Source organism: Nilaparvata lugens, chromosome 6, assembly GCF_014356525.2.
Source record: "Nilaparvata lugens isolate BPH chromosome 6, ASM1435652v1, whole genome shotgun sequence".
Taxonomy (NCBI): domain Eukaryota; kingdom Metazoa; phylum Arthropoda; class Insecta; order Hemiptera; family Delphacidae; genus Nilaparvata; species Nilaparvata lugens.
Genome location: NC_052509.1, coordinates 44,423,865 through 45,000,258, shown reverse-complemented (window position 1 = coordinate 45,000,258; position 576,394 = coordinate 44,423,865). Strand labels below are relative to the sequence as shown.

Here is a 576,394-nt window from a genome sequence, read left to right as displayed (position 1 = left end):
AGATAATCTATTTCCACACTTGTTTGCGAAGAGATTGGTACCATTACCAGGTTTGTACCTACAAGGGGTCATGAGTTACATGTTTTTCTAATAGTTCAGATTTGATATTATGGTGAAAAAAGAGTGTTTTCCGCTGCAAACAGTAGTTTTTCTCTTTTTCCAATGACGCTCCAGCCGTAGAAGGTGGACTTACAGCCTTCAACTAGATGTCATTTTGAAGCTTTTATAATATTCTACAACACTGTGCCAATAATATTGGTGTTTGTGCACTCTGAATACATTTACAGGGTGAAAAAAATGCTGTCCCCAAAAAACTAATTTCAAGAGTTTGAAGCTGTATTCACCATAGTAAAAGTTGATGGAATTGGATAAATCTTTCGGATATTGTAGTATGATTATTTTGGAGCTTTCAGATGGCTAAATTGATCCAATATCCTCGAACTGTTTAGAATTACAGACGATTTCTTGAAAATCGACATATTTTTGCTGCCATATTTTTTTTCATGATGACAAACATTTTTGAGATTGCCATCATAGATAATCTCTTTCTAGACATGATTATAAAAAGATTGATACCATTCCTAAGTCTGTACCTTCAAGGAGTCATAAGTTACACGGTTTTCTAATTGTTTGGATTGGCATTTGGTGGAAAAAGCGTGTTTTACGCTGCAAACAGTATAGTTTTTATTCTTTTTCCAATGACGCTCCAGCCGTAAAATATTGACTTACAGCCATAGTTAGAAAGACTTAGATAGATAGGCATAGATAGGACTTAAAGTAATTAGTTAGAAAAAGACTTACAAAGTTACTCGAGAAAAATAAATATAAATATTGTAGGTATATGACCGTAACACACAACTATCACCTGGTTAAAGTATGTGGATATGTGTATATCATCTTTTCCTGAATTAAGAGTGCAACTCCTAAAGGATTAAAGATGTTGGACCAGCAATATGTTCTACTGATTCTATGCAATATACAGTAGGCTACACATACAAGATATCAAGGATTATAGAATAAATAATATATTGAAATAATAATTTTAAGAAAAAATTAATGGCGAAAACCACACATCAATATCTCCAACCGTTCCAAAGATATTCACATTATAAATCAAGCAATACTATTCAAAGCAAAAAGGAGAGAAAAAAGTCCGAGAACGGCTTAGTATCTCATAAAAAATGTGATTCCTAGGTGGTTGTGATTGGGAATCCTACTCAAATTGAAAAAACTACTTAACTATGACTTTAGAAATCTGGTCCACCATCTTGGATCCGCCATTTTGAATGCAACTTTATTTTTTCAAATTGGAAGGTGGTCATGCGATACATGATTCCAATACAGAATTTTAAGACAAAATGAATGGCGAAAACTGCACATCGATACCTCAAACAGTTTAGAATATATTCACATTATTCAATACCATGCAAATCAGAAATGAAATACATAAGTGATATTGATTAATAATATGAATATCTTCTAAACGGTTTGGGATATCGATGTGCGGTTTTCACCATTCATTTTTTCTTAAAGTTCCGTATCGAAATCATGTATTGCATGACCACTCTTCCTATTTGAAAAAAATAAAGTTGCATCCACAATGGTGGACAAGATTTCTAAAGTTATAGTTAATAAGTAGTATTTTTAATTTGAGTAGAATTCCCAATCACAACCACCTTGGAATCACATTTTATTATGAGATACTAAGCCGTTCTCGGACTTTTTTCTCTGCTCTCTGCTTTGAATAGTATTGATTTATAATGTGAATATCTTCGAAACGGTTTGAGATATCAATGTGCGGTTTTCGCCATTCATTTTTTCTTGAAATTCTTTATCGAAATCATGTATCGCATGACAACCTTCCTATTTAAAAAGATGAAGTTGCATTTAATATGGCAGATCCAAGATGGCGGACCAGATTTTGGAAGTCATAGCAAAGTAGTTTTTCTAATTTGAATAGGATCCCCAACTACACTCACCATCAAATTACCTTTGTGTAGAGATATTAAGCCGTTCTCGGACTTTTCACCCACTCTTTGTAGTCTAGGCAATGAGTGCTCAAAAAAGGGTATGGAGGGAATAGCTTGAAAGTCAATTTTGACCCAGTAGTTCTGTTTAGGGTAGTAAGGATGTAAACATATCAAAAGTCCCCACCCTACCACATGTGCCGATTCAAATTTAATATGTTCTGTCTTTTTTTTTAATTTATAATTCACTTTCTAATTTATTGCTTTGTCTCATCGTTTGTAAAAGATTGTGATGAGACCTAGTTTTCCATGATTTTATTTATTTTAGTTGTTTATAATAGCCTTTATTTTTCTTTTGACTCATCATAAGTTACCACGTTATAATGACACTTACTTACTTCTTACTTCCGATGTCTTCCTCACGGTCCTGGGATCGGGGAATCGTCAATGGATTTGGTCTCCTCTGTCAGAGTCGTCAAAAAGGTGTATAGAGTATCTTGCACTTTACTCTAAAGGGCCCTGCACACATGCAGATTTGGCTCGCGAATTTGGCCTGTCTTGGCCTGTGTACTTGAACGACTCGGAGCAAAATCACCACACACTAGTAGCAAGCAACGCGAGCCCGGCCTGCCGTACTTTTCAAGGCTATACTCTCCACCAAAATCTAAATCGTCCAATGATGGAGATAGAGGAATTTCAGATTTTCAGATGATTTCAGATTTGAATTCAGTGACTCCAAATTCTTTAAAGCATAAGTCAGGTCTAAACATGAACATTTTTAAAACTTTTTTTTAATTTTCAACTTTGAAAAGATGAATCCAAAAATGAAATCAGAGAATCAACTATGAATATGAAAAGAGTTGAATGTGAATTCAACTCTGACAATTTTCACTTTCATTTCCTCCTTATTGTTATGTTATCTGTCTCTACACACACCACACACACTCTCTCTCTATCTCTTAATTCATTTTGTTTAATCAATCAAACTCTCTCTCTCACGCTCTCTCTCTCTCTCTCTCTCTCTCTCTCTGATGGATGTGAATTCAGTAGGCTTTTTGAGGTACGCTGAAGTGCAGTTTTATTATCATCAGATCTTTCAACGCCACTCTTTTATATTTATATATAAAAGAAATATATTTCTTATATATATATATATATATATATATATATATATATATATATATATAATATATATATATATATATATTGAAACAGGAGACACGATATAAATAAATTGAAAACACTTGAAAACTTACATTAGAAATGGGGGGAAATTATCGGAGACTGAGTCTCCTCTCTCCGAAAATTTCCCCCATTTCTAATGTGAGTTTTAAAGTGTTTTCAATCTATTTATATCGTGTCTCTTGCTTTTGAATTTATATTACAAACTTGAATGTGTCTTCTGTTATGTGATATATATATAAGTTTTGTAATAAAAATATAAACAGGATACACACGACACGGATAGATTAAAAACACTTTAAAATTCAATTTCAATTTCAATTTTTCAATTTCAATTTCAATTTATTTTCCTTTACACACATACATAAAATACAAGTAATATTAAATTACAACAAGAATAAACAACTAGCAAAATTAGTACAAAAAAAAACAAAAATGTCCGTACAAGATGCTAATTCAGAATTTGGTGTAAAGGGGTGGGATTGAAGCTCTTCCAACTATGGTTACCCATGTACTAGGAAGGCTTTCAATCCTTGAGAGGGAAAATAAAGGATTAGGGAAAAAGGTGTGGTGGGATGATAGGATAGTTAATTTAATAAAGAAAAATAAATAAAATAATTTACATTTAATACTGGTTAATTGACAAAGGGGGCCCAGCCCCCGAAAATTCTCGTTTAAATGTAAGTTTTTAAGTGTTTTTAATCTATCCGTGTCCTGTGTATCCTGTTTATATTTATATTATAAAACTTTTAAGTTTTTTCTGTTAAGTGCTATATATAAATTAAAACAGGAGACACCATATAAATTCTGAGTAGATTTTTGCCCACACCTTCTTCTACTAGAATTCCCAGTGTTGCTCTGGGCCGGCTAGACTCAGTTGGCGTCTGGGGTGGGCCGCAGCAGGGGACAGGAGTCTTGGTGGGGTGTCCGCCAACCACCCTCGTTCGAGTCGGGGGTTGAAACAGGGCCTTGAGTACTTTAGAGAAATGTTTCCCTCCTTTAGGTGAGAGGGGCCATGCTTTCGCACTGCCAAACAGGGTTGGGCGTGGAGTGAGAGGAGTAGGAGCGCTGCGGTGTCCGCAGTGAAGGTGGTCTCTGTGACGGGAATAACATTCCCGATTGCCACAATGCATCCTCTTGTGTGTCTTGGAACTATTTACTAAAGTCGGTTACCGGGTCACTATTCTCGGGAACCGGGTGTTTTCCGGGGGTCTGGATTGAACACGGGGTTGTCGGAAAGGTCTACCCTAGCCTTTCTTGAGGTCCTCTTGCGATTCCGCAGTGAATCAGCAAGCTGCAGGAGCCCACGCACCGGGCTTCGCCTCTGTTCACCAAGTCCCTATTCACGGGCACCGGGTGTCTTCCTGGGGTCCAGATCGAGTTCGGAGTTCTTGCAAAGGCTTTTCCTAGCCTCTCTTGAGGTTCTCTTGCGATTCCAGAGTGTATCGGCAAGCTGCGGGAGCCTGCGCACCGGACTTCTCTAAGTCCTAATCTTTGGGCACCGGGTGTCTTCCTGGGGTCCGGATTGAGTTTGGAGTTCTCACAAAGGCTTTCCCTAGCCTTTCTTGAGGTTCTCTTGCGATTCCGGAGTGTATCGGCAAGCTGCGGGAGCCTGCGCACCGGACTTCTCTAAGTCCTAATCCTCGGGCACCTGGTGTCTTCCTGGGGTCCGGATCGAGCTCAGAGTTCTTGCAAAGGCTTCCCCTAGCCTTTATCGAGGTCCTCTTGGGATTCTGTAGTGAATTGGCAAGCTGCAGGAGCCCACGCACCGGACTCCTCTAAGTCCTAATCCTCGGGCACCGAGTGTCTTCCTGGGGTCCAGATCGAGCTCGGAGTTCTCACAAAGGCTTCCCCTAGCCTTTCTCGAGGTCCTCTTGCGATTCCGGAATTAATCGGCAAGCTGCGGGAGCCCGCGCACTGGACTTCTCTTCTGATCACTAAGTCCAAGTCCTTTGGGCACCGGGTGTCTTCCTGGGGCCCAGATCGATCTTGGAGTTCTCACAAAGGCTTTCCCTAGCCTTTCTCGAGGTCCTCTTGCGATTCCGGAGTGAATTGGCAAGCTGCGGGAGCCTGCACACCAGACTTCTCTTCTGATCACTAAGTCCAAGTCCTCGGGCACCGGGTGTCTTCCTGGGACCCGGATCGATCTCGGAGTTCTCGCAAAGGCTTTCCCCAGCCTTTCTCGAGGTCCTCTTGTGATTCCGGATTGAATCGGCAAGCTGCGGGAGCCCGCGCACTGGACTTCTCTTCTGAGCGCTAAGTCAAAGTCCTTGGTCACCGGGTGTCTTCCTGAGGTCCGGATCGAAGTCGGGGTTGCCGGAAAGGCTTTTCCTAGCCTTTCTCGAGGTCCTCTTGCGTTTCGAGGCTCCGGCGATGATGTACCAAGATGTAGTCAGGTTTTAACCAAAACCTGACGTGTCGCTGCTGGTTGTAACAGGCAGGTTGATGCCCAAACTTGTTGAAAAAGTCGAACAACACTCATCCAAGTGTGAGAAAAAGGGTACAGATTCAGGAGACATTATGGGGTATTTAGGTGGTGGTTACAAATGGGATATTTAAGATTTGAGTGAGTTATGAATAAGGAAAGGTCTAGCTTATGAATTGATAGAAAAGAGAATATTTAAAATTAGAAATCTAAAAATAATTAGACTAGAATTGGAGAAAGGAATTGTAGAATTCAAGAGTCTCAGATTCGAATCCTAGAATGAGAACAAATCATTGTATCACAAGGGATATATTTTCCTAGTTATATTTAACATAATAGCATTCAATAGTATTCAGTCATTGTTCAGTCAGTGTTCAGTCACTGTTCAGTCACTGTTCAGTCACTGTTCACTGTTCAGTCACTGTTCAGTCACTGTTCAGTCAGTGTTCACTCACAGCTCACTAGAAGCTGCAATGAGCTTGGATATAGTTGTTAAAGTATACAGTTTATGTTTCAACTGGTCTGTATGACATCATAATGTACTTATAGCCAAGTGATAAGGAAGTTGTTGAATAATAACAAAAATATGCAAGTATATAGTATTTATTAACAAATCTCAATTATTGAAAAGAATATACAAATGGAATGCACATTGCACAAATCTATGTATGTAGCATTGACTCTCATGAGTTCAATAGCATTGATGTCATGTTATAACAATTATTAATTTTATAAGTATCCTAAAGTACATTCTGTATAAGCTCATTTTATCTATACAATTTTCAGTTCTCTAATGATGGCTGTTACTCATTATCACTCTGACATAGCCTTTTTGCAGATGATTCATCAACTTATCCATTATCATCATCATCATCATTGCTCCTTTTACAAGAAAGAGAATGATATCCAAATGCCAAAGTATGAACTCCATCATTCAATATTATGTCTCTTTTCATCAGCATTGCTTAGCGCCTTCTTTTTCTGCACCAGAGTCATGATTTGATGCTTCCTGGTACCAAACATCACCTGCTTCCTAGAGATGTCTTTGTTCTCATAGAGACAGTCAAGGTAGTCCTGAAAGGTGATTTATCATTCATCATCTGGGTGGGATTCCAACAGTTCTTGTCCAAGTATTGGTCTTCTCACTCCTTTAGCTTTATTCATCATTTAGGCATACAGCTTTGATTGTAGATCCACATATTCATGAGGAGCTCTGCTGGCATATTCATCCTTGAACTTTCCAAGTACCATCTTGTTTGTGTCTGAATAGCATGGGTGGTCGGTCAGATACTCAGATGTAACGATGGTGTCTTTTAGTTGCTGGTTGTTGACGATGTCACTGTTGAGGTTCTCAGCTCTCACAATGTAGAATAGGCTGTCCGTATCCTGGTAGAGCAGTTGCAGGTTCTCTTTGTATGTTGGTTTTATTACATTGTAATGGAATTGATACATAAGGGTGTTGCTAATGTCCAACACTGTCAAACCAATGTAGATAGGTTTGTTCAGCTCAACTTTCTCCTTGTGCAGTTTCACAGCACAAAAATGTTCTCTCCAAAGATGATGCGGTCCTTGTAGGTTGGTCAGGCAAACAGTTTCCTTAGATGTTTCTCATTGTTGACAAGCTCCATGTTCACGCACTTCCGAACATTCTCCATTGTCTTGCCAAGAACTGCATTGTTCATTAGTTTGAAGAATTTTTTTTCAAATTTGTTCCTTGACTGTTGTCGGTGTTTAGCATGATGTAGGGTGCTAGGAAGTCATCCTGCTCAAACCTTACACCTCGATGAACTTTAGTGATTTTCAGTCCATGTTGTACTGCTTACTTGAGGGTGCAGTAATGACATACATATTGTTCATGGTTGTTTAGAGTTGTCATCAATCTCAATAAACCTGATTTTGGTGTTTTTTTGTTCTCGGCTGGGAATGGAAAATCATTTTGGTAGTTGTGTAGCTCAGCAGGGTACTCAACATCCACCTCCAAGATGTAGCCTATTTTTTGAACATCTCCAACACCATCAATACCTCCGCTCACCCCTCCAACTCATCTTTCTCCATCCATTGGAATTTCTGGCATGGGAGTGGTTGACACATCACCCAGCCATACAGGTTGTTTGCATCTGTGTACAGGAGATATGATGTGGGCTTCTCAGGATCGACAGGTGCTCCTGTGTAGGCATTGTTGACAATAGCATGTCAATGAACACATGTTGTTATTCTGCCTCTGATGCCTCGTTCAATGAACATATACATGTTGTAGTCAGTTAGGAGTTCTAGTTCAACTTTTGTATACTTTAGCATAACATCAAAGGAGAAGCCTGGTGATGTGAAGTAGTGTGCACAATCCAAGTTATAGTTTTTCAAGCACATATCTCCAAAGCTTTCAAAGATATCGGCCAGAAGGAGAACATCTGTTTTGAGGTATAGATCACTGTACTCTCCCAGGGTCTTGCAGTCAAATTTTTTCCCGCACTTGTTGGGCATGTTCATATGCCTTGTCACTGATGTGGCTATCGGTTGGCTTGCTGAAAAACGTTTCCTTTGGTGGTAGTGAGGTCTCCTCCAGTTTTTCCCATCAGTCACAATATTCATAGGGGAACACACCCTTTCTGGAAACCAATTCCAGTTTGTCTCCAAATTCTCTAGCAGTATGTGGTAGCACTATTGCCACTTCTTCAGTAGACTTGACAAGGTTGGTGACTAGGTTGTCCAGGCTGTCTGGTGTGAATCTGAAGGTATCTATGAATTGTAGGTGCAGTTGTTTTGAAATTCGTTTGGTGAATGATATGTACTTTTCTGATGTGTTTGGGATGACAAACAGCTGCTCTTTATCAGTACCAAGGTGCGGTATAATCAAGTGAGTGTCATAATTGGAAGAGTTATGAAGAAAAACAGGGATGAATGTTGTACGACATTTTTGAAGGTTGCACTTGTTGCACAGAGCGTTCTAGTAGACTCCTGTTATATGACAATGGTCATACACCTTGTCACCATTGAATGGTTTCTCACAGGCTTCACAGTTGGTGGCAGCATTGAGTCTGGCTTTCTCCCTCTCAAAAAGTGGAAGCAACTTTATTTGATGATGATTGATTGCCTCATCCAGGTCTCTTGCATGCATGGTCAGAGTTTTGATGAAGTGTTCAGCTGCATTGGGTCCTCTGTAGACAATTGGCTCCTTAGGGATGAGGTTGGTGATTGTCAGTCATGATGACAGGATTGGTTGCCTTCCCATTCAATTGCTGCTCTTTCTCAGGCTCCTCCAGTAGTTATTAAAAATCTGCATAGGCCACCAATGGTAGTCTGAATTTATTCAAATGTTTCACAAATTCCATTGTTGGTGGGCTTCCATCTTCCTTGAGTTGAGGCATGATGATCCTAGCAGTCTTGTTGTTGGTGCAGTACTCCTCGTGATCTTTCATTCTCTGCTCCCCATTATTGTGGATGGTGTAGTGTGTGAAGCATCTACGACAAATGATGATGCGGTGGTTGTGTTTAGTGAGCTGAGATGCTACAAGTTTCTCAAAGTTTTTTATGAAACAGTAGTGACTATTGTTATCTTCCTCTTCTTCTTCTTATGAGTAGTGGTGATGGCTCCACTGCTGTCCCGAGTTGTGGAGGTGGTGGCTTCACTGCTGTCCTGAGTGGTGGTGGCTCCACTACCATCATTATCATGGAGGAGTAGTAAATCGAAATGATCCTCCATCATTTCTTTTGCAACACATCTCGGATAGATAATACATTTGGAATCCATCACATATATATTGACAGTTACACTCCGATTATTGCTCTCAAAACAGTCAATTTGATTGATGGTGGTGGGGAAAGAAATTGCATTGAAATTGTATTTTTCAGTCAGCTGATGATATCTCTAATTGATCTGTTAAGGATCATGCCCCTCAACATGTTTGGCAAGGATCACCCACTTGAAACATTGTTGATCACTATTCTTCGGATTGATGATGTCTTTTCTTGCTGCAATTTTGGCTGGCAGTTTAATGTAGGAAGATCCTCAAAGTGGTTTGTGCTTGCTGATGCATATGAGGAGACCATCGAGCATGAGAAGGCTCCATCCACTAGAGTTGCCCTCGAACTTGGCCTCTTCCTCCAACAGCTTCTTGCATGCCTCCCTGATAATTCCAGCAAGATCGTTGATGTTGAATATGGAATAGTTCGGTGTCTTGAAGGCTACATTTTGAAATTCCTCCTGCTCAAAGTTCTTCTCATCAAGGTGGCTGCATTGGTATGTAGCCTCCAACACTACGTTGACCTTGATTGGCCCGTGTGTCTGGAACTCCTGACCATCAACGATCTTTATCTGCAGGCTGTTCAGCAGAGAGTGGAAGTCCTTTGCTGAGTTGGGTGAAGTGATGTTGTTGTAGAAGAGTGTCTGAAGGTTGTTGTTGAAGGCCTCCTCCAATGTGCAAAACTCTCCTGGCGAGCTGCTGGTCTGCTGGCATCTGGTAGCTTTGTTCATCTGTAACATATGTACAAGCAGATTAATAATAGGATGCAATGTAGACAGCAGCATGTATCTAGAGTGACACAGTCATCTTGAATGACATGTCTTACACTCAATCTAGATGTTTAGCATGCAATTACTATGCTACTGAGAACCAATCATACAATGGTGGTATGTTCAGCAAAACAATGTTTGAAATAAATATTTTGAGTTTAGGTTAGGTTGGAAGAAGTTTCTAGTAACTTCTGCAGACCTAACCTAATCACAGTTCATTGTCTATAATTGTTGACTGATTGTTCATAGAGCTCCACAGGCAGAAACATACTTATTCACAAAATATATTATGCATAACATTATGAGGTGACATACTTGAAATCATTGGAAGGTTAGGTCAGAAGAAGTTACCATTAACTTCTGCAGACCTAGCCTAACCACAGTTCATTGTCTACAATCATATCAATCTGTTGACTTATTGTTCATAGAGCTCAACAGGCAGAAACATACTCATATGCGAACATAAATTATGCATTACATTATGAGGTGACTAGAAATCATTAACATCATATGAATCTGCTGACATTTTGCTTATAGAGCTCAACAGGTATGAAGACTATGATATGGCGGAAGGTGTGGCTCGTTCATCAATTGGGCTAGTCAGTCGGGTCAAGCGAGGGGTTTGTTACCACTGTCTGAAACAATGGCTTTTGGTGGCCCTGAAAAGGGCCAAGTTTGTTGCTGGTGGCCCTAAAAGGGACCAAGGCAGGCTAGATGTTTAGTAGTCGTCGACTGGCACAATACCACGCCGCGCGAGGGTCCCGGGCAGGTCCGTCTGGTGCGAGAGCAGGCCGGCAGGGGCTCAAGTCAATGGTTCACAGTCTCCACTCTGGTTTACCCGGGCTACGGAGAGGGTTGACCAGGTGATCTACTAGCCAGAGGTTGTGCCGAATCTCCGCCAGGAGGACCTCCTCGACCACTTCCTCGTTTAGAAGGGGCCTTCGGTCAAACCCCGGGCAGGCAGGGTTGTAGGCTTCCGCTGCACACACTCCGATGTCGGTTCGGCACCCAACCCGCGCATCCAGAACCGCGCGTCAGTTGTTAGGCTGAGGCGCTAAGTCTTGGGGCGCAGCTGGCGCCGCGGTGTACAGCCTCAGCCTCTCCTCCACCTGGCGAAGCCGACGTAGGGCCCTCCTCTTCTGGATTCGGTGGCCGGCTTGGTTCCTCCTAGGCATCGGCTGGGTAGTAGACAAGAAAGACACCTCAGGGTTGCGGTTAGTCTCGCTGTGGTTCCCTCATTGGCCTGCTCGCTGCTCTGCTCCTGGTCTCGGTAGTGCTCTCGGCTGGTAGTGGTCTCGGCTGGTGGTCTCTTCTAGCTCTTCAGTGGAGGGCTGCTAGTGAGCAAATGCTATCGAGGGTAGCTGAGTAGCCCCCTTTTATTCACAGTCCCCGAGTTCACCTGCGCTGCTATTGGCCGGCGGTGCTCGGCCAATAGAAACGCAGGAACGGGTGGCGGCGACTGAGGCGCACCCTGGTGGCGGGTGGGTCAACCACTCATTTGGTTGATGCGTGGCGTGGGGAGCAGAGCAGAGCGGCAGGCTGAAAGGTAGCGAATGCGAGGGAGGTATCAACTATTATTTACAGAATCTACTATGCAATAAATTAAAGTGACACTGAACATAAAAAATTATCATATAAATATCGATTTTCATGAGTAGAATAAGAAAAATTTCTCTTTTCAAAATATATAATAGAAAACACTTGTCTACTAACCTTTTTTATACAATTCAAGATCAAAACAGCGGCCCTGTGTCCTAGGATACTTTTTCACAAAGTCTTGCTGAACTGCTGGGTCCTAGAACTGGACAGATGTGTCTTGTATGGCTCTTGACAGAACACTGATGGTCCCTCCACTATTGTGAACACTATATTATATACACTCCAGAGTGGGTGGGAGGCCTTCCGATTTATTTTTGATTTTTCATTATTAAATTTTATTGGTTTTTCTTATTTATTTTTGATTTTCATTATTTTACATAATTAAGATTTATTAATATTTTTTCCCTCAAAGTTTTCGATAATTTGACCTTAACCCTGACCTTCACCTTAACCTTGACCATGACCTTGACCTTGACTTTGACTTTGACCTTGACTTTGACCTTGAGTTTGGGTTAGGTTAGGCTAGGTTGGGTCAGGTTTGTTAGGTTAGATTTTTTTTTGTGTGCCAGACTTCCCCACAGGTGTGCCAGGACCGGCAATATATAACTACTATCAATAAATTCATGTATTGGAAACTAACTGTATTGGAATCAGAACTAAGATTTTTATAGACTCAGATCAGTGAAGGTGGTCAATTTGGGTTATCCATTTTATAGGTTAGTGATTCTAATATTATTAATGATCATCATCAAACGTTGCCTACGTTTGGTCAATAGAATTTTTCACGTGGATTTCCACGAGTAAACCAAGCTTGTCGTGTGCGTGAAGCGACCTAGTTTGTCGTCATCCCAGTTTGACGAATAGCCCAATTCGTCCCAATTTTTAGATGTGATGGTTTTAAGGGCTGGTGATACTCTGCGAACCTCCCACATGATACCATATATTAGGCACAGAATGGAAACTTGTAATCAAACGCCTATCTAACCAATGCTTTTTACATTACTCAAATAGACACGTCACGTGACCTTGGGAAGTTCCAATCCTGGTCTTCTGATTGGCTCGTGTCAGTGAATGAGATTAATTGATACTTTGTACCAAGGGTGGCTGGTAAGAGAGAAAGTGAATGTGTGTGTGAGAGAGGGTGTGATAGTGAAGTATTGTTATTGTGGGGAGTATTGTTTGTCTTCTCTGGATTGTTAATTATGACGAGGACAATATAGTTCACAGTTTTACAAATGTATTGTAATGTATTGTATGGATGAAGATATAATGTTTTGTATGAATGTATAAGCCTGGATGAAGTGTGATGGGAATCAAATGAGAATTCATGCAAATTGAAAAATGCAGAGTGAAGTGGGCACTACAAGAATATTGACTAAAATAAATAAAATTACATCACTCCACTTCCAATTGATTATTATAAGTCTTCAAGTAACCTTTATGAAGTAATAGCTCAGTTTATAAATAGTTGCATTTATAAAGCAAAATCTAATCATCATTATAAAATTGGATTTCTTGATGTCATGACTCAAGAAAGAGTTATACATTATACATAACAATATTCTTTCCTTCATTTCATGATGTTGAAGAATATAGGGGATGATGGGAGGAGGTAACAGGGGATGTTATTGTTCTAACATCAAAGAATGACACAATAGAACTTTTGAACCTGACGTGCTCAAAAGAATTTGTGACAGGTATAGTGACGGAAAAGAGGAAGAGGGAAGGTATGAGAAGGAAAGAGTGATGTTCAGGGTGTAGAAATATAGTCAATGTATATAGACTGGTCGAGTGACGGGTGGACAACAGTGGCAACATTGCAGTGGCCTTGAGAGACCCATTTTCGCTTGGCTAACTATAGCCAAGTTTCCATACTGTATGTATACTGTGATGATACCATGCTCTCTTATCCCCAGTGAAACCTGATATTAATTCGGTGTATTGCTGTTTATTGTTTAAACCAACCAGCAGGGGCTTTGCATTTGAAGTTTTATTTTCTTTGCTCCTTAGTTCTTTATTGTTTGAATAGGATAGTACAATAGTGCTATCTGCTTTGTAGAATGATAGACAAGTATAGCATTACCAATGTTAATCAAATACTGTCATTATATATAGAACTGTTGTTATATAGAACTCACTCCTGGCGCACAAGTTGTTCGCTGCCGGTAGAGTACCGTAATATTTTAATTTATTGAGAATATTCATTTTATCAATTTGTAATCGTTATGGCAAACAAAAGAATTTAACCTATGAATTTAAATACTCAAAAATACTGAGTGTAGGTACTTCATTGTATAGGTTGACAGATAGTTGAGGATCATCTCGAACTATTCATAAACTAGTTGGCTTTGGTTGCCATGGTAGTCCTCAGAGCTATTTTCTCCTCTTTTTCTGCTCTATCTCTATGTTTGGATGACAGCAGCTTCTCTTTGTCTCAGCAACGGTCACAGCTATCACATAGTTATTCTCATAGGTAGTCCTCAGAGCTATTTTCTCCTCTTTTTCTGCTCTATCTCTATGTTTGGATGACAGCAGCTTCTCTTTGTCTCAGCAACGGTCACAGCTATCACATAGTTATTCAAAAGTATTCTTTGAGTATCTATAGTGAGGACCACGTTATAATAGCAGTGTGTGATTTGCAATGGTGTTGCTATCCTTGTGTATCATTCAACAAAGCAGATGGCGCTATCTCTTTCACTCATTGCAAGGTTGCCACATCGTTTATCAACAATGTAGAAATTCAACTAATTGACCATTGCAAGGTTGCCAAATCGTTTATCAACAATGTAGAAATTAAACTACCTAATTGACAAAATAGGGTTGAGGGTTAGGTTAGGTTATATTTAATAATGTTTCATAAGGATAGATTAGGTTTCTGCTTTGAAATTTCAATATGCTAGAAGGGGCTAGGGTCCAGGTAGAGTTATGTTTTTGTTGTTTCAAAGGTGAAAGGATAGGTTAGGGGGTTAGGATTTGGCTTTGAAATCCAAAGTATTGAATGTGAAAGGGTTAGGGGTTAGGTTATTCCAAGTTATATTTAATAATGTTCCATAAGGCTAGGTTAGGTTTTTGCTTTAAAATTGCAATATGCTAGAAAGGGCTAGGGTACAGGTAGAATTAGGGTTTTTGATATTTCAAAGGTGAAAAGATATGTTAGGGGGTTGGTATTTTGCTTTGAAATTGCAATGTACTGGGAGGGATTACAGGTTTTTACAAAGATTCATGTTTTAAATATAAAAGGGGAGGTTAGGGGGTTAGGTTTTTGCTTTGAAATAACAATATGCTGACTTAGTTTTAGTGTTTTTCAACATTAGTTGAATAACAACCGTCATATTTTATTAATTATATTATTGAAAAATACTCTTTCTTTTATTGAATGAAATGATGATTATATATTGATTATTATATTGAATTTAATGATAAATCATCATTGGATATTAATATCATCACCAAAATGGAATGACGGCTCTAGTTACGGTGCCCGGTAACCATCATCACAAAGAACGTTACATTCAAAGATCTGACTGAATGGAACGGGTAAAAACCGTTACTAACGCATGCGCGGTACGGTGCTGTCTGAGACCGAGAGTGGTTTGTTGGATGACACGATTGAGGATTGACGGATTGACTCGGATTGACAGATGCAATTTGTATTTGAGGTTAGTTAGTTTTTGTAGTTAAAATTTGTATTTAGCTTAGTAATTATTATTTATTGCTTCTCATTTATTTTAAACATTATCTGCTAAAATGAGCATTTAAATTTATCAATTATCTAAATGTGATAAAAGTTGATGTTATCGCAATACAGTACGGTATTCTCATTATTTCTAGCTTTGTTGTTAAGTTACGGTACCGGATGTTATCAATTCAATTTATTATTTAAGCTGCGTTTACACCAAAGTTATTAACAAAATGTTTAGTTCTCCGTCATTCTTATAGATTCTATAAGATTGAACGGAACTTGACAAACACATAATAATATGTTCATCATGTGGAAAATAAATTATGTTCAATCTAATAGAATCTGTACGGTAAGGACGGAGAAATATTTAATACCTTCTGCTTCATCCATTACCCACATTTGTGGGATCGATGGCGTCATAGAGTTCGATTTCAACATACACAATAACACAAAAACTATTCAGATGGCAGGTAAAACAGTGATCACTTTTTTAAAAAAGTTCAGATCATCACTCATAAATTTATTTACACTATAATATGATTTATCACAAAGCAGCTTCCTGACGGCTCTCTTAAAGGCGGCCTCATCCAACTGCTTTACACCGGGAGGCAGCTTGTTGAAGAATTTCAGTGCAGAAACTCTATAGCTGGCCTGTGAACGGTGGAGACGTCTCCTACTCTCCTAGGGACATCCAGCAGCTCGCAGCGCCTGGTGTTGTGGTTGTGAACGGGCAGCCAGAGTATGCTGTATCCTCTTGACATACATCAAGCACAGGAGGATGTAATGGCTGGATACCGTCAGCACATCAAGGCGAGCAAAGATGGGCTTGCAGTGGGCAAGATGATCGCTGCCTGTTATAATTCTTATAGCCCTCTTTTGCAGTCTCAGCACATCAGCAGCCCCCGCTGAATGACCCCACAGAAGCAAGCCATAGGTAATGTGGCAATGGAAGAGCGCGTGATACATCATTATCAGGTACTTCTCAGTCACCAGGCTCTTCATCTTGAGCAACATAAAGCAAATGCGGGAGAGTCGACTGGTTACTTGCTGTATATGACTGTTCCAGCTGAGTTTGCTGTCCAAAACAAAACCCAGCAGCTTCACTGGATTCTGAGGGTCACGCGGCTCACGTGACAAGCTGCAGATGATCCTTTGGGTCTTGTCTTCATTCAGCTGGAATCGATTAGCCAGGAACCATGAAGTGGCAGATCGAAGATGCTCCGCAGATGCCTCCAAAACCCGCTGAAGCTCAGCACCCAATGACAGTAGAGATGCATCATCCGCGAACATCAGAGAGGAACCGTGGTCGTCGAGGTCATTTACCATGACAAGGAACTGTGTAGGCCCCAGCACCGATCCCTTTAATTAATAACTTTGGTGTAAACGCAGCTTTAGTAACAGCCATATATATTTTATTGATTTATTGAGTATTTTGCAGCTGTATTGATATTTGACTAACGTCTAGCCGGTGAGCGACCACTGTTTTTCAGTTATTATTGAAGATATTGAATCTATTTTTTTTTTTAATGAAAGATTAAAAGAAATATAGCGCGCTAGTCTATTTTGATACAATTTTATTCAAGTTCAATATTGAAAATAGCTGCTTGAAAACTTACCTTATTTTGAAGTAACTACGATTCTAAATTATATCGATCACAGTAAATCTTACTAATATTGCAATTTATGTTTAAATTAATTAGTATTTTAATGAAAAAATGTAAAATATTTACATTCAATTACAGTTTAAATGATCAAATGATAAATATTTTAGATTGGAAATATAGCATTATTACATAGTTAGTAATCAAAACAATAATTAGAAAGTAATTATTTATACAGAGTATGCTGAATGCAGCAAGATTCAAAGATTCAACTCACATTGTATAAAGTGAAAGTGAATTTCCACAAGTGAAAGAAAAGGTTAGTAGGTTAGGTTTTTGCTTTTTTGACAATATTTTGGTATTATTCAATGCCAATTTTCACAAGGTGAAAGAAAAGATTAGGAGAGGTTAAGATGGTTATCAGATTATTGCAATGATTGTAACTTCAATTTTCTAAATGATAATCATAACTGAGAAAATTAATTTCTTCAAGAAATCGTATGATTTAATTAAAAAAATGTTAATATATTAATATAGCATTTAATTTTTGTTTAAATTTTTAATTTAATTTAAAATTGTTAATAATTAAAATAGCATTTTAATTTTTTTCAAGTTATACAATTGGAATTGATATTATTGAAAGTAGCCGCTACTTGAGATTAGTTTTCAAATGGGATGAGCTATTTTTAATATTGAAATTGAATTAAATTGTATCAAAATAGGCTAGCGCGCTTTATTTTTTCATCTTCTTTCATTAGAAGAATTGAGCCAATATTTTAATTAATAACTGAGATAACAGCGGTCGCTGATCGACCTTATTTTTATTTATTTTTTTTACACCTAATACTGCAGTCGTGTTGTAACCTGTACACATTAAATGACTTGAACGTACTGTAGAATCGAATGATCAGAATGTCACCATTTGAAAACTCATTTCAAACTCAAAAACACACGTCATAGAGTTATGTGGAAATCAATTTGATAAATTGTAATTGGCGCAACCTGAAGTTTTTTTGGAATTTGAGATTGCTTATGAGATGTGGGTTTCAGAATGGCGATGGAACGAGAAAGACGAACAAATGCTGGTAACAGACTTGCAAAAGTATTGGATGAGTATGAAGAAGACGATTTCTACAAAACTACTTATGGAGGCTTTGAAGAAATAGAAAACGATGTTGACTATCAGTGAGTTTGCTCAGAAATGATTTTAATCTCACTTTCAATATTTGCTTTTAATTCTCCAAGTGTATGACGATTGTTATCAATAAGCTTACTTTTTAAATTCCTCCAAAAAAAAGGTCTGCTGGAGTAAAATTAGGTAACTTGGTGGTTTCACACCAAGTTTATCACACTAGTTTAGGACATTTTCCAACAATTTCCTATATCACAGATCGATAAGGATATCATACAATGTAGTGTTCACTTCCTGCAAAATAACGCTTGTCGCTCTACCAAATTATCTGACTGTGTCAAAGATTATTTCAATGGTCGTTATACAATTTATTAAACGTGATGCGTCAATTTTATGACCCCCAGACCATGACTTCTCAATCCCGAGTTGGCCAGATCCTTTCCTAATGGGGATTTATCAATAATATTAGCTACATCCCTTCTTTGCTGTTGACTCTATCTTAATTCACTGCAAGAATTTTCTAAGCTAATTAAATTGTACCTGAAATGCTGGAGCGAATTTGGTAAAAATCTACTGCGGATAAGATGCCAGTATGATAATCAAGAAGCCACATAGGAGATAGAACATCTCATGTTCATTCAAGTAAACGTATGAGGTTTTCTTCGGAACAACTCTAAAACTAGTCCTGTATCCCCAACAAGAAATTATATCAATTCACAAAAGTGTAAAAGTTTTTTTGATTGAAAATTGCATATTTCTTTTATTTTCACAATTAGCATGTAATTGTCATGAGAGTGGGTTTTCTACACATAAACTGTATATTTAAATTGTTGTAATCAATTAATAATTTTCCTCCAATATGTAACTGAGATTTCTTCTCCTCTGTTAATATAAAATCTCTTTACACAGGTCTGAAGAGGAAGGTGAGGATGAGGTTGATTCTGATTTTAGTATAGAGGAAAATGATGAACCGAAATCTGATGTTGAAGAAGATGAAGGTAAATCAAAGCGAGGAAAATTGGTCACTAAAGCTTATAAGGTTGGTTGCTTATTGCCGTAATTGATCAATTGTAATCAATCATTCTTTATCAAAATTGATATTTTCTACTAGCTACTTCTCCTATGAATGTTCTAGAATATCTTATGCAAGTCAGTTGTTCCACAACCAGGGAAATTAATACGAAATGCATTGTACGGTTCACAGAAAAAAATGTTGAAAATATTTTTTGTATTTAGCTCAGGTTCATATCGAACAGTGAATACGGATATGAGTGCAATAACTATAAAGAGAATACTACCAGAAAATACAGTAATGCTTGGAATGTGCATCAACTATAGTACAATAACTATGAAGAGAATACTATCAGAAAATACAGTAATGCTTGGAAATGTATCAAGTTTGGACAAATTTAAAATAAATTCATATGAAATCTTTCGTTACTTTCTCAAAATGTCTTTCACTGAAACGTTTTATATAATATAATTAATTAGTACTCTGGTACCGGTATGAATAATTGTGTGTTCGAATTTCCTTTTTTCCAAGGAACCAAAACCTGCTAAAAAAGTTGAAAGAAAGCCAAAAATAGTTGAAGAGAAGAATGAAAAAAAGAAAGAACGTGGCCAATCAGAAATCATCGCACCGGGTGACCACTCAGGTAACTCTAATTGATTTTTAAACATTGCAACCTTCAAGTATATTTACATTATTTTGTATTTTTCTTGTGTTGGAAAATCATTGTTGAAAACGATAGTAGTCTCATATGTAATACAGTCACATAATAACGTAGTTTACAAGCGGTTTATTCTTAAATTCTGATTTAAGCAATTTGTTTCTAGAGAGGAAATCTACTCGACAATCCACATTGGTGAAATCAGCAGAGACAGCCAGACGAGTCAAAGAGAGAACTGAGCGTGGCAGAAAAAAGACGAGAAAACTGAAAGAAGAAGAACATCTAACTCAAGAACAATTACTGGAAGAGGCTAAAATCACTGAAATAGAGAACTTGAAATCCTTGGGTAAATAATATTAAAGTTCACTTAATTTTCTAAAACTGCATTTTTGCATTATCATAAGCTTCAGTCTCTCGTCAATAAATAAAGCATCCAGTTAGATCTGGAATATGAGTATCCAAAACTCCTCATTCATTGCTTCGAAAAGTTATTGTTTCTTTTCAGTTAGCTTCTTTATTGATTGATGGTTTTACGGTTTGTCTAACGGTTGATGCTGTTATTGAATATGCAAACCAATCTCATAATTTTTTACTTTAAATTCTTGTCCTTATCAGTGATATTTCAGATATTTTAATATTTTATTCATATTTTTAAGAAAACTGTTTTCAGAGGATCTAATATTTTATTTTAAAAAATGTATTGTAACTGAATCACAATTGGTTATTATTGTTTTTCAGAAAAATATCAGAAAATGGAGTTAGAGAGGAAGAAAAATAAATGTATGAAGAAAAATACTGTAGGAGAATCATACATCCGTTATCATTCAGTTGCTATGCCTTTGGTGGAGGAGATATCTAGCAGCAATAACGAAAAGTGAGTTATGATTCCTTATTTGATATTTTCCCCAATATTGTAGATGGAAACCAGTATCCTCTTGAAAAATTAAAAATTTCGCACTATTTCATGTGTAACTATCTCAGTATGGAATTAACGAATTGTTCAAGCAACTTAGATAAGTCGAATGTATCATTATTGATTATCTTCAGCAATTGAACTCTATGATGTGTTGATGATAAATGTGCTGTTGAATTGAAAATTTGAAAATATATTTGTAAAAACTAATTAAGTTAAACAATCCTGTTCCTGATCAACACAGCTCCTGTATTTCTTGATAAACATGAATTATCATTCGACCTTATAAAATGTGCCCAGCCTCATTATTTATCTCCTCATATTTCAATGCTTTCATCGTTCATCATAAGTAATGCATGATATTGAGTAAATGGTATTGAACACTATTTCGTATTATTTACTATTTTTCATAACATAACGTTCCTTGAATCTTCCACTAAGAACATTTCAATCTCTTCGATTTTTCAAAGTGTTGAGTGTTTCATTATTAGCTTTAGAAATCATTATAAACGTTTTAGATGTCTTGGGAAGTTGATGATGGATAATTAAAATCACGTTGAATATAATTTTTCAGCGATGTAATAAAATCTGAAAATGATGATGGAGATGAAAAATCTTCCAAAGACACCGGTGCCAAGTGCGAGAGAACTTTCATCACTTTCAGTAAACCGGAAATATTTGAAAAATACTTTCCAAAGAGAGATCCACCAAAGCCCCATGTTCCAAACTATTGCACTATCACACGGTAAGTAATACTAGACAGTCATCAAATGGCATTAGATAATAAAATATGATGGATTGTCTGGTTCATTGGTTGAAATTTCCGTAGAATATTTCGATACCAAGCAATCAAAAAGTGCTCCAATAAAAAAGAAACATTCTCCTAAAATGTGTATGCTACATTAATGTTATTGCCGCCATTGAGGAATTCTTGTAGCCTGGTCATATGAATTTCATTAAGGCCGTTCGGTACACTTTTTTCATCATTTAAATTGGGTAATCTTTCTCAATATAATTGTTAAGATCATTATAAGAGTGAGAAAAAGTGGCAACTGAAATTTTCAAGTGGTCTAATAAGCAAGTTATGGGTTGTTGAAGTGCTAAATTTCCATATTCCGTTTTCTTCCCAGATCATAAACGGTTCCAACTATATTATTAGAACCTCTCTTAAAAATACAAAAGATGTAACTTTCCAAACCAAAACATTTTATTCCCCATATCGTTCATAAATGAAAAAGTAACAATTTTTGTAAATTCGATAACTTGTTTATTTTGGCATTAATCGCATATTAGAACAAAGCCAATGATATTCTGAATGTATTAAAAAAAACTCCAATGGAAAATTCGAAACCGTTTATGATCTGGAAAGAAAACGGAATTTAGTACTTCAACAACCCATAACTTGCTTATTATACCACTTAAAAAATTCAGTTGCCACTCTTTCTCAGTCTTATAACGATCTCAACAATTATATTGAAAAAGATTATCCAATTTGAATAACAATAAAAAGGTGTACCAAACAGCCTCAATTATAAATAGGTACAATAAAAACATAATTATCAGGCTATAGAAGAACAGTTTTGAACATGAGACTATTGTACCTTTCCTCAAGTATAGTTATTGTAAATTATGAAATAATTTAATAATATGAATAATTTCATTCACCTTCAAGTGAATTATACGTAAGTCTGTCATACTTTTTTTGTATGCATTTCTAGTATAGGCTATTTATTGTTTAGGTGATACTTAATCGTACTTTTGCAGGCAACCAGCCAAGTATTTGGACCCAGTGACACAATTGCCGTACGCAAACATGCATGCGTTTCGTGTTCTGAGAGAGGCCTACTACCAGCAGCTGGAGCTCAAAGGAGACAAAAGCAAACCTGAGATAGCCGCCTGGCTCGAATGGAGGCAGAGCAACAAACAGCCAGCACTCAATCGAATCAAAATCGATCCGTCCACTTTACATTTAAAAACGGCACCATCCACTTCAGCTTCTTGAAACATGTCCAACTGTATACCAAGGACTCAACAGTGCAATTTAATGGCTATACCGTCAGGTTGATTTATGTCTCTTGTAATGATAAACCTAGCATCTTGAAGACATGCTATTTAAAAGTGGAGAAAGATTCATATGAAACTAATAAATACAATTTTCATGAAATGAAATTATTTTGAAATACTAAATATTAACGAAAATAAAAACTGAAAATCAAAACTTTCTTCTCAAGTTCATAAATTTATTTTACCTTGATAGAAAACCAGAATAATTGTTTCCTTTGCTTGAATTTGCAAACACTCCAATATTATGTAGGGCACAATGCGAATTAATAAAATGTGTTTTCTGAAATGCCAAAGTCGATTCCAGGGTCAAACTTAGAACATACGAAACTCAGCAACTTCATTCAAAGGCTAACACTCGACAATATTTCAATTTTCCAATTGAGCCCAAAAAAATGTTGGCTATACACTCTTTGGCAGTGAATATCTTTGTAATGCACGAGTAGTTGTTACAGTTTGCAGGTGGACTACTCATGCTGACTTGTTGACAAGACATCAAAGTGCAGTACCAAAGTGAGGCTCAATTCACATAGGACGTGATGTGGGTGTTCACTTTATCGCCCTCGCCTCTTTGCCGTATCTCATAGTAGCCTATACAAGAGCAGGTAAGCCACTTCTTCAAAATTAGAAGAAACCAAAAAGCTGTAAAGTTGCATAGAATTTAATTAAAATGTCATTATCTCACTTCTATGGTGCGTATTGCATGCTACAGATGAAAATTAATAGGAAATCGTATTTAGTTATCAAAATGATAATGAATAGGTAGGTAAAGATTATTCAACGAAAATCCTAATGAAATGTTGTAATTAGGATCTTTGTTTAATAATAATTATTCATTAATTAGAATTTGAATAAATAATCATTTCTCAGGTCAAGCTTCATCTATGGTGAGATTTTCAGCCAAATCTGAGATCCTTTTTGTTTTAGTGTGGAAAAAACGTAGGATGGTTTTTATGTCATTTTTTGTGAGAAATAAAAATCGCTCAAACTTCGTGACCTTATGATCTTTGATACCAGGAACACGAATCTGGAATCAGATTTGCGAAATTCTGTATCGTTCGTGTAATATATTTGCTGTGAACGTTTCATGGAAAAATATGTTTGTAAAGATTCGATTGTTGAAAAAAATACGGAAATTGTAGATGTTTTTAACGGTCTTGGTAATTCTATGATAGGGAAATGTGATTCAAGATGGATTTTAGGCAACTGAGCTCATAGGAGGATGAATTTATCTACGATTTGGAATCAATCGTGAGTTTCTATTATGTATATCAGACTCGTTCTATAAACTCTTGGTTAACAGTAAAATAACGAAAAAACTGAAATCGCCATTTTTAAAATCTTCTGTAACTTTCGAATGGTATTGGAATCGAAAGTATTATTCATTGGATTGGGAAGAGGAGGAAAATTTTCACATCCTAATTAGATTTAGAAATTTTATGAGACGTATTTCACAAGATATGCAGCTTTGAATATAGAAATTGGCCATTTTTTGTGTATTGGAATAAGGGCTTAAGTTTCTACACTCAACAATGAGTTTCTCAGTTTTAGACCGAATTTGACTTATGATGCATGATTTTGTACCGCCTTGACGAGCCGAGAAGAATGAAGTGTAGTACCACATCTGAGGATTTGTGTCAAAAGTTATAAGTGTTTGAAATTTTTATCATTGAGGTGTCCTTATGCGCGCCTCTCCACTAGGAAATACTGAAATGAAGTGCATCTAACGGATGATTGTCATAGAACATAATCTCATGAACTTACATCATTGTGCAAAATATCAATGTGAGGATAATGTATTTGGTGATGATGGTTGAAGCTGAAAATTAAGTGTTTTCACAATACAAGGAGCATTGTTGTCAGGTCTACCTGGATATCTATATGAGATAGAGCGCTCTACCTGAACTCAGATTGTAGAGCACAAAAATACGCTAAGAGGGATATTGAATTATACATCTAAATGATAACAATCGGAAGATATTGTTGATCAAAAACTAAAATTTATCAGAATTGAATCTTACTTATTTTTGAAAAATTAGTACTCATTGAAGATGTTCCGAATGATCTCATTTTATTCAGAATTTTATATCTAAAAAAGGTGAGAGCAAAGCGGATAGCACTATCTATTTAGCCCCACTCAGAGCCAAAAGTTTTTGAACAGATCAATCCCGTGTTATAGGATGGGCACGTTAAACTGTCGGTCCCGGCTAAAGTATGTCAGTCGTAAGGTCCATTGATAGCTCAAATGATTTATCCAGGTGAGGTGGTACTTCCATCAGGAACTCCCCACCAATAAAAGCCATACGAATATTATTATTATTTTACTATCTATTCTCGCTTTGCTCTGTTGCTAGATCATTTTTTTTTAATGTAGAATTAATAATAAATTAATCAACAAAATATATAATCTTAATTATGTGAAAAATTAATTTATCACTCAGTAAAATACAATTGATTATTGAAAACTAGAATGACCATTTAATATCACATCAATAAACCTGTATCAGCTACCGTCAATAGGAGGCATTGACAAGACAGAGACGTTTGGCAACGTTGTTTGCTATCTTTCTCCCCTGTCATTATAACGTAACCTCACTATAACTCTACGTATTCGTGAACATTGTATTCTGGTCAACTTCAAGGACCTAGAATTGATTAATCATTGTGAAATTGGTACAGTATGTGTATTGTTCAATTATAAATGTGAATCGATTATGAGAATTATCACTGAGAATTTGAATTATAAATAACAATTTTTTATTTAAGCTTTGTGTCATAAAAATGCGATCATTTGTATCCTCATATTAAAACAATGATGTCATTTTTTAAATTAATACCAAATCTTGTTGACGGTTGTTGTTGGTTGATAAGAAAACGCATCTCAAAAATGTAATTTTCTGTGTTTGAGATTTGTTATTTAATTGAAACTGCTTTTGTATAAAAATTTAATTTTAAACATTTTAACAAGAAAGTAGCCTAATAGTTATTCTAACGTAAAAACTATCGTCTATAAATTTGATCTTCATAATATTCACTTTTATTGTTTTGTTTCAGAGTTTTTTTGGATTTGGTCAGAGTGCTGACATAGATATAGTTTTAGATGGCACCGAAACCCGCAAGCTAGCAGAAATAAAAACAGAAGATGGGAAGAAAGAACGGCATCTTTTGTACTACGATGGAGAGAGTGTTACAGGAAAGGTATTATGACTCTCATGTAAAATATACAATAGCTTAGTTGAGCTCTCTGCTACATGTTCTTGGATATCCAAAAGCAGTATTAGACACTGCAATGTTCCATTTCCTTTTTGCGTATGGGAATTACATTTTGGAGTAACTCAATACAAGAGATTGACATATTCCATATAGGAATGCAATGTGTGCAATAACTATTATGGTTGGAGAGCAGGCTCAATTCAATTCATCTTCATTTTTCAAAAAACATGATAGCCTAGACAATTATCAAATAATTCAATGTTTAATATTATATTTTAGAATCCCTTGATTAGACTATGCATGTGTGTGTATAGGGGTAGGTGCCACGTTAGTGCATAAGCTCAATGTGATATTAGAAGTAAATTAAATAGAGAATATAATTATAATTTAGAAGATCTATTAATGAAATTATGATTATAAAAATGTTAATATATACTAACTTAATAATTTATAGGCTTATAGCTTAATGATTGGATAAGTATACTTAATGCATTTATCAATTAATAATACAATTCAAAACAATACTCAATTGAAGACAGCAGTAGCTGCAGAGCATATTTCAAACTCTTCCTCCTTCAAGCTAGTATATTCTAAAGAAATAGTTCTTTTCATCGATAAATAAGAATACATTTTTAACAGTTATGAAACTAGACATCAAGGAGTTGCCCTGAAGAGTTTTGCACCGAACCACATAGCATGAGGGTGGCCACTAACAACAAGACGAGTGTGTTAAACATGTGTGTACACATGCTCGTCATGCATGATGTGTCATCAGCGAGAAGCTTCAACTAACAAAAAACAGCTGTTTAATAACAATATCGGGTGTCAATCGTATGTGCAATATATCAAATGTGCGATTATTTCAACTCTTCGTTATTATTTGTGTTTATTATATAAAATTATCTCAAAACGTCTCAAATAATATTTACAAATTGCCATTTAAAAGTCAAAACCTACTATCATTTAAAACGTAATTGAACAAAACCTTTTAGGTTATGTTCATACACCATACAAATTGAAAATCGCAGTTCTGAGATACTCGCCTAATCTGCTGATTTTAGGGAATAATACGTTTTTTTTCTTTCCCAGTTTGAAATGTTCTCAATTATCAGCCCTAGTTGAGATGTTCACCAAGTCTTTGCTTTACTAATGTTTACTTTCAGGTGAAAATCGCACTGAAAAAGCCGGGCAGCAAATTGGAACACCAAGGCATCAAAATAGAGTTCATAGGTCAGATAGAGCTGTACTACGACCGCGGCAACCACCACGAGTTCACGTCACTGGTGAAGGAGCTGGCGCGACCTGGCGACCTCTCGCAGAACACAGAGTACAGCTTCGAGTTCCAGAACGTGGAGAAGCCGTTCGAGTCCTACACCGGCTCCAATGTGCGACTGCGCTACCTGCTGCGCGTCACTGTCGTACGACGACTGTCCGACATCGTCAAGGAGGTCGACATGGTCGTGCACACCCTCTCCTCCTACCCCGACATGAACAACAGCATCAAGATGGAGGTCGGCATCGAAGACTGTCTGCACATTGAGTTCGAGTACAACAAGTGCAAGTAAGTACTATATGTTAACAGTATCTTTTCTCTATGGTACTACCTACTTACTAACTACTCAAAATGTGTCCCATAGTTTAGTCACTTAATTAAATACTCCAATAGTGTCAGTTTAAATGGAGACAGATTATCTGGTGATTCAAACTCGTAATGTAACACATTGAGGCAAGGTACCTAGAATAATGTATTCTCAGGTACATTGCATTAAGGTGCGTACGCACTATGTGACACGAACACGTGCATTTCACTTTTTATCAGTTAATACTATGTTCATTATATCTATATCTCAAATCAGTTATACACACATTGATTTTTGGACGTTCGAATTTTTGCCGTCCTTATGAAATCTAACAGACTAAACGGAACTTGGCAAACACATGAACACATCACTTGTTTGTCAAGTTATGTTAAATTCAATAGAATTTATAACGACGGCAAAAATCGTACCTACGTCCAAAAATCGATGTGTGTTTTAAAAATGTTTGTATACAAATTTAGATATACAGTAATACGATAGCATCAGCTAAATAAAAATGAAATGCGAGTGTTCGTGGTGCATAAGTCTCTCTCTATTCACCTTCACTATGAATAATTTTTGTTCATATAATCTCAGTTTAGCGTTAAATTTAGCATTATAATTTTCATTCATATATGTTTAATCTTCACACTATAAGTTGTCTCCTAAAGTTTCCAGAATGCTAAATGATTATATTTCACAGTATCTGTTATAACAAAATGATACTGTATCAAACGGTTTAAAAATTCTATTTATTATCAAACTATAGATTCAATTCAAACAATTCAACCCTCCTATTCATAATACTGAAGGACGTGTAGGAGTAGAACATAAGAGTTTTTTCATCAATCAAATACGCACCAATTTTTTAAAATAATCCTATTGCAAGCTATTTGTCAAGCCCTCCGACTCGTAGGCCTAAATTGGAAATGCAATGGTAGATTTTACTTGTTTGATAGTTTAGAAAATGACAATCACATTGATTTTGAAGTTACACTTTAACATTATCAACTTCATTGTTCAACACGTGTTGAGTTGATGTAGAAACATTTAATAGAATCAATAGCTCAACTCGTATTGAAATATACTTATAACTAATTTGATCAATAATGCAAAAGTTCTATAATTATTATTCAAGGTGAAAGCAGTGTAAGGATTGTGTGAAACAATTATTGTCAACTTTTACATGAACTCAACACTCGAGAGTACAGTACTTTGTTTTAAATTAAGGTCAATACAATGCATTTTATAAATGTTAACTCTCACCCTGATGGTCGCTATCCAAGGGCTTAATGCTGGCGTTCATAACTGTTTTTTTTTTTTTTTTTTGCTATAATTGGATATGTTGTAAAAATAAAATCAACTCATTCATTCATAAATGTTAACTCAGGATGAGTTATGTATTAGAATTATAATTTACATTTATTTACACCTCATTGCATTTTGTTATTCTTACTTAGTGGTTTCATTGTTATTTTTTCTATTTCCAGATACCATTTGAAAGATGTAATTGTAGGAAAAATATATTTTCTCCTAGTCCGAATAAAAATAAAACATATGGAAATAGCAATTATTAAACGTGAGACAACAGGATCTGGTGAGTTCTCATTCAAATTTATTCATTTGTTAGAATAATAAACCACTCTATTTCAACCCAAGATGATTCTAGTCTTTATGATCTTACTGTTCTTATTATTCATTATCTATTACATTGTAAATATATATTTATACGATCAATTAGTAATAATTTTAAATCATATTCAATGACAACCAAAAATTTGTTCCAAGAGAAGTGTCCTTCTCATCGCTTATTTGATGTGTTGGCTAGTTGATTGGTCAAACTGAAGAAAGTAGATTCAATTTACGTTTAGAAATGAAAGAATTGTCTTATTCAAAAACTAGCAGGTAACCCGTGCTCCGCAAGGGTATAATTAAAACCTTGACGTACTGAAATCTTGAAGAATTTAATATAGGTCTATTACCATCCTCGTTAAATTAAGAGTATATGCATAATTTTTATTCAATCAGTTCAGTAGTTCAGACGTGATGATGCATCATTTGTGTATTCCCTATCCCGTACATGTATAAGCCGATTCTTTTCTGTATTATAGGCGAATCTATTTCCAAACTGCTGTAGACGTAAAACATGTAAAAAGTTAACCTATATAAGTATTATATGAGTCTTAAAAGTTGAGACTCATATACAATGGCTCAACTGTATTTAATATATCAATGAACCAAAATATATATATAATTCATAAATACCATTTTTTCACAATTTTATTAACTCTTTATTTAAAAGGAGGGAGATATGGTAAGTGCTCAATGTAAGATATAAAAAAATGATCATTATTTAATTTCACAAACTATATAAATACGATAAATCAATTTTATACAGAATTAAAGCCTTAAACTAACTTAAAATTGAAAATACTTATTATTAATTATAAGTACTATTTATATTATTGTTCCTTTTATTTAAAATTTTCAAATACAAATTTACTCCAATCGTTCATAATATTTTAGAGAGCTTGGTAAAATGTCATTTTTTGCTTGTTTGGCGCCCGAGGCAGGACCCCCCTCCCCCTAGTACTTACCGCATAAAATTGTGTCTCATGTAATTTACTGCTGGTTTAAGTCAGAATTATTGGTGAAATCGTCGCTGGTTTATAATTATTTAATATGAATGTTTTTTTTCAGGGCCGAATACATTTACAGAGAACGAGACAATTGCAAAGTATGAAATAATGGATGGTGCGCCCGTCCGAGGAGAGAGCATTCCCATCCGAGTGTTTCTGGCCGGCTATGATCTAACCCCAACCATGCGTGATATTAATAAAAAGTTTTCTGTCAAGTATTTCTTGAATCTTGTTCTAATGGACGAGGAAGATCGACGGTATTTCAAGCAACAGGTATGACAATCATTGAATTCTCAATAATGTTTGGATTGTTTAGTGATAAGTTGATTTCAACTGAAACATGTTTAATTTTTTGCTGGATAATGCTCATATAAGCTCAACCTGTGGGAGGTAATGAGATCAAATTATACACTTGGCGGGACGGGATACAACCTCATGACCATTACATAGCAGTAATAGTCATGGGGTTGAATCTAGTGCCGGCCGGTCAATTGGTACGGTGGTAAAGCCTGGGTTACATTGGTCGAGTAAGCTGGGCCGCTTTGACTAAGCCCAGTATTTCGGCCCAGCTCACTTGACATGTTTTAGAAAAGTGGGTTTACATTGATCAAGTTAACTCGGCCGAGTTGTCCACGCAAGCTTTGATGATTACACGTTGTGTACATAGGCGCCCACTTATATGAATTATTGGGGGATGCGGGCTCGTTCATGTTGTGGCCGATTTGGGAGTTGAGAAATACTCCACGAGAAAGGGAGTCCAGGGTAATCCCTCGGAAAATGTCAAATACCTTCATTACTGCGAACATGACATTATTGTTATATATTTATACTACATTTCAACAAATTGTTCAAGCAAATAGGAAAGTTAGACGAAAGCATTAGTGTGAAAAAGTGGCATCTCTGATATGATGCCAGTTATACTGCTTTATGGTGATGGATAAGTTGAAAATTACCTCCTTTTTTTCATTATATTTTAACATGATTGTGTTGAGGCTAAAAAATAAAAACCAATGCATTTTTGACAAAAGCCCAGTCAATGAAGACCAAGACACAGGGTTTTGCGCATCAAATTTGACGAAAGCTGAATTTTTGCAGGGTATTAATATAGGCTTACATAGTATATAGGCTAGAACTGAAGAGTATCGATCGCTTGCTCATTTGGCCATCATCCTCAATGAAAAAAGTAATCAAAGTAGATGACGCATATTAAAGTACACGATTTATTATTATTGATCCAACGAACGGATCCTCTTGAATAATTATTATCAAACGAAAATCCGAATTGGATGCTGTAAATCACCCTGATGACTTCTTCTACTGCAAATATTGACAACAGGGTAAACAGCTAGATGGAATTCAATGAGCCCTACTATACAATAATTTTTGTATAGTAAGTTAGACAACAAAAACATATACAGGGTGCTCTGAAAAAAGGTGCCCCCATAAGTCAGGGCATGATTCCTCACATCAAGAAAAAAAAAAGTTCCAATTAACATAGATCCGAAAATACTTGGTTACCAAGTGATACAGGGTGGAAGATTTCGTCTGAACTTCAGTTCCCCTGCTGAAACGAAGCCCCACGGGTATTTGTTGGCTATTAATTAAGATATAGCGTACTTTATATAAAATGAACTGAAAAATTAAATAAAACAGTTTCCAGACCTGTAGCTACAGTAATTTTTAAAATATTTGACGAAATACGTGAAACTTGGTCCCGAAAAACAAGTTTGAAAAGAGAGCTTAACAGTAACAGATTTTGTCTATTTTTCATGCGTTTTGTAATTGAGAATTATTTTTTTAAAGGTTGCGTTTGTCTATTATAGACTCATTTTACATCTTTCTCTTTGAAATTTCATTTTCTACAATTTCTGTAAAAAAATATGTTGTGTTTATTGTACATTTAACATAGTAAATCTGCTTCAAACCTTAAAGGAACTTGTTTTTCGGGACCAGGTTTCGCGTTTTTCGTCAAATATCTTGAAAATTACTGTATTCGTCAAATATCTTGAAAATTACTGTATTCGTCAAATATCTTGAAAATTACTGTAGCTACAGGTCTGGAAACTGTTTTATTTAATTTTTCAGTTCATTTTACATAAAGTACGCTATATTGTACATCTTAATTAACAGCCTACAAATACCCGCGGGGCTTCGTTTCAGCAGTGGAACTGAAATTCAGACGAAATCTTATAGACAACAGGGAAACAGCTAGATGGAAATTTGATGAGCCCTACTATACAAAAATGTATCTGAATCCTCTTGAATTTTATTTAAAAAAAACGTTGAAAATCCAAAGCAAGCTTCAAAAACCACAAGGCCCTACTGACTTTTCTATAAGTGGTATCTTTTAGAGGATGAAACCATAAAAATATAGACATGATTGTATCATGTATATTAAAAATGTACAAAATGTATCTGAATCCACTTGAATTTTATTTTTAAAAAACGTTGAAAATCCAAAGCAAGCTTCAAAAACCACAAGGCCCTACTGACTTTTCTATAAGTGGTATCTTTTAGAGGATGAAACCATAAAAATATAGACATGATTGTATCATGTATATTAAAAATGTACAAAATGTATCTGAATCCACTTGAATTTTATTTTTAAAAAACGTTGAAAATCCAAAGCAAGCTTCAAAAACCACAAGGCCCTACTGACTTTTCTATAAGTGGTATCTTTTAGACGATGAAACCATAAAAATATAGACATGATTACAAAAAGCATATAAGCTACAATTATTTACAAATTATTAATACAATTGGTTGATTATTTGCTGATCTAAGAAAATGTGCCCCCACTATATATGAATTTGTGTCGGGATGCCACTAATTTTCTATTGTTTAAGATTTTATGCCAAAGTAAAAAATTCCAATAAAGATACATCTTGCGAGTCATTAGAAGTTCATGAAAACCACATTTATATACACCAATTTGAGTGATCCGTAGTCTAGTGGATAGAGTGCTTGCGTAGCAGCACAGAGATCCCGGGTTCAATCCCTATCATAACCAAAAGTTTTTTAACCAGATCACTCCCGTGTTATCGGATGGGCACGTTAAACTGTCGGTCCCGGCTGAAGTATGCCAGTCGTAAGGCCCATTGACGGCTTAAATTATATATTCAGGCGGTGGGACCTTCCCGCAAGGGACTCCCCACCAACAAAAGCCATACGAATTTACTTTTTACACCAATTTAAAAAAGAAAATTGAAAACCTATGATGTAGAAATTTAGGATAAATTTAACATAGAAAACATTTATAATACTCATGGGGAAAAATCATTAAACTGAAGAATATAAGAATGAAACAGTATTGAACAACGCGGGGTAACTTTGAGGGGTTAACAAAATATGGAGGACCGAGGGAAATACATAGAATGCAGATTGACTTACTTGATGCGGTTGGAACGGTTGTGGTTTTTACGATGACTGGGTCTCAGCCAGCTCTGCCGGGAGATAGCACCCTTCTCCTCCTCCTCCTCGGAGATAGACAGAGCTAGGTAGAGAGTGAGAGGAGGGAACTAGAAGCGATAAGACGCACTGTACTGATTGCGTTCTAACCATTCCGCCCACCAAATTACGTTTCAACGGAATTTAAATAACGTAGAATTTGAAATACATAAGTGGAGACAACAAATTATAACACTGAATGAAGTAACACAAAATTAAGAGATCAGAGAAAGTCTGTTACAACACTGGAACATTTTCCAAGTGTTGTAGATCTGTATACATTTCAATTATTAATGGGAAGCACGATCACGCGATTCAATGCGCGCTTCATGATCCCACTTGCGGTGCGAAGTGTCACCACTCTGGTGATATTGTCGGTGCCAGGATGGATCGCTTCGACCTTTGCCAATGGCCACAGGGTTGGTGGAGTGTTCAGATTTTTTTAGGCAGTAGTGAAGGATGCTTCACATTATATGCAAGCGCTGAGTTGCGTAGCCCACTGCCCACCTGTTGCGTTACATGAGTGTGGTATAATTTGCACATAGCACTGTACGGTTCCAATCTTTTCTCATGAGAGAAGTACTTTTTCATAGAGGAGATTCGATTATGACCTAATTTTACACTTTCTTCTTTGAACGGTGACGCTACAATGTATCGGCCAGAAGGAAGGCGCCTTGTAGTTTCGGTAAAGAGTCTCCCGCAATATTTATGTGAAGGATCTTCTGGAGCGATGGTTGGAGCTTCTTCGGATTCCCAAAACTTGTGAATCACTTCATTGATTGGTTCTATACAAGAGAGTAAGGCTGTAACGGCTTCAGGCTGGCTGGCAGAATTAACCTTTCCGATAACGACACAACCGAATTTTGTATTCAACACATGAGGCCCAGATCAATCTTAGAAGATTCATAAAATCTCTCATCTGCTAATTTTAAATTTGCAAACTGTCTAAAGTCTGCAGAATTGAAACTTATGCTAGGTTGATTACACGTTAGATTCGATGACACTGTAGCGGTGGTACTCAATTTGAAGTGTGGTTGAAATCTAGATGAAATCCTCAGGTCAACGTTTCCGTAGGTAATTGACGTTCGTGACCCAATTCCGACTAGCCTTCTGCTAGAAGGTCTTGGCTTTAAATGTAACTTGTTCATGAGTTCTCTAGTGATGACGGTGACTTGCGATCCAGAGTCAATCACTGCACGAGCGGTATGAGCGCGATTAAATACATCAAACACAATAACTTGAGCAGTACCTAACAAACAATTTGAGGAGTTGGATGCAGAAAGGCTGGTATCACATACATTAGAAGCGGAGTTTTCTACATTAGACTGAGAAGACAACATTTGAGGTTCAGATCTGAACGGCATTTTTTTCAAAATGGAGTAAGGTGTGATGACCAGTTGAACTACAAGTTTCGCAAGATTTATTGGAGCGGCATAATTTTCTATTATGGTTGCCAAGACAAGCAAAGCAAAGTTTCAATCTCTTAACAGCATCATATCTTTCTTTGACTGCCATTTTGAATAATTTTGGACAAGAATAGATGTTGTGATCATTTGATGAACAAACGTTACATGAGGTGTTACATTTTCTATTCACGTTTGAATTTTCAGAGTTTGCGTTTGAAGTGCTAGCAACTATCAGGCTAGAATTGAATATATTTTTTGGCTTATCGATATTAGAATTAGATTTAACTGACGTGGATGTTCCGGCTGCATTGATAAGTTCATTAGTTCTTGACTTTTTGATCAAAAAATCCAGTAAAGATTTACACTTCGGTATTTCATTAGGCAAGAATGACGATTCAAAATCGTAGCGAGTTTTCATGTCGATTTTCCTCAACATAATTGATAGTAATACAAAATCGAAATGATAATCAATTTGCTGACCCTTCAATGACTCAATTGCCACTTGATTTACATCAATGAATTGCTGAATTGAATTATATTCAGCCTTTGTAACACTTTTACAATCCAGAATCTGAACAATGAAATAGTTTGATAAGATATATGGGTTCTGATAACGTCTTTTTAGCTGTTTATATGCTAATGAGTAGCCTTGTTCGGATAAAGGAATGCTTGAAATGCTCTCATAAGCAGAATCTCTTAAAACTTGATCGTAAGTATTGGAATTTCTCATTCTCAATAGCAGACAAACTGTCATTATCATGAATGAGACATTTAAAATTATTGTAGAACTCGTTCCATTTGCTTACATTACCGTTGAATATTGTGAGTGGAATTCGCGGTAACTGAATATTAGATTTACTAACAGTTGGGGGGGGGGTTACAGGAGTTTGCGGTTTTGACATTTGAATGAAACGTGGATACCATTCGTCGTACTTTGATTGAATTTCATGCAGGGAAGTATCTTGGATGTCATAAATAACTGATAATTCAAAAATTTTTTCACCAATTTTCTCGAAAAGACAAATCATTTTCAATTTTAGTGATCATGGTTTGAGAAATTTCACCTTGAGTATTTTTCAAAGTGATTTCTATTTTTTGAATAAGTCGTAAGCACTTATTGGACAGCAATTTTTATTGAATGACACTCTTAGAACTGTCCATTGTTGTTTGATTTAGGACAGATACGTTAATGTTCGACTCCGTTAAGCTAGTTTCCGGAGGATCTGTCATTGCGAAAAGGTAAACAACCAACGCTTGGAGGTTATAACAATAATGTTCGCTGTGGCTACAGTTACGGTAACCGTAGTAGCTCCAGTTCGCGTTCCGGTTAACATTTGCGCATGCGCGACTACCGCTATTTACATGTGCATTGTGGTGTTGGTGGTTTTTGGTCACATGGTTATGATTTCTAAGTAACCTATCGTTTCAATGTTTCAATCATTAAGTTTACATCCTTCCAGGATTTGAAAATAGTGAAAAAGAAAAGAAAATTTAAAGGATGAGCTTGTATATTATGAATTGAAGTACAAATGTACTCATGGTGGTGTAATGAAAAGTAAGTCCAAGTGACCTGTAACCAGGACTACAGGTGAAGACTGCATACCTCTGCACAGGTTGACGTTGCTCCTATTCGTTCTCTCTCCAGGCGAGCGTAGCGCTAGCACCTCTTGCCAGCTCACAGTTGCTCCTATTCGTGCTCTCTCTAGGCGCGTGCGCGTACCGAACCGAACCGATTGGAAGCTAAGAAGAACAACCTGGGAAGCGATAAGGATAAACGATAAGTGTTTTACAAAAAACAAATTTGCTCGTTTTGGATTGAAAAATTAAACACGTTTTGGAATTACAGACTTTGAGAGAAATACGACAAAATAATAGAAATGCAATAGCTATTTCACAATCACACTCGTGAATTTGAACACTTGACACTGGAATAAATAAGATCAAATTAGTAAGAACAAAATCAGAACTTGGATGAATAAATTCGTGGTAAGGATACGATTCACAATTACAATAAACGAGATCGATATTAAAGTTCATCAGTAAACTGTACATTAATAGGAACACTGATTACATCTGGCACGGTATGGACCATAATGAACAACAACGCGGGGTAACTTCGAGGGGTTAACAAAATACGGAGGACCGAGGGAAATACATAAAATGAGGATTGACTTACTTGATGCGGTTGTAACGTTGCGGTTTTAACGATGACTGGGTCTCAGCCAGCTCTGTCGGGAGATAGCACCCTTCTCCTCCTCCTCAGAGATAGACAGAGCTAGGTAGAGAGAGAGTGAGAGTGAGGGGGGAACTAGAAGCTATAAGACGCACTGTACTGATTGCGTTCTAACCAAGTATGGAAATATTCTCATAGAAATAATTGTTCTCCATGATTGATTCTATTATCCAGGAGCCACTTTTTTGTTTTTGATTTGAATGAATTGATTGGAACTGTTTCTTTAATAGCTATTGGCTGTTTATTGAAAATTTTTGGTCCTAAATATTTGGCTGACCTCTGAGCAGCTGATGTTGTCATCCTGGAAATTGCCAAGTCCATGTTCCTTCTGTGTGTTCCTTGCGGGTGATTCAAATTGATGAAGAATTGTAGCTTCTTTTTGGTGAATGTTAGAAGTCTGTAAATGTAAATCTGTTTGATGCTGAGGATGCTAAGCTCCGAGTATAGTAGTACTGAAGGGAAGAGTGGATGTTTCAAATTCAAATTCATTTATTTGCCATAAAATAATACAGATTGATAAAATAAATATTCTAACTTACAAAATGGCACTACCGGTAAAGAAAACTTGTGCGCCGCAGTGAGTTCAAACAACTAGGTACAGCAAACATGTCAATAGAAAGAAAAAGAGCTTATTCAAACCACTAGAATAAATAAAATTATGGAAACCATGTCACATCTCAATACTTACAAACGATAAGACAAAAGTAACAAAATCACAAGCAAGTGACAAACTCAAAAATACCAATTCAAGGAAGCCATGACAATAATTTTTTTAAATTTATAACATAAGAATGAAACACTACATAATGGATATAGATAATTTAAAATAAACATTTATCCTAATCCAATCCAGTATAAGATTCATTATGGATTTTGTAATTCTATTAATAATGAAATTAGTTGGGACTTTATTTATAAACAAGTAACACTGATATTCAAACTGACGTCTACATACACTTAAGCTGGTAAAGTCAATATCAAATTGTAATTGATTGGAGGGACGCAAATTATATGGATTATTCCTTAAGTTGAATGTAGGTATCACTATTCTTATTAATGAATAATATGATTCTTTTAACATATGTTTGCCTCACTGTAAGCACCTGGAATTCTTGAAAAAGAAGTCTACTAGGGTACAATCTTGGCCTGTATAATGCAGCTCTGATAAGGTGTTTCTGTAATGTGAATAATTTGTTCATATATGGATATCATAAGCAGCCCCCCATATCTCAATTCCATATTGGAAAAGTGATTGCGCATAAGCATAATAAATCTTTTTCATTATTACCATATCAGCTATTTGATTTAGTGAATAAAACTTATAAATTAGATATTTAAGCCGTCTGCACATATATTCAATATGAGTATCCCATTTTATATGATCATCCATCATTATACCCAAATATATTAAGGATTTCACCCAATCAATACAAGGGCAATCACAATCCACATGATTTAACAAAGCGTGAGAATGCATTTGTAAAGACAAGGTTTGTACTGGTTGACCTATTTCAGTAGTAGAAAAAGTCATAAATTTAGTCTTCTTCAGGTTCATGGTGAGTACATGTCTATCAAACCATGATTTTACAATTCTCAAGCCCTCATTTGCATTGTTATATACATCCCCCCCATGACACACCAGAAAAAACAAGAGCCGTGTCATCAGCAAATGAAATTACTCGGCAGTTAGGTATTCTCAGATTCAAAAGGTCATTAGCATAAATCAAAAAGAGCAATGGTGAAAGGACTGTGCCTTGAGGAAGACCAAATACAGAAAGATTTTTCAAACTTGTTTTACCATTAATTGTCAAATATTGAGAGCGATCCGTTAGATAACTCGCAAACAGATCGTTTGCTATGCCCTTAACTCCACAATTATGTAATTTTTGCAATAGTATTGTGTGTGGTATGGAATCAAACGCCTTTGCAAGGTCTAAAAAACTGATAGTGTTTTATGCTTGGATTTGAAATTGTTATTTATGATGTTAGTTAAGTGAAGTACAGCATCAGTGGTAGACTTACCAGATTGAAACCCATATTGATTACTATGAACGAATTTTATTTTATCTAGGAAACAAACTAGTCTAATTTTGATCAATTTTTCAAATATTTTTGAAAAACTACTTAAAAGACTTATAGGTCTATAATTTCCGGGTTGTGTATGATCACCAGCTTTGTGAAGAGCTATCACTTTTGCAATTTTAAACCTTTTTGGGAAGTAGCCTGATAGAAAACATTTATTAATTATATATTCCAACGGTTTAACTATGAACTGAGAAATTTTTTTCAAGAACACCCCTGACATACCATCAACACCTGTTGCTGCATTGTTTTTCAAAGATTTTATCACATCAAGTATTTCAGTGCTGTTAGTTGGGTTGAAAAAAATGCTGTTATTAGGACTGGGGGATAATGAGTCAGGTATTTCAATATTATGGATATCATCCAGGATTTGACTCGCATATTTTTCACCAATTCTTGTGAAATGATCATTCAAAATATCTGGATCTATATTTGGCTAAACGTGTTTTTTATCTATATCAAGCATTTCATTAATACAATCCCATGTCTTTCTAGAGTTGTTTTTACTATTTTCCAGTTTCAGCTTGAAATAATCTGATTTAGCCTTTTTTATTGTATTATTTAATACATTTCGATACGCTATATAATCCTCTTTTAATTTTATATTAAAAGGTTGTTTACTGAGTTTCCCATACATATTGTCTCTCTTTCTTATAGATTCAACTAAACTCTTAGTAATCCATTTTTTCAACGGTTTCATTTTGTGGGGAATTTTGACAATAAAAGAATGCTTCTCGATATAGTAAGTCAGCCTGTTAATGAATGTGTCAACCAGGGAATCAATATCATCAGCACCGCTGTAAATATCTTCCCATGTTTCATTCTCTAGATCGGAAATGATACTGGACAAATTCATTTTAGTGACATTACTTAAAGGACTGGGTTTTTTCTTTGCTTGGCTTTATTTATATGTAGAGAAATAGAATAATGGTCGGTTATGGATGTTTTTAGTATTGCACCAACAACCTCACCATCATTGACAGTATCTTGTTTTAAAAATACATGATCTATACAATTATGTAATCTTGTGGGTTTATTTATGTAGGATTTATACCCATTCAAATGCATAACACTTAGATATTCATTTGTGAGATTGGTATTATTTAAAATATTCAAGTTCATATCACCAATGAGTACAACATTACGTTGATTTTTTAGAGATTTCAAATGATTATCCAGACTAATTATGAAATTATTTATATATAATGAAGGAGAACGGTACAAAGCGATCACTGTGAGGTCATAACCATCAATATTGCAACTGATACTCAGAGGATTCACATTATCAATCATAAGTTCCTTTAAATTAAAAACTATCGATTCATGTATAAAAATACACAGACCATCACTTTTTGAGAATTTAGATGCAGCATTAACATTAGTATAGCCTGGTAAATTAAAATCAAATTCAGAATCGTCACAAATCCGAGTTTCAGTTAAAACGATTAAGTCAAATTTTATTTGGCTATTACTTAGATAATAAACGAATTGATCAAAATTTTTCTTAATACTTCTAATGTTCATATGAATTATATTTATACAGTTATTTTTTTGCAGAGAAAAACTAAAAAAATCATTAACTTCAAGTGTTTCATAAATGCCCTCAGACAAATCATGATCCTGATTCGGCATAGTAAATCAATAACCAACATTAACCAGATGAAAAATCAATGTTTGCTATCTATCTAGATGGTTTCAAGGTCCATTGCACTTCTTACCGGTATCGGCTTCCTACCTTCTTCCTTCCTCACGAAAATTTTTCCGTCTCTAACCCAAACGAACTGATAGCCTTTCTGAATAGCTAGTTTTCGCGTTTCCCTGAACAATTCCATTGTAGAGGGGGCCAGATGCTGATAAGCACACACTCGACCATCAACCAAAGATCCATTCACCATCTTAGTTGAAATACCTGGACCTCCAACATCGCGGCTCGCAGCCTGTTTGAAGTGGTTCAACCAGTCTTCTTTATCTTGTCTGCGGACGAATTTGAAAACAATGGGCTTGATCTGATCCTTTCCCCTTGATGGTAATCTGTGCGCGGCACTGAGACCCTTCGAATCAATTGGATTCTTGATAGCGGATGATGATATTTTATTGAAAACTTCAAACATTGATTCATTTGTTTCTGGAACGCCGGTAACAATTACATTCTCTCTACGAGTATAGCCTTGCATATCAAACAGTTCACTTTTCAACTTCAAATTTTCATTTTTCAACGAGTTAACGTCTTTCTTCAAAGATTTAATTTCCTTCTTGCAACTGTCAAGTTCGTTTTTAAACGAATCGAACTCATCAGAAATGAATTCTATAGAGACTTTCATAGAATAAAAATCCTCTTTGAAAGTAGGAGACAGTTCAGCACATATAATTTATTTCACGACATTAGAAATAGCCTGTAAATCCAATTGAGAAAGCGATTGTCTGTTATCAGCAGCCGTTGCCCTTGAGCCATCCTCGCCGGCAGTAGACAATGACTGCACTGTTGACGCAGCAGTAGACGATGACTGTACTGCCGCTGACGCAGCGATAGCCGACGATGCGCCCGACCCTGTTTTACAAGTTATGCACTTCCACTTCGCCTTATTTTCAATGGGCATTTTTCGAAAATTAGACTCTTTCATTAACTGACACAAAAAATGGCATTTTGTGTTACACGAGTTACATGGTAAAAAGTCCTGTTTAGGAGCATCCGTATCACACTTCAAACACAACATAGTTAACCGGTGAACTAAAATATATCGTAACAACAAAGGGAGCACACAAAAAATCGATGCTTACTCCATGACGTCTCGAGGCGAACTGTTTGCTTCCTATTATCCTCAAAATTAGCTTCTGAACCGTGAAGATAGGATCGATGTGGCAGAAATTTGTAGCTCCCCAGACCAAAATGCCATATCTTGCTATAGGCTCGACTATTGCATAATATACATTTTTCATGATGTCTGTTGATAGTAGCTGCCTGAGTTGGATGAATTTGTAAATTAATTTTCTGATTTCAGCCGTTTGATGTAAAGTGTGTTCATCCCAGCAAAGTTATCCATCTATTATGACTCCCAAATATATTATATTGTTTGTGCGCTCTACTGAAGGACAATTACAATTCATACTATCTAATTTGCCATGATGTAGTTTGATTGTCTGCTTAGAAGGCTTCTTGGAATCTGTCAGTGAGAAAGTAATAAATTTTGTTTTTGAGTCATTAATCGTCAGAATGTTATTGAAGAGCCAGGAGGTAACTTTTCCCATTCCAAGTTCAGCTGACCTGAAGACGTCATCCCAGCTGGTTCCCCGGAATAATACTGCTGTGTCATCGGCGAAGGCGATAATCTTGCCACCGACATCCATAGAGCACAGCTCGTTGGCAAAGAAGAGGTAGAGTATTGGTCCAAGAACGGTTCCTTGCGGTACTCCGAAGCTAACTGGAAGGCCATCTCCTGCACTTAGGTTTCTCCCAATCCTGACTCTTTGCCTACGATTTCCAGATATGACTTGAACCATTCTGAGACAACACCTCTTAAACCCATAGCCTGAAGATTTTTCAGTAACTTGCCATGAGGTACTGTATCAAACGCCTTTGCTAGATCAAGAAATACTGCAAGGCATTTCCTGCCATTATCCAAATCGTTGATTACGGACCTTGTCAACACAAATATAGCATCATCTCTACATCTGTTTTGTCGGAAGCCATACTGATTGGGCCACAACAGATTTTCTGATTCAAGATAATTAACCAATCGCTTTATTACAAGTTTCTCAAGGATCTTTGAGATATTACTGACTAATGCTATTAGGCCTATAGTTGTTGAGTTCAGATCTATCGCCACCTTTATGTAAGGGTCTTGTACAAATCTCTTTCATTGAATTTGGAAAGACCCCACTTGAAAGACTCTTATTGAAAACATCCGCTAGTGGTATCCACATTGAGAAATGATTTGTGCCAATGCTATCTTTTCTTTATGATAAATATTCGGACCTTGAGACTCGAATTTAGCAGACTGCTGTGGCCCAGTCAGATAAGACTTATTTACTGATGCGGGGACAGTCTTTGATTCGAATTCTGCCAAGGGAATGCGTTTTAGATCATGTAACTATCTCATTATCCTCATAATCATTGTCAATTATTGTTATATGGGCATCATCCAGCAAAGAAAGAAACATTTAATTGAAGTTAATGTGCGACAAATTTTTGTCTGACAGTTATAGGGGGTCCAAAGTATTGTGGAATGACAATTCATATTTTTTTTAGCTCTCATAAGTTTGCAAATATGTAGAATCTATGCATTGCAGATATGTAGAGGATAAAAATGAGATGGAATGGAAATTAAACCTATGCTAGAAACAGATTGAAGTGCAAAGTTACAAACTAGGAATTTCTTGAAACGGTGGTTTTGAAACAAAATAATGATTTGTGATGCAAGTTAATTAATACAATTGATAAACTTTCCATCTTGTACATTTGACCAATCCTTTCTAGAATTTATTTGACACGACACTGATAAATGAATGAATCAATAATGTTGAAGAAATAAGTGGAACTGAAAGCGGGAAGAAAAGGACAATCTCAGGATTTTTCCCATCCTGGATTATATCAGAAACTGATAATATATAATCTTTTAAAATTTGAATAACGATTAACAAGATGTTTCCATGAGAGTTCCAATTAGTTTCTCACTTGCACAACCAGATTTCTCGGCTGCTATGGTGGACAACCAAATGTCTTCTTTCAATAAGTGAAAAATATTATGGTCGATTATAATTTGTCCGGGATGCTGTTACGAAACATTTTCGGACCCGTATTTGTTGTTTATTGTGACGTGAAAAACAATCACGTAGTTGGATAGACTGTTGCTGTTGTTGGTTTTAGTTTATTATTTCAATTAACAACTTTGGAAAGAGCAGAAAGTGTTTATTACAAACTACCTTGGGTTCTTTTTTACTTATTTCACCTGACCAATGATTCTGTTGAATTACTGTGAAGAGAGAAAAAATGTGCTGTTTGTTGCATCTGAATATATATTTGCTAATTTTATTGGCCTCTACTATTAATAATTTTAAACCTACTACTAATAGCTAACTAATAGGACTGATTTCGAAGTGTCCCGAATTTTGTAATGTAACTAAACGTTTCCAAGCCCATGTATTTGTTAGTTTATTGGGAAGAAAGTAACTAACCAGATCCGTTAGACAGTTAGTTCCTTTGGTGTTTTGTATGTTATTTATCAATCCATTTAGGCCCGATTCCATTAAAACGAAAACTATAGTGAGGTCCACGTTATAATGGCAGTGGATAAAGATAGAAGAATAGCGATGCCGATTCTCTGCATTAATTAATTATATTTCTACACTAACAAAAACATAATTGGCATCATTGTGGACCTAGAAAAGGATAGTACCACCGGCTTTGTCGTATGATGGACTAGGATAGCAAAACCAAAGTTGATCAAATACTGTCATTATAAGGTGGACCTCACTATAGGTATGAGCGACAGTAAGTTCTAAACAGAATAAAATCGTGTTTAAATTCAATTTACAATTATCTGACTAGATCCAATTGCCGCCGCTCAAACCTAGTCTTAGTTTTTGGTAAAACTGGGCTTTATCAGTAAGTTTGTTTTGAAAATGTGCTGGAAATGTGTTACTGATGTGTCATGTTTTTGTGGTGACTTTGTTTGACAGGAGATAACATTATGGCGCAAAGGAGAGAAAGCGCACAAGGGTGGCGGGGGGTCGGGGGGCAGTCACGTGCCGTCGCACCTGGTGGCCGGAGAGGGGGGACCTCAGGGCTCGGAGAGCATGATCCGCGACCCCGACGCCCTGCCCAAGGCGCCCGTCGAGGACATGACCCGCGAGGACGGCACTTCGCCGCCTAAGGAAGAATGATAGTGTGGCTGCGCTGCGGCTAGTGACTCAAGTGCATTTCAAAACAACTCTTCTCCTATCCAACTTGTAAAATACTTTGTTGTTAGATTATTAATAACAATTGTACCTTCATATTGCCATAAATGTAACAATATTCGTGTAAAAATGGTGTTTATCTAGAAAAAATAAGTTCTGAAATTTTTAGAAACACTTTACTATTGTGAGTACTTGATGTGACGATCAAAGCGCTACATTTTCCAATGGTTATCCAAGAAATTTCCTGTTGGATAATTTTCACCCAAAATTCAAATTGCGTAATTTCTTTTCTATGTACTCTATTTTTGTATACTAGCAGTCCTCTTTCCAAAACAGATATTCTAATAATTGTTTATTTGAAACTTCATCCAATACTTAACTGTACAGTTGAATATTGTATTTGGATATGTCATGTAAAATACGTGTACTTGAGAGACTTGTTTACTGTGCAGTGAAAATGAGTGCATGGTTGCCACTATGTACAATTGAAACAATGAACATTCCAGTGTTTTTATCAATAATCGATAACATTGTAAAATAACAGGTCATTTAATATTTCTAGTGAAAATTACTGATGGTATGGTATCTTATCAACGTTGCTGAAAATGTATAAATCTGGTATTTGTATCCACTTTGTGATGACATCACTACTGAAAAATGATATTCAGTTTCTGTTTATAATTATATTTATCTTATTATTTTCAAGTATGTTATTTAAAGAAATTATTTATAAATAATAAGTCGTAATAAAGTTATATTTAAAAAAGTTCTAATAATAGTTTTTATTGGGGCGATGTCAGTATACACCACCGTCAAAGTCAGACACATCCATCCTAGCACTGAAATTCAGTCTTGTTTTGGCGGGTGGCACTTTTGTCGTTCTTGTGCTGAAAAAGAAGTGTCCTGTTTTGGCGGGGCGAGTCAGTTTGTAAATTTTTTTGTGTCAATAATATTCATTACTATCAACTCTTGCTTGTAATATTGTGAATTTCTCCATTCCACTGAGTAGGATTGTATATTTAATATAGTTGATGTAGCATCGTACTGGAGGGTTGATGGTTGAATGTGAGAGAGGGCCGGCCGGCCGTGCAAAAAAACTAAAACAGCAATTCAATTAAATCCTCACCTCTTCACTTTCTCACTATAGGCATATATCCCTCAGAAACACACTCTCTTGTAAAATACACAATCCCCTACACTGAAATAATTTGACTCCTTCAAGTTATGTGCTCCCAACTTGATAATACCGCCCGTTGTTCTCTCAAAATATTTGTTGAACGAGCCTTAGCAAGTTCTTACTTTTTACTCAAGTTCAAAGTTGTTGCCAGTCTGTGGGTTTGCTTGTTTGTTTGAATGCACTACAATAACTTTAGAAAGAGTTGATCGATCAGCTTCAAATTTTGACACGCACTCTTCGAACCTTTTTACAGGTCAAGTTCGTTGAACAAAAAAATATTTTACTCACTTCTTCGTCGTTTTTCAGGATATAAAAGTAACATTGAAAGTTAATGAGATAAAATAACTTGCTCCTGTGTGTCTGCCTGACTATTATCCTTCAGTAGCATACACATAATATTAATGATACAAATTGTGATGGCAGTTGCTATGTCGTTGGTATTATTAATTTAACAAAATTTGAATTTTGATTCTGAATCATTTACCCATACGGTGGAACCTATGAAGTTCTATGGATTCACGTAGGCCTACAGCGTAATATTAATAGGAAAACAGCTTAATGTTCCTTTTCCAAAGATAATTTGACAGTGGGCTTCACTGGGATTATTCAAATTGAAAAAAATTCTGTAAGTAGCTTCAAAATTTTGGTCTGCCATCTTCGTTCCGCCACATTGAATCAAACATTTTCTATGGGAAGGTTTTAATACAAGATTCAAATAAAGAATCTCAAAAGACAATGAATGTTGGAAATCGCTCATCAATATCAAACCGTTTCAAAGATATTCACATTTTAGTGTTGAAGTTTTTGGATATCTGTGATACAGAAATATTGCTCGCCTAGACAGGATAGATTTTTATTATATTTTATATTCATCACATATTCTTATTATTATCGTTCCCTAGCAACCTATGTTAAGCGTTTATATAGTCGCTGCTGAGAGAGATTTATGTGATAGATACTATTATACCTGAATAATACTATCAAATACTATATTCGACTAAACAACGAGTGACCCAAATGAAGCGATTCTAAATATAAAAAAAAGAAAAATGGGAATGTGAAAAATATTATAATATTTGGAACTCCATAACTCATCATTTAATTAAGATACATTTATGGGATTAATAATCTTCTGAAAAACACTAATAAATGGCAATAATTATTTAGCAATATTGCACTAATAGTTTTAATTTTAGACGACTCTCTCCTGGATTATTGAAATCTATGTTGGAGATTCCTCAGTGATTGCTGCATCATCTGAGAAAACCCCGTAAAAGTGAGCTCTGTTCCAAATTAACAGAATGCTCAAGTATAGACATTTAGAAGAAAACAACCATTTCATTTAATGTTTATTGAAATCGACCACATCAGTGTACATAGTCTACTCGTGAATTACCGGTAGTGTATTGTTAATGTGTTAAGATTTGAGAAGATAATATGAGCATCTTATTGTTTTTTCTCTCAATGATTGTAATGGATGGCTTAATTGCTTTTTTATAATTATAAAAATATCACAGTTTATTACATTCCAGTACAATTATCTTGTTTCACAATCCATTTCTAAGTAGAGCTCATAAGCATCGTAATGTTGCCATACAATAATTGAAGTTGATTTCATTCAACTACTTCAGTGGCGCCATTTCACCAAACTGCTACGGGGGGGCAAAAACCAAGAGGTATTGGGGAGGGGGAGGAATACCCCCAAAGGATAGAGGGACCTGAGTTTTTCCTCAAATGTTACATTCAAAGATGTTATTATATGCTTCATTCTTTCCACTTTTATACAAATGTGATTGAAGTATCAATACAAACATATACATTATTAGTTAATAAATTTAATCATAAAATATTTATTAGAAATATAGGTGTACAGAGAGGCCCTAAAGTAGGAATACACTGAAACAGATTTCTTAAAAATCATGGTAAAAGATAAATTTTTCTTTTACAATGACAATTTCATTTGGGATCATAGTCTAATTGGAAAATAACTCTCAGAAAGCTAAAGATACATCAAGCTGTTCCCATAATTCTCAACAACTCTTTACATACATTTCTGATTGTCTGATTGTGCCCTTTCTTTTGATTTCACTGTGACATCTTACAACTTGTTAATTCTCACATTGAAATTTATTCAATGACTCACTTATTGTGCTCTGATCAATAAGTGTACCCATTCTGTATTCAAACTGTACTACAGAGAAAAATATATTCTTTATTACTCTGTACCCCTATCCATACTTTCAAGGCAATTTTGCTACATTGTTGATACTGTAGAAGGAATTATACTACTGCTGTTAAAAAAAAGTATTAAATCACTATGAGACTCTAAGGATTCGTGTAGATAGACCCGCATTTTCATTATTTTTATCTGAGTCTTGAGGGGGGCCTAGGACCCCCCTGCCCCCCCCCCCCTAAATAATGGCGCCCCTGTTCAACTTTATTAAACTTTTCAAAGTTTTTGTATTCTACTCATTTCCATTGACAACATGCTCACATATCCAATCTTCCAGGAATTCTATCCTATATAAATATGCCTCTACATCCCCATATTCCAAGAAAAGGGTATTTCTATGTTAGAGAAGCACATACTAAAATTAGCTTATAACATTCAGGTTCTTTTGAGGGAATATGAAAAGATAGATTCAATTGTCTCAACGGTCTATTGCTGGTTTTCAAATAAGAAGAGGTGGAGGTGAGTAGATGTGACAAGTGACATGTCCGTTACTGAAAAGATCGATTTTGGTGGTTCAAAGGTACCATTTTTTGGTTTCTCCCATATAAATCGAAAATTACGCATTTTACAGACATGACTACTCAATAAGAAATTAAAGCTTACATAATTGCCTACAATATTGATCTGACAACTTTTCCTATATCTCTTTCACTTTTCGAGATATCCGCTCTAAAAGATGTGACATTTTTGAAAAAAAAACACATTTTCCTTCATTCTTTTGCTATTTTTGCTCTTATAACTTTTTGAATATCGACGGGAAAAATCCATGCTGATCATGAGCTTATAGACCATCAAATTCTCTTCAATTTAATGTATAATTTCACAAGTTTACGCACATCCTCACGCTGTTGCAGCAGCTTCAGTGATGAGTGTGAGATCTTCAGTTATGCAAAAATTGACAATTGAACCGATTGACAAAGGAATTTGGAGAGCATGTTTTGAACACAATTTTTGACTTCGCAGCTTTGTTGGGACCAGTTAGGGGGTGAACATATCAAAAGTCCCCATCCCTACCCCTTGTGCTAAAGGGATGAGGGTGGTTTAAAAGTTGCACTTTTCAATGTTTTGCTTACATGCTCATATCTTGAGAAAAATGCGTTTAACCGACATGACTAACTATTCAGAAATGAAGCTTGATGAATTCTCTACAATATTTGTTCTGTGATGATTTGTGATATTTCCAACAGTTTTTGAGATATACGCTCTTAAAAGTGTAAAATTGTTAAATTAAACAACAGCTTTCAATCCAATTTTTTGATGTTTCAGGGCCTACAACTCTCCAACAATGTATCGTAAAAATGAATGCTCACCGTAGATTTGTAGAGCTTTGTTTCCTCTTCGATTCGATGTATTATTTCACTACTCAATGTTTTCCTTCTATTGTTATAGCAGATTCAATGTGGGGTGTGAAATTTTAATTTTGTAACAATTGATCACTTCACAATGAAATTTGAGTCTGGAACATCTGGTACACAATTTTTGACTTTGTAGCTTTACAAAGCTGAAACTAGTTGGGAGGTGAACATAGCAAAAATATGCATCTCTAGCCTGTCTATTAAAAGTGTGGAATTGCTAAGTTGACACTTGTTGCAGAGTTGAAAATTTCACCCCCCCCCTCCACATTGAATTTGCTATAACAATAGAAGGAAAACATTCAGTAGTGAAATAATACATCAAATTGAAGAGGAAACAAAGCTCTTCAAATCTACGGTGATCATTCATTTTTGCGATGCATTGTTGGAGAGTTGTAGGCCCTAAAACATAAAAAAATTGGTTATAGCAAATTCAATGTGGGGGGGGTGAAATTTTCAACACTGCAACAAGTGTCAACCACAGAGAAGGATTCCTGTTTCCTGTTCTCTGTGTGTCAACTTAGCAATTCCACACTTTTAATAGATAGGCTTTGATATGTTTACCTCCTCACTACCCTTAACAGAACTGCGCGGTCAAAAATTGTCTTCCAAACTTTTCCCTCTATATAGGTACTCTTTTTTGACCATTCATTGCCTGGACTAAATAACACGGTTTTTAGTTGGATAATCTATTGTGAGTTTCAATGTACTTTGTGAGTCATCACCTTCAGTGGTCTAATTGGTTAGACTTACGTTTTGTTTCTAGAGAAAATTTCAGTAATAAATGAGTGTTTAATTTATAGTGGAGAGGATTATCTTTAATAGTGTTATTACTGGAGCTCTAAAGAGTAGAAGGTATTTTGTAGTATAAGCAAATGCTTAACTAACATGAATATTACAGTTTAATTGAAGAGTAAATTTGACATTATTTAATAAGTGTAATAGCCTAAATCAAAATATTCTTAAACTATGAATACCGTACGAATAATGTGAATAAATTATTAATGCACTTTCAAGTACACTCTTCAAAGAACTGATTCTTGTCTGCTCTCAATTCATGCAATCTCAATTTTATCGTTTTTCATGTTTTTAAGATACAACTTCTCTAGATGATGTCTCAGTAAAGTTTCAGCAGCGCTCAAGTGAGAAAAATTAAACTAAATATTTCTTATCTAACCTCAAAAATGCAATTTGAAATCAAAATAACCGTTGTGAACTGAACTTGTGATTGTGCTTTGACATGAATACGATGTACATATATGTATGAGATTATTGTTTGTTGATTCATGATTCAAAGCATTATTTTCAACAAAAACATTGTAAAATCATTTGTGTGCAGTTGTAAATATTGTTTTGAGATTGCTCCTACATAACTAGCTGAATCTTCTGATGTGAGATTTTACTATTTGTACGGTATGGTTCGTTTCAGTTCAGATCTTCAGAATTGATTGAAAATAGTGTTATTTCTAAGCTGCTTTATTGCTGATAAAATTACAATTTATATAAAGTAGCCTTATTAGTAGTGAGAAGTAAAGTAGAAAGCAATGTTGCCTTAAAAATCATCTTCGTAGGAATAAAATTTTGTTCAATTTTGAAAAGACCAATAATTGAATTATATTGGGGCCTCGTAAAAAAGCTCATACATTTCAGAGAAACTATTGTATTTTTGTAAGCTGGACAATTAAAAAGTGTTAGTGTAAATTAGGTTATCTCAGTATAATAATTTTTAAATTTTCAAAATGATAGAAACTATTTGGAACCTACTATGTGCGACCACTTGGATTGTCACAAACTGCTTAAAAACAGTCTATTGTGCTTTAGCTGTTGGTGTTTGGACAGGTGAAAAAATAGTTTTTATTGTATCATATTTTCTTACAAACTTTACAAATGCATTCACAGCGATTCTAAGTGCATTGTCAGTCTTGTACAACGACTTCCACTACTTTGCCGATGATGTAGCAGATTTGTTCTCATTCATTAATAATATATCTTTTGGTACCCTGCAATCAATCTGTAATATTTTTCTTTCTGTACTGAACGGGGTTCTATCAATCTTCAACAGTGTTACTGGGGCTATTTCAACTTGCAGACAAGAATTGTTCAACTTTATTCATCTATTGAGAGGTGCTTTGTTTTTTATTGGTAACACAGCATTGATATGTATCCAATTCATTCCTGTCTTAATATTGTACTTAATAAGTCTTGGTATTACTGGTTTTAGTAAAAGTACTCAAGAAATTTGGTCAATTATCATAAAATTCATGTCTACTCCAATTGAAGCAGTATTTGGACTTTTAATTTGTTGTATCATTTCATGGATAATTCATAAAAATTCATCTGTGATAGTCGAAAACATTTTCAAAGCTTATCATGCTTCACTTGAAAACAGTAGAAGATTCACGAATAACATTTTTATCACTTTAAAGTTCATACTTATTAGAATCATGATAGCAATAAAATCATTTTTGGTAGAACTTAAGAAAAAAGCTTTTCAAGAGAAAACATCAAAACAACTTCATGGAAAACATTGTGTTGTGTGCCTTGATGATGAAGCAAATGTAATTATCATACCTTGTCGCCATTTATGTTTATGCTATTCATGTTCTCAAAAAACATCTACCTTATCCAATTTCAATTGCCCAATTTGTAGAAATGTTGCTAGTACTTACATGCGAGTTTTCACTTAATTCATCACTATGGTAGTTTAAGATAATAACTTAGGTATAGTACTTGAATACTGTACTGTAGATGTTTGTCTCAACCAATTCATAGGCATTTTCGTATGAAAAGAAAAAATAAATACTCATTCGAGCTGAGACACTTGGTTTAGAATTTGGTAGGCCTACGATACAATTAAGCTTTTTACAGCAATGCAGTGATTAGATAGGCTACTCGGGCTAAGGTATAAATCCATTACGCCTTCCTGGCGAAAAATCTCCGGCTATAATCGATTTAGTAACTTATGTTGACAAAATCACGAAAAGTTGCCGTTGATTATTTATAAAATTTAAGGTACCCCAATTTCGTTTTTCCCAGAGTCTCCTTTACGTTCAATGTTACCAAAGTCAAAAAAGTGTAGATGTAGACCATACCACGTCAGTTGCGCTATCACTGTTTGAAGGGATGAGGCTCATGCTATAACTCATAGCCTCTACAGTTGATAAGTAGGCTATTCTGTGATTACAGTGGCCGTTGCCGGTTAGTACTCGTCTTGTTAGGTTGCAATGATCTACACTTTTAAATGGTGATACACTGGCCAGCCCAAACAAATCCAGGCTGATTGTCAATTCCACTATGAATAAAATAATTTTTTAGCTGTTGAAAACTTGATATGCAATTTAGGCTCAACTCTCAGGTCGAGAAGAGACTCGACTCTAGTCGAGAGCATGTGTTTTCAAATGGTGACAGTCGCGGAGACTAGAATCGATTGGTCTGAGTGTCACCATTTGGACACATGCTCTCGACTAGAGTCGAGCATCAATTTTATAGAAATATTCAAATGATATCAACTTTAAGGCTCAACTCACACTTACGCAACTCAGGTCGAGAAAAGACTCGACTCTAGTCGAAAGCATGTGTTTTCAAATGGTGACAGTCGCGGAGACTAGAATCGATTGGTCTGAGTGTCACCATTTGAAAACACATGCTTTCGACTAGAGTCGAGTCTTTTCTCGACCTGAGTTGCGTAAGTGTGAGTTGAGCCTTAAAGTTGGTATCAATTGAATAGTTCTATAAAATTGATGCTGAATAACCGCAGGACAATTTGTATGATTTTGTCAGGAGAATAACAACCTAAATCAATTTGTACCCGAAAATTTGACGCCAGAGAGTGTGCCATTATTCTTCCCTTACGTCGATACTTGTCTGTGCCAAGAAATGCCATAAAATTATTACAAGTAGGTGGGAGTTTAAAGTCAAATAATAGTCTAAATGATATTCGACACCGTACCTTATGTAAGCAGATAATTGATTGTTTATTTTCTATAGTTTATAGTTTCTACATACATGTATTATAGTTTTCCTATAGTGAGATCCACGTTATAATCGATTAGTATTTGATTAGCAATGGTATTGCTATCCTTGTCAACCATTCAACAACGCGGATAGCGCTATCTCTTTCTCGCTTTGCTCTTTTGCCAGATCTTTTAACAATGTAGATTAATTAATTAACAAAATATTTAATCTCAATTATAAAAATTCATCATGAAATTATTGAAAAATATAATTTCTTACTTAATAAAATATAATTGATTATTTTAAACGAGAATGAACCGTTAATATTACATCAATAAACCGGAATCAGCTACCATCTATAGAAGGCATTGACAAGACAGAGGATCGGCTACGTTTTTCTCCTAACGTTCTCTTCTGCCATTATAACGTGGACCTCACTATATACAATTTAACATGTAAAACCAAAGTACTAGATTTAGTTGAAATGACGCCATGATTTGATTCATCATGAATGCATATGATAGCCTTTTCTTTTTGAGAGCAATTTCTTTATTATGAAAAGTTTTGAGTCATGGTATATCCGTGCCTTCAAGAATGGCAGAAATGTAACTCCTCTGCTCCAATAATATGTAATATTCAATTTTATAATCTATAAAATTAGTTGCTCTAAAATTGAAAAGTAGAAATCTTTACTGAAATAAGTAGTTTGATTAAGTCTGATACATGAGTGCAATAGGGTTGATAATGCATTAATCATTGGTAAAAAATAATTAAAATGAACTACGATCTAAATTGATCTGATTTAACAGAACATGAGTAATAATGATCTAATATGAATGAATTTCTGAAAGATTTTTTTTCACTTTTTTAATGTTATGTTTAAAAATGTACAATTTCTTACTAATTTTCACTACAGAATATTGTTTTTAGTTTTGTCTGAGGAAGGATTATGTTTATTCTGCTCAAAAACAAAATATTTTAAAAGTTGATAGATGATGCACATGTTCAATTATTTTTAAAACAATTGTGAGGTCGATTGAAATGTAGGTTGTATTGTTACTATAAGTTTAGTTAGTTTATAATTGAAATTTCAAGATGGTACAATAAAGCTGTGTTTACGCAGTTTACAACTATGACTAGGAAGGGACTATTCTATTATATTATGTTAAGATGCGTTTACACCAAAGTTGTAAACAAAATGTTTTTCTCACGTCCTTATAAATTCTATGAAATTGAACATATTCAATTGGTAAACACATACATGATGATGTGTTCGCCAAGTTATGTTTGATTTAATAGAATTTATAAGGACCTGGGAAAAACATTTTGTTTACAACTTTGGTAAAATAGAAATAGCATAACATAAATAATAACATAATGTTGTAGATGTGCTTTTTAATTATTGTCACTTCATTTATTAAAAGTTTACATATTAAGCAAGATCAAAATAAAATAAAACATATTTGAACATCTCTCATCAAAATCCAACTTAAAACTCTACTCATAAACAGTTGGTTACCAAAAACAATCACCTTGGCAACCGGGTCCACATGATTAGTGTCGATGCAGGCCTTGCATACATCAATAATATATAATAGAATATAACTTATATCATTATAATAGAATAGTTCCTTTCTAGTGATAGTTGATATTTAGTGACCCTAAGTTTGATTTATAGCTAAAATTTAACCAAACATTATGAAAATATAGATGTGTCTATCATAGTGTGAATTTTTAAGGTGATAGAATAATCTCTCACGGATTGTAATTGTCTGAATGAGTATTTTGAGAAGATATTAGTTACTTATGAAAATATTATATAAGAAGATATTATTTGTAGTACTTGGTGAATAAACAATTTATAAGTTTTATTATACATTTTTATTATTTTATGACTTGATCTCAAGCGTTGGATTTTTACTGAGTTGATTGGATAATATTGATTATTATTATTGGCGATATTGAATGTAAATTAATTAAAGTTCAATGTCAAAAATAATTTATGTGATAACTTTTATTCAGTTTTGTTGATGATATTTTAGAATTTGAATACAGTAGTTCATGTATAATTATTTACATTTATTTTCTCATATTAATTTCTTGCTTAACTTGTACAATTTTAAGATTCAATATATATTAATATTCATGCTAAACTTGAACATTTTTAATTTTTGAATTTGTACTCACAGAGGTGCATTTTCGTTTGTTATTAGTTCCTCTTGAAGACAGGTGTTTTCGGGAAAACTATTATTAGATTTGTTTTTCTGTTCTCAATGCAATTCACCTTGGAAGCCCTTTATAGAGAATTGAATTTAATCTCAAATTGTGGACCAGGATTTCTCCTTTCACGTGCATTAAATTGAATTAAGAATAAATGGGTTTCTAAATTAGTAAGGTAAGTTTGAAGAAGCCGAAGATTTCAAGAAAATGTATCCTCTCCCCAGAGTTCAAGACATTTTTCAATCAAACTAAGTGGATAAAGACAAATTTAAAACTACAGGGCGTATAGAGGATAAAATTCTATACCAATATAGGCCTACTTACATAAGTACCAATTACTTGTTTTTTAATAAATCTCTAGTTAGTGAGTGAGGAGGAGAGAAGATAATTTTTTTGAAATATTCGGTTTCTTTATACTTACCTAACTAGTTTCAAAACTATTTATTCTTGATTTAATTTAATACACTTGAAAGGAAAAATCCTGGTCCATAATATTTGAGACCAAATTCAATTCTCGATCATCAAGGGCTTACGAGGTGGATAGCATAATTATTGCATTGACAACGTAAAAAACACATTTAATAATAGTTTTTCCAAAAACATTCTGTTGGTGGTAGTATAACTCAAATGGGCATATAGTGCGAAAAAATGTACTTTGTGCGGATTAATTGGACAATAAAGATTATAGGAGATCAAAAAGTTTGACTTATGATACATCATTATAAATATCTTAAAAAAAGCTATAACTTTTATATGAAACATTTTTCTCGAAAAACTGAAGCTTAAACATTTATTACACAAAATATAAATTTATAAGGTGAAAATTTTCTTTATTTGTATGGGAAATTCCTGAACAATAGATTTACGATGGAATGTTATATGACATTAATTTTAGATTTATTCATCGTTGAAAGGATTACATTAAAGCCATATCGATATCTTGATTTGGAGCAGTTATATACTTGTTTTAAGAAACGATTGCAGTTTCGGGGGAGTCCTGGAGGGGAAGCAAGTGTTGTAACGATAGGGACTCTTCGGCTCTAGGCTTTGTATTATGCATACACTGCAAAGATTTAGTTTTTTTAAGTAGTAGAATGTTACTCCAAGAAAAAAAGATTAAAAGAAAAAACTTTGCGGAATTAGATGTGGACGACTGTTTAGAATGTGGTAAAAAGCATTCACGGAGAACATTAAATACAGCAAGCTTTGTTTTGACATATTGCCCTGTTACTTAAAGAATTACGTAATACTACAACATTTTTAGATAATACTAACACTAGAAGATAACGCTTACTTTGCACTGGGGAAAATTAATATATATATAATGCAATCTCCCTATGTCCAGGAAAAATAAGAGAATGAGAAATTATTTATTATTTTGTCAGAGTTATGTGGATAATCTTCATCAGAGTTGAAAATTATTAGCGAAAGAAAGTTTGATCAGTTTCAAACACGCAACTTTTGATTGACGAGCCGCGCATGCTACCAATTACGCTAAGGAGTCACTTGGAGAAAGCTCTGTTTGGTTGGGCTCTTATTCTTGCATAAACTTTGAATCACATTTTGGATAAATTCGTTTTAATTATAAGTTTATTCATTAATTTAGTTTAGTTGATTAATAGCGATGAAACCTATATTCAACCTTGCTAAATGCAGAATCTTTATGTAAAATTATTGCAAGTTAATCATCTCATTAGTTCATAAGTGATAATACGTCAATCGTGCATTTCCTATCCCGTACATAGGCCTACCATATGTGATACCTTCTTTTATAATATCTAGATGAACACTCAAGCAAAGTATCACAAAAACTGAAAACTTGACGTCCTGAATAGGCCTACCTGACGAATTTTAAACTTGAAGAACTGAAAGTGAAAATAGGCCTATAACCATTTGGTGAATTAAGAATCTTTAAGCACAATTTAAAGTTGATCATTTCAGTAGTTCTGACGTGATGATGCGTCGTCATATTGTGTATTTCCTATCCCGTACATGTATAAGCCAATACCTTCCTTTATAATTTTATAGATATAGGTAAATAGGTACATAGATAAATATTCAAGCAATCACAATTAAAAACCTGATGATTTGTAAACTTGACAATAAACTGAAAACTTGACGTACTGAAATCTTGCAGATCTAAAAATAGGCCCATATTATATCCATTCTCGATAAATTAAGCATTCTTATCTAATACAGTATTTAAACTTTAATCAGTTCAGTGTAGCACAGACCTCAGACGTGATGGTGCGTCATTCGTATATTTCCTATCCCGTACATGTAAAAGCCAATTCTTTTCTTTAAAAAAGTATACAGAGTGGGTGAAAAGACCGAGAAGGGCTTAATATCTCATACCGTACACATAGGTAATTTGACGGTGGGTGTGATTGGGGATCCTACTCAAACTGAAAATATCACTTTACTAAGACCAGAAAAATCTGGTCTGCCATATTGAATGCAACTTTATTTTTTTTAATAGGAAGGTGGTCATGTGATCCATGATTTCGATGCGGAATTTCAAGAAAAAATGAATGGCGAAAATCGCTCATCGATACCGGTATCTCAAACCGTTTCGAAGATATTCACATTATTAATCAATATTATTCAAAGCTGAAAGGAGAGAAAAAAGTCCGAGAACGGCTTATAATATCTCATACACGAAGGTAATTTGATGGTGGGTGTGATTGGGGAACTTACTCGAATTAAAAATACTACTTTACTATGACTTTACAAATCTGGTCCGCCATATTGAATGCAGCTTTATTTTTTAAATAGGAAGGTTGTCATACGATACATTATTTGAAGACAAAATGAATGGCGAGAATCGCACATCAATATCTCAAACCGTTAAGAAGATTATTAATCAATACCATGCAAATCAGAAATGAAATATATAAGTGGTATTGATTTATAATATGAATATATTCTAAATGGTTTGAGATATTGATGTGCGGTTTTCACCATTCATTTTTTCTTGAAATTCCGTATTGAAATCGTGTTTCTCATAACCACCTTCATATTTAAAGAAAGTTGCATTCAAAATGGCGGATTCAAGATGGTGGACTAAATTTCTAAATTCATAGTAAAGTAGTATTTTCAATTTGAGTAGGATTCCCAATCACACCCACCTTGGAATCACATTTTTTTATGAGATACTAAGCTGTTCTCGGACTCTTTTCTCTCCTTTCTGCTTTGAATAATATTGATTAATAATGTGAATATCTTCGAAACGGTTTGAGATATCGATATGCGGTCTTCCCCATTCTTTTTTTCTTGAAATCATGTATCGCATGGCCACCATCTTATTTGAAAAGATAAAGTTGCATTCAATATGACGGATCCAAAATGGCGGACCAGATTTGTAAAGTCATAGTAAAGTAGTTTTTTCAATTAGAGTAGGATCCCCAATCACACCCACCATCAAATTACCTTTTCCTCCACCTACTGTCTAAAGTGCTTACTTTACTCCCTGGAACATAATACTAAAGTGTCACTTTTTCGCTCTCGGTAGTAAAAAACAGAAAAACTCCCTAGGGAGGAAAAGTGACTCCATTTAAATAACATGGGAAGCATCTCTATTTTAAAAACTTACATTGTAATTTTTGTAATAGATTAGAAGGTCTAAGCTCAGATGAGGAAGCATATAGAGTAGTCAGTCATTGAGCCAACATTATGCAATACCTCAACCAGATTTGATCAATAGAAATATATGTTTGTATGCTAAAATTATTACAAACTTCATATCACTATACTAAAAAAATGTATAAATATTTTTTTATATTCCATGCTATTCAAAATACCAGCCAATGAATATTCCTTATTAACTAATCAAATTTGAAATGGGAACTTCATCATAGCTATAGTTGTGGCGGCCATTGTTGTTACAACTTTTGTCGACAGATAGCGCTGTCGGCGGAGAACTGTGATTACAAGCCAGCTGTTTCTGTTTACTTTTTAGATTATGTTGTAACACATTCTTTGGTCAAGTACGTTTTTAAAAATTATTTTATTCGCCGTTTTTATAAAATTGTAGGTGGAGGAAAAATTTTGTGTATATCACGAGTGAAAAATGTTTTTTCTCCCTCAGGAAAATTGTTGCCCTCGGCTTTACCTCGGGCTTCAAACTTTCCCTCAGGGAGAAAAAACAGTACTTTTCACTCTAGATATACAAATAACTATTGTGTATGAGATATTAAGCCGTTCTCGGACTTTTCACCCACTCTGTATGGTAGAAAAGCTACCATAACTGGTTGTGCCAAAACATTAAGGCTGTTTAAGAACGTTTTTCGATTTATATGGTGTACTAACAACCTATCAAAATGAAAACGTTTTCACAGTAAAACATTTTTCTCCCGATCATTATTTGTTGAGATATGACCGCATAAAATTTAATTTTTTGGGACAGGTCATTTCAAATTCGGAAAGAAATAAATCCATGACATTTTGAGGATAGATTCTCCATTGTATTATTTCTCACATCTTCAAAGTTGCGTATCTTTTGAAACTTCAGATAAAAAATTCAAAAAGTAGAGGTTGTAGAGAATTTTCTCCTCTTTTAACTCTCATGAATCATACCTCTGATTCCAATACCATTCAAAAGTTACAGCCAATTGAAAAAAATATGATATTCATTTTCTCATTTTTATTGCGATTTTACTGTTATTCAAGAGTCTCTAAAACGAGTAAATACCTGATAGAAACTTGCGATTGATCTTAAATGGAAGAGAATTTCATGCTTTATAAGCTGAGTTGCCTTATAATCTTGCATCATTGTTATTACCGAAAACTGTCGAGACTGTAAAAATGAGGAGAATATCGCAGATTTCTTGATTTGTTAAAAACAAACGTATCTTACTTCACGATCACATTATTACGAAAATCGTTCATCCCATATGAAAGAGGAGATTCTGTTCTTCAAATCAAGACCAAGTACCATTTTCAATTTGAGTAGGATTCCCAATCACACCCACCATCAAATTACCTTTTCCTCCACCTACTGTCTAAAGTGCTTACTTTACTCCCTGGAACATAATACTAAAGTGTCACTTTTTCGCTCTCGGTAGTAAAAAACAGAAAAACTCCCTAGGGAGGAAAAGTGACTCCATTTAAATAACATGGGAAGCATCTCTATTTTAAAAACTTACATTGTAATTTTTGTAATAGATTAGAAGGTCTAAGCTCAGATGAGGAAGCATATAGAGTAGTCAGTCATTGAGCCAACATTATGCAATACCTCAACCAGATTTGATCAATAGAAATATATGTTTGTATGCTAAAATTATTACAAACTTCATATCACTATACTAAAAAAATGTATAAATATTTTTTTATATTCCATGCTATTCAAAATACCAGCCAATGAATATTCCTTATTAACTAATCAAATTTGAAATGGGAACTTCATCATAGCTATAGTTGTGGCGGCCATTGTTGTTACAACTTTTGTCGACAGATAGCGCTGTCGGCGGAGAACTGTGATTACAAGCCAGCTGTTTCTGTTTACTTTTTAGATTATGTTGTAACACATTCTTTGGTCAAGTACGTTTTTAAAAATTATTTTATTCGCCGTTTTTATAAAAATGTAGGTGGAGGAAAAATTTTGTGTATATCACGAGTAAAAAATGTTTTATCTCCCTCAGGAAAATTGTTGCCCTCGGCTTTACCTCGGGCTTCAAACTTTCCCTCAGGAGAAAAACAGTACTTTTCACTCTAGATATACAAATAACTATTGTGTATGAGATATTAAGCCGTTCTCGGACTTTTCACCCACTCTGTATGGTAGAAAAGCTACCATAACTGGCTGTGCCAAAACATAAAGGCTGTTTAAGAAAGTTTTTCGATTTATATGGTGTACTAACAACCTATCAAAATGAAAACGTTTTCACAGTAAAACATTTTTCTCCCGATCATTATTTGTTGAGATATGACCGCATAAAATTTATTTTTTTGGGACAGGTCATTTCAAATTCGGAAAGAAATAAATCCATGACATTTTGAGGATAGATTGTTCTCCATTGTATTATTGATCGAATAAAACAAGAATGTTCTGAGAATATCAATTTTTGAGAAAGCTATTCAATTTAGCAAAATAACTCAACTAAAAGTTATTTCTGGTAAATCGAATAACTTGAAAATATCGCAAATTTCTCGCATCTTCAAAGTTGCGTATCTTTTGAAACACTTCAGATAAAAAATTCAAAAAGTAGAGGTTGTAGAGAATTTTCTCCTCTTTTAACTCTCATGAATCATATCTCTGATTCCAATACCATTCAAAAGTTACAGCCAATTGAAAAAAATATGATATTCATTTTCTCATTTTTATTGCGATTTTACTGTTATTCAAGAGTCTCTAAAACGAGTAAATACCTGATAGAAACTTGCGATTGATCTTAAATGGAAGAGAATTTCATGCTTTATAAGCTGAGTTGCCTTATAATCTTGCATCATTGTTATTACCGAAAACTGTCGAGACTGTAAAAATGAGGAGAATATCGCAGATTTCTTGATTTGTTAAAAACAAACGTATCTTACTTCACGATCACATTATTACGAAAATCGTTCATCCCATATGAAAGAGGAGATTCTGTTCTTCAAATCAAGACCAAGTACCATTTTGTATCATTTCGGGCTACCGAGATACACAGTTTTGAATATAGAAATTGACCAATTTTTACTTTCCTTGCCCCATTACCATAGGTAAGGAGAGTATTGCTTTCCAAAAAAAATAATTAAGGTTACCCTAATTTCAAGTTTTCTATACGTTTCAAGGTCCCCTGAGTCCAAAAACATGATTTTTGGGTGTTGGTCTGTTTGTGTGTATGTCTGTGAACACCATAACTCCATTCCTAATTAACCGATTGACTTGAAATTTTTAAGTCAATGTCCTTATACCATGAGGATCCGACAATAAGAAATTCAATAAAATACAATTCAAGATGGCGGAAAAATTGCGGATAGTTACAAAAAAAACATATTTTTCACGGTTTTCTCGAAAACGGCTCTAACGATTTTCTTCAAATTCATACCATGGATAGCTATTAATAATCCCTATAAACTGACATGAGTCTCATTTCTAGGAAAATTGCAGGAGTTCCGTAATATTATTAAAAAAATGGCAGATGATTTACTAAAAAACCATGTTTTTCACGATTTTCTCAAAAATGACTTGACCGTTTCTTTCAAATTCATACCCTGTATAGTTATTTATCAGCTCTATCAACTGGCATGAGTCTCCTTCCTGGGAAACTAATGGGGGGTCCACCCCATCCTTGGAAATGGAATTTGTAACCTCCTTCTCGTGCATGAGGTAGGTAGGTAGAGCAGTTTATAAAAAGAACACATAGTCGAGATATTTCATCTGTAGAACAACTGTTTTGACGACTTTAGAAAAAAATCATCGAATTTCACAATTTACACAAAAGAAAAAGAACTCCGAACAATTATACAGGGTGATTCTTAATTATGGTAAAATAATTTAATACGTGATAGTAGAAGTAAAAATAAGAAAAAAGTTCTTATAAACATATAATTTCAATAAACGCTTCATTAGCGAGCTATACAGGGTGAAAGATTTTGCCCGGAATTCAGTTCCTCTGATGAAATACACCGATGCTGAATTTTTTGGGGACTAGTTTTTCAAAACCTCATGCTGGATTCATATGGAAAAATATCTGAAAAATTGAATAAAAGTAGTCTGGAAGCTGTAGTGTGAGTAGTTATTGAGAAAAAAGTTGAAATATGCAAAAAATCCATGTAGAAAAACACAGACTTCTACGTTTGATGCTCAATAACTTTCATTAATGACCAGTAAACAAATAATTTTTAAAATAAAAATTGTAGAGAATTTAATTCTGGAAAGAATGATGTTAGCTGTGTAAACTAAATTCAAATAATAGTTGAATGAAATGTATTCTTATGTAGTACATAAGTATGTATTTCCGTACAGTGCATTGCATCTGTTGAGAAATGTATAATATAATAAAAGAAAGAATTGGATTCTATTTCTTTTGAATAAAGGACGGCAGAAAATCGATGTGTGTGTAACTAGACTATGCTGGTTTTCTATGAAAAGTTTTATTTTCATATGAAAGTAAGATATCTAATAAATTACATTAAACTTATACCAAAAGACTAAAGATGATGTTCAAAATGACCTCCGTTGTTCTTAATGCAGACGTCTTCTCATCGATTGTCGGACCCGTTCAAATTAATATTCCAGGAGTCTGCTTTATTATTTCTATTATGTTCAATATCCTTAATCGGAGTTCTTCAATGGTATCATTTGGAGTATTGTATACTACGGTTTTCAAGTGTCCCCAAAAATAAAAATCCAAAGGATTTAAGTCTGGTGACCTCCCTGGCCATGGTACTGGCCCACCTCGGCCTATCCATTAATTTGGAAAGCTGTGATTCAGGTATTCACGAACAGCAACACTGCTGGAGTGTGCTGGAGCTCCATCATGCATAAACCAAATGTTTTGGCGCAACTGTAGAGGTACATCTTCAAGTAAGATAAATAGCTCCTCTCTCAAAAAGTTTAGGTAGATTATGCCATTAAGCCTGGGAGGAAGCTCGAACAGAAGTAGATGATCTCCTATGATCGGTTAGGATTGATGGCATGAGGATTCTCATCAGCCCAAATATGTTGGTTGTGGACGTTAACGATAGCTGCTCTTGTAAAGTGTGCCTCGTCGGTAAATAAACCGGTTGTTAAAACGTTTGAGTTAACAAGTTTCTCTTAAAACCATCGGCAAATACCAGCACTGGGAATACAGTCTCGTGGCAATAGAGTATGAACTTTCTGGAGGTGGTATAGATGTAATTGTTGCTCTTTTAGTATCCTCCAAATAATAGATTGGTTGACATTAAACTGCACTGACAATTCTCTTGTGCTCTTCTCTGGATGTTCATAAATTTCATTAAGAACTTGTTCTTCTAACTCAACAGTCTTAGTAGACGATCGGGGTCTGCCTGCATAAATGTGCTCTTTGGACATCAAAGAACCTATTTCAGACAGACGTTGATGAATAAAGGCAAAAAACCTTGAACTTGGGCATACTCGGTTAGGAAAGTTCTCTTGATATAAAAGTCTTGCTTCTGTACTATTACAGTGTCCCATCCCATACATTAAATGCATGTCAGCTAATTCGGAGTATGGATAATGTCTAAAATTACCTGCCATTATTTAAAAAGTTAACACTTAACACAAAACAAAGAGAAATGGTTACAAATAACTGGTTAATAGATTAAACAAAAAACACAGCGCTGTTACAGTAGACCTAACTTACAGTTTGTTGTTTTGTTCAACAAAGAGCTAAAATATTTCTGAAAATAATTTTCAGCTGATAATTCCTTTTAAATGATTTCTTATTTAAAACAAAATTAATCAGCTGTTATTTAAATCCATGTTTTATTTGCAATCAGCTACAACCTATGAGTTATTAGTTCTCTCCCCATAAAACAGCAAATTTTTGTGGTGTAATGTACTACATAAGAATATATTTCATACAACTATTATTTGAATTTAGTTTACACAGCTCACATCATTCTTTTCAGAATGAAATTCTCTACAATTTTTATTTTAAAAATTATTTGTTTACTGGTCATTAATGAAATTTATTGAGCATTAAAAGTAGAAGTCTGTGTTTTTCTACTTGGATTTTTTGCATACGTATTTCAACTTTTTTCTCAAAAATTACTCACACTACAGCTTCCAGACTAGTTTTATTCAATTTTTAAGATATTTTTCCATATGAATCCAGCATAAGTTTTCCAAAAACTAGTCCCCAAACAATTCAGCATCGGTGTATTTCATCAGAGGAACTGAATTCTGGGCGAAATCTTTCACTCTGTATAGCTCGCTAATGAAGCGTTTATAAGAACTTTTTTCTTATTTTTACCTCTACTATCACGTATTCAATTATTTTACCATAATTAAGAATCACCCTGTATATACACATATACGGTAGTCTGATCGTAGTTTCAAATATGTTACCGCCAATCGTCATTATGTTATTCCCCTAAATCATTCTCGTTTGAGAATGAGGCTTACAGTTCAATGAGCAAGGAAAGTTGTGTGAGTGTACCACACCAGATTTCTTGTGTATGGAAATATGGGCTAAAATACACTCAAGGAGGTATTTTCTATTTTCTGATCAAATTTCACTTATAAAAGTTATAAAAGATGATTTTGAATTGCCTTGACAAGCTGAGAAGAATGAGCTGTATTACGAGGAGATCTGATCATTCTTTCAAAAGTTATAAGTGTTTAAAGTTTTGATCCTTGACGTATCCTTATGACATACCCCCCACTAGGAAATACTGAAATTAAGTGTGTCTAACGGGTGGTTCTCATTAAACATAACCCTCGTAAGATGATTTCAGCCAAAATATGGTTTGTTTTTGTTAGAAAGGCCCTGAAAAGGTATTACAGTATAATGAAAAAAATGTATTTTGGCTGTAGGACATGATTTTATATTTTTGGGTTTATTATTCTCTCTCCCCCTCTACTAAATTTGAAAACTCCTAAGGAATCATGTTCAGAATTAATTGCTCTTTCACGTGTTGTGTGGTTTTTTATCATTACTAGAAAAATATCAAAGTTGTATAAGGTAGAAGTGAAAAACCCTTAAAAATACCCCTTTTTGAAAATTCGTAGCTCCGGAACCAAAATTGGTAGAGTCCTGCGCAGCCTCCCAATCTATTGGAAATTCTATTATCTTTATTTTTTTATTGAATGTTTTTTCTCGAAAAACTCAAAGTTTGCGAGATTAAATGGAAAAATTTAAAAAAGTCCGAAATTTTGGGGGGTAAAGCCGCCCTCCGGCATGTCAGCGAATTTCAGATTCGAATTCACCGCCCCAAAATATTTATAGAATTGTCGAGAAAAATTCTTTCGGCTCTGTTTCCTGAAAAACGACCATTTGACTGGACTGAATTGTTATACTATTGCTCTGAGACAGCGATTCATCCAATCACCCTCTCCATAGATAATCCATACAGATCTTTCACTACGATTTAGTATTTTAAAGAGGTTATAAGGTGATTTTACTGAAATAAAAGTCAGAGGTCAAGAGGAAAATACTTTTTTCAATACTCACATACTATTTTCATTTTAAATTAATAAAAAACATATAAAACCTGCACCCTTTCATTAAAACATTTTAACGACTAGTTTTGACCTATTTTGGCCATTTTCAAGTTAAATGTGAAAATAAAAAAGTTGATACTAGATAAAAATAGGTCGAAACTAGTCGTTTAAAATGTTTTAATAAAAAGGTAGCCTACTAAAGTTTTATTTTTTTTATTAATTTGAATATAGTAGCCAATATAAGTGAAGTGATTTTATTCTCATTTTATATTAACATATTTGAAGTCTAGATAAAAACATTAATAAATCTTTCTTCATATTATTCATACTTATCAGGTGAATCGGTTAGATGCTAGGCTTTTCCAATCCAGTTGAGTTATATTTCTTCATGTACCAGAATAAACGTAGAGTGAAGAAGTAGACTATTTCAACAAAGCTCAGTACACTGCAACCAAGGAACAGTCCTGCTGATCCGCCGATTGAAACTATAAACATACGTTAATAATAATTATTATATTTTATCAAATTAGGACTGTACGGTACCTATTCAGTCAAAACCTGTAGTACACCGCAGGAATCTACTGATCTCAATTAGAAAAAAAATGAATTTTACTCACCCAGTACTTCGGTGAACCCAAAAAGTACCGACCTTTTGAATCTAATTCGGGGATACTTGATAATGCCCCATCTTAATTCACATCCAAAAGCCCTGCAAAATGATGCAAAGTGTTACAGCTAATTGTACTGGACGATTAAAAATGTTTCAGTATCTTTGGGCAGACTATTTTGTGTTCAAGCTGCAAATAATTCTTTTTTGAATGCAGAATAACTTGAACTGGGATCTGTATTATTGAACTTCAAGTTTCTGAAATAAAATATATAATTAATAGAATGAAATGAAAATTATTGATGAAGTCAGCAATTGCATATACGACAGGTACATTATCAAATATTCACAGATCGTCACTACAGTAGGCTAGTTCCTAATTGCTTAATATTATTAACTATTGCAGATTCACTTTCATAAGATTTTCGGAAAAAAATTAATCAGAAATCTGTTTGGAATAAATTTTATCAGTGTTAATATAATATTATTTAGGGTATGGAGAGTTTTCCCCTCTATTGAATAACTTCAATTTTTCATGAGAAAAATGTTTTTATTATTGTTGATAATTATTGATACTATGGATAGAAATAATGTGGAAACTAATATAGGATTGGCACTATAATCAGATTTATTATTATTATTTGGCTTTTAATGGTGGGGAGACCCAAGGGTAGTTCCACCTCGCCGTATATAGTCCAAAGTTCCCTAATGGGAAACCGGACACTAAGGCTATAGTGAGCACAATACTTAATTAATTATTAGATTAGTTATTACTTTCTAGCTTCTACAAAAACGTTTGTCATCAGTATAAGGCCCATATACTATTTGGATCGAATAAACGAGATTCATTCTGTCTGCTCCATAAACAAAGAGGTCGTTCGTTGGTGCGTTCTATTGTAACCAGTGAAAACGTAACATTCGGTCATTTTTATACTACATGGACCAGATCCACTGAGGTAATCGACTCATTGTTATTCCCAACTTATTACTCATGAACTATGAACATGTCTACCGATTCAAGAGCGCTCGTACAAGTAGGTAAGCCTGATGAATATAAAATATGACAATAATGAAATTTTAGTTCCTATGAATGAATGTGTAGGCATTCACATGATGGCTATTGCTCTCTTTTGTTAGGTATTCAAGTACGGTAGACTATTTTACAGGTATCATAAATGAACCTGAAATGAAATGAATGAGTGAAAAATGTTAGCGAGATAAGAGTTCACAAAATAATGATAAGTATGAATAACTTGGTACAAATGTCAAATGAAACTAGACGCCAGTATGTAACAGACCATTTGATGTTTCTTTCTTGATCGATAACGTAGTTTACATCGTTACATGGTGGCAAGCATCTACATTCTACTCTTTTTCCATTGGTGTCCCGTAATTTCATCAGTAAGTCTGTAACATGAAAATATGGAGAGTTTCATTTATTTTCCCAATTACGGTATTTATTTTCTTGACATTATAATAATTGTTTTGGAGACTAAATTCTAGGTTTCTATATGACGTCTAATATAGCAAGCATTGAAATGAAAGGGATCATCATTGACGAATAAAAAAATGACCATGAAGTCAACTTAATCCTTGAAATTGGAAAGAAATTCACTGTAGGATTCCAGCATTTGAGATACCGGTACTCTTCTATTACAATAAGAAGTAGAAGTTGGAAGAATTTATTCTTCAATAGCATACACAAACCCGAAAATTCAGTTCAATTATTATATAGATATAATTTATTTGAGCACATTAACACCAAAAATCGATACAAACAAAATGAATTAATGAGTGAAAATTTAAATGAATAACAATTATGCAAGATTGAAAATATGTAATAATATCAATGGTATAATAGAACACAATAATTTCATTCAATCTTATCAGGTGAACAATCCTATACTGGATGAGCGATAATTCAAGTTCATATACTGTTCATAATGAAATTCATGATAAATTCACATCTCATACCATACAAGTCACAACGTGTTTTAATAGTACTTTCCAGATGTTTTTGTTTTCTTGCTTGAGATGACACAATGATCTTGTGACATGTACTTGCACATATACGCATTTAATGTGATTACACCCTTAGCCAATCTCTAGAAAATTATGGAAAAAGATGTTCTTTCGAAGAGCAGAAATTCCCTCAATCGAATCACATTTTTTTTTTTCAATTTCAATTTATTTTCCTTTACACACATACATAAAATACAAGTAATATTAAATTACAACAAGAATAAACAACTAGCAAAATTAGTACAAAAAAAAACAAAAATGTCCGTACAAGATGCTAATTCAGAATTTGGTGTAAATGGGTTGGATTGAAGCTCTTCCAACTATGGTTACCCATGTACGAGGAAGGCTTTCAATCCTTGAGAGGGAAAATAAAGGATTAGGAAAAAAGGTGAGGTGGGATGATAGGATAGTTAATTTAATAAAGAAAAATAAATAAAAAGGTCCACACTAGATTGGTAAGTGAGCACACAAAAACACTAAGTTCCTCTTTTACTTTGTTTAATTTACAGGTAGAAAAAATAGTTCGTTTTAATCCAAATACTAATATCATGTTTTATTTTTTTAGTCAACTTTGCGCAGCAGATATATTCTTCAGGAATTTTATTTATCAATTTAGTGCTTATTAAATATATAAGTTGTCTTCTGATGGTTTCAATGTTTGTATTGTACATAAGATACTTATTTGAGGAGGGTCTCAGATTGTACAGGTTATTGATTGTGTTATTTGTGTAAGGAAAATTAGCTTTATGTTTGATTATATATTTCGCTACATTTATTACGTACAACTGCCTAACTGTTAACACATTAAACTCTTTGAAAGTCAAGTCGGTTGGGTAAAGTCTGGGTTTATTTAAAATTGTTTTGATTATTGATTTTTGAATTATGAAAAGCTCTTCTAAGTGAGAATTATAACAGCCCCCCCATACGGATATACCATACTGAATTATGGACTGGACCAGTGCAAAGTAAACCATTTTTAGATGTTTTGAGTTCAGAATTTTTTTGCTTCGTAGAATTTATAGGATAGATATCTCATTCTTCTGCAAATAAATTTTATGTGTATGTCCCACTTCAAATTTTCATCTATTTGGACACCTAGATATTTGGTACTTTTGACTCTTTTTATAGTAGGGCAGGTGCAGTTATTGTTGCAGTTTGAGTGGAGTTTCAGATTTAAATTCTCATCAGGTTTACCAGTTGTATTGAATGCGAAGGTGATGTAATTTTGCATTAGTTCTTATTTATCAAGAACTATATCTTTTTATTTTAAATATTTATTTATCGAAAAAATGAAAGATGTAAATTCAAGTGAATAAATTTATAAGTAGAAATGGAAGTTGATTCTGATGTAGAATTATTCATATGTGACTCACGTTTTTATCTTCTTACCTTCATTTTTTGAAAGACAAGACAAGCCATCAGGGTTGCAGATTTCTTCTTTTCCTGTTCAACAATTTCATTCTGTATAGTGCAGAACACCAAAATTTTTTTGACTAAAAATAGACTACCTAACTTATTTTATTATGATTAGAATTTATAATATAGCCTAAATGTATTTAGTCATTTTCAAAAGGATCAAGTTGGGCGGGATTCCTTTTTTATGTTTAGGCCTACGAATTTAATAACATACAAAATTCCAGTCAGAAAAAAGAATTTGATCCAGTTAGTTGAGGTAGTCTAATTGAAACTATTTTTTATCGTGCCCTAGAGAGCATTCTAACTTTCTATAGTCTTTGTTTCAATAATATGATATTTATTACAGTTATTGTCAGAGAGAGCACTGTATCACAATTGGAAATCATTTTTGATTCTTGAAGAAAAATTTTACGGTACTTGCTTTCAATGAATCAAAAATACAATGCCCCGTAATGTATTTTTACTCTTATATTGATAAAACTCGTATTATTATTACTCATAAAACGCATATTTCAAACCGAGTAAGTGCCGCTCGCTTATTGTTAATCTCTCTTGAACAATGCATCTTTTCCATAAAATCCTCATCATTTTTCAGTGATTCTAAAATATAATTTAAATTATCAAGGTGAATAAGTTTGCGAATAATGAATAGTATTGATCATACCGTAATAATAATGGATTAAAGCTCATTTTTTAAAATTGTTTCCATAACGATCATAAAATGATACACAGATAATACACCCTGATGTATAGCATGAATATAAAGATAATAATTCCTTGAAAATTAGTTTACAGAATCCTAAATATTGTCTATCACGTATTTTTCATTGCAAAATATGAATAATTTTCCACTTTGAATTGAATTAAAAAGATTGAAATTCAATTTGAATCTATTTTAAAACAAAAGTTTCTTGAAAAGAAAAGAAACATTAGAGTAGCCTTCTGTATGTGTTATCATCAATCCTTACCAAATGACTTGTAGACATGAGGAACGCATCCACAAAGCTTCAAGCCAAGGTTGTAACGACACTGCATTCTGCACGCGTTGTACGTGTAAACTGGACTTATTTGAAGATTGGACTCCCATAAGAACTGACACTGTCTCTGGTGTATGTTCAAATCGTAGACTTCTGATGAGCTGTAGATGCTCAGAGCTGCCACGCCAATTGTCTTGAGTGCATGCTGTTGCAAGTGTTCACCTTTGCTTGTTATATCTGGCAGCTCTTCTGGGCTATGTACAAAAACCTACGAGTAACAGAGAGATGAAAAGTTAGTAAGACTACCGTGCCATTGAAAAATAATACACAGCTGTTAATAGTTTTGATCAACTATAATATTTTTTTGAGGAATGATGACATTGTCTCATGAAGTCACAGAGACTCAGGTGCTGGCTGAGGAATGTCGAAAGAATGGAGAGCACACGGCTGCCAAAAGCTGTTTACAAGGAGAGGTTGTTTTCAAGAAGATGACAGGGCAGGCCAAGGAAAAAATGGCTGGATGACGTGACGGAGGACCTGCGCATCATGGGTGGGGGAGGATGGAAAGCTGGGGTGGAGGATAGAGATTGGTGGAGAGGCTTGATGATGGAGGACAAAGTCCAAGATGAACTGTAGCGCCGGATAGAAATATAATAATTTATTATTTTATCTCACTAGGAGAGCTGAAACACTAAATGAGAAATGAGCCAAATAAGCAAATGAGCAAATAAATAATGTTGTTGGAAGGGAATAAGCAAACAAAAACTTTCTCTTGAAATGTTTCAAGAATCATGAACGAATATTAACAAGAAGGTAAAGTGATATTAACTTCGGGATAATTTGATTGATTAATTTCTGTAAATTGTTTCCATTAATATTATGCTAAAAATATGTAAATCATTCTCGATTACAATTAAATCTTTGTTCCAATGATGCTATTCAAACCAATGATGATAGGAGAATATACAGCCTAATTTATAATTTGAAGAATTTAAGTACAAAATAAATGTTTAATGAGAAACAATGGTGTATCGTAGCAATTACCTTTGTCCCAGCTTCATCAATGAATGTCAACTGAAAGTAATTGTCACCATCGAATGGATTTGAACTGAACGGATCCCCTTTGTCTTTGTAGCGAATATATTTCCATTCCCTGCATAGAAATAAGGACAGAGTTGATATTATCATTCTTTATAAATAACATCAATAGCCTATTTTCCATTCAAAATTCAACCAATGCGCTACTAACAGTTGAAAGTGAATCTCACTATTCCTACATAGAAATGCAATCAATTCTTGAAACTTGGTAATAATCGCCTTAATAATTCCATTTCAGGGTATTTTCCATTCAAGAACGACATGCTTTGTTCAATATATAGGTCTACATCATAATATACCTTTTCATTGGCCAACAATTTAACTTGTTTGAGATATTAATAATATATTGAGTTAACCTCTAATATAAAGGTGTTTAAATTGTAAAATAAGGTTTCTTGACCCATTCCGAGCTGCGATGTATTAACACATTCTTTTCTATGTATTTCACACGACATGCAGTAAATATTCAAGTAAATAATCAAAATATTTTACTTACTGACTGTATTACTTTCGACCGTCATCTCGCTTCATTCATATTTAAAAGTCTACAGTACTTCAGTCAGTAAGTAAAAGATTTTGATTATTTACTTGAATATTTGCTGACTGCATGTCGTGTGAAATACATAGAAAAGAGTGTGCCTCTAATATAGTTGGGTTGAACGTGATTGGTTATAATATAAGGGAACATTCTTGAAATAAAATTGAATGCTCTAGACTCTAGAAATTAATTGAATCTTATGATTAAACATTATTAGTTCATTCTGCCATGGCGGAAATTCAGTTCATAACTGTTAATCAAAATGCAAGAGATTACACAGCGTTAAAAAATATATCAATCAGAAAAAAATTATTTGAAAAACTTTACTTACATGGGATTAAAATAGTTTGAGACTTTTGACAAATATCCGAAGCAGACTCCGTGTTCTGTCATGTGAACTTGCAGGTCTTCATCTTCCAACTCTTCAATTTCGTTGTAATTCAATGTATAAGTGAATGAATTTTTCGTAGTTATAAATAAACGTGCATACTCGCTTGGTGTCATTGGCGTCTTACCATCAATGATAAAATTATTCTCAGACAAACTGGGATTTGAGTAAGTCCAATTCGATATCTTAGTGATGAGGGTCTGCAATTCACCGATGTCACTACTTGCACTACAAATTATTTGATATTCATTATTAACATATATATTTTTTATTTACTGTATTAATATTCAATCAAATTCAAATTTCAGTAGAATGTATAGTGTAGGTACGTTAACAAAACTTTCAATTAAATTTTGCTACGTTCTCTCATCATATCACTCCATTTGACAAAGATTAAAATTTGTTTGACTTGCATCCAACCTCCCGCTATAAAAATTACATTAAATTTGTTTAATGCATAAATATCATTTAATTGGAAATTACTAATTTTTTGTTCATCAAAATTGCTTGTTGACTACTAACACAGTAAGAAAAAATGTAGGCATTATACTCACAGCTTGTAGCTTTTAGGATCTTTTACTAAGACCTCATTGAATACATTCAGGTCTGGTTCAATTTGTATATCTGGACAAACAGTTATCGATGGAAATATTGTGTTCCATTCTTGATAATTATTTTCTATTGAAACAACAGTGGGGTTGTTTTGGTAGTGATACCATGTCGACTGACTCAGCCAAAATATTCCAAATACTCCCAATAGAATTCCAATGAACCATAAAATACTGTAAACAATTTCTCAACTTGTTAACTGATAAAATCAACTTTAATAATGTTTCATTTTCATACAAATTAACAGTTTCAATATGCTGAAAAATCTAAAAGAAATGCTAATATAATAGAATCATGAATACTACTTGGATTAAACATTGATATCGTAGTATTTATTAATTAATAATATTAAGTATTATAGTAAAATATATTATAGTACCGTAATAGAAAAATTAATGTGTACTATCAGATATATAAAATTCGTACTCCATGACATGCGTCATTTTAATTGGTAGCCTACCTTTTTCATAAATGTATAATTTTTCTCGTCTGATGCAAAGTTAATAATCAATACAAAAACAGCAAAGTATCGCCAATTATCCTATTGTATAATTTATTATTATTTAACGAAAATCCCAATTGAATGCTGTAAATCACCCCGAAGACTTCTGCTACTGCAAATATTGGCAACAGGGTTAACAGCTAGATGGAAATTCGATGAGAGCTACTATCCTAAAATTATTATACATTAATTAGCATTTGAACAAATGCAATCTCTAATTTTATTCTATCCTATTGTATCAATGTACCTATTTAGTCCAATAAAGTAAAAAAATGTCTAATACTGTACGATACTCGGACACTCACTATTCAATGATATGTCGCCTCTTATCAGCAAGATGATTGAATCCATGAATTGACGAATTTTCAATCACAAACATTAGAAAATTCTTGGCAATTTCTCTTGAGTTACTAGTCTCTTTTTCCAGTTCTGACATACTTCAACAGTTTACTTGAACCAAATACAAAGAGTAGGATACAACGATTTTTTCAAATTACAGTAGTTGTTCTATTTAAATATTGTGCTCCATCTTGTACTATACGGTACCGTCCTAGAAGGTGTCAAAACTACCTATTGTAAATCATTGTAATGACATATTTGTTGATGAATAGCCTATAATTCATCATGGAATAACCCTTTAAGAAATCAATATTCTAATAGAATGTAGAATATTTAAACTTGTTCCATGTATGAAGGTTGGAAACCAATTATTGTCTGGATCATATAGTCCCAATAGAAATAGCGAAAACAATTTCAAAAGCCTCAATCATACACATTATCTTAAATCTAGAGTTGATGATTGTGATAAATCCTGACAAAGGCTAGGTAATTGTACAGCAATTAGATTTGTTTTCGAGCTTCATTTCTTTCTTTCAATGCTTTCATTTTTCAATCTAATTATCAACCGAATGACATCACCAACACGCACATCATTCAGGGGCGTGGTTGATACTCAAGGATTCTACTTATCAAAAAATTCGCTTTTTAATTTGCAAAGTTTTGCAATGCGATGTCGTGATATAGGCCTAACAGCAATTACGGAATTTCATCCATATTATCACGTGCACGATAAAGATAATGTACTTTATAGAGATTTTGGAATTGTCTATTATTATTAGTGAATCATTAACCCTAAAGAGACACACTGGGGTGTTTCACACCCCAGGGATTTTTTTTCTGTTCTGCAGCTGACAATATGAAACAGATGGGAATTTTTGCCCAGTCTAATTTAGGTTTGAAGCATTGTCAACTGCTCTCCACCACTTCCAGTCAGTAATAGCATTCTACAAGGTCACCAGCTCATCTTGTTCTTCGTTTGGGGTGTCTAACACCCCAGAGTGTCTTTATGTAGAACTTTTATCAAATAATACTTTTTTACAAAGATTTACTTGTATTGACCACTGCGAATGTGGTATGGGATGATGGATCAGATTGGAATAAATGCTATGATTCTCTAAAACTTGAGGTTCAAAACAATAAAAAAAGAGACGTGAGTTTTTGATGAAGTTGTCATTGGCAATGATCAAGCCATTCCTTCAAACCAGATTAGGAGCTCCAATACTTACTTCTAAAATTAGTATAAATATTGATAAGCAGTGCTTTACTTTCGATTTCTCTATGCACTTGGAACAAACATGATTAAGAAATGATGAAGTATGGGCTAAGTACTTTTTTCCTCTATATTTTTCAAAGAAACATGCAAAATTAAATTGGGGTGTTCAACACCCCAGTGTGTCTACTGTGTTAGCATAAAGTAAGTGTGTCTCTGTAGGGCTAATAATGCCTATTATTACTAATTAATCACTATTATCAATCAATCATGATTATTTATGATTATAAGTATTAGTATTATTACTAATAAATTACTATTTATCAATCAATCATGATTATTTATAATTATAAGTGAGGAGAAAAAATAATAAAAGAAGTTGGTAGTGACAAAAAGTTACAAAATCAAAAACAACTGGCCCAATAAAAAATACAAAATATAGATGAAGATGAATAAATAAAACTACAGAATAAAATCAACAACTACAATTTATTAACAATATTTTCATGAGACACAACACTATTTACAAAATATTGCATACAACACGTTTCACAACACATACATTCTTTATAAAATAGTAATTTACAAAAATATTTTGGCTCGCTTCATCAAGTCATCAATATGTACAGTGATGCTATACATTTCAAAGTTCATTTGTCAATGGTAGTAGAGAAGTTGACATGAGAAGAAGTATATTTCACTTGAAAGAGACTCGCAATTCGGTTTTTATGAAAACCTACCAATGAATTCAATTTCTGAATTCATGGAAAGATCAGTTCGGTACTTATATCACTCCTATATAAATAACCTCAAGAGAAATTAATCAAAGCTACTGTTCAATAGGTTGTAGTCGGCGAATTCAGCACTCTGAAACAGATTCTCTTGTTTGGTAGATACTCATATTAATTCATCTTTCCCAATACTTCACCAATTTGGCACTTATAACAGTCTCCTATGAAACAGAGAATCTCTACTATAATATCTTATCTAATCTCTATTATTTGTCTATACGCTTCAATAGTAAAATTATTTAGAGTGAAAAGTGAAAAATCCACAGTGAATAGCCAAGTTGAAAAAAATTTCAAGCAAAGAAGCAGACACGTTCTGCATGTGACCTTATACGGGCAAATGTTAAATCTTCATTGTAATAAAATCCTTAAATAGTCGAGGGTTCATTAGTCGAAATGATTTTATTCTTCTTTAAATTGCAACAACACTGTAGTATGTAGAATACGTTTTTCATTCCATTTTCTAAACTTCATTCAAATAAATTATATACCGGTTCTTATTTTCTCACCTTCACTAAATACAATAGAATATACAGCGAAGGAAGTTTCAATAATTTGCAACCCGTTTTAGCCTGGGCTGTAACTTCAGTCTGCTATCGCTGCACCGGCCATGGGTTCGATTCCCATTTCTTCGGGCTATTATTGTGTAGCATCTAACACTTTTTAATATTTTAGGGTTTAGTGAGAAAAGAAGACCAACGGTCCTTACTCGGACCATAATATTAAAGTCAATAAGTTAATAACCCATACACGAGTGGTTATCATCAGGTAGGAGTATTTCATAAATAAATCATTCTCGCGTTTTCGATGTTTACAGTAGAATGGTATAATGGGTTATACAAAAATGTCGATTTTGTATAATGAATAGCCTAGTGTTCATCGCACGGCGACTCCGTTGATGGTGACTGTTGCATTGCCGTTGATTCGCCTGGAGACGGGTGACGGCTCGTAGTGACTGGTCTCCTCATAAGGGGCATCGTACATGTCTTCAGTCTCGTGGATGTTCTCGTAGATGTTGTTGTGGTTGCCGTTGGTGCCGTCGTTCAGGGTCGCATACGACATCACCGCCGCGTTCTGATCCTCCTTCCTTGTCGCTCCCTCTATGTTCTCAGTGTTCTTAACTGGTGTCTCCTTTCGTCTGTTAACAAAGAAGGGGTTTCGAAAGCTAATAAAATGACTTTAACATTTTATAAACAATTTCATTTCAATATTACATCAATAATTAATACATTTTTCTCTATTCCTGTAGGTTCGTCTCATATTTGCACAAATAAACAAAGGAATATAGAGCTGAATGAATCTTCAAATATGTCACCATGTAACCATGTCACTCGATACGGTACATACACATACACTTGTACTCCTCCGGTGACCTCCTCTCAATCAGTGTCACAAACCCTCTTATCACTAAATACAGTTGCCATTTATTAAAATCTTCGTTGAATCGAATATTGTAGTCCTATATTATAGTGATTGACTGCAATATCTCCCGTTTCTCATACAAGGATATGAGTATACGAAGATTGTGTCGAAACAAATAGACCATTATTCACATATTCCACTATTTCAATTATAAGTTTATACCCTTATTATTTGATCTCATGATTATTTAAAGTCGATTTTAATATAATTTATCTAAATTTTAGGGATTTTCCAGTATGAATAAGTACCACAATATAAGGCTACGGGCAAAATTATAATGAAAGTTACATCAAGTTGAATGATTTACCTGTTAGCCTAGTACCTAAGTTTAAAATGAGAAAAATCTATAGAATTCTATTCTATCGATCCTGTCCAGTTTGTGAAAATATGCTTTATCAATTCAGGAGAAATACCAAACATGGAAATTGAATAAGGACTAGTCACTCTACTCTTCTTATATTATGTGAATAGTATATAGTACATGTCATCAAAACATTACTCATTCCTGCGCTCAGGTTTTTAAACCTTTGCAGGGATTTTTTTCTCATTGTTACTAAATTATACCTATATTTGACTATGGATACGTTAAGGTATCTAACGTATCCATAATCAAAGATTAACGGTATATGTCATTGATTCAATCGAATGATTTTGATTTCGATTATTGAATAGGATAGGCCTACAATTGAGTGGCCGAATAAAGTATTATTCTGATATAATAAAGCTTTCATTGCTGAATCTATAAGTGTTCAGTTATTGAAAGCTGATGATAAATAACCATGCAATATTTCTGACTTCGTATAATTGCATAATCAGCAACTATATCACCATTTTTCTCGTCCAAATTAAATGATCTTAATGTGAATTGAAATATTCAAGTACTGTACTGTACCTGAGATCTACGTAGAATAGGTATGGAACATTACTGTTCAAATTCATTAATTCCAAGACAATTTATTTCTTGGGAAACTTATATAAGAAGAAATGAAAATTGATACTGTTCATCTATCAACTCACAGTCTGAGGTAGATAATTCCGAGTATAAGAAGAAGGAAAAGTACCACTCCAGCGCCAATGCCAATTGCCAGTCCTAGAGTTTGAGATTCACTTGTTGGTCCAGAAACCACTGCAACAAGAATAAAAAATGTTGAAAATTTTGGAAAATATTTGCAAATTGATCAATGGATGAGAAATCAATTTGAAAAGAAAGTGGTAATCAACGACCTGCAATAAATTTTAATATTAATTGAAGTTCATGTTTTCGTAGTTAAATGAATGTTTTTCAGAAACGTAGCTCCAATAAGTTATTCTGTTACAATTTATAAAATTTAAAAGTTTTGTAATGTTATGAGGTGAAGGACGTCAAGATCACGAAATAATTCAACGATAAACTACAAAATAAGTAATTTGCTACATTAAAACAATCCTTTTCTGTGGAATGAATTCAACATTAATCGATTCAAAATGTGCTGTATTTTAAAACTCAGACACTCGATTCAAATTATGATGATTTATTAAATTTTTCGAACTATTTTTATAACTGATTTTTGGCTGCTAGGTGTACTGTTTCTAAAGCATTTATATTAAATTCATTATTTGCATGAATTAATACAGTTACCTTCAGTAGGAGCCATTCATAGCAAATTCAGCAAAATTTTATTCTACAAACAAATATTAATAGTTTTATTGGAAGAAAGTGATCGAAATAAAAAGAAATTTGGAAATCCCATACAAAAATATCTGAAAAATTCAGCACTGCAAGTACTAAGAATCTTTAAAACTAGATCAAAAGACATGAAACAATAAATAGAAGAAAAGACCTTTTATTTTTACATTAGTATAATTTACGATTAGCACTCTCAATAATTGACTTGACGACAAATTGATTTGTGGATAATGTAGGCCTAGTAGGTAGGTACTGACATTCACAGCGGGGCTCATCACCCGACCAGAGGCCATCTTCCATGCACTTTCTGAGGTAGGGACCTATCCTGTGGTGGTGTGGCACGCAGTGATATTCAACAGCATTGCTGTACTCTGTCGAGCCATTCATCACGATCACTCTGCCGTTCTCAATTGGTCCTGGGTGGCCACAATCAACATCTGAAAGTCATCAAAAATAACAGTTTCAGTTTCATGAAATCTTCATAAAGTAGTCCCCATTAGCATAATAGATAATAGCTGGAGAATACAATTCAACTGATAAAAACACTTCACTTATTTGGGCTACTTATGTTAAAATTAATAAAAACAATATAAAAACTTGTAGTACCCTTTATTGAAAAAACTTTTCAATAAAACTAAGTTTTTTCAATAGAGGGTAGGTACTACAAGTTTTTATATTGTTTTTATCAATTGAACTGATCAATTCAAGCATAAGTATTCGCCGGTTGTTGCTATTTCAATCTTATTTCATAAGAGGTATGTCTTGTAATATATAAAATATATATTAAATACATGTGAATGGATAGAACTTGAATTGATTTCAGGCTTCCATGCTGATTGCGATGCTACTGATTAAACAATAAAATACTTATGTAGCCTAAGTGTGATGTCACTCTTGACGTAAGGAATAATTCAATCGGGTTTTAATTGTTATAAAACCCATGTCTGGCAGTGTTGATTCATGTACTTTCATTCAGTTGAAGTAATTAGAAAAATGAAATTATTATAAGGGTTGCTCTTCATCGTGTTACATAAGCTGGGTACAAAAAAAAAATGATTTTCTTCCATAAATGTCTTGTAAAATTTAACTCCAGAAAAATGGTTAGTAGAATCCTCCTAATTCTCTCATGCATAATAAATTGGTGATATACTAAACATCATATTAGAATACCTTGATGAATAAAATAGATACAGTTAATCAGAAGATGAATAACATGCAATTGGTCAGGGCGCAATTTTTGTATAAGTTTAATTCTTCAAATTTCCTTCTGCTATTTAGTTCTTCATTGGATATTTGAAATAATTATTATACAGTATTAACAAACAATTGTTTATGGAGTATTTATGCAAATATTTCAATACTACACCATATCGTACGACACATTGGTACCGTTTTGTATTACAAACTGATACTATTACAGTATTAATAGCTTTGAATAAGAATTATTCTTATGATATTTTTGAAATAAAATTACTTACATCTGCAACTGGGCAGCTTTCCGCTCCATAGGCCTTTGTTGAGGCAGATGCGAGTTGAGTTTCCCTCCAAGATGGATCCCCTCGGGCATGCGTAGTGCGCTACTCCCCCTACGCTGTGTGTCGACACTTGTACTATCATCGAGCCCAACTTCTCAGGCTCCTTACACACGATTTCTGCGATCATTATAGGTTCCATTCATTAGTTCATTCTTTGTAATGAAATAGTATAAATAAGGGAGGGCCACAAATCATTGAATTAATAATGTATTGCATTCTTATACAGAAGAGTCTACCACTCGAAACGGACGTTTCACAAATGAACACCATTCCACTATTTCAAGCTGAAAAATTATTTATTCACATAAATAGGTTTCTAATACAACACAATTCGACTTACTCATGTCCGAAAATAATATTGTTTAGATGGTAGGCTATTCATAAACACTGACAAATTTAGAGGCGCTCTCTGAAGTTAGCCTCAACTCTCTCAATCAGTTCTTAGTTGGCGATCGATGTGAATTATTTCTGTGTTCTATCGCTTGTCACAGTTCGGCTAATGTGCCGTACAAGACATGGCTATTATCAAGAAATAAAAAAATCCAAGTACTCTTTTTAAAAATTGTTACTCACAATAACATGTTCCAAAATTAATGTCATTTTCAAGTAAGTGGATAATATTGATGACGGATCAACCAAATATAATAATTCATAAATTAGATATGACTATTTATGGGTGTAATTTGGAGTCTTTTATGAAAAAACCTCCTAAATTGGTCTAACTGTGACAATAGTCACATCTAATAATAAATAGCTCAGATCGATTGTTGAGCCCGTTCAAGATCATCGACTCCAAATTTATTTTTTACTTTAAAATAGGTAAAGTGTTAATTTTTTAAAAACAGTTCTCCAGTGGCTGAATCTATAGAATAAGTTATTAATTTTGTCCAGCAGTCTTCTGGCCCAGCAAACTCTTTGCTGCCAGAACACTCCAGTTAATAATAATTAATTATGGTCGTGTCTGATGAAAGAGGTTTGATTGATTTATTAATTAACTAATCAGAAGGAGTTTAATAATAATTGAAGGGAAATAGTTAATTCAGTATCTTTCCCATCCACTCTTAGTCTATATTACAGTTACTGCATAACGAGTAAGAGTAAGTCTATGATACAATAGGTCTATGTTATGTTACTCTTATGCTAAGAGTATATTAGAGTATGTTAGAGTATGTATAAACTATGTTACAGTTACTGTTTGTAAAGTAACTGTATTGTATATTAGGTACTTCCAAAAACACTCCATTCACATGGGCTACTTTTTAAATTAATAAAACAATATAAAAAATTTGTTGTTGGTTATCCTTCTTGTTTTCACTATTATTATTACTGTACTATTAAATTTTGTAAAACTTTAAAGTGAAAAACACTCACATTCTTGTGAGTACAAGAATGAAACAATATAAAAAATCTTAAAGCACCCTTTATTTTTAAAAAACTTCAAAATAGTTTAACAACAAGTTTCGGTGATCACACCATCGTCAGGTTATAAAATAAAATAAAATTCAATAAATTTTTACTGATTGATACAAAATGAAAATGTGCTTAATTCCATACGATTTATTTATTTCTGGTTAAAGTTATTGAATTTAAATTTAAAATTTATAGTTTTAAATTCATGTTTTTAGAAAATTTTATTTATTTACTTTTAATTTTATCAAAAATAGGATTATTCAAGTTGAATTGAATTATTATTAAATTATTCCTATTCAATTCTGCAGTTTTATAGATGTAAAATTCTTCTTTTACATTCAATTTATTAGTAGTCATGTGAACAGTAGACCTCAGGCAGTATGTATTCTCATCTACAAGTACCTGATTGAAACTATAGACCTTATGGAAATACAGCAATAGACTAGCTTCTCCACACATCTGTGTAATCACTTGTCAGCTGATTTATGACTAGTAGTTCTGTGAACAGTAGACCTCACGCAGTATTCTTATCCACAAGTACCTGATTGAAACTATAGACTTATGGAAATACAGCAATAGACTGGCTTCTCCACACATCTGTGTAATCACTTGTCAGCTGATTTATGATGAATAATTCTATAGTCTGATTTTTACTCTAATATTGGCGTATGAAGGAGGCTCCTTTTTCCTTTTATATTATCCTTGAAATGCAAAATTTCCAAAAACCTTGTATATACGTCGACGCGCAATTAAAAAAGGAACATAAATGTCAAATTTCATGAAAATCTATTACCGCGTTTCGCCGTAAATGCGCAACATATAAACATTTAAACATTAAGAGAAATTCCAAACCGTCGACTTGAATTTTAGACATCACTTTGCTCGGTCAATTACTTTCATTACCAATGCTTAATATTTTCATATTAGAATTTATATTGATATAATTATGATTATTTTCAATTAAATGCTCAGCTAACGCTGATTTTCGAGTAGTATTTTTTTATTTTAAAGCCTGAATATGTTCATTGAACCTTTTTTAAAAACATAGGTACTTCTACTATACCTATAAGTGAAAAAAGTTTTTTGGAATAAAACTAAATTTAATTCGACAAAAATAATTCGATAATTAGTTATAACGGTAGAAAATAGGATAGAGTACCTTTACAGGAAGGCGTGTCTGAACTCCAGGTGCCATTTTCGAGACAGAGCCTGCGAGCGAATCCATCCAGCTCGTAGTTGTTGTCGCACTCGTAGAGGACAGCCGCGCCGTAGTAAGTGGCATTCGACGCCAGTGTAAAGCGGCCGTGGGCCGGAGGTGTCGGCATGCCGCAATCGACAACTGTAAGAAAAATGTACGTATAATAATAAAAACTAATAATAATAAAATTTAATATAATAATAAAATGTACGTATAATAATAAAAACTACTCATAATAAAATATACGTATAATAATAAAAACTAATCATCGACGCAGGACTAGTATACTTACTTTGTGAATACATATACTTATACACGTACTTACTTTATAAATACCTTGTGATTAATTGGTGTATTTTCAGGAAAATGTATGAATAATAAAAACCACTCATCATCAACGCAGGCCTAGCCTAATAAGGAGTGCACTTGATTATTTTTATTTTGTTGTTTTGTAAGAATTTTACTATGGAGTGAATGAAGTAATAAAGTGAATCATCATTTTCCATCGATACGCTATTACAAACTGTGATGTGGAGCCTTATATATGTATTTGCAGTCATTACATGAGAGCGATAGTTATTAAAGGTTCAAGGTAATATTGATTTCAAGGTTCGACAGAGGTTCGGAAACTGATCACTGATAAAGCTTTACATGATTCAATGGACATTATTTACAATTTTTGACATGTAAACTTATAGTTTTATTGAATCTTACTTGAAAGAATGAATGCTACTCACAAACACACTGTGGCACATCGCCACTCCAGTGACCAGAGTCCTCACAGGTGCTTAGAGGATCTCCCATGACCTTGTAGCCTCGCTCGCACCTGTACTTGACGAGCGCGCCTATCTTGTAGGTGGCGACCGAGGTGGCCGAGTCGGCTGTCTTGATGAGTGTGCGTCCGTAGACCCGGTCGTTGCCGGTCACCGACAGAATCGCATGTGCGGCTAGCACCGGCTCAGGGCATCTGATTTCTTCGCAGCGCGGCGACTGGTCACTCCATTGGCCGTTCTCCTGGCACGACCGCCGCGTCGCTCCCACCAGTTTGTAGTTTTTCACGCACGAGTAGACGATCTCGCTGCCCAGGTAGGTGGTCGTGTTTATGTAAGTCGCTGATCCGTATGGCATCGGTTGCACCTTTCCGCAGTCTATGTCTGCAAATCGAATAGAAAAACGGGTATACAACTTTTAAATAATAATAAATTCATGTAAGTTTGTATACTGTTATAATGACTTGCTGATTTGTAAGGCATAGGAAGCACTTTTTCGCAGTTTATGTCTGCAAATCAAATAAAAATACAGTTATAACGTTTTTGAAAAGTTATGATGGATCAAGTTTCTATAAGTAATAATAATGACTTTTAGATGACATTATCGTGCAAGTCGTCAGTAATGTCATTATTGGAAACGTCAAGTTATCATTGCAATAATGAAGTATAAAAGTATTGATGTAAACTTAATGAAACATCTCAGTAATTTATCTAAAAAGTAATTATTATTATTATAATGGGGATTTCTAGATGATACGTAGGCTAACAAATAACATTTTTTAACTTTATATGTAAGTTCTCTGATGGGAACATCAATACTTCAAAACTTCAACAATTAAGTTATTAATTTCCCAACCTCATTGTTCATTTAACAGATGGACAACCATTTTAACTAATTCTGTACTTTCTCATTTGTAAATTCATGCTGGAGTGGGGATGATTAAATGCTTCTGAAATGCTTCGAATAATATTCTCAATCAAAAATCTCATGATTAGGAAATGAGTAGATTAGTAGTTGATTGATTTGTTACATATAATTCTGACCCAAATGATATGACAAAATAGAATTGAAACACATTTTTTGAAATGAGGAAATACGGTAGCATTAATGTTATCAAGTTAATTCTAATTAAAGTTTTAGAACTTACATTGGCACCTGGGAGGATCGCCACTCCACTCTCCTTGCGTGTTGCAGGTGAGAGTGCGAGTTCCAACCAGCATATTGCCCGCTTCGCAGTGATACTCAATCGACGAGTGTACGTTGAAATCATAGCCAACAACGTATCCATCGTCAGGAACGTCTGGTTCTGGGCAGACAATTACTAAAAAAAAATACAAAGTTCAATATAATATACAGTAACACACATAATACCTACTATATTATAGAACGCAATACAATGAAAAAATTCCGAAAATCTATCACTCTTCAACAGGGTTAGAATTCAGCTTGAATTATCATGCTTGTACGCAGATTTTTATTGTATTTGCTATAAGGACTAAAATCCTTTCTATTCTCCAGGAAAAGAGTTCTCGATCCAATAGAACAGATCTGTCCATTTTCGACGAGTATTATAAAAATAAATAATATACGTTTACTATTATTATTACATTAATTACCTATTTATTACGTCTTTTTTTCATTCCTTATCATGAAATTCATTGTTGATTAAATCAATCATCAGTATTGGTCTGTTAAAACTAAATTCACTCATCCATATACTGTATATTGATAACATTTAAAATCTATGTTCTACATTCTAAATTGTTTCAAGCCATAAGGACAATACTCTTATAGAACGAATTTATTTTTAGAAAAATGCAAACATGATTATACAAGTAATAGATTTGTGTTATACTTTTACACTGTGTTATAAAACATTCATATATCTTCGTGTTTTCATTTCGAATCCTGAAATCAATCTACTTGAAAAGACTCACATTCACAAGCAGGAGGGTCGTCGGACCACTTGCCGTCCCGCATGCAGGTGATCTTGCCCCTGGCAGGTGGCTCGAGCCAGTGGTCTTCGTCGCAGGAGTATTGCGCCACACTGCCGTGTGTGGTCGTGCCGTTAAGCAGCACGTAATTGCCGTTGTCGATGTTCGGCGGCGCTCGGCAGTCCACGAACTTGCAAGTCGGTGCCTTTCCCGACCATTCACCTCCCAAGCCGCACGTCAAAACCTATTGTCAAAAGAGGTTGTGTTTGTCAACTCAAAATACGCAAACAAATTTGTAGCTGTCAAAAAGTTTGTGTTAACTTGTTGAGTCAAAAGCTTTATACCAAATTAATTCAATGTACCAAACTTTATATAAATATTTCAATATTTCAGGCAACACTTTGTCATGGAGAAAAAGCTGACGACTAAAACCGGAATATATTTTTTCTGTCTTGTTATTGCAACCTATAGTCTAAAGATGCTAATGAGCAATTTTTCTCTAGAAAAGTTTGTGTCAGGACAAGTCGAAATGTTGGAAAGTGACTTCTTAATTCTATTTGAAAAAAGGAGTGGGTGATGGCTGAAGTGATGTTGAGATAATAAGTGGATTCATAGTTCAAGGAGAATAGTGAACAAGGTTCACAATAGTGATCAACTTTTATTCTCACCTGTATACAATCCTACCGATACACTTTAACTAACGGTATTTACCTATCGAAAACTGAAAAATAAATTCTCTATTTTACTGAGTAATATTTCTTAATCCAATGAAACAATAATTTTATTATTATACAAATAATTCTATATTTCAGACAACACTTTGTCATGATCGAGAAACAAAGCTGATGTCGACAATAATACCGTATTAAATTATTTTTTGATCTGTCAAGTATTTATTGGGAATGGAGAATAAAGATGAGATGGAATCCATCCTTTATTCATACTGAAAAATCAAATAAATAGAGCTACTTGATTTGTTAGTTTAAAAATAACCCCGTAGTACCCTTTTTAAACCTTTTTATATAAAATAGAAAAACCAGTTTTTGTTTTCTTATAAACTAGTTTGAAGAAAATGTTCATGGGATTATTTTTCAACAAGATAAATAGAATTCATGACAAAAGAAATAGCATTTTCCTTCTCATGGAAATGAAAGGCCGTACAATAAGAATAGAGAAATTTGTCTCCATTATTCTTTCTCTATGGAGGTAAGGCTCACCTGTTGTCCAAATAGAATAAATCCAGGTTCACAGGAATACGTTGCGGTCGAGCCGGCTTTCTTGCCAGATACAGAGACGGTCACTCCTTCCCCTTTGGGTGGCTCGGGGCACCAATCGACTGTGGAAGAAATTTTATTTACTTCATCTTCACCTTGTCTCAGTTTGAAAATATCCATAATTGACAAATTTATCCACAAAATCGCTCACTTTGCTAGCAAGTATTAGTTTATTTTGCTTCATTGTTGAAACCAATCAAGGTTTGTAGCCCTACAATGTATCATTGAATCTGTTGTAAATATCCAAAATCGATTCTCGAATGTAATTTATCTAAGAGTACGGTACCTAATTTTTTCAATGAGAAGTATAATTGCAATATCATATATGCCTCCAAAACCATCACTGTATCACTGCAAAACCATGGTGTATAGTTTTTGTTTGGAAGTTACATTTCATTCATTCATTTATTCATTTATTATAGAGATACATAATCAAATCAATGATTGGGGGAGAGAATCGAGCGGATTATCTCAAAGCTGTTTCTCTCCCAAATTTTGACACCAGAATATTAATTGAATGAATTTGGTAGAAGTCAGAAGTTTTCAGAATTGTGCATTACAATACTATTATTCTTTATTCCTTTTGTATTTCTTTATATTCTCTGAACATGTGTTATAAAAATATCTTATCTCATTCTATTCAAAATCGGACGGCCCAATATAAATTTTGCAACAGACAAGTGTAAATTGAATGTTAACAATATTTCTCATTCTCATTAAAGTTAACACTAGCACACTTTTATTGGTATATTACATTTTAAGCGCGGTGATTCTGAAACAGAATTCTCGTCATATTCGAGAGTATAAATGAATTTATTAACATGTTTTTTTATATAGTGGTTAGCTACATTGATATTATTATTATTATTATTATTATTATTATTATAGCCTACTGTATTAGACATTAATGATTATAATGAAAGCACAAAGATATTGTTAAAAATTCCTACATCTCACCATACACTGTGTCAGAAGACATTCATAATAGTTTATTGTTCAATTCAGATTGTAAACATGTAGAAGGTAGAACTTACACAAGCACTGAGGCTGCTCTCCAGTCCAGCTGCCTTGGTCGCCGCATGTTCTCTCCTTGGCTCCGTTCAGAGTGTAGTTCATGCCACACGAGAATCTGGCCACAGCGCTGTAAGTGGTGCGCTTATCGACATAATCCACGGATCCGTGCTCTATGGTCGGCACCTCTCCACAGTCTATATCTATTCAGTGAAAAACAAGAAAATAGAATTGAATCTCCTTTTAAAACAATTTCCTGTTTGAAACTAGCTACTTTAATATTGTTTATAAGTCATAATTAATATTATACCAGAATCAACCGATATACTTTTCCAAACATTTATGCTATTATCTATATTGCAACAGGTATTGGGAAGAGTTTAGGCTTGATTTCATTCATCACCAAGAGAGGTAGTTTCATCATGATTTGATATAGTTGTTCAGTACAGTAAATGGAGAATATGGAGATAGATATATGAATTATTATTACGGTACTTCATTAAATTAATGAAAAGTTCATTTACATGGGATAAAGCATACGAGTTTGATAAAAGTTTGCCACCATAAGAACAAATACCACAGACACGTGAAATTAGAAAATAAAACTAAATACTGAAACGTATTTAGAAGTGCAAAACTATAATAATAAGTTACTTTTATAATTTCTTAGAGGCTATCTTATTATAATTTACAAGTGTTTTAGACATATTTTCTCTATCAATTCGTTGTTGGTAACACTTCACAGTGTAGGTAGGTACGCTATCGTAAATGAACAACATTCAAGTAGAGTCGGATCAACGCATTTAAAAATGCAGATACAAGTTTGTGTTAGACCTGCTGTCCTTCTCACTGCGATATCACGGGGGAGCAAGTCACTTATCATTACAACATAATAATATTGCTCAAGGTGGTTGTATAATGATTGATGTATAATTATCTTTGTTATTTATTAATCAATAATATAGCGTCCTATTGTTCACAGTTAGAGTTTATTAACTTGAATTAATAACAAATAATCCTTGTTATTTGTTATTTAATATAACGTTATACTCCTTTAGTTTAAAGTTAGAGAAACTTTAATGAATAATAATTGTTATTTGTTATTCAATATTACGTTATATTCCTATAGTTTAAAGCTAGAGTAACTTGAATGAATAATGAATGATTCTTGTTATTTGTTAATCAATAGAACGTTGTATTCCTGTATTTCGAAGTTGGAGTTATTAATATGATGAATCATTGTTAGTGACTTACATTTACAAGTGGGAGCCATGCCCGTCCAGAATCCGTCTTTGGAGCAAGTTCTACTGGAGGAGCCAATCAGCAGGTGACCCTCCGGGCAGCGATAGGTGATGGCCGAGTCGACGCTGTAGTCAGTACCTTCGATTGTCGTGTTCACCTGCTTGTCTGGGCTGCCACAGAGGGCAGGAGCTGCAAAACACCGCGTTTTAGATAAATTTAGTGTTTCCTTCTATATCTTAATTACTGGATTATTGTTTACGTCTTGATGTTCCATTCTGAATGAACGTCATAAATCACCAAGAACGATCATAGTTATTGGATAGCACAACTACAGCTACTTATAAAGATAATTGTAAACTACTGTTACTGAAATGAGTGTTGATTATTATCTTAGTCCAGTCAACGAAAGATTATAGAGGGAAAAGTTAGGAACACAAATTTCAACTTCACAGCTCTTTTAAGGAAAGTAAGAGGATTAACATATCAAAAGTCCTCACCCCTACCCCCTGTGCTAAAGGGGTGGGGGTGGTTTGAAAGAACCATTTTTTTTTTCATTTTTCGCATATATCTCGGAAACTATGCATCTTATGAACATTTGTAATCTGTGCAAAATTGAAGCTTACTAAATTACAAACAAGTTTTGTCCTTTACATTTTTTCCATATCTCTCATAGTTTCTGAGATATCCGCTCTTGAAAGTGAAACATTTTTTGATAAAACACTTCTGCCTCCATTTTTTCCATCTTTTCGGCCTTATAATTTTCGAACGATTGATGAAAAAAATCTGTGCTGATTATGAGATGATATAACATCAAATTATCTTCAATTTGATGTATATTTTCACTATTTCACGCATTTCCCTATGACTGTTGTAGCAGTTTTAGTGTTGAGAGTGAAATTTTCTGTTCAGCAACACTAGATCAGTTGACAATGAAATTTGGAGGGCATGTTTGGAACACAATTTTCGACTTCGCAGCTTTGTTGAGACTAGTTTGGAGGTGAGCATATCAAAAATCCCAACCCCTACATCATGTGCTGAAGGGATGAGGGTGGTTTGAAAGTTGTATTTTCCACTTATTACTTACATGCTTATATCTTGGAAACAATGTGTTCTATTGACATAATAAACTACATAAAAATGAAGCTTATTAATCAATTTCCTACAAGTTTTGTTTGGTAGAGGTTCCCGATTAATCCTATACTCTTCAAGATATTTATGTTGTAAAGTGATGCATTTTCGAAAACCCAGTTTTTCCTCCACTTATTAACATATCCGGCCCAGAGGACCACATGGTCCAACCAGGCCTGGGATATGTTCTATTTCCAAGAGATTTATTTTTCAAATTAAATTTCAATTCGTTAATAGTAGAGTTACTTGTTGATACATGCACTGATATCCATGTTGAATCCAGTTACAAATTTCCTTTCCAAATCTCCTTGTTTATCTAATCAGTTACTTAGTTACAATGGCAAGCCCACAAGCCTTGCTAACTATTTGAGTGAAAAAGAAAGAAACTTTGTTTAGCCGTGTTCAACAAGCTTATGACTTGTTGAAGGACATCAATGATCCTAAAATTCAATCTCAATTTTTGATAAGAAGCATATCTATTGAAAATACTGTGAAAGAATATTCTGCACTCTTAGATGAAATCAATGAATTATCTATTCAAGTTGAACCTACTAAAGAACCTGAATATCAATCACTTACCATTATTGATAATTTATCCTGTGCAATAATAAATGCTCGTGATAAATTGAATCAAATGAAAAATGAGAAACCAAAGGAGAAAAGTGAACCCTCAACTTCAACCTCTCATTCTCCCCGTTTGAACATGATATTACCTCCAACTGAAATAAAACCGTTTGATGGCTCTGATATTTCAGACTGGCTTAGATTCAAAAATATCTTTTCATCATTGATTGTGGATGATAAATATTATTCTCCTGTTCATAAATCTCATATTTTGCATAATTTGTTTAAATGGCGAAGCAGCCAGAGTAGTGAAATCTTTTCAGATAAGTAGTGATTTTGATTTGGCATGGAAAACTCTATGCAAGCGTTATGAAAGTGATAGGGTGCTAGCTAACTACTACGTAAATGAGATTTTGAAAACTAGTTCAATCCCATTTAAACCTTCGTTACAATCGCTTCAAGATTTTCTTGTTAAAGTAGGTGATAGTATTACCACTCTGAAATCGTTGAAAGTTCCTGATTTGGCTGATTATATCTTGTACTCATTAGATATTCATCAATTAGACAAAATATCACGTGAATCGTTTGAGCTCGAGGTAGCTGATAAGAGCTTTCCTTCTTGTCAACAGTTGATTGATTTCGTGAATAAGAGAGTTAGATCTTATCAATTATCTGCATCTGATGTGCCGTCTGTTAATGAACAAAAATCTATCGAAAAGCCGCAAAATAAGTATTTTCAGAAAAAGGTTGTCTTATCTACTCAGGCTGACAACAGCGTTCGAAATAAAAGCAGCTTAGTTACTTGTGAATTGAATGATAGTGCTGAAACAAAATGCTCATTTTGCAACTCAACGAATCATTCGTTATTCAAATGTCCTGCTTTCTTGAAAAGAGATCCAAAAGCTAGGAATGAATTTATTAAATCATTGAGAGTCTGTTTCAATTGTTTCTCCAAATTTCACGCTGTAAACCAATGCAAGTCTAAATCGTTGTGTTATTGTGGTCGTATGCATAATAAATTACTTCATTATCCTTGTAGTAGTGATAATAGCCGTTCGAATTCTCCTGTTCGTTATCAGAAGTCTACTGATAACATCTCTAAAGTTGCTTTGAAATCGAAATCTGTTGATTCGATTACTCAAACTGATAGCACTATGAATGTTGTTGAGAATTCAAATTCTTCTAAGCATTGTGGTATCACTGATAATGTTATTGATAAGTCATCAATTGTTAGTTTAATTCCTAAAACGAGTGTTGTTCTAGGTACTGCTCAAGCAGTTATTAAAGATTCATCTGGTTCGTTTATTGGTGTTTGTTTAATGATTGATTCTGGTAGTACTGCCAATTTCATCACAAAAGATCTTGTTATGAAACTTGGTTTATCTGTTCATGATTGTCATCAAAATTTCTCTGGTTTAAATTCCTCGAGTGTACCCCAATCCATAGGTTTGGGGACAGGACGGGATTACCACGCTCTTTCAAGTATTATAACTTTCCAACAATTGATATAACAAGAATGTGCTAATTACGAGATTGTGAAGCATTGAATTATCTTTCATTTTATGTATAATTTGACTATCTCACGCATTCCCATACGACTGTTGCAGCAGCTTTAGTTTCGAGTGTCAAATCTCAAGATTTGCAACAAGTGACTTTCTTCGAATATCACACTATTCTGTCATTGTAAATTGGCAGTGTGCTTCAGTATAAACATTCATATTGAGTACCTATTGGAACGTCTGCGGAACTAAACACAGGGGTTGTTTCTAAACTTCCTACCAAACAAAGACACTCAAAACTAAAACTGCTGCAACAGTCGTAGGGAAATTCGTGAAATAGTGAAAATATACATCAAATTGAAGATAATTTGATGTTCTATCATCTCATAATCAGCACGGATTTTTTTCATTAATCGTTCGAAAATTATAAGGCCGAAAAGATGGAAAAAATGGAGGCAGAAGTGTTTTATCAAAAAAAGTTTCACTTTCAAGAGCGGATATCTCAGAAACTATGAGAGATATGGAAAAAATGTGAAGGACAAAACTTGTTTGTAATTTAGTAAGCTTCAATTTTGCACAGATTACAAATGTTCATAAGATGCATAGTTTCCGAGATATATGCGAAAAATGAAAAAAAAAATGGTTCTTTCAAACCACCCCCACCCCTTTAGCACAGGGGGTAGGGGTGAGGACTTTTGATATGTTAATCCTCTTACTTTCCTTAAAAGAGCTGTGAAGTTGAAATTTGTGTTCCTAACTTTTCCTTCTCTACCTTTATTTGAGCATTCGTTGCCTGGACTATCTGTTGAATTATAGTAGAATTCCGGTTTTTATTTGAATGAATAACAATAATCGCTGAATGTGTGATGTAACCCGTAGTAGTATAGAACAGTTATGGAGAAGAATGATATGGAAGAATCTCCTATTCTCCATACATCAAAACTATCATGAATTTTCCATTATATAAAAATATAAGCTGAAGTTGCAATGAATTATAAAATACAGTTTGAGAAAATGGTTTCATAGTACAGTTAATTGAAGATTTATGTGGGGTAATTTATAGTATTCCCATAGTCAACATTTCTACAATTTTCTATTGATGTAAAGAGCCACACAATATTTACAAAAATAATAATTCTATTCACGTTTTTGATTGAATTGGGCAAATCAGCAAAAGAAAAATTGAGACTGAATCTTCTTCCTACTTTTCACTGAAATAATCCGTATAGATAATACGTATAATAATGTACAGGATCCAAATTTTTGAAAAATTCCAATTTTTATAACCAGAAGCTACAAATGTGGTAAATTTTGAAAAGAATTACAATTATTTTTTCTCAATAATAAATTTGCACTGGAGAGCTGTTAGCCTCCTCAGGTAAGCTGGAACAATATAATCCATACCAAAATTAGTTATAACATATTTTCTGGTGGTATTTATTTTATCTGCTGAATTAACTTCGCAATAATTAATTAACTGCTGAACTTTTTATCTGCTGAATAAGGTGGAAAAAATTAGAAGATGAATGAAATTGCTAATTTACTCACTGTGTTGACAAATCCAGTGTAGATAATCGAGATTACATCCAACATCATTCCAAAGCCAATTTCTGCCTCCATCTAGAACCACACAGTTCTGCTCTCCGTTGTAGTTATTCGGCTGGTCTTTACCCCATGATGGCTTCCCGATTACCTCCCCTAAAACATAAGGTGGTTCATAGTTCTGTTAACAAGTCATTCACTGTTCACTGTAATGTACGTGGGTGGAGAAAAAAATAATTTTTTAGCATTGTAATCTTACACATATTATAATGTATCATTGATGCAAATTTCTTCATTTTATCAACCCTTCCATTTGTTTGACATTGTTTTCCGATGTAGCCATTAATCATACATTTTCAATAATGAAGTGGCGATATATCCTAATCGATTATAGGAAACTTCTATTAGCAATAAATTGACAATAATATAAATGAATAAATTCAAATAACGTCGGAAAAACATCTACTGTGTAGACTCGTATTACATTGGAGCACCAGGATGGGGGACAAGGACACCTGGATTGAGGAGAACGCTAGGTACCTCACTCCCTCACTCTTGGTGAACGAGCAAGTCGCAGGGTGATAAAGAGTTATTCTTATTACGTCCTTCACACTAGGGATACCAGATTTTGGTGGCCGACACCAGGTGTTAGTCCCAGCAAGTCGCCAGCCTAGGACACCAAGTTGAAACCCTTTCAACTCCCTTTAATACCCTTTCAAGAAGTTATTGTGTTTTTAAGGACTAAAAGGTGATAAACGGGTACTACAGTGTATATATCTTTCCATTTCACATTTGTCTTATTATAATAATAATATAATAATAATAATAACTTTTATTCACTTCATTGTACAATTTTACAAAGCATAAAACATAAAAAAATATCAAGTGCACTCCTCATTAGGCTAGGCCTGCGTCGAGGAGTGGTTCGTCTTATGAATTACAGAAAATATATAAGAAAAACGATTCAGCTGCTTCAAGTACTATATAGAGCTACTTACATAAATAAAAAAAGTTTTATCTTATGCCATTAAGCAATCTAAACAAAAATACACATCTTCCACAAAAATAAACAAATTGATTACAATGCTTAGTTTATATAGCCTAGTTTACAGAATAAAGTTAAACATATTTCAATGAAAAAAAATGAAACGAAACAATTTATGAAGCCGATAAATACAGTCTTAACCTTCTACAGAAAATCGATAATGAGGACTCTCTAGAAATATCGAAAGGTAAAAAGGTGATAAACGGGTACTACAGTGTATATATCTTTCCATTTCACATTTGTCTTATTAACATATTGTATTAATAAATAGCAGGTAACCCGTGCTCCGCAAGGGTCTAATTAAAACTTGACCTACTAGAATCTTGAAGGATATAAAATAGGCCTATAACCATCACGGTAAAATAAGAATCTATATGCAAAATTCCAAGTTGATCAGTTGAGTAGTTCAGACGTGATGATGCCGTCAATGGGCCTTACGAATTCTATACTTCAGCCGGGACTGACGATTAAACGGACTAAATTTCAGAAAAGTGGAATCATAACCTCATTTCGGACTTTTAAAATAATATTATCTAAATTTGGTAGAGAAATAGTACAAGGAGTATCCTTAGTTTTTCTCTCCCATTCAGTGCTTTATTATAAAAATAATAATAATAATAATAATAATAATAATAATAATAATAATCGTAATAATAAAAATGTGCCCATCACGAGAACACGAGAGTGACCTGGTCAAAAACTTTTGGTGAGTGAGTTTGAACCGGGGATCTCTATATAATATTGTATTGAATTATGGTAAATGTAATTATTCACAGACTGGTTATAATAATTAACTGACCATTGACCCATTTCCAAGTGCGCGACGTGAAGCCAGGCTCCTTTTGGGCGCCGATCCAGACCAGCTGTGTCTTGAGACTGGCCTTGCGACGCTCGAGCTCGGCCAATAGGAAGGCGTTGTGCACTCCCATGAGGCCATGCACCAGGTCGCCGCCGCCATGTTTGCGGCACTGTGCGCGCGCCTCCTCAAAGCTGCCGCCCTTGGCGACGCTGAACTCGTAGCAGGTGCGGTCGAACGCTACGATCTGTGCCTCCTCACCCACACCTGTCGGCGCACACCTGTCGTTCGAGAACTCTGCAACACAATTATTATAATATTAGGAGGCACACGAATATGAAAGAGAATTACAAATTTCATGTTTAGGTACCAATACTGATAGCGAATCGTTCATTTGCTCAATTTGTTAAACTATCAATTTTGAATCCCATCACTTACTGCTATTATAATTCACTTGAATTTTATTAAATTTTCTGATGGGTAATTCAGATAATTTAGTCCTTGTCTCAATAAATCAAGACAGCCTCAAAGCAATGTTCAACAAAATAAATGGAAAGGCAAGACAGGTGTATGAGTCTTGAAGACGAAATAAATGAGAATGTCTGCAAATCAAACAAGAAAGCAAGTATGTAATCTGATAATAGCTAATGACTGTGTTCTAGAAGGCATCATATTTTGAATACATTGGAGTAACCCTGACAGCAGACAAAATAAGACCAGTAAAGAAATACATTATCGAATACTGATGTTGCACAACAGAGCATAATCAAAAGAGCTAATCAGAACATATTAAAAAGCAGACTAATATCCAGGAAAACAAAGGTGAAAATGTTCATTACGTTAATAAGACCAGTTGTAACCTATGAATCCGAAACATGGACTATCTTAAACCGTGATGAGCAATTATTAAGGTCATTCGAGAGAAAAACGTAAAGGTGAATCTGGGGACCAACATGTGACGAAGGAGTGTGGAGAGCCAGATTCAATAGTGAGATGGACGAGGCTATTTTGGAGCAGGAAATATGGTGCGATTCATAAAAGCCAGAAGGATTAAATGATCTAGACACTTATCCAGAATGAGTGATGAGAGGGTGCCATCAAGACTGCTGCAAGAAAGATTGGTTGGAACGAGAAAGAGAGGTAGACCACGAACAAGATAGCTGAACGTCGTGATTGGCGACCTCCGTGTGCTGGGTGTGGCAAACTTGCGACGAGTGCACAGAAGAGAGACGAATGGAGAGGCGCTATTTTGAGGAGGCCAAAGTCCACCCAAGACTGTAGAGCCAGATATAAAGAAAAAAGAAAAAATTCTTATGCATTATAGACCATACGAAGATTGCAACCCAGCCGAAAGATAAAGATCACGTTGTTAAAGTGAGTAACTTTCAAAAAAAAAATCGAAAAATAGACTGCCATTCTTTAATTTATAAAAAAAAATTAAGTGAACTGATAACTACTTGAGCTATGCAATAATCTGAGCATTATTGTGTTGCAATCAAGTACCGTGTAATATAAAACATAAGAACTTGATTTTTCAGTTTATAAAATGTTTCCGTTCAGACTATAGAAAGTGACGCCACAGTGATTCAGCAACGTCTCATTTTATAAAAAGACAAAACCTACATTACTGATTGTACACCCATGGGAAAAAGGACAATGTCCTACACTCATGCTCTGAATAACTCACTATATGCATTGATGCTTATTGAGGAATCGTTATTGATATTTCTCACCATATAGAATAGTTATCGAGGTACCGTACATAATGTTCACAGTATGCATTACAATCATTACCGCATTACTGCTGTATTATGTAATCTAGTACGTACACTTGCAATCTCGGTTTTATTGATATGTGATATATTTACTTGTATTATCCAGAGCAGAAGTTACATCACAGAATATGCCATTCACTCAGATCAATAAAAAGGTTATTGAATTACTTTATTTAATAATATTTCACAAACTCAATTACTTATGTTGCATTAGCCTAGTATTTTTTCTATAGAAGATAGAAAGTAGCCTACAACAGTATTTTATAACTTATGATTCTTTAGCCTATCGCTGCTCTTGTTTGAAAACTTTGAAAGTTCTATGAGATTTTCTGCAAAGCTTGTTGCTTTAATCGAATAAGATCTCAAATAGTTTTAAACCCTTGGACATCACTCCTATTTGAATAACTTCTATTTCAAGTGTGAATATATCCCTCTCTATATAGTTATTCTTGTAAATGGAGTATTATGTTTTCTATTGAGAATTTCAAATGATTAAGGAATGATAGAAACGTTTCGAAACTTTTAGTTACTGACCATCAGTGGTGAATATTTCAACTTCACAAAGTGACAAAGAAGCCTCGACACCAATCAGTTGCAGCGTCACAAACTGACCAATGAGAGGACGAGCGCAGGTGAGAGTTTTGGTGACTCCTTCCTCTGAAAAAAAAATAACACTTCAATCAATATCGCCATACAAATTCCAGTACCTATTTAAAATAATTACAGTAAAACTAGATATTGATATTCAGTGAGTATCAAGTCGGTACTTGAATTGAAATGAATTGGCCTTACCTATGGTACCTGGATACCAGGCACATAGTGGATTCCTTTGTAGTTCCGAAGTGCTGTTTCCTACCCTAATTTCTATGTCTTGAAGAGGCTGATGACCTGAAAATGAAAAATACTTCATTAGTTATCAATATTGCAGCATAGAGTAGCATATATGTGGTCTTCTAATACTGTAATACATTATTATTATGAATACAATCTGCAATGTCTTTAAAAAAAAATTATCATGTACGATGAATTATTATAAGCTTACATTCTTAGCGATCTTGTAGACATAGAAACTGTTATTGACTCAAGATTAGATGACCCATCCCTTGATTAATATACCTACGTAAGTTATCTCGGTTAAATAAATTAATGTTGTATTCTGATCTCTATAGGAGAAATTATCAGACTGTCTTTGTCTTATTAATATTTATATGGAAAAAATTGACTACATAAAAATACTAGAAGTTGTACAACCACCTTTTATTTTATTCAGTATGGATAACTACCACAATATTAACTTCACAACTACTGAGAAAATAAAAAAATTAGGGTCGAATTGTGATGAATTCATAAAAGTTATTGGAATTCATTCCGATCCCTGAAAATACAACATTAGAGAGGAGAATAATTTAATCATCTACTAACAAGTAATGAATCGACTGGCATAAGATAACTTGTTCGCTAGTGGGTGTAGTGGTGAGAAATATAAACAATTTGAAATGCATTAATCACAGTAGAAAATGTCTTGCCCTTCATTGGAATCTTGAAACCCACTTTATGCTGTCATCTTAGCAGAAATCATCTCTTTTCAATAATGTATTATTGATAAATTTACAAATAAAAATTTAAGTGTAATCATTGATTTATTGATTGAGTGTAAAATTTAAGTTTCAAGTTTAATTTCAGCTATTCATCATCTCTCCATTGACCCATACATGAAAAATCAACTCTGATAGAAACATTTGAACCGTATTAAAATAAATCATCTCATAGGTTTAAGATATTTGCAGGAAATTTCCTTTGTAAAGAAATAAAACGAATAGATAAATTTAAGTGTAAAAATGTATTGACTCGTTTGTTTGACTGACCACAGCAACCCCTGGTGGTGACGCGGACGACCCGGATGGGATAGGGGCGGAGCAGATCGACTTGCCACCAAGGCGCTGCCTCCTTGTGCGTCTCGGTGCAGCGGCGTCCGTCGTGAACGGTCGTCGTCTCTCCGTCATTGGCGTTGCCCGCCGATCCCCCTCGCACCGTCGTCGACTGGTTCGCCGGTCGCCTCAGTGCCACGTTTGTGCCTACAACACAATACAGCAAACTTGCATTTCTACTTTCTGAGCAGGCTACATCAATAATTAATTTGGAGGTTTCTCAAACTACGATTAAGGGCCAAGCCACACGAAGCGATTGGCTGGACAGAAAGCTCTCACTCGATACACCAATCCAATCAACCAATCGGAGAGCTTCCTGTGCTGTCGTGCCGATTGAAAAAACGCCTCGTGTTGCTTGCCCCTTACAATTTCTGAGCTTAGAGAAACAGCTTGAGATAGAGCATGTAAAACTGGAATTGTAATTTCTCAAACATCGGTTTATAATAATATTTTACATTTTACTTTGGGGCAGAGATTCGGAGGCTCTCCTAAATTCGCCTTATAGGAATATTTCCTTTGAAAATGCCAGCATATTATTTTACATATTTATCCTTATTATGATTTTTATTTTTCCCCACACAATATTAAAATAAAGTTATGACAGCCGAGTGAAACCCTTAAGCGCCGTTGATCTGAAATTTATTATTATCATTACTATTTTGAAATAATGTGATTAAAAAATTAATATAATTGAATATTTCACAGTTTTGTTTCAAAATATATCTAAAAAATTGTTTGAAATTTAAATTACGGTAACTAATATAAAAAATAGCTAATAAAAGTCGAAATTCATTGACAAAAAAAAATGTCACTGACCGAGGTTCGAACCTAGATCATGTTTGTAATTCACTGAACTTTGAGTTCTGATGTATAGCGCCTTTACGCTCTCGGCCATTGCATGTCTTTAATTGAAGAGGCCTGTAAGTCAGGTAACGTATGTAGGCTACTATAATATAGTGTAGCCTATAGCAGCAAACTTGAAGCCGTATTAAATATTGATACAATTATTGTACTTTGATTTCAAATTCGATTCTTCACTTTTAAAGACTTGCGATACTTACCTTTCTGACAATGGACAATGCAGCCAACATTATATTGTTGAGGCTATGGAGATATCATCGTATTCTATTGTTTGATATCAAAAACACAATAATAAATATTAAATTATGAAACAGTAATTCATAAAATATATTATAGACATGATACCGCGATTCACGATACATAATTATATAGATTATTACAGTCGTTATGAGATTATCTCTATGATTTTTGTGAGATCGGACACGATCAGCTGTTATTCAAGGTCATTTTACAGCCCTAGGGCGGTAAAGTTTTACCGGCCTGGTCGGAAAACAATCTGGTTTACGTGCGTCATATGGAGGCCGAAAGTGATTGTTTACCGACCAGGCCGGTAAAACTTTACGGCCCTAGGGCTGTAAAATGATCTTGAATAACAGCTGATCGTGTCCGATCTCACAAAAATCATAGAGATAATCTCATAACGACTGTAATAATCTATATAATTATGTATCGTGAATCGCGGTATCATGTCTATAATATATTTTATGAATTACTGTTTCATAATTAATATTTATTATTGTGTTTTTGATATCAAACAATAGAATACGATGATATCTCCATAGCCTCAACAATATAATGTTGGCTGCATTGTCCATTGTCAGAAAGGTAAGTATCGCAAGTCTTTAAAAGTGAAGAATCGAATTTGAAATCAAAGTACAATAATTGTATCAATATTTAAAAGTGAGGTAGAGTAATAATTGTTTCTTTTTATTATCGAATTCCACTTCTTAATGCAATACAATCAACAATAATAATAGGAAAATACAGCAGAGATCTTAAAGTTTAAGGTAAGCCTACTGGTGAAACTCAGCCTTGACTGAAAAATTCCTAGTAATTTTTCCGTAATTCATTATTAAAACTTTTAGATAATTTTTCTTCAATATCAAACCATATAGAGAAAACATTAGGCCCACTCAAGATTGAATCTTCGAATGTTTTCTCTATGATTTAACTATTTTCAGAGCAATATTTTGTTGTGAAAATGCCGGCAAACCGGCTTCAAGTTTACCGCTATAGGCCTACATTATATTATAGTAGCCTACATACGTTACCTGACTTACAGGCCTCTTCCATCAAAAATATGAAATGGCCGAGAGCGTCAGAACTCAAATCTCAGTGAATTACAAACATGATCTAGGTTCGAACCTCGGTCAGTGACATTTTTTTTTGTCGATGAATTTCGACTTTTATTAGCTATTTTTTATATTAGTTACCGTAATTTAAATTTCAATCAATTTTTTAGATATATTTTGAGACAAAACTGTGAAATATGCAATTATATTAATTTTTTAATCACATTATTTCAAAATAGTAATGAAAATCCTATTCATCCATCTATCCATGAGATATTGCACCAGGTGCAAAGCGCGAGCTATAAAAATTCAAACAATTATTCGAAATATTAATAGTATAAAAATATTGTCACTATTGTAAATTATTAATTAGTAATATTGAAATTAATTGACAGTGAAAGTTGTCATAACCAAGATTCAAACTATCAAAATAGGCTGTTTGAATTTTATTTATTTTTTAATTTCTTATATATTGGGAAGTTTTTTTTTGGTGTGGCGAAAAATAGCGTTCGCACCATGGGCAAAAATGTATTTCCGGCTCTCAATCTTTTCTAGTCCTCGGCCTACGGCCTCGGACTTAAAAACCGATTTCGAGCCGGAAATATCTCATTTTCGGCCCTAGGTGCGAAATATACTATTCCCGCACTAGAGCGGAAAAGTGATTCTTTGCGTTCTGTAATCAGTGCAGCAATGGCCACTTTTCAACGTAACTGTAGGAAAAATAAATTTAAGTGTAAAAATGTATTGACTCGTTTGTTTGACTGACCACAGCAACCCCTGGTGGTGACGCGGACGACCCGGATGGGATAGGGGCGGAGCAGATCGACTTGCCACCAAGGCGCCGCCTCCTTGTGCGTCTCGGTGCAGCGGCGTCCGTCGTGAACGGTCGTCGTCTCTCCGTCATTGGCGTTGCCCGCCGATCCCCCTCGCACCGTCGTCGACTGGTTCGCCGGTCGCCTCAGTGCCACGTTTGTGCCTACAACACAATACAGCAGACTTGTATTTCTATTTTCTGAGCATGGAATAGCATATAACATAGCAGGCTACATCAATAATTAATTTGGAGGTTTCTCAAACTACGATTAAGGGCCAAGCCACACGAAGCGATTGGCTGGACAGAAAGCTCTCACTCGATACACCAATCCAATCAACCAATCGGAGAACTTCCTGTGCTGTCGTACCGATTGAAAAAACGCCTCGTGTTGCTTGCCCCTTACAATTTCTGAGCATAGAGAAACAGCTTGAGATAGAGCATGTAAAACTGGAATTGTAATTTCTCAAACATCAACTATATAATATAATATAATAATATTTTACATTTTACTTTGGGGCAGAGGCTTCGGAGGCTCTCCTAAATTCGCCTTATAGATGAATATTTCCTTTGAAAATGCCAGCATATTATTTCACATATTTATCCTTATTATTATGATTTTTATTTATCCCCCACACAATATTAAAATAAAGTTATGACTGCCGAGTGAAACCCTTAAGCGCCGTTGAGCTAAAATTAATTATTATCATGTTTGTATGTTTATACTGCAATCATATAAATATATTTTTTCATATTTTACTTTCAATTCAAGCTATGTTTAAGTATCATAATTTCCTAAATTCAATCCAGTGTATTTTTTAAATGTCTGATTTAGTTCGACTCCTCCCTGCATATGGACAAATCATCCACGAAGGGAGTATATTCTTTATATTATTGTTACTCTATTATTTTGTAAATAAGTTTTTTTAATGAATGAATTTGAATATAGCCTAATAAATGAATCTAATCTAATCTACAAATCAGATCTAATCTAATCTCCCTCCACAAGTTGGCCAATCGTCTAGAATTACTTCAGTGAACATGAAATGATTTTAAATAATATAGTATATAGATAACAAAAAATTATGAATTGAAATGAAATAGCAACAGTTGTAGTAGTTGAATAATTGAAGTTCCGGGATTTTAATTTTCCTTATCTCTTCTTCTCCAAGGTATCTCATACATGGAAGGCTATAGAAAAAAATCATAGGAAGTGAAAGTTTTTTCTACAGAAAAAATTCAGGGAGTACCCAACTCCCTTTTAGCTATAGGTAGGTATAGGACTAACCAATTTGAAACTATAAGAGCTCGTAAAAGAATCTAGTTATTTACATTGTCTGAGGTCAATATTTGTGAATGTTTATGACCATCCGGTAGCCAGTCTGGCCTACATTAGGGCTAGGACAACCCTCCCACCATACATCTAACGGAACTTTACTACTTTGTGGGTGTATCGCTGTATCGTCTCAAGCTAGACGATACCACTTTTGGGGCTTTGCACACGGATTTTAATGCTTCAATGCTCATAGCATGTACTATAGTTGTGTGTGACCTCAAAGGTCACCGTTCTACTTTTGAAAGATTTAGTACAAATGATTTTATGAGTAGATATAGTAGTGGACCCAACTCAAATTCTTTGGATGGACTTTTGTCTAAGAGAAAGAACTATTATCACACATTAAATGGGTAATATCAGAGACAGATCATACAAATTAAACGATATCTTTATTCTATGGTTATAATAATATCTATTAATTATTATTATTATTCTATGGTGATATTCTCTGTTACTAGAAGCATAGAGGATGAATACTATTATATTGTCTCTGCTAGAAGCTAGTAATAATTTTATTAGCCTGTTGTAAAACTCGACAATTTTTAAAGAGCGGGATTACATTATCTGATGTGGTAATCAGATAGAACAAATTAAACCTGGTGACATGATGTATGAAGATCACTTTAAATAAATAGCAGCATTCATTGAATGAATAGCCTGCATTTACAATTCCAAGGATAATGGTTTCAGAACAATGTTCACAAGAAAAAGATATTTCTCAAGGATTGGAATATTTAGAATTTTGTATTAGACTATAAACAGAGCTGTGAAGAAAACAAGTTCAACCTTGGCCTCTATTTTGTTTTGTTCTTATGGATATTAGTACTAGAAATAATTTATGAATGGCGTGAGAAATTGTGCGGCTACCGAATATAATAAAGAAATGATGAATGATCGCATTGGAAAATGGGGATCTGATCTTAGTTCGTATCTTTAACATAGATTTGGGATGGTTTTCCGCTCAACTAGGCATTCAACAGTTTTGTTATATTCAAGGATTTGGAATAAAGAAACAGTAGTTGATAATACTATATGGTAATGAAAAATTAATGTGGTCATAACTCATCCAAATGAATCAATTCTATTGAATAACAGCCCGAAAGATCGCCATACAAATTGATGTTATATTTCTAATCCTCTGATAGCCTGTCCATAACTTGGCCTGTATTGAGTTAAAGTATCAGTTAATTACAGTTGAAATCTTTGACTCGCATGTTATTATTTTTATATTTTAGTTGTGGATGGTAAAAACAATGTTTTCGGTCAATTTTGAATTTGTAAATTTTGATCCGCAATCTCATCATCGAGGAAGCAAGTTTGAATTATCACATCACTATTTTTGAGATTTGTAGTTTGATCTTTGAATATTTTAATTGGATAGTCGCTGACTTCCCGTTAGCACATTCACACTAGCCGCCTAGACTATTTAAAAAGGTCGAGAAATGTGTTAGTTCAGGATACGCTTACAAAACCGAGTGTTAATGTTGCGCAAGGAAGGAATGAAGACCTATGCATTGCACTGGACCACCGGATATAGGAAGAAGCCTTACTTAGCCAAATGTCAGTAAAAGGACGAACCAAATAGAATCCTTCAAAGCTTAACCATTGCATGTTCAACTAAATTATTTAATCCGTATGTTTCAAAATGTAGGGGTTCAGTCAAAAATGTATTTATTTCTATCATTTATTTAACCTTACCTACACTTGTTAGGATTGTTAACTCAGAATAGAATTGAGAAATATTTGTTTCAGGTTGGATCAAAGCTTGCTCATTTATCATTCTCTTCTATAGCTAGTCATTCAAACTGGGTGTTGAAAAATAATATTACGGTATGCTTCATTGGTTAACACATATATGCTACAAGTTGCTCTATCCTCTATGCATATTTTGTTTGGTAAAACTCGACTGTTTTGGACTCATATATTCCTCATGACATCTCGTATCATTGAGGTTTGATTACTGCCTGGAATATCCTCCACTCATTGGGTGAATCCTAAATATACTAGGATAGCCTGTAAGACTATAATCGGAAAATAGAATACCATTGGACATTGGCTACTAACAGAACAAATCATGAATTTGTAATTTTGCTACACATGTAGGCTAATGCTCACGGTGCACTTGTTATTACGTCTGTATCCAGCAGATTCATGTACAATACCAGAATATTAGTATTATCAATACCGATACGGTACAATGCAGAATACAAATACTACAGCAGTACCGGTAACACATTAAAGAAGCATGAAGTTAAAATAGAATTGAACTGGATACTTACATACGGAATACCATTATCACATCATATACAAATACATAGGATATCAGAGCATGAGACAGCTAAGATCACTGTAATCGATTACTATATATGAATGTGAGTTGCAGAAATTCAAATTGACACCGTTCTGTCTGCGAAAGGATAACAGAAAACAGAAAAGGTAATTCACGAATGTGACAGAGCGAGTTCTTTGATGATTGAATCGTGCTGGGGTAACAAAAGGCAACAAAGGCAGACACAAAATTGAATTAGAGTTGTCCGTGGAATAAGATGCAAACTCATCGGACGGGATTGATTGCTTAGAACTGACTGCACTGACTGAACATTTCGTATTATCATCGAGCGTACCTAGATGACTAGGTCAACTGGCCAGAGGAAATGAGTTTTTCTACTGAATCAATTCACACCATCATTGAAAATCGATTCAATATGGTTCATAGATTTCATGACTGACAGAAAATTAGTAATAATAGATTGAGATTCATTTTTCCCATGCAGAATTATAGGCTATACTGTATCGGTTTTTTTAAATGAATAGTTTTTCGACAAGTTATATACACTTACCGCAAAATGGTAGCTCTCCGACCCAGTTACCATTCGCCGAACAGGTAATACTAGATGACCTGAAAAGCGAAGACAGATTTTATAGAAATCAAATTTTGGGAGAAAAAAATAATTGAAATTTATTAGTAAACTCAGGTTATGGTAAAAAGAGTTGAAGAAATGAATAAAAGAAAAGAACGTGATAATTTGAGTTGATTAACAATAATGTATGAAGTGTGATAAACAAATGCATTTATTTGAGATTTTCTCAGTCTTGGAGTCAAACAGAGTTTGAGTGATTCATTCTCATTCATCAGTAACACAGTTGCTTTGAGAATCGTCACATATTATATTGACAGCATAACTTTCATTCTTTTAAATTTTCTGTGATGTGTAATCAGAGATTATAGAATGTAATTCACTATCTTACATTTCATAAACCACTTCACATGGGCTACTTTATTCAAATTAATAAAAACAATATAAAAATATGTAGTACCCTTTATTAAATACTTTAGGCCTAAAATATTTTAACGACTAGTTTCAACCATTGGTCATTTTCAAGTTGAAATCAGTTAAATTTTACTTGAAAGTGACCAATGGTCAAAACTAGTCGTTAAAATAATTATTTTAAAGTATTTAATAAAGGGTACTACACGTTTTTATATTGTTCTTATAAAACAGGACTTCTAAAAATAAAAAAAACTTGTGAAATATTGTGAGTAGAATTTATTTTTATTATTTTTCCATTAGTTATAGAGCATTAGAAATGATTTTCAGTAATAAAAAAATCGATCCATTTTGGCCATTTCACCACAAAAAAATCGTAGGTCAATGGGTTAATCTAATCTATCTTACATTATATACTTTCTGTGTATAATAGAATATATATTTAATTATAATAAACTCGAGTTTTAAGAAAGGAGTTTACGATATTTGTGATTGAATTCAAAATAGGGAGGATAGTAGACCTATACGAATATGTATTTTCTAAGAAATCAACAGCAATTGACGTTTTTGAATAAATAGTTACATTAAACTAATGAACTATTTCATTTGAAAAATTTATCTAATGCAGCCTAGTATGAAATTCTCACATTTATGACAGTTCTAGCCTATAATGTAAGATTCACTTTTGACTATAAAGGTTCACTTTTGACTATAAAGATTCACTTTTGACTATACGATTCAAGGAAATATGATTCGACTACAGGTTCATATTGTGTGTTATTACACAAATCATTCAGTTAAACGTATAGAAAGAAGGTTTTGTATGTAAGAAAAAATACATTATTGAGAAAATTATTACTCCAGAGTTATTTTGGTTCTAATAATATGAAAAATGATAAACGTTGTCTCTTACCCGAATAATTCGTATCCTATATCACAGGTGTAGGTGGCTGAAGTGCCAGGCGTTAGTGAGTCGCTGCTCAGGCTCACCCTAGAATTTACAGGAACGGCTGGGTGGCCACATCGTTTTTCTGCAACAACAAAAAGACAACACTATTGAAATCAATTCTCTAACTCAGGTAGCCTACCGTATACGAGTTGAAAATACAGTATATTCAAATATTATATTTTTGTATGAAGATTATTATACAAATACAAACTCAATGATAGATCTACTATTCTTCTTGCAAGTACAATGAAATGCTCACAATATTTTTGTTGTGATATTGTGATAACTCTATTAATCCATTTGAATGATCAAGATAGCAAAATTGGACTAGAATATAAGTTTAAAGAACAAGATATGTATTATTTTTGTCATAAATAATCATAGAGAAAAGATAGGATAATGATATAGCTTATATGCTATCTTTTCTTTATGATATACCGTAACTTGACTGTGAAAAATATTGGAAAGTTCAGAGAATGTTTTTAATTCGACTATAGTACAGTATTGCTGCAATGCAAATTTCATGTTTAAAATGATTCAATTTGTCATTCAATGAAACAGAATCTATGATTATCAAAAAAATAGAGGAACATGGAGATTTCAGGGCTTGGAAGACTACAAGAATTTCCTTCTCATTTGAAATTGTAAAACGTCAATGGTACTGGTTGCATTATCAATTTATAACTAACATTTTCACATTGAATAAGAGAGGCTTTCTAAAGGACAATATGCCTACAATATAATCCCATAATTATTACGGTACATATTATATATGTAAAATAAAAACTTGTCAAAAGGACTATCTATTTTCTGAGATTTCCTATTACATCGAGAATTCGAACATAAATATAAGATCTATCAACATGAACATTCAAAGGCAGTTGAATAGTTCAATACGAGCTTTAAATTTCAATGGTTTTCGAAAGTTTGTTAAGAACTTCGTATTAAATAATCCATTCAATCGAACTATCGACCTATATTATCAATACTGTTTCTTATACCAAATATGTAGCTACATAATTAAAATATGCTGAATATTAGTACTGTAATAGGTACAGTACCGTGCAAAACGTTTTTGTTCTGGATAGAATGCGAGTGTAAAATACCGTCAGACTCTGATCTCTTCTATAGAAAGGAGATTGAAATTTTCTATTTGAAATACCATGTGTACAACTAACAATGGGACTTTGCTACCATAAATAGGCTGATATTATAAAGTTACAAGCAAAAGTAAAACAAGAACTGAATGGTCTGCACTCCATTTGCCTAATCTTGATTTGAATCAAAGTACCTACTCCCCAATCTCTCTCTACCCAGAGTAATTGTATTGTAAGGCCTGCATCTTAGAACATTTAAACTTTCATTATCCAGATTGTTAAATAGTTGGGCCGGCGCTTGTGTAATATCTAAATTTGGCAGTGAAAGGTTGTGCTAAGTCCATTGACCCACTTAAATGTTGTGAACGTCTGCTCAATGGTGAGAGTCACGTGACCAGGTGTGCATTCGAGCACGCTCTTCTGTCCATTCTCAAGTATAGTATGATATGATAGAACTCATTTACAATACATGCCGGTGCTCAATATTAGTATGTATATTAATACAAAGTACTGTATTAGGATTATCATCTATATACAACTTTTATGCATAATGCGGTGATGAAGCATGAAAGAAGCAATCATTAAAATCACATAGGATGTGGGGCCTGCTCTTCTGAACACATTATGAATCATTCTTAAAAATAAATAATTTTTTAATTAGAAAAATGAAAATCATAAGCTAGTTGGATTTATCGGGATAGGGAAGCTTTTAGGGCTGTGTTTCTTCTGAAAGATTTAAATTTGAATTAGTGGAAAAATAACCGTAAGAATAATGGAGGAAATAGAAAATTTCCTGTGGAACATGAAAAGAGACACAATGAATTCACTCAAGTTAGCCATTTTTTTACTATTGTGGGTGATGCCCACATAAACTCTTGGATTTTACGTGAATAATGAGAAGTATTATGATGGGAAGTGAGTGGATCTTTAGATGTGCTCCAAACCACTTTTAGTGGAAGATCTATATTCTTATAATAACAATATTTATAATGTGACAACACAAAGAAAAATAATAAATTAATGTTAAGATGAGCAAGGAATTGAAAATATCAGGAATGTGAATCTCAAAAAAGTAATTAACAACTAAAATCAAGTAATACTATGACCGTGCTTCGTGATACACGCCTTCAAGAACTTTTTCTCATCTCTAAAAGGTTAAGCCTCTCTCCTTCCATTTTGAACTCGACTACCAGTATAGTATTACAAGAAAAAATCATCAAGAATCATTATGGATCATCAACTAATAATTTTGAGTTAATCCCCATATGCTTTTTTATGCGATTGAAAACTAATTATCTTGCAGTAGGATTTACTGCCCGATTGGATATAGGAAAGTTGAACTAGCGACATTTGCCGCTAAGCTTAATATTGTAGATGTGGAACGCCGGCCGGTGTTGGCGTGATAGCCACAAGCAATTCAAAATCCTTTCTAAAGTAATTTTATTAGTCGCTTGATTACTAAATCAGATGGACCTAATCGCAAGAGCCCTGCTCAGCTTGAGACCTGCGTCTATTATTCCACAATCATACAAAACATTTTAACCAAAATTCCATTCCAATTGGAATAATTAAAGTTTTAGTCTAATATAAAGAAATGAATTTTGAAAATGAATTGGACGTTTTACAGATTTATTAGTTATAAGTTATATTTTTGAACTTTTATGTGACATGTTTATAGCTCTTGATTTTCCTACCTATGAAATATTTTAAATTCCTATTGAAGATTTCCTAGTCCTATCGAAAAATGGATTCATTGGGTTCAAATGATAGTTTTATTTCGCCTGTGTAATATTTATTTAACGCCTGAGCGATGTTGAATGATTTAACATTATCAACATTCCTTTTGTTAGCATTTTGAATATAACCATAAAACAGAACCCTTGGCAATGCCAAGATTCCGTTTTTAAAGAAGCCCACGTGATAAATACTTAGTATCTAGTGGAGATTGTTCAATTTACACTCCTTATAATATTTCAGTACTTGTAAACACATTTAAAATAATACAACCTAGAAATGGGAGTATATTGAATTAACTGTATAGGACTGTATCTGGGTAATCAATACCATATTTCACTATTCACAGCCACACTCGCTTTCAATCTCGCCTACAACCTACGATTGTCTCTTGTCCCAATGATTGAATTATTGTGCATTTCCCTGAAGAAACTGGTTCCAAATGCAGTCAGCACACCCACCTCAATCAGGGTATAACAAACTGGTTCAGTTCATATGAAAGAAAATATAACTTGTCCCTTATGTGGACACCACTCCGAAACCACACACACTCACTTCTCACATTCTCTATTTAAAAACATGACTTGTGTTACCAAATCGAATCAGTAAAACGATATTATCAAGATTGTGAAATATATAAAAACTGTGATAAGTATTTTGCTTTGGAAACTAATTACAACATACATGATTTTATTGTATGTCATATTTAATAAGATTCGGTAATGCAAGCAAGATATTTTCAAAAGTAGAAAGTGGAGAACTGATATTTAAAAATATTATAATAAATAAAAAATAATTGTCAGCACCTGATATGAAATAGAAATTTCAGCTAGAATTTATAGATGAGTGATTTTTGTTACACTGATAATGTTGATTTCTGTCGATAAAATTACTAGAAAGTGACAATGTGAGCATATTAAGGTAGAATGTGTTATTAAAATTTCAACATCTCTTTCAAGTTCAGTTCCTAATGAGCTTTTGATCGGTAATAGAGGTCTACAATCTTTTACTAGTTTTATTATGAAAAATTACAAGTCAAAGATTTGTTGTATTTGTATAAGTGGTGTTTCCATCAACGTTCTTAAATATGTCATAATTTTTTATTTCCGTTGCTGACTATCACTATAAAAGAATAAAATATTTCATACTTTTCCAAAAATTTCCAAGTTGGTATGAAATTTCCATTAGTGAAGTTGAAACAAGAATACCCATTCCCATTCAATTATATCTGATCCCAGCTGTACTAGACATTTTTCTAGAAACTCAAATGCGGTCCTAGAGGAAGTAATGATGAGGTCAAATCACATAAATCTCAATATAGACATGATTTTAGACTTGGGTTCCCTCTGATCCAATACGAATGTAGGTTGAGCGGTCTTCAGAGTTCAAGGCCACCTATGATTCGGTGCTCTATGAGCATTCCTCTCCACAAGTCCAAGTTCTTCACGGATAAGTTGGTTGAGAGAACCAATAACCGACTGCCCATAATATTTTGCTCAACTAGAACCGGTTTACCAGCATTTTATGACCGTCATAAAAATATCATTAATTTTCAAAATATATTCGCTGCATACACTATTGAAGAGGTCAAATAACAGGTAAGCTACTGGGTATTTGAATAAATTACACAGCAGTAAAATTTGAAAAAACGTGACGATGAGGAAAACTGCAGTAGGGAAAATGTTCCAAGATACTTGGACACATATATAAACATATATTGTTTGGACATAGAAGAACTGAAGTTTGGGTTCCCAGGTTTGGGGTTTAAAAATGCATATGGCTTATGGCCCAATGTCTATAGGCCTATGGCCTGTAAGTTAAAAATCATTGCTCACCGTTTTTTTATGTGCTTGTGAGCCAATATGCGAATTGCTTTTGTTCAAAACTCTCCAATGGAACTGATTTATCATGTAGGCTACAGAAAAATGGAAAAAGGCTTGCAATCATTATCCCTTCATTTATAGAACTCAAAGTTTTTAGATCTCAATTACAACTTAAAAAGCAAAAAATTAAGATTCATAGGGGATATAGATTTGAATTAGGTACCAATAAATGTTATAACCATAACGACTGATGATGATTATCTTTATGTTTGCCAACTATATGCAATAGACTAATCAATGTCCAACTTCCAACTGTTATTCCTGCAAAACTTACTACTCTCTTACCTCTCTCGCTCTCTCCTAGTGTACCTAAACTCTTTTAACCCGATGACTATTCCATGAGATTGGCATTGATCTTCTTGTACTGTTAAAGTTAAACGATTTTCTATTTGTAATATTGTATTGTTTAAATTGAAGTGAATGTGAACGAATTCAATTCAATTTCGGGAGAAAAGCAGTTATGGGCTCTGTCATATAGTGAGTGAAATGTGCAAATCATGGTTTTTAACTCTGTTGATAAATGGAATGAAAATGAATTTTCAAAAGAATGAAAAGTTGTAGGCGTAGTAGATTTATCCAATCAATGCACCTAACGTTTCAATAATTATTGAGTTTCAAGGTGTGAGAGATTGGCTACGGCACTTTCGCATTTCACCTGCAAATTTTCAAAATTTAAATTGAAACTTGTATTGATCAGAGGAGCAATGAAACTCTTTCAAAAAAAAAATTCCATTTGTAGCGTGAATTGTATCCTTAGATTCTTGTTTAGAATTATATCATCCAATCTTAATATTCAGAAATGAATGTGAGTTTTTGATTACTAACTTGGAGGAGGAAAAATTAACTAACAATTGCTCAACTCGAATGTAACAAGGTAAATGCATTTCAGTACCAATCACTGTGAATAAGCATCAGAGACATGACTAGTTTCACATTTGAAAAAGGATACTAGTCATTACATAGATGATTTTCTTTTTCTGTGCGCAAAGAGGTCATCCTAAAGAGGAATATCGTGTCTTCTGACATGTTGCTCAAGCTGAAACTTATCAGCTTTTCACGTATTGTGCACTCAATATCAGTAATCAGTACCTGCAGATAATGTGTTTTGAGCCACTCGAACAGAAAAGTCAGTCTATGAAATGATTCGCAATTCTATCAACTTTACCAATCGATATTTATTCAATTAGTAGATATTTATTTGAGGTCCTCAAATATACAAGTCCTTCCCAAAGGACTTCCCAACTGAGACTTCTAGCTTCATAGCAAATTCTGAAGTATTAAATTGAATTGTATTTAAATTAGAAATAGGAAGAGCTTATAATTATTAGTAACATCAATAGTGATTCTGACGTTAAAATCAATTTCTCCAACGATTGAATATGAAGAAATGATATCCAGCTTATTAATAGTAAATTGATATATTATGGTTTTGGTGACCGAAAACATGAAATTTGTTTTTTGCTTGGAATCACAGAAATTAGTAATTAGTAAATTAATAATTTTTAATGCCATATCTCGTCCATTAAACTGCATTCATTTTCTGTCTCAATGAGCAATGAGAATGACATCAATCCAAGCTTGTATTCTTATTGTGTTAAGGATAATGATAATTGTGTTGAGGCAGATCAAAGTCGAGGATAAACAAATAAGTATGCAAATAGCATTCATGCTATTGTTGACCCTGAATACATCTTTGAGACGTTGATCTGTATGAAGTATCAACAATGAATCTCGAGTTATTAAAAAGCACTGTCTTCATTATTTACAAAAATGAAAAAGAAATTATGTGAGCTGCGCCCTCATAGCTGCCATTATCGTTTTCTGCGCGAGCAAATTATTGTTGAGCTTGGTTGGTTCTACAAAAATCTAGAGATCAGTGGGTGTTTCGAGTTGTAGCCAAACTTCGCCCACATTGAAAAAAGAGCAGGCATCGACCTTTAATAAATCGGTTGAACGAAGCGTAGGAGACTTGTTATTCTTAAAATGAGGATTGGAACTTGCTGGAAATCTTAGTAGGTGCTCAAAAGTAGTGCTGACATTATTATGCTTTCCTTGTAACCAGTCACTTCCTTCTCACATTCTTCCATGTTTAGTCTTCATAGTGAATCATACAACAGTTTATTTTATTAGGAAATCTTATGGATTCTACAATTCCATTGTCCAAACTGTTACAGTGACAGAGGGTTGCAATCTAGAATCATTGAACTGAAGTATATTAAGGATGACCTGTTGAGCCGTACATTGAGAATACCTTCTTCATGAAGTACCTATGTGAGTAACGACGGTTCATCTTACTGCAAGGCTACACAATTTCATCACCAGCATGGGAGAATTTGATGACAATCTTATTACTGTTATTGTAGAGACTTCGATTAAGAACGGAAGACGTGACTTCCATAACCTGTTTTGGCATCGATTAACGAAGCTAATTTTTGATAAATCTGGTAGTGAATGATAGTGATATTTCAACAAAGAAAAAGTTGTTTTACAATGAAATTTCAAGACTGAAATAAAGTTAATAGGCAAAGATAAGACGATAATACGTGATTGATTGATGATATTCATAACTCGATTTATAAATTCCAAAGCTTGAGAGTTTTTATCAGTGATTCTCATATCGTAAATAAGTATGAACATTCCATTCTAGCGCATTAGAATCGCATCAAAGGATAGTACACAGTTAGTTCAAGCCTCAGACGTTAGTAGGGTTTCTTCTACGAAAGGGAAAAAGTTAGTCTATATGGAGGGATTTACAACAGCTCAATAATTTTTCAGCAAATTATTTATCAGGTTAAGACTATATGAAGGTTGAACAGGAAAATCTATTTCGAATTGAGAAGAATGTCATGTCTACTCTATTTTTGCTTTTTCTTGATGCATTTTCCAACATTCTCTCGATGCAAGTGGTTGAAAAATACACGCCTATCATTCATGATAATCGACTGTCATAACATAAAATATAGGTGTTTGTTTTGGGAAACTGATTATAATGACAGACACTATTGTATTTCGCAGACTATTATCACTGAGCAACACTTTCATTATAATAACATATCATGTGTAACGCCTATGTAGATAGTCTAGCCCAGTTGCGAGCCTGTACAAACTAGCTGACAAGTGTAACAAACGTCCGTAACGAATAAAAATTTCTTCACCGATGAAAAAATTATTCCAACGAATCGCACCGCATTTGAATCGATTATATTCGATAAAAACAACGCTTCCATTGGCTTGACCGTGAGGTCAGTAGTGATCTCGCTTTCGTGGAAATACGAAAGTCGATTCTGGATAATTTCCACGGATTATTCGGTTGATCTTGGAAACTCCAGAGCACCTTCCAGTGTTTCCGGTTCATCTGGGTGAATCAATGCAAAAATTAAGTAGAACGGTGAAATTTTCGTCGTGTTTTCGTCGCAATTGTGGGATCTGGAGTGATTTTCGAGCATTCTACAAGAATGATAGCTATGATAAATTGATGCACCGTGTATAACCTTGAAAAGAAGAAGTTTCTCCACAGCTGTTTGCCTTTCATTGGCTAGTCTTTACAGCAGCCTACGGCATCATAGCTTCTAATGCCCAACTCCATAATACATCACTGTAGTAGGATTCAATTCAATTTGTCAACATTGGTTGAACAGAATGCATTGATGTTATTTACAAGAAATGCTGACAGTTCAAAACTAATCTCACTAAAGAACTGTACCAACACCAACTGGCACATTCACATTCAAACTGTAATCATCTTAATTCTTAATCCAAGATCTGTTCTAGTTTTCTTATAATACAGTCCAGAATCTCCCTCTAACTCCACAATCATTAGCCTACACCTCTGGCGCTGGTTCTCCCTTTATAAGCGACGCAGACCTAATCCGAATTGGAATAAAGCGATTGTCTCGGACAATATTTTTTCCACTTCACTCCCTCTATTTATTATTTGTGGCCAGCTGAAGCCAAAATTAATGAATTGGAAAGAACGCACTTTCTAAATGCGCGCGCGCTCGTAAACATTTCTCTAATAGTAACGCGGCGTAATTTTAGAACGGCCAGTCATGTTTGCTACACGATCTCAATTGTCGTTTGTCTTTCAATGGCGAGAGAAATGCTCTTATTACCTTAGTAGTATGTACACTTTAGACATTATTGAACTTTACTGCCATAAAGACGAGATTTCTCCATTGTACTTATCATAATCTTCTAACCCCTTGATACACTATCAATCGCCCCGATTATGAAAGAGGTAATTGAGTTTGTAACTTTCGCACATACAGTAAAAATAATCGTATATGGCTTGCTTCATAGAATAATAATGATATCTAATAAAGATGATGTTAAAAAGTAATCATGAAGAGCAGCAGAGGTTGCCCAAAAGCGCTCATTCAACTAGACTTTCTCAACTGTTTGTAACTCTTACGTTACGATATTACAGTCTTGATATGCAGTGGTATTGTAGTAATAAATTATATTCAACAATAAATTATTGATTCTACCAAAAGATTTCTTAATCGATTATTATACTGCAATTCTGTAAGATGTTGACATTAAAATTTGAAATATCAGTTGAACATATAAATATTGATGAAAAATATCAATACTTTATATTTACATTCTACGGTATAAAATTGATAGTTATTTTATTATGATAGATTATAATTATATTGAGAGGTTTATGAATATTATTAACTTTCTGTGTTGTGATTTTGGTTGTGTTATGGTTAGTTACTCAGTTTCTCTCATTTGCTTCTTGGTTGTTATTAATATTACCATATTTGGAATAATCGTGCGTGTCTTGTCTCGGCCAATGGAAGTAGAGCTCAGTCCTTATTGGTCGACAGCAAATGGCCAATCGCAAGGTTTCACCCATACTATATATTGTGCTGCTCAATTTTTTCTCATTTTTCCTTTTGATTGCTGATTATATACCCGCATGAACCAGTTGGATCAAGTAGAAGAATAACATTTGAAAGTTCACTAAAATCGACATAAGAACCCCAATGGAATAAAACAACTTTTTCAATACTAATTTTTTCATCGTGTAACAGCCAGTGGACTATCATGTCTCATGCAATATTTCACCTCCATTAGATATTAACAAGCTGGAAAGATCAAGGCCACTGATAATAATCTAGATAGAAAAAGAAGGTGAACATGGATTACTTTCTTCTCTACACATACATGTGAGCAATTAAAAAGTTTTCATTACAACTTAACATGATGAAATGGCGATGAAATATCAACTCGTTAGTGGTACTTTCGTTGGTTTTGTAACATTTTTAGATTTGAGCACGCTCGAGTGGCAGCGTACAATGCAATGCATCGCGTAACTCAGCCCAACAATGAGGATTTTGGCTTCCTTGTGCTCTCTACCGTGAATACATGTTCCGACCTCCTCATTAGCTTCAATGGAATACTTCCAACTTCTTCAATATGATTTTGAAACTATTGTTTTCCAATTAGAAGTAAATTGATGATAAAATAGTATTTTACTTGATCAATTGATTACTGAAATATTGCAGAAGAGTCAGCTCTGTTATTGAATGGAAGGACTTCGAAATCGTCCCAACCACTACTTTATTGAAATACTAACTATCTCATGGAAATTAGAAACTTTTTTAATATGGATTGGTGTAATTGAGATAGAAAATGATTAATGAAAAAACACAATTTTAAAGTTACCTTTGTTACATCCACCATTATCAATCTCGTGTGAACTTTGGATACATATCTTATTATTATTTTTTTTTACGTACATGCTCCTGACAATTTCAAATCTTCTCACACGATATAGATCGCTATTGGTATAAAATCTTGAATGATACACAGACAATTTACAATAGTTTTATATTAGAGGAAAAAATGTACTGCAGTTCTGTGGAAAATGAACCTCATTCCCGATACCTCAGATACCAGCATTTTCATTCCATCTTATTAGAGCGTGTAATTCGATAAATTGTTGAATATCAAGCAGAGAGTGCAAAGAGCAAGAGGGAGTAATTCTCCCTGGGTAACAGGCCAATCATATATCATAAAAAACTTGAAGTACTTGGAATTTGAAGCTACGTAAAGTAATTTACTTGACAATATACTGAAGACCGTTCCATCATACTGAGGATATAGTTACAGATATGACATTCAGAATAATAAAAATAATAATTAGTTCACCTGCAGTCGAAACAATGCCAAATATAATATTGATAGTGAGTTGCTAAGGGAAGCAGAATTCCTTTCAACTTACAGGACAGATATTGTGTTCAGAGGGCATAAAGATTAGATAAGTTCTCAATTCTCATGAACTTGCTCCAATTGGAGCGGAAATTGTCACCGTGCTTTATCTAAAAGCAAATGAACTTTCAGTTCAACGCAACTTTTCTGCAACATTCTCGAAATGCTCTCTCATGAATGGACATTTCTACTTGGAGTAAGCATATATGAGTGATGTGAATTTATTCATATGAAAGTGGAATTTTTTAGTTATTAAACTTCAACCCAATATAACCTATAAGTATTTGTTCTCTTATAGGAAATGACATTGGGTTTTACGGTAAGGAGGAACATCCTTACAGTATTTCTCTGCCAAATATTCATATACATAATTATGAAAGCACATCTAATTGTTCTCAATCCAAAGAATTATAGCTTTAATGTATGCAAAATACATATTTTCAAAGCATAATTTCATGAGCAGTCCAACACGTGCTTGGTGAGATTTGGAACAGTTCATCGAAGCTTGATAGGTCTTCAAACTGCAAACAACTAAGCTATCGGAGTATGTAAGAGGATTCATATAGTAATCAAGAAAAACCTTATAAAAAACTGTATGTGGCTTAATATCCTAGCAGGAATACAAAAATTAAAATAAAGCCATGACAGTTCGAATACAATACAATAGTTACGAGAAGCCTAGACCAGAATCGAAGAAAATGCCAAATATGACTATAACTTATGTTGGTGTAGATAATTAAACTTGCATGTAATGACAGATAATATCTATAAATAGATGAAAATCGATAAGATATATCAGCGCCGAGAGTTTTAATCCGTTTAACAGTATGTGGGATAAAGACTTCTTCAAACTATATTCAAAGATATGTGTTATATCCAAGTATTACTATATTTTCATTTGATTTTTACTTATTTCATTTCATTTTTTTCTATTGTGAATAAAAGTATGAAGAAGGGCCCTACACAGGATTACCTTGGGGGTTTCATTTAGACTTTGATATACAATGTATTGTGCATGCGAAGGTGTTTGCTACACCAGTTAAGAGTGTTCTATTTTTCTGAAATATTTTGTACAATGAATGTTGATTGGTCGAATAAATATTATTATTATTATCAAATACCCTGAAGCATAAATTGATGAACAATTGATGAGTACATTTTCATTTTTTGCCTGAAGGAAACAGACGGATACCAATTTGAAGTGTCAAAGCTAAGGTAGCGCAGGAAACTAAGATTGGAGCACAGAAAATTCTGATAATAGTTATTGGAGTGAAATCCTTCTGAGCTGTACATTTTCCCCTATAGAAATTAAGATGAAAAATGGACTAATATAACATCATGCACGCGAGTAAGGTTATAACTATTATCATTACCATACTTCTAGATTGAAATCAAACCAATATCTCACAATGTAGTCGGAAAGCTAGATAGGAAAGCTAGTTGGTGGACTAGACTTGAATGGCGTTGATCCATTGATCAAACCATATTCAAATGGCCTGAAGGCAGCAGACAGGAACATTTATTTCATCACTTTGCAATGTCAAAGCAAAGATTGTGTAGGAGTCTTGAACTCGGAGTGGAGCGGTATGACTACAAAGAAAACTCTGCATTCTACTTTACCTGAAAACCTTTTGTGGCTAAGCTAAATCGCGATTTTTGATTACGCTTCGAACGTAATAAAAAATAAACAGCAAATTAACTCAATGCTGTTATCTACGTTTGAAACGGATTAAAAACTTTGCAACTGAGTGCAGCTACAAATGTTGCAGCCCAATGAGCTGGAACACTCCAAGAGCCTGAAATTTTGTAATACTTATTGATTCATTGAGTGTCAATAATCAATAACGTTTATTTCTAGATGTTTTTTTGTTGACCAAACAATTAGCTGTTCACGAATCCTCTCTAATGATGTCTTAATGGAGTCACGATATTTTTGTCTCAAGATCTATTAATGATGCAACCTGGACTACTGCAAGACTCCTTTAGAGCTAGCCGGTTAATACCGTGTTGGAAAAAAAGAAAAAGAAGAAGAATATGAGGGAAGCTTCAATGACTCAACAACTACCAGTCGATGGAAGGATTTCTGCTATGAAGTATCTTTACAAACAAATATTAGTGTATCTGTCCCTGAGTAATTTATATGATTCACAATTCAATTCTTCTAGAAAGTACTACTAGAATGTATGAGCCAACAATTAATTAATATCATGATAATTTTAACTGTTAAATAAATTCTGTGAGTAAATTTGATAGTGTAATAAACTGATAAGTGAATTTAACTGTTAAGTAAAAATAAAAGTTCACTGATATATGTATAATTATATTTGAATTTACATGTTTTGTATAATAGTACCTTGTCAAGCAGCCTCTTTGAGGTTCGCTTAAGGTAGCTTATTTATTCAATAAATGTTTTTTCTATTCTATTCTATGTATTAGAATGATAGGAAGCAGAAAAAGTAGAATGTACTGTATAATTATGTATATTAATACTATTAAGGATATTATATTGATAGGTAATTTGGAATGTATCATTTATTGTACCCATCTATTTGATTTCAATCCTACCTTATTTATAATCCCATATCTCCCACTAATTCACCTATCGGGCTATTATAGTAATAAGGGAACTTCGAAATAATCATTACCAGCAGTAGAATCTAGAATGTTCCTAATTTCAGAGTAAAGTCACTTACTACAAACTACTTTTGATTGGTTGATTTCTTTGAAACAATATGAACGCTCTAAAGTCCATTTAAATATCATTTAACCAATAAAATCACTCAAAAAATTGATAACATCAAATAGAAGTGAAGTTCTGTTATTCGTTATAATAGTTGAAACGAAATGGAGGTGTTATGTGCTACCCTAGATTGAACTCGGTTTGACCGAACCACTTATAGCTTGAAAACATTGTGTCATCTTGATTTTCAATGCTTGCGATTGCTTTGAATCTTGATTTTTGGATTTATTGTGATGTTTGAATCTCTTTGCAAGCATGAACAATTACATTCTTCAAACATATATTTCTGAAAACACACACGGTAGTTTGATGCTAGGCGTTTGATAAGTTTTCACAAATTTCGCTAACAAGTTCAGTTTGTATAATGCGTGCCAATGTTGAGTCGTGCAACTACCTCTACTGTCTACTCCCATGATAGCAGCTCAGAGCTCACTAAAACCTAGTTTATATTCATACTAAGTAACTAAATACTGAATATTTATCAGCAGGGTATCTTGTCTGACAATGTGAAAGCACTCTTTTCACCTCCTCAACTACATTTAAATTCAAACAATATCACGTTCCCTAATGTTGTTCCTCACAATCACTTTGTAACACAAGGTACAATGAAGAAGAAAATAAAAGGTACAATGTATCACAAATAAGCCTCTATGAATCTTTCAGCAGACCTTCCAATGTCATTTGAACCAATTTATTTATTTATATATCAATTCCGTTTGGGTCTTTAAATTTTCCACTAAAACTTTGAAACATTCTATCACCTTCTCTTGGGCAAAAATGTTTTTCTACGCTCATATACTCCTCTAATTTTCAATTCTTTAACCAATTTTTTTAATCATGAACTCAAAGTTTCCAATCTGTACAATCTCTTTTGGAAATCATTTGGTCCACCACCTTTCCTCTATTCAAGCTCTCCAACAATCATTATGCCCACCATCTTCGCTCAATTCCTTATCAACTGGAATCAGCACTTACATCCAAGCTGATGATTCTTTGTGTATCAGCACAAGTCATCTCATCTTGTTGAGCAGCTGAGTAATTTCGTGCAATTGCAAGATGGCACTTGAAAATATCTGCATGCAACAGGTAACTTTTCCCTTCCCCTGGTGGCCTGGTTAACATTCTCTGTCCCACTTCCACATTTATGGAGTTCTTTCATTGCAATAGAAACATGGAGGTGTTTGGCAAGATGTATGCGGCCATCAATTACCATAAATATCACCAGCACTTCTTTTTTTCTCCTTCCACTACCTATTTCTTGTTCTTCTTTATTTATCATCTTTCTCTTTCTATTTCTTCTTGTTCTCCACCTCCTTCATTTAGGGTTGTGTGGCAGAGAGGACCAGGAGCCCTGACTCCGCCCTAATAAAGGCAAATAATCAATCAATCAATCATTCATTCCAAGTAATTGTTTTACGTACTCACGTTTTTTTCTGCTTCATCTGTTCTTCTTCAGTAAAAGTGAGTGTGTTCTAGATGGCCTTCTATCCTCTTCATAGTCTTCTCTTCTACTCTTCTTCTCCAGATACATTATATTCTTTAAAATCACTTCACTTATATGGGCTACTTTTGTACAAATTAATAAAAACAATATAAAAGCCTTGTAGTACCCTTTATTATTAAAAACTTCCACTTCCCCTTCCTTCACCTTCTTCTCCAACTATGTATCCTTCTCTTCTGCTCTTCTCCACATATTATATTATATTCTTTTCTTCTTTTCCACTTCCCCTTTCTTCACCTCCTCCTCCTCCTACTCTGCATCCTTCTCTTCTAATAATCTCCTCAAAACTTGATCTACTATTCCCCCTCCACCAGCAATTCGTTCCCCCCCACCTATCTTTTACATTTTCCTAGCCAAATTCCACCTCTTCTCTCTTTCTCCTCTCAACCCTGTCTCACCCGACTCCATCCTACTGCCCTTATTCTTCTTATCAAATCTTCTGTTTCATTTTTTCCTGATTTTCTTCATATTGTCTTTCAGTGGATTTCAATTCCACTCGCATCTTTTTATGTGCTTATTACAATATTGTTGTAGGCCCTCCTGCTTTCTCGGTTTAAATTCTTCTTCACCTTCATCTGGCCACTTCTCTTTCTCCTTATCCTGCTTTCTCAAATTCTCATGTTTTCTCTCTGTTGTTGTCTTGTGGAATCACTTGTTTTCTCTATCAGCCATCACGTTCATTCCTCTCCATCATTCTCTTCATTCGGTCTTCTTCCTATCCTTCATTCGTCATCTTTATTTCTCATGTCCTTCTGTCATTCCTTTTCTTTGTAATCCTTTTTCTCTCCTCTGCCTTTTTTACTTCCTGCCATTTTTCAATCTTCTTCTCATCATTAATTTTTATATTCAATCATAGTATTCGTCTTATCTCATCATCTTCATATTTGATAATTATAATATTCGACATACAATCGTTATCATCAGCCTCATATTTACATGCAGAGTGATTGCGTGTCGCTTCTGCACTCCTGACTTCCGCAGCGCGCAATTCAAGAAGTAAAAAGGACGCGTTTTTCTTTTTCCCTTTTATATTATTTTTAGTGCGGCGAGTTCACACACCGACAGCGTCACAAGCGAAAGTGCACGCGCTCGTGATTCCGATAAAGAAAAGAAGAGGAGACATGCGTGAGAAAAACCACAATTATCCTCGAATCATTCCAGAACTTCACTGAATGCAGTTGGTGCCGTGCTTCTAAAGAGTCTGTACTTTTCATAGAACTTCACATACTATGATATTTTACAATTCGAGTTAAAGATAACTAAATATTCTCTACATTTATGTTTCTATATAATATTATTTAATTTACATTAGCTGCATATACTGATTAATTCTACCGTGAAGAATATAATAGATCTTACTCTCATATTATTAAGGTTCATGAGATAAGACTTTCAACATGGGTAAAGTAGTAAATTTTTTATAGTAATATGAGAGAATATATGAAACATATTTGCTAATATTTTGATAATGAATCCATCGTGATTATTACCTGAATCCATCGATATTTCATACCTCATATAGGGATAAAATATTGGGAAACACTGTAGAATAATCTTTCTGATTCATGTACTTTAATGAAGTCTTTCACTACCTAAATTGAAGTAGCTCTTTTTTCTAGGGAACTATCATCTCCATAAAGAAAGACATTCAAAGAGTTAGATGAAATTCATAAAGGTGCTAGAAATCTAGACGGAACTATTAGACTAGACGGTTGAGGCAAAGTGAAGCAAAGTGATAGTAAGGATAGTAAGGAATGAAGAGAAATATTAAATCTTCCAGTGAAGCACTGGTATTGGTATACTTGTGATTCTTGTAACTGAGAACATAGATACGCGTATAATACGTCGTATTGTTTAATCACTCCCTGTAGTATAGACTCTAGTGGCTAATCAATATGAATTGAAAAAACAAATATTCATTCATTCTCAATTTTGATCTCTGTGTCTTTGAACTCCAAGCACAGGTCCTTTGATTATAAGAATTTCAAAGCATAACATGTGTGTATGTTTTGCGCGTTTTCTTTCAATATACAATAAAGTTTGAAAAATACAGAAATGGCTTACTAAAATTGTGATTAAAGATAGAATAATGACTCAAGATTGTGATTTTCGTGATATACAGATGTTATACACCCAAATAAAGAAGTTTAATTTTTTATTATTTATTGGTCCACCTTCAACTCCCAGCATCTGGCGAAGGTTGTATCATGTTTCTCCAGTTCACTGGACACTGTTTACTGAGCCGATTATTCTAATATTGACTGGAGCTGGAGGTCGGCTAAGAATTCCAGGTCTGGACACCGCCCTACACCTCAATCAAGGTCATGCTCTCCTCCTCCTCCAACTCCTCCCCCCCTCATCCTACCACCCACGTCATACTTCAAACATATTTCGAATGCACACTTCGGTTATGAACTAGGACTTGACTCTGAAAGGCTACATTTTTTGTCAATACAGCAATAGCCTTTTCTGGTCAGTCTGTTAACCTTTTCCACATGAATTTAATAGTATTAACAAGGAAATAGTTGTTATAAAATGACTACATCTATTGAAACTGAGATATCTTTGTAGATTGAATTTTGGTATAAGGCTTGAATGTGAAAATCATTTTATGAATGTACGGAGTAATCAGAAGACCAACATAGGGTTTTACATTTAAACCAGTAATCTCGAATTTAAATCATCGTATTCAAGCTCCTAATCCTCAACTTAGTTTCTAATCATTTTAATGATATCAGGTCATTGTTATCTTAAATGACTTGTGAGCGATATTATGTTTTAACGGTGGTTGAGAAATAGACATTTCACTCACTCACCAAAAAGTTCCATTTTCACTCACCCAAAAAATGAGAGAAGCTATTGAATACATTTGGTACCCATTTAGTATATTTCTACCGTTTCGTGGAGTTTTCCACCGAACACTCACCTGGAAAAAGAAAAAATACATTAGAATCTGGGATATTTTTCAAGTTTGTTTGAATAATCTGAAATTTCTTCAATTGAGTAAATTCTGTCACAGTCATGCTCTCATTTATGAAATCTATAAGTAAGCTCTTGCAGTTGAAGTCGGGATGAATAACATCATCTATGAGGAGAGAGATTGCGTCGGAACAAATAAAGAAGTTCAGATGACCTAAACTCACTGATTCTTGAGAACTAGAAACGCTTTATAGAAGTGGGAGGACGAGCAGAGAATAATATGTTCAATTTTTCTAATGGTGAACTACAACTGTTAAAGTAATAATCTTCAATTTTCTCAACTTGAGTAAATCCCTCCAATTTGAACAAAACTAAATACCTCGCTCCACTAATAGCAAATTGAGGAAACTATCAACAACACTAATAATAATCGGTTAAAACAGCTAAGCTTGCCTAAACATGTTTTCAGTTTGCGTGTGGGAATTCGAATCGGCTCATCCACAAATTTGTTTGACCGATTACTTACTATTCGTGTCAGGTTATGGAGGCTGAAAACCGAAAACACTTATCTCTACTGACCCACTGACGATTGCGTTCATGAGAATCAGCTCCACGTGAGTAAAGCAGGAGTAGGTAGAAAGAGAGGAAATGAAGGAGGAGGATGAAGAAGAAGAAGAAGAAGAAGATAAAGAAGAAGAAGAAGAAGAGACGAAAAGACAGATATTGTCATGTTCGCCACGTATCGGCGATCACGTATAAAAAACAGTCATCATAGTTGGTTGACGAACACACATTATTTTTTATTTAGGCAGTGAATGAGTGCTCTAGGACGCAGGTTTGCGTAATACCTGTGTCTTCTAATAATATTCGACCACTCACCACTGCATTGTTTGTGGCTCGCTGGAGGAGGAAATAATAGTTGCAGGCGGAACGAGTGAACAGGAATCACTGGCACGAATCTCCTCTTCTCTTCTTCTCTTCTTTGTTTTTCTTCGTCTTCTTCAGAGGCTAGACTAGGTCTCAAGGTGTGGCCCTAACTGTAAGTAATATTCTGCGGTATTTGGTGTGTACTATTTGTGACCTCTTCACACAAGTTGTTATTACTCGGCGAGAATAAGAGTTGTGGTTTGAAGTTGGTCTAGTTCAGAGAGCTGAACTTGAAAAGCTCCACTTTGGTGAATTGGACAGTTGAGCAGACTATTTTGATTCAAAAATAACAAATTGAACTGTGATAAGGTATCGGTTTCTAGTAGTTTAGGATGATGTTCAATCATTAATATTGGATTGATGTTCAAGTAGTATACAAATGTTTCAAACATGATATTATTAGATTTCGGTCGAAATGGTCTAGGTCCAGTGGTCTAGTGTGTGGTGCCAGATCGCACAAAAATCAGCTGTTCATAATTATGTTCTCATCATTGCGATCAACCTGCACCCTGGAGATTGATCGTGTATCATTGGTGCGACTTAGCCTATGATATCTCTTTGGCTGAGCATGATGCCCACAAAATCCTACGCTTGTGCTACCGGAGTGCATTATGGTTGCGAAAGGGATAAAGACAGATGAATATTCTTCTCAAAAATATTAATTCAATCATTATTAACTCATTGACAAGCACAAATCATAATTAAATACATTATGATCGGGAGAGGGCAATTGGATAATAGGACAATAAGACACTAGGATATGTCCAAATTGTCTTTCTCCCAAATTTTGATCAATAAAATGAGAAATTTAATAAAGTAAAAATAAAATTTCAAATATAGAGTACTAGTAGTTCTGTAAACATTAGACCTTGCGCAGTTATGAACTACACGCACGTTTTATACTGTCCATCAGAGTAAACCCTGTCTGTATGACTTGTCGGCAAGATATCGGTGTGAAAACGGCTAATGATTTAGTGTATCAAAAATGCTAACATTAAAAGCTAATCTCCTTCAAGACATACTGGCAACAGGTCAGCCCGAATTGAAAGCAGAGAAAGGTTGATGAGAGAAATATGTTATTTGCTCTATGTTAGACTCTGTTGAGAGGTCTATGTTATTTTAGTTATTAATTGCATGCGTCATTGCAGGTAAAATTACTTGCATCATTGCATGCAATTAGTAGTGCATAAAAATTGCATGCAATGACGCATGCAATTAATAGTCCACAAGACAGCTAATTTTCTACAAAGTTACATTGAGATATTAATTGCATGCAATTGATAATCCACTCGAAAGCTGATTTATAATGAACAATTCTATGGTCTGATTAATCATATTTTCAGAATATATGATATATCACTATATATCATATGGAAGTATGGAGGAAATTACTTTTCCTTTCATATTATCCTTAAAACGCAAATTTTCAAAAAACCTTGTGTATACATCGACTCGCAGTTGAAAAAGTCATATTTCTGCCAAATCTCATAGAATTCTATCAACGCTTTTGGCCGTAAATGCGTTACATACATACATACAGACAGACGAAAGAAAATCCGAGTTAAAACATAGACCTCACTGCGTTTGGACAAAAATTGAATTAAATTGTCCAGATCTAGAGGTATTATTACCAACCAATTATTGAATATCAGTACTGTATTTCAGTATTTTTGCTAACAATGGTTTCAGAGTATATGTTGAATGTTTAGCGTTAGAAAATTCCAAAATAATAGTTACTGATCATGTGATGAATATTGAAAATTAGGCAATAAATTAGAGCCAAATAAGTACGAATTCTCCACAGCAAATTAGTCAAATTTACAAAATTACCATTAGTTCCAGAATTACCCCTCAATTCCCAGTCTATAGACTAGCCACTTGAAACTTGTGGTGAACTTGCTGAACAGTTTATAATACTGTTAGTTTTCAGGAAACGCCCAGTAATCTTATAAGCGGTGTGATTTTTTGTTGCTTTTCCTCCATATGAACGGACAGAGAACAACAATTTATTACTAAAAACAAAATTGCTCCAAGACACGTTTCAGCTTCTATTATTTATGAAGTCATTGCAATTTGTTCCGAGCATAATTATGGGGAGCCAATAATTATCTGGAGTGGCGAGTATATTTTTGGAAATTATCCTTAATAACTAGTTGATTTGATAGCTCTATAGGGGATTGGATTGCGGCAATCTTTTAATGATAGAACAAATACATGACTATCATCGATCATCGATTCGTATCTAATGTGCTATTAATAGGAGATAGGAGCCACAAGGAAAGCCTTGTCATGATTACGGTACACTTTGCAAGGAAGGTCAGCTGGTGTCTCGTAGGTACTGAGATCAGCCCAAGGTCACACACAGCTCAACTGGTGGCTGGAAGTGACATTTGAACATGGACTACTTGGTCCAGTTGAGTGCAACTTGCAAACAAGTGCTGCGTTTGGCAAACAAATTTATTGCGGGGGAAACACGGATACAGCCAGAGGCGCCTTACAATAATAGTACCAATAAAAAAGTTGTTAAGTTATTTCAATCAAATACATTCCAAATTCTTGATTAATCTAACATTTGTATTAGTATCAATAAGTGCTGTATTTGAAAAGAGCATTTATAGAGGGGAGACATAGAAAAAAGTCTTATCAAAATCGTTTGTACAGAAACAAATTATTTTTCTCACTTGAACATGGGGTTTTCCTTAATATTATTTCATATATAATTTTCGGATATGTCTGGATCAGAGAAGTGAAAGATATTCTAATTTGAAGGCCATGTTTCTGGGAATTTTGGCGACCGTGATAATACTATTAGATTCACGACCCAAATTGAATTACAATTTTCAGAAAAAATGCCTTCAATTATCATTACTTTCTTTGCTTTCAATGCACTTGACAAATAACTGAGATCATAATGAGATCTTCTAGAAGCTGATAGACAGAAAATAACATTTTTCTAGTTCATCAAGTAGCAAATTGCATTCATCTATTTCTTCTAGTAACATCCTGATTGTCCTCAACTCAACCTACTTTTCTGGAAGGAACTAGAGTTTTTCTTTCAAATGTCAAGTTCACTTTGTTTCAAAAACGCCAGCAATTCAACTGGAAAATTAATTAGAAACTATTTAATCATTAAACATTCCAATCATTAGCGAAGCAATCATTAGAAACCGACATCTCAATTGGGATTCCACTTTAAATGTCTCTTGTTGAGAGACTAACTTTCTCTCGCTAATAAGTTTGATACCTGAAAGTCAGAAATGACCAGACCATTATGGATATAATACATTGTTGTATTTGGTGTGTGATCATTTGAACGGAAATTCGCTTTTGGAATAACAACCTATTAGGAACGACTCATTAAATCTGATTGCCAAATATCGTTAATTTGTTTAAATCTAGAAGGAAGTTGACCTGTGTGATTCCATAGCTAACCTTCAGAGAGGTAAAAAAAAAATTTCTACCAGCTAGACATTCATGGATGAATGGTAGCAGAGCATTCCGCTTCCATTCAATGAGTGACCAGCATAGGATGTAACCATTAGTGAGCATTGATCTATGAAACCTAACTTTCACAGATCCATTGTTATCACTTCAATAATTATTTATTCTCTATTTTCAGATATCAAAATAAAATTGTTTATATATTGTGAATGATGTACATGTGGGAACGCGGATGGAGATCCCATGTGTTTGCTGTCTAGAGAAAATATAGAAAAAATGTATGAGAGTAAAATTAAATGTTTAGAATAATGAATAATCCAGGTTGCCCTGAAATATCGAATAGGTGAATAAATGGCCACTTATTCCCCAAGTTGACTTGGAAGTTTATGTTCAGTTACATCCTCAATCTTATAGCCTTGCATGTTTTAGAGAAGACCTACTTCCAGTGTTCAAAACATTTCCTTTTTAGTTTTCTTCCTTTTTTCGTTGATTGACAGTGAGCTAATGATCAGATTCTCAGGATTTCCTTGAACAGTAATGATTCCAAATTAACAGTAGTTACCTAATTCCGTGAACGGGAGAAACTCTTGAAATGTGTACATCTGTTCATGCTAAGGCTTGATTAGTTAAATCCTACAAATTAATGTAACTTCCTTCCTATATTACCATGTAAATCGAAAATGTTGGGCAGATGTCTGAAATAATCATATTTGGTACTACAATACAATTATTGGAAGTTTAAAGGGCCCGTATCAGAGAATAAACATTTGATAAAATTGGAAAATCATGGTAAAACTGAATTATAAACTCTGAATTTTCTAAATTTAGAAACTGTTTTCTAAATTTTCTTAGCAACTCGCAGCATCAAAAGTTAACAAACTTCAAAAAAAAAAATAAATATATTCAAAGAATTGTAATGAGAGATGCAGATTCACTTGATAATGAGTACTCAAAGTTGATATTTTGATTTCATTCGAATTTGATAATTGTTTGTTTGAACCAAATAACAATAGGGATTTAATGAATTTGAATTCAGCTATTTAAATATTGTTGAAAAATATCCAATAAGGTTGTAAATTGTTTACATTGATTGATGGCATTGAGTGTTTTTATATGATATGGGAATAATAGGAATTGGGACTTCAAGGTAGTTTTGACAATAAAATAACATTCCAATATTCCAAAGGTATTTACAGGAACAGATTTGTACGGAATAAGGTTCAATCTATTGATATACAATAAGAGACTCCTACTTTGATATTCTAATATGATTTTTACGTTTTGTCAGAAGGATAAGGCTGAAATTGGCTATTTCTGCACCAAGCATAACTAGAACTCCAAGCAAGTGACAACTTCACTAGAGGAACAAGGTTCTTATCAAGACTCCAACATATGAAGGAAACAAGCACATAAATTCAAAGACTTATAAATTCCCTATGAAAGTTCGTTTTTCAATTTATTTTTTCAAACTTGCAAATTTCATCCGTTTTATGGTATGATATCTGTTTCAGCCCCGAAGCTTTTACGGATTAATTATTTTTAACAATCCATCGTCCATTCTGAGTTCTATGGCATCGAAGTAAGCTTTCTAACAGACCTCTTGCAGTATCAATGTAATAGCATATCTTATCCCCAAAGCTTTTACCAAGTTACATGACTGAGATAACAGAATGCACAGATTTATCATCATGAAACTTTAGTTGAAATTTGTGTAGTTCTCTCACTCGGCACGTCCAGGAAAAAGAGTCTGAGAGCAAATGTTCAGATTAACGCTGAATTAAGTCACGAAGTGGGATTCCAAGGCTAGTAGAGTCGAACTAGTGCGGCTCAGCTGTGAAAGGCAATGTTAAAAAGCTATTGCTTAAGGCCTGAATCGTGACGAAGGCTCGCAGACCGCTCTCCCACCTCCAATAGGAAACATCGCCGCGTCAGACGAACTCTGCTTACCTGTTAAATCATGTTGCAAAAAACAAGTCATTTTTGTATTTAATTTCAACTACCTACTGTACATGTAGATGATAACGAGACTATTGCTTATCATTCAAGTCTACTTTTGTTGGTTCATTAGTCACTAAATTATGAGACCATCCAAACTAAGGGCTTGAGACTGGGGTGGATTTCAAGATGCTTTAAAACACCCAAGTGTTAATAATTATAAGTTCCATACAGGAAGACACAGAGTAAGCTATGTAATATATAATAAGAGAGCTATGTACTGTAAGAGTTATAGAGATTATAATGAAATATTATAATTATAATGAGAGAAGTTGAATAATTACTAAGTTCATTGATTAGCATAACTGGAATCTGTGCAATAAATAAGTGAACAATAATTATTTTCTACTTTTAAAAATTGTTCAATTATCAAGTTAGAAAAAAGATAATCAGTGAAAAGTGGAAGCTAGGGCGAAGTTGGAACAATTCCTGTCTTGAACCTGAGTGAACATCTCTTGAACATTAGCTGATCTTGAAGGATCTACATATCTTGATGGAATAAAAGGTCTCCGTTTTTCAAGCATACTCAGATTTACTATAACTAACACAGTTTTCATCAATCAGAGTTTCCATAAAATAATTTAATTCAATAGGCCTCGTCGTGATCGGGGATATTCCTCCTCCAGATGTATTAACATCATTTTGTGGTTATTCAAATTATCCAAGTAGCCTTCCTGAAAACCAAATGGAGATTGCCAACAATTTAGTTGAATTCGAGTGAATTCCTGACCACTGTTCAAGGCATTAACAATCCATTATCAGCCCTGGAATTATATTTTTATTCGTTGGAAGAACAGCCTCGAATGTGGTCATCCTCTAATAACAGCCATCAACTTGTTGCATTACTTAGCTGAACTAACATGAGAACCTTGTGAGAAATAAACAATCAAGAGGTAAAGCAGAAGCAGAAAGCATCATCTTTGGAGACGACTTCTACTGGTCAATGAGTTATAATCCATTTAGCCTTGGAAAACTATTTGGCCTTGCACAGCTGAGATGAGAAAAACATAATTTTTATTTCTTTGGTCACGTTTTGAAGTGAGTTTCTTTGTCTTCCATCCTGTTTCCTGAATCTAAGCATGAGAATCAGTTATCAGATGTAAATATTGCGGCAAACAATTATTATATTTTTAGTGATGTCATGATCAGGAAACTCTGAATATAGTTGTTTGAAATTACATTACCTTCTGAGAGAATAAAATTTTGAATCTGTTTGTACAAATGTATCATTCTTCATGTGCAAATATCTAATTATTATCTCGAAATGAAGTGATAGGTGAAAGTATAATAGTGACAATTCTAAAAGAAAGATGAAATGAGAGAGGAAGGGTAGGACTAGTGGATAATTTATAAACCTGGTGACCCCTCAAGACTGACCACATAACTCAGACATTATAAGATATAAAATGATATGAGAAGACTAAACTGTACCAATTCACATAATACCGACTAAAGAGTTGAAATATGATCAGGTGTGATAGGGGTTTCATTGAATACCTTTTTGCTCGAGAATTTTATGTAAAAGCTTCAATGTTATGACGATTAAGCTCGGAATCAATTTGTTCCAATATACTATACATTACCTTCTGAGAGAATTGAATTTGAATGAATCTGTTTGCACTGATGTATAATGTTCGTAGGTTTGTAAGAAAGTACAAACATATTATTGGAGAGTAAGTTGGGAAATACCTGAGTAACTCTTTACTGTACCAAGTTTATCTTTCAGTGCTGCTATTAAGTTTAAATGATAGTATTAACTATGAAAGCTACTAGACCGGTATTGTAAAGTATGACAGTTTTACTACAGTGATAGAAGTTCTAGTTGTACCAGGAAAACCAAAGTGACATTAACTTCCATACAAAGCCAATGTTATGATTAAGGAGCCAACAGACTATGGTATGAAGAGAGTATGTTAACAGTGATATCAACAATAACAACAGCGAGAGAGATTTTAATGGACATAATAGTGAGTATGTTGTTGAGTTTTTTTTTTCTTGCAGAAGGACATTCTTATAATAAAGCCTTCGCTGTTGAGATCAAAGTGGGCTATACATCAAAACAAAATGTTTGTACCAAATATGACATCATAAACTTCCTTAGATTAGACCCAAAAAAGTTGTCATCCACTCTGTGCCAGGAAATGCCAGAAAGGCTGTTGAGTTGAAAAATGTAGTGAAAATTTCCAGAATTAGACCACTGGACTCAGATGGAACCCATGATTACCGAATATGGAAACTAGACGTACAAAGCATCAACTTGAGCCTTGTACTCTGCTTTGTAAGCCGTTCGTTAGAATTGAAGTATTAGTGACCTCATGTAACTTTAATATTCTTTGTTCAAAATTAAGGACCTTTCTAACTCCGAGTCAATATTTCTGGAACTGATGAGCTTATAATGTGAGCGATAGAAGATTATATAGTAATGGACAAGATTTCAAGAAAGTATTCTTATGAAGAGCTCTAACCGGTTTGATAAGTGAATCTTGAAATATTTATGTCTACACATACATGTGTGATGTATGAGTTTATTGGAGCCCCATAATATGTATGCTTCTTTTATGAAGACCAGAAGTTAAATGAATACAGTACACAAAAGTACAAAACTTTATTGCAATTTATTACAAATCATACAATGAATAACAAGTTGCAATGAGGACGAGATGGAAACTGGAGTATATCATAAAAGATTGGGCTGTGTGTTCAAGTTGTCATTGAAGAAATTAAGTTTTGTTCAGTAATCAACATGTCTCCTTCAACGTTCTGTACAGTGAGTAAAAGAAAGATCATATTCCCCATGAATAATAAGTACTCTCAAAATAAGATTCAATTGGTAAACATTTCATACTTTTCTTCTCATTTGGATCATAGAATTGGATTCACCATCTAACCAGAAGTTCAACGTCCTCAATTCCGCTCATTGTTGAGATTTATGGAACGATTAATCGATATTTCCGTTTCGAATCAATTCGCCATACATTAGTTAGTTCTTGGACGATCAATCTTCAGTACCATACGAGTACCGTCCCATATCAAGGCACAACAAAAGCACACCAGTTAATTTTCCGGCTTGAAAAGGCGGAGTGCAAGTTCATCGTAAACATATAACAAGGAGGCTTTCCTTGTCAGACCATCTTCTTAGCCTTGGAGTTTTCCATCTTCAGTTAACTACTCACACTGCAAATGAATCTTAGCAGCAAAACCTCACTTTCATTGATGTGTAACATTTCTCCAAGCTGATAACGAGTATTATTTAAAACTCTCATCAAAAGCTGGAGGAAACATTGATTTTTATAGCAAGTGATTCAATCAAGCAATCTTTGAGCTACGGTTGAGGTGATAAAATTGTAAGACGGTCAATCTGCTCCCTAACCAGAGATTAGTGTAAATGCAATGTTTATACATTGTATACATCAAGCTGTAACATTGAACATTAATCAATTTATTGTATATATTGTGTGCCAGTATTATAAATGAAATGAGTTGTAACTTGTAACCTGTAAATTGTCCAGGAGAGTGCTCTACTGAAATAAGTGTCTAATAGAAGTCTCTCACATACAGTGAGCCCACTACGATATTAATATTATTATATAATTTATTAGCATTGATGTCTTGAAATGCATCAAGAACTATTTGATAGTGAGTAGGGATTGATTCATAAGATACGGTGAGCCCACTTGCATTATTTATTACTGAATTGATGCTAATCAAGTTGCATGTTTCCATTGCACACTCCAATTATTAGCAGGATGCTAAATGCAATTCCTGTTACGTGAGCGACCGTCCTTCCAGTGCTGGTTACCTAGTTAACTCATAAGCAGGCTTCCATATTATGTGCTTCGCTCGATTTTATAGTTCACAACATAACATTTTTGTAACGCAATAGGTTTTGAGAGAAAATAGAGCAGTTTCAGTAGGTTTATTAGGTTCACGATCTATCGTGATGAATTCAGAACATCAACATATCTAGAAGGGTTTGATTCAGATTTTTCTGTTAATTTGTTTTCTCTCGATTATAATTTCAAATAAGCTATATTTGAAAAATGTCCTTCATTTATTACAAAAAATAATTCAAGTTGAGATTCATACATTCATTGAAAAAACACCAGCATCAAAATCTTGAAATTCAAGACTGCATTATCAATATGTAAGAATTTGCTTTGGAGATTCAGTGATACAGTTGAGAACCTACAACTTGACCTCAACGACATCTGGACTTTGAAAGTATCAAACAATACCTCCAAAACAGCATAGCTTCATAAATTGTATGTATATTCTTCAACTTGATGATATGTAAAACTCAATTACATATTTTTTCAACTTGATAGTTTCATATCTATTATTTGAGAATGCCCATTAAGAAAGTGTAATTGGAACTATAAATTGTTCTGTGTAATTGTTGGAGGATAATGGACCATGAAATAAACTCATTTGGTAGATTTTCTACCAAAGATAGGAGCTATTATCCGCTGACGAAAAACCACAGGAGCCTACTATCATTGCTAGATTTATAAGAGACGCCCGCACATGCGCATATGTGAGTATTTCCGATACGATTGTGCAATGGTCATTAATCCATTGAATGCCGCCAAGGATAAAGTGCCAAGGTTATTCTTACAGTTACCATAACGGAAGAAAAGATATAATGTCCATCAATTTCGAATTCTCCCATGCCAGTCACAGTCACATGTTGGCCACTGTTGGACGTACAATGCATTTGCGCAATACGCTATTAATTGAATCGTCTCTGCTTCCAATGAATGAGTTTGGTTTTTATGTTGGTAGAGATTTATATTTCAGAATTCAATGTCTATAAATTCAATGAGATGCACGGATGAGTTCGAAGAGGGTGGAAATCTGAAAGAAGTAGGCTACACATTAAAATGTGTTGCAATATGCTTCACGAAGAACATTTACTTTGGGAGATAGATTTAAGCTACCATAGAGTTGCTATTTTCATTTTTTCGCAAAATTAAAAAATCTTAATCGGCACACCCACATTACTCTCTCGCCATTCTGATGCCACATTATTTTATTCACTAATTAACACATTGGGGAATGAGAAGCAGATCAAGTTCAAACTAGAGGAAAAAAACAGAAAACTGAAAGATTACTGACAGAAAAATTGCCATTTCCCTTTTTTATTCGGACAGCAATTTTGCAATATATTCTCCTTTTGTAAGGCTGGTTACCAGTCGAAAGCGTGGTCTAAATCAATTGCTCCATTCTATCATATTTTAGAGGTGGATATTGACAAGTAAATAATTGGTCAAAGGAAGTGACTTGGATCAGGCTGCTTGTCTTTCGAATGACATAGTGTGAACCAGGCTATTTAGTGAGAACCCAGAAATGATTTTATCTTCTATAAGGTGATTTCATACTTCAACAACATTAAAAATGACAGCCTTCGTTGAAATAAGATTGGAAAGCTGCCTCTGTTTTACAAGCGGGGTAGGCAATAATATTATTATCATCACCGTTCTCGTGACTCAGAACGACCGTTCTTGGAAAAGCGATTTGAAGTTTTACATAACTAATAAAATTATTACAACCGACGCCGTTCCTAATTATTTGTTAGTAATTAGTTCGGGAAAGGGAAGTTATTGTCTTCACAGAACGGGATAAGACAACTTTCACCTCAGCTAATACAGTAAAATAAAATTAGCCGACATTGCAAATGAACTAAGAGCGGACTTGTATCACGGGAATCATTTGCAGTACTTAGTTAATGCATGCACTCAGTTTCATCGATGCTATAAAATAATCGGCAAGTCTTTGAATAAAATGCAAGTGATCGAAATGACAGAGCAATAAAGTAAATCGGCGCAGCGTATCGCTACAATCAATTGACTGGATAAGGAAGTTGTTCCCAGGGGTTATAAAGTTATTACCTGTTATAAATAATATTAGTAACTTAGACTACTAAGCGACATGCAGAACATGTACATTTCATGAAGGTTGTAATGAATGGCTGCATATACCAGTAAAAAATGAATTTGGCTCATTGATTAACTGGAATGAGAACAGTGTATTCAAATAAAAAAAATAAGATACTTGAGATAATTTTTTGTTTCAAATTCAATGAGAATTGATGAAGATAGTTCATCATTGTGGAATTTCATCATAATAAGATAAGCCGAAAAATGATGTATAGTAGAAGGTAAAATTGAGTAAGGTATTCATTGGTTGGTCATGTAAGGAGCGTTACAAACTTCGGTCTGCTAGCACCGCCTGGTTTGAGGGTTCGTATCCAGCCAGTGGCATGGACGTTTAATCATTTCATAAATTCACCAATGCACTTTCCATTACCCACGCAAAAGCAAAAAGCTCAATTGGGCATCATCCGCTTCTGAAATAGACGGTGTAACGTCGTATTTGACCTGCATGTGCCCAGCTGGCAGTCTTTCGGTAGAGCATGTGAAATTTGAATATTTTTTGATATTTTGACACCTGCTGAAATAAAGATACCATAAGGTTCTTACCAGCTCTTCCAGGAGCTTATACCAAATTCTGCTATCAATTGCTGCAAACTGCTGCTGCTTTATCAATCGGCAATCTTTACCGCTGCATTGACTGGCTCCACAATAATTATAGATGTTTAATACTGCTTCGACTTAATACTATGACCCTGTATTTCAGTCAATTTGATCCGGACGGTCCTATACTTCCCATGTTAACGTTTGACCCTTTTTCTCAAAAACTACTGTAGATATCGACTTGAAATTTTCTACAGGTGTAGATGGAAATCTTTTGTAACATTTGAATGAAGGATTTTTCAATATTAGAGGAAATAAATTTTTTATGATTTTTTTCCATAAACATCTTTTGTAGTTTTATATTTTCAGCTGGAAATATTTTTTCTGTGAATATTTTGTTGATTTTTTCCATTCAAAATTTGCGAAACATATCAAATAATATATCCTGAAAATTTGGTAATGATATCTTTGTTAGTTTTTGAGAAAATGGGTCATTTATGTAAAAAATTAACAGTTTTGAGAAAAACGCGATTGAAAAAAGTATTATTGAATTCACTCACATTTTAGTGCATTCCTGCTCCATAAGATGGGTCATCTGGATCCTCATCAGCAGCTAACTGCTCCTCTAGCCTCTGAACTGCTTTGTTCCAGTCTTGTCTTGCTTTTTTCATAATCTCATCCACTTTTTGCTGTCCTTTACGTATACGCTCACTGTCCAAACCCATCATTGTGTCAGCACATTTCTTCCCAACATTCACTCCAAGTCTTTTCAAAACTAGGCACCTCGTTACATTCCCTTGATTAAAACATGACAATGCATCAAACACTCCCAATTTCATTGTCTCTAAAGTTCTAGTGAAGGATGTTTTTGGCAACCTCGACCAAATAATATTGTTTACTGACTCATTCACATTTGGACTTTTCCCATGTAAGCACTTCTTCAATAGTTCTGGCTCTGAAAGGGCTCAAAATATCGGCTTTACAGCTTACATTACTACATTTGGTAGATGAAAATGACCCTCATGATTATACACTTCATTTTGAATCACTGCCTTTTTATATTTGCACCAGCTGACATCACAGAGTCCATGACAAGGTGAATCATTCGATGAGGATAAATGAAAATAGAGGGCCCATACTGCTTGCTTCATTTTTTCGAGATTATTGCAATTTGTCTAATAGCAAGTCCATAGTATGTTTGAATTTTCAAAATACTGTCATCAGTGAGCCTGCCTCTACCACCTATTGTCTTTTGGTCACTGAGTTGAGTTTTCCCAAAAGTTCTTTTCAATTTTCTCAACCTTGTCCCCATTCTCTTCTGAACACACTCACCATAACCTAAACATCATGCCAATGCCATCCAGATCTGTTCAACGCATCAACTTCAGAATAAAAGAGATAAAGTCACATAAAAATATTTTTCTCTCATGAGAACAGCGGAAATAGTTATTTGTGCAACTAGTGCGCAAAGTGACAGTTTGCTGCACCGAAAGAAACGTTTACGCCCGAGCCGTAGGCGAGGGCGGAATGGTTTCTTGAGTGCAGCAGAGGAACTTTGCGCACGTATTTCACATTAAGTTTTTCCTACAGTTACCATTGAATATGAAAAGTGGGTAATTATGGGTAAAATTGCCTGAAATGCATCAAATATTTTTCTGTGTAATTTTATTATTGATAAAAACCTTAATCCTAAAATCCTAAAGTCCTCGTTGTCCTTGGTTATAATATATAATGAATAATAATTAGCGCGTTGTGCTTCGTTGCACCTCTGCTCACTATAGCAGCCACAGCAGTCACTGTTACCAACTTCATTTTGATTTTGCTGCACTGTTGCTCCATATAACCTACTAAGTATTTTGCGTTGCCATGTTGCAAATCTGGAGTGCAGAAAAATTTTTTCGCCCCACTTGGATGTAATGAGCTGGTTTACGTGCGTCATATGGAGGCCGAAAGTGATTGTTTTCTGACCAGGCCGGTAAAATTTTTACAGCCCTAGGGCTGTAAAATAACCTTGAAGTCAGCTGATTCTGATTTGATGTGAACGTGTTTACAAAATAGTTTATGAAACGGAATCAGTTTATGCTTCTAGAATCGAATAAAGTATTTTGAAATAAGATACTATCATTTTATTTGGATGAATGAAATACAAATAAGATATTATAAACTATTCAAATTCAATTTTCAGAGTATAATAGAATCTAACCTCAAACCTCATAGTACTCTGTTTATCAAGACACCTGGTGGAACTACTTGGGCAATATTCATGGTGCTGAACATTTTTACAAATAGTTTATGGAACTGAATCAGTTTATGCTTCTAGAATTGAATAAAGTATTCTGCAATAATATACTATCATTCTATTTGGATGAATGAAATACAGATAAGATATATATATTATAAACTATTCAAATTCGACATTCAGAGATGGGTAGAACCTCTAACCTAAACTTCCTAAGTCGATGACAACAAGCATTGTTGACGTTGACATTCAGATTGGCCAAATTTCAAGTGTGCTAAAACAGCTGATCAAAAAACTTTTCATTATTTGTGTTTATTATTCAATAATTAAAACATTTATGATAATATCATCTTATTGTCATTTGAAAAAATAAAAAAGTATAAACTCAACCTCCCACAAAATTGAACATAATCTTGTAGGTTATTTAGACAAATCAGAATAAAAAATAAAAATACTTGGACAATTTCCTGATATTCAGATTACCTCATATTTGCTAGAGCTATGACCTTCCACTTTTGCTTTCGGAAGTGCTTAATGAACAATTATTCTCATTTATATATTTGTTTATTTTTCTGTGTGGCGAAAAATAGCGTTCGCACCACAGGCAAAAATGTTTTTCCGGCTCTCAATCTATTCTAGTCCTCGGCCTACGGCCTCGGACTTGAAAACTGATTTCGAGCCGGAAAAGTCTCATTTTCGGCCCTAGGTGCGAAATATACTATTCCCGCACTAGAGCGGAAAAGTGATTCTTTGCGTTCTGTAATCAGTGCAGCAATGGCCACTTTTCAACGTAACTGTAGGAAAAAAATTATACATCGCTCCACAGAACTATTTTTATCTTTTTTCCCATCACTCAGAATTCAATAAACCACATATCATTTTGAAGCTAAAGTATGAGGCTATGCAATGGCGGCAAAATTCGAATTTTGAATTTTTTTCAATTTTCACCTGGCCGGACCCCCTTCAGTGATTAGGTTGAACCATTTAAATAAATCTTGAGAACGTATTATTTCTGAAGATTTAGTGATCAATACTGTATATCGCTGATTTATCCAACTTATTCGATGAAGAATATAGTTGATTGATAGTTCCATTAATTTTGTCAATAATAATAAATAAAAATACTAGTACAAGATTGGTCATGCATGAAAACAGGATTAAAAATGTAAGATACACCATTCAATCAATAAATATATAATTACAATGAAATCAACAAGCAAAAAATAAAATATGAAACAATAAATGCAAACACAATATGAGAAAATACACAGGAAAAATATCACAGATGGCTCAATTAAAACTCTTATTCTGCTTAATAGCATCAACTAATAACTTTCATGATTTTTATATCAGCATATATTAAAAATTTCTATAGCTCAATCATTCTACTCGCTTCTGCTCATCGAATTAGAATTTTATAATTCAATATTCCAATAATATTAGATACTTTAAATATTAAATCTCAAGGTATAAGTTCGGCAGTCAGTGGAATTTGGATAAATAATTTATCTTATGATCTTTGATCTTTTATAATTCTTATTATACTAATAATACTGATATTTAAATACATTAACTGAGCATATTTAATATTTTAGATGGTGATATATAATTTAACATTCAATTCTAATCTGTATCTTAATAGGACTTTTCCCTTATTTATACTACTTGCGCAATTATGTTTAAATCAAACTTGATTTTTAAATAAAACCTTCGACAAGCTAGCTTTGTGAAATTCTATTAATTCGTTGCACTGAGGGCCCTCTCAAAAATCATATTCTGTAACTCACGTGCGTACATTTTTCACAAATTTTAAAAATGTGGCATGGATTCGCCCCATGTGTACTATGTCTTTCTGGTGGGCTGCTTCACTGAGTTAGGTTCATTACTTTTTAGGATTATTTTCAATATTTAAACTTCAGAAATAAATAAAATTAATTCTTATAAGGGAATCAGTCTATTGCTCTCATGATGGTTAGCATCTTGGTCAGTCTCTAGCAAGCAAGTGGGCAGTTGGTCTTCCCTTATTCTCTTTTGACGATACTTCCGATTCTAAATTTGCAAAAAATTTAAATATCTTCTCCTATTGGTGGATTTCAAATAATCTGTGATGAAGCAATTCAATACTGTCAAGTAGTCCACAGTACAAGAGCATATTACTATATTAAACACGAATATTTCTATCCTTAACTTTTATTTAATTCTAATTACAGTCTCATGCATTCTACAACAATTACAAATTTGTTATACCTTTTATGACATAACTTTTATGAAGACCACGTGGAGATTTTAATTAAATATTTTTTATCGCCGAGAAAATACTGTATTCTGATTGGTAAACAATCAGATTCTGCTCGAGTATACAGAACGTATTGATGCGCCTAGAAAAATTAGATCCTACTTCCCTTTATTTATTATTATGTTTTTGTGATTTTTGTTTGCTCACATATATCAATAAATATTAATGTTTGCTTTTTAAACATTCATATCCTTTATTTTGCAAGCTATAAGTTACAAAACCCTTTTGTCCTCATCTCAACGAATGCTACCTACATGCAACTATTTTGCTAGAGAGTATCTGATTGAAATTGTAGATGTTCAGCTTGACCATTATTGATATTGCCGACAAGCGTTGTTTACAAAGAACCCAACCTCAAATTCACACAATATTATGATTTTATTAAATAATTGAGAAAACGATTTTCATTTCAAATTGTTATCCATAATCTTAGCCTTTCTAGTCGTTATCGTCTTATATCTTCAACTGATAGTACTATTGGTGACAGATATTTTTGTTTTCCTGTCTGAGACCTAATAATTCATTTCAATTAATGAAGTTTTTTATTGATACCAAAATGTACCGTCAGAACGGTTAGCAGAAAACTGAAAAACAGAATTCGAGTCTATTGCAAGTGCAAAAATTGAATCTGCTAGAACAATTGGAAAAAATAATTAGATTTTAATCAAGCCTGGATATCTCGTTATAGGTGATTCACACAAAATTGGTAGAATTGTGTGAGCATAACAAGAAAAATAGGATTTCATAGATGGACTAGAATATCAGAGATGGATGGATTTACAACTTCAGGTGAGTTCTGAATAACAAATGGGATGAAGTACGGTACTGTAGTGATATAATAGAGCTGAGTGACCAACAGGAAGCAATGACAAGCGAAGTTCCCTGTCCGTGGATCTGAAAGGAGATTCAGCTTCCATGTCCAAATCAAACAGGCACACAAAAAATTAATAGATTACACCAACATCGTCGTGACAAAAGACGAAAACATAGCAAAGACAAGGAAAAGTGAGTGCACTGGCTGAAGCGTGAATATCTTATCTCATTGCTGGACAAACTGAGTTTTTTTAACCCGACATCTCAGGTAGAAGATGCACTGGAGGAAAGTATTTTCCCAGTGGCAAACCCAGCGCAAAAGAAATGGAAGGTGGCCTACCTTCATGGATTAATCAGCGGAAAATTCGCATCAACACTTGGAGAGTTTATCGTGAGCCTCTCTTCCCTAACATCTTCATACTTGGTTGATTGCATCTCAATTCGAGTGTGAAGATGCCCCAAGTTTATTGAACTCTATCGCCGCTTTTTCATTCAAGATTATTTGCATAGTTTAAATCAATATAAAGTAGCTATGGTTTTTTCATGGCTGAATTTACATTCAAAAACATGCTATTGATATAATACTGGTAAGCCTAAAGTAGAGTTGAATGAATAAATTGAACATTGTTTGAAGCTTTTCACTATTGATTTTTGAAAAATCGGTTTCGTGGCTCCATATCACATTTGAGAAAAATTCAACCAGTGATTCCAAAGTTGAATTTCCACGTTGGATATTATAAATTATCTATATCTCAGTAAATAAGATATGAATGTATAAATGAATATTATCAATCTCATTCAAGATTTGTAGCATCATGAAACCTAAGTAGGCTAACCTCTCATAAATCAACGCTTTCACCTAGAATCAGGGATAAAATGACTTATTATTAATGAGGAAGTCCTTAAAATGAACACAAGAATCTATAAACGATGGAAAATGATATTGGTAATTGAAAGACCAAAATTAGTTTTACATTACTCAAAAATGAAACTATTGAATTTTATCTCTTTCCGGTCTATATTTGTGTTTTTGTAATCTTGTGAGGAAAGTTCTATTGTGTAGGTTGAGATTAACGCAAAATGCAATGCATTCAAGTCTGCAGAAAGCAATAAATTGTTCACCATGGAGAGTGGATAACCTTGGAGTGCATTGATTATGACTTTCAATCAATATAGACAACTTGAATAATAATATACTCCCATTTGATTTCTTACATGATAAACAAGTTCATTTCAACTGTATTCTTTTGGAATCTTGATTTATGAGCTTTCTCAATATTATCCGATATTGTGATTTTGGATTAATGTATTGTAAGGTATGTTCTGGATAAGGGCTGTAACACCGTATTAGATGTGCATATGCCCAGCTGGCAGCAGTCAGTAGAGCAAATGAGATTAAAGAATTTCTTACGTTCACGCCTGCTGAAATGAAAATAACACAATGTTGTCACCAGCTCTTCAAGGAGCTTATATGAACGAAATTCTGCTATCAATCGCTGCAAATTGCTGCCGCTTTATCAATCTGCAATTCTTACAGCTGCTCTGGATGACTCCACAATTATGCTGAAGATATAGATAAATATAAGGGTTCTAAATATTGTACAAGACAATATCGACACCAACCCAACTCGCTACCATTTGACAAAGGGGTCAGCAACGTGAGATAATACCGAGTGGGATCGAAGACTGCACTTGATCAGAATTCCTCATAATTTCTATTGATTTATAGTACTGCTTCAACTTAATTCTATGACCCTGTGTTTCAGTCAATTCGATTTCAGTAATCATGTTGAACCATTTAAATAAATCTTGAGAACGTAATATTTCTGAAGATTTAACGATCAATGCTGTATATCGCTGATGTATCCAACACATTCGATGAAGAATATTGTTGATTGGAAATTTTATTAATTTGTCAATAACAATAAAATATGCTAGTACAAGATTGGTCATGCATGAAGACAGGAATATAAATGAAAGGTACACCATTCAACAAATAAAATATATAATTTACACAAATATATATCCAATGAGCAATAATTAAATATGAAACAATAAATATAAAAACAATATGAGAAAGTATGAAAAAAAGAAAATATCACAGATAGCTCACTAAAAATCTTACTATGCTTACTAGCATCGATTAATAAATCTCGTATTTTTACTATCAGCATATCTTCTATTTATATAAAAGCGAAATGGCACTCACTCACTGACTGACTGACTGACTAACTGACTGACTCACTCACTCGCAGAACTAAAAATCTACCGGACCAAAAACGTTCAAATTTGGTAGGTATGTTCAGTTGGCCCTTTAGAGGCGCACTAAGAAATCTTTTGGCAATATTTTAACTCTAAGGGTGGTTTTTAAGGGTTTGAAGTTCTTTTAACATGTATATTCTTCTTATTCCAATATCTTAAAATTATGATAGAAATGTCCATACCAGATGTTAATATAGAACTATAAACTAGAGAGAGTACCTCTTCGAAACAGTTGTTCTGGTAACTAAATTAAAAATTTTGTCAGGTTGGCATTAAGTTGAGTTGACTTTGTTAGGTTTGCACCAAGTTGAAGATTGTAATAATGCATTTATCCAGGACCTCCTAAATACCAATTTATCCAGTTAGCCAAAATTAACGTTTTCTCAGCTTTCCTGCGTTTCCTCATCTTTTTCAATAATTGATGGAAATATATTTTTAAAAAATCAGAACACAGGTTTAGCTGAGGTGGAAGAATTTTGTTCGCCAAAAATACGCCGATATAGTAACAGGTGTTTTTCGAGATCAAATTGACATAATACGTTCAAATTCCGCTGAGGCCTACATGCAGGCGAGCGAAGCGAGCCCGCTGATCTCATTTTTGGACAATCCAGTCGGGGGTCCAGAATTCGGTACAGAGGTTCCGCTGAGGTCTACATGCAGGCGAGCGAAGCGAGCCCGCTTATCTCATTTTTTGACGATCCAGTCGGGGGTCCAGGGGGTGGAGCCCCCTGGCTAGACGGATATGGCGAGCGAAGCGAGCCTGACGGCTAGTAATATATAGCTCAATCTGTCGACTTGCTTTCGCTTGTCAAATAAAATTTATAATTCTGTATTCCAACAATATCATATATTGAATATTATTAGTTCGGCCTTCAGTGGAATTTAGATAAATAAATTATTATCTTAGGAACTTTGAGCTTTCTGGTAATATTACTGATATTAAAAAATATTGAAATGAGCATATAGGATAAATTGAATATCGATAGATACTAATTTTGTGAATACTTAAATCTTTAATTCTCATTAATGTTCTTAATAAGACTTTCCCTTATCTTTAATCAAATGCGCAGGTAATTTTAAATCAAGCTTGATTTTCAATTATAACCCTCGACGAGCTAGCTTTATTATATTCACAAATTCGTAGCACTGAGGATCCTCTAAAATATTTTATAACTCATGTGCGAAGATTTTTCTCAAACTTAAAGATGTGGCATGGATTCCGCCTCGTGTGTCCTGTGCCTTATTAGTCTGGTGGGCTGATGTCGTCTTCTCCAGTAGGGAAATACTTAATTTTAATAACTCTTGTCATACAGCGACTTCACTGAGTTATAAGAATTTAAATCAATTAAAAATCAAATTTAAACTCGTGCATAATTCACATTAAATAAGGGTTCAGTCTGTGGATCTCAATTTTTGGCTTGTTACTCTGGTGACCCCTGGTAAGCAAGTGAGAGATCTAGCTTTCGTTTTTTCCTACGATACTTCCTTTTTCCAAACTGAAATATAATTTAAATCCTTGCTACGATTGGTGGTTTTCACCAAATCCCCATGACGTAATTTGACTCTAGCAAATAGTTCGCAATACAAAGACATAATATTCAATAATAAACAAATATTTTTCACATTTGAATCCGGCTCCATGCAAATCATGCTTATACATAAATTTTACAATGATAGTATATTTTTTATAATTTTAAAAAAGACCACGAGGTAGCTTTTTGAAATATATATTTTCAGCGCCTACCAAATACTTGATTCTGATTGGTACATCACATTCTTATACAAAATGTGTTACTGTGTTACTGCGCTCATTAAAACTAAATCCCATTTCCTTTTATTTTATTTTTTATTTTTTATATGTTTTGTTTGCTGGTGTTTATATGATGAATATTTTTGTATTTTCTAAAAAACGTTTTATGTCCCTTATTTGGCATGCTAGAATTTACAAAACCCCTTTGTCCTCGTTTTATTGAGTACTGTATGCTTGCAATTATTTTGCTGGAAGGTATCTGACTGAATTTCAGATATACGGCTTGACCGCTGTTGATGTTGCCAACAGGCGCTATTACCAAAGAACCTAACCTCAATTCATTATTATTATTTTTATTAAATAATTAAAGAATGACTTCCATTTTCGTATTGTTGCTAATAGTCATAATATTTAGAGTCGTTATTTTCTTATCTCTATTATTCGACTGATAATATAATTGATGATTATATTTCTGTTTTTTTTTCTCAATGAGACCTAGCAATTCTTTTTACAAAAAAATTGAGGTGTATCAAAATGCACCGTTATAGGGCTTAATGATTTTCCAGTTTGATGGAGAGACTGTACCTATAAAATCACTCTTTTCACAACCTGGGAGAGTAAGTTAGATTGAGAATATAATATTAAGGGTTCATATTATTAGAATCATACACGAGACCGAATTAGCCTGAATCATCTAAAAACTGAAGAGTACTTCCGTCTAAAAATAAATAAATGAAACTTATGATAATGTTATGAGTAAAACAAAAGATTGTGATTACAATCAATCAATCAATCAATAGTTTATTTTTTCCTCCAAAACAATATGCATCTAACTTTAATACCATCTCACTTCTGATCTTCATAACAGATTCAACCTCAAGTTCTCAATTCATAATAAATTGGAGAGATAAAAGCCACAATTTTTGCAAAAAACAATTGTTTAGAAGAATTTAAAGCTATTTTTCAATTCATCATAATATCGAACTACTGTATCAAGATGCTTTGATAACCTCTGAATTATATTTTCATACGTCCTCGATATAATCCACAGTCTCTTCCTAGTAGTTACATTACAGGATGGTTACATGTACTCCATGTTTTAGAATTTCCTTTTGATAGAATTCAGAACGATTAATTGTTGGTAATGCATGTATAAAATGGAATCGAAGAGAGTTGATTATAAGTAATCAATTTGAGGTAATTGTACAGTCTGTAACATTTAGTTGTGCTCGAAATATCAACTTGAACACAAGTCACACACAAATTAATAGTTGAATAATTTCCTGTAAACCGAAGTTGTGACCCATTTTGATGGATCACTGACCATCTATCTATCTAATGCCATCACGCATCACGCATGCCAACTTATTGCGAGTACAGGTCAACATTATTTCACAGGGAAGTGGCAGAGAAAGGCAGTTATCAAACAGCAGCAAAGCTGAATGCGTTCCACATTGGCAATACAACATTAGCAATGATTGAACATCAATGAGAAAGCGGAAGAGCAGTTGGCATGTCAAGATGCTCAACAACCGCAATTCAGCATTGAAGACTGACTTCAATTCAATCCGGCAGATGTCGAGGCTAGTTGCATAATTATTATGGAATTACGCTGTCTTGGCAAGGAAATGCTTCTCATGTATATGTTTAACTCACGTTATTTTAAAGAAAACCCTAATTTGTTCTATGGCTTGCTATAAAATTACTTATTCATTAGTTTTGATGAACAGTATTTTGTTACGTTGCAGCTGAGAAAATAAATACAGTAAATCACTGTGCAATTTCTCTAGTGTTGCATTATGTTTGAGAGGAAAATTCAGTTTACTTCGATAACGTTGAATAATCGACATTAAATAAGTGGAATAAGTTCATATGCATGAACTCCCTGATATTGCAATATAATGCATGTTTCCCTGTTATTTCTATACTATTATTATAGTATAGTAGTTCAGTTTACTTGAGAGCTTGAGAGGGTGAGTGAAAATCGATAATGATTTGAGAACCGAAAGGACCTCTTCGTTGTTCTGATATAAAATTCGATTTGACAACATAAGGGTTTTTCATGCTAAGCTTGAATAATATTATTATTCGTCATCGTTAGAAGACAAATTTCTAATAATATAGGAGATGACAGAAGTTCTATCACGTACATGGAACAAAAACAATCCCACAGCGGAGTAATAGGAATCATAATCTTGATTACCAAGCGAACATTGACATTCGAGTCTGAAAACAAAATAAGTGACGATTTGATGATGCTACACCAAGGTTAGCAGGCAGCTTAATGAACCTTGCCAGCTATTTGCATTTGGGACGTCAAGCTATTACTATACTACACAGTCTCCCTAGCCGATAAAAGGTAAATTGTCGGCTATGGTCAAACTTAGTAATTCACAATGACAGATTAGATGGAGGAGTTGAAAACTCGATGAAGGACGAAGGAACTACTTTATCTAATTCTCACAAGCTACCTATGAGAAGACTCAATGTTTGTTTACTTTGTGTGGTTGGGTGTGAGATAATAGTTGAGTATTTTGAAGACAATCAAACAACATGTCCACGTACAATATGATGATTCCTAACACCTTAATCTCAAAGTTGGCCTTTAGCTTTCTCTCAGTAACGATACTTGTCTATTAAGACACAGTCTTGTTAACTACACTCGTTCATCCTTGAGAAATATCAACGCTCACTTTCAAATCAACGTACGTCAAATATCAGCCTAATCAAACAAAGCGCTGGTTATTTCTCCTCAGAAAACAATTTCAGCATTAGGCAATGCTCTCTGATATTCTCCAAGTGATAAAAATTTCTTCACTTCACAAAAATAATATCTTTTGTGCATGATATTGGAGTGTATTTTCATACGAATTCCCTGCACAATTTACTAGAACTATTACAAGAACAGTCTTGAACTTTAACATTTGCTTTGCAAAATTCAAGGCCGAAAAAGGCTGCAAGTTTTTATATAATACTTGACGGACAGTGCATGGTTATATTTAGATCAGAAGTAACAAGTGATCTCATAAAGCTGTTGTAACCGGTTATAATATTAGTGTTGAAGGAATAATACATAAAAGAGATTGGCTGGCCTCTCAGTCATCTCACCTTATGAGGAATAAGAAAGTTAATTTTTGTTGAAAATCATTCAATTAAATTAATTTCTGAGAGGAGACAGCTCCCGGAGATAGTTTGTATTCTTTGCCAATTTTTTTCCTACTATTGGATCATCATCACTAAAATTGTTCTCTCCAATCATAGTACGATTATAATTCTACTCCAACAAAAGGCTCTGCTACAATAATTATGAGTTGCAATAACGTTAAAGGAATAAGTTGAACATCGATTGGAAACCGATCAAATTAATTTATTAGATTGAGAAAATCCATATAAAAATGAGACTTTATCAATCCAGAACCTCTCAATCAAACTTTTTAGACATGATTGTAAAAATGACTTCAGACTTGCACAAGTCAAACGATGTCTGTCACGAACACCTTTGCAATTTGCACAATGAAAATGGCCGATTCCGTGAAACGAGCAATCGAGTTAGTTGCGTTTGTGAAACCGCGTTTGTGAAGTCTCCTGTTGCGGCTCAAAAAGGGATTATCGAGCGCGTGCTGTTAAACAATCGTTTCGGTACAGATCAAGAGCGGCTCATTCTTTCTTGATTCTTGATAGAGTGTCCATTATTGTGAAACAGTTCAGGCTTGACGAAAAGAGTCATCTTCCATTTTTTTCGCGGATAGATGAGATCCGGTGGATTACATGAGTGCACAGCAGGATAGCTAGTACACCCGAAATCGATAACAGTATGTTATCGAAGACTTATTGGTTTAATTCCACCAAAATACTTTACATTACTTTCAACTCAATTCATTTGAAATTATAAAATTTTTAATGGTATTTTTATCAATTATTGTAATGAATTTATCACAGCTTAAATTTAAAGGCAATTCTGAATTTCAAGAACTTTTTATAAATAGAATTATCACCATTTCATCTATTCTCAATTCTGTAATCTGTTTTTTTTTTTTTTTAATTAATAAATGGGAGTGAGAATGATCATAACATTGAAAGCCTCAGACTTGACCAGATTATATAATGTTTTATAACCAGAAAGCAAACTTGACAGAACTAAAAACAATGAAATAGAAAGATGATAATCAAAAGTAAGAAAACGTATCAAATCTACCAATAATTATACATTTCATGGATCTTATCTACCACAGTTCTCGACTTTTTCTTGAGTAAAAGGTCATCTTCTGAATATAAATTTGGTCACCACCTCCTTTCTTTGACATTTAGAACTTGCAGGTTTGTCAACAAAACCAAGTTTGAGAAATTCAGTTTGTGTCACAGACTGACTGCTATCATATAAGTGTCACAAGCACAAGGACATCTTCTACTCAGCATCCAAGAAAAAAAATGTTGTTTCGAATAAAGTTATGGGGGAGAACATCTTGATACTGTAGTAAAAGAGCTCCAAGAAGAGTTGAAGGGGAATGGAGCTTTAAAAAATGTACTGTGAGATAATTGACCGAAGCGAAGCTGAGTTCTTAGTTTCGACTCGATTGGCTTTTGTCTGTTTGTTTGTTTGTACCGCAGTTACAGTCGAAGTTATTGTCCGATTTGGATGAAATTTGGTATGCAAGTTCTTTGAAACAAGGCGCAGAAACTTATGTGTAACGATTTTTGGTAAGAACTCCGGTTTCTTTGTAATATTCAAAAAACTGTAGAATAACCTCAAAAGTATCTTTGATATTAACTAGAAGGGAAGAAAAGAAGCCATATACTTGGTACATGAGAGTCACTAATGATGTGCTATATCCATTCTCAAATTTGATCAATGCTCAAATCAGTGATTTCAATTATCAGGTCAAATCAATTTATGTCAAGAGCCCCCGAACACTCTAGTCACCTTCGGAATAGAGAGGGTTTCAAAAAATGACAAGGAAAGAGAAAGGATAGTTGTTGAGACTAGATCACATAAGATATACTTTCTCCTTAATCACGATTTATAAAATGATAGTTGAGGTGGAGGATGTATTAGAAATTATTCTCCTAGTTACTTTCACACTGAAAACCATTTCCTCAGATCCGTCTGAGCATCAGAACTTGAATATTTTAATTGAATTATTAGGTTGACCTAGATTATTATTCATTTTAACCTGTAGATGCATCTCATGTCTCATCTATTCAATTTTCAAATATTTATTCTCAAATTGTTGCCATTAGAAATATTATAGCTAGACTTCATTGAAGCTGTACGTTACGAACGTTTGATCTCAGAAAAATTAATATATTAATTAGTATATTAAACAAATTTAATATAAAACATAACTTATAGTAGAATATGATGCTTTATTTCAACATCAGACAATTTTTGGGAGTGGTTGTCCTAGAAGAATAGAGTCCTGAGTCTAATCGCTTAGATAAGATAAGCGCAGTGCTCCGGCTCTCTCGTTGGAAGGGTGTCTGCTTGACAACAGCTCTGGTAACAATTATAATTTGATTTCAACTTTTTTATAGGATTGAGACTCGCTTGGTTATTCTATGATTAAAATGTAGTGTATAATCCCTCCCATTATCGATACTCAAACCCTGGTTCCACGTGAGCATCTTTCTCAGCAAAAAAAATTACCAACGTCCCAAACTAACTTTTGAGGTGGACCGGAAAATGAGAGAATTTATTCCATACAATCATTGCTATGAATAAATAATTAATAGCATTAAAGTGGTATAATAAATACGTAATTTTGATTATAGAATAGTTACTTAAGTTATGTACTGGAGCTGAGATAAGACATATTGGATTACCACCAGCCTAGTAACTGTAGATATGATTTCAAGTCAGACCGGGGACAGGATACAGTTATGGACTGAAATGGTAAACCGCCGCAAACCTATGATGGAGATGGAACAAGCTTCAAGCATTCACTCACTCCTCACTCAGGCTCAGTAACAGCTTTTTGCCAATTCTGTCACTGTAAGGGCGAACCGGTTATTTGACCGATCGCTGTTTCCAGCTAGCAGCCACTTCACGAACTTCATTCGTATGGTTAGACAAAGGCCAAATGCATCATGTGAGTACAACAGCTAAGATATCAGTTTTGGCTTGATCCAATTCCATTGAAAGCTTTTAGCAACCAAAACGTGATTTGAAAATTGTTGGTGCATAAATGTCAGATTAATTATATCACATGTAGGGACTGTAGTCATGGCATGATCTAATTTTGTAGCTTTTATCGACCTGAATTTTATTGAAGAGAAATGTGGTCCATATAGTCTTTATTTACATTATTTAAAGAACAAAGAGCATAAGCCTTTTACGAGGTGAAAGTGGTCATAGTAGTAGTTATTATATTGGTTGTTCAATAATAATCAGGCCTATTCATTAACAAGAATTTGAACAAGTGCAATTCCTCATTAATTTACATCTGTATATTGGTTTTACTAGTAATTATTAATATAATACAGTAATATAAATAATTCTAATATAATATAATAATATATTAATATATATATATATATATATATATATATATATATATATATATATATATATATATATATATATCATTATTATTAATACGAATGTACTGTTTTCCTTCAGAAAAACAGTAGTTTTGTAGTTCAACAACTTTGACTGATTTTTATAAGCTTTTTCAAAGCATTGATTCAAATGTTTTTCTTGGTAATAATTTTCAGTGTGCTTGTTTCTTGTAGCGTCATACGATGACTCAATATAAATTAATCTGGTAGGCAAGACAAGAAAAGGAGAACGTAACTCAATCCAATCAATTGGATTCAATGAAAGTGGCTAGTCGTTGTCTCTCGCAAGTCACAATCTTGCAATTTGCCAAGTCATAAAAGTAGTCAATAATATGATACAATCAAGTCATCATTGTGCACCACGTTTTTGAAAAAGTTTTACTGGTGACATTTTCCAAAGTATTTTGTTTTGATGCTATCAAGTTACCAAAATAAACTAAATATCAAAGGAAATTTTTTTAAAATTTTTTGAGTCATTTCAGAATTTAGAATTGGTAACAAATTCAAGAAATCTTGAGGATAGGTTCATAAAGAAATTGTATATCGAATGATTTTATTAATTTTTCAGAATATAAATTTAAGAGAAATTGATTCCAGTTTACGGTAAAAACTCAAATTTGGCTCAATTTGCTCACTTAAAGGCCATTGCAGCCTCAGGCTCCACTCATCTCTCATCGTCCGTATCATTAACCAGCCTGGAGCTCAAGTGGGCATCACCTTCAGTATAATAAATCTACTAAACTATGTATTATAAACTTACTATCATAGTAAGGTGGAGTGTGATTTCAATTTTCCCCTATTATTGAATTATTACTATCAAGACTGCAATTCACTTCATCCTTCAAGACTAAAAATTGAATATTCCAAAAATGATAATTAATCAATACGAAGAAATTCATCACCTTCAACATGTTGGAGCAACTGTAATCCCTGGCAGTTCCATGTTTTCTGTTGGCTATTTTCTGATTCTGTCTACTGACTTGTACATTCCATTTTTCAAGTTCAACATCTAGAGTTGGAATCTCTACCACTGTAAGAGTATTGCATTACCAACGAGAAAACCGTGAATAATTAATAATGTGACAATATTTGCACGATTTCCATTCATCATTAATTGTCACCTACATTAACACTATTTTCTCATTGATTAGCACAACGACAAGTGGGTTACTCGAAATCGACTAGCAAACGGGTACAGGTTGATCGTATCGCAGCCTTTCCGATTGCACCGCCTACTAAATAGCTTCGCAATAGCCAATAAACAGACAGCATTGATTCAATAGAGATGCAATACAAACCCACTACAGGCAATTTGCATCACGTCTTGACCCAAATGAACGATACTTTGCTGTCCCATCATCCTGATCTCGTGATCATTCGCTACACAAGATGAGATCGATGATGATCGATGATGATCTCACGATGACAGGTTACGAAACATCGTGAACGATAGATCCAAGTTGCAAATACTTCAATTTGTTCGTATTTCTACGTGAGTTATTGGGAAAGTTGAAAGTTCAGTGTCTCCCATAATATAAAATACTGTGATACTGTACTATCAACCTTGTTCCAAAAGTAATAAAAGTCCTTCAGTTGTAAATGTTGACTCAAAATAAGAAATACAGTATTATCCATGGAGATGTTTGTTAGTAACTGAAGAGACTCTCAGTGTAATCAGCATTCAATCTGAGATCAATTCGAAATTAATTACAGATTATTATTATTATCTATAATTAATTTGTTATGACAACATGATATTTTCGACTACCAAAATTATTATGACCGTAACCTGTTCCCGACCAACTGGCACAAGCAGAAAGAAATAATGAAAAAAGATATAAACTGAAGTTGCTGAATGTCACATTAATAGTCTGAAACAAATAAAAACCTCTGAAATTAAATTAAGTCTAGGAGGACAAGATATATTTCTTACAATTAAAAAAAATATATTATTAAAGAAGGACAATAATTAATTATACCCCTTATCAAAAATAAACTCCGTGAACTAAAACGATCAAATAAACAACCAACAAAATAGAATAAACCAGATGAAATAATTGAGAGTATTATACATTGGTATTGTTTTATATTTTGGAGATGATTGGAGTCACTGATTCCCAATGACTGACAACGTAGCATGATGATCAAAATTACTATTATTATAACCAATTATTTGATCTAATGAGATTTAATTCATGTATGTACTGTACAATGCCTTCTGCTATCCACTGCGATATGCATGCAGAAGCCGGGATATGGAGAATTTTAAGCCGTAGCTAAATGGTTTAATTTATCTCACCATGAAATTTGCCTCTTTGATAAATGATAGATATTATAGAACCATCAGTATTAGACTATATGGTTCATACCCATGACATTTTTTTTAATTCTTATTAGGTGAATCAACATTTTCATCAGGTAGAATCAAATACAATAACTTATTCCTCGTATCCAGAATCTGAAGAAACATTAAAAGAGCGAACGTGTAATCAATCCAACATCCAACAAATATCAGAGTGAAATCGTAATCAAAGTAATTGAGAAAATCACTCAGGAAAGATATAAATATGACCGGTTTGATACTGGATAATGGAGTTCAAATACAACAAGTAGTCACAAAACAACTAAAGTTTTCATCATGCATCTAAATAACTTTCCGGTTTCAAAGTGTACTTCATTTATACCGTTATAGCATTTCAATACGAATCATGCTGTCTGTATAAGAACTGCGGTTAAGAATAAGAGTAGGAATGAACTGGAGAAGAGAAAGATAAGCATTGAGGTTGAAGCCAATGACAATAAAAGGGAGTGAGAGAGAAGAGAGAAAGGGTGAGAGAGCAGCAACCGATAATGTTCTCAAAATGCAGTTTTCTAATCGGCATCAAACCGCTGGAACAGAGACGAAGTTCTCTGCTGACAACCGTTACTTGTAAACCATTAGGACTCAGTACCCCAAAAAGAGAATGGGTGAAAAGTAGGAGAAAGGCGAGGATGAGAAGAATGAACGCATGAGCAATGAACAAAGAGATAACATTGACGCATCTTGAACGTTGCGGTCAAATGCTAGCGGTCATCATGGACCAACGTCGCAATTTTGTGGTCAGGAGCATAATCAAGTTCAATTTGCGATTACTGTAGATGGACAGATCAAGAACTGGAAGAAAACATTCGAAAATTACACGCAACTGACCGGGAAGAGACTGAAATCTTGAATGAGGAATTGTTCAACTTGGCAGATTGCATATTTATGTTGGATCGATTCTATAAACACCGTACAAATCACTTCAGATTAGAGATTATTGCTGTAATTTAGCGGTGCTTTCTGCCTACTTGCTCTCGGTTTAGGTGTCGGAAATTATACAGAGTAGTGGAACGTCTCCGAACGTAAACCAATGCTAGAGTGACTAAACTAAACAACAATTTTCTAAGATTAACGGCACATTGGAAATAATTTGCAGTCTCTAAGCTTGAACTATCTACTCACCTGGTAGTTTGGAATTCGCCTGGTAGGCTACTGTAGGTTTCTCAGCAACCTATTCCAATAAAGAATTTTTTGAACGTTATAACAAGGTTTACGTTAACGTTATTGAATCGACGAGGTCCATGTGAAGGTCTGTCTAACAAAAAAGCCAAGTTTGCTTGGTTATCTAGTCGACACCTCCACAAAGAGCTGCAGTGTTGCAGTATACCTGATACTCATTTGTTTTTACAGTAGATTGTGAACATTGCTTGTTTTAAACGTTTAAAAAATTACTCTTGATTTGATAGAATTCCTAGTTTTAAAAAAATCTATTCACAGCAGAAAATATAACATAGACAAGGTCAAAAGTAAATGTGACTGTAGGTTGAGTGAAAGGCGAATTGAAGCTGGAAGACAATTACAATTGTGTAATAGATTATTCTCTTGTAAGTATCGGACATAAAAAATTGTTACTTTTAAATTGATATGAAGTTCAAAAACTGGCCATTTTATAGCTATTTTTATATGTTTAATATATTGTTAATTCTATTATAATTTTGATAATGAAATCTTTATTCCCCTTAATTGGGCTTATGCTATTATGAATGATGCCTACATGCCATTTTTTTATCCTTTTAATACATTCTAAGCTTGGTTGCTTCAGGACAAACAACTAAATTAAGGATTATTCCATTTTAAACAGAGAAGTTCTCATACTAGCGAAACTATCCAGAAAATGCATGATATAAAACTGAAAATTAGTCAGAGATAATTGTGACTGCAGCTTTCTAAAGTTTTTACACATAATGAAAAAAATTCAGAACCAATTTGGCAGATTATGCATTCAATGATTAGCCGTTGCGTCCGACGGACAACTGTTGCCAAAGAAAGTTTGGATATTAGCAGTCATTTGAATGCCGATCTCGAAACTCCATTTATAAAAAAGTTCTCCACTGTTGACTGCATGCTTCCTTTCGTTTACAAAATGAAATGTTGGGAAAGTTAGCGATGTTTCGTAAAAAGTCGATCTCGAAGACAAGAAGAGTTATGTATGAAAAAGAAGAGACAGGGAAGGAATGATATCTGGACGTTTTCAAGATGACTTGGTAGATATGAAAGTGCGGCTTCAGTGTTGTGAGAGAAAGCTATTACAGTGCACTGATGAAGGGGAACGAGCGTCCATCACAGTAGTTACAGCTAAGAAATGCCTCCTCACTGATCGACTCATTGATTGTCAATCAATTTGATTGGCTACTTTTCAACTATGAAACGATTGAGCTTGTCAGGGAGTAACCAGAGAGTATACAATATATTCTATAGACAATATTGAATACAATAGTATATATTCTATAATCTCTGGGAGTGACTTGAGAAACTTACGAGTTTTATTAAAAACCATCAAAGACCGGGCTGTGCAACGCAGGTCCCAAAATACAGTTTAGTTCTTGAGTGACATGATGCAGCTGTCTTCAATTGTAACATTCTGCAATCCGAGTAATGAGTGCCTGAAGCCCTGAGAATCTAAAGAACTAAGATTATAAAAAAAAATTACCTTCCAAAAAACTCGGTATTTCATTTTCACTAAAATTCAGCAAGTAGTGAAATATTTATTGAAATTTCGGATTTCACAGTAGCCTTAAATTCTCAGAATTCTCAGTAACTTACAAAATTATTCAACAACAAAATATAACAATTTCTCCATCATTCAGTCAATTTATTTCGTATAATTATCATAAACTTAATTATGAGATAGATTCAACCTTTTCTAGATTATTGTGCGGATTGGATGGAATTTTTATGCAAGTGATAAATGATCAATAAATTGCCTTCTATACAAATTTATACTCGGGAAATGGAGTAGCTAGAAAGAACAACCGCCACAGTTAATCATACAAATAATGTTGTTTCATTCATTCTTTAGGTCACATTTAGGTCATTACAATCTTTCGCTGTGGATATAATCGTTATTTGAAAACCGTAATCTTATTGTTATAAGCTAGGAAGCCAACATTTTATTCGCCTGGCATTTCAATCACAAAGCTTGGCAATAGTTCAATGGAAACTTGGGTGAAAGTCAAAAATCACTGGAAGTATTTATTTAATAATGCAGTGAAAGCTTCCGTCTTGCATTTGATGAGGTGGCATCTTGGATGATGTAAATCTATGATTAGGTGTTAACACACTTTTTCAGTCAACGGATATTATGGATGTAATCATTTTTTGGCATGCATGATAGTAAAAGAGAATTGTGAATAACTTCTAACGAGCATTCAGAAAGGAGGATGCATTTCTCCGCTCAAATATCTTAAGTATCCCACATTTTGTAAAGACTCGTTCAGATTTTATCTCCTATAATAGTTTTTCCTCTATAACAAGATTTTCATATTAATACATTCACAGATTGCGGTAAATGTGTTCAATCTCACTGTGCCCCTAATGACCAGGGAATCATAGTATGATTTGTACAACATTCATTCATTGTGTCAACATCAACAGTATAACATAGTTTTCTATTAATGAGCGCATCTATAAGAAAATGAGATCTTCATGATATAAGAAGGAAAATATCTAGTGCATAAAATTCACATGGATACAAGTTTTTCTTCTTCTCAAACTCTAATTTTATTACGATAAAATTACACTGTGAAAATTCATGTAATGAGAAGCCTAAACTATCGTAAGGAACTGTTAGGGCCAGACCATACTAAGCGGTTTTTCGGGCGCTTTTAGTGTCGACAGGGCAGGAAACTCTCCGATTGGCTGATTGGGTTAGCATCTGAGAGAACGCTTGAAAAAACGCATAATATGGTCTGGCCCTTAGATTATAAAACAATAATCACTGGTTCATTGCCCCAAGACCCTTATTGCATCTTTTAGATAATATGAAATATTTAGATTTCCTTGTAAGTTTTATTTCCTTGGGCTGACCATTAATGACAGGGCATGCATGATGAAGATGTGTGTACACACACATATTTTGCCATCAGCGAGAGGCCTCGAACAAAAAACAGCTGTTTGACAACAGCTTCTAACATAAAATGAACAACAAATAAACCACTGGGAAATTACAAATTTTAATGATACAAAATCTCATACAAATAATTCAAACCCCCGTATTGAGCCTCGAATAGATCAAAAACAGCATTCAGCCGCGAAGAAAAAATTAACAACAAAAATCGAAAATACATAAACCTCACCTCAAAAACTTTTGTTCAAAGCCCTTCGCTGTGATGACACAATGTATGACAAATTGTGTGTACACATGCTCATCATGAATGTTCTTTAGTTATTGGCCAACCTTATTCATGAGTTTTTAGTGAATAGATTTTTATTAAAAGATTTGTCAATTATAGAGAAAAGGCGGTCAATAAAACAGGAATCAATAATTGAAATAGTGTACTACAATTGTTTCAATATCAAATATAGGTGAGCTTCGATAAATTTTCTTGAAAATAAAAGCTATTATAGTTTATAAGTTTAACTCGATTTTAATGCCGGTACATCCGCTTTTCGGATATTAGAGATAACTGTGGCCGAAGCCCAAGGCACTTTCACATGCTAGGAGCCAGGACATTGGTGACTATGACTGGTCATCAGCAGTAGCTGCTATTGGGAAGTGGGAGTCATTGAATTATTATCAAGGAAGCACGGTCGTCCGACTGGACGGACAGACTTTCAAGCAGCCGAAAGCGAAAGGCAAAAGAAAGTTTCTCCTTTTTTCCAATTTAAGATTCTCCACAAACAGCTAGTTTGGTCAAACCACTCGTTTTAGACATTATTAAATAAAATTATCGAATTGTTTTCTCAATTATATCATTGTGCTGTAACAACATTATCAAGAATTACTGTATTTTGGTTCCACAAACGGAAAATAAATTGTTGTGTTCTAACAACTTAAATTATTTCAATATTGGTTAATTTGAAATATTTAAAAATTTAATTAATTTCAAATAATCAGGTATGAAAGATTTACAACAATCTTGCAAACTTCAACGATAAACTAATCAAAATCGATGAATTTATCTTTTATAAATAAATAAATCATTGAAATTGGTTTATACATTATAAGTGGATAAGTGGTATTATTGGTAGATAATCAGTTAATTATTTGTCATATAATTAAACTGGAATGAGGAATTAATTTCATTTATTTATATTCATAAAGAGCTCACTTTCAAATTAAATTGTCATTGCAGATTGAACTGCTATGTATCACGTCGATAACTAGGCTATTGGAATATCCTCTATATCAATTCACCTAATCATCATGTTAAGTGAAAATATCAATTTTGGAAATAGATTGAAGTTATCATTTGTATACTCACTTTCATCCACCCTCATGTAATGTGCAATTTGTTTCTACAATTCCAAACTTATTACAATCGTCACCAACCTGAAACAAATCGGATATTAATTTGATTTTAGAATTTTATTCAAATGAAGAAAATATTGTAAAATTTGAAGTCATTTAGACTGAAAAGAAGTTTTCCATTATTTATTTGAAGTTTGGAAGTTTTAGATTTTCCCTCATCCTTATAAGCAATAAGAGAACACTTGATGTGATGTTGCCTAAAAAACTAAAAGGTGAATTATCAATATAGTATCAATGCCAATTACCGACAAATTCAACTTTCATCAAGTTGAAGGAGAGTATGAACGAAGAAGATCGCCTTATAGAAGAGCACGCCGAGCACCCCTGAATGTGTTCGATAATCTTGCGCTTAGGATTCATTATCGCTACAGATGCGACGTAACGTGACATGAAGAGTCTGCTAGATGAATTAATATCATATGATCATATTACTAGTAGTTCTGTGAACAGTAGACCTCGCGCAGCCTCCTCTTATAGGTACTGTCAGGACCTCCTAAGTACCATTAGGAGGTATTTAGGAGGTCCTGGTACTGTCCATCAGAAAAATCCTGTCTGAATGTCGTTTCGGCGAGATATCGGTGTGAAAACGGCTAATGGCTGTTGGGGTCGGTGTATCAAAAATGCTAACATCAAAAGCTAATCTCCTTCAAGACATACTGGCATCAGGACAACCCAAGTTAAAAGCAGAAAAAGTTCGAGAGACAACACAATGTTATTTTAGTTATTAATTGCATGCGTTATTGCACGCAATCAATAGTTCATTTATTTATTTATTCACAATGGAGACAACGGGTTTCCCCAAATATGTCTCCTTAACAATAACAATTGTACAGATGGAAATGAAAAAAGAAAAATAATGATAAAAATAATACGAACTTATGCAATAATAAATAATACAAACAACAAAAAATACCACCTAATTCAAAAATGAGAAATACAAAGATTTCAAATACTTATGAAAAAAGTAAAAATAAAACAAATTGGGAAATCAAAATTTATAAAAATTAAAGAAAAAATAACATTTATAACTGAACGACGTCCGAAACCATAAGCACATCCACACTGATACACCAACGATTCATTTGATCAGATCATGCTTACACAAGATATTTAATTATCATATACCCTAACGCTTTCCGGAATTTAGCGCGAGAAAACCAGAAGACATCTAGGCGCCCAGACAAGCTGTTATAAGTTCTTTGCATCCTATAATAGTGCATAAAAATTGCATTCAATGAGGCATGCAATTTATAGTCAACACAGCTGTTGATTTTTTACCAAGTTACATTGAGATATTGAATTGCATGCGTCATAGCATGCAATTTATAATCAACTCGACAGCTGATTTATGATGAATAATTCTGTAGTCTGATTTTTACTCCAATATTGACGTATGAAGGAGGCTCCTTTTTCCTTTTTTATTATCCTTGAAATGCAAAATTTCCAAAAACCTTGTATATATGTCGACGCGCAATTTAAGAAGGAACATACCTGTCAAATTTCATGAAAATCGATTACCGTGTTTCGCCGTAAATGCGCAACATATAAACAAATAAACATTTAAACATATGAACATTTAAACATTAAGAGAAATGCCTAACCGTCGACTTGAATCTTAGACCTCACTTCGCTCGGTCAATAATGTACGTGCTAACTTCGTCTCAATATGAACATTATAATAAGATCATAAAGGATATTAACTCATCTAGCGTCTCAATTTTATCAAGGCCCGGTTGCACAAAAGCCGGTTAAATTTTAATCGTGATTAATTTCACGAGAACCAAGCAAAGAAAGCGTTCTTGAAAAGGCGGCATCTCTGATTGGCTCTCATGGAATAAATTAATCACGGTTAAACATCAACCGGCACATTGTAACCTTCTAACCTCAGTGTTACCTATGTGTGTTCACCTAGTGCTAAACTAGGGTTAATCTGCTGTTGAACTTCTTTTCTTGAGGGACGGAAAAATGAATTTACACACTAACATGAGCTTAGCAAGCTGAGCCAACCTTCTGTTACTAGGAGTTATCGTAATGTACTGTGGACACTGACCACAAACTTCTGGTTGCGGACACAGGTTTTAGAGAAAGAAAGGTTTGCAGACAGAAAGCATACAGGAGAATAAAGCATGAAGAGTTGAGACTTGCTGAAAATAGAGAAAAATATAAAGTAGAGCTCTCAAATCGGATTGAAAATTTGCAAAATGCTGAAGATATGCAAAATAATGTTGATTTTATTTGGAGTGAATTGAAAGAAGTTATTATGGGTGCTGCTGAGGAGGTATGTGGCCAGAAAGTAGTAGGAAGGTTTAAGAGAAGAACTAGATGGTGGTCAGAAGAAGTCAAGATGAAAGTTAGAGAGAAGAAGAAAGCATACAAGAAATTTATAGGCTCTAAGAGACAGGAGGATTACAGAATCTACGTTGAAAAACGGAATGTTGCCAAGAGAACTGTCAAATTAGCAAAAATCGAATCCTGGGAAAATTTTGGCAGAGATCTACAAAATTTGCATGGACGTGAAAATGGGCGAGCTTTCTGGAGAACGGTGAAACAGCTGAGAGGAAAATTTGGAAAGCAGACTAGATCAATAGTGGATGAAAATGGAAGGTTGGTGTCACAGTTGGAGGAAGTGATGGAGAGATGGAGAAGGTACTACGAAAATAAGTTCCAAAGAAATGAGAATGAAACAGGGTTTGACCAAGATGAGCATCAGCAAATGATGGATGAATTGATAGATGGCATAACCAATGAGATCACTACAAATGAAGTGGAAGAATCAATAAAAAGGCTGAGGACAGGAAGGGCTGCGGGAGAGGATGGGATTGTGCCAGAGCTAATAAAATGGGGAGGAGATCTCTTGATAGAGAAGATGACAAGTTTGATCAACTTGATATGGCATCAAGAAAGAGTTCCCAGTCAATGGACCAAGAATATTATCATCCCTATCCACAAGAAGGGCCCCACCACAGACTGTGAAAATTATAGAGCGGTTTGCCTCTCTCAAGTGAGCATGAAAGTATACACGGGTATTCTGGAGAAACGTTTGCGCAAAGTTGTAGAGCAAGAGATGGAGGAGGAACAGGCAGCGTTTAGGCCGGGTAGACAGGCCCAGGAGCATGTGTCATCGCTGAGGAATATATGCTCAAAATTTTTAGAGAGGGGAAAGCCTGTCTATTTAGCTTTCTTAGACCTGAAGGCTGCTTTTGACTCAGTTCCACGACAGGTGATATGGGAAGCCTTAAAAAGAAAGAGAGTACCTGAAAAGCTGATCAAGGCCATCATTAGTGTCAATGTAGGAATGAGAGCGAAAGTGCGAATATGTGGAGGAATGTCCCATGAATTTGGTATGGAGATGGGGGTAAAACAGGGTGACAGTCTGAGTCCCCTACTCTTCATATTAGTGATGGATGAGATCCATAAGGTGTGCAAGAGAAGGACCCAGAATATGATGGTAGGGTATTGGAACATGCGACCGATTGGGGCAAGAGCTCTCCTATATGCGGACGATATAGTGCTGATTGCTGATACTCAGCAGAAACTCCAACAATCAGTGACAGAATGGGCTGAGGAGCTGAAACGAAGAGGAATGATTATGAATGTGAGTAAAAGTAAGGTGATGGTGGTTTCAAGAGGAGGGAGAGAGAATATTCAAATTATGGTGAGTGAAGAACTGCTCGAACAGGTAGGGAAGTACGAATACCTTGGTACAATGTTTTCTGAGGACGGAAAAATAGATCTGGAAGTGATGAATAGGGTGAGAAAGGGATCTACGGCCTACTATGCAATCAAGGATTGCATTTTTGGGAAAAGAGAGATAGAAAAAAGAATTAAAAATCACGTCTATCGATCAGTAATTGAACCCATCATGTTGTACGGGAGTGAAAGCTGGCCCATTAAATCATGCCATGAGAATAAAATCAGGACGGTGGAAATGAAGTGTCACAGGAAATCAGTAGGAAAGACCAGGAGAGATAGGATTCGAAACACCAGGATAAGAGAGGAAGTTGGCATGAGAGATGTGAGCGAGAGGATAGAAATGAGGCAGCTTGGATGGTTTGGGCATATACAGCGGATGGGGGATGATAGAAAGGCCAAACAGTATGTAAATGTCAGAGTACAGGGCAAAAGAACAGTGGGCCGTCCAAGGTATTCGTACGAGGACAGAATAGAGGAAATAGGGAGGAGAAGGGGAAAGAGTGTTCCAGAGATGAGGAGACTGGCGGCGGATCGACGGGAGTGGAGAAGATGGGTCGGGGCTACCCCAACGCTTTGACGGCATGCGGGGAAGAGACAGAGAAGAAGAAGATTTATTGTCAACACAGCTGTTGATTTTTTACCAAGTTACATTGAGATATTGAATTGCATGCGTCATAGCATGCAATTTATAATCAACTCGACAGCTGATTTATGATGAATAATTCTGTAGTCTGATTTTTACTCCAATATTGACGTATGAAGGAGGCTCCTTTTTCCTTTTTTATTATCCTTGAAATGAAAAATTTCCAAAAACCTTGTATATATGTCGACGCGCAATTTAAAAAGGAACATACCTGTCAAATTTCATGAAAATCTATTACCGTAAATGCGCAACATATAAACAAATAAACATTTAAACATTAAGAGAAATGCCTAACCGTCGACTTGAATCTTGCTAGTTTCGTCTCAATTAGAACATTATAATAAGATCATAAAGGATATTAACTCATCTAGCGTCTCAATTTTATCAAGGCCCGGTTGCACAAAAGCCGGTTAAATTTTAATCGTGATTAATTTCACGAGAACCAAGCAAAGAAAGCGTTCTTGAAAAGGCGGCATCTCTGATTGGCTCTCATGGAATGAATTAATCACGGTTAAACATCAACCGGCACATTGTAACCTTCTAACCTCAGTGTTACCTATGTGTGTTTACCTAGTGCTAAACTAGGGTTAATCTACTGTTGAACTTCTTTTCTTGAGGGACGGAAAAATGAATTTACACACTAACATGAGCTTAGCAAGCTGAGCCAACCTTCTGTAACTAGGAGTTATCCTAATGTACTGTGAACACTAAAATAACTCACTTATTGAACAAAACGTTAAAATAAGTGAGTCATGAGGCTGCGCCCCACATTGGTGTCAGCTTTTCTCAAATGCTAACTGTTCAAAGAGCAATTAACACCTTATTCAAAGTTCGCTTTCCTTTTGGCAGAAGCGTCTTTTGTCTACGCCGTGTACCACTGTACCCGGCTCCCGGCATCTTGCACATAACAGTCACCGTTATCACCGCTCTCTGTGTATTGAGGTCTGTCAGTAGTGCAAAACAAAGCCGCAAGACACAAAGACACACGCACGCATGTCCACCTTCACTCACGTGCAAGAGTTCATCTTACGCACAAGCCGGTTTGACAGCTCAACTCGCGAAGAGGCTGCTGGAGATGCGTAGGCATTTTTTTGATAACATGCAATCAGAGGTCAAAGTTTCTTTTCTCCTTTCAAGTTCAAAAGTCTAAAAATTATTCTGCCATTGATTCTTTTGCAAAGAATTGTGGTCAGTAGTGACAGAATCTTGTAAGTTTGAATTATTGTTTTCATTCATCTACAATCCACGTCCATTCAACCTTACAATAAATTGAGAAATTAATACCTATAGAGTTCTTGTGTTTTTCTAGTAGGAGTTCTATTTGAAACAGAAAATCTATAATCTTAAAAATCCTGATATTTTTAAATCCTATAATGAGCCTGTAATAAACTTATTTATAACCACAGAACTGTTTATTTAGTCTATGCTATAATTCTGAAAAAAATGATGTGCATGATATTATTTGAAGACATTTTCAACAGTTTACTCAACATTATGAAAAAGAAATTTAAGTTTATCCGCATAATGTATATCACCACATCGTATATCATGAAAGCAGAAATTTTGTAAAATTATTCAACAGTAATACAGTGGCTTCTTATCAGCTATGGCCGAAACATTGCAGACATTATGAACAATGGAAATCATTGTTGCATGACATACGGCAGCAGCCACAGTAGTCTCTAGTCTACAGCTGCTGCTGCTGTGGTGCTGAAAACTGCAAAGTGCAAAGGGGACACAGGAGTGGAGTGGAGAGGGGAAAGGAGGAAAAGGAGGAGCCAGCCGCAAGGAACCGACAAGCCACATGGCTGTAGAGGAGAAAGAGGGAAAAGAAGGGGTTACGCTCTGAAAGAACATGCTCAATGTCATCAACTGCTTGTAATGTTCTATTTCAACTACAATTTGGAATTGCTGGACAGTTCAGCAATGAGCCTGAAGCTTTTATCAAACTCATACCAATCCAATATTCAGGGCATTTGATGACTAGTCAATGGGAAAACAATATTATATGGTTAGACTAGGCACTGGTGTGTTTTTTTTGAGATTTACTTTTCTACTACATGAATACATTCTTGGCATTCATGGTTCTCGAATCAGCCAAGCCAATTCAGTAATCAGACAATCTACAAAAATAATACAAGTATTGTTAGGTACCAAAATGATAACTATTTTTGTTGTATATCACTATTCTGTGTTTTTTTATTTGGAGGCTGGAATTTTCTAATTTTGAGACTAGGCAGGCACTCACGTGGTCCTGATTCTATAAATTGGCGTGGTTGCCATTTTATTTTACAAAAAAGTTTTATTGGCAATAGCTGTTACAAAAGTCAACAACAAACTAGTAAAGATCCAAAGTATAAGTAGTAGGTAGGTACTCAGTATACAATCTATATATATAAAAACTCACTCACTCACTCACTCACTCGCATAACTAAAAATCTACCGGACCAAAAACGTTCAAATTTGGTAGGTATGTTCAGTTGGCCCTTTAGAGGCGCACTAAGAAATCTTTTGGCAATATTTTAACTCTAAGGGTTGTTTTTAAGGGTTTAAAGTTCGTCTTTTAGCATGTATATTCTTCTTCTCCCAATCTCTTAATTATAATTGAAATTTCCATATCATATGTTACTATAGAATCTAGATAGAGTACCTCTTCGAAACAGTTGTTAACTGGCAACTAAATTAATAATTTTGTCAGGTTGGCATTAAGTTGTGTTGACTTAGTTAGGTTGGCACCGAGTTAAAGATTTAAATGCATTTATCGCGGATAAATTGATTGGGCACTGCTACTTCAATCCTGGGAATATTATATTACTAGCCGTCAGGCTCGCTTCGCTCACCATATCCGTTTAGCCAGACGTTTAGTCTGGACCCCCAACTGGATCGTCCTAACATATGATAAAAATGCTCAAATGAAAACTGCAGGCGAGCGGAGCGAGCCTGCTGATCTCATTCTTGGACGATCCAGTCGGGGGTCCAGGGGGCGGAGCCCCCTGGCTAGACGGATATGGCGAGCGAAGCGAGCCTGACGGCTAGTGGTATTATAATAGTAATAGCAGTAGTTGAATTGGTCTTGTCTATTCCGTTTTATAGACACTTCTAATGCGAATCGCAATTTCACTTTCCCTAGTTAAGTACAATGACTGCGGTGCTTTTAAGGCGAGTCAGCTGCAGACAGAAGTGGGGGCCTTGCATAGAACTTGAAAGAGCTTCGTACTATATAATATTATGTATAGAAATACTGTGGTGCGAAGTGACAGGCCGATTTGAACGTTGGTCCACCTGTTATGTACCGGATCTCCTTGGTCAACCCCTCCAACAAGTCAACTCATTCTGGAACTGTCGTCGCTAAATATTGTCTCCCCACCAATAGTCAAGTCGCTGTGAGAAGTGACACGCATCCGACGATTCTAGCTTGCCGCTGATGGAAACTCGTGTCGCTTCTTATGCTAAAAGTGCACACCACTGTCTCCCTCTACGCCCTTGCGAAAATAGCATGCTGCCTTCCCACGCCTGGTTGGCTCAAGTAGCCAGGCTTGAGTCAAGTGTGAAATCGTTGAGAACGAGTATTAAACACTTCACTTGTATTGTTTCATGTTAGATAGTGGGAATGTTGAAGCTTATCAGAGATATACTGCATGAAAAAACGTTACTGCTTATTATATTTCCATAAAGTCCTAGATATCTCAAGGGGCGTTTATATTAGTCAAGTTTACTTAATTACTTGAAGTTTAAGATCGCTACTTGAATTATTCAAGTTTTTTGTAAAATGAATATATTTTGCAAACTTGAAATCAAGTTTACAAGGACAGAAACTTGAATTCACTGTACCAATCTCCTTCTTCAAGTTTTATTGATTCAAGTAGATGTTGTACATGTTTGACTTTTGGATTCAATTTGGATCTTGACAAGTACAATTCAACCTACAAATTGGTAAATGAGATAAAAACTGATGTCAGCCAATGTAGAATTTTAAAATAACTAAAAACCAATGCAAAAGCAACTAACTATAAAAGTATGAAAATCAGGAAGAAAACGTTGAAATTGATTAGATTTTTACTTCATTATTTATGTTCTTTTGAGGTTATGAAAACTTGTTTTTGAGGAAACTTGACTAAATTAACCCCATTTTAGGGTATGAACACAACGGTCAGGTCGATATGTAAATTTCAGCTCGCTGTCAACCTTCTACAATCTATATCAATGATTCCAAATGTTTTTATCATTGCTCAGCTGTCTAGTGACATCGATCTTCACCGCGACTTACTCGTTACGTTAGCACCTTTAAACATCGGAATTGACCGAAAACGAACAGAAAGCAAACCGAACCGAACCGAGTGTGTGTGAAAGTAGCCCCTCGCTAGAAACTAATTTAAACCTGATGGAATTTGTTAGTGTCAAGTGGGCGTTCGGTTCTAGGCGGTTTCTATTCGGTACCGAATTCAAACCGAATTACCGTTTCACACTTATCGGAATCTGCCAAAAACGAAACGAACCGAACCAAATGTGTGTGAAACTATCCTTAACATCTTCATCACGTTTATACAAAACTGCAGTACATTGGTCCATAGTTCTTGCATTTATTAATCTGTAAATTGAGTCATGTCCCAGAATGATTAAAATAAAGTTGGGTCGAATATTATTATCATTTATTCTTCCTAATGTACTATGGTTAATATTCTGAGTATGACCGTGTACTCTTTCAGACTCTTGTAACTTACTTTTGTAACTCTTTAGATCTCAGTTGAAGAAATGCCTCACATTGAATAAAGATTAAATCTTAACTAGGTTTTCCACAAGAGATCAAACGCTTTAATATTGGAGGATATTGAGCGTGACACTTCAAAACAATTTTCAGCCAGCATTGCGTAAAGCGAATAGAATTATTGGGAGCAGTGATTTGAGCAAGTGAAGCTGTACAGCATAAAATCGTCAGTTACTGGTCAGTGCAACTGGACTTAGCTGGCCAATCGATTTTGAATTGAAGTAGGTTTGGTAGACTGGTCAGAACTCAGAAATCGCTCACACTTACAACCATTTCAAATCGCTAAGCGCCACTGAGTTTTCTATCACGTTCGATGCTGGCGACGACGGAAATAGCGCTCGCTGTCTGACGAACTATCGCAGCGTGAAGTCCCAAGAAATACTAGAAAATCGGGAATAAATATTCACGTCAATGTTGAAACAGAATGCGAGGCGACATTTGAAGCAGTTTGGGTGTCTCATAAATAAAATTCTTGCTTCACTGATCCACGTACCACTCGTTACATGCTTGGATTCAGCCACAGATGAAAACTGGTTGGTTTTGTCATAAAATGGTCTGCTAGCTCACCTAGATATTCTCTTGTGGGGAATCCTACCCACTAGATTCGAAACAATAGTGGAAATCAATCCTACCAGCAAAGATTCTTGAAGTTTGTTTGAAAAGTTACATTTTATTATTATTATTATTATTATACGATGAATGAAATTAATACATCTTTGACTGACCTACTTTTTATTTAATTCTTCAAATTTCTCAAGCATTACCAGACTATTTACAGTGGAGTGAATTAGCAGTAATTTGCAATCCGCTGTAATATTATGAATTACACTAATTTTAATACTGATTACAGATAAAGACTGCTGCATAAATACGCAATACAGAGCTGGGAATCCTCTGTTCACTCATTCAATTTTTCAATATTTTACTTTACTTTTTGATCGAAAATCTGTTGGATATACTTTAAATTCTTGGGTTTTCAAATGAATATAGTATTTCTTCAAGGATCCTATAGAAATTTGGCTCTTTTTCATGTCTGTGTGTGGTGCTGTATTGTTGTGATTCGGTCTTACAGTAACATTCAGTCAACATATAACTCCACATATTTATTTTTACTTTCCTTGCCCTACTACCATAGGTAAGGAAAGTATTGCTTTCCAAAAAAAATTAAGGTACCTCAATTTCAGGTTTTCTATACGTTTCAAGGTCCTCTGAGTCCAAAAACATGATTTTTGGGTGTTGGTCTGTGTGTGTGTGTGTGTGTGTGTGTGTGTGTGTGTGTGTGTGGTGTGTGTGTGTGTGTGTGTGTGTGTGTGTGTGTGTGTGTGTGTGTGTGTGTGTGTGTGGTGTGTGTGTGTGTGTGTGTGTGTGTGTGTGTGTGTGTGGTGTGGTGTGTGTGTGTGTGTTGTGTGTGTGTGTGTGTGTGTGTGTGTGTGTGTGGTGTGTGTGTGTGTGTGGTGTGTGTGTGTGGTGTGTGTGTGTGGTGTGTGTGTGTGTGTGTGTGTGTGTGTGGTGTGTGTGTGTGTGTGTGTTGTGTGTGTGTGTGTGTGTGGTGTGTGTGTGTGTGTGTTGTGTGTGTGTGTGTGTGTGTGTGTGTGTGTGTGTGTGTGGTGTGTGTGTGTGTGTGTGTATGTCTGAGAACACGATAACTCCATTTCTAATTAACCGATTGACTTGAAATTTGAAACTTAAGGTCCTTATACCATGAGGACCCGACAATAAGAAATTCAATAAAATTCAATTCAAGATGGCGGAAAAAATGGCGGATAATTACTAAAAAACCATGTTTGTCACGATTTTCTCAAAAACGGCTCTAACGATTTTCTTCAAGTTTTATACCATGGATAGCTATTTATAAGCCCTATCAACTGACATGAGTCTCATTTTTGGGAAAATTGCAGGAGCTATGTAATATTCTTGAGAAAAATGGCGCATAATTACTAAAAAACCATGTTTTTCACGATTTTCTCAAAAACGGCTCTAACGATTTTCTTCAAATTTATACCATGGATAGCTATTTATAAGCCCTATCAACTGACATGAGTCTCATTTCTGGGAAAATTGCAGGAGCTCCGTAATATTCTTGAGAAAAATGGCGGATAGTTACTAAAAAACCATGTTTTTCACGATTTTCTCAAAAATGACTTGACCGATTTATTTCAAATTCATACCCTATATACTTATTCATCAGCTTTATCAACTGGCATGAGTCTTTCCTGGGAAACTAATGGGGTCCACCCCATCCTTGAGAAATGGACTTTGTAAACTCCCTCTCGTGCATGAGGTAGGTAGTTAGAGCAGTTTTTAAAAAGAACACATAGTCGAGATATTTCATCTGTAGAACAGCAGTTTTGACGACTTTTAAAAAATCATCGAATTTCACAATTTACACAAAGAAAAAAGTACTCTGAAAACAATTATATATACACATTTATACAGTAGTCTGATCGTAGTTTCAAGTATTATGTTGCCGCCAATCGTCATTATGTTATTCACCTAAATTATTATTCTCGTTTAAGAATGAGGCTTACAGTTCAATGAGCAAGGAAAGTTGTGTGAGTGTACCACACCAGATTTTTTAGTTGATGGATAATTGAAAATAAAAAACGACTATCAGCCTCAATGTCATTGGACAAAGTTAATGAAATAACAATTAAAGAGTAGCTGTTCTTTGTTTCGTCTTATTTTACTGCTGGAGCTTCTTTATGTGAGAGAGTTGGTCCTCAAGATTGCTAGTGGTAAGTATAAAAGAAGCGCACTCTCCAAGTGAATTTCAACCTGTAGCAGGTTCACTATTTATAATCTCTGCTTAGTAATTGACCGTTGTTTCTCCTAGTTAATTGCAGGCTGTATGCTGGATGGTTTGAAAATTAATGTGCACAGGAAGCTGAGTTGTGAAGTTGAAGATGCCATACCAACACGTTTCTTGGACCCGTGTCACTTTCAAATCTAATCTTCAGGAGAAACTTGTCGGCCGATCACATTAATCACAATAATTGAACTTGAGTGATCTCGCGAATCTGACAGCAGAGCAGTGTGATTACAAGTGTTTCTTTATAATTCTGGATGTTTTTGGAGTAGCTCATTTGGCTGTTGGTATTACAGCTTTAGCAGCTTTCTAGTCACTTTAGATTGATTGTAGGTTACTGAAAACAGCCGAACCTTTCAGGTCCTTATTGTATGAGTAGTATAACCCACATAACTGATAACAATTTACAATAATCTTGTTTTAGAATTATCCCAGATAAATAAGTGGACATCCGTTACCTATTTGGTTTTGGAAAATTGAAATGAATAAATAAGGTTAAGTGGTACAAAGTTTCAACCTCACCTAAAAGGATATTTTATCCAATTCCCTTTCAAAAGTTGAATGTTTCGAGGAGGATCAAACAAGGAAACAAAATATGAAAAACTTGAAAATATTATCTCGAACAAAAATGTAAATAACAGTGATGAATAAAGAAATGTGAATGACAATGATGGAGATAGTTACGTTTGTTTTGTTAGTGAAGTTAGTACCTGTAATTTCGCCTACTCAATTGACAATATTAATTTCAAGAAACCTCTTACGTGTATAAAAATTTCCTTGTATAACGTTTATCAACGGACCCTCTATGTAGCAAACCAATCGTAGGAGATGGGAATTGCTGGTTCCGTTCATAATCTGTAAGGTTATCACAGGGAGTGAAGAGCACCATAATCAGAACAAAATTCATGCGCTCCCTCGTGATCACATTAAATAAATCTGTCGATAGGAATTCTGGGCAACCGAAATTGAAATATTTTCAACTACAGAGATGCTGTACACTGATATATTTGTCTGCTCAAAATTTGCAAACGTTTTCCAAGAGATTCATTTTGAAAGAATGAATTACTGAAGCAGATGATGTCAATAAATCTGTGTATACAACAAATGAAAGTTGAGTTGATTTTCAAGTTGTGCTATCTGTGAAGAAATAATGGTTGTTATAGGTTCAGCTCAGGTTAGCAGGGGTGCCAAATCATATCCTGGGGGTCCCAAAAAATGTCGGCAATGTTCAAAATGAACGTATTTTTCTTGTGAGGGGAGGAAAGCTCATTTTTTTCTAAATTAGGCGTGTGTGCGTTCTTTTTGATACCTAGATAATTTTTTGTGTAGGCTACATCAATACATTGATTGATATATTGAATACCTTATTTCCTCGGCAAGGACCAGAGAAATATAGCCTACTTTTGTATAGTCAAAGTATTTAATCGATTTTCTAACAACTGCTTTTCTATGTTGCCAATATGTGCTGTGCAGAAGTATTAAGAGTATCTGATATCACCAATTTGAATAACTAATTTGAATACTCACTCAACTAATTGTTGTGTATCTAATATTTTATTAATTTTTCCTCTCATCTACACCTACGTTGTAATTGTTATAACATGTAGATCCATTCCACAGGTATGATGACTGTCTACCTGTACCTCTTCATGAACAAAGTTACCGTATTGAACATTCTGTAGAAGGACCTCATTTCAAAACAATGTCTGTTCTTATGCAAATTCAATTTTATGGGTCAGTTTTTTCTCAGAAGACTATTGTATTTTCTACAGTTAAACCAGCGAAAGTGGATTTGATAAAAGTTGGGAAGAAATAATTACCCAGCCTGGTTCATTTCAAGAGATCAAAAATTCAATAAAAAACAACTACTGGAATTAAATTTACCTACAAGGAAAAAATTGTATCATTCAAAGATATTTTTCACCTTCTTTATAAACCTAGTGTCACACTCTGGTTCACAATCAATACGGGGTCTATCTGTTACAGTTCCCACAGTTACTTTTTGTTACATAACTGAACACAGTGCCGTACTGTTCTAATTGTCTGCCGTGGGATATTAAACGGTTGAAAACGAGACTATTAATCATACATGCTGTAATAACTCGGATGAATGGAAGAAAAATATCCAATCACTTTTTGTCTTCTCATATGTGATATTGTGGTTTCGAGGTATCGGCTATTGGTTATCAAAAACACAATAATATCATGGGATAGTGGTGTTGTATGACAGCCGAGAGAAATTTACCTATTGTTTTTCTATATATACTTGATTGACAGTGCATGTAACTTCAAAGGATCGCTTTCCACTTGTAGTTACATCCAATACAACTACATTATATGATAATAAAGACCTAGGATAAACAGAAAAAGTGAAATTCCGTATTCGTTCAGAAATCACCTCTATTCAAGAAGCTACCACACAAATGGAACTTGCATTATAATACAACTGCGGCGAAAATACTATCTGAGAAAAATAGGAATATTTCTGCCCAGACAACATTAAATATAAATTACAAGATTTCTCTAACATTTTTACATGAACTGGAAATTTCGTGTATTACCTACCGCTTTATTCTTACTTTCTGTCATAGTGACGATAAACTCATAATATTGCACTGTTACCCAACATTTTATTCTTTTCCTAGCTAAGAATAACTGTGTTTTCTATAGAAAAGAAACTGAGAGTAATCACATTTTTATTTATGTAACTGTTTGTCAGCTTGAGGTTTCTCGCGTCTGCTGGATCTCTCAATTACTTATTGTACTTCTTACAATATTCTGTCAAAATAGTATTATCCAATATTTTTAGAACTACTAAACACGATAATTGTTCACTTCTCACCATACTTTTATTTCAGAAAATACATTTTTTATTGCTTGGAAACTAAGAAGTATCACTATTCATATTTCATGAATCTAGTGAATAATGAAGGAAACAAAATTCAATATTTATGATCCTTACAGAACCCATCAATTGCCTTGTAAAACATGCACCGGTTAAAAACTTAAAATGTTTAATACTATAATGAGGTCCACGTTAAAATGACAGTATTTGGTCAACTTTGATGTTGCTATCATTCGACAAAGCAGGTAGTACTATCCTTTTCTAGCTCCGCAACGATGCCAAATCTGTTTTTGACAATTTAGAAATATAATTAGTTGAGGCAGAGAACAGGCAACGCTGTTCTTCTATCTTTATCCACTGCCATTATAACGTGGACCTCACTATAGGTTGAATTTAATGAAGCGGAATAATAATTATTTAATAATAAATATTGATAATTATTATCAACTTGTACCGGTATACAAATACATATTCTTCACATCCCAATAATTATTATTTATTACTTTATTACTACCTACACAATAATAATTAGATGCGATTACTGTAAAAACCGTCATGAATGTTTCTTCTTATGAGAAACTTCAAGTGATTACTTCATATCATCTATCTTGTCAAACATCTCATATCTTCAGAAATAGTATATGTATTTAAGGTATTTATTTAATTCTGTATTACAGTATCAATACAGAAGCTTGAAACTACACCTACAATGAATGCAGCGATTGTCCAAGAACTTCTTAGCACGTAAATTATTGTAATCTGGAATTTGTCAAACACATTTATAATATTATACAATTACGTCTACACCGTCTACAATGTGCTCTGAATCAGGAATAAGTCTCAAGTTTTACAAGGATACATTCATTCTATGAAATGCTAATTGAAAGTAAATAATCAAATTTCTTGTCATTCTTGTGACCCGAGAATTACCCTTATATCGGTTATATGAAGACCTATAATCAGGTCAGCTAACTTAATACCAATCCTATTAGATTGCTAACAATATTAGTATAACCATAGAGTAAAGATACAGTAGTAATCATTCGTCTCTGGTATAATCAAGATAGAGTATAAGACTGGAGGCAAATAAAATACATTTCATTAGAAATTATTGTCACCGTCGTGATTGGTTCCGTGGTACCGCTTTCATCTAATCCCCCACATAACATTAGAGACGTGTGTCTACTGTCTTTAGATAGTAAACGTCTGATCTTAGCCTGAACGGTGACCCGTTCCACAGTGGATGGGTGACCACTTGAATGTCATTATTTAAGAGCTCCGAACGGTTGGTCGGAGTCCACCTAAAGCTTTATTTTCGTTCCATCCTTCTATCATACTCTTCTATTCATGGAGAGGGAATTTCCTCCCTATGCGGACATGATGCGTACGTAACATGATTCCTTCATCTGTTATTCTATGTCATGGTTGTCATCCATGAATAATTTATGGTTGATATGCTTGAATGGGCAACCAAGAAGAAAAAGACCACAGGTCTCAATGAAGTGATAATTTGCTACAAAAGTATGAACTCAAGAAGCTCTCATCTTCCAAATAATATAATAGTTTATCTCAAGAGGCTGATATGCAACGCGAAACATTCTAAGATTATTTGAAAACCACCAAAGCAAAAAGCCATTAGAAAATGCGCTCAAGTCTATCAGATTCATTTTCGGAAGTACTGTACGGCAGTGACTATACTGGGTCGAGGCGTCGAGGGTCCAAGGATTTGTAACATGACAAATAAGTTGTTGGTTGTTCTCTAATTCTTTCTAGAGAAATCATTATTGTAAGATTATCTCCTACATTAGAGAATAGATATTGATATTACAGCAAGCGAGACGATAATTTTAAAAGTATGTGGGAGCCTTCTTTCAAACATTACAAATTACAAGACTTTTGATAATCAGGCATTACGTTTTTCTATTCTACGTGAAGAAATTAAGTTGATATCATTCCTTTAAAACGTTTATTTAAATCTAGCTATTTATTTAGTACGTTTAATTCAATAAAATCTGTTTTAGTTAAACTTGATGGACAGAGTTGAAGTTAGAGACTTGAACGCACTTTAGGAACGCAACAGTTGTTGCTGATAACAATCGCTCACCTTGACAGTTTGCAATCCGGATAGTGGCAAATAGATACAAGAGAAGCATCAGCTGAACAAATAAAGAACTAGTCTCCCTTTTTGATAACATTTCACAGCACTACACACACGGTTGACCGTTCACAAAATTCGACGACTCTCACACATGCTTGAACACCATGCAACAGTCGCACACACCCGCGCCACGAAAATGCGGACAACACCAACGAATTTCCTTTCAGTTGCAAGTCAGCTGGATGACAGAGACCACTAAACTGCAGTCTGCAAACTATAGAGCGCAGACTCGCTGGAGAACGGCCTACAGGACTGGTTTCTCAGGTTGGCCACAACACGTCAGCACTGGACAAAAATTTCCTATTCTATATAAAATTTCCTCTTGAAATCCCTCTACTATTGTGGAACCTAATTCGTGTGATATTTTTGAAGATTGGAGGATGATAGCATCACTTTCTCGTTACCACCCACTCTGAATGCAAGAACTTAATTAAACCTGATAAATAACACTTTCAATATGACCTAACGTGTGTAATTTCCAAGGCTAACTGCCTTTAATTCCCACCCTAAATGAGGAACAATGATTGCCGTTTCATGAGAATGTTATTATCAATTATTGTCATGGAATATGAATTATTGGGCAAGGACATAACAGTAAAAAAGATAAAAAAGAGAATTGGCAGGGTTTATTACAGAGGGTTGGTCTCCAAGTGGTAATCTCTCACAAAGGCTGTTGTATAATTCTGAATGATTAAATAAATAAATAAATGGCTTTGGTGTAATATAATGTGTTGAACGTTAACAAGGTTTTGGCATACGGTATTTTGTCGAATATTTATCCTAATCTCAATGAGTAATTGCAAACTTTCTACTGGATACTTTAAAGGCTTTTTTGAATTCATCCACGAATTAAAAATCAAAACCGAATTTAAAATTGATCCAGTTTAGTACAAAATATCTAGATAGAAATATAATTGAACAATTACAAACAATAGGATGTATTACTATTTCTCATCATTTTTATTCTAATAAATATGAAAATATGGAATATTTGTATTATAGCTATATTGTTTGTCCTCTTGAATTCATAGTTAATAGATGCTTTCTACTAGGATATTTTCCCAGAAAATTTAAAGTAGCCTTAATAAAACCGATTCCTAAATCCAATAAACTTGATGATCCACAAAATTATAGACCTATTAGTCTACTCAGCAACTTGTCTAAAATCATGGAAAAAATTATAAAAGCAAGACTGTTGAATTTTCTTGAAAAAAATAAATTTATTGAGGGCAACCAGTATGGATTCCAAAAAGGTAAATCTACCAAGGATGCTGTGTTACATTTGACAAGTATAATCGACAAAAATTTCAATAGTAATAAAAAAACACTTGCTGTATTCTGTGACTTAGCGAAGGCGTTCGATACAATACCACATTCTATCTTATTAAACAAGTTGGAAAATAGTGGAATAAGGGGGATAGCAAAAAAACTATTCGCAAGCTATTTGAAGGATCGAACCCAAATTTTGGAAACTGATATCTTAAAATTACTGAAACTGGTCTGCCACAAGGCACTGTACTATCGCCTCTTATGTTTTTGATTTATGTGAATGATTTATTGAAACTACACATTCCGAATGGTATTGCTCTATCTTTTGCCGATGACACTGCTTTAATCTTTTCTGGCTCAACTTGGGATGAAACATTCAACTGTGCAAATCGCGGTCTCTCAGTGGTCAAGTCGTGGTTGAAAAGTCATATTCTAACATTAAATACAATAAAAACTAAATATATAACTTTTTCGCCTAATAGAAGCGGTCAACCTGCAGAACATTTAAAACTAATAATACATAATCATAACTGCGACACTCCCAACTGTACTTGTTCAACTATAGAAAGAGTTAAGTCAATGAAATATTTAGGAATTACGATTGATCAGCATATTAAATGGGACATTCACATCCAAAATCTTTGTTATAAATTAAAATACTTGATTACAATATTTTACAAAATTAATCAATTGAAAGACTTGAACATTCTCAGAACAATTTACAATGCATATGCTCACTCAATCTTCCACTACAATATAGAAGTATGGGGAGCAGCCTTTGACACCCATTTCAATAAACTTTTTACTATTCAAAAGCATATCATCAGGGCTGCGCTAGGAAGACCAAGACGCTATCCCAGCAGACTAATATTTGATGAGATAAACTTACCAACGCTTCGCCAAACGTACATAACAAACTTAATTATATTCATAAATAAAAATACACATCTATTTACTCAACGCAATGTCACTTACAATTTAAGACCAGCAAGTGTAAGTGCTTACAGTATAAATTTCACTGCATTGACAACCAGCAATCATCAATTCAAGTTCCAGAGCGATAAGCTAATAAATAGAATACCAGACGATTTCATTAGGGATAAAATTACAAGTAATAAATTAAATAAAATAGATCCTGGGTAAAAGAGAATTACTTTTTTAAAATCGAAAACTAAATTACTATAATTATAACTTGTTTTTAACACGCTCAATTTAAACTTGGTTTTTTTTTGATTACCTGAAAGAAGAATTTTTTTTTTTTTTATTATTATTATTATAATTTCTATATTAGCCTACCTATTTCTATTATTGGGCTTGTTGATTTTTGATTCAAGAATTGATTTTTGTTTTTATTTGTACATATTTTTGGTTTACTATCTTTTAGTTTGTATTTTAGAATGTTATCACGGCAAATGTACAAATAATTTAAAGAATATTTTCGAACTCGTGGCTGGAGCTCAAAGCTTCTTTTTCCAGCCACACCAATGTATATTAGTTGATAAGTGTTATTTTGTGAATTTTTAGTGAATTGGTAAATAAATAATAAATAAAAATATAATAATGAAGACTAACATACAACAAATTAAAAATACTATTACTGTTTGAAATAACACAAATAACATAAAATATGAAATAACCTTTTATAAGGTTATTGTGTTTTTTAAAACATGAATATTGCCAGTCCAAACTAGTAATAATAATTCTCAAGAATTCTAATAGAAATTAGAATTATATGCTTATCCTTTGAATTTTGAATATCTCATTTTATTTGAACCTGTAACATCATACATTTTCTTAGCATATTATCGGTCAAATATAATATGAGATATTGAGTCAAAATGCTTTTTTCAATAACTTAAGTTGAAAAATGACTTTGAAAAGAGCGCGGGGCTCTATTAATTAAGGTCTTAACTAATACCTTGTATTATATAGCTGATCACAACGCTACCTGTTGGTTAAGAATAGAACTTATTCCATTTTCATAAGCGCTAACAAGCCAACAGGTGGCGCTGTGCTGTATTTTTCAATTTTTTAAAGGCTTGTATTCACGGTCATACAGATTCGTGCAACCATTCATGTGGTCGTACGACTCGGCATCCATTGTGCGTCCGTCTTTACGCGTTCCATACCTTAGACCAGTTAGGCTCGATGCATTTGCGACGCAAGCCAGTCGTGTTTTTACGAGTGGAGCGACTCTCTGCTGGCAGCCAATTTCAGTTCTGTGCACACTTGTGCCACAGTATACATACAGTATGGAAACTTGGCTAGTCCCTGACGCCAAAATCCGCCATCTTGTTAGGAAGCGCCGCATTGTAATAGTATTGATGGCAGGTTCGGATCACTCCAATGATCCGGATCGATTGATCTCATTCACTGCCACGAGCCAATCAGAAGACCAGGATTGGAACTTCCCAAGGTCACGTGATGTGTTTAGTATTGGAGTCATGTAAAAAGCATTGGTTAGATAGGCGATTTATTACAATTTATACTCAGCAATTTTCGTGGCTTGGGCAACTTGGCCATTAATCGTGATAGGAAAGTTCTGATTTCAAATTTTCAAAGTTTTCTGTAATACCAGATGTCAGCAATTATTATAAAAATCACAATTATTGAAGGGCTCAATTATTCATCGGCAGTAATAAATAAATTAATTGTTTAAATATCATTTGAAAAAACTGTTTTCACAACATCAAATATAGAAGTTACTAAATTACAAACAAAATATGGAACAATTAAGAAGGTACCATACTTTAAATATCTTGGGGAAATTATATCAGAAAAACATGCACAAAATGAAAGGATACAGAAAGCTCGTAAAGGCCTAGGGCTAGTGCAATATATTTATAATAAGAGATGTATGTCTATCAATACCAAAATCAAACATTATAACGCAGTAATCAAGCCAACAATGTTGTATGCCAGCGAGACCCTAACACTTAGCAGAAAAACAGATACTGAAAATTTGAAAAAAGAAGAAAGGAAGATAATTAGAAAAATACTTGGACCAAGAAAGACCGAAGATGGTTATAGACTACAGAAAACAGCCAAAGTTGAAGAATACTCTAACATAGAAGCAGACATCAGGAAAAGGCGCCTTAAATTTTATGGTCACATAATGAGGCTTCCAGATCACAGACTTACAAAAAGAATAGTAACATATGTAGCAACCCTTAGAAATGGAGGTGCATGGATGAAAAACGTCAAGAAGGACTTAATACTTGCTAACATTAACAATGATGAAATATACAACAGGAACAGTTTCAGAGAAAAGGTTGAAAAATGGGAAGTTAAACCAGAGATGACTGTGCCAAGAGTGGGAACAAAATGGAGTGAAGCAAGGAAAGCGGAGTTCTCACTGAAAATGAAAAACTGGTGGATTGATAAAAAGAACAAGAAAAACAAAAAATGAACCAAATTTTGCTCAGCGTCTTCCATCTGGGAGCTTGACGGCTAATAATAATAATAATATTAATTGTTTAATAACCAATATAGATATAATACAAATATAAAGAGGAGTTAGTACAGCTTTTTCAAAAAGACCTTTTACTTCTTATTAAGATGCAATAAAACTCTAATATCATAAAACCAATAAAATTAAACCAATTATTATAAAATCAATTGAAAGCACTATAAATTTCAGGACTTAATCCCATCTCCAGGTACATTGTTTTAATAATCTTGAATTAGTCAATACTGATGTTTATTTATTTTGAATTTGAACCTGAAGAGGGGATAGAAAAAAGTCCTGAAATGTATAGAGCTTTAAATTCTTAATTGTTCTATGATCATTAGAAGAGCATTATTGTTTGTTTGTTTGATAAATAGTACTATTTCAATTATTTTTATTAATTTACAGTATATACAGTACATTGATTCAAATCAAATTGGTTTTTATTATCCATGATAACAGGGTTCAAAAATTCAAATCATACAACAACGTTACCTCTTTTACCTCTTTTGAAACAAATAATCATAAATAAAATTTACTTTGAATACTATGTTGCATATCCATTCATTTTTGTTATATTTGGATGTCAAATATTGCTACTTCAAAGTGCTAGCTCATTGTGCTCATTGTAAATTTGGGCTCTAGTAAGTCAAAAGTGAGAACTTTGCTAACGCTCCTTCAACTATTCTGTGAGAACTATACTATTCTTCTTGAAGAAGAATATTCAAAGGAAGAAGAATGTTGGAGAAAAAAAGATATACAAATACTACGTAAAGAAAGAAATGAGATTATTATAGAGAAATATGACTACTAGAATAAGAATTATTATTATTAATTAATTATTATCATTGATAATTTTTTCTCATAACAATCAATCATGGTCATAATACATATCAATGTTATCATGAAAATCATTTTCATTCTTCAATACAGAATTGAGAATACGTCTGCTGTGCTCTCCCGCACAGAAAAAAGCGTCCTGATGTGCGAGACACCCGAGGCACCTTTCAGCATGACAAAATACCGACAGGGTTATAAATACCTTTAAAGTTACTTTATAGTACCTTTATAGTACCTTATCACCACTGCCTCCATAAGCAAAGCTGTAGTGCACTCGTGTGATGTCAGCATAGGTAGGGCTCCTACACCAATAAAAACACCAGCTAATATAGATCAGCTGAAATAAACGAATTTTCATTGGTGTAGGAGCCCATTGAAAACATCACTTGTGCTGATGTCACACGAATGCATTAAGGCTTTGTTTACGGAGGTAGTGCCCACACTCTTTCACGAACAGCGTTTTGACGGATGAAAGCACGCCCATAGCCACATGCCTCGCCCGAGGCAAATGCTCGTGAGTACGCTCTTTTAGGCCTGCCTACTGCACTGAACCACTGAACTCTATACTAACTGGAATGGTCTAGTAACACAAAGAAAGTGAGGCAGCGCTGGTAAAGACCTGCATTGCTGTGGGATTCGTCATTTTGTAACACATTGGCTCTTATGGAAAAATGCATTGCACAGTTTCAATTTCTATTTTATTTCTATATTGTATGTCTTATTCCATGGAAGCGTTATTTTTCCCTTATTAGGCAGTTCATTGTTAACTTTTTGAGAGCAAAAATAATGGAATAGGTTGAATATGAATAAAGAAAAGATTTTTTTCATTTGTGACTGCAGTAGTTTTAGTATTGTCAACTTTTCACAAGCAAGGGAATAACTTTGGGCCAGATTTCAGAGAAGCATATCATTTATTTATTTAACAAGGACAAATATAAACTGTCATGGAACGATTGGGAATGGAAAAACAGGCTCATAGTCCTTATTATTCCAATCCCGAATTTTGTTCGTACACAGTCCAAAGGAGGGCTGTGTTTAACTGAAACTATTAAACACAGTCTTATGTTTATTTTGATAGTATATACTATTGTTTTTTGTATTATATGATTTATTGTTATTGTTAAAGGAAAGATTTATGATTTATTGTTTAAGGAAATATCACAATTTAATAATATAGGCCTACTTACAGCAGGCTATAAATGTAGAATTATGTAGGTCTGCATTGGTGTAATTTCAAATCATGTAAGAGTGGAAGTTTCAGAAATGAAGCAAATAACAATGAAACATTTTATTATATTATATGACTATGATAAGCAAACAGTAAAATATGCTACATAATTACCAGAGTAAAAGTACCAGAGGTGAATGAAAGTACTACATAATTTCGCTCCTGGGTTTTGGAAGATTTTGTGTTATAAATAGTCACGGATAAGTACAAATTTTGTGTTTATTTCATTATTAATTGTTTCTTGATCACTTTTTATCATTTTGTTTTAGATTTTAATTCTTAATTCTATTTTAAAAAGCCAAACACCGTTTAGAGGTTAGTTTGAGGTTAGGTTTTCGAGATTTAAAAAATAAACATAGATAGTTTACTTGACTAAAATTATAACCAAATTAAAATCCTATCATTTATAAATCAATTATTATTATTATTATTGCAAGTAATATAATTTCTTAGATAGGAAGATGAGCTCAAGTAAAACACCGAAGGTTAATAATAGAAATGTAAACATAGCGAGAGTACTTACGCGTTCCCAAAACCAAAATTCAAAAACGCCAAAACCAAAAACCCCAGTTCTTCAAACTTCTTTAGCTGAAAAAGTTGCTCAACTACAAAGTAGCCACACTAATTTAAAAAACCAATTAGAAGTAACTTTAAAAACGTCTGAGGAAGAAAGGTTAGGGATGGTAGAAGAAATAAATCTTTGGAACTGATTATAAAATTACAAGATGAAGACCATAAAAAAGAAATACTAAATCTAAAAAATCAATGTAGTCTAATGTCGGAGGAAATAAAAAAACTAAAATCTAAATTTGATAATACTAAATGTATGATAGAACCTCCGTCCAAATGCAAAAAAATAGAATCTAACCTAAATGATGGGAAATGCTCTAAAAATGGTCGAAATAAAACGTACAGTGAGGTTTTGAAGACAGCAACCAAAAATATAGCTGAGGGAAATAAAGATAGGAAAGGGAGAGTTCTGCTACTGACGTCCAGTCATGGACGTGATTGCAGTGATCTCCTTGATAAAAGATTAAAAAATAAATTTGATGTCCAATGTTTTTTCAAGCCAAGTGCATCAATTAATGCAGTTGTAGAGTCAGCTAGGGAACAAACTAAAGACTTTGATGAAAATGACTATCTAATTGTACTGGGTGGCTCAAATAATATAAATGAACCTAACTTGAATCATCTTCCTCAAGTAACAGAAAAAATCAAGGAAATTGTGCCACTCAGCAAAAAAACAAACTTAAAAATAAGTACTATTCCTAATAGGTTTGATAGGCCAGAATTAAATGAAGCAATCAATTCGACAAACAAATCAATCCATAATACAATCAACAGCCTAAAAAATAAGAATTCTAAACAACTGGGGATTTGTTTTCTAAATGAAAGGCTGAAAAGACATAACTTCACTAATCATGGGTTGCATCTAAATCGATCTGGCAAAGTAATCTTTTGTAATAGATTGGCAGAGCTGATTGAAAGCCATTTGCAATCCTCTGGTTTAAAAACAGTCAAAAAAACAAATAACGATTTTTTAGTAAATTGGCTCAAAACAGGGAAAGGGAAATAGCTACAAATGCTAGAGATAGAGTAGCACAAGATTTTAGTATTTATCATCAAAATATTCAGTATCTTCGCAACAAAATTGACAGATTAGAAGTATTTCTTAAACAGGAGGATCCTGACATTGTTATTTTCACAGAGCATGGCTTAAAAATAAAGGAAATAAATCAAGTTAGGATTCCAGGCTATTCACTGAGATCAGAATTTTGTAGAATAGCTCATAGAAGTGCTGGTGTATGTATATTCACTAGCAATGCTAAACATATCCAAACTTATGAACTGGATTTTGTTAAGAGATTTTCTGTTGAGATGGATTTAGAGGTGACGGGACTAAGGTTAAAATTGATGATCGATTTGAGGTAGTAGTGTTAGGTATCTATAGGTCACCAAATGGAGACTGGCAAAAATTTTGTGAGCTGCTCCATACACTTTTGGAAATTACAACCGCTCGTTTCACAAATGTTATAGTAGTAGGAGATTTCAATACCGATTTTGCCAGGCATGATAAAATGACAGAGGATATTAGAGATATTATTAATATGAATAATTTAGAAATTAAGGTCCACGAATATACAAGAGTAACTCGAACTTCACAGACAATTATTGATAATATCCTCACAAATATAGAAGGTTGTAATGTCAGGTTAGGTAGCTCAGATCTATCAGATCATAACTATCAAATTTTAGATGTTAAGTTGCAGGGCCAGAATCCAAGCAGAAAAAAAACTTTTGTGAAAGAAATTCAGCAATATGAGCTAGGAAATATAAATTGTTTGAAGCAGGAACTGCTTCAAGAAAATTGGAGTAGTGTTTATAACAGTTGTAACCTAAATTACAAATATAAGCAATTCATTGATACTCTAAGATTTCACATTAGTGTATGCTGTCCAATAAAAAAAGTCAAAGTAAAAAGTAAATTAAACAAAGTAGATGAATGGATAACTGAAGATATCCTTACTCAAAGAAATATTGTTAGGGAAGCTTATGAGGAATTTAAATTAGTGAGGGATGTTCCGAGTGAGGTCAAATACAAATGTCTAAAGAAAAACTATGCAAAAGAAGTGAGGAAAGCTAAGTGTAAGAAAACAGCTGAAATATTAACAACTAGTACCAATTTTAACTCTGCTGTTTGGGAGGTAATTAATAGAAATAGGAGAGCAGCTCAAAAGGATACAGTTACTAATGTCCCTAGGATAATGATGAACATGGAAATTATATGGATGATAGTATAGACATTTGTAACTTTTTCAATAAATATTATCAACAGGTTGCATATAATCTCCAAAAGTCACTGAACACTAATACTTATAATACAACTACATTAAATGCTGAGCCAATTGAAAAGGTATTTAAATTTCATCCATTATCAAGAGATGAGTTGTCAAGAATAATAAAAAATTTGAATAACAAAAAAACAGTAGGATTGGATGGGGTCTCAAGCAAAATTTTAAAAGAATGTGAAAATGAATTACTGGACCCTTTATTGCATCTCCTTAATACTTCACTAGAGCAGGGTATTTTCCCTGATGATCTGAAACAAGGAAAAATTTTGCCAATTTTCAAGAGCGGTGATTCTGAAAGAGTTGAAAATTATAGACCCATTAGTATTCTAAATGTAATAAGTAAAATTTTTGAAAGAGTAGTTTTAAATAGGTTATTGATGCACCTGGAAGAAATTAATTTCATATGTGATGAACAGCATGGGTTCCAGAAAGGGAAATCTACTAAGACTGCAATAGTATCCCTTGTTGAAAGACTAATAGATATAATAGATTCAGGTGAGAAGGCAGCCGCAATATTTCTTGATTTATCCAAAGCTTTTGATTGTGTGAACCATAGAATATTATTGGAAATACTAAAAACTGTAGGTGTGAATGGTATAGAACTAAAATGGTTTGAATCATATCTCATAGGTAGAAACCAGTGTGTTGAGCTTACCAAGGTGGATGGGAATGAAATAGTAAAAATTAAATCTCAAAAACTGGAGGTCCAGGCTGGAGTACCTCAAGGCTCAATTCTGGGTCCCTTACTGTTTCTGTTGTATGTGAACCAATTACCAAAAGAGTTAAAAGATCACAGAGCTCTGTTGTTTGCTGATGACACATCGCTTATCTTTAACAATTATTTATTAGATAGTCTAGAAATAAATGCTTTTACTGGAGTACAGTCAATTGTCCAATTCTTGAAGCAAAGGCAATTAACAATAAATAGTAAGAAATGTCAATTCCTACAATTCAAAAGTAAATATAATTCAGTAGAGGATAGAGAAATAAATGTGTTTGTAGAGGAAAATGAATTAGACCAAGAAGAGAAAGTAGCATTCTTGGGAATTTTATTGGACAGGAAATTAACATGGCATCCTTACATTGAGAGGATATGTAATAAGATATCATCTGGGGTATTTGTCCTGCGGCAGCTTGCTAGGCTGAATGATAAAAAACTACTGTTAACTGCTTACCATGGACTTATACTATCTCATATTAGGTATGCTATTTTAGTATGGGGTAATTCATCTCAACAAAATATGGACAGAGTGTTTAAGATTCAAAAGAAGGCACTCAGATGTATAGAGAAAGTGAATAGGTTAGACTCTTGTAGGCCTTTATTTAAAAAGCTTGGTCTATTAACTGTGCCATCTTTGTATGTATATGAAGTTGTAATGCATGTGAAAACGAGTGGTGTGATCCAGAATTCAGATGTTCATGAGTATAATACGCGAAACAGAGCAGATTATCATATAATGGGTCACAATAGTAGGTTATTTGAACAAAAACCAGATTATATTGGTAGGAAATTTTATAACAAGCTACCTCAAATCTTGAAAAGTAATGATGATTTGAAGATTTTCAAAAAACAAATGAAAAAATATTTAGTTGATAAAGCTTTTTATAGTGTACAAGAATTCCTTTCAAACCTAAACTAGGTTGAACTACTTAGTGTTAGAATTATTATGTAGCCTAATAACATGACTTGTCTTATACTCCATGACTGGAGTCTTTAGGACGTAATCTAAAAAAAAAAAAAAAAAAAAAAATGAACAATTTGAAATTGAAAGGTTTCAAAAATTAATTACAATTCAGCTGATAACAATCTCATATTTTTCACAATAAAAGTAGGTAAAGAAAATCAAAGGTTTGATTTTTAATTCATAAAATGAATTATGTTGACTCATGATGATTATTAAATATGCTGATTATTAACACAGGATTATTAAATATATAATGATAGCAATGCACTGGGTATTCTGATAACATTTCAAATCATGTAAGTGTGGGAGTTTCAGAAATTATGCAAAGAAATCTATGAAGAAACATTTATATTAATTGTATTATAATTATGACCATATGATAAGCAAACAGTAAAATATGCCAAAATAATTATTATAATATTGTAAATTGAAAGATTATTTATTTGAAACGGAAATGTTTCAAAAATTAATCTCAATTCAGCTGATAGCAGTATCATATTTTTCAAAATAAAAGTTGGCTACTAAAATATAGTAGGTACCTAAAATAAATTATGTCATCTCATGATGATAACACAGAAATTATTAATCATTTGTATTTATTCTTTTTTGAATAAGGATTCATTTGTTCTTCAACTATGTTTTTTTTATTTTAGATGCTAATAAAGTAGGCCCAAATTTTCAATTACTAAGAAACCATTAATTTCATCAAAAACTACAAGAATAACTTTTTTCAGTAAATTCAATAGCAAATCCATCAGTTTCAGAAAAGGTTGAGTTAGGTTAGACTGATCCCTTGACAAATGGATTAATTTTGCTATTGAATTTACTGAAAAAAGTTATTCTTGTAGTTTTTGATAAAATTAATGGTTTCTTAGTTTATTCAATAAATAAAAAAGCTGGATCTACTTTCTTCCATAAGAGTGGGACTGGTCCTTATTTTCTGTTCAATCTTAACTGCCGTGCTACCAATTTTTCCTTAATCGGTTGGAATAGCATTTAACACCTATTAACCTAAGGATAGTTGTCGGCTCCAATGAAATAGATTCTTGATAAAATGTGAATGAATCTATCGCCTATGAATGAGAAATCCAGTTTTCAGAGCAATTGAACTTATAATCTTCAGATGAATTTATACAAATACACAAAGAACTATATCTTAAGCCTAATTAATTAGAGTTACTACGAACTAAAATACTTATCTAGTTTACAGTTGAAAAACAGTGGCTATTGGCTTGAATACACAAATAACTATATTTCAACAAAATAGAACACAATAAACTGTTTAAAACGCAATTTAAAACATTAATAAACGAAAATGATTCAGAGCAAAATTTTACAACAACACACGTAGCCAGCCATTTTTCTAGAGAAGGCAGAACAGGAAAAAACTAAGTTACAAGTCACAAAGCCAACGCCTTGTTCGGTGTCGATTTTTACAGACACGTCACCAAAAAATTATAACTTACAAGTTTAGAATTCACATTCTACATCTGTTCTCAATAAAACTTTATTTTGAAACTGTTATTTTAATTTTTTATATACCTTCTCTATTTAAATAAACTATTTATTCTGTTTCTCAGCCTCGGTGACACCATGGAACAATGCAACAATCATTTACGATAAAAAATTCTCCGTCGAAAAGTTTGTCCGTCTATTGATGACTCTGATATTTACTATAAAGTTTCATAGATCTCGAATTGAAGATTCGATTCCAATGTGAGAAGAAAAATGTAATATTACAAATACCCCCCTCTTGACATAAAAAAATTTTACTGTTTGAAAATTTAAAGAAAAAAATTACATTGACCCTAATGAAAATTGTTGAAAATTAAATTCGAGAACAGTAACAATTTTTTCTAGAAAAACATTACATGTCATCCTATAATATTGAAAATTATTATAAAAATTCATCAATAGCGTTTGTTATATGTTTCCAAACAATATTTCAAAATATAGAATATCAATATTACTTTTGATTTAGCTTTATAATTTAAAGGAAAATATCTCAACAGAAAGTTTAATATGTAAAGAATAGTTTTTTGAAATTGCACATAAATTTAATAGATAGAAAAATTCAATTTTTATTTTTTTTTTTATTGCAAAAAAAAATTAGTATGTTGAATGAAAAAAATTTATTATTATTATTTATATATATTTTTTTTAAATGAATTGATGAACTGTTACATTTAATTTTCACATAAAATTTCAATAAATCAAAAAATGTTCATTTCTTTCACTATTGACACGGTTGATTTTATTGATGCACATTTTGGAAAACAGTCCATTAAGGCACTCAGTATGATTTTCAGTTAAGTGTGACTCCAATGTGATGACGTTAGTGTTGGGCTGATCTGGATGCACGTAGTGTTGGGCTGATACTTGTAGTCGACTGATGCATATCAAACTCGATACAGGTGACATCTCAGTTAGCATTGCCTCATGCTTGTAGTAGACGGCTGCATACCAAACTCGATACAGGTGACATCTCAGTTAGCATTGCCTCATGCTTGTAGTAGACGGCTGCATACCAAACTCGATACAGGTGACATCTCAGTTAGCATTGCCTCATGCTTGTAGTAGACGGCTGCATACCAAACTCGATACAGAGTCACATAAATTTTGTATCATATTTGTAATTATACAATGTACATTTCAGGCTTGAAATGACAATGTAATTCGTTTTTTGGAAAAGAGATAGACGCTGCATACAGGATTAATTTAGGTGAGGATTAATTTAGGTAAGGTTTGGTTTTTTGATATTTTCAGCTTTCAAGGTTTAGAGTTCTGCATACAGGAATAATTTAGGAGAGGATTTTTGAATCAATTCTTTCATGATACTGTGACTGTTATTCTGAATTCAAAGTTGTGAATGTGAACATGGATGGCAATTACCTCCAGGTAATGTAGTAGTGTTGAAGTTTGAGATACAAAGTCAGCAATAAGCGTTGGCATTGTTATTGGCGTATGCTTTGGTGTCGGCATTGATTTTGGCATTGGCATCAGCATTGGTGCAGGCATAGGCATTGGTATCAGCATTGGCACAGATATTGGCATTGGCGCAGGCATCGGCGTTGATTTTGGTGTTGGCATCAGCATTGGCGCAGGCATTGGCGTAGCTATTGGCATTGGCGCAGGCATTGACATCAGCACAGGCATCGGCGTAGATTTTGGCATTTTGGCGTAGTTATTAGTGTTGATATTGGCGTAGTTATTGGTGTTGATATTGGTGTTGACATTGGCGTAGTTATTGGTGTAGGCCGCAGCGTTGACATTGGCATAGTTATTGGCGTTGGCATCAGCATTGGCGCAGATTTTGGCATTGGCGCAGGCATTGGCGTAGCCATTGGCATTGGCGCAGGCATTGGCATCAGCACAGGCATCGGCGTTGATTTTGGCATTTTGGCATAGTTATTGGCGTTGACATTGGCGTAGTTATGTCACACTAGTTCGAAAATCACCCAAATGTTCTTAACACTCTTCATGGCGTTCACTTGTTGCTGATTTCGAGATTCACATGATAACTATTTCAATGTTAATGTCTGTGCTGTACCTGTTATCTTAAAATGCTTATAAACTAAAAGAAAAACTTGATTAGGCTATCAATACAATCTAATACACATGAAAATTATTTTTAAATATATATGAAATTGAAATTTGTTAACATCTTATTATACAGTCAGCAATACATAAATTGTGAAATATGGACATATCAATGATAAATTTAAAAAAATTCATTTTCATCTATTCACTGTTCAATTATCAAAATTTAATCCATTCTTCAAAATAGAAATAGAATTTCATAACACTCTGTATCATTATCAAAATTGTAAAAAACATCAGATCATCACAACAAAAATTAATTTCAATATATATTTCAATAATTTCAGACAATTGATCTTCTATTCACAATCATTTCATAATATATCTGCATTTCATTATCATTTAATATAACATTTCATTTATAGCATTTATAGCAAGTTCATTTCACATTTATGATTTATCATTCAGGGTTTCAAAATTATTTAGTTTTAATTTTGTTCAAAAATTGTATAAAAAGCAAATTATTTAATATTGTTAATCATCGTTTGTTGGATACTATAGTTTATTTCGACTCTTCAATGTTCTAAACACAAACTACATTTCATGACAAAACTTTACTATCAAACATTAAACAAGAAACCATTCAAAACATCAATAATATTTTGCTTCAAAGGCAAACAATATTCATAAGTAATCTGCATCTATGGCAATCAACATTATTAATCATTATTTTGCATCTATGGCAATCAACATTATTAATCAACACAAAAATATTATCTCATTACTGCCTCTCTAAGTCATAACCTCTGTTATTCCTTCTTTAGGCAATAATGGGTTTCCATCTCAAAAAACAATCACATACCAGCAAAATTCTAATCAACAAACCCCACTAAAAATTCTACATACACTCCAGCATCCATTTCAAACGATAATCAATCATATCAAAATTTATAGAACAAACAGTTTTAAAATTTAAAAAAAATATATTACAAAACACTTTAGAAAAATTTTAGCCTTTAACTCATTTCAATTGATAATATAACACAACGTTTTATTCAATGAAAACATTATTATTCAAGCTAACTTTCATTAATACATCACATTATATGGCTACAGAATTCATTAATACTTTCAATTTTGAAGTTTATTTATTATAATAACATAATTTATAATTTAAAGACTGTATAATAAGTACAAACATTTCAAGATTATAATACAAAGATGATCAAGATGAATAATGGGTAAATAAGTTCCCTAAGAAAAATACAAACAAGAGGAAAAGAAAACTGGGTAAATAAATTCCCTAAAACAATACACACAAAATTGATACACTTCACATAAGTGATACATGATGAAAAAATATATCACAAGCACACAATTCTTTACACTACAATGGATAGATTTTAGAAAAGTTAGGTTTTATCAACAATTTAAAGATTAGGAAAGTAAGCTACTATTTCAACTTCTAAAATTATTTCAGAAAAATACAAATTTAAATGACTATGGACAAGATTGGTTAAGATATGCATCATAGAAGAAATTTACTGAACATTACACAAAGACAGGAAAGAATTGAAATTTGAAAAGATTAAGGGCCAAGAAAATAGGCTACAGGAAAGAAAAAAGATACAATTATGGACTCTTACCATACATAGTATTTACGGTCATTGCTATTCTGAATCCCGGCATGACACAGGATTCCTAATCATTGTGTACTGGGGAATACCCTTTCATCATGTGATTCACTGTCATCATCTTGTAAATAAGCAACTTGAAACAACCTTTGAATACTAACACATCAATGGTGACTTTGTGCTTTGTTTTCTTCAAGAACATGATTTTATTCATGAGTTCATTTGTTTCAACAAAGCCATTTTGCTTGCAAAAGTTAGTCATGTTCACTTGAGAATGCATTGCATACACCTTTTCAATTCTCAGTTGAAAGTTGAACTCATCAACTTGACTCAAAGCAACATTCATTTTGTTTACATTATTCCTAACCTCCACAGAAACCTTTCTCATGTAATCATTCACTTTGTTTATAGTTTTCCTAACCTTCAATGTAGCAATATTACTTTCATGATAGTTGACTTTCAGTGAAGACAACTCCCTACCTACTTCTTTACTCAATTCTACTATCTCATTAGGGTTGACTTTTTCAACAACAGTAACTAGGCCTACATTGTCAGAAACTTGAATGAGTTGATCTTGTAACTTAACACTACTATCATCCTGCTTCAATTTGTTTTCATCTTCATGATTATCACTCAATGTTTCATGTGCATTTTTCAATAGAAGGTTTATACTAGCCTGCTCTAGTCTAATGCTAGCAAATTCTTGCTTCATCTCATCAAACCTAGCATTTAACATAGCATTTTGATTTTTAAACATTTGGTCTAACTTAGCCTCTTGCTTATCAAACAGTTGTGTTAAGGCAGCTATTAAGTCATCATCTTTATCTTTTTTAATATTTTTCATATTATATGCCATTTTGCTAGTCTGCACAGATAATATATTCATTAGGACTTGATCTCTCTTGAACCGATTTCCCACTCAGCAACACACCATTCATAACCTATCAAGATATCTATCCACTAATAATTTCTATAACCAGGGATTTCATGGTGTACCATTTGGGACATATTTATTTTGTAATTCTGTCCCACCACAGGGCGTACCATTTGCCGTGCTACCAATTTTTCCTTAATCGGTTGGAATAGCATTTAACACCAATTAACCTAAGGATAGTTGTCGGCTCCAATGAAATAGATTCTTGATAAAATGTGAATGAATCTATCGCCTATGAATGAGAAATCCAGTTTTCAGAGCAATTGAACTTATAATCTTCAGATGAATTTATACAAATACACAAAGAACTATATCTTAAGCCTAATTAATTAGAGTTACTACGAACTAAAATACTTATCTAGTTTACAGTTGAAAAACAGTGGCTATTGGCTTGAATACACAAATAACTATATTTCAACAAAATAGAACACAATAAACTGTTTAAAACGCAATTTAAAACATTAATAAACGAAAATGATTCAGAGCAAAATTTTACAACAACACACGTAGCCAGCCATTTTTCTAGAGAAGGCAGAACAGGAAAAAACTAAGTTACAAGTCACAAAGCCAACGCCTTGTTTGGTGTCGATTTTTACAGACACGTCACCAAAAAATTATAACTTACAAGTTTAGAATTCACATTCTACATCTGTTCTCAATAAAACTTTATTTTGAAACTGTTATTTTAATTTTTTTATATATATTCTCTATTTAAATAAACTATTTATTCTGTTTCTCAGCCTCGGTGACACCATGGAACAATGCAACAATCATTTACGATAAAAAATTCTCCGTCGAAAAGTTTGTCCGTCTATTGATGACTCTGATATTTACTATAAAGTTTCATAGATCTCGAATTGAAGATTCGATTCCAATGTGAGAAGAAAAATGTAATATTACATAACAAATGAGGTGTCAATGGATTTGTTATTAGATTTACTGAAAAAATTTATTATAGTATTTTTTTTTGTAAAATTAACAGTTTCTTAGTTATTCAAGAAATTGAAAAAAACTGGATCTAGTTTTCTCCAAAAAAGTGGGAATAATAAAGTAAATAATGGGGATCTTCATATGAGGTTAGATTAGGTTAGAATCTGGACCTCGGTTAGGTTAGGTTAGGTTTGGTTTTGATTTTTTGGCTTATGGTTCTAGATCCGCCTTTTTGGGGGCAGCTTTGAGGCAGCCTTGGGGCAGCTTTTCTCCAGTACTCTCACTTTCCCCCCACTAACAGAGAGGTTAAAAGGTTGATGATACAACATAAAAACAGCCAGTGGGAGAGAACATGCTCGCGAATCGATCAGTATCTTGGGGGAGCAAGAAGCTCTGAATCTTGGAGTGTGTTGAAAAGTATGTGAACAAATAGAAAGGAATCCATAACTGTGCCGCAAATCAAACCCTCTGAATGGAAGAAGCACTATAAAAACCTGCTGACAGAGTCAAGAGGAGAATTTATGGGTAATAATGCAATAGCCTAGAGGGAGAACAGCCGGAAATCCCTTTGGTACAAGATGAAGTAAGTAAAGCAGTAAGAGGTTTGAAAAATAATAAGTCAGCAGGGCCAGGAGGTATCAATCCAGAACTTATCAAGTATGGTTCAGAAAAGCTATTTCGGATCTTGAGAATGTTATTCCAATGAGTAATTAATGGAGAGAAGGCACCAGATGAATGGAAAATATTTAAGAAGGGCAATAGAAGATTATGTGAAAATTACAGGGGTATAGCAGTTTCGCCAACAATAGCTAGAATATATGGAAAAGTTTTGAAGAATAAGCTTTAAAAGGAGATAGAAGGGAAGATTGGAGATGAACAAGCAGGGTTTTCAGCAGGAAAATCATGCATAGACCACATTTATACCCTTCAACAGATAATACAAAAAAGAGTGCCAAAAACCGATCAGTACATCTATGTAGCATTTGTAGACCTGAGAAAAGCATATGATACTGTACCCAGGAATAGACTATGGAAAGCTATGGAAAACCTACATATACCAAGAAACCTCATAAATGCCACAATGGAACTTTATAATGGAAATCAAATCAGAATTAAGATAGGTAAGACTGTAACTGCTTCTTTCCAAACATCAAAAGGCTTATTGCAGGGATGCAGCTCGTCCCCAACTCTCTTCAAAAATACCTGGAAGATACCTTAAGGACTTGGAAAAGAAAGTGCCAAGGTATGGGTGTACCTATCAGGGGAGAACACCTTTTCACCCTCTGTTTCGCGGACGATCATGTGGTTATTGCACAGGATGAGGTAGATTTAAGTTACATGATGAGAAAGTTGAAAGAAGAGTATGATAAAACCGGGATGGAAATCAATGTGGACAAGACGGAGTATTTACAGACAAATAGCGATGGCACACTGGATTTGTCCATTGACTGTAACACCGTGATAAAAGGGAGAGATAAATTCAAATACCTAGGATCTACCATAATGAAAAATGGCGATACAGACGAGGAGATAAAGATTAGGTTGGGCCAAACCAGGAGTTGTATTAGACAGTTGCACCCAATCATATGGAGTAAGGATATTCATAGGGAAAATAAACATAGAATATTCAATGCAATCGTCAGAAGTAATGACGTATGGGGCAGAGGTTTGGGTGACAAACAAGAGAGCAAGAGATAAGGTAAGAGCTGTTGAGATGGATTTCTGGAGGAGATGCTGCGGGCTTACCAGAATGGACAGAGTGAGAAACGAGGAGATAAGAAGGAGAATGAAAGTGGAATGGGATATTATAAAATTGATTGAGGATAAAAGGTTGATGTGGTATGGCCATGACAGAAGGGCGAGAGTGCTAGTGAATAGATGGGGATGGTGACTGATTGGAGTCCAATTGGGAGAAGGAAGAGAGGAAGACCTAAAAGATCATGGAGAAATGAGGTGGATGAGGCTATGGAGGCCAGGAATTTAAGGGATGGTGAATGGGAGGATAGGCAAAGATGGAGGTCTCGACTAAAAGAAGAAAGACGGTGAATCACTGTAAAATCCAATATATAGGAAATTATGTAAGCTTCAATTTGTTATATGACAGCCAAGTCCTTAGGATACATAGTTTTTGAGTTTTATGCGAGAAACCAAAAAATAGTACCTTTAAACCACCCCCACCCCCTTAGCACAGTGGGTAGGAGTGGGGAATTTCGATATGTTTACCTCCTTACTACCCTTAACAGAACTGTGAGGTCAAAAATTGTCTTCCAAACATTTCTCTCTATACCCTTTTTTGAGCACTCATTGCCTGGACTATTATTGTAATTGTAATACTATGAGTATTATTATAACAAATTGTTAAGATTTATTTGATTTCATTCGACCATTTTTAAGTTAAGGAAAAGGTACTTCAGTCCTGATTAAGGACTCCCTAACTTTCGAACTTTCAAATACAAATTTAATAGGAAAACTATGAAATTATTTAGCGAAGTTAACCTCAAATTTCACACCTCTGTCTCTGCTCCAAGATAGGCTAACTGTCGACTACATCTCGATCTCGATACTGGTACATTCGGTGAGCACTTTTTCACAAGGAGGAGAGGAGAGTCTCGCCGTCAGGATAAGTATAACGTCATGGATACATATATCGATATCCATAGCTTAGATTAGAATCGATAGTTTAGTAAAAGAGACAGAATACAATGTATACAGAGTGGGTGAAAAGTCCGAGAACGGCTTAATATCTCATACACAAAGGTAATTGATTGGGGATCCTACTCAAATTGAAGGAACTACTTTACAATGACTTTAAAAATCCGGTCCGCCATCTTGGATCCGCCATATTGAATGCAACTTCATTTTTTTGAATAGGAAGGTGGTCATGCGATACATGATTACGATAGGGAATTTAAAGAAAAGATAAATGGCGGAAACCGCATATCAATATCTCAAACCGTTTTGAAGATATTCACATTTTTAATCAATACTATTCAAAGCAGAGATGAGAGAAAAAAGTCCAAGAACGGCTTGGTATCTCATAAAAAGAAGTGATTCCAAGGTGGGTGTGATTGAGGATGTTACTCGAATTGAAAATACTTTTTTACTATGACTTTAAAAAATAGATAAAGGATAAGCATAAGCTATAAGCTAAGTTAAGTTATAAGTTATAAGCTATAAGTTATAAGCATAAGCAATATATTGCTTGTCTCTGGTTATAGTCACCTGTTAGCTATCCTTCTATCTATAATCACTACCGTAACTCTTCCTCTCTGTGCTATGATTCAGTTATTCTTCAACCCCTGCTATGATCGCTAACCCATGTTTGATAAAAGCCGCATGTAAATTGGTACAATAAAACCCTTAAGCCCTTGGTACCCAATAAACCCAATAAGCCCTTCCTGGGAACAACTGATAGACTCATGTATTCCGTAAATAAACTTTTCTAATAAGTTGTTTGAAAATCCTGTGAGAAGATTTCCAACATACCGTACGGTAATCGAGATTCAATAGTCGTTGTCATACTTTTCCAGCATACCATGCGAAGACTGAAAATAGGGAAAATGATAGAAGAAACAGCATAATATAATCTAAAAGGTTACGGTACTATGGTATATGTTCATAGCTTATTTACTAAATAAAAGGCAACGGTACTTTTTTCATAGCTGATTTACTTCATCCAGGCACAGTCCAGTCGTCTCCTTAGCCTTTGATTCTCATTTTTGACCAATTAACAAAAATGTCTCAAATAAGAAATGCAATAGGTAACAAAAGCAATGAATGGGTCATAATTACTATATTATTTTACCAGGAAGTGATTTTATAATATTATAATAGGCCTCTCATTCAATTTTCATTGTCTACCATGAGTTGAACAAATGATAGAGGCATAGAGCTGCTCTTCTCTGAAAAATACCTACCAATGTCTCATAAGAATATGACATTCATTTTGTCTGGTAATAGGCTGATAAATGTTTTAGTGATTGGATCCACTTTATATGGTACTTGAACAAATTAATATTTATGTATTGATAAACGAGACAAAAATATTTTAAAGAATAGAATAAATCTAATTTATTATGATTTCAAGGCCTTTGAAGAATGTCTTCTCTGAATTCTGTCTTGTTCTGAAAAATGTAATTCGCTAATACATTCTGTCTGAGTATTTTGGGTTTATGATAGTTTTGAATAAAAAACATTACCTTATCTGGAGTGAGAAATACGAATTGAAATGATTCATCATCTTACATATTATGGTAAGTATTTTAATGTGATTCTTTCACCCTAAATGTTATTCCAATAAGATAATATGAATTCTTATTTCTCTTATTATTGCCCTGTTACAAGCCTTTTTCAGAAAGAAGAGATTCAGAATCAGAATTGTGGGTAACGTCTCAAGATGTGATAAACTCTACACATCATGTGAAATATTTTAGTATTTTTTTCACAAATTTTGGCAATTATGAACAATCAATCTAGATTGTAATAGTATATTTTCTACTGTCAAATTACTGAGGTTCAAAGTATTCAAACTAGTAAAGGAAGGTTCTATATCATAATATACTGGAAGACCAAAGTTAAGGAACCATGTAAATATATAATAGTTCCTGTGTGTAAACTGGTTGATGTTTATTATAATAATTATTGAGAATACCACTTGCTGCACTCGAGATAATAAGTCTGACTGCTCGTTTCAATTAAGTTATTTATTAACGATTCACAAGCCCCTACATTTCTTTGTTCCTGATTTCATTTGATTATCTAGTTTGTTTATCCATAATATATGTAATAAAGGAAGGAAAGGAACTGGCTTATACACGTACGGGATAGGAAATTCATGAATGCATCAACAAGTCTGAACTACTGGACTGATAACCTTGAAATTTTGCATATAGATTCTTTATTTACCGAAGATGAATATAGCCCTATTTTAAATTCTTTAAGATTTAAGAAGGTCAAGTATCTATTTTGTCAAGTTTTTAATTAGATCCTTGCAGAGCATGGCTTGCCTGCTAGTATAAAATAAATAATATTCATGTTGAATTTGCTGATGTGTTGAAGATATACCTTCATCCAACAGTACTGTAAACCGGGGTGACATTGTCCCAATTTTGGGGATTTGAAATTTTAAGTAGCTTGCAATAAATATTGAAGTTTAAGGAAACCACTAGCTTTTTATTCTATTCTGCAATGTTCAAATAGTATTTTTCTTTTATATAAAAAGTAGATATTTCTCTTCACTTTAATAAAGATATATATATTTTTTTTCCAAATAATAGACATTGTCAACCAGTGGCTGGGATGATTTTGTGTCAATTTGGAAAATATATGGATTCAAGTTCATTTTCAAGAGTTAGATCAGTCTAGATTAGATTAGATTTCTTTATTTATGTATGTTACAATATTTACTGGCTTATACACTAATTTACATTAAATGACGGTTATGCTAATTATTCAACGAATTTTACCAAGTATAGATAATTAATCAATGAGAATAAAGATTAAATGCAATTAGAATAACGATAATATAAAATTGTAATGTAACTTCATAAATCGGCGGTGTTTCAACAAATAATTGTCGATTCTTTAAGACAAATTTATGCAAGTTGTCCTATAACAAAAGTTAATGAAACCGTGAAAAAAATGAATCATGACATAAGTTCGATAGTGGAATGGACAAAGCTAAAGTTTATTCCATCATATAATTATATTATTAACAAGTGATTAGTGTATAAAATAATATCCTTCCCATCAATACACGACCGGGTTGTGATGGAATAGAGCTGTTGGGAATATTATAACATGTGAATATGTGATTTTAATCTTAGAAATGATAAGAATGGATAAGATGGATGATATTAGAATGAGTAATAGTGAATACAATATTGCATTAATGATTCAAAATAGATAAATGGAACAAACGTTATAGGGTGTGATTCAATTAAGATTTTAGAAATTGATTGAGTAATAATTACGATATACAATACTAAAAACAGAAAATGTTGAGATGTGATGATGAATATGTATTATGTGGGATGGATGAATGAATGGAAAGGAAGGGAGATTAGAATATTTGTTATGCAGTGCTCTAGGGTTGGACAGACTCAGTCATTTTCTCTATAAGATATTTTTTCAAAGACAAGATAAAGCCCGCTCGGCGCTCAATGCATCTAATAGTGTTGGGAAGTTTATTCCATTCACGACAAGCACTGACAAGAAACGATTTAGAATAGATAGTAGTTCGGTGATTAGGTATCCTAAGAGTATTAGCACCAGTTCTAGTATGGGAAGCATCTATCCTCCTACCATTGGAAACAAATTTAAAATAATTTTTGAAATAATTGGGATTGCCATATTTTAAAGTATCTCTAACAAGTTTGATTATTCTGAAACGTCTCTGATCGGGAAGCTTCAGGGTTGTTCTGAACAAAGCTCAGGCTAGAGCTACCAGAGGACTGTAATTTACTATTTAAATAATCAAATACAAACAAGGGGCAAAATTTAATCTTCAATCTGAGCCAGGTTATTTGTACAGTTAAACTCTGCTGTTAAAACTATTCTCCATCTTCAAACAATCTATTTTATTGATTTTTTGATTTTGTATTGTCATGTTTCTCTGCGCGGTAGTTATTAGTTTGTATCTTTGCAGCTGGAGCGCTAGTGGTCCACTGCCGACTTGATACCGTGCATTCTCGTTGCATATTTTATTTATCTTTGTTCTAGTTTTTGGATATGTTCTGAAGCCTTTGTCATTTATTATTGTATTTGTCAATTTGTTGTTCGGCTTCCAGATATTTTTTGCATCTTTTTAAAGATCAATTTTATTGGTGATTTCTTGATCAAGGTAGCACCTGCTTGCTATCCATTTCCTGTCTTCACTATCTCATCGTTTGGCTTCTACCAGCAACTTCGTGTGTGTCTCCATTTATTTCTACTTTATTCATGAAAATAGTTTCACCTCGCCCTGTTTTACTTGTTTTATTTGTTGGAGACATTTTTTCGGTTCTTTGGAGCCATCAACTTTGGAATTCGGACAATTAGTTCATTTGTTATCTCATTCCTAATTTGTCAACGTGCTCGGGAACTCTTGTGTGTGTAAGTTACAACTTGAACTCTCATCTCTCGTGAAAATAGTTTCACCTCGCCCTGTTCTACTTGTTTTATTTGTTGGTGACATTTTTTCGGTTCTTTGGAGCCACCAACTTTGGAATTCGGACAATTAGTTCATTTGTCATTTCATTTCTAATTTGTCAACGTGTTCGGGAACTCTTGTGTGTGTAAGTTACAACCTGAACTCTCATCTCTCGTGAAAATAGTTTCACCTCGCCCTGTTTTATTTGTTTTATTTGTTGGAGACATTTTTTCAGTTCTTTGGAGCCATCAACTTTGGAATTTGGGCAATTAGTTCATTTGTTATTTCATTTCTAATTTGTCAACATGTTCGGAAACTCTGTGTGTGTGTGTGCATCTAACTCAGTATATGAAAGTTACAACTTGAACTCTCATCTCTCGTGAAAATAGTTTCACCTCGCCCTGTTTTACTTGTTTTATTTGTTGGAGACATTTTTTCGGTTCTTTGGAGCCATCAACTTTGGAATTCGGACAATTAGTTCATTTGTTATCTCATTCCTAATTTGTCAACGTGCTCGGGAACTCTTGTGTGTGTAAGTTACAACTTGAACTCTCATCTATCATGAAAATAGTTTCACCTCGCCCTGTTTTACTTGTTTTATTTGTTGGTGACATTTTTTCGGTTCTTTGGAGCCACCAACTTTGGAATTCGGACAATTAGTTCATTTGTCATTTCATTTCTAATTTGTCAACGTGTTCGGGAACTCTTGTGTGTGTAAGTTACAACCTGAACTCTCATCTCTCGTGAAAATAGTTTCACCTCGCCCTGTTTTATTGTTTTATTTGTTGGAGACATTTTTTCAGTTCTTTGGAGCCATCAACTTTGGAATTTGGGCAATTAGTTCATTTGTTATTTCATTTCTAATTTGTCAACATGTTCGGAAACTCTGTGTGTGTGTGTGCATCTAACTCAGTATATGAAAGTTACAACTTGAACTCATCTTTCGTGAAAATAGTTTTCACCTCGCCCTGTTTGTTTATCTCAATTGTTGGATATTCTCAACTGGTTCTGTGGAGCTATTTTTTAGTTTTTCAAGACTTGAACACTTGTTCCAATTTTGCATATTTTATTTCCATTACGGCATTCTCAAAATGGCTGCTTGTGTGTGTCACTGCGTCTATCTACAAGTTTAAATTTGTTTTACATATTACAGACTCTTGTTTTACATCGAGTGCTAACCTTGTTTAGTATTTCTTTATTTGCATTGTGGGACTGAAAGTTTACCCATCATTCATTCTATTGATATTTATTGTGATATATTGCCCATATCACTGTTTAAAGTGACTCTCAATTGTAAATCGCATTTTACAAACATTGCAACTGAATATTTCCAAGACTCAGGAAATATATTCTTCGAAACATTAATTGAAAACTCTTCCTCTACAACTGGCTGCTGTTTCATCCACATTTCAAACAAGTTGGAATCTTGTTTCTCTTCTGATGTGTCCATTCGAGCTATTGGAAGCTCACGCTGTCTTTGAAGGCCCTAGACCAAACCGGGACCTTGGTTCTTGCATTTATGTTCCGCAGCTAAGTATTTTTGTATCATCTACTTTGTATTTTTATACTGCCCTAATCTATTGTTTTTATCTTTCAGGTTAGGAATTCATGGTTGTTCATATTCAACCTCACTTTATCTTTGAATTTTATTGATCAGCCAAATTGCTCTTGAGAATTGTTCATCAGTTTTTTTGTATTCAATTCATGAATGTTCTGTGAACATTGCAATTATCAATCCTTTTGATTCCTTTTTATTATTCTTTGATTTTTGCTAAAGCTTAGTTTCTGCATTTTGCAATTATGCTATTTCAATATAGGCTACTGTTATTCATATAACCTTATGGCTAATTTCAACCTACCTGTTTTCTTTGTTAGTATCAAACCAGTTCAAATGTTGAAGCTTTGCAATTCAACATATTTACATCTCAAATTTCCTAGGTGTTGTTTGTTGTTAGAAATGACAATTGTAGGTTTAAACTAAAGACTACTTATTATAGACTCTGGTATTCTATAAACTTTTGTTTAGTAGCCATTACATTATTCCATTATTGATACCAGACAGATTATTTTCTATGTGCATTGCTGTTATATTCATAACTTTTTACTGTCACTCATTAATAATTAAAATCCAAATTATTACTATTTCAAATTGTTATCAGTTCTTTCATTCAGATTACTGTTTTTATTTGTTCTGTTCTTACTAGAATCATTTAATAAAGTTTTCAAATTTGTTCATGTATTTCAATCCTGTTCTAAACTTAATCCTAATCTTGTTCATAACAAAGTCAAATTCTATTCCAACTTTTATGTCGACCAATCACCCTGAGGGGTTATTTCATGTATTCAATTTTATTTCTTGTTCATGTGATTTGACATTCTTTAATGCTGATTAAAGTTTTGTATTTTACTAACCTACCTTTCCATTTGGCATTTCACCTTAGCCTACATGTTAATGATTAGTTTTAATACTGAGTTGCCTAAAACTGTTTTGCATTCATTCCAGTGCACAGGTTTTTGAATGCACAACGGTTCTTGCACTCATGTGGAGTTTCAGTCACATGTCAAATCAATCAAGACACATTTGTTTCTCTTATTTCAGAATTTGATTTATTCTCTCCTATTTATACAGTCCACTCTTTTCTAAGACTAAATTCCACATCTGCATTAATGAACAATAAAAAAGAGCAAAAACTCACCAAATTTATTCCAATCTTGACTACTTGCCCTTCGAAGCCTTTATTAGGTGTTTTGGTCAGATTCAGGGTGGGACGAAATCTGGGAAAAGACAGGTTCTGGCTTCCAGGCTGCCTTTTCGCGTTCAACTTGCAGGCTATGCACTGTGTTTTGAACAAAGCTCAAACTGGATTCTTTATAAATTCAAATCCGATTCAAATTAATTCAATTCAATACTATTTACGCTGTTATATTCATAATTCACACACACACAACACTCAAACAATTATTTACAAGAAATTTCCGATCGAAATTACATGACAAACACAATTTTGGTTTTGCAACAAGAAGGGCTGACGAAACAAGACAGACAAAAAACTAGGATGACAAGGCCGAAGCAGCAGGACGGTCTGCGCTGGCGCAAACACAAGCCTACTATTGGCAGAACTGCAGTCTGGCATTCTGGCGCTACAATTCGAATTCTCTGGCCAGACCAAGGGTAGAACTAGCAATGTGTGCTGAAGTTATATGTTCATGGCGTTCAAGAGAGTAAACAAAACGTAGACAATAATTTCGGCAGCGCTGCATTTTATCATTGAGTGTAACTTGCATGTCATTGAGGACAGAGTTGCAGTACATGAAATGTGGAAAAATCAGAGATTGGACCAGTAATCATTGTAGTATACTTCTAGGAAGGACATCTTGTAATTTTTTCAGTGAATGCATTGCTGAGAAAACCTTTCTACAGGTTTTATTGACTTGTTCTGACCAGTTGAGGTTTTTATCCATAATGATGCCTAGGTTTTTCACTGAGTTGCAGTAGGGGATCACATTACCATCAACAGTTATTTTATGTATCGACTGTATGTCGATATTTTATGTATCGGCTATGTGTCGATATTGTTTACTAAACGTGAGTAACCAATAATTTATTATGGGTTGTGTTTTGGTTGGGTTGAGTCTGAGGCCGTTTCGCTTTGTCCATTCCACTATCGAACTTATGTCATGATTCATCTTTTTCACGGTTTCATTAACTTTTGTTATAGGACAACTTGCATAAATTTGAAGGTCATCTCATATGTATGGAAACTAGAAAATTTTATAGAAGAGGGAAGATCATTTGCATACAGAGTAAAAAGAAGAGAGCCTAGAATTGAACCTTGAGGAACACCATGTGGAACATTAACCAATTCGATCTGTTCTCGCCAAGAGACACATTGTTTCCTATCTGTAAGATATGGGAGAGAGGTTATATACCGTTCTGGAGAGAGAGAGGTTAGACAGAGTGAAGGAAACTGTTAACCTTTTTAATGGATCATGACATTAATAACAAATGGAATCTACTTTGAATCTATAAAAATTATTTATTGAAAAATATTCCTGTTTCTGCTGCTTAAAGATCTTCTGTAGCGTCGAGGCATATTGGCTCCAACTGCAAAATCTGCAAAAAATGAATATTCAAAACTTATTTTTTTCAATCAAGGTAAATATTTTGTTCTATTAGATGAAATACATAATAAATGTTTAAATATTTTGCATTTTATTTGCATCATAATATCATAATTTTTATACTGTGACACAGTCACACCAAGTTTAACCTAAAAGTGACCTTCTTTTGTATTTAACTAGTAAATGAAAAAGACTAAGTAATTGTCAAAAACCACAGATTTATTGATACTTAGAAAGGCTGGATTCGGCTATTACACCATTGTCAATCTCTGATAAACTAAAACTAAATACAAGAGCAGCAGAATTTATACTAGTAGGCGAGTAAGCTACTGCTATTGGTCAAGGGCATGAACGCCTGGTACACAAAAAGTAACAGAATCCTAACCAGTACAACTATGGATATTATGGATATACTAATTGAAATATAATAAAAAGGCAGAAATAAAGATAAAGCAAGCAGATTGGTTTTGTGTCGATAGTTCAACTATATCTAGACGAGATTCGACAAAATATTGACTGTAGAACCTCGATAATGACTAGGGCTACGATTATCAATGTTGAACATCGATTTCGGATAACAGTGATCGGAGATGAAGGAATTTGAATATTTTTCCGCGAGATGGGACAAAGTCACCTGTGGTAGACGTAGCAAACAAGGTAAAGGAACCGATAATCCTATTATATTGAGCAAGCAATTTCCATCTGTATTTATATATATTTATGATATAAAAATTCGATTGCTGAACGACAACTAGGAAAACTCGCTGAACGACATTGAAAGGATAATTCATCCTTGGAAAAACAGCTGAGACTTTCGTTGTCTGTGAATAATGGAAGTGAGTGAGCGAGTGCGTCCGTGGAAAATCAAAATATCTCATCCCCGAAATTCATAAGCTGACGTATAGCCAGCTGTAAAACATAAACATGACCTAAAAGATGAAGAAACCTTAAGGGTTTAAAAGGTGAGATTATTCATAATTAATCAAAAATAATAATCATATTTAAAATAAAAACATGTTTTTGCGATGTTTCCAAATTCATCAAAAAAGTCAATTTCCTTCCTTTCTTTCTTTCCTAAAACGTTTTTTACCAGATGCACTCAGCTGCTGGGGGGCTCTTAGCCTTTCCATCAGCTTATCTCACGAGAAATATTATCTAGAAATTTTAATCGACTTCATCAGAATAATCTGATTTGTTGACATGACATGGTATATCAAAATATCAAATATCATGGTACATCTGTCCTGGAGGCAACAAACGGACTATTTATGTAAAAAAAAACTCTCCTCTGAAACATATACGTCATCCGCAGAATTAGAAACATTGCTGATCGCATATATCACTCATTACTTATGTCACACCTAAGATATGGCATCATCGCCTGGGGATTGTCAGCTCAGGGAAATCTCGAGAGAATATTAAAGATACAAAAGAGGGCAGTGCAAATCTTACTAATAGCAAACTACATAGAACACAGAACAGTTAATTAGAACACAGAAACCACTCTTTAAACAGACAAGTATCCTCACAGCAATCTCGATATACATCCTGGAATCCATCATCCTAGTAGTAAACCGAAGTCCGGGTTTAAGACAAGATAAGCACAGTTATGGAGCACGCAACATGGATGCAGTGCTTAATTTGTAAATTTTCAGGCGCCGGAACTCTGGCTGGCCCGACTACCGGGGAGTATGGAATACCCCTCATGGGAAGGGTGACCGGGGGTGAACCCCCGGAAAATTGTTCTAAATTTGGCCTTAAAAACCCAGTTTTAAGTCTGTTTTTGATTATTCTAATTTTCAATTAAGTTTAACGTGAAACAAATACAGATTTGATCAAATTCAATGGTAAATGGTAATACTTTAAATTGCCAGAAGCTCAAGAAGGAAGATAAATGAGAATAAAAACAAACTTCAAATAGAACTATACTTTTTATTTTTATTTGTGTCAACAATATTATTACAAAACATTTTGTGTATTGATACTACTACGTTACGTTCCGGCAGAAATTAAGCACTGCATGGATGACATAAGCCTCCCTGAGCATCGACTTAAAAAGTACCGGTATAGTAAATCTCCAGCCTATTCGGGGGCATACCTGTTTAACCTGCTTCCTAGCAACATAAAATCATTAGCGAATAGCAACACCTTCATAAGAAGCCTCAAACAATACCTGATGGTCAGACCATACTATAGCATAACAGAAATCATTGATGATCACACTTTCTCACACCTTAAATAAAGGTGAACACCGACACCCCCACGATGGGACGAAAAGGACGATTCCCTGGTCAAGCAGACTGCGGAGAAGACAAAAGAAGTACCTAACAAGTATCATTCTAGATTAGAGTATATCATTATTTTCAAAGTTGATCATTATTTTACAGTTTTAAGTAATTAGTGAGTGTTATTTTGTTACGGTATTCAATTTGGTTTGTAAACAATCTAAATTAGATATTTTTTGTTTTCAAATGTTTGGACTGAAAATTGGACCTGAATTCAAGTGTATGGAACATAAACTATTTTTTTACTATTCGGGGAAGAAACAGTTTTGTGCTGTGCCTCTTAGTCCTTCCCCAACCATTTTAAAGAATTGCGTTCTGTTGACAATAAACAAAAAAATCTGGTGTGGTACACTCACACAACTTTCCTTGCTCATTGAACTGTGAGCCTCATTCTTAAACGAGAATAATTTAGAGGAATAACATGATGACGATTGGCGGCGACATATTTGAAACTATGATCAGACTACTGTATATGTGTATATATAATTATTGTTCTCAGACTTCTTTTTCCTTTGTGTAAATTGTGAAATTCGATGATTTTTTAAAAGTCGTCAAAACAGCTGTTCTACAGATGTAATATCTCCACTGTGTTCTTTTTGCTCTCCTACCTATCTCATGCACTAGAAGTAGTTTACAAAGTCCATTTATCCAATTATCCGCCATTTCTCTCAAGAATATTACGGAGCTCCTGCAATTTTCCCAGAAATAAGACTTATGTCAGTTGATAGGGCTTATAAATATAGCTATCCATGGTATAAATTTGAAGAAAATCGTTAGAGCCGTTATCAAGAAAACTGTGAAAAACAAGGTTTTTTAGTAATTATCTGCCATTTTTCTCAAGAATATTACGGAGCTCCTGCAATTTTATACGCTCTTGATGAGTATATACCTAAACAGAAGAAATCAGAAGTGAAGAGTAAATATCCTTACTGGTTTACACCTGAGATCATTAATGACATAAAACAAAAGAATAAATGCTCCCAAAAAAGGAAATTTTCAAGGTATCATGATGAGTTGTTCAAAAAATTGAGAGCTGAAATAAAGTTGAAAATTCAAAATGTCCATCGTGCACACTTAGATGAAGTGGAGTCTCAGATGAAAGGCAATGTTAAATCATTTTGGAAATTCGTCAATAGCAAGCGCTGCAATAGTTTTTCAGAAAAGGCAATGAAGCTGAATGATGTGTCATATTTTGGTAGGGATATTCCCAGTGCATTTGCTGAGTACTTTGCTTTTGTATATGTCAATGACCCTCCTTGTCCGAATATTGATACAGTGTATTGCAGTAATAATGGTGGCTGCTTTTTCAACTTGTCCTCGGTCTGAAGAGATTTCTGCAGCAAATGTGGAGTTGAAGCCAAGAGCATCAATGGGGCCGGATGGCTTACCACCATTTATAATTAAGGGCTGTGCCACATTGCTGTTGGAACCATCGAAGTTCATCTTTGACATGTCATTGAGGCTTGGCGTTTTTCCATCTAGGTGGAAGATGGCCCATGTCACCCCAATTTTTAAGAGTGGGAATAGGTATCTGATTACTAATTACAGATCAATATCATTATTGAATGTACTAGCTAAGGTTTTTGAAAAGGTTATATACAGGAATATATTCAATCATGTCCATCCTCTGATTTGTAGATAGCAACATGGTTTCATGCCCAAAAAGTCAACTGTAACCAATCTGATGGGGTTCACTAGCACTGTATCATCTGCTTTGGAGCAGGGTGGCTCAGTGGATGTGGTGTATAGTGATATGTCCAAGGCTTTTGACAGGGTCAATCATGGTATACTATTGAAAAAGTTGGCAAATTTTGGTTTCGGTAGGAATATGTTGTCCTTTGTTAGAAGCTACCTTGTTAAGAGGATACAATATGTATTGGTGCATGGTACTGATTCTTTTCATTTCAAGAATGGATCAGGGGTGCCCCAGGGCTCAAATCTTGGGCCCTTGTTCTTCTTGCTATTTGTTAATGATTTGCCTCATGCGATCAAGAATTCTCACTGCTTAATGTTTGCAGATGATGTGAAGGTATTTAAGGTAATACACACCACTCAAGACTGTGAATCTTTGCAGTAGGATGTAGATAGGTTGCATGCATGGTGCACAGAAAATGGCTTACTGCTGAATGTTAATAAGTGTAGTGTTGTCACCTTTACTCGTAGGCGAAATGAGCTGATTAACTTTGCTTACAATGTAGGTAACTGTCAGCTGCCTTGTAACCTGGAAGTTAAGGATCTGGGAGTTTATTTTCATTCTCCCTTGAAATACAATTTCCATGTCGAAAAAATTGTCAACAAGGCTAGTCAAAGTCTGGGCTTTGTAATAAGAACCTGCAGGGACTTTAGAGGTGAAGAGACTCTTTTGTGCCTGTATAAGTCACTTGTCAGAAGTGTGCTGGAGTATGGAGCTCCTATTTGGAATCCATACTCTGGGGGTCTAATTCAGGACTTGGAGAGGGTACAGAAGAGATTTTTGAGACACTTGTTCTATAAGAGATTTAGTGTCCTGTGTCCTATTGGTTTTCCTAGCAGAGAGCTAGGAAGACGTCTCTGTGTAAGACGTTCTGTGATTGATCTGGTGTTCTTTTACAAGCTGTTGAATGGTTCAGTTGATACACCCGAGCTGTTGGCCCAGATCAATATCTATGTATCTCCAATAGCACGGAGATCTACATTCTCATTCAGAGTAAATTATAGCGGATCATTGAGTGGTTTTTTCGCTCCAATGAATCGGCTGCCCAGGCTGTTCAATACGGTTGTGGACAGAATTGACTTATTTCACCTTTCTGGGAGTCGGTTTCGTCGTGAAGTTAGAGAGGCCCTACTGGATGGAAGGGAGTGTTGGAGAGTTGAACTGTCGTTCATCCATAGAGTCTGGGAGAATTAATCTTATTTCCAAGTATTATTTCATTTCACTCATTTTTCATTTTAGTATTTGGTGCAGAACTTAAGATTGTATAATCACTTGATGTAATTGCATTTTATATTAATGTATTTATAATCATCATCATAATGTTTCTACTTTTAATTTCTTATTTCCAATATTAATTTGTTTAGTTGTACTTCAAATTCTCTTTAATTATTTAAGTATTATTTCATTCCACTCATTTTTCATTTTAGTATTTGATGCAGAACTTAAGATTGTATAAATCACTTGATGTAATTGCATTTTATATTAATGTATTTATAATCATCATCATAAATGTTTCTACATTTTATTTATTATTTCCAATATTAATTTGTTTAGTTGTACTTCAAATTTTCTTTGTTTTTCAAACAATTAATGTAATGGAAGCAAAATGGATCATTGATCTGTTGCTTCCACATATTCTTGTTTTCAATAAATAAATAAAAAATGAATAAATAAATAAATAAATAAATAAATAAATAAATAGATAAATGAATAAATAAATAAATAAAAAATGAATAAATAAATAAATAAATAAATAAATTTTCCCAGAAATAACACTCATTTCAGTGGATAGGGCTTATAAATAGCTATCCATGTTATAAATTTGAAGAAAATTGTTAGAGCCATTATCAAGAAAACCGTGAAAAACAAGGTTTTTTAGTAATTATCCACCATTTTTCTCAAGAATATTACGGAGCTCCTGCAATTTTCCCAGAAATAACACTCATGTCAGTTGATAGGGCTTATAAATAGCTATCCATGTTATAAATTTGAAGGAAATCGTTAGAGCCGTTATTGAGAAAACTGTGAAAAACAAGGTTTTTTAGTAATTATCCGCCATTTTTCTCAAGAATATTATGGAGCTCCCGCAATTTAACCAGAAATGAGACTCATGTCAGTTGATAGAACTTATAAATAGCTATCCATGGGTATAAATTTGAAGAGAATCGTTAGAGCCGTTTTCGAGAAAACCGTGAAAAACATGGTTTTTTAGTAATTATCCACCATTTTTTCTGCCATCTTGGATTGAATTTCACTGAATTTCTTATTGTCGGTTCCTCATGGTATAAGGACCTTAAGTTTGAAATTTCAAGTCAATCGGTTAATTACTTACTTACTTGATACTTGTTGTCATTGTCAAAGACTGGGGATTCCAGATAGACAGTGTCATAAACAAGGTTGGTTGGTAGCCATTTTTGCTAGTCATTGGAGTAGAACTGATTCAAAAAAGGGGCTCGTCCTCAAGCTCAGAAAATGAGTAGAGTGGCCTGTCGTTCAGCTTCAGCTTCACTGTGCTAAGCAGTTTATCTCTTGGTAGATTTCTCACTTTGCTGGGCAGCCTGTTGAACATTCGAATGGCTGCAGCTGGGTAGCTGTTGTAGGTGCTGCTCAATCGTGTCTGGGATGCCTCAAGGTCAGCAGCTCGGCGTGTATTGTGGCTGTGGATTTCGCCTCTTCTCGTCCAGTCTTCCTGGTTGACCATCAGGTGTGATAGTGAGCAGAACACATACTGACTGTAGATGGTGAGGATCCCCATACCCTTGAAGAGAGGTTTACAGTGGTCCCCACTTCCCGAGAATGTGATTGTTTGGACTGCTCTTTTTTGGAGGAGCAGCACATCCTTTGCTGCTGGTACATGTCCCCACAGGATCAGTCCATACATGATGTGGCTGTGAAAGAGTGAGTGGTATGCCATCACCAAACTATCCCTGCCTACCACATGTCTGAGCTTTTTTAGCAGGTATATTACCCTGGAAAGCTTTCGACACACTTCTGACACATGGTGACTCCATCTCAGCCTTCCATCCAGCCAGAAGCTAAGCAACTTGACCGGTTCTGCCTCCTGCCGTCGCAGTGAGCAAATGAGGGTATTTGTTTTGTCCTCATTCAGCTTTAGTTTGTTTGCTGAGAACCACTTTTTTGCGCTGCATAACAGTTCTGCAGATCTTGAAATGGCCTCATCACTTGTTGGACATCTCGCTGCTATTGTAGTGTCATCTGCAAAAATCACTGCTTCCTCGTTTGCTGTGAAATCATTCATGAGGAGAATAAACAGCAAGGGTCCCAACACTGAACCCTGTGGTACACCATGCTCTACTCTCCTGATTCTTGAAGTCACTTCCTTTATTGAAGTAGCTTGCATTCTATTTTGCAAGTAGTTTACAATTGTTTTCAGCACGGTCCCTTTCATGCCATACATTTCAAGCTTTTTGATGAGTAAGTCATGTGGCACACAATCAAAAGCCTTACTCAGGTCGCACATTGTGAGGGCCAGGGCTTCACCACCCTCAAAGGCACTTTGTATCTTGCTGGTCAGGGTGAGCAATGCACTTGTAGTTGAGCGCCCATTTCTGAAGCCATGTTGGGATTTTGCCAGGATTTCGTTCCCCTCCAGAAATTCTGTGAGTTGCACCTTCATTTCTGTCTCAATGACCTTGCACAAAATTGGGACTATTGATATTGGTCGAAAATTAGATGGGATGCTGGTGTCACCTTTCTTGTGAATCGGTATTGTTCTTGAAATCTTCAGTAGATCCGGGAACTTACCCACACTGAGACAATAATTTATTGCCCTTGCCATTGGTCTTGCTATTAAATGTGCTGTGGATTTCAAGAAAAATGTTGACAGGCCATAAATGTCCTGTGTTTTGGAGTTCTTCAATCCTCTGATAATGTTCTGTATCCTCCTTGGGTTAACCTCCTTCCACACATACATACTTATACCACCTCTGGTGTTGATGCCAACAACTGGATCATGGTAGCCTGTTTCGTTCAGGTACTTCAACACATTTCCAGCAGCCTCAACAAAATAATTGTTGAAATCGTCTGGGCTGAGTGGAGAGTCTACCTGGGGCTTCTTTGGACGATGTTCATTGATCACATCCCAGGCCGCTTTGCACTTGTTGTCTGCATTCATGATGATGTTGGCTGTGTGCTCTCTCTTTGCCTGGCTGACATTCCTTTGGTACTCATTGTTTACTCTCAGGTAGAGCCTGTAGCTGTTTTGTCTCTTTTCTTGTGTTTCAGCTGTCTTATATTGATGGTTTAGCAGCATCACTAGGTTCTTCTGCCTACAGAGATTCCCTGTGAACCATGTTCTCTCGTTTGAAGTGTGGAACAGTGGACCTCTATTGAGTCTTGTGGATTTCCTCCTCACTTTCGGGTATACAGAGTTGAAGGCGCTTATGTACCCAGTTATCAATATATCGAATGTCAGTTCTGGATGTGTGGTGCTGAATATTTGACTCCAGTTTATGTTGCTCAATTTCTGACAGAGCTCTGGAATTTGCTCTTCTCTGACTACTCTGGTGTAGAAGCTGTAATTTGATTTCCATGCAGCCTCTGATGCAATTTCACCTTTTCCAGCCTCCTGTTGGATCTGGAAGACAACCACGCAGTGGTCTGAAATCATGGGGTCAACTACATCAACTGTATAATCCCAGGAATCCATATTTGTTAGAAATGTGTCCAGGCAAGCAGTTCCTCTTGTTGGAAGGTGACTGGCTACAAACAATCCATGATGTCACAAAAGGTTTGTGAAACTATCTCTCATCCTGGATGGTGTCTCGAGATGTATGTTAAAGTCACCTCCTATCATCACACTTCTTTTGTGGGTTTTTATCAAAAACGATAGGAACTCATCAAACAATGTCAGGAATTGATCAAAGTCCCCATCTGGAGATCGATATACTGTGATTGCAATTATGTCATAATCCACTAAATGAATTGCAGCAATCTCCAAAGTGAATTCAGCACTGAACTGTTCAACATCTATCTTAATACACTTCAGGTTTCTTTGCAGATAAACAGCTGCTCCTCCATTCCTATGTAGATTTCTAGTGAATATACTTCCCAGCTTCAGTGATTTGATGCTACTGTAGATTTCAATCTCCTCCTCCCTCAGCCAATGTTCAGTTATGCATACTATACTGGGGTCCAATTCGTCCACGAAAATTTCAAGGACATCATTTTTCGTTCTGAGACACTGTACGTTTAAAAGTATGATTTTGAGTGTATCATAGTGTCTCTGTTTCATCCAAGGTGTAGGTGAGCCTACCTCAGTGTCCTCCCCTGCGTCTTTCTGAATAAAAAACGTCTCAGAGTGACATATTTTGGCCATTTGGTGCTGTCCATTATTGAGTCTTTCATGTCATATTCAACACCCGGTTTAAAGCTGCAGTACGACTCGCTTTCACTCACAAGTTTTTCGACTGTGAAAATACAATTTGGAAATGTCCTGGTCAAAAATCTTTCAACATCCTCTCATTGGTGGTACCCCTCTTTATTTTCCCCAGGTGGAACCATGCTCTCTTTTCTCCAACGAGAGTAGACAGTAATTCTACATCTTTAGGGTTGTATTTGACCCTATTATTGTCTTGTTTGCCACATTCACAGTTTTCCTGTTTGCCCTTGTAGCTCTGGCATAGTTCATTTTTGTCTCGGTCATATTTTTTAATGAGTCATCAACTTTAGATAATACAGCCACTTGATAATCTAGTGGGATAGTCTTTTTGGTTCTATATTTTCTGTTTGATGCTATCTTCCAATCGGATTTGTCATTTTCTTTACACTTAATTGAAGAAAAACTATGGTTATTTACATTTTCTTCAAGTCCATTGCTTCCCTGTTGCAGAGAATAGTCAAATAATGGAGAATCTATTTCATTTATTTTATTATTTGAAGCAGTGGTTGGAGGGAAATTGGAGTTAGCAACCTCTGGGTCTGGATCAACTTCATAATTAGGAATGGAGTTATCGTGTTCACAGACATACACACATACACACACACAGACCAACACCCAAAAATCATTTTTCCTACAGATACCTTAAAAAGTGACCATTTCTGCACTGATTGCAGGCCACAAAGAATCACTTTTCCGCACTAGTGCGCAAAGTGAGTACTCAGCATACTCCAGATTTGCAGCATGACAACGCAAAATAGTTAGTAGGTTATATGGAGCACCAGTGCAGGAAAATCAAAATTAAGTTGGTAATACTCATAGTGAGGCCCACGTTATAATGGCAGTGGAGAACAGCGTTGCCTTGCCAATATGTGTCTCGATTATAGTCATTTCAATGCTTACATAAGATAAACCCCCTTCAAGCAGTCAGATAAATTTTCAATTGAATTACTAATCATTATAATTCAATTTTAAATGAATTAAGGTTTTTATTAATAATAAAATTACACAGAAAAACATTTGATGGATTTCAGAGAATTTTACCCATAATTACTCACTTTTCATATTCAATGGTAACTGTAGGAAAAATTTAATGTGAAATACATGCGCAAAGTTCGTTTGCTGCACTCAAGAAACCATCATTCCGCACTCGCCTACGGCTTTGTGTAAACGTTTCTTTCGGTGCAGCAAACTGTCACTTTGCGCACTAGTTGCACAAATAACTATTTTGGACTAAGGGGACCTTGAAACGTATAGAAAACTTGAAATTGGGGTACCTTAATTTTTTTTGAAAAGCAATACTTTCCTTACCTATGGTAGTGGGGCAAAGAAAGTAATAACGAGCGAAGCTCGGTGCCCTGATATTGAATTTGAATTTCAAAAACACTTATGGAGTGAAAATGCACACAATTTTAATAATGAAAAAATATGGATATGCAACAGAGTAATAATAATATTGCTTATTTTATGACATTGTTATGATAATTATTTGTTCAGTTTGAAATAATCAAAATTGATTTGACAAAATTTCAATAATTGAGTTCAAAATTTTTTTTTTAATAGATCACACTCTGTAATAGAGAATATAGTGTTACAAGGCTACTGCTGTACCCTATAAGCTTAATAACAGTAAAATTTGCCTATCAATCTTCATCCAGAACCAATGCATTTAATTAATAAATCATTTAATTTTTTATTTGATAATTATGTTCTATTTTGATGTTGCAGAGAACATTGTTCTCATATCTCATTTGAGTTGATGGCTTCGCATGTCACTCATATTTTTGCTCTTTATCATACGTCACAAACTTTCTTATCTACCAATGACGCTTCCATTTCTTGCCAGCAGATGGCTCTGCTTAGCCAATCGAATAGAACGTAGCATCAAGTCTTGGGCAGCCGTAACATTCAATATGGCATCCGTTGTAGTTGTATTTGTGTGACTCTTAACTAAAATGCCCTTAGTTTTGAAGGAATCGTAATAAACTATTGGAGGATTGACATTTTAGGTTTGTAATTTAGCTCAGTGATGGTTTCTAAACAAGTATCGTAAGCTGTCAATTGAAATCACAGTAAGTCGGTCGACACAACCCTGTTGTAACCATTGGTATGATGTTAATTTACCATATCTTTTTTGTCTATTTTTCATGTTTAGAAATGCTGATAAAGCCTTTATAATCTTTAATACTCTTTTTAACAACAATTTTTAATAAAATTCACCATCAGAATCGTTGAATAGCATCTGTAAACGTATTGAAATGCAGATTTAGATTGCCTTTCTAGAAAGTTAACCTGTCTTTTCAGAAAACTTAGCTGAAATTTCTTTAAATAGTTTAACCTATCTTATAATAATGGGTCTATTTATACTCCATTACTTTAAAACTTTGTTTTTGACCATTTTTTAAGCTTTTCAAAATGCCAGTTTTTGAATAAAAGAGAATTTAACAAGAAACATCAATTCCTATTTTACTTGTTGATTACTTTGGCTCAATATTATAAAATCAAATGATATTAGAATATCTTCAAACATGACTCAGAATTACAATAATTATTATTCCTTTTTTTATCAAAATCAAGTAATGTCAAATACATAAAATCCTAACCTAAATGAAAGACTGCTTGGTCCTAACCTATATCAGCACTGCATTTCCAAGGTAAACAATAGTCATTTTATAAACTTTACAGCTATTCCTTTCAAATGTGATAATGTTTATTTTTTACCTTTATTTGAGATGTCTTTGCAAAAGTATATAAACCTATTTCAAACATAAGTGTGATTGAAATAAGATTAAAAATATTTAGGTTGTTGAAAAATTAGAGTTTTATTTTGTTATGAGAATAACCGTGTTGTACATAGGCAACATTTATTGTTCTAAACTAATAGAATTAGAATATATTTTAGTGTAAAAGATATACATTTAAAATGTTTCTAGGTTAAGTTTAGTTAGTTAGTTTTATAATATCAAAACAACATTCACCATCATCCATCGCCTCAAATACTCTTCGATCTACGCCTCCACCTACCAATCCTGATCTACCAACACCTATTATCTTCACCATGTCAACGAAAGTGCGCGAATTTAGTGAAGTGCTCACCTTATCAGAATCTTACTGTCGTCCAATACAATATTTGAATGATTTCCACTTCTTTTTGGATACTTGAATTGAGGTAAGATTTTTATAGATATTTTTTGCTTTTTAGATTTGAATGTATTCTAACATGCTTTGAATATTTCATAATGACAGTTTCCCTTCATCATTTTATGAGTAGGTTAGGTTTTCAAGAAGTTTTTTTTTGTTTATGTACGGTACACATCTATCATGTTTTTCGTTACTCCTAAAGCTGCGTTCACACCAAATTTATTAACAAAATGTTAATAACTTAATCCTTATAGCTGCGTTTACACCAAAGTTATTAAGTTAATCCTTATAGACTTTATAAGATTGAACGGAACTTGACAAACACATAAACGTTCATCATGTGTATGATAAGTTTTGTTGGATCTATAAAATCTATAAGGATTAATGTATTAACATTTTGTTAATAACTTTGTTGTAAACGCAGCTTTACAATCAATCAAGATATAATGCAGTAAGCTAATTTATTGCAAGAACATCATCTATACTCAGATTTCTTTGGGTTTTTATTATCGTCCTTTTGATATTTATAAAAACGATCCTGTATTTTATCTTTTGAATAAAATAATACTGCAAATAACACTAAAATAAGAATAATCAAAGACTGCATATTTTTTTATTAGGAGTAATAATCGACTGATATCAACTCAAGATTTGATTATAAAATGATAAAAATAATCAAGTAGGTTTAAGATCATTAATATAATTTTAAAATAACACTATTAAAATAATTTGGGATATAAACATATTTTTTTAAATCTTTATTTAGATTTTAATCTGAAAAATCAATCAATTTAATTGTAAATACAAATAAAAATAACGGTTAGCATAAAATTATGTAGGCTAAGTCAAGTCGAAGATTCTTTTTAAAATTGAAATAATTTTGAAGGATAAATTCCAAATTAATTACAATGAAATTATGAAGTAGAAAAATAGTCTATCATCTTCATAGAAAGCTACCACAAAATTTTTGTTCATAAAATCATTTAACTTGAATTGATTTTAATTTTTGTATTGTTTGATTGCACTGCATGTCTTCCTGACGTAGTTCTTTTCATTGCTGGATTGATAACTTGTTTCCTGTTTGTAACATCAATCACAGTTCATTATATCTGATCAGTGATTCCATTCATCTCATTTTGTCTTCTACCATATCATATGTAGATGTAGTAGCACCATAACTGCAGTGATTTTCAACTTAAATCTAATGTTTTTTCGATAGACCATATTTTATATCAGCTAATGTGAAACAGATTTCCAATTACTATTATATTTTATAATTATCTTTCCCTTTGAGCTTTAATCTCATAATTCTACTGATGATGTAGATTTTTTAGTGTCTCTTTATCCTGTAAAGAGGGCAGGATGCATTTTCGCACGCTTAGATATGAGCTTAGGATGCAAAGCTAGGCCTACCATGTGGGGGCTGTCTATCTTGAGTTGAGAGCCGAGCCATGTAGGGGCGTTTATCCCCGGCATAGCCACACTCTTGGCTCTTGGGATGCATGCTTACTGAACTTCCTAGTGTTCGCTAGAAGACTGGCATCCTTACAGATAGAAACGTATAGGCTGTTTGTAATCAAGAATAGTATATAGAATAGATATTTAGAATAGCTATATACTATCCTATGGTGGTTTGTAATAGCCACCATATGCAATGCAACCATATAACTTGACATGCTAAACTCAGAAATATTAGTTTCTATCTCCAAACACCACTTAAAACATGGTAATTCATTTAATCGATGGTTCCTTCAATGATTTTGAATAAAATATTACTAAACTAAATATTTCAACATGGCAAATTTAGGTTTAAAGTTAATTTCTTGTATCTGCTACAAGACTGGTCTCAACATAGAAGCCATCTTTTTTTCCATTTCCCATCTCTATTTTTCCCCTAAAGTCTTCAAGATCGAATATCTATAAGTTTAATTCTTTAAAACCAACTTATTAAGTATTAAAAATAGTTTTGTAACAAATTAAATACATACAACTCTATTGAAATAGATAAAATAATAGTTAATATTATATTACCTATACATACTAAAATATTCAAATACCTCCAGTGAAAAAAAAATTAGTTGAATAAAAAAATTTAGTTTTGTGAACTAAAATATTGCAACTATGTTACAGAAAGCATAAATTTTATTTATTTAAAATGTATATTTTCAAATATATAACTGTGAATACCTGTTTTTCAATAGTTTTCTGTTCTACTGAGCAATAACATAAACCGTGAAAAAGCCATTGGTTCTTATGAGACTTCACGCAATTGCTAGACTGCTTGTCAACACTCTCATAAGAAGCAATAGTTTTCACAGTCTTTCATTCTGCTCACAGAACAATATCTCAATTATTAAGAACTATAAATTGTTGAGTGGAAAGCAGGGCTTAGCAAAAATGTCAACCAAAATAAATATTAGCAATTTTATGAAACTATTATTGGACAGAAATGTTTTATCGTTACAGACGTCCACATTTGTACCTGGCAATGCTATCAATTCCCTCCATCAATAAATGCCAACAATAGCAAAAGGCTCCCCCCCCTTTTTGATGTGCTGTCAGCCACAGATCTGACCTGACCAAACCTTTTCACAACTCATTTTATTTGATAGCCAATGACAACAGTCCAATAAAAAAACCATGGACACAAACATTCCATCTAAAATACTACTGCCAATATTAACAAAGTCGCAGGCACTGGAATTTGTTTGAATTATTATTTTGTGAAGTGTTATTGGTCCTGTTAGTCATATATTTTATCTTTTTTGTGTTTATGATTGGCTCTTATTTTAGTACTGAGGTTGTTTTACGGCTTTGCGAGATCATTGTACGGTCTATAAATAACGAGTCTTCTTTAACAGCTTTGAATTTGCGTGAGGGTGAGCTCTGCTGTAAACTTATTGGTAATGCTACACTTTGGACCGTTATAGTGTAGGCTATATAACGAGGCACATAAATAATTATATACACCATGCTATAAATCAGATTTTGTAGCGGTTTGCATTAGAAATTGCAGTCCTGTTTTGTTGTTTCCAAATGACGTATAATTTTCACCAGCACATCAAATAATATCGTGTGATGAATTTCGATATTGGTTGAACACTGGTCAACCCATAAGATACCATAGTCCCCAACATACACTTCTTATGTTACTGGTATGTAAGACCAGTGCTAATGTATCGTGTTAGCAACACTGATCATAAATATAATTGTGTGATAATTTTTGTTTTGATTTATGACTGGTTAACCAATATGTTAGGCAAAGATAAGGATTGAAAATAGAAACGTTATGCATGATATTTTAGTAAACATTCTAACAAATTTGGAGGAGATATAATTTTGAGTTGAAACTGTAGGACAATCTCTCATGTCATCATCCTGCCTCCCATAAATAGACAAGATATGTATGTATGGCTCGTAGTAGATTGGGCTTGACATTTGAGTTGCTCATTTGTGCTTATTTTATTAAATATTGCAACATATTTTGATAATAAATTTGAAACTGTTGGGATACTTCCCATAAGCCAAGATCAAATCTGGATGGAAACTATGGGAACATCCTTAACAAAAATCCTTTTATTGGATAAATATTTATTTAAAAAATTGATTTATTTTATTTTATTAAGATCAAGCTGATGTGGAAAAGTCCTTGGAAGTACATTCTTATTTAACCTAATATCTTAATTTATTATGTCAATGTCAGTTTTCACTAGATTGAAGAAGTTACCTCAGCCAACTCCATTCTTTAAAAATGTGACTGCCCAATTTGGATCTACTGTAAATAAATGCATACTCTGGTCACTGGTGGCTCCCCGCACTCATTTGGGCCTTGACATACTATTACTCAGGCAAGAATGACTACATTTATGATGATCAGAATAAGTTTATCACTGATAAAATTTATATTGATGATTGAGGATATTACATCCATGATTTGATCACTCTGATTCACGAATGCTTCGAAAATGAATGTTTTCTGCTACCCTATGGGATGGCAAAAACATTGTAATTGTTGATTTATTGTAGCCTGTTAATTTATATGTTTTCACAACCCTTTAATTCTAAATCCCTTTTATTATGTGATGTACAAGGAAGGATACATATTTTTGCTCTAATTGATGTTAATAGAGATTAATGAAAATCTGTTTTTATTCCCAGATGTTCTCTCAATCAACAATGGAATCCATCCAGTATCTTGGTGAGTTTTAAATTCTTTGCCAAGTTTGTAATGTATTTAGGAACATATTTTTTTAAATTTGATTACTAATAATAGTTAGACTACACTGAAAATAATGATATAACGATTAATTTCTCCATCTAGAATCAGAACTCAAGCCACTCTTTTTTTATAGTGTTTATTAAATTTCAAGATTTCTTACATGTTTGAAATAATTCAAAGTTGAGTGATATCAATCAACGTCAATTAACTATTATTAATTATATCCTATACTATTAAACGAGCAACTTCTGTTTATATGTTCAGATGTTTGGATGTTTAGAAGATGTTTAGATGTTTATATGTTTGTATTTCACCGGATCTCGAAAACGGCTCTAACGATTCTCACAAAATTCAGAACATAGTAGGTTTATAATATAAAGATTCGATTGCTCTAGGTCTCATCCCTGAGAAAACTCGCTGAAGGACATTAAAAGGATAATTATTATTCACCCTTGGAAAAACATCTGATAATAATTATATATATTCGTCGTCTGTTGGTGATGGAAGTGAGTGAGCGAGTTCATGTGTGTGGGACTGTGTCAAAATTATGGCTCAGCTGTTGAACTTTTGTAATCATTCAATCAGGTACTTAGTGCCGGTTACAAAAAAGCCGTGCTATTTTCAATCCTGATTAATTCCAGTAGATCCATCTTTTTGAAATGGTCTTCTCTGTTTTGGTTCACGTGAAGTTGATCAGGATTAAAATTTAACCGGCTTTTGTGCAACTGGGCCTTTATGAGGGAAATTTTTGCATTCCTCTGGGAATTAATCTCAATTACTGTTATTAGATGGAACATTTCTGTATGAATGTTATTATAATTTCTTCTTTCGTAATACATTTTTTATGCTTTTGTACTCCAAAATAATAACAACCAAAGTGCGCTACTCTTCACCTGAGTTCTGAGTGAAGCACTATTGTCATGCATATTTGGAGCATGTGTCTGACTACATTCTAAACTAGACAGTAGACTTTTGACGTCACAATATACTATGACGTACGCACTTAACAATGACCGTTTGTTGAATTGCTTTGTGTCAGGAATGAGGAACAGATTTTTGAAAGATCTGTTTCAAAGCAGCTTATAACGAAGCAGTTTGTTTAACCTATGAATAGTGACGTTGTTTATGAAGCTCTTAAGAAGCATTCATTTGTAAGTTCAAGTATCGGGTGTGAATAATATTTTCCAAAGGCGTCTTTATCTTTTAAAGCTCTTAGATAAGATTCTCAAACTGTATTTCTTTCAATTGATAATTTAGGTTGTAGAGGTTTCGCAATAACTTCTGTTTATTTAGTATATGAATCTGGCTTTGCGCAGATGTTCTTCACTATAATGCTCATAACTCCATAGGCACTTAACATTCAACATAAACTCTGCTCATCTCACGACAAAAAAATTTTTATATAACATAATAATTCACTAAAAATTTAAATCTGAGTTTCCTTTTTAAAATTATTGAGTCACGTCATGACGTGAATAATTTTAAAAAGGAAACTCAGATTTAAATTTTACTTTCCTTGCCCTATTACCATAGGTAAGGAAAGTAGCCTATAGCTTTCCGAAAAAAAATTAAGGTACCCCAATTTCTAAATTTCTATATGTTTCAAGGTCCCCTGAGTCCAAAAAATTGTTTTTGGGTATTGGTCTGTATGTGTGTGTGTGTGTGTGTGTGTGTGTGTGTGTGTGGTGTGTGTGTGTGTGTGTGTGTGTGTGTGTGTGTGTGTGTGTGTGTGTGTGTGTGTGTGAGTGAGTGTGTGTATGAGTGTATGTGCGTCTGTGTACACTATATCTCATCTCCCAATATATTAACGGAATGACTTGAAATTTGGAACTTAAGGTCCTTACACTATAAAGATTCGACACGAACAATTTCGATCAAAATGCGATTCAAGATGGCGACTAAAATGGCGAAAATGCTGTGTGTGTGTGTGTGTGTGTGTGTGTGTGTGTGTGTATAGCTGCGTACACATACTCGTGCTTCCAACCCGCACCGAGCACGCCCACGAGGAACCAAAGTTCCTCGTACCGCCCACGTACCACCATCGCACAGCAATCGCTCCGCCTCCGCTCTCTACTCGCACCGATCATGAACGTTACGGAAGATGGTAGATCTTCTCGCGTTCCCCGGTCGAACCATTGTTGCTCGCCGGTCGATCATCAATCGCTCTGCTGGAGTGACGTTCGGTCTTGGAGCGGAACGAAAGTCTGTACGCACCTTATGAGTGTATGTGCGTCTGTGTACACGATATCTCATCTCCCAATATATTAACGGAATGACTTGAAATTTGGAACTTAAGGTCGTTACACTATAAAGATCCGACTTGAACAATTTCAATCAAAATGCGATTCAAGATGGCGGCTAAAATGGCGAAAATGTTGACAAAAAATGTTGTTATTTTCGCTATTTTTTCATCTCTACAATTAATGTCCAGTAACATTTTCACCTAAAATTGAAAATAAGCTCGAAATTGTGAGCAAATGTGATTATTCAATTGCAAGCTGTTGACAATTCTATTTCTATTTCACAATTCTATTCTATTAAATCATTCACTATGAAGAGATAGCAGACCTGCTGAGTCTCGAGCGTCATTGTCCTGTCACTAGCTGACTTAGATCTTTGAAGAGTAGAATTGAGATGCGCGTGAACACTAGCGTCAGGTGATCAATTTTCATAACGGCAAGGAAAGTTGTGTGAGTGCGCTACACCAGATTTTTTATTTACGAGTCAAAAGTAGTTTGAACTAACCACACTGATAGTAATCTTATTCAGCTCATTATTGCTTGGGATAGCATACAGTAGTTAGTTTGGATCTCAATACCAGTAAAACATATGAAATATAAAATAAATCCAAGATTATGTTCTAATGTTTTATAGAGTTGGAATGAGCTCACTTATTTGAAATTATTAATAAACAAGATCTAGGTTTGATTCTTTCAATCCTTACGTGATAAAAAAATCATTAATCCATCATTTATTCATACGTTTGATAGGATTTTTTTTAATAATGTTCTCGAAGTTTCAAAGAACTTATTTCTTTATTGGTTGATACATCAGCCTTGTATTTTTCCAAAACTGTATCTCTACCGCTTCCATACACTGTGATATCGATCAGAGTAGTTCAACTTCGAAATTGAACAGCCGATATGAGATTACTAAAACTTTCTCATAAATTGTATATTCTGATCCTTCTCCAATTAGGAACCCAAATAGAAATAACGGTTAACGAGTTCCTTAATTATCAACTGCTATCAGGTTTGAAATCGGTAGTAGGCTACGTGTACAATGTCAGGTATCTACGAAATAATATGTAGGAGATTTATCTATGGCGGAATTCCTCTATTTCACCCCATGAATAACACATCCATTTCATTTTCTTTATTCTAAACTAGCAGGTAACCCGTGCTTCGCAAGGGTATTTTTAAAACTTGACGTAATGAAATGTAGAAGAATTGAAAATAGGCCTATAAGAATCCTCGGTTAATTAAACATTTATATGCAACATTTCAAGTAAATCAGTCCAGTAGTTCAGATGTGATGATGCGTCAAACATAATTTCACTATCCTTTACACGTGTATACGTGTTTAAGCTAGTTCTTTCCTTTCTTATAGTACTACCATACCTATTAATAATTAACTTGATTGCAAAATTTTACATTGAATAATTATTCGATAAAAACCAAGTTCAATCGTAATGAAAACAATTTCCTTCAAAAATAATTTATAATAATATGTTTCGAGGAAAAAAATTGAGAACAAAAAAATTAAAACTTCTTCGGTACTCGAACCAAGTATTTTTCGCTTTGAAGCCGAGCTCTTTACCAATACTCCACGAAAGCTGTTGAGATGAATTGTCTAGTAACTAACGTTATATCACATTATCCTTACTACCTAGAATGAAAATAAATGTGGCATATTTCATTTAAAAAAGATTCAATTCGTTTCTGTCTGATATTTCATAACGATATCCATTAATTTTTGCATCTATTTATTAGGTGATACAAATAAATTGCAGAACATGCCGGCAATATTCAAATAAAATGCTGTTAAATTTTGGACTGCTATTGAATTTGCCCCAAAATAGCTTGTAAATGATTATTTATAGCACTTTGTTCAAAATAATCCGACACGTATTATTTTAAATGTTTGTTCAAAGAGCTGAATAATATAACTCTTCAATTGGGTTCAACAAATTTTCGTTTCTGATACACGGATTTCAGTAGGCTACATACGGTACCGTACCTAACCTTCATCATACTTGAAATACCTCTCTTATGTTAAGAAAAAGTTTTAAATATTTCACCGATTTAGGAATTTGTCAGCGGAACAATATTATTATTGTATGTTGGCTATATTATTGTATTGATTTCATTTAGAATCAAAACTCTTACATAATTTTATAACATAATATTTAACTCACTGCTCGTACCGGCGGCGGTAGTGTGCTGTATGGTACCGTAGATGATTTTCAGTGTTTAATATCGTATTTAAAGATGACAAAAACAGCTTTTCGAAAATTTAAAACATTGAGAACCAATTAAATGTTGTTATTCAAAACTTAACAACTCACAATAATATAATATTATCACAATCGCTATAAGCTGCCAGCATTTGTATCAAAACTCCGGTACTGAAACATGAGCTTTCTGTATCGAAACACATATTGCAACACATTGTTACCAGCGTATCAATTTCTCTATGAGCTTCCTTTATACAAACACATCTAAAACAATGAGATATGCCGTATGATGTTCCATGAATCAAATTTCAACATTAATTCTGAAAAATCTAGAAGGAAAATTGAAATTTGGGCTTCGAGGTGCACGAAATTGATATTTTTAGAATCTATGTGCAAAATTTGGAGATCTGAATCATTCCCGTTTTTTTCGGTATGCAATCCACAAGTTGACATGTTTTGATGCGAACAAACGAACAAACACAACCCTACTCTCTCTTATTATATAGATGATTGAGTAAATAAAAATGAAGAGACGATTCATTTTCTGAGTATTCTTGTTAAGTTCACAGACTTCAAAATATTGTTTTGCTTTAACTTTGTGAACACTAATTGTTTGTTATTCTCTTGAAGTGTATACATATTTTAATGTTTCTTATCCGATAATACTAGTGAATGAATTTGAAGCAAAACACCTCAATCGTTTTCATGATGATGTACAATTATTTCCATGTAAGTAATGTTGTTGCTTTCCAGTAATGTTCACTGATTGCAATTTAGTAGGTGATAGATAATCTGTCCTTCTTCAATACAGAATACAAACCACTTTCTTTAAAATCTCGGTGACTCATCTAATTTAACCTTCTCAAAAACTGTTAATTCGTGAGCTTTTCATCTTTTTACTCTGAGTTTCATACTTGAAGGTTGAAGCTCTATTGAAACGGGAACTGTATTGCAATAGAGTATCCAATCAATCGCAGCCAATTCTCATCAATAAATCAAATCAAGATGGTTGCACAGATTAGATTTATTCTGTATGTGATTGTTGGATTTGAAATTATTGCACCTACCACTTAGCTGAACTTTGAACGTTGGTTTTTTGATCTTCCAGTGACTGCAATTTAAAAAGTAATCTGGCCTACCATCTGTTGGCGTAATACGTGAGCGTATTTCGTAAATAATGTCAGCGGTTGTGCGTTCTCTTCACAGTAACTAGTTCCTAACACAACATGGGCTGCTCTGCTCTTATCCTTAAGGATTTTCAATGTTTGTTAGAGCCAATTTCGTATCTCTGTCGACTCTCTTTTTTCTACTATTAGTTATTTTATCTGTGAGCTAGTAATACCAAAAATTTCTTCAAGGAATTCTCCTTTTTACTCCGTAATGTTCTCTTTTTGCTAGACGAGAGGCGAGAGTATAGCGCCTAATCAGAATTTGAGTTTGATGTTTCTCCAGGAAGTAAACTTTTCTTTTGGCATCGACAATTTTTGTGAAAATATCAAATAAGTTCAATTACAAAGACAAAAACCTTCAATTTATTGTTGAAATCACGATTTATCATCTATCCTTTTGCTTCACAATATTGTCACTTTTCCCATAACTTATTATTGTATTCCTAGATAAGTAATTCATTTGTTTGCTTTGCATTGCAAGGGTGTTATTACTCTACTGTTATCGAAAAATTAGAAAAGTAATTTATTTGTCTTTCTATGAATGTGACATTACCTTGAAGTTGACGACAAATTTACCCTCCCAGATAAAATTGGATGGTTTATTGAATTGGTCTATGAAGTCTACAGTTCAAAAGAAATTCATGCAGTCTTATAATAATCCATATTATGCTTCCTCATTATAATTTATGATACAAGTGATCACCTATAGTCTGCAATAGAAAGAGATGTAGGCCTTTAGTTTTTACAGTCTTATTCAATTCGACTGTCAATAATTGTCATTCCTCGATACCTATATTTTAAGACTTTTGCAAAACGAATGATTAGTCACTATAAACATTATACTGAACCAAATTACATGCTTTTGTACTGAAACAGAGGTTATCAGCCCTAAATTTGCGACTTTATTTACTTTTCGGAAATATTATTCCAAGTAGGTCGATATGGAAAACAGAATAACTTTCTTTGTGACGCCAGCACTCGGCCTTCTAACAGAACTACATGAAGAGCTAGAAACTGTAATCTATAGATTCGGTGGACAATTCGAAGAAAAAACGGTACCTACATTAGACTTTAAAGGGGTTGTCTAGTATTATCATGAAATACTCGTCATATTATCAAGTAGAGTAGTGAACATAGTATGGAATATTATGTTGTATTGTGGAACTCATAATGAATTGAAACAGCGTGACTATTGTCAATCCAAATTTATTAACTTTGTTGTAGTTCAGACACTGTGTTACTTGTAAATATTTGAAAAAATACTCCAAGAAAAGTAAGTGTTTTTTTCAAATATTTACAAGTAACACAGTGTCTGAACTACAACAAAGTTATTATATAGTGTTTCGTCATGGAAAGCAACATCAATTCCAAATTTATTTTTGAAAATGGACTGGTAAAGCCACGAAACTGGAGTCCAGTGCTCAAATAAAAAATGGAATTGACAATACTTACTGTGTTTTCTTTGTTAACCAATAATTTGGCGATGGAACGAGTAGTTTGGCGACATTGGTTCAATAGTTGGATGAACGTGAGTTTTGTTCGGAATCGGAACTATCTCTTTGATTTGGCTCGAAACCCCGTTGACGCGTCAAGCTTGTTAAATGGAGGACACGTGTTAAGCCTGCATAACTAAGCACCTGCATTGCGGATAGGACAATGTACAATGCTGGTCTATTTGCCAGCGTCATTGGTTATTGCACTTTCAATCAAATGATACAACGTTATTCCAGTGATAGATGTTAATAAAATTTCTCAGTTTTATTGGGATTATTTTTGATTTTAAATATTTGTCATCCAGACCTAAAGTAATCTTCTCCTTCTTCCTCTTTAGTAAGACGTGGTAAACAAACCAACCGCTGGATTTCTCAATAAGAAATTCTTTGTATAAACTATTTGGGGAAATGAAATATGATGAGTTTGAGTTTTATAATTATTTGCATTCCTATTCCATTTCATATACTTCAGATTTATATTTTCCACTTAAATTAATTCATCAATAAAATCCTACAATGGTACAATAGTCAGTAATGCGGGTTTTCCAAATGGAAGAGAAAAAAAATAATGGGAACACCTCAAGGTGTAAATCCTTATAATGATCCCTCCTTTTACGCACTAGCCTTGAACTTATAATTCCATAGTCTCAGCTTCTACTTCTTCTTTTTCTTTTTCTCCTGCTTTACAGCTTGATGTGAGCTTTAGCCTCTTGCACAAGAACCCTCCACACATCACGGTCACATGCCGTTCGTTTCCATGCTTTTATCCTCATCTTCCGGAAATCGTTTATGTACGCACCTTTAGGTATTAGAGAAACATAAATTCATTCTATTCATAGGTAACATAGATTTTCTGTACATTATAGCTATTGTGATGTCTGTTTCATAACATTTCTACTTCGGTATTTAAAGATCAAGTTGGTAGGCTCATATGATTGGTGGAAATTCTGGGACCCGTTAGAGTGGATAATGTAGTAAGGCTGGAACTTAGTTTGGGAAATGGATGGAATCCTTGGGGAGCAGAGGTGCTGTAATGTGAGCACAGGAAGTAAAGTTGAGAACTATGCACAGTTGAGTTCCAAATTTGATGCTACTTCTCAATTTATCATTAGAACGCATTGTTCAGCTTGGATGGGGTTAGTGACACTGAAGATCAGTACTATACATATAGAACTAGGTATTATAGAACTGAAGAAGATCTATTACCATATGCTCCCCTAATTCTAATACATGTACAAGGTTTTACATGTGTCATGTGTACATGTAATCATGTCCTTCTTCCTCTTTAGTAAGACGTGGTAAACAAACCAACCGCTGGATTTCTCAAGAAGAAATTCTTTGTATACACTATTTGGGAAATGAAATAGCATGAGTTTGAGTTTTACAATTATTTGCATTCCTATTCCATTTATATGCTTCAGATTTATATTTTCCACTTCAATTCATCAATAAAATCCTACAGTGGTACAATAGGTCAGTAGTGCGGGTTTTCCAAATGGAAGAGAAGAAAAATCAATGAGAACACCCTCAAGGTGTAAATCCTTATAATGATCCTTCCCTTTACGCACTAGCCTTAAGCTTATAATTCCATAGTCTCCAGCTTCTTCTACTTCTTCTTCTTTTTCTTTTTCTTCTGGCTTTGCAGCTTGATGTGAGCTTTAGCCTCTTGCACAAGAACCTCCACACATCACGGTCACATGCCGTTCGTTTCCATGCTATTATCTCATCTTCCGGAGATCATCCTCCACTTCATCATTCCATCGTTTGCATGGTCTCCCTGTCGTCTTCTGCCCTCCATCCTGGCCTTATAAATATTGCTTTTGGCATTCGATGTACTGCCATTCTCCAACATGACCAGTCCAGCGCAATCTTTGTGATTTAATGAAACGGACCACATCCTCACCTCAAGAATTCCATTATTCCATTTTTCGATCTCCTTCTCCACACTCCATTGTCGTGGACACCCCCATATATTCTTTACACCCGCCTGATAATTTTCTTTCAAAAATTCTAGTTAAGAGGATTCAACAGCGGTGAATTTATGATTCAGAGGCCCGGGTTCAAATCCGGCCCGGGCAAGATATTTATCTCGGGCCACTCCCGTGTTTCGGATGGACACGTTAAGCCGTCGGTCCCGGCTGCCTAAAAAGCAGTCGTTAGGTCATGTCAGAGGCCCTGAAATTGATCAGTTGCGACCTGGAAACTCTGACACCAGACCTGAGCCAGCCAGGTCACTCGATATTATTATTATAACAGCGGTGACATTCTATGTCTCTGAGCCATAAGTGATTATGGGTCGGATGAGCGTTTTGTAAATTTTCAGTTTGGTTGCCCTAGATAGAGACCGAGAGGTGATCAATTTAATATTGACATAATAGGCTCGATTGTCTGCTAATACTATCTGCTTTAGTCCATCACTCAATCTGTTAGCATTATTTACATCGGCACCAGGTATGAAAATTGCTGTACACTTTTAAAAGGTAATCCTCCGACCACAAAGTCATTCACCACTCTTCGTGTAGCATTTCTTATGCTTTGTCTTTCACTTCCAGACCCATCGTCTTTCCTGCTGCCAGAAGCTCCTCAAACATTCCATTCAGTTCTCTCTCGTTCATTAATCATCAGCATATGCGCAGATTTGTCGTGATTCGTAGACGATACAGCCTGTGTTGGTAACGCTTTCTGACAGAACTACATGAAGAGCTAGAAACTGTAATCTATAGATTCGGTGGACAATCGAAGAAAAAACGGTACATTGGAATTTAAAGGGGTTGTCTAGTATTATCATGAAATACTCGTCATATTATCAAGTAGAGTAGTGAACATAGTATGGAATATTATGTTGTATTGTGGAATTCATAATGAATTGAAACAGCGTGACTATTGTCAATCCAAATTTATTAACTTTGTTGTATTTCAGACACTGTGTTACTTGTAAATATTTGAAAAAACACTTACTTTTCTTGGAGTATATTTCAAATATTTACAAGTAACACAGTGGTCTGAACAAAGTTATTATATAGTGTTTCGTCATGGAAAGCAACATCAATTATTCCAAATTTATTGTTGAAAATGGACTGGTAAAGCCACGAAACTGGAGTCCAGTGCTCAAATAAAAAATAGAATTGACAATACTTACTGTGTTAACCAATAATTTGGCGATGGAACGAGTAGTTTGGCGACATTGGTTCAATAGTTGGATGAACGTGAGTTTTGTTCGGAACTATCTCTTTGATTTGGCTCGAAACCCCGTTGACGCGTCAAGCTTGTTAAATGGAGGACACGTGTTAAGCCTGCATAACTAAGCACCTGCATTGCGGATAGGACAATGTACAATGCTGGTCTATTTGCCAGCGTCATTGGTTATTGCACTTTCAATCAAATGATACAATGTTATTCCAGTGATAGATGTTACTAAAATTTCTCAGTTTTATTGAGATTATTTTTAATTTTAAATATTTGTCATCCAGACCTAAAGTAATCTTCTCCTTCTTCCTCTTTAGTAAGACGTGGTAAACAAACCAACCGCTGGATTTCTCAAGAAGAAATTCTTTGTATACACTATTTGGGGAAATGAAATATGATGAGTTTGAGTTTTACAATTATTTGCATTCCTATTCCATTTTATATGCTTCAGATTTATATTTTCCACTTAAATTAATTCATCAATAAAATCCTACAATGGTACAATAGTCAGTAATGCGGGTTTTCCAAATGGAAGAGAAAAAAAAATAATGGGAACACCTCAAGGTGTAAATCCTTATAATGATCCCTCCCTTTACGCACTAGCCTTGAACTTATAATTCCATAGTCTCAGCTTCTTCTACTTCTTCTTTTTCTTTTTCTCCTGCTTTACAGCTTGATGTGAGCTTTAGCCTCTTGCACAAGAACCCTCCACACATCACGGTCACATGCCGTTCGTTTCCATGCTTTTATCCTCATCTTCCGGAAATCGTTTATGTACGCACCTTTAGGTATTAGAGAAACATAAATTCATTCTATTCATAGGTAACATAGATTTTCTGTACATTATAGCTATTGTGATGTCTGTTTCATAACATTTCTACTTCGGTATTTAAAGATCAAGTTGGTAGGCTCATATGATTGGTGGAAATTCTGGGACCCGTTAGAGTGGATAATGTAGTAAGGCTGGAACTTAGTTTGGGAAATGGATGGAATCCTTGGGGAGCAGAGGTGCTGTAATGTGAGCACAGGAAGTAAAGTTGAGAACTATGCACAGTTGAGTTCCAAATTTGATGCTACTTCTCAATTTATCATTAGAACGCATTGTTCAGCTTGGATGGGGTTAGTGACACTGAAGATCAGTACTATACATATGGTATTATAGAACTGAAGAAGATCTATTACCATATGCTCCCCTAATTCTAATACATGTACAAGGTTTTACATGTGTCATGTGTACATGTAATCATGTCCCAAAGTTGGCGAATACCTTTCTTAATTCTTGTCATTTCAATGTACATGATTTCTATATCTACCAGCAACCGACTGCATATTTTATGCAACTTTAATGGTTTGCACAGATCTTCTATTGACTTCAATTCAAAGACATTTTCAAAAAATAAGTCCTGTAAATATTCAACATTATAATATAGAATATCGGCCCTCCAATCTCTTACTTTGTTCAAACTTTGTAGGGCATGAGTGAATTGTGGAGACCTCGATGGGGCTTTTGAGGGCGATTTGGGCTGGCTTCCAAGCCGACCGGGGAAAATCCGTCCCGTCTCGTCCGTCCCGGTCCCGGCTTGCGTCCTTCCACCAGCCGTTCAGTTTCATGTTAATCAATACTGGATGCACCGAATACCAGCCTTCCACTATGTCAACTCAACACTTCAGCTCATTTCAGCTGTGACACCCACTTGTGTCGTTAACTTTACATCTTGTTACAGTTGGTAAGTCTTTGAATTTTAAATAAATCCAACTTCAGAGAATGATAGCAATAGATAAGTCTCTTAATAAGTCGTTGTATTAAAATATTAAAGGCACATCGCAGAAGAACATGAATACTTCACGTGATGCTTAAAATTGGAATCCTTCGTATTCTAACTTAAGGAAACTTCAGGTAAACTTTGAAGTTTATTCTAAACTTCAGGAAAGCAATAAAATTAGAATGGTAAAGAGAGATTGATTCTTGTGGTTGATTAAACATATTGAAAACCTCAAGTTTGACTTATTGAAGAAGAAATATATGCAATTGCATGTTTTCAGTATTAAGACATTGAAGCAGTTAAATGGCTATGAGTCGGCGTAGATTAGTTTTCACTACTATATTTCTTGTTTTATTCAATATTTCGTGGTCCAGAATATGATAATAACGATAACGTTACATAGCCTACTGGAAGAGGAGAAGAAATACAAAAGTGACGAAGATCAGAAAATGAAGACAAGAAGGATGAGGATACGAGAAAGGAGAATAGGTAGATGTAGGAAGAGGAGCACAACGCCGACGAAAATTTCAAGGCGGAGAAGTAGTTAGTAGCAAAAACGAAAATTAAGTAGATAAACATGATAAAAGAGTGACAAGTGATACCCTTGTTGAAAATTATTGAATCTTATCCTCCTAAAGATTCTTAAACATGACAATTTGATTCGTTGGAGCCAACCAACGTTTCGCTTAGAATTGGACCAAACTATCTCTGAGGATCTGAATTGAATATTGATGAAATTCAAGTAGGCAGGCTTGCTTAACGAATACCGTTGTTAGTGAGTTGTTTGTTAATTGAATTTCAGTCTTTGTGGGGTTTCGAGAGTTGTAAGGCCATTTTTTAAATCCTAATTCCTCTACAATCAGCACAAATTATAAGCTTGAAACACGTGTGACCCAATTAATTACGTTCAAGGACAGAGAATGAAAAGAGAGTAGAACATTTTGCTGTCTTATAAACTATTGAAATTAAAGAAATTCAGTATTGTTGAGATGACGCGAATTATATTAAGAATCTCTGTTTATCTTTCTTTAGTGGTTGAATATAATTATTAAATTACATTTTAATCTAATTAAGTTTTTCACCAATGTGAGTGCCAAAAAACAAATCTTTTTTCTATCTAATATACTGTTGTAATGCTTTTAGTTTAAACTCTCATGTGACATAGAGTTTTGTAGTGGTGATTTAGCGTAGTGCTCTATGTGAGCAGATGAAGTAAATTTTGCTCGCTCTAGATCTGTTTCCACTAAGCTTTTCCACGAGTTGCCAGAGGTCGTCTGTATGAAAAGTTAGCTAGTTAAGTGAATGTTTTGCCACCAGCGACCAAGCACTGTCATAATCAAAGCACTCCAATCCACAGCGGTGGTCTCCCTTGCCCCCTCCACCACCTGCCTGTCCTTTCCCATTGCTATCGATTGGGCATATGTAGTTCACCTGTTGATTCTCAACCTCTCATATTCAATGAGTTTAGCACGGTTTGCAACTGCTGTAGTTTCTGCTCTAACTTCCTGTGTTTCGATTTACTGTTGTAAATTTTCTAACCAATGTCGTTGTCGTGTCTAATGATTTTCTAGTGATGGTTGCATTCAGGTCAGAGCAAATTATAAAACGATGCGAATATTAATAAAGTTAGATTCACTTGAAAACTGTCGCTTTGGTAAAATGCAAGGCATCGATGTTATTCTTGAAGAATACTGACAGTTTTAATTAAATCTCACTACAATATTTTATTATCATTTTATGATTATATATGAATAATTTTATAATCAAATCTATGATCACCGATAATAACAATTTTGTGTTGTTCCAGGAGATAATATGATTATGCCTATTATAAAGTATACACTTTGTGGGGGTTGGGAGACTCCCCAATCATATCATTCTTGAAATGGCAATAGATTAAAATTGTTGATCATGTTCATGATCAACCGAAACTACTGATTAGACTTTTAATGTCGTTTGGAGTAGCCCATGTTCGATTATTATTTTTAAAGTTCAGATTCTTTAATTCAGTAATTTCAGTCGATATCTCATATTGAAGGTATAAATAGGTATGAAAAATCATCCTTTTTTGTTCTTATTTCCTGTTGCATGATTCTACTAACATGAGAAGAATTGTGTACTCCAAATAAACTAAATATGTACTTCAATAAACAGACTGGAGTTATTTATTGACCTCTAATGCCTTCAATGGTTGAATTTCATTTTAGAATATAAACGTTAACAACGTTAATACATGGCGAGAGAGGGAAGAGATGATGAAGGAAATGGAAGTTATAATTTATCAATATATGCAAGGGACTATATAATGCAACCGCGGCAATGTGGTTGGGACTTGTACCGTCGGGTATAGTCGTCCCAAGGCAACAAATCGCATCATAATAATATGTATTAATTCAAATATCACCGTATACATTCGCTTGCATGACATCTACTCCTGCAATTTAATATATTTCTGATGCACTTGAATGAGTACCATGCTTGTGTTTGTCCCTTTGCTAAATTTTTGTATAGTTTTGATATTATACTCTACAAACATACAATGCACTACAACAATGTAGTATCATGCTTTGGAATTCCCCCTCTTTTGTAGAAATTCAAGTACTACCGTAGTGGAGCAGTGAATTCTCTTGTCATTTGAAAGATAATATATACTTTTGATGACCTACATTTCATAAGCAGTTCCATAGTTCAGTATCTCCCTCTCTTCTGAATTTTACTAATATAGTTTTGCTACACTAATGTACTCCTGCAATCCAGTGACATGCTTTAGAAACCCCTTCTTTTGTAGAGATTCAATAACTAGTGAAGCGGCGAATTCTGTTGTCATTTGAAGGATATCTCTCGACAATTGGGGTCTCTTGCAACTTGGAGATAAGACCGGAATAATGTAAAACACGCGTTCTGCCTGGGAAAGGCACATAGCGTGGCATGTCGTTCCACGTAGTACATTAAAGTCTGTGACCGGCTGCAAGCCATAAAACTCGGTGAAGGAAAACATCAACTTCGATAATAATTGCTGCATCCCTTCTCGGGCCAATATTTGCCCCCAAAAGCCTCTACTCCCTTCACTTGCTGTAGCCTGGCCTTATAGTCGCTATGAACGCTTGCACATTTCACTCGTAAACCTCTGCAAGATTTCAACGTCGCAAAAACGAACCTTATTAAGCCTCTCCTAATCGCTTAAGCTTGATCATTGCAGTCGTTTTGCAGTAGCAGGATGAACCTCATTACTGCATGAGCATACTACATGAGCATGCACTTACAGTTTCGCCTTCAACTTTTCCGATTCTCCCTTGTAATGCGATTGTTTCGTATCTGGTTTATTCCTTACTACTCAATTTCTATTGTGTTTAACTGTTATTTTGCTCTAGAAACCGGTAAGCTATTTCAAGTAGTTGGTATTTGACGATAATCTCTTGAGAAGTCTGATAAGAACACTGTACCCCATCCTTTTATGCTGGGTTGCACTAAACGTTATACATTTTAATTTGGGGTTAGAACTATGCCAAGTTTGTATGATTCTGTAAAAAATAAAAATAGTTGATGAGAATCAGTCAATGAATCTATTGTCATTAGCTTATTACTAAGCTAAGTTGGTATGATTAGAATCAAAATAGTTTATCAGCATCAGTTCTAAATGATTTCGAAGTTTTGCAGGTCATTTGATTATAGTGAAGTTTGTTTCAATTTTTCGGGATAAATTCAGATTTTTCTGAATAAAAAAATATGGGATTGCAATTAAATTCGCATATTATAAATGATCAAATCAATAATTTTATTCAAATCAACACAATGCAATATACATAAAAGAAATCAAAACACAAAAAATCACAATCAAAAATAAATTTCTAATAAAATTCAAAAACAGGTTTCATGGTGGGGTGTGCTGAAAAGGAAGAAAGGAGGAAAAATGCCTAGCCAACTATGGTTTCCCATGTAATAGGCAGGTAGAGGATATAAAAGTAAGGAGTGAAGAGTGAAGAGGAGAAGAAAATTGAAGTATTGGAGAAGAAAGTTGGGAAAATAGAAAAAAATGGCAAAACATTTAAACGAGTCCACTTTTATAAAATGTATTTAAAAGAAAACATTCAATGCTAAGAAACTATTGAATAAACCCCTTCAATAGGCTTGTTGTATTGCTTGAATTCATGATGTAACTCTATTGTGTTCTTCCTCGCAGTATAAATCTATTTTTTGGCCGAAAATGATGCCCACAGAGCTTGGGCTTGTGCGTGGTGATGAGTGGATCTACAGTTTTAGGTAGGTTCCGAACCACCGGGAAGTGATTTTTAAACTCATAAATGGTATTCAGAGGAGTTAGGCTCTTGAAGTGGTCTCCCGTACAAAAGAAGTAGCGCATGGAGTTTAACTTATCGATAGCTTATCAGCGAGACCACAAAACCAAATTGCTCTCCAAATTGATATTTATCCCATGTAAGATATTTAATAAAATAAATCACTTATGTTTATGGAATATGTAAACTCATTTTGAATTCACTCTACTTAGAAGCTCCTTCTGATCATATAACATCTGGAACACACTCATGAATAAATCGACTTATTTTAAAAATTCGGAGATGGGATTCATGTTAGAGTCGAAAGTTGGCCAAAGTTCGAAGGATGAAGCAAGCATTGATGAGTAGGCCTTTGCAAGAGGTAGATGTTGGAGGAAAAGGTATGCGGAAAAGACATCCAATGTAAAGAATGGAAGTTGAAAACATCGTTGAGTGAATAGTTGGAGTTGGAGGTGTGAGTTGTTAGGAAAGCGCTACAAGGAAAAGGAACAGAATGAATAAGAGACGAAGCTTCCTCCACACTGAACTGCCACTTTTATTCCAGCCCGGAATTCAACTATGTACTTACTCTGTAAGCCATTGTATACACGTGTGACGTCACCTAAAACAGTTACAATAATATTTTCCTCTTTTTAAATCCTTTCTCTTCACCGCTTTTTCTGTTTCGCTTGTTTTCCTTGTGAAATGTTTCTTGTTTCCTGATCATGATCAAATTAAGCACATTTTATCCTCCTGATATTTGAAATAAATTATTGATTTATATGCATCCCATTCTTAAAAAATAGGATTATTCATGGAATTCTTATTCCTGCAACAAATTTAATATTATTTGTTCCATAACAGAGGACGCATAATTTATTCCTGTATGCTTATTTAGTCCAGTCAAATGATCGTTTTTCAGGAACCAGCCCCGAAAGAAATTTTCTCGTCGGTTTTATATGTATTTTGGGGCGCTGAATTCGAATCTGACTCGCCAGGGGGCGGATTCACCCTTAAAAACCCCCAAATTTTGGAACTTTTTCAAATTTTCCATTTTATCTCGAAAACCACAGGTGATCAAATAAAAGCATTCTTTACAAATCCAAAGTGTATGGCTTCACATTTCGTTTACGAGGACAGTGCAATCACTAGTTAGAGTCATTGAAGAGGTAGTGATTAGCCATTTGTGACAGCCATTCGTAGTCATAGACCTTCAGTCTGATCCATCACCTGGACTTATGGCTGATCTTTGACTGGACCAAACCATGTAAACAAATTTCATATATCAGCCTTTTAGCCTTCAGTCTGGGTGACTGACATTACAGAGTAAAGAAGCAAACCTTTTGTCTGCATTTTCTGTGCTGACATGCTAACACTTGGTGGTCGAGTGCAGCCATTCTGCTGAATACTTGAGGAATGTATTCAATTTTTTGTTTGCATAAAGTTAACATGAATTAGAGAGAATTGCCTCATTAACTGTGTCAGCAGAAAAAGCTAAAAATAGCTATCTATCTGTATTAAGAGCATAATGCGCAACTTTATCGCTCGCGCAAAACAGTTATCACGCAACGCGAAGCGGAGCGTGATAATTTTGCAAGAGCGATAAAGAAGCATTACGCGCGAATTACATACAACATTTTTTCTACAACTGCACAAACCTGTTAAATTACTTATAACTGGCGGGGTTGATAATAATTCGTCTTCACTAATATCCATCATGGCTGCTTAAGCAGAACCGGTACAATTACCGACTTTTTAGGTTAAGATCTGACCTACTTTTGGCAAGCTGCTTATCATCAGCTGATTAGCAAGCGTAAAGAAACTCTTCTGCGCATGCGCGAATGATTAGCTAGCGTAAAGAAAATCTACTGCGCATGCGCAGATGGTTAGCGAGCGAAAAAATAGATTCTCCTCAGAAATAAGCTGTTTTACGAGGAGAATTGAGTATGTAAATTCTTTTTTTTACGCGCAGTTGTAGAAAAAATATTTTTTACATCACATTAAAAGTAAGAACACCATATAAATTATAGTCTAGATAATGAATGCTCAAAAATGTATAGATAGGAGATACAGATATTAGAAGCAAATATTTGGAACACAATTTTTGGCATTGCAGCTCTGTTGGGACTAGAAGCAAGGTAAAAATATCAAAATTTCCTACCTCTCTCCAGATGTTGAGGATGGTACATTGATCGCATTTTTTGTTTTTCGCTTATATCTTGGAAAGTAATATTGGTAAACGTCTCTTTGTCTCAACGACCAGACCATATCTTACAAAATTGAAACTCATGAGTTTTATTCATAAAATCTTTTGATATTCCTCTTAATTTTTGAAATACCCTATAGAATTTTTCTAGATCTTGTAGGCACATTTTTTGCGCTGTTATTCGTGGATGTCGGATTTAATAAGGGATGATGGAGCGTAAAAAAGCGGCTGCTGTCCGTTATTAGCCGCGTGGCATACTCTGCTCTGCTCTGCCCTGCCTTGGCAGCATGTTGATGTAGCTCTTTCTAATTGAGAAGGCGGTGGCGTGGGCTCTGCTGCATTCGTCAACCAGGATCTTGCCGGCCTTTTTGCAGCTTTGCTTTTCTATGCCGGCGAAAAATGACAAGAGAATGTCGAGTTGGAAAATGAGTCGTGATGGCTACGGCAAGCTTATTGTTTGAGTGAAAAAAGCGCGGGAAAAACAGCCGAGAAGGCGCCAAAAAAGGCAGACGAATAATGAAGAAAGTACGGGGCTTGGATGAAGTAAAGGAGAGCAAGAAGCCGGATTGAAATGAAAAGCAGGAGGCTAAACATTCTGCAGAGGGTTGTGGCGTATCAAAAAGTTTTTGAATGCACTTAATGGAGATGCCCCGCCACGTTACATTGTCGAAAAGAGAAGTGTTGTTTTATGCACAACCCTGCCACGAAATGTGTTTGTCGGTGGGGGGGGGGAGGCATTCTGATAGTGAGTTGTGGTAGGGGAGGGGTGGGAGATTCGCCCATCAGATGCGGGACAACCAACACTTTGTTAATCAACAAGCGTGACTTTCGTTTCTCTCTGCTATCTCGGTTTAAAACTCTCTCTTTTATTACACAAAAAACTCTGCTCTTCTCAGTGTGCTTCTTTCTAGAGCTCTTCACTTTTCTCTTTGTCTGTTATCTTCGATGGAGAGGGTGGTTTATTGTTATTTTATGACTCTTTTTACAGGGTTTTTACATTTAAGAGAGTTTAATAACATCGTACTCTAATTTCGTTATTATTTTCTGTTTGTTAGTGATGCTTCATAGATATGTCGAACTTCATTTCACGGGATTCTAAAATTTGTTCCCAAGATTCACCTTCAAATATTACACTATGGTCCAATAACGGAACCGAAAGACAATGTAAATCATTATAAACTGTAAAGTACCAAAACTGCAACTAATGTTGATTGAAAAATCTATTGAAACGTTTCTTCTCAAATTCCTGAGCCTTTGTACTATTGCGGAGTTTCGCCCCCTGATATTCAGCATTAGTGTTAAGGTATGTGATAAAATTATAAATAAATATTTCAAGCTTCTATCAAGTAATCACCGTTATTACTTGATCTCATGGAATCTTGTATATTCATTAAATAAATGGAATTTCAGATTATTAGAATATGAAATTCATGATTTTCATCTGATATTTTTCTATAATCTGTTACGCGCTTTACATGATCTGATGGGGTAAAATATCTGTTGTATCTCACAATTTCAATCCAAGATATTAGGGTGCAGGAAAAACCTTTCCATTTTCATAGCTGGTGATCACCCTAATTTATTCTCTTTAATTATTCACTACTAATAATAATTACTAAACTACTAGTACAACAACATTCATCTCATCTTACTGGCTATTGTTCAGAACAAGACTTTAATCCGATTCAAATATTTTATCAATATTTTCTTCTTCAGGTGTAACAATTTGTTTCTTTACTGAGTAGATATCAAGGTTCGTTATTAAAAAAGTAAATAAATAATAGTTCAAAATCATAAGCAGTACTGAATAAATAATACTGAAATGAATAAAATAAATACCAGAAACGTTGTGAAGGTATTTGTCTCCACTACCAAGATATTTCATATCACTTCGGCGCGCGTGTAACTGTATAAGAAATGTGAAGTGTTTTCGGCTATGAATCGCCGTATAACCTACACAGGATAATCTCACAATGCTTAGAACGGATATAAATTTTGAGCGACGCAAAAAGAACTGCGTTTTGACACAGGCTTTTGCCGGTATTTCGTCGAGCTGGAAGAATGGCTCTAGATTGAGAAAGAGAGATATAGTGAAGAGCAGTGCGATATTTCCTGGGCTTGTATCCCGCAGAGATGAGAGGGCGACTAGATAAATTTCTGTCTCTTTTTTCATCTCATCCTCCTTGTTCGAGTGCTGCTATCTCACGGATCTCACCCGTACATGTACGGCAATCTCTTGAGATTTGTAGGTGTCGGAACGCGATCGAATGTTGTTGTCTCCGAAAATACTGATGAAAGATTATTACAAAAAACTATCTTGCCAACAACAATCCTAAAAACATAAGATTCCACTAGAAATGCTGAAAAAATCACATTTACGCTTGAATTATTTTGAAACCTGATATCTTTGAACATATTTTCAGTGAAATATTTGATATTAATTTCATGAAAACTTAATCCATTATATTTAACAGTTATTATTCAATAATAGAACCATAACTAATTGTTAAAATTCGTTTTTTATTATTACTTGTAAAAAGCATGCTTTTGACCCCGCAATCGGGTCAAGACTTGAATTCACTCTTCAAATATACTTAGAAGAGTCGAATCTAACTTGGCGTGAAATGTGCTACCCAGTGAAAACTGAAAACCCATCCGAAAAGACCCATTCCGTTCACAATTTTTGTTGAGCATGTTTCACCTCTAGAGTTTTCTTAAATTTATTGGAAAATACACTAACTTAATCGCTTCCATACCTCTCCCGTAGCATGTTTACAAGAGATTAGAATTGTGAAAATAATGTCCTGCGGGTTATTTCATAACTGAAACTTGTAATCGATTTAATAAACATGAGCATGAAACGCCTCATTAGCGAGTTGGAAGTTGTAAAATATCATGCTGAGCTCTCAACCCTCCTGGTGAAATAAAATGTGCTGAAAATTTTGTACCGCCATTTCAGGCGTCAATAGAATGGATTTTCACTCTGGTACTGGAAAGTCTGATAAAATTCTACGCAGTCAAATTTTTTCTCAGGTCATTACAGTATCGGGGTTTCCTTAATAATAATAATTAACGTAATCAGCATAAATGTCAATTCATTTTCAAAAACACAATATTTCAGTTGGAGACCTAATGTTGTCCATCGTCAAGTTATGGATCAATTGAAAAAAATATGATCGAATTGATTATTATTTCTAATATGTATTACCTAATGCACTTAATTTTTGCTCACATTCTGTTCTGTAAGCTTCTGTGAATATTTCTTCATAATGAAGAAGAAGAATTTTGTTAGATCAAGAAGAATTGATTTCACATTGATTATTGATTACAGTACAGTAGCCTACGAAATTTTATCATGATACTTGATACAGTAGCTAAACAATTATACTCCTAAACTTCAAGCAATTATATATAGTACAGTATAACAAATATTAAGTTATATTCACTAAATTATTCTCTTCAAAAATATTTCAAGAAAAACATTGTGCGTGAAAGTACGTATGTGCGCTTGACATTCTTACTCTCTGTACTCTGTAGTCTCAGTCAGTGATTCAATCTGTAGGCTAATTTCTATTACAGGTTTGTAGGAAATCTTATTATGTCAAGTTCTCTCTGTCTTATTCTGTTTTTTAGAAGAGAGTTAGTCAAATTGAGACGTTCAAGTACACATTTACATACTCTTATCCTGCTCATCCTCTAACTTGTAACTGAGACGCATGCAAATCAAGTGCCTACAAATCTTGGAAGTGATTAAGAGAGATTGTAACAGGATATATACAATAAGAAACTCGGCATGTGATTATCAGTTCAGGAATACTTTACAAATCAAGTCTTCAAAAGCTTGTCGATAATAATCTTAAACTTTCCTCCTGTTCTTAGAATCTTTACCTTGTGTTTCGGTTTTCCCTTGGTACTCATTCAATCTAATTATCTATTATTTTTCTAATTACAAACATGACAAACGACAAAGTCTTTCAGCTATCTTTTGATCGATTATACTCCATAATCAAACTGAAATTGAAACAAATAATTATTATCATCCCTTAAGGCTGTGCAAAGACTAAGAATAAACTTTCTACTGTTGATATTTTTCATAGTTTTTCGATTTGTATATAATCTAGCTATTATAATGAAAAAGTTTTCTCCGGAAAACATTTTTCTTCTGATCATTACTTTTTGAGATATGAGCGCCTAAAGTTCAAATTTTTGGGACAGAACATATCAAATTCGGTAAGAAATAAATGCATGAGATCTAGTGAATAAATTCTTCATGGTATTGATGAATGAATGAAACAAAAATTTCCAGAAAATATCAATTTTTGATAAAGTTATTCAATTTACCAAAAATAAACTTTTTTGAGTTATTTTTGGTCATTTTTAGTAAATTGAATAAATTTCTCAAAAATTAATATTTTCAAAGCATTTTTGTTTTATTAAATCAACAATACCATGAAGAATTTATCCTCTGAATCTCATGGATTTATCTCTTACCGAATTTGAAATGTTCTGTCCCAAAAATTTGAGCTTTAGGCGCTCATATCTCAAAAAGCAATTATCGGGAAAAGAATGTTTTTCTGAGAAAACTTTTTTATTTTGATAGCTTGATGATATAGAAATCGAAAAACTTTGAAAAATATCACCAGTAGAAAGTTTATTTTTAGCCTTTGCACAGCAATCCGAGTATTGCCTGCTTCAGGCAGGATCATCAACAGACATGAGTTACATGAATGTCATTCACATTAGCTGTTCGTTTACTGTAGCCTACACATTGAACCCATTCAATTTGGAGAGATGAGTGTATAATGTGTATAATGTATAAGTGTTATAAATAATGTACCTTTCATAATAATGTGCTGTGTGAAATCCTGTTTTCAAATGAATTTATAATAATCTTAGCCTACATTAACCTATATTAAAAGTGAACAGAAACTTCTTTAGCAAAACTGCTCCCAACATTTTTACTCATCTAACTAATGTTTACTCATTACAAAACGAGTCCAAAAATATCGATTATTTTCACTTTACAGTTTTCGCGTGATATTCCATTCAGATTAAACGTTTTCTATAAAAAATATGTAGTAATTTATTGTTGTATTGTATTTGTTTATTTTAGTTATTCATTTTTTCAGGTCTCAACCCACTCCAGCTACTCCTTGGAGTCTGACTGCTTGTGGTCCATCATGAATCTCCATCAATTGAACGGTGAGTTTGAAAAGGTCCCATCAATATATTTTCTATTGTATCAGGTTCTCAATATAAATTTGGTAATCCATGAACCACGCTTGTTAAATATTTCAAGAAATTGGAATCTATAACTATTCCGTCAATAATTTCCTTTCAGGTTTGATTTTATTTTATTGGGATCAACAATAAAATTAAGAGATTCGTGACCTTCATTGAATATCCTTATTTTTGAAATAAGAAAATTTTCTCTCAAATTTCGGGGAAATATTTTTTGATTCCCACCCATTATTTGTTGCTCACAGTCTATGAGAACCTACAACTGTTTGCGACAATTGATTAGGATAATATCTTGAATGCTTGAGTTGGTGTTTAAAAGCGTTACCCGATTTCTTATTCACAATCCAATCTCTAATTTTATTTTGTGAATTTAATTTTTCGAAATAAAGACTCTCTTTTTACGTGTTAAATATTTCTCTTGATAGACGTATACTCTAATCATATTAGAAAAATTGACCTCCAAAAAGGACAGCCTTTTCTATCATGTGCTAAACACTTGCCCCAATTTTCTATCTTTTGATTCTCAGTACTCACACAATTGATATTTTTGCTGCTGCTAATACAATCCGTAATCATTCTTGTCTGCCAAGTGCAACAACTGTTCACAAATGTTGACTTTTCTCTGGCTTCTGATCTCAGCACGGATAGTAATGCAGAGTGGAGAGATTAGACTAGAGATTATCATAGATTTAAAATAAGTAGACGCGATTCTTTCCAAGGACATACCGTTCTATTTCCGTAGCGAGCAGCCCTAGATGGTATCGGTGCGCGCATGCGCGTGTGCCAGTCCGTGTTTTACTAGAAATGTTTGACAAAAATTCGATCGCAATGTACTCAGATGTTTCCGATAAGCGGAGTTGTTGTTTATAGATCTCCACCTGAATAGGAAGGAGTTTTGGGCCTGGGGGTCTGGTCGTATTTTCTCTCGCAACTCGATTCGAACCCTTTCTTGTGTCCTGAGTGAATATTTTTCTCCTCTCAGAGAGAATTGTTTTTCAGAAGGGCCACTTCCGGATATTTCATCTTGCCATTTCTGTCATGGCTGAAAAAGAATTGAGTTCAGGGGCCTGCTTCATGGAAGATTAGTGCCTTAAAAGGCAACCAAATAAAATTTTGTCTCGTAGCTTGTTATTCACTATCCACTTCTAGTGAGCCCTGTATTATGGAACTTTCTTATGAAATTGAAATTTTTATGTAACAGGACAACATTTCACAAAAAATCCCCCTCCTGATCCCACTTACTTATCGATAGAAATTTCATTTTCGGAATCTGAGTATTTCAGTGAGCAGTCGAGAAACCGGGTTGATGACATGGTAAAGAAGAACAAGAAGGTCAATAAAGTTGTGATAATTGTCATAAAATGCTGTCGCAAAATGAGTTAAAGTGGGCTATGACGTTATTTTGGAGCTCTGCCCTCAAAGTCATGTCTTTTTGAGGAAAAGGTGTAACTTACTAGTGGCCAATTCTGATGGCTTGTATGGTAGGTGATCGAAATTATCTAATTTGATTTACTGGAGAAGCCGTTTGGTTGCACCAGCACTCAGAGATTGAGTTGTCATGGATCACAAGTTGGATTCCGGAAGTCATTTCAACTGACGTCTTAAATTTTCCCATACCATTCACGCACAATATCATCACTCATCACGTTTCGTGCGTGAAATAGAATAAGTCTACGTTAGATTTATGCTGAGCTATTGCCTTCTGCTTACAAAAACGAATAACGCTACGCAACTAAAGCGACAGGCTCAAGTGAGGCAGCCATGTTTCTACAACTCGACAACAATATTGATGATCTGGCCGTACTGATCACAGGGCATTTGGTGGGGATGTCAAGCTGTTCAGCTTTGTGAAAATCACCCCCTTACCGCTTTGCTGTGTCTTATCATAAGTGATAAGAGGCTGACAAAATGACCCTCATAGATATAAAAGGTTAACATTCGTAAGGCTCATTGACGGCTCATATGAGATTACATATACAAAGACGGCAATGATGGGATTGAGTTCCCGGTGGCCTCAAATATGTATATTTTTGAAATAAATAAATATTTCAGTTTAGGTGGGACCTATTCACCTTCTAACTTCCACTATTAAAGTCTGTATCCATTATACTCAATCTCTATCATGAATGGATCGTCGAACCAGAGATGACAGAAATAATATAGTTTTCTTTACTCTATGGTCGAACGTACACGTCAAGCATTAGCCTGAAAAAAGGGATTCCCAAAAAATCATATTCTTTTTTCAATAATCTGCTACAGTACTGTCTTCAGAAAAATGTGTTACGATGTTTGGAAATAAATTAGATTTGATCTCGGATGGGATCAACACTCGTTCAAACGAATGAACCTGAAAAATCAGGCGGGTAATTTGATTGGACGCTGCTCGGGAGTCGGGAGTCGTGAGTCGGCAGTAGTTGGCTGCTATCCAGTTCACGAAGGCTTCGGGTCGTTCACGCTACACACCAAACTGTCAGCGTCCCTTAAGAATAACAGCAATGCTTTCCATTCAACCAATGCTGACAGTGTGAAGTGATCATCCCTCTATAGCACACTGCCACTGCGCTACTTGAGCTTTTGAAGCCGAAAATCGGGTATGATAAAATTTGCCGCCGATAACATGCCATCTAATTTGCATTGAGAATAACCTGCCCTATTATTGATCATGGCTCGACGCGCTCCCCCTCCCACCAGGGCCCCCCTCCTTCCATCACCCTCTATCGCTTTCAGTACCCTTTCTTTACTTCGTTTATAAATTCGCAATCTCTGAAAAATAAATTCCTAGATATCTTACTCGCTTGCAACAAATCAGAATGAAAATTGAAGTGCGTGAGATGAATTGTCGCGCTTTGACTCTCTGTCTACTCCTCAATTCCTTCTTCACTGAGCTCTTTTCCGCGGTTAGAGGGCATATTCATTCGTGATCTTTGAAGAAGAACTTTTTTGACACTGGATATAGATTGATAACTGTCAATGATTATGTTAATACATGACTTGTGTTGAAGTGGTAATAAATATATTATTATAGAATTTTTGTTTGCTTGACTGCTAATTTTGTTCCTGGCCTGATACAGAATCATTTTTTTGTTGAATACCTATTTTCCGTTCCCACTGTGCCTGTGTACTGTGCCTTTACTGTATTCGTTCCACAGATTGTTATTCGTGATACCTACAGTTAATTCGCTTTAGAAGATCTACTGATGAATGCAAGGAAGTATAGAACTGAGAATTCTGGAGTTTGCAGAGAAATATCACTATTTCCAGTCATAGAGATTAATCATCTCAAATTTCAATTCTCCTGTTCAATCTTATGAAAGATATTAATAGCAGCAAGGAGTGCCGTGAACCATGTGAGATTGACAGTCATAGCAGAGACAAAACAACAGTTAAAACAAATCAGTTACTGATTTAATTTCATTCAGTTACATTTTTTAATTCTATTTTGCTATGTTAATACCAATAAAAGACTATATGCCAGATAACTATAGTTCAGGTAGCATATTCAGTAGATCAGTTTCAACATTATTTATAGAGAAGGTTAGGTAGGCAAAGTTACAGGTGAGAAACAATATGTTGATTTGCATATAAGAAGTAATTTCTGTTAAAACAAATGGTGGAGTCTCTTGAAGTGAATCTTTTTCATACAAGTAAAAACACACGTGGACAACTCATAAAGCAACTCACAAAAGTAAACAACTTTGAAGTTACTCCATATCACAGGCTAACAAATACTGTTTTAGAGCCAAGCTGTCCTGGATACTATCTACTCCAAAAAATCCACCCGGCTTTCCTCCTTCGAAGGTATATCCACTTTGAATCCTCTTTTGAATCTCTCTTTTCTATTTAAAAGTTACTATTGTTACACGTGAGATACATGTCATTTCAAGATTTATCTCCGCTGCTAGTCACCAACTTGGGTTGCGAAATTTATTCGCCGACCAGAAACTGTAGGCTGTAAATTCAGCAAATTCGACAAACTGCTAGGCACTTTATATTAGAGCGTCTCTGGTCGGTCCACTTGATTTATCGTCTATCGTTGTCGCGCTAGCATCTGCAGGTCTGCCAACTGAATTGAACTGCACTGGAGTGTTGTAGCGTGTTATGTACTGCTCTGCACTTCAATCGAAAAACTCTCCAATGAAACGCCCATCCAGTTTCTATTCTGCTCTTTCTTCAATGCTTCCGTTTTATGGCGTGTTCCACCGTCTGAGGGTGGCGAGGAGGAGATCGAGGTCGAGAGGGAGATAGAAAATTGTGGAAAGAGGTGGGGGAGGTAGAAGTAGTTGATGAAGAAGCTGGAAGAAGAAAAAGACGGGGGGAATGAGGACACATGTTAGAAAAGTAAAGAGAAGAAAATCTGCAAGTAGAATGAGCGATTAAAAACTATTGAAAAGTTGAAGAATAACAAAAAAGTAGAAAATCAAGAATAACGAGAAGAATAAACACAAAAATAATACAAGAGAAGTCGAAGAAAGGCAGTGAAAATGAAAGAATAAGAAGAAGAACAGGAGCGCAGTATAAGAGTAAAAGAAGAAGATTCAAAATAAGAATAGTAGTATAAAGAATAATGTAAAAATTACTAGTATGGGGTTAGATGATGTTTATTTCTCCTTAATAGAAAGAAAAATAAAGTATTATTGCCAAAAATATTTATATTTGAATGTCAACTTCTTCTTTTTATGTACTGTACCTAACATTGTATTATTTCCTCCTCTAAATACGGACCTGTTCCATATTAGAGGAATATATTGTAAAATGTACACTTTCTGAAAATAAAATTACTGTAATTATTATTTAACGAAAATCCTAAATAAATAATTTGAATAAATGCATTCTCTATTTAATTCCATCTGAAATTACTGTAATTTGAATTGAAGCATTGCATCAGGACCTAGGTTTCATTGCGTAACCTGTCACTACCTCAGCTGAACAAGATTACCAGTAACCATCAGTACAGCTGATGAGGGCAGGCTGTGCCATGTAACCTAGGTCCTGATCATATATACGAGTATGTATTTTGTTTTTGAAACAAACAATAATTGAGAATGAAAGAGTTGAAGTAGAAGAGAGAGAGAGAGAGAGATAAGTGGCTTTTTCCTTCTCTTCTTGATACTTGAGAAGGTAGAAAGGAATAATAACAGTGACGAAAGATGGCAGAGCAGTTGAATGCGAATAAGGAAATTTTGAGTTTTATATTTAGAAAAAGAATGCAAGGAGTGAGAGAATAGGATAGGAGGAGAGGGGAAAAAAGGTCGGTGTGATGGATAATAATAAAAAGTAGGTATAAAGTTGAAATAAGTGGGAAGAATGATTTGAAAAGAACTTTCGAAAAAAGTTGAAGGGGTGAAGAGTGCAGGAGAGAAAAAGAAATAATGGTGCGGATTGAGGAGGAGGAGGAGGAATGAACGGGGTAGAGGGTGGTAGCTGTGATCGACTCCCGTAAGATTAAGGGGTCAGGTGTCTTGGTCGTTTGAAGGAAATAGCATTGTTGCAGGCTGATGCAAATCGACTGGCTTCGATAGATCGAGTTTGTTCCGCTTGTCTGCACAATCCCAGCCAGCTCATTCATTCTTTTCAAAGTCTGGCGACCGAAACAGATAACACTGATGATTTCTTGATTCAGCTGCTCAGCGTTCACCAAGCTGACGGCTGTCAATCTTCTAGGTCTCTAGGACACTATACTTTGGGGAATTGAAATGAACAGAATTTTTAAACATGATAACCATATCAGATCACTTATTGCTAATGTTGAACTATCCAGTTGATACTATACTGCAGTCAATATATTCTATATAGCTACATCCTATTCTTAATTCCTATTAGTTCTCTGTTTAATTTTAATTTACATTGTTTCTATTTATTTACAAAAACCCACTGGTTACAAGTCAATGGTTGGGGGAGAACCAACAGGATTACACCAAAAATAAATAAATAATACATTAATAAAACTGTTCCTCTCCCAAAATTTGGCTAAGAAAATTTCAAAACAAAATATCTGTCTTAGACACTCATGTGATAGAATACATCATTCTTATTTTTCAGTATATTTACTTCAAAGTTAAGTATATTTTAGTGTCCAAACAAATTTATCCGTAATCCTCAATTTATTCTGAACTTATCCATCAACTTCATATTTTCAAATATAATCAGTATCATTACATAAAAATATTTAAAAAAGTCATCCTTTTCAGTCCTGTGAAATGGCCTACGGAGCTGTAGGCCTGTAGCTGAATAGATAACCAATAGATTCAGTAGTGTATTCTGTTGTGGTCAGCACCCTATTCCTTTGTCATTTTTTATACCAATATTTTTTATAAGTAGTATCATTTCACCCAAATGGAAACATCAACAACAGAGAGTATTTTCATTCTCCTCTGTGATTACACTAGTCAGTTCAGATTCAGATGAACGCCAATCCATTGTTGATAAACTGGATCAATTCTGAATCTAATCAAACAGAAACTGAATTTTGAATAGAGTTGATATTGTTTGGCGTTCAGCCTGAACCCTGTGCGATTGTAATAATTCCATTTCATTAGCATAAATCATCAATTAAAACTTCCATTCTCATCTATACCTCTCTCCTTACTAGAAGCGACACACATCCAATGATTTTAGCCTGCTGTTTATACGAATACGTGTCGCTTCTTATGTCGATTAGCCCATACTAAGTTACTAATAAACTAATCTAAACTGATTCAAGTCACTAATAACCCTTTAGTTTGAAGATTAGAAGTAGACTCAAAGAATGAATCATGGGACTACAGAATACTGAAATATTATCTTACGTCACATGGACGGGAAGGGGCCTTTTGCTGGCGAGAATGATGTTTCTTGTCGAGGCGTTAGCCGAGACTAGAATTTCATTTGAGCACTGATAAAGACATTCACGTCCTAGTAACGTACACTATTTTTACTTTCCTTGCCCTACTACCATAGGTAAGGAAAGTATTGCTTTCCAAAAAAAATTAAGGTACCCAAATTTCAAGTTTTCTATACGTTTCAAGGTCCCCTGAGTCCAAAAACATGATTTTTGGGTGTTGGTCTGTGTGTGTGTGTATGTGTGTATGTCTGTGAACACGATAACTCCATTCCTAATCAACCGATTGACTTGAAATTTTAAACTTAACGTCCTTATACCATGAGGACCCGACAATAAGAAATTCAATAAAATTCAATTCAAGATGGCGGAAAAAATGGCGGATAATTACTAAAAAAACCATGTTTTTCACGGTTTTCTCGAAAACGGATCTAACGATTTTCTTCAAATTTATATCCTAGATAGCTATTTATAAGCCCTATCAACTGACTTGAGTCTCATTTCTGGGAAAATTGCAGGAGCTCCGTAATATTCTTGAGAAAAATGGCGGATAATCGCAAAATAAAAACATGTTTTTCACGAATTTCTCAAAAACGGATCTAACGATTTTCTTCAAATTTATATCCTAGATAGCTATTATAAGCCCTATCAACTGACTTGAGTCTCATTTCTGGGAAAATTGCAGGAGCTCCGTAATATTCTTGAGAAAAATGGCGGATAATCGCAAAATAAAAACATGTTTTTCACGATTTTCTCAAAAATGACTTGACCGATTTTTTTCAAATTCATATCCTGTATAGTTATACAGGGTGTTTCAGAAGTAGTGTCGAGAATTTTAGGGTATTGTACCTGGATGCTAGGAGACTACAAATGTCATATTTGAAGTGTCCAAAACTCAGCGGTTATCCTTATAGCTGCCATTTTGTTTTTTTCACTTAAAAATTTTTATCTCAAGAACGAAATGTTATATTGATCTGAAATTTGGCATGAATATTTATGCTATAGAGACTCAACTATAAAAAATAAAAAAAAAATTTTTCGTTGAAATTTTTCAAAATGGCGGCCATTTTAAATTTTTGATGGCGAATATCTCGAAAACCGTCCATTTTACAGAAAATTTACAAGAGACAAAAAAGTTAGCAAATTTTTTCACGATTCCAATGATACCAAATTTATTAAGATTGGTCGAAGAATAACAGAGAAATTAATTTTTTTCGTACTGCATGCATGACCACTTTTCACCATTTAAAGATAAATATTAATTTTTTAATTGCAGATGTATTTAAGATGAGGCTTTGAAACTCGGTATGGCTCCATATGGGCAAACAGATGATTTTACAATGGTTTTCAGATGATAATGTTTGTTTTGTAAAAGTATTGTTGTTTCATTAAAAGTAAAGAACCAGATGTAGTGCTTCCTATTTCTTAGTCTCACGTTTCCTAGGTCTTATTTCTATCTTAAATTTCCAGTTTCAATATTTTCTTACGTTGCTTCTACACAAATATTTAATTATTGTAATGGAATTTAGTTCGCTGGAGTACACCGATATTCACTTCATGTATGGAGCAGCTCTTGGCAATGCGACCGAAGCAAGAAGAATGTATGCAGCTGCATTTCCAAACGCCGTCTCCCTTCCGACAAGGTGTTCACAAGAACTCACAATCGGCTGAGAGAAGTTGGTTCATTTGAACGGAACAGGGTAATTGCTGGTAGGCCTCGAGCAGTTCGAAATGTTGCTTTTGAAGAGGAAGTATTGCAGAAATTCGATTTCAATCCTAGAACGAGTACGAGAGCAGTTGCAAAGCAAATCAATTCAAGTGCTTCTTCTGTGTGGCGTGTACTAAACAAGGAAAGACTTCACCCCTTCCGCTTTCAAAAAGTTCACTCATTGGTTGAACGCGACTATGAGCCAAGAGTAAACTGTGCCCGTTGGTTTCTTCAGCAAGACATTATCCAACCAAATTTTCTAGAAAATGTGTTATTTACCGATGAGTCCAGCTTTACAAGAGAAGGAATCTTCAACTCTCGCAACAGTCACGTCTGGGCCTTAGACAATCCTCATGAGGTCAAAGTGCGTGGTTATCAGCATAGATTTTCGCTGAATGTTTGGGCGGGTATCTTAGGTAATCGCGTGATTGGACCATACATTCTTCCTAATCGTCTGAATTCTCCCACGTACATTACTTTTTTAAGAGACATACTACCAGAACTTTTGGAAGATGTGCCTCTTGCAAACAGATATAATATTTGGTTTCAACATGATGGTGCCCCTGCTCATTTCGGAAATGTTGTTACGGACTTTCTGAACATGACCTATCGTCAGCGGTGGATTGGGCGGGGTGGACCAGTACCGTGGCCCGCACGTTCACCTGACCTCAACCCTTTAGATTTTTTTTTCTGGGGCCATATGAAAGACCTTGTTTACAGCACGCCAGTAGAAAACGAAGAAGACCTTGTGGCAAGAGTGGTTGCTGCAGCAGGTGCCATTCAAGATGATGAAAATGCTTTTATAGCAGTTCGACGGTCCATGATTGAAAGGTGCAGACTGTGTAATCAAGTTGAAGGACGGCATTTTGAGCAATTGCTGCATTAGTATCAGTGAACCGATTTGAGTGAAATTAATATTTTTCAATGTAAAATAAAATTTTCAGGAAAGTTATTCTTGTATATTTCTGTAATAAGAACGGTTTTCATGAAATTATAAAAAAAAATAATATTGATCTTTAAATGGTGAAAAGTGGTCATGCATGCAGTACGAAAAAAATTAATTTCTCTGTTATTCTTCGACCAATCTTAATAAATTAGGTATCATTGGAATTGTGAAAAAATTTGCTAACTTTTTTGTCTCATGTAAATTTTCTGTAAAATGGACGGTTTTCGAGATATTCGCCATCAAAAAATTTAAAATGGCCGCCATTTTGAAAAATTGCAAACGAAAAATTATTTTTTTTATTTTTCATAGTTGAGTCTTTATAGCATAAATATTCATGCCAAATTTCAGATCAATACAACATTTCGTTCTTGAGATAAAAATTTTTAAGTGAAAAAAACAAAATGGCAGCTATAAGGATAACCGCTGAGTTTTGGACACTTCAAATATGACATTTGTAGTCTCCTAGCATCCAGGTACAATACCCTAAAATTCTCGACACTACTTCTGAAACACCCTGTATATCAGCTCTATAAACTAGCATGAGTTTACTTCCTGAGAAACTAACAGGGGGTCCACCCCATTCTTGAGAAATTTACTTTGTAACCTCCTTCTCGTGCTTGAGGTAGGTGGGTAGAGCAGTTTAATCAAAAGAACACACGTCGATATTTTATTAGTAGAACAGCTGTTTTGACAACTTTTAAAAAATCCTTAAATTTCATAATTCAAACAAAGGAAAATGTACTCTGAAAACAATAACAATAGTATAATCGTAGTTTTAAGAAAATTATTAAGCCGCCAATCGGCATAATGTTATTCCCCTAGATTATCCTCGTTTAAGAATGAGGCTTATAGATCAATGAGCAAGGAAAGTAGTGTGAGTGTACCACACCAGATTTTTTTGTCATAATAATCTAAAGAAGAATAATTGAGAAATAGAAAACATTACCAGCTTGTGCTGAAGTTATTACATGCATTCTATAAACATAAACCCAGTTTACAAATTCCGAATCCCGAATTTGTGGAAGTTGAGAAAATCTCCACCTGGAGCGCTGAAGGTGGTTTTTTTGTAGCAGTTTTGCTGTTCCTATTTCGGAACTAGAAAACATACTCGACTGTAAGTAAAACATATGTTTTCGCCACACTTGGATGTAATGAGCTGGTTTACGTGCGTCATATGGTGGCCGAAAGTGATTGTTTTCCGACCAGGCCGGTAAAACTTTACGGCCCTAGGGCTGTAAAATGACCTTGAATAACAGCTGATTCTGATTTGATATGAACGGGTTTACAAAATAGTTTATGAAACAGAATCAGTTTATGCTTCTAGAATTGAATAAAGTATTTTGCAATAAGATACTATCATTTCATTTGGATGAATGAAATACAAATAAGATATTATAAACTACTCAAATTCAATTTTCAGAGTATAATAGAATCTAACCTCAAACCTCATAGTACTGCGTTTATCACAAAACCTGGTGGATAGTTTTGGAACTACTTGGGCAATATCCATGGTGCTGAACGTTTTAACAAATAGTTTATGAAACAGAATCAGTTTATGCTTCTAGAATTGAATAAAGTATTCTGCAGTAATATACTATCATTTTATTTGGATGAATGAAATAGAGGTAAGATATCTTCTTCTTCTATATAATAAGAGAGAGTGGGGTTGTGTTTGTTCGCATCAAAACATGTCAACTTGTGGATTGCATACCGGAAAAACGGAATGATTTAGATCTCCAAATTTTGAACATAGATTCTAAAATATCAATCTCGTGCACCTGGAAGCCCAAATTTCTATTTTCCTTCTAGATTTTTCAGAATATTAATGTTCAAATTCATCTATGCTACCGTAGGCTAATTGAAGTTCCATAGCCCAAAGTGTGTATTTTTATCAGCAGGTTATAAGACTACCATTTACGAACGTCTATGTAGCGCAGCGGTAAGAAGCTTGCTTACGGAGCGATGGTACCTCGGTTCAAATCCCCGATGCTTCCCATTTTTTTGTTCTTAATTTTTTCCCTCGAAACGTATTATTATCAATTATTTTTGAAGGAATTTGTTTTCATTACTATTGAACTTGGATTTTATCAAATAATTATTTTCAATGTAAAATTTTGCCACCAGTACAAATGAATTGGACATAGTCTTCATGCTGTAGGCCTATAATTTATTGAATTTCATAAGAAAAACATGAATAGATCACAATAAAATGAGTAATAATTTATATTCTTCAGTTATAATGTAGGCTACTATCAGACACGAATTCCCAGTGAAACGAGTATTTTAGGTATTTTTTTTTGGAATTGGGAAAACAAAAGGCTGCCTGATTCAAATTGAGGAGGATCCTAATAGAACTAAAATTTATTGATGTATTGGAAAAATCAATATGATTCTGTGAGGTTTCCAAGTATTATGTATTCTTCAGTTTTCTATACTTTAATAACTAGATACTAATAACTATACTAATAGCTAGAGCTATGACCTTCCACTTTTGTTTTCGGAACTGCTTAATAAACAATTATTCTCATATATATTGTTTATTTCTCTGTGTGGCGAAAAATAGCGTTCGCACCACGGGCAAAAATGTTTTTCCGGCTCTCAATCTTTTCTAGTCCTCGGCCTATGGCCTCGGACTTGAAAACCGATTTCGAGCCGGAAAAGTCTCATTTTCGGCCCTAGGTGCGAAATATACTATTTCATTACAGTAGAGTATGCTGTAATGAGTATCATATGTTTATCTGTTAAGCAAACAACTGTTTACTGGCTTCATTTCATGCATGGAAAACAGCTGTGATTGAATGACTATGACAAAAACTCCATTTCATGAACCAGACAAAACGTGTGTGTCTGTTAAGATACTTGAACTGGGTTGAACCAAGCGAAATCAATCTTTATCCCAGTAGCTTCTAAATAGGCACTATGTCACAACAGTTACAGTATGACACTATGCAAAAAGTAGGCATGATCAGCTGATTCGTTATTGTTGGTGCCGATCTGTGCAACTCGTCTCGTCATTAGATAATTTGGCATTAATCACTGAAGTTGGTGTTGGTGTTGGATCGACTCAATCGATCATCAATTCTAACTCAATCTAGTTTATGAAGGAAACTTGTCCATTATTTCGTGGCCCTCAAAAGTTATCCCAACTCGATTGTCTCTCACCAGTTATTCCTTCGACATATCGTTGCCTCAAATTTGGGGAGTCTTGAGTCCGAACAGTGTGTGGACCGATATGCTTTTCGTCTGGTCATTAGTTGATGAAGCTTGACGTTGGTTGACGTTGGACGGTGATCGATTGATTAGTTTGTGTGTGGTTTTGTGGGGGGGGGGGGGTGTGTTTAGGTGCCTTACTTGAATAGGCTCTGTTGTTCTAGCCGGGCCGGCTAAGGGCTGAAAGCTTTCTGCGGTATTCTCTTGAGAGCGCTGTTCTAGTGCCTATGGACTGAGAAATGGCGACTAGACTAGTTAGTGTGGTGGTGTCACACCAGAAGGGAGGCATATTGGCGCCAGATCTCTCCGGGGTACCAGGGTCTGTGTGTGCCCCCCTACCTTGGTCATTTGCACTTGTTCAAGCCAGTCCATTTATTGTTCACATGCTCAAAGCTGCCGTTTACCTCGTTGCATACGTGTAATTGACAGCAGATTAATAGGCAGGTGCACAAAGTACATGTTAATAACTCGTAATATTGCATATATATATATATAATATATATATATATATATATATATATATATATATATATAATTGATTTTCCCCAAGTTTTGGTGAAATTCAAAAATGTTGTTTGATTTGAAAATAAAGTTATTATGTATAATATTGTATGCATCTATACAGTGTTTGCGAAATGTAAATACTACATTTACAGTTGGATGCTGACTTATTGTACGAATTATTTATGAGAAAATATGTAATTTAAATTTATACAAATTACTATTTCCTTTTACTGTTACAAATCTTAAAAATGTATTTATTATAGAGAAATATTGGTATGATTCATTTTTTTTATAGAGATTTATACTATATCACAGCCATAAATTTATTTTTCAACTCACTCATGTTTTAACTATGTTACTGCAATTTTCTATATATACGGTATACCTTTATATTACATATATTATAAAGGAAGGAATACATATATTGTACGGGATACGAAATACATGTTTGACGCATCTGAACTGCTGAACTAGTGAACTATATGTCAAGTCTGAACTATTGAACTAAAATTTTCTTATAACTATTATTGAACGAAAATCCTAAATAAATGCTGCAAATCACCCCGAAGACCTCTGCTACTGCAGACATTGACAACAGGGCTAACTGAGATTGTCAGTTTGGTGTAAGGGCAAGCATTCCTGACTGGCAATTGGGAGGTACCGGGTTCGATTCCTGGGCTGGCAACTAATTTTTGGATAGTAGTTCTCATCGAATTTCCATCTAGCTGTTAGCCCTGTTGTCAATGTCTGCAGTAGCAGAGGTCTTCGGGGTGATTTGCAGCATTTATTTAGGATTTTCGTTCAATAATAGTTATAATTATATTAATTAGCATTTGAATAAATGCATTCTCTATTTAATTCCATCTGTAAAATTTTCTTAATCATCAGAGGATGTTATAGGCCTTTTTTCATTTCTATCAATCAGTCACAAATATTTGGGCTTTGTACCCAGAACTTAGCTCTGGAGTACAAAAGCATAGAATATTTATAACGAAAGAGGAAAATATAAAATATATACTGTATTTATAGTTCATATTTAGAATGATATACCATGTTTGCTACAATATTAGTCAATATACTATGTACTATTCTATATACACTAATATCATCATAATTCATTATGAGTTTTGTTTAAATTCATTCAACTCATATTCAATCCCATTTCTATTTTTATATAATGTCAATTAATTTCTTGCCGGATAGTGAGTTCAGCGGATTGAATGCCATAGTTCAACGGCTGAGGCATAATATTATTTCTCACTCCCACACACGCATTACTCACTTACTCACTTCGATTATCGACAGGCGACGAAATTCTCAGTTGTTTTTCCAAGGGTGAACTATCCTTTCAATTCCTTTAGCGAGTTTTCCCAGGGATGAGACCTAGTGGAATCGAATTTTTATATAATAAACCTTCTTTGTTCCAAATTTCTTGAGAATCGTTAGAGCCGTTTTCGTGATCCGGTGACATACAAACATATAAACAGGAATTGCTCGCTTAATAGTATAGAATTTTGGTAATTAAAACAAATTTATTCAATTTGTGATACAAAGTTTACGTAGGATAAAAGCCCAATCAAATAATTTTTCCATTGCAAATTATTACAGTTGTTGATACTTTTAATATCAGCATGGAACTATAAAATTAAATTCAATCTATTTGTGCTCTTAAAAGACTCTTGCGGAGCATGGGTAACACCTGATCGTCTGATATATTATTGAAATTCCAACTTCAACAATGCAAAAATGATAACAAATACAAGTAGACAATAATTGGCAGATTCTACTCGGCCTTTACATCATTACCACTCATAGCTAAGTTAGTGGCTCTACATAAAAAGAATAAGTCTGAAGCTTTATTATGTGTTACTCATGTGAAATACGGGGCTAAGTTTAAAATAATTTTCATATTAGCAGTTTCACTTCGCAGTTCAATTATACTAATTATTCATAAGTATTAACAACTGGGTCGGTCATCTTTTTTCAAGGGTTTGCTTGTAGCATCCTTGAGCCTAATTTTCTAAATTTGTAGCTGTTGATGTTCGGAATTTATGCCTTCTTTTATAGAGTAGGGACGGCCATTTGCTAGATTGGACTCTGGCATTCCTATTGGCTAGTCATTCCTTGCTCTTCAAGTCTAGTTATCCCTCCAACCTGAAGTGCTCAGTATATTTAGATTCTGTTAAAAAATATTGGTCTGGAATTTCCAGTGATAAATTAAATTTGCTCATGAAAAGATGTAAAACTGCTAAGCACACAATTGGAACATAATTTCTCAAAAGTTGTTCCATCCTGAATATGGAACCAATCTTTTGGTTGGTTTGACCAAAAAATAGTCCACTGAGTGATCCATTGTTCAGAATAACAATAAGGATAGGCAGACGCTAAGAATGGAAGGATTTGGGTGTCATTAATCATCAGGAACTGTGACAGAGGAAGGCTAAATGGGTAGTGTCGTGTGTATACTCCCAATGCGATATATTGATGATAATGATTGAATCAGAAATTCAGAACCCACCACATTCCATAAAAAAACTCCTCAAGGCTGTGCAAAGGGTAAAAATAAGCTTTCTACTGGTGATATTTTTCAAAATTTTTCGATTTGTTAGGAAAACATTTTTTCCGATCATTACTTTTTGAGATATGAGCGCCTAAAGTTTAAATTTTTGGGACAGAACATATCAAATTCGGTAAGAGATAAATCCTCTTCATGGTATTGTTGATCTAGTAAAACAGAAATTTTCTGAATGTATAGATTTTTGAGAAAGTTATTCAATCTACTAAAAATGACCAACTTGATAATTTCCAACTTTGAAAAATATCACCAGTAGAAAGTTTACTTTTTGGCCTTTGCACAGCTTCAAAGTGTGCAAAGGCTAAAGGCTTTTTGAAGAAGCTATTCATTCCATTTTCAAAAAATGAATGAATAACTAAATTCCAGTTATTTATTGACAATTGAATAACTTTATCAAAAATTGATGAAGGTGGAAGTATACCACCTTGTGATTTGTGAAGTATACCACCATCTGATTCAATATACTGATTCAATCATCATCATCAATATAATATCGTATTGCAAATATACACATACGATTGTGGCTTGCCTCTGTCACTGTCCCTGATGATTAATGACACCCAAGACCTCCCATTCATAGTGTCTGCCTATTCTCATTGTTATTCTGAACAATGGATCGCTCAGCGGACTGCTAACCCCCAAAATCGCTCATCGGAAATCGCTCATCGGACGTAACCAATCATCCAGCGCTCATGGTTCTTTGGACAAAGTATAGTAGTATGTATCGAATTTAATTTGATTTGTTTACACTTATCTTTCCTCCATATTCTAGTTAAAATATACACAAACACAACATGGTGTACAGTAACTTGATAGGGTAGGCCTACATAAATTCAATAGGGTAAAGTATCTTGAATCTTTCATTTATAAAAATATTGTACTGAATCTTGATTGCGGTGGACCAATTATTATTAGCCGCATCAAATAAAAAATAGATTAGGTTATAAGAGAATTCCAATTTTTTATATCACCCACCGGGTGATATCCGGACCACCGATGACCCGTATAACTGAAGTCCGAATAATCAGTGCTCTAAACTGATATTGTTTTACAAACAATATCCAATATGTTTTGTAACTGAACAGCATTTGGTCTTCTCAAAAATTCGTAGCTGGTTTGTTTTTTGCATTATTGAGCCAGCTATTGCTATTTAGTTGGCATAGAGGAGAACCAACAAGGATGCAAAGCGATATGGATGTCGCTTGAGTGGAATAGCTTGTTGCTGCAGCCTCAAACTTGAAAGATACTCTGCAAAATGAAAACTAATTATGTAAATTCCCAAGACATTGTAAGTTTGTTAGCTGGCAAGTCCGTTCATGTACACGACGTACTTGAACTTGTTGCTTGAGTTACCACGAAAACTTATATGCCTCGGAGAGCTCTAGGTTTAAAATTTTATCACAGAAACACTGGACTTTTTAATGGCATTCGTCGTTGGATCGTTGAAACTCTCTGTAATAAGTGGTCATTCCCATGAATCATCCAATATCAATTGAATTATATCAACTTAGCTTTTCTCATTTACAAAGTTTTTTTAATGTATAATCGCATATATATATATATATATGATGTAGGTATATTGATGTAGGGTATTCCAAAGTGACCAATATCATCTGATTATTGATGATAAACGAAAATTCCAATTAAATGCTGTAAACACCCCGAAGACTACTGCTACTGCAAATATTGACAACAGGGTAAACAGCTAGAAGGAAGAAATTCGATGAGCGCTACTATACAAAGATTATTGTTGGTCAATATTTGCAGTAGCAGAAGTATTTTAGATGATTTACAGCATTCAATTGGGATTTTCGTTTAATAATAATTATTCATTAATTAGCATTTGAATGAATGCAATTTCCAATTCATTTCCATCTCTGTTGCTTGTGCTGTTACATAGCAATGTAGTGAAAAACTGTCAATTTCCTTTTCAAAAGGGATTCAACATAAACTTACTTTTTTGCTTCATTATTCCCAGTATTCGATTTCTCCCATTCTAGCCCAAATTAGATACTTTTAATTTGTTTTATTGCACCCACTTTGGTAATATTTATTACACTGTTCTGTACCTCTTTTTAGCCTGATTTTCCTACTATTCATGATTTTAATGTTATTAATCTTGATTTTCAACCTGTTTTAGCAAATTCAATGAAGAAATATATTAATATATTTCATACTTAATGTATTAAAATATTAATTAGTTGGTTTTATTATGAATTATATACTTTCTTCCACATAGACCTTCATTATTACTAGGAGACAGATTCATAAAATCTATCTGTACCAGGAATATCTCGAATTCAGGCATAGCACTCCTTGATACACATGTTTAGTTGTGAAGTCAGTAAGGGATCCAGATTACTGCATCCAGATTTTTAATAAACATGTCGTTAACATCTTTTATCTCTACCCATGCACTTGAGTGAACAATCATAGATATTTCTACTACCAAAAAATGTTCTCAATTCATTTGTTCTATAGGAGATTTCCTCCAAAATATTCTTCACCTTGAAATCATCCCCTAGTAGGTTGCTTCCCTTGAAATACCAACAAGGAGGTTCCTCTATGAGCCAAGAGCCGGCGCAGCGTTGTAATAAACTCGTAAATCGGAAGCGATCAATCATTCTGGAGTAAAATTAGTTGTGCTGCTACTGACGCCTGCCTTCTGCCTTCTGCCCTGCCTGGCTGTTGGCTGTCATGAAAATCATATTGCAAACTTGCTCATTTGTGAAAAATTGCCAGGCTCGATCGAATCGAATCGAAACGGCTGACCTTCTGTTGCATTAAATCACACCCGGATATTCACAACCAACACGAATCCCAGCAGTATTTTGGTTCCTTTCACAAAATATCCTAGGCAATAAATTGATCTCATTGATGGAACGAGCGTAGCGAGCTCTTACTGATGTCTAGAGTAGAAATTACTCGAGTCATTGTCCGTTTGTGGGTTTATTCGATGATCAATTTCGATTGCTTTCAAATCACATAATATTTACTGCACCATTGTACAGATGGAGTTTGCTGCCTTTCTGCGCATATAACACGATAACATTGAAACTGCTTAAATATTTTGATTTATCATTAGGTAGCTGGATTATTGCATGCAATTACTATAATTTTCTTCATTAAATGATAACAGCTCACGTTATTTGGGAGTTATCACATAGACTGTCCTTCATGCGTGGACATATGGAGAGAGACGAACGTCTGTGTGCACAGCAACATTCGAACACGTGGGTATGAATACAATTATTGTATTCTTTTCCCTCTGCATTTAGTTTGTTGTTTTCAATTTTGATACTGGTTTATTTACCCATATGGAGTAAGCTATGAAGCTCTATGGATTTTCATTGTGGCTGTTATACATTTTTTTTTCTGTCATGTAACCCATGTCAGAGGTATTTATTAAACATGAAAAAACATTTACAATATGAAAAATGTCCTTTACATACTTGATTATTTTCCTTAAACTACTGTGTAACATCCCACTATAGAGTCTATGTGTCATTTTGTTTCCGTGCCGGAGAAGAGTCAGTATTATTGAAAAAAAAAATGCTTACTGTAAGACCGTTCTTACTCTTAAGAATAATTGACGGCCGATACTCAAATCACCTCTGATTCTCAGCCAATCTGAGGACATTCATCAGCCGGCAATTGGTAAATGTAACAGCCTTACTTTCAGTAAACATTACTATTTTTCTAATACTGGTTTTTCTTCGGCACGTGACAATGGATATAGACTATCATCGATATAGACGATTTTGATAAAGATTATTGGATTATATAACAATATGAATTTTGGTAGTAGCTCACGATTGCGATAAAGGCTGTTGGAGAAACTAGTCTGCAGAGAAGTTAGTTGGTGAAATTGGCACAATGAGCAACTGGAACTGTGTTTCTTAGTTCGGATCAACCCCAACCGGATTATGGTGTACTTTGTTTTTAGGGCCTTGCGTCACTTGCTTAGTGGCGCCAATTTAGTCGTGGGAAAAACCGTCATTTGTTGACTGTCATCTTATCTACAAAACACCCTCTTCTTATAATCGCAGTGCTGCTAGCCTATCTAAACTATTATTATTAATAGTTAGTAGCGGCTTAACAAAAAGTCTGTGACAAGTCTGTTGAAATATGCGACATATCTAGGCTACGGTTCACGACAACATTGTTTCATCACACTTGTATTTGACTCAATTATATGTCAAAAGAACTACTGAGAAATAAATAATGTTTGCTGTATCCAAACTTGGATTTTTTCTAATTCAGCAAAGAATAGCTAACCTTTCTTTAATTCAAAATGAAGCTGGTGGAGAACACCAGCTGAGGACTAACTAGGAGTTTTAAGACTCCTTTACAAGCACTTGAAAACATTTTCCTGTGCAAAAGTTTGATTCTAGGGATCAAGTACAATGTAAACAAGCAATTAAGTATAAGGGCAAAAAGAGGAAAACAATTGGAGGCAAACTGTTTTCTAAAATGTCACACCTTAAAGTTAAGATATCTTGAAAACTGCAAGATATGTGGAAAAGATATCAAATGAATGCTGTAGAAAAGTTTGTGATCTTTAATTTTGTACTTGATTGTCATGTCCGTAAGATGCATAGTTTTCGAGATATATGCGAGAAACCAAAAAAATGGTACCTTTGAACCACGGGTGGGGACTTTTGATATGTTTACCTCCTTACTATCCTAAACATCGCTAAGTGGTCAAAAATACTCTTCCAAACTTTTCCCTCTATAACCCTTCATTGACTGGAATTATAAGTTTATCAATAATTTGTCTGTTAGGAAGAGTTACAATATGTAGTAGAATCGTGTTGAATTTGAAGATAATCAAAAATCTCATAAAATGTTCAATGACATAGTCATCAGTTGCAGGACTAGAAGAAACATATCATAATTCATTGACATTGTAAGGTAGTGATTATTTTGTAGATCGGGGTTCAATTAGAGTATGGTCAGAATTGTTACAAGTAATTTATGTCAGTTCATCAATCTCATACCTTGAAACCAATTATTGGAATTTCCAACTTGAGCAAAGCATCATCAGATTGCTCAAATTGTATTTACAACTAAGTAAATCAATTCCAATTTCAGTTTCAATCGTATTGATATTGGTTGTTACTCAGAGATATCAGTATTGCAACGGATAGTATAGTAGCGTGTGCCGTGATGGTGAAGAGAAGGGTTATATTGAAGTTTTGGAAGTCAAACATAATCCCCGACCGCGTCTCACGAAAGCCAGTCAGGTTTTGGTTAGTTGCCTCACGAAACGTTGCAGAACGTCACAGTTGAAAGTACGATCATGTTTTGTTTTTGTTTTGAAAAAGAAAAGGGGGATGAGAATGGAGTAAAAATTGAATTGGATCAAGAATTAGCGGGCAGATTGTTTTAGTCTCAATTTGGGGCATTTTCGAGTTTATTTTCGTCTTTGTTTTTGATTATTGCTCTCTCACTCTCAACTCTCTTTCGCAGTGATGATTCAAATGCTGCCACTGTGTGCTTTGTCTTGCAGACATGCAAACGCCATTCGTAGACAATTTAAACTCGTCGGCACATCTTATCTTGAAATTCAGCAAGCCGCGTCCATTTTGTAATCTTGTAGCGAATGCACGGTGCGCCCCCCTAAGAGCCGTTCCGTGTTTATTCCATTTTGAGAGCGCTGTTTCGTGTTTCATTACAATGAATTATTTCATTATATTATCAGTCGTAAGTTACTTGCAATTACTTTCGGGCCTGATAAGCCAAGTTATTGGCCTTGCTCGCTTGTAACCTTCATTCAGGATTACGTTTTAGGATTCTCATCTATTTTAATAGATTATGTTACTTGCATGGAATAAGGGCTTCGTCAATTTTAATAGATCCAGTCATATTATTCTTCATTTCATATCATGAGACCGTCTGTTTTGTCTGCTTATTGTACGATTTTTTATCAAATAAGTAGAATGATATTCTACCTATTATAGTTACTAGCTAACTATTAAATTTGACTTCGGCTCCATATTATTTTAGTAATAGATGGACAACAAATGGAGACCCTTTTTTACTCCATAAAACGGGAAAACCCATCATTTTGTTTTTTTTTTTGTTTGCCTAAAGCTTTTTTTAGCCTTTATTCTTAAGTTAATTATAGTTAGTGAATAATTGGGTTGAAATGTAATTCAAATTATTGATTATTATTACTTGAATGTTATTTGAAGTAGAGAAGGTCATATAAAAGTGTGTAATGTAGTTTAAAGGGAACTATATACAGTACTGTAGCCTACTTGCTTCACAATACTGCCCCTTCCAGGATTCTTTTACATTTTTTTTCAAATTCAGATGAGAACAACAAACCCAGGATAAATGTTAATTTAATTCAAAACACACTTAATTCCTCACGCATTCATAACAAATACGTACATGTTATGTATGAAATAAATAAATATGGATTGACCTGGCTGGCTCAGGTCTGTTTCACTGTTGTCAGATCGCATCTGACATATCATTAATTTCAGTGCCTCTTAGGAATTGACTTAACGACTGTTTAATGCTTTCACATTACAGTTACGAGTATTACCATATCTTATTATTTCTGTCCAAAAAATTGAATTTATTAAATACTATTTTGATAACTAGGAGTCATCTTCTCTGCTGTTTCAAAATGTTGGTAGGAGAATCTTCTTCCACCATTATTATTAAAGCATGGCTTTTATCATCACAGAATGAATTATGCTCAGAAACTGAACTTTATAACACTATCAAAGAAGTGTTTGAATGGAAAGAGGGAGAATAGAATAAAGAAATTCTTTTTCAAAGGGTGAAAAGTAATGACGCTGAAAAGTTGAGAATGGAGCGATATCTCCATAATTGATTTATTGTTTCCAAAGGTTACTTCAAAAAGGTTATCCCAAAAAGTAATTGCATGGGCAGCAGGGAGTGTCTAAAAGCTTTGTTGATGATTAATCGAACTTTCTTTGAGATTAACATTATTGAGCTTAAGAGGAATACCAAAGATAATTCTCTCTTGATTTGAAATTTTGTTGAATTTAATCTGCTCTATAACACATGTGAAAAGAACTTACAATCTACGAAACTCGGTAATTATGAAACACAACAAATATTCGAGTCATATTATGTCATATTCTTTGTTAAATTTGGACTTTCAAAATACCGAATAGTAAAGAATTCTATAAACATTTTTACTGCCATTAGAAGGAAATTCTTCACATGATTTATGTTTTTGAAACAATCATGGCTGTAGATTGTAAACTACTTGTTATTAATTTTAACTTTATGCTTAAAATCTCCAATAATATTCCTTGTGTCATTGCCTTCAATGTTATTGGATTGAATATCTGTTGGGGGGTCTGAAAATTTCCAGTTTTGCTTATTTCAATATTCAAAATATTTTGTTTTCTTTGTTGTATCCTACTCAGAACTCTTAACAGGATATATTGAGTGCTCCTTATTTTTAATATCGTAAATGTATCATGTAGTAAATTAATTTTAATTCACTGTAACCCACAGTCAAAAAATTATCCTATACCCTTTTACATACCTTCAACGTATTTTCAGAGCCCTACTAATAATAACATTGATCTAGTGTTCTTGTTCATAGTTACATCTTCCCAGTTTTCCTCCTATTCAAATTGAAAAAGGAAATCACCTGCGAATCTTATTTCTTAATCATGTCTGAATTTCCATGAATTTCAGTCAGAAACTTTCTGTGTACTTTTCTGGTATTTGATGGATGTATTCCTTTTTCCAATGAAATTTTCTGAAAATTTTCATTTTTCTCATTCTCACAGTCTTCATCATCAGTTTGACTTGTCATTCCCACTCCTCTTCAATTTTCGATCTCTTATCACTCATTAATTCACTTTTTCCATAGCATCCTGCATCCTCTATTAGTTGTTAATAAGCATTGGCAGATAATAGCTATAATATATTGTTTGTTCTATGGCATTGGCTATTCTTGTTCCTATTTTCATCTCAAATATCTAATGAATGATTTCATTCATTGTCATAGTCATTATCTTAGTTCTCATTTTTATTCTGAATTCAAGTTACTGAAAAATACAATTCTCCATCTTTTATTCACCATCTACAAAAATATTATTACGTTTCCAAAATGTGACCTTATTATTTATTTATTAGGTTAGCACAAACAATACAATGATCGGAAAAGAAAAAACAGGCTTTTGCCCAAAAATTCTTCAATTTCCTAATTTAGTTTCAAATTTTCCAAATATTACACATAGGTTATTTATATGCGCCTATCCGATATGAGTAATTATCGCTTGCACTTGCATTGCATTGCATTGTAATTCATAGTGAAGCAGCTACAGCTACGGTAGCCAGCCAGCCCAGCCCAGCCATGGCAGCCTGCAATCAAATAATTGTAATTACCTGGACATTAATCATGCCAGTTGTTGAACTTGCACTTTATCATCATGCAATAAGCGTCACGCACAGTCCATCGCTACAGACAGACTCACTTTCAACTGTCAGCATGCTTCCTATTCAACCAACGCTGACTAAACGCAACTCCTATATTCCCTTCAACTCAACTCTCATCGCAACTCTATAATATTTCAAATTTATTTCGGTGACAATAGTTCCAAAACACTTTAAGGTGGGTTTTCTTTTGTGCATATCCGCGTTCGGCTGCGTAAAGCCATTAGAAAAAATAGCAACTTTCCCAAACAATAAATCGTATCTATTTGTATCGTATTCACTCTGTTGATAACTGATGAAGTCATTCCATTTAATATAACAGTGATTTTAATACTAAATAATACGATATTTACTGAATGGATTCAATCCATTGTTTTGGATAGTTGCTATTTTAACTAATCGCTTACACAGCCGAAAACTCATCAATTGATCATTTAACAATGCCATTTTAAGGGGGTGTCTGGAACACTATTTTTGGCTTTGCAGCTCAATTGAGACTAGTTAGTAGGTGAACTTATCAGCAGTGTGCATCTTTATCCCCTCTGTTGAAGGTGTGGAACTGCTTAGTTGACACTTGTTACAAAATTGAAAATTCCACCCACTTCATTAAAGCTGCTATAATAACAATGAAAGGAAAACTTGAAATGATAAAATAATATATCAAATTAAAGAGAATTTGATGCTCTACAAACCTATAATAAGTATTAATTTATGCAATGCATTATTGGAGAGTTATAAGCTCTGAAAGAGCAAGAAAAGTATAAAAAGCTGTTATTTCAACAATTTCTCACTTTCAAGATCGAATATCTCAAAAACTGTTGGAAATATCAGAAAACTCTACTGAATTCATATTGTAGAAAATTTATCAAGCTTCTTTTTTGAAGTCTTGTCGGTTGAACGCATTAATCGGTAGAAGAAAAAAGCTAGAAAATTCAACTTTTAAACCATCCTCACCCCTTCAGCACATTGGGTAGGGATGGGGACTTTTGATATGTTATCCTCCTAACTAGTCTCAACAAAGCTACAAATTCAAAAATTGTGTACAAAGCATTCCCTCCAAATTCCTTTGTCAATTGGTCTATTGTTGTAAGACTGAAGATTTCACACTCAACACTAAAGCTGCTGCAACAGTCGTAGGGAAATGCGTGAAAGTGTGAAATTATACATAAAATTGGAGAGAATTTAGTTCTCTCTAAGCTCATAACCAGCATAGATTTCCCACATCGATTTTTATGAGCAAAAATAGTAAAAAATTGGAAGCAAACGTGATTTTTGAAAAAAAATCACATCTTCAAGAGCGAATATCTCGAAAACTATGAAATATATAGAAAAAGTTGATTGATGAATATTCTAAGGAATTATGTAAGCTTCAAATTCGTGTTGAACAGTCATGTTCGTAAAATACATAGTTTCCGAGTTATATGGTACCTTTGAACCAATCCCACCCCCTTAGCACAGTGGGTAGGGTTAGGGACTTTTGATAATTATATTTACCTTCTTACTACCCTAAACAGAACTGCGAGGTCAAAAGTTGTCTTCCAAACTTTTCCCTCTATACCCTTTTTTGAGCCTCCATTGCCTGGTCTATAAACAATTCAATAAAGTTGTCATACATCTTTCAGAAGTGTAGGGTGGAGGATATACAGGGGAGAGTGTCAATAAAAAAGAACGATTATAAAACTTTCATCTTGTTACTATATATAGTGAGATTCACGCTCTAAAGTCAGCATCTGATTAACATAGGTTTGCTATCCTTGTCTGTGATTAGACAAAGCAGATAACTCCATCCTTTCTCAGCTCCACACCATTGCCAAATTGGGAGGTTATGTTTGTAGGCTATGGTCTATTATTGCGATCTACCCCAATATTTATTCAATCCCAATTATGAAAATTCATCACCAAATCACGAGAAGAACAAAGAAAGTCTTGATCATCAATAACAAGAATCAAATATTATTATATTAGATCAGATTATACTTGGATAATAACATCTATCATCTGAGGCGGTGCCAAAAAACGTGATGGAAATGTTCTCCTATGAAATTCACTAACTTTAAAATGTTCATCTCACTATTTATTTTAAAGAGCAAACAAATTCATTCAAGAAAAAACCGGTTATTGCCCAAAACTTGTTATCTTTACTTTGTATCAGCAAATAGTCCAAATATTATGTAGGTTGTGTCCATATTATTTTGTATCACTTACTGTTAAACTTTTGCTTCTCATTTCTCATTTGACATTTTTGTTCCATTATAATAATGTGATGCTAGAGTTTACGTGTAAGACAATGGAAACTCCTGTGAAATGAAATTGTATTTATAACCTGCAAAGGAAATGTCAGGGAAAACAGAGACACACACACGTAAGGTCAGTACAAATTTACACGGTCATTAGACGAGTTGCCTCAACCTGCTATTTTTCAAGTTTTCCTTTATGTTTGACACCATAACCATAACTAAAGCGTGCTGCTCCTATGGCTGAGCGACCGTTCGTGCATAGGTGTAATATTGCTTTTAATTAGGCAGCAGACACGGAACTTATGCGCCATCACGCCAAATGTCGTCAATGGGTGGAGGAGTGGGGTTTGGAAAAGGTGTAGTACACTCTTGGCATTTATTAAAGGGACCTGAACTGAGATACAAGTGACGCTTCTGCTTAGAAATCCACCTCTGGTAGTACTCTAGGACGCCTTGTCTAAAACGAAATCACATATGGTGGTTTTCAAACTACGTTTATCATAGAAAAAAGATAGCTCATGCTATCTTTCCTCTATGAATTTATCTTGCTAAAACACTATGGAGATTATGTAGAATTGTTTCGTAACATTTAATAAGTAGAAATACACAACATATCAAGTAATATTTAATATTGTTGATTGTTTTTTTTTTTCAAAAGAATGATTTATTTTGACTTTTGTTTTCAAATTCCTTTATTATCATAGTATTTTTTGCTTGAAAAGACTTATTGCTTTGTTATCGATGATAATGTATACGATTATTAGGTGGTAACATTGAACTATGGAAACATTGAAAAATATTTGAACTTATGACGGTTCGGTTAATGTTCCTTGGGCAAGTGAAACACCTGTTTCATATTCTTGATAATGATAAAGGTCCTTTGATTTTGAAAAAATAGTGGGTTTCTTAAGTTAGGTATCGGTACTGGTCCTCAGAGTTGCGGTATGATTGAATTCCAAAATGCGCCATGAAAATTCACAGAATAGTCTCAGCTCATGTCGTTTTCATGTTTTAAAATCGAATTGAACGTTTAGTAACATCCTGTGATGAATAAAAGTGCATGGACTTCTCACCATCCAGTCATATCAAACAACAAATAACATTGAGTAAATATGTGTAAAAAATCTAATAAAACCTTACCGATACTTGTATCGTCGTTTTTGAGCGATGTGTAATAAATTTCATATATTTATAGAGTTATAAGATTATTCTTGAATGATAAACCTATAATTTTCTACTCTTCTATTGGGTGTTTGAAATCACATGAGTACACCAAAAATAATTATTTAATCCAGTATTGATTTAATATGAATAATTACCACAATATCAACTTCTCAACTACACAAAAAGTGAATCCAAATAACTTGCTCATTAGACACAAAAATCTTGTATTTTTTACAATTATTTTCATTGAATTTTTTTGATTTTTATTCAGTGTTGTTTGCATTCGAAAGAAAACAAAATTTCTCTTCCTCACTAATTGAAACCTCCATCAACCTTTAGCCACTTTTCGTAAAATGATTATTTGGCTCTTTCTTGTTTTCGTAGGAGAACACTGCGAACAAAACTAAGCTGTAGTTAATGTAGAAGACGCGTGATGGAGATCCCCTTTTTCAAACTTAATCCGTGAGCTTTCGTCGCTATTTGGGAATTTTCCGACCGGTTGAAACAAGTGCATCCATCGACACGTTTCGTGATCACGTCCATGGAAAACCCCCTTGTACCCTCGCCCCTTCTAGCCTAACCCCTCACCACACCAATTCTTAACAACGAAATTAATTGCCAGGTCCGGACTGGCGCGCCAACACGTGATTGCTTGCTCGCGCACGCATGCACACACACGCGCCGACACTTCATCATCATGCCATGTACGCTACGCACTCCTTCCGATCTCATTACGCTTTTCAATATCAGTCTATTTCCTACTTTCCTCGCATTTATTGTTCTCTCATCATAAGAGTAATATAGGAGATATTGGTGTGTGCAGAGAGTTTAGGTTGAGTCTGCTTCCTGACAGCTTTGATGATGATTGCTTTTAATAAATTGTGGAATAGTACTAATAAATGAATTCTTGCTGTTAATTATTTATCAATTGTTCCTAAAATGAAATTTGAAGAGTTTACTCCCCCCAACCACCAAACGAAATTGAAACTGTACAGTATAAAATTGAAACTTTTACAGTAAGTCAAAATATCTTGAGAAATCTCTAAAAATGATTGTTCCGTCTAATTAAAAAAAAAAATGAAATGTTGCAAGACATTGTAAATTCAATCTTGATCGAATCAGCTAGTGGTTTAAACAGAAATGGAAAAGAGAGCATCTTAATAAATGTGACTATAACATGATTCAGTCCTCCAATGACCAACTGTTATAAAGTTACTGTACAAGGGGCTCAGAAACTTTCTTAATTTATTGTTCTTAGTATTGTATTATAATGCAAATGATTCGTCTGGAATTGTTAATAGAAAGCCCAAATTCAAGTTGTAGGTAATTGAATAGTTCAGTTTACTTAAGCAACTGCGTCGTCTTCGCAAATGTATCATCGAGTTCAAATATTTGAACGCGATATTGTTTACTGCTAAGTGCTTTCTCCCGGCTTCAACTTAGCTGGCAGAATTAATGATAATTTGAGAGAGGCAATATGTTGCCGTCCGCTTCATTAAATTGAAAGCATTCTCGTTCCATCTGGCTTTCACTGATCTTAGCACCCCTTCCAATCATATTCATTTCTTCTGCATTTCATTACTCATTCGTCACAAATCGGTGACATTCGTGCCTTTTGCACGTTCATTCGTCGCTTTTCGTCTCTCATTGCCTGACCCTGATGGCTGTCATTCCGGCACCATTCTCCTTTGACTAATGGTTCGACCTTTAGTGGCAGAAAGAGAAATGGAGTGGAAGAGAAAGATAGGGCGGAAGATCGAAGAGTCAGCAGATTTTGGAAAATTTGTGCGCTTGCTACTTGTTTGATTCTAATCGATCTGTAGCTATACATACTAGTTTTCCACTAGTTCTATTGTGTTCTATATCTAAAGATGTGAGTCTTATTAGGCTTCTGTTATGAGACTGGCTGAGGTTAAGATGTGGCGACCACAATAGATGTCTATTTATTTGCCCAGCATGACTGTATGATTAATGGCTCTGACCGATTTAACAATTTGGGCGCCTCTCAAGTTTTATATTTTTATCGAAAGATATCGAACGATAATAATCCTTGTTAGGAAAAGAACATGTTATGATAAATTAAAATAAAACTTGTAATTGTCTCTTGCTGAAGTGTGTGAGATGGATTTTGTATCCAGTTGAAATAGAGGTTAGAAAAAGGATGGTCCAGGATCAATCATTGATGATTTTATGCATTATTGTTTTATATCATTTTCACTGCGCTGCGGTGCAGTTATTGCTCGCTGCTCGGCCAACGCGGCGGCGATAAATATAGTGGGGCTCCATAAAAGCACCTCAATAAAAAAGGCCAGAATTCAGGGTACATGCTACACTCTGAGTGCTCATCTCAACTGGAAGACACTTATTTAAATAGGCTTTCGATGGCTTGCAATTTTTGTTGTAGATTTTGGATGGAATTAATTTCAAAATGGGAAAAAGTTTTTGAATGGATAGATGAATCTATCAAGTCTCTTTTTCTTTCAGAGAAAATTTTATTTCATCGTAGACATGGGACCTTCTGCAAACTACAATAGACCATTGCATACATGTTCCACCATGTTCTACGATATTATCCTATTCTTTACATGTAAACCTTCCAGTATGCTAAAGGTTTTCTCTTATATTTCTGTTCCATTTTATTATATAGAGCAGGCCCCTTATCAATGTAATTATGGATAATGGAAGTTATGCACATATATCTAAAATAGCGTCTAGAAGCTCTTATGCTGAATTATAGTTGAACAGGTACTAGAATTATATCTTGGAACATGTGGATTTCTGTGCAACAACATACAGGTGACTGACTTTTCAATTCGCATTGTCATGCCTCGAGCTTAAGACTAGTACTCATGGTATGTATCATTCTCAGATTAGAAATTGAGAAATTAAGCTACATTTATAATGAATACCTTACCGGTATTTCATATTAGCAATATCACTATTCAAAAGAGGTGATCCCCTGCTCTGTGTTGCATTTCTATTCCCACAATAATAGTAATAGTGCGATGAAAAGTTATGAATTGGCCTTATTGTGATGAATCCGATATTTAGCTCAAATGCTGCAAGTTATTCAGTTAGTTACCCAGGGACCCTGGCGAGATTTACAGTCAGTGTTTTCAGACACCTGTCAAGTTTAAGCCTGAATAACGACCATCCAACCAAGATTCACTTTATACTGTCAGTGTTCTTTATAAATTACACCCAATGCTTTCCATTCAAATAATGCTGTGGGTTTGAAGTGAATCTCTACTATAGCTGGTTAGGCTGCATTTGTTGCTCCCTCTGAATGAAAACTGGGCGATCATATTTATCTGTAAGCCGACCTCAGACAAAATCATCTGTGCTCCTATCATAATGGATTAATATTGTTGCGTGAGATAGACATACTACTATCACTCTCCAAGCGGTTTTTTCGATTTTGTGATGGGCAGTTGGAAACCCATTTTCCTCAATATGGGGTGCAGAATTTTACCGAGATTATTTTTTCGTTTTTTGAGAGTTGTTATAAATCATACAAATATGACCAATACAGTCAAATGATTTTCTTCAACATCCAACCTTTTCTCTTATCGGTTCTATACCACTCTCTCTTTCATCTGCAATCTGCTCACTCTCTCCTCTCTCTGATGCTCTGCCTTCTTTATTATCTTCTCATACTACTTTTCTATTCTATCTAAATCATATTCTCCATCCGATTTGCCCTTTCCCCCATCCCTTATTATCCCACCTCTTCCCTTATCTCGTCAACGGTCAATCAATATGAAGCTCTTTAAAAGCTTTCGCTGTTTCACTTGTTTTTCCTTCAGATGTTTTTTACACAATGCACTTACATCAGTCGTATTCTTGTTCTTGTTTGGGTTGAGTTTGTTTTCTTCTCTTTGTGGATTTGTAGTCTCCATTGAAAAGGGCCTTATCTTGAGATTTGTGAAATTCGAATAGCTACCAGTGTTTTTTTTTCTGTAAATGGTTTGTTTGATTCAGTCGGTTTATTTTTTTCGTAAATGTTCATGTTTGAGATTCTCTTGTAAGTTCTCAATCTCCAAAAAATCCTCACGTCAAATTCAATCGAGCTGTTCTATCGTATATGAGGGGAAATCAAACCAATATGTTTGAAAATCATTTGAAGTAGAATAAGAGCTGTATTCGTTCTAGATCAACTTGGATTGATTAGACTGTTTAGACTCTTCGAAACATTAAAATTTCTCATATGCACTAAAATGAACGTCTATTATAGAAAACGTTATAATTTATCATTTTCATAGTTTCCAAAAAATCCATTTCATTTCTTCACTTCAACCACATTACCTCTATTTCCTGTCCTTTTTCTCTATGACTCTCAGTGGCGAGCATCGTATAGCTGGTAATTTCTTGACTATTCAATACTTCGAGTTTATCGGTAGCTCCTTTCTGATACCCAATTTGCATCCTCCAGATTAAGAATAAATCTTTGGTCAGTAATTTATCTTGTGATTAGTGAAATCATTTCTGGTATGAAAACCCCGCGTAAAATGTTATTGATGAATTACATAAGTGAACCAAAAATGCATTACACTTATTGGTAATTATATTCCTGTTAAGTTATTTATTGCATGTAAATGTTTTGTATTGTCTCTTGTTAATTTCCATGTAATTTTTTTCAATATTTGGTTTAACACCTGTTCCAACTCTTATGAGAGAACAATGACAATTATATGACAGTTATACTGTTGCTTGGTACTGTCAAAGTTTCAAAGGTGCTGAATATTCATTTTGTATTTTATTTTCCCATTCCACGACATTCGAAACATAGAATGTTTACAAAGTGTCCACCTCTAAAAAACTGTTCACTTACGTAGTTATTCACTGTTGTATTAGGGACATTGATAAGATCAAACAGAGCACATAATAAAGAATGCATTAGGCTAAATGCGCAGTCGCCAGAGTCCATAGGTAGGCACAGGTGAAACATGGCGAATGCGTGTTTTGCGCGTGTGTGCGCTCTCTTTCGTGACGTGTGAAAACACGAGTATAGTGAGATCCACTCCACACTGTCAGCATTGTTCGAATGGGAAGCTTTGACACTACCTATGAGGAATGCTGACATTTGCAAGTGACTAGACTTGCCATTGCCACCGACGCCCATGGCGTTGTTTCCGTCCGTTTAATTATTTATTTATTCGCCAGGTTCCTGTGAGCATACATGCAGGCTTGCTTACGTCTCTAATGTCTCATACTCTCTTTATATACATGGATTACGGTTAATGGCCTACCATGACGTCAATATTTTGATTGGCACATTTGATTAACTCACACATTGAAGAAGTTGAGTTCTATTTACTGATTCTTATCTTATCACGGATCAACAAGGCATCATGCCAGAGTATTTATATTATCAGGTAATTTAATTTTCTGGTAAAATTAATCCCACTTTAAGTACAGATACTTTTTAAAATAATGAATTCAATTCAAAGTTGTTTATTTATATATATATATATATATATATATATATATATCAAAGAATTGACCTACCGATACTGTACATATATTGAAAACGACTTTGAAACATCACCTTTGAACCTTCATAGTGATTAGAAACTCTTTCATCTATCTATTAGGGAATATTTGTAGTAAAATAAATTATTTCCAGATGGATTATAATATTCTCATATAATTGGGTGGAATTCACGTGCATAATATGATTTTTACTAAGCTTTTAAAACCAGAGACCCAGGTTCAAATCCCGGCCAGGGCAAGATATTTATCTCGGGCCACTCCCGTGTTCCGGATGGACACGTTAAGCTGTCGGTCTCGGCTGCCTAAATAGCAGTTGTTAGGTCATGTCAGAGGCCCTGAAATTGATCAGTTGCGATCTGAAAACTCTGACACCAGACCTGAGCAAGCCAGGTCACTGGATATCATTATCATCACTAAGCTTTTGCTGTATAATTATTATTTTAAAGCTTTATAAATAAAACTAAGAACTTCTGCTACTGCAAATATTGACCGAAGAACTAAATAGCAGAAGTAAATTTAAAGAATGAAACTGTCCAAAAATCCAATAAAATCTACCATCTCTGTTACTAAGCTGTTCAAATTCTTCCTTCCATTTCTCAAATTCGATATTTTCAGAATCAAATAATTGTTGTATCAAGATTCAATATCTCCAAAAGTGCAAGAGAACCCAAAAGACAGTTGAAAAGAGGTACTTTATTTTATTTATAGTTTGAATCCAGCTCAAAGTTCCTCAGGCTGTGTTCACAATGTTTTATCTCACTACATGTTTGTTTCTATTAAGATAATATTAGTCCAGTCACTATATACATTGGTGCATGCAATTTATATTGTAGTTCTGATTTTTTATTATATTATTTGGGTACATAAGAGGAGTCCAGAACCAATTTCTTCATGCAAAATTTCCTTGTGCTAGATACAGGATGGCCCAAAAACCTCGTATTTCCGGCTCATTTTCCAGTTTTCAGCTATTTCTGCGAAATCTCGTAATCGGACAGAAATATTTGCTTCTGCCTTTTTTCTAGATTATGAAATTCTGAATAAAATGAGATCATTCGTAATTCTCTATCTTCATTGAGTACTGAGTTATGATTTTTCAAAAATGAGTGAAATTTGAAGAAAAAATCAATTTTGATGAATTTTAGTTTTTAAACGCCTCACACACGTATAATCATGTAAAGCTTTTCCTGGGGGAGTCACTCTCGCCTCCAAGGATAGGTCGATACACATATAATGAATCTTGTACTGAGTCACCAGTATGGAGGTTATAAATTTTGAAAATGCGTGCGTGGACGCTAACTGAATACCAGACTGATTGATTCGATACAATCGTCTGAATCGCGGGAGGCATAAACACTCGCTCACCCTTGATTCTTCTTACGACAGATTGTATAATGATGAAACTTTTATAAGCAGTGTAGCGCTTGCTAAACACTGAATACGGATGTCTTAAAACTATTACCTGTGATGGAATGGCATACAAAATCATACAGGTCAAGCAAAAATCCCGATGTAGATAATTTACGGGACTGCGTCTCTAATAAGTTCCGAAGGATTAACATAGGGTACTGGGACCAGATATCGTTTGGAATATATTTCGAGAACAGAGTCTTGTCGGGTTTTATGCTCTATTGTAGGAAATTATATGATCTCCAGCTGCATCTGCTGCACAGTTGACGAATTCGCTCCTAAGTCGAGGTTGGTAACAGATAAAAGCTGATATATGAGCAGGTAAGGACAGAGAATAGGTAATCTCGATCTGACCTCACACACTACATCCACCTAGATCTGTTCCAATATCCAGCTTAATTCAATTATTTCAATGATCATATTCGATCGGTTCTTGATAATGTAGAACGTATCAGACACAATAATTGACAGGCTTAAGAAATAATCGAACTCAGAAGGCGAATTGACAAAATTGGAATATAATATAATAAAACATATGGTTTGACAGTGCAGATATAAAGCTTGAATTACAGATTGAAAATAGTTTAACATTAACAAAAATGATTAGAAATTTTCTTGTACTCGCATGACACCATGCATGATTCAACAGAATTTTATGATTGATAAATTTAACAGTTTGTGAAAAATGGTGAAAATAAATTATAAAATATTTTTTAAAATTTTGCTCGGGGTCGTGGTTCTGGCAGCGGAGGATAGTTAATCAACTACAAGTTCTTATAAATTCTATATTGAATAAAATCTAAGATCTTAATGGTTATAAGCGCTTGTCGGCATGGCCATTAATTTAACGAAGAAAAATTTTATGTTTTCTGCACTGTAATTTCTTTCGAAGCATAGATTGGGGCCCCAAATTTTAAAACTCACGTGAAATTCATTGGCGGTCGTGGTTTTTCCTCTACATCAAATTCGTTTGATCGGCGGCGGGTCCAGGCTTCGGTTTCAGCACGTGTGGAATTTTTAATTAAATATCTCCTTCACCAATTAAATCAGGGAGTAATTAAACTTTAAATTCTTGAATTATCGATCGATGAAACAAATTTACAAATAACAAATAAAATAGCCTAAAATATTGGCTCACAGATAAAACATATAAAATCGAACAAAATTTCACAAATAGGTCTTTGGTAACTTTTAACAAGATCTTACTGGTGAGGATTTCAAAAGGGAAGTGCCGTGTCTTCTTCTAAGCTTGGGGCTAGAACCTTTTCTCTGAGAATCTCTGTGTAATTAATTTGCATGAAAATTTGCCATTGGTAGGATGATTATGACGTAGGCATGACGTCAGTGGCAAGCAGTAGAATATAATTCCTTTAATTACAATAATAACTTAATTTGTATAATTCTTTAAACTGCTTAATTCTCTTGATAGAGTTCCTCTATACAGTGTACATGCACTAGCATATATGATAAGGCAGGTTTGTTGTCTGATAACAGATTAACATATGATGTTTTCAAACGATCACCCTTTTGGTGCTATTTCTATGACATATGATTGGCTTAGACTTGCCAAAGAGATTCATTCACCATGTGGCTCAGTTGAAACAATAATTAATAATTTAATATTTCTATACAATTCTTATTATGTTTGAAACTGTTATAATTAATTTCTGCTGCTCTTATCAATAATACAATATTCATGCTATGACCTAGTTAGTTACAATAATACTTAACATTATAATATAATTTCGTAAATAATAAATAATTTTAACAATAATACATACATTTTATTTTTTATTTGAAATTCTTGGTCCTTTATCAATAGTTCTTTTTTAGAAATAATATTACAGCTTGCATGAAAACCTGGCATGACATTTTATAGTATATTGAGTCAGTCAGCTGTGTTTGAGCTGCTACAAAACATCTTATCAATAGTAAACAAAAGTGTAACCTCCAAAAATTCAAAGAGCAATTCATAAACGATTCGTACTCAATTTGCAAAATAATTATAATTTTATTAAATAATTCTCTGAAAAAATGTGTAGTACAGAACGGTACTCTTATCTGATACTCAGCTGTTGATAAGGAAGCCTTATCGCTCGGATGTTAACTATTCGTTTAGCAGATCTTTCATTCTATAAGGGTAATTACAATTTTTCTGGTTGATTCTCTCCTTTCATGAGATTTATTTAAAAGTTTCATCACAGTACCCAAATAATTAATATATTGAAAAATCAGAACTACAATATAATTGCAAGCACACCCTCTTTTTTATGTCTATATTGACTGGACTATATGGTTTATACAATGAAATATAAAGATAAAGAAGGAAACTTTAATGTTTCCAACAACAGCCTTGAAGCTGGCGGTGTTGAGACTGATGAGCGAGCTAAGCACATCAGGGGGGGGAGGGTTGAGAGGTTAATTTGGGGTCATGTGGAAGGGGATGGTAGGGTGTTTTAGGAGTGTGGGGTGGGGGTTGATAACGTACATATAATATATATAGGACAAGCCAGAACGATGTGCAAACCTCTGATAATGTTCTTATCTGCAGCCGTTTTCGTATCCGGTAAAAGCAGCCTGTGAACCACATTAGTCTCTTCTAGATAAACAAGATGCCTACTTACAAGACCAGTAACTGATAATGTTATTGGTCGAGAGCTGTACTCAAGCGGAAGAAACCATGAACATCAATTGTTATTGCGTTTTTCATCTATCATCAGGCTGATTGGGGTTGGTTTCATTGTGAATGACATTATAAACTGCTTCATCATGAGTTGAAGTAATTGTAATGGATGAATGTGAACAATTAAGAAAATCGAAGAAAATCAAATAATTCAGTGGAATCCTTCATTCTAGTTGAAGCAGAATGGGTTGCAGAATGAAGCAGTTAGGCTGAAATGATTTTCTTTCCAAAAATGATCTGTCTAGGAAACGATAGTAGAAAGATGTTCTGAATGATACCTTCCAGGTAACTAATGGGTAATTGAAAATTGAAAAGATTATCTATCATTCATATTGTAATAAATAAAAACATGAAACTGGCCAAATCCAATATTTGTTTATATTTGTAATGATGTAACCGTTTCAAATTCTCGAAGATTTCACTTGAAAACCCAGAAGCAAGAGAGTTGAAAAATTGAAAGTTTTGAATTTAAGGCCAATATCATAATAGCATTATTCTTTCCATCCTTATCCACTCAATAAAATATACAATAAGAAAATCAATTTTGGTAAATTAAAATTTGATTTCACATTACTATGTTAATGATCTACTTGAATTATTGTTAAGAATATATTATTATGTACGTGTCCCTGTTCGTTTCCCTACTACCTTGTACCTGTGAACAATTAATTAAGAAAATTAAGAACAGTTATCAAAAAATTAAGAAACAATCAAGAACACTCGGTACTGCTATGCTAAATACCGTAAGTCTCTGAACCCACTCAAATTGTATATGCTTTTATCGTTCATTCTCATCCACCAATGCACAAACCCAGAGCTTTCATGGACATCACCCTCAATAAAACAAAAAATCTGCTTTATAAACTGAGTTCAAACTCCAAATCTCTCAAAATCTCATTCATTCTGTTTTCTTCTAGCCAGCTCTTAGTATCAATGCTCCTTTACTATGATTTAATACAATATGGAACACAAAATACTACCTATAAACTTCATAATAAGCAAACTATACATTTCATCTGCATCTCTTTTCAAATACATCTAAAACTTCTTCCATGTGCATCTCTTCCAGCAGATTTGCTATTCAAATTAGAATCAGTCATTGATTGAACGAAATTGCGATATACACTTACTGTTATGCATGTTCATAAATCTTTGGTAAGTATTCTGGATAGTGTTTGTAAAGTGAATTGTGATATGGACTTATTTTTCTCACATTTCAACACGGTTGGAATTAGCCTTTACCTCAGAGAGCATCGTTGAGTGAAGTAAACTCCGGAATCCAGCATTCAAGTTGTAAGTACTCCGCGGAGACCGAATAGGCAAATTACCCTCCAGGGCGCTGTCTTCTTCCTTTATTTGAGGCGGGCGAGTAGCCCCAAACTTGGTAGAGGAACCACCTGATGCATACAGTATAATAAAAAGTTATTTTCTCTTACAGGTCTGACCCATGAAGTATATCCGTTTTATGATGCCTAAATTATTCAAAAACATTCCGTTATCATCATATAGCTCTTATCATCATTCCAGTTCCTCAAAATTTCTATCTTCATTAAGTTTGGAATTTTGCCTTTAATATTATGCTTTTGATAGCTTTTTGCAAATGTGAAGATCATAACCTATCCCTGGAAGATTTTTTATTATGGATGATGTCCACTTAAGTTTTTTGCTTGTGTTCGGTTAATGGAATAAGTACGTGGGTGATTGATGAGATGATCAAACGTCCATGCGTAACGACGGGATTTGAACCCACGACCAGGCAGTGCTAGACGACTGAGAGGTGTAACGTCCTTGTACACTCGATCATAGAGTTATGTATGCACTTCGTACAATAATTTGCTATTAATTCCATGTATATTGTATTGAATATAGCGTTTCATCCCCTTCCCTTCCGCACACTGTTGAAATATGATTTTCCTTTTACTTATTAATTTTATGTACTTTTTTATATTCCAATAGTTCTTTCAAAAGTTTTCAAGAATTACGCTAAATCAGTGCTATCAAAGAAAATATAATGTATCCTATTCTTTCTGATCCTCTTTGGTAGGCCTACTATTCAGTGCATCTTCTGGCTAACCTAATGTTCCAATTATGTTCCTTACAGAGATCACTTTTCGACTAGATAAAAATTGCATTGCATTTTGCATTGCAATGTTCCAATTATGTTCTTTACAGAGCTCACTTTTTCGACTAGGTAAAAATTGTATTATTTGAAACTCGTTTCACTAATATAACATAGGTATTGCAAGCACGTTATCTCTCAACATAATAATATGTGTCACTATTCGAATAAAACCGAATTTAGCCGATGTGCACATCAAAAGATTGGCTGGCCGCCAGGAGAGGGAGCTAGCAGACTAGCTGCACAACTGAACACAACGCAATATGCTCACTGATTCGAATCGGAAACCTTTAATAATTTGTCAAAATAAGCCGCATTCCACGTTCCACCGTCCTTAGTTGTCTGGATTCGCTATTATTTCACGACTCATCCCACTTGAAGATCAGTTTCAATTTTAGAATAGACAGAACGTATTTCGCAGAGAATTATTCCTGAATAATGCCTGGTTGAAATCTAATTGGAAGCAGAATTTACAGTTCATGTAGTTGCTCATTTGTTTAATATTTCCGAGATGGACAGGAATATTATCAGTGAAAAAATCAAGCTTATGGATACAATATTTGCAAATTTTTTGGCGTTCTGGTGATCCGTTTATAAGTAGATTTGCTATGAAAAGATCATGTTTTTCTTCAACAAAAAGAATTATTTTATTATGTCGTATACGAAGAGGAAAAATAATTAAGATCATTTTATGAGAAACTGTATTTGATATTATTTGCAATTTTTTTAAAGCTGTATTTCTAAAGTTTATTTTCAAAGTAAATATCCTACCAGTTCAAACAGTGTACTTTATTAAAGTGATCATACTTCAATATTATAATTAGAGGAAAATGGGTTCAAATGTATATTTATCTTGTCTCTTTCTGTTTTTAAAGTGTTTTCTAAATAGTTCAATTAATATGTTCTTGTATGGTTATGTTTGTGTATGTTAACATCGCTAGCAAAGAAGACTATTTTTATGAAATTGTATATTGGTAGGCTATTAGTCTCAAAACAATACCTTATTCCAATAACACTCTATGCGTGCATCAATCAAATACAAACTGAGTTTATCTGCTTTCCTCTATTCTGTAAATCTAAAACAAACCCCCGAGTGACTAGAGCAGTGAGCAGTGCGGATCTGGCAATGATAATCTCACGTCAGGACCAGCACTGTACAAAATGCAGCCTCAATGTTTACCCATCTGCACGCTTGCCCTACTGTTTATTTATGTACAGCACTTCAAAGCCAGTTCGACTGCAAGTAATTGAGCCAGACAAGCCGACAAAATAAGATTCGGTTTATTTTCTCAAGAGCTCCACGCAAGTCGTGGTCTGTTTGATCGTTTTCATTGGAGATAATGTTGTAGGCAAACATTGAAGGTTATTACAAACAAATGAATCCGCCCATTATATGTTTGAAGTGAGGCCTGTGAGGTTGATGTGTACTAATAACCAAGTCATTGTAAAATCAATGCTTGCATTCAATTGCCCCCTGTAATGGTGAGTTTTTCTTGAAAGGAAGATATTCTTCCCTGTTATTCTAGTCAATGTGATGTCTTGTGGAATGATATTTGTCAAGAATGATATAACAAAGTGTTGAATCTTACAAATTAGCCAATATAGATAAGGAAGAAATAGATGTAAACTATTGAGTGAACAGGTCAATAGAGCATATTACACATTATGATAAGATTGTGATAGTGATGGATAAGATGTCCTTATGATATCCTTAAAATATGATTTCCAACTTCGGAACTATTGAATATAGACTAAAATACTGGACATTCTAATCAATATTGAAAAGAATATAAATAACTGATTCAGTATTTAAACATCATACTTATTGTAAACAGGATATGATTAAGGTTGATTAATCACGAAATACCTTATGGTATTATGCCTTAGTAATGCCTAGTATTAACTTACTCCAGGGAACGAATGCTCAAAAAAGGTATAGAGGAAAAAGTTTGGAACACAATTTTTGACCCTGCAGCTTTTTCTTGGATAGTAAGGGGGTAAACATATAACAAATCCTCACTCCTACCCCCTGTGCTAATGGGGTGGGGGTTGTTTGAAGTATCATTTTTTTGCATTTTATATCTCGAACAATATGCGTCTCTCTATCTGCTCTACAATGCAACATTAAGTACTTATTTTTTCGATGAATAATGACATTAAACAACTAGTGTTGAATAATAAGCCCTGAGACTGCTACAATTTTGAAGAAAAACTATTGTTTCAAAGATTCTACACTTTTAAAAGTGAATATCTCGAAAACTAAAGTAGACATCACCAAACTCCACTGAACAAAACTGGTCAGAAATCCATCTAGCTTCATTTTAGTTCAGTTAGTCAGGTCGGTGAAATGCATCGTTCCCAAGATACATGCGTGTAAGCCAGAAATGAAAAAACGCAACTTTCAAACCACCCTCATCCCTTGAGCACGAGGGGTAGGGATGAGGACTTTTGATATGTTTACCTTCTAACTAGTTGAAACAAAGCTGCGAGGTCAAATATTGTGTTTCAAACATTCCTTCCAAATTTCCTTGTCAATTGATCTATTGTTATAAACTGAAGATTTTACACTCAACACTATAAAACGGCTACAACAATCGTAGGTAGATGCGTAAAATAATGAAATAGTACATGAAATTGAAGAGAATATGATACTCTATGAGCTTATGATAAACACGGATTTTTTCAATCAATCGTTAAAAAGCTATAAGGACAAAAAGATGGAAAAATCAGAGCCGAAAGGGCTCCTCATATCTAAAAAAAACTATGAGAGATATGGGAAAATGTTGAAGTACTACAAAAAATTTCCGAGATATGCATATTGTTCGAGATATATGCGAAAAACCAAAATATGGTACTTTCAAACTACCCCCACCCCCTTAGCACAGGAGGTAGAAGTGAGGACTTTTGATATGTTTACCCTCACTATCCTTAAAAGAGCTGCGGGGTCAAAAATTGTGTTCCAAACTTTTTCCTCTATAATGCTTTCGTTGACTGGACTAACTTGTGAATGGAAGAAAATCATCAAACCTTATCTTGCAAAAACTCATATTACTCTACAGTACATTACTGTTGGCTGATTGGAAGAGAAATCTTATCGTATGTGGAGGATCTCGTCAACTACCTCCTGAGTCTGAGTTCAGTTTAAATTGTAGCAACACTATTTCACTCACTCCTTCAACATGGCATTTCGGCAAAATCAAAAACTGCCAATGTATTCCCATCATCGAGAACAGCCATAAAAATTATAAAAATTTCCGAACTTTCACCACGACCACCAATGTTATTTATTAACTTTTTACAGATCGAAAATAGTTATTGACAACAAAGTATTGGAGCAAGTGTCACAATATTGCTACCCATTTTCTTCAGTTTCAATATGTAGACAAAATATTGTAGGCTATGAATATTGCAGACAAATTTTTTATTGTACCAATAAATGAGTTCTTAATCATCTAGTTATCACTGTTATCTAGCAAATAATGAGTTTTGGAGAGATAATATATCTCTGGAATATATTATCTCTCCAAAACTCATTATTTGCTAGATAACAGTCATCCTTGTTTCAAAGTGCTTTCCCTTCTCAATGTAGCATTCCTCCCTGTGTTTGCCCTGGGACTTGACACATTCTTGAGCCTTGAATCAGTGTGGCTTTTCCGCATTGTTGTCGTATCTGAACTCGTGCTCTTGCTGTTTGTGACTTATTGTCGACTTCCACGCAATGCAACATGTCGTGATTCATCTTGCCGCTGTTTCTCCTCAGGTCTCTGATAACGGTGACAAGTGCAAATCAGTGTTGATCACATTATTTTTGGAAGAAATAAATTTGTTGACCTTGGGTAAGGCAGCCTTTGTTGAGTACTGTTTGGTTGCGATACGAATATCTACCTAGTCATCCTGAAGTATTTAATCTTTGATCATCTACTCTGAATAGTTGAGGCTTCCCTATAAAAAATACTTATCAATCCCCCGACTACCAACCCTTTCACTATAGTTTCATTGTTTCCATAGTATTGATTTTCTCCTCTAGTAAGAATTTTATTTATTGGCGAAAAATACAAAGCATTCACAAAAAAATGTGAAATAAGAATGTATAACAAATTTTTAAAACGTTAATCAGTTCCACATAATATTATATTATTTAAAATGTAAGAAAATCTTGAAAATTTTTCAAATAAGAAGCACAGGTTAGAAAAATTACAAATTTATATTGAAACTTCACTTTTAATCATTTGTAGAGCAGCTATAACTGCTGTATTAGTTACTAGAGAATAATCATGAATCACTGTGAGTCTTTGAAGGGTGACATTCACCTCATCAACATTTCAGTGGATCAACAATCATCCTAGGTAGACAACTCCTGCTGCATTTAGAAAATCCACTGGATACAGTACAATATATTCAATTATAAAATTATAAAAACACTGGATAAAACCTAACGAAGAATACTTAACCTAACTTTTCCGTAAACCAACCTTTAACCAACTAATTCTCCTTAACCCACTCTCACTAATCCCTTCCTTTAGTCAATCGCACGGAAATAGTCCGATGTAAATTGGAACAGATGAGTGCATTGTTGCCAAATAAGGGTTGATAAAATGTCCACAGATGAAAATCAATTATATTCTGATGATATATCGGAAGAATTGACAACGTCCAAGAAGGTGCGGTGGTGGGGGGAGGGGTGAGGGTGCTCATCTATTCTAATTTCCATCGGACTATTTTCGTGCGGTTGACGATAATGCGCAACAGTGTAGCTGAATGTGTATCAACCTGCAACGAAAACTTGATGCCGAGTAACATGACGAACTCAATGGCTCATCTTCTCATTTGTTTCAGTATATCAATAAATGGTCAAAATCAGTACTTGATGAACTGATAACTCTATGAACTGATACCCTCCCTCTTTCGAATGTTGAGTTCTCGAAGGCCTAGTGACAGCTCATTTTTGATTCGTCCTTCACTACGCAGACTTTCGCTGTAATCATTGTGTAATAAATTGAAAGGCGAACACCCAATTTCTATGTGATTATTCAAATAACCCATTCACCAAATCTGATTGCTGGCTAATCTCATTTCCTGTTCAAACTACTGGAATACAACAACAATGTATTGTCAAAGTTTACTAGCTATGATTGTAGGCTAATATCACGAGGTACAACGCTTGGAAAAAATGTTGATTGTAATCTTAAATGCAGAATTTCGTGACAAGCTTTACTTGGGCAGTTGAGAAATGAGCATTGTCATCGTGTCCTGCGATTTTTTTTCGATATAACTCACATCTACATCTATCCATTCTAATGTATCACCTTCTTTTTCTCTCTTCATTGATACATTTTGGTTCAGGAAATCGCGAGCATGTTTTGAGGCAAAATATGGCGTTTCATTCATCTGAACTAGTGGGCTCAAAGAATAATATTCATTCTACATATATATTCTTTCATTTTCAATTTCAATTTCTACAGTATCCCAATGATTTTTGTTGGATGTACTCAAATTATTTTACAAATTAGATACTGGTGAACTGTAACTCCTATAAATTCATGAAAACATAAATATGTAATATCGGGGACCGAGCTTCGCTCTGGAGTAAGAGAGCTTGAAAAATTTATTACGAAAGAAGAAATTATAATAACATTCATTCAGAAATGTTCTATCTAATCACAGTGAATTGAGATTAATTTCCAGAGGAATGAAAAAAATTCCCTCACAAAGACCCAGTTGCACAAAAGCCGGTTAAATTTTAATCCTGATTAACTTCACGTAAACCAAATCAGAGAAGACCATTTCAAAAAGATGGATCTACTGGAATTAATCAGAATTCAAAATAACTCGGCTTTTTTGCAACCGGCACTAAGTACCTGATTGGATGATTACAAAATTTCAACAGCTGAGTCATAATTTTGACACAGTCCCACAGACATGAACTCGCTCACTCACTTCCATCACCAACAGACGACGAAATAATTATTATCATCTGTTTTTCAAAGGATAAATAATAATATTATCATTTTAATGTTCTAAAGCGAGTTTTCCCAGGGATGAGACCTAGTGCAATCGAATCTTTATATTATAAACCTACTATGTTCTGAATTTCGTTAGAATATGTGAGAATCGTTAGAGCCATTTTCGAGATCCGGTGAAATACAAACATATAAACATCCAAACATCTAAACGTATAAACAGAAGTTGCTCGTTTAATAGTATAGGATTTCGGGTCTGATCTAACCAATAACGAAAACTAGGCTTGAGAAGCAGTTGGAACTAGTCAGATGTTTTCAATTGGTTTTGTAATATGATTTTTGTTGGTTTAGCATCAAATGTTGCTCAAACCTCGATTTTCAATGAAATTGATTTCGATTTGGCCTCAGGCAGAAGGTACCATCAATTTACCCAGAAGTAATGTATTTATTATCTTATGAGCAGTTTTCAATATTCCCTATTCATGAAACATATTATAATCATTCTGAATTGACAATTCTTATTTAAAGAGAAACTTTTGAAAATAAATTGCTTTTTTTAAATGTTTAATATTGAGATTCAGTCTCTCAGCTAGAGGACGGTTCTTGCGTAAATTAGATGAGACAAGATTTTCTCATCAAGATAAGCAGCTTCCAAACCAAAAGCTTCTCCTCAGGGGATAAGATTAAACTGCATGGTGCGGAGATGTTAGACTTGAACTTGGAATTTCTCTCGGGAATCCCTCCCAGGACAGTTTCATATGTAGATAGATTTTGCAAACGTAAATACATTCCACTCAATTGAGAGGCGAATATAGTATTAGTAATCATTGTTGTTGAATTTTAAAAAATCACTTGAAACATCTTAATTCAATCTGTCGGCAATGGGATTGATTGAATTCAGTAGATTTGAAATATTTCATATTGGTATAGTATAGAAGTAATACATTGTACTACATTGTAGAAGTAGAAAACCCATTTAAACTTTCCTTGGCTGTTTCTGTATTGTTGTGAGGTCTGATTATATTGCAATGTCTTAAGCCGGGTCCAGACGCTCAAGCAAAACACGGATTGTTTGGTTCAAGCAAAAGACTGATGTAAAATTGCGTCCACACGCAACCGTCTTATGTCGTCCGTTTTCCTATTTTTGTGCTCACAAGCTCAGTTATTGATATGTTTATTTATCTATTTATTCAATCATTCAGAGTTATACAGCTTACAGAAAAGTACCACAGGCTAACTTACGCCCAAAACGGTTCCAATTCTAATTTTTACAACAGTCCAAAGTAGCTAGAGGTTATGTGTCACTTCAATATGAATTGTGATATGGTTCATTGAGTCTGAATTGTATACGGTTGACATATCCGGTAGATGAGTAATAATTATATCGTACTTTTTCGCTGATTCAACTGGATAATGCTATATTTAACAACATAATGACAAAAATATTACTGTTAATCGCTAAATGGCTTTGTTTACATGACATTGAGCGTCTGGACCGGGCTTTACACCAATGTCTTTGCATAAAAAACCGATTCATGACTACTGTAACAATATTGGACAATATTTTTCACGCTCTAAATTTTGTTTTCAATTTAGAATAACTTTCATTCACTGTTCACAAAACTTTGAAGCTGTGTTTAAACCAAAGTTGTGTACCAATTGCTGCCACAAATAGTTTTCTTTAATAAAGTTGTCAATTTTTTATAGAAATAAAATGTAGGGCAACAAAGTTGACATTTTTTGCTCAGAGTGCATAGTCGGCATGGATTTGTAGAGGGGCGTGAGGGTGAAGATTTTGTTAAAAACTTTCTGAGTGTTTCCTATACTAGGTTGGGAACAAACATGTTCTTTGAAAAGAAGGATTTCCACAAGATGCCGCAAAATGTTTCTGTTTTTTTTTTCTAATAAGTTGGCAGCAAAATACCACAATAATTTGTTAAAAGCACAGTTGGCTACTGTGGTATCAATGCAACTTCAGTCATACACAGTTTACTTCAATTTTCAAAAACTCATCTGCCTCTTTGATCCCTATCTGTGATTACAGCTTCCACTGTTTATAATTATTATTGTTGATTATATGATGTGCATTTCCCTATGAAATTTCTAAAACTAAACTCTTTGTCATCGGATTTCAATCTTGTGGAATCTTTCAGGTAAAAGCTATTAGAAGGGTTGATTTTATCTCCTTTATCATTCATTACCTCATTTCGCCTTTCATTTAATTTTCATATCTATATCATAGATTTTCTTTCCCAGGTTGATTCGTATCTAGTAATGTAGCCTATTGCAAAAAATAATAATTTCAATCATTTTGATAAATATTGTATTGGGTTATGTAGATTAATTTCAGTTTGTATCTCAGTTCAGAGAGGATTCATTTCAGAAAAATTTGAAACACGTTTTGTCTCTGCAAAATCACGTGTGACAGAGCTGCTGTCACCGCTCAAGTACTGTTTCTACCAGTTACATTACGACGTAGTTCGGTTGGTGGCCGCTAGATGCTGTGGGCTGTGCCAGTATTTGAAATTGCACAGAGCGGTGGCTGGAAAATCGATAAATTGCGGAGCTGGAGTGAGGAGCAGCAGTCCGGGCTTTCCCTGTACTTTTTGAACTGGGTGGTCGGGGTTGGTTGTTGCACGAAGAGTGAGAGAGAGCGTGAGTGGGATTGAGTGAGAGAGGACGCTCTACACTACCTAGGTGTGTAATCATAGCAGGTGACATTTTCCCATAATATTGTTGCGTCTGCTATCCACCAGCCAGCTACCTCTGCTGCATTCACATCAACATACAATATACACAAATCCAAATGGATGTAATGGAACCGGCACTCGGTCCTTCCTATAATGCGCTTAATGCCTCCAAATGGCTCCATATTTGACACATTTCGGTTATAAAATATGCAGATTATTGCATTTTTGGTTTTGGTTTCGAATCGAAGATCTGAATTAGTGATGATGAACTCCCAATAATCTTTCATTTTATCATTTTCAGAGATATGAATGAGTTTTGCATTAATATACATATTTATTTGCTTGTTTGAACAATTTAATTTTGTTCCTATAACATTAAATTATTGTTTAACAATTTTTTTACATTCGTTCTTCAGTTTAAGAATGTGTATGCATCGGACGTTTGAAACTAATTGTCCATGTCGTTAAATTATCATGATTCAATTAATCTAATTATTGAATTACTCATGGAGTCAATTATTTTTCAAAATCAACCATCACAATCAATTGGTATGTGCTTCTGAAATTCAATATAATTATGATCATCTAGGTAATACCTTCAAAAAAGCATCCTTTTCGTGTTGAACATTTTTATGAATCTTCTTTCCCAATGCTTTTGATGTTAAACGGTGATCTATGTTATGTTCTATCAGAGATGAAAGAAATAATAAAAATATCAAAAAATGAATAAAGAAATAACCTAAAAAAATTATTAACTTTTCTCTTGTTCTATCTAGTAGCTTCACTATTATAGCTGTAATAGTGAGATGCAACCTTTAGTGATCTAATTCTGCTGAGGATGATGCGCATGAGCCCTAGGCTTGTACTGGGAATGAAGTTGATGAGACTGAGATGAAACGTTTCTCATCATTTTCACAAAAGAATACCTGAATATTATTTTCTATGGTGAAGGCAGCTATCTCCCTGTTTTGCGATGGAATGAACTTTTATTCTTTTAGCTAAATTTCTTCTTTAAATCCACTCGTTAATCCTAGTGCATCATATAGATTATCTAGAAATATAAATTTTTATTTTCTTAATTGAAAATATCTCGAGACAATAATGTTCACTACTTTATGTAAATTATATCAACAAAATAATATCTCAATTATAGCTGTAATAGTTTTGGGACTTATACCAACCAAACTCTGAAAAAGTACGCAGTAAATCATGGAAATTAGATTGACATAATATAATAACATTTACAATGTAGACTACTATAGCAATAGGTTGCACAAATCTCAATGAGTTTTCAAGTCGTGGACTATATTAACTGAAGTTAATACACTTAATCCTAGAATGCAATCTGGCGGATGTGACTGGAGGAATATTGCTTGTTCTAAACTGAGATTAGAATAGTTGGTGCCAAGTTATAAGCTCCTTGCAGTAGCGCCGGAATGTTGACGATCTCTGTTCCCCGGAGTTGTTCAGGAGGCACCATTATTATAATTTCCACGCACTGAGCGTGCACAAGTACACCTGGCGACTCCATCTCATTTTATGACGTTTCAACTCCATCACAAGAAAACATACTGTAACATGCGTCAGTTCACCTGTGTTATACAAGCATAGGTGTTATACACCTATGTTATATAAGCTTTCTATTATTACATAGAAATGATTTGGGAGAAGAATAGTTTTGGGCCAAGCCTCTTATTCAATCCGATTCATATTTATGTGATTGTAAAAATAAACTCTAATCACTAATAAATAATTTTCAATAAATATCTTGGGGATTTATTTCAAAGATTAAATTAAGATAATCATCTATTCAAATATTAATTATGTGTGTCTGTAAAAAATAAAGGTTACTAGTAATTCTATAAAACAAATTATGTAGTAGCCCTGCAGAAATGAGAAAAGAAAGATAATAATGTAGCAGTATTCACTTAATAGTCACAAATCTTCAGTCACTGTGAGAATATTGTCATTCACTGTATTTATTTATTCTTACAATCGCACATCAAAACAGTGATTGGGGAAGATCAATTTCTCACCCCAAAAATGTTTCTTCCCGAATCTTATGAATACCGAAGTTGAAAAACAGGATTCTATGGTATGTATGAAATTTGTGTGGCCAAAAATATAAGTATGGGTTTTCACATTGTTCATATATCCAGTTCTCTCTAAAAATTGACGTGTTGAAAATTTCGAAATTAGGTATAAGGAAAAAGATACATAATGAATGATATTCTGCAAGTTGTGCAAGTCTATCAATCCCATGAAAAAGATTGTACTATCTCTCCCTATTACTCCACGTAGCTTTTGGTTCATATTTTTTGAGGTATATCGCTTTTAACTATGCTACACCATGGTATTGCTTGCTTACCTTGTTCTTATTTGACAATGAAATTTATTTTAGTTGAGAATCAATGCGCTACTCATACATCTTGGAAATAATTAACTCAACACCACAACCTTACCCATGGTTGTAGAAGCCTACCAATTATTAGCATTAAATTCGGATATAACTAATCCAAGTTAGCTCGAACTCATTATGGTAGTGGCACTGAGCATGAGCAAGTTGCCTCGCTTGTTACTTGGCCGCTTGATTAAAATCATAATGGCAGGCTGTATTAGGTAGGCTAACTTGGAGTCTTGCTGAACTGAGGTGATTTCGAATGAAGAACGACTTTGATCGCTGGACTGGGTGGAAGGGGGTTGATTAGCAGGAAGCAAACACTGGCTAGTTGGAGTTTAATCACATGGTGACACATGTGCGGGCTCTGGCGCCCCTATTGGCCACTTGCTAGGGGGTGAAGTCGCTTTTTTCAGCAGTCTACACTCGGCAACTTGACTTTCGCTCTAGTCGCTACCAGTAGGCCTAGTCAACCTTTTGGCGTTGACAGCTCTTTTGATTGTTGGTTCCTCAGTGTCCAACTACATTATGAACTGAAATGGTCTCGTTAACTTACAAAATAATATTGGAAATCTGCGTCTAATTCAGTTGAGAATTACGATTAAGGATTTATTTATAAATGATCAATTACAATAACTGATTTACTACAGTGAGATTCACTTCAAACTGAAAGCACTCTGTTAATGAATTGAAACAATACTTCAAATTCAATCAATACTGGCTGTAATATTCAAGTTGAAATCAATTTGTTTTCAGAAGAAAATACTTTTCAGGCTCGACTCTTCTAGAAAATTATGATTAGTTTTAATTCTGATAACAATTAATTGATTTTGTATTTAGCTGGATATTTTGAAGATTCCTTGATTGATCTCTTACCAACGTTTTCAAGTAATTTGTATTTGTTTTTTTTAAGATTTAATTGAAGTAAAATATTCTAGTCACATGTATGTACAAGAACTGTGGTGTGATTTGAGGTCTAGTGGATATAGAACTTGCAGACTAGAGGTTGCGGGTTCAAACAAGAAAAAAGATTTTAGTCAGGTCACTCCCGTTTTATAATGGGCACGTTAAACTATCGGTCCCGGCTGAAGTGTGAGGGTCGTAAGGCTCATTGACGCTCAAATGATTTATATTCAGGCGAGGTGGGACATCCCCGCCAGGGAATCCTCACCAAAAAAACGTCATACGAATTCAAATTACATGCACTGTACAACATCAGTTATTTCAGTTTTGAAATATTTGTACATTTATGGAGCATTTCCACAAACGCTTTTTTGTCCAAATTCTCTACTGATGCAGTCACTATAAAATTTCAGCACTATTGCACACTCAAATGATGAAAACATGACGATACTCGAAAGGGATGTTTATAGGAAAAGAGATAGTAGTGGAAGTTGGGTACAAGTGACAGAATGAGATAAAAATAAATAGGAGTAAAGTCTCTTACAAGGAGGAACTTGAGAATGCGTGATAAAGCGTGAGGAAGAAGGAGGGGGTGACGATATTATTACACACATACTGTTTCAAAGCACATACAGTATTATGTATGCAGTATTTAGTATATATTTATTCCAAAGTATATAATAATATGCTTCTCCTGACCCAATATGTAAGGATAGTGAGGAGGAGAATGTGTGTGTGAGAGTTTGAGTGAGTGATAGATAGAGAGAGAGAGTGAGGAAGAGTGGAAGAGGGTGTATGAGAGAGAAGCAGTTCCCTTATCAGCACGCATACTACGTATAGGAGTCACACGATCGAGGTGAAATGAATACATGCCTGCCTTTCCGAACAACCCTAATCGATCACATATGATTCACACAAGGTGTGGTAGTTGAGATTAATGCATTATTAATGGCTTGAAAGCGGCGGGCGCCACTAGCCTCACACGTTCACTTATGGCGACGTGTTCCCAGTTTGAAGTTGCTCAGATATTGATAAGCGTAGGAAAATTGCCTCAAGCGAATCGAGTTTGAGGAGAAGTGTTTGAACGAGCTGAGTATACAGTTTTCCATCAATATCGTAATTTTAGTTCAGTTTATTAAAGATTTTCATGCTTGTATTATAGAGTATAGAAGGTTGCATAATGAAAGCTTTTCTCACCTATGAAACTCATCATTCGTTCGATCAGTATTGGAAGCAACACTAGAATATTAAATTGAAATATATTGAATGGCAATAAATAAAAATGATTACTCAATGATAATTCCAAGATGTTGAGATTGATTCAGCCACATTAACGCCTCTAACATTCATCAACATTATTGAAATGTGTCTAATACTAATGTAACAGTGGTTATAGTGTTGTGTAATAAATTTAAGTAATTAGTCCAGTCACTATATACATTGGTGCATGCAATTCATATTGTAGTTCTGATTTTTTTATATATGTTTTGGGTACATAAGAGAAGTCCAGAACCAATAGGTATTTCTTCATGCAAAATTTCCTTATGCTAGATACAGAGTGGCCCAAAAACCTCGTTTTTCCGGCTCATTTTCCAGTTTTCAGCTATTTCTGTCAAATCTCGTAATCGGACAGAAAAATATGCTCTCGCCCTTTTTTTATATAAAATTCTGAATAAGATGAGATCATTCAGAACTCTCTATCTCCAATGAGTACTGAGTTATGATTTTTCAAAAATGAGTGAAATTTGAAGAAAAAATCAATTTTGATGAATTTTAGTTTTTGATCAACAATATCTCCCGATTGTTACCATTTAGATATATAATCCAAAATCCCTCTGGGCGTATTTCTGTGCTCTACAATCTGAGATCTGGTAGAGTGCTCTATCTCATATAGATTTCCAGGTACACCTGACAACAATGCTCCTTGTATTGTGAAAAACATCTAATATTCAGCTTCAACCATTATCACAAACTATATTGTCCTTACATTGATTTCGCACAAAGACATAAGTAAATGAGATTATGTTCTATGAGAATCACCCGTTAGATGAACTTCATTTCAGTATTTCCTAGTGGAGAGGCGCGCCTAAGGACACCTCAAGGATCAAAATTTCAAACACTTATAACTTTTGACACAATGCTCAGATCTCATCGTATTCTATTGTTTGATATCAAAAACACAATAATAATAAATATTAAATTATGAAACAGTAATTTATAAAATATATTATAGACATAATACCGCGATTCACGATACATAATTATATAGATTATTACAGTCGTTATGAGATTATCTCTCTATGATTTTTGTGAGATCGGACATGATCAGCTGTTATTCAAGGTCATTTTACAGCCCTAGGGCCGTAAAGTTTTACCGGCCTGGTCGGAAAACAATCACTTTCGGCCTCCATATGACGCACGTAAACCAGCTCATTACATCCAAGTGTGGCGAAAAATTTATTTATGTTCTTTCATGTTCCAGTTCAATACAAATCTTAAGCGCTAGAATGTAAAGAGTTTCCAAGTCATTTATAATTCTTGGATCTTGTTCATATGATTGATTCATTTTCCATCAATTTAAGGACGGCCATGTATGTTTTGGGGTGAATTGCACTGTATGAATGATTCACCACACTAATATTATTTAAAAATATAATTCCAAAGTCAATTAAAAACAATATGATGGAGCTAGAGCAATGCCATTTGACTCGAGATAATGACAAATATTAAAATTCCTAATCCGATGCATGCAATATCCAGTCTAAATCTGGAATTAAGATCTTTCCAAAGAATTTGTTATTATTGAGAGAAGTTTTCCAATGAAACTTTTATCTCCGATGTTATTGTTGGCGTTTTATTTCAGAAAGTGGCATCGTGTCGCAACGGTCATGTTCAAGTGAGAACCAATCGAAATTGAGAGTTGAGGGATGTCAGACTTGAAGCGAATGAGCGACAACAGACTTAACTGCAATCGTGTTCTGCTTGTCAACTGAGCAGAGTTGCCGCCGAACCGTATCCAGTGTACTACTCATTTAATTATAAGCCGGCTACGTTCTAATCAAAATCTGCTTGCAAGTTTGCCTATCAAGTCAGCCGTGCTACTCGTGTTCAACTTTGTCTTCAACTGCATCACGGAGCCTAATTTCTGGTGTAGGAGCGAGAAAGTAATATATGAAAAGTCCGTAGGAAATTTAGTAGTGCGAGTGAGAATATGAAGGATAAGAGGAATAAAAATAGTATGAAAGAAAAATATTACTCAGTGTGTGGTGATAGTACTATACTTTCAATAAAACTTATTTTTGTTATTTCTCAAGATAAACTGCAAATTCATCGTCAAATCCAAATTCATTAAGTTATAAAACGATGAAAACCAAAATTACCACGACCAAAGAATTTGAGAATATTCTACAATCTAGTCTATTTGAGAATTCCTTGTAATGAAACATGTCTTAGAAATTCCGTACAAAGGTTTTTAAATACCGTGTTACATAAATATACGCAATTCAAGCTACGGGATTTGAAAACCTCTGGTGGGTTTCCATAGAAGATAGTCTGGCAAGGATTCCAGATTCCTGGTCAACGAGATTAGATGCGTGATGTTTACCAGAATACTTTATGAGAAAATTTTATGCCTCACATATCCTGAACTTTCCCTGCGCCTATAAGAAGAATTACGTTCTTTGTAGCCTATTCATCACTAGCATTTCTTGATAATATTTCAAGCTGCTAGGTTGATTTCCACTGATGAATAATGTTCTTTTTGACAGTTCTCACCTGGAAAAAGTTGAAACTTGAAATCGTTTTGAATACGGGTCCAAATTTTTGATTAAATTACCTTTAGTAATGTCAACTAGATTTACTAGATTTACCCGTTGATTTCACTTCATTAGTGATTTATGTCCCAATGAAATTATGAAAACAAAACATTGCACATATTTTAACGATAACCGTTGGTTTGGTGCAAGAATACGTCACATTATTTGTTATTAGTTTTCAAAAGTATTTGGAATTTCTGATCCTAATTTCTTATTTTCCCAGAACACAGATCTAAATGATCAAATACTTTTGAAAACTAATAACAAATAATTTGACGTATTCTTGCACCAAACCCTGCATAATAATAATAATAATAATAATATATTTATTACCATTTGGTTTACAATAAACATTGGTCATCGTCACAAGTATACAAAATAATTAACAATACAAAAGTCTACACAGCTAAAACACAATTACATCTAAAATTTACTTATTAAACAAGATTACAAACTAAGTTTACACAGCCTAAATCATAAACAATAGTAACAGATTTACATAGACTGTGAAATTTTATAAAATTCAGGTACCTTGTAAAGTCCACCTCTTATTAGGCCTTTCCTAACTCTATCTTTATATTGGGTGGCATCTAGGTCTCTTACCAATGACGGAAGGGCATTATAAAATCTGAGAGATTGGGCCCTGAAACTTCTCAATGATGCGCTGGAAGAGCACCATTCGACACCTATATTACTTGCCCCTCTTGTATTGTATGTATGCCTATCAGAGTTGAGGCTAAATTTATCCAGGTTCTTTTTGACATAACACAGACATAGAAGGAAGAGTCAGAATTTTATTCTCAATAAACAATGGTCTACAATGACTACGTGGCTCTTCATTGTTTAATATTCTAATGGCTCTCTTCTGTAGCAGGAAAAGTTTACCAGCCAAAGGACTATTTCCCCACAAAATTATACCATAGGCTGGGTGACTGTGGATAATCGCAAAGTAAACTGTTTTCAAGACCTCTATTGTCACACTTCCAGCCAACCTTCTCAACATAAAAAGCCCTCTTAGTACTCTATTATATATATTTCCTATATGGGTATTCAATTTAAGATTAGATTGCAAAAAAAAAAAACACCGAGGAACTGAGTAGATTCAATGTTTGGGCTGTTGGCTAGACTGAAACTTATAGTAGTGGTTTTTTTATCATTAATAGCTAACTTATTTTCCTTACTCCAACTATCAATCAAAAGATTACATTGTTCCAAATTGGACTTTGCATCTGTCTGATTTCCATCGCTAATAATAACTGCCAGGTCATCTGCATATAAAAATATTCTTCTTCCATTGCCTTCCAAGTAAGTAGGTAAGTCATTAATATAAATTAAGAACAGTATTGGTCCCAGTATAGATCCCTGAGGTACCCCTCGTTCTACTGATAAGAAATCAGAACTCAGACCACAATGGTAAACTGACTGGAACCTCCCCTCTAGATATGTTTTGAAAAACTTCAATACTTTATTATCAATATTGTAGGCAGAAAGTTTTGTTAATAGTATTTCATGCGAGACCGTATCAAAAGCACATGAATAATCGTACATTATGGCAACATTGCTCTTCTTGTCCTCAATTCCGTTCATTACAAACTCCACAAACTCAGATATGGCAGATGTTGTGCTCAGATTACCTCTAAACCCAAATTGACTTGAACTAAAAAGTTTATTCTCTTCAAAATACTGTTCAAGAGGTTCACTAACTAAATATTCAAAAGCCTTACCAAAAATTGGAATGATGGTTATGGGTCGAAAGTTTCTGACGTCACTTTTAGAGCCTCTCTTATGTATTGGTAATACTTTACTATATTTGAGGAAATCTGGGTAGATGCAGTTATTTATACATTCATTGAACAGGTAGGTGACAATTTCCGCTATGTAAGGGGCTGCAATCTTTATTATTAATGATTTTAAACCATATACATCATACGATTCGCTATTTTTCAACTTCATCAAGGTATTGTACAATTTGGTAACTGTGAATTCTGGGAACTTGAATTTTTCATTAATACATCTATTATGATAAAAAAGTGGCACATCATTTCTACTATTACACTCAGAGACATTATAATTTATATTGTGTCTATTTACAAAAAAATTATTGAACATATCAGGAGATATATCTCTTCCTGCCGGCTCTTTCTTATCTTTCCTATTCAAAGAGTTATTTATTATATCCCACATCGCCTTAGCCTTATTATTAGAACTACCTATGAAATTTTTGTTGTATTCAAGCTTAGTATTATATGTATTGCAGCTCTATATTTATTCTTATAATATTTGTATTCTGCATTATACCTCTCTATTCCAGTATCTCTATACGTTCTATACAATGTCAGACACTGAGTTCTAAGCTTCTTTATCTCTGCATTATACCATCTGTTTATTTGACCATTTAAGCGTCCCTTGCACTTTATTTTTCTACTTGGGAAGGCTACCTCAACCTGTTGCATGAAATGATGGAAAAAATACTCTACCTTTTCAGTGATAGTTTTGAAAGTATAAATTGGCAACCAATTGAAGTTATTCAATAAATGACAGAAATGTTGACAGTGGGAACTATTTATTACTCTAAGAAATCTATATGATGCAACAGGGCTTAAACTTCCGGCTATATTGCAATTCTTATATTGCTACAAACAAAGCAAAATTTACCTCGATTGATCATCAATTATAACATGAAGATAAACCAAAGGCAACATAGGTTAAAGAGAGGGGAGATTCTAAATAATAAACGATCATAATTAATCATTTTTGAAGCGTGCTTGATTTTACGAGAGCTCTTAGTATACTGTATTTCTCTCTTGTTAAAAATCTAAATCTAGTTAAAACTAATTTGGAACAAGAATTGAGACTAGTAAGAACGGTCAATTCTGTCTCTACACAATGTGTTGGGGGACTTTTTGCAGGGCTTAACTGAGTTTTGCATGTAGATGGAGCGCGTGAGAAGCCGGTGTTAGCTGAGAATCGGCTTTCATTACGGTCTTCTCACTCCGCCACTGCCGGCTCTTCTCTCTAATCACACTTTGCCTCAACCTCCATATTCACCATTGCATTCATTTATCAGCCTCTGTTTCTTCTTCAATAACTAGGGCTCTCACACAAAGGGCGTTCGCGATGCGGTAATCATGCAGAAAATTTGATGGATTGTTCGCATGCAATCAACAACAGACGCTACCCCGCCACCCACCACTTCACAATACCTCATCAATGATTTTCGCTATCAATTTTTAATTTCAGCCTGCTGTCTTCCGATGGAAATCAATCTCAATCCTAAAGGAATCATGACAAGATTGAAGTTGAGTCATATGTAATTTCAAGTAATTAATTCATTATCAATTTATTTCTTTGTAGATGCAAATCAAAGGCATCTCTTTTAGATTAAATATAAATCATGCCAAATCATATAAAAAAAATTATTATCATAATAAAGATCATTAGACGGAATTCCTATAAATAAAACTTTTAGAAAAAATGCATTGCATTTTCAGCTATCACCGAAGAGATTTGTATTACATAATTATCAGTCTATTATAAAAATCAGTTCTCAATTTATGAATATTAATCACTATAATAGACAATCAAAGGAACAGAATTATGGATGGAAATTACTGAGATATTGCAATTATTCAAATGCTAATGAATATAAGTAATTATTATTAAACGAAAATCCAAATTAAATGCTGTAATTCACCCCGAAGACTTCTGGTACTGCAAATATTGACAACAGGAATTTATCGAATTTCCATCTAGCTGTTTACCCTGTTGTCAATATTTGCAGTAGCAGAAGTCTTCAGGGTGAATTACAGCATTTAATTTGGTTTTTCTTTTAATAATAATAAGAACAGAATTATGTTTAGAACAATAACTTTTAGAGAACTGTTAGATAACAGTAAAGTTTTATGTAAAAGTGAATGTCTCACTGATCATAGAAGCAGAGAAAGTATTTCCCGTAAAACATAAACATCAGACTAATCGATGAACTTTTAACGGGTTCTGTCATTAGTATTTATCATGAATACACATTATTCTGAATTGAGTCTGAACTGAATTTTAGACTATATCAAGTGTTTCCTCTCATGTATGTTTTTCAGTTCCCCCCATTTCATGAGACTGTAGTGAAATTTCGAGCTGATGCAGTGTTGTAGCTGAGTTAGGAACAAATTCATTTGGATTAGAGCTTGTCTCGTGGATGAGTCCATCCCGAGTTTAGTCGGGCAAACTGGCAGTAGAAATCTGTAGAGAAAACCTTCTATGCTGCTAAATGAAGATAACTGGTCACTTGATAGGTGGTCTGTTATTTAACTCTGAGTGTACACTCTTGTTATACTGTCACGTCAAGTGTGTTTGAAAAGGGAGACATGGGAAAGAACTGGAAAATTCAGTCGACTTGACATAGAGAAATGTTTATTCGTATTTGTTGCCAAGTCCTTCATGGTTGTTCAATGCAATGAAATGTGAATAGGAATTATAATCCTGAAAGTACTGGCACGTATGACTAGGCAAAATGCAACACTCCCTCCATTCACATCATGTCAAACTCGCTATTACTGTCCTAAATAGGATTTTATCTCCATTCCGTACTGAATATTTCTGTGAACTTTGAAAATTACTGTACTTCCTTTCAATTTCTGTTATTTTTAATATTTTTATCATAATCAATTTTTTATTATTTAATATTATCGCATTAATTTAGCATCATTCATGTCTGACTGATTTACCAATTATTGCTTCGTAATGAAGATGACAGACAAAGTTCATGAACTTCAAGTTCTTCTTTATTTCTCGGACTTAAGTAATAATTCATTCATGATTGAATGCACTTTTGATGCATGAACCATCCGAATAGAGCCCTAGTCATGCCTTATACTCGAGATTCACTTGGAATCACATCATAGAAACCCCAAACCGGCTAATAGTAGGATACAGGTACATCAAATAGACTGATGAAGGGAGGGCTCATCAAGTAAGAAAGACCAATGATCAAGTAGCATAACTACCCTAATAGATGACTACAGGTCATTCACCAAGTATTAGAGGCCTTTGATGTTCAATAATAATTAGTAATGAACCTCCTTGTTGGGGGCTCCTGTGCTCTGCTCTGTACCTCTTGCCAATCACCTGTCAAAGGACTATCAGCACTATCAGTGCATTTTCACTTTAAAATGGAATCTGGCTCCTCCTTTGATGTGTACTGCAAAATGAAAGATACTGTTTTATGGAGTCCAGTCTCAATCATACAGGGTGGATGAAAAGGCCGAGAACGGCTTAATATCTCATACACAATAGTATATTTCGCACCTAGGGTCGAAAGTGTACGTTTTCCGGCTCGAGATCGCGGTTTTCAAGTTCGAGACGAAGTCGAGAACTTGAAGCGTTCGAGAGCCGGAAAAACATTTTTGCCCGTGTTGCGAACGCTATTTTTTGCCACACCAAAAAAAAAAAACTTCCCAATATTTATAAGAAATTGAAAAATTAATAAAATTCAAACAGCCTATTTTGATAGTTTGAATCTTGGTTATGACAACTTTTCTAAAAGTTTTAATAATGAATTACGGAAAAATTACTAGGAATTTTTTAGTCAAGGCTGAGTTTCACCAGTAGGCTTACCTTAAACTTCAGATCTCTGCTGTATTTTCTTGTTATTATAGTTGATTGTATTGCATTAAGAAGTGGAATTCGATAATAAAAAAGAAACAATTATTACTCTACCTCACTTTTAAATATTGATACAATTATTGTACTTTGATTTCAAATTCGATTCTTCACTTTTAAATACTTGCGATACGTACCTTTCTGACAATGGACAATGCAGCCATTGTATTCATTGTTTGATATCAAAAACACAATAAATATTAAATTATTAAACAGTAATTTATAAAATATATTATAGACATAATACCACGATTCACGATACATAATTATATAGATTATTACAGTCGTTATGAGATTATCTCTCTATGATTCTTGTTAGATCGGGATCGGACACGATCAGCTGTTATTCAAGGTCATTTTACAGCCCTAGGGCCGTATAGTTTTACCGGCCTGGTCGGAAAACAATCACTTTCGGCCTCCATATGACGCACGTAAACCAGCTCATTACATCCAAGTGTGGCGAAAAGGTTATTTGACGGTGGGTGTGATTGGGGATCCTACTCAAATTGAAAGTACTATTTTACTATGACTTCAAAAAATCTGGTCCGCCATCTTGGATCCGCCATATTGAATGCAACTTTATTTTTTTAAATAGGAAGGTGGTCATGCGATACATGATTTCGATACAAAATTTTAAGAAAAAATGAATTGTGGAAACCGCACATCGATATCTCGAACCGTTTAGAAGATATTCACATTATTAATCAATACTATTCAAAGCAGAAATGAGAGAAAAAAGTCCGAGAACGGCCTAATATCTCATACACAAAGGTAATTTGATGGTTGGTGTGATCGGGGATCCCACTCAAATTAAAAATTCTACTTTACTATCACTTCAAAAATCTGGTCCGCCATATTGAAAGCAACCTTATTTTTTTTAAATAGGAGGGTGGTCATGTGATACATGATTTCGATACGGAATTTCAAGAAAAAATGAATGGCGAAAACCGCATATCGATATCTCAAACCGTTCAGAAGATATTCACATTATTAATCAATATCATGCATATCAGAAATGAGATACATATAAGTGGTATTGATTAATAATGTGAATATCTCCTTAATGGTTTGAGATATCGAAGTGCGGTTTCCACCATTCATTTTTTCCTGAAATTTCGTATCGAAATCATGCATCGCATGACAACCTGTTGCATTCAATATGGCGGATCCAAGATGGCGGACCAGATTTTTTGAAGTCATAGTAAAATAGTACTTTCAATTTGAGTAGGATCCCCAATCACACCCACCGTCAAATAACCTTTGTGTATGAGATATTAAGCCGTTCTCGGACTTTTCACCCATCCTGTATAAGCCCACGTTTACATAAAAGCTGGTGTCAATCAAGCTATTGTTTCATCCCTACTCCGTACTATCTGTATTAAGTGGCTACTGCAAGAAAGTGATATATTATAAATAAAAATATATATCTGAGTACCCTTTTAAATTATTTCGTCATTCATAGTAGCCGTATTTCGTCATTTCGGTTTCATTAGTAGCCGAAACAATGTCGTGATGAAATTATTCTAAAGGGTACTCAGATTTATATTTTTATTTATATTAAAAGTAGCCCTAAAGAAAAAAGACAAGTGATATATTGTTTGACGGATCATGGAATCTGTACTACCGAACTGATTATAACTCGACTTGAAATTTTGCATGAAGATTCTGAATTTTCTGTGAATGGCTATAGGATGTGTATTTTTGTTTTTAATTAGTAATCAATAAATCCCAATCGAAATTATTGAAAATAATTTTTTTATCGAATTTTCCTATCGAATTGTCAATTCAATCAGTGAATTGGTGGCGCGGTGTAATGACAAGTAAATTTTTTAAGGTGCTGATAAGAGAATAGAATAAAATATACTTCTGTTTCATCCTATACGTTTCTACAAATCATTAAATAAGTTAATTCTATAAATAAGATTTGTTATTTTGTTGCAAACCAAAAGACGACTGACGTCAAGATCGTGACTGGCTGTAACAGGAAGAATGAATGAATGGGTGATACTCGTTGTCTCGTTGTCTAGTGTAAACAGCGGGTGAAATTGGCAAGCGGCGGCGACGGCAGCGGCTTCAGCCTGAAAATTACTCCATAAATCTCACCAAAGAAAATGGAAAGACGGAAGGAAAATTGTGTACAGCGTGAAAATTGTGAACCTAGACACAGCGCCTAGGCTGCAGTGCGGATACGTTGATGACAAGTTGGGGAGAACCTGCCAGAATGAAGCGAAGGAGATTGAATAGGAAGATGACGGGAAGGGGAAGTAGCGGAAAAAGAGGAGGAAGGAGATGAGAAGAAGAAAATGAAGACAATAAAGTAAAACCTTGAAGAAATGTGATGAAGAGAAGTTTCGAATCCAAGGATGAAGAAGAACAGGCGACGAAGGAGAAAGAAAAGGAAAATAAGGGGGACAAAATAGTAGTTAAAAGAACCTTTGGAAGTGCAGCTTCAAGAAATGGCATCATAAGAAGAAGAGTTGAATCGAGATAGCAGAAGGGAAATAAGTACAAGAAGGGTGGTACGATTGTAAGGAAAGCTTGAAATATAAATAACAGTTGAGACTGAGAATGCTTTGAAATTCATTCTTTTGGTCGGTTAAATGTAGTTAATTTCAAATTTTCAATCAAAGCATACAGTATCATAAAGTGTGCTTGAAGGAATGGTATCAGACATCTGAGTTTTCAAACATGACTCAAAAATGAAGCGGTTTAAGATGGAACGGGAAGAAGGAGACTGAAATATAGATGTGAAATAAAGAAGCACACGAAGAAAAAATCACAAGAATCCTCTCTTCTGTGATCACTGAGATTTGAATTTGTGGAGCCGCATCATCACTGCGGTCGCAACAAGTTTTGAGTGTACTCAATTGCGAATGAGCAACTTGATTTGCTCCCGCTAAACATATGCTATGAGGTAGGAGATGGTCACAGAACACACAATCACAATCTAACTAATAAACAATTTCTCCTATTTCGATCTGCGACAAATTATTTAGATTTATTTCCTTCAGTACTGTATTTTCTTTTAGAAAATTAGAAGTTGTGATGGATAACTCTGATCATAGGCCGACCACAATAGCTGTTGGTAATTGGGTTTATAAGTACGAGGCTTTATTACTCTCAAGCAGATCCAAATCTGATTTTCTGTTTTATGAAAACCTATTGCGTGATTCTTTGTTGTAAATTGAGGATAAAAGCAAGTCCTTGAGCTCCCAGCGCCTAAATATTAAAATCGCTGATACATTTCAGGTCAAGTCATGCAACGTTAATTACATCTTCATGCCAACAGTAATTACTTTCTTTTGCGGGTCACAAAGGTCAGGTGACCTTGCTCAGATCTGCATGCTATTCAGCTGAGCTGACATAACTTTTCTGTACTGATGATCATTATTCAAACTTTCGTTTCGAGGTTGAGTAAATTTTTGTCAAGTGTGGGGCATATTAGTGACGAAGCATTGCAATTCAAGGTTAAAGATTCCACATCAAATCATGAAAAGTTCAGTAGATTATCCATTGCAAGTTTCATTCACTTACTATAGTATCGTTCGCCACAATATTGCATTGATGTACATGTGCTTTGTAAACTTGAGGCCTTTCTCTTTTCTTATATCTTGATTTTTTGATTCAGTTCTAGTTTGTTAATGTAAATTACTTTAAATGGATAAATTTATCGGTTCGACTAATGGACTTTATAAGATCAACTTAATCTATTAGTGTATATATATTTTTTTGTTATATTTTGATATTCTTTGTTTGTTTGTTCGCAGGTGAGTTAACACAATTTCCTTCGAATGGACAAAAGCTGAATTCCTGAGTTTCTTGTGACAGTTTGCGTCCAATTTTGGTGGTCATAAAAATCAACTGAAAGCAAGGTGAATGATGGAAAATCTCACATTGACTAAAGGTCTTTATAGACACTTACAAAAGTCGGTTAGATTTTAATCCTGATTAATTTCATGTCAACCAATCAGAGAATCCGTCTTTTCAAAAAGGTCTTCTCTGATTGGTTCTCATGAAATTAATCACGATCGAAATTTAACCGACTTTTGTGAAACCGGGCCTCAGGAATCTTATTTTTAACGGATCAGAACAGATTTTATCAGTCAGATTTTAAAAAACGATTCAAGGTAAAATTATTACATTTTCCCGAATTTCAGTCTATTACCTGATTGGCTTTTGTCTGTGAACGTATTTCTCAGAAGATGCTATGATGATTATTATGGTGCGTTAACTATATGTAAATGAATAAATAATTCAAGTCCCCCCATAATTTTAAAAGATTTTTATTTTTCCATATGCTTTTTTTGAAAATTTCCGGCTTCCTCCGATTGGTCCTTCGATTTTTTTCAAGTACAATTTCAATTGAATTCCGGATTCAATTGATATATAAAACTCACATAAGAAATATTAATGAAAACATTCAGCATCTCATGTGTGGAATTCGTTTTCTTGAGACCATCTGCATACTGAATCTAAGCTCAGATATACTGTCATGCCGATTTCAAATCATGTCACGTGATTTTAAACGATTTGGCTGATATTTGTGTCGCCTCCAGTTGAACGAAGACATTGGCATTCAGTCGATGTTGCTGCCATACTTACCCCTAGTAGGCAGCGATGCTACAGATTCATTCAGAAGGCGACCATACTCTTGGCAAGCACGTGACGCGAATTCCTGATGTCGTCTGCGACAACCCTATTTAAAGTCAGAAATTATTAGTGAGAAATATTGTCGAACTCACAGCGAACTTTGGTATTCACTGGAGGTCGCCAACCCTATCTCAACTCATTCCTGTATATCACTAGTGAATTATGAAGAAAATATTGTTCGATCCGAATTTTGATGCTTCTTTCTCTTGGAAGTCTGAAGTCATTCCTAGATACTACAGCTATTTGTAAGTTATGATGGTTTCATTCAAGTTTTATATTAATTATCCCTGTCTGTATTACTGTAGTAACCTCCCTTGGAAGTTTTATAATAAATTATGGTAGTTGAAAAGAAAATCACAATTTCATGCAGAATAGGCTAAGCTCAATTGAGAAAACTTTCAGATCTTTGAATGATTCTCTAAATTATGTTTTTTGTGGCATTTCGTCTCGTGTACTCAAATTTAAATAATTAAAAATTCAACAATACCACTTGAATGATATTGTTTTGCTTTAATTAGTGTATTGTTTTATTTTAAAAGTTCAATAGTTCAATAACAATCATCAGTATGGTACGGTACTAAGTTTCTTCCAACTCAATAAACCACTATTAAATAATTGAACAGATTATATACTGCTTGATACTACTTAGAAAGGTTGTTGCAATCCACATCTGAACAAATTCAATCCTTATCCAAACATATTCAATCCTTATTCATCGTAATCAAAATATTCTTTCTATTATGAATTATTTGATGAACGCATTGGTAGAAATGTGTGGCATGATGGGTCTCCAGCTGAATGCTCAAAAAACAAGAATAATGACTAATTGGGAGAGAGAGGGAGTGGAGCTGAGTATGTTGACGAGTACGTATATTTGGGTCATTCACAAATCGACTAGAAAAATAAGTGAAACTGAGAATTGACAAGGGATGGAAAAAATACTGGATGTTGAAAAAGTTATTCAAAGGAAACTTCTCCAATGATCTTAAAGCGAGAGCCCTGTCATCGTGCGTCTATCCAGCAATATTATATGGGTAACAGATGTGGCCGCTGACAGAAAGGTTGGATAAGAGACGACACAAACATGAATGCTACGCAGTATGTATCCTGGGAATCAAGCTGAGTCAATGGGTGAGGAACAGCGATGTATTGAGCGGAGTGAGAGTGAAGTACATGCAAAAGGAGGCTCATATCGCGAAATGGAAGTGGGCAAGGCATGTGGCCAGAATGAAGGAGGACCGATGGACCAAAATCTGCACCGACTGGATACCGAGGGATAAGAAAAGAAGAAGTGGTCGACCAACCACAAGATGGAGGGACGAGATGAATCAGAGAGTTGGCTATGCATGGACCACTACGGCCAGAGACAGAGAAATGTAGTGCAAAATAGTGTCAAAATTATGAAAGGAGCTTAATACAACTGTATATTAACTTTTGCCAACTCAAATACCTCAAGTAGAGAGGCTTTTGTTCTACGAATGGCAATAAAGCTACTATTATTATTTCCATTTTATTCATCACATCAATACAAGTGAGTGTTCATTGCAGTCAATAAACAAAGAGGAGCAAATGCTCATGTATTTTAGAGATTTTTCATCAGCTGATTCGCTTTTGTAGCCTTAATTTTTGTATTTATGGCTCACGGAAGCGCTAAATATGCAAACGGGGGGCACCGCTCGTGTTTGCGTCGTCTGCTCTGTTTTCTATTTTTTATGAATACAGTTTTAGGTTAGTTTAGTTTAGAATTTTGAAATAATAGCATGAAAAAATGTCATCTCTATAATAATCTCCAGCATATTCTTATAATATCAATAGCCTTCTTATAATCGTCTACACTATCATATTCTTAAATGCCTATTTTCTATTTTGTGATGGCTATCTTTATAACAGGTAGCTTTTGTATTTATTCTTTTGTAGGGATAATGGTGATATGTATCATGGTTGAATCTAAAAAGAGTTTTATAGTTCTCAACTACTGGTTGTGATCGTATCTGGTATAGTTTCCTCTTCCTCATACGAATTAGTTGAGCCATTTTACTATGAGCAAAAGGTGATAAGCTGCTCTAGACTAGACTCACCTTTTTTGAAGCATTTGCTTCAAAAGTTGAGCAAATGCTCTAGTTTATTCATACAATTTTGAGCAAAAGCTTTTACTTTTGAGCAAATGCTCAAACTTTTTTTTTGATGAGCATGAGCAAAAGGTTTTGCTCACGTTTATTCATAGAAAATGAAGCAAATGCTTCATATTTTAGAAGTATAAGCAAATGCTCAACTTTATTCTTATGGCCCAATGACAGGAACAATTGCGACCTTTTCTTGCATCCAGACATCCTTGATCTCAGCAACCAAGGGGAGACCTTTCCATTATAATACTGGTCCAAGTTGTGGCAGCATGGCATGCCAACATCTATCAGTGTTGTTCCCTTGGCTACCTTATCCATAAGGATTATATCTGGTTTATTATGAGCAACTGTTTTGTCTGTCAGCACCGACCGTTCCCAATATAACTTATGTGTCTCATTCTCCAATACTGGGGATTGTATGAGTAGGGCAGCTTCTGATTGATTATTTTGTACTTCAAAGCAAGGTCCTTATGCAAGATCCCAGCTATTTCATTTAAATAGTCAGTAGCTGCCATAAAGTGATTGACATGCTGACATGATGTGCTGATGTCTCAGGTGCCAAACCACAACGTCTCTGCATGAATCATTATTTATAGGCAGCTTCATTATATGCCTTTGATAATTCTTTGTTGCAATTCTATTATTCAATCTATTTCAATTCTATTATTATTATTATTCACGCTTTTGCGGATTATACAAATAAGAGGGGCATTTACATGCAACCTCCAATTTTTCTCTATTATTCAGATTGTTCTCATCAGCCTACATTTTAACTACCAGGTACATTGCAGTGTTTGACGTACTATACGTGCCGTATCTAGAAGAACTGATTATTGCATTTTTTCTACTAACCACATTATTATTATTATTTTTTTTTAATTATTATTAATAATTGTGATTGCTTATTTGTTTATTCATCCAAATGAAAAGTTTGAATTTGTATTCAATGTCAGATTTTCTTCCCTTTGTATGATTAAAAATCATTAGCACCGTTTCAGATCTATTGTTGGGATATTGAAATGAGTTGATGCGTAACGTATGTTATCTGCTCTTCATATCTTCCAATCTCACTTGTGAGTGAAAACGAGAATAGATGCCGAGTGGCAATACAAATCGTTGTGGAGGAAGCTAGTGACTAGGATTATCGTCATCTACCAGTGCACTCAGCCGGAATTGCTCGTCCATGTTATCACTGGAGGCAGACCAGCGCTAGGTCTCACTCACGGCATGCAAACTGCTTGCATTAATCATCCATTAATCATAGCTCAGGTTGGCTTGGCATCGCATTAATCATTAATCTTATGGCTTCATCCATTCTCGCCTCTTTCCTTGGAGGATCTATGCACTTCCGAGTCTAGACTACCTGCCTGGTCACATTCAACATCAACATCATTGGTCAGTGAAAGAAGTCTGATAACAACTTCTCCCCAGTCACATCAACCAATCAAATCACGATCAGACAAAATATAAAACATTTGAGATATGAAACATAGTTGAAATACAAAATCCATAGTAATCATCTTGACACAACATTATTCCTGATTATTGAGGCAGTATCTAAAACCTCCCCTGAAATTACATTATTGAAGATGTGAATTTAGTTTTTCCTGAATCACCCAGCTTGAATAGATCCATGTATGTCTGTCTCTAATGTACTTGTACGTTTCACTTTTCTAACTGCATGATTAACTTAGTTGTTGACAAATTAACCCTTTAAAGTTTGTTTAGTTGATAAACCGATTGTCACAAAAATAATAGTGAACTATAAATATTTGAATATTATCCATGATCCTCACTAATCTTTTTATTATTTAACAACCTATAAAAGAAGATTATATTAACAGTAATAATAGAAATTTTCAACTTGTTCCATTATTTGATTGGTCTGGAAACGATAATTTTGGAACTTGATCTTTGTTAAGTTGTTCATTCAATAGCGTGGTCTGCAACGTCAAGCTATGTACGCTTCAGAATTCTTGAGTGAATCACTCAGCAGATACGTGAACCTGACTAGGCGAGTTGCGTGTTATAATTGTTGGTTTCACATTTACCGATTATCGCCGACATTATAATCGTCACGGCACCCAGTATGGTCTCCGATTGCTAATCCTTACCAACTAATGATTCTCAGCCATTTGGAGGACATTCTGGGAGTCGTGACAATAAAATATTTTCGACCGACTATCGGCAAGTATGAAGACGGACTTACTCGTAATACAGTAATATGTATTCCGGCAATTGGCATTTGTTGAATGACAAGAAACTGACTATTCATGTGGGCTATGCGAAGCTGTCATACTTCTGTTGCTGTGGGAATTCGACGTTTGAAATGTAAATTTACGCTTAACAATGAAGTTTAGGACTCAATTAACTTGAGCCAAGTCAATTCTCAAGATTATATTGTAAAACATAAAAGTTTGAGTAAATCTACTCTTCCAAAGGCCAACTGTGATGCAAGAAGCTATCTGAGTAAATTAAGATGTAATCAAAGTTTCTCAATCAGCCGTTATTTAGCCTTAAAGCAAAATTAATACAAGCGAACGAAGATAAAATCCTAAGATAAATTAATACAAACTTGGTGTGATTTTCAAAGAATTGGAACTTCTCAAATTTTGAAAATCATCCTTTTACATGAGGATACTTTTTTATACGGCGAATTTCATTTGTAAACTTTTATGTTTCCCATTCTAAAACACAAGAATACTGAAGAATACTAGTACTAGGCACAATTGTGCCTATTTTGAGGCTCCTCATCCATACTTGAGCTAGCCTCAATTCGGGTTGAGGTTGAATCTGGGTTAACCAGGACGAACAATTGGAGGAATTTGTTGGGCATTGAGTTCGCTCACACTCGCACTCACTAGCGAGGCCTTTTGCTGTGGGATAAATAGTTGAAGTGAGGCAGATGCATGGTAGTAAGGTGGTGAGCTGCTGCCTTCATCAATTACCAGCTGTCTGCTTGATGCCTGCCTGTCGACCAGCCAACTTTCACCAGGGAATGGAGAGTGAGTGAGACACACGTAATGCAGGAAGGGAAAGAGGAAATGGATGAAGTTGCAGCAAGGAATGGAAGACAATGGAGAGGACGAGAGATGGGAGAGAGTATGATGTGTAGGAGAGAGTAGTTTCCAGTAGAGGGGGAGCAACATAGTTGAAATACAAAATCCATAGTAATCATCTTGACACAACACTATTCCTGATTATTGAGGCAGTATCTAAAACCTCCCCTGAAATTACATTATTGAAGATGTGAATTTAGTTTTTCCTGAATCACCCAGCTTGAATAGATCCATGTATGTCTGTCTCTAATGTACTTGTACGTTTTACTTTTCTATCTTGAAACTGCATGATTAACTTAGTTGTTGACAAATTAACCCTTTAAAGTTTGTTTAGTTGATAAACCGATTGTCACAAATAATAGTGAACTATAAATATTCGAATATTATCCATGATCCTCACTAATCTTTTTATTATTTAACAACCTAAAAAAGAAGATTATATTTACAGTAATAATAGAAATTTTCAACTTATCCCTTCCCTTGTTCCATTATCAGGAGTCAGGGGCTGGTGGAGGAAGGCGGAAGACAAAGATAGTTGGAGGATGACTGTGGAGGAGGCCAAAGCCCACATCAGGCTATAGCGCCAGGATAAGAAATACTAAATTACGGCATCCTTGATTATTGTATCAAAAAACGGGAGAAAAGGCTTGGGTTATACCTGTTCCTTCTTTGCCGAACATTGCCACGATATGTAAATTATTCAATCAATTAATAGAATAAAGGATCTTATTGATTATGATTATTGATTATTATTATTTGATTGGTCTGGAAACGATAATTTGGAACTTGATCTTTGTTAATTCAATAGCGTGGTCTGCAACGTCAAGCTATGTACGCTTCACAATTCTTTAGTGAATCACTCAGCAGATACGTGAACCTGACTAGGCGAGTTGCGTGTTATAATTGTTGGTTTCACATTTACCGATTATCGCCGACATTATAATCGTCACGGCACCCAGTATGGTCTCCGATTGCTAATCCTTACCAACTAATGATTCTCAACCATTTGGAGGACATTCTGGGAGTTGTGACAATAAAATATTTTCGACCGTCTATCGGCAAGTATGAAGACGGACTTACTCGTAATACAGTAATATGTATTCCGGCAATTGGTATTTGTTGAATGACAAGAAACTCACTATTCATGTGGGCTATGCGAAGCTGTCATACTTCTGTTGCTGTGGGAATTCGACGTTTGAAATGTAAATTTACGCTTAACAATGAAGTTTAGGACTCAATCAACTTGAGCCAAGTCAATTCTCAAGATTATATTGTAAAACATAAAAGTTTGAGTAAATCTACTCTTCCAAAGGCCAACTGTGATGCAAGAAGCTATCTGAGTAAATTAAGATGTAATCAAAGTTTCTCAATCAGCCGTTATTTAGCCTTAAAACAAAATTAATACAAGCGAACGAAGATAAAATCCTAAGATAAATTAATACAAACTTGGTGTGATTTTCAAAGAATTGGAACTTCTCAAATTTTGAAAATCATCCTTTTTTACATGAGGATACTTTTTTATACGGCGAATTTCATTTGTAAACTTTTATGTTTCCCATTCTAAAACACAAGAATACTGAAGAATACTAGTACTAGGCACAATTGTGCCTATTTTGAGGCTCCTCATCCATACTTGAGCTAGCCTCAATTCGGGTTGAGGTTGAATCTGGGTTAACCAGGACGAACAATTGGAGGAATTTGTTGGGCATTGAGTTCGCTCACACTCGCAGTCACTAGCGAGGCCTTTTGCTGTGGGATAAATAGTTGAAGTGAGGCAGATGCATGGTAGTAAGGTGGTGAGCTGCTGCCTTCATCAATTACCAGCTGTCTGCTTGATGCCTGCCTGTCGACCAGCCAACTTTCACCAGGGAATGGAGAGTGAGTGAGACACACGTAATGCAGGCTACAGTGGGAGGAAGAAAAAGAGGAAATGGATGAAGTTGCAGCAAGGAATGGAAGACAATGGAGAGGACGAGAGATGGGAGAGAGTATGATGTGTAGGAGAGAGTAGTTTCCAGTAGAGGGGGAGCAACGGATGAAACAATGGGTGAGGAGATGTTGGTGATATGATTGACAAGGAAAGAGTGAGAAACAGCTTCTAGTATTGGAGAGATAGCTCACTACCACTGGGGAATGGAAGTGGTGAAAGAGATGGTTGAAGGAATAGAGAATGTCAGGTATAAAAAGGGGAATTGTGGGTGGGATCGAAGTGAGTGAGTAAGTGTATATGGGAGAAGCTCCAGAAACAAGTGGTGAAATGAGAGAGTTGAAGAGCGCAGGACTACGGGATAATTATTTTTGTTCTCGTACACAATCTCACCTGTATAGTAGTACGTACAGGTCTAGATGAGTGGAAATGTGAGAGACATTCACAGAGAGAGTGGTGGGAGCTGTTGAAAATTTTGCAGTGGTCGAGAGAGATGGGTAAACAGTATGCAAGGGGAAGCGAGTGGTAGAGAGAATAGAAAGTTTACTTTCACTACCCTACAGAATGAGATAGTTTAAGTTTAAGAGAATAAGAGAGAGAGAGAGAGAGTGAAAGAGATATCATATAATGAGGAGGGTACAAACAATAAGTTATAGAGAATGACGTTATAGAAAGAATGTTATTCAGTAAGAGTTTAAAAAAGGAATCAAAGGCAACTGGTGAGGATTCATCGAAACTACAAGATTCGATGTCCTTGTTTGCAGCATTCAATAATTTGCAATAGAACTAACTATTCTGTAAATTTCGTAAAATAAACTGAAGAATTGTCAAATTAGAGATAGGAGAGAAGAATATGCCGGTGAGACAAACATTTTCAGTTAAAGGGAGAGATTCTTCAGTTATTCTCCGATTTTTATTAATCTTTATTCAGATCTTGATGTAATTGAGGGAAGAGGAGGCTAGTATATCTAGTAGTATGGTTGGAAGACAGTGTGGTAAAGAGAATAGAAAAATCACTGTATTCATTGAAAAATTGTTAAGGTTACAAACAATGAAATAGAATTAGGAAAAATTTCCATAAAAAAACGAAAATGAATTTCCGCGGTGAAGAAATATATCTGGCAAGATAACATAAAAACACAGAAATATTGTATTACTAACAGAGAAAGTTAACCCTTAAACCATATGGTAACAGGCAACATACACACATTGGGATATTTTTCAAAGGGTAGGATTAGTAAAAGGGTCAAGATTAACAACAGTGGTATACAATTTATTGGTAACAGCAATTCACGAAGAGAAGAATGAAGCAGAAAAAGGAGTGTCAGCGAAGTAAGAGACAGAGAAGAATCAAGATGTAACGGATTAATAGGACACCATGAAACATAGAGGAAAACTAGAAGTGAACAGATTAAAGTTGCAGAAATAAAAGTTGCAGAAATACAATAGGTTAAAGAGAAAGGATTCTGAGAAAGTCTGCAAAGTAAAAAATAGGGTTTGATAGATTGATGATTGAAAGTGACAGAGAAACATGGTGTGAAGAAAGGATTTGAAAGAGGGTTGGAGAGAGGTTGAAAAGAGATGGTGATTGAGTGAGTGAGTGAGTTGCGGTTGGAGCTGGTTTGTTGTTGGCTCAGCTGTTGAGCTTGAAGCTTGAAGAGCGATTTTCACTTATTCCATCACCAATTTCCGAATCCTGTTTTAATTGTCAGAACAGTCAGGAAGTTTGCAATTAATTTTGCAAACAATTTCCGTTTTTTTATTTTGGCAATCAATGAACCAATGTAGGTACTGACTCGACCTTTATTGCAGATTGATTTTGTAAGGGTTAATTTTCCACGTTAGAAAAACTGGTTATTACATATTTGGTATGTATGGCCTCGTATATCACATGGTAAATACAGTAGTAAAGTTTGTTCTATCATTATTCCAATGTAATGTTGAATTTTTTAATAGAATGTTTAATATTGAATTTTATTGTTATTTTTTCTGTATTTAATCCATGGAAATCATTTTAATGGCATGTCAATGGCAACGAAAACCGTAGACTATTAATGATTCAATTCCATATCTTCCAGGCATTTCATGCTCAATTATATTCCATATAATATATAAATAGTGTATCATCAATAATGATCCTTATTTAAAATTTCGAATTAGGTTTGAAGTTTTTGTTGATTATTTGAATATCATACAAAAACATGGCTTTCAAGAGTTGTGTCTAAAAATATTCGATTATTTCAATTATATTTTCCGATCAATCCAGGCTCCATGCTCTTTCAACAAATCATTTTTTTTCCCCAATTAAAGGAGTTTTAATCGTCCAAAGATCAGTAGTTGTTCATCATCAAATTGAAATATTTTTAAATTATAGACACTCCTCATACACACAACATCAACAAAACTTTCAAGATCTTCAAAACTTTTTTAAGTGAAAGTGTTCTCCTTCTCTTTTTCCTTTCATTCTATCTGAAACAATATTAATCAACTCGCCATTCTAGCGCAATTATTCAACCCGGCTCATTAAAACATGTCACGTAGCATGTGAGTGGGTTGGTGATTCAATCTGCAATGAGTCGCAGTAAAATGTTGGCGCATATGATTTTATTTGTGCACAGCAGAGCAGAGCAGAGCAGGGCACAGCAGAGCATAGCAAGGGCGAGGTCGCCAGATCGAAGGGTTGTGTGACGTCACAGATGCCGATTGCAACGCACCCTGGTGGCGCCGGCAGCAACTAGCGCAGGCCTATTCGATTCGCGCCCTCCCACATCTTGCGTCGGGGACTCTTCCATCTTCCGTCCTTCCCTATTTTCCCTCATTCCCCCATCCTTACCTAACATCCCTATTGTAACCCTTGTGTGGCATACTGGTGACCAGCTTGAAGCATTCCTCTCATTCCCTTATCAAAACCTAACGATGCTTTCTCTCCCTTTTCCTCCTCTCTTGGCGTTTCCCGACTTTTGCTTATCTTTTCGATCGTGCATCCGTTTCTCATTGTAGAAGCCTTCCTCTTTTCCTTCTTCTTTCTTATTCTGCTTTCCAGTCGGCATTTCATCTGATTCCACCACTCACACACGTTTTTATGTTGTCTCACTTTTTCCCTTCTAACAACCACTTCACCATAGGTCAGCGACTCTAGTCTTTTTCCATCACACATTACTAAATATATAGTGGATAGCAGAGTATATTCTATCCCAAAATATAGTGGAACAAATACACATTAATGTTCCTTGATCAGATTAAGAACATCGCAGTATCTAACATTGAAAATGAAATGATAGTCGTAATAACGTATTAATGATCTATTGCAGTACACAAATAATGTACTGTACTACTCATCATACTGACTATACTTCTTGTAAGTAATGAAAAAAACATGAGATAATTGGAAATTACCTTAATATTACGTTCTCATTATAAAGTTTAGCTTTGGTACAATTCATCATAGTTATATCTGCTGAATTCTTGCATAATGATGAAGGCTTACTAACAAACTGAAGAATGATGACTGAAGACTCTATTCGCTAAATCTAATAAGTTAATCTACTAAGTAAATTCTAATTGTAAATCTTGTAAGCCACACGTTCAACCATTGATATTCGTTCTTTCTCGCCCTACCCATTCCTCAACCTGGAATCCACTCATCTAATCTCTCTTAATCAGTTATTCTATGATTACATTATAACTCCCATTAGGCCCTCTACTGACCTGTATGGTGAAGTATTTAAGTCTATACACACCCGGCTGTATAGGTTCTCTTGAGGAGGTTCCATCATAACGCTTCCTTCTTACTTAAGTGTTGGAACCCCTGATGGTATTTTGTTCACTTTCTGACTTTTCATTCTCATAAACTTCCATCTTGCTTTTGTATTATCTCTTCTAGGGCTCTTGCTACAAGGTAAAGTGATTTAAAGCACCTACTTATGAGAAATTGTCTCACTGTTTCTTGGTTAACGCTTTATCGTAGTTTACAATATGAACTACAACCTACGGTTTGAAGTGTACAGGGTAAAACTCACAGAAAAATGTAAACAGTATGCAATGAATAGGGCTCATTCTTGAGTTCACTATAAACAATAAAAAGGTTGAAGAATACTCAGTGTACCGTGAACAATATGCAGTGGAAATTATGCAATCGATGGGACTAATTTTGGCAATAATGGGACACATTGTACAATGTTTTGACTTGTTCAATCATAACTCCAATTTTAAAATACATTTCAATACATACAGAGTGAAATCCTCAATAGACAGTGAACTTGATAATCGTTGTACGTACATTGTAGAATGTAGGCGATTGAAGTAGACGATTCAAAACAAGTCTTTCTAGGTAAACGATTTGCTTGCATCGATTATAAATAATTTCTTCGGTTATTTCCTTTATCAGATTCCTCCTACCAGGTCTATTTTGATACTGAAAATGAAGTGAATAATTACTCGCTTCCCTTCTTATTCTATAAGAGTATCTTCAACTCTCTTGAAGGGAGATATTATAAAGGTATTATAAAATACCCTTCAACATTTTACTATTTGTTATCAATGTTTGTAGAAGAATGTATTTCACCAATAACACTTTCAGAAAATTACAATTTCTTCTTTTCGCTCTTACAATGGTATAGTAAAGTGATCACCTAGTTGATAAAAATAGTTTTCATTGTTTGGTTCCTTTTTATAAATCAAAGAGTGGTCGGGACAGAAATAACTAGAATGTGTGTGCGTGCTGCCTTTTCTGTTGCGTCGTATGTCCAGGAGTCACCGAAAGAATCAAACTAAATAGAGCATTCATGAAATATTTAACCAGCTTCCGGGGAGTCCCATTCTCTCTCCAGTCACAATCTCTCTCTCGCTCCTCTCTTCTTTCCAGCTCTCCAATTCCCTGAAATGTCGTGCGCGGTTCTTTGGCCTCCCCGTGTCTCCTTGTTTTGCTCTTCTTACCTCAGCCGCAACTTCCATTATTTATGAGGTACTATGTTGGAGGAGCCCGAGTTGCTTCTTCTCAGCAACTAGCTCCTGCTCTTAACAAATAAATAGACAGCTATCTCAAGAGCAAGGCTTTTCCCCATTTCTCTTCACGTCAGCAGAAGCGTGAAGCCGCAATTCGGCAAGTTCTTGTCATCGCTGCGTCCCAGACAATCGTTCCACGCACTTGTGCATAATTCAAATGAATGTGAATGCTTTCACTTGGCCTGTAATGTTGATTGACAACCTACGTTTCCTCATGAATATTCTATTTTTTCCAAATATCCAAATTTGTTGCTATGAATGCTGGTCTCCTACTCAACCCATGTTTTCTTGCTGGATCAGTAAGCGTCATCTGTAATCATTATCGTATGACAGATGCGATGATCACTTCCTCATGAGACATTGGAAAACATAAAACGAAATAAATCTCATTCCAATAGTGAAATTTTTCTTCATAGAAGAACATTTTCCTCTCTTTACATTTTTATTCCCCCTTTTTTCGAATTCACAATTCTGATATTCCATTGAATTGGGTAAATCCAGTCCAATTCTATCCTTCTATTTATAACAATACATGGAAATAATACCAATTTTTATAATTGTTCCTAAAGTCTTGTTCACACAGAATTTCTAGAATCCTACAGAATTTGCTAGAATACATATACAGAAATTTGTTCATGGATCCCGACCTTCCTTATAGTCCTCATAAATCATGATTGTTGCATACGTTGCGATCATTGATTTCATATTCTGATTATTAGGTGAGACATAAATAAATTCCCTCTACAATGATTCTGTGTTTGAATTCTTCATTTATAGGGAAGGGATAACCAGTATTTTATTAAACATGATATTATTCAAGGAATTTTTAGCCTTTGGTGAGCTGAATTGCCCTCCATTTATAGCTCGATTACCGCCTCTCCTGTCTCCACCCAAGTTGCGTACGTAATACCTCATCATGCAACTCCATTTTCAAGTTGATGTTGAGTTTTGTTGCATGAATTTTGGCCCGGCATTGCGGTCAAGTGGATGAGGATCTATTTTGTAATGAATGATTGACTGCACTGTAGTCTATATAGAGTGTCACATGCTGTCCGGCAAAATAGATAGACGGTCGGCCATTATTGTCGATCCCACAGGTCCCCCAGACCCCCTTCTAAACCCCCAATCATTTTGATGGTCGAGCGACGGGTTACACATGTTGGAAGAGCGCTTTTAATTACGCCACCCGTCTGTCCCCCCACCCGCTGACCCAATTAATTATGCAATGGCTCATGCTACAATGCTCGTTCAATTGATATCATAAGCCACCTCCATCAATCTATAATAGGGCCATAGTGTGACGTCTTCGGTCAAACAACAATGGAAAGCGCAATATCACCTGTCGCTTCTATATTAGAGATCAATAGAATCATGGCTACGCGTCTCATTCAATTAATTCTGAGATTACTTACTCATTATTCATTTATTTGACCACAAAATAGAAAGAAAAAATAGGCGTTTGCTAAAACGTTTTATCAAAAAAGATTTGATGAATCATAAACATCATCTAAGTTTTTCTTACCAAGAATCAAGTCCAAAATAAAAATAGATTGTCCAAAGAATAAATTGTCCAGTATGGATTTTGTAGTTGAAAGATTCCAAGCAAATTAAAAATGAGAATATTATATTTTTTTAGAAACTTTTACCAATCAAAATTTGGGATAGGGACGGATTTGAATTTAGCCGTCCTTTCCCATTGTATATGATTTGCCCTTGCATTTCATTCTCCATTCTCCTCTACATGACGCAGTATAAAATCATTTTAAAGTTAAAAAAGTGTAATATCAAAGAGTGCATACTCAGATGTGTAGGTGTCATTTGAATGACAAATGATGTCATTTGGTGTCAGATGAGGCGCCATCATAAACTGTAGCTCATAGGGTCGTAGGTTCAAATCCTACTAGCTCATGGCTGGTTGGTCATTTCATTACCTTCTAACAAGTATGTAGCACAACCATGAAAAGTGGACGTCATCCAGCGAAATGAATTCTTCATCCGGGCGCGGAAATGACACTGACATATTTGTAACTGAATAATTGCCACTATATAATAATTACAATAAAACAACCAACACTGAATTTGGAAAAACCTGCGTTTTTCTGATTATTGGGAAGGTAGTTGGTCAACTGTTTACAAAAAAGAACAAATCGAGACAATATGTTATCCTGGTGTGTGCATCTGCAGAGCCACCTTTTCCCAGCAATAAATAACTCGTCCCGGGTAAATAGGGCCTTAAGCCTCTGCGAAGGGTCACCTCTGTTTTCCGACAAACCCCTGAATCTGTTTCAGTTTCACGATGTGAACTGTTCCACTGCATTCGTTTACTTTGTCCGCCCTCCTTTGTCTGCGTTTGTAGAAGTGTGGTGAGGAGGGTAAGCGGAAATAAATGGTGCTCAAAGAGAGAACGGAAGTAGTTGTACCTGTAGTTGCTTTTTAGAGCTTTCTTAGCGCATTGGAGGTAGAAGCTTTGCCGAGATCTCTGTTTGTCTCTGGGAAACAGGATAGCTTTGTGCAAAAAAGCTTACGAGCTGCTGGAAATATTGAGTTATACTATATAAGAATAGATCCCCTTGACTGGTAAATGCTATCACATCAATGTCAAGGATTTTCCTAGCTACATGTGCTACACAAAATTTCCTTCACAAGGTAGAAACAATAAACTCATCCTTCAATATTCTTATTTCTGAATATTTTGGGTTTCTGGAGAAATAAATATTCAAGACTTGTCAGCTTTTTTTTCATTCAGCTTTTGTGATTAGAAGTCTGGTAGTTATTCTCCCACAATTCTGTTCTATTATACAGGATTCTCGCTTACAGGAAGAGTTGTTAGGACATAAAAGTTTTCTGAACAAGGTTATATGATTCAATTTAAAGGACCTATCTAATTGACACGAATTCATTCAATGGCGCGAATTGTACTATGTGCTGCTTCATTGCATTAAAACTTTTCCTTTCTTAAAAGTACCTTGAAGATAACTCTTCGACCAGAAAGTTTATCATGATTCATTTTGTGTTTATCTTCTCTTGCTTCAACCTCTACAGTGGTGTTGAGAAATGAAATAATATGCCGTCAACCTTCTATCTTAGATGAGTCTTACTTCACAGGACTTGTAAAATCTAAAACTTCTTGAAATTCTAATAATCTTTCTAATAATATTGACCCAATCTTCAGCTTCAAGTAAGTTTTCATGCTGCGGGATCATTCTCCTATAATATTTTTTTTTAAATCATGGTATTCATCATGCTGGTTTTTGTTTTATCTCCAGCTGTTTGTTTTGGAAGACCACCTCGCCTCCTTCTACAACCTCCTTCAATCTAATTTAAATGATTAGGTAAATCAGCATACTCTATACAAAACCTAATTATCCTTGGATTTTTGTTGGGAAAAATACAATAGAGATCCACTCTAGAGGTCTCCTTTTGAAAAGAAGCTATTTCCATATTTTATCAGGCAAATGATGATAATTGAGGAAGCGGCGCGGTCGTAATGTTGGCGTAACGTTTGCTCTTTTCATTGTGAATGGCGCAGCACAGATTAGCCGGCAGTCCAATAGAGTGGAGTTGTGCTTAGATGCTTGCAGCAGTGGAGAGGAGCCGAGCCCGCCCAGACGTTCCCCTGGGATGAGAAAGGCATCGGTTTAACGGTTCGTTAGGCTCAGACCGCGATAAGAGGTTTAGGACATCTGAAAGCGAGTGCGCACAGATAACGTCGGTTGGTATTCCCCGTTCGTAGTAGAAGACAAGTGCTGAAGGAGCAATGTCGCAAAATCAAGTGCTCACGGAGGAAGGGTGGTTGAAGGTGTGTAAAGAACAGGTAGCTGAGGATGTGAGAAATGGAGAACTGGAATAGGAGGATGATGATGAGGAAGAGGAGTTTGATGATAATTCAAACGAAGGTAAAGAGAATGGAGATTGGAAGAATTTGAGAAAAGACGAGGAGAAAGTGTACGTTAAGTCATGTCAAGAGGAGTATACGTTTTCGAATACTGAAAAATGAGTATGATGTTGTAGAAGATAGGAGTGCCATAAATTAGCGAAAATGAGAGTGAATTGAACAGGGAAAAAGTTGGGGAAGTTGACAGAGGACAAGAAGATTGAAGACGTTAAAAAAGAAGAGAAAGGCGATGATGGTTTCATCTCCATATCATTCCAATGATAAATATTTGTATTAATAGGGAATAGAGAGGATAATGAAGATTTTTGTGGATGAAGAATGATGTAGAGAAGGAGGATGATGTAGAATTTAATGAAGTTCATGGATGATTAACAACAGTTGAATCAGTTGAATAACTGAATATCGAGTGATTTGCTCCACTTGTGTCTGATAACAGTGCTCTCAAGTCGCATCCGATTAATTTGAGGTTCTCCGACGTGACTTGATGTTTTCAGACAGGTGAGTCGACGGCTTAATGTCAATTCGAAACTTGCTAGTTGCCCGAGAAACATGTCTTGGTGAGCCCAGGGATCGAACCCTGAGCCTTTGGATTACAAAGCCGGCTACTCGGCTTTTGCAATTCCATATCTAATCAGGAGTATGGAGATCACAATGAACTGGAGAGGGACTACGACATGTAGGAACAAGAGGAGGAGGAGGAGGAGGAGGAGGAAGAAAAGGAGGAAGAAAGAGAGTTGAGAATGAAAGAGGATGGTGTAGTGAAAATAAAGGAGGATGAAGAACAGAAAGGGTGATGAATTGGAATTGGAGGAGGACGATGAAGAGGGAGAGTAAAGGTTAACTTAAGTTGATAAAGGAGGCAGTTGAATGAGTTGAAAAGGAAGAGGATGAAATCAAGAGAAAAGAAATGAAGAAAATGATACATAGGGAGGGAAGTTGAAAGAGAGTGAAGAGAAAAATGAGGAAGGTGACTCCAATGTGGGAAGTAGGTGAATGGTTATTGGCTGTATAATAATAAAGAAGGGTGGTTCTCCTTGTTGATGTGGTCATAATTGAATCTTCAAGTTGCTGAGCAACTATGCCGGATGCAATACCAACTTTTATGTTTAAAGAATCATAAACTTGGAGAAATCTGTTTCACCCCTCTTGTAAAATCGTCTAAAACTGATGGAACGACGGAAAATCAAGTTATCATGAATTTGTCAAAACAATTTGTTGCTGTTAGTTAAGATTTGAGTATTGAAAGATATCGATCCTTCTAATTTGTTATTTTATTGAGATGGTAGTAGAGTTTACTTTCTTTAGTAAATTTGAGTATAGATATATACTATATATATTTTCTCATTCACCTCAGCTCTTCAGTTACGATATTAAAAATAGTCTTAAGATACAGACTATAAAATCCATAAAATGGATTTCCATTTAATGATAATTATTAAATATGATTTCAGAATTTACACATTCAAATATCATTTGGATCAAATTTCAATGATACTACTGTATGCCAAAGTTCCACCTCTGTATCTAGAATTATTAATAGAATAGAATATATCGTGAAATATCTTGATAGAAGATCTATGTCGTGGAATATCTTGAAGAGAATAATTCAAGCATATTATGGAATAGACAAGGAGTGCTTGCAGATAAGCAGGCAGCCAGAATGGCACTAATAATAGAGAAGGGACGTGTTCAAATATTGTGGCACCTTTGGGAGATGCCGACTATGGGATGCAATGTGGAGTGGGTGGCATTTGGGAATTAAAGATGAGGATTTGGAGCAGAGAGTCGACGGTGGGGGGCAATGAGCAATTTGCCCCAGCTGATGCGATTTGCGGCCGATATCGGTGATCCAAGGTGAGCAATAGTGACCAGCTTGTATTGGCAATATGGATCTCAAGTCTGAATAATTTGTGATGGAGGAGGATTAATTGATCATTATTCATTTCACAGTTTTTCACAGTCTAAAGTAATAAGGGGAATTAGTAGCACATTTCATAGTATTTAGATTCTAGAGTTTTCAATTAAATACAAAAATACATTTAATTGAAATAGCTTTAAGTGTAAGCTGGGTTTTCGTTTGTGCGTAAATGCCGTCGTCGACCACGACAGGGTGACGATCTCACATTAGGTAGATTTGTCTATTCATTCAATATTCGTCTAAACTAGTAGTTCTGTGAACAGTAGACCTCACGCAGTATTCTCATCCACAAGTACCTGATTGAAACTATAGACCTAATGGAAATACAGCAATAGACTGGCTTCTCCACACATCTGTGTAATCACTTGTCAGCTGATTCATGATGAATAATTCTATAGTCTGATTTTTACTTTCCTTGCCCTATTACCATAGGTAAGGAAAGTATTGCTTTCCGAAAAAAATTAAGGTACCCCAATTTTTAAATTTCTTTACGTTTCAAGGTCCCCTGAGTCCAAAAAATTGGTTTTTGGGTATTGGTCTGTATGTGTGTGTGTGTGTATGTGTGTATGAGTGTATGTGAGTCTGTGTACACGATATCTCATCTCCCAATGAACGGAATGACTTGAAATTTGGAACGTAAGGTCCTTACACTATAAGGATCCGACACGAACAATTTCGATTAAATGCAATCCAAGATGGCGGCTAAAATGGCGAAAATGTTGTCAAAAACAGGGTTTTTCGCGATTTTCTCGAAAACAGCTCCATTGATTTTCATCAAATTCATACCTGGAATAGTCATTGATAAGCTCTATCAACTGCAAAAAGACCTATATCTGTAAAAATTTCAGGAGCTTTGCCCCATCTATGCAAAGTTTGATTTTAGATTCTCAAATATCAGCCTTCATATACAATTTAAACAGAAAATTCCAAGTGGAAAAGATTGAGCATAAAAATCTCTGTCATTAATGTTTAGTAACATTTCCACCTAAAATTGATAATAAGCTTGAAATCCGTGAAAATGTGATTATTAAATTGCAAACTGTTGGTTCTATTAAATCATTCACTACGAAGAGATAGCAGACCTCGTGTGTCTCCAGCGTTATTGACCTATCACCAGCTGTCTCATCTTTGAATAGTAGACTTGAGATGCGCGAGTACACTAGCGTCAGGTGATCAATTTTTATAACGGCAAGGAAAGTTGTGTGAGTGCGCCACACCAGATATTTACTCTAATATTGGCGTATGAAGGAGGCTCCTTTTCCCTTTTGTATTTTTTCTATATTTTACTTGAAATGCAAATTTCCAAAAACCTTGTATATACGTCGACGCGCAATTAAAAAAGGAACATACCTGTCAAATTTCATGAAAATCTATTACCGCGTTTCGCCGTAAATGCGCAACATATAAACATTTAAACATTAAGAGAAATGCCAAACCTTCGACTTGAATATTAGACCTCACTTCGCTCTTTCAATAACCTGAAAGATTACGTTCAATATTAGGTTTTAATGGGGAAGGTTGAGTTTATACTTTCTTATACTTTTAAATGAAAATATTGTTGATGCTATTAGAAATGTTTTGATTCTTGAATAATGAATAAAAATAATGAAAAGCTATTTGATCAGCTGTTTTAGCACACTTGAAATTTGGAAAATATGAAGATCAACAATGCTTGTCGTCGTCGACTGCGGAAGTTTACGCACAAACGAAAATGCACCTTAAAAATGATTTGATTCGATTTGATGAGGTAATGTTACATGAGTTTTCATGAGAGTTTGAAATAGAAATTCAAGTTTCAAATGTATTTTGAAATTTTTCAAGTTTTAAGAAAGTTGAAGGTTTAGGAAGAAGTTTTCAAATTGATTCCGGGTATTTACATTTCTCTGTTATTAAAAATAACAGCCTATTCCATAGATTCAGCGGTACATTCACCCTATTAAGGCAAACGCACACAGCAGCAGAAAGACGTATGCTGACAGGCGAAGAAAAACATACTTCTGCATAGAGAATAGTTATTTGTTTATTCAGAGTGGAAAGTACTGTTTTCTCTCTCTGAGGGAAAAGTTTGAAGCCCGAGGCGATGCCGAGGTCAACAATTTTCCTGAGGCAGAAAATAGTATATTTCGCACCTAGGGCCGAAAATGAGACTTTTCCGGCTCGAAATCGGTTTTCAAGTCCGAGGCCATAGGCCGAGGACTAGAAAAGATTGAGAGCCGGAAAAACATTTTTGCCCATGGTGCTAATGCTATTTTTCGCCACACAGAAAAATAAACTATATATATATATATATATTATATAATGAGAATAATTGTTTATTAAGCACTTCTGAAAGCAAAAGTGGAAGGTTATAGCTCTAGCAAATCTTAGGTAATCTGAATATCAGGAAATTGTCCAAGTATTTTTATTTCTTATTCTGATTTGTCTAAATAACCTAAAAGATTATGTTCAATTATGTGATATTATTATATACAATAAAATGCTTTAAGTATTGAATAATAAACTCAAATAATGAAGAGTTCTTTGATCACCTGTTTTAGCACACTTGAAATCTGGAAAATATGAAGATCAACAATGCTTGTCGTCGTCGACTGCGGAAGTTACGCAAAACGAAAATGCACCTTAAAAATGATTTGATTCGATTTGATGAGGTAATGTTACATGAGTTTTCATGAGAGTTTGAAATAGAAATTCAAGTTTCAAATGTATTTTGAAATTTTTCAAGTTTTAAGGAAGTTGAAGGTTTAGGAAGAAGTTTTCAAAATGATTCCGGGTATTTACATTTCTCTGTTATCATAAATAACAGCCTATTCCATAGATTCAGCGGTACATTTACCCTATTAAGGCGAACGCACACAGCAGCAGAAAGACGTATGCTGACAGGCGAAGAAAAACAGACTTCTGCATAGAGAATAGTTATTTGTATTTTCAGGGTGGAAAGCACTGTTTTTTCTCCCTGAGGGAGAAGATAGTATATTTCGCACCTAGGACGAAAATGAGACTTTTCCGGCTCGAAATCGGTTTTCAAGTCTGAGGCCGTAGGCCGAGGACTAGAAAAGATTGAGAGCCGGAAAAACATTTTTGCCCATGGTGCTAAAGCTATTTTTCACCACACAGAAAAATAAACAATATATATAATGAGAATAATTGTTTATTAAGCACTTCCGAAAGCAAGAGTGGAAGGTCATAGCTCTAGCAAATCTTAGGTAATCTGAATATCAGGAAATTGTCCAAGTATTTTTATTTCTTATTCTGATTTGTCTAGATAACCTAATAGATTATGTTCAATTATGTGATATTATAAATGATATTATTATATACAATAAAATGATTTTATTATAAATGTTTTAATTATTGAATAATAAACTCAAATAATGAAGAGTTCTTTGATCACCTGTTTTAGCACACTTGAAATCTAGCCAATCTGAATGTCAACGTCAACAATGCTTGTTGTCGTCAACTACAAAAGTTTAGGTTAGAAGTTCTATCCTACTCTGAAAATCGAATTTGAATAGTTTATAATATATATCTTATCTGTATTTCATTCATCCAAATAAAATGATAGTATATTATTGCAGAATACTTTATTCAATTCTTGAAGCATAAACTGATTCCGTTTCATAAACTATTTGTAAAAACGTTTAGCACCATGGATATTGCCCAAGTAGTTCCAAAATTATCCACCAGGTTTCGTAATAAACGCATTACTATGAGGTTTGAGGTTAGATTATATTATACTCTGAAAATTGAATTTGAATAGTTTATTATATGTTATTTGTATTTCATTCATCCAAATAAAATGATAGTATCTTATTGCAAAATACTTTATGCAATTCTAGAATCATAAACTGATTCCGTTTCATAAACTATTTTGTAAACACGTTCACATCAAATCAGAATCAGCTGACTTCAAGGTTATTTTACAGCCCTAGGGCCGTAAAAATTTTACCGGCCTGGTCAGAAAACAATCACTTTCGGCCTCAATATGACGCACGAAAACCAGCTCATTACATCCAAGTGGGGCGAAAACATAAATTTCATATATTGATCAAATGTCTGGTTGAGGTATTGAATTTAGTTGGTTTAATGACTACTCTATATGCTTCCTCATCTGATGAGCTTAGACCTTCTAACCTATTTCAAATGTACGTTTTTAAAATAGAGATGCTTCTCATGTTATTTTATTTAAATGGAGTCTTTTTTACGCTCTAGGGATTTTTCCTGTTTTTTCTTCCCGAGAGCGAAAAAGTGACACTTTAGTATTATTTTCCAGGGAGTAAAGAAAGCACTTTAGACAGGAGTTGGAGGAAGAGCAAATTATTTCAACCCGAAAGTATCAACGTCAACGTCAAACCTAAAATATGTACAATAATATAATATAATAGTTATTATTAATGAAACTATTGATTCATCTTTATTTGCAATGTTGTCAAACTTGCTAATGAGGTAGCCTTTTTTCATTCTACCAACAACTACATTTGAAACATGGATTAACGATATTGTATGAAACCTAAACAAATGAAGATGGAAACAGAAGCATATTCGATCTCACAAAACGCTTGTGAAACGAGTTCACATGAACGACGAAATGATTTGATTCGATTTTGGGCAACGATCCGATGTTTTGCTTTTTGTGAGGCAACCAACGTTCGCTCTCTTGCAAGATGGAGGCCGTCCACCCCTGCGCTCTTGTTTTCCGGAATCGATTCAATTTCCGATGCTTGGAACACTTCTCCATGAATATATCTACATTGCTCCATGAATATGTTTGGCTAGGGTAGCCCAGTGTACGAATTTCACGTCAACTCACTTCTCATTTATGGTGGTGGTGCTAGCCCGCTCCAATATCATTATTTTTTCATCAGAACTGTACCCCCATTTTTGGCATCATACCTACCACACCAAACATTCTCTTGCACTTCAATTTTTTGCCGAAAATAATAACTGGAAATTTTTGAACTGGAAAAAATAAATCTTGCGCATGAATGCTTTACCAAAGTATGGAGGAGAATGGGTGTTTCGGTTGAGGTGGTCGATGGTCGATGAGGTGATTGGTTTGAGTGTTAATGTTGAAGTAATAATTATACGTTTTAATGCATTTTTATAGCTCAGTTGAATTATTGATCAATAAATTATGCTTCATTTAGATGATATCGTATTAAAATAATATGTGAATGAATAAGATCATGACTTGTGCTATCTAATGGAAATGATACTTCTATCGTTCTCCATAGACTCATCTAATTAGATGAATTGACCAAGTTTTGGGTGGATGTCAAACCACTAGGAATTGGCATTCTTGTCCCTCATTTTTTATAATACATACAACCTATCTGTTGCTTATTTGACAACAAACCTGTCGATTGTTCGTGGTTTTATACACAAGTGTAGCATTTTTGTCAATGTACTGTGTTGAGTCTGTTATGAGTGTTGCCTATCTCAGCCTTGAAGTGTGGCTATGACCTTGAGAATAGCTGAGCTACTGAGCGGGCGTTTTCTTTTGGGTTAGCCAAATACCTTGTCTGTTTTCTCATTGAAGTACTGCTTGGTACGAAAGTATAGATTATTCAATTATTGATTCAAAGCATTTATACTGTAGTCGTGATGTCAAAGATTACATGAAAATTAAACTCTAGTAATTAGTATAGAATCATAGTGGATTCCATAATATCTACATATAACATGACTACATAATATTATCATCTTGACTACTCGTCCTGTACCATAATAAATATTGTGTAGTTGACCTCTCATTCGCAATGTCATAATGATAATCCAGGTTTTGAACGTTGTTTGAAAATGATTTTGTTTAATTCCTCAAGAATCTTTCTCTGTATCCACATACAATTTTTAATCTTACCTTTTCCAAAATGGTATTTTTCACTCAATACACATTCTACATATCAAAGTCTCTGTGAATACATTATTCTGTGAATCGGATTGTGGGTTACACTCGTAACTTACTCGTAAATTGTTTGCCGAATGATGGAAGAGAGACTTGTAAGCGATACCGCAAGCAGTGTTAGATATTTTGGCGGGGCAGTTGAGGTGGAGGTGGAGGAATATGAGGAGAAGTGGTCAAAAGGGTGAATTGCAGCGGTGGCCTGTTTTAAAACGGCGGTTGGAATTCGCAACGAGACCAAGGAATGTCAGTTGGGCTCGAAACAGAGAGTGGTAGGTTGGGTAGGTTGGGTAGGTGGTAGTAGGTGGTACTCGTGGCCTGTCATCACCTGACCTGACAGTACAAAGGGTGCCACTCCACATCTCGAGTGCCACAAGAGCTTTCTTCACCGACTTCTTCCCAACCGACGCTGTTTTTTATTGTTCCAACTCTCACTCGGTCGGCGACCGTGTTCAACAACCTGGCCATCCAGAAAATTTGTCAACTGCATTCATGATGCTAGATGGATGATAGCGCTATTTCGTTGTTTGTTATAAACGGATACACGTGTTTCAAGTGTCAACCTTGTTTATCAATCCTCTCTGATCACAATTATTATGAGTCTTATAATACCCTGAATTAGCTTACTATTGTTTAGTTGGCTATTTAAAAAAAATCTTATTTTAATGTTAATCGTACTTTTTCAAATTGGTAGACGATTCCTTGTTTTGAACCAAAACTGTCGACCATATTTATCTTTCAAACTCCACCCACTTTCTCACATTTTTTTTGTAGAATCTACTCAACAAATTGGAAGTCCTTTTTGAGGTGTCTCTCATTTGTGCCGAATCTCAAATGTGCGCAAGTATTTCAACTTTTCGTTATTTGTGTTTATCATCTAAAATTATCAAACAATTTAAAATGATATTAACAAATTTCCATTTAAAAGTCAAAAATCAACCTCCTTGAAAGCTCCTTCTACCTTCTTTCCTTTAAATCCTCATTTACATTTAGTACATTTTAGGTGTTCATCTTACCACATACACTTGCACATTTTGATATGATACATCTGAAGAACTCCTTTTTCGGATCTCGACGTAGTAAATTAGACGAGCAAATATAGTGGACTTTCTCATCTAATTACCTAGAAGTCTCAGAAATACGAAATACGTTGGAACTATCACACTATGGTTTTGGGCTAAGTGCCTGTTCACTTTCCTAAAACGATAATCAAGCTTCATTATGAGATGAAGGAATAGAATGATTCAGTTGGTGGTAATGATATTTTTCAATGGAGCGAAAACACAAGGAAAATGAAACAATCAAGACATGTTGAATCCAATTTTTATATTATTATATAGCTCTCGTGATTAAAAATCTAAATTTGTCATGAAATTTGTCTTAAAACCACTGACTTGTATGGAATAGTGGAAGAGAATTCAACAATAATCAAGAAATCTCATGTGTCTCGACTTCAAACTGAGATGGTGCGTTAGGGTCTCAGACGATAAGAATTCTCATTCTCATGCTTGATGATTCATATTATGTTCTGACATGTAAACCACTTTATTATATGCATGAGGTAAAGAGAATAATTGAAACATTTTCAACCTAATTCTCGGATGATATGGATTCAAGAATTTGAAATGCAATGTCATGTTGATTATATCACTCAATAAGTACCACATTCTAATCCTGTCTCAGTCATGCAGAACGTTCTAGTCAAGGTAGAAGTCTGCAGGGACCAGTTCCAGCGCTTAGTGCATCGGTCCCAGTAATTGCTCTTCAAACTGTCAGCATTCCTCATGTATTACATCAATTCATTGCATTCAGCCAATTATGACAGTTTGTAATGAATCATCCAACTGTCAGCTCTCCTTATAAATAACATCAATGCATTCCATTCAACGCATTCTGATAGTTTGAAGTGACTTTGGTAGTTGCTGATAGCTATTGGCCGGCGAGCGAGTTCACAAGCAATCCGATTAAGGTAATGCACCGGGTGCGTGATGGAAACTTCCGCACTTCGGGGCAAAGCAAGGCAGAGCAGAGCAGAGAACAGCTATCCTGGCTGAAAGCCGGACGTGAAGATGGTTGTGCCTTGCAGTTAGGCCTCCAAAGTGACCACACCCTATTGATTGTTATACTCAACGCTGCCCTCTTCTATTAATATCGTGCACCGTGTATTCCATCAAATGCAACAAAAACAAACATTCCGAATCATTATCGCTCCCCAATCTTTACACAGGATCCAATCTGTTCGACCTAAATCCATCCAACGCCAACTATAAAATAGCCGTAATACGTTTATTGCGACAGGATAACCGTAACATAAACGTCAGTTATATGCTCCAACAATGCTTTTCCCCAGGTTAAGGTCGCGATCTGCAGCTCATATTCTAGCAAAATCCTGAAATTATCAGATAGTTTTATGCCATTTTTATGACACTCGTTTTCTTGTCTCAGATTTAATATGAATTCGGATCTAGCTTCCTTCCACACTTTCTATTGTTTTATTATATTCATATCAGGCTTTCCCTGTTGCTCATTTTAAAAATCACAAATCCAATAATCATTATGAGATTATCAATTATTATGCAGCATGTATTCATGTAAAGTTTACACAGGTTTACTAGGTTTACACACTGTGAGGTTCGAAGAGATATTGCGAAACTTGTGTGAATAGCACGGCCATTGACACTCGACATTACCAACACTGATTAATTGAATCATTAATATTGTATTAGTACAAAACTGATGTTTATTGTGTAGTAGTAATATAGTGTAGTTATGTTGGTACTAGGTCAACCATTGGAGTTAAGTTTCGTCGGACATTTTGGACTGTACAGTCGAAAACCGGAACATTAGTGCCAGGTGCTAAGTCACTGTTTTCCCTTATTCTTCTAGTATTCACAAAACTTTGAAATTTAGAATATTTAATTTTTTAAATAATAGCAAATTTAGCTATTCATTGATGCAATACGTTTCAAATTGTTATTGTATTTTTTCTGAACATTTACTTTTATAAATCTTATAACAAAGTAAGAGATGGTTTTTGGAAGTTTTTTTTGTGGTAAACTAGACTGGCGTGTTTGAATGTAGTCGACCATAGGAAAAGAAAACACTTTGGTGAGCACTTTTGGCCCGTTAGCCCACAACAAAACCAATACTCGAAGCCCGTTTAATCCCTTTCTATTGCCAACAACAGACGATAGGTCCAATTCCATTAGGAGAGAAATCGGGTTTCTAAACAATTACAGTTCGTATTTGATTTTAAGTTGGTCTCCACACTGGGTGCTGCTCCATTCATTCTCTTTTCTTGTCAGCTCATTCTTGTCGCACAATTTAATAGCTGTCCTGTCCCAGTTCGATTATTAGAGGAAGTTCAGTTTGAAGTCAGCGGTTCAAAAGCAATTAACTTGTTAAGTAACTTTTTTCTTCATATCCGAAAAGTAAATATCACTAACAGACGAAGGAAAATAGTGGCAATAATAGATAAAAATTCCAGTTTTCGAGTAAAAGGACGAATAGAAATAAGTTCCTTGACAAGCAATGTCTTATCTGAGTCAATCGCTTTTAGCCAGCTATTCCTCTCTTCATCCCTTGAAGACTTACCAGCATTTGAATACTATCAAATTGTATCATTAAAATTTTAAGGTATTGCTTGAGTGTATTTATTGTAATAATCCAAAATTGTAAATTGATTTTTTGTAATAATTCACTATAATATGAAAAAAATTACAATATTATACAATAAATATGTACTAATGTTTTCAATGTAGCCTAAATGGAAGTGTCTCTGCTTCAGACTGTAAGGCTTTCTATTTGGAGTCTATTGTGATAATTTCCTGTTTTGTCTAACAATAGTTCAGATTGATCCTTTCAAAATTCGCAAATATTAAACGAAGCCATTAGTTTTCGATGACAAATATATTCATTTTCCTTCAAAACTCTCACAACTTACATTTTCAATTGCTTAGTCTATGTCAAGCTGTGATATTATCACTGGGTCTAGTAGTCAGTTCAATTTTCAGATTCATTGGAATAAAGCACGGGGTCTATGACTTTACTCATGTGATATCCTAATTCATCACAGAATTATGAATTATAATACCTTCGAATTCTCATCATTCGTCATCTTCAAACTGACCACTTTGTATCTCCAGCCAGCTCAGAAAGTTCCACAAAGATATTATTTCTTTGAAATTTGTCATATTTCTATGTGTAACACAGGGTTGCTGCGCGTATTTTGAGAAATAGTTTCTTAGCAGAAGGATGGTTATATGAATGTGGTGTTGGGGTGGGGGGTGGAAGCATGTAATGGATAGTGTTGTTCGGAGGATGATGGATGGCATCCAATACCTGGCTCCGTTCACTCCCATACGCACAGACACGAAAATCGCATTTACACTACTTACCAAGCAGTCTGTACAACTTGGTTGGACCAAGTTGTTCGTACTGTAACATCCGTGAGTTATACTGTTAGCTTAGCTTTATACCTTTCACCCTAATATCAGTAGTAAATGTACTCATTCATTATCTCATATTATTTCCGTCATTATCAAAAACATTGAAAATCACTATGTTAGTTGTATTGATCTTATTCAATACATTGAGTTGAACTCAGATAATGCAGGCTACTTGTCCCAGTCCCAGTGATATTACTTTTAAAACGGCTCTCACTCGAAGACAGAGAGGCCCGATGCTCTTTTACTTTACTAATCACTGCCACTACCTAACAGCATTCTCCCTACTTTTGTGTCAACATCCAATTGTACGTAGCATGCTTACTCCCCTTCACTCACCTCTCTGTCCATGCTACAAAGTGTGGAAGGAGAAATTTGTATCCCCTCTTCATGTTAAAAGTAATATCTCTTGGACTATAGACAACCTCAATTTCTTCTGTGTTTTAACAAGGCCACTTATTCTGAGTATGCCACCTGTGATTAACAACCTGTTTTCAACTTGTATTAGTTTGTATCAGTTTATTTAATATTTTCTCAGTTCAAAATTTGTCATCTCTACATTTAAACATCTAATCATTTATCCAGTTTTATTTAACCTAGTTTATCATAGGAAATCCATCACCTCAACTAATCAAAATCCACCAATTTACTCAACCAATTATCATTCATCGCTAAGGTTTCCATTGACCGGGTGAAGCCAGCATACATCCTCCAAGACAACTCACCTCAGCCTTCCCACCCTGCTCCAGGAAAAAGTGAGCTTCAAAATTTCGGATGGCCAAATCGTCTGCCAGGAGGGGTAATGTGGCGAATCATCTGATATTTGCCACCTGTGATTAACAACCTGTTTTCAACTTGCATTAGTTTGTTTATTAAATCGTGTCAGTTTATTTGATATTCACACAGTTCAATTTTGTCATCTCTAAATTAAAACATCTAATCATTCATCCAGTTTTATTTAACCTATTTTATCATAGGTTGCCATAGTATACTGGCCATCCACTTTCTTTCAAAGATTTTTTTTTGAAAAGAAAGCAAGAGGTTGCCATACGCCTTCAACCAGTTGTAAGGATTCTCCAACTGAGTGGTTAAAAGCATCAGTAAATAAACCAAAGTGTTTCATCCTTGAATATTTACTCATCTTTTCCATTCCTAAAGTACTATCATTCATCCATCCTTCTTCAACATATATTGCTCTCTTAGATGTTTGGCGTTATTCAAAAAGTGTTTTTTATTATGTTCACTACTTGCTTTATTCTTCTCAAATGTAATTTTCATTTTTGTAGGAATGAAAACTTTAAAAAATGTTCAAAAACAAACTTGAAATTGTTCAATGTAAAATTTAATGAATATTTGGAAACGTTTTATGGTTTAACAAAGTTTTAAAAATAATTTTTAGAGTTTTAAATTCTCGAGCCAATTGATGCTGTAATTGTGAAGTGTTAACTGTTCACATCGAGCAGAAATTTGTTCTTTATCCATCGTGGATAGCTCAAGTAGCGTATCTAGATAACTTTACTCACGAGAAATATATGTAAAAATGCTGGCTGTCCATCACGTCGGATACCAATATAGGAAATTTGGTTTGTGGATTTCCTAGGATAAACTAGGTTAAATAAAACTGGATGAATGATTAGATGTTTTAATGTAGAGATGGAACCATACAACAATGAGAGAGATAGTGAAATAATATTGTTTTCCTTCACAATAATTATCATATTTTAAAACCATTTATAAACATTTCACTTGCCCTCTAGTGTGTAGATGTACTCTCGTTTCATGCCTGGCTTGAAGATTTGCTATCTGCTCATGTACAATATTCTGGAAAAGAAATGGATGGTTGACAGTTCCTTTCAATTTGAAGCATTCCAGTGGTCATTGCTGCTGTATATTTCCACATTATTGTGGACTGAGCCATTCATCGTGAATGCGGCATTCCACTTCAATAGCATGCATATCATATGGCAGGAATAGGTCAGCAACTTATCATTCTTATGATCGTTTCGGTATGGAAAGATTCTATATTGAAATTTTTCCTCATTAGAAGAATGATAATGTCATTTCTGCAAATATGAGAATAGAGTTGGAGGCAACAGTAACTGGGAATTTATTGTTTATTTGTGTATACCCTATGAGAATGTTAGTAACAAACTCTAACACTGCCATCAGTTTACATGTACAAACTCATCATTTTCACACACATGAACATTTCCAAACATAAGAAACATGCCGATGCACTCAACTACACACGAGGGAAACAGACTAGCCATACAGCAACACAGCTTACGACTTCATGTTAAGATGCCAACCTATTTGGGAGTGAAATTACACAATAATTGGAGTTACCCCTTCAATTGCGGTCCTTGACTGACATAAATAAATTTAAGAGAGAACTGTACAGTCTTCTCTTATCCAAAGCACTGTCAGCGTAGATGAGCTTATGTCTTTATTAGTTTTGTAGGTATTGTATTTCATCATGTGATGAATGATACATTTTGTTGACTCAAAAATGTTATATTGATATTGTATATTTCGGCTTCTCATTTATCACTTGTATCAATATGATGAGTTAGTGAAGATATTCAACTGCATGATGTTTCGCTTTGCTGTGTTGAATAGAGAAAATATTCTATTCTTTTCTATTCAGTATTTTTCAGTTATCAGTGATGATTTAGTGAAATATTCTTATTTAATTTGGTATTCAACTTTTCTAAATTCTCAATTCCTGGATTATATATATTTTGAACTCAAAATTGGACAAAAATCATGAAGTGTAAACATAACCTATTTTTTGACAATTTCTATCTAAATTTGGGTAATGAACAGTTTTGGGCTTTAAGCCTGTTGTTCCTTTCCCAATCATTCATAGTTGACAATGATATTGTATGTATTGTCACGGTGAGATTCGCCAAACAGCTTTGATAAGCAATATAATTAAACGATAAGGTTGAGTAATCTCCCGCTTATAACGTCTTCCACTAGTCGTTCCGTGTAATACCCAAGTTGTAATACGAAAGGATTATAGTCACCTGAAATAGATTAGGTTCCATCAAGTTTCTCGTGGCGAACGCTTCGATATTATTGGGGAGGATCAAATTTTAAACTAGCCAATATTGTTAGCCTCTCATGCTACGATTTAATATCGAACGTTATCACAGGGCTGAACAGTCACCATAACTTCCATTTGATATGAATGGGAAAACGTTTTAATCTTAAATTTTGTGAATTCTCAATCATTGACTTTGACCAAATTCATACAAACTTTCATAAATATCAGTTATTTATAATTCTAATATCAAATTGGAAACTTGCTTTGTCCTAAAACTGGAAAAAATGAGCTCCTATTACTATTATAGACTATTATATTATTTATTCAACTTCATAACTGGAAAAAATCATTTTTATTACAGAATCTCACACCTACATCTTACACCTCAACATCCCCTCTTCAATTGCATAGTCGTTTTCAATTTATTTTAGATGAAGAATAAAATTCTTTTATTACTAGAAGATTCGATTCAAATGCAATTAGTTGAATGCTCCAAAACATATAGTTGAATGTTGAAAGATAGTTGAATAATGATAAAAAAATAGATTAATAATTTGATAAACAAGAATCATTTCTATATTATATTATATTCGACTTACTAAAAGTGGAATCTTCAACATCGTAGGTCCTAACATTATGTGTTTTTCATTTGATTGTTTTCACTGAGAGTCGGCATTACTTTGTGAAAATCTCATTAATATGATTTTTTCTAAGCATCGTATTAAGTGAGCAAGTTGTGATCTGCTGATCCTTTTTTTTGTAGTTTCACCTATTGCTGTGCCCTGTGAAGGGCCATGATTTTGTGATGTGATGTGTTGTTTGCATGCGTGCTCTGCTCACAGCTCACTGGGTGCCCAACTCCAACTACACGAAGCTCACAGGCAGGCCAGTTCATTAGGGCACCCTACACTTCCGTGCGAGCCCTTTAAGAGGTTCTTTCTCTTCCTTATTACCACTTGTCCTTCTTTCCTCCCCCTTTTTCTTCTTTATATATCCAAGCTTGTCCCCTTTCGAGTTTCAACGATCTCAGTGGCGGCTCCCATTTTAGTTGGCTACCTTTCGATGTATACGTCTCCTCTCACATCCCATCACGTCGAAAAAGGCTTGATCGATTTCGTCTTACTGTTGTGGACCTTGCTCTTCCCTCTCATACTAGACACAATATACTTGTTGCACCCTTCCCCAACCAACCATCCCCTTCATTGTTAGCTTTCTCTCATATTTGTTTACTATCAATCACTTCACCGGAACACCTCTTATCTCTCTCGTTCCACATTTTCCCTGAAAAACTTCATCGTCCCCCTACTGCTTCCTATGTCCGCTCTCTCAATTAAATTCTGTTTTCATTAAATTCTCCTACCTTCACCAACGTCCATTGTGTTGATACCATACCTTATTATCTACTGAGTCGCCATGTATATGTAGGCTATGTGATACCAAGCGTGCAGCTAATGAATGTTGTGCTTCTCCCATTTCAATGAACAGTCATGGTTTATTTATATATAGAATTCCAATTATTAACAAAAATTGCATCAATTTAGTTAGTTGGCCATTTACCAATTTGTATGAGATCGCTGGTTATTCATATCTTCGAAACCCAATTTATTGATGACTCGATGAAATATTTGCGTACTTTTTGTAATATTCTCCAGTGATATTTATTTTAATAGTATCCAGAATACTAGTAAACATTTGAACAATTCTACTGATTTGCTTAAAATTTATTTCATATGGCAGGAATAGGTCAGCAACTTATCATTCTTATGATCGTTTCGGTATGGAAAGATTCTATATTGAAATTTTTCCTCATTAGAAGAATGATAATGTCATTTCTGCAAATATGAGAATAGAGTTGGAGGCAACAGTAACTGGGAATTTATTGTTTATTTGTGTATACCCTATGAGAATGTTAGTAACAAACTCTAACACTGCCATCAGTTTACATGTACAAACTCATCATTTTCACACACATGAACATTTCCAAACATAAGAAACATGCCGATGCACTCAACTACACACGAGGGAAACAGACTAGCCATACAGCAACACAGCTTACGACTTCATGTTTAAGATGCCAACCTATTTGGGAGTGAAATTACACAATAATTGGAGTTACCCCTTCAATTGCGGTCCTTGACTGACATAAATAAATTTAAGAGAGAACTGTACAGTCTTCTCTTATCCAAAGCACTGTCAGCGTAGATGAGCTTATGTCTTTATTAGTTTTGTAGGTATTGTATTTCATCATGTGATGAATGATACATTTTGTTGACTCAAAAAAATGTTATATTGATATTGTATATTTCGGCTTCTCATTTATCACTTGTATCAATATGATGAGTTAGTGAAGATATTCAACTGCATGATGTTTCGCTTTGCTGTGTTGAATAGAGAAAATATTCTATTCTTTTCTATTCAGTATTTTTCAGTTATCAGTGATGATTTAGTGAAATATTCTTATTTAATTTGGTATTCAACTTTTCTAAATTCTCAATTCCTGGATTATATATATTTTGAACTCAAAATTGGACAAAAATCATGAAGTGTAAACATAACCTATTTTTTGACAATTTCTATCTAAATTTAGGAAGGGAACAGTTTTGGGCTTTAAGCCTGTTGTTCCTTTCCCAATCATTCATAGTTGACAATGATATTGTATGTATCAATGTATGAATAAATACAAATACAAAATATTCTTTGATAGCAACTAAAAAATTGTAAAGTTGGCTATCTTGATTTAAACCAGATATTCGATATATCCGAATATACAAATTATTGTATTAATTTAACGAGCATTCATCAATCAATAATTGTAAATGAAATTGTGGTAGCCAATCCAATTAAATTTAATTGAATTGATTTAGGGGATTGGTTTGCCCGGTGGTCTTTGCCAGTGTGTATGACTACTTCCACCGATATGTGATGATCGTAATCATAAATTTGTTTCTCACTCCTATATAATACATAATTCAATATATATTTGTAATACATATTTCTGAAAATTGAGATTCTGAGAGTAGGATTATCGAAATCAATCAATATCTCCCGATTTTCAAGGAAACGGCGCGGTCTGTTCATGGGGCTGGGGTGAACGGTTTATTGTAGAAATCGAGTAAAAAAGTAACAACATATTTTCCTGTGGCAACTTTGGGAAATTCTGATGATGAAAGTTTCTTCCCAGCTTTTGTCTGGGCTCCGATAACGTGAACCAATTTCTCAAGCTAGATGAATTTGCAGGCCAAAATTAACCATTCAGACGCAATATAATTAAACGATAAGGTTGAGTAATCTCCCGCTTATAACGTCTTCCACTAGTCGTTCCGTGTAGGCTAATACCCAAGTTGTAATACGAAAGGATTATAGTCACCTGAAATAGATTAGGTTCCATCAAGTTTCTCGTGGCGAACGCTTCGATATTATTGGGGAGGATCATATTTTAAACTAGCCAATATTGTTAGCCTCTCATGCTACGATTTAATATCGAACGTTATCACAGGGCTGAACAGTCACCATAACTTCCATTTGATATGAATGGGAAAACGTTTTAATCTTAAATTTTGTGAATTCTCAATCATTGACTTTGACCAAATTCATACAAACTTTCATAAATATCAGTCATTTATAATTCTAATATCAAATTGGAAACTTGCTTTATCCTAAAACAGGAAAAAATGAGCTCCTATTACTATTATAGACTATTATATTATTTATTCAACTTCATAACTGGAAAAAATCATTTTTATTACAGAATCTCACACCTACATCTTACACCTCAACATCCCCTCTTCAATTGCATAGTCGTTTTCAATTTATTTTAGATGAAGAATAAAATTCTTTTATTACTAGAAGATTCGATTCAAATGCAATTAGTTGAATGCTCTAAAACATATAGTTGAATGTTGAAAGATAGTTGAATAATGATGAAAAAAATAGAATAATAATTTGATAAACAAGAATCATTTCTATATTATATTATATTCGACTTACTAAAAGTGGAATCTTCAACATCGTAGGTCCTAACATTATGTGTTTTTCATTTGATTGTTTTCACTGAGAGTCGGCATTACTTTGTGAAAATTCTCATTAATATGATGTTTTTCTAAGCATCGTATTAAGTGAGCAAGTTGTGATCTGCTGATCCTTTTTTTGGTAGTTTCACCTATTGCTGTGCCCTGTGAAGGGCCATGATTTTGTGATGTGATGTGTTGTTTGCATGCCTGCTCTGCTCACAGCTCACTGGGTGCCCAACTCCAACTACACGAAGCTCACAGGCAGGCCAGTTCATTAGGGCACCCTACACTTCCGTGCGAGCCCTTTAAGAGGTTCTTTCTCTTCCTTATTACCACTTGTCCTTCTTTCCTCCCCCTTTTTCTTCTTTATATATCCAAGCTTGTCCCCTTTCGAGTTTCAACGATCTCAGTAGCGGCTCCCATTTTAGTTGGCTACCTTTCGATGTATACGTCTCCTCTCACATCCCATCACGTCGAAAAAGGCTTGATCGATTTCGTCTTACTGTTGTGGACCTTGCTCTTCCCTCTCATACTAGACACAATATACTTGTTGCACCCTTCCCCAACCAACAATCCCCTTCATTGTTAGCTTTCTCTCATATTTGTTTACTATCAATCACTTCACCGGAACACCTCTTATCTCTCTCGTTCCACATTTTCCCTGAAAAACTTCATCGTCCCCCTACTGCTTCCTATGTCCGCTCTCTCAATTAAATTCTGTTTTCATTAAATTCTCCTACCTTCACCAACGTCCATTGTGTTGATACCATACCTTATTATCTACTGAGTCGGCCATGTATATGTAGGCTATGTGATACCAAGCGTGCAGCTAATGAATGTTGTGCTTCTCCCATTTCAATGAACAGTCATGGTTTATTTATATATAGAATTCCAATTATTAACAAAAATTGCATCAATTTAGTTAGTTGGCCATTTACCAATTTGTATGAGATCGCTGGTTATTCATATCTTCGAAACCCAATTTATTGATGACTCGATGAAATATTTGCGTACTTTTTGTAATATTCTCCAGTGATATTTATTTTAATAGTATCCAGAATACTAGTAAACATTTGAACAATTTCTACTGATTTGCTTAAAATTTATTTCATACATAATACATGGTACTGTATCATATTGCTTTGATCTAATTGTGCAATAATTTCTGAATTTTGAATTTAAAATTTGTAGTTCTATGACACTTATTTATCCATCTACCCTGGAAAAATGGAAAATCATTAGTTATCATCCTTCCATCACTCTTACTCAGCTCCAGTCATTCGTTGGACTTCTTCTTATGTGTACTTATAATTTATGATCATTCGGATTAGATCACCAATTGGACAACCTTACAAACAATATTGAATGTTTAAGGAAACAGTTGATCTATATAAGCACTAAAATAATAAACCTTATTCCGAACCACTTCCTCATAGACTCTAAGATTAGTAGAAAAACTAAACTAGATATTAAAAATTATTGATTATAAATTATTTAATATGTACAGTAACTTTTTCTTCCATATTGACGTATGAATCTCGGGATTTCTGCTCAAACTACTGTTTGCAAGGCCAATTCTTTTAGATACATTTGTTGATCTAAACAAATGGATGAGACACCTCAATAGTAAGGTCAAAGAAATGGCTGAGATAAAAAATGTGAGCAAACATGAATGGATTGAACACTACAAAGAACTGTGGTATGAAAATTTGCCAGTCATGGAAAGTATTGACCAGCGGATGGTTCCAGTGAGTGATGTAGATCTCATAAGCATTGATGAGTTGGAAGAAGCCCTCAATCAAACAAAAAAATAGGAAGCCAACTGGCGTAGATCTGCTAAATATGGAGCTTTTAAAATATGGCGGAACATTATTGAAATTTCGACTGCTTCATTTAATCAACATGTGCTGGACATCACGCTATGTGCCTGAGGAGTGGAGAAAAGCTTTGGTAATATCTCTATTCAAGAAGGGAAGCAGAAAAGACCCAAAATAATTATAGAGGTATATGCTTGTTGAGCAATGTCTATAAATTGTACAGCAGAATTCTGAACAATAAACTTCGGAAAATCTCTGATGTACTTCTATTAGAGGAGCAGGCTGGTTTCAGAAAGGGCCGATCATGTATGGACGATGTTTTCTCATTGAAACAGATCATAGCAAAAAGAGTAGAATTCAATTTAGAGACACACCTTGCATTCGTGGACTACCAAAAAGCGTTTGATAAAGTCAATCGTCAATTATTGTTAGATAAGTTGATCCAACGAGGTTTCCCAATTCATTTAGTCGAAGTCGTCAAGAGTTTGTACAGCGAGACAAGAATAATCCTAGACTGCTCAGGCTCCCAGTCAGAGGAAATTGTTATCAATGTTGGTTTGAGACAGGTTTGTCCTCTCTCACCAACGCTCTTCAATATTTATGCGGACGACCTTTGTAGGAAGTGGAAGCAAAAAATTCACCCAGGTATACCTAACACACAATATTGCTGTCAATTCATTATGGTTTGCAGATGATCAAGTGATATTACAGGAATCAGTGGACGATCTGCAAAGAGCAATATACCAACTCCATCTCCTGAGCTCAGAATATAATTATGAAGATTTCCTTGCACAAGACAAAAGTGATGGCATTTCTGGGGAAGTCTCCGATACGTTCTAAAATAGTTCTCAACAACAGAATACTGGAACAGGTATCACATTTCAAATATTTGGGATGTGATATTACATACGAGGAAGACCATGACTTGAATGCAAAAATTAACAGATTCCAGTACATATGCGGAACTATCAACAGAACTCTCAAAAATAAAGCCCGAAAAGAGACGAAACTCAAATTTTATAAAGTAATGGCCGTCCCAACACTTTTTTATGGCTCTGAAACCTGGGTACCAAAGAGAAGGGAGTGGAGCAGGTTACAGGCGGCCGAAATGAGATTTTTAAGGTCAGTGAAGGGATGCACCAGAGAGGACAGGCTTTATAATATTGATATCTGTAGAGAGCTCAATGTGATCTCTATACCTCAACGAGTTAACGAGAATCGACAACAGTGGAGAGAACATGTTGAGAGAATGGGAAACGGAAGAATCCCCAAAGCTGTCATTGCTTACAAGCCAGAAGGGAGGAGAAGTATCGGCAGACCAAGAAAAAGGTGGGAGAATGCTTGAAGGCGGAACAGGTATTAATGCCTACCCCTGTAAGAAGAAGACGACGACGACATTTGTTGAAAGTGGACTCGCTTACAATTTTTTCACATTTTTTCTCTTTTTTCTACTTTCTCCTCTTCACCCTTTGTTCCTTACTTTTATAGCCTCTACCTGCCTATTACATGGGAAACCATAGTTGGTTAGGTATTTTTCCTCCTTTCTTTCTTTCCAGCACACCCCACCATGAAGCCTGATTTTGTATTTTATTTGAAATTTATTTTTGATTGTGATTTTTTTGTGTTTTGATTTTATGTATATTGTATTGTGTTGATTTTAATAAAATTGATTGATTGAATCAACCATCACTCTTAACATTTTATATTATTTGTTGTTTTGTCTTTCTTTGCAGATTTGAAACAATCATGAACTAGCATCCAGTTTGGAATTTTCTTCTTGACCCGCTAAAAATGTAAGTTTACCCTCATATTTTATTATTGATCGAAAAATACAATTTTACAATAAAATGATCTATTATCTCAAATTATATTAATCATTAGATTAAGGGCTACTGAGACATTCTCTATTTCTCTATCATGTGTCTCAAGGGATCAGCGAAAGTATGACTAGTTACAAAATTATTGCGTCATAGCTATCTTCTTCGCTCTTATTACTTTTTCATCCTTCTATAGATCTGATTATAGATTATCTCAAAAGAGTGTTTGGCGAATCTCACCGTGACATAAAATAAATAATTGAATAGAGATATAGGTCTACGGAATTTTATTGAGAAAATTCTTGGCGGACGAGATCTCGCTTCATTCTGCAGGGATCAGTATTCTGTAAAAAAACCATGTGATGAATTATTGACAAAATCATCCTCGTATGGAATTAAGGTAATTCCGTCTTATTAGTTGATTTCACCGGAAAGTTGACTGTTGTGATTAGGTTGGGCTTGACATTGTTTCGGGAATAGGCGAATAGTAAGTAGCCAGCAAGTGGTTGGTGGGTGACGTCACATTGTTTGGTTGCCATGGCAACGCAGTGCCGACCGGACGGCGCCTCTCCGTGCAAAACAGATCAGCAATTGTAAATTAACCCTTTTATAGGCGACTGCAACCCTGCCTTGGTGCCTTGGCCATACAGTATACGTTGCTCATCACTTATTCGCTCCGCTCCTCTCCCTTCCATCTCTACTCTCATTTGCTTACTTGTAAGGTAAGAGAAGGAAAACAACGACGAGTAGGAGAAGGAAAAGAAGAAGGCGATGGAAGAGAGATGGAGAGATGGAAAAGAAGAAGGAAAAGAATGAGGAGATGGAAAAGCATAAGGTGAAGCCTCTCCTTCAAATTGAAAAGATGACTTCTCGCTTTTCGTCTTTTTTTCATCTTTCTATTCCCATCTTCTTTTGCTTCTACTCTTTTTCCATTCTTGTTAGTTGTCTTCGTAATCTTATCATCTTATCTTGTTCTTCTTGTTGCCCATTTCATGGTTTTTGAGCTTCTTCCTATCATTCCTTTCCTGCCTTTACTGTTTTAACTCTTGTTTGGCATTTTATTCACTCTCCTCTTGTTCACATTATTGATTGATTGATTGATTATTTAGCACAAATGACAATGTATTGCCAGGTCTTGTATTCCATTATCTGTCTTCTGTTCCTCTCTGTACTTTGTTTCTTATCCATTTGTTACTGCTAATAATCCATTCAATTTTTTCGTATTTCATTACCTCCGTCGTAAAGTCTTCCCTTTTGAAAATTTCCTTCATAATGAAATAAAAACACATTTATATCGTCATATTCCTTCATCTTTATAATAAATTTCTGATCCTCTTTTCTTTTTTTCTATCTCTTTCATTCACCTTTCGATAAGCGTTTCTCATTTTCTGCTTCTATTGCCATCTCCTTCCAATATGTTCTTCATTATCCTACTTTTCTCATGCCAGACACTGTTCACTCGCTATTCTTCTCATTTCCTCATGTTACTCATCACCTCCTTATCAACTTGCTAACGATTCCTTCCCCCCGATCTATCCCAACACTTTCTATTACCATCCAAATGTCCTTTTGTCTCCACTACTGGACGTCGGGATAAGAATTCCTTGCTTCGCTTCCCCCAAATCCTGACCTTCTCTCGTTCTATCCAATCTCACTAACTTCTTTTCTTCTTCTTCTTCTTCTTCTTCTTCTTCTTCTTCTTCTTCTTCTTCTTCTTCTCCATTTTCTTCTCCTCTCTTCATTTTCTTCTTTCTCTCGGACCAGCAACTGGGATCCGTTCGATTACGTTCTAAGTGAAATGTCTGAAGCGAATTCCACACCTCAGTCTTGACTACCTTCTTCCCATTTTCCACATGGAAAGGATTTTCTTTTGTTCGTTCTCTTCCATCTGTGAGAGTAGACATTTTGAACAGAATGCTCGATGATTCTCAATATCTTCCAGAAGAGCTAGTCTTCAGCATTTTTTTAAAACGATCTATTGTGCTCGAATTGTTATAGAATCCCACCTTTTTCCTGAATTCTATAATTTTTTAATCATTTATCTAATTAATTTCCAGCTTATAAATGAAGAGTCAATTATCCTTTATTATTTTCTAATTCTTCAATACTGAATCAATAATCTATTAATTAAAAAAAAATTTCTCCAAAGTTAAAATTCAATCTTTAATCATTTTGTAAATTATGTTTTAAGCTGCCTGAATTCATGTTGACGGTAGCAATAAGTGACATATTCTTAGTAGGCCTATGAATGACTATGCTATGGACTTCGGCTCAGCACGTCATCATTCAAGTAGATCTGATCTCATGCACCGTTTCTTATATGCATCAACTTCCAAAGGGAAAATCAGTATATTGTAATTTATGTATTATAAAAATTTAGTAGGCCTGTATTATAAGCGTTGTTCACCCCACAACAAGGGTTCGCATGTGGAACAAGGAAGGAGTAGCTTGTAGCTCATCGGAAATTCATTCTCGATTTATGTTATGATTTATAGCTGCTTCTCGCTTTGCATCCGAAATTTCAAAATGCTGTTTCAGGCACAGGGGCAATTATTGACCGAGCGAAGTGAGGTCTAAGATTCAAGTTTTGCATTCCTCTTTATGTTTGAAGGTTTATACATTTACAGCGAAACGCAGCAATAGATTTTCATGAAATTTGACAGTATGTTCCTTTTTGAATTCCGCGTCGACGTATACCTAAGGTTTTTTTTAAATTTTTAATTTTAATGATAATACAAAAGGAAAAGGAGCCTCCTTCATACGTCAATATTGGAGTAAAAATCAGACTACAGAATTATTCATCATAAATCAGCTGTCTAGTGGACTATAATAATACTACCCGTTCAAAAACATCGAACATCTTGAAAATGTATCTTTCCATCAACGTTAGTAGACAGTATTGTCCAAAGTTAGTAGTCTGTCTATTAACGTTGATTATTGTCTACTAACTTTGTCTTTCCATAAACTGAGGCCATGATTCTAGTTTGGAGTTTATGGTAGTTTATTTTGTTAATTTCAACACACCGATTTTTCGCCAACACGACAACACAGAATGTTCTCTGATGGGTTGATTCGATTGGACGGTAGCCAGACCTGATAACAGCGCTCACACTCACATTCCGGGACGACACGTCACGGTACGATAGGACAAAAAGCTCTATGTTCATTTAGGATTTTCTCTAGACATTCTAAATTGATAAATTATTTATTAATTTTTGAGAAAACATAACAACAGGTCAATTTAACTTACTGAGGGCGAGGTCTACTGTTCACAGAAATACTAGTAATTTATAGGTTCTAAGTAGGCTACTTTGTTGCTTTTTCAACCATCTTTCCCGCTTATCACGAAAGCAGTTTATTCCAGCCGTTGGTGACCAATTCAAAATATTTATCTAAATTTTCACTACTCTTCATTAACAGAAATCCATCCTGTATCCTCTGTAGTCTATTCCAAATCCAATATCATCATAGAACGAGTAAGCTTTTTTGTTCTTTGATTATTCCTGCTAGTTGATATCATCAGAGAAATAATCTAGGTGTTCTATCATGTCGACGATTTTGAACTGCACTTTTGATTAACTACTGTCTACTTGAGGTATTGTACTGGTATTAAAATAGATGTACTGTCTTTTAAACCTACTCAATACTGTGTCACTTCGTAATGAACAGTTCTTCAGATTCTCGATTCCTTGCTTCATTGTACTTGAATGACAATGGATTGCAGTATGGCCTAAAAATGGATTGTAATGTAATTGACATCGTGTGGGCAGTTCTTGGCCATCCGGTCCCTTTCTCTTCTCAATAATAATAATTTTATCATTCATTGTTCACGATTGCGAATTATAGCTACATGATCGAAAATGAAGAACTTTTATTGTTCCTTGAGTATAAGATTAGTAGAATGGATCGAGTTAGATGGGAAATAACCAATCGTACAAAGGAGTTTGAACAGAGAGCTTCATAGAAATTGAGCCTTAAGGATGGCATGTTTATCATGCACACACACACACACACACATTCTCATCATGGATGTTTTGTCATCAGCGAGAGGCTTCTAGCATGAAATACACAACCATTAACAATAAATAAACCACTGGAGAATTACTAATAAAAATAACCTCAAATAGAGCAGCGTAGAAAAAATAGACAACAAATAATCGGATATGCAAAGCTAACCTCAAAAAATTCTGCTCGAAGCTTTTCGCTGTGATGACGCCTAATACATTTTTAGATTTTTCTTTCATTCTATACCTTGCACCTCCTAACTTTGTTGAATCTTATGATTTTCAATCAATGTTATTTTTCAAGAATCTAACCGATAAGTTTCATTTTTCAATTTCAATATAACAAATATAAGTATTTTCTAAGAAGAATATCATAATTTATTCAATTTGAAATACACTTACAATTACAATCGTATTATATTAAAGCTGTAAATTACAAAATTTTCTGAAATTATCAACTCTATTTTATCGAGAATTTCCATATTCGACTTGTATTTCATGCACGATTGCCATAGTAGATTCACATTCTTGTTACGAGAAAGTTACTTACTATTGCCGTGCGAGTACAGTTGTTGTAAATGAGTAGTGAGCACACGGAGGCGGCTTCTGTTCGTCTGTTAATTGAATCAATAAACTGTGAGGTAACATGGACTGAAACAAAGGATGATGCCTATGAGTTCACCCTGCTGTTCATCATGTCTGAATAATGGCTCAAGTTTGCTATTCAAACACGGTAATAGCATGGACTGCATACAATGCTCGGGAAGACCTGCAGTCCACAAAGTTGGGGCTTCGATCATAATAGGCCTTAATCAAATATAAACTTTGATATTGTTGTCAATCGTGAATTTCATTCAATGGTTGTGTTCCCTATATCCTTCTCACCTTCTTTTCCATTTGATAACCTACATTATTGTATTCCATGTTTCCTATATGAGTTACGTAAATTGAAATTAACGTTCCATTATTTGAGATTGAGGATTATCGTAGCTCTTTTTCAAACATCTATATAATGCAGCTAGGTGTTTACCCCAGAAAGCATAAAACTGAAATTATTATCTAGATGCAGTTATCAATTCCAAGAAATTCCATTCCAACACAAACAAATCCAGCTAAACTAACTCAGGAGAGCTTACTCCTCTATCCTAATCTCCAGCTAAAAACAATTCATACTTTTGAATATGAAGACCCAATACTGTTGTTCAAATTTCAAAACATTTTGATACTTCTATTCTTTGGAAACGTTTAGCACAATTAAACTCTACATTGTGGCTATGAAAGGAAAAAAAGCAATTCATGGTGATTAGGTGTCCACCTTTTCTAGTAGTTTCATTCATCAATATTACTATCTGATTGATCCATTTATCAATCATTAGTGTCTCATGTCCACACTATCCTTAGCAAAAAAGAGAAATAGCTATTTTGCGCTCTTCAGCTGATAAGTCAATTTGAAGGAGAGAGCATTCACTGATATTATATATGATTAAAAATGCCTTCTCGTTAACAATGCTCTAGAATTTAATCTTCCTTCACAGACGGGAATTCATTACTTAGTATCTCATAGAATATAAGGAATCGATATATTTGACCTTATTAATCAAAAACCTGTTTATGTAATGCTTATGTAATGCCTAATCTGTTCATGAGTAGGACCGTGTAAAACATTATTAAAATCATGAACATGTTTAAAATCAACATGATTTAAATCATGTTCATGCTCATCAGTATAAATGTTTTTGTCATAGTCATTCAATTTCAGCTGTTTTCTATGCATGAAATCAATCTGGTAAACAGCTGTTTGCAGAACAAATAAACATATTATTCTCATTACATCATACTCTATTGTAATGAAACCATATGTTTTCTTTACAGTCGAGTATGTATCCTGTTTCCTTGTTCCGAAATAGGATCAGCAAACTGCTACAAATAAACCACCTTCAGCGCTCCAGGTGGAAGTTATGTCAACTTTTACAAAATTCCAGATTCAGAATTTGTAAACTAAGTTAGGTTATGTTCAGAGTGCATGTAGTAATGTCAGCACAAGCATGTTATGTTTTCTATTTCTCATTTTTTTTTAGATTATTATGTCAAAAAATAGTGTACTTTACTTGGACGTGAATGTCTTTTGCAGTGCATGGCTAACGCCTCGACTAGAAACATCATTCTCGCCTTCAAAAGGCCCCTTCCCGTCCTTGTTATGTAAGATACTATTATGAGTAATCTCATTAACTCAATATTTTAGAATCGATGGATCATAAAGTGAACTTATTAGTAACGTTGAAACCACCTGCTGGATGAGACGAAAAATAATCATATTGTATGTTCAACTACCCTTCAGTTCGGTGTGATTGAGTAAGTCATCTCATACACGGGGATTCATAAATACATGAATGGAGAGGTATTCGAATCATAAGATGAAGTCTACCTCAGTGTATGGAGTGGAGGGAAAAATTGAGCAGTACCAGGGAGACAGGATGGATTTGAGAGCGAAGAATGGAGGCAAGAAGAGTGCACCATTTCCAATACCAATTTTGACAGCGACTTGTGTCATCAATTTCAGCCGACAAATAGGCCACACCACACACCTTTCCCTCTCTCACTCTCTCTCTCTAACACTCCTTTCCTCCTTGTTCGCTCCATTTCTTTCCATCCCTCAGGTCTGTTGTCATCGCCATTGCAGGAAAAAGACAGACAGAAAACCCACAGGAATTCGTCTTGAATTGAACGAACGTCGCTGACTACAAAAATAAGGTGGTGGCTGCACGCAACTCCTCACTACTTCTCCTCTCACTTTTCCTCTTTCATCTTTCCTATTTCTTCTAATTCTCTCTTTCCTCCTTGTTCCTTCTTGTCTTTGATCCTTTTTCTGTGCCTCATTTTACTATTTTTCTAAGCTGTCCTCTTTCTTCATCATTTTTTTCTTCTCTTCCTTTCTTGTTGGCTATCTTCCTTTTTTCCTCTTCCACATGAAATCTTCTTTTCTTCTTCAATCTTCTTTTCGACTATTAATCCCAATATATTTTCCTCCCATTTATTCTCACGTTCGCTCCAATTCTTCTTATTCTTCTCCTACCTTCTTCTCATTCTTCTTCTTCTCCTCCTCCTCCCCCTCCTCCTCCTCCTCCTCCTCCTCCTCCTAGGCTTCTTCCACCGTATCATCGCCATCCCTTTCATATTGTTGATTATATTCTAATTTCTCATAACTTCATTCGCTTTTTCGAAGTATACACACTTTATTCTTCCTTCCCTCCTCATAATTTTATCTTACTGCTGTTATGTTATTGCAGCTCCTTCTTTCTTTCTTAATTTCTTCTTCTCGCCTTTCACTGTTCTCTTCTATCTTCACTTTTCATCTGTTACTTTTTATGTTTCTTGTTCTATATGTTCCTTCTTCCATCTGTTTTCATTCTGTAATTTATTCGTTCAGTAATACATAAACCATAGAAATATCTGGATAACGAACAATAGGTACTGTTCGAAACAGTACCTCCTCCTCCTCTTTCTATTCTCCTCTGCGTTTTATTTCTTCTCCTATGTCTCTTCCACTTCTCCTTTTAACTTCTTATCCTCTTCAACTCAGCCAACCTCATCCTTATCACATGTTCCTTCCCTTTTCCTCCTTATTATTCTCTCTATCACTCTCTCTTCTTCGCCCTCTCTCTTCTTCGTGTCTCCTTCTTCGGGGATCATCCTCTTCACCAGGATTGTATCACCTGTACAGTGGTAGTCACCTTTGAAGACAGCTATTTGCAAACGTATAAATCATAGCAGCAGCAGCAGCAGAAGCAGCCTGCTATGCAGATCGGTGACGGCGATAAATTTCGTTGTCGGAAAATAAATGAGAGGCGGCGGTCAAAACGCCAACACTCCATCGTTGTGCATCGATCGCTGTTGCTGGCGCCAATAAAATAAATAACCACCACTAGGCTACATTAAAACAGGTTTCAATAAACGAGACAGTACCGCCACCTGCTACACGGAACGTGATGGGGTAGTTCGGATGTAAGGCACGAACACGGCGTATTTTTCTAGTTGACTTCGTGATATTCACGCAGATTGTGTTTAATGTTTTGAACATGATTCAAGCAATGAATATACTGTAGTTCAGTAGCTATAAGAATGATCCAATCACTTGTGGATCTATCCTGGGTCGATTGAATGTGGAAATTATGGTCTTATGTGAAATCAGTCAATTCAATTATTTAGTTATTTACAAGGATGTATACCAAATACTATAATAATTGTGATTATTCCGCAATAATGAATAAATGAATTTATTCCCTCCTCAAATTGCAAATTACAAAAGTGGAAATTAAATAGTATCTTGGAAATTATACTGATCACGTATCCAGTAGTGTGATCCATACGTCGTTTACTGTGAATAACCAGCTCTTTGCTCTCTCAAAAAAATACAGTAATCACACCTTCTCAATTCAATTGGCAATTTATTGTAATCTCTATAACACTGAGTTTTGTGGATGAATGTAGTAAGCTGGCTATAGATATTAATAAAAATGTTTTTATCCCAATAATCCTTGAAATTATACAGTATTCAGAAAATAATAATACCTGTACAGCAGTGTTTTTGAGGATGAGAAATGTTCAGTTTTTGTGATAGATGGACAATCATTGCAAATGCTGGGTATATCAATTAATTATTTCTTGGCAATTCAGATGGCAGACACTGTATTCTCTCGTTTCTTAATGCCTCTTTTTTCCATAGCGAAGTCTTGGCTGAACTCTAATTAATGTAACTTTCGTATGCGGATATTTTTGTTGACGGATATTTTGGAGTGAGAGAGCAAATTGCTCAGTAGTCATACTGACCAATAAGAATGATGGTTGCCTAACGTGATGGTTCCCATGGGAAATATAAAGATTCCAAGAACTCGAGTAGGGATACACATTCTATAGGATAGAATGTGAGAGCAGCGTGATTGCCTGTCCTTCTCCCTCATTTTATGATCTGACAGGTCTCGATGCGAATACTAATCATGCAATACTTATGTTAATACAATGGTCATGCAAGACTATACTAATGTAATAGTTTTGAAATTTCATTGTTTTTATATTCAACTGAGTCAATTATTCAGTTTTATAAATGAATCAAGTTCCATTATTTTGAAATATTTAAGGTACGGTATTGAAAGATCCATGTAGATCTATTGAAGAAGAGGCTGCATGCTAAAAGCAAAAAGAACACCCCCATAACGAATTTCTGAAAGAATCTGCTTACTAATTAGGACGAAACTTTTGGAAAAGGGAGTGTGGCGGGGAACAATGAATATTTAATGTCGCGTTTAAAGGACCTCCTCCCCGACAAAGCGCGAAAAATAAAAAATGGCGCCTGCAGGGACAAACGAAAGCCCGCTGACAAAGCCAGTTAGCCACCATTTCTTTGCCTGTCCTGCCTTCGTAATAGAGCCTCAAACCCTCAAGGGTTCTGAAGTCCGGTCCGGTTGTCTACCATTGGATATTAACAAGACGTTTTTAATCATCCCGACTTGAAAATGAGAAGAAAAGAGACGCGATTACAATACTTGAATGATCACATTGATGAGAAGTGTATTCGACCCTCCCTCACCAAGAAAGGCCTTTTCACATCTTTTTGGAAATTATTCAAACCTCTGTTGAGATGGACAAATTCTGTGACCTCTCAGAAGGACACTTCATTTGTATGACTCACTGATTAGAAAAAAATTAAAAATAAATTTTCAGTTTTAATATTTAAAAATATGAAGTTATTCGTATTTTGATTTTTAACACAAATCTTTCCACTAATAGTCCAGGCAACGAATGCTCAAATAAAGGTATAGAGGGAAAAGTTTGGAACACAATTTTCAACTCCACAGCTCTTTTAAGGATAGTTAGAGGATTGACATATCAAAAGTCCTCACCCTTACCCCCTGTGCTCAAGGGGTGGGGGTGGTTTGAAAGTACCATTTTTTCATTTTTCGCATATATCTCGGAAATGATGCATCTTATGAACATATGTATTCTGTGCAAAATTGAAGCATACAAAATTACCAAAAAGTTTTGTCATTTACATTTTTTCCATATCTCTCATAGTTTCTGAGATATCCGCTCTCGAATGTGATAATTTTTTTGAAAAAACACTTCTGCCTCCAATTTTTTAATCTTTACGGCCTTATAATTTTTGAACGATTGATGAAAAAAATCCGTACTCAATATGAATGTTCATACTGAAGCACACTGCCAATTTATGATGACAGAATAGTGTGATATTCGAAGAAAGTCACTTGTTGCTGAACAAAAACTAAAACTGCTGCAACAGTTGTATGGGATTGCGTGAAATGGTCGAATTATACATGAAATGAAAGATAATTCAATGCTCTACAATCTAGTGATTAGCACAATCTTGTTCCATCAATTGTAGAAAAGTTATAATACTTGAAAGAGCGAAAAAATGAAAGAAAAACTGATTTTTCGAAAATGCATCACTTTATAACATAAATATCTCGAAAAGTATCAGATTTATCAAAAACCTCTACTGAACAAAACTTGTAGGAAATCTATTAAGCTTCATTTTTACGTAGTTGATACCAAGATATAAGCTTGTAAGTAATAAGTGGAAAATGCAACTTTCAAACCACCCTCATCCCTTTAGCACATGATGTAGGGGTTGGGATTTTTGATATGCTCACCTCCAAACTAATCTCAACAAAGCTGCAAAGTCAAAAATTGTGTTCCAATGATTCCCTCCAAATTTCATTGTCAATGATCTATTGTTGCTGAACAGAAAATTTCACTCTCAACACTAAAACTGCTGCAACAGTCGTAGTGAAATGCGTAAAATAGTAAAAATATACATCAAATTGAAGGTTATTTGATGCTCTATCAGCTTATAATCCGCACGGATTTTTTCCATCAATCGTTCAAAAATCATAAGGCCGAAAAGATTAAAAAATTGAAGGCAGAAGTGATTTTCAAAATATTTCTCACCTTCTAGAGCGGATATCTCAGGAACTTTAAGAGATATCGAAGAAATGTAGATGACAAAACTTGTTGTTAATTTTGTATGCTTCAATTTTGCACAGAATACAAATGTTCATAAGATGCATCGTTTCCGAGATATATGCGAAAAATAAAAAAATGGTACCTTCAAACCACCCCCACTTCTTAAGCACAGGGGGTAGGGGTGAGGAATTTTGATATGTCAATCCTCTTACTATACTTAAAAGAGCTGTGGAGTTGAAAATTGTGTTCCAAACTTTTCCCTCTATAATATTTCGTTGACTGGATTATAAGGGCAGATACAATGTGATTAAGATTATTGCTGGAAGAGGCTTTGTAAAGAACATAATAGATATTTGGAAGAGATTGATATTTTGAATGCATTTCCATTTCAATACGTTCAATATTTTTTTGTTTTTTAGGTGATGGTATATTATGGAACATGTTATAAAATATTGTGTTTGTCCTTTCCTGACTCGCTGAGGACTGGTGTCATGTAGTTCACAGATTGAATATAATTAATTCTAGATTATAACTTAAGACTAGATTAAAATATTATTGACAGTTCTCATCGGTAGATTGATACAGCGACCTACGAATAGATTTTTATCATAATTAACGATTTGGAGGAATCAATTTTGTAAGAAAAAAATGATTTCATGCCAGGGTCACAAGTCTTATGATCCTTAATTTTCGATTCAAAAGTAGGCGTCCAGGACGGAATTTTGCAACCAATTGACCCGTTTCGATTCGCAAATTATTTTCCAATATTACTGAATTTATTAGAGGCGTAATTTCTGAACTTTGTTGCAAAGTAGCAGCTCGAAGGTGTAATTAACTTGGGACACGATGAGCTACAAAGAAGTGGAAAGTAATTTTCGTAGGACCCGAAAATGTGATTTAGTGAGAGGTAGCTGCAGTGCAGGGCTAAAAGTTTGCAGAGGTGACATCAGTATGGTTGGAAAGTCGCTGAAGGGTTGAGAAAGCGGGTCTCGAATAATGAAGTTATGAGGGAATTAGCGTTACAGGAGCTGTAACGAAAACTTAACGGCTGTATTAAGTGTGAACAGTTATAGACGAAGAGGAAGAGAATCTAGAAGAATGAGATTAGTAAAAGAAAGATGAGATTAAGGAGGAATGCAGAAATGGGAAATGAGATGTAAGAAGGAAGAGGTAAAAATTGAGGCAAGTATTGTGAAAAGACTGGAAATTAGAATGTTTTTCGAAGAAAAAACGTCTCATCAAAAAAAGATAAAACGGGGCAGAAAATAATTAGAAGTAAGACACGAAGATAGATGAATAATGATTTCTCTTATCGTTTTGAGTGGGGGGATATGTTGAGATGTAGAAATCAGAATGGAGGAAAGATGATATGGATGAAATTGACAAGAAAGAGGAAAGAGGAAGAGCTGGAGAATATAGGGTTACCAGAAGAACTGCACTTGAAGAGGCTCCCGTGACTAGAATCTACAATGGAAAGACTTCCTTGAAGAAAGTTAAATTTAAGGATATTATAAGTGCTGGAATCATCTTGCTTCCAAGCTAATTTTTCCTTCTTCATAGGATTCAGTTCTTAAATGAGCCTTCGTAGACTTAGATTTAGCTGTGTTCAAAAGTTTTGAATAAATGCATTTCTGTACTTTAGTATCACAGACGTATGTTACTACGTGGATATGTGTTGAAAAAAATAATTGTCTTTTGACTTTCAATAAAAATTCTTTCTATACCAAGGAAATTTTGTAAAGTAGTGAGTTTCTCTTTTAGAGATTCAGATATTTTTTGTCGCTGTATAGATTGGAATAGCTCTAAATTATTGACTTCCAATCAATTATCTTCTAATGAAATCAAGTTTGCATAACTTTTTCTAGGACACTGGTGTTTAACAGATGGTTTTCACTCAATTATTGTTGTCTTTTAGAGCTTTGATCAATCAAAGTTTGGTACCGGTATCTAAAGATCAAACTCAGATCCAGGACTGAGCCAGAAATAGATTATTGTAGTATCATAATATTCATGGTTTTATTGATTCTTGCTCATTATTAACATAATTGATGACCAGACTAGTCTTCCTCAATAGTGAAAGGACTGATCAACGTCTGATGTTTAAAAAAATCATCATTAATCACCCACCTGTAAACGAACAAGCAAGAGGATACCCATGGAGCTGTATTCTACTATGCTCATGGATGCTGACAAAATGAATGCAATTAGTGGTCGTTCCCTTGTTAGCTTCAGTATCATAAAACGTTCAAAGGTTAACCTTCTGGCAAATTGTTATTGGATAGCTCATTCATATCGATTTACACCATACTAGCTTGTTCTTTGAGCCTAATTTGGCCTGCTTGAATGTCTTTATATTGTTATAGCCATGTACTGGAAGAAAGTAGGTCACATAGATACTCTATCCGTTGCTCTCTATCCGTTGTAACATTCTATATCTATACTCTCTGGTTGCTCCAGGTGAATGCAACAATGCATAGCCTAGTTCTTGGCAAACATACAAAACCTCTTCTAACTAAAATCTAGTTTTGTTTTGAACAAAATTTCAAGTATTTACAGTCTTTCTGGTTAATTGTATTCATCAAGGAAATAATTTGTCCCAGTGAACTCATTGAATTTTGAAATGAACTTCAACAAATCAAATTGGATTTTGAGTTGCGAGTGTTATGGATATAGTTTCATTATCATTGCATCCCTGTTAATTGTTCCAGTAGATAGTGGTGATTCGTCTGTATAAAAATGAACTCCTAAATAGGATAAGAATAATTTTCATTTCCAAAGCAATATTAGATTTAGTTAGATGGTCGGTCCTCCTTCCATACGAACGGCACTACCGTCATAAGTGAGCAAATTAGTCCTATATTAGCAGTTACAAAATAGTTTTGGCGCGCAGTGTTTCCAAAAATATTTACAATAAATTTTATTAATTGTTACAAAACCCCTGTCAGAGAATGATAATGGAGGTTTTTTTCCAGATTTTGTTAGTTTTCGAGTAAAGAATAATTTATTGCATTCATTTTCCCCAAGTTCTATAAGTTCAAATATTATAGTCGTATTTGATCGTAGAATTCAGAGAAAGTAAAATGGTTCATGTATATTGGCTAATGTTCTAAATTGGAAACGGCTTCAGCTTTGATTCATGTTCAAAACTGATTCATGATTCATGATGGTTTTTGATTCATGTTCAAAACTGTTGATTTTCCGTTTTTATATTACACGAAACAATAAGCCTCAGTTTCTCAGTTTACACAGTTGCAACTAACACACATGATAATTTTATTTTCACAATTGTGTGAGATTTTCAGCAGTTTTTCCATGATTTGTTATTAGGGATTGTCTCCGATTGTTGCCGTCCGATAGAAATTCACACAGAAAAAAATAAATTCATTGCAAATGCATGACTTTGACTAGCGGGGACATCTTTTAATGTGTGTAATTAAGCGCAGCTTTTGCAAAGTATGTGTATGTTGGTCAGATGGGTTGTTTATTTGCAAATTACTGGCTCTTTATTGTGGGTCAATGTCGAGCCAGGCCCATGTTTCGGTTCAGATAAGCGGTACAGTGCTATAGCGTAAAGTATAAAGTTATACTGTAAACACTGTTCGTTAAGGTTATAAATGGCATGCTATGCATGTATTTCGACCGGGTTTCGTGTACTCTACTCTCATGCCAGATAAAACTGACAGATTGGAATTGACGGTGGTTCTGAATGCGAATTCCTGGAATTGTTCATCATTGATCATGAGTGCTGTTCTGATGTGTGTCCACTCTGCTTGTATCATTTATTCAACGTTTGTTTGTCATTGAAAGTGATGTGGAATGATAGTGAAGTTCAGCTTTACAACTGGTTCCTAGTATCGATTCAATCGAGACCTCTACAACTTGCCTTTTCAGACTCATTGTTGATAATTGATGTGCGTAACTAAATTTTGCTTATGATGGATCTGTAATTGAGCTTGGTGTTTGGGAATTTCGAATTAACTAGAAAAAATAACTAATTAAAAATGAACCAATAGCTGAGGACCTCTGGCTAGATTGTAATCACCAGCAGGTAAGAGATATTTAGCCATGAAATGAGAAGAGAATAAGGGCCTCGAAAGTTATATATGCGGCGGATTGCAAGTAAGCCATTTAATTGTCTTGTGAATCACTTTAATAATAGTTGATTAATCTCCAATCTCAGTTTGATTCATGTTTTTTGTTATACTTCCAATTTTACAGCATTCATACTGATTATCATACACTTTCAAGCATAATAGCTTGTGTTTACAGGAAAAATCATTGTCTATGGTTAATTTACTTTCAATCTATAGATTTCCTAGCCGTCCTCCCATGCTCAGAGCTCTTCTCATCCTCAAACGGAGTTAGTTATTCAATTTGTTATTGAGTGTTATGCATAAGATTTTTAAATTTATTCATTAAAATAGATAAATGTTTATTTTCCAAAAAACCTAAAACTACTACATCAATTACAGAAAATATTAGATAGTTTACAATTACATACAATGGTTAGTTTCTTATAATGTGTCTTCTACATGTTTAGTGTAGAAAGAGCAATCATAAGTTTCTTCTTATTCAAATAAAACAACATCAAATTATTTTCATATCTTGCTAATTCCCGAGTACTGTTCCTTTGCTATTCGGAGATCAAATCCACTCGAAATAATATTCAGAATTAACTAACTTATTGCTAGGGCAATCAAAAGTTTCCTTTTCGTTACAATGACTGGATGCATGATTCAATTATTGTTTTTAGGAGCAAACTTCAATCGTTGTTGCCATTTAAAGATTGCGGGATTGAATTATCGCTTGTAGGAGATTCCCTTCTCACAAAAAGGTGGCTTCCGACCGTATTTCCAGCAAAGGTGTAACTTTGTCTCCTCTTTATTGCGTTTTCTCACCCCGCGTCCTGCTTTTGTACCGCGTTGCCTGCAATCAATCGTCAAACTCAATAGGAATTTCCGGATGGCGGATTATCTGTATAGATGGCTGCAATCGTCTCCTGCGCCAATCTTTTCTTTGGACGGTTTTATTCGCAGTTGAAAGTTGAGAGGCAGCAGAGAAAGGCTCACTCCGGATTAGAGCCAACTGCTGTTTTGCCGGCTCGGCTCGTGTCCTTTCTTTGCTTGCTGAAACTTTTCCTTCAAGGGCGAACGGCAAAGGCCTCTTCCTCTTTCTTCTAACCTCCTCCTTCCTCTCATTTTCTTCATGTTTAATTTATCTCAATTCTTTACCCTCCATCATCCCATCTTTCTCTTCTTCTTAGTCCTCTTCCTCCATACCTATTTCTCCCCTTTTCCACGTGGTATCTCATTTTTCCTTCAGCTTTCCTTTCACTTCATATTTCATCCTTCCCTCTCTGTCCGTCACTTATTCTGTTTTCTCTTTTACCATCATTTCATTCTCTGTATGCCTTGTTCTTTTACTTGTTCTCTTTCTTATAGTCTCTCTTCACCCTGTTGTTCTGTATACTATTCACCTACACAATTTTCTCCCATATCCATTCCTTTATTCCATATCCTCTTCTCCATTTTACTTTCATTTATTTTACATTTCACTTTTCTTCATCCACCGTTGTTTCTCTTCCCATTTCTGCTTTCACTCTCCCACACCTACACTGTTTTCTTCTTTCTCTCTCTTTCTCGATCTCTCTTATGCTTTCTGTTACACGTTCATATTTTTCTCCCTTTCCCCCCTTTTTTGCATATTTTTCTCAATCTATTTCTCCTCTCTTCGACATCCTCACCATCCCTTTTTCTGTTTTTCGTCGCCTTAATTCCCAATATCTCTTTATCATCTTACTTCTATACACCTCTTTATTTTCCATTCTCATTTGTTTTAAATTTCAATCATACCCCTTTTACCGTTCCATTCCACATTTCCCCTTTTTATTCACTCTTTTCCTTGCCTCTCTCCTCTGATTCTGCTCAACTTGTCTCCTCCTTATCATCCTTCTTTCTATTTTCATCTTTCCCAATGTCCTCTTCATCATCATCATCATCATCATCATCATCATCATCATCATCTTCTTCTTCTTCTTCTTCTTATTTTTCTTTTTTCTCTTCTTCTTCTCCTTCTTCTTCGTCCTTTTCTTTCTCTTCTTCAACTTCTTCGTCTTTTGTTTATTCCTTTTGCTCCTGATTCTCTTCGTTGTTCTGCTCCAGCCATAAGAAGCTTGGCCGGGCTTGACAGGCTGCGAAAGTTTAAGCAGCTGCCTAATAAGCCGTGCAAGAAGTACTAAGTTTCACAAAACTTGAAGAGGTGAGAAAAAGAAAAGTAGCACTAGATGTATTCAAAGAAAGAATGGAACGGAGAGAGCGATTGGTCGAAACAGAGCTGGAGAAATTCGAGCCGAGTAGCTCCTCTTCCTCTTGGAACAGAACAGAACTTCATGTCAATTCAAATTCCTCTGAGATTAACTCGGCCGTCGAGTTTTTCTTCAGTTTGTATATCGTTTGCACACATTGTGAAGCCATTGTGAATTCTATGTGAAGCCATTTTGTCGGAGTGTGACCGCAACAGTCAATTCCGTCGGGCATTGAAAAACTCGATAGCTTGCTTACCAGTCAACCAAGCTCCCCCGAGCACTGAGCAACTGCTACTGTGTGCGAAGTGCCGCTCTTTATCGACTATGATTGTCCATTTCATCTTGACGCGACTCAATTTATGTACTGGTTTGATGTGTCATGCTGTTTCATCAGGAGCTTGAATTCGAAACACCGGGTAAACTACTGTGTAAATATGGCACTACTTGTTGGATGATTTGAATTCAAAGAGGAGAGAGAGTATAGAATGTAATGTCTATGCTCTTACATTCTATTCTCTCTGTTTGAACTATCGGAGCTGTCAAATAATTTTTATTGTTTCAGAAGTACGGGTTTCGAATCTATGAAGTTTGGTAATTTAAAATAAATATCAAATTATTCTGAGTCGAATTCCCTTGCATAATTATCCATTTCATTTCAAAGCTAGATGTTTTTTTATCAGCAGTGAGCTACCAAATCATTTTCTCCATGACCATTGTCTTATACAATGTGGGTTACCGTTAGAATTTTTTAAGAAGGACTCTCCAAAGAGGATTAAATGTTTTTAATCTTGATTGTTTGCCGTTCATTTTGAGGAAAGGAGATCGTGTCGTGAAACTTCGGTTTCAAGAGAGAAGTGGATTATCAGAATACGCGAAGACCAGTAGATAGTACAAAATATTGTTGATTCAACTCACAATTAGCTGGAAATCCTGGTAATGATTATATTTTGAGTTTGTAAGATTGCAAATGAGTGATAAAAAAGTGCGTTTGATTAAAATACTCCTAGTAGAAAATGCTGAAAAGATGTAGGTTCAACTGCTCCCCCTTGTTATCTCCAATATCAGATCCTACCTAATCCTGGACTGGTCTGTACTTACGCAAATCCAGCAGATATAGATTGAATAGGTGAAATCAATTTCACAGAATTGTGTAAACCTTTTTAAATTAATTGACCGAGTGAAGTGAGGTCTAAGATTCAAGTCGACAGTTTGGCATTTCTCTTAATGTTTAAATGCTTATATGTTGCGCATTTACGGCGAAACGCGGTAATAGATTTTCATGAAATTTGACAGATATGTTCCTTTTTAAATTGTGCGTCGACGTATATACAAGGTTCTTGGAAATTTTGCATTTCAAGGATAATATAAAAGGAAAAAGGAGCTCCTTCATACGCCAATATTACCGTAAAAATCAGACTATAGAATTATTCATCATAAATCAGCTGTCTAGTGGACTATAAAGGTGCGTACAGATATACGCGCCGCGAACATGAGAAATTCACTTTTAATCAGCTGACTATATCTGTATTTTTACAGAAACGGTAAGATATAAAAAGCTTGGCATCAGCTGATTAAATAAAAGTGAATTGCCCATGTTCGCGGCGCGTATATCTGTACGCATCTTAATACTACCCGTTCTAAAACATTGAACATCTTGAAAATGTATCTTTCCATCAACGTTAGTAGACAGTTGAATATAATACTACCCGTTCAAAAACATCGAACATCTTGAAAATGTATCTTTCCATCAACGTTGTAGACAGTTGCAGCCAGACCTGATTACAGCGCTCACACTCACATTCCGGGACGACACGTCACGATACGATAGGACAGAAAGCTCTATGTTTATTTAGGAATTTTTTCTAGACATTTTAAATTGATAAATTATCTATTAATTTTTGAGAAAACATAACAACAGGTCAATGTAACTTACTGAGCGCGAGGTCTACTGTTCACAGAACTGCTAGTAATTACTTGAGGAATCATTCTTTATTTTCTATAGTGGATTTGGAGTAAAAATTATAATTTATTAATTAAAACGAGATAACATTTGTTTTGTATTATAGTTTTTAATATGGCACTGATGGAGGAAACTCACGATTCTTTTCCATTTTGATTCATTTGTGATACATGATCCGAAAGCATGATTGATCCACAAGTTTTCCTGGGTTGTGAAAATAAGCCAATGGGAGCCGGAATTCAATTGCGTCTGCAATTCGGTTGAAATTGAACAATTGTTATGATTGATGGCGTGCGTTAAAGTCCGTGGGTTTGAAAAAATGAGTCGAGCAGGAAAATTACACGCCTCGAAGCTCGCTGCCTCTTGCTAAAGTAAAGGATCACACCAGCAATATAACGCCGCCTCTTTCTGAAAGATTGCTACCATTAGTTGTATTCTGGAGGATAATGTGAACTTTCAGCTGAGACCAACCGACCATCGTTTTTTCGCCATTCCGCCATTTGTAGCACTGCCTGGGTATCTTTGCCCAATGATGGCCGCTTTCTCTCTTACTGATTGACTCACATCAAAGGGTTATCACAGCCTGATGTCCCCTATCTTTAACGTAGAAGAACGATTTGCCAACGGCAATCAGAGTACGATGTCTAGTTAAAAATGATAGATTCTCACTATTGCAGATCGAAGATCATCTTCAGACTGGCTCTGATGTATCTAGGTAGCCCACATAGTAGTGTATGTTTCCTTTCAGTTTATCGTGAAGATTTATATATATATATATATATATATATATATATATATATATATATATATATATATTGAAGAGTTGGCTGGAATTATTTTGGTCTTGTATGTCTTGTCAATCGATGTATCAATGTGTCCACAAAATTCTTGATTGAAGAAGACAAAGCACTTTTCGACCTTACATGAGCTTAACCAATTTATTCACATGTTAATGTAATCAATGTGTGTGTGTTATTCTGATTTCATTGAAAATTTGTCAGATTCCGTTTGAATAAATTCGTATCATGCAAGAGATTAGCTTCCAAATATAGATTCCTTTGCACTAAATTCTCCAATATCCCAGTAGTCTTGTAGACCAGGAATCTATTTCCTAAAAATTCAAGAACCGCTAATTTTAAATTGCCAGTACACAACTAAACATGTAAAATTCCCTTCTCACTATGTTAAACTATCTATTTATAACGCTTGCTGTACTATGCTTGTCTACAAGCATTCCATGTGAAGCAAAGCGTTCCTAAATATGAAAATCGGGAGAAAAACAATTTTGGGTTGAATCCTATTAATTCTCTCCAAATCATTAATTCGATATTGTGATTGTCTCAATAAATAGATTATAATTTATTTATTATATGTAGTAGGTGCTCACATCTAACAGCTAGCTGTAATGTTTTGGTTATCCGCATTGAAATAGTCCTCAATTGGTGTCCAATATTTAAGTACCCAATATTCAGTAGGAATCCAAAACCCCATATAGGCCGGAATAATAATAATTAATGTATTGACGGATAGCGTTCGCTGATGATATGAATGAAGAGCTGTCAATAGCAGTATTGCCGCAACAAGCACCATTGCAATGACTGATGTTGTCAGTTGCCCCAGCCCTACCTGATGATCTACTCCAATTGACATTTCTTTTTCTCATGTCGCCTGCAAATCGAGTGTCACCATCACCATACCACCATCCAGTGATGAATTTCACACGATGAACATGGCGAATACATGGATGACGGATGGAATTTAAACCATTCTGCACCTGTCTGCCATATTAAAGGTTGCTATCTCTATCTGACAACACTCAATCATACCTGTAATAGCCATGCTGCAACCATGTATTGAAACTATTCATCCAACTAATCCTTGAACTATTTGTCAGCCTGTATCTAGCGACTAGTCAATAAATTTTGAATGTTATTACCATTGCAACTGTAGGGACAAGTTGATACATTTTACTTCTGCTCCACCTTCATCATGATGGTGAAATATGACACAATATTAAATTTTACTATGAAATAACTACTGCAACATGTTCATGCGTTCCATTCTCACGTAAATTTATGTAATGATTTGAACTCCTCTTCACGCTTTTTTTTAATTTCGAAGAAAATATTACATGTGGTATTCTATGGAAACTGCATGCTATTCATTTTAAAAAGTTCAGTGGCAGATATTAGGTTCACACACATCAAGACACCTCGATTTGAAAGAATTATTTCCAAAAAAAAATAATATTATATCATTCACATTTTCAATACTACTAACAGTAGTATCTTTCACAATATTACTAATCTAGTTCATTGTTGGAGTAGCACCCCCACCCCTCAAAAATTAGGTTTGTTCACTGTCTTTATTCACATTTTCATTTGCGATTACTTGCTGTGGAGCAATTATTCTACTGTATCTATTAATATTATATTTTCTCATACTATTTAAATTTTGCGGCATCATATTTTACGACGCCTCCTCACAGTGTGTCAAAGCTGTGCTTTCAGGCAATCGCAGTCGAGCAGAGCCTATTGTATCAGTTAATAGTAGCACTCCATGTGGCTGCAGCTGCTGCGTATGTTCGTTCAGTTCAATTGGAAAAGTAATAGAACACTTATACAACATAGTATACTATCTGATTAAATTGTTCATAGAAGAAATAGAATCACTGCTGGGTTGCATTTTGTTTTCCAAATTCATACAGAATTGTTGTCGTCCACATCCACTAGAAATAAGCTCAATAACTTCATATTTTTATAGATTTTGGAAAATGAACCAAAATCAAGATCCTCGTATTTAAATTGTGAATTGTATAACTTGTGAGACTGTGTTAGGGTGGTTAACAAAAGGGTTTGGAACTTCCGTTTTTACTTCTGTACTCAGGAAATCGTAAATTTAGGTTTAAATGTGGAAATTGCAAGTTTATGTAGGCAACCCTCTCTACGCTGTTGCCTTTTATTTCCTTCTGCATTGTCTCCAAGTCTACAGTAATGTGGGGTCTTGAGTTTTCTACTGCACTTTTGTCTGCGACTTGGAGAGTTGAATGTCTTTGGCTGTTCTCCATCCCTTCAGTATTTTACTCCCTTTATCTGACTTAGTCACACTTAACAGTAGCGTTGTCAAGTTGAATTTCTCGTAAACCTTCCACTTGAGTGGTTGAATATTTGAAACCCTCTTTTTTAACCAACAAATATCTCAATTAACCCTATTTACTCAACATCGTTTCATTGAATTGCTTGCGGTCTATAAATACTGTAATAGCAATTTGAAAATCCTTCAACTTCCAACTATTCTTGAGACTTGATTATTCAATAAAAGATACTTCGAGAGTTCATGATAATCATTAATAATCCAGACAATTTTCCGATCAATATAAAACATTTGAATATAAATCTCAGTCCATTTAATTTTGTCGTTGATAAGATATATCTGAAATTATTCTCAAAAAATAAATTCCAATTGATTCACTCAACCAGACACAACAGTTCATTGTGACTAAAAATGGTTTAACGCCATTTCTCTCCAAAATTTCAGATCAACTGAATTGAAAAAATGTATTGTCTCTTTAACTCTAGATTCTATCCAAAAATATCTCGAATCCATCATGATTTATTATCATGCGAGGAGTTTTCTTTGTGAAGAGTGAGTAATTGAACAAAGTTTGTGGTTGTTCTCTGTTGAGACATCCATTCTGGTTGGCATGATTATTTCATGAGCTTTATCTTGGTTGTCTTTACAGGGATTCCTAGAGTATCGGGAAAACCTTTCAGATTGTTTCTGTCCAGTTGTTTTGTCTGATAAGAAAGAAAAAGATTACCGGAGAGAAAATGGATGTATTTGTTGGCGAAGCCTGCAGCCCTGATTGAAGAGACTGAAAAGCCCTCTTGTCGAGATTCCTTTTCTATTGAAAGGGCATCACGTAATAAAGAGTTGTAGAAATAAATCAGAGCTCGTTCTGTTTGAATAGGACTTTCGAGATGATTAATGCCCCTCTAATTAATACATCGGTTTCTTCTTGTTTGCCAATCATTTTTCATTCCGTTTTCTATTTGATTCTCTTTTGTATAGGAAATCATTTCTCCACTTGTGCTATTGATCGGCGTTTTGATGAATAATCCAAATACTGAATTTTGAATGATTTGAGTAAGAGTTCCAATTCGTTTCCTGTTTTCGTTGAACTATTTTCGGAATAATTTCTGTCCTCTAGTTACCGGAATGACTGACTATTTTCCACGATCTTTGGAAGAATTCAGGTAAAATTCGTTTTCAAAAATTATGTTCAGAATAGTTTCCATTCCTGAAATTAATTTTTAAAAAATCAACTATAAAACAATTGAAAACTAGAAGGAAATTTCAGGCTTCTCTAAAACTGTTTAAACACTGTTCATAATGAACTGTGTCATTTGTTTGTTTGATATCAGTAACCAGTGTCTCTTTCCTGTCTATTTTCCAAAGACTTTATAATTAAAATAAATTGCATTTTTCATTAACTAAAGTCGAATTTGTTTGATGGGGTTCTTATGGTTATAAGGATGCTGACCTTGCCGAACCTGTTTAGCCAGGAGTATTTGTTGTATCTGATGCGATCAGCGCAATTTTCTGTCTCTGGAATGAGTTGTAAACTCAATGTTTCATATCAAGATATTTTTAATTGGTTATTACCATAGAATTATTGATTTTTATCATCTCCTTCTTATCTACATGTGACCAAAACCAGATCTTTAAACTGTTATTGAATCAAATATGACTGTTTTGTGAAGATGTTGTAGTAGGCATCCATATTGAATGAAACCGATTGTCAATACCAATATAGCACATGGTTTTGGCGATTTCAAGACGTTTCCATTCAATTGAATATCACTTGACAATATGTTTTATACATTAGCTATGAAGATATTGCGTAACTGGAGACACTCCAGTTTTAAGCGGAGTGAATTTTTCACATGAGTTCAAGTAGGATTAAAAACAATGCAGTGTATTTATCATGTGACCAGTGCAATAGCTTCAAGATATGACGGCTCTCCTCAGCCAGGCATACAAATGGGCTCTGGTGGTCTCTAATATAGCTCATTACTTTCCTCTCGCCCCTGAGTGCCAGCGAAGTCTGTCCAGGCCGACGGCTTCCACAATTTATTTTTTCTCAGTCATTTATTATCGGCAGAGTGCCCGTAAGTGCAGAAAGAGATGGACGAAAGACCCGCACTTGGGTCGGAGCGGGATGGCAGGATCTGTCTTCAGAGCATTAGACAGAGACGAGAGTCCTCTTTTGAAGCTGGAAGACTATGTGAGCAGTAAATAAATGGGTCGAATCAGTTTGAAAGGTGACAAATGTCTTTTAGCATCCTTCATTTTGAATCTTATCCTGGTTAGGTCATACCTTGTGCATCGATCTATCTAGAAATGTAAAATCACAGCAATAATTTATTGTGGTTCTCAAGTAATGAGTACGATTTAGATTTGGCACAACCACCATCCTTTGAATTCTCCTAGATGTATAGTCCTACTATACATAAAGTCTTAAGGTCGGTTACACAAACGCCTGTTGATTTTAATTCCACAAGAACCAATCAGAGAAGGCTATTTTGGAAAAAAGGCTTCTCTGATTGGTTCTTGTGGAATTAATCATGGTTAAAATTTAACAGGCTTCTGTGCAACCGACACCTACAGTTCCATAGTGCACTGATTGTTTTGTTTGTTATCAGCTATGCAATCATTCACCCCAGTTGCAATATTCTATTTTCCATCAATTATATCTTGATGTAATGAAATTGCAATACAATTACAATATTGAATTGAATTCATTGAGAACTTCAATTTAAAATCAATGGGATCCATATCAAAATATTATTTCAATTTTAACAACATTTCAGGTTCAGAGAATCAATGGGATCCATATCAAAATATTATTTACATTTCAACAACATTTTAGGTTCAAATAATCAATGGGATCCATATCAAATAATTATTTCAATTTTAACAACGTTTCAGGTTCAGAGAATCAATGGGATCCATATCAAAATATTATTTCAAGTTTAACAACATTTCAGGTTCAGAGAATCAATGGGATTCATATCAAAATATTATTTACATTTCAACAACATTTCAGGTTCAGAGAATGCACAACACAATCGAGAAACAGTTGAAAATCTGTTTTGTGAGTGATTAATCAGAAAAAAATTACAAATATAGTAGTAATTATGCTACATTACTGGAGATATTGTGTTTTGCACCATAGGCGGGCCAAGTTAATATAACAACGTGTGTCCCTTCAAGCTTCAACTGAGTTCCTAATGTAATCAATCCATCCTTGTGCCAAGGATCTCTCAAACCTCTCCGCCCCTTTCGAAATTGAGCTAACTGTTGGGTGGTGTGGTGATGAGGGAGGAGAATTGTAATTCGACATTAGAGTGAGAACTCCCCGCCCCTCCCCGCCCACCATTGCATTAATCGACCAACCAGCTATTCAACCGCATCTAACCGAATCATTCTGTCGGTCACGAAATAGGATAGAATTTTCTTTGCCGATCCTCTGTTCCTTGCCCTGTAATGACTCTCATCTGGGGCTTTCCTGTTCGCAATGGCGTAAGTTGTTCTGTAGAATAATTATTGTGCTCTTGTAAATCCTAAACAAGTTCCCTGGCTAATTAATGCGATGCAATTGCAATCTAGATGGAAAACTCAATCTCTAGGGTCCAATTTGGAACTCAATTTGTAGATTCTGCTTTCTATGACGGTTATTCAATATTTATTTCTTGTTCAATCGGCTGTTAGAATGTTGTGAACGCATTGAATCAGACAGTGGTTCACCAAGGACCTGGTGGTCACAGAGAGAGCGATCTGCGATTCAAATGGTATGTATAACTATATCGTAGAGAGCTAATATACAAATATGGATACTTGAAAAGGATCGCAGATTGTAGATAGCTGTATTTGTGGCCGGGCCCTCAGTAACGAGCACCCATATTTCCATAAGTATGATTATTCCAGTTAATCCATTACCCTTCTTCAAAACTAATTCAATAATCAAACTTCTGTTAAATTTTCATGCACTTTTGAAATGAAATTCTAACATTGATCATTTAAAAATGATGATAATCTACTGGCTGAATTGAACCAACAGAAAGACGCAGCAGACCAAGTTTTCAGATGAATTGAACGTTTCAAGTATTATTCCTTTCATTTGTTTTTGTTGTTTGTTTAATCATGATGAAGTTGGATAAGTTGAGAATTGGTGTTAATCTGGTCTAAATCACATTCTAAGTTGAAGATGAGTTTCAGTTACACTTGAAATCTTCATAATATTATAGTAATATAATTTTACTATGAGTAGTTTTATAAATGAGGAAGCTTGTAAGTTCCATAAAAAAGTCCCATACGTGATTATTCCACTACTTCTAGTGTACTTTTAAGAAACAGGTTTTATGTATTTCATAGGAAAGTTTCAGAAATAAATGTCTTTTTCAACAGTGCTCTTCCACATACAATTATTCTTTGAATGCCATGGGTATCCATTCTTTTGGCGGGAGATAACTTTTTTACAACGTCTCATTTCAGCTTGTGTCAACCTGTGAATGTACATGGCGAGAGAAACAGAATAGTTTGAGCTCTACTAAAGTCATTTAGCAGCGAGTCAACAGATGTGAAACTTATCTTTCTTTCCAAGTCCCAGTTGACGAGTCAGAAAGATGAGTTGCGCCAAGTAAATATTTGCCTAGTAATTTAGAATGAACGTCGGGGAAGGATTGAAATTACTGTCGTAGTTTCGTGAAAGGGAAATTACCAAGGACAGCTTGTTGATGTTGGTTTGTAATTTACAAGTATAATCTTGAGCCCGGGTCTCGTTTCTACGCAAAATACTTTCAGGGAATCCTCTAGTTTGCATCTAAGTTTATCCTGATTAATACTTTCAAACAAAACAGTTGATAAACAGATTAATCACACTGCAATAAGTTTTTTGATTGGCGCAATTTAGACAGCTTAGCAATTGTATCGGTCACTGACAATCAGAATGTAATTACAGTATTACATTCATACTCTATACAACACATTCTATACTCTCTGCTGACATTTTCAGTCGAGTGTCTGTTCTGATAATGTAAGTTCCCCTGCGCTTTATTGAATGTAGAAGAGGTGACAACCTCCTGCTATTTCCTTCTCATAGACAATTTTTACATAATCTCTGTTTCATAGCTATATTTTTCCTCATCAGATTCCAGATAATGACTACTCCAATGCTGCAATGCATTCAATGAATGTTAAAAAGAGGCACCTGGTTCGATCCCTTGCCTGTCAAGATATTTCTCCTGGTTTACTCCCTTGTTTCAGATGGACTCGTTAGGTCGTCGTTCCCAGCTGCCTAAAAACAGTTGATGAGTCATTGTAGAGATCCTGAAATTGATCATGTGCGAACTGAAAACTGTGACGAACGACCTGAGCCAGACTGGTCACTCTGCATATTCATTTATCTACTACTTTGTATTTCTTCATTTTTACTCCAGATCCGAACAACTTTTCTCAATCAGATTAGATGAGATAGTGAAGAAATGTAAAGAAGTGTAAGTGACATCTCTTTTTCTGAATGGATGGTGAGAGGGAGTAAAAATGGATGTATCCCTTACTTTCTCTTCCTTCTCTCCACATCCTGAACTAGCTCATTGTAGGTTCTATTTATTCCTCACACTTATGAGCTTTTGAACAACTTCTCTCGAGCTATTTACAGTAAAGTAATTAAATAGCATCGATTGACCTGGTTGGCTCAGGTCTGGTATCGATATTATGTGTTCTCAGGGTGTAACCGATTAATTTTGGGATTCATATCACTAAGATTTTAAGGCAGCTGAGGTAGATGGCTAAATGTATTCATCAGAACATGGGAGTTGCGCGTGAAGAATATCTCAGTCATACCAGGGAAACCTCTTGCTTTCTTGGTATACAAATCCAGGAATTAATCAAATCCACTTGACTAAGGGATTATAGCTCTTATGGATTAAAAATTTATAATGTCATATTTCATTGTATGAATGCTTCCCAAGTTATTCTAGACGTAATTACAAAATAATTTCTATCAAGGATCTAGCTTCCCTGGAATAAAAATATACTGTATTCAGGATTGAAATTCAAATATTTTTTCTCAAACTTCCTTTCAAATACTTATTTTCTTATGCATACTGATTGCGTTTGATATAGACTAGAGGCTATATACAGATAAAATTTTCGATGAAAATTTTTGAAAAATGTTCATTAATTGAGCATGAATAATGAACATGAGCATTGCTTCCAATGAAAATCCAACAACAAATTCCTGTAAATCTTCTATCATCTATCCAAGTCACCATTTGATTCACCAAGACGAGTTTTCCAGCAAGTTTTACGTAGCTTTTTGAGCAGCATAGCGTATCACGAGGCAACGGAACAGTTCTATGCGCAGTGTTATCAGCGTTCTGGAGCCTCCGCGTGATAGGATGGACTGGGTATGGGTGAGGGGTGGTAGGGTAGTTGTAGTGGTGGCTGCTGGCACAGCTAACAGCAGTATCGACCGACGCCCGGCTGTCCAGAGCAGCGGAGTAGCGGAGTAGCGGGCGGAGAGCGGCGCAGTTGACAGCGAGCACATAACCCTCTAGCACACGCACACGCCAGGCTCTTAGCACAGTTGCGTCTCGTGAGTGAGTCATCCCATCATCTACGAACATGTATCACCGGCCAAACAGTTCTACTAGTTGTGTGCGACTCGATCAACTCTAGATATTGCATTAGTTTGTGACTCGAATCGACTGATTTCATTCAAATCGAACGGCTACTGGCTATTGTGTGTGCTCCAATTCGACCCGCTTTGTGTCAAGTTGCATAGTTTCTGTTATCAAGTGGAGTAGCTGCCCCCAACCGGCGACCACATTCAATCGGTGAGCCACCATATCTTGCATATTTATTCTAGATTGATATAGAGATATACATTTATAACATAATGTGAATACGTAAACAATACAAAGGAAAGCAAGGGGTCATCATTCAAGAGGTCAAGAGGAATGTGGTTCCGTTGAATCAATCGCTCCATAAATCTAGCAATTATTGAAAAATGATAGTGTACTTATTTCTTGTAAAAATCATCAACCAAAATTATTCACTGATTAGTGTATATGAGTTTTATCAGAATCATCGAGTAAACAAAATTTACTGATGCTTGAGTTTGTGGTTCAAAGTGAATAATATTAATCATGAGCAGAAAAAAGTCAGCTTTCCTCGGTTTTGGAATGATAAATATTGGTGATTCTTCCATAATAATTATTATAGCACCTAGTTAGAGACTGGTAAGCTATTCTATTTTGTCCTAAATTGATAAGAATATTGGTTTTGAAGGTATGGCCCAATTGGTTCAGCCTTCTATATTGGTAGAGGACTAAATTTGATTCAAATAATTTCCATTCATTCAAATTGAGTATTTGACTCAATTTTTCATTTGAAGAAACGAATAAGACGTTTTAGTAAAATCCAATCTTGATACATCTACTTTGGTATACAACTAAATCATTGCATTTTTGCACTCAGATTCTTTCTTTGCGGATGCTAATCTTTCCATAAAATGTAATTTATATTTATGTTTGTAAACTGTATTTTAAATGGAAATAAATTTGATTTGATTTGATCTGATTTTCAACACTAACGTCCGTGTCTTCCACCTTTTTTGTTCTGCAAGCTACCGTTGCTAAATTAGAAATGTTTTTTTACTGAAATACTGTGATGATGTTGTTGATAAATTATAACTGGGGAATCAATTTTCATTCTCCTTTATTAAAATTGTTATTGACATGAGCCATGCAATCGGAGGAAATTGGTATTCGTTGATAAAAAAGAGAATCAAAATGTTTGATTCAGACACATTCAACATCCAGAATATGAAATTAGGATTTCATGCATCAATGTTGGCGATACCGCTTGCCATCTGAATCATTCCGTGGACCGTTGATGTGAGAATATCGAAGATCGCTCAGAGATCTGGATGCAATGCAGACATTCCATCATCATTGTTCACTAATATTGGTTTATCGTGTTGCCGGTCAAAAATTTGAAACCCACTCATCAAACGATCATGTGAGATATTGATTGATTTTTGCTAATTGATATTTTAATGGAATTGATGGCTCATCTTCTAGGATCTATCTCAAATATGCCTCCCATATAATGATTTACACTCCAACGTCGAAATCATAATTTGAAATTACTTTTCTGTAGACTTGAGGCCATGAATGGACAAAAAATTGTAATAACTCACATACTTCAGCACATGTTTTTTTCTTAATTTATTCAATATGTTTTTTTATATTCCCTCGTTCAAGAAACGTTTATTTTCAAGTAATGTTATAGTTTCTCTATCTATTACCTATTTTCACTGTATCCAGAATGAATAATTCCCACAATACTATTCACTGATGGTTCACTGATGGAATATAGGATAGCTAGAAAATTTCACAACCCGTGGACATGAGCTGGTGCATTTTAAGCCCTGTCAATATTGGTATAGAAATTTGATCGCTTGACATGCTTGAATGATTCATATTGATTTTACATTTCATGATGATTCACGATTTAAAGTGAAAATTTCCAGGAATTCAAATCCAAAATTGAAATATTGATTCACTAGAAAATATTTCTAAATAAATCAGTATTCAATTTTGTTTCTGATGATGCATTAAAAAGCATGCGCCAATCTGTCTGTCAGACTGATAATTTATTTATAGCGAGGTTAAATATTTACATTAATTATTATTGAAGAATCGTTGCAAAACAACAAACATTACAAGATTTCAACGTCATTATTGAACTTGTAAACTGGTATGTACGTACAGTTGAATGGACTGATTTTTCATTACCGCTGCAATTACGTGTCAGATTTTCAAAGTCAATGACAAACTGATTGATTTACGACAAACCATCCGTGAGTATCTAGATGTAACTGGTTTATAAAATGATAATTGAAATAGTTCACATTTTTGTTATGTGCTTTTGAAGAATCTTTAATTTGTTTGAAAATTGGAACTTTTATCTCCGCTGAGTCATCATCATTTAGTACATCTCGTACTCAGAATCAAGTGAAAATTCATCCATAGTGAAAAATGCCAGATTCTACGATTCAGCAATCAAGCCAATAATTGCGCTTCATTCTTCCGTACTAGAGAATACCAATGTACCATTATTTTAATTAGCATTTTTTTGATCTCAATCTGTGGATTGCAATGTCCAAAAAGATAGGTTACCTTTTGAGTATACAGTATAGTTTTCTCGTACGTTGGTATATTCATTCTTTTTGCTTCTAATATTTTTCATATCTCTCTTTGTCTCTCTCTCAGTTTTTTTTTCTCTCTCTCTCTCTCTCTCTCTCTATTCATGAAAAATAAACGCACAGATGCTACTGGTTGTCAAAGTAGGAGCCCAGCCAGATGGATGAGATAGAAGATGACTTTCAATCATGCATTGATTAATGATAGGTTTGGAGGCATGAGGCATGACGCATATTGAGCCAAGCTGGCGCGGCCAATCAGCTACATCTCAATCAGTCGAGAGTGGCTCATTCAATAGCAATGCTAGTTCTAGTTGCACGTATAAGAGCTTTCTATTCTCTCTTGTCATTCATCAGCATGTAAAAATTTCAGTTGAAATTTATCAAATGCACTGCATGTAGTCTGTGATTTTGCAATCGTTCTCTGAATCTGAAATCGTATAAGTAATGAAATGATATTATGAAATGTGTGGTTTCTGAATCATTGTTCTATTCTTTTTATTATTAATTTGCTCATAAATCTCTTGTGTCCCTTAGTTCTTGATTTTATTTTATTCATCATCCTGTCTCGGAATCGATTCTAGGTGTGACACAGAGCTTCAACTTGTGAATACTAGGTGTTTGTATCACCTACTCGTAGTATCGCATTGAAAGCCAGTTAGATTTTATTTTCATATTTTGATTAATTCCATCTCTTCAAGATGGATACAAAAAATCGCCCCTGCTATTCACAGCTGCACTTATCTAATGTTGAGTAATGTTGTGTTTTATTATTAAAAGTGTTGCCTATTTAAAGTAGAGTTCGAGCCGGCAAGGTCTCATCTACAGGAAGGAACAAAATGATTTTATGGTGCTGTTGCCTTTTCTTCCAGGATTGAGAAATCTGTTTTACGTAGTAAACTGTAATAAACGTTTTCCACTCAGTTATCTTTGGATGTTAGCCGCTGATAAACACGGCAGCCTATTTTCTTTCTTGGCCCGTCAACAATCCCCAAAATGAGAACCCCAGCAGTTTTTACAGGCCAGTTGGTTTATTGTTTCTTGTGCTATTCTCTCTAGAATGAGAGATTCCAGTCAGAAGAGTTGTAAACCTTACTATTTTTATTACAATCATTATTCTGGTTTAACCTACGATTTCTCCAATTTATTGAATTTTTTTTCTAGTATAGGATTTGTAACAGATTCTCGACTTTCTCACTTTTGAAATGTTTCATGAAAAATACTAATTAATCTTTTATCAAGTAGAATATATTTATAGTGAGATCTCGATTTAAAACCTGAATCTGATTGAAAAATTGTTCGTAGGATATGAAGAAATATAATAAACTACCAGAATATTAAATTCCAGTCATAAAAATGTATAAATCAACAGTTATAAATCATGTGAAGGTATACTTTCTTCATGAATAAAGTATATTTGAGATAGAATTCATCATTATCAAACTAGCAAGAATTAGCAATCAATATTGAATCATATTTATAGAGGGATACCTTGAATCACAACTACTGTATCAGAAGACAGTGGAAAAGGAAACTTGTCAACAATGTTGTCCTATAAAATCCACTTACTTCAACTTGAATCCCACTATAGGAAATCAAATTCCTTGCTTAAATTAGAAAAATTACGAAATGTAACTTGACAAACACTTATTGCCAACTCTTGTTCTTTCTTTGGTAGTGTTTTTATAATATCAAGAACAAAATACCTTATTAGGTAATGCACCACCTTTGCCTCCCAGGCCATTCAGTCATATTCTAAACTAGCTGTTTCTCCTCATATATTTCCAATGCCTGACATCCTCCAAGTAATAAATTTCTAGAAAACGGTAGTATAAACGCATGCAATAAACAATTAATAACAGCACAAAAAGTTGGGTTGAAAGTTTGTTCTCCATAGTAGTGTGGGACTGGATGAGTGAGAGAGGAGGGAGAACTTACGAGTTTTGAAAGGAAAAGCTTATTACAGCCACAGGTTGTTTTAATGGCATTAAACGTATTGTTTGACTTTGGCTTTCAGCGCCAATTAGTTTCAAGCCTTTCTCTCCTATTAGACTAACAATTAGTTGGTAGTTGGCACTTCTTAGTACATTGCTCTCAGTGTTTGAAAACTATTTCTTGAAAAGTTTATTAAAATATTACTCTTGTAGGCTACATCATAGATATGTTGAAACTAGAGACTACTAAAACAAATGAATGTCGTGTACTGTAACATTCATTGGGTAAGGATACCCAAGATCATACATACTTGTTGATACATGGGTTGTGAATTTTTGGTTTTCAATCATCTGAACATCAAATTAATGATCAATTATTGACAATGCATCCATTGTTTAGAAACGTTCTAGTTCGGAGGAAAGTGCGTCAATATATGATTTAATGGTTTTTGCAAATCAGATCTATTTTTTCAAGAGCATACTTCTAGATCAAAGTAGAATTGTAAAATGTATTTGTGAATGTTTTCGTGAATTTGAAAGAAATTCATCCAGTTAAAATTTAACCTTATCGGTACTTGTTAATGTCGGAATCTCTTATTTGGTGTCATGAAACCCTTGTAACTGGATGAATCTCCTTCAAATCCGCGAAAACATTCACAAATACAGTTTTCAATTGTACTTTAGTCTATAAGTATGCTCTTGAAAAAGATACATCTGATTTGAAAAAATAAACCATAAGTTACAATTGACTCACTTCCCTCCAAACTGGAACGTTTCTAAATATGGAATGGGTGCATTGTCAAAAACTAATAAGGTGCTGATTGATGACATTTCTCAGCTCTGTAATAATTAGGGTGAAATTCTTATGTAATTCTGTAATAATGAATTTCCCAAAGAACACGTACTACCATCCTATTTATAAACGTTCCACATGAATTTGTGATAATTTTCACTAGTGTAAACATGTTTCATGTCTGATTCAAGTTACTAGTGATGAAGTTAGCATAGCAGCCACAAGTGATGGTGACACCTTCCATCCCACGTGTTCTGCTCAGCATTGTGACCTGCTTATGTGGCCCACACTGCCTCTGTTCTGCCACTTTCAAGAAATAGGATAGGCCAAAGTAGAAATGAAAAAGCAAACACTAGCGACGTGTTTATAGTGTTGGAATGTCGTCTCTTGTCGGCTACGAGAAGGGAAGATGCCAAAATTATGTGTGCTATCCATAGAACTGTTTGTATTGTATAGATATAGTTGTGTGGTGCTATCCATAGAACTGTGTTTATTGTATAGATATAGTTGTGTGGTGTTGTGCCGCCTATTCGTCTGCCGCGTGTGATTTGGCTCTCGACCTGCGCTGGCTGCTCTGCTCCTTCGTCATCCCAATAACAAATAAACATTCAGCTTCGCATTAAAATACCGGAGCACGTTGAATTCGGATCTGGCCACCCCAATATAGCAGACGAGTTGTGCTACTCCGTTTGTAGGTGTTCAATTAATGAATCAAGTGTGATATTGTTTGAAACTACTCTACATTTTTCATTTACATTTACGATATTTTTATTAGGTTATATAATGTGAATCTTATGTGTTATATTATTATTTTCATTCTATTCATCACATGACAAGTGAGTGTTATTATTATTATTATCCTCTTTGAGGTTTTGCTTGACCACTCTTCCCCTGGGCTCCGACCCCCAAAGGAGAGTGACAAGCGATTTTACCAGAGTGATTGCTCCACATGTCCATGTGGTAAACAATCATACTGGGTCCGTTACCATTAAATCGTTTGCTCTGAGTAGACGTAATGAACCAAGGATGACAGCCTTCTGCATCTAACCTGTGAGTGCAGTAGCAGCTCTCTCACAGGCTGGAATGGTTTTAAGGTTGACCAAAAACGAGGGTCTCATGCCACCCAAAACTTCTATATTCAACACCACCATTCTTATGGAGTAGCCTGGGTTAAGCCTGCGCAGCTCTATTAATAGGTCTTGATATTTCGCCTGTTTCTCCTCTTCCTTGCTGACAATATTGCCTTCAGCTGGTGCTGAGAACTCGATTACATACATTGTCTTTGTCACTCAAGGAGGACAACATCAGGCTTTGTGGCTCTTGAAAGCCTGGCGGTGGAGAATGAGTAATTCCAATATACTCGGCACCTTTCATTCCCCACAACAGACTCAATCTCTCCTGGGGCATAAGGCAGCACTGGTGTTTTGTCAATACCATATGAGTGTCTAAGATGGTAATAGAGCACTCGCAGGGCAGCATTATGGCTATGGATGTAGCCCACAGCTGCATGAACAGAGCACGATGATAAGATGTGCATGATCGTTTCTGGTGCTCTATGACACACCCTGCAACTGATATCTGGGACATTCATGTGCATTACTCTGCTACGGTATGACAAGGTGTTGATGACACCATCTTGGCATGCCAGTATGAAACCCTCATTCTCAGATTTCAGGGCTGCTGACTTCATAAAAGCAAAAGTCAGCGTTTTGGACAAGGCCTGCTCCTCGATATGCCTATAGAAGACACCATGCAAGGACTTGTCCTTATGCTCCCGCAAAAGAAGTCTAGACTTAGCAGTCTTTACTCTAGTCCTTAGTTGATTAGGCTGAAGCCCTTCCTCCCTCTCAGTGTTGAAATCGAGACCAAGGGCATCTGCGGCATGCTGTGCTGCCTTATATAGGAAGGCCCCCACCCCTGCAACTTCATGATGGTGGACCAATTGCATCAGGGTGTCAGAGCATCTTTTTATGCTGCAGGCAAACTTTATGGCCTCCCTGTTGTGCAGATTATCCAAACCAAGCAAACCTCTGTCTCCCTCATGTCTTGGCAGGTGTATTCTGTCAACAGAAGAGCGGGGATGCAGACTTCTCTCCATGTGCATCCTTTTTCGGGTCTCCCTGTCCAGTTCCTGGAGCTCGTTTCTGTTGCACTTGACCGGCACAGCCACATGAGTAGGTTGCAATGGACTGGCACAGCGAGCATACACTTGGCGACAACTTTGTTCTTTCCTGATAACTCAGATGACCAAAGTCTTCTCTTGTACTCACTGCAGAGAGCCTTCTTTATATTAGCACAATCCTGGGCTTGATTTTGATTATTATTATTATTATTATTATTATTATGTACCGTATTAGTTATGAGTAATGCATTCTAATAGTGAATGTTGACATGACCCCTGAATTAGTTCGCTTTATTCTAATACTCTCGATGCTAGAGCAACGAGTTCCCTTTCCGGCCGCCTAGAGTGCGCCACCAGTACTTAAATTCACTTAGCCTTCAAAACTCTCGCTTGAGTTTTGTGCGTTCCTGGGTATATAAGCAGGACGCAATTTCAGTCAGAGGAATACAGTAGAGACACAGTTTAGCGCTAGGACTTTAAACAGGAAAGTCCCCCGTTTGATTCCTTTAAGCTTCTGGGAGATGTTTCCTCATTTTTGTGTCACATTACCGTGATTATTATTTTTCTTTCTTTTTCCCTGCTGATGACCCGACCGGGGCTCTGAATTCAGAGCCTAAGCTGGGATCCACTCTCGGATGACCCAACCAGGGATCTGAATTTCAGACCTCCAGCAGGGATCCCCTCTCCATTGATGACCAGGGATCAATCCTCATGCCCTCAACTCCTTTTCCATTGATGCCCTCTCCATTGATGAGCAGGGATCAATCCTCATGCCCTCAACTCCTTTTCCTCTCCCCCCTATAAAGAAACAACATATAAACAGCCTGCAGCTGAGGTTTCATGCTCTGTCCAGCAGCCGAGGGCATATCAATGTATATTATTGAGTCACTATGTATTGAATAAAAACTGAACTTGATTCTTTGTTTCCAATTAGGCTCAATTTATTTTTCTGTATCTTCAGACAAAGAAAAGAGTATGTAGACAATTGTCTGAGTGTAATGATGAATCAGTGAAGGCACTGGAAAATTAAAGTAAAGATAGTATTTTGTTCCCAAGTTTCTCGAATTTTTCACTTGCAATGAGGAAGCAACCGCCGTTTGCAAGTTGGCAAAGCAGAGGCATTCACTTGTTCTACCGTAATTAACGCTCTCCTCATACACTATCTTTGCAATTAATTAGCACAGCATCTCTCCTCTGGGAAATTATGTACTTATCTTGCAAGTAACATTAGACGTTTGTTGATCACTGCCTACTTAGTTATCGCCGACAGTCAAATGAATAATGTTGTACCTGGGAAATTTCTTCCTTACCAATGTGGAGTAGGCCTATCACATTGCCGCCCCTCATGTGCATGAATGGCCGCTTGACACTTAAAACATTTATGGTGCTTTTTTTTTAATTTTACCAGCAATTGAGATGAACTTTCTTTCAGTGTTGATAATTAGATAATGTGTTGGTACTTTTACACACGATCACATGTAAACGCCCTTCACATGACTGTATACTTTGCCTTAATTCCCGTTGCTTAATAAAACTCTATTCAGCCTGGTTCTTACTTTGGCCATGGAATGGAAACTTTCTTCCTCATGCAATTCTTGATAGAACGGCAATTACTGCTTTTCACTTTTTATATTACACTAAAAAGGGCTTAACGTTTTGGATTTTGAAGGAAAGTATTGGGCTTCTCATTGTGTTTCCATTATTTGAATTCAAATAAAAAAAATCACGGTGCAGGAATGAATTTAAAATTAATTATTGGTCAATGCTGTGAAATACGGTACTCATTTGAAGAAATCCATAAATTTCATATCCAATGAAAGGTTCAATTTAAAATCAATGAGAAAATTCTCACTATGAAGTGTATCTAGAAATTAGATAGATCTATCATCCATTGGTTTGGTGGGATGATAGATAAAGTTGTAAAAAATTGCTATGAGACATGAGATGCTTTCTTCTTTAGATTTCTATGTGAATGCAAAGAGGATTGTAATCTTGTATTCATATTCTCTCTGGTGAGACTGATACTTTAAAAATGAGAATCCAAAATTGCTATGGTTTTATAAAACTCCACATCCTTAATTTAGTACGCAGATAAAATTGGTCAGATAAATGTATCCTCGGGCTGCTCCAATTAAATTCACGTCAGCCTAAATGTCAGGGGTGAAATAACCAACATTCGAATGAGAATTTCCCTATCTTCTTTTCAATTCTAGATCTGTGAAATACGGGAACATTTTTTTAGCACATCAATTACCTTGATTGATATCTCTGAGCTTTCTCATAGCATTCATATGAAATCGATTACTGAAATCATATAGACGTCAGAGCTTTCATTATTGGTCAGCCTAGACATACAATGTAGAGGAAGGCAATAGAGAATTTTCAATTTTCCTCATGTATTCTATTCATCTCACCATAAATTATGCAGTTGAGAACACGTTTATCCGTAAAGTATTTTCCTGTTGAGTATGGATGATCCTCAACATCCACGGTCTGATGATCACTGTTTCTAGCTATTGCTACTGTTCACAGAATTCCTCGTTTATATTCTCCTATTCTCGTTTTTGATGCAGCAGCTCCCTTGAAGTATTCATCAGTGAATATACACTGGAAATTGAATAGCATTCCTGTTCGTGGGATTCTCTCAGGAACTTATTTTCAGATATTTTGTTTGAACTGTCTAATACGTAATTCATATTCTATTACATTGATGAACGAATGCTGTGAAGTAAAAAAAATGATCAAGTGTCTTATTTTTGAAAGTAGTTACTTTAAAGGGGTGAAGTTTTGTTGAGAGTTTTCAAATTTGGGTTGAATTGAATTCCGGTTCAATCTTCTTTGGCCTTTGTGTTGACAAGCTGTCTCCACCTTTTTCGGGGCTACCAGCTCAAGAAGTTTCGAAAAGTTTTTCAATTAATGAACACCCACTCAGTCAAAATGGTTGGACACTGTACATAGAAGAGTTTGTGGCTGCTGCTTTCACTTTTCTACCTGCAACTTTTCCAATTTTTCATAATGTGTAGTGCCCATTTGACGAAAGGATTCTTAATTTTATTATTTCTCAAAATTGTTATATTCTAACCATTGCAAGTTCTTCGTTATTCCCATTTCAAATTATGTCTTGAACGTTTGTTGCAGTAAACTTTTTAACTTTCCAACTTTAAACTTTAACTTTCTAATTAACTCAATATTTTCTGTTCGTTCTTCTATATAGGATCCTGGAATGAATCATCATCCTTTGACAGGAATTTGTTCAATTTGAGTTTCAAAAAATGATTTTAAAAAATTAGACAAGAGCACAGAAAAGAGAAACTACAGAGTGATGATACTATAGCAAAAATATATTAAATTACTTTTGTACTAATAATAATAATAATAATTGCCTTTATTGATTGGATACTTTCGTACTATAGTGAATCTTATCATAAAATCTCTTCACTTGTATCGGCTACTTTATTTGAATTAACAAAAACAATATAAAAGCATGAAGTACCCTTTTATTCAAAACATTTTAAACTTTGAAACATTTCAAACAACTAGTTTCGTCTTACTTGGCCATTTCCATGTTTAAATGCAAGAATCTTGCATTATTAAATTTTCAATAATTCTAGCCCATACATGGGCTTAAAATTTCAACTTTAAAATGGCCAAAGTAAGCCGAAACTGGTTGTTTGAAATGTTTTAAATTTTAAAATGTTCAAATAAAAGGATACTTCATGTTTTATATTGTTTATAATAATTTGAATCTTATCAATATCATTCATTCATGATTTTCTATCATAAATAATTTACATTCAAGCTAATAAAGTACTTTAAGGTTGACCAAAAACGAGGGTCTCATGCCACCCAAAACTCCTATAATCAACACCACCATTCTTATGGAGTAGCCTGGGTTAAGCCTGCGCAGCTCTATTAATAGGTCTTGATATTTTGCCTGTTTCTCCTCCTCCTTGCTGACAATATTGCCTTCAGCTGGTGCTGAGAACTCGATTACATACATTGTCTTTGTCACTATGTCAAGGAGGACAACATCAGGCTTTGTGGCTCTTGAAAGCCTGGCGGTGGAAAATGAGTAATTCCAATATACTCGTCACCTCTCATTCCCCACAACAGACTCAATCTCCCCTGGGGCATAAGGCAGCACTGGTGTTTTTTCAAGACCATATGAGTGTTTAAGATGGTAATAGAACACTCGCAGGGCAGCATTATGGCTATGGATGTAGCCCACAGCTGCATGAACAGAGCACGATGATAAGATGTGCATGATCGTTTCTGGTGCTCTATGACACACCCTGCAACTGATATCTGGGACATTCATGTGCATTACTCTGTTACGGTGTGACAAGGTGTTGATGACACCGTCTCGGCATGCCAGTATGAAACCCTGTCTCAGATTTCAGGGCTGCTGACTTCATAAAAGCAAAAGTCAGCGTTTTGGACAAGCCCTGCTCCTCGATATGCCTATAGATGACACCATGCAAGGACTTGTCCTTATGCTGCCGCAAAAGAAGTCTAGACTCAGCAGTCTTTACTCTAGTCCTTAGTTGATTAGGCTGAAGCCCTTCCTCCCTCTCAGTGTTGAAATCGAGACCAAGGGCATCTGCGGCATGCTGTGCTGCCTTATATAGGAAGGCCCCCACCCCTGCAACTTCATGATCGTGGACCAATTTCATCAGGGGGTCAGAGCATCTTTTTATGCTGCAGGCAAACTTTATGGCAAACAGGCACACCCTGTTGTGCAGATTATCCAAACCAAGCAAACCTCTGTCTCCCTCATGTCTTGGCAGGTGTATTCTGTCAACAGAAGAGCGGGGATGCAGACTTCTCTCCATGTGCATCCTTTTTCGGGTCTCCCTGTCCAGTTCCTGGAGCTCGTTTCTGTTGCACTTGACCGGCACAGCCACATGAGTAGGTTGCAATGGACTGGCACAGCGAGCATACACGTGGCGACAACTTTGTTCTTTCCTGATAACTCAGATGACCAAAGTCTTCTCTTGTACTCACTGCAGAGAGCCTTCTTTATATTAGCACAATCCTGGGCTTGATTTTGATTATTATTATTATTATGTACCGTATTAGTTATGAGTAATGCATTCTAATAGTGAATGTTGACATGACCCCGGAATTAGTTCGCTTTATTCTAATACTCTCGATGCTAGAGCAACGAGTTCCCTTTCCGGCCGCCTAGAGTGCGCCACCAGTACTTAAATTCACTTAGCCTTCAAAACTCTCGCTTGAGTTTTGTGCGTTCCTGGTATATAAGCAGGACGCAATTTCAGTCAGAGGAATACAGTAGAGACACAGTTTAGCGCTAGGACTTTAAACAGGAAAGTCCCCCGTTTGATTCCTTTAAGCTTCTGGGAGATGTTTCCTCATTTTTGTGTCACATTACCGTGATTATTATTTTTCTTTCTTTTTCCCTGCTGATGACCCGACCGGGGCTCTGAATTCAGAGCCTAAGCTGGGATCCACTCTCGGATGACCCAACCAGGGATCTGAATTTCAGACCTCCAGCAGGGATCCCCTCTCCATTGATGACCAGGGATCAATCCTCATGCCCTCAACTCCTTTTCCATTGATGCCCTCTCCATTGATGAGCAGGGATCAATCCTCATGCCCTCAACTCCTTTTCCTCTCCCCCCTATAAAGAAACAACATATAAACAGCCTGCAGCTGAGGTTTCATGCTCTGTCCAGCAGCCGAGGGCATATCAATGTATATTATTGAGTCACTATGTATTGAATAAAAACTGAACTTGATTCTTTGTTTCCAATTAGGCTCAATTTATTTTTCTGTATCTCCAGACAAAGAAAAGAGTATGTAGCCAATTGTCTGAGTGAAATGATGAATCAGTGAAGGCACTGGAAAATTAAAGTAAAGATAGTATTTTGTTCCCAAGTTTCTCGAATTTTTCACTTGCAATGAGGAAGCAACCGCCGTTTGCAAGTTGGCAAGCAGAGGCATTCACTTGTTCTACCGTAATTAACGCTCTCCTCATAGACTATCTTTGCAATTAGCACAGCATCTCTCCTCTGGGAAATTATCTACTTATCTTGCAAGTAACTTTAGACGTTTGTTGATCACTGCCTACTTAGTTATCGCCAACAGTCAAATGAATAATGTTGTACCTGGGAAATTTCTTCCTTACCAATGTGGAGTAGGCCTATCACATTGCCGCCCCTCATGTGCATGAATGGCCGCTTGACTCTTAAAACATTTATGGTGTCTTTTTTTTTAATTTTACCACCTATTGAGATGAACTTTCTTTCAGTGTTGATAATTAGATAATGTGTTGGTGCTTTTACACACGATCACATGTAAACGCCCTTTACATGACTGTATACTTTCCCTTAATTTCCGTTGCTTAATAAAACTCTATTCAGCCTGGTTCTTACTTTGGCCATGGAATGGAAACTTTCTTCCTCATGCAATTCTTGATAGAACGGCAATTACTGCTTTTCACTTTTTATATTACACTAAAAAGGGCTTAACGTTTTGTATTTTGAAGGAAAGTATTGGGCTTCTCATTGTGTTTCCATTATTTGTATTCAAATAAAAAAAATCACGGTGCAGGAATGAATTTAAAATTAATTATTGGTCAATGCTGTGAAATACGGTACTCATTTGAAGAAATCCATACATTTCATATCCAATGAAAGGTTCAATTTAAAATCAATGAGAAAATTCTCACTATGAAGTGTATCTAGAAATTAGATAGATCTATTATCCATTGGTTTGGTGGGATGATAGATAAAGTTGTAAAAAATTGCTATGAGACATGAGATGCTTTCTTCTTTAGATTTCTATGTGAATGCAAAGAGGATTGTAATCTTGTATTCAGATTCTCTCTGGTGAGACTGATACTTTAAAAATGAGAATCCAAAATTGCTATGGTTTTATAAAACTCCACATCCTTAATTTAGTACGCAGATAAAATTGGTCAGATAAATGTATTCTCGGGCTGCTCCAATTAAATTCACGTCAGCCTAAATGTCAGGGGTGAAATAACCAACATTCGAATGAGAATTTCCCTATCTTCTTTTCAATTCTAGATCTGTGAAATACGGGAACATTTTTTTAGCACATCAATTACCTTGATTGATATCTCTGAGCTTTCTCATAGCATTCATATGAAATCGATTACTGAAATCATATAGACGTCAGAGCTTTCATTATTGGTCAGCCTAGACATACAATGTAGAGGAAGGCAATAGAGAATTTTCAATTTTCCTCATGTATTCTATTCATCTCACCATAAATTATGCAGTTGAGAACACGTTTATCCGTAAAGTATTTTCCTGTTGAGTATTGGATGATCCTCAACATCCACGGTCTGATGATCACTGTTTCTAGCTATTGCTACTGTTCACAGAATTCCTCGTTTATATTTCTCCTATTCTCGTTTTTGATGCAGCAGCTCCCTTGAAGTATTCATCAGTGAATATACACTGGAAATTGAATAGCATTCCTGTTCGTGGGATTCTCTCAGGAACTTATTTTCAGATATTTTGTTTGAACTGTCTAATACGTAATTCATATTCTATTACATTGATGAACGAATGCTGTGAAGTAAAAAAAATGATCAAGTGTCTTATTTTTGAAAGTAGTTACTTTAAAGGGGTGAAGTTTTGTTGAGAGTTTTCAAATTTGGGTTGAATTGAATTCCGGTTCAATCTTCTTTGGCCTTTGTGTTGACAAGCTGTCTCCACCTTTTTCGGGGCTACCAGCTCAAGAAGTTTCGAAAAGTTTTTCAATTAATGAACACCCACTCAGTCAAAATGGTTGGACACTGTACATAGAAGAGTTTGTGGCTGCTGCTTTCACTTTTCTACCTGCAACTTTTCCAATTTTTCATAATGTGTAGTGCCCATTTGACGAAAGGATTCTTAATTTTATTATTTCTCAAAATTGTTATATTCTTCTAACCATTGCAAGTTCTTCGTTATTCCCATTTCAAATTATGTCTTGAACGTTTGTTGCCGTAAACTTTTTAACTTTTTAACTCAATATTTTCTGTTCGTTCTTCTATATAGGATCCTGGAATGAATCATCATCTTTTGACAGGAATTTGTTCAATTTGAGTTTCAAAAAATGATTTGAAAAAATTAGACAAGAGCACAGAAAAGAGAAACTACAGAGTGATGATACTATAGCAAAAATATATTAAATTACTTTTGTACTAATAATAATAATAATTGCCTTTATTGATTGGATACTTTCGTACTATAGTGAATCTTATCATAAAATCTCTTCACTTGTATCGGCTACTTTATTTGAATTAACAAAAACAATATAAAAGCATGAAGTACCCTTTTATTCAAAACATTTTAAACTTTGAAACATTTCAAACAACTAGTTTCGTCTTACTTGGCCATTTCCATGTTTAAATGCAAGAATCTTGCATTATTAAATTTTCAATAATTCTAGCCCATACATGGGCTTAAAATTTCAACTTTAAAATGGCCAAAGTAAGCCGAAACTGGTTGTTTGAAATGTTTTAAATTTTAAAATGTTCAAATAAAAGGATACTTCATGTTTTTATATTGTTTATAATAATTTGAATCTTATCAATATCATTCATTCATGATTTTCTATCATAAATAATTTACATTCAAGCTAATAAAGTACTTTACTTTATTATGGAATTAATAGTATCCCTTGCCTTCACCATAATTGTTCAAATTCCATTATATCATCAAATCTAATATAAATTATAAATTCAATTGGTTCATTATTTTATATTGCAAAGGATGTATTCAATCTGCTTTGATCAAGTGCGCTTTTCATTTTTCTACTGCATTAAAAACCCCGTTGGATTATCTAATCAAGCACATGACTTCTTTTCTTATTTGAGAACAACACAGACATTTTTCTTCGCAGATATTCTGCAACAACTCTCATAAATTACAATTCAATTAATCCCAGACCCATCGAACAAAATCCATAAGTCTCACTACTCACTATCATTGGGCAATTATTTGTGGCCTTGTATGTAAGGTCGGGAGACCATTTGTATTGATTGATCAGTAGCGGCAATATAGAATCGTCCACCTAGGTAGTCTTCCCCGTTCAATTATTAAAAACCTACCTGTTGCTAATAGGTCTCCTTATTGACCAACACTATAAACCGTATTTCATGCATCTTGTCTGCTAGTAAAATTCACTATTGCCGACTTCACTGGTCAAGTTCATTAAAAATGACACACTGACTTCCGTTTTTTTTATGAGAATGGTTTTTGATTTGTTCATCATAAACACGTGAAGTTTTACAATAATTAAAATACACAATTTAATGAACCCAATGAAAGCTTTCACAAGTTCATAAGAAATATTATGTGGCTGAATTATGAATTCATATACTAAAAAATAAACAGTACTTCAATTATTTCTAGCTAATCTTTATTATTTTCTCCATAACGTTAATATATTTCTTAGTTATACTGAAGATTTATTATCATTTTATAGAAAAATTCTCTATCATTTCCGCAATGTTTTATTTGTTCCTGGCCCCAGCTGAGCGATCGCCTGACTTTGATCAATGACGATTTCTCCTATAAATAATTCATGATAATCCTTTGATAATGTCTATCATTCTGTGAATAATAATGCAATATTCAATATTTTATCATTTATTTTGGCGAGTATATTTGTTGGCAACAACTATCGTGACTTGTCTGGAGTTGTATTTGTGCACTGAACAACAAATACAACTGGAAGGTTGTTGGTTTACCCATTGACCTGGATATTTGTTATTTTCCCACAAACATCATTCCACCTTTCTTATTAGCAGATACATCTTGATTGAAATAACGACTTCTTAGCAATGATTCAGGAGTCGACTGTTGAATTACTCAGAATCGTTTTGTTTATGACTCGAATCAATGAATTAATCAATGAGTGTAGGATATCATCACTTCATAATACTATGGTACTCTTCTGAAAGTTGTGTGATTCTGAATGATTCAATTAATAAATAAATTTCCCTGATTGCCTTGTTAAACTCCCGTGGTTGAGGTCTTCCATGGTTGCAAGCATATCAAAGGCACACCAGCATTCAATGTTTAGTCGGTCTTTGGACACAAACTGAATTTTTGTCGTAAATTTATCAATATCATTCTTACAATTATTCAATTTTAAGTCTGAAATGCTCATTTAGAATAAATGAATGTATTATAATTTGTACATGAACATTTAGTTATTAGGGATATTTTATCGTAGATCATCTCGTATACCAGACACGGTTGTTCGACAAAAAGCTCATCAAATTTGATGTTAGAAGTTGTCACAGTAAGGAACCGAGGGACTGATACGAAAATAACTTTTCTAGAGCATTGAAACAAGGCGAAATGTCAGCAGTAGATGTCTCCCTTGGGGAAAGAATGGAGGTGTTCGAACACCTAGACACTAGCCAAAGGTCAAAATTGTAAGGTTACCCTGAAGTTCCGCTGTTCCCATTTGCCGGGTAAGAAGGTTAACAAAATAGATGGTCGATCAATGATGACAACACGCGATCAAAATGTTAAACAGGTGCTAGAATTTCGAGAACAGGGTCGTTGGTATTCTGTATGTTGGACACCATTATCATCTACCAAATACAGGGCGAAAATGCTGTACGTGAGTGTGCTTACGAACCCATTCACAAGTCTGTCTACAAATTCGTTGTCATCGTGACAAATAAAATATTGCAAAACATCGTAAACGATTCCGAACACATATCAGGCTACTGCAACCTTCGCGTACATTTGTGAGGACACTATAATGTATATTAATAATTCTATTCCATCCAATTGGCTGGAACCTCTTTTAAGGACACCATTATAATAATGTATTTATAATAACGCATTGAATTAGCCGGATCAGCTTGAACGGCTGTGAAGAAGATACAAACCAAATTACCCTCAATAAATCGTGCTAAAAAGCTGGCTAACCAGACGCCTATTTACATACGAATAGAGTTGTAGCTTGCAGCCGCGGTATTGCTTGCCAATGGTCTCTCTGGTGAGAAAATCTTCATGAAATTCACGCTTAGTAATATTTTCGTTGAATTGGTTTTTGATGCTGTGCTTGCCAACCACGATAGTGTAATAAATATCAGAGAACGAATATGAAAGAGCGAGCTATAGTGTGAATGTGTTTATAGTATGAAATCACTTGTAGTTGAGTGAACTCATGTATTCAATGCAATAATTCTCAACACTACATGAAAATGTGTTTCTTATTGATATAGTGAAGGTGTGCGCACGTGGATGCTCAAAGTCCTCGTTTCGGTTCCAAACATTCAATGACAGACTCTTGTAGAGTTGATATAAATATGTTTTTTCATTTCTCGATTTTTCTCGAGACACGAAATCCCAAGAAAAACTCGAATCACTTGAGTTGAAAACATAGAAACTTCAAGTTGAACTCAAAAAACAGACAATTAATAATAACACAATAATTGAGAAGCTTTAGAACCTTTATTAGCTTTTTCATTCGTAAATGTTTTATTTGTAACACTGAGGTATAGTATGTAATTCGACGTGGTGATAAGAGTGACAACTCAATTGATGTATCATTATAGAAGCCCTTTCTGATAATTTACTGGTTTTTATATGAAACTATAAGTGAATCTTACATGTGCCTCACATGAAAAAAAGACGTCAAATAATTTGGCTTTTGGTCCTGTCCATCTTCAAATCCAAGTATTCATTATATGAATGTTTCATGTCTGAAACTTTTCGTGAACTTACATCTATTGTGATCATAATTTTTCTTGGTAATTGATTTACTAATGTGTAATGTGATCTTCTTTCTCTTTCAGGTAAGTGGAAAGAGCCAACACAACTCCTTTTCAATAATATTTGTGAGTATTCAAACAAAAATCTCTCTGTGATTTGTAGCTGAGCAGATGTGGAACATTGTACACTTATCATAATCAGTTCAAAAGAAGTTGTCGATACTCACATTTAGCCAAGACCTTGATACATTAGTAAATACTAATTATAAGTAGACTATAATAACATAAATATATTTCGATTATGTAAATACCACCTTTCAAACATCTAAATAATATTTCAAACATCGTCTTTTGTAGAAACCGTTCAAATTCTCATGTTATTCTAATTTGGAAGAGCCTCCTACGAACACCAGTTTGTAATGTCAAGGATATACATTCAAAATCCAACTCATTGCATGTGAAGATGCATCAGAATCACATTATACATTATACGTTACATTTATTACATTACATATAAACATAATACATTAGCATTATATTGCTTGGAAAGATACATTATTTCGTGTTTGGGAAATTACATGACTCAAATACAGTCTTGTTATCTTGTACCGACTATTACGGTCATCTAGTAACGTGTAGTTCTCATCAATATTCTTCATAATATAATCTAGTTGAATTCTTTGAAATTTCAATTGTTCATTCGTTTATGAACTACTAATTATAATTCCTGATACTTGAAGAACTACTCTTGCATTTATCGAGTCACAAGAATTATTGTCGACTGGAGTGTTAATAAAGTGCAAAGGTTGATTTCACGTCAGGAATGAATGACATTGTAATGGTGCTAAGAGCTGAGAGCTGCAACCTGAATAGCACTGGCGGCTGCCTATAGCGGCTCGCTCTCTTGCAATACGAAAGCAATTATTCATAAAATGCTTCAAGACAGAATCGGGCCATCGATTTTATGGTAATCCAACAAATAAACACCTCCTAGAGCTGCATAAGGGCCGGTCTGTGTCTGTGTGTGCACCTTGTTTATGTGTGTACAGGTAGAGACAGGCTAGACAAAAGATACCGCTATGAGATTGGAGAGAGAAATTGAAAGTGAATGAGAGTGTTGGACAGTCAAATAGACGAAAATGAAATAATTTAGAATACTCGAAGAGAAAATAATGATTTATTGCCGATAGAATAGGTCCTGGTTTTGTTATTGCTATTTGAATTTGAATGTAAAAATATTAGTTCTTAGACAGAATAGGCCTATATCCTCTCTTTTTGAATATAAGGTGCTTCAGCAAGAAGCATATAACATTTTTATCTATTTTGTTTTCTGATGGTGTCCCTACATTATAGATTGATGTGGGTAGATAGAATATTGCTATGGAATGCATTCATAATTTGATCACCTTAGAGTATTCAATATATCTAAAATTATAGTTTTAAGCAATCAATAATACATTCCAATACAATATGCTACGAGATATTGACTAATATGATTCAAGAAGAAGGCTTACAACCTATGAAAAACGATATTTCAAAAGTTTTCTTTCGGTCGACCAATTATTTTGAATAGTTTATGTTCGACCTGTTATAAATTACACTTTACATGCAATAAATAGAACTCTTTATAAGCTCTGTGAGATAATATCATTTGCATCTAACTGCTATTATGCAATTGAATAGCGTATGGTAATTGGAGTAAAAGGTTTGTACAGTATTTAGACAATAATAGAAACTTTTCCATTGTTGGTAATGATTTACACAATAATAGTTACAAATATTGGTCTCTTGAAAAGGAACGTTTGTAAAGTCAGATTGAAAAGTTACTTGCTTTTCTAAATTGATTCCTATTCAAGGTATGTGCATTTCCTTGTAAAAGATGGAGGAATATAAGTTAGAAATATTGGTCTCATAAATTTCAAACTTAGGAAGAAATTAACTTTTGTATAGCCACATTTGAAAGCACTTATTCTTATGAATGAGCAGTTCGTATTCTGTGAATAGAGAGACACAAGGTTAGACATACTGAATAATGTGTAGTGAAAAATTTAATAATAATAATTGAAAAAAATTATTTAGGATGTCACTTGAGCATTTTTCAAACATTTGTGTTAAATCCAAACATTTTTTGTTTTGTTATGTCATAGAAGCACATACTTTGTATGATGACACGTCAAGCAAGCCTCCTGTTAGTTTTGGCATGTGCAGTGAATACAAAACACGTGCTTAGCTTGTGCCCTATGATGAGGGGGGGGAGGGATCAAATGAGCAAAGATGAACATGTTGTTGAAGTTAGAATTTGGAGAGGAGAGGGCCCGGCCAAGTAATGTTTTATTCAGACTCGATCAGAGACCGAGGTGGTCTCAAATGACCCCAATACATAATCTCCAAATAGAAGAGATACAGCTCCCAACATTCTATGCATGTATTCTGAATACGATTACCTTCAGTTACTGTACGGCTTGGATGGGTTACTTCGTAATATTACAGCTTCCTTATTGGCGCACGTCATACGGTTGAATCTGATTGACATGAGAATTACAAAAACAGATTTTTCTTCATTTAATTCAGTGAACTCAATAATAAAGTTGTCTACGTACGTGTAAAACCTTTTCAGACATTCGAATCTTTGTGTACATGATGCGTTTAGTTGATAATTCCCTGAAACAGAATCTACGTTTTTTAATTTTTCAAAAAATTCTCTTAGTTAATCATTTGAAAAATACTGGAACCTGATTACATGGATTAAAAAGGAAATTCGTCTCAAAATTCAGATAATCCACTTTCCCAATTCATGTTCATACAATAGTGAAATCTCAAAAATGATACTTCACTCCTACTTCTGCGCAAGTTCACGCTCCTCAAATGTGTTGTTCTTGTACTCGTAGGTTTTTCCTCACTCTACATTACGAAGTAGGTTGATGTATCGTGTATTCTTACATTGCATTACGTTGAATCTTACCATGACACATTGAACCCTCAGAAGGAAATCAATCTCTTTTCAAGTTACATTGAATATTCTTCGATTCACATTTTTATATTGGACATTATCTTGAACAAAATTAATCCTTAACGTTCTTCATTGATTTCGATAATCAAATGGTTTGATATGAATGGGATACAGAAGTTATCAACTGAACTCTACCAGTTTCCATTTCTGTAATGGAAATAGTTATGTTGTTAGCGAAATAATTCATTCTTGTTTCAATTCTAGTGAAACATTGGACGAAAGCATGGAAACAGAAACGTTCTGAGAGATGAAGACCATTGGAAGCGTCCATGAGTTTTGTTTGAATGGATTTGGCAACTGACATGATAAAATAGAAAGTGCCAGAATGGGGGCGTTATCTTGCTAAAGTAGTGAACTTTGAAGCTTCATCAAAAGAATAATAATCATCATCAGCATCCATATCAGAAGACTTAGCCTGTTTATTCATACAGTTTGCATGGTATTCATAGACTGGATGCACGAGATGAGATTTAAACTTCGTCTCTTCTTGTAGCTGCTTTGAATTCTAGCAACGCAAAGTTTTAGGAGGGCTTTATATGTGAATTGAGTTTTCTTCAACTAGAAGCATTTCTTCTTTTACGTTCTACGGTACGTTTCCACTTGTCATTCAAATTCATTTCACCATGATGTTTTGTAGATCAGGCAAACATTTTTCATGAAATAGGCCTATCTGTGTTTGCTGTATATTTATTTTTCTCATGATCTGCTTCACGTTCTATAACTCGCTTAGGATACAGTGTAATGGAGCTAATAAAATTAATTTATATGATTGGTTGAGCTGTGAGCAAAGATTACTAATAATTGGTATTTATTGAATTATGAATAATAAGTTGGAAAAGTTCACTAATTTATTATATCAATCAATTATATAATGAATCGTTTGGCTTGCGAAAAGTTTATTGAATATACTCTTAGAAGTCATGAGAAAGGAACTATTCCCAAAATATGTTATTTACATTGAATACAAAATTTATAATACAACAACGTGACTGTCTTCTACTATAAGCCTATAAAACACCAGGACAAGCAATATATGAAGCCAACAGACTGATATTGGGCCATTTCACCATCAACAAGTTATTTTGAAAGTAAGTCTGAGTTTCTCCACAAGTTTTGAAATTTTCAATATCTTAATAGAGTATTTCCAAGTTATCAGTGATGGTTTAGTGATATATTGTTATTTAATTTGGTTTTCAACCCATCTAAATTCTAAATTCCTAGTTTATATAATATATTTTGGACTTGAAAAGTGATAAATATAACCTATTTTTGGAAATTTTTTATCTAAATTTGGGATAGGAACAGTTTTGGGCTTCAAGCCTGTTGTTCCTTTCCCAGTCATTCATAGTTGAGAATGATATTGTGACTATCAATGTATAAATAAATAAACAAAAGAAAACATCAATTCGTATTAATGTGCTCTAATTGGCTACTAATTACAAGTGAGTGCTACTCGCTATTTCAAATACCAAGTCACAAGCTACTTTCCACAACTAAAGTTAGATTTATGATCAAAAAACTTATCAAAAGGTAAAAGTTAATCTGTACAACATAGTAAATCACTTAAGGTTTTTCTTTTTATGGAAAATGGTGTCCCAATACAGAGGATAGAGCCGGGCCCGTTCATCTGCAGTAGATGCTTCCAGGTCCCTTCCTCGTAACCGACTGCCAAGAAGCATCTATTTTCCTAGTCCAATTTTACTTGTCATGAATTTTCACCATCGTCATCACTTTTGAATTTATGAACAGTGGGGTATCTCTGATTGTGACATTTCATGGCAAATAATCGGCTACATTACTCTTGTATCCTCCACTATTGTCCCCATTCATTTCATGGAATTATCTTGTACAATCAATTTCAATAGGAATACTCTCTCTTGGTTTCTTATTTTCTTTTTCATTTCATTTTCATTTTTCCTTAGCGTTTTCCTATCTCTCTTCTCAAGTGTTATTGAATTGTATTGTTCCTATTAGTTCCCACCAATCATATTTTTAAAGGTCGGTTTGTATAAATTTTTCCCTTAGTTTTCATGTTATGTTCTTTTTATTAGTTTATGACTCATATATTTCTATTTTAATTTCCTAGTGTGTAATGTTGGAAGTTTTTTCAATGTTCATTGTCCAGAATTCCACATTAAAGGCTCATTACCACATTCTCTAGATTTTATAGGATCAGTTCGAGTTGTAGTGGAACTACGTTCATTGAATCATGATAACGAACAACCACAATAAATATGAGTTTTTAGAGTTGCAGTTGCTGTCTTGGAAACTCAAATCCAATATGTTCGGCTCATTAGCCCAGTTTTCGATCGTATAGTCGCACGGTCTACTAAAAATGTGGGAGTCGATCTACGCATTTTAAGCTGTCTGGGTTAAAAATAATATTTTCATCCACCATTGTTCAAAAGCATTAAATTCTCAACTATGAGAAATGGTTGGTTGGTTTGTTTAAAAACGGACTCACGATCAACCCAAGCTGCCGCAAATCAAAATAGATCTTTTCAATGGTTCATTCATTCTATTTTATCTTTTCCTCATTTTTCCTACTCACATACAGCAGCAGTCTATTTTAGTCCTTTGTCCTTTGGTATTAAAACTCCAACTGAAGCACACTCACTTTTGAGTCATTTAGCTAATTTTTCTCAACCAGAAAATATACTGTTCGGTAACAAATTACTTTTTTTCTCTCATTTTTTCCTCCACTTCTATTTTTTCTATTCTTTTTTCTCAATTGCTTCCTCATCCTCTCTCCCATTCTATCTCTCTCTCTCTGTCCATAAATATAGTTCACCATATTTACTATTTTTCAAATTTATAATGATAATCATTATAATAAGGATTGTTTTAAACATTATAGATCAAGGAAAAAGTAATAATGATTGTAGTATGATTCATATTGTATTTTTTGAATCTGTTTTTTCACCTTCACCATCATTTCACCGTTGAATCATTTGTATGATTATTTTCCCAACCTCCGTGAATAAGGAACTTTTCACTTGAATCAAATACTTTATATAAATGTTCAATGGCAGTGTCGTTGGTTGGAACATTATTAATAGTCAAAATTGATAATTTCAATCATACATCTAATACAATTAATATCAACTAGTAGGTGACCTGTGCTTCGCAAGGGTCTTACTGAAAACGACCTACTGAAATCTAGATGAATTAAATAGGCCTATAACCATCCTCGGTTAATTAAGAATCTATTTGCTAAATTCCAAGTTTATCAGTCCAGTAGTAATCACTGACGTGATGATGCATCAAGCATAATTTTTCCTATCCCGTACGTGTATGAGCCAGTTCTTTCCTTTATTATAGTATAGATCAGTTCGCTATTGAAATCTATAATATGCATGTATAGCAGTTTTATACTGGCATATATAATCCTCGGAATCTGATTCCACTACGTCGTTCTCGTTTTGTGAATTGTAAATAGACCTGTAGGGTCTTTTTTGTATGCCAATTTATGCTAATTAAAGAGTTGCCAATGAAATTACGAGTACATTCGACAGTGTCATTATTCCATTTGAAAAAAAAATACAATCAGTTCCCTATGGATTGTTATTGATTCGATTGGTATCCGATGTTCTCTCCCTATCTCTGACAGTCATCCATTTTCAACAAAATAGAACAAAGCTTTTCCCATTTTTTCTCCAATCGTTGATTAATCAAAGTGATTGCTCTGGCTTTGTTGCACGGGGAAACGAAATTTAGTTAAGAGAGAAACCGACCTGATCGAATCACACATCACTCACTCTAATTAAGGGCTGAACAAATTTAAAATTTCAACTGCTCGTCACTATAAACTTCAACTTTTGTTCATTAGTAGTTGATGAATTTCAACAGTTTTCCGGCACAGAGGGAGCTTTTTTGATAACATTCTCTCCTATATTATATGATAAAATGCAACGAACAGTATCGTTAGTTTGTTATGAAAAAATATAAATGTTGCCTGCATAATAAAATATTAATTAAATTAATAAAAGATATTTCATATAAGCTGCATGTTCATTGAATACACACATGCAATGTTGTCTATCATGTTACATTATCTCTCATCAAGTCTTTCTCTATTCCATTAAAACATTTCCTGTCAGCTTCACATTACATTAAAATCACTTTTATACGAAATACGCATTAAGAGTCTTTCCTAAAGTGATCGAGACCACTCCATATTACTTCACTTTGTGCAAATCATCCCCTGTTTTGTAAAATTTCACAGAATTCGAAAAATACAGAAATCAGCTACAAGTTTCAATCGAAAATTGAATTATTATGCTACAGTTATATGTTTTGTGTATGATGTAAATAATTATACTTGGTTTACTTTCAAGGTGGTTTTGCTTAATGGCAGAAAATTAAAACGTGTTAATATAATGTGAATTATTGAAGCTTGCAACTTGATTATCTATCACGGTATTGGGTTTTACTGTCATCTCGTATGTGTGAATTTTATAAGATTTTAATCAATTTCCAAGTTAATAGACCTTTCATCCATGCTAAAAGATATCTGTTACTCGATTAACTAGAATCACGCATGCAACTTATAGACTTCTTTGAACACTAATAAATTTCATTAAAAGCTATGTCTTATAGAATCGTTTTCCCTGGCATTTCATAATTCAAATTTTGGTATCAAATTGCAATCAATAGATACGACTGGATCGGAACCTGTCCTCCCTTTACTGAAGGGTCCCCCGATGTTGAATTGGCCTCTCGACTTGTTTAGATAAGCTGCCTGACCTGAAACTCCCTTCCAAATGAGTTCTAAAAGGGTTGAGGGGGGGTTACATCACGTGACCAGGGACTGTAATTAACGGCTCCACTCGTATTATCCGCTGTACAACTGGATGCTTTTTCACATGCAAATTCCTAATGTTTGCGATGACTGTTTTTCAAATCAATATGCTATTCGCAATAAATTTGCATTCTGAATCAACAGAGAGAGATACATGGTTGAGTTTGTTTATATTATGATACAGTAAACGGTGGTTCAATGCTTGACAAAAATATAATAAAATACATTAGTGAGTAACTGTCCTCATCGCTCCATTGCAGAATTATCCAACATTGTGTTGATGGACAATTCACCCCAGTTGATAGAATTTGAATGAGTAAAACAATTATACAAGTTATTGGGTTTGAGTGAATTCTCCAAACTCACTCAAGACCGGAATAAATTTGACACTCCAACAACATTGTAAAAAATATATTTTAATGAACAATATTATCAGCAACCGGTCTGCAGGTATATTCTCTCCTATTATTATCAATCTAGTACTAGATACTCAATTTCCTTTCAATTTTCAACGTTGTATTAGAATTTCTTTATTGATTTATTGAACTCGCATGTTCGATTTTTGACTAGAGTGTTCATTATCAATCACAATAAATTGCTCTTGAAGTTATACAGGTAGTTTCAGTTTTAACCTCACTAATTTTACATATAGAAAAATATATTAGAGATCACGCTTCTGTTAGGACTGCATTACAGGTATTTCCATCACATTCATTTGATTCAGGTGTGTCTCATGTCATTCCATCTCAACCATGAGTTTCACTACAGTGGAATAGAAACCTTGGTTAGTAGAGGTAGAGGTGATGTTTTCCAGCCTCTCGACTACTTCGCATACATTTCATGAAATTACTTATACATTTACCGTAGAAAAAATATAGCATAAAGCCTTATGGTACCTTTTGTACATGATTCTACATACAGTGATTCTCCGTATCTTACTTGAAGTAGTGTGTCAAATGCTTAGGCTCCTGATGTAAGTTGTAATCTTGTTAAAATAAATAAATAATTAAGAAAACCATTAACTTGATTCTGAAAAATCTTCAGATATACTTTGTACAATTTACAAATTTAATCGAAAATTATTTATCTAAAGGAAATCCTATCTAAAATCAGCGCTTTTAAAGCTGAAAGGTACCTCACTTAGCATACATAAACTCGTAGACTTATATGGAGTAGGGTTGCAGAAACAACGGAGAAGGCCTGTCTGTATATAGAATGTGGCGTACGTTTGTGTGTCAGTGTAGGAAGTATCGACCGAGTCTGCCAACTGCCTGCAATAGCGCTATCAGTATTGTATACAAGGCAGGCCATGCAGGCAAGCAGCTCAGCTTCTCGCCAAGAGTACCCTTCTCACTACACCGAAGGGGAGAGTTGCCAAGAGATAAAGTTGAGAGAGGGGTGCAAGAGTCGGTGATGCTTTTCCACAAGAAAACTTATTTCCACTTGAAGCCGTGTTTTCTCTGCCTTGCTCACGAAAGAAGATCCAGTTTGTTGGAAAGGGGTGTGATGAAAGTGGGAGGAGCGAGGATGAGTAGGTTGGTGAGAAGGAAGGGTGGAGCAAAGGGTGCAGGTTACTCTTGAGAGGAGCAGAAAATGATGCAGAGACCTCTGGCACTGGCTCTGGCTGTGGCCCAGTGGAGTGGTGAGCGAGCGCTCGAAATGAACCGGAATCGTAAATGAGATGAGCGTCAGCCACCAAGCCGATAGTGCAGTATTTAATACACAGCCACCGCTTCATTAATAAATAATGAATAACCGACAGAAGAAAAAACGCCCGTTGAAAAGACAAGGACAAAGGGAAGAGAGCAGAGCAGACCCCGCGGCGTTTCTCCTTTTCGATTTGCAGTGCTGCTGCAGCTATTTACAATCTTGCATGCTTTCACAACCTCCCACTTTTCCGCGACTGTTTGCAGCGTGTCCTGATTACAACTTTTCCTGTGATTGCTTTTTTGTCTCGCTTATCCCTGAATTTAACTACAATTTTACTACGTCAATTCTACTTGAAAATGAGCCACTTACTTGTTACTTGTTTACACATTAAGGGCCGGTTTCCGAGCTCGGGATTTGGCTAAGTTCTAGACTTTCAACAGATGAAGTCAGAAAATTGGCTTTCCGAAACGGGGCGTAGTCGTAGTGATTGTCATAGTCACGTTTGAATGAAATTTCAAAAAAACTAGAAATTAAAACACAAAATAAAATGATGAGAAAATGGTGTAAAGTTTCAGCTATTTTAAATTATTTAGGAATGCTTAATTTCGTCAAGGAAAAACGTTTCCAATCATAGAAATGATAAAATAAAAACTGCGACTACTATCATAAAAACTGCGACAACGCCCCGTTTTGGAAAGCCAGTTTTCTGACTCCAGCTGTTTAAAATCTAGAACTTAGCTAAATCCCGAGCTCGGAAACCGGCCCTTAGTGATTTCGGCGTTACAACCTTTGTGTGTTTGTTTTTCCGCTAGACAATCTATTTCAATATTCAATTTTTTCTCGAAAATACTACCAGTCAGTGATACTACCATTGCTTGTCAAGATTTTCTGGTAGTTTAAGTTTTCAATATAAATTTGCTCTCGAAACTGATCCAGTTTGCGTTCAGCTACTCGATACCATGGCTTCCTTTGACAATAGGCAAGTAGGTACAGAACATTACTCTTGAATCCTCTTCGTACTTTCACTTTCTGATTTTTTTTAACTTCACTCCATTACTGAATATTGGAGCTTTTATTTGATTGTCGAATGCCAAGTCAATTCTTCTTTTGCCTTGTGAGTGCCGAATGTTTGTTCATTTATGTGTAGCGGAATATAAATAAAAATTGATTATACAATAAATGTTTTGATTGTTGTTAAATGTTTATTATTTGATGAGTAACTTCCAATTAACAGGGATAGAATTGAAAAAGATCATAAAACGATGTTGTGGTGCAATCTGTTGATACAGTGGAATGAAGGAGCCAACCTTTTTTCATATTTGTTAGTTTATCTGAAAATGATTATACAAAATTTCTAATCAATTTCTGAAAACAGTACTTCAATCCTATGTTTCGATTTATGAACACTGCTTCAAGCTTATGCTCATTTCTGCTAAATATTTGCATAAATAAATTGTTTCCAAGTGCTAGATTGATTTTTCAGTCGACCATTCTCTGGATGGCTTAATCACAATTCAGGTTGCGTAAAGTCGTTGCCATAACTTACTTTAAAAATAGGCGAGTAGCTACAAAAAGTTATTCTTGAATCCGTGAGCTTAAACCGTGAGTATAGTGTTGAAGCAGCGTTTTCTTGAGTAATTTTAAATTGAATAACATCAAATGAAAGTGGCAATGAAATTCACGTATGATTGCAAGGCTTTTGCTCTTTTATAGCTCCTTATTTTTATAATATTTTCTCCTCCCGATATTATAGACTGCTAAAGATCAATCACAAGCTTCTCGACTTCATAACTGCAATAAGATTACATTTTTGAGAAGTTGATTGCAGTAGCCTACATCAGATACTCGGCTGACATAACTGTGCTGGAAGTTGTTCGTTGCTAACTTCGCAGCGTGTCGAATTCGCTGAACGTTGAAGATCAACTTTTGCGCTGTCTTTTATTTCTCATTCCAAGAAATACGGTCTCAAAATGTAACTTTCTACAAAACTTAACGGACGAAAGCAGAAAATGATGATGAAAAAGAACAAGAAAAATGAAAAGGGGAAGAAGGTGTAGATGAAAATAGGGGAAGAAGAAAAAAGATCCCGTGGAAAAACTTAGTGTTCATTGCTAATGTCTGAGGGTGATTTAAACGGTCTCCAACCACGGAGCAAGCAAACTGCTTGCCAAATGTTTGGCATGGTGCCTGTTCTCGCTCGTTATTAACCTAGAAAAATCAAGTTAGCATTCAGTGTTATAACTTTGTTGTAGTGTTGTTCTTTGTGCAGTGCCGTTTGTTATAATGAAACAGCTCCGCCATTGAAACCTCAGAGCCAAATGGCAGATGCCGGCAAACTCTTTTGGATCTGAGTACTATTTTTCCACATGTCATGACGTCTAACGTGTGGAAAGAATGTTCTAATAAAAAATTATTGGCACGATAACGTTACTACAGTGTAGTAGCTTGAGTCTACTTCCTAATTATTGCATCATTATTGGTCCTCCAGTGATGCTACATGTTCATAAACTTTTGAGAGCGGGTGATTAGGTTTTCTCATTCTTGATAGTTGATTTTTATGTTTCTTAAAAGTTTTGCAAGTTCCATCTTACTATCATATAACCTTCAGGCTTATTTCAACTTCTTTCTAAGCCCATCGAATAAAATATTCTCCAAGCTTATCTAATAAATCACTCCTATTTATATTCCTCTTTACTACTATATGTAATGAGGATATCTGTGTAGACCTATCAGATTTATTAAGTTTCAATGCAGTTTAACATCCACTGTGAAAATTCTCTTCACATGTTGTTTACGTCATTTTTCAATAATTCTAGATCTATTTGTCATACATTTTAAAGCATCATTCTTGTATAATAACATTTTTGAATTCAACTGAATTTATGAAGATAGTTATGTTCAATAGTTATAGGTGACTCATTCAATTATTCTCACGTGTAAGAGAAACTTCAATTTTTTATAGTATACTTGACTCTTGTATTCAATAAATTTCTACACTTTATTACTGAGATATATTGGTAGTCCAGTCACTAGATATTCACTAAGTATCAGAATACATCTTGAATACAAGTTTTTAAAGCTGGAGTTTCTTGCAAACCTTGAATTTTCTGTTCCTTTTTCAGTTATCTGTCATTTTCCACTGGAAAATGCTACAATGGGGATTCTCATAGGTAATGTCCCCTGGAATCTATAAACTTGTGCGTAATCTCAAATTTCAAGGACACTTAAGTTTATGGTTATGGTTGAAGCTAGAAATATAGTTTTCAGAAATGTAAGAGAATGTGTTACTACATGTAGCTTACCTTTATAATCTCTTGAATATTGCAAGGAAGAGTTAATGGGAAGGAGACGCGTTGTCAAGAGAAGAATTTCATGGATGAAAAAAAAATTGCATAGTTGCCTGTAAAGTTGGTATACAGGCGAAAGTTTTACGTGACAACGACTTTGAGTGGTAAAATAATTTTAATGTGAATATTTATTCCCATAGTAGGAAGAAGGATGAAATAATAGTAACAATTTAAAACATTTATTTATACAAAGAATTATATTTAAAACATTAATTTATACAAAGAATCTCGCACTGAATTTCATATTAACAAAATTTTATTTTTACCTTTACACATCCTCAACAAAATCACTCTGTCTCTCTCGCTCTTAGGCGGGCTAACTGTGCTCGATTCAATTTTTTACATAAAAATTCGCGCTCATTTTTTCAAGTTAATCAAATTATTATTGGCTGAGAAACGATTTATACTACTTTTGTGATTGAAAACTACCACAACATTGTGATTACTACAACATAACCTATTCACTTATACCTATTATACTTGCACTTATACCTATTCACTTATACTTATTCACATAACCTATTCACTAAGTATAAGTAGTGGCGCAGTCGCAGGAGATTGCTCCGTTTCACTCTCTCTCCAGGTGAATGCCTTCGGGATGCTGGGTGCTGCTGCGTTGCTCGCCACTGCTCCTATTCGTGCTCTTTCCAGACGACCGTGAACCGAAACGAACGCTCTCACTCGCTCTCATTGTGAGCGCATAACGTGGGAACGTAACGCAGTTTCTTGAAGTGTCACCCGGCAAACCAATTTATAAGACGTTGTCACGTCAAAAATTTGAGACTGAATCTCATGAATACCGCGGAATTGATTTGTGCAGCTGTGTATAAATTGAAGCTGGCCACCATGGTAGCCATTGTCTTGATGCTAACAGGCACATGAAGGAGAAGAAGAATTGTACCTGTAAGCCAAAAAATCTATTTGAGATGAAAAAGTCCAATTGGACTATTGTTTTAGTGGACATAATCACTCTTAGAGGGATTTTGGATTATAAATATTGAAGTGATGACATTCGGAACATAAAGTCAGTTGAATTTATTAAAAGTTTGTCTTGTTTTCCAAAATTGTAATCCAGTACTATATGAAGATGAAGAGTTGAATTTCAGCAGAGAAATATGAGAATCATTCTCTTCTGTCTGAACTATTTTGAAAATTAGATTTCCTTCATTAGGTCATTAGGCTTTATTGATTGTGGTTAAATATGTGTAACCTTATCTAAATTTGGGAGAGGAAAAGCACAAGGTTACCTCATTTTTCTCTCCTATAATTTTGATGATGTACTCATTGTATGAATCAATCAATTAATCAATATTGGGAAAATTGCAGATAACTGGAAATGGACCCGAAAAATTGAGGTTTTCAAGACATCATGTAGAACGAACTCTTCTAGGCCTAGAAGGTGGACTTGTACGAGTTGTCCAATACACCAAAAACTCAGTTAGTTCAGAGTTGATTCTCGATAGACACTTTCCTTGTACCTGGTTCCTGGTCTATGGTTGTAAACATTTTGTAGTTCTGGGTTGAGTGGAAGGTAGGTTATATACAAATGAATAGAAAATTATTTCAATTTGGTTCGTAGTATCTCGAATAAGTTGATAAGTAAAACCTATAAAACATTCACTTGTTTATTGGATCTCTCTGTAGAGTTTTAAATGAAATTTTGTGATGCTCAACTTCCCTACTCACGCAGCTCTCATGGAAGTTGATAAGCTAAGTAGACAGCAGGATCATTATAAATTCGAATTAGAGACATGGTTGGTAAAATGCTGAGCAGAGCAGAGGGGAATCAACAGCGTAGCACAAGATTTTCCTGATTTTACCGCAGTATTCATAGAATGTGCGGGATGAGGTTCACCGTTCACCAGACTCGCTGCTGTCATTTGCCATTGCTCTCACACTCCTTCAAAGCTCCATGCAAACATTTCCACATTTTCAGAGCCAGAGTCAGAGCAGGCAGAGCTTTGTGGCGTGGAAACGTGCATATCGCGTCAAGTCGAATGCCAAGTATGGGGCCGGCGATCGAAGTCACGCTTCTCTCTCTCTCTCTCTCTTTTTTGAATTCCTTTTTCCATGTCTCTCTCCTTGCTCGTTTACTTTCGATTTATCTCAATTTCCCATCTCGCAATTCCATATTCACTCCCATTGTGTTATCGTTCCATTTTCTTTTCACTCTCACCAATTTCCACCTTCGCTCTCTCTTACTCTCTAACTTTCTTTCTTTCTGTTTTCTCTGTTTCCACCCCCTCTTATTGTCTGACTCATACTCACTTCAAACCCGAGCTGTAAATAATATTATGAAGGCATCGAACTGTAAATAAATGCTTGCTGTCTTGAGTATATGGGTGTAATAATTCATTCACATACGATTTTAATATGAATTTTGCATAAACCTCGTACAGTGCTATTCAGTTATCTGATGCTGTATTTCAATAACAGACTTTTATAAATATGTGTGCTTTTTCCACATCGCTTACTTCACTCGTTAGTTTCCTGGTCTAATGTAATCGAAGAATAAAATATGAAATTGAATTCAAATGGATGTAATGCGTCATTAGAGACTCATCTCATAGTGAGTAACCGTTGAGTTGAAAATGAATTTGTCTGCTCAAATGGTACTGTTGTTGGTTTCATGATTGAGCACCCTCCAGTTAATTTTTGCGAGATATATTGTTTGATTTGAAAATAAAGAACTATTAGCATTTCCACTGTATATTTCATGAAATTATTCTCATTCTCATTCTCATGCCGAGCCTTTGCCAATTCAATAAATTAGTAGTCTATCATTTTATTCAAATTGGTAGTATTCAACTGTACATTATACTGTTTACGGGCGTTGCAATTTTAATTCACCATTTTTTAGTAAATTCAATTCAAGCCCAATTCAAGTAAGATGATACTGCTTATTGCTCTCACAACATTAATGTATAATAACAATTTTTAATTGAGGTTGTATTTGGAATAACGTTCGGCCGCAGTATATTTTTCTTATTCTGAAAAAAATAGATGTTGATAGATCACATAAATTATTTTCCCAAAAGAATTAGCATTCAATCCAGAATATTATTTCAATGTAAGTACTCGTAACTATAAAACTGTAAAGAGCAATTAAATTCAAATACGTGAGACAGTTCTCCTGGAAAGAAGGATTCGAATTTCATGAAACAGTCATAAGACGTCATGAAATTTATTTGGATTCCACGCAACATTATTGTTGGACAGCAAGGACAGTAGTACCGGTTTGTTTCGAAATCCCGGTTTGTCCCATTCACGACTTGTGAATGAAGTTTCAGTCTCATATGCGTATCTTGTGATGTGATTCCAAGTAATGCCAACTCTTATTGACTTTCATTGAGTGATTCATCGAATCAATCTTGCTTTCCTAATCATTCAACTATCCTGTTGACCTCTATCAGTACTGTACTGATTCTGACTTTGTGTGTAATTTGTTTATCACTCCATGTACTTTTTATTACGTTCTTTTATACATTGATTTTTCTTATCTTCTTGAGTTTCCAGTGCACAGTGCTGATTGGAAGCATAATCTATGCAAGATTACCCTCCTGTTATGAGATTCTCTTTTAATAGAAGAATAAGCAGGCGTTGGTCTAAATATGTTGCAACAAAAACTCCAAAATATTGATGTCTAATATAAAGTCATCGAAGTAGTAGACTTTATGCTTTGTACTATAAGGGTTAAGAAAATAGGCTTAGTACTAGTACTCTAGACTTCCGATAAAGGCATTGAACAAATATCCGATAGAATGTTCTAGAAAAAAACCCTCCTATGTGTATTCCCAAATATGTTTACATAGAGTAAAATGGAAATTCTCGAGAGTAGTAGCAAACAGTGGGAAAAGATGAGTCATCCAATAGTTATCAAAAGTTGTATTCCAGGTAGGAAAAACTCAATTCTACAAAGTGGTCTTCTGTAAACATACGAATAAACAAAAAAGGAAATGGGGTGAGTGGTTTATTTTCAGAAAAATGTTTTGTCTCATGTGAGATGGGCATGGATGAATAGAAAATGGTCTAGATGAGAAAATTAAGTTCACGCTCACTAATTCCATGTGTTTTCTAGAAAACGTTCTCTCTTTTTGGATCTTTTCTTGCTCTTTCTGTCTATTGCTACAAATGCTATCTATCCATTTCTTGTTCTCAGATCCATGAAAACTCTCCAGTGATCTTTGAATTCTATATGATTCTTCAATTCTTCTAGATCTAGTCTAGAGCAACACAAAAACCAAGATATTTGAACATTTGATATAGTTTAACGTTCAGAAATTCGTGTATAGGTTCCAGATGTTGTTATTTTTATGATAGGAAAATACTCTCTCCATCCAACCTTAAAGGGAATCCACCGCTCGTGAGTTATTCGATTTGCTGTCAAATCATCCAAATAAATATTCGTTTCTCGACTGTCAACGATATGGTGTTCACGTCTAGACGTATATGGGTCTGGTTACATTTACCAGAATGGGTCTGGCTAGAATTCTGCGAAATTTATTAAGTGTCTCATTCACTCTTCAACACATTCAACGTCAGTTGAGTAGTTGAGTAACGTTGCCCAATAATTTGAAGTGTAAGGCGTCAGTTTAAATAAAACGTTTCGCTTTAAAAGCTTCTCAAAATAAAACATAGCAATATGTAATCTACTTTCTCGTTACTCTGAACACTAATATTGTTAGTATTGAGAACCATTTATGCCTTCATGTATATGACTTGATTGACAGAATAGTGGTCTGTAATCAATCAATTTTCAATGACAAAATTACACGGAAAATCACAAGAAACTTTTAGAATTATCAATGTTTGAATATTTTTATTACGGATGATACCCACGTGAGCTTTTGGCTCGTGCGTGGGTGGTTTGATGAGACGATCAAACGTCCATGACAACAGGCGGGATATGAACCAACAACCAGAACTGACTGAACTGAAGGGTGAAATTCGTCTCAGCTAATCTGGCCAGCGCAATAAGATAAATATACTTTAGTTCAAAGAAAATTATTGCAATATCAATTACAAAATTCAAGGTATATTCTGCAAAAACATAATGTTAAAAACAAAAGTACTTGATGAAAAACTGAAGATGGCAGAATTGAAAGGATCGTAATATTGTTTCGACAACACTGTCAATCAAGCATTTTTATTGTGAGTTCTTTGTTTTTCATGTTGATCTATTAAACTTAACGAGAAATGTTGCACTATCCCTAACCAATCCTAATTGTATTTGTGAAATATTTGAGGGTCGCATTCATAAACTATTCTCCATAACGAACTTTGCCAAGTTCGGTTTGGTTGAAAAAAGTACTGTTTTGGATGCAAGAACCATTGAGAATTGAATTCAATGGGTAAGATGAGAGCATTGTTGAACGTTAGAACTCCATTATCAATGCTATCGGGTTTATTGATTAGCAGTATGGATGTTTTGCTTCACTAATATATATTTTTACACTTCTATTGCTATTTTATTGAGCCAGCTCCAAAACAAGTTGCCGTATTTCCAGTGTTTAAATACTTAACACCAATAGCCCAACTCAAATGCAGGTAACTTATCCGTTCTAGGCACGTAACATAATAGAAACATTGCAATTAAACTGGCTTGTTATTGGTTGCAGTCACGAATGGGAGCAGTTTTATCTACAGTACTTGGAGAGTGCATCAAGCCAAATTAACTGAGCCAATTTCGTGCAGAAGGCTTTCACCTGACAGTCAATAAGTTCAGTTTGTTATATCCTAACCCAAACCCTATGCTGTGTTCCAGTCAGGACATTAATGATAACATCCAGTACGATACGATGTTGAAAGCAATCTACTGAAAATCGAATCATTGTATATCCTTTATTGAATTAGTATTGAATCGAACCAGACACTCAGCACAAATATAATTGCCAAGTATCATTGGGCAAGTATCACTTTGACTAGAGTATCTATCATCTTGGCTAGAGTATTATCCATGCTATTGACAAGCGAGGAAACGATGCAATTACAGTAAATCAACAGTATGTTATGTTACGCGTAGACATAACCTCTTATTGAAAAATTCATCTTGAGGTACGAACAGAACGGTCAGGGAGATATGTAGATTCCAGCAAGCCATAGATCTTCCATATTTATTTATATATTATATCCATATCAATTACTACAAAAAATGTTTCTATCATGACTAGCTGTTTAGTGGAATTGACCGCGACTTACTCTTTCTGTTTGAACCTTTATTGTTTTGTCAAATCTGTGATAATATGTAATGTATAGTTCAATTCTACTCCGCCTTTTCCAATCTCCATATTCACCTATCAACAGTGATTTTGCTAACGTTTTTTAAATAAAATTAAAAATAGAAATTTCAAGTTCAATCTCACATTGGTGTGAATGTGGATGAATCTCATGTACACCACTTTTCAACTTGGTTTGCCATCACTCGCTGTTTCGTTCGCCAGACAATTTGAAGCTATTACTTGAATTTATTTTTGGAAAGTTACCTTTCTATCATTCATTCTAATGCCACAGTCATAACAGTACTCCACTCGTCTCCTCCTCGTTCTCTTCTCCATATTAATTGATAGGAGAATGAATTTGTGTTGAAGGTGAGTGCAGCCCGTCAAATGCTAAATGGAATTCAATTCAGTTGGCTGAACAATGACTGAGCAATACACGTGGGTGCGCTAACTTCCATTTGATTTGTCCAAGTCAAGGCAACTCTGCTCCATACAATTATTAGCATTGTGACAGAAAAGAGGCTCCATGGCACAAATTCACCGCAAGGGATGGAAATAGCTGTATTCCTTGCAAATTCTGGCAATTCAGCGCTAACAGTCGAGCTTATTTCAAGCATTCAATTATTGTACCTTTCGTCGTACGGCTTCGGATGGTGAAATGAACAGAGACATTTTTTGAGTGAGCTGTGGTTCTAAATTGAAATTATCGCTGTCGTATCCCAATATAACGTTATTCATTGAAGAAAGAGAAAAATATTTGTATCTGGTTACTTATGAAGGGTTCGCTTTTTCATCGAGTCTTACTATTAATTAGACGGTATTCGAAATAAATACGTTTATTACAGAGGGATTGGTACTACCGGGATTTGAATTTATTAATTACATCAATAGAGTGGGGATGAATGGAGAGTTCAAAGAGTCACATGTCATACAGTAAAAAAATTGTGAATTTGAAACATTGAAACCGGATAACAATGCGTAATACTAATGATTCCATCTGTTGTTCCAAATTGGTTTCCATTCGTTTCATTATTGAACTCTTTTTGTCGATCCACTAGTATCTAGTATGACACATTTTAATGCTGCAGTAGTACAATTGGTTATTATTAGATTCTATGTGGATGTACGTGATGTTGGAACTATTAACTTTAACTTCGATTAAATAGGTTAAATTATAAAAATGCATTGTAGTGAATCTAGCAGTCTCCACTTAAATCTCGCAAAAACAACATTTAATAATAAGAATAATAGTTTCTGTCAACTAAAATTGGAAGTGAAAGTGTGTATGACCATTGCGACCATTACCCTGCGACTATGAGTAGCTGTGAACTGAGTTCGGGATTGGCGAACGGTTTGAGACGTTAGGGTTGTATCATCCCATAAGTTTCATGTATGTTGACAATAAATAGGAGTACTGTACATACTGCATATGAATATACAATCTTGGTCATTGTTCTTCTCCTCAGTTCTGTAGTTCAGTTGTTGGAATACTCATCAACATCACAAAAAAATGTTTTCTCGATAAAAAATAAGTTTTAGACTCTAGTATAAGAAACATTTTTTTTTCAAAAATTAAATTGTATAAACTTTTGTATTAAAATTCCTACATGGCACCCCCAATAAGGAATCAATTTGGAGACAACTCATTACTAATAAGAACAAATGAACTTCATACTTCAAATGGTAGATTTTTATAGGTTATTTATTGATTTATCAACCCAAACATCTTCAAAAAATGGTAAAAGTGAAGTCAAGAAAACCCTATAGCCTAATTTCGATGAGACTGATGTAGTAGTACAATATTAGAAACGAAATCAAAATCGCAATTAATAGCAACAGTCACTATGGATTAGAGTTAGGGGATCAAAAATCACTTCAGCTCTATTATCAAGCTTTGAATACAAAACCCAATAAAATGGATTTACTTCAACCTTACCATTAAAATAACTTTCTGAGAGTGTTGTCTTCTAGTAGTATAAAATTTATTGTTGTTGCTTGAATGAAAACAAGTCTTCTATCTAGTTATAGAGTGAGAGTGCCAGCAACCAAATACAAGAGGTTTGGAGGCAAAAGCAAAACGTTGTCATACACTGAGACTTGTCACGTTATTCTTTATATAAATAACGATTAGCCTCCTGCTTGGCATCAGTCGGTAAAGCATGAGATTTAATATAATTAGGGCGTGGTTTTTCTAATAGTATTCAGTCTTAAAAAATCTTGATAGGCCTAGATATGGGCTTCTCCAATAACTCTTGTAATTCAATAATAATAAATATATATATATATAAATGATACTTATACTACAGAGATGAGGAATATAAAATAAATTGCACACCATGAAAATTTTACACATATATTATACAAATAATGCAAAGATCAGTCGAGGCAAAAAATATATCTAGAGCGATAAAAAATATAATATAAAAATAGAACAATATCTGAAATCAATAAAAATATCACAGGCTAACTTTATATTCTAGATTTATGGCACGAATCATTACCATGTGCCTTTATCTTGAAATCATATGCAATCTTTGGCATGTAGCTGTGACATGTACTTGCTAATACTTGTCGGCTTGGATAATTCAATCATAAATATGTGCTCTAAGATCAGCTTGATAAATTAGCCACTAATAATCCAAATATATCTATATATTGAAATCTCTAGTATTTAGTAGATTTATTTGTATCGAATATATATTTTTATCTCAGGGTGCAAGATTCGGCACCTGACGGAATAGGTAGAGCCATTCATCTAGTGAATTAGAACTATGATAAATTATCGCAAATTGTATTGCAAAAATTAAATATTGTATGCATACGTTTGATAGCCTAGATTTCGTACTTCTTTGATTAGATAGAAATTTCTAAAATATTGATCTATATATTTTTCTTTCAATTAGATACCTTTAATACTAATTTTTACTTGCGCAAGTATTAATCTTATTAATTTCTTAATTTATAATAACCCTTTCGGCGAGCTAGCTTTGATCATCAGATTATTTCGAAGCACTAGGGCGCCCATCACTAAATTCAAATTTAAATCACTCACGTGTCGAAAATCTTCTTGTAAGCCGCCGATGTCGATCCAACTCCATGCGGTCCGGGAATATGGTAGCCGGAATCGTCTCCTCCCAGGGATTATAAATTTAATAAAAATGAAAATGACTTCTGCTTCACAATAGCATCACGAAGTCTTTTAAGAAATTTAATAATTTACTTTAACTTTAACTTTTACAAAATTATTAATAAGGTACTTCGCTCTAAAATATTTGGGGTCCTCTTATGGTGGCATCTGGCTGGCGAGTCTGCTGGCGAGTGCTGGTTCTTCCTTCTCAAGTTTTACAGATCCTCTTTCCGACTTTCAAATTAGCATAAAATTTAAATATCTCAATCCTCCGCCATTAAATTCAAATAGATCTTACAAAAAATGCCAAAATATTGCTTAGATTATATGATTAATAATTTCTTTGCATTCGAGCCATATTGATAACATAGATTACACAAATTTTTACACGAAATCTACTACAATTATATAAATATATATAAATATTTTTGAATTGGCCTATAGTTGCCGCCTATTAACTGCCGTTTTACTATTGGTGCATGCAAATTTTATTAGGTATTCATGCGCCTGGTAACTCTTATTTCCTGAATACATTAAATTATTTTTATTTGGTTTTATATTTATGCTCTTTGCATGCTAGTTAATATTATATATATTAATATTAATTCCATGCTAACTAATAATTAGCCACGTGGACGGGTGTTTTTTCACATTGCACACCGTCTGATTGCAATAAAGCTCTGCCAAGGGTTTTGGTCAGATTCTACGTTCTTCGGTTTGATCGATCTCTAGGTCACCGATCTGTGAATACATCTATCTAACCTCAATCTTCAAATATTTTATAAATAATATATTTATGAGTAGTAAACTTTCTTCAAATCCTTTTTAAGTTCTTGTACCATATAGCCAGAACAAGCTGATGCTATCTTATCTTGATTATTATCTGCTTGGCGATATTAGCCAATTACTTTATTTTTAGACCTATTATTTATTTCTGTTAGGGCTTTTTATCTACCCAAATTTGATACCTTTACAGACTGTATTCGATGTTTGACCCCGTTCGATACTCTACACACTCCTCTATCTTGAGGTCAGTCCTCTGCTCTGATGTGAAGGTTGTGTCTATCGCAAGGTCATCCGGGTTCCTATGGATTGCTTTGCTGTGGTCACCGATCTCTCTCCCTCCTCTCTGTCTTTTTTTCTCTGTCATACACACTCTTTTCTCATTTCTTTCTCTTTCACTGTTGTAACAACTCAACGTGGTCTAAAAATAGGCATGCCCTTATTATTTTTAGTTTCTCTTGTCACATGCTTTCGATTTCATTGAGTGTTTAATCTGGTTGTTGTACTTTTCATCGATCTATCCGGAATATTTTTCTCACTTTCACTATCTGCTCAGCTTTATTTTATAATTACACATGATTTAATTGGGCTCCATAGGAATCACCATATATTATTCAAATGAGTATATGAATAATTATTGATGGCACTCAGTTTTTCAATGAAAAGCTTAGAACGCATTCACCTACCGTACATCTATTCATATCACAATTGAAATATTGATCAAGCACGTTATATCTCTTGTATATTGTAACTCGATACACTCATAATGATATGCATAAAAGTGTAATAATATTCTAGGAGATATGGGAAATTTACAGAATTAACCTTTTTATTATTTTCTAATAAATTTAGCCCCTTTGCACCGGATAGCTAGTGTGAATAACAACCTGTTAATAAGTTAAACCACAGATATACATCGTACTGAGTATAATTTCGTTGAAGATTGAGCATATAATACTGTAATTCTATATTTTTATGAATTCTTGTGAATTATTGAACATCTAAAATGAAGTAACAGGTCTGTGTGCAGAGTCATAGAATAGAATAGTTATTATGTAGATTGTACTGGGAATATTATTGATCGGAATTTATTTAAACAGGAAATATCACCAATCGAACTCAATAAGTGGAATAACAATTAACATAATTTCTCTTGATACATGGAAGTGAGTTTTCGCTCTACAACTTCTTAGCACTTGATAACTCAAAGTTAGTTCATAATCAATATCAATCTAATGGTAAACGAAGTGAAATGCTATATTCCCTCAAGTTCATATGTGGGAACAGAATTGTTAGAAACTCCCAATCTGGAAAGTTAAACCGAGCACATTACTAGAGAATTGTTCGAATTCTGTAATGTATTAGCAAGCTTTTGATAACTGGAGTGGATTATAATTATATAATTGTACTCTCAAACTTCAGACAGCACATTTAGACTTGCTCTATTGCCAGGACACCCCACGAATTCGCATTCAGCTCTTCCTTACTGGATTGTGTTGCATTGAATAGTGAATACTCCAGCTTTCTCCTCGCCAATATTTCATTCTGTATCTCGTATTGCACTCAATCTTCGTTGTAAGCCCACTGACCCACATCCTTCACTTCATTCATCATTCATTCTCCTCCCTCTGTTACTTCCACTCTTCAAATCTTTTTCAGCTCAATGATCGTTAATCAATGAATTCGAATTGAATGTCTATCTCTGAAGAAAACTGTAGTTGTTGATCCACTCCCCTTTATAATGTAATTCAACTTGTTTTGAATATATTATGTGATATGAATTTATATTCTAAGGATCACAACTGTTTTTGATATGAATGTCCAAGTCCAATAGAGTTTGGAAGTAAAAAGGTAATATCTTTCATCTTGTCATCTCGGTAAGAAATTATTATTTAGAGGTTGATTGACTTTAAAACCTCCGTTTGTTTGTGATACTTCAAAATCTTGAAAATAATGATTTTCCTTCTCTAATTGCAGGTGAGTTATTCACGACTTTGCTGTCTGCATATCATGTGTAATTCGTAAGTACATGAAGATCATATTTATCGAATTCTTGTGGAACTTACTTACCTTTATATCATCGTTGCTAAACTTCGAGCAACTAATGTAAAAATACACCAAAAGCAATATTAAATCTATCGGACCATTTTATTTGTCTATACATTTCAATATTAGGAAACTGGAGATTAAGTTCATCAAACAGCATTAAATATTGGTTTAATTCAATCATGAAAAAACATTATATTTAATTAATATTACAAAAATATCTGAATATTGGCCTTGCATAGTGTAATATTGTTCCATCGCATTTAAAATGCAGAAACTAATTCTCACTCCTATATTCTGTTGAAACCAATTTTAGCACTTCAGTCACCATGTTGAAGCTATTTAATCTGTGAATATGTAGTATGAAATATTGTATGTGAGTAAATTCATTACGTCTTCCCTTATGGGAAAAAGTATAAAATATCTTAGGCCCGTATGCAGGTATTCGGTTTAAACAGAGAAATGTCAGCTGTTCGTTTAAACACCGAATGAAACACATTATGATAAATGCAATGCAACGCATGTCTACAAGTGAACGTGGTTTAGCGTTAATAGTAGATGGTGCATATGGCCCTTAGTCTCCCTTAGAAACTTGATTTCAGATTACACATAGTATCCATTTTTTTTTTATTTCTACAACTTTCTTAACAACATTTCAGGTGATATTATTTGTGAACATTTGATTGGCTGAATCGCTAAACACAGCACAAAATGAAATACCGTATTTTGTTATAGTAGAATATGTGATAGTTCTGAAGTAGAAGTAACAGTGAAGCTTCACGCACTCGCGGCACCCGCTTCACTTGGGAAGAGTGCCGGAAGCGGGAACGGGACAACTTTAAAGACAATTCATTAATAAACATTGTCCAGTTTCAGTTCCTCTCACTTTTCCCGCGTAGGCATCCGCAAAGCTTGACAGTGTAGTTATCCTAGTGTAGGTACTCTATGATTCCGTAGGACCTGATATCAAAACGATCTACATGAGAGAACTCAACACTACAGAATAAACTTCAACCATGATTCAGTTATCAATAAATAATTACGGGGCACTTAACGACCACCCATCATTATGAACTTGAATCATGATTTTCTCGTGAATAAATCAGACCAGTTTATAGTGTCCGCGCCGTGTTTGATGGCTATCTTTATTCACCCATCCATCCGGGGCCCAATAATGTCTTCCAGGTTACGATTAGTTTGACCCAATTTCTGCGGATGTCGGTGACTGCGCGTGCGTGAGTCGGGTGTTGGCCGACACCCTGGCAACTGGCATCATGTCACGAAACCCATTCCCCATAAATTGGCCAAATACACAGGTATACTGGACAGGTATATTGAAGGAAGGCGTTGATTCAAATAAATAGTTGATCTCAGTAGTTTTTTTTTGTTCATGATTCAACTGTTTATGTCTCTCGCTCTTTAAGGGTTTGTACTCTTTTTTTGTTAGAAATGTCTCATAAACTGCAGAGTAGGTACTTTAGGATGCGTCTCGAATGACTAGGATGTGCCATGTTCCTTTAAAATTAATATAATTTTCCTATCAACTGATTTTGTAAAGTTCGCAACATACTCATAAACGTTCCTCATTTTCTATCTATCATCATGAAGCTTCTGTCATCAGAAAGCCAAATCAGGTTGTATAGCAACTCTCCTTCGATGTGATACCATTTCCATTCAGAGTATAATTATATAATACCCTCCGAAATGTGGTTTTTCCTCATCTTTATCAAATTCAAAGTTATCTAAAAAAGCGATGACGTGTTTTATTTACGAATGCATACTTGTGAAATTGACTCACATTCTTTCATTGAATTCAAACGAAATTCATTTTAATAAAAGATTATTTCCTTCAGCAAGGTCTGGTTCTATAGAATTTGGATTCAGTCAAATAAAGTTTAAATTTCACAAATTAAAATGCTTCTCACTTGCTATCAAATTATTATGAATAACATCTAGTTGACTTGTATTGAACTGTTTAGAACTGGTGATATTGGAAACTAATGATACAACTTAATGTTGTATCTGTCATAGCATCGCTAGGTATATAGAATATCCAATGTACCTAGAATACAATGTATACCATGTATTCTAGGTATCTTGGAAGTATCTGCATCTAAGTACAATTAGTACAGTAGGTCACCACCAGGGTTCAAAGTACTTTGAATCACAGCAGTTGTGTATTCAAGGGACGTTGAAGCAGATAAGGAACGCCCTTCGCCCATTTGCTGTGCAAGATTCACACAACGATTGATTGAGTCATGATTAGAGAACGACTTGCTTGCGATTGATAAGGCTGCCACACGCTAAGGGCTGAATCAAAGCTGTCTCACACACTCTGTCTAACTTTCCTCGTTTTCATTCACTATCTACTGTCTTTCTCACTCAATTTATATGCATTTTTCCCTTCAAACTACTAGTACCTTCCCCTTAGTTCTCTCCTTTTTCATGCTTTTCACTCTCTTCTCTCATTCTCTTGCTTCGTCTCATATCTCTGTTTCGTTTCATCTTGCTTTGCTGTCGTATGCTCTCTCTCTAGTTTACAATATTGATGCATGGAGCCGATCTAATTTCAGTCGGCTTGATCATAATCGTCAGAAGGTGTGGCTCATCGGCCACAATACGTTCCTTTGATAGGATACTGATAAGGGAGTGTGGCCCAATTTCAGGGCTGTCAAAAAGCATTGCAATTTATACGACATCAAGATTAAAGGGCATTGTAAGTTCTTTTGGTGGTAAAGGGGTGAAAACATTGGACACGTTTCTGAAAACATGAGTTTGAAGTTGAGGGTGTATAGGAGGGATAAGAGAGATGTATTTCAAGGAATAATCCATTGTCTTATAATGTAAATACTACGGAAAATATATTAGCCGAGTACGGACAATAATACGCCGATAATACGGACAATATTAGCCGAGTCGACTAAGGCGTTGCACCCTTCAGTCTGCTAGTGCTACCCAACGATCTATATATATACTAACTATATACACTATATATATTTGTATATATAAATCGTTGGTGCTACCGGGTCGCGGGTTCGAATCCCGTCGAATCTCATCGAAAAGGCACGGATGCTTGATCATTTCACCAACAATACTGAATCCAAATATCGTTAACAAAAATTTAATTGAAAATGAATCAATTTATCGAATGTAATTGAAAATCTCGCTGTTAAAAACTAGCATGATGGAAACATTGATCTCATGGTTGAACGATAGCAAGATTGATTGATCAAAAACATAATTGGCAATTTATTGTATCACCTGTATAAGAGATGGAGATGGACATGTTTGTTTATGATAATTTGCATCTCGCGCCTCGTTAACCTGCTCGGTATTTGTGGCGAATGTTCGGGTCGAGTTGTTGTGTGGGGGGGGGTTGGTTGGGGGGTGGGGGTTTAAAAGGCGGTAAATAGGTGCACCGATCAATATTCAGGCACAGCACTCTCTGCACACGAACGTATAATACACCATATACGTTACACGTTCTAAATACGTTCCATGTACGTTGGTCAGTGTTTATTCGTCAGTGTCGTGTGTGTGTGTGTGTAGGTACCTTATTATCGCCCTCTATCTACACACGTTTATCAAGTGCTCCATGTCCCTTTTCTGCTGCTGCTGCCGTTACTTTGATTCACGCAATCATGGCTGATTGTGAACGAACGGGGTCATTTTCATCATCATCATCATCAGTTATCATTACCATCAGTTAAATCAGTTATATTCATGATAATCATCATCATCATCATCATCATCATCATCTCTTACTTTTCATCTCAGTCTTTCATACACTGACGTCTCCCCTTTCCTCTATTTTTTCCTTCTCCATCCTCTCTCACTTTTCCTCCAATCTCTCCCTATATCATTGTCTTCCAGATTCTATTACTATCATCATTAATATTATCATCGCCATTGCTAATCATCATAACAATCATAATAAATGGTAGTGTCTCTCTTTCTTTCGTACATTTCTCTCTCTTTCGACCATTTCCGGTGGAGTCAGGTTGGTGGGTCAGGTTGTCACATATCCTTTTCTACGATAAAAGCCATACGATAAAACTTGACCATATTCTGTAGATACAACGCAATAGTATAATATCTCAATCAAATATTGCATTTATCGTTCAATAATTGGTTTGCTATATTTAAACCTGCATTGTAATCTCAATATATGAAGAAATAATCTGATCCAATATGATATTTTCACTTCCTGTATTTTGTATTTCTCTTCTTTCTACTTGTTCTTATAAATGAATCATCTTTTGATATCTAGCGTCGAGCTCTACTGTTGGAGCTCTACTGTCGAGATCTACTGTTGGAACAGAGTCTGCTAGAGATCTTTTTTTGCTAACGGACTGTTATGGGATGCAAAGTCAGTTCCCGATGATTCGGAACCCATCTCAAACTTTGAATCCCCAAATCTCTCACTTCTATCACCAGGTTTTTCCATCAAAAATCTATGTTCCTCCTATTCTGCCCAATAAAGAGTATTATAATTTTCATTTTTACTCCTGTTGGAAAACACTCTTCCTCTTCCTTTTGCTTTTTCTCTACTTCTGTCAATCTCTCTCCATTCCCCTCGGTATCCGATTCTTCTTTGCTATTCTCACTCACATCTCACCAACTCACTATCCTACATTATCTTTTTTCCTCTCTCACATACTCATCATCACATTATCACTAACTCACTCACTCTTTCTCCATCTCCCTCTCGCATTCTCTCTTTCTCTCTCTCTCTTTCTCTCTAATTAGCCATCTCTCTCTTTTTCTCTCTCTCATCGATGTCATATCATCATTCCAGTGCGGTTTTGATGCTTTCGATATTCCATAAAAAGTCAGCGCTCGGACGCTAATTGAGAACGCAAAAAAGCCTCGTTTGACGCTCGCTCTCCGTTACACAACATAATCAATGTGTCAATAGCGCTTCTAATGATGTTTATGTATTGATTAGTACTCGTCAATAGCCGATGGTCATCTCTTTTGTGCTCAAATGCATGAATTATTATCGGTGTGGTTGCAATATTTTATGTTGCGGTGCCTGGATAATGATTTTGCGGACTGAACGTTGTTGCGACGTTTTTGGAAATATTCTACATCATCGATTATTATAAGTATTGATTGATCATATGGATCATTTTATCCAAGTATTCTTGAACCACCAACATGATGATTTTTTTATAAAAAGACCTTATTTAAATTATCTGCAAGATGTAACAACTCAATATTCTTTTAGCAAATGAATCCTGTACTCATTCATATTACACCATTCAGCTCAGAGTTGAAGCTTCGGCCAGTTTACCGGAAGCTTAGTAGAAGATTCACTCCTAATTCACGTACACACTGTAAATTACTGCTTTCCATCATCTGCTTCGATTAGAAGCTTGGTCCTTGTGACCACAAGATCGTAAAATAAAAGCAATATTTTATATTAAGTAATGCTCGGTTTCAGCTTTCAACTTATCTTCAACTGCTGCCTGGAGTATATTTTTCGAAGGCTGGAGTGGGAGGACCAGGGGCTTCGAGTCAACGGCTTCAAACTCACCAACCTGCGATTCGCCGACGATGTAATGCTAGTGGCAGAAACCGCCTCACAAATGAAAGATATGTTGAACGAACTGATTTCCATCAGTGAGAGCATGGGCCTTCATCTTAATGCATCGAAAACAAAGATCATTACTAATGCCGAAAAAGAGTTAGTGGAGGTATCCTGCGGTGAAATTGAATATGTCGAAGAATATGAGTACTTGGGACAGAGACTCTCTTTCACAGATAGAGCTGTTAGCGAAGTGAATGCTAGAATTAAGAAGGGGTGGGGAAAGTACTGGTCATTGAGGAATATATTTAAGGGCAACTTTTCCAATCAGCTGAAATCCAAAGTGATGACAATGTGCGTGTATCCGGCAATTCTCTATGGGTCGCAAACATGGGCGCTAACAGAAAGATTGGACCAGAAGCTGGAGACAACGCAAAGGAGAATGATGCGCAGCATACTTGGAATCAGACTTAGTCAACGAGTGAGAAATAGAGAGGTGTTGAGCAGGATGCAGATGAAGTACCTACAAAAGGAGGCCCACATCCTGAAATGGAATTGGGCAGGACATGTGGCAAGAATGTCTGACGACCGCTGGACCAAAATCTGCACGGAATGGATCCCAAGAGACCAGGTTAGGAGAAGGGGACGACCACCTTGCAGATGGCGGGACGAGCTGATTCAGCGGGTTGGCCATGCATGGCCTACTACAGCCAGAGACCGAAAGTGGTGGACCAGAATAGTGAGCAGATTGTGAAAAGACATTGAAATTTACAACATATTATTTCCGTGAACTGTACCAATATAGTTGAGGATAGTCAATCTCAAATTTTTTATTACCTCATACAGAGAGGCTTTTGTTCATTATGGATGTTAAATAAAGCTTTATTATTATTATTATTAATGCTCGGTTTCACCAAGCTCGGTCAATAAATTTGAACATAGTCAAGCCGGGTACAATTTACAAGTGTGCAATGGAATTATCGATAGCAAATATCGCCATGGATTTCATAATATGTTCCAGTGCACCCCTTGATTTGACCATGTTCAAATGTCTAGACCGAGCTTGGTCTAATCGTAGAGGAACAATAGAGTAATTTATGCTATTGTTTCCCTATGGTCTAACCGATTATTACTTTTAGTTTTTATTTGAATACGATCAGGAGGTTATAGAAGGTTCCAACCTTGATGATAGCAGAAAGTTATAGTGAGTAAGTTATCGCAGTGTGACTTATGTGTGCCCATGAAAACGTCTCATTCAACTTTATCTCAATCATATTGTTAATTTAATTATTTTTTTGCTTTTTTCACTTTTCTCTCTACCTCTTTCACCACTTCTCTCTCCACCCTACTTTTCCGATTCTCACTTCTTCTTCCCTTCATCACCACTCTCTATCTCTTCTTCCATCACATTATTTGTCTGTGATTCTACTTTGTTAACGCTCTTTCACTGTATAAAAGTTTATTGTCTTTTGAATGAATAAGATAGGAATTCGATTGACAACTAGGATGCTAAAACAGAATGCTGGTACAGCGATAGTCGATAGTCTCCGAACAGCAATTCCATGTAATGGAAATTGTTACTCGAGTTCATGGATACAACACTTGAAGCATCCAGCCGTAACGTTCAGGTTGTGCTCCAAGCAGAGTTCCTAATGAGAATCACTCATCACTCCTCAAGTAGCTTCAGACTTTACAGCCAACTTCATCTTGTTGTCGTAAATGTTTCATACCCTGATTATAAATTTACCTACCTGTTCTGCTCTATCAGAATTACAAATCTCCTAAATGAAGCACCTATTATTATCAACAGATATTATTTATTCAAATCACAGGTAGGCTCGAATGCTCTGGTTACTCAATATATAACTAGAGTTCCTTCATTCATTTTCTAATCGTGAATTCATTGTTGTACTGTCAAAAGTTGCTCAGTATCTAAAAATCGCGAAGGTACGTCGTTATCTAATTCCAATATCTCAAATTAGAATTCGTTCTCACAACTTTATTAGTATACTTTACAGGTTTTCCTTGACCATTGAGTTATTCTCAGATATATCTTTCCAGCTGAAGATTTCCAATAGGGCAATGAGAGGCTTCTTATTGGAGTCTTAGATTCCAACGATTGGAAGAGACTTTATGCTTTGGATGTGCTTGTACAAGTGTTTTATTGATTAAAGTAATTCAATGTATGATATCAATGTATTTAATGCATAGCTATGATTCAATGATAAATGTAGTTCGTTGAATTGATAAGAATGATCTTGATAGGATGTTGATGCAATAAAATATCAAAGCTGAGAATTTATATGTGTTATAAGATGAGATGAATATTGGTGTTGATATGCCGATAAGTTGAAATGATAGAATTATATGGAATATTAACATCATTCTATCATTAAATTATACATCTTTATATCATGAAAGTATGAACATTTCTAATTTACTATTGTGAGAGAAGAAATTTCCAATGATTGTAATGATTGTAGACTTACGATTACTCACTGTTTATTATGTAACCTCTTGGTGATAAGCCATAAGTTGGCCAGTTCATTCATGTATCATTCTAAACCTACTATCATTGTAACCTGTTGCCTTTCGAAATCGAGTCATTCTACCACACTGCCAAACGGTTAAAAAACTGCTTTACCACACTGTTAAAAAAAATTGCTTTCATTCAGTAATTCGATCTTAAAAATTTCCTAGTTGATGAAACTATAGAATTGAATACATCGATTGTAAGAGATGACAAGAGATTCAACCTTCTCCTTTGCTTCGAAAGGTTTCTATTTTCCATTGCTTTCCAATATAACCCTACTACATGTGGTAAGAATAGAATGCAGCCATCAAGTGTCTAGAGTTGTAGAGTGACCGTATCAACTAGTCTATTCGACCGTGACTTTAAAACAGTGTGGCCTAGTGTGCATAGTGGACCTGTTCTTATTCGGGTTAACCGAACTATGATTTATTTCGACGTAGATTGATGAAATTAATTTCTGGCTTTTTCGTAACCTACTGTGAGTGAGTGATATACAGATTTAAATCCTTGCAGCGTCAAACTGCATCAAGGACTTGGCCGTAATATTCGAGCTGGGCCAATAGCAGTTGATGGAATTATGGCATTATGTGCATCCAGCAGACGTTGATGTATTTTCAACGCCCATCCATCCATCTTTACTGCTTACTAATTTTTATCTCACCTCGACATAGTCTAGAAGTGTATCACCTTGACTTCTAAACACTTCCAAAACGTTTCCCAATATTATTCTTTAGTATTCAATATTTCTATCAGTCCAATATTAATCCAATTTTATTTTTCTTTTCCACCGTTCTCTCATTCATATGAATGGGTAGCAAGGGAACTTTTCATCTTTGAACATCTGGGGTTACATTCAGGACAATGCTGCCTGTGACTGCTGCTCAGAACAAAACTACACTCACTTATTGCAGTGCGAGTACCTTGAAACAAACTGCACTCATGACGACCTCCTCAAATGCAATCACAAACCCTTCGGGTGGCTAAATTTTGAGAGGGAAATATATAAAAAATAGCATAATTGTGATCATGGACATGGAAAGTAAGTATATTTGAACAAATTTGTTATGTTGGTTCTCAATCATGTTTCACTTTGCATCCTTCTCAACAAACTCACAGATCTATTAATGTGTATTCCAATGGACGTGAATAAAAGCTCACATTTTTCTTCGCTTACGTTAATTATTTTTTCAGTTTCTTTGACCTTAAACTGCATCACTGTCTAATAATCTGAAGAAACGAATTAAGCCCGGGCCACACTTATCATGCAGCGTTACGATCCTAATATTGTCCTAATATGTCCTATATTCCTGTGGTGTAAGGCGTGGAGGGGTGGTGGTGGGACATGTGTGGTATGCGTCTTTCTAGGCTGTTGTGATCCGTGATCGGATCGGAGTAAGATCTGAACGCTACATGATTAGTGTGGCCCGGGATTTATTCGGAAGTTTCGAACCTCAATACTTGTGAGTTGTTCTAATGTATCTGTTAATTCATCAGTTAATGTGGGTAGTCCGTTCCGATCCCACAATATGTGAAAGTATCATTAGATTAACTGACAATTGATAGGAGTATTGTACTTTGTTTTGAGGGTTTCAAATCGAAATCCGCAATCGTTATTTGAAAAAATGTTCATAAATACTGTCCTAAATTTTGGAAAAAAGGGACTTATATTTTAAATAGCTAACATTAGAACCAGGTAATGTGAGCAAGAGATCTTTGTTTTTTGACTCTCTCATCCATATTGTAATCTACATAAATAAAGTACTCAATCAATCAATCCAGCTTAGCTGGATGCCAAGTAGCATGCCAGAGCATCGCGTCGATGGGGGGGGGGAATCCAGCAGAGTCGAGCTAATTCACTCCGAAGCAAATAAAAGATAGAAATAGATAATAATAATCCTATTCTCATCCTCTTTCCTTCGAAGAAAGAGTAAATAGGCAAAGAAATGAACGGTTCATCACAGTTTCGTTCTTCACTATCGAATCCCTCGTGAACACCTCTTGGTGCCTTGACTGAGATTGGTCAGACGAGGAGCTCACATTAAGGGGCAGTGAGTGTAGGCCACCAGTTGATCAATATCCCCTTTTCCAACAAAATCACTACCGATCAGCTTACATGTGCTGTGCTGTATGGCTGCTCTGCTCATTTCCTTGACAATTGTTTTGCATGTGTTCAACCTTAACCCAATAATATTACTACGTATCGTCTTCCAAATTCAAATGAATTCTGATCCCAATTTTTCATTGACATTTTTATCAAAGTATCAACTCTTGACGACAAAATTATTTTAGCCTGAACTTCATAGAACGAATTCTATTTCAAAGCAAGTAAAAGCTAATTGCTTAGTCCGCCCTCAGCAGTAATTGCATGACCATCTATTAAGCGTAAAGAAGCTTTTATTTAGATTTAATAGCTGCAGCACAACAGGTGAATTACATTGTTTTTCACTGCCATTTATTGCCAAATAGCGCTGAACACTCAATTATCCAATTGTTTTTATCCCTTCTTACTCAGAATGCAGCCTCTGGTGTGAAATTGATCAAAGTACTGGATGTAAAAAAGGTTGATTTATTTTGTGTGAATTTGGAACTTTTTTCGAGCTTTCTTCCTTGTTGTATGCTAATCGTAATTTGTGTTGTGTAATTTGACTGGAATAGTGGATGTAATCTAGACGTAGAAGGAGTTTCGATAGATGCATTCCTGAAATTCGATTACGAAGATTGGAAATTAATTTCATCAGAATAGCGATGCAGTGATTCACTTTTTCAGCCATACCTTCTAGTTCTTCCCCATTATATTCGGTTTGTGAAATCAATTGGCAGAATGCTTCGCTCAAGTCGAGAATTTCATTGATTCACACATTTACAGAATGTCTCCTTCCTTCTGCTTAGGATGGCAAGAGAAGACCGGTACTCGCATCACATTCCGCCTCTACAGGCATCAAAAATAGTTGAGGATGTTGTATAAGAACTTGTGATGATCTTGTGATCGCCTGTCTAATTATTTCAGAATCTTGTGATTTTTCAATAACAATCACTAGGGCACTGTATTTGCTCTCAACTACATCTCATTGAAGATAGTACTGTAGATTTTCAACAAGGTACATCAAATCCTTTCTCAGCCAATACTTATAATCTATTCCCATTGCACTCAAATACCAAGTGTTTCTTTTGGGCTCGAAGTAGCTGAATAGAAATGTGTTGACAGACAATGTTATCAACAATCACATTCTGCACTACCAATTCTACTCCATAACTACAATAGTTCAATATAATAATCCATTGTCAATGTAACACACTTTTTCAATCTTCATACTTCATTTTTCTAAGTGCGAATTCGGTTCTCTGGATGCATGTCTAGATTTTAATAATTTTGGTAATGCATACTTTCATTCCAATACAATTCAATAACTTTTCAACAAAGCTGTTTTTGCAATAGAGCATTTCTATTTCCATTCTACTGAACTTTGAATTGGTGAAACTATTACTGTTGGTGAAACTATTGGTGAAATTAGTACTGACAGACTGATCTCTTACTAGTACTGATTGGTCGTGGCTATCTTTGTTTAGGAAATGTTCAACAAACTTTATAACAAGGATTAATGAATAGATTCTTTATTTCAAAACAAGCCAAAACCAATCAATATTCTGTAACTGTCACAATTAGTAAATAGCTATGAACAATAATCATTATACAGTAGATAAACATTATCGTATTCAATATTTTATGCTGTTTTAGTGTTTTTCGTGAATATAGCCTACTCTTATGCAATATCAGGCGTAAGTTTTCACTCGCCGATTGTTATTTTCCAATAACATCCAATAAAGGCATCTGTATTTGTATGTGAGATTGTTGTATACTCTTGAGCATTAACATAACTTCCATGGCCCGTGTCAAGGTTAGATACTCAATTAGAATTGAATAAGAGGTCGGACTCTTCGTTTCTTAGAAAGAAAGAAATGTGATTACAAGTGATTTCCTCAACGGCTTTCAACATCAATTAATTCAACTTTGGAAAGAGAGTTTTTCAAATTCAAATTCAAATTATTTATTAAAAAAAAAAAAAACAAGTATTACAATCACTTCAATAATCGCCCATATGGACCTCTAGGGTCTGTATTTGGGTCGATGTTACAGTAGGTAGCCAATCATAAAGTAATACAATAATATAAACGTTACTATAGCAAAAATAAAAAAGAAGAGAATACATCGAATCTTACCTAATAAAAAACAGCTTGTTATAAATCAGTAGTTGAATTTATTGATTATAATAATAATGATAATAATAACTCAGTACCAATGATTATAAGAACCATCCACATATTATATAATTTTATCTTTAAACAAAATTATTAAATTAAAATTAAATAACTCACACACACACACACACCACGAACACACACACACCACACACACACACACACACACACACACACACACACACACACAGACCCACACCCACACATACACACACACGTACACACACGCGCGCGCGAGGATGAGGATAACAGAAGAGAAGGAGAACTACAGGAGTCACTACGATAGCTGCTAAAGGAGTCACTAAGGTTTAAGAATTTTTTTTTTAAGGAAACTATAATTATAATCTATGTGGACAAGCCACATATATCAACTGAATTATAATCAACTGGACAGCCTCATGCATAACGGAACCCAGCGACAGATGATGCAACTGAGAAAGTTTATGATTATGAACTAAGTCTTGATAGAATGTGCTGGGTTTTTTTTTATTTTATTTTTTTCAATTTTTTTTTTAAGATATCATAGTTTCTCATATTATACGGTGTGCAGATATAAAAAATAAACGTAATTCATTTGTATGAATCTGAAACTATCAGGTATTGATTGAATTTTGTTAATGAATGTTAAAAGAACGTTACGAGTTCAATGATTGCTTGAGTAAGCTTAGGAAGAAATTTCAAGACCTACGAGGATAGACCGGAAAGTCTCTAACTCGACTATGAAGATGACAATTTCGTGAACTAGATTTAATGTATGTTTTTGGTCACAGCCCCACATCGACTTATTCAAACGACTGTTACTTGGATACCACGCGTCCAAAATTACTGAAATTTTAGTAAGTTACTGTTCAAATATGACCAAAACGTGACCGTAGAATGCATTGGAAGTATAGTTCTAGATAAAAATTTTGCCACATTATCTCTTTATACTTTTAAGTACTTTGAAATTCACAAAAATATGTCTAATATTAATATCAATACTCAATTAACTTCCAATTGAGTTCTAATCAATACCGAAATAATGAAAAAAGATTCTGTAAGCTTATTAACAGAAGTGATGTGGGTTGAAACAAATTGATTTCACCCTGTTTTGTATAGAACAAAATCATCCTCAACGGCATAATCTGATGAAATTGTGTTGATCTCTGCTGTGTAAGCTACGATATGATTAAATCTGCACAATTTTGTGGTCTTGCTAAGCGTTTTCTGATGTCATTATGATGGGTTGAAAACGTTTGTGTTGATAAAACCAGACATCGATCCGCTTCAGTGTGTATATTCCGCGTGGAAGGGGTGCAACAATTTCTCTTGGAATTAGAAAGCGATAGAAATACTCGTTTGAGCTGGTGGCGCACTGGAGGTGGGAAGAAAATGGAAACATTGTGTTAAAATGACGTCATCAATTTCAATTTCGGATCGCGGTTTTCTGTTTGCACACAAAGGCTGCGATCACAATGGAGCCTTTGCAATGAACATCATTTCAACGTTCTGCTCGGTGCAGCTTTTACTGTTCATTCTGGTCAATCATTGTGTCATATGTAGGAGTAATAAAATATTCGGTAATTGGTAGCAAGAAGCGTTTTCCTCGTTGGGGAATCAAATTGTAATGGAAAAATTAACAAGTGCTCACATTTCAAGGGGCTATGAAAAATCAACACGATTCTCAATTTACATTTGATTCCTTGATAATCTTGTAGTACGATCAGTGTGATCTAAACTTAGGATTCAAAGGTTGAGATTATAAGTATATTCAAAATTATTTCTCGATCTCCAATTATCAAGACTTACGGCTAATCAATGTTGAATATTGATGACAATTATCTACTTGGTAAATAATAACTTGACCAGAACCTTCATTTCAGTTATATGCATTAGCCACAAATCATATTATTCCCTATTGTGGTTACTGAATCAAGTACTCTTAACTCCTTGAAACTTGAACACGTTCGTGATGAAGAGTTTTCGATGCGATTAGACGATATTGTAGCCTCTTGTCATATCGTTGTCTCTTGAAACCTTTCCTTCGACACAAGTCATCATACTAAATGCCGGATAGCAAATCCACCAGGACCATTTGATTGATGAGCATTGTGTAGATCCCAGATTAAGATTGGTTTCGCTTGGTGCATTCCAATATGAGAAAATTGATTATGAGTAGATTAAATGAGTAGAAACAACATACTTTTTTGTCCTCCTGCAATTGAGGGAGGACATAGCCAAGCAAACCAACTCAGAAATTAACTCAAAAGTATGTTGTCTGGAAAAAGCAGTACCTGTAATTGATACTATTGAATTCTAGTTAAATTTGAACATTGTGTAATGATGTTGACAGTTTATTCATTATTGAATTTCGTCTTGCTCAATCGATTAACTGCATTGGGCTAAGTAATGGAGGATGTGAGTTCATGGACCCTATAGAGGTTGATAACATGCGATGGAACTTTCCCAACTTCTCTATAACCAATTTTCGTGTAGCGAAGATAATTTTGAAAGCGATTTATGTCTCAACTAACTATTCCCAAACCCAGAATTCGGATGGCCATTCAAAGTTTCGAAGCACGGGCAGTATAATAAACTTCATCGTACAATCTACGTTGATCCTTTACCAAACACAAACTTTGTACTCATGATATTGATGGTATGTTTGTGTGCTAAAACTTGAAGATGTTCCATAGCATTCTTGTCTGTTAGAAAGTCCCCTACAATATTTATTCTCGAAGGATGTTGCATTTTCTTTCACAATAATTAATCCAATAATGGAAAAAAAGAAATATTGTTGGCTTCATAACAATCTTAATCTCCTCAATACTGAAAATGCATAATTATTTTTAGCAATCATGCTATAATTTGTCTTTCTTAAATCTAAATAAGTTTCGTGATGATAATAAGATAGAAGAACTCAGGGGAGTATTCTGTATCACATAGCAATGCTAAGAAAGGCAATCAGCTGATGTAGATAATCCTGTTTTACAATCAGCATGGGAGAACAACATGAATCTGATGTCATTTGTGCCTTGTCATTAATTATTATACGTTGTAGTATGAAAATCTATCAAAAGTTGCTGATCGGTTAGGAGCATGCCTCATAACTGATTTTCAGCGCAAAAAGAAATCAATCTTCTACTTGTTATCCCAACCGCCTGTTATACTTATAATAATAATTATTAAATAATATAATATTAATCAATATTGAAACATATTAATACTGTCTCAAAATCCAAAGTGACGTATTCCTAGGTAGAAATAAACTTAACCTTCTCCAGTTCTGTTCTTCTAAATAAATTATGTTCTCTACTTGTTGACTTGATAATTCTATGACAGGAAGAAGTAGGATACTTCTTCCCTAAATTAATAAAAACAATATAAAAACGTTTTATATTGTTTTTATTAATTTGAATTAAGTAGCCCATATAAGTGAAGTGATTTCTTCCCTAAATTATTCTGTACAAGCACATATCTAAACGGTCCAATTCATCCTGTATCAATTTAAAGTAATTAATTTATGATTTGGGCCGCAATTGTTGCAATAGTCGTAGTGCTCATGTTAATGTCGTAGAAACCTGTGTCTACTACCATTACACACAGTAAGGATTATGGTTGTTGTGCGACTGACGACTGGCTCTGTCCACTCATGCGACAATGATGCGACCGACGACACTTGTTGCGTCACATTCTACACGCTACAGGCTGCTCTTTTGTTGTGTACTCCTGTTTTTTGTCGGTGTTGAGCTCACTCCAGATTCATATGATACAAATCCGCATTAGCTTAATAAATAAATACCTGGCCATTTTTCTAGAATAGTATTAGCTTTCTTATTTCTTGATGATCTGTGTTTTGGCTTGGTGGATAATAAACCTTAAATGTGGATAATGAACATAAAAAAATATAGGTGTCAAAGAGAGAGGTTGAGGAACAGGAAAAGGAAGAAAGAGAAGATAATATGTTGATAATTGATGAAGAAAAATTTATATTCTACCGTATGTAAAACGTTCACTTAGATCAGTTTAGCATAATTGGTTAAACCATTGCTTAAATCAACGAATGAATAAAAGAGTGATAAACGATCACTCTAAAAGTCAACAAATGATCAAACACCCTAAAAGTCAACACGTTATTCAATGAGATTGGTGATTTCGTCTATAGTGTTCTGTTCTGCTTATACTTGTGACATTGTATTAAAGTGATCGTCTCTTTGAAAAAATAAAATTGCTATTACACTAAAATTTAATTTTGATGAGTTCAATCTTGAACACAGTCATATTGATATATATCATTAATTCATTTATTGTTTAAAAACCGGCAGTATAAATTCAAATTCAAATTTTATTTATTCAAACTCACAATATTTACAATCAAAATCAATAAAGGTGCGTACAGACTTTCGCTCTGCTCCGCAACCGAACGTCACTCGAGCAGAGCGATTGATGATCGACCGGGGAGCCAGAGTGGAACGCGAGAAGAGCTAACATCTCCCGTAACGTTCATGATCGGTGCGTGTACAGAGCGGGGGCGGAGCGATTGCGGAACGAGGGCGGAGCGGGTTGGAGGCGCGTATATCTGTACGCAGCTTAAAAAAAACAAAAACACACAGCTCAGTAAGATAGATAAAAATAATATAACATTAATTATTATTCTAGCTATAACATTATTCCCAATGAGTAATACATTTCCATTTAATATTCTTGGAAATTCCATGTTAAGGATGGATAAATATATCATTATTGTTAGGTATAGTACCTTGATACACAATGGCTCATTTTAAGGTCGAAACTGGAATCTTATCTAGTTGAAATTTGAACTAGATTAGATCAACATCTGAAAATGAAATAATTTTTCTTTTAAACATCCAATCAATGATATCAAAAAAATTCAAATAAATTAAATAAAAATTGAACTTAGTTCTCAACCCTGGTGCTAATAACATCAATATTAGTTGAGTTATTTTTCTGTAAGAAAGAAACAGACTGTGGCGGGTTGAACACTTCAATAAGAGCACTGTTGATTGTAGTAAGCTGCTGGAGTAATGTATTCAGGTGGGCGGCGTTGTTGTTTGTAGTTGGAGGAGGACTTTGGAGTTAACCTGCTGTTTGGCAAGCTGGGCTGGTTATCGAATTAGCAAGCTACGATGACGTGGTTGGGGGCGGGGGGGAGCATTGTGGCTGTGGTCCACCTCATCACAATTTGATCTGTGGACTGTGGGTCACTACGTGCCTGGTGCCTGGTGCCTGTTCTCACCAACAACATGCCTCGTCCCTTAATCACCACAACAGTCTGTCACTCTCAACCGATATTAATTGAGACTCCTATTTGACAATTCCTCTCATTTTTTTCGTTACCTAGGATATTCTTCCATCTAAATGTTCACTCATCGACAAAACAAATACATTCAGAAATTAGAAACAATATTTTCACAGTTATTCATTGGAGTTTGGATATTTGAAAATAGATTTTCCCATGTAGGAGTAGTCCATTAGTATTTGGGACGGAAACAGTTCTAGGTTGAGACTATTCTATCTCTCCTAACCTTTTGTGTACCTATTTCTCCTATCTGATAACACATTCTCTTCATCAATATTGCAGAACACCACTCTCTAATTTCAATTAGCATTCGTTCATAAGTTACAATGTCATAGAAATCCGGAAAGAAAGACTTGTGGGTTCAGCCTGTTTCTTATCTCTCGATCAGTCGTGCTTTTTCTGGAAAAGCACTATAATTATCGTGGAAATCTACCAATATTCTACAATCCTCATAGTTCCATTATTGTCTCATTATTGAATATCAGATAAAGGAATAGAAATATCATTGCGCTCAATCCATGGTTTTCTACTAATAACGCTCCTGACCACTAGACCAACCCGGTCGGCAATAAAATTATTTACATTACATGAATGAACAAATAGAGTTCATGAATTAACATTGATTAATATTAAAATGCTATATTAACATTGGAATAATATTATTTTTCGTTTACCACTACTCATTTTTTCATGCCACTGACTTACAAAGTATATGACGGATACAGCTTCTGATTGGCTGGAGAATAGTGCACAATATTACAAATCCTTTCTAGTGTTTATAATAATTACTTAATCCTAATTCTCCTACTCAAGTATTTCCTTCCAGAAAATGGAAAGGAACTAAACATTTTCATAGTTATTGAAGGATAAACTGTTTATTACAGTATATGCTGATATCCTATTTTATAGGATACGAGGAAAACGTTCTTCTTACTCCGGATGAAAATTATCACTAAAATTGATGTAATTAAAATGAGTTTCAAGGATGAAATCTCGTCTAAACGACCAAACAACGCAGTTCCCATTTACATTCGGACATTCAAGAGCTGGCATTTTGTCGCTCACCGCCGCTGAAAATGAGCGAATAAGGTGAAAAGGGCAAAAGCCAAATTTATCTTGCTCCGCTAACGATGTCTTGAAGCAGCGCACATCTCGTGATTGCTCTCCAAACGAATTCTTCAACTAAACGAGATGCTAGTAGCTCCGGCCCTGCTATGATTCAATACATTGAGTGAATCTTATTAGTGTAAACGACGGAGGAACTACATTATGTATTATCTGAGACACGGTTCGCCCTGGGCAAAATGACGGAATTAGGGCACAGGAGACAAAAAAAGAGAGATGGCGACAGGACAGAGAATTGCGCTGGTAAAGACTTTCAAATGAAGATTAAATGACGGCAAGGATGTGCCATCAACTAGCCCCTCTAATGACGATTTAGTGCTCCTAAAAACCCAGGAAAAAGTTGCAGTTCATAAAAACCTTGATAGGAGTCCCTGATTCATCATTTTCACTGATATTATTAGAATGGAATTAAAATCATAAAACCATTCTACAGATGGAAATAGATGGCTCATTGTACACAGTACTCGATACAATTGTTGCATATTTTGAAGCATAGTCGGTGTCTTAAGGATGCATTTGGTTCAGGCATAATTTATTATTAATTTTTAGAACTACATATTAGTCATTAAGCCTTAATTAAACTATAGTACAGTACTAAGAACAATAGTCTGATAATAATTATTGTACTATTTTACAGTACTCATATTTTTGTATATTTCTAAATCGTATCATAAGAAAAGATTGTTTGTAGGCACATAATATGATTATCGTTGAATCCTTTTTCTGTTGAATACTCCAATAATGGTGGACATAAAAATCATCAATAATAATGTAATGTAATCATCAACTTATCGTTTCACTTGAGTAATCACTACAGTTTGAAAATAAACCAATATTATTCTCTTATGATAAGGCTTCATTCTCTTGCAGGCCTAGCGTCCCAACAATCCAAGGTGCTAGAGTGGTAGAACCCCACCGAAAATCCGGGTTCCTTTATATCCATAATCCTCCATATTCTACGTCCTTACCCCTCACCAAGCCTTAATATCCTCCCACTTGTTTCTTTCAAATTTTCACTTCCCTGTGAATTCTGCCCATCCAATAAATTAGCCTACATTATTTTCATCATTTGTATGAATTTCTGAATGAATAACTACTTTCTTTCAATCGAAAATTCGAAAATATCAGTGTCGCAGTGTTTGAATATTTTATTTTCTGTGCAGCAGTGAATGTGATGTCCCTTCTACAAGAGACATTTGTAGAAGAGGATATAAGAAGCCCAATATGAAAAACGTATTCACTTATAATCTTCTTAAATTTTACCTTTTTCGTATCCAACATTAGTATGCAAGTACAAACCCTCTATAACAAAGACATATTGGAAACTAGTGATCTTCAGTTTATTGAGAACTTTTAGCTTACTAGCTTTTAGTTTACTACAAATTCATTATATAACGTAGTTATTTCAGATTGCTGAATATTTATTATGATGATGATGCTAATGCCGTAAGTAGGTTCTCGGTATTTTATTTAACTACTGGTTGAATGCAAAAAAGCTACTGTTAACACTCCTATCACTACTGTGAAGTATATCTAATCAACCTTGTTTTGGATTTCAAATGTTTAATAAAATTGTTGATTTAATATGAATAAACTTATATTAAATTCCGTTGAAACCTATCGCACTGATTTCTTATTTATAAATCCTTTATGTTATCCTCCATCAATCTTATTCTCTTCAAAATATGGGTCAGCTTGTCTAATAATAATTATTTGTTGCCTTGTTACAGGGATGGGGTGTTTCGGGAGCAAAGACAAATTATCCAAAGAGGATATGGATTTCCTCAAATCACAAACACGATACGACGAAGCTACAATTAAAGAATGGTACAAAGGTTTTAAGGTGAGTTAAACATTCTAAATATAAACTCGTTATACTATACATTACAATTTAATCCTTTCAACTTTCATAAATAGTACTCTAAAAGTGAAGAAGATCGGTTGAGTGGTGTTGATTTCATTTTCGTATGGCTTTCATTAGTAGAGATAATAATACTAACTTCATGATTTTTGTCCTTGATCGATAGAATAAACCAATAAAAAGATGATACTGTAGGCCCAATCAAATCAAGAAATGATTTCCACCTTTCTACCTACATAGTCTATCTGTCTGTGAGAAGCCAATTTAGTGGATTCATTTTGGAAAACTGAAGAAGAAATTGCTCCGAGACCAAACAATATGTATAGAAGTAAACTATTTACTTTAGGTAATATAGTACATGCTAATAAACGTTATATGAAGGGATTTCGGGTTGAACCAACAGTTGCATTGGACATTGATCCCTGCCCTGAGCGTACACTGCACTGCACTGGCCTTCTCCATACATCAGTAAGCAGCCAGAATCGATTGATTCGACAAAGCCTTTTCCAATTGCTGGGCTGTTCCAATAAAACAAGCACAGGCATCCTCATCCCCACAGCCCCACAGCCAACTCAGTAGGCAAAGCGCGTATCTTCTGATTGGAAAGCTCAGAATCTCTTCCCTTTCTCTACTCCCTTTTTTCTCCCCTGTCGGGAAACTAGTTTGCAAAATCCCCGACAGCGCAATCCTTTCGTTCCACAATGAGACAACCTCCATCCTTTGTGTGGACTGGCAAACTCCAGACAGTCCTTCTTCTGAACAAGGGCTCTTTATTTGTATTTGGACTCAACAAATATATGCTCGCTCACCCGCACTTTGCATATTCCTATCCTTATATTCTTCTGGTTGTATTTTATCTGTCAATCAATAACTCCAGGAAAAGCTACATTCATATCGGACGTGACTACCAAGAGAGAATGAATCTCTTTCAATCTCCCTCAACTCAGAGAGTAATATTTTCTGTCTCCTTTCAATAATGTTTTAAGTGAAGCCCTCTCTACCTACAACCAGAAAATCTTACTTCTCAATACATTGTATCATGATCAAATTTAAACTTTTTCATACCGAAAGCTTTTCAGATCAAAATCATATCCAGAATTCTAAGATTCCTCTTGGCCTCAATTTCGTTTAAACTCAATCTCCCCCCAACTCCATATTTCTGAATTTGAAGCTCTGCTCAACTCGAATAACCATATGAACATATATTGCTCAACAACAATAATGCTCTTCTTTCACTATCTATTCGTTATCTGAGCTATCAAAGTTATCCCTCTAAAGCTCTATCACGAGTACCTAGGTACCTTGTTATCACTGCACTTGAGCAATGGGGTGGATTATATTAATTCACATTTTTATTGTGAATGCTATTCATCATCCAATTATGTGGATAAAAATTATACATTTTCAAATACGAGTACAATGCCAGTCATATACTAGACAAGAGGGAGTTTTGCCTTCATAAGTGCTACATAAGTAGATTTACTTGCTCTTTGATATTGATATCTATGATGATTTATGAACTAAAATCCTACAGTTTAGCTGGATTCCAATCCATGACTGGTTTTAGTGGCTCAAGTCATGTTGATAGCGCCATATCTCACTGGTTACCATAGTCGGCGGTTTATATTTGCACATTATAAAATACAAATCTTTATTTATCGAATAATTATTATTAAACACAAATCTTTATTTATAGGAGGCACAACACCGAATACTGTTGACATTTCACCTCACCTTTAAAGTTTTTCTTTCGGTGACACAAAGTTATAACATTGCCATGCTCTAGTTGGAGGCTTCAATATAAAGTTGCTCAATCTCGATTGCATCACAATATTGATTTCAATCCCACATAATTGTAAAGTTGTCCCTCGTGTGGCTGCATTGTTTTGTCAGGTTAGCGGAATTGTGTTTCGCCATAAAACCTGTGGCGCGTGGCTAAGTGATATTTGCCGGGCGTTTTACTGTATGGTGATTTGCTCGCCCGGTATTAAATGGGGCGTGCATGTATGTTTTTAGGGGGCCTCCAGGGGCAGAAATCGGTCTGGTCCTAATGATGCCGCCTTTCGTTGGAACACTTTTACTGGGCTGGGTTGTCCCCTGGGGGCGGCAGGGTCCCACTCCCGGCATTTAGGCGAATAGCGTCATACGGGCTTTGCTCTTTTATAGTTTTCCCTCGTCCAAATTATCCTTTTCTATTCCTTCTTTTCTCTGTTCTACTTCTTCTCTATGTTTTCCCTTTCCCTTCTCTTCTATTTCCTTCTATACTCTTCTCCTTCTTTTCCGTGTTCTACTTCTTTTCTCCTCTTCTATTTCCGTCTCATCACCCCCTTCAATTTCTCCTAAATCCTCCTCCTTTTTTCTAGGTCTTAACCTTTTCTCTTTTTTTTCACCTCTACTTTTCATGTTCATCCTATTTTATTCCTTTTTCTCCTGTCAGCTAAGCTTGATCATTCATCCTTTGTTCTCCTTGTCCCACCTTAATTCTTTTATTTTGCATATTTTTCTTCCTATTGCTCTTTCCTCATCAGCTTAGTGATTTGGCCTTTCTTCTTCGGGGGTCCTCTCCTCAATTCTCTCCCTCTCCCTCTCTCTTTTGGCAATTCTTCAGCCTCTTATTCCTCATTATTTGTCTTTTTTTTCTTCTCTTACAAGCCTTCTTAAGCTCTTATACTCTTCTCCTCTCCTTTCTTTGTCTATTCTTCATATTCATCCCATTTTCCCATTTTCCCTCTTTCCCTTTTCATTTTTCCATTTATTCTTGCAGGACGTATTTCTTCACACTCATTCCTACTCTTCCTCCTCTAGACTTTATATTTTCCTCTCTCCTCTTTTATCGATTATCTTCCTTGTCTTCTCATTCTGGCCCTTCCTTCGTCCACCTCGTCATCTTCTGCTTCTCATCTACTATTTTAAGTTTTATCCTCGTCTCTTCCCCTCATCGTCGTCTCTTCCCATCCTCTTTTCCTATTATTCATGTAACAATAGTGTTTTCTTTCTCCTTCTTTCACCAGTTTCTCTCCCAGTCGTAAAATGTGTCCAGAAATGTCTGATCCTTCTCCTCTTCCCCCCTCATCACAATGTTCCTGAATTTTCTATACCATTTACCACCACCCCCCCCTTTCTCCCAGAGACAGTAATGGCTTTGGTGAACGACTTGTGTCCCTGTTTACGTAAATACGTTGCCATGAAAACAGCATCTGTGGAAGCTGCATCAGAGAATGGCATGCAATTTGAGACGTATTGTCGTCACCAAGTACATTGTCGTCGTCAGCGTCGTCTTAGGCCGTTTACTTTGTTCTTTTCGTCGCCGGAACGGAATACTCGTCTTTTCACCCTTGACCACCCAATTTTCTCGGACGCTAAAAAAGTTGTACTTTTTTTTATTCCCTTTCGCCAGACAATGGGTGCTGCTTCTATGTTCAATGGGGTTTCCCCGTATATCACTGTCCTTTTTTGTTCTGATAATGATCAATAACATTTGGACATTATTTTTAAGAAATCCTATCCTGTGATCCAATTTACGAAAACTTGGTGCTATAATGTTTTTCAATTCATGATGTCCAAATATACCTATGGTACCAATCTTATCACAGTATAAAGGTAGGCGCACACAGATCGTCATGGGACGATTAGATTTGATGCATTGTTTTCAATTGGAGTGCGCATACCTATACGACGCGGAAGTGTTTAGAGAAACACTTTATTTGTGCTCTTTAGATTTCTCGTTATTTGAAAAATCGGGTTGTTGATTAGATGAAATCATTACATATTCAGTCTAGTGATAGTCTTTTCATTCAGTATTTTTTATATTACTGGAATTTTGGTTGATCAATTCATAATCATAGCAGTTGTTTGTATTAAATAGAAATTTTATCCTTGTATTTCATTTTTTCCCTTTTTTGTTTGATTTCAATTGAAAATCAGGTTTTAAACGAATTTATCAATCCTATACGCTGAAATAACTCGTAAACTTTCCTTTGCATACAGATGATCGCCCCCGACAATAGTTTTGTAACGCATCAGTCCGTATTATTATATTTTCTTGAAACCAATATCATGATCTTACAATTTCATTAAGAGCTGTCAAAATACAATTCTCATTTGTCCTATGTATATGATTACTCTTTCTTTGTGTGCAGGATTCAAGTCGAATGCATGTAATGTCCTGGAAATACTAATTCCATAGATGCCATGGATGAAATATGCATTTTTATTTATTTGCATATGACGCATATCCTATATTTTGTTTTGTGCTTACGACTCATTCAATTCCTAGTCAATTTGTTTCAACTACATCAGATTAAAACCAATTTGTATAATTTCTAATAAAGTATTTCAATAGGACTACTTGATTTGTTGATTAATAAATAATAATCCCTTAGTACCATTTTGTTTTATATAAAAAATTTCAAACAAAAGGGTACTAAGGAATTATTCTTTTATCAATTTTTATAAGTTTTATATTGAAATCTATTCTTCAACGTTTTCGCTTTCTGTTTTGAAAATTGTATGTATCACGTAGACTCAATTGAAAATTGAATAAAATGAATGTTAATGTTTGCGATGTTTTTTTTTGCAGCAAGACTGTCCAAACGGTAGACTAACGCCGGCCAAGTTCGTAGATATGTACAAGATGTTCTTTCCCAGTGGTAATGCCGAAGAGTTCTGCGACCACGTATTTAGGACATTCGACATGGACAAGAACGGATATATCGATTTCAAAGTAAGTACACTTTTTTTGGCACGGCTAACAAAATTTAAACTTTGTAACGTCTACGTTACCAGGTATATTTGTATCACTTCAAGCTATCCACGGAGAAGGCTGGGCAGACAGAAACATATTAAATCAATTATTTAATTTTTTTGATGTAAAAGAAGGTAATGAATAAGTGTGGTACGAGATATTAGATATTTCGTTATGGTGGTCTGTATTCGAATATTCTATTCGAAGTAGGCCTATACCATAATCTCGAACTCTACTAGCACTTATTAAATACTCCTTACGAAGTAGTCCAATAATCATCAGTCATCTTATATGAGATAGCCTATTCACATCCCAAATGATAATATTATCCTAAATTTTTTTCATAGCAAATATTACGTTTACACAATAAACTCAAATTTATTTTCCATAAAAACATTAATAGCATTAAAAACATTTATAATAGAACATGGTTATGTTTTTCAAAATTGAAAGATCTTAAACATTATGTTTTTCGTTGAAAAGATAACATAAAAGACTTTACAAAAACATGTTTGTGAAATTACTTAGTTCAGAAGCTTCTTATAGACCTTGAAAACTTCACTTTCTAATTCCAGGATTTTTTAAATAAATATTATCATATTGAAAAATAGAAGCCATATCTCTTTGGAAGTGAAGCTCACTTATGAAAAACATTTTGAATTCATCTCATCAACAGATTTTGTTGCGGAAGAAGATGAGTAGTTGCCTAATGCCAGTGATGTTGTATGCCATCCGAAAGCCGCTTAACCTGAACCAGTGGCAAACCTAGACTCAGCCTCCTACCTTGCACATTAATACCGCCTCAGAAAGCACTCGAATTAATTGCCCGAATAAATGGAAAATCTGTAATTAGGAAACTATTATTGGGTCGTATATGCTGAATAATATTTGCTACCTACCTTTGTAAGGGCTGTTATAATCGAATCATCGTTTCTATAAGAGGCGGAAATTCGCAAGCTGTTTGTTCCTAATGATTATTACCCTAAATATTAAAATCATCATTGTATTCGCACGAATTACCCTCGATTCCCAACATATATTTTTAAATTCTTTAATGTTGTTTCTCATCACAAACTTCTTACTATTAAATCAACTGCTTACTATTAAATTACTTTTTGTTATTAAATAGAACGACTAGCAGTCAAATTTCTTCAATAAATGAATATATTCACTTACTGTGACAACGAGATCTTTCGGCAGGTTCGCCATCGTTGTCAACCACGATGATGAAAAAATTCATTTATTGGAGAAATCTGACTGCTAGTCGTTATATTTAATAACAAAAAGTGTTATATTTTTAGTTTGTTTAGAGTGTTGTTAGTTATTAAATATACAAAAAATATATTGTAGATCACATTTACTGGCCAATAGTACCGTATAGAGATCTTCAAAGCTTTGATCAAAAATATTTTCACAGGCTTAATGCATTGAAGGAGATTTTTTTATCAATATTGTCAAGAACATGATCAATCAGTATCAACTAACTTGAAAAAAGTATAATCATTTTAATTATCAAAATTGGGTGTTTTTTAAATTTGTGACTATTAGCTTTCTTGTAACATTTATTATTTCTATTATCTCTCAACTTATGTTCTCTTTCTATTTTCCATCACTAATTTAAACCATCTAACATAATTGACCTTCCTATTTAGAACTCTTGAAGAACATATATCATATAATCATCTTTCTGGGAATGTTCCACTAAAACCCTCTCTCTACCTATGATTACCTTATCCTATTTTCTCCATTAATATAGTTGAATTATCACCATAGGATATACTGTATTTAACAAATATATTTTAAAGAATGCTAAACCAGTAGCATTGTTTAAGCAGTAGTATTTTAGATTATGCTCGCAATGTAGTTAGTTGTTCCATTACACTTGAAGGTGGATAGAATTCGCTCCAAACTCACTTCCCATGTTATAAAATTAAAATGACATTGGATAATGCGCTAAATATATCTTTCCAATTTGTAGACCACTATTCTGCTTAGTCTTTTTTTCCCTGTTGTTACCCCCATTGATTGTTTTCATCTTATTTGTTATATAGAGCAGACATGCTATCGACACTGAGCCAATAACTTATTGCCCTGAATTTCGTCTACTTGCCAAATGCACATAATATAATGCCATTCGTACCAGGCAGTGCTCAGTGCTCGTCTTACTCCAGCTTACTACTTACTGGAGATCACCGTGCCAGTGTTTTCTCAAGGCCTTTCAACTCTTTTGCCATTTTCTCATTTATCAATTCTATTTTGAACCTGGTCAATCGCACTACAAAACAATGCTGACACGGATAGCGTCCCGCCTATTTAAATCTATGGTAATGCATTATTTCTGATTCTGTCCCAATTACTGGTTCCAATAAGTAGGCCTGCCTAGGTACAAAATTATCCATTGCAAGCATAAATAATATATATTCATATTGCTTTTTGTTGGTTGAGAAATCCAACTATAAATTCCATAGAATACTATATACTAACAGTTGAGAATTCATAATAGTATGGTTCATTCTTAGTTTCTTATAATAAGGGATCATTTAAATCATGACATACTAAACCATTTTAGTGGATGTAGTGTAGTCATAATAAAATATTGTAATGGATGTTATTGGTTCACCATTAATCATGCTACTGTAATAGAAATTATGTAAAATTAGGTTTGCCTTTTGTTTGTCTACAACTACATTTAGTAATGTAATCAATTTATGAGCTCAAATAATCAATTCTTTAGCAATATAATAAATTAAAATGTGATATTTCAGGAGTTCTTGCTTGCTATTGATGTGACATCGTCGGGCACCCCAGAAGAAAAACTAAAATGGGCGTTTAGGATGTACGACGTTGACGGCAATGGTGTCATCGACATCCAGGAAATGACAAAGATTGTTCAGGTAAACTATTCTACTCATTTCATAGAAAACTGAAGAAATCCTAGCATTTTTACTATTATCGATTATTAGATGTTTTCATATTTCTCCTGTCAAGTACTGCTTCTTTGTCTCTATTTGTTAATAGAGCTGTAATAATAAATAATATCGGGGCACCGAGCTTCGCTCGTTATTGATAAACAGAACACAATTCTCTAAAATGATCGTGTTTATATTTCACCAAAGACCTTAAAGATGTAAGTAAGTGATCTCTTTAAGGTATTTTATTTCACAGCTGACTATACGTCATCTTATGAATTTCGGGGATGCGATATTTTGATTTTTCACATCCTCACTTTTTTACTATCCACAGCTGTTTCAGCCAAGGATGAATTATCCTTTTAATGTCGTTCAGCGAGTTTTCTCAAGGATGAGACCTAGTGCAATCGAATCTTTATATCACAAACCTACTATGTTCCAAATTTCGTGAAAATCGTTAGAGCCGTTTTCGAGATCCGTTAAACATAAATAACCAGATATAAAAATAGCCAGATATAAAAATAACCAGATATAAAAATAACCAGATATATAAATACAAAAATTGCTCGCTTAATATAATAGGATTATTTCATATTTTAAATAATTTTTTGTGAAATTTATTTGAGCATTTTTTATATGAAACTTTATACAAATTTTGCTCTTGTATGTAGTGAAAGAATCTCAACTTGTGAGGAAATGAGTTTACAAATTCTCAAAATGAATATTTAACTTATTCTCATATGAAGTGTTGTTATTCTCGTATTTGCCATGATTCAGTGTTTGCCATGGGTCTCATCAGACCTGACATTGGACCTGGCACGATAATAATTCATTTATTTATCCAAGATACACAATTATTCATTAAAATAATTAATAAATCTTCAATATAGTAAATACTCTCATAATCAATATATTGAGGCTAGCTAGATAACAAATCCATTTGTCTTATGTGTGAGAGACCACACGACTTCAAAATTAATAATCAATGTTATATATCTGATGACTATCTTCATCTAATTTATTTGTAGACTGTTTATTCATTTCGATTCCAATAAATGATATATCTTCATGTCTTTGTTATTTGAAACTTCCATATTCTTCAAAATAAATAGCGTACTTTTATACTCTAAAAAAATAAAAACTATTCTGTTTTTCTATAATTATTTTCTGTACATTCTGCTTGAATTGTTTATACAGAGTGAATCATGTGTATGGGAACCCTTCAATAAATTGGAGACTGTTGTAGATATTCAATTCAATTTATTAAAACACACAAAACAAAATGACAAAGAATTACAAAACAAATAAAATACAATAAAATGTTACAAATACAAAAAACCCATGGGCTTTGTGGTTGGGTGTGTTGGAGAAGAGAAAAAAAAGAGAGGAAGATACCTAGCCAACTAGTGTTTCCCATGTAATAGGCAGGCAAAGAAGAGAAAAGAGAAGTGATGAGGAAATAAGGGAAGGGACAAATGGGGGGGAAGGGAGAAAAACAGAGGAATAGGTAGGCCTACGCAAAATAAAGGTAAGCGAGTCCACTGAAAAATGAAAAAAAAACTAATGAGAAAACAATGCTGGAGCAGAAATCTCGAGTCATATATCTAAATGGAAGAAGAAATTACTGTATGTCCAGTTTTTTATATCCAGTTTAATTTTTCCGCTGATCTTATTGTCCATGAGAAAGTGATTTGGAATAAGGTTTATTATTTTAGTACCTATGTAAATTAACTGCCTCCTTATACATTCAATATTAGTGTTATAGGTTACATATTTGTTAGCAGTGGCCCTTAGACTATAATAATAAGTGTAGAGTTTAATGTGAGAGGAAAATCGGATCTATATTTTATTAAGTACTCAATTACGGTTTTTATGTATAATTGACGTATAGTCATGACCTCAAAATCACTAAAAACCATATCCGTTGGATAGAACCTGGGTTTGCTTAATATAGTTTTAATTATCAGTTCTTGTGCTACAATTAATTCAGCAATATGACAGTTGAAACAGTCTCCCCAAACAACTATGCCATACTGCAGAATTGACTTGACTAGAGCATGATACATCATTTTCAAGTGGTTCTTATTAAGAATTCTGTTAGCTTGGTAAAATTTAAAAGATAAATATCTCATTTTTCTACATATGTATTTAATATGAACATCCCATTTAAGGTTTTCATCAATTATGAGTCCCAAGTACTTAGTATTAGTGACTTTTTTAATGGTGGGACAATCACAATTACCCAAGTTTAAATTGCACTGAGAATGGAGTCTCAAATCTTTATTCTCGTTAGGCTGACCTACTATAATCTGCAAAGGATATCACAGTTGAGTTTAGAAGCCTTAAATTAAAAAAGTCATTTACCAAGAGTATGAAAAGAATGGGAGAAAGTGACAGTACCTTGAGGAAGACCATAAGAAGTTAAGTTAGTTACACTAGATTGATCATTTATGGTTAGGGACTGGGTTCTGTTACTCAGATAGCTTTTGAACAATTATAATACTGTAACTTTCAGGATAAGTTATTGGTCGAATACACTACCTTTTGATGTACAACTGAATTTCAACCCTTCATAAGGGGGTGACTTAGGGGTTTGTTACTCGAATATTTTGAATGTAAACACCCATTGTGTAGTACATCATTTTAAAGTCCTTTTTCAAACAAGAAAGATGGCATCAATAAAAATGGTCTTGATATTTCTATCCAAAGTGGCGGCTGATTGAAGTTTTAGTTTTGAATAAAAAAAAATGATTGGTAAAGTAATGAGACTTGAACAAACTCAGACCATTTTTATTGATGTCGTCTTTCTTGTTTCAAAAAGGCCTTTAAAATGATGTACCACACAATGGGTGTTTACATTTAAAATATTCGAGTTACAACCCCCAAGTCACCACCTTATAAGGGGTTGAAATCCAGTTGTAGGTCAAAAGGTAGAGTATTCGACCAATAACTTATCCTGAAATTGACATTATTATATCAACAACAGTCTCCAATTTATTGAAGGGTTCTCATACACATAACTCACTCTTGAATATTATTTATCTGTATTCTAATCAAGTAGTTCAATTGTAGTTAATCTCTTCGCAAGTCATACCTACACATAGGAATTTCGTTGCGGTATTGAGCTGTGTAAAAACTTACACACCAATACTCATCCTTATCCCTTTTGTTCGATATGATCATTAAAAATTACGTACTACTATAGACCAAGTAAACAGTCAGATCTGTGATACTACGGTTAATGTTTGATATTTTATATCTATCATTTCTTTGTATTTTGTTTTCTATGTATCTATGATTTATTGTATGAATGAAGGAATGAAGTTTGAATTGATTTGTGGTTTGTGTAGGCGATCTACGACATGCTGGGCGCATGCTCGTCGAACAGACCGGCCGACTCGGCCGAGGAGCGCGCCAAGAACATCTTTGCCAAGATGGACGAGAACAACGACGGTCAGCTCACGCAGGAGGAGTTCCTGAAGGGTTGTCTCCAGGACGAGGAGCTGTCCAAAATGCTGGCGCCATAATGGACCAATTGCAGCAGCCACTGGAAACGAGAACAAGTGATGTTATTGAAGTGGTGGTCACATTGCCACCGCCTGCTTCAGGCGTGCAAACATCTTGTTCAACAACACCATTGCCAATTAGTCTCTCTCATCGATTTTAAACGGTTTTCATTTTATATCGTTGTGGTATGATTAAACAAATTTTATATGTGTCACCCCTATTGAAGACGGGACATTCCTATGTGGCCGTGTGTGTGTGCGCTTGTGCGAGTGACCGATCCAAGTGTGAGTGAACATCTCTATCTTTCTCTTTCTATATTTGTCTCAAAACAAACTAAGTATATACTCTTCTGTCCTGCATAGCTTTATTACTTATTGCTGGTATCATTGTTTCCTTCTCGGCAAGGCTTTGTGCAAATTTTCTCCAAGAAGGAAACTCCAATCGAATGACAAACACTTTTCTCACTATCATCGTGTACAACTTCCTCCTCCCTCTACTAATATTTTTATAGTGAGTAAAAACAACTGATGATAACGCATACAAAAATACGCACCTTGAAAGCTAGTAATATTAGGATAATCAATCTAGTATCGTCAATAGTTGTGTCATTGATCATTGTATAAGCTTTTTCTATTATAATTAACAAGTCAAACGTTTGAACCGTATTTGTGTATTAATTCCGAAAATTGATGACTTAAATTTGAATTGAAAAACTCCTTCCCCGGTTAAAAACTAAAAGTAATTTTCTAGCAAACTACAATCTATTTTATTCTCTTTCAAAAAGTTACCTATAAAAATGCAATTATATTTATCAATTAGTTTAACTGATTTTCACCTTTTTTCATCCTACTCCTATCTACAAAAATGATAACATGTTTATTGTTATCCTTTCATAAATATGTATTTCTTGTCATGCATTGAGAACAGAGTGATCCAGGGAACCAACTGATGTTTAGAATCACACTGATTGAAATAAGCAAAGTGATAGAGACATAGTTCACAATCTAATGTGGGTTTGAACATCAAATAATTTGAGTTGGAACAATGTTTCTTGTCACAAAGAATATCACTGCCTCTATTGAAGTGGAATTATTTTAGAAGAGTAGATTGGTCTTGCACAGTACGTGAATCTGTCTTGAGGTTCAAAGGTGGAACATGATGAAATAATAGAGAGTATAGTACACTTATTTCTTTCTTTAAACTTGAAAGTTAACCTTCCATTCATGAGTACTGCAAATCTAGCACCAAAGTTGAATTTGATTGAAAGTCGTCAAATATGTTACCCTGGAGTACTCTGTGGAAATGCATTTCACATACATAATATTCTCTATTAACCATTCCGAATGGTGATGATAATAATATTGATGAACATTCTTCAACATTACTACAGTCAATTGTTTCACATATCTACTCTTCAATAAAGCAGCAAAGTTTCGAAGCATTGTTCGTGTCGTGTTGTATACAATGTTTCCGTCCATAAACTCAAAATGTAGAGGTATGTTCAGCTAGTCGGAAATGACCTTACTGACAATCGAGTTTGTAGAATTACTATTATGAACTATTGAGTTATCATATTTCTTGTTGAGAAAGTTAGCTGCACCAACTCTCAACTCATCAAAATTATTAAATATTGTATGTTCTCAAGTACTAGTCAATAATTTGTCTCATTCAAATTATCATCATTCGTAATGGCATTTGATTTTTTGTGATTTTTATCTATATGTCATTATATCGAACATTGACCAAGTGTTCATCGGTGTGATTGTTACCAAATTTATGTCATAAATAACTAAATCCTTCTCTCATATTACTGTCAGCCTTTTTTTCTAAATTGAATATGAAAATCAAAACTATTCACGCTTTTGAATCTTTTCAAAACCTGCAATTGTATTTTTATAGATGTGTACCTAATAGATCATTCACATACCTATCAAAGTTTCTCCGTTCTTATCAAGAAATGAATTGATAATAAATCTGTTGATTCGAATTGGAAATTTCATCCAAGAATCTTTAAATGTCTGCATTTTTTTCAGTTATTACATAAATCAAGTTTCTTCTACGTATCTACTGCCTAACCTTTTGTCATTACAATTACGTGAGGACCTACCTTAACTCATTGTACGTGATCTACCTTATCAATTATGTTATTAAGAACAGACTATACTATTCACCCTAAACATTGTCATGATTTATAATTTGTACCGTTTAGTTTCTCCTTGAATTTTATTTTTTTGAAATTCCACATATAACGGAATTCTAGTGATAAGTAATGCATTTGACTCATTTTACCACATCTATCAAGTAGAGAATACTGGAGATTATTATATGAATTGATATATTTTGTACATATTTAGAGTAATTTGTATGTCTATGGATTTGTATTATATGATTTTCACAATTATAATGACTACTTTAGGAAATATAAGAGTTATGGAATAAGTATTAATACTACCACTAATGCTAATACTACGATTAAAATGCTAACCGCATGACTCTCTCTTGAAGGTGTGCTATGATTACCTTATCAATGATGTTATTAAGAACAGACTATACTATTCACCTTCAACCTTTCCATAGATGGTGAACATTACTGAGGAAGTATATTCATTATGTAAATCAACTTAAAAAGTCATCTTTGTTTGACATTAATTTGCGATCTCATTATTACCCATCCATCAAAGAAAAAAAGAAGATCTTTACTCTTCAATATTAATCAATTTCTAAAAATATAAATTGGAACATAATATTGAAACTAAACACGTAAATTTATAATAAACATATTAAATGGTACCTGTATTTTCATCTATGATTTGTAAAATATTTGGCATAAATACAAAAATTCCAAAAAAATAAAATAAAAGCAAGCTGCCTTAAAACAATATTATTAATGCATATAAACTCCAATTAATTGTCAAGTATCAAAATAATTAATTGCAAAAAACTACGACTGTAGAAATGAATTCGAGCTGCAACATTTTTTCTAACTAATTGTGATGGTGAGGGAGCAGATTCATTCAATAATTTTCCACTTGAGTTTTTTCACGAATCAGTGATAAAGCTATCTAACAGATGTAACTATTTAATACAACTTGTAAGTGTCAATGAAAATTCTCTAGTCGACAATTCACATACTTAAGAACTTCTACACCAATCAGTCCTAATGCAACTATTGTAGTAGTTCAATTTATTTCAATAGTCTATCATAGTACACAGTTGTAATGTAAATTATATAATTACGGTGTGAGTGTCTTTAAACAGTACGAAATTTTCTACCTAAACTAAGATATTTCTTTCTGAACTTTCCAAAAATGTAACTTCCCTTGTATAAAATTGAACAAATATTCTATACACAGTTATAGGTTTTTCGCCATTTTATTCCATTATTGCTTCACTTTTGGAATTGATTCATGCCGTTTGTGAAGTAATCACAGTTTTTTGTTGAGTGATGAAGCGATGGTGAATCTTAATAATTGTTTTATATTAACTGATGAAAAATTTTCAACTCATTACATTGTGTGGAAAATCCCACTCATTACATTGTGTGGAAAATCCCACTCACCTGCAAATTGGAATAAACCAGTAACTTTCGACCAATTACTTCATTTGTGAGAAAAACAACATTAAGTTTAAAATCTATAAATAATGAGAACTACGTATAAATAATCATTTGCTCTATTATCTTTTTCAATTGTTGTTTGGCTTGTGTAATTGTAATGAATTATTGATAACTATCGATAACTTATTTAATCAATAACATGTTTTACATTTTTATTTATTATTCTACCTTAAAAATTTCACATGTATTAAACACTTAAGTGGCATATTTTATGATAAAATTGTTTCTACTTTTTTCAAGTAAAAATGGAGCTCAACATGGCTACTATTATGAAACTAATGGCCGATCGTCTGACCAATATTGTAGAAAATTCTACACTGTTCACTGTATTTTATATTGGTATAAAATCAGATGCATGTCCATACTTATTGTTGGTGTTCTATTCATTTCTATGTATCTGGTGTCTAGATATTACATTCCATCTCTTTTGTACAGTATATTTTTAACTATTGAAGAATCTATTTGAAGTTGAAAAATTCTATGATAGTGTTTAACATTTTAATGTTTACTATACTATTTTTAAGAGATTATAGTTAGTGGACATAGTGTCAATATATTAATTTTATGTTTATTATGTGAATGCCGTTGTGTGATAACAGAACACATATTTAAAAACTTATCTATTGATAGTAACTTGTTTGATCGTTTATCACAATATTTATTTTATTGAGTTCTTTCGGTACTTAAACTGTTTTGGTACCTTAAAAATTGTGTAGCTTTTATATATTTATGAATTATTGTTCAATAATTTCTAACTATATGATATCTAAGCTTGAACCAGAATAAAAATCAAAACCTAAGTGTAGCTGTGTCAATTTAATATTAAAAACGGAACACTCTGGTGAGAATTATTGCATAATTGAAATAGATGTATGACAATTATCATAACAATTATGAGTTTTTAAGTTAGATAAGACTCTGTTGAGATCACAATGAATTCAATAAAAAATATCTCTCAGAAATATAAATATGAATATATTCTCAAAAATGAACAAGAATTCACATTTGATTTTTCATCGAAATCTGGATGATAACAATCAACAGTAGAGGTTCAAAAATTGATTGTATCGAATTTCGATTTAATAATATAATTGTTATACATATAAAATATATTAAGGCTCACATTTGTTGGCAATGAATTCTACATTTCGTGAAAAGTAGCGGAATAACTAAGTTATGAAAGATGCATTGCCCAAAGTAAGTTAGGAAATTGAATTTCATTGATTTCTCATGTGAATATAACATTACTTGACTATAAAACTTCTTGGGTCATTCATATTATTCTGTTTGATATGTTCACCATTTACACTGTAATTTCTTGAGCTGAATGAAATTCTTGTTTAATAATTTCAATTCTTCTGTGATCAGTGGGCTAGTTATTTCTCAATGAATTATGTGTCTAAAATTGTCTATTTAAATGAATCTACTTGTACATTATTCTTGCTCAGTAGAGTAAAATGTGCTGGGGAACAGAATATGTTTCAAAAATGGAAATATTTGATTACCGCTATCAATTATCCTTTCAAATTCCACCAAACATCAAAATGTTTTTCTTTTTTTACTGTATTAATTCGACGAATAATACGATATTGAATTATACTAATGAATTGAATGAATAGTATCACTGCAAGTGGAATTGCTCAAGTGATTGATCGGTAATTCTGCGTGGAAAGTGATTTTGTAAATTTGCTATAGTTGTCAATCTAAGTATTCATATATGCGACTGACAATGCAGTGTTTTAAGATTGTCTTTCAGTTGATGAATGTCCAATGTTATTGTAAATTTGAATCGAACACTATGTGTTTAATAAAATAATTCAATCTACAGTGACTTGTGTTCATCATTTGTCGAATATTTACTACAGTTCCAATAAGTTACTCATATTTTATTTTCATTCTCATTGCGTTTTATATTACCTATTAATGTATCAATTTGAAATGATGTGAATTACATTAATCTGTGGAAAAATTAAAGTAGTATTGTTTTTCTAGTTATATTAACTGCTGTTGTTTTATGTATTGAATTTGCAAAGACATCTCAATATTTAAAAAAAAATATTACCTCTATGGCTGATCACTGAATGACTATTTTTTAATTATGATAAATATGTATCTTTGAAAATATGCATTTCTGCTGAGTGTTATTCAATTGACTGTGATTGAGTAAGTACCTCCATTACAGTTTTCATCCGTCATTTTATATATTTCTATCACTTTATCATACCAATGTTTTAAGAGGGATTTGTCGATTTGAACTTTATTTTTAAAAAAATGATTGTGTTATTTAACTGAGAATTTAAGTAAATGAACCATAATTCAAATAAATTATGTAATTCAATCTTGTGCATGTAGCCTATCCAATGCAAATGTTTTTCATGATCAGAATTTACAAAATCATATTTTTAGAACCTAAATCTTTGTAGAAAGTTGATAAATTTCAGTTCTTTCAGAAAATGATAAAATGTAGTTAGTAGATGATAAATTATAATTCAATTTATTCAATAATAAGTTGAATAAATTAATTTTTTAATTAGTTAGTAGGTTGACTAAATTCAAAATTTATTCTTTATAATAAAATATATTATCTTATAATTCATCTCACTATTCAGATTTTTCATGATTCATGTTCAATTCTCAAAATTTGAACTCAATGACAAGTTCCTGCATGTCAAATTTGGAGGATTCTCTCTTTTTCGCATGGAATCGTTTATACACTATCTTAGGAGAAAATTTGAACATTTTTGTTTTGTTTCAGACCAGATTGAAGTTAGTAGATTATAGACAATGGGAAAGCATAATAGCAAATTGAAACCGGAAGTATTAGAAGATCTTAAACAGAATACCGAGTTTTCAGGTAAGTTCCAGGTTGATGTAGTCCTTATTTCATTAATGATGGAAATAGAGATTAGGCGTTTGGAAATGTTTTACTTGATTTGTGGTTCAGGATAACTGAAGCTTGAGGCTTTCTTGGACTTTTTTGTAGGTTTGGTATTAGTGTTAGGTCAAGATCATCCTGCGAGTCAACTTTTCAATATCTAATAATCATATATTTATAATACCTAATATATAAATTGCCGTAGTGTTCATAATTATTGCAACTAAGTTTACAAATGAATTATCTTACGTTTGGTATTGCTGTACAATGTTATTGTAACGTAGTTGAAACATCAATAATATGAACACTAGATGTCATCATGTGAGTGTTTCAGGTCTAATAATGCACTAATTTCGTATTTATAATAGCATTTAATTAAAAAATAGAGAAATTCTTGGCATCACTTTTCTATTACGGTAATTTTATTGTGGACGGTAAAACTGAAAATTCACCGTAAAATGAAGTATTTAAAAAATTCCACTAGTTCTTTAATAATTGATAACCATACTATTCAAACCGATTTTGAATAGCATTTCCATCTTCAAAACGTTGGAAAGTTTCAACCTCTCAAATTCAATGAAAAATTCATTCCCTATGAATACAAACCTATCTGTAACATATTCAACTGGTTTTATCATTGCATTGAATAAAATGCCGTATTATAGTAAATTTCACAAGTTTTGTATTATTTTACAGATGCAGAAATACAAGAGTGGTACAAGGGATTTTTAAAAGATTGCCCCAGTGGCCATCTTAGCGTAGAAGAGTTCAAGAAGATTTATGGAAATTTCTTCCCGTATGGTGACGCATCAAAGGTAATACTTTCTAGCCGCTAACATGGAAGTCCGTAGTTAATAAGTCATCTGCTAGATCGGGCGAGTGTCCACTTTCTTCATCAAAGTCGCCATGATTTCAGTTCGAGTTTCGAATCAAACTAATTCAGCATTCGCTTCGCAACCATTTTTATTCAATTATTATTTATTGTTGATTAGCGCATTCCGAATTTTCAAAAATGCTTGAAGATGACGACGCCCGTGATATTCCAAGTGAAATTTTAAAAGAATCTGAAATCCTGACTGCAAATCTTCTACCACTAAAATCAAGAGATAGGTACGATAACAAGTATTCTTTATTTTGTATTCTTTATTTATTTTGTCAGCAATACCTGTAGTGTGGCGAAAAATATCGTTCGCACCACGGGCAAAAATGTTTTTCCGGCTCTCAATCTTTTCTAGTCCTCGGCCTACGACCTCGGACTTGAAAACCGATTTCGAGTCGGAAAAATCTCATTTTCTGCTCTAGGTGCGAAATATACTATATCACATTGTTTCGTTCATTTCTGTACTGCTGTACTTTCACCTACTGAAAAATTTGGTGTTTAGCAGCACGTCAGCTGGAACAATAATTATGCTTGCGTTTGAAATATATTTGTAGAATATATAATAATTATAATGATATATAATTATATAATATAATAGATCTAACTTCATTAATTAACTTATATCAATTAATTTGTACACAGTTATAAACTATATACACATTAGATGAGTAGCATACATTCAAACAGACAATTAAATTGTGAAGAGTTGACACTTGGAAGGAGTAGGCCTATCTTGTAAGGAGAAGATAATATCTTTGGTGGATACAAAAATCCACAATACTAATTCCTCCAACAACAATAAACATAATAATTTGTAAGAACTTTTGAATGTAATTTAAATGAGATCTAATATTTTCGAAATGATAGCTACACTTAATGATGATTATATTTACTACTATAATAGCTATTTACGAATAAAAAATGGCAAAGCTCATAGCACCTCAATATTATTGGTATATACTGTATTAGTTGATAGTCATACAAAAAACTTATTGTTATAATGTATATCTTTGTAACTCACTTGTTTTTTGTTCAAATAAATATATAGCTTAAATAAATGAATATTCGTTCATTCATACATTCACTCTTGTTTTATGTCTTCATATATTCTTACATAATTCGTCAATCTTATTCTTTATTTTGAAATAATAGCTACACTGAAGATAATAAGTTAATGTACAAAAAGACAATACCTATCTCAAAATCAAATAATGGCGAAGTTTATTATACTTCAATATTATTAGTTCACTTTAGTTGATAGTTTTATTATTAATTAGCCTATTCACTGAAGTTAGTTTATTCATTCATTTACTCATTCGTTGATTCCTTGATTTTTATCAATCTCTATGGTTGCTTCATTAATTGTTAATGGTGTACTCAGTTCGCCGAACACGTGTTCCGTACGTTCGACGCGAACGGCGACGGCACGATCGACTTCCGAGAGTTCCTGTGTGCGCTGTCGGTGACGTCACGCGGCAAACTCGAGCAGAAGCTCAAGTGGGCGTTTAGCATGTACGACCTTGACGGCAACGGATTCATATCGAGGCAGGAGATGCTTGAAATTGTCACGGTAAGTAGGCCTACATACCAATCCTCAACATTCATCATCCTTCATTTGATGTTGTTCTCTATGACGAAACACTATAAATATTTTTTTTGTAGTTTATACACTGTGTATCTTCGTAAATATTAAAAAACTTACTTTTTATGGTGAAAAATGAGGAATGCATTTCATTGCTGAGGAGGAGCTGATGAAGCTCCTCTTCACAAGTGAAATGCATTTCTCATTTAATCATAAAAAGTGTTTTTAAATATTTACGAAGATTCACAGTGTCTAAATTTACAACAAAGCTATTTTTAGCCAGATAATTCACTATGTTTAAGCTCGTCATAAAACATGAAAATATAGTGTACACATCGATCACAACATACAGAATTCAAGTTGCATACTATAAAGGGTTTTTTAATTAACAGCTGATTGCAGAAGTATAGTAGAAGAATAAGTGTCAAATTGGATCTAATCTATGCAGTCCAAAGTACCATGGAAAGTATTAGCGTCCAACAACAAGTAGGCCTAGGTGTATAAATGATGTATTTTGTCAGATAATTGGTCTGTGCAAACTCTGTTCCAAGAGCTTCGCCCATTTTTCGGTCGCAATAATCGTCATCGTTTGACTGTATCTGTGTTGAATGTTTTGTGTTCACTTAATAAGTAAAACAACATTTTAATTATGATTAATTTGTTTCATTAATAACATTCGAGTTCAAGAGATAATATAGTGTTTTTTAAAGTCTAAACTACGTAGCGTCTAGCGTCCGTCCAGCCTGGCTTCTTACTGTGTAGCCAACCTTATACTGTATTTTATTGTACAACCTTGTACTGTAGCCTTCTATTAAATGATGGAATAAATTGATTGACTTTATTTGTATGAACAAGTGAACACTGTTGTAATTATTAACACTGCTGTAATAATTGAATAATACTGAATAGTCAACAAATAATACTAAATAATACTTGATAAGAACAATATAAAAACTTGTAGTACTCTTTTATTAAAACATTTTTAAAACTTTATAACGTTAACGACTAGTTTCGATCATTGGCCATTTTCAAGTTAAAATGTAAAAATAAATTGGTTTACTAAATCAGTTAATAATTGTAAATAAATTAGTTACACTTTTACATTTTAACTTGAAAATGGCCAATGGTCGAGACTAGTCGTTAAAATGTTTTAATAAAAGTGTACTACAAGTTTTTATATTTTTTTATTAATTTGAATAAAGTGGCCCATATAAGCGAAGTGATTTTATGAATAATACTTGTATGAACATGTGATTACTGCACTGTTGTAACACTGCTGTAATAATTGATTAGGCAATCTACAAGATGGTCGGCTCAGTGATGAAGATGCCGGAAGACGAGTCGACGCCCGAGAAGCGAACCGACAAGATCTTCCGGCAGATGGACAAGAACCAGGACGGCAAACTGTCGCTGGAGGAGTTCATAGAGGGCGCCAAGTCAGACCCCTCCATCGTCAGGCTGCTGCAGTGCGACCCGCAGGCCCAATGACTCCTCACCTAGACTGCTCTGCTAGCTGCTGGCCTGCCTTGAAAACGACTAACCTCCTTCCTCACATGGATGCAGATCACATGCAAATCTATGTGCAAATGCTAGTTGCTGCACACCTATTGGCAAGCATCATGACATTTGTAGATTATTACATTCATATTGTCGTGTGAATTGCATCAAAGGTGTTGATTAGTGTATTGAAATTTGCAGATCACTTCATGGTAATGAATTTAGGTAATTGTGGATTACATCAAAGATATTGAATTGAATGTTTAAATTAGCAGATTGGCTTGTGAATGGGTAAATTGCTTGTAACTGAACTAGGGAGGAATTTTTCAATTTGCTAGTTCACTCAACACAGAAAATGATGAAAAATCTCAAATTATTGTACGATAGGAACAATAGCCTATATATAAATTTTTATCGTTTTCTACTGACATTTTGTTCATCCAAACAGCAAGGAATTTAAATAACATTGAAGAATTTTAGTCTGAAAAATTCTGTAGGCCTATAGAAATATTTTTCACAGATTTATTAAAACAGATTTATTTTCAGGAAAATGATGACTATGTCTTCCCCACTTTTTTGATGTGATCTGTATCCATGATGTTATTCGATTTCAGCTTATGGAATGTCTTGACAATGTTGAGAACTGTACTCGACGATTGGTAAAGTTTAGCAATGCGTTCACGAGATTGAGTCAATTACAGGTTAGGTGCCCCCGTGCCCCCCCCCCTGTGCCCTGCTTGTTTCCGCAACTCTTCCCTATCTCCCTACCAACACCCCCACCCCCACCCATCACTTTTCACAAGAGATTTGAACCGATTCCCCCCCCCCCATCACTGACAAAGCATAGTAGTTCTGCAGACTTGTACAGAAAACTCACATGCTGAGCTGAGCGGCACGATACCATTCGCGCTCTTTGTTGTTTCGCTCGTTGTTGATAATAATTGTTGACTCAAATTTATTGATTGTTGTAAGTGTGATTTGAGAATTTTCGCTTCATTTGAAACTCTATTTTCGATAGAATATAACTCGTATTATAAGTAAGAGTTGAAAATTCAATAAAGTTACAATTTTCAGAAAACTAGTGTAACGAATAGTTTAGAAGATTGACGATCATACACTTGTAACCTACGAATTATCTGATAACTTTGAAATTTGATTAAATGATTCTATATATTTTTTCATTTGCGCTGTTTTTATCGGATAGATTCGTATAAGTATTTTTCAGTTTGTCGATTTGTGTAAGCTCTTCATCCAGTAGTCAAATGAGCTTGTGATTTCTTCCATTCGTGTTACTTGATTGTTTCTTGTGCAAAACGTTTTCTAATAGAAGTGAAATTGATTATGAGGAATGCAAGTGTGCTTCAAGTTTAAAGTTTCATTTGTTGAATAGTATAGTTAAGTACTGTATATCATACAATTTCTCTATAATAGCCTATGTATTCAATCTATCTATAACCATCTACTGCTAGATACAGAATTTTAAAATTTATTGTAAATTGACTTTTTTGAAAATTGTACTTTCTAAATACCTTACTCTGTATCATTGTTATGAATACTATTCTGCAAGCAATTTTTTACTATTTAAAAAATGTCATGTGTGAATTTCTGAATCCCAATTTTTTTAGTACATGTATATAGGCCATCAAATTTTATCAAGTTCATCCAAAACACAAAACCTTGATATCTGTATATTCACAAACATACATCTATTTAAACTATAGTCAGAAAAAGTATTCAATTCCTCAGTTTCTTAACATAATTTACTGTATATTTATCGCGTACTATATTTTAGAATAATTTGTAAATATAACATACCCTTTTTGCAAAGAAGTCATGAACATATTCAGATAGATCTCATAATCACAACACTGTACCGTTTCTACTTGAATGAATTGATCCTATTAAAAGCATCAGCTCTTGATAAACTAAGAATTATTTATTGAAGTATGCATCCATCTTTGGAATTGATCCTTATTTTCAATATCTTTTCGATTCTTTATAATTCAAATTGAAACTCTGCTTGATTAAAATACAGTTCCTTTAGCAAATGCAATGCCGGTATTTCTCATTTTATTCCTGGCCTATTCCTACATCTTCCCTCGTTTATTTAAAATTATGCTTCCAAGGCTCTATTCTAACTCAAAACCTGTCTAATTTGTGTTGCTTGATATTATTATAGTTGCTTGATAATACTCAAGATGATATTATAAGAGTAGCATTACTCGTCTTCCAAGATTAAATTATTATTTCATAAGTAGTACTCAAATATATATATTTTCACATGCAAGTCTGCACCCATTCGCCTCCATTGTACTTTTCTACTCGTACTTATCTTTGTGTGATGTGTGAATCACTTCTTGAATAATATCCAATCATTTGAACTTATAATTGAATTTAAAAATACATTTTCAAATTCATAAAATTTTTCACATTTCATTTAAGTTTTCTGTTTCAAACATTCATCAATAATATTTCTCCAATTTATAAAAATCTGTTTCTCCTTGCCCTAGATGACAGATAATATGAATTTAAACCTTGGGATTCAGAATATAGTTGTCTAATGAGAATTAATGCGTTCAAACTTAAGCTAACCATCTATCAGTCCTAAATTTTTCGTGCATTGAATTGTACATTTATTGAATGTGCTCTTCTTTGTGTATGAAAGTGATGAGAGATGATTTTGGTGACTAGACGAAAGGTACTAAACTAAAAACAAATGATATAGTTTATCAATTTGTGTAAAACCCATCTAAAACGTTTTTCGATAGCAGCTTCACAATATCTACTCAACTCAAAAGCAAATAATTGTAATGAAATGATTTTCCGTGTACAAAATTTAAACAACGAATGAAAGGTTTCATTATTGTTACTTTAAGATTATTTCTATTGTAGGGTGCATAGGTTTTGCTCAAACTACTCGTCTCATAGTAGTGAAAATTTTCAAACTGTAGGTTTTTATTTTAGTACTATCAGTTGATTTCTATAGCTGTGCATTCAACTTACGATATATCAAATTTTGGTTGATTGGAATGATGTTCACGTTAATCTTTTATTAGTCACGAGCTAGATGATATTTTTTGATTGAATACCTTATTTGAATAATGTCGTTTTTTCATTCGCAATCATTTGTTTTGAAGGTGCTTTCCAAGCATCAACTGCATCACTCAGGGTTTGATGGTTTGGTTTTAATGATTTGCTGTTCATGTTCTTTGATGAAATCACGAAATGTACTTAATAAAATGTCATTATCTTGCTGTATAATGACCATGTCATTCTTATAAGTGTTATTTAGAAGAAATGTCATATCAAAAGTATTAAATGTGCCCTACAGGGCTAAATTAAATCAGTGCTTTAGTCATATTTCATAGAGTAAGAATAATGTTTGTATTATGTCTAGTCTTAAATTTTGATTTGAACTGTTTTAGGCTATTCTACCTTGCTTCTTTATTTGTATGTATGAATGTTGTCGAGTCTGTATCTGAGTGTGAGTCAGCACATAATTATCATAGAGATATAATGTGTTTTAGTGTTATTTAATACTTCTTGTGAACGATGGTATTTGATGATTTGTGGACACTAGAAAAAATTTTCATAGTATGAATGGAATGATATTCGTGTCTTGTATTTGATTTCTAATATTAAATAAATTTTAATACAATAAATGATGAACTTAATGGATTTTAATATTTGGAAATTTGATCTTAAACTAAATTTCTACTAGCATCATACTATGAAATCAACAGATTTCTCAATTCAAAATTTATTAAAATGTTTGGTGCTTGCCATAATGTACATAATTGTCTTACCGTTTCTATCATTTCAATATTTTAGACTTTTGTGGGTTTTAAGTGCATTTTTATTATTTCAATGAAGAAGAAATAAAAGTATGAGATAATTCTGTAGATAATTAATCTACCACGGAGTCTCTGAACCTAGATTTATTATTTCAGATTTTCAAATGAAAATATAGCTTCTCATACATTTTCTAATGGAATAAATGAAGCATTAAAATATTAAGAGTGAAGTATAATGCGGGGGCGGTTTCAAATACATATATCCGGTACATAATTTATTTAATAATATAAAAAGCTGTTCCGAAATAAGTTGTTATTCTAATATATTATTTCAAAATTACTCCCGCATGACTGTAAACATCTTATTTTAAATTGGCAGACTTCTCCAAGTAAGGTGGAAAATTAAATTAATTTATTGATAGGATTGTAATAAAAGTTGTTGAGAACTTTTATTTTTCAAGATTCCATTTTACATCACCAAACCTCTTGTCGATCCCTATTGATAGGGGCGTCAACAATATTATTTTTTTCACATGAAGTCAGTACACAGAGCAATAATTCATTGATTTAATAATTAAAGCAATTGCAATACAGCAGTAATACCTATGCAATAATTTCTAATTCTTAAAATTGTTATAGTATTTCTAATAGCGTCAATTTACCGAAGATACTTTTGATTGCAGATTTTACAAATTTCTGTTGATTTGTTAACTTCTATACTGTTGGATAGGTTGTGCTTCAGTTCAAGACCTAATTGTTGAATGCTATTCCACTAAACTGTTTAATCAAATTTCAGTTCTAAATTTTCTGACTCATTTAGTTGAGAACTATTTTTTTCTGAAACCGGGTGATGGAATGTAGGCTATAACACTCGTAACGTGAACGGCACAAAGAGAAATGCACATAAAAAGACCTCTATTCTATCAAAAGTGATGATTTAATAATGATTACAAGAATAATTAATTGAACGTGCTGAAAAGCATTGAGATGTTATGAAATGTTGTCCAGTATTTATTAATATCAAATATATATTCGTGTACATAGTAAATTGATATGATAATAGTGATGTTCTTATGAAACTTAAATTTACAGAAGGTTCATTATAATTATGTATTATTATCATTGTCATTATTATTACTATTACCATTCAGTGCATTAAAGTGTTGACATTGATAAGTGTGTTTCATTTCAAAGCATATACGGTACTGTACAGTTTATGCTACCGACCTATGTTTAACCTGAGGCCCTTTGCACACTGGGCCACCATGGAAGCTTCACCATCAACATTTGATAGCATTGTACACTACAGCCACCACAGTTCACTAGTTAACTCATGATCAGTTGAAGACTGGACGTGATAGAAGCAGGAATATTGGCAAATGTTGTGAAATCGTCGTTGCAGAAAACGCAAATTTTGGATTAATCCGTTTTTACGTAACAGGAGTGCAAAGGGAACATTTTGCACCAATATTATCAAGACTTGAGAAGGAATCACGATGAGTGAAACTCATATTAAAAAATGTATTATATGGATATTCGTTAGATTACACACTAAAATGGTTGTAATGAATAACCATGTATAATGAATAATGCTTAAGAAAAATAGTTATATAACTTACCAAATTCATTTTGTTCATATTCTGTGAGGTTATTAGTCCAGTCAAGGAAAGGTTACAGAGGGAAAAGTTGGTAAGACAATTTTTGACCGCGCAGTTCCTTTTAGGGTAGTGAGGAGGTAAACATATCAAAAGTCTCTACCCCTACCCCTTGTGCTAAGGGGGTGGCTTAAAGGTACCACTTTTTGGTTTGCCGCATAAAACCCAAAAACTATGTATCTTTAAGGACTTGACTGTCATGTAACAAATTCAAGCTCCGGACACATATAACCGCACCGAGCCCGTGCTGAGGTGCGGCCGAGCTACGTCCGTGACACGGTGATGATGGTATATACGGTGATGATATATTTCGCTGCATAACAATACCATAATCAGTCATGTATCGGAAATACCGTATATATCAGCAATAAAGCTGCCATATCTCATTTAATATTGGTCCAATCTTAAGCTGCGTACACATATTCGCGCTTCCAACCCGCACCGAGCACGCTCCTCCCTCGTACCACCATCGAACCACAGTCGCTCCTCCCACGCACCCATCTTGAACGTTACGGAAGATGTTAGATCTTCTCGCGTTCCCCTGTCGAACCACTGTTGCTCGCCGGTCGATCATCAATCGCTCTGCTGGAGTGACGTTCGGTTGCGGAGCAGAGCGACAGTCTGTACGCACCATCCGTTGCTGAATTATTTGAGTAACAACATTTTAAATGGCCGCCATTTTGTTTTATGAATTTGAAAAACTATCATAATTTTTTTGTAGCTTTGTCTAGTTGTTATAAATGATTAAATTAGTACAGTTTACTATACAGTTTCAATCTCGTATGTTTAACCATCATTTAGAAAAAAAATAAGTGAAAAAAGCAAAATGGCCGCTGTGTGAGTAACTGAAGACTTCCGGACAATTTAAATATGATAGATATTTTTTTTATCCAGGAACAATGCCCTAGAGTATTGGTAAGGAGTTCGTAACACTGTATTATATCTATCATACCTTTGGCTTGACTTATTATTTGGTTATACCGTACTTTTATTTTTGGTTCAACTTATTTTCTGTTCAACCATATTTATCATCATTTGATCGTAAAAAACTGGAAAATTCCGTATCTCTTCAATATTTTTTTCACTTTATGTTAAACGAGCCCGCACCGTCTCCGTCAAAAAGTAAACTGAACTAGTCGGTGACGGCGCGGGCACGGCTTGGGCAACAAACCAAGGTCTATAAATACAGGTATGACACAATCCCGTGATGCATTGCAAAATCGCAATTTTATGGGGTCCTAGTTTACCAATTTTCAAATTTATCAGCTGTTATCATTATGGATTGAACAACATGATGTGTTATTTTGTTATATTGTTCAAGGGATATTGCTTGGCTTTGAATTGTAAAATAAATTGTTCTGACAGAATAATAATGAATTAGATTCCAACTAGGAACTGAATTGTTGATTTATAGATTTAATTGATCGGGAACTTGAAACTCTTTTTGAAATTGGCCTTGCATATTTCTGTCTTGTCCTTTACAAGAATAACAATTTTTAATAATAAATAAATGAATAATTGAAGCATTTATTATTGAAGTTTCATTATTAAAAAATTGAAAACCTGAATTCACATATTATCTGAACTAGAATATTGTTTTCAAAATGCACAATTTTGTTACGAGAAAATTGAATTAGATTGGATTTTCAAATGTACCGCCATAAAGACCCCATAAAATGGCCGCTCCATAAGGAACATGAGTGTCAACAAACATGGTGACGGTGCTGACGCGATGCGGTAGTAAGTGTCCCTAAACGTTTGAAAGCATTTGTTTTCTCACTCACCTTAGTATGTCCGTCACCCGGCCGTGCCGCGGCGGGCTCGGTGAGGATATGTGTGTCCCGGCCATAGAGCTTACATAATTTCCTACATTATTCATCCACAACTTTTTTAGTGGTGTACTGCAACAACTGCTCTAGTTTTCGAGATGGTGTGCTCTTGAAGGTGTGACATTTTTGAAAAAAACACGATTGCCACCAATTTTTTTCCATTTTTGCTTTTATAACTTTTTAAAAATCAATGGGGAAAACTATGTTGATTATGAGCTTATAGAGCATTGAATTCTCTTCAATTTGATGAATAATTTCACAGCTTTTACGAATTTCCCAACACCTTTTGTGTTGAGTGTGAAATCTCCATTTTTGTAAAAATAGACCAAATGACAAAGGAATTTGGAGGGAAAGTTTTAAACAATTTTTTTGACTTTGCAGCTTTGTTGAGACCAGTTAGGAGGAGAACATATCAAAAGTCCCCATTTTCAAATCAAATCAAATCAAATCTTTATTTGTCCCAAAAACATAATTACAATGACAAAAATGGTTATAAATGAAAAAAGTAAAATACAATATAAAATGAAAAAGAAAAATACCATTAATAGGATTATACATAACTATATTAAAAACGGGAAGTCCCTGCAAGGTTCGAGGAACCTGAGCGCAGAGGCCGAGTGTTCAATGCTTAACAGTACATGAAAATAATAATGGGATATTATTAAGAAATAGGGTAAAGAAAAAGTGAGTGAGGAAGGGAAGAGAAAGAGCAGAGTAAGGCATAGGGGAAAGTAAAGAATAGTTGAAGATTACATAAAAAACATGAGAAGTCTTTATACTAAGCTATGAGGAAATTACATTGTCAAAATTACATTGTTCGAGATTATCCATGTATGAATTTCAATTAGCAGTTTTCTATTCAATTTACTAGTGATAAAATGGTTAGGAATAACATTGATGAGCTTTGATACCTGATATAAAAATTGTTTTCTACAAATTGATAAAATAGTATCTGTAATTTGAAAGGTAATAGATGAGGGACGGAGGTTATATGGTGAAACACGCAGGTTGAAAAGATTCATATGTTTATTTATGTAGATGATTAAATTTTTTATGTAAAGCTGACTGACAGTTAAAACATCCAGCTCACTAAACAGGTACTCACTTGGATAGAGTCTGGGTTTTCCCAATATAGCTCTTAGAATGTGTTTTTGAATTACAAAAAGTTTCTCCAAGTGGTTTGAGTATGTTCCACCCCAAATTTTTATTCCATATTGCAGAAATGATTGAATGTAGGCAAAATATATAATTTTTTTATTACTAACTTGGCTGATATTACGGAATTTACTTATCCAATGTCTGAGTTTGTTACATGTACTATTGATGTGAACATCCCAACGCAAATGTTGATCAATCATTACACCCAAATATTTAACACGATGTTCTCTATTAAGCTTTGAGCATGTACAATTTATCCAATCAGATTCTTTGCAATTTACATTCGGTTATGGATTTTAATGGAATCCAAACCTTGCGGCTGGCCTATAGAATTTGGAGAGAAAGACATGAAATTACTTTTTTCTATGTTCAATGTTAATATATGCTCATCAAACCAGGATTTTATTATTTTAAGTCCGGATTCTGCTGCTTTTTTAGTATCCTCCCAATTCGTTTCACTGAATAACAATGAAGTGTCATCAGCAAAAGCGATTGAGACACCATTTTTTAATTCTAACTTGAGAAGATCATTAATGTAGATTAGGAAGAGAATCGGCGACAAGACTGTTCCTTGTGGAAGACCGTAATCAGTGAGTTGTTCAAGGCTGGTTTTATTATTAATTTTGAGCATTTGGAATCTATTTTTTAAATAGCTCTTAAATAATTCAAGGGCTATTTCCTCGAATACCCAACTTTTCCATTTTTATCAGAAGTTTTGAGTGAGGAATAGTGTCAAAAGCTTTAGCAAGGTCTAAAAATATGGCTATTGTTTTATTTTTGTTATTGAAATTTTCTGTAATTTTCTGTGTTAGAAGAGATATTGCATCTACTGTACTTTTTTTAGACTGGAACCCAAATTGATTTTTGTGAATTATATTATATGCTTTAGGAGATAGCTAACTAAACGGTATTTTATTAACTTTTCAATAATTTTGGAAAAAGTACTCAACAAGCTGATTGGACGATAATTTGATGGATTAGAAGCATCACCTGATTTATGTAGGGGTATGATATTGGCCAATTTTAAACTATCAGGGAAAAACCCCTCCGCAAAACATTGACTTATTATCACCTTCAATGGTTTTATAATATGTGGTGAAATAGTTTTTAAAATCCTATTATTTCTAAATCATGTGCTAAGGGGAGCTAAAAGAGTGTGGTTTAAAAGTTGCATTTTTCAGCGTTTTGCTTCCACGCTCATATCTTGAGAACAATGCATTCAACCGACATAACTAACAGATCAAAAATGAAGCTTGATAAATTCTCTACATTTTTTGTTCAGTGGAATTTCGTGATATTCACAACAGTTTCCGAGATATTCGCTCTTGAAGGTGTGTAATTGTTAAAATAACAGGTTTGTATCCAATGTTTTGCTCTTTCAGGGCTTATAACTCTCCAACAATGCATCATCAAAACGTATTATGCTTATCGTAGGTTTGTAAAGCATTGAATTCTCTTTCAAAAGAAACTTTGTACTTTTCACTCTTTTTCCGATGACGCTCGAGCCGTAAAATATGGACTGACAGCCTCCAACCCAGTGGCGCCATTTCACTAAACTGCTAGGGGGGTCAAAAACCAAGAGGTCTTCTTCTTCTTTTGGTTCCTTCTCCTATCGGAGGTTGGAAATCATCACGGCAATTTTCACTTTATTGATTGCAGCCTTGAATAGTTCCCTTGAGTTGCAGCCATACCATTCTCTCAAATTACGCAGCCAGGATATCCTTCTTCTTCCCACACTCCTCTTTCCCATGATCCTTCCTTGCAATATAAGTCTCAACAGCTCATACTTTTCACCCCTCATTACATGACCCAAATATTGCAATTTTCTTCTCTTTATAGTCGCAACAACTTCACATTCCTTTGCCATCATTAACATTACATCCCTATTTGTCACTTTTCTTGTCCATGGTATTCTCCACATCCTTCTATAGCACCACATTTCAAATGCCTCGATGTTTTTGAGGTTTGACTTTTTTAAAGTCCATGCTTCCATGCCGTACAGCAATGTAGAAAACACATAACAACGCAGCATTCGTATTCTAAGTTCTAGCTTAATATCTCGGCTACACAGAAATCTTTTCATTTTTATGAACACCTGTCGTGCTATTTCCACTCGTCCTTTGATCTCCCTGGTCTGATTGTTCACTTCAGTAATCCATGCTCCAAGATACTTATATGCTGTGACTCTTTCAATAGGTGTATTGTCCACTACAATATTAATTGGCACTCTCTGCTTTTTCGAGACGATCATGCACTTTGTTTTCTTAAGATTCAGCTTCAACCCATAGTAATTGCTGTAGTTATTCACATTTTCCAGTAATTGCTGCAACTCATCCTCACTTCCCGCTATCAGAAGTGTGTCATCTGCATAGCGTAAATTATTAATAGTTACTCCATTTATGGAGAGACCAACATTTTGCTCCATTAAAGCTTCTTGACAAATGGCTTCACTGTAAACATTAAACAAGAGTGGTGAAAGGACACATCCCTGACGTACACCACGACAAATCTTCATCTCCCCAGTCATCTCATTCTCAACTCTGATCTTTGCTGTTTGATTCCAGTATAAATTGGTAATTATGTTAATATCTCTACTGTCAATATTTTTACCTTTGAGAATTTCATACAGTTTGTCATGCCGTACCTTATCAAAGGCTTTTTCATAATCAATAAAACACATATAAAGATCCATATTTACATCCAGGCATCTTTGCATCAATACACTTACTCCAAACAATGCTTCTCTTGTGCCAAGGCCACTTCGAAAACCCAGTTGTGTGTCACTCATATCAGCCTCTAACTTATTAAAAATTCTTTTATGAATGATTTTGAGGAATACCTTTAGGGTGTGACTCATCAAGGCTATAGTTCTATGCTCAGCACATTCCTTAGCATTATTTTTCTTTGGAAGAAGCACAAACGTTGATTGAAGCCACTCGTGTGGTATGATACCAGACTGGTAGATGGCATTAAAAAGATTTACCATTATTTCAAGTGTGCTGTCATTCATGAGCTTCAACAATTCCACAGGAATTTCATCCGGACCCACAGCCTTTCTCCCCTTAGATCTTTTAATAGCATACTCTACTTCACTTTTAAGAATGTCTGGTCCTGTTCCTTCTGTATGAACCTCATTTACTATTGATCTATTATCATTAAACAACTCTTCTATATATTCAGTCCATCTTTTCATCTTCTCATTTATGTCAGCAATTATTTTACCATTTTTATCCTTAAGAATAGACACTCTTGCCTTTCTTCCACCAATCATAGCTTGAATCTTTTTATGCATATTAAAACTGTCAAACTTACTTTCACATTCTTCTATCTCTTTACAGTTCTCCAAAACCCATTCTTCTTTGGCCTCCTTAATATTTCTCTTAATTAGTTGATTCACTTCTCTATACTTTCTCTCATTCTTACCTTTATAACTTCGTCTCTCCTCGATCAGATTGAGTATTGCATCCGTCATCTTCACCATTTTCGGAGATAATGTGTCCTTACCAGCTCTAAACAATGCATCCTTTATGTTACTCCACTTGTCATTGACATTTTCAATGGCCTTGATATCATTTTTTACAACTTCAAGATTATGATTGACTTTCTCTTTTGCATCATTCATTACTGAAAATTCATTTAAACGTGTTGTATCCATCACACATTTCATACTCTTACGTTTTAGCCTCTTCAGTTTTACATTCACCACTGCAACAACTGGATTATGATCAGATCCTATGTCTGCCCCAGGGTAAGTTTTAGTTGATGTGACTGAATTCTTGAATCTTCCCCTGATCATTATATAATCTATTTGATTTCTGACAATATTGGATTCTCTATCTTGGGGTGATTTCCATGTATATAGTCTGCGATTTGGCATTTCAAACATTGTATTCATTATTACAAAATCCTCACTCTGACAAAATTCTACCAAACGTTCCCCACGCTCATTCCGTGAACCCAGACCATACTCACCAGTACATCCGTCTGTCTTCAACTTACCAACTTTTGCATTGAAATCCCCCATTATCATGGTGACCTCTTCCTTTTTGGTAGACTTTAATACCTCTCCCAGTTGGTGATAGAAATCTTCAATTTCATCATCTTCTTTATCTGCAGTTGGCGCATAAGCTTGGATAATATTAATCTTTCCCTTACATGACTCTATTTGCAACATTACAATCCGGTCAGAATATGGAACAAAACTTGTCACTGATTTATTGACCTGCTTATCTACTATAATACCAACGCCATACCTGTGTGCATTGTCATCATTTCCAGAATAATAAATATTTTATTTTACAAGCACACCTACCAGAGCCTGGCCATTGAACGTCACTGACACCGAGTACATTCACTCTCAGTCTTTCCATCTCTATTATCACATTATCAAGCTTCCCTGCCGCATACAAACTCCTTACATTCCACGTAGCAACTCTCATTGATGCTACACTCTTCACAACATTGTTCGCTGCCGTTCCCCCCGGAGATCCGAATGGGGAACTTATTACTCCGGAAAATTTAGTATTGAACACTGCCATGATGAGTTCTACATTCAACCAAGAGGTGGAGGGGGGGAAAAGAATACCACCGAAGGATTGAAGGTCCTGCGTTTTTCCCCATAAATGTTACATTCGATGATGTTATAATATGCTTCATTTTTCCAGTCTTATAAAAATGTGGTTGGAAGATAAATACAAACATACCAATATATTATTAGTTATAATCATGAAATATTTATTAGAAATACAGGTCTACAGAGAGGCCCTAAAGTAGGAATACACTGAAACAGATTTCTTAGAAATCATGGAAAAAGATAAATTTTTCTTTTACAATGACAACTTCAACAATTTCATTGGGGATCATATTCTAATTGGAAAATAACTTTCAGTTAGAGAGCTAAAGAAACATTAAGCTGTTCCCATAATTCGAACCAACTCTGTACAAACATTTTTGATTGTCTGATTGTGCCCTTTCTTTTGCTTTTACTGTGACATCTTGTTAATTCTCACGTTGAAATTTATGCAATAACTTACTTATTGTGCCCTGATAAATAATTGTACCCATCCTATATTCAAGCTTCAACCATATCACAGAGAAAAATATACCGTACAGTATTCTTTATTACTCCGTTCCCGTATCCATATTTTCAAGGCAATTTTCCTACATTGTTGATACTGTTGAAGGAATTATACTACTGCTGTTGAAAAATAGTATTAAATCAGTATGAGATTCTAAGGATTCGTGTAGATAGACCCGCATTTTCATTATTTATCTGATCCTTGGGGATCAACCAGATGACATTTTGAAGCTTTGGAAATGTTCTACAACACAGTGCCAATAGTGTTTGTCTACTGCGAATACATAGGGCCTATACAGATTGGAAAGTGAAATATTGTCCCCGATAAATGTATGTTTCAAGTAATGTTTAAATAATGGAAAGAGTGGTCGAAATGAGATGATTTTCTCGAACATCTTACCGTAGTTTGGTTAATATAAATAATATTCTAAACACTTTGGTGGTAAAAACAATACGATATCTCTCACAATAACTTAATAGCAAGCGATATAAAAATTTCTGTGAAAAATGACCGCCATCTTGTGTTTTTCAATATTTTCGTTGTTTCCATCATCATTATTCTTATTCGTATGTTGTAACGAAGTGATTGAGACCATTTGCAAGTCTCTTTCTTGAAGTATTCATGGAAAAATCGATTTTATAGTTCTGGCTTATCTCATGCGTATGGAAAAACGCACCAGAAACCATGCCGGGTTTTCTTTGGAGGGCGCTGGAGAACTCATTTTTTGACGTACAGCGCATGAAGATATATCGTTCCAATAAAGTTGAAAAAACGCTCTAAATTTCATAGATTTAAAATTTCTCTGTATCTCTTGTACAAAACAAGTTTTTTTGGGCATTTGAAGGTTATAGCTAAAAAATATGCGTTTTAGAGGAAAATTTTATAAAACAAAAATTGTAGAGGAAGATTTTAAAAATATTTTCGTCTAAAAAACGGTTGAATATCTTGAACGGTTATTGAAATACGATAATTATAGCAAAACCCTGAAAATATTGGCGGCCATCTTGTTTCCGAGGTGTTTGCCTGTGATTTCCAATTGCATAATGATCATCACGATCCTTATGCTAGACCTAACGAAGAAATTGAGACATCTTCTACGGCTGTTACCCAAAAATGACCACAGAGTGCCTTATTCATGACATTAGCGCCCGAACTAAGTCGTGAATCATGCATTCGTGGAATACGCTCCGTGGGAACGACGCGTAGTGAGTTCTCCTCTGACTCCATCAGCAGTGCAAATAGGTCATGACCGGCTACTTTTCGGTTTTGTTTGTTCTAAGGTGAACTGAATTCAAAACATGGACTATGAGCGTGATTGTTGTTAACAGTCCACGCTTCCCGTGCCACGAATTCGTCTTCACTTCTTGTTGGAACGCAACTTTAATTTGGATTCTCATTAATATAAGTGACCTGCACAGTAAACATATAATTTCCAAGAGTTCTTATTGAATTGTTCCCACTCAGCACGGACGAGCGATTTAACAAAAAAAATCCGCCTCCGATTTAAATGGGCGCTCCCGACGTTTTTGGAATCCTCTTCACCTACGTGCTCATAGTAAATAGTGCAATTTCATCAATATCATTAGTAGCCGTTTTTGAGATGCGTTTGACTTAAGCTGAGCTGTGTGTTTGACTGACGCACGGACTACACCTGTCCAATCCTACTCATGTCCGAGGTGGTGTTGGTAGGACAGACACAGATCAAATGAAAGACATGTGTGGCATGCACCGTTGATATATGATTGGATCGGCCCGGAACCCTGCATGATAAGTGGGTGGCTCTAGCTCAAGTGTTCGTGGCGTGTAAGTCTGTAGCTCTGTACACGGCTATACCACAGAATAAAGAAAAACTTTGTTCTTTCCTTTCTGGCTATACATAGATAACCACTAACAGAAATTGCTTGTTCAAATAGAATAAGTATTTTCCAAAATATAATAGAAAAAGGTTAGTTGAGAATAAATTGCATCAGAGCCCCACATCATGAATATTTTTATTCATTGAAATGAAAATATACATAACATAACGGTTGAGTTCAATAAATAAAAAAGTATAGATTTAACAACTGGAACTGAGAACACTATTCGTTGAACTGAAATGTAAGTAACAACACATGGAATTCATAAAGCTAATAAAATAGAGTTTTCCAAGTAAAACTATGAGGTTGCAGAAAGGTCTGTTAAATTTTAACCAGAATTAAATGCCACGAGAACCAGAGAAGCCTTCTTTTAAAAAAAACCGTCTCTGCTTGGTTCTCGTGGCATGATTAAAATTTAACTGGCTTACAAGAAGATTGACAAACGAAAAAAATAAACGAGAAAGCCAACAATGATAGTAATAAAAACAAACATAATTAATTGTATATTTTAAATAATTACACGTATTGGACGAATATGAATGAACTTATAATCATGTTTTGTGAATCGTCAAATAGTTTCATGAAGTAATGATAGGTGCAGTTCATCGATTTCAATAAACTGGTTTGTACAAACAAGAAAATATTAATTGGAAAATTTCAATTGTGAGTGATCAAAAGAGTAAAATTAGCTTCATACACTCATAAATTGTAAAACCTACAAGTTAAAGCATTCAACATGTATCCAGAAGGTATTCTTATAAATTAAAATTCACTCATTGGAAATAGGATTTTGCTATAGTAAATATTTGTAACTTTATTAAAATGTATTAAAAAAATCTTGTCCTATTAAAATAAAACTTCATATCAAAAACTATCTCAACTTTTGAACTATTGTAGTACCAGTAGCAATATTGAACTGGACCAAAGAGTCATTATATTGAAAAAAAAAACGAGATCATATTACCAGATAAATATTTTTTCTGATTTTTATCGAGGATGATGAATCACGAAACAAATAATCTAGAATAACCAATCATTTGTGCTTACAACAAATCGGTTTTAGTAGTTTTTTGAATTTTTGACATCAAATTTCAATGACATCAAAGCCATTGTAATAATAAGCAATTATTGATCGATCACCATTGCAATCAGAAACAATTATTGATTGTCGCTGTGCTAGTTTCTTAAACAGGATGAGAACGGATTCAAATGGTTAATATAATATGAAAATCACACAAAAATCTAAGCAAACATTCTTGGAATTCTTCAATTATCTAACAAGATTTTTAATTTTCTCTTTGATCCTTGTATATTAATTAAATATAAGAGTTGAAATAATTTTTAGACATGAATGCATAACTTCCAAGTCGCTTTTGAATCACTAAAAAAAATATTGGTAATAACATTAAACAAAGTACCAAATACTTTACGAAACCTAAATGCTTACATTATAATATATTTACATGTTATATGATTGATAGATTAATATCATTGACCAATACAAACTAAATACATCCCAGACTCAACTTATTCCATGATGTAAATGAAACTCAATGCTGTTACACGGTTAATACATCATGGAATCGAAGTTGAGGAATAAAAAGTTTCGACAACTTCTAGCAAAGCCTGGCCCATTTAATTATCACAGCAATTAACTATCATTACTTTGTAATGATTACTTAGTAGTATTAACAATAAATACTACTATCAGTATATTTTTCATACCGTAATTTTTCGATTGTAAAAAATAATTAGCTATCGTACCGCCGTATATATTTCGTATGCAAATTGTATAAAAATCTCCGTCTGAAACACGCTTTTAACCGTCATTATAATTATTAGTAACTAGAACGCCGTCATTAATATACAAATAATATCTTTCAATTTATTATAATATAATTATGCACGTGTGCACATTATAAGTCCAATGGGCCAGGCCATTGAATCTCTTATGTATAATACGAAACAGTGAATTTCGTTTAGAATATCTAAAACTAAAATAATTCCAATTTATTACATATTTCTAATCTACTAATGAATGATGCTCAAATCTGATGAATAACTTACCTTCAAGGTAAGTCAATTTCAACGGTTGTCAAATCTATTAGCTATAATAATATTGGTATCTATATTTGTGTAGCTCTCCGCTTGCACCATGTGAACATTCTCCAAATATGGTGAATGGCACAAGAACTAGTAAGTGAAAAATTAGTAACATTTTCAAGCTATCTTTTTCGATTAAGGCCATTGCATTGAGAAAGTACTTTCTCGCAAGTTAAAATTTCAACATGAAACATTAGAATTTATCACTCTTCTGAAACTTTCAACTGTTCAGAATCCCTTACAATAAAAACTCTTTACATGAGACCGATCGTAATATTATTTATAAATTTTTAATAATTGCCTTAAGTGCAATTTGCCAAAGAGAATGTTCACACTAATGATTCTGCACCTCAATAGGCATAGCGTTCTTTCCCCGGGTGAGCCAACAAGAAAAATCAGCTATTGTTATTGATATAGTGCATTAGAGAAAAAAACATTTGTTTCCAAATCTTGTCACTTTTCATTCTTCTCAAAACAAACGCCACTTTCTCTAAAAAGACTACAATACAAAAAGAATTTCCTTAATCTAAACAAGTATTCATTCATTCACCCGTATCATACATTCTCGCTTGACATCAATATACAGTAATTAGACTATTTCCAACAGTAGAGATTTAAAGTGTGTATGATTTTTTGAAATGTGAACAGAAACCAGTTTAATTCATTATTAACATTTGATATTCATGCTACACAGACAGTTTGGTATGGATAAAGCACATTCAGGCTATGCACCACGCTTTTGAAAACTTTACTGGTGACATTTTCCAAGAACTTATTTCGATTTGGATACTACTAAAATGCCTAAATGTAACAAATTTCTAAGGAATAACTTTTTTGTCATTTTTACTTTTTGAGATATGCTTTTACTTTTGCGCTTTAAAGGTGAAATCTTGGGGGACATTCATTGCCAATTGGTGGCATATAAATTCATGAGATTTTGAGGGTTTTTCTAAGATATTATTTATCTCGTGACATATTTGATTTCTCGTAATATTAATTCTAGAGAAATTCATCAAACATTTTTAAAGATAACTCAAAATGAATAAAAAATTTGATTGAATATACCTAGAATTGATATTCTGAGAAATCATAGAGGAACTACGTCATGAGATGAACAATATCTTTGAGTATGTATCCTGAAAATCTCATGAATTTATTTGATACTAATTCGGCAATGGATCTCCCAAAAGTTTTCAACTTTGAGCGCTCATATCTCAAAAAGTAAAAATTACAAAAAAGTTTTTCCTTAGAAATTTGTTACATTTAGGTGATTTAGTAGCTTCCAAATCAGAATACTTTAAAAAATGTCATAAGTAAAAAGATTCCAAAACCTTGGTACACAGCCTTAATCTATACACGAGAATGTTCGAAGCTCATGAATAGTTAGGATACTGTATTTTTAAATATAGTAGACAATAACAGACAACCTTATACACAATTTTGTGTATACAAGTTGTCTGAATTGACTTAATTTATTGAACTATGAGATGTAATCATATAAAGATGTTTAATGTGGAACACAACACAACCCACTATTATGCGTGTGAGTCCACTAATTGTCACCCACTTCACTTGACAAAGTATTTTAAGCTCTCAACAATAACCACAAAGAATTCGAATTCAAATATTATTTCCCATAATTAGTAATTTTGTAGAAAAACTATTCACGTTAGAATCACCTTTTCACTTTTGAAAAATTGAATGTTTAGCCATTTAAAATGCCTCACACCATTACAGTATTTGATGTAGTTTTGATCACAATAATTTTCATTTTTATTGATAACATCAATTTTAAAATGTTTAATTTGAAGGTCAACCGTTTTATATTTAGAACTATTAATTGAGTATTATTCAGAAAATTTACATAAAAATCAGGAAACGTTTTGAAAATCAACGTTACGTTTTTTTCGTTTCAACTTTCTGGAGAGATTTTCCATAAAATAGAATAATAATACATAATTATTTTATAGAATAAAAGGTAGTACAGAATAAAAATTGTCTTCATTTATACTACCATAGCATTATGCCCAATTAAATACGGAAACTTGTAAGATAAGCAGTGTTTTCAATCATTTCAACTAATCAAACCAGTTTATTATTATGAGTTTAAAAACACTATTGAACGTTTTCAGACCAGAAACATAAGATTTATTTGAGTGGACTTAGTTACACGAATCCAATTCCTGATATTAAAAAAAAAGACCAAATTTAGTATTGTGATTATTCATATTTCAAAAGCTTCAATTTTCTTATGCATTATATAGGGAATATTTGATTTTTATGGTGCCTATAAACTGCAAATTTGCCACGAATTTTCACAATGAAAGGAAGACCCATTGCCGGAGAAAAAATGAAAATGCTAACGACTACAGCAAAAGTTCATGACAAGAGAAAATTAGTTGAAAAATTATGTACGAATACACAATTTTAAATGAACTTAATGTGAAAAGTGCACAATTTTACGACCTAAATTTTCACTGTTGATATTTTTTTTCAAATTCTCTTCCTCTCATTGTGAAAATTCATGGCAAATTATTTACCTTTCATCCATATGAGCAAAACATTCTAAAACATCAGAAAAATCTCTTCAAATTCTAACAAATGATTAAACTTATCATCATGTAACAATACATGATAATTTCATTACACTTGAAGAAAGCAACAAGTGTTCAGTTTGTTGACTGGTATAGAAATATACCTTAGTTAGCAAAAAGAGGGTGAAACCCGAGAATATTTAACGTCTGTTGCAATTAGCCAACGAGAGTAATTTTATTTAAGACATTTAATAGGACATTTCAAGCTGCCTGTGAAGGATATAGATTTTACCAACATAAATAACAGAGATTTGGTGGTTTTTGAAACTTTATTGCGATTGAGAGCTTAGTGGAGCTGAAATGTTTCAATAACAGCCAAAACACAATATTATAGTATGTTTAACATTCAAAAATAAAACAGACAGGTTAACCTAATCATTCAAACTACGCAATAGTTTCAATAAAAAATTGAGAATTTAAATGAAAAGTGGAGTTGCACACTCACAGAGTAGCTAATTGTAAATCAAGTATTTTTTAGAGATAGGAACCGTTTGTTTCTGATTTTGTCCACAGGAGCGGGTTTAAATTAGCCTTCTTTTCAAATAACTCTCACATTCTTCTTGAAAGTCAACATAAGTGTCTTTCAATTTCATCATTTGGGAATAATATTTGTTCAAAGTCGGCTTGGATACTATAAATTCTTCCATCCCAATCTATATAATATATATATACACCATACTATAATATTATTTCATTACAAACAGAATACTATAGTAAGCAGGACTTCTCACTTGACTCACACCTTTCAAAGATTTCCAGAAATATACTACAGTTATTTTACAGATAAGATGATAAGAATTCTCATTACACTCGACTTGAGTTATTACTAACAAGGTATGTTGACATACTTTATTGACGTAACATAACCTTGTCAGTCTGCCCCATTATGATGGTTTTACGACTAATTTCTCCATTGAGTCGTTAAAACATTTGGTTTGAGCAGAGAATCATTGGATTGCTAGTGAGATAATGATTGATGTTTTTCATTGGAGCGCGGCTAATATACTATTCAAAAAAAAGAGAAAAATTAAGCTATTGCACATCAGATTTTGTAAACCAGATAATACAAATTTATGTTTATTTTTCAACAACGTTGGAACGATTAGTATTTATTGATTAGTTTCCTGAAATATATGGTCCAAGAGATATTACTTCAAACGTAAAGATGGTAAACTGATTTCTCCCTCATGGACAAGGAGGTGAGTGGAGGGGAGTAAGCATGCTGACACAAAAGTAGGGAGGCAACTGTTGGGTAGTGGCAGTGATTAGTGAAGAAAGAGCATCGGGCCTCTCTGTCTTCAACAGAGTATTATATTTCCGACTATATTGAATTATTTCGTAACAAAATTGTGCATTTTAAAAACAATATTCTAGTTCAGATAATATGTAAATTCAGGTTTTAAATTATTTAATAATGAAATTCCAATAATAAATGCTTCATTTATTTATTACTAAAAATAATTGTTCTTATTCTTGTAACTCAAGGATTATGATTCAAAAGGCATTGGGACAAGACAGAAATATGCGAGGCCAATTTCAAAAAGAGTTTCAAGTTCCCGATCAATTAAATCTATAAATCAACAATTCAATTCCTAGTTGGAATCTAATTCATTATTATTCTGTCAGAACAATTTATTTTACAATTCAAAGCCAAGCAATATCCCTTGAACAATATAACAAAATAACACATCATGTTGTTCAATCCATAATGATAACACCTGATAAATTTGAAAATTGGTGAACTAGGACCCCATAAAATGGCGATTTTGCAATGCATCACGGGATTGTGTCATGACCTGTATTTATAAACCTTGTTTGATCCCAAGGTCTATAAATACAGGTCATGACACTCGTGTTCCTTATGGAGCGGCCATTTTATGGGGTCTTTATGGCGGTACATTTGAAAATCAAATCTAATTCAATATGCTCGTAACAAAATTATGCATTTTAAAAACAATATTCTAATTCAAATAATATGTGAATTCAGGTTTACAATTTTTTAATAATAAAACTTCACTAATAAATGCCTTAATTATAGAATCTTCATTTGTAATTTTCTATTTTTTCTATTTGTTTGTAACAGCTATGCCTAGTTGAAAGTTGTGTGTATTTTTTTGGCTTCAAAATTTTCTGAAATAACTCAATTTATTCAAAGTGCGGTGATATTAAGTGCAAAATTTGACTGTAATTTGGTATTTTAATCATTCTAAATTCAAAATTTCTAGCTAATATATATTCTTGGACAGAACTTTGAACTTTAAATTCCCTCAGTAAGAACATAACATATTTTTTCGGACAATTTCATTATTTATCAAAATTTGGGAACAGAATAGTTTTGGGCTATGCATGTTTTTCTATCCCAATCATATTCATATGATTTGTAATTATACAACGAATAAATAAATAAATTATTCATTTATTTATTACTAAAAATTGTTCTTATTCTAATGATTATGATTCATACAGAAATATGCGAGGCCAACTTCAAGAGAGTTTCAAGTTCCCGATCAATTAAATCTGAAAATCAACAATTCAGTTCTTAGTTGGAATCTAAATATTATTATTGTGTTGGAACAATTTATTTTACAAAGCTAAGCAATATCCCTTGAACAAAATAACACATCTGAGAGATTTTTGAAAATTGGTGAACTAGAACCCCATAAAATGGCGATTTTGCAATGCATCACGGGATTGTGTCATGACCTTTATTAATAGACCTTGGGTCTTGAGACCTTGACCTTAATATTATCTTCTTGTCATAGGTAACATTTATCAAAATTCTGAATATTATAAAATATAAATTGATAAATTGACGTTTCTCAATAAGACAAGAGTTTTTTTATAGTTTTTCAATTCAAAATACACTTGAATATATGAATATATGAATATATGGGAAAGGGATATTTGAATCGTCATGAGTTTGAGAGTAGTTCGTAATATTATAATGAATAGAGCTTGGTAGTGAAGGTTTGGTATGACATAAGAACTCGAATTACTGTATCTGATACTTCAATAAAAAAAGCTGATAATTAAGTATTAAATATTTTGTTGTTGCCTTAATGACTAATAATTCGATAAATAAATGTTAACTTTACCGATTCATGTGTCCAGTTCTTCGGATAGCTTTCTTGATGGGTCTTCCAGTAGTAGTGGATACAGGTGTAGACGGAGTTGTCGCACTGTTCACAAACAAAATTACACTTATCATTTTTTGTTCACTAGTATTTCAATAATTATTAATTGAAATCTAGCACCAAATTTACTGATAAGCATTATTTTCCTATCAACAAGTTAACATTAATTACTAATTTACAATTGATTTCCAGAGGTTATGACATAGAGTTCATGATTTGATTTACTCACAATTTCAAGTCCAAAAACGTCAACTAGAATTTTTAATTTATCTGATTAATTTACATCCAAACACAAAACCAAACAAGACACTTCTATCGAAATATCACAATTTCCACTTGAAACTAAGATAAAAATAATCAGAGCTAGGAGTGCTGATAAGAGTGGTGAGATACATGGCTATGGAACCCGTCAGACTCACCTTATCAACATGCCAAGATGCCGTTTAGCAAGGACTCAGAAGAGTTATCCTTTCATTGCATTCAAAATGTTCAATAAGCTATAGTGGAATCTATAGTGGATACGATGAAGCTAAGATATAGTGGTATAAGTATGAAGCTAAGATATAGTGTATATGTTCAATAAGGATAGTGCAAGTGCTAAGACAATTCCGAGCAGTTTTGAAATCTTTCTTGGTGGAGCATCCATTTTATAGCCTGAGTGAATTTCTTGATAGTGGGATGACATTTTGAAACTTTCTTATGACATGCTTTATAAACCCTTGACACAGTCTATCCAGCAGCGCAGGTCAATGACTTGGAATAAAACTAAACTAAACTAATTTTAACAATGACATTATAACTGGACCTCACTACAGTATCATTCTGTTGAAGTGAAGACATTTTGTATTTGGATATTTGTGTTGTGTTGACTTACGAGAATGTAGGAGCAGGGGCGCCGGCCGTGAAGTTGAAGGTGGGCCTTGCGTTGGGGTCGAAGGTGGGCACAGTGGGCTGAGGCTGCACGGGTGTCGCTGCAGCGCTGCCAAACATAAACGTCGACGGTGCAGCTGGCTGCTGCTGCTGCTGCAAATACAAATACAAACCATTCTAGTTAGACAAACAAGTTCAATTAAGCCTATTCTCTTCTTATAAAACATTATCCTTACCTACTTTTGTACGTTAAAGTTCGATGCCTTTTGAAATAAAAATCTTAAGTTTTGAAACATATCATGAACCACGGTAGGCCTATCTACTAGTAGAATGTCTTCTCAGGCTGGCCACTAACGGTACAACATGCATGTTTATCATCCACATACACATGTTCATCATCAGCGACAGGCTGACAACATGAAATAAACAACCAATAACAATGAATAACCCACTGAAAAATTGCAAATATAATGATAGAAAAATAATTCAAGCTAAAATACAGCAGCGAACAAATCATAAACAACAAAAAATATATAAAAACATTTAACAAAAAAATGTTTCTCGAAGCCTTTCCTCGTGATGGCACAACAATGTATGACGTTATAAGTATCATTCATATTCTACCGTTAGTGGCAAGCGCCTTAGACAAACAAGTTCAATTATGGCTATTCTCTTCTCATAAAACTGAAATAAAAATCTTATGTCATAAACCACGGTATGCAGAAGTAGAAGTTCTTCTTAGAATTACCGTGTTATGAATTACTTAAAAAATAAAAGGGTACTGGATAATTTTATTTCAATAACAATAGTAGTCCTATATAAAAAAGTTAATATTTAAATTTTTATGTTTGTTTTCCATGGTTTTTAGTACTTGTATTTTGTTGTCATCAATGATATCATAAAAATATTAATTTGAGAAAACTATAAAGAAAAAATAGGGTGGCGCAGGGGAAGTTTTACAGTTGGCGGCACTGTAAAGCCGATAGCTGTTCGAAATTTCGCAATCTGAATATTGTTATATTTTATAAGAAGTAACCAAATGAAATAATGGAAAAATGAATCTACAAAACTGATACTCCATCCCCTACAGGCTAAGCCTCGGGATATTTTTCTTTTGTTTCCTTTATATTACATTTATTGATTATTGAGTCATGATTTACTTATTGTGCTTTATATGTTGTTGATGGCTTTTCATTCATTTTTTAAAAATTAATAAACACATATTTATGTGAATATTTTTCTGTGAACGTATTGAAAATAAAATTTGATTTGATAGTAAAGCAGGATATGAGAATTTACAGGAAATGATTTTCAGGTGAATTGAAAAATAATAATGTGTAGGCTACTAAATGAAAGCTGGGCTTGTTCACAAATTAAATTAAATTTTCTCAAAGCCTATCGAAACATTTTGATATCATATACCGTAGTCGTCTAGACTTTCTATTTTGAAGTATTCGAAGCAGTTTAGGACGAATTTATTTTGTATCTACCGGGATTCTGTTTTTGGTAGATGAATAGAATGAATAAAAAGATGAATTATCAACGACAAACCATGTAGCATCGGCGCCAAAAGTTAGTCTTCAATTCTGACGTTATAGTCCGGGCGCAAATGTCAGTCCGTAGTCAACAGCAGTGGAAAGTGTCTCAATTTCTTAGTTGAACTAGCATAATGAGGAAGGCGATGATGATAAGTCGAAATCAAATCAAATTCTTGATTTACACATTGTTGTACAAAAAGTTAATTGTATCAAATATCGTCAAATCATAGGCAAAAACCTCGAAAACAAGATGGAATTAATTTTCTAATGATGTCTGATATTCTAGTTGTTTCCATAATCAATTTTCTTATTTAGCTTGTAACAAAAAGATTGATACCATTGGCAAGTCAATTTGACTTGAAGTAGTCATTGAAGATGACTACAGCGTTTTTACGCTGTCGATACGCACAAGTGTGCACTGAACTGAAATTGGCTGCCAATAGAGAGTCGCTCCACTCGTAAAAACGCTACTGGCTAGTGTCGCAAATGTGCATCGAGCCTAAGAGAAATGCCAAACCGTCGACTTGAATTTTAGACCTCACTTCGCTCGGTCAAAAATATGAGCTGAAAAGAATTCTTTAGGCAACACCAAGAGAATAAATCAATTTAGTTACCTGAGCTTGTCCGAAACTGAAGAGATTGGTAGCAGGGGCGGGGGCGGCAGGTTGTTGAGCGCCGAATGAGAAGGGGGTAGGGGCGGGGGCTGAGGGGGCCGGCTGGCTGTCGAAGGCTGGGGGCGGTTGCACCCCAAATGCGGGGGTCGCCGCCTGGCTTGGGCCAGCGTTGAACTGGAATGCTGGTCTCGGCTGCTCATTCTCCTATTCAACAATTACATATTTCATCAGTAACAATATTCACATGCAACAAGAAACGAGAACACAACTACATCCATCAGCTAAAGTGATGAATTATAAACTCACAATCTCAACATATAATACCTTAAACTTTCGTCTTCGTCCATTACCCACATTTATGAGATCGATCGCGTTTCATGTCATAAATAAAAATCTACAAAAATTCGACTTGATTATAATTACGATCCGCTATAAAAATGCAAATAGTCTTTGGAGTTTTCAATCAAAAATGCCTTAACCAATGGTCGATAAGCCTATCATTACTTTTTTTAATAGAATGAGAAGTAGATTATAAGCTGCAGACATATGATCTTTCTTCTATGTTTAGTTTTGAAGCATCTAAATTTGAAAATCTACTTTATGAAAATACTTGAGGACTGAACATTTTTTGAATTGAAGAACTACAAGACTTAAACTATTTCGGACTATGTGTTATCTAAATTTGGGAGAGGAATAGCACAAGGTTACCTTATTTTTCCTCTTCCTATCATTTTGATAATATACTTATTGTATATATAAAATGAAGATATATTAAGTATATATAAATATTTAGGATCGATAAAATAAAGAATAAATCTTCTTCTAAACGCTAATATTACCACATTAACGTTGCTATTCTCCCATGGGTATGGGATTCTATGAGAGGAGTCTGTGGTTCTACATAACTGTGCGGTGTTCACTGTTCACAGAACAAGTACATAGTAAACGAAAATATGACCGCACATAGTCTTTGTAATTCATTTTATTGAGCAACTCTTACCTCTGTATTATAAAATGTATCCTTAGAATAAATGTAAACTGGCAGTGTCTATGAAAAATTGATGCTAGTATAATATGAGATGTGCCGAGCACTATTTTTAATTCAGGCCTTTTCCCAAGTTATAATAGTAAATTTAATACGCAATAGACTAGAGCCATTATTGTGAGTGAGTTAGCGAAATAAATTATTTTCTCTCTCTATTATGAACGGCCATGACTTCGAGTTTCCCAGGATAGATATTTAAAAATTGTGGCTCTGAGTCGTCGAGGAATGTAGATTATGGAATCTAAAACTTAGCCTTCCTGTCGCGACATTGAGTGCGATAAGTTGGAAAACAGCAATATATTGAAATTATAACAAACTACCGATTTTGCAGTTACCTTTTGGTCCTAAGGCTCTAGAAGCCACGCGACGATTGGCCAAATTGATTCCCTACGCCCAATAGGAGACCTGTTTCTAAATTAAGTAGTGGGGCCATTCGCAGCCGAGAGACCAGATTACGTTTCGGAGGACACTTTGCTAGGAGCACTACGAGAGTAAAGATGTAGTCATTATGCTTCGCCCTTTTTGGGGCAAGTTTACAAGTTTATATTATTAGTTAATGTAGGAGTTATTTTTATTTTATTAAAGTTTAAATGTTCTAGTGGTGCCATGTCCTGAAAAGTTTGATTGTGTTTCTTCATCATGTAGGAATAATTGTTTCTTCAAATAACCGCTAAGGTACGTAAAAAAAAGGTTAAAATATAATTTAGGGAATTTAATTAATTGTAACTTCCATCAGAGTATTGTATAAACAAAGCCTGTTATTGTTCAAGTTAATAATTTTCATTGAAAATAGTCCTTTTGTTTTTATTAGTAATAGAAGATAATTTTATTTTTTTCTAAAGAAGTACAGAAAGTAGAGAAGAAAGTTTTCAGTTATGTTACATTTGAGTTATTGTTTCTGAACAGATATTATTGTAGAGAATTGCAGAAAATCAAGCAGATAATCTTTAAATTGGAATGTAAATATTATGTCAAGTTTGAGACTTGCTAAATTTTTATATTTTTCTGACTGTGTTTTCTCATGGCGTTAAGGCTTTTAACTGAACACTAATTTATTAAATTATACCAGAACTTTTGAATTACCTGTGAAGGAAGATCTATTAATTCTGATACAAAGAATCAGTAGTTTAAAGATAAAAATCTATATAAAATGAGGATTCAAATGAGAATTTAAATAATCTGTAATCAATAGATAACTCATGTCTTAGCTTTTGATGAATTGTAGGAAGAGTTAGAAATTAATGCTGTAATACATTTATTTACAGCGGTTCATGAGTGACCCCAAACCAACTTCATGTACCACCCCTTTGGTTCCGCAACTTTATGTAACACCGCTTCAAGGCACCCGTTCAGATGACAAGTCTAGGGACGTAAGATGACGTCAAACCAAATTCAACCGGTAAAAGTTCACCGCCAAAAACAAGGTACTGTAACCTCGACAATAAAGACCAATGAAAGTGCAGTGTGGTGAAACAAAGGTTCATTCAAGAATGTCAATCAAAAGTGGGGATTCCAAATTTATGAAATGGGTTATATGGGTTATTATCGACGAAATTTGGGTTCAACGGTCTTTTCTTTCTTGAGTAATTTCATGTTGAAATTAATTTGTTATTTTATGACTGATATTGTTTGGTTTTGTGACGCATTGCTATCTAAACGAGGGATAGTAATGCGCCCCCGAATCAGATGAAGAATGTCAACAAAGTAACATGAAATTGTTGTTTCCATTGTCTGATTTTAGTTGCCAATGTTTATTGAAGTTGTTTGTATTTTTCAATTATTTCAAAGTGTAGTGTTAGTTTATAGTATAAACCTATTAAATCAGGCATGGCAAAATTAATTATTGAAATTTTCTTGACTCTAGCCCGTTCACCTGCATGAATTAAGTATAGACTCAGATATTTTCTAGATGTGTCGGCCGATTTCCAAATTCTAAATTTTATTCCAAATTATCGTTTTAATATCTTGTAAAAGGTCAGGCACAGAAACTATAATTGTATTAACTTATGTATTATTCAAAAGCAGAATATAGTTCATTTTCATTTCAGTTCATGTCATATAAAAAAGTTCAGTTTTTAGGTGGAATCATATAAGTTGTTCCAAGTGAAAAGTTAATTTAATCGTAGAGAAGTTAAAAGTGTTTTGCTACATTACCTTAGCTGTGAAGTTAAAATTCTGAGCGGGCGCAGCTGTGGCACCGAAAGCGAACGCGTTGCTAGTGGCCGGAGCGGGCTGGGCGGCCGACGCGCCAAAAGTGAACGCCGGCGTCGGCTTGGCAGGTTCGGCCGCCGGCGCACCAAAACCTCCGAAACCAGTCGACTGCGCTGGCGCGGTTGCAGGCATCGCGAACATCGGCTTGCTTTTGTCGGCCGACCCGGCAGACAGGAATGGCGAGGAGACTGCTGCCGATCCAAAAGTGAAACCAGCAGCCGTGGTTGTCGGCACTGGCGCCGTCTGGCCAAACTTGGCCGGCTCCGAGGGCACTCCGAACGCTGGCACAGTGCTGCTGCTGCTCACATTCCCCAACACCGACTTCGTCTCACTAGCAGCTCCAAACAGACTGTTCTTCTGCTCAGACACAGGCGTCATGAACATTGACGAACTTGCGGATGCGCCGAACAGTGGCTTTGCCGGCTCCTCGGCCGGTTTCGAAGCAGTCAAACTACTGCTACCAAACACTGGACCCTTCTTTTCAGTTGATGCTGTTGAATTACTCGATCCAAACGAGAACAAATTGGAAATTGGCTGCTTATCTGTTGAGGTACCACCAAACATTGGGCTTGGAACTGAGGGCGACGAAAACTTTTCAGGCTCAGAAGATACAATCTTTGCTGGATCCGAGCTCTGGGCAAAGTTTGTCACAACCGGTTCACTGGGTTTACTGGTGGCAGGCGTTGAGGAGCTTGAACCAAACATGAAGTTGGCCATAGCAGGCTTGGGAGCATCCGCTTCTTGTTTCGTGACTGATTTGGACGCATCTGCACTGAACAAACTATTTGTTTGAGGCAATGTGGAACTCTTGTTATCAGTACTAGAATGATTGACAGTGGATCCAAACTTGAAAGGAACCGTTGTATCAGCTGCTTGTTTCTGCTGTAACTTTTCAAGCTCTTGCAAAGGATTGGATGCTTTCTCGGGTGACTTGATTTTCTTCTCCTTTGGAGCAGTGTCATTGGTATCGGATGGTGGCATGCCGAATGTGAACTTGGCATTTGTGGCCGCTGTATTTGTAGCACCAAACACAAAGTTGGAGGACGGCGTGGTGGATTCGCTTTTAGGAGCAGAGGTGTTGGCGCCGAATCCAAACGTGACTTGTCCTGCGCCTTCAATGGTGATGGGCTTGCCGAATGAGAACGCTGGAGCTGCGGTTGGCTTCTCGGCGCTGGCGCTGGTGCCTGGTTTGGGTGTCTCACAGGCGACACACTTGCTGCAATCTGGCTTGTTCTGGATCATGCAGCTGCCACACTCCCACGAGCCTTGCGGCTTCTTGAACATGTTGCCGAATCCGCTCACCTCTGGCTTCTTTGTTTGTGGGGCAGCAGCAGCAGCTCCTGGCTTGGGAGTGCAGCAAGCAACGCAACTCTGCGCCGTGTTGTCATTCCTGACAAAGCATTCTTTACACTCCCACTTGCTGCTTGGCATCTTGAACTTGTCTCCGAAGCTGTTGACACTGCTTGATGTGACTGAGGTAGAAGTCTGGGGCGTAGAAGATGGAGCAGAAACAGCTGGGGGAGGCTTGCTAGCAGTGGGCTTGGGACTCGTGCACGCAGCACAAGCATTCACTGTGTTCTTGTTTCTGATGAAGCATTCTTTGCACTGCCACGTATCGGCCGGCACCTTGAACACTATCGGCGAGGCTACAGAGCTGGGCGGGACAGTTTTGCTAGTACCGCACGCTGAACATTTACTGCTCTCTTCACTGTTCTTCACCATACATGTTGAACACTTCCAGCTACTGCTGTCTTTGTGATTGACCGTTTTACTATCTACCACACTTGTTGCTGTTGGCATTTCCGACGCCTTCGAACTATTAGGACTACTTACTTTACTAACGCTGAAACCCATTCCCTTCCCAACACTACTATCAGACATTACTTTGCTAACATTACTTTTGGCCGAATCATTCTTCACAACCGATCCTTCACTCCATTTGCAAGGTTCACTGAAAACAAACGATTGCTTTGCTTCACTATTAAGTCTACTGCTATCGATTTGTGCCGGAGCTGGTTTGGAGAATGTGAAGTGGTTAGCACTGACCGCTGGAGCTTTTGATAACGAGAACGACTGACTCGACTTGATTTCGAAGACTGTCTTATTGGGAGGTGGAGGAGGGGGAACTGTGATGTCGATGCGAGGCAGCTTATCAATGGGCAGAACAGCCTCAGGTAATCGCACATCTTCCACCGTTTCCTCATCTACTTCTTCATTGCGCTTCAGTTTGCCTATGTGCGATGACTGAGAACTTTTGCCTTCATTCCTGCAACACACACACACACACACACCAATGATTGAATGATGAATATAAAAAATAACTGAAATTGATCAAAGATGAAAGCTTACTTGGAATGCTTGAGCAATGCTACAAGGTTATTTATAACCTCCTTCAATTACCTACACTACAGTCTATATACGCTTATCATGCATGTGAATAAATCACGTGCGCATGATGGAGTAGCAGAGAGAAACCCAAATAAAAAATAACAGAAAAATAAAGTGGAGATACAAGTAGGCTAGCACGAATCAAGTAAAAAATAAACTTGAATTTATTGTAGAATTCATCACGTAGAAAAAAAACCAGGAGGATGATAATCGAATAAAGACAATATAATATGACCGAAAATTTGCTAAATGGTGCGAATATATATATTCGTATAAGTTACAAGGGAGTAGATGACTAAACATAATGAAAATATATATTTATGTGAAATCAGAGAAAATAAATCGAAATACAGAATTCAGCATTAAATCACCCTCAGTCATAGAGTTGTACATAGTTTCCAGTTCTTCCCGTCTTGGATTCAGTAACCATATCAATTTAAGTGATGATTATTCAAAATAAAAATTAGTTAAATGCTCTTTTTTGAATACATCGAAAAACGTGAGACAAGCAAAACTAGAAAAAAAACTATTTTTAATAATAAATCTAGGAAAATAGTTTCTATTTCAGGATCTGAGAATTAATTTTATATTGAGTAATATATTTAAAAAATTAGGAGTAATAAACTAAAGACTTCTAAAACTAAAAAAGAGGGCAGTTTAGCCTAGCTCCTCGTGGTGTTAGAAGGTAAGCATCAGGGTTTTGGAAACGTTTCACTGGTAACTTTCTAAAGTTTTTTTTTTATTTGGTCCATTTCTGAATTGGTAGCAAATAAATTGATGACATTTTGAGGACACATTCTCCAAAATACTGTTAAACGGATTACATAATTGATTTCTATTGATATCAATTATTCTAGTTTTTTTTTTTCAATTTTCCTTAATATAACATATTTATATAACCTTGTATATTAATATACCATATAATTTTTATATACTATATGGATGGATAATTAACGTTTAAGACTCTCGATCACTTATTGTATTTTTTGTTTAATATTATCCTCAATTCTGAATAAGATTAATATCTTTTGATTCTTACTTAATACAGAGTATCAAGTATATTTTATTTTAAATTTAATTTAGTTTTATGATTTGAAGTTTTTGAGTTTTCCTTTTTCTCCCAATTTCCATTAACCCTATACCCTATTAATCATCCTTAGACCATCTAATACCTCATACTCCTTTTTAAATTCCTAAACTCCAGTTTCATGAAAAGTTTTTTCCTTAGTTTATTGTTAAAGTTAGCATATCATTCTATTTATGTATTTTACTATTTGTAGGCACCTGCTGTAAAATCTCTTAGGTTTAGCGGGACCAATTTTGTAATGCATTTTACTGAATAAAATGATTGATTGAGAATTTATTTCAGTTTTAAAAATAGGTCATAAATAAATAATCATAAAATAAATTATTACTGAAGTAGTATATAAATTTTAGAATATGAATTTGTTGAAGTAGGCTACTAACCCTAGCCTGTAGTGGGGTTGTGGATTGTGCTTGGTTGCGGCTGCGGTTGCGGTTGCGTTGGCAGAGGCAGAGGCAGAGGAGCTGGAGATGGATGCTTGCCTTGCGGCGCAGGTGGAGTCTTGCAGCCGTTCGCGTCGCTTCACACGCAGCAGGTCCGACGTCTGCGGCACTGCCAGCTCTGCGTAGCGGTTCAGCTTGCGCTTAGCCGTGGCTGTGCCTGGCGTCACCGGCACACGTTTCGCGTCCACCACCTGCACACAAATCAACAATAAATCACACTTGATAATGCGATAAATACCCGAAACTAGTAATGTCTGATTATACAATAATATATAAAAAAAATTATTTCAATTTATCAAGAGTCTTAGTATTTTTTGTAATTAAACAATAATTGATAATCTTTATTACAATCTTCAAAATCAATCATGATGTCACAGAAAATAAGTGCTACAATATTAGTTAAATAAACAATAATTCTCATCACAATATTCTCAATCTTAGATTTCTTTGTTTGTGAAGTTCCTTTCATAAATAAATTCATTAATTTTGCATTATTTCATCTCTGAGAGTTCTGATCATTTATTTTTTATTAGGTTTAGTTTAGATTGTTCTTCGTCACAGTCTATTGACTGAGGAATTGTCAGATTATGCGTCGCCCATAATATGGTGTCCGGGGGTGAACAATGTATGATCAACTGATTATAGCGGTTAAATCTCAAATGATGAAAAGTAAGAACATATTTTCAGATAGTATAAGGTTTTTGTAGTAGTGTTTCAATTTTGAAATAAACAGACTCTTGCTATCTATGGATTCAAGATAAGGTGGGAGAAGAGCCGCGATCTTACATGTATCGGAGAATTTTTGTGTTTATTCATTCGTTGTTGAGGAAGATTTATATTATTTCTGTTTCTTGTGTTTACGTTGTGAGAGATCGTATCTCAGTGGTGGGTTAGAACTCCAAGCCAGTATTATGACCTCAAGAATATAATATTATGTTGTTGAATGTACTCCAAGCCAGTATTAAGACCTCCAGAATATATTATGTTGTTACAAAAGTGAATATCTTATTCTGAACGAATAACAGCTCGCAATGCTCAATTTTATTATACTGAAAAATAGTTCTGATTGCCTTTTTCTGCTGTCTTAATATTCTGTCAGGTGGTCAGGTGCAGCTCCCCAGGCAACAATCGCATATCGCAAGTGTGAGGCGAACATATCGAATGGTAGGCGGTAAGGGTTGTTTTTTCATCAGAAGTGTTTCTGATTCTTCGTACACCATAGAGTGCTAAGGAAAATTTCCTACATCATCAGTGCTATGGACAATTTCCAATTTCATATATGTACCAAGCTACAAGCTACAGTGCTGAGGGCAATATCCTGGTGAGATTGTCGAAATACTGATGCCAATTCATATTTTGATCAACACTCACACCAAGATACCTTTTTTTGCTCCACTACAAGTACACTGCTGTCGTTTGACAACCCACTATCTTTGCGGCAATTATTGTGCGCAAGATTTATTTATTGATTTCTTCTTATTGATATTAAGAGTAAGAGCATTGCGAATTAATGTGGCCTCCTCGAATGCTGATTCACACTGCCATTGCTCACATTATTTTTGGTAGGGAAAAAATGATTGCATCATCGGCAAAAATAATGCATATCATACCATCTAAGAGTTTGGCTGGAAGGTTGTTGATATTCTGAGTAGATTCTGACCCACACCTTCCTCTTCTCGAGTTCCAACTCTTCCCGAGTTTGTTTTACTTGAACAATTATTCTAAATTCACTTGGAAAAGTATAATCTTAGATTTAATGTGATAATACGGTTGGTTTTAGTTTTTAGATTAACTGAGATAAGTGAGTCATGTGTATCGATCAGCTAAAGGTTTGAGCAAATTGTTTTCAATGAAGTCTACTTTCTGTTAATAATGATCAGAAACAGCATCAAATTATCAAGTAGACCACATTATAGAAAGATGAATCAAGTAGTTTATATGCAGTTTTCGCAACATAGAACGGTAGCTTGGGAGAAGGGTTCACCAATTTACAGCAGGATAAAAGCTCAAAACTCTCTCCTAATTATTGAAATAGAGTGAATTGAGCACATTGATCTGTTCAAGAGTATAATTATTGAAAAAAAAAAATAGAAAACTTCTTTGAATGTTCAGGTTTTTCCAACTTTTGAATATTGCACCTTCGCATTATTTTCACCTTCTGGGTTAAACATTTAATTCGTCTTTGAATCTGGATGAAATTTAAATCACTGAAATTACTAGTAGTTCTGTGAACAGTAGACCTCACGCTCAGTACGTTACATTGACCTGTTGTTATGTTTTTTTTTCAAAAATAAATAAATAATTTATCAATTTAAAATGTCTAGAAAAAATCCTAAATAAACATAGAGCTTTCTGTCCTATCGTATCGAGACGTGTCGTCCCGGAATGTGAGTGTGAGCGCTGTTATCAGGACTGGCTGAAACTGTCTAGAACGTTGATGGAAAGATACATTTTCAATATGTTCGATGTTTTTGAACGGGTAGTATTATAGTCAACTGTCTACTAACGTTAATGGAAAGATACATTTTCAAGATATTCGTGTTTTTTAACGGTTAAGGGGTTGTATTATAGTCCACTAGACAGCTGATTAATGATGAATAATTCTATAGTCTGATTTTTACTCTAATATTGGCGTATGAAGGAGGCTCCTTTTTCCTTTTATATTATCCTTGGAAAGCAAAATTTACAAAAACCTTGTACATACGTCGACGCGCAATTTGAAAAGGAACATACCTGTCAAATTTCATGAAAATCTATTACCGCGTTTCGCCATAAATGCGCAAGATATAAACATTAAGAGAAATGCCAAACCGTCGACTTGAATCTTAGACATCACTTCGCTCGGTCGATTATGTATGACTTTGCTTTGCAACCCATGCTTTGCACTGGGGAAAATTTGGTGTTATAAAAAGCAATTTCCTTATGTCCAGCATATAAAAATAATATGTAATAAGCTCAATAGAATATTCAATATTCTGTTAAAAATTACGTGGATAATCTAAAGAGTTGAAAATTACCAGGAAAAATGGGTTTGATATGTCTCGAAACCGCAACCTTTTTCATCAACCTCTTTCACTACCAACTAAGCTATGAAGTCACTTGTAGTAGAAAGCCATGTTTAGTTGAACTTTTATAGTTACATAAACTTTGAATCACAAATTGAATTAATTTGTTTTAGTTATTAAATTAGAATCTATTGATTAATAGCAATAAAAATAAGCCTATGTCCATCATCGGTGAATGCAGAATCTTTACGCAAAATTCTGTTGATCAGATTATTTGATCACTGGCTGAAATTCAACAGAATTCGAACTACTAAATGTGTTCCTACTTTTAATTCATCTACCATCAATATTAAGTATTCGATTATAAAAATAAATCACGATAAGTTCATACAAACTTATTGCATATAAAATAAAAAATGCAAAGATTGAAATGTCAACAGGCTATAATAGTATTAGACAAAACAATTGGTAAAAATTCCTCAGCAACACATAACGAAATAAAATTAAATACATTTAGCGGAATAAAATCAAAGTGGATTCGTGGAAAGAACAATTGCTTGATCGATCAGGGAATCTGTAATGAAAATATGCAAAAGTAATAATAGTGGACTTTCTTAACATAAAGCTCAAGAAATGCATGTTACAGATGCATAAATTTATAGACATGGATAAACAATACATTCAGGAATACGTATTTGTGTTTTATATCTCATGAAAATTTAAAAATATAGTTCGATAATAATTCAATACTGTTGAAAGCAATTACAATTCTACTGAGCTCCGGTAAATAATGATTGGATAAAATAAATAACTATCCCCAATAGTCTATATTTACAATTGAAAGCATTAGAAAATGATACACCAAAAAAGACATTGCGTAAAAATATAAAACAGATAACACGTGGATTTCAAGATTTAACATTTTAATGTTGTGCCTTTTTGAAAAATAAAGAATCCAGATTACATACAAAACATAAACTAAAGTTTGAAAGAGAAGGTTTAAGGTTAAATTAAACCTTTATCGGATCCAGGTCCTCTGGAATTTTGAGCTCGGAAGCAAGGTTGAGAAGACAAAAAATCTGAAACTTTGATTGGGACTTGAAAAATTTCAATTCCAAAAATTGGAAAATTTTGAACATGTGATACATGAAATAATACCGCTTTGAAGCGCTGAGAAGAATGAGCCCAATTTGAACCTGATCCGATAATGTATTGAAACGTTAGGTTGATTTTTAGGGTAAAATTACCGAATAAAGGGCCGCCATCTTGAAACGAGGATGAATTTAAAATGTTTAAATATATAGGTTTCTGCGCCTTGTTTCAGAGTACTTGTATACCAAATTTTATTCAAATCTGACCATAACTGCGACTGTAACTGCAACTGCGGTACAAACAAACAAACGCCGATTGACTTGAAACATAGAATTTGCTTCGCTCATTCAATTATTATTTCCATTGCATCCACATACCACACGTAGAAGGGGTATTTGGATTTGTCAAGTCGTTAAACGAACATGAAATGATTTTGTCTACCATATCATGACTCCTAGGTCAAAAATAAAGGCAGTCATTCTATTCTACTTCATATCAAGGTTCATAGTACTCTCTGAGCCCTTCCACAGAGTGAGTAGATATCACATATGCACAGCAACTATTCCTCAATTAAATCCTGCAATTTTTACCAGTTATTCCCTACAAGCAAGCTGGCAGTAAATTCCACAAACGAATACCTAGACATGCCACTCGTTCATATATGGTTGTTTGGTGTGCCTCATCTCTCAGATTAATCATGTATCTAGTTGTGTAGTGAAATGTTTAGCCCTTATTAAATCTATGTATTTTTTAATGAAGCAACTGTTTAATAGGTTTGTGAGTGGCAGGATTTCAAGATTTTTTAATAGGGCCGACAGCTAAAATATACGGAGTGTCCCACGAAAGGTGTAACAATCAGCCGAAAACCATAGACTATAAACGAAATTTACAACAAAAAATGTCATGTAAAATTTTCTTATATGGACCTTAGTTTTCGAGATATATCAATTTTTCGACATTTTTGAAAAACACCAATAACTGGAAAACTATCAATCAAAATTTTAAGAATACGGTTGGGGAGAGAAAGAAATTTCCAACAATATTCATAAAATTTGTTCCTTTGTTCGACGTTTTTGACCTTTTTATGAGAGCTCAAAGTTGAAAAAGTACATTCGTCGAGATCAAAGCCAAATTCAAAGCAGTTTGAACGCTCATAAAAAGTTGAAAACGTCAAACAAATTAACAAATTATAATAATCTTATTGGAAATTTTCTCCTCTCTCCAACCATACCCTTAGAATTCGATTTTGACTGACAGTTTTCTAGTTATTGACGTTTTTCGAAAATATCGAAAAATTGATTTAACTCGAAAACTAACATTTTTTGTTGCAAATTTCATGTAGGATCTATGGTCTTCGGCTGTTACACGTGGGAAACCCTGTATATGATAATGAACACATCACATTATACCAAAAGAAACGGTATACATACAGGTGTGGAGAGCTGTTTCAGCTAACTACGAATAGAAAATGAGTACTTACAGGTGTGGAGAACTGCTCCAAGACGTCGAGAATGCGCTTGGCGGTGGCACTAAGTGCGGGTGTGGCGGAGGAGTTGGCGGTGGAGAGGGGGCGCACAGTGACGCCGGCGCGACGCGGGGAAGGTGCGAACAGACCGGCCGTCGTCGACTGGTAGGCCGACGCACCGCCGTACATTGTCCGCCCGCTGTAGAACGGCGACCTGGATATCGAGCTATTCATTGCGCTGTTGTTGAATAACTGTCGACAAAACATACAAAAACTGATCAGTTACACAGAATACAAATTGAAAAATCATAAAACTGCGTTTGCATTAGTCAAGTTTCCTTGAATTCGAGTTTTTTAACGTTTGAGTTAAATGATCGATTTTAAAAACTTAAGAGTCAAGTTTACTTGAATATAAACTAATAAATATATGTATACCCTTTCTACAGGTGGTTATTGGATGAAATGAAAATAATAATATATAGAAGTATTCAATATAGAAAAATCTAATTAATCTCAAAGTTTCCTTTCCAAATCACATTTTATTTACTTTTCTATTCAAGTTGATTGTTTCTGTAATATATTCTACATTGGCTGACAACTGTTTAATTTCATTTTCCTATTAGTGAATTAAAATTGTATCTTCAAGATTAAGTTGAATCCAAACATGTTCAACATCTGCTTGAATCAACAAAACTCGAAGAATGAGTCTGCATTCACAAGTTTTTGTTCTTGTAAACTTGCAAAATTTGACTAATGTGAACGCCCCTTTACTATGTGGAGGCATAATCGATACCCGAATAAAGTATAGTACAGCTAGGAGACCTAATAATAAGTAACTGGCCCAATGGTACAACGTATTTGCAAATTCAAATTAATATACTAAAATTTTAAACAATTTATTCTAATTTACGTAGTTTTCAAATTTACACAGCATTGTAGATGCAAAAATTAAAAAGCAAAAAGCAACAGGCAATAGCCCATCTAGAACACAAATTAAGTACTGTAGGTATATTTATTATTATAAAAGAGTAGTTGATTACATATATCTATATTTATTCAACAATTTTTACTAGTCCAGTCAATATAGACATAAAAAAGGGGAGTGTGCTTTGTGTATTTTTTCTGTGTATTGAAATACCGGTTGACGTACTCTCAAAAATTAATCTTCCATTTTTCGACCGAATTTGACTTATTTTGACCCGCCTTGACGAGCCGAGAAGAATGAAGTGTAGTACGATGAGATCCGAGCATTCTGTCAAAAGTTATGAGTGTTTGAGATTTTGATCCTTGAGGTGTCCTTATGCGTGCCTCTGTACTAGAAAATACTGAAATGGAGTGCAACAGGTGATTCTCATAGAACATCATCTCATGAACTTATATCATCGAGCGAAATATCTCTGTGAGGACAACTTAGTTGATGATGATAGTTGAAGCTAAAAATTAGGTGTTTTTTACAATACAAGGAGCATTGTTGTCAGGTGTACCTGGAAATCTATATGAGATAAAGCGCTCTACCTGGTCTCAGATTGTAGAGCACAAAAATACACCTAGAGGGATTTTGAATTATACATCTTAATGGTAACAATCGGAAGATATTGTTGATCGAAAACTAGAATTCATCAAAGTTGATTTTTTTCTTGAAATTTTACTCATTTTTAAAAATTATAACTCAGTACTCATACTCAATAAATATAGACAGTTCCGGATTATCTCATTTTATTCATAATTTCATAATCTAAAATAAAGGCGAGAGCGAGGTTTTTGGGTCAACCTGTACCTAGCACAAACAAATTTTGCATGAAGAGATTGGTTCTGGACTTCTTTCATGTATCCATATAATATTAAAAAATCAAAACTACAATATATATTGCAAGCACAAATGTATATAGTGAATGGACTATACATGAAGTTCAAGGGTATTATCTTAAATTATCAAGCTAATAAATATTTCAATAACGATTTATTGATCTGATAAATAATCTAAGAAAATGTTTCTACAGTGTACACGATTAAAAATGCATAATCTTTAAAAACCAAAGATTTTATTAAATTAAATTTTATATAGAAATTCTTCCAAGATTAATAACTTGACTACAATTGTTGTCATAACAGATGCTCCCAGTTACATACAATTAACCAGCAACTCTTCAAATTATTTTCTATTAAATTTGACTATTCTGATTCGACAAGTTTTTTTGAAACAATTAAAAGTTATCTTTCATTATTTAATACCATGCCAAGTTTCTGAATTGAAATAGCTACTCACCCTTGATGAATTAAATGTGGTTGCATTAAAAGAGGGACGTCTTCTATTCACCAACGACAAGTCAACTTTAGGACTACTTCGACCAGGAAATAACGATCCATTTAAATTGCCAGCACCTGGAGTAACATCGTATCAGAATTGTGTTCGAAATATTTTTTAATATTATTTTTACAGCAACATGTTATAGATAAGATAATTTATCCAACATTCAGTTATTAGATAGTTTTATTGTACGATAAAGAACATGATATTAATACACGACAAAATAAAAAATATTAAAGCAAGATCTAATAGATTTTTTTAATTGATACGAAAATAAAACCAATGGATCTTAAATTGAATAATACTCGACAATGAATTTCTCTCAAGACAGATCCAGACGTGACTGAAACTTGACACTAAATTTTATACTACTGTATAACCAAACTTGAGACACATTAAAATTGAGTGGATTTGGATGAGGATCATTGTGATGGTGATTTCAGATTTGGGTTAAAATTACCACTTCTTGAATCACAATCATAATATTTGTTACCTAACTCTTGGGCGATTCAAGTTTTGTTTCGTAAAATTAAAATAGAAGTTTACGTGTGTTGTCCGACCTTCAAATCTATGAATGAATTCATTCCTGTAGATAAATGGATTCTTTCAGAACAAGCAATATAACTCAAAAGCTTAGTTGTTGGCTTAGCTGCAATGGGTTTAGCATAATACGTTTCCCATAATCACTTATGACAGTGACGTATTGAAAAGTCATTATCAAACTATCTAACTTGAAGAGAAAGAAGCCAAAAGTATGATTGTAATTTATAACTATTAGATAAGGAATATGTGTCCCCTAACACAAAATGTCTTTAGAATGAGTAGGAAACAATATTCCTCAATAATTTCTATAGGTCTAAGTTATACTCTAGTCTTGATAGTTTTAGAATATAGAATTACTAGAAACATTTATTTTCTTTGTTGACACGACCAAAATGTCTAGTCTCAGCTAATTGACAAAGGCGACCAAGTCGCCGAAATATTTAAGTTGGTAAGTTTCTCGTAATTTATGTGTATGTTAGGCTGTGTACCTGATAGGCTGAGGCGCCTGGACTCGTTGTGCCTGGATTGTAACGAGGATTGTGCTTGAGGAACCAGTGACGAGCATCCACTGGTCGATTCACTACTTTCTGAACAATCGTCACCACCTTCAAATTAAAATCATTACAATTTTATTCATTTATTTTGAGATACATATGAGAGCACAAGGATAATATCACATAAAAGTGAGCACTAAACAATTACTACTTCAATTAGAACTAATATTGAGCCTTGATTTTTCTCGTAATCGATTTGGAGTTGAAAGAAGTTGAAGATTTGTCCCAATGAGCAGCAATTGATTTCCAAAAATAGTTGAATAAATTAAACAAAAAGGTACATGGTATATTCATAATTGAAGAAAGAAATCAATCTACTGAAAACAATATTCATGATTTTTAAAGCAAGTAGATTTTTATTTCGTTTTCATAGGATGGAAATTTTTAATAGCTACCGTACTGCAGTAGGCTATTTCAACTGTTCTTCGACATAAAACAAACACTACACGAATTGAGTGAGTACAAAGTGAGATCAAGAAACATTCAAAAATATTTGATAGTGAAAAAGCTCAAGAACATCTTACGAACTAGAAAAAGTTTCAATATGTACATTTTGAGTTATATGGATGAATCCTGAAAGAAAAGTGATTGATTGTTGCAGGTAATGCTCTTTCTCATGAACTTACCATTAAATTTTTCTGAATTTTCAATAATTGCTTGGGTGGTAATGGTGGTTGGAGCTGACATTTTCTTCACTGTCCGTCTAGGCGTTGCATTCTTTTTCATACTGGAGAAACTTGGATTTCTATTAATTTGACGAGAGCTACCAGGTTCACCAGCTACGTCATTAGCTATTACTGGTACAATAGGACTTATTTCTTCTGCAAAGAGGAAACATAGGAATATTAAAAAAAAAAAAAAACAGTAACAATATGAAGAATACATTTCAACGAAAAATATGCGATTACATGCGATAAAAATTAACACACGATAAGATAACACAAATAATGACGAGCTTATAAACTATTTGGAAGGAAGCAATAGCAATTGACATGGTTTTATGATGACACCATTTATCAAGAAATGAGCGACTACTCATTCTTCACTGTGATGACGAACTGGATCAGGAATGCCAACTGAATTTGCTAATTAATAAAAAAATATTGAAACTTGAAGTACCCTTCATTATTTAAAATATTACAACGAATAGATTCGACCAAACTCAGGTCATTTTCAAGTTGAAATGTGGAAAATAAAATCTCCTAATTTTACTATCAAGTAGGCCTAATTCTACACAAGCTTCCACTGAGCTTATTATATTAGTCATTGTGATGACCGAAGAAGTTCCTAATAAACACGTGATGAGTAAGAACTGAATCATTATGCTATTTTTAAATTATTAGACTAATATAATTTTTATAATGCCATTTTTGTAACGAAATGAAACGTTTTGAGCACAATTCTTTTTGAGAATCTTCCTAACATACATCACTTGGAGATTGTGACGTATCTTTTGAATAAAAATTAGATAGCCTACTAAAATTGGTCTATTATTTTTCAATTTGTTTCATACAATGCATTCACTTCAATTGTATTCCATTCTCCAACACACTCGAGATAGGTAAAAAGTAAAATAGAACAGACTCAGTTGGCCCAGCCCGATAAGGCGGTTCTGCATTTGATAGACTGATACCGGAGCAGTCGTGGGTTTCAATCCCGGCTTGCACATAGATTTTAGATAAGATTCTATTACAGAAGCACTACCATCCATACTCATGTGTCACGTAAGCATCATAAAAAATAAAATTCAGTTTTTCCTCATTTTTATAAATAGCAATTTCAATAACCATATCAAACTTATGCTATCAACCAAGAATACTAGCAGATCTAGTGAATAATAAATTACATTAAAATACATTGGTAACTAAAGACCCCCTGGGTTGGAGAACTAGCTCATGAACTATTGTATTGTAATCTTTGAAACCCGCAACTTATAATTATACAGAGTTGGTGAAAATTATGAAAACAGTTAAATAATTCTTTTACAATAATAATTTGACAGTAAGTGGAAAGTGAGAACTCGCTCACGCTCGTTCAATAATTTCATTATAATCTACAGCTACTAGCGAAAACATTTACTGTACTTATAAGAAAAGTTTATTGTAATAGGCCTAATTGGAATTTCATTCCCCTAAAAGTTATTCTATAGCCTTTTTTCAAAGTAATGTGCATAGGCCTAATGTAGAGTGAAATCCCCAGTTAAACATAAAAAATGATGAAAACCTGCCAACAGGCAAATCAAGTAGCTATATTCACATAATATCAAGAATAATTACCATTTACTGTAACATTAGCGAATCGCTTATTTGTAGGAAATGGTGAGTCGACAGGCAGCCTGGGCCTTTTTGAAGGTCTGGCCTCGTCGCTAGCGACATCTTCATCAAGATTCGCAACTGGATGTGAATTAACGAAATTAGAGGACGCCGGATGGATTGGCTCGCCACTGGCTTCTCCGGGACCCAACCATCGGTTGATCAACGAGCGTGGATTCAGGCCGGTAAAGCGCGATGCCACTTTCGCCACAAAAGACTGCACAACAAAATCAAGAATAATGTGAGAGAAATGTTTCAACAGAGGAACTACGTCCTACATAAAACATTTATGATCTATTTGACCAAATAAAATTGAATTTAACATTATATATGAGTAGAATACTCTTCAAGAGAAGAATATATAATTATAATAAATGGATCAAAATTACTTGAGTAACTTTTAGTTAACTTGAATTGAAATTCTATTATATATTGGGTGGGCTGCTTAATAGAGTACAGAGATTTAGGAAACATGTCATGCTTTTATAACACCAATTCTTAAAATAGGTACTTGGTAAGCTCTAGATAAAGATTCCAGTATAATTTTAATTTAGTAGGCTATAAAATATAATAATTTAAAAGGTAGATCACTTTTTTGGTATTGAGAATGAAATTTATATTAGGCCTACACCTAAATTGCAATTTTTCAACTACTTAATATCAAAATAGTTACTAACGTACCGTACATTTAACATGCAACAAAACCTGAAGCCCTTGCACACAGAGCAAGAGTGGATCATAACCATATCCAGCCAATTGTCCCTGTCAAAAGGGGGTTCGGACACTGATAATGTCCCCAAGTGGTGATTAGGAACTTCAACTAACCAAACCGGTATGTTTGAGTAAAGCAAAAATTATAAAAATAAGTTGAAAGACCTAGTTCAATTATTTGTCATTCAAGAATCCATAAATTTAATAGCCTAAAGTAAATTAGTTTAGTCTTCTGTAGACCTATTTATTAGTAACTTGACAAACAATTTGTAAATGAATTAATCGTAAAATAAAATTAATAATGTTTTTAAAGAGAATTGATTACTGATAGAATGAATAAACCATAGTATTTCAAAAGAAATAACGACATAGCCTACCACAGAACGAAAGGTTAAGTTATCTAAAGCTACCTAACCTATACAATACAGACACCTGCTACGAAAGCCAATCGGTAAAATCAGTATTGATAAAATCAAATTATAGTAGTTAAAAGATGTATATAGACTTTAAATAACATTATATAATCACAAAGATATCAATTAATATTCCGAAACACGTGAAAAGGCATTATTAGTAAATAGCTTTACGTTACGGTGTCAATCAACAATTCTATTGAATCATGACTTAAATTAATGGAGAGGGAATTTTGAACTTGAAATTTAGACAAATCTATAAGAAAAAAAATGAAATAGTAAATTCCATTGAATTTTCCTCATTATAATTGACAGTGAACGAAATACATAATTGAAACCTCATGTTAACCAGGAAGGTTAGGATAACAAACTTACTTAGATTCGTAAATTATATTGAGTGAAAGCTACAGAAATGTTTTAAAATAAAAAAAATAATGAAACATTAATAATATGTAGATAAAGTAAGAGGATTAATATAAACAATTGATTCACAGTTGGAGGTCGTTGTGAGCCCACGAGCACGATACACTTTGGCGCCTTGAACAGAACATTTTTCACTTGTACTTACTTGTGAAACATCGTACGGTTTTGCAGAATGAGTCTTTTTGCTTCGTATGCTACTACCTTCTTTACTCATTGTAAGATTTTTTAACTGAACACATTTACAAAAATTTCACTACTTCATGACGGAATAACCACACTCACTTCAAATTTCTACAAGCTGACATCTTCCCGACTAAAAGGCAAAATGGCGGCACTGGCACTGACTTGATGGAGAACGAACTCAAGTTGGTGGTGGAAAGACACGTGACTTCAAACGATTAATAATCCACAGCGCTAACCACTATTGTGCTTATGTAGGTGGGGATAGTGCAAAGGTACCATTTTGAGGTTTCTCGCATATAACTGGAAGACTATCTTACGGACAATATTGAAGCTTACAATCATTCTGTATACACCATATTCATATATAGACTTTTTCTTTATCTTCTATAGTTTTCGATAAATACGCTCTTGAATAAGGAGTGATATTTTTGAAAAAAACGCGTTCACTTCCATTTTTTAACTTTTTTAATATCGATTAGAAACATTCATGCTGATTATGAGCTTATAGAGATCATTTAATTTTGTTCAACTCGATGTATAATTTGACACTTTTACGCATTTCTCTACGACTGTTGCAGCGGTTTCAGTGAAATCTTCAGTTTTATAACAATACGGTAGACCAATTTATTGACTAAGGAGTTTGGAGGGAATGTTTTGTACGGAATTTTTTACTTTGCATCTTTATTGGGACTGGTTAGGGGCAGAACAAATTAGAAGTCCCCATTCTTACCTCATGTGCTGAAGGGATGATTGATTTATTTACTTCATATGTGCTAAAAGGATGAGGGTGGTTTGAAAGTTGCATTTTTCAGTTTTATGCTTACATGCTTATATCTTGGGAACAATTCGTTAATTCTTCAACAACTCATAAAAATTAATGCTTATCATATTATGTTTGTACAACATTGAATTATTCTCTTCATTTTGTTACATTATTCAAATATTTCAATTATTTTCCCTTCAATTTTTATAAATAGCAGCTTTAATGTGGGTAGTGAAATTTTCAATCCTGCAACAAGTGGCAACACAGCGGTCCCACCTCTTTCAATGGGAGTGGGTAAAGATGTGCACTAATAATTATTGATGTGCAGTCATTTATTGAACTGTTCATAGTCAAAAATCAAAAATTGTGTTCCAGAGACCCTCTTCAAATTTCATTGTAAAATGATAAATTGTTGGAAAATTAAAAATTTCATCTCATCAGTCAAATACTGTAAGTTATTTTAGGAATTTGGTAATTCTGTAAAAAGCTTTCAAATGTGTTTTGGACCTCGGCATTAGAAATACGGTATATAAATCTAAATAGCATGTCAAATTCAACTTTAGTTGAATAATCTATTGATTCTGGTTATTTTCGAAGGAAATTGTTCATTGGTACCTATTATTATTAAGAGTAGAATAAAAATTTTCATTTTAAAAATTATACTTTTGATGAAGTATTTTAATAGGGCTACTTGAACAGTTTAATTATCATAGAATCACTAGTACACTTTTTATCCTATACTTTAAATAGGTACTGTATAGATACATCTAGTTTCAGCACTCATGCCATTTTCAAATGTCAAATTCTGTGTTCATATAAAAACGTACAATGAAGGTACCAGTGATTTCTATAATAAACATTATATAATTATACCAATAGCAGACACCCATTTCTGATCAACCTGTTGCTGCATAATATATAGTTTATTGTTCATACATTATACACCACTACCGTACCGGTACCTATCAAATGCAAGTGAGACTATAGTACGAAGACTACCTATATGAAAGTAAAGTTAAGGTAGGTATGTTAAAGTAAACTTTTTATGCACTTTTTCACTTACCGGTTCATTATTATTTATAAATTACATTATTATTTATTTTGTCATCATATATTGGCTTACAGCTCTTATAAGTAATATGCCTAGTTGTAACATACAATGGTGGAGAATGACCTGTCAAGGTCTTGATATTATATTGATTTTCAATTCTGTATAATTTATTAGACAAAAGACATCAATACGGTAGGTAAAATATTTTCAATTACCTATGTGAAGTATATAATTGGAGATTTTCTACCATTATAGAACTTAGATAATTATTGCATTCCTCAAGTCTACTGATTTTGAACGTTGAAATGACATAATTATAGTAGTGTACCTACCGGTACTGTATTCATGCATTTCGTACTTCGTAGGATATCAATAAAATCTAATAATATAGTTGGAACTACTATAATTTTATCTCCATCCTTCAAAATTCAACCTATATTTTTGCAGTGATATTAAATACAATCGAAACAACATTATTATAATTCATAGCATTGATTATGCTGTGACAGTATTTTCCTCCTACCCCAAAAAATTTTTGAATGAATTATAGATCTAAATTAATAGTTAGATTCGCGAAATAAAGTCAGTACGTAGAGAAGATGGGACGGTAGTGTTGCAGATTACACAGGTAGGTAGCACATATGGTTGGACCATCGTTGGGAAATGGTTGCCTTGATGGTTAGATTCATATTTCACCACCTTCTAAAGTAAGTAGCTAAACATTTTATTACTGATACAACAATATACAAAATATTGTCTTTTTGGGTAGGGCTACTCTTGACCATAAATGGAAATAGAAATTCAAGAATCCTTTTTGAAATTGTGTACTCACAACATGTTTCGCCTATATGATGTCATTTGGCATCAATTATGGTATCATATAACCGAACATCTTGCGAGTAAACAATTTTGAAAAGGGTATTCAAATTTATATTTCTATTTATATACAAAATATTATTCTATCATTATCATCATCATCATCATCATCATCATCATCATCATCTGAGGAATTAATTTCATATGTATGTAGGATCTACGTATTCTACTTATTCAATATATTATTTCATATACTACATACCGGTACTATATCCCTATATCCTACCAGGATATAACATTCCAACTATTTATCCTACTGGGATATAATATAAAATTCAAAATCGCTGTAGTCTCCTAGAAACGCTTGTCAAAAATATACAAGTGAAGGGTTTTTGGAATCATTTTTATATTTTCTCCAACAGCCACATATTTCTATTGGTGGATAAGATTCATATCTGGAATTCGAAAACTAACACCCACCTTTATGATGATGCTGACTGATTGTGAGTTTCACTCCAGTTCTCTCTTCCTTTTCAACTAATTTATAATAATAATTTGAGAACTGTTGAGCAGCCACCACTGCTCCACTGCAAAAATCCACTGCATTCATGTACATTCAATAGTAATACAGAATCATCTTTATCGCCATGGCTATAGAGTCAAATTCATTATTCAATATCGTAATGAGAGCACTGGATTTGTATAACTCTAGATCTATCGTTCATCAATATCATCGGGATTATAATTAAAATCTCATGGTTTAACCATAAAATAGAAGTTTTAGTAATTGTGTGGATTATTTTGAAATAAAAATGAATTAGAATAAAAGAGATTGCATCTTTGAATTGAATGTTATTGCTGTAGAACATCTTCTTCAGGAGGTCAGTAAACTGTCTTGAAAGTCTTGCGAAAACTACCCAACTTAATATTGAAGTGAGAAAAAAATTGTTTCCAGCTGGAAACTTTTCTTTGGAAACTCATCAACGTAGGTAGATTCAAAATTAGCAAAATACCGTATGTATTATCTTAATTTTTGAGATTTTGATTAGTAATGTTCATTGAGTCACCTACACCACAATGACCTTTGGTCAATTACCGTACATGAGACCTGATAATAATAAAATATATTGTGTACTAGCTGGCCCGGCGAACTTCGTACCGCCAAATAGTTAATGCATCTCATGACAAACTTTAGCTGGATGCACACCTTAGGAGGCGCGATGCGGCATTTTGCATCCAGGTGCTTCTTGCTTAGATATATTGGTTTGAATGGAATAGCTCACACACACTAAATCGGACATGGCGTGGAACGGTGTGGTAAGGCAATTTCCATAAGATCAACACTTTGTATAACCAAGCCGCAAAGCCACCTCCTAAGGTGTGCTTAGTCTTAGCTTAATCTGATGCACTATATTTTTATGAAAATTATCCAACAATCAGTATTTTAAATCTCAATATGGACTTCCTATGTGCTTAGTTAGTTGTACAACAGTTTGTATTTTATAGTTGAATGCAGCTTGGTGGGAAATTGAATGGTATAATATCTCCTCCCTTGCTGCTGATTTTCCCGTTCATATTCTAAATTTACAGCATTTCGAGTTCTACGACCCAAGTTTGGACGTCGTTCGCACGGCGGCATTATTATTAGAATTAAAATTTTGTGAAACAGTAGAAAGAAAATAGAAAAACAGATCTACCGACGGCTGTTGGATGACACAATGATTATAGCAGCTGATTTTTATTTCTGTTTGTGGCCAGCTCACAAATCTTCTGTCATAAGGATTACATGTAAAATTTGAAAGACCGTAGGAGAGAGTCATGTAGTCTGATCATAAATTTGATAGGCCATAAACCTGCTCCTGAACATAACAAACACAACTAAACAAAAATCATCAAATTCGGTGCACACATAAAAAAGTTATTGAATATCAAAATTTGAGGCTCGATTTTCATTTATATAGGTAACCAAAAATGATCAGCCGATTCAGTATCTTTGGGTACGGATGAATTATATTGAGTCACCGATTACCCTACAGCAACGCTTCCAATATTAGGAAAGAACACATAAAATAATCTCGAAATTTGGAAACAATATTAAATTCACATAAGTGTGTTTGAATCTTTATGGATGAATGAGATGAAAGGTAAAATTGTAGAATTGCAAAGTTGGTTTTATTATTAATTTTTTTCAATTTACAACAGGAGAGGAAGTTTCGATAAAATCAGATCATTTAATTACAGCAAAACGAATAATAAAAACGCTTTTAATAACAATACCATTATTGTTACCTTGTGTCCCTTTCCAGTTAAAAAGGGACGTTGGAATTGGGTTCACTTTACATTTTTCTGAAAAATTCACAAACAATGGCTGTACATTGAGATAACTTGAAGATTTTAAGAGATGGTTAATAGCTACTTCAAAATACAAGGATGTAATTTATACACATTTATAATTAATTCAAAGAATTACAAGTAATATATAATTAATTTGTATGAGAGAATTATAAGTATAATTGACATCTGAGTAAAATATCAGTGTGACTTGAAAAGAGCTCATTTTGATAGAATATTAAGGAAATTTTAAAATTCCAATTTGTTTCGAATGGAAACACTCCATTTTTCATTTTTATATTTTTCCATATAGAACATTAGAATCATATAGATTAGATTTTTTTTTGTAAATATTTCTACATGATAAATTAATTTTCAAAAATAAGTTCATTCAGGCTTACACATATGTATTCGGAAAATAATAATAATTGTAGTGATTCAGCATATAAAAAATCAAACATGCAAGATTGTACCTGAAATAGATGTATTCTAGGTACCTTGATTGCACCTATCTTCACCTGTTGAAAACTTGCATATCACAGATTTTTATCTGCTATACTATGAAATTAGTGGATTCAATGTCGGAGAGAGTGAAGGCCAACTCCAGAGAACTTCTCTACATCCTGCCAGCTTGACACCATCTCAACGATTTTGCAGCTTTAATATATACTATTTGTAAACTGTACTATATTATGTAAATTCACAATTTTCAATTTCAAATTAAGAGCAGAATTGGAAAAAATGACTCATAGAAAAGAGTCTTCATAGTTATACCAAAAACCTCTTCCATGTTGAAGGATAAAAATCTCTTGTTATCAATAATGTAAGTCTATATATTTTTAATCTATACTATATTCTGTAAAGTTATGGGACAATATTTATGAATTGATTTGGACAGTATAGTATAAATTGGAAATGGGACAGTTTTGGGCATGAGCCTGTTGTGCCTTTCATATAGTATTTGAACACAATGTGATAAATAAATAAATGAATAAATAAATAAATATAATAAGATTCGTAATCAAGTTCGTTCAATTGCATAAGTTATCCTAAAAAACTTATCTCTGCTAATGCTATAATTTTTTGACACTACAATAATAAAGTGGTGTAATTATTTATGAGAAATTTCTGTTTCTCATGGCGGAATCTGTACTGTGTAGATAATGAATACCCTATTCAGATATTCACTTCAAACAGTCGGAATTGGGGTTGAATGGGAGTCAATGATGTCGTTTTGTAGGGTACCCTATATGCTCTATGATAACAGTTTAAAGTGAATCTCATAATAACCATGTTTCATATTGAAAACACCCTATTGGATCCTAAGCTTTGTGGTGGGTAGTGACGTTTGGGCCACTTTGTAAAAATTTGAAATATATTTCATACATTAACTCCCAACTCCCATAATTTTCATAAATGTTTACCGAAAATCCCCCGGACGATATTTACTTACCCAAAATGGGCTATCCGAGAAAAAGAGGACATCTGGGAATCTGGGATCCCCAGCTGAAAGACACCCTTAATCTGGTTATCCGAATTTTTGTAAGATTCTTAGGATAAACTCAATTTCTCCAAGGTATTTCTTCATTTGTATTGGTGAATTTATTCATTGAAATTAAATACGATACGAGAAGATTCATGCTTAGTTGTATGTGTGTTGTTATCTATTAAGAAAATGTATTCATCAAATTTGTGGTTATCTTTTTTAGTAATAGGTAAGATATTTTTTATCAATTAATAAAAACAATAATTTGAGAATTGATTTATTATGAATAATCTGTAATCTATACTATTAATAAACTGAAGAATTAAAATTAACATGCCCAGGATAAGGAATACATGTTTGATGCATCATCACTACTCAATTATCGTCGAACTGATCAACTTTGAAATTTTGCATAAAACATCTGAATTTACGAGGATATGGTTGAATATTTTCATCGTCATTAATCAATTAATTCTAATTTAATAATTGAATGAAAGGTTGTGAGTTTGAGTCATTTTTTGCCAACAATTTTCAACTTCAATAGAAATTATCCACGTAATTTTCAATAAATAATTGAAAAGAATAAAAATTCTTATAGAAATCAAATTTAAAAAAATGTATATTCTATATTTTCAATATTTTTTTTCATTTTAATCGAATGAATCTGTTAAAGAATAATATTCACAATTTTCAGCATGGAGCTATAGAGCTATAATTCAACCTATATTTATTGCGGACATGCGAAGCGCAATAGTTACACGCACGCTTGTCTCCGAATATGAACATTATTTTTGGAAATATAATTTTCATGTTGTTTCATTTATATATATATATATATATATATATATATATATATATATATATATATATATATATACTTTTTGTGCATAAATGGAACAACTTAAAACATTCAAATTTTATATAATACCATAAAAGAGAAAACCACACATTTGATTTTTAATTATTATATAAATCACTAGTACCCTCTTTATACTTTTTCATACAAACACATTAGTAGTTTCAGCACTCATGCCGTTTTCAATTTTTTCTGTAAATTGCATGAGTGCTGAATCTAGTAGCCTACTGTAATGTGTTAGCCTAATATAAAAAGTATAAAAAGGGTACTTGTCTTGTGATCTCTATAATAATTAAACAGTTCAAGTAGCCCTATTAAAATACTTTATCAGAATTCATTAGCCTACTAAGAAAACAATTCAACTAAGGTATTCTACAAAAATCTTATATTATATTCAATTAATCTTAGCTCTTTTCTAACCCACTTTTCAACAATAAAAAATCAGCATTCCATTCAATATCTTACTGAAAGCAATTTAGCATTGTTGATGGTTCGAACAACAGTTATAGGCAGTATCCAACCTACTATATGACTGGAGTGTGGTGTGTCTGACTGCATCAATAATTAACCGTCAATCCTTAGCAGTCATTGAATCGACACACTTTCATTTTGGGAGGTCTTCATATCACACCTGTACATATCTCATGTACATAACGGTTCACCTCTACCAGCTATCATCAGTCATGAGTGTAGGACTGACTGACTGACACTGATGATTAGAGTACATAGCAGCACCTATTGACAATGAAATGAATCATCATGCAACGACTAGGTTAGTATTTTTCGGCTGACCTCAATCAACAGATTCTTTAACAAGTGAATAATAATCAATTTTAATGCTTAAAAATCAAAAGGACGATGACAGTAGTTGTTGATGGATTCGATTTTTATCAATATTATCAGCCTAATGGTTACTTTTTTGAAACTGGTGAAGCAAATAAGAAAGAAATAATTACGAGATGTTTCACAAATGAACGAGATTAAATAATTTATGAAGAGCAGAAGATTATTCATCTCTTCAGAATTGGAAAAATATAATATAGTGTTAATGAGACTGTATACTTTACTACTACAGTAGCCTACGCATGGGAAATATGTGGGCTATCTCGTACCGGTAGGCCTACTGGCAGGAGGCAGCAAACTAGGTACCTCCCCAATTATAATCATCGAACAATGGAATGAAGAATCTTCTTTTTGTTAAGGCTGTGCAAAGGCTAAAAAAAAACCTGCTACTGGTGATATTTTTCAAAGTTTTTCGATATGTATATCATCAAGCTAGAAAAATGGAAAAGTTATCTCAGGAAAACAATTTTTCCGATCATTAGGTACTTTTCGAGTACCTTTTTGATCATTGATATGAGCGCCTAAAGTTTAAATTTTTGGGACAGAAAATTTCAAATTCGGTAAGAGTTCAATCCATGAGATTCAGAGGATAAATTCTTCACGGTATTGTTGATTGAATGAAACAAAAATCTTTTGAAAATATCAATTTTTGAGTAAGTTATTCAATTGCCCAAAAATAACTCAACTAAAAGTTATTTTTGGTCATTTTTAGTGAAATGAATAACTTTATCAGAAATTGATACTATCAGAAAAATTTTGTTTTATTCAATCAAAATTACCATGAAGAATTCATCTTCTAAATCTCATGGATTTAAAATCTAAATCTCTTACCGAATTTGAAAAGTTCTGTCCCAAAAATTTAAAATTTAAGCGCTCATATCTCGAAAAGTAATGATTGGAAAAAAATGTTTCCCTGAGAAAACTATTTTATTTTGATAGCTTGATGATACACAAATCGAAAAACTTTTAAAAATATCACCAGTAGAAAGTTTATTTTTAGCCTTTGCACAACCTTAACAAACTGAACAACTTTAAAGGAACATTATAATCAGAGAGTTTGCTTTTGTAAAACGACTTACTATTTATGATAGTACTGTGTGTTGAGTGTGTATTATAAAATTGTGCGAGTATAACTATATTGTGTAGTGATCTATTATTAAAATTAGCCTGTAATTTCAAATTTCTTCTGAATTGAATTTAATTTTAATCAATTCAATTTCATATTCATTCATTGACCGTTGCTCAACAAAGGGTTAATTTCATACGTATAGACTTTACATGAATGTATCGGTATAGGCCCAAATTTTTCATATGCTAAAGCAGCATTATATATATTTTTTGATAGTATAAAGTATAATAACAAACATAATACAATCTAACAGCTAAGGTAGTAATTAATTACCTTTATGAATGGATGCACACATAGAATGTCTTCATATAATTCAGAAATTTTATAATAGACAGTCTTGAAAAAATTATATTTACATATTGAGAAGTTTACTCTTGATAACATATAAAGGATCCATATCAAATGCTATGGCATAAATGTACGTTTTTTGTGGACACTTTCCATGTTTTGTGAAATGTTCATAATCAAAGTCAGTGGGATTAGTAAAGTAAATTATTCGTTTGGCTTCAGTTGATGAGGAGTGCCTTGCGGGAAGGTTCCACCTCAACTTTGAAAGAAGTAGTCTAGGTCATTCATTGATACCGTACATAGCGCATACTACGGAGCTATATTAATATGGTTTAGGAATAACCGAGTCAATCAACAAGATTACAGAATACATAATCTTCAAAATAGCATAATAACTAGACCCTCTTGGGAAGAAGACAGAAGACTATCATAATATAAAATATTACTATATTATTATATCACTTTTATACTATATTATTAATATATTGGATTATACCTCTTCCATCCAAGACAGGGCATATGATATAATATTAAAATTGTCATGAATATTTATTTCCTGGCAAAGAAAATAATATATTACTGTATTACACAGTTTCACTTTTTGTCAGCACTAACAACTGCTATTATTCTTGTTGAATTAATCCAATTGGATGATTTCTGAAATGACAAAAACGTCTATTTCATTTCTATATTGTTCTAACGATTAGATTACCAAAATCGAGCTACTTTCTCTACTCTGCTTGCTAGTATTAATTTGTACCATTTTCATTCCTTCATTGTTAGTAGAAATCTTGATGAGATTTTACTACCTATAATAAAATGGATTACTTTTTAAATTCACCCGGTATTATTTCCATTGCAAAAAAGAAACATAATAAGTATATTTACAGAAGGAGGAGTGTCTATTATAATGCTACTTAATCTGTGTGTTGCAGTGTAGAGTCATAAGCTTGTTCATTAAGGTACACCATGATTACTCTTAATACCCTTGCTCTCAATTTATTCTAAATAGAGATGTTTTTCCGCCAAGCTCTCATCATTCCTGTTATTCTTCGGTATTTAGTTAATGGTATGTATATACGTTCAAAAATATTATATAACAACCCGAAACATTATTATTCATTCTTGAGCATGAAAAATGAATCACAATATGATGACATCGTTGAGCAGGAATATTATCAGACCTCATTCTAAACAGAACTCAAAATACCGACTCACTGTTTCTCCTAGTTCAACCTTTTCTAACCAATAAAGAAATGTTACTCACAGAATACATCTTGATGACATGCTATTACAAGCCATAACAACTCTGATCAGCCTGAAATACCATGATAGTCAAGATTATATAATAGACCTGAAATTAAGAGTTGTTGAGAATCTTCACTATTATGCAATATAGGGGAAATAGGTACAGTTTTTATTGGAATGTCTGTGTGAAAATATTCTATTCGAATATTAAATGTCGAGGATCAACCAAAAATATCGTGTAAACTACGAAGATTATTAAAAACGTTTCGCAGGATTGAAGATAAAAGCCTCAGGTTGCTTTTATTTGGCTCTTGTTTACAAATTTCCATAATCAGGGTTTCCATCCCTCCAATGTTCCATCCAAAGGGCTTGTATATATTGATCCCTGCAAGACTCTTAATTTCTCCTAGCAGGTACCGTATTCTAGATTTGAATCTTACTGTCCCTGATTCTCCACAAAGTTGTGGATGGGAAGCTCTTTTGGGTTAGACTTGAGGCTCTGAAACAAACAAACAAAAATTATAAATATAAAGAAAATAAAAATCTCAGTACCCTTTTTTTAAAATATTTTATCACAAAATGTTTCGGTCATTTATGCCATTTTCAAGTGATCAATATTCTCATAACAGCAAGGAAAGTTGTGTGAGTGCGCCACACCAGATTATATCACTTGAAAATGGCATAAATGACCGAAACATGTGATAAAATATTAAAAAAAAAGGGCACTGAGTTGTTTATTCTCTTTATATTTATATTACAAGTAGCCCTATACAGGAAAGAGATAAAAAAAATTAATTATAGTTTTATTAATTATAGTTTTCAAAGTTTTTTAATTAGTATACACTATCAAGTACCTAGTTATCATATTAAAAATAATTTTCTCAGGATATTCATCATACTATTACTTTTTGAGATAATATGAGCGCCCAAAGTTTAAAATTTTGAGACAGATCCTATTCCAAATTCGGTACCGGTAAGAGTTAAATACATGAAATTTTTAGGATTAATGGTATTGTTGATCGATTAAAACCAATTCCCTCAAAATATAATTTTTTGAGAAAGTTATTCAATTTTCAAAAAAAATGACTAAAATAACTTGAATTGATTTATTTTTGGAAATGGAATAGCTTACTTATGAAAAACGAAAAACTTTTTTAAAAAATCTGGTGTGGCGCACTCACACAACTTTCCTTGCTGTTATGAGAATTGATCACTTGACGCTAGTGTTCACGCGCATCTCAAGTCTACTTATAAACAAAGATCTGAGTCAGCTGGTGACAGGACGATAACGCTGGAGAAATACGAGGTCTGATATCTCTTCATAGTGAATCATTTAATAGAATCAACAGTTGCCAACAGTTTGCAATTGGATAATCACATTTTCTCGAATTTTGACCTTATTTTCAATTTTAGGTGACAATGTTACTGAACTTTAATTGTAGAGATTTTCATGCTCAACCTTTTCCACTTGAAATTTTTGTTTAAATTGTATCTGAAGCCTGATAATTGGAAATCTAAAATCAAACTTTGCATGGATTGAGCGAAGCTCCTGAAATTTTTACAGATATGGGACTTGTGGCAGTTGATAGAGCTTATCAATGACCTTTTTAGGAATAAATTTGATCGAAATCGTTGGAGCCGTTTTCGAGAAAATCGCGAAAAATCGACAACATTTTTGCCATTTTAACCGTCATCTTGAATTGCATTTGATCGAAATTGTTCGTGTCGGATCCTTATATTGTAAGGACCTTAAGCTCCAAATTTCAAGTCATTCCGTTGGGGGATGAGATATCGTGTACACAGACGCGCACACACACACACCCACACAACACCACACACACACACACACACACCACACACACACACACACACACACACACACACACACACACACACACACACACACACACACACACACACACACACCACCACACACACACACACACACACACACACACACACCACCACACACACACACACACACACCACACACACACACACACACACACACACACACACACACACACACCCACACACACACACACACACACACACACACACACACACACACACACACACACACACACACACCACACACACACACACCACACCACACACACACACACACCCACACACACACCACACACACCCACACACACACACCACACACACACACACACACACACACCCACACACACACCCACACACACACCCACACACACACACACACACACACACACACACACACACACACACACACACACACACACACACACACCACACCACACACACACACCCACACTGTTTCTCCTAGTTCAACCTTTCTAACCAATAAAGAAATGTTACTCACAGAATACATCTTGATGACATGCTATTACAAGCCATAACAACTCTGATCAGCCTGAAATACCATGATAGTCAAGATTATATAATAGACCTGAAATTAAGAGTTGTTGAGAATCTTCACTATTATGCAATATAGGGGAAATAGGTACAGTTTTTATTGGAATGTCTGTGTGAAAATATTCTATTCGAATATTTAATGTCGAGGATCAACCAAAAATATCGTGTAAACTACGAAGATTATTAAAGACGTAGGATTAAAGATAAGCCTCAGGTTGCTTTTATTTGGCTCTTGCATACAAATTTCCATAATCAGGGTTTCCATCCCTCCAATGTTCCATCCAAAGGGCTTGTATATATTGATCCCTGCAAGACTCTTAATTTCTCCCAATCTCCTAGCAGGTATTCTAGATTTGAATTTTACTGTCCCTGATTCTCCACAAAGTTGTGGATGGGAAGCTCTTTTGGGTTAAACTTGAGGCTCTGAAACAAACAAAAAAAATTAATTATAGTTTAATAATTATAGTTTTCAAAGTTTTTTAATTAGTATACACTATCAAGTACCTAGTTATCATATTAAAAATAATTTTCTCAGGATATTCATCATACTATTACTTTTTGAGATAATATGAGCGCCCAAAGATAAAAATTTTGAGACAGATCCTATTTCAAATTCGGTACCGGTAAGAGTTAAATTCATGAAATTCTGAGGATTAATGGTATTGTTGATCGAATAAAAACCAACTCCCTCGAAATATAATTTTTTGAGAAAGTTATTCAATTTAAAAAAAAATGACTAAAATAACTTGAATTGAGTTATTTTTGGAAATGGAATAGCTTACTTGTAGGTATGAAAATCGAAAAACTTTAAAAAAAAATCTGGTGTGGCGGCGCACTCACACAACTTTCCTTGCCGTTATGAGAATTGATCACTTGACGCTAGTGTTCACGCGCATCTCAAGTCTACTTATAAACAAAGATCTGAGTCAGCTGGTGACAGGACAATAACGCTGGAGACAAACGAAGTCTGCTATCTCTTGATAGTGAATGATTTGATAGAATCAACAGTTGCCAACAGTTTGCAATTGAAATAATAACATTTTCTCGAATTTCGAGCTTATTTCCATTTTTAGATGAAAATGTTACTGAACATTAATTGTAGAGATTCTCATGCTCAATCTTTTCCATTTGGAATTTATTGTTTAAATTGTATCTGAAGCCTGACAATTGGGAATCTAAAATCAAACTTTGCATAGATGGGGCGGAGCTCCTGGAATTTTTACAGATATGAGACATGTGGCAGTTGATAGAGCTTATCAATGACTATTTTAGGTATGAATTTGATCAAAATCGTTGAGCCGTTCTCGAGAAAATCGCGAAAAACCCTGTTTTTGACAACATTTTCGCCATTTTAGCCGCCATCTTGAATTGCATTTGATCGAAATTGTTCGTGTCGGATCCTTATATTGTAAGAACCTTAAGCTCCAAATTTCAAGTCATTCCGTTGATTGGGGGATGAGATATCGTGTACACAGACGCACACACACACACACACACACACACACACACACACACAAACACACACACACTTACAGACCAATACCCAAAAACCCAAAAAACACTTTTTTGGTCTCAGGGGACCTTGAAACGTATAGAAATTTAGAAATTGGGGTACCTTAATTTTTTCGGAAAGCAATACTTTCCTTACCTATGGTAATAGGGCAAGGAAAGTAAAAATATCAGGGAAAATTTATTCCAACCTGTTGCACATTTAATCTTTTTCATAGTATGTGGAGTGAAATTCTTCGTATAAAATGTTCCATCCAAAGGACTTGTATATTGATCTCTGCAAGACTCATAATTTCTCCCAATCTCCTAGCAGGTTTTGTAGTTTTGAATCTTTGCTGGCTGAATGTTATTCAGGAATGAAAGAGATAGAATTGCTAATGGTCCTTCAGAGGGAAATATAAATAGGCCTAAGAATCTGAAGAGCGGTCGGGGAGATATACGATATAATATGATAATGCCAGATGTTTGATGGGAGAAGAAAATCTGTTGGTACTGACGGTAGAGTAAAAAATGTCTTTCCTATTTAGGTAATCTCCTGTTTGCCACCTTCAAAAGTGTGTTCAATAAGCTCATGTGTGTACAAGCTCACGCGTTTGAAGTACTTTTCTTCCAAATTAAACTGAATCTGCGCTAAGAAAGAGCGAGGAATGTTTTCACCCAAGTATCGTATCCTGCTTAAACTTAATTTCGGCGGTTTTTTATAATTGACTTTTTAGAATTATCTTACATGTTTATGTTGATGACGAACTCACAAAGTAATTATTGATGTTTGAGTTTTATGTAACTGATGACAAAGTTGCGACCACAACACCTAGATATCCGGCCCTCTTCCTACTAGTTTAGGAAATTACGTGCGATCCTATAATCCTGACCAGATGATCCTCGCCTGTCTACTAGGAATTCGACTTTCTTCACTTCTCCAGAAGGATCAGGCATACGTCACTTGCAGGAATTGGACCAACGGGAGAATATGTGTGAGAGAAAGAAAGAAATGAGGAGAGAGTAAGTAGTGACGAGTCGGTGCTCTGTTCAACCTGTTGCTGTAGAGTAGAATGGTTGTATGAGGAAGAGGAGACTGAGAAAGTAAGGCGTGTGTGAAGGAGAAAGAGAAAAGGAAGGATGTATGTGAAAGAGTGTGATAAACCGATGTAAACAGTACGCACAGTGCACCGCATGACGTCAGGGGACGGTTGACCGTGTTTCAGGCAGTGGAAGTAGTGAAAGAAGAGGAGGAGTAAGAAGAAGAGGAGGAAGGCGCGCGAACCAAGACGACGCTTGGAACGCTGGAGTCTTCAGTCTTCAGTTGGTTCTGTGAAGTTGTAGCGAGTGGTGGCAAAATGCTCCGCTCAGTGTTATCATTAATCGTGACTTTCTCGTTGACGTGCGGTGTATTACTTTCGTCGCAAGTGACGGCTGCGTCCTCATCAAAAGGTAAACAAGTGATGTTTTTTCCTCAAATGTTTCAGTGGATGTAATCAATTGATGTGAAATGTGTGTTGGAAAGAAAGTACCGTAAGTAACGTGAAATAATTGTTCAACTCAACATTTTTTCATCATAGCATTTTGTTGTCCAGTGTGGATTAACGATATTTCTGTCAGGTGAATGAAAACGTTTCCAATAATAAATAAACGGGGACTTTTTAATATGTGCTATTTATCGTTGAACTTTCAGTGAGTTGTTCAGGGATGATGTATCTACAATAGGAGAAAGCTGTTGAAGGAATTTTTATATTTTTCCGAGATAACATGAGAATGTTGCCTGGCTACTTTTAGAGGGTACACCAAATCAGGCTTCGTTTGGGATGAACAAGGAAAAATCAAGTATTTCTTCAAAATTCAATTTTGAGTTTAATGGAGAAACTTCACATGCTGGGTTATTGAGTAATTAGTCTATACGAAGACCTTTATTTGAGGGTTTCGATTAAACTGAAAAAGCCATGAGTTTTGAATTAATAACAACACCCTTTATATACCTTCTCCATGGAAAAAATAGGATTATGAGCCTGAAAATTGATGATCTCACCACGTGGACTAGTGTTTCGTAGGAGCTTGGAGGGTATGGAGAGAGTATTATAATGTGATGCGAGAGATGAATTAGAGTATGTATGTATGTATGTATCAAATTTCTGTATAGGTGACAGTATTCAACTCGCAACAATGGAGAACCAATATTCAGACTATCAATGATACAGACTGATTCCATTTGATATAGGGTGGCATTGGCATAAACAAAAAAAGAGGATGTGGTGGACGAAAAAATGGTTGAGTCATAAATGTAGAGATTAATATTGTAATTATCAGAACTAAGTTTCTCAAAAATTAGCAAAAATGATTTTGGAAAAATTGCATAAATTAGCAATTGATTTGTCAAATTAGCAAAAATGAATCAATTTTTCAATTGATTTGTCAAAATGAAAGATTCCTTTTCCCTGTACTGATGTTTCCACAAACTTTTATATAGATAAGGTTGGTAGGATCAAAAGTCGAAGAACATTTCACAATACCGTATGTGTGGAGTTTTTGAATTATTTGGAATAGGCCTATAAAAGTTGGGAATATACCGTTGACTTGATAAATACCAAACTATAATTGTGTAACAACACAATTTAATTCCAACTAAACCTTACCTATACGAGTACAAGCTGAAGTTGATGGAAGTTGGCAAATTCCTCCCCTCGGAGCGCTCGGAGGGAGATTAAACCTGCAAGATTCAATAATAGATCTGCATCACCTCAAATCATCCATTCCCATATTCAACCTCATCCTTCTTTACGGGATCAAATTTCTTAAATTAAAGATTACCATGGGATACAATACAAGAGGTAAGAGGATTCCATTAGGTCTGTGTATAGTTTGAAGAGTACTGTGAAGAGTCTGCTTCAAGCAATAGATTAATCATGAAATAACATATTCAGTATATACCCATTACTCAATATTAATTATCTACTGTTAAACCTGCAGAACCATAAACTACGACAAAACGATTTGCTCGAGTACCTCTATTTCAAATACAGTGCCATTGAATTTATGTATCAATCTACTCGAAAACGGAATGCTACACTCAATGTAAAACTTGCCATGTTATTTGAAATACCCAGATACTCAGAATTTTTCTGCTATGAATTTGTTTCTTATATTAGGTTTGATTTTAGCACAAAATCACCATCACTACCAAACGGAAAGTATAACAAAAGTGACTAACTAATAAGGTATCATATAAAAAATATTATGGGCATTACAGTAGGCTATATCAATATCAATCTTTCATGAGGACACTCAATACCAGATACGTTAGGAATGTTAATACGTAGTGATACGTTAGGAATAGTTCAGTTTCTTCTTCGTCAAAAAACACTAAGGTACATAATCAAGCAATGCTTGGTAGTATCTGATATGCCAACATGACAGCATTCAAAAATAGAGTATGAATTTTTTGTACAATACTATAAAAATAAAATCAGAGCTTAAGGTTTTGATGAACTATTGACAACACACTCATTAGGAACCAAGGATAGTTCATTCACTCGAACGGCCAAAACTTTCCTCTATGCTATAGGGTGATGCATCCATTATTTTTTTCTCAATTGCCCCCTTGAACAACACAATGTGATCAATGCACCTCATCTCTTTTGGAAAAGAATATAAATTTGTATTCCACTATGAATTGTATGGAGGGTTAAGTGTAAGATAGGGCCGGCTGCGCCCTAACTTCGCCCTCCTAGGGCGAATTGAATCCTCGCCTAAAAAGGCAGCGATTCAATTCAATTCAATTCAATTGGGCTCTTCTTTAAGGTTGCCGTTTCGAATTGTGGGTAGCAGATGAACTCTCTAGTTTCTGGTATGATAACAATGGTGAATGTGATGAAACTCTCTCGAAATCTGCAATCAATAAAGCAAGCTCTCTCGTTACGTCATTAGCAATATCCTAGGCTACAAGGTTTGTTTGAGCTATAAAGAGTGCAGTATAACACAGTTTGACAGGTTTGCGGTAAAGGCTTGGGTTATGGAGGTGCATCCAGAGATCCAGATACCCCACAGCAATAGCAACAGACTGCGAAAAAAAAGAAAAAGAATAAGAAGAGTGGTGGACAAGAAACCCACTTCAGTTATACTTACAACCGACCGCCGTTAATGGACATTCCGGCATCATTTCCGGTTACTAGTGTGTTCCGGTGAGGCCATTTTCTTCCGTCCGCGCCTCACACTCCAAATGTCTCCACGTACACACCAAGTCAGAACGTGCTCCCCAAATACACACTGCAGCCTACCTATTGGCAGTTGGCACTCACAATGCAATGCTGCTCCCATTGCAAATCACGGCTAATCCACAACTGGGCGTCTACCTCATTTTGGCTCTCTGCTTTTTCGAGCTTGAAGTAGATCACCCACTTTTGCTTTTGCCTCTTATTTTATATTTTCTACTTTTCATACAATTGGTTATCTTGTCTTCCTGTGACGAATGTTGTGATTAGTGACCTCTATAGAACTGATATTGGAGCATAAATCCTCTTATAAAACAAGTAGTGCTAGAAAACTCAATGAGATGTAGGTTGTAGGAAGATATTGTGAACATAATAATTAATAGATATGAACAATATAAATCTATACCAATTAATGCTGAATAATATAGCAAAGCTTTGATTACTGTCTAGGAAAGGCAGGTGGTTTTCTCAGCGGTCATACAGATATCCAATCGCTGAGATAAAGTAAGAGACAAAATGCTACATGACTGCTTTTTGGTAACTTGCATAAATGCAGTGAAGTAATCTTTTTAGTGAATACATTCTCTTCATTTCTATTACAACAACTTCATGTTATCTGTTTGAATTACCTATTTCACTTTGTTTTGAAACTCACATAAAATTGTAGATCATGCATGTTGCATCATTATCATCCACTTCAATAACCTTGCACAAACCCAGTAGATAGGGTACCTACTCAGAATGCGAGCATCATACTCAGCATTTTATAATTTCAATCCCTGCTGGATTTCTTCAATAATTAATTAAAGATTTATTTAATTAATGATTAATCATCACAACCAACCCATGCGCTATCGGTTCATATTCTTCTGATTCCGGGTTTTCTTGGACTTTCATAAAATCCAAGACCTATTGCTGGATACTAGTACCTAATTAAAGATTTAATTCATTCTATCTCTCCTTAAATGTCATAGTTCCTTCAAAATCCAATTACAGTTCTGAATAATTTTATGATCAGATCTTACTCTTGATAATCACTGATACTAGATAATTCAATACATTGTCAATACTTACAGTTAATACAATAATTTCAGATCAATGAATACAGCCAAGGTTTTTTCTAAAATTGAAATTTTTATATATTATATTAATTAATTTTATAATTGCATCCTCTGTACATTTCCCCTCTTGAAAACCATCATTATTGGTTTGCTCATTCAGAATTACACAACTTACAGAAAAGTACCACAGGCTTATAAGCCCAAAACAGTTCCAATTCTAATTATTTATACAACAGTCCAAATGTAGGTTATGTGTCACTTAACATTCTTCAATTTCACATTCAATTTAGAATTCAAAACACACAAAAATCATTATTAAATTGAAAATTACTTCTTAATTGAATTAAATCATATTGATTATCCCATGAAGAATTTTATGGAGATTCAGAGTAGTTCGGTAGTTCTAGTAGTTCGGAGAACAGTAGAACTCGCTACACTCACTAACATCACTACTCACACACGTCCGCCCATTCACACATAAACACACATACAAATTGGATTTAGAGTATGATGATGTATGCAATAGGTTGAGGACGCTCAGGAATCGAAGTTCTTTACACGTTTTAGCTAGGAAGAAAAAAATTATCGAATTATAAAAAAATCAAAATTTTCAACATGTAATGTAAGAAATAAGACCCGCCTTCAGCGCTGGAAAATAAAAGTTTCTTACACTTTTGAGCTAGGATGCACGGTTAAAGAGATAAAAAATCTGAAACTTGAAATTTGGGACTTGGAAAAAAAATTCGAATTCCAAAAACTAAAAAAAAATGAACTTGTGATACATAAAATAATACCGTTTTGAAGCGCTGAGAAGAATATGCCCGTTTACTAGAAGAGTTTTTAATCAAGTTTTTCAATTTTTCTATGAAAATATCGGTGGCTTTGTTTGCATCCGTAATGGGGCTATTTATATCCACCCAGAGTTCTGATTCCAACTTCTTGGATAATGTTTCAAGATTTATAACAACTTTGGGATTATATTATTGGCTGTTGACTTAGGTGAGCCCATATGTAAGCAAGTAGAGTAGTGATCTGTAACATTTGTCTTTAAAATGATGTCTTGAATATCTTTATCCCTCAATTCGCAGGTTTTCAGAAAGATGTGATCAACACATGTCCTTGAATTGAGCTGTACTCTGGTATCTTTGTTAATGTAGGATTTGAAGCAATTTGAGGACTTATAGTTGAAGTAATCAGCTGTAGTTTTATTGTTAGAGTTTAAATTTATATTTAGGTCGCCAAGAAATATAGAGTTTTTATGTTCTCTGAAATGTTCCAAGGACTGATTAAGATCAGTTAGGAACAGTTCTAGGTCCGATGACGGGGATCTGTAAATTGCAGAGGCAGTTATATCTACATTTTGAAAGGGCTGTGATATATTTAGTATCAAATTACTTGACTCTGCTATGTTATAATTGATTATATTCACTTTAGTGACTTCCGAAAGAATACACAAATTCCGTTGCATTATTCAAATTACTAGGTTTATTGATAGCTGAATATCCATTTTATAGAGAAATTAAACGATTTTTCATATGTTATCCAAGTCTCCGTTAGTACAATTATATGAAAATTAGTCTTACAATTTTGAATCATGTGAATAAATTCGTCGAAATTCTTGTTCAAACTGCGAATATTCACCTGTATTATGTTGAAGTAATTTAAAGTTCTTATGCATGTTTGTCCGTATAAGGATCAAAAGTAGTAATATCATCAACCAAAATAGTATCATAACACTCTCTGGAAAGTTCCTCTTCGAAATTATTAAAAATAAACATGTAGAGAAAAAGTATCATATAATATTATATTGGTATAAATAAGGTTAAGAATTTCTTTAAAAAAAGAGTACTTAAGTAGAAGCTTGAAGAGGTTTACTGGAGCTCCTAATCTTAGAAATTTAGTATATAGTATAATATTGCTACAAATTGTAAAAACAAATTGACAACAATGGCGAAAATATTCCATTATGAAAGCCTATTATTGTATTTTTTATTGTTTTGTAGTCTCTTACTGCAGTTGAAGAAAAAATGTTGTATGTGATTCAAGTGTAAAACTTCTTTATTGCTTTCGCTAAATTATCGCGTGTCACTACGTGTCGCGAGATAACTGTTTTGCTCAATAAAGTCGTGTTTTACGCTCTCAATAAATGAATTGCTATTTTAAAAAATTAAAATTATATTTATAATTTGTATTTCTATTTTTTCTCCTAATAACCCTTATCCAGTAATTCTTGATTTGGAAGGAGAATCCATTCCATCCATTTAAATGAAACACAACAGCAGATCGCATGTTGCTAATTGACCGAGCAACGTAGGTCTAAGATTCAAGTCGACGGTTTGGCATTTCTTCTTGGCATCTTCTCTCAATGTTTAAATGTTTTTATGTTTATATGTTGCGCATTTACGGTGAAACGCGGTAATAGATTTTCATGAAATTTGACAGGTATGTTCCTTTTTTAATTGCGCGTCGACGTATATACAAGGTTTTTGGAAATTTTGCATTTCAAGAATAATATAAAAGGAAAAAGGAGCCTCCTTCATACGACAATATTAGAGTAAAAATCAGACTATAGAATTATTCATCATAAATCAGCTGACAAGTGATTACACAGATGTGTGGAGAAGCCAGTCTATTGCTGTATTTCCATAAGGTCTATAGTTTCATAGACCTTAAAGCGGTATGCATCTTTAATTTGGGTTTACACCACAGTTATTAACAAAATGTTGATAACTTAATTAGATTGAACGGAAGTTTACAAACACACATCTTCATCATGTGTATGATAAGTTTTGTTCAATCTAATATAATCTATAAGGATTGAGTTATTAACATTTTGTTGATAACTTTGGTCCAATCGCAGCTCTAAGGTCTTTGGTTTCAATATTTTGTTTTGCAGTCATGGTATTATTATGCGTGCCCATTAGTGTCAATTCTCTCTCATTCAAAAAACTAATTTAATAGGTGGTTAAAAATAAACAAATGAACTAAATAATGCTGGAGAAATGATAGTATTTTTGATTGTAAAAAATTAATTTTCATCAGATAGAAAGATTATCACGGAACTGGATGAATTATATCATATGGAATACAGATTCAAACGTGAACTGAGTTTGTTAACATTTAAAACAAGTGACATCAGGTACTTGTGGATGAGAATACTGCGTGAGGTCTACTGTTCACAGAACTACTAGTTAGAATGAATGAATGATACAGTATCATGCAGTTAGTATCAAACTATGAGCTTAGCGCTGTCTATCGTGCTCCTTAACAACTACATTAAGCTTTTCTCTACTCCGGATCTCGAAGGGTCACTCATGTTGTGTATTTTAACGTTGTTTAAACTTATTTTGCAATTTCGATTATTAATAAAGTTTTTCTGACCTCTGCTAAACATTTATAACTCAAGAACATGTAGGATTGATCGATTCTCTGTTCGCTAATTGATGTTTAGTTGCTGCCTCTCGCCAGAGAAAGTTAATCATGCTGGGTGACGTCTCTGTCTCTCTTTTCCATCTAAAATTACAAGTTTATTTAAAATACAAATACATTTCTTCATTTTTTGGAGAATCATCATGTACGGTCCTTTGGGATGCTGAATTGATGATTGATTCATTATGAAATTCATTGTTATTTTCTCATGTCTCAAAATGTTTACACTATAAATTCAGGCAATAAGGTATAGGGTGTAAGTTTGGAAGACAATATTTATTTATGACCTCACAGCTACAGCAAGATTGTATAAGATTGTAGGGGTATGGTGAGGTTCACGTTCCAATGGAACAACATTGATCAACATTGGTGTTATAATCCAAGACTAATACATTGTCAATTCATTCAATCATTTTTACAATACTTTAATAACCACCGATTATTATCATCTAAATCAGTGTTCGATCGAAACTTCTTCACTAGTCCAGTGGGAAAATAAGAAAGTGTTAAAAATTTTCAAGATGACATACCTGTCCTGACACCTCTGTAACCAAGAAACCAATACCCCATAATAAAAATGTCAAACTGGATTATTTTTCAAGTTTTTTATTAGTACCTTATTTTTAAAACCTAAATTAGCGATGTACCGTAAGTTAGAGAATCGATAAAAGGAGTAAAACCCTTTATATCAATTAATATGATAAAGAGCATAACTCAGCACTCTTTTCTATCGTTTGGCGACCACCTGTCTTCAGTTGAGTGTTCATTGGACAATGAATGACTGGCCATCTCACATCACTTTCCGCCCAAGAATTGGGATCAGACAGAATGCACGAAGCGAGAAGTTTTTCAGTTATTCCTTTTCCTTTTCTCTCTCGTTCTCTACTATTCTTCCATCCTTTTCAAAACTGCCAGTTGTAAGTCGGTCAACCATCGCGGCGGTAGCTGTCCGCGTTTTCCTTAACAAGGCATGCACTTTCGCGAAGTCAACGTCGGTTATTTTTCCGCTTTTCCTAGGCTTTTCTTTGCGCTGCAACACAGCTGCGTGTTTTCCTCTGAGTATTCACACTGGCTAAATCGTTTTAAATCCAAAATATATCTCGGATATCCAGGGTCAATCACTATTCGAAAGATTGATGGATACTATTTGAAGCATGGTATTATAGTATTCATTTATATGAAGAATATATTTAAATAAAGATTGAGGTATTTTCTTCATGATGACAATATGTCATAAATGAATGAGTTAAGACTTATGCTCTACAATGAGATTGAGTATGATACAATTACTATGAATATTCAAAAATGCAGGCTCTAACCTCCGTAGTAGTTAGTGGCAAACATAAAAATTTGATATTGACTTGTATAAAATGTAGTATTGATTCAATTCTACTCTCAGAGATATAGTACTCCATAAATGAATATAAAGAATAATATTTTGTATCGTTTTAGTAGAATAGTACAATTTATATATAAGCTAAATTTTTATGTTCTTGTTAACAACGTTATTGATTCACCCTGAATTAAAAACAGTTTTGATTCTTCGAGTTTTGATATTTTTCTGACATTGAAATTCAAACTGAGTACCTCCATCATCGGCTGAGCGTGTTCCAAAGCACTCCTCAAATGGAAAGCTAAAAACATATTATCCCCTGTATGAATAACATAAGAAAGAAACATTTTTCAATAACAAAGGCAAGTATTGTCCAATATTGAAACCATTTCATGCGTACGCACCATACACCACGCAATTCCTGACAGTAGACTACACATTTTTTCTGCGTTCCAACATTCAGCGGAAGAATAGCTCCGTAGCCGGTGGCATATGATTACGTGGGTCGGAATCTCGTATTACGGCGATTTTCAATTTTCCAGCCGATTATTGTGAGCTTCGACGGAGACCACCGTCCAGATTCCAACGCCATATTTTTGACTCTTCCTTCTCTGTTTGTTTGTTGTTTTGTGCTATTCTCTTTCTCTCTTTCTCTTCGTTGCTTCTTATCAGTCCAGCTCCAGTGTGACGGATTTAGCCAATGGTCGAGTGCATGTATTAGTATACCGTTAATCGTGTTAGATGCAACAGGTATTCTACACTCTTTTCTCTTTTCCATTCGGCAGCGATCCTCTCTTCTTCCTCTTCCCTTCTCCTTCCTGCTCTTCCTTCTTTCGTAGCCTGCTGCAAACGCCCACTTTCCGACCGGCTCCACATTCCAAACCTCATCTACCTGCCGCCCATCCAACATATACATATGTATATATAACACTAAAATAAATAGTATATGATAATAATATATAGTAAGCCTATAGTTGTATTCAATTCAATTCATTTTATCGCCAATTAGAATATTCAAGAAATATTACAAACTCTTTATAATATGACATACCATTAAAAATATAATAAAATAAACGTAATTGATGGAAATACTCTGCTGGAAATACATATACTTGAATAAAATAAAATATGAAATCTAGGCATCACCAGTAAAAAGAAAATCTTTGCCCGCTGGTGGTGTACGCCTGTGGCCATCATAAGCCAACTGGAAATCTGGAAAATGCACTCCAAACCAAACCAGCCTTGGATGATATTAACTTTATTTTTGCAATAAAACACATCATGCTTACCATTCATGATCCACTTCAACTAGCATACATTGAGGTATCAATGATATTATATTGTTGCAAAATCTGCATACCAAGAGGGTGTTACTTCTCTCATCTATTTTTGTGGCTCTCGTCTAGTTAAAATGTGACATCTTATTCTATTCCAGTCTTCTATTCTATAAAATGTTTTAACGGAAATTGGTCTGATATATCTTCTATTTTCCTCCTCTAAAGGAGATTGGCGATCATCTATACTATAATAAAGTAAAGAACTGGCTTATACACGTACGGGAAAGGAAAATTATGTTTCACACATCATCAGGTCCGAATTACTGGACTGATTAGCTTGAATTTTTGCATATGATTCTCAATTAACCGAGTGTAGTTATAGGCCTATTTTCAATTCTTCAAAATTTCATGACGTCAATATTTCAGCAAGTCAAGTTTTCAAGTAGACCCTTGCGGAGCACGGGTTACCTGCTAGTCTATAATATATCCTTAATATTTTATAAAGGCTTATAGATGTACGGGATAGGACGCACCATCACGTTTCAACTATTGAACTGATCAACTTGAAATTTTGCATATAACTTAGATTCTGAATTCACCGAGGATGGACATAGGCTTATTTTAATTGTTATTAATCAATTTATTATAATTTTATAATAAAAAAAGTGATTCAATTTGTGATTCAACGTTTACGTAACTATAAAAGCCAAACCAAAAAGGTATTACTCGAAGTGACTCCATAGCTTAGTTGTTAGCGCGCGCGTTGTTCATGAATCAAAGGTTGTGTAGCTTTTCTGCTGGAAATTTTCAACTCTTATAAAGATTATCCACGTGATTCTGAACTAAATAATTAATAATTATCCTACTTTCTCATGTTTCTTGGACATAAGGAGACTACATTTTAAAATACCAAATTTTTCCCGGGACAAAGCTCAGGAGTCAAGCAACTTATTAAGCTGCTTAATCATACACTTGTTCGAATATTCTTTATTAAAAATGAATAATAAGACTTTTCTCCCCAAGATTGACCGTGATGATAAACGTTCCACAGTTGATTGTAATTCTATCAAATCATAGAATATATAATTATTAAAAAATTATCTTGGAAAATTGGGTTGAAACACCAATTACCAGCACTCGAGTTGCCATTCACTATAGAAGTGATTAGCATCCATTGATTGCGGTTTAATGCTGGATAAAAACGATGATAAAGAAATGAATTTATATAGATTCCATGATAATATATTATAACAGCACGAAAGGTAAGTAAGTGAAAACGAAACGTTTAAATATAGTTTTATTTACATGTTTCAAGCTACCAGCCATAATCATCAATAGACCAGTAGTGTTATTGGATTTGTATTGTCCATTGTAATCCATTCCAAAGGTAGAACAATCGTTTGGAGCAAATTTTCTGTGTGAGAAGGATATGGTGGAGGAGGAGGAGGATTGCTTGCTCTGTAGGTCAGTAGTACTCCTCATTCCTCGTTCATTCCCACTTCCAGATACGAGTTATTGTTCCTTTTTGGAATGGAAGCCACGTAATTGAGTCACATGACTGCGCCCTTTCCGCAACTCTTTGCCATTCAGTTACATGTGTCACGCGTGGCTTACTGATGTGTGTCACATTGATTGATGCTAAAGATTTTGGCAACGAGCTATTTTTCGCAACCTTATTTCATTCTCATTCCAAACCCAAATTTATCAATGTTTTTCGTCTACGATTTTTGCTGTATATCCTCTTATGTGTACATATTTTACGATATCTATATCCACTATATTCATCGTTCAATTCGCCTTTTTATCTAGCGACGATTTCTTTTTCGTCTCCTCTCATCATTTTCCTGTAATAACAAATTTAAATATTTTTCTTCGATATCAGTCATTTTCCCCAATTTTCTAATTCTTCTTCACATCTTTCCTAAAATCAAAACCTTATTTTTGATAAAATTAAAATACATCGAGCAATGATATTGGATGAAGAAAAAGCATTCTGTCTCCCATTCACAGACTCATAGTCCTGTCCGGAGATTTCGCTTCTTTAATGCTGACATTGCAATGGGAAGAACTACTGTGATTCTGTATGCCTCACATGTTCTGTAATCTTATTTCAAAATGAACTGTTTGATTCATTAATTATTGAAGAAAAAAGAGAGAAAAAACAGACCATTTTATAACAAAGAACAATACTTTTTCGGATTGTGCCATTTCGTAATAATTTTTTTTCCATTTTGTGTAGTACAGTAACCAAAAACCTGAAACAAAATTTTCAAGCTTAATTTTTAAAACCAATTTTTTTTTCAACCAAAATTTTAAAATCTCAAGACAGATATTACGCTTCGACGGTAATTGTCTCTTCGACCACTTCTCATAGCCTGGACTGCACAGTCGCACAATCGCAAAGAGTCGCGAACAGTCACGAACAGTCACGAACAGTCACGAACATGGAAGAGCCTCCTCGCGAACTCAATGACCCGGTCACGGCGATCACGATCACTGTCCAACGATTCAATGGAATTCAGTTGGTGTTTTATTTTCAACTGGAGATCAGGATATTACAATGAATGGGATTCTGTAGTAGAAATAGCTATTCAATTTAGTACTGAATCGTGAACATTATCCATTCAAGATTCAAGATCATCTGTAATAGACTACTCCTTATGCAGAGATTATCGGTTCAAGTTCATTTCCTAATCGGATATCCTTGTACCTTGTTTTTAATGCCTGGAATCGGAATTATGTAACTCTAATTGAATCAAAAATAGTTAATTGGTAAGAATCTAACTTCCTAGAAGAAGAACTGAATTGTAAGATGGTGATTGATTTGCAAAATTTAAATGCTAGTAATACCAGTAGGGTTCGAAAATTTAGTTACTTTTTTGATTTTTTTTATTAGGGAAACATTTTCTATAACTCCATTTATTTTCAGGTGAGGAAATCAATCTACATTTTCAATTTGTGTTTAACACAAAAAACATTAATAAGTGCTGAAGATAAAAAAGATGATATTTGTTTATTTGAAATAACAAATTTAAATATTTTTCTTCGATATCAGTCATTTTCCCCAATTTTCTAATTCTTCTTCACATCTTTCCTAAAATCAAAACCTTATTTTTGATAAAATTAAAATACATCGAGCAATGATATTGGATGAAGAAAAAGCATTCTGTCTCCCATTCACAGACTCATAGTCCTGTCCGGAGATTTCGCTTCTTTAATGCTGACATTGCAATGGGAAGAACTACTGTGATTCTGTATGCCTCACATGTTCTGTAATCTTATTTCAAAATGAACTGTTTGATTCATCAATTATTGAAGAAAAAAGAGAGAAAAAACAGACCATTTTATAACAAAGAACAATACTTTTTCGGATTGTGCCATTTCGTAATAACTTTTTTTCCATTTTGTGTAGTACAGTAACCAAAAACCTGAAACAAAATTTTCAAGCTTAATTTTTAAAACCAATTTTTTTTTCAACCAAAATTTTAAAATCTCAAGACAGATATTACGCTTCGACGGTAATTGTCTCTTCGACCACTTCTCATAGCCTGGACTGCACAGTCGCACAATCGCAAAGAGTCGCGAACAGTCACGAACATGGAAGAGCCTCCTCGCGAACTCAATGACCCGGTCACGGCGATCACGATCACTGTCCAACGATTCAATGGAATTCAGTTGGTGTTTTATTTTCAACTGGAGATCAGGATATTACAATGAATGGGATTCTGTAGTAGAAATAGCTATTCAATTTAGTACTGAATCGTGAACATTATCCATTCAAGATTCAAGATCATCTGTAATAGACTACTCCTTATGCAGAGATTATCGGTTCAAGTTCATTTCCTAATCGGATATCCTTGTACCTTGTTTTTAATGCCTGGAATCGGAATTATGTAACTCTAATTGAATCAAAAATAGTTAATTGGTAAGAATCTAACTTCCTAGAAGAAGAACTGAATTGTAAGATGGTGATTGATTTGCAAAATTTAAATGCTAGTAATACCAGTAGGGTTCGAAAATTTAGTTACTTTTTTTGATTTTTTTATTAGGGAAACATTTTCTATAACTCCATTTATTTTCAGGTGAGGAAATCAATCTACATTTTCAATTTGTGTTTAACACAAAAAACATTAATAAGTGCTGAAGATAAAAAAGATGATATTTGTTTATTTGAAATAACAATTTATTTTTAAAACTTGAAAATTATGTGAGAGCATCGGAACTAGTTGTTTTTAATTTGTTATTTTATATTAAAAATATCTCAAAAAGGGTACTATAATGTTATTTTACAAATAAGAAATTAAGTAGCCCTGAATATAATTATACATTCACAGAAAATAGTACTTTAGAACGGAGAAGTAGTTTTCTGAGTTGTGTTATAACATTCAAAGGCGATGTCGTTTCTTTATTCATAACCGTGTTGCAACAGAATCGTCCATCTCACCATCTCGGAAGATGGACTTATGAAACTGGAAAATTTATTCACTAAGGATAACAGCAGAGTTGGGATTATGGAACGGTGCCTGCTACAGAATAACAGAATAGTCATTCGCTGGAAAATAAGAAATGGGATGCTTTGGTTGTGAGTGGTCCACATCTTGGGCTCAGTCCAGTGCATCCACAAAAATACAAACAAAAAGTGGTTTGGAATGCAGGCCTGAGACCTGAATGCTCATCTGAACGTATAATAACCTTTTCAGGATAAGGAAACTAATAAAAAAACATGTACAAAAACTAATCCCACTAAGAAGCACGGTACGCTAGTAAGGATACGTTGCGCTTCTTATTATTTCGAAATTACTACTTCATATGTTCAAATGGCTTACAAGTAGTTTTCGGGATCCCTAAAAAATGTATTATCCATTTTTTGAGCGGGCCAAAAAAACACTCAACTTGAGTGGCTTCTTCAATGATTATGGTGGGCTTATCATAATATTTATATTGTTTTTCAAGTTGTGCTCCAAATGTTACAAGAATAAATTATTTATTTCCGTGATAATATATTTTTCATAACAATCTCGACTTTTGATTTTATTTCTCCATTTTATTATAACTCACTGGAAAGTGGTAAATGAACCTCAGGTCTCATTAAAATGTTTCATTTTCATTCTCCTATCTCAAACCATTTCTCAATCTCATTATGATGATAGATAGATGAATGAGAGAGAAAGAGTGAGACAGAGAAGAAGAGGGCCAGAGAGAGAGAGAGAGAGAGAGAGAGAGAGAGAGAGAGAGAAGACTGTCTATGCTTTCTGTGGAAATCAAGCGGTATCTTTCCTTTTCTTTATGATACTAACATGATCAGTACTATGTGAACTTCTAAACTTCTACTACACTATTGGAGAAATACATCAGTCATTCACGATGACAATCCATCCATCAACACATTTCACATCAATTTCTCGTAATACAGAAAAATCTCCATTCTTCAAAATGATCGTGACAGCGGTCAAGCACTACCATTTCCATGATCGCTCTCAAAATCGTGCCCACCATTTCCCCATTCAAAATCGAGAGCAAATGCCAACGTATTTCGAGCTGCAATTTGTGGCAGCGACCAAATGTCTCTTTTAGTGACAGTTTTCTTGGATTTACTGCTGAGAACGAGTCGCTTAAAAGTAAATGTGCCAGATGATCTGCCGGTGTCACTTTCACTGAAGCTCATAACTGGCTTCACAAACACTACACTCTTTACTCTTTACTCTGGTTTGCACTCTATCGCCTGGGAAGAAGAAGGCTTTCTGAAAAATGAATGACTTCCGCCCTAGGCTGGCTGAATGCTGTTTACCTGGTGAAAGCCGGCAAAAAAGAGCAACGGATGAAAAGAAAAATATTAGAAAACTTGCGAGAGAATCTTTATAAAAGTTTATGAGTTGGGAATTAAGTTGAATTCATCATGGAGTTATTAACTGATTGACGATTTGAAGACTCATCTTCGAAATTGAGACAGTAAGTCTGCATTTCCATCCGTTCTCAATGAACACACATTACTCAATATAGAATGAGCAATTGTTTATTGTGGGAGTGAGTGAAGCTTTTGGACCTATTCGGACTACAATTCGATCAGAAGATATTATTAAATTATCTAGCTTATGAGAATTACATTTTTGAGGGGATTTTTCCAAAATTATATTTCAAGGATTGCTTCAAGAAGAGCTTGTCATACTTTATAAACAAACACAATTTTTCCCACCTTCATTTATTTCCTCAAGAATAGGGACGGGAAATTGAAAATGTTTGAGATAATCTATTGTTCTTTTTCTTCTCCATTTTTGAAGTGTTTGCAAGTTTATTTCAATATTCGAGTTCTACGACACCACTCTATGGGTTTTGTGAATGAGATTTGGGTTTGAAGTATGAGACTAAGGCTAGCTACACACACATCGATTTTTGTTCGTACGATATTTTACCGTTCTTATAAATTCTATTAGATTAAACAGATGATTTCAAACAGATGATGTTTGTCAAGTTCCGTTTAATCTGATAGAATTCATAAGGACGGCAAAAAATCGTACGAACAAAATTCGATGAGTGTAACACTGGCCTTGGGTTTTATGGGTATTCTGTTATCTGTATGTCTCCTTTAGATCTATCTAAGAAAAAAATGCTTACTAGGAAAGTGCAAGCCTGGTCATTAGCTCATTACTTTGTAGACAATAAATTACTCAATGGTTTCTTCAGGGAAAGTAACTGTGTAAGCCCCCTCATACAGATATTGAACGTATTTCTCCATATATGTATTATCTTAGAGTAATCAATCATACTCTTCACGATATCATGGAGTCATGGAATGCGGCTACTCTCTTGAAATACCTGTATTGTCAAAAGAGACCAACAAATTACCAGTTGACATAAGAGAAGAACGTTTTTTTCTGATTCTTACTACACTCTTATCTAAGTGTTTATGGACAAATGACAGATGATGTAGCTACCATTAGTAGTATATTAGACAACAAAACAAAAGTTATGAAAGGTGTAATTATCAAAGGTTGAATTATCTTATCATACATGCACTACGGGCCAACAAACAATGAAATTTCATCTGGAGAAATTCTGTTCTCAAGCATCAACTTGGAATCGCTATGGGATATCTTCAGTAATTAACACGTAATTGTCGTGTAGGAGTGATAGTAACAGATGTAAAAACTAATTTGTCCAGCTCTTTGTAATGATAAGATATCTTCGTGTCATCTATTATCAAACAAGAACAATAATTTAAAAGCTTCACAGATTCCCTAATCATTCCCCTCGAAGGAATTACCGTGATAATAATGTATATATGTGATATGTACATCTTATTATATTAAATCAACCGATATAGTAATCAACCGATTACTATAAAACAAATTATTCAACTCGGAAATACACACACCTCTTATAGATTTCTCTACAATCCAATTTATAAGAAATGTATTTGAATTTCATCGACTTATTCAAGCAAGAAACAATTTAACAGATGTCACGCTTCAAAATTCCAACCTATTGTAAACAAATATTTCATAGTTTGTTCAATTGCAGGAGGAACTATAACTCTCCATTATTCTATTTAAACAATGTAACTTAATGAAGCTGAACCTACATCCGAATATTAAGTGTTTTCTGCAGAAAGTGGACCGCTAAATTATCGTTTCCAGTAAAAACCTACAAAATAATAAGTGAATGTGCATGATTCCCACGGGGATTCTAAAAGTGAAAACTTATCCTAATGAAAAACATCAACAACAGCCAAGTTTAAAGCTTTGAAATTGTAGAATACTATCATTGTTCGAAGCTGTGAAAGTTTCTCAACTGTAGTATTTTACAAAGTGACTATGTGCAGATTCATTCATTGATAATAAATAATAATTTGAGAGACATGTCGCAAGTTGTGTATATTAGGTATTACAATCCACATATGAAAGTGGGTAATGTGTGAGTGAAGGTCAACTGTATGGATTCTTTTGATACCATGTATACATGATACCAGTATTTGTACAGCTAACTCTTCTCTTCTTCATGAATCCCCTCTTTATATTAGTCAGAACAAATAAGGGAAAGCTAAAAGGTAGAGGATGATACTATCAAAGTTTCTCACACCGAAGTCTGGGAACTTCCACTCAGTGTCCCCTTCTATTCCCCCTCCGCGCCTCAACCAGTAAAACTCACAAAATCCGACGCATCCCATTTTTCCCTTCATTATTCACGGTGCGGCTGAATTATTAGTCTACTCGCCTCAATGAATGTGTATGAATGACGCTGGAAACTTTCTTTTCTAATAATAATTAAGATGGCCGACACCTTCCGCAATACGCAAATGGTTTCAAATTTGCCATTTCCTCTCTTCTTTTCTCTCACTACCGTCTTATCTCTTTCCCTATCTCTATATTTCCATCTCCCACCCATCATTTTCCTATTTCCTATCTCAACTTTCATCCAAATCGGTTCAATATTACGTTCGTCCTCCCGCAGCATTCACAATCATACCGGACTATTGCGACACTAACTGGAGATATTCATCTCAATTTTCTCACAACACTTGAAAATTTGTGACTTATAATCATAGTAGAAGCATTCTAGCTCTCATCATTATTGAACTTAGACATTTTACGAGCTATTACAGCAATCACAGTATCTTCCATCAACCTGCAGGTGTTATTTGGTTTGATAACTTCACCACTCAATCAGCTAATTGTAGGATATAATATAACGCATAAAGAAAATCAAGAATCAGATTCAATCACTCAATCCTATTCACTTCAGATATAACCTGATACTGTACCTTTCAATTTCATACGCTCATATTGAAAATGGGAGTAGGTACTAATAAATTTGAATTCTGTGGAATTTAAACTATTTTGATGAGCAATATTCAATCTTCAAGAAACATTGAGTCAAATGAAGCAGGAAATGACTTGTAAAAATCTATCGGATGATAAATAAACTTCATATCATCCAATTCTTTTGCAATTTTGAAGAGAATGTGAGAAGAAAGTTGAAGGTTCATCGATCTAAGTATATACGCTTTTTATGAACAACAGAAATATTTAGGGTTCTAGTTCATTCTTCAGAAGAATCTAGCAAGAGTAGGTTTTATAATGAAGGACTTCAATGTAATATTGTGTATCATCAATCTCCAATCTGATGTCATTGTACCAGCAAAATTCACCTAATTCACCAGTAATACAAAATAGCTCACTGTTTCTAACCTTCTTCCAAGTCAATATGTTATTTACATACATCGTAATTTGCACAAATCGAATCCTCGACCTGTTTGTTTTGTTTGGGACTAATTTGTTTTTTCACTGCTGCGTACTCACAGAAACATTGAACGGAGTTATTAGTGAAGCGGAATTAGTAACTGTTCATAACATTTGAGTAGTTGAAATATGTTCCTTTCAAACTGGAATAACTGTTAGTTATTGAGTCGGGTCAGTCAGTCATTACCATGAGTATGTGAGCTGAAATTTAATGTGACGTAACGGTCGGTAAAAGACCCGAGCAAGGCCGGTTGAAGACACTAGCCTTTAGTTACGGCTACCGAAAATATTACCAACAACTGCAATAATGTAAATTGATGACCGGAATAGCTAGATGAAACTCTTCAGGAATTAGAAGGTTAATCCAATTTCCCAACCTGAATTAACCCCCCATTTTCAACGTCACGTATAATTCATAATACATGCATGAGGTAGGCCTGAGGTTTTATAAGTTGTGGAATGATATGATAAGTAAGTATGGGGATTCAATGCCACGGCATTCCAGGATTAAAACTTCAAATGCTGAATATATGACTCAAATCAATCAGGAAAAACTCAATGTTATGCTGAAAAATGTTCAATGAAATATTCAGGTCCATCCTGATATTTTGTGAAAAATTATTCTCATGTCTTGCTGATACAGATATGATGTACTTAATTTCCGTTTTGCAAGTCTTTTTCATGGATTACTTCTTCGAATCAGAGATCATCTTTCAAAAATTTCTTTCATAATTTTTAAAGCGGAATGGCATTGATTTGTCCAAATATTTGTTCGATATTAATCAACCAGAAAGATTTGAATATTTGTTATTTATTGGTATATTGGTTATTTCCAATGTACCTACAATTTAAGGTAGTGTCTTTGAGAACATGTACAGTAACAAATTCAACCCTACTGCTCGGTGTGATGTCATTGGTGCTCTAAAAATCTATTCTTCCTATCTTTTCAATGTTGAATTGAGCAACTTTGTAAGTTTTTTTTTTAAAAGTGCATACTTTTCAAGTCCCATAAACTTTCCCTATGATTCATACAATGTATTCTAGGTAAATTGGTTATCTCCAAATAATTTGTGATGTACAAGAGTTATTCCTAGCAATGCTTTTAACGCTTTAAAAGCGTTAAAAAAGTATACATTAAAAAAAGGACAGTTTTGGGCTTAAGTCTGTTGTGCCTGTCCTTGATTCAACTATTTCTACACATTGCAATAAATTAATAAATACAGTCTCCATTTAATTCCATCATGAAATTATTCATTCCTCCTTTCATATCTCTGTAATAAAATTTTTCGGTGAAGTGTTCGATAGGAATCTTTGATCCTAACATTGATGTGTTCAAAATTCTCCGTTTTATCAAGTGACATGCTATTCAGGAATTTGGATTATACAAACCATGATGAACTAACCAAAGTTATTACAATACAACATACTATGGGGGATAACTCCTGAGAAACACATTTTCAACAACCTCAACGCGTCTATCTCAGTCCATCGGAATAATTAAGTAATTCTGTGATATTTATAATATTTTTATAAAAAAGTAACTTCAAGAATTCTATCTTTGTAATAGATCCTTATATGGGTAGCGGTACTTACCTAAATAATATAATTTTTGATGCCAATAGTTTTTCTTTGCACTATTCATCACAATCAATGACTTTCATTTTCTGGTTTTCGGTTACATAGGGGAAGCGAATCTCAAAGTTGAAAAAACTGTGTTGTAATAGTTGAATATACCCATAATTAGTACACTCATAGTCTACTCTCATTGATAATACGCAATTCATGGAATCACTGGAAGAATAAAAGAGAAAAATTGAAATCTAAAGTCAAATCTATTACTAATAAAGTAATTTAATAGGGTTACTGGAGTGTTTAATTGTAGAAAATCATAAGTACCATTGATATATTTATAATAAATACCCTTGAATAATTAATTTTTAATTGAAAAAATCCCCGACAATAGTAGTGTTTTATATAAAAATGAGAAAGGTGCTAGTAATTTTTTATATTGATTGAATCTATTTGAGATATACCTGGAAAAAATATATCTAATGGGAAATGAAAAAGACATATTATATTTTAAAAATTAATTAAAAAACAATTTTGATCCAAATCATCTTACCATTATTCTATATCTCTAACATCTTCTGTATCTATTCACTGCTAAAACAGTATCTTCACCGTTTTTCGTTTCAAGTAGAAATAAGAAATTTGTCTTGAATTATCTGTTAGAAGTCTAAAGTCACGGAAAACTTAATCGGAATTGGATTGGTTGTCAAACGGTCTGCGAGTACCAAGTGACATCCTTCAATGAAAGTGCCATTCTTTGTTGACACTATGAATAGGACACAGTTTTGTCATCGGCTTTATCCTTGAACGAGAAAAGAATAGGGGAAAGTGAAAATCTAATATTGTCGCATCTGCAATCGCTTTTTAAGTAGGAAGATTATTTTTCTATTTGAAAATATTAGATCATTGCAGAGCCTATTTTACCTTTCGAATGAAAGATAGACATTGGAATGAATGTCAGATATTATTGGTTTCGGAAACAATTTGGCTTCATTGTTCTGAAATTGGCATCATTTCACAAGTTATTGGAGAATGCAAAGCAGGAAATATTATTATTCTACATAGAGATAATTGTCCCAGATATTCAGGTTTCAAACCCAATTATCACCGAACGTTACCAACCAGGCCACTCTCGTGTTATCGGATAGTCACGTTGAATAAATTGTAGTTCCTGGCTAAAATATGACAGTCGTAAGACCCATTCACGGTTTAAATGATGAATTCGGGCTAGCAAACTTCCCGCAAGGAACTCCCCATCAACAAGAAGCCATGCGGAATTACTTTATTCACTTTTGTTATAACTGAACAAAATAAACTTGAAACAATTTATCAGGTTATCAAGTGGTTAACCTAAGCTAGTTTTTATAAAAAATTGAGTTTTCATTCAATGAAGATTTCTAAAAAAGAATTAATTCCGATCTCCAATCTCCGTCAAACTGGAGTAATTGAAAACAACTCAAATGAGCTTTACAGAATTATTGTGCGAAACCTATCAAGATTGACTGTCATTAACGACAGTAAAACCTCTCATTTGAATAGTATATGCATATTATACAGAAATGTATTAATAAATAATAGATTTTCAATAAACATTGTAACGTCCTTTTGGGGTTACATGTGCCCAGCTGGCATTCTGTCGGTAGAGCATGTGAAATTTGAATATTTTGGATATTTTGGCGCCTGTTGAAATAAAAATACCATATGGTTCTTACCAGCTCTTCGAGGAGCTTATATCAAATTCTGCTATCAATTGCTGCTTTATCAATCGGCAATCTTTACCGCTGCATTGACTAGCTCCGCAGATATAGATGTTGAAGAGATAGATAAATATAAGGATTTCAAATATTGCACAAGACAATAAGGTACTGACATCAATCCAACTCGCTACCATCTGACAAAGGGGGATAATACCGACTGTGATCAACGACAGTATTTTAATTAGAATTCCTTATACTTTCTATAATCTTTAGTGCTGCTTCGACTTAATACTATGACCCTGTATTTCAGTGATTGGGTTGAACCATTTGAATAAATCTTGAGAACGTATTATTTCTGAAGATTTAGTGATCGATACTGTATATTACTGATTTATCCAACTTATCCAGTGAAGAATACAGTTGGTTGATAATTTTATTAATATTGGTCAATAATGATAATAAAAAATACAAGTACAAGATTGGTCATGCATGAAGACAGGATAATAAATGAAAAGTACACCATTCAATCAATAAATATATAATTACAATGAAATCAATGAGCAAAAAATAATATATGAGACAATAAATGCAAAAACAATATGAGAAAATATACAAGAAAAATATCACAGATGGCTCAATTAAAACTCTTATTCTGCTTAATAGCATCAACTAATAATTTTCATGATTTTTCTATCAGCATACATTTTATAGATTTCTCTAGCTCAATCCTTTGATTCACTTGGGCTTATCAAATTAGAATTTTATAATTCAGTATTCCAACAATATTAGATACTTTAAATATTAATTCTCAGGGTATAAGTTCGGCCATCAGTGGAATTTAGATAAATAATAATTTATTTATCTTATGAACTTTGATCTTCTATAATTCTTATTATACTGATATTTAAATACATTAACTGAGCATACTTAATAATTTAAATAGTGATATATAATTTAACATTCAATTCTTATCTGTATTCTTAATAGGACTTTTCCCTTATTTATAACTACTTGCACAGTTACGTTTAAATCAAGCTTAATTTTTAAGTAAAACCTTCGACAAGCTAGCTTTATGAAATTTCTATTAATTCGTTGCACTGAGGGCCCTCTTAAGAAATTATATTCTGTAACTCACGTGCGTAGATTTTTCACAAATTTAAAGATGTGGCATGGATTCGCCTCATGTGTCCTATGCCTTTCTGGTGGGCTGCTGTCGTCCTCTCCAATGGGGATATTGAAATTAATAATTCATGTCATAGAGTGACTTCACTGAGTTAGGTTCAGTACTTATTCAGTGTTTTTTCAAGATGTAAACTTTGATAATAAATAAAATTAATTCTTATAAGGGAATCAGTCTATTGCTCTATTGATGGTTGGCATCTTGGTCAGTCTCTGGCAAGCAAGTGGGCAGTTGGTCTTCCCTTATTCTCTTTCGACGATACTTATTTTTCGCATAAAATTTAAATATCTTCTCCTTATTTCCATAAATCCGCGTTGACGCAATTTAATACTGTCAAGTAGTCCACAGTACGAGAGCATATTACTATGATGAACACAAATATTTTTACACACTTAACTTTTATTTTATTCTAATTAAAAATTTTTCATGCACTCTACAATAATTACAAATTTTTATAATTTTAAAAAGGAACACGTGGAGACTTTTGAATTTAATATTTTTTAGCACCTAACAAATACTGTACTCTGATTGGTAAACAACCAGATTCTGAGCAAGTATACAAATGTATTAATACGCCTAGAAAAATTAGATCCTATTTCCCTTTTATTTTTATTATGTTTTTATGACTTCTATTTGCTCACATATATACAATAAATATTTATATTTGCTTTTTAAACATTCATGTCCTGTATTTTGCATGCTATAAGTTACAAAACCCTTTTGTCCTCGTCTTAACGAATGCTACCTACATGCAATTATTTTGCTGGAGAGTATCTGATTGAATTGCAGATGTTCAGCTTGACCGTTATTGATATTGCCAAAAAGCGTTGTTTATAAAGAACCTAACCTCAAATTTATACAATATTTTAATTTAATAAATAATTGGGAAAATGATTTTCATTTCAAATTGTTATCAATAATCTTAGCTTTTCTAATCGTTATCGTCTTATCCATATCGTCAACTGATAGTACTATTGGTGACAAATATTTTTGTTTTTCTGTCTGACACCTAACAAACCATTTCAATTAATGAAATTTTTATTGGTATCAAAATGTACCGTCAGAACATAAAAGTAAATTAGTACACAGTAAGAAATCTGAGTACAAAAATCATGTAACGAGAAGAATCATAAGGTTCATTACTGGATTAAAAAATACGAACTTTCTGTTTGCAGACATTCTGCTGTCTGCGCAGGTGACAAAATGAAATATCAATGTGTACATTAGGACAGAATGGTGTGATGCAATAAATCACTTTCAAATTGAATAGAGTTTCTCTGCATCTCAAACGACGATCCATCGGATCATGCAATATGCAATGTCACCAGAATGAATCTGTTAATGCTTCCTTATGTAATTTATTCCCAACTCTTTATCTCATTTCTGTCTTGTAACTCAAGCGTTTTACAACTTTCATAGATTACAATAGAACTAAGAATTTTCACTGTCACAATCAGGAAGCATTAGGCTCATTTGCTACGACTATCCTTGCTGAAAGCCAAGAAAGATTGTGTGCTTCCACTAGGAATTTTTCCAATGATTTTAAACTTACAATCTACATGTAAAAACATTCCAGCCAAATTATCTTATTCCCTGAATTGAAGGAACTACTCCTCTGGAGATCCAGAATATCTGCGTAACTTACCATTATCACTTCAGGAAAAGTGTAAACTTAGATTCTGTAGAAAGAAAAAGTGAAACTGACTATTCTATCGCTGGCCTACAGAAGAAGTTACTTAGCAAGGAGAAAGAAAACACATCGTAATTCATGTTGCATTCGCCTTGCAAGTTACGTAAAAGTTATTGGAAAAGTCGTTAAAAGTAAGAGATTTAGAATGTAAGTGAAACTCCGGAACTTGGATGTTAGACGGACTTGTGTGGTGTAAGGCTGGAGTCGCGGTGATTGAAACTGATAAACAAATTAAGGGTAATTTTTCTATAGACATTTCTAAGATAGCATAGAATAGTTTCCAAAGAGGACGAGTTTTATGAAGTTAAATTTAATAGGCAATGTCAAGTCAAGGCAAAATTCTTCATAAAGTTTACAACCCTAAAATTTCGCAATTCAAATGTAAGTGTTCATTCAAAATGAGTACTCACATTGTGTGATTTTAACTATGAATTGATTAGAAATAACTTTTCATTTTACAAAATGATAATTATTCGAAATGTAATTGATTTCAGAACATTATAATATTCCAGCCTACGTTATAATTCAATCAATTACTCACGATTCAAATATGATTGTAAAATATGATAATAACATAATATTGTCAAATATGATATCACTCAGCTTATATGTATTACTTTACTAATATGTACTCAGCTTATATTGTAAAAATACTAATACTATAAGGTAGAGATTATTTCACAAGAATATTTCACACTCTTGAAAAGCTTCAAGTAATACTCTATGAGAGTGTTATGGAGTAATAGAGTAATATGGAGTGTTGGAAAAGTCTTGCAACAGCTCAATATTTCTTACCCAAAGATTGTCTTCTACAATAATGTTCTGATCCAACGATTATTGCATATAGAACAGCAGTATCATTAGACTGAGTGCAAAGGTAGGCTTTGTAATTTGCAATTGAGACAGAAAATAGAAGAAAATGAAGAAATTATGTTCATCGTACGAAAGTGGGAGGTAATTTTCAGCTACTCTGTAATCTAGACGCCGGACATTGGAGATGTTCTGCTCTACCATAATAATGATGGACAAAAAATAACAGAAGAAGTAAAAGATCAAAACGAAGAAGGAAAAGAAGAAGAAGAAGAAGAAGAAGAAGATGCACATAGAAAAAAGAAGGATATGATGAGAGAGTGCTGTAGGAGGAGGTTGAGAAAAGGTTGAGGGAGAAAAAGAAACGTGGAGTAAGAGGATGATGAACAGAACAAGAGCAGGACGGAGTATGTGAGCAGAAAGGATTAAAATAAGAGAGGTGAGAAGAAAATCAAGTCAATATAGAATTGAGGCAGAATACAGAAACAAAAAAATAGGAGAGAGGATAGTGGTGGAGGGTAAGAAAAAAACGACGTCGAAACTCGAAATAGTAGATAAGTGGAAAATGAGGGAAAGGAGAGAGATGAGGAGAGGTAGAGAAGAAACTAGTTCACTAGAGAGAACGAAATGAGTTGATGGAAAGGGGGAAAACCACGAAAAGGAAGGAAAATATGAGAATAATAATTGAAAAGAAAAAGGGAAGAAGAGATTGAAAAGTGAAAAGAGATTATAATATCCAGAGAACGAAGAACACGAAGGAAATAAAGATAGATGGGATTACTACGTTGTCAATTATTGTGCTCCTTGCAGATCATGCAGCTTCTCGGACACTAACTGCAGAAATAAGAAATTAGTCTAATTAGTATTTCAAGATAGATGTTGATGTCTAGACAAAGGAATTAGGCAGTAAAATTGAAAGAATAAACCTTATAATAAACCATAAAAAAGAAGGATGGTGATTGAAGATAAAAGAAACTTGTATAGGTGGAGAGGATGAAGTTTCTATTAGGATTTCAGTCTGAGAATCATGGATTATCGCGCAATAAAGATCAACTATCACCATCATGAATAAGATTTTTAAGGAATTGATTAATCACAGAAATTGAGAGTGAGATAATAATTGAAGATAGAAGAGAATTGAAGAGGTATTTAGAATGAAGATGCTTCAAGGATTTCAGGCTGAAAAATCGTGGATCAGAATGTAACTAAAAGGACTTACTGTATTTATTTTATAGCAGTGCTGGTGATGAGGCCACCTCGTTACGCGCGTTACCTCACAGCACTGCCCAGTGCCCACTGTATTGCATTACTGCATTAATTGTATCAAACATAAATCTCATCAATTAACTGGTGTACGCTGACCGGTATGCGGTATGGCTCAAAATCATGGCTTGTTGATTCTTATATGCCGTTGTGTAATAATTGGAGGAGCAGTAGGAGGTTACGCAAAACTGAAATTTTCTTAATGTTCTTAGAAAGTTAGATGGAACTGAACGACTAATGGGTCGGGTAGACTCTAATTTTCTACTTTTTTCAACGTCTCTAATTTTTCCACTTATTATGGTCGAGATCTGATCTCTACTGCGACAGTAATTATTACACAAACCTTCACTTCCCTTTACTTGTATCATGGATGTTACAATTTCTGTAAACTTACCACACTAAACTTATTTCTAGCAACTACTTTTATTCAATATTTTTAAAATTCTACGGAAAACTCACTATTCTTATTAGTATTAATATTTATTCTCATTTACTTGTGATTTTCATGAGTACAATGTATAGATCAGTTCCATCAAAATCTCTTAATCAGAAGATACTCCTTCTGTTTCTTCCAAACTCAGAAAAAGATAGACTGGAATATATGGAAGAGATTATTGAGTAGGTCTTTTGTTGTAATAATTATATATATTATTATAAAGATAATTAGGATAGAATTGATTGAAAAGTCAATTCAAATTGCATTTACTGTAGTCAAAACATAGGTCTTAAAGAGTAAGACCTCACTCTCACTCAAAACTAGTCATACATGCACACTCGCTGGTTTTTAGAAATAATGATAGCTACAAAAGTTCATGATATAATAGTTTTCTAGAGGATGGCATATTCTATCTTAATCTAACAGACAAGGGAAAGCAAAGCAATGAATGATTCTGATTCATTTAAAAGTAAACTCCGGAATCAGTAGAAGACTTCAAAGTAATATGATTGTTCTACAAAAACGATTGGGTATTCTGCACGTCGCAAAAGAAAAACTCGCCTTTTATGGCTGGGTAACACCAACTTTTACAGAAAACTAAAATATTTCAAGTAGCCTTCTGCAATCACTGACAACGTAGCTGGCATTTGTTTTTATGGACTACGTGACGGTTTTTCACGATGTTTTAGAAAGCAGGAGATGGATTGTGGCAACAATACGTTGCACACAGTATTGTAATAATATATGAAGCGTGGGCTTGCAGAAAAAAATCACTGTCTATCGTATCATCTCATCACAGCACGCGTATTAGTTTTATAATGCATCACGGCCTTCTAGATTTCACATTATCCCTGCCAAACTTGAAACTGCTATTTTTCTTGCACGGCGGACACCCACACAATAGAGAAATTAGACTGGCTTCTGCTTTAGATCGGTATCATGGCAAGCATTCTGCCTAGCGCGATGGTTGAATTATCACCTACAAAATCGCTTCTTCATCTTCCATATATTACAATAACGATCTCTCGTCCGTCCATCCTCACTACCACAGTGTGCGTGAAAATAATTGACTCAGGCGAAATTTGAGCCTTTTATCTGGAAATACGGCTGGTGCAGATTGAAAATAGATTGGCCGTGCGCTTCTCCTTAGTAAAGGATGCTGGAAAATTCCTGCTTTCAAATTTTCCTGTGTGAGCTTCTTCCTTGAACGTGACAGGCGTTCACATTCCATTAGCCAAGGATTGCTGAATGCTAGGTGTTTCAAAAAATCAATATATACGTATAGAGAGTGGTGATAATATGTTTACTACATCGAACTTAATAATGTAGCCCTCTCATCATTCATTACATGAATTATCAATTATCACCTTGTCACCTTGAATTATTCATGGAGGATTAAATGTTGAACAATTTCTTTGTTTATTCCTCTATAGAAACATAGAATTTAAACTGAATCATTGAAATTTTGCAAGAACGAGGTTTCAAGGGTGCGTCTGATCAAAGCAGAAAAGTTTGTGATTGATCTGCTAGAAGGGTGGTAAAACCTCGTAGTTGAGTAGTATGACAGCATTCAGCATAGAGTGGTGAACAAATAAATAGGATTATGCAATCATAGACCAACGAAGCCTAGTTAAACGCATGTTCAACAAATAGCTAGACAGTAGGCATTGTACTTTCTAAGTGCAGTCTTCGTGTAACTAATATTATGTAACTACTGGAACATCGGATCGAAAGTTAGGATAATTGATTTGAAGTTAGTCAGGAAGGAGTGTGCTTCCTGTTCGGAAGATACATGACAGTAATCGTTTCAAAATATTTCTTAATATGAACATAGACTGTCAACAGCTACCTTGTTTTCAATTAACATAGCTTATCAACATAATGATACAATACAAGAAGAAATAAATAAATTCTACTAATCCATTCACACATGAGGAAAACAATTCCCTGTTATTACAGGGTGTATTATTATCATAAATTATATTTTTACAACTGTCGGCCAGGTCCAGCTCGAGCTTTTGGAAAGAGAGAAAGTAGTTTGTAGTAGATGAAGCGTTATAATTAAGTCAATTATTATATCCGTGAGCTCCGATCATTATCTGTAAGGATAGTTTCAAAGTTCCGTCCTCTCATTGTTATTACTTTTCAATGCAAAAGAGATACTCAACGGAATGAGAGAATTAAAATCTCTAGAAAGTTTTGAGAACTTAGCTGCTAGTATTTTGAAAACTATTATTTTACATACTTAAATGAAGAAAAGAAAAGGAAGATTGAAAAGAGGACAAAAAAATGTGTATCTCCCATAATAAATGAAGAAAAGAAAAGGAAGATTGAAAAGAGGACAAAAAAATGTGTATCTCCCATAATACTTCACTATAATTTCCATATATTTCACCATATTTCCAATAATGCTTTCTGTTGGTAGTATCTTGATTTTCTATTTAATTCAAGCAAGGAATGCTCAAAAAACGCATGGGAAGAATTGTTCAAACACTATTATTTTGCAGTTCCATTTGGACTATTCCAAACGTAGACATGAAAAGTCCACTTGGATAAGGTAATCGGGTTGAAAGACACATTTCCATAAATATCATGTACCCCATTCAGTAAATATTCTCCGAATGTGGAATATTCATTTTCTAACAATTGACAAAATTCACAAAATTGCTTCTGTATAAGAACTATCTGCTTCTGTAAGAAAAGTCATGAGAGTTCAAAAACTTGGAATATCAAGTGAATGTTAACCTTGGTGCAAAATTGTAACAAATGTTGTTGGAAGCCTTGGAGTCAAAGAGGTGTGGTATCTTTAACAATGGAAGAAGGTGGTTGCAAAGGAATGGAAGAATATTTCAACAAAAATTAGCAGCCCTCACTAAAGGATAACTTGAGAATATTTTATGCTTTGAAGAACAGTTAGTTGGACTGACTAGTTTCACTCCAGAGATGGAGTAAGCATTAGACAACATCTGGTACACGGCAAATCTTCAAGTTGAGAGCTACCGCAAAACATTAGCATTCTCTTTAATATGAGCAACGTGACGATTTTGACTGCAGGATCGTCAGCTTCTCTCTTACCTCCTAGTACTGTGCTAAGTCTCTCTCACAACATACGGTAGAATATACTGTATTATGGTACTAAAGTAATTTTAATTGCAGATATCTGCTAAATCTGATCAAAAACTAATAAATAATGTGATTCTCCGAAGAATAATTTGATAATAAATTAAGATGCTTATGAATAGCATTGGTAGACACATCATAATACTTTGTTTTGACTTAATCGTCACTTGGCTTAATGAATAAGTATGGTCACTTAGCTCATCTAAATAACAAGAACACTTTATCTAGTTGTTCGAAAGTGAACAAATTCAATTGATTACTATAATAGGTACAATATCTTTTACAACTCATCACTTACAGCCCAATAAGATATTAAGCGGAAAATATCATAACCAGAGAACTTCCAGGCTCATAGCTAGACTAATAATATGTGGTCTATAATAGCTAGACAACTAGACTAATATTATGTGGTCTATGCTTGAGAAAGAAAGAATCATCGAAACTAGAGAGTAATTAGCAATAAGCTGAAATTTGAATTGAAAATAATAGCATTGAACAATTGAAACACCAATAATTTATAATGCAGAAAACAGATTGTTCAATTATAGAATATCCACATAACTGTTGTTAAATCACTTCAACAGCTTAAGCATGAGGAAATTATAAGTTCAGAAATAATATAAACCTAATAAAGGATCAGTTGACCACGGTGACCTAGTGAAAATGATAATTTGTTAGGTTTATCAGCTAAAACTACAATGAAATCATAACTTGTGGAACTACAATAATCCAGTGACTGGTCACCGAAAATGGAGTAATTCCATTGTACGGTAGTCGACAGAGGATTATGATTATCATTTCATACACTGGTGGCCCAGATTATAATATTATCATTATTCGCAGTACGATATAATAAAGATAGGGATAGGGATTATGATTATTATTCGGTAAAGCTGAATAAGCACTTCTGACTGAAATTGTTAGTATTTACTCACAGTGCATAGATGAAGATTATTATTAAAATAATTCCATAAACCAGAAAGCATGCTCATTATTTGAGTATGGTATACGGTGCAAGGATGAGAATCACTACTATCAGAGATAGAATATAATTATATTTCTACTACTCTCTGCTACTATCATTTGTGCAGCCTGGCTTATTTGTGTGAAGATGTGGAGGAGTTTATATGTTTGTAATTTATAGTACGCTATGATCGTCATGTCTTCTTCTTCTCCTCCTTCCTCTTCTTCTTCTTCTTCTTCTTCTTCTTCTTCTTCTTCTTCTTCTTCTTCTTCTTCTTCTTCTTCTTCTTCTTCTTCTTCTTCTTCGTTTTCAAGTTGGACAATGGTTGCGGTGGTTTGGTTGTGTGGCCAAGTGGCACTCTCTGTCTCTGCCAGGTTTGCCGCCTTCCGAAGCACCACACTGGCACAACCTTCAAGTCCGTTATTCGAACTTCCTCACCACCATCATCATCTACATCAAACGCACCATTCCTCCCAGCAATCCCACAGGGGGAGACGAACAGGTGATAGTGGATAGGTTAGGGACCCTCCTTCAACATAATCAATCTTACCTTTATTATTTTCCACCACCCACCCATGCTATACCATCTTTCCACAGCTATAGCACCTCCCCCTTTAGTATTATATCTATGTACATCCATGTGATCCCTGTAGCGTGACCGGTTTTTGCCCTTCCAAAAAAATATCGTCCGACTGTGCTCAGCTCCCGGATGAAATTATTATTATGTGATACAGCTGCACTCCGCAATTGTTGTTAGTCTTGCTTTGTTGGTTGCTGCAACCATTGTCGGTATTTCAACAACACTGTACTCTCACATAATCGGAATCGTATCAAGTAGTGTTGTAGCGCGGCGCGGCAGCTATGAAGAAGGTACTTTATTGGCAATTATAACACATGCTTCGTGGTGTATTCCTCAAGACGGAAAAGCTGAGATTAGAACAGTTGTAGGCCCAACGTAAAACTCGTTTCAAACAATTATACCTTGTAATTCAAAAAATGTGTTATATTGTAAGAATGTTTTAATTTTTCTCAAATTCAATTACAACTATATTCTGCAAGAGTGAAGAATTTGTGAATGTGATATTAATGATCATCTCCAAGACACAAGAGTTGCAAGTACTGCTCTCACTCTCAAAGATCAGTAAAACTCATCAACACACTTCCTAGTTCTCCTGTGAGAAAGCCTACTGTCAAAACACAGTTAAAAGAGTTGAATACAAAAAAATTGTGAATCAACCAGGCAAAAAGCTTAAAAGTTTTTCACTAGCCTACACTTGCTACATTCAACATGCAACTCAATAATCAAATTTGTCTTTTACCTTTCACCAATTCACAACAGCTGCATACAAAATACGCAGCCAGTTGTACGTGATAGGCCTACGTTTGTAACTGTATTTGTAGCAGATTCTACTTGGAATAATTTCTAACAACGTTGGATTGTCCTAAGGGCAATCTACGCATAACGGCACTGCTACGTAACATTGTTCCGAGTCGTAATTACGGTACAACAATAATAGTAGCTACAATAAACCCTGAGTCGGTAAAATGCCTTTACTAAACTTCATGTAAAACTACCTGCACTTAAATGGTGTACAGTATACAGTAGTATACTACGACAATCGTGTTCAGAGTTAATGAAGCAAAATTACGCACAAAAATACTAAAATACTTCACTGAAGTATTGTTTGCAGTATTTTGATACCTGATGCTATAACTTTATGAGCTTGCTTTCCGCTGAAAATTTGTTGGCTTCCAGGTTTTGTAAAGGATTTTGAAATGGATACCGCCTACAGTAGAAAACGGTGTGGGTGAAATGTGGTACAATGTCCAGATGTACATCATAGATACATTTTTAAAGCTACACAACTAATTTTCACATTTTTACATCGTCACAAAAAATCTGGAGTTGTCCTGATGTAGCATGGAAGTCTATCAGTGTGGTCACTCATTGAGATCATGGGTAGCCTATGTCCAAAAATCCACTAATAATTCAATTGAGAATACCAACTCCTCTCTAAACAGCTTACCTCGGAACACACCTACCAGAGCTCGATAGACTTCTCTCCAAATGAGTTGAAAATCTAGATTTGTCATATTTATTGGAGTTTACCATATTTCCGTGATCTTACATCTTTGTGTACACAGGTTTGTATTTATGGTTTTGACAACTCATCAAAGAGGAAAGCATGTTTATCATCTATTTGAAAAATTGATATGAATTAGTTCCTAATAAGTGATTGACTAATAACTCAACTGGTCTAAAACATTAAAAACTTCAACTCTGTTACGAGCTACCGCTATTCAAAAATCAATTAAAACAATCGAGAAGATGTTCCTATACTGTATACACTGTTTTGCACGAACTAAATCCGAAAATGTGTATTTCCAGGAATTGCTCTCACACAATATAACCGAGGAAATCCAACAAAGAGGATTAAAACAGCTCCCTTATTACCCAATCTTAACGAAAATAGGTGTAATACAACACTAGACGATGACTCCTCACGAACTTCTTACAGTTTTTTTGTTTCTGCCTAAATTACGTTAGAACAACTTTCGTCGCAATTTTTTTTCATGTTGAAGTCCCATGTAGTAATACAATCGTCGTGGTTGGCTGGTCATAAAACGGGAAGGAAAGACATGAGCTTGTCTGCTTGCCGGGCGGCTATAATCATAGAAGAAGCTCATGAGATTGCTTCAATTCTGTTTCCGTGGTGCTCTTCGTTTTTACTTCTCCTTTTTCATATTTTTCTTCTTCATCTTCTACTTCTTCTTCTTCTTCTTGATGTTGTTCTTGTATGTCTCCTCTTTCTTCTTCCCTTCTTTTTTCTTCCTCTTTTTCCTCTATATCTCCTTATCTCATCCTCGTTCAAATTCTGGTCGAGTGCCCTTATGAATACTAAGCCGATGTGCAGTAACAAGATATATTATATCCAGGTAACGTCTTGCAACTTGGAACTAACAGTGTTGTGTTACAGGTGTAATTCATCAGATTGTGCAACAGCTCTTTGTGTATCATGTCTTCATTCAGGAAAGAAGAGTGAAATGGGGAAAGAGAGAGAGAGAGAAATAAACAGGATGGATGAGAAGGAAAGGGTGAAGCGAGTGAGAGGTACAAAGAAATGTGACATGAAGTTTAAAATTGTGTGCACATCCAACCTCTTATCAAGTGCGATCTAGCCGGTGTGTGCCAAATTCCATGTTTTCGCAACTTTAAAAAAGAACAAATTCAATTTTTTATCTTACATGACATGAGGGGATGAGCGTGTGAAAATGTATCCTAGTGAATGGACTATCAGATTCAAATCTTCCAAAAAGGTTCTGACTTTGTCATAGCTTCGCTTGGCAGAGATATTTTAATGACAAACTTACAATAAGTTTTTAGGATTAAATAGGTGTACTTATCCTGCTTCAGTCATTCAAGTAGTAGAATAGTATGAGGAACATATAGTACCCACTTATCAAATCATTTCGCAATACAGGCTCTATTACAAGTTTGTTAGAAATACTAGGATACCATCCATTTGTTATCGGGAAAAAATGAAAATTCAACTTTAGAGAACTAATACAGTCGAAATGAATCAATAAGAAGACGAAATTTATCTTAAAATATAGAAAAAAACTTTTTTTCAAACTTTATACCCTCAAAGTAAGGTAAGTAATAGCCCGATATTCTATAATAGAAGAATCATTAACATTTTTTTCAAGAAGCTCAAATTTTTTTTAATTTGACTGATTAGGAAGATAAGGCTACCTCATCATCCATCATGGACTAGGCTTGTAAAGCCTGTTCCAGTATCCACCGCTTCCTCGGTCTTCCGACGTCTCTTTTACCATCCAACTGCTACTTCAAAGCTTGTAGTGGAAGACGCGTTGGTGACATACGACGCAGGTTGTATATTGCCTATAGAGGCAATAGGCTACCTCAACAAGCAATTCCTTCTTACAAAAATGTTTTTATACAACATTCAGAACAGATGATAGACAGTATAGTCTTCTTTTTCTTTGAATTAATTCTCATTGAAGAGAATATCTGATCACTTGTTTAATCACACAAAAAAGTTTCAGTAGAGTCGTGCAGTAGATTGCATCGTAATTTGAAAACGAAAGTAGTCGTCATAATTATCATTATCATCATGATGCTTGAAGGTGCTTTCCCTCTCATTCATTAATCAATTAATAATCACATTCGCATTAGCCGTAAAGAGGGTGCAGTTTTTGTGATCTCGGAGCTCGAAGCAAATTCAAACTCCATGCAATGTCTGCAATGAGCATTGATGTGTTGTGTCTTTAGTGAATGAAACTCCTTTCAATTGCTTTCATTACTTGGTTGCGCCATTGTTTATTTTCACGCTTGTCTTTTACTTTGCCCCATTAGCCAGGGGGCACTCTTCAACGGCGGAGACTCAGAGAGGGGGGGATGAACTGTCCCCTTCAATAGTAACGGTTCGATTGTTGTAAGCTATTTGAATATTATGGTCGCACTTTCTTTTCTTTTAGGGAGCTAATTTACGGAGTTGCCTTTGTATGGTAGCACTCTTTCACCTGCTCCCCTCCTTTTCTACAATGTTTATTTCTTCTTTATTAAATCTTAGACAGTCAACGAAGTTCTCTTTCTCTCGTTTTGTTCGCCTGAAGACTCAGTGACAATAAATCCAATTTAGTAGAGGTGTTCTACTTTGAGTATGACCAGGGAAAGCTATTGCTTCCGGACATTAAGAATAGAGTGTTCATCGAAAACATTTATGGTCAATTAATTGATACTAATTCCATCGAAGGCAGGATTTGATCATTTGGATCCTTCCAAGGATCTCAATTCGAGTGAAAATCAGAGTGCTACCATTTAAATGGTCAAAAATATCAATTTATGAATTGATTCTATTATTTCAATTATGCAAGCTTCATCACAGAAGTGTGAGTATGCCTTCAAAAAATACATTACAGTTTTTCCGAACAGTTTTAGCAGAGTGAACTGGAGCTCTGCAACTCATGTCTGTCATGGCAGCTTCGGTCAAGGGTTTCATTTCAATTCCACCTGAATTTCATTATTGAGTTAACCCTCGCCACATTGGAACCATGAGCAGAGAAATATTCCCATCTAGCATTGCTCTTGTGAAATGGGATCTTAGCGTAAAAGATTTTGTTAATGAAGGTTTCGCAGTTGTTTTGTCTATGATTTATAATCTCCACATTCGCCTAGCAAAATTAGAAAGACCAATAAGTTTCATCGATTTGGCAATATTGTCCATTACGTCACAATAGGCCTACTATTAGGATGAACCATCGAATAAGCCAACTGTAGCTAATATATTAATTTGCTTTCATTATATCCTATAAAAATGTAGTTGCAACTGTCACCAGGAAATGTTTTCTCTCCATCTGAGACTTGAAATAATAATATGGTTTGCTGCATCCACCAATAATTTTGAAGTTTCATTTTTCACTATACAAATAACAATCCAATTACAGAATACAAGCTTTAGGGTGCAATTTCTCAGTTTATGTGTTTTATAATGTTACTATCTTATAGATTTGTTCGCGTGAAATCATCCGGCAATATTGAGATGAATCACTCAAGTTGTATGCCTAACAATACGAGGAAATACAATACTTTCTATCCTAGTAAAACCATCCACCATGGAAAATTTTCTTCCAATTTAATACACACAGTTGTTAAGCCTTATATAACAGGCTTACTTAAATGATAACAATCAAAAAGTTACAACAGAGAGTTGTAACTCTGCAGTGACCAGTATATAGGCAGGCAATAGCAATGTGGGCTACAGTCAAAACTCACATTTAAAGTGTTTTATCATACTTTTCATTCTCCCTCTATTACCATACATCATAATTATTATGATTAATACTACAGGAATATAACATTTTTCATTTGTATTAGAAACTCTATGCAATACGGGGGAGTAGTGGTTTTGCACTTCTTTGAAATAATTCTGGGGGCGGCTTTCTTTTTCCCGAAAAAAGGAGGTTAGCAATGTGTTTAGAATGGCTACTGACGACATTTTTTGGGATTTCCATTTTTTGGATTGACTAAAATTGTTCGAACTAATGATTTCTTCTTCTATTCCAGGTGAGTTTCGAAATAAATAGCTTCGTTCCCCTCCAATCCAGAAGGAGTAGGAGATCGTGAATAGTAAGTAATCTAGTTACTCAATATTTTATAGAGGAAAAGTAGAGACATATTAGAAGAAATCTCATCCAGATTCGTGAAGAATTCATGACCTGGAGTATCACCTTATATCATCTTGTAGAATTGCATCTAGTTTAGATTTGGTTTGGAGTTAGTTTTTCATTTACAGTTGTAAATAAATTAAAGAATAATTTCACGAATTACAGGACTTTTCAAAGAATGATTATAATTTATTATTACACTATTCATATCTTTTATAACTCCTTGGGTGTTTTAGGACAATATGCACCATACAAACACATCGTTAAACGTTAATCTAAGATTACATGCCTACATTTATTTATTGTAATGTAGATAAATAAATAGATATAATCTTGTAATATAATGTGTTTTATTCCAGGTTTGAACCAATAGCTAATGTATCTCAGTTTAAACGGAGATTGTGAATATGGGTCTTGTTCTTGTTCTTATTGGTATAGAATGGTTAAAAAGTCTCAGGTAACGAATTTGATCTGCTAAAAAACCTGTCAAATCACTGTTGTTTTTATTTATTCATTACCTAATGATACTAGTCTCACCAGCCCTTTCACTCAGTACAAAAACATATGATCTTCAAACCAAGCTAATGTACTTTTAATTCTTGACTGCTTTTTGCCTTAGTTTATATGTTGGACAAGCAATAAGTACTGCCATTTATTTAAGATTCTCTGTTTTTCTGGAGCTGTTTCATTATCACTCACCTTTAACACGGTACCATTCACGTAATGGTTAGTCGCTGATCTTGACTTCTTTGACTGTAAATCTCGGCTTCAGAATTTCTAGTTTGGTTCTAGGAATATTATTTCTTCTCAAAAATCATATCTCACGTGGAGGATTTATAGGCGAGGGGTAGAGGAGTTATAGGCTATATTTGTATCTTGTATAACATTCATATACATGAACTCTATAATATACTTATTGAAAAATTAGGAAATAATATTTGATTCTCAACGAAAAAACATAGTACTGTAGGACTTCATAACTAGAAAATTCGGAGAAGCTTAACAAGTTTATGCTTTTAAAATTGAATCAAGTTTAAAAAGTGATCACTCTTATACATAAGGAATATTTCGTTTTACACTAACCTACGAGTATTAGACAGGTTACCCGAGTATTAGAGATTACCCGAAAATTGAGGTAAAAAAGCGTTGAAAGAATGATATCATTTGCTGCGCTAGCTTCCAATAGATCTCTCAAAAACTGAGTTTCAAAACTGTTAAACCAATCTATTTGTGTATTATTTGACGAACAAGTAGCCTAGATTTGCAAGAATGTTTTGAATTTGTAGTTCAAATAAACAGTATCATCAACCATCAAATGAGAACAGTTGAGCAATCAATACGGAAGATTCACTAATTAGAGCCGACAAAAGGTTGATACTTTTTTTGTCATTCTCCGTTACTGTGAACGGCTTGTTTTACTTTAGATACGGCGAAATTATTTCACCGCAGTTCCTGGACAGTATCTATTTCATCCAATAATGGCTGCCATGCAACGTTCTCAAATTTGAATTATATAACTCCTCTGAAGCTTATTATTCTTTCATAATAGTTTTTTTTCAGAACATGTTTATCCATTCCAGAATTTTAACTGGGACCGTTTGATTTCAAAATTATATTGTTACATATTTCAAATGAAAAATGTTGCAGCGAGCAGATCTCATACGACAAGATATGATAACAGTATCTTCTTACAGCTCAATCGTTTGATTGGTTGGCAGCCTTCCATCTAAATCTGTCCATTGCTACTCTCTTCCATTGTTCATAGCACATAGCACCCAGATCCTTCGTCATTTGTCTTAAATACTGTATAAAAACAGTATACTTAAAACAGTATGGCCTTAAAATAATTTTTTGAATTGAGATTAGATGAGGAATGCTTCGTATCATTTATGTGAACCGCTCCGTCTAGAACCCATATATATAAAGGCATACATATACTGTTAACAACTTTTATGACGTCAGTGGCCGTGAAGTCGCTCTAGCCGTAAAATAGAAACTTGAAAAGACGCACCTTTTCACCGATGAAGTTTCAAACTTCTTCAAGATTATTCTTGAAAAAAGCAATGACGCAACTATTGTGTCCATGAGTACAATCCATTACAACTGACAAACGTGAACATTATACCAGTAAAGCTCGGGACACATATAAAGCACCGAGCCCGTGCCGAGGTACGGCCGAGCTACGTCCGTGACACGGTGATGGGATAGGAGAACACACATATCCGCGCGACAGTCGAGCGGCAGCAGTGTCTCAGTTCTGTAGTGCTACTGTCGTCTGATTTCTGAATGTGTTAAACTATTGTTAATAATAGAACAATTCTATTAAAGCTTGTTACATCCGATTTAAATTTATATTGTTCAATTTTTAACTAATTACCTGTATACTAGACACAGAAGATGAGAATAATAGTGCTGGTATATATTTTGGTGCATATCAAAACCACAATCAGTAATGTATCATAAATAATGTATCAGCAATAAAATTGTTATCTTCTGCCTTATGTATATAAACGTAATTAGTTTCAAATTTAAAATGCAAGACACAGTCACGGGTTCCTTCTTTTATACTTTTTGTTGTTTATTTTATTATTTATTATATTATGTCTATCATACGCTTGGCTTGACTTATTATTTGGTTATACTTTTACTTTTGGTTTAACTTATTTTCCGTTCAACCATATTTATCATCACTTTGATCGTACAAAACTGAAACCGTATCTCTCCAATCAGTTTTTCATTCTCCATGTTGAACGTGGCCGCACCGTCTCCGTCAAAAAGTAATCTGAACTAGTCGGTGACGGCGCGGGCACGGCTCGGGCAACAAACACGGTGACGGTGCTGACGCGGTGCGGTAGTATGTGTCCCTATACGTTTGAAAGCATTTGTTTTCTCACTCGCCTTTTCTCACTGACTTTTTCAACTTTTGAGATCGAGTAAGCTTAACATTTTGCTTCGGTTTTGAAAAGAACTCCAAGAAGATAAGTGGATAGTCTCGATCTAGATCAATTCGCCTTTCCCTTTATCATCGATATTTGCGAAACTGATGGCCCTAATTTGAAAAAGTGATAGTCACAACACATTCATCCTTTTCTCTGGAAAGTGATAGTATATTCATAACAGTCTGGTTCTGAAATGTCAGCCAACTAATTATCTAGTCCTCTACGCTATTATTAAAATCGGTTCGATGTACTCAACAATAAACTGAACCTCGAAAAGCAGGTTTCGATATGAAAAGATTGCGGATCGCTGTTGATAAAAAGCAAACACGAGAGGGCAACTATTTGTTTACATGCTGGTTTATTTGGAAGAAGAGAGAAGGAGAATTCATGATGTTAAGTTTATTATTAGATTTCAAAGAGACACCGCTTTGGCTTGGGTTCTTCGACACCTTTCATAATGTGTATGACAAAGAGTGCTGCCACTTTCACCAGATCCTCATAACGTATGTAGGAACATTAACACTGAACCAGTTACTCCAAGTGCCTTGATAGCCGTTTGAAGCTCCAGTGGTAATGTACAGCTATTGCTTTCCACATTCTTGGGCTGGTTTATTTATGATGTCCGATTGTAGACGCCAGATTGGAAATAGTGGAAGCTGTTGAGGAATAAGGGGAAAGCTGCAATAAGGGTAGGGTGGTTGAGGGGTTGAGGAAAAAAGGAAACAGAAATGAAGAAGATAGGAGGCAGGAAGAAAGGAGTAGAAGATGAGGCAGATGGAGAAATGAAGATAAGGCAGAAAAAATAGAGAAATATGAAGGAGGGGAGGCTGAGAGAAAAACAAACAGCAAGGTGCAAGACAGTAAGTTCGAAGAGAGAAGGTTGATGGAAGGAGATGGAGTAGTAATAGGGCTCCGAAGATGAGAAAAAGGAAAATGAAGAATAAATAGTAGATGAAGAAGATAGGATGGAAATGAGAAGAAGAAGATGTTGATGATGACAACGATGGAAGGAGCAAATTAGCATCAAAACACAGAATGGTCCAGAACAAGCATTTGGGTGGATTTTTTAAAAAATCTGTGGAATAAAAATTGAGATCAAATGAGGACTTGAATATGTATTTCTAAAACGTTATTCCAACTTGAAATACTTTTTGAATAATGTGAATAAATGAGAACTATAGAACTGAATTAAATACTCGTACATGAACATTTCAGATTGGAGGAAATAATAAAACATGGTGATAAAGAGCGAGAATTCCTAGAAACATGAATTTCCAATAGGAAAAGAAGAATAATATTCGAGAAGATATTACCAGCTAGCTTCTCTCAGATTTTTATTACAGTCCATTGTGGAAGTGTTTGCAGCATTGTATCGATATCATTCATGCTGTGGTTGCTGCTCTAGTATTCAGTACTGTACTTGTTTCTAGTATTGCACTCGTGTGAGTTCTCTGTAGTTGAGTTGTCTTTCTGGATCAGATCACGACAGCTGTCTCTTACTATCAAACAAGGAAGAAGCGAGAAGA

At 34.5% G+C, this 576,394-nt stretch overlaps 7 protein-coding genes and 1 long non-coding RNA gene across 18 annotated transcripts; 4 read left to right on the top strand and 4 right to left on the bottom strand.

The window, feature by feature from the left end:
- The first annotated feature begins 15,208 nt into the window (after positions 1 to 15,208).
- On the top strand, positions 15,209 to 22,903 carry LOC111056925 (vacuolar protein sorting-associated protein 72 homolog). Of its 4 annotated transcripts, none has more exons than XM_022344334.2 (8): positions 15,209 to 15,342; positions 18,017 to 18,151; positions 19,008 to 19,137; positions 19,642 to 19,753; positions 19,935 to 20,114; positions 20,507 to 20,642; positions 21,256 to 21,426; positions 22,446 to 22,903. In XM_022344334.2, exons 1-8 carry the CDS (start codon positions 15,212 to 15,214, stop codon positions 22,681 to 22,683), a joined length of 1,233 nt encoding a protein of 410 aa, XP_022200026.2. In that variant the 5' UTR covers positions 15,209 to 15,211; the 3' UTR covers positions 22,684 to 22,903. The 4 variants fall into 4 exon arrangements, with proteins under 4 accessions (XP_022200026.2, XP_022200028.2, XP_022200029.2 ...); XM_022344336.2 differs by having other exon boundaries at positions 15,304 to 15,490; positions 22,446 to 22,899; XM_022344337.2 differs by having other exon boundaries at positions 15,320 to 15,495; positions 22,446 to 22,899.
- A 2,689-nt stretch (positions 22,904 to 25,592) lies between these two features.
- On the top strand, positions 25,593 to 46,003 carry LOC111056923 (vacuolar protein sorting-associated protein 26B-like; the record flags this gene model as incomplete). Its single annotated transcript, XM_039431464.1, has 6 exons — positions 25,593 to 25,631; positions 25,797 to 25,940; positions 27,119 to 27,516; positions 29,023 to 29,129; positions 30,233 to 30,444; positions 45,016 to 46,003. Coding segments are annotated over 6 exons (1,104 nt in total), but the record flags the coding sequence as incomplete, so codon positions are not given.
- Positions 46,004 to 67,240: 21,237 nt separating this feature from the next.
- LOC120351941 (sodium channel protein Nach-like) lies at positions 67,241 to 75,977 on the bottom strand. 3 transcript variants are annotated; one of them, XM_039430882.1, is made up of 9 exons: positions 75,722 to 75,977; positions 74,860 to 75,087; positions 74,249 to 74,533; positions 73,326 to 73,434; positions 72,273 to 72,549; positions 71,278 to 71,331; positions 69,165 to 69,273; positions 67,877 to 67,968; positions 67,241 to 67,744 (listed from the first exon to the last, which is right to left on the bottom strand). In XM_039430882.1, exons 1-9 carry the CDS (start codon positions 75,850 to 75,852, stop codon positions 67,605 to 67,607), a joined length of 1,425 nt encoding a protein of 474 aa, XP_039286816.1. In that variant the 5' UTR covers positions 75,853 to 75,977; the 3' UTR covers positions 67,241 to 67,604. The 3 variants fall into 3 exon arrangements, with proteins under 3 accessions (XP_039286816.1, XP_039286817.1, XP_039286818.1); XM_039430883.1 differs by lacking the exon at positions 67,877 to 67,968 and having other exon boundaries at positions 67,418 to 67,744; XM_039430884.1 differs by lacking the exons at positions 67,877 to 67,968; positions 69,165 to 69,273 and having other exon boundaries at positions 67,418 to 67,744.
- Positions 75,978 to 78,115: 2,138 nt separating this feature from the next.
- LOC111056924 (sushi, von Willebrand factor type A, EGF and pentraxin domain-containing protein 1) lies at positions 78,116 to 181,814 on the bottom strand. The gene is made up of 19 exons (XM_039430881.1): positions 181,544 to 181,814; positions 109,976 to 110,093; positions 108,634 to 108,692; positions 104,413 to 104,622; positions 100,358 to 100,453; positions 100,100 to 100,222; positions 97,794 to 98,087; positions 95,956 to 96,105; positions 91,229 to 91,405; positions 89,998 to 90,177; positions 88,907 to 89,025; positions 87,693 to 87,933; positions 86,903 to 87,076; positions 85,722 to 86,138; positions 84,946 to 85,125; positions 82,320 to 82,493; positions 81,099 to 81,278; positions 80,193 to 80,301; positions 78,116 to 78,891 (listed from the first exon to the last, which is right to left on the bottom strand). The coding sequence occupies exons 1-19, from the start codon at positions 181,632 to 181,634 to the stop codon at positions 78,630 to 78,632; spliced, it is 3,354 nt and encodes a 1,117-aa protein (XP_039286815.1). The 5' UTR covers positions 181,635 to 181,814; the 3' UTR covers positions 78,116 to 78,629.
- Positions 181,815 to 211,043: 29,229 nt separating this feature from the next.
- Positions 211,044 to 217,660, bottom strand: LOC120351940. The gene is made up of 2 exons (XR_005571643.1): positions 217,523 to 217,660; positions 211,044 to 211,200 (listed from the first exon to the last, which is right to left on the bottom strand). It is a non-coding gene; the product is annotated as an uncharacterized LOC120351940 (long non-coding RNA).
- A 4,793-nt stretch (positions 217,661 to 222,453) lies between these two features.
- LOC111052731 (neurocalcin homolog) lies at positions 222,454 to 476,314 on the top strand. Of its 3 annotated transcripts, none has more exons than XM_039430876.1 (5): positions 222,454 to 222,593; positions 467,269 to 467,367; positions 468,085 to 468,203; positions 469,650 to 469,838; positions 471,144 to 476,314. In XM_039430876.1, exons 2-5 carry the CDS (start codon positions 467,298 to 467,300, stop codon positions 471,336 to 471,338), a joined length of 573 nt encoding a protein of 190 aa, XP_039286810.1. In that variant the 5' UTR covers positions 222,454 to 222,593; positions 467,269 to 467,297; the 3' UTR covers positions 471,339 to 476,314. The 3 variants fall into 3 exon arrangements, with proteins under 3 accessions (XP_039286810.1, XP_039286811.1, XP_039286813.1); XM_039430877.1 differs by having other exon boundaries at positions 222,480 to 222,656; positions 471,144 to 475,913; XM_039430879.1 differs by having other exon boundaries at positions 222,480 to 222,691; positions 471,144 to 475,913.
- LOC111052732 (neuronal calcium sensor 2) lies at positions 222,495 to 464,407 on the top strand. 2 transcript variants are annotated; one of them, XM_039430880.1, is made up of 8 exons: positions 222,495 to 223,753; positions 227,884 to 227,923; positions 251,621 to 251,693; positions 355,982 to 356,041; positions 449,607 to 449,719; positions 454,317 to 454,460; positions 457,247 to 457,375; positions 460,741 to 464,407. In XM_039430880.1, the coding sequence occupies exons 5-8, from the start codon at positions 449,609 to 449,611 to the stop codon at positions 460,915 to 460,917; spliced, it is 561 nt and encodes a 186-aa protein (XP_039286814.1). In that variant the 5' UTR covers positions 222,495 to 223,753; positions 227,884 to 227,923; positions 251,621 to 251,693; positions 355,982 to 356,041; positions 449,607 to 449,608; the 3' UTR covers positions 460,918 to 464,407. The 2 variants fall into 2 exon arrangements, with proteins under 2 accessions (XP_039286814.1, XP_022195178.1); XM_022339486.2 differs by lacking the exons at positions 222,495 to 223,753; positions 227,884 to 227,923; positions 251,621 to 251,693; positions 355,982 to 356,041 and adding an exon at positions 384,835 to 385,213.
- An 18,096-nt stretch (positions 476,315 to 494,410) lies between the features above and the next one.
- LOC111052734 (nuclear pore complex protein Nup153) lies at positions 494,411 to 517,892 on the bottom strand. 3 transcript variants are annotated; one of them, XM_039430874.1, is made up of 11 exons: positions 517,713 to 517,887; positions 515,985 to 516,237; positions 514,335 to 514,529; positions 513,643 to 513,759; positions 512,570 to 512,685; positions 510,319 to 510,555; positions 504,682 to 504,932; positions 500,770 to 503,092; positions 497,571 to 497,774; positions 495,423 to 495,571; positions 494,411 to 494,593 (listed from the first exon to the last, which is right to left on the bottom strand). In XM_039430874.1, the coding sequence occupies exons 1-11, from the start codon at positions 517,779 to 517,781 to the stop codon at positions 494,506 to 494,508; spliced, it is 4,002 nt and encodes a 1,333-aa protein (XP_039286808.1). In that variant the 5' UTR covers positions 517,782 to 517,887; the 3' UTR covers positions 494,411 to 494,505. The 3 variants fall into 3 exon arrangements, with proteins under 3 accessions (XP_039286808.1, XP_039286807.1, XP_039286809.1); XM_039430873.1 differs by having other exon boundaries at positions 494,479 to 494,593; positions 495,423 to 495,574; positions 517,713 to 517,892; XM_039430875.1 differs by having other exon boundaries at positions 494,479 to 494,593; positions 495,423 to 495,568; positions 517,713 to 517,892.
- Between the last annotated feature and the right edge of the window lie 58,502 nt (positions 517,893 to 576,394).

Bases quoted from the DNA above. Each gene is read 5' to 3' on its own strand.
- LOC111056924 (XM_039430881.1), bottom strand. From the start codon at position 181,634: ATGTTATCAAAAAGGGAGACTAGTTCTTTATTTGTTCAGCTGATGCTT. The intron at 100,454-104,412 runs GTCAGTCAAACA...TTTCATTTTCAG, and splicing joins CACCACCAGGGGTTGCTGTG to GTCATCAGCCTCTTCAAGAC. The intron at 86,139-86,902 runs GTAAGTTCTAAA...TTCGATTTGCAG, and splicing joins CGATCCTCCCAGGTGCCAAT to ACATAGACTGCGGAAAGGTG.
- LOC111052732 (XM_039430880.1), top strand. From the start codon at position 449,609: ATGGGGTGTTTCGGGAGCAAAGACAAATTATCCAAAGAGGATATGGAT. The intron at 449,720-454,316 runs GTGAGTTAAACA...TTTTTTTTGCAG, and splicing joins AATGGTACAAAGGTTTTAAG to CAAGACTGTCCAAACGGTAG. The intron at 457,376-460,740 runs GTAAACTATTCT...TGGTTTGTGTAG, and splicing joins AAATGACAAAGATTGTTCAG to GCGATCTACGACATGCTGGG.
- LOC120351941 (XM_039430882.1), bottom strand. From the start codon at position 75,852: ATGTCAGAACTGGAAAAAGAGACTAGTAACTCAAGAGAAATTGCCAAG. The intron at 72,550-73,325 runs GTAATTGCTACG...TGTTACTCGTAG, and splicing joins TTGATGAAGCTGGGACAAAG to GTTTTTGTACATAGCCCAGA. The intron at 67,969-69,164 runs GTCTGTTACATA...ATCATTTTGCAG, and splicing joins CAAGAAAGAAACATCAAATG to GGCTTTTGGATGTGAATTAA.
- LOC111052734 (XM_039430873.1), bottom strand. From the start codon at position 517,781: ATGAGTAAAGAAGGTAGTAGCATACGAAGCAAAAAGACTCATTCTGCA. The intron at 516,238-517,712 runs GTAAGTACAAGT...TTTGTTGTGCAG, and splicing joins AACCGTACGATGTTTCACAA to TCTTTTGTGGCGAAAGTGGC. The intron at 495,575-497,570 runs GTAACTAAATTG...TATTTGTATTTG, and splicing joins TCAGTTTCGGACAAGCTCAG to CAGCAGCAGCAGCAGCCAGC.
- LOC111056925 (XM_022344334.2), top strand. From the start codon at position 15,212: ATGGAACGGGTAAAAACCGTTACTAACGCATGCGCGGTACGGTGCTGT. The intron at 15,343-18,016 runs GTTAGTTAGTTT...TGTGGGTTTCAG, and splicing joins AGATGCAATTTGTATTTGAG to AATGGCGATGGAACGAGAAA. The intron at 19,754-19,934 runs GTAACTCTAATT...ATTTGTTTCTAG, and splicing joins CGCACCGGGTGACCACTCAG to AGAGGAAATCTACTCGACAA.
- LOC111052731 (XM_039430876.1), top strand. From the start codon at position 467,298: ATGGGAAAGCATAATAGCAAATTGAAACCGGAAGTATTAGAAGATCTT. The intron at 467,368-468,084 runs GTAAGTTCCAGG...ATTATTTTACAG, and splicing joins ACAGAATACCGAGTTTTCAG to ATGCAGAAATACAAGAGTGG. The intron at 469,839-471,143 runs GTAAGTAGGCCT...ATAATTGATTAG, and splicing joins AGATGCTTGAAATTGTCACG to GCAATCTACAAGATGGTCGG.